The sequence below is a fragment of the Pipra filicauda genome, unplaced genomic scaffold (genome assembly GCF_003945595.2).
Source record: "Pipra filicauda isolate LSUMZ 115617 unplaced genomic scaffold, ASM394559v2 scaffold3_size10097308_pilon, whole genome shotgun sequence".
Lineage (NCBI taxonomy): Eukaryota > Metazoa > Chordata > Aves > Passeriformes > Pipridae > Pipra > Pipra filicauda.
Window position 1 is genome coordinate 9,367,799 of NW_024104532.1, and position 432,746 is coordinate 9,800,544.

At 52.4% G+C, this 432,746-nt stretch overlaps 3 protein-coding genes and 3 long non-coding RNA genes across 10 annotated transcripts in view; 4 read left to right on the forward strand and 2 right to left on the reverse strand.

The window, feature by feature from the left end:
* CXXC5 (CXXC finger protein 5) overlaps positions 1–25,379 on the forward strand; it is a 38,206-nt gene extending 12,827 nt beyond the window's left edge. The window contains exons 2-3 of the mRNA XM_039385273.1: positions 18,524–19,592; positions 24,308–25,379. Coding sequence (XP_039241207.1) covers positions 18,807–19,592; positions 24,308–24,352 — 831 coding nt within the window. The 5' untranslated portion in view covers positions 18,524–18,806 and the 3' untranslated portion in view covers positions 24,353–25,379. The remainder of the gene's footprint in view (positions 1–18,523; positions 19,593–24,307) is intronic.
* A 44,702-nt stretch (positions 25,380–70,081) lies between these two features.
* On the forward strand, positions 70,082–79,719 carry LOC120324013. The gene is made up of 2 exons (XR_005565002.1): positions 70,082–70,326; positions 76,766–79,719. It is a non-coding gene; the product is annotated as an uncharacterized LOC120324013 (long non-coding RNA).
* Positions 79,720–168,611: 88,892 nt separating this feature from the next.
* PSD2 (pleckstrin and Sec7 domain containing 2) lies at positions 168,612–255,501 on the forward strand. 2 transcript variants are annotated; one of them, XM_027726242.2, is made up of 16 exons: positions 168,612–168,704; positions 209,555–209,657; positions 211,614–212,192; positions 218,481–218,969; positions 220,672–220,866; positions 225,259–225,339; positions 225,850–225,962; positions 227,878–227,938; positions 235,398–235,488; positions 236,433–236,476; positions 239,888–240,078; positions 241,206–241,276; positions 249,666–249,823; positions 250,839–250,983; positions 252,078–252,221; positions 253,770–255,501. In XM_027726242.2, the coding sequence occupies exons 3-16, from the start codon at positions 211,678–211,680 to the stop codon at positions 253,974–253,976; spliced, it is 2,505 nt and encodes an 834-aa protein (XP_027582043.1). In that variant the 5' UTR covers positions 168,612–168,704; positions 209,555–209,657; positions 211,614–211,677; the 3' UTR covers positions 253,977–255,501. The 2 variants fall into 2 exon arrangements, with proteins under 2 accessions (XP_027582043.1, XP_027582058.1); XM_027726257.2 differs by lacking the exon at positions 168,612–168,704 and adding an exon at positions 188,372–188,557 and having other exon boundaries at positions 227,878–227,936; positions 235,399–235,488.
* LOC120323998 lies at positions 235,781–238,168 on the reverse strand. The gene is made up of 2 exons (XR_005564988.1): positions 238,072–238,168; positions 235,781–236,826 (listed from the first exon to the last, which is right to left on the reverse strand). It is a non-coding gene; the product is annotated as an uncharacterized LOC120323998 (long non-coding RNA).
* A 5,701-nt stretch (positions 255,502–261,202) lies between the features above and the next one.
* Positions 261,203–420,541, reverse strand: NRG2 (neuregulin 2). 4 transcript variants are annotated; one of them, XM_039385205.1, is made up of 11 exons: positions 420,079–420,541; positions 319,050–319,221; positions 306,874–306,992; positions 292,175–292,295; positions 282,602–282,678; positions 272,650–272,673; positions 268,476–268,578; positions 267,444–267,567; positions 266,070–266,197; positions 263,364–263,588; positions 261,203–261,986 (listed from the first exon to the last, which is right to left on the reverse strand). In XM_039385205.1, the coding sequence occupies exons 1-11, from the start codon at positions 420,500–420,502 to the stop codon at positions 261,329–261,331; spliced, it is 2,175 nt and encodes a 724-aa protein (XP_039241139.1). In that variant the 5' UTR covers positions 420,503–420,541; the 3' UTR covers positions 261,203–261,328. The 4 variants fall into 4 exon arrangements, with proteins under 4 accessions (XP_039241139.1, XP_027582092.1, XP_039241140.1 ...); XM_027726291.2 differs by lacking the exon at positions 282,602–282,678 and adding an exon at positions 282,290–282,348 and having other exon boundaries at positions 420,079–420,540; XM_039385206.1 differs by lacking the exon at positions 272,650–272,673.
* A 167-nt stretch (positions 420,542–420,708) lies between these two features.
* On the forward strand, positions 420,709–422,655 carry LOC120324016. The gene is made up of 2 exons (XR_005565007.1): positions 420,709–420,791; positions 422,055–422,655. It is a non-coding gene; the product is annotated as an uncharacterized LOC120324016 (long non-coding RNA).
* Positions 422,656–432,746: the final 10,091 nt, after the last annotated feature.

Below are 432,746 nucleotides of genomic sequence, written 5' to 3' on the forward strand. Positions count from 1 at the left end.
TGGAGCTGAGCACTGTCTCATGGGCTGAGTGCTGGTTCAGGGGCTGAGCACCAGCCTGGGAGCTGAGCACCATTTTGGGGGCTGAGCTGGTACCATCTCAGGGGTCAAGCACCAGTTCAGGGGGTTCAGAGCTGGCTTGGGGGGCGCTGAGCACTGTTTTAGGAAGACAAGCACCAGTTTGGGCACCGAGCACCAGTTTGGGTGGCTGAGCACCATTTCAGGTTGGGCAGCAGTTTGGGGGGCTAAGCACTGGTTCTGGGGCTGAGCCCCAGTTTGAGGGGTTGGATCCTTCCTCAGAGGGCTGAGGGGCAAGCACCCCACTGAGGGTGAGCTCCTGTCTCACATCCCGTGCTGGGGGCTAGTGGGGCCAGTGCGGGGGTCGTTCCTGCTCTGTCTTTGCTCCCTGTCCTCATCACAGGGTGGCCTCAGGATGGGGAGTAGCTGAAAAGCTGGCTCTGGGTCCCTTCACTCCACCAAGTGTGTGGGCCCATCCCAGCCCTTCCCTGCCTCAGTTTCTCTCCTGCAGTGAAGCTCTTCAGCTGCCCCTGGTGCCTCCTGCCCACAGCATTCCAGCTGCTCTTCCACTGCCGTGGGCATCCCTTCCTGGACATGCAGGGATGGGAAGGGTCACCTCACCCCCATGCCCAGTGGTTGGGTGCTGGTACCTTGGCATCCCTCTGGGTGTTCTCCAGGTGTTGTGGGTGTCCTGGCAAACCCTTGCCCCGCCAACTCCATGCCAGAGCCTGACCTGATCTCCTGGTGGTCCTGGCAACCAGGAATCGAATTTACCAGGACCTTCTCCTGGGGCAGAGGTGGCCCTCAAGCTGGTGCCCACATCGTGGTGCCAGTGTGGGAGGGTGGGTGTGTCTGGGTGCAGGGGCCACTTTTCCCTGCCAGTTGAGCTGCTGCCATCGGAGCAGGGAGAATCCCAGGCCCCTCTTCTCCCAGTGGGTGGGGTCAGACCCAGACCAGGAGGTTCTGCATCACCCCAGCAGGGTCATGCCAGTGCCATGTCCTCACAGGCTTCTTGGGATGGGTTGGCACTGGGAGCTGGGCAGGGTGTGATGATAGTGGAGTGTCCCCTCATAGGAGACAGACACCACTTGGGACACTGGCCTCTCTGAATCACATCCTGGAGAGGCAAAATCCCGCTCTTCCATCTGCTGTCTGGCTTTGCCATGGGGTGCTGCACTCCCAGCTGCCCCCCAAAGTTCTCCTGGGGGGTGACCACGGGGTGAGGGACCGGGGGTCTCCCTGTGTCCATCCCAGACTTGTCCAGGAACCCCATCCCAGAGCTGCAGTGAGTGCCCCATAGGGGGAAGCAGCTCCTGGGTCCCTTGGAAGCGGGTGCCCCCCACCCAGCCCTTCTGTCCCTGAGCACTCAGCACCATGTACTGGGTGGAAATAAGGAGAAACTCGGAAATTCAGGGTTGGAGAAGGGTCGGGAGCTGCCAGCAGTTTCAGGGTGCGAGTGAATGCTGGGGGAGGTGGGCAGGGACGCAGTGCCCCATGGCAGGATGGCTGGTATCCTGGGCGATCCCTCTGAGTAATCCCCTGGGAATCTGTGTGTGCCGGGGGTGGGGTGGGGGTGGGGGCAGGCACTCCAAAAGACACAAACCGTCTATGCTCTCGAGGCTGAGACCGCCCCAACTCATCTCATGGGTGAAAATAGCTGTGGGGCGTGGAGGATGCTTGGCCACATCCCTGCCCAGCTTTACTTCAGCCACATCCTGGCTGGGGGGAAGGGGGGAATGCCTTGCTCTGGAGGGACCCTCCGGTGGGCTTTGTGCCGGGGGGGCTGTGCCGTGTCGGAAATCACGTGGCTCAGGGACTTGGGGCTTTACGGGAAGCGAGGGTTGAGGCGAGGGGCAGCTCCCATCCCCCCGGGATGGCTCGGCCGGGGTTCAGCTCTGGATCAGGCCCCCAAACCAGCTGCCCCGTGGCCGTGGCTTCCCGGCAGGCGCAGGGCGAGGGGTGACGGGGGGATGAGGAGCCGCCGCCGCTCCCCGGAGCAGATGGTCCCTCGGCAGCAAAGCTGCCCCTTCCGCATCGATTACCCGGGCCGGCCGTTTAACGATCGCTTTCCGGGGTTAATTAAACTCTCCTCGCCGAGGGCGGCTGGGCGGCGGGGCCCTACCTGCCTGCAGCCCTGATGGACCCCCCCAAAACGGGGTGGGGGACGAGCCTGTGGCTGGAGCTGGGGTTTGCTTCCAAGCCAAACCTTAATATCCACCCTGGAGTGGAGCGGGTGTGCCAGGAGGATCGGCCCCCGCCGTGGCTGCTCTTCTCTCCGGGGCATCCGGAGCAAGGTCAGCTGCCCGGCCTGGTTGTATCCCACTTCCCAGGCAGCATGGGGTGCTGGAGCAGAGGCTGCCTGGCGTCTTCCCCTGAACGCTGTGTTTTTGGGAGTGGTCCCCGCTGCCTTGCTCTGCCCACCCATGTCTCTATTCACAATGATCTTGGAGGAAGGAATCGAGTGCTTGGTGCAGACGGTGGCTCCGGAGCAGCACGGTTTGCTGGGCAGGTCCCAGCCCTGGGATTGTCAGGAGTCGCTGCTTCTTGCATATCTAAATGTGCCCTTTCAGCCGGCGCTCTCGGTCGAAACTGCCATCTTTTGCCTCATTGTCAGCCTCGCCGAGGTTACGCATCGTTTGCTGACTCACAGCCTCCTGCTCTAATTACTCGTTCGACTCCCTCCCTGGAGCCACCCGGCCAGTCCCAGCACATCCCTTCCCGCTGCTGCACTGCCAGCCAGGGGGCTGGAGCCGGGGCATCCATGCAAACCTCCTCCCTGCACCCATCCCTACCCACGAGCATCGCTCTGAGGCTCCGGGTTCAGCTGAAAGCGGCTGTCCCGGTCGTCTGGTCCAGCTTCCCACTGCTCACACCCCTTGGGATGGTTTTAGGGTGCATCCGCGGGGCTGGAGCTGGGGCATCCATGCAAACCCCCCTCCCTGCATCCATCCCTGCCCGTGTCATTCTCTCCTGGTCGCCTGCTCCAGCTTCCCACTGCTCACACCCCCCCGGATGGTTTTGGGGTGCAGCCAGGGGGTGGTGGGTGCTGGCAGGGCGAACACAAGGTGTACCCGACCCACCATGCACATATGATGCCAGAGGGGCTTAGGGCTGGCTGTCCCACCGGGCATCCCCCCAGGCACGGCCCCGCTGAGGGATGCTCCGCTCCCACGCGCTCCCTCCGAGCTTCCCGGGAGCATCCCGGCCCCGCGGCCCCCCCGGGGAGAGCGGGAGCCCGGCCCCCCCTCGGCGGCAGCGCCGGCTGGGACGAGCCGCGCACTAAACCCGTTAGCTGAGCCTCTCTGATCCCCGTCCGATACGATCAGCCGCCGGGGAGCTCTGAGCCGGGCCCAGCGTGATTTCCAGCGTCGCGGAGATTCGAACAGACGCCGCAATTACTGACGGGATTGGGCTGATCCCGCTCCCGGTCCCGCTGCTCTGCACTGCCTGGTGTCCTGTGTGCCAGAAACAGGGAAAGCGCCAGCTCTGCCCTTTTTAATATTACTATTTTCGTTATTATTATCATTGAAATATCCCCCCATCCCGGGCTTGCCGTCACGGCGTGGTGCCGGTGGGAAGAGCCTGCTCTCCTCTCCAGCATCTCCCTCCTCAGATCATTGCACCTTCCCAAACTCATCCATCCCAGCAAGCCAGATGGATGCAGGGGCTCAAGTTGGCTTTAATTAATTTAATTTTTTATCTCGCCCCCTTTTTTTTTTTTTTCCTGGTCTGTAATACTGAGGCAGAAGCAACATCCCTGCAAATCCATCTTGCTAAGGGAGGTGAAACCAAGCTGGGTAATCCGGTGGTAAGGACAGCGCTCCGACGGGTAATGCAGTCGCACTCGCCTTGGAAGACGAGATATTTTATATATTTATATACCAAGGCAAAAAAAAAATAGCCATATATGTGTTTGCACAGGCTTCTGCCTGTCACAGAGTGGTCCAACCACGCATCTTATCTCATAAAGCCATATTTTGGCCCTTTTTTTCTCCCCCCCCCCAAGAAAGTGAATTTTAAGCACCGGGAGACAGTGATGGTTTCTTTGGAGCTGTTAGGATCTGCCATGTACAATAAATCTGTCTTAGTTTGTGGATTATTGGCCCAATAGACCGTAACAGCTCTGTCAGCCCCTCCTGGCGCGCTGTGTCCGGCGAGCTCAGCCTTTGGTGGGTTTTCCTGGTCTTTTTCTTATTTTTCAGCAGGAATTTGCTAAGGATTTTTCTGTGCCATGTGCGTGTACAGCAGCTGATAGGGAATTCACAGGAGCTCAGCGGCGTGCTTAGGTTTTGGGGGTTTTTTTGCCTTTTTTTTTTTTTTAATATATTTCCCCTCTGGAAAAACCCAAAGGCACAAAGTACAGATCCCCAAAATAGGATGAAAAGGAGGGCAGAGCCACTGTTGTCAGGGGCTGCTTCCCCAAAACTTGTGCTGGTTGAGAGCAGGGATTTACTGAGTGGGGTTTTACAGCTTTCCAGTAGGGTTTTCCCTGGATGGCCGTTGTTCCCAGTCCCCTGTGCTTGATCCAAGCCCGGAAAAACAGGATTTCCCGGGGATGGTGTGGGATGGTGTGCTGGCCCCTCCAGCCTCCCTGGGCCAAGTGGCACACTCTCCTGTCACCCTCAGCCTGATTTTGAGGCCGGCTGGGGGGACCTGCATCTGGTCTTGCCCCAGCGACAGCCCCACCACGTCCTGCTGCGTGGGCTCAGCGTGGCCCTGGGGGAGGATGTGGGGTGAGTTGTGGGGTGCAGATGTAGGGCAGGATGTGGGGTGCACAGTGATGATGGGGTGAGCAGCAGCAGAGGGTGGGCGCAGGGTGCCAGAGTGGGGCTGCAGGCACAGGGCACAGCTGTGGGGCACAGGCTGCAGGCACACGGCGTGGGGATGCCACACCGATGCCATGGCCTGTGGGGGGATTAGATCTGTGCAGGGCTGGGGGGGACACGCATCCACCTTTGTCCTGGAGGCGGGCAGGAGGCGGCGTGTGGGATTTGGGACGGGCTGAGGGCAGGCTGAGCGCTCGGCGCCGTCAGCGATGGCCCGTCCGGGAAGGGGCGGGCGGGGGCGGCCCCCGCGGTGCCAGGGACGGGCGGTGCCGCGGGGGGCTTCGGGCTGGGGATGCCTGTAAGTCCCCCCGGGCGCTGCTCTGGTCCCAGCAGCTCCGTAATAAGCCCATTAAGAGCTCAGGGAGCCTTACACCTCGGGGGGCTGCAGCAGGGACTTGCACTGCTTCGGCTTAAACCCCTTGAGCCCAAGCGGGAGTGCCCGCTGTGGGGACATGAGGACGCCCGCGGGTCTTCTCTGGAGGCACCCATCCTGAATCCCTTGTGGGTGCCAGCTGCTTCTCTCGGGATAGTGAGGGCTGCAGCCCTGGCACCGGGGTTTGGCTTTGTTGCATTGTTAAAATGCAGCATCGGGGTGAAAAAGTACATTTTTCCTCTGAAAAATCCTCAGGGGAGGATGTTCCCCCTCTGGGTGCTGCTGTTCAGAGTCACAGTGTGTAGGAGAAAGGTGCAGGGAGGGCAGGTGGGTCCATCCAGGGTGCACAAGGATGGGGAAGCCATGCTGGTCGAGGGAAACCTTGTCAAGAATTGCTGGGGAATTTTTCTACCCTTAACTTGGACGTGCCTTATGTCAAAAGTGCCAGAAACTGAAAGGAGGAATAAAACCCCCCATGGATAGGTCTTTGTGAAACCTGTGGGATGGAAACAGCTGTGTCAGAGCACTGAGGGAGATGTTGTGGACAGTCCCTAAAATTCCAGTGGCTTATCCCAGCCACAAGGATGGGCTTCCTTTTGACCAATCCACCACCTACAAGACCACATCCCCTGGTGTTCCATCTCGCTGGAGGATGGAATCTGTGAGGGATTCCTGCCCAGCTTGTTCCACAGCCCCTGCTCGTCCCCCAGCCTTGCTCAGGCTCATCCTCCACAGATCATGTCACTGAAGGCAAGGTGCAGGACCCCCTGGCACGGGGAAGAGAGAGGAAGATGGGTTGGAGGAAGCAGCAGGTGGAGAAGAATGTCCATCATGAAAGCTGAGAGCAGTCAGTGGGAATATCACCCCTTTGGATGGGTGCCCTGTGCTCTGGGAGCTTCCCTCCCATCCCAGGGGCTTGCCAGTGCCACAGGAGGAGAGATGGGGAGGTGGGTGTTGGGTTTCAGGAGGGGTGAAAACCCTGATGGGATCAACCCCTTCTGCATGGGTGAGGGAAGATGGTTCCCTTGCAGTGGCCACCAATCCAGCAGGAAGGTCCCTGGAAGGAGACTGGGGAATCTGAGCCCAGCCTGGGCTGGCTGGGGAAGGAATGGACCAACATGTGGCAGGCACCAACCACATCCAGCTTGTTCCTTGTCATTCCAGCTCACCACCTTGTTCCTCAGCTTTCGGCGAAGTGAGGAAAGGCATAAGTATTGGCAAGTAACTCCAGTTTTAGTGTAGTCCCTGAAAGCTTGGGGCCAGGAAGGACCAGTGAGCCCAGACAGATGGTGACACTCTGCAGTCAGTCCCCCTCAAACCACATCTCCAGTCTTATAAGCCCTTTCCAGCCCCCACCATGTGGTGTTTCCCTCATGCTCCAGCTTTCCCAGGATCAGTCTTGTGACTCTTCTCTATCTTCCTCTGTGTTGTGACAGCTTGTAGATGGGTTTTTCCATGGCTATTCTCCTCGAGGTCATAGAGTGAACCCCTGTGTTTCTTACTGTGAGTCCTGCAGCTCCCTCAGCTGAGGGTCTCCCCATCCTGACTCGTGCTGTGGCTGGTGGTGGTGACCCTTTCCTCCTTCCCAGGGCTCCAGCTCTGCTTTTTGACTGTCCTGGGGTTGGTTCTTTCAGATCTGCCAACTTCACCTGTGTCACTTGTGCTTTTTGGGTAAGGCACAGTGCTGGGAGTTAAATTGTTGTTGAATCATGCTTTGGGTTGGAAAGGACCTTAAAGCTCATCTTGTTCCACCCCCCTGCCATGGGCAGGGACATCTTCCACTGGACCAGGGCTTCCAAGCCCAATCCAACCTGGGCTTGAGCACTTCCAGGGATGGGGCAACCACAGCTTCTCTGGGCAACCCATGTCCCACCATCCTCATAGAGAGGAATTTTTTCCCCATCTAACCCTGCCCTGTGTCAGTTTAAACCCCTCGCCCCTTGTCCTGTCACAACAGGCTGTGGTGAGAAGTCTCTCTCCATTTTTCTTCCACACCCCCTTCATGCATGGAAAGGCCACACTGGGGTCTTGTGGCTGCATCAGACCCCCAGGGAAGGGACAATCCAAGTGTTCTCTAGCAGTACTGATGTCTTCTGCAGCCAAACTGGGATCTGACCAAAGAGAGAAGCTTGGCCTTGTTGGTACAACACCTCCTTGCTCTGCCACCCCATCAGTTTTCCTAAAGACTCTTCCCAGGAGAAGACTGCCCAGGGATGCTGGTTTTCCATCCTGCCATGTACAGGGAAGGAAGATGCCCTTCCTCTTGGGCCGATTCCTGAAGAGGCATTAAGAACCAAGAAAGATATCCAAGAGGACATCTCCAAAGGAGAGCTTGGCTTGGGTCAGTCCATCACCTGTGGCCTCAGGCCTCGGGCACATTTGCCCATCCAAGAGCACGGTGTGTGTTGGTGCAGGTCCCTTCCCAGCTGTGCTCCTGGTAGAAGGCAGGCCTTCTCCCTTATGACATTTGGTCACCACTGAAGCCGATGTCACAGTGTCCCCCCCACCCCATCAGCCAGGATGAGGCAGTGCCAAGGCTCCCTGATCCCCAAGATGTGGTGCAAACCCTCCCTGTGGGTCCGCTCTCCTGGAAGATGAGTTGCTGTTTGCTCCCTGGGATCCAATAGGTACCGAAGGGAGGAGCACCGTCTTCCTCTTGATCCCGGGATGATCCAGTTTGCCCATTGCTTTGGGTTCTGCATTAACATGGTTTCCTTGACTGCCTTGCCCTTGAGCTTGGCTCGGGAGATCCAGGTCTAGTGCTATGACTGTCCCTCATGGAAAAGCTCAAGGAGGGGAGAAAGACAGGAGTGCAGGAATCCTGGGGACCAGTGAAAATCGGTGTCTGAGATGTTCCCTAGGGTGAAGGAAAATGGTGGAACACCTGCCAAGAGTCACCAGTGCTGGAGGTGATGGCAGCAAGTGTCCCTGTCCTCTGGCACCTGCTGGCCTGGGCAGCACCCTTCCCTCTGCCCAGGGCTCCAGCTCCGTCCTCTTCCTTGGCATCTTCCAGTCCATTCTCCTGTGCTGCCTGGAGTTGTCCTGGGCTCTCTGATTCCATCCCCACTGCCTCCAGCAGGATTTGTCTTGGAGCCGGGGTCACCTGCGATGTCTCAGGGAACAGGAAGCTCTTGGGGTGCACAGCAGTGAGCTTGGGCAGTGCTTGTGTCTGAGCCAGAGAGCACCAGGGTTTGCTCTGTGTTATTCTGGATTTAAAAGGGAAAAAAAAAAAAGGGATTGCTCTTTCTCAGTTCCTGCATTTCCTGAGAGCAGCCTAGCTCCTAGCTTATCTTCAGACAGCCTCAGGGGTATTCCCTTGGAGTTTGGGAGTTTAATCAGGCATTGCTGGGGCATGTGAACTCTGCGGCGAGTCGCTGTTCCCAGGGAGGGGAGCGCCTCTCGCAGATATTTGGGTTGGCGTGCCTGGGCTGGGGGCTGGGCTGGCTGGGAACGCGCTGCTGCTTTTCCTGGGGATGCGACTGGGAATGGCCGGGGGCGGGGGGGCGGTGACGACCTGCATGGCCGAAGGAGGGGGGGGGGGGAATTGCAGGCAGGATGCTGGCAGCAGCTTCGGGCAGGGTGGGGTCCCTTGGACACTCCTGTGGTAGGGCTGGCTGGGCTTCACTATGCTGGTTTGCACCTTTCATCCCCCCCAGCCCTGCCTCTACCACCTGCCTCTTTTCTTCCCAAACCCACGGATTTTCCTGGTAGTATCCTAGGTGAGAGCTGCTGGTCCCCACCAACCATCCTGATCCTGAGCTGGCACCCTCCTCCTGTCCTCCCCGGCCCTAATCTGACCAGTGAACTGGGCAGGGAATCAGGATCCCGGTGGAAATGCCCGATGCCGGGCTCAGCCTCGCCGGTGGAATCGAGGGCTTTGTTGCTGGCTCTTTCGCAGGCAGGATTTCTTTTTTTGGGGGCTGGATATATTTCTGGCAAGTAAAATGACGGATGCTCTGTTTCGTTTCCAGTGGCAGCGTTTCAGATTCCTTGCTCCAGGGCAGGAGCCGAGTGAACTCCGATTCCAGAGCAGCTCTGGTACCTTGGCAGCTTAAAGGCCACGGGGTTTGCTTGAATGACAAGCGGTGCCGAGCACAGGGAAAGCTCGGGAGAGGCACTTCTGTGCTCGTACCCTCCATCTCTTGCAGGAGTGAGAACCCACAGAGGCAGGGGAGGCAGCTTTATGTTATCTTCCTGCTCCGCAGGCAAACTGGGGGGTGGTGGAAAGACAACATGGAGAAGGATGGCGAGCCCTGCCTTGTGGGGGTGCTCCCTGTGTCGCTGCCAGGGAGGTGGGGAGAGGCACAAAGTCTTGAGGCAAGGCTTGTGTCTTCTTCCCAGGAGCATCCTCTTGGATGCTCTTACCCCAGCTCTGCCTGTGCTTCCCCTCTACCCTGTTCGGAAGGATAGAATCATGGAATCGTGGAATAGTTTGGGTTGGAAGGGACCTTAAAGCTCACCTTGTTCCACCCCTCTGCCACGAGCAGGGACACCTTTCAGCAGACCAGGTTGCTCCAAGCCCTGTCCATCCTGGCCTTGGACACTTCCAGGGATGGGGCAGCCACAGCTTCTCTGGGCAACCTGTGCCAGGGCCTCAGCAGTGCCTCCAGAGCGATCCAGGTGCAGATCCCAGTGGCTGACTGAGCTGCATCCCACAGTGTTGGTGAGCCCAAACCACTGGGGAGGATGGGACCTGCTGGCAGGGCTGGCCTGCTACTGGGATTCTGCAGTGCTGGCAATGAAGCGAGAGGGATGGGGGTCCACAGCCTGGGTGGGTGGAGACAGGATGGGGATCTGCCTTCCTGAGGCTCCCCAGCTTTTTTTGCCTGTCTGGATGGACCTGAGACACCTGTGGGTCTGCAGGCAGGGCTTGATGTGGTGCTGGTCACAGACAGGATCTGCCTGTCCCTCACAGAGCTCCCCTGTGCTTGCTTTTGGTGCTGGAAAGAACCCTAATCACTGCCTGCCCCCCAAAGCCCACCCCCCAAAACCTCTCAAGCCTTTCTGGCCCACTTGGGCTCACTGGAAGTGATTCCCCTGGGCGCCAGGGGGAATGGGATTCCTGGGCTGGCCAGCCCCATCGCTGTGGTGAGTTTTGGCTGTGCTCAGCAAGGCTGTGGGGCTGGGAAGAGACCCACCCAGGCTCCCTGAGGGCTGCGGGGTGCCTGACTGCCCTCTCCCAGAGCTGAGCTGGTTCTTCCCCCTGCCAGGCCCTGGCCAAGCAGCCTTCCTCCTCCCCTTTCTCTTCTTCCTCCCGCTTCCCTCCTGCCAGCGAGGCCAAGCAAAACGTGGAGCTGACCAAAAATAACAACCGCCGGCAGATCCAGACAATGGATAAACCCCCGGTGAGGGCGAGGGCGACCCGAATCCTCCCAGAGGAAGACGGGATTATTCGCCGTCCTCTCAGACATCTGTCAGTAGCTGCCGTCTGCGGACCCCGGCGGCTTTCCGACGGGGCCATCGCCTTCCCGGTGGGAAAAGTGGTTCTTCCAAAGTGGTTGCCTTCCAGAGTGGGGATCATGGTGGCTTGGGATCTCACTACTAAGCACCACGAGGTCCTCACCACCCATTAATGGCCAAGCTCAAATGCACCGAGCTGGCCCCGGCGCTCTCAAGTGGTGACCCTGACATAGGCACTGCCATGGGTGCACTGGCCCTTCCCACTGCAGGCTTTCCTGGGATCTGAAGCAGCCCCTCGGTGTGTGCTCTGCCACCATGGAGCTGCCTGGTGGCATGTGGAGGGATGAGGTTTTGAGAGAGCTGGGAGCGCAAGGGGACAGCTCCAGGCTGGAGCTGTTCTTGGAGGTGGCACTGATGGATTTGGGCACTACCAGAGGTGACACTTGGAGGTGGCATGAATAGATTTGAGCACCGCTGGAGGTGGCGCTTGGGGATGGCACTCATGTATTTGGGCACGATTGGAGGTGGCACAAATAGATTTGGGCACCAGTGGAGCTGGCACTTGGAGGTGGCAGGAATAAATTGGAGCACCATTGGAGGTGGCACTTGGAGGTGGCACTAATGGCTTTGGGGCTTTTCACCATCCAGTATTGCCACGTGACTGTGCCTACAACTCTTTTCCTTATTTTTAATTACCTCCTCATTGCTCTGCACCTGCCAGTGGGTCTCTCCATGACCTGGTTGTCGGTCAGACCCCCGGTAAATGATGCTGTAATCGCCCCATCTGTTAAAGGAGCAATTCACACGTCTTAGCTTGGCCTGGGCAGGCTGTGTGTGGGTCTCCCCAGGGCAAAGGCATCCCTGGGCCCACCCCAGCTCCCTGGGGGTCCTGCTGGGATGCCCGTTGTTCCTGGCATCTGCCACCGGGCAGAGCCTGCCCCATCCACCTGTCCCCAAAGCCCTGGGGTCATCCCGCCTGGTCCCCTGAACCTCACAGCCCTGAATCACCGCGGTGGTGGGGAGAACACCGGGAACTCTTTGGATCAAAGAGCTGGAGTCCCTCCAGGAGGGTCTGGGGGGGGTGCTTTGCAGAGGACAGGGGGGGTTCTGCTGGGCTGGGACTGATGGCGCATCTCCGGGGCGATGCCAAGCCGGGGGGAGTGGGCGAGCGGCAGAGCCGTGCCACGGCGCGTGAATGTCAGATGCTGCTTGGCTGCGAGCTGGGCTCGTGCGAGAGCAGATCTGTTCAATCCCATTTGGAGAGGGGGGGAGAGGCGGGGAGGTGGTGGTGGGGGGGGGCCCTTCCCCAGGCTCAATCTGGTAGGTTTTAGTTACAGTCGTTTTAGGATTTGGGCAGCGAATTGGTGCAGCTTTGGCACAGGGGGGGATGGATGAGCACCGAGGCTGCCAAGGCTCCCTCATCCCCCGGAATTGGGGAAGGGGGGGGTCGCGCAGGTGGGCGCAGCCCCCGGGCTGAGCCGTCACCCGGCTCTCTGGGCAGCAGCTGGGCGAGCGGAGGAGGGGAGGAGGTGCCTGGCGTTGTCCGCAGGGCACCCGCAGCCCTGCAATGCTCGGGTGGACGCTTCAAATCGCGTTATCTCCATAACCGCCCGGCTCTGGCCGCTCCGAGTGGCAGCGGAGATAAGTGGATTTCCAGGGAGCGCCTGGTCGTCTGACATTTAAGACTCCTTAATCCGTAACCACCACCCTGCGGAGGCAGGACGCAGCCACGTTTCCCGGCCGGGGCAGCCCCAGGCACAGGTTGGTCCCCACAGTGGTGGCTCCAGCTGTGCCAGGGTGACAGGGTGAGGTTCAAGGATGTGCGTGGAGGCAGTGGTGTCCCTGGGGACATCCTCGTCCTCCCCTCAGTGGTAACCTCCTTGGAAGTCCAGGGCGCACTGGGGATAGGCTCTGGGGTGTTTGCCGTGCTGGTGGATTGAGAAGGTCACTGCAGCCATGGGGTTACATGGGAAAAGCCACAGTTTGCGGGGAAGAATGTGCCCTTGCTGGATCCCTGGAGTAGGGAACCTACCTGGGGAGGTGGCATCACCTCCTGCCTGCTCAGCAGGATGCAGCATGGCCTCACCACGCTGCCCTAAGGATGCACCTGGCAGGACACATCCTGGTCCTCGCTGTGTGTGCGTCCGGAGCTGCTCCTGCGGGGCATCACCGGGGCTGAGCGGCTGCCTGCGAGGAGGAGACGGGTGAAAGCCACTCTGTGCACCATGATGACTCGCCATCTGCTTCCAGGGCGAACTCCAGATGCTGGATTTAATCTTCCATAGCCTTTTTAATTCAGGAGTTGGCTTCTTAACGTCCCTCAGTGCCACCTCGGCAGCAGAGACGAGCAGAGCGGCTGCCACAACTGGCCCTCCGAAGGATGTTCTGGAGCACGGGAGATGAACTATCTCCGTGTGAGTTGCCCATCTGGCGACCTGTCATACCTCGACCCGTCATACCTCCGACTCCTTAAGCTGTCCAGGGTGAGCCTGAGCATTCACAGCACTGCCCAAACCTCCCCCAGGCCTGGGAGTCCTCTCTTGATGTCTGGAGAAAAGGTGGTGGGTGATGGTAACTTCCATGGCATATCCAGCAGTGGATTATCCAGCTGGACCAGTTTTCAGAAGGATGAACTCAAAGAGCAGAGCTCGGGGGCTACTGAGTTGACAGAAGTGATGGCTTGCAAACAACATCCTTGTCTTTGCCTCCGGGTGTTCCTGGTTATCAGGCACCGTGTTCTCCCTGGATGGGTGTCCCGCAGGGATATTCAGCCCTGGGAGATCACAGATTGATTTCTCACTTGGTTCTCCTGCTGCTGGTGCCCATGTGGTCGGTGAGCCTGCAGTCAGGGCCTGTTTCAGTTGACCTGTGTCATCTGGTGAAGGGAGCAGCAGGTTTGACTGTGCTGTGGAAATGGGGCACCTGGGAGCTGGGTCGGGTGTTGTGGTGCTGGGGTCGGAGCTGCTTTGAACCTTGTTCTGGTGGTGCTTGTTTTCCCGAGCCTTTGACCTGGGTTGCAGCTGGACCATCTGACTCGTGACGCTGCTACAGGGCCGTGGTCCTGCTCTACTCGCTGGGTGTCTCATCCCAGGGTGTGTTTCAGACACCATGATGCCTCCAGGGTGTCTTGTCTCCCCATGCATTGCTCCCACCATGGTCCCGTGCTCCTGGCCATCCCAAGGTCCTGTCAGGTGTTGACCATGGTGGCTGAGGAGCACAGGAACCACCTCCAGTGCTGCGAGGGGAAGGAACCTCCCGCTGCAGCCTCCCTAGACCTTCCCTCGGGATGCTTTGGAGAGGAACACATGCTGGTGGTGGGCACCCTACTTCAGTCTGTCCATGGCATGGCTGAGTCTGTCCATCCGTCTGTCCATCCCTCCATCACCAGGGAGCGATGGTGGTGGTGGAGAGAGGTGGGGGCCATGCTGGGCTGGCGGCTGCATGGCGAGGGGGAGGAAGTGGGGACAAAAACCCGGCGGAGGGGACAATTACAGCCTTTCTCCAGGCTGAAAAGACGCCGGGGTCCCTTCCGTCCTCGTCCTCCGTCTGCTGAGGGCGGACAAAGCCACCGCCCCCGGTGCCCACCCAGCGCCCAGGGATTAGAAAAAAGGCGAATTTTGATTTTCTCCCTTTGTTTCCAGAGCCCGGGAGCAGCTCGGCTTCAGCTTTTGCTGCTTTCTTCTCCCTTTACGCCGTGTCTGTGCACGGCTGACCAACCGGCGTTTTTTCCGGGAGGAGCGTGATTTATTCAAAATTAAAGGAAAGCAGAAGTTCTCTCTTGAAGATGAGACTTTTTAGGTCGGCAGGAGCTGATGGCTTTCCAGCCATGCAACGAAAACACTGGGGAGCCGGCTGGAATTTGCAGCTTGTCATTTTTTTAGGAGAAGCGAAGCTTCTCTCCTGCTCCCCACTGACAGTGAATGGTGCCTACAACTGGGGGGGACTCTCAGTCCATTGGCTGGCAGGGGTTCCTCCGGGTGCTGGACCACCAGAGATGATCCTTTTGCAACCTTTATTTGTTTTGGAGTTGTTAGGACTATTGCAGCACAGTCCCCTGTGTGCAGTGTGCAGGGGAGCCCCAGGGCAGAGGAAGGGGGATGCAGGCTGGTGTGGTGCTGAGCGCTGGGGGAAGATCCAGGGAGAGGAGAATCCCATTTTTTCCCCCCAGGACCATGGGAGAGCATGGCTGCCCTGCCCCATCTGAGCATCCCAGGCTGGTGAAAGGCAGGTCTTTGGGGTGACCCTTGGAGTCATGGAATGGTTTGGGTTTGAAGGGGCCTTAAAGACCATCTTGTTCCAACCCCCTGCCATGGGCAGGGACACCTTCCACTAGACCAGGTTGTTTCAAGCCCCATCCAGCCTGGCCTTTGACACTTCCAGGGATGGGGCAGCCACAGCTCTCTCTGGGCAACCCGTGCCATGGGTGCTGTCCCTCACCCCGGGACACCTGGCTTTCAGACCCTGTGGGCTCAGCCTGGATCTGGCAGGGTGGTTCATTGCAGGGGAGGAGCAGTGTTCTGCGAAGGGCTGGGAACCCCCTGGGTGTGGGTTGGGGCCTCCTGACCTTGGTGGTGTCCCCTTGAACCCTGGCGTCCCTCCAGGCTGCTAAGCTGCCCCGTGCAAAGACCCGGGCGAGGGAGCCCATCACGTGCCCCTTTAATGCCGCGGCCGGGACTAAGCACCTTCTGACAGGGACCCAGATGACGCTGCCCGGCGCCTTCCCCTGGGATGGGGGCCGGAAAAGGGGCAGGAACGGGAAGGGGGGGGGGCCTCGCTCTCTTTACTCGGGTCAATCATAAAGAAGGGATTAAGATCATTAATTCCTCCCCCCGCTGCAATTAACGACGGGGCCGGGCAGCGGCTGGCGAGGAGCAGAGATGTCTGCTGTGCTGGGTGGTCCCGCGGTGTCAGAGTCGGGGAGGACCCCCCTTTTGTGCAAACTAGGCGGGCACCCCCCAGCACGCGGGTCCTGGGGTCCCTGGAGGGGACAGTGCGGGGACAGCCCCATCCCAGCTGGCACAGCCGCGGTGTCCGGCGCCTGCCGCCGCGGTGGCCCCGGGGGCCGGAGGGCAACGCCGGGTGGTTGCAGATGGTGGGAGCTGGCGCAGGCAAAGCGGCGGCCGGGACAATGGCGGGATTGTGCAGTGGTGCCGCTGGCACAGCTCGGCACGGCTCGGTGCAGCACCCTGTGCCAACAGCGGGCACTGCCTCGCGCCTCTGGGGCTGAGCGAGGCCACGGCGCTGTGTGCCCGGTGTCTCCGGGGGTGCTGGGGGGGCTGCACCAGGTGGGCTGGGGTCCCTTTGTCCCACAGTGCCACCCACTGCAGCCGTGGGTGCTCAGGGGAGCCCTGTGCCAGGCTCTGCATCCATCGCCCCGGCTGGGGGGGCTGTGAGTGAGGGGCTCAGAGCTGCTGGCACCCGATCCGTGCGGCGTGGTGGGAAGGCTGGCAGGTCTGGCTGGCTGCAGAGGAAGATGGGAGCTGGTGGAGACGGTGACCATGCCGTGGTGTCCTCCCCACCTTTGGCACCTGGACCCCACCCCGTGGGGCTCTGGGGACGCCTCGGTGTGGCATCGAGCCCTACGTCGGCACAACTCGGCTCTTTGCCAGGGTGATGCAAAGCGTGCTCCTGGTTGTGGCTGGAGACCCCCCCGCAGCCCCCCGGCAGCCACAGGGCGAGCAGGCAGGGTGGCAGATCCGGGGCCGATCCTGCCGGGCGCTTGGCTCCCAGCTGGGCGCGGAGCCGGGCGGAAGAGGCGCAGGGCCGCAGGAAAGGCGGCCGCGGGCAGGCGTGAGATAACACCCCCGGGCGCTTTATCTCACATCCTCCCGTCCGGTGCTTTTCCTGCTGCGCTCCCCGCTCCGGCCCCAGCGCCCCTTGCTTTCGGCACTGAGGTGTGACCCGTCCTAAGGTCTCCAGAGGCGGGTCCCCCACCTCCCTGGCACAGGGGACGGGTGATTCAGCTGCACGGCAGGAGCCCGCCCACGCTCCAAGCCCCCTTCACCCATTTGGGGCGCACCCCATCTCGCACCCAGCATCCCCCTGCCTGGTGTGGGGCTGGGGAAGGGCAGCCCGTCCTGCCGCCGCAGCCCTCCCTCCCCACGTGGCCTGGCGAGCTCCCGGCTGGAGCCCAAGCCCTGCATCGATCCGCGCTGCATCTTAAATCCCGCAGCAGCTGAAGCAAGCGGTTTTCAGCGCCAGGGCGGGGGGGTTTCTCCATGGGCGAGCCGGCTCTGGCACCGGAGTGAGACACCAGGGCTGCTTCCGCAGCCGGTACCGCGGTGGTTGGCGCAGGGACCTTGCCCCCATCGGCGTTTTAACGAGCTGGGTCCGTGGGAAAAGGTCCTGGGCTGTCACGGGCTTCCTGGGGTTGTACTGGAGATGGGGACCCGAAGGGTGACGGATGGGCAGGAGTGGGGTGTGGGGGGCACAAGGATCCTCCCCGCTCTCCTGCATCACCCCCGCGCAGGAGCGAGGGTCGCAGCAGAGCCCTCCACACATGGCCGCATCCCCGCCTGGACTCCAGAGAGGAGGCTGCCGGGATAGCCAGGATGGAGGGACGGGGTAGCGGAGGGGCCTCCTCCCAGTGCCGCCCTCCCCCAGCTGCCGCCGGGGTGGGGACGCGGGTTCCTGCTCCACTAAGCCCTGCAGCTTTTCTCCTCTAAAGCCTGATTACTTGGCGGTGCCTGTGCGTGCGTGTGTGCTCGGGAGGGAGGAGGAGGAGGAATTTCACAACAACAAGTGTTTGCAGCCACACTGGGCCCAGCTGCCCGGGAGTTGCCCCGGGGACAGTGGCATAGCGTCCGTTCCGGGAAGGCTTTGCCTGTCACCGCAGAGCCCGGGGCGCCTCCGGAGTGGCCGGGCATGTGGGCTGGGCACACCGGGGCATGGCAGGAGGTCAGCACTGGGGCTTGGAGGTGGATGCTGTGGCTTTTCATGGGGCTTGGAGGTGGATGCTGTGGCTCCCTATGGGGTTGAAGGTGGATGCTGCAGTTCCCTGTTTGGTTTGGAGCTGCAGCATCTTGGTGGGGTTTGGAGGTGGACACTATGAATGCCCATGGGGTTTGGAGGTGGATATTGCAGCTCTTGGGGGAGTTGGGAGGTGGACACCATTGCTGCCCATGGGGTTTGGAGGTGGACAGTGGAGCTCTTGGTGGGGTTTGGAGCTGGACACCATGGCTGCCCATGGAATGTGGAGATGGACACCATGGCTGCCCAATGGAATTTGGAGGTGGATACTGCAGCTCTTAGTGGTGGGGTTTGGAGGAGGGTGCTGTGGATCCCTGTGGGGCTTGGAGGTGGACTCTGTCGCTTTCCATGTGGCTTCCTTCCCCAGCCCAGTGCTGGCCCAGGGACATGATCCAGGAGGAGAAGGAGGACGAGGAGCAGGAGGAGGGTGAGGGGTGCAGCCCAGCCTGAGCTGGGTGAGCAGCATCACTGGAGGCCATGGGAGCCAGGATGCTGCCTCCGTGGCACCCGGCTGTGGGGACACCGGCGGCTGCAGGGTGGGAACCAGGCACCCCTTTCATGAGCTCCAGCTCCCAGCTCGGGAGCATCCCGCCGGCGCCTGTGGTCCCATCTGTTGTGGGGCCGCATGCCGCTGGAGCGGAGCAGATGAGCCCCGTGACTTTCCTGGGGCTGCCGTCCCCGGGGGAGGAGAGCCAGGCACAGAGAATCTTTAAGCATCGCGGTGCCATTGCTACCAGGCCAGGACTTCCCCTGTGACCCCCCACTTCTGTCTGGATGGCGACCCTTTTAGAGAGCAGCGGAACGGATCTCCACCGAGGTCCGTTCCCTGGAGTTCCTTTGTTCGCGGCGCTGAGACTTTCATGGCAGGGGGAGGAAGAGCCGCTTTGAAAAGCCCGTTGGCTCTTGCCAGCGCTAACTCTCTTTTCTTTTCTCCTTCCAGAGCCGCGTGGTGTGTCCCAGAGCCACAGAGTATGTCTGTGCACTGAGAGTGCCCTGAGTCCTCCGCAGCCGGCGCGGGAGGAGACGCCCCGTTGATGCGTGTTCCCGTCTGAGCGTCCCTGGTGCCCGGCGGGCTGCTGCTACCAGAAGGGCTTTGGGGGTCTTTTACTGTGGCATTAGGGGTGGGGTTTGTGGGGGGTTTTTTTCGGGTTTTTTCGTCCTTTTTTTTTTTTTTTTTTTTTTTTGAATTTTGGGGTTGGTTTTGCTGTTGTGCTCCGAGCACCATGTCAAATTCGGGCTCCCACCAAGACACTGGGAACAAGCCAGAGACGGAAAAAAATAACCAGGATGACTCTCAACCCCCCGTCAACTCCGAGAGGAGGAACAAAAGTGGAATAATAAGTGAACCTTTGAACAAAAGTCTTAAGAAGTCCCGTCCACTCTCCCACTATTCCACCTTTGGTAGCAGCAGCTCGGTAAGCGAACATTCAGAGAAAGGCAACCCCTTAGCTAATGGCAATGATGCGATTGTGGATAAAAGTCATTCTACCTCAAAGCACAAAAACATCTCTAGTATGCTGAGCAAATTAGACCGGATGTCGGAGCTCTCCTCAGAAGGACAGACCGCCCTCCAACAGTTTGCTCAGTCGACAGAAATGCTCAAAAGAGTGGTACAGGAGCATCTTCCTCTAGCAGGCGAGCACGGGACTGGTATCTCTGACATGGAGGCAGTCTCAGCTGCAGAGACAATGAACGGCCCCTCTGATTTTCCTTACCTGGGGGCTTTTCCCATCAACCCAGGCCTTTTCATTATGACCCCTGCCGGCGTGTTTCTGGCAGAGAGCGCGCTCCATATGGCTGGCTTGGCAGAGTATCCCATGCAGAATGAGTTGGCATCTGCCATCAATTCGGGGAAAAAGAAACGGAAAAGATGCGGCATGTGCCCGCCCTGCCGAAGACGGATAAACTGCGAGCAGTGCAGCAGTTGTAGGAATCGCAAAACTGGCCACCAGATTTGCAAATTCCGAAAATGTGAAGAACTCAAAAAGAAGCCTTCTGCAGCACTGGAGGTAACCGGCCCCTCTCAGGCACCCTAACCCCTCCTCGGGCTGCGCTCCTGGGTTCGGATCTTGCCCTAGATAATAAAACACCTGGTACTTCTTACTTTTTTTTATTTTTCCCTTTTCCATTAACAGCTCTCGCAGTGAGACGTGTGCTCTGCCCAGTGCCCCCAGACCCCGTCCCCCCTTGCATACTGGGATTGACTGGTGTGGGGAGGAGGGCTGGGGTCTCTTCCTGGGGCACCTGGGCACGCTGAGCTCCACTCTCCCCTTTGCAGGAATGGGGGCTCTGCTGGGGTTTTGGTGGTGGTATCCCTTGTCCTGAGCAGATGGCAGCTCCCTGAGCTGGGGAGCAGCGTCTAACCTCAGGGGGTGGGGAGGCAGGGGGTGACTTTTTGGGGCAAAGCTCAGAGTAACTGGTGATGGTGAAACCTGTGGCTGGGGTGCAGCCAGAGCCCAGCCCCTCAGCTCACCCTGCTCTGAGCAGGAGCACAGTGGTCCCTGGTTTTGGGGGTAAACTGCTACAGTGTGCACTGGGCAGTGTCCCCTGTGGTGTGGCTGTGTCAGGTGTCCCATCCATGGGCCAGCAGCCATTTAGGGTGGTCAGGATGAGGCCATAAGGCACCAGCTGGATTTACCAGTGGTAGCAGTGCTGCAGTCCCCTCTGGCAGTGCACCTGCTTTGGCACCCAGCGGAGCTGGGAGCACCCCTGCTCCTGCTGGGGATGCCCAGGTGCCCTGGGGTGAGGTGCTGGGATGGTGCTTGGATTGTCACCACCCACCATGGCCCAGTGTGGATGTTGCCCTTGGATTTGGAGGAGCTGTTGGGTTGGGGTGTCACCTTGCCAAATCCACCGGGGACGTGTGACATTCATGTGGGGACCTCAGGGAAAGTCCAGTTATTGTGTGAGTCTGAAATTCAGCTTGGGGCCATGGGCAGCTGCTGGTGATGTGGTGTGGTGTGGGTGAGGGCTGGGTGCCCATGCAGGGATGTCCCATGGTGCTGCACACCCATGGGTGCTCTGGGCCTGTCTGTAGGGTGCCCAGCGTGTTGTGCTTAAGCCAGGTTTGGTTTTTCTGTGAGCTGATCCCACCATCAGCTGTGCTTTGTCCTTCTGGTGAGCGCATCCCCAGAGCTGGCAGAGGCTAAAAAGTCACCTGGACATCAGAGCTGGATCATGCATCCTGGCATGAGGGCATTGCCCATCCTCTGGTGGTCCCAACGCAACCAAAACCCGCCGCTCCCTTAGCCACGTTCTACGTTTTTCAATTAGCATCAGCTCTGAATGAATACTGAAGGGGAAAAGAAAATCCATTTGGGCGGTGGGGATGAGGAGAGGGGGACTGTGTCTTTCAAAAACCGCTGTATTGCTAAATTATATTCTTGTTCTAATTTGCTGAGTCAGTGATCTGGAAAAAGGGAGAAAGGGAAAAAAAAAAAAGTTCATTTCTTCCAAAGAGTCCTAAAGCGGGTCAATAGACTCGGAGCTCGCAGCAGCCGGAGGAGACGCTCCCTTCTCCCAGCGCTGCGCTGGGTCCAGGGGTGATAAATAGCACCAGGAGCCCGTGAAACAGTCACCCCTGTGATTGGCTTCTCCATCTCACGACTGGCTGAGAAACTGGGGCCACTGAGATAGGGCTCTTCATGTGATGGAGTTGGGCCTCGCCAGAGATGAGTCCCCATCCCTCCTGGGCACAACCTTTGATGTGTTGAGGCTGAAGAGAGATGTTGTGCTGGTGGGGGTGGAAGCCTGGATAGGTGTGGGTCACGCCAGGGCATCACCAACCCTTTTTCAGGACAGATCCTCCCCTCTCTCACAATATCCACTTGCACCGTGTGTTGACCTTGATAGAGTTGAGCAAGACTGTGGCTGGGTCAGGGACACTGTGACCCCAGCTTATGTCCCAGGGTCACCTGGGTCAATGGCTGGGTTGTTAAACCTAACCCTATGTCAACCAGCCTTGGTCATATGTTGTGTTGGGCCAGTGCAGGGCAACCACCAGCACCTGCCTTGTGGTGGAGACCAGTCTGGAGAAGGCCAGGATGGACTACTGGTCCTGGTGGGGTGCCATCACACCGTTGTACTTGATACTGGGACAGAAGGGGCCACTCAGTGGCCCTTTATATGGAGCTGAAACATTCACAGGCCTTTGTGAAACATCATCCCCCTCTGTCGGGAGTGGTGCCATTGCCTGGGAGAAGGACAGTGACTCTGTCCTGCCAACCCTGTGCATCCAGAGGAACGTCCTCGGAGAGCCCGGACAGGGGCCGCAGCTGTGATTAAACATTGATCTAAAATCAAGCAGTAAAAAAAAAAAATAGAATTAAACCTTTATGGCGGCATAAAAAAATGGGCTAAATCCCTCAGCCGCCGTTAAGCTTTATCTGCACATCTACAGGGCCTGAATAACCAGTTACTGCTGGTGTCCCACTCTGGTGGTGGCTGCCTGGGGCTCTGAGACCAGTGAGGCAGGTTGGGTGCTCAGAGCAGGCAGCAGCACATCCCTGCACTGACCAGGCTCCTCTGGCCTCTTCCAGCCCCAGCAACCCTGGCTAATGCCGTGGGGACTGCTGGCCAAGTCACCCTGAGCTTGTCTGCAGAGCTGTAGGTCACACAAAGGCCATGAATAGTTGGGATTTGACTCAACAGAACTGTTCTCCATCCAGAGAAACTCTGATGAAGTGCCTTGAGGCCCCAGATAGCGCTGGTGAGGGTCATTGCCACCCTCACGTCGGCCTCACAGAGAGACCCTCACCACAGAGGGCAAGGGGTGAGGGTTTTAAACTGAAAGAAGGTAGATTTAGGTTGGACTAACGGTAGATTTAGGTTTAGATTTAGGTAGAAATGTGCTGAGGGTGGTGAGGCCCTGGCACAGGTTGCCCAGAGAAGCTGTGGCTGCCCCATCCCTGGAAGTGTCCAAGGGCAGGTTGGACGGGGCTTGGAGCAACCTGGGCTAGTGGAAGGTGTCCCTGCCCATGGCATGGAGTGGAATGAGGTGATCTTCAAGGTCTCCTCTAACCTAAACCATTCTGTGAGTCTGTGATTGTGATGATGAGGGGGATCAATCCTGGGCATCCACATTAGAGCTGGTTGTCCGGCTTCCTTTAATAATGAAGGAGCAGAGGTGTTTATCAGACATCTCCTTTCAGACCCATAAGGAGCCCCCTCACCCCTTGTTCCTCTCCTGGGATGATGGATCTGGGCTGGTGGCCTTTGCTGGATAGTCCACCATGCTGTGCCACAGCCCTGTGCATTGCCAGGCAGAGGCACTTGGGCCTTCCCCAGATGCCTGATTTTGTGTCACAGGGACTTTTGGGGAAGGGGTAATTCCTGCAGCTTGTGGCTGCCCCAGCTCAGTTTGCCCAGAGGACCTGACAGGGGCCGGGAGCAGGAGCAGAAGTGATCTGTCAGCAGCCTGGTGGCACCACCAGCTCTTGCCCATTCCAGCCCTTTGTCCCCCTCCCGTTGCCCAAGCCCCATGTGTGGGTTGTGGTGCCCATGGAAGTGAACACGTTGGGGTCCCCCAGGGATGCTGCCCTGGTTACTCATTGAGGCTTGGTGGGTGTCTTGATCCAAGAGGAGGACCCAGTGAGATCAGTCTGACTCCTGTGTGGGGTTCGAGACCGGAATGTGGCATGGGTTTGACTCTTGGGATGCTACATGAGGTGTCCTAGGCCTGCACACGGCCTCAACGCCAGGAGCTGGGGCTGTGTCCTCCCCACCCCACGGCAGCCCAGTGTGCTGTCCCAAGCCCATCACCACGGCTGTGGCCTCTTCCCATTGGTGTCCCTTGCTTGTTTGGAGATGCAGGAGCTGAATGGAGGGCCCTCTGAGGGGACTGTGTGTCTGTCTAGCACGGCTTGGCCTCGCTTGGAGGCTGTTGGCACTGAGAGATGTTGTGGTCCTTGCATACTCCACCCATGTTCCCATGAACATTGTGCAGGTTTTCCACCCCATCCAGCTGGGAAACATCCCTGGTTCTCCTTCCAGAGGACCACAGTGCCGTTGGGGCATTGCCTGGAGGTGGCTTCAAAGAGGTCTCATCCGTTGTTGGGCACGTTGTTGGGTGTGCAGTTGAGCCTGGTGGGACTCATCCCTCTTCCCTGCGAGGTGCTGAGAGTTCCCCGCTGGTGCTCGGAGCTGCTGTGTTGGAATCAGGGTTGTTCATTGGGGCCGGGGATGATGTTCCCTGTGTCCCGAGCAGCCCCCTGCCTGGTGTCCCCAAGCCTGTCCAGCTCACTCCCTGCCTCAGTTTGCACCTAAATGCACTCCTAAACCCATCTGTTGGTTTGGGTCCCGTCCTGTGGGTGTCTGTCTGTCCATCCATAGCAGGGACAGTGGGGGCTGGCACCAAGGGGGCTGTTGTGCCAACTCCCCATGGCCTGACCATTGTGCTCACGGGAGGGGAAGTTGGGGGCTGTGCCACTGTCCCAGGGACACGGGAATGTGGGGACATTGGCCGAGCTGCTGTGCCTGTGCCCTGCCAGAGTGGGAGGCTGGCAGTCGGGGGACCCCAAGATTCCCTCCAGCTGGCATCCTGGGTTGGAAATCTTGGGATACACGGCTGCACTGGGAGGTGCTGAGCCTGGGGTGAATCTGTCCCGAGGCAGCTGGCCGGGGTGCTGGGCTGGGGTGAGGGGTGGGTGCCCAGCCCTGCTGGACCCGACCTAACGCCTTGTCCCTTCTTCTTCTGTCCCCCCTCCCTGTCTCTCTTCCTTTCCAGAAGGTGATGCTTCCTACAGGAGCCGCGTTCAGATGGTTCCAGTAGGAACGGGAATCCCAAAGCTCTGTCATCCAAGTGCAATGTCACTGCTTGCTTGTGTTGTCTCAGGCAAGGGATTTTTGGCTGAAATGAATGGATGCACCTGTGTCTCTTTAGAACCAAAAATATTTTCTCGCAAATCTCATTCCTGTTTTTATAATTTTTTTTTTCTTCTTTTTTTTTCTTTTTTTTTTTTTTGCGTTCGTTTTAACATCTTCGAGTCCTAGTCAGACATTTAACTGCTTTTCAAATAAAAAACAAAAAAAAAATAATTAAAAGAAAAAAACAATGGATCTGTAAAGTACCAAGACTTAATAGACAGAGTATGGACAATCAGTTTCTTTCTGTGTTTTGGTGTTGATGTTGTTTATGTGTGAAAGATGCAGTACTTGTGTAGGGAATGTAAATTTACAGTAACCTTTTAAAATCTAGTTACTAATAAGCACTACTGTAATTTAGCACAGTTGTTTAATTGCACCCTCATTTATACTTTTTATTTGATTCTTTCCCATCATACAATAGAGTGGATAGTTTCTAGAATGCCTCAACTTCATGTTTATAAATGAGAATATGTTTAAAGCGATGTAGTATCCCTTCTCCTCGCCATTCACCTCTGGAAAGTTTAACCCACAAGAGGGTTGGTATAAAAGGTTGAAGAAAACAATTGCTACACAACCGGCGGAATTCAAAAAAAAAAAAAAAGGAAAAAAAAAAGAGTAAAAAAAAGTCAAAAAAAAAAAGTCATTGTTAGTTTATTAATATAGAACCAGAAATGCTGCGTACAGAAAATCCTCCTAATTGCAACGGTTTACTCCTAGAAGTAATTTTTGTAAACTTACAGAAGTTCAAATCAAAATAAACCAGAATATTGCAGGACCTGTGCTGAAGCAGTTACGCAAAGTGATATTTCTCTTCTGTTCACCCCCCCGTCTCTCCAGCTCTCTCTCCATCATTAAATTGAAATGCTGTTTGTAATGTTTTAGCGATCCAGGCTGTTTTTGTGAATAAAATGAATGCATGTTTTGTGTCATGATTTCCAGCTTGGTTATTTCTCTCCCACCCCTCTGTCCAGCCGAGGTCCCTGTGCCCCCACCTGCCCACGCGCCGCGGTCCTGCCGGAGCGTGGTGGGACGGTGTGATGAGCCGAGCTGGAGTCGCCCCGGCTGCTAAATCCCCACAGTTAATCCCAGCAGTGGCTGGGCTAAGCCAGCCTGGCTCCTCCCGGGGATATTTCCCAGCTTGACCTGCCCAGAGTTTTACCCAGCAGCGCCAATGCCATTTGTTTTGGTGAAATAATGTTATTAGTGGGTCACAGAGAACCTCGGCGAGGCTCGTTTTGTTGGGACAAGTCTAAAACGAGCTGCCAAAGGTGAGTGGGCTCTGGGTGGCTTTCCAGACTTGGCCTTGTGCTGGCACTGGGTCAGCAGGAACTGTCTGGGACAACCAGACGGGCTCGACCACGGACAATCCATCATGCTCACTGTTGGTGCTTTGGGTGCTGTGCAGGTGGGCTGGGTGCCTCCGTCCAACCCCCAGGAGGTTCTCCAGGGTCATCCCAGCCTGGCAGGAGGTAGATCCGGCTGGACCCAGCTCTGCCTTGCCGGGAGGAGGTAGCAAGAGCCTTTGTCCCCAGCTCCAGCCAGCATTTGGACCGGCATCTGTTGGCCAGATGTGCACTCGGCAGAGGGGGGTGACAGCGGTGCATAAGCTCTGTCCCTGCCTGGCAGAGACCTGCCGGGATGGAGCAGAAAGTTCTTGGGGAAAACTGCCCCAAAAGCCCCCTCCAGGAGCATTCCACCCAGATGGTTTGAAGCCCAGACCCAGGCACCCCCATCACACCAGTGCCTGAGCCCAGGGGTGCCTGTGGGAACGACTGGAGCACGTGGTGACAGCGATGTTGCTGGGCCAGCGTGGGGAGGGACAAAGCTCCAGGCCTGCGGGGACAGACTGAGCCTGTCTGTGCCCCAGCAGTGGCATTCCCAGCTCGGCTCCGACCCGGGTGGCACTGGCAAGGGGCTGCTGTGAGCTGGTTCCCAGTTCGTGCTGCTCGGGCAACAGCCGAAATCACTTAGCAGGAATGTGGTGGGGGGTGTTATGGGAAAAAGGAGTCTGGCTGTTCCTTTTACGACTGTGGCTGAGGGTTGGGGCTGTGTGAAGGCACAGCCCTGGCACCCGGGAGGAGCCAGCCCCTACCCCATGCTGGGAGAGTGTCCTGGGGAGCAGCACGCAGAGCCCCCCCCAGCCCCAGTCCCCTGGAGAGCTGCATGGGGGGTGCTGCTTCATCCTACCCACAACTGGGGCTGGGGATTGCTGGGAATGTCACCCTGGCCTGGCTGTGTCACCTCCAACAGGGCTGTGCCTGGGGCTGTCATTGGCACGGGGAAGTGGATGCCAGGCACCATGGGTATTAGGAGGGGAGATGAGCACTGGCAGGGGAGGGCAGCCATAGCAGGCATGTGGTGCTGGCAGGGAGGACATGGACATTAGCAGGGGACAAAGAGAGCAGGGGCTTCCCCACGTGGGAAAACAGGTTTGGGAGAAAGGAAGGAGGTGGAGACAGGGTGGGATTCAAACCCTTCTGGGTTGGGAGACGAGGTGCTGGGTGCCCTCCACCCCACTTCCAGCTCACCCCTGTGCTGGGCTGCACCCCTTTGCCTCCCAGGTGTGTGTGTAGGTGGATGGCCCTGTGCTGGATGGCCTGGAGCCCTGCCTAACGAGCTCCTGTCCAGGCAGGACCTCAGGCATCCCCCGAGGGTGAACCCATCCTCTTCTCCATGCTCAACCACTGCCAGGCACAGCCCCTGTGCCCGGCTGTCCCCACCTGCTGTCTCCAGCGTGCTTGCTGGCAGGCAGGTGACACAGGGGGCCTGGGACGATGATAACGAGCTCGGCACGGCACTGAGGGACAACCCTGGGCGCTATCACAAGGGCTGGCCTCGAGTCGCTCTTAATTAACATCCTCATTAAACAGAGTTAGCGGAAGGGCAACCAAACCTGCCTGTGGCCCTCGGGCGTGCTGTCACGGAGGGCACAGCCGTGTCCCAATCCCCACTTGGCCTTGGTGGCGTGGGAAGGTGCCAGTGAGTGACACCAGGTGAGGACGGACTCTGGTGTGGGGCTGGTCCAGTGGTGGTTTCCACGTGGAGTGGCCTGGCTTGGCGAGGATGGATTTTGGGGTGAGCTGCAGCAGGAGCTGGAACGTCCATGCTGGTGCCAGAAACACGCCCCGTTCTGGCACGGGGGCACCCCAGCACTTTGTGGGGTGTCACCCACCCCGAGTCCCCCGCGCTGGGTCTCAGCCTGATGCCGTGGGCTGGCGGCCGCCTCGCCCCGCCGTCCCCCGGGCTGCAATTAGCAGCCTGACCCCGGGCTGACCCGCCCCCCCGGCGTGGGGATGGGGCAGGATGCAGGAAGCGCCGAACAAAATGTGCTTCAGCTGAGCCGGATGGCGGGCTCGCCGCGAGCGCCGCCGGCCAGGCGTGACCTCCCGGCTGCCTGATCCCACTGCCGGGGCTCGGGGGCTGCTGGGGCAGCCAGGGGCCGAGGGCTGGGCGAGGGAGGCTGTGAGCACCTTGCTGGTGGGATGGGAATGTCCATGAGCGTCGAATGCTGGTTGCTGAGAGGGGACCCAGTGCACACCTGTTCACCCCAAGAGCGGGTTGGGGTGGTGGGATCTGCTCAGGCTTCCTTGGTAGGGACACTGCACATCCCAGCGGGCTGTAGGGACAAGCCAGACCCACAGGAGGTGTCAGAATCATCCAGCATCTCCTGCACAGCTGGGCCATCAGTGAGTGCTCCCTGGGCTAAGCTGACATCAGCTTGGTTGCGGGTTGTGGCAGCCCCACAGCAGCCGAACAGGACCCACAGAGGTCTGCCGGGGGTCCCCAGGCATGGCCAGCCAAGGGAGATGCTCCCTACTGCACACCTGGCTTGGCTCAGGTTGTCTGAATGTCTCCAAGGCCTGGGGCTGCTGGGACAACTCAGTTGGGAATATTAATCTAAATAAACCTTCCAAGTTCTGCTCCCCACAGCTGGCCAGGTGACCTTCCCTGTGTCACACACATCATGGGAGCTTTCCGGGCCAGCTTCCAGCCTTGGTTAAAGTTCTTCTGAAAAGTTGCAGAGTTTTCAAATTCAGGCTAAGGATCTCTCATCTCTGCAGATTCTCCACAGGGAACGAGTGTTGGCTTCTTCCCCCCAAAAGTGCCCATGCCAAGGTGTGAGACAGGGGAGCAGTGTCCCACCAGGTCTCTGGGATGCTGTGCTTGTCATTGTCTCTGTACCAAAGCCTGAAAAGGGCTTTTCTCAGGGAAAAGGAACCATGTGAGATACTTTATCCATGAAGGTTTGACATCCACATCACCTCTGAGGCTTCTAGAATTCCTGACCTAACATCACACTGAGATCTCCCTGTGCCTGAGCCGGGGCAGAAGGATGTTTATCCAACAGCATCCTTTGAAAGGACCCTGTAGGTGGGAGCTGACACCCATTCCTGCATCCCACCAACCCAGGTGTCCCAGGCAAGGCAGAGCTGTGGCTCCAGCTGGCCAAGTGCCTTGGCTGGCTGCCCTGCTGTGGTGCTACAGGAGGCTGGGGATGTCACTGCAGCTGTCACGGGGTGGTTTCTGCACAGAAACTGCCCAAGGTCCTCCTGCCTGGGGGACCAGAGTGCACCAGAGCTGGAATCCTGCCTGTGCTGTGTCCGTGGAGAAGCTGTCTTGGTCTGGAGTCAACTCCCCCTCCTGCAGCCCGCAGAGAGAATGACTGCTTGGGATGTGCTGGCTGTGCTTGCACGAAGGAGGACACCCCTTCCACTCCCAGCTGCTTCAGCCCCAGCAGAGAACCCCTATGTCCAGCACCCCATGGCCGTGAGCAGCAAGGGCCATTTGGCCTGGTTGAGCCACAGTATCCCTCTTTTCAACCACAATCAATGCCTGATTGTTCCTGGTGATCACACAGGTGCTCCCCGGTCCGTGCTGCTCTCCCAGCCAGCGCCCGGCGCTGCACAGCCCACGCCAAGCCACGGCAGCTCCCGCCTAATCAGGGACTGGCTGCTGTGCCAAGGCTGGTTTCAGCACTGCGTCAAGATGTTTTAAGGCCAGAGCAGTCAGGATTTGTGAGAAATAGGTCGGCCTCTGACAGCAGAAGGAGACTACTCGGTGCAAGACGCGGCGTTACCGGGCGGGGAGGCAGCGGCTGGCACGGCGCGAGCCTTCAGCCCTCGGCTGACGGTGGGTGGACGGCAGCGGCTGAGCAGGGGCTTAGCAGAGCTGACAGGTACCACCAGGCTGAGCGGGGGGTTTGCAGCCTGCAGCCTGCCTCGCCCTCAGCCGGGCTTTGGAGCTGACAGCCCTGGAGAAGCATCAGTCAGGGGAGTGGTGTCTCCCCCCAACAAAGTGCTGCAAGCGGATGTGGGGCTCGTGGAGCACCCAGATGGTATTATGGGTAGTGAGATCACAGGACCAGGATGCCCTATCCTTGTCCCCTCAGCCAGTCCTGCAGTCCCCCCTGTAGCTCTGAGCCAGGGCTGGAGGATGAGATGCCCATGGGGCAGGAAGGATGCCCTGCCCTCTCCTGCCTTGCCTCTGAGAACCTTAGGCTGGATTATCCTGCAGCTGGGCTGGCTGAACACTCTACCTTAAGCCTGCCCCATCACACAGCCTCTCTCCCTGAGCCTAAGGGAGCCTGGGGCAGGCCTACCAGGGGTGAAGGAGCTGGGAGCTGTTTCTCTGTGTTGTAGGCAAACCCATGAGCCAACAAGTGCTTAGAGCAGGTTATACTAAACCCAGGAAGGCTGCAGGAACAGGGCAAGCATGGATGAGATCTCCCAAATCATTAAGTTCCTTGATGGTCCATCTGGTCCCACCTGCTTTCTGGCTTTGCCTGTTCTCTTTCTCTTGACTGAAGGGAAATCATGACCAGAGTGTTCCACAAGGCCACCTCCTACCATGAAGGTTCCTTGTGGACAAAAAGACACAGCAGGACAATCTTCCCCTCTCATCACTGCACATGCCACATTACAGCATCATTTTGCCCTGGCAGAGCCCTGGGTGATCCTGGGTTTCTGCATCTCCTCACCTGCCCTTGCCACTGAGGTGTCTTGGGGGGTTTGGGTGGGGGCAGGTGCCCACCTGCCTTCTGTCCTTGCAGGCTGGGACAGCAGCAGTGAGAGCCACCAAGCCCACCCCCAGGAGCCGAGGGCCGACGCCTCCATCAGCACATCCCACTTGACCTTTACAGTCATTAATTTCTGCATTTTACCTGACGTGCTGGCCCTGTGCTTTTTAAAGCTCCATCTGCTGTGGGCAGTGATACCTCCAGCAGTGGCACGGCCATGACCCTCCCCACCTCCAGCAGAATTAGTTTTCCAGCTCTGGGAGTGGACCAGGCAGGAGACTGATGCCTGTGAAGGCCTCACAGGTCCTGCACCTCCCTCTGGCAGAGCTGGACCGTGCTGGACAGTGAGCAGGAGTGCTCAGCACAGCTCAGCACCTCTCAGCTGTGCCCTGTCACCCTCTGGAAGCTCCCACTCATGTGGGGGCAACCCTCTGCCTTGCCATGACAGGCACACATCTCCCACTGCCAGGCAACCAGGGCACCAGCCCCGTGGGAGATGCTCCTCCAGCAAGACTCTGCCTCCCTGAGCAAGAGACACCCTTCTTGCCGCCACACAGGGGCTTTGCTCCAGGTTTTTCCCGGTGCTTTTAACTGGGGCAGGTGGGGTGAAACACAGATCTGGCCTGTGTGCTCCCCACTCCCTGCAGCGAGGGACGGGGCGCAGGCACTGGCCTTGCCCTGAGCTCCAGCTCCTGCCGCTGTGAGGGCCGGGAGGGCTCCCACCGGCAGCACGGTTCGCTGCCCTGCCGTGAGTCCTGACATTTCTCCACCGAGACAGCCGCAGGGGGAGGTAGGAATTGGCTTTGCTGCAAGTACGTGCGTGTGACGGGGGCTCCCGGCCCCCCCGGCTCCAGCCCGGGGAGCGCCTGAGCTGCCTGGTGCCCCTGTCACCTCTCCTGGAGCAGGGCTTGGCTGTGGTCCCTTCCAGAAGAAGCAGGAGCATGGCAGGGGATGATGCTGCAGGGACAGTGGTGCCTCTGGGGGCTTGGGGGACACCGAGCTGGGGGAAGGGGTCAGGGTAGGGCTAGACATGAGGGGATGGGGAGTGCAGGGGGACAGGGAGAACACTTGTCCTTAGGGTGGAAGAATGAGACAAAAGAGCAGGAGAAGAGGCGGGAGATGAGAGTGGGAAAGGACAGAGCAGGAATGGGAGTCCTTGAAGAAAACACAATCTGTTGGGTGGGGGGAGCAGCTGAGGTCTCTTGGTGACCCCACATCCTGCCAGTCCCACCATGAGATGGACCATTAGGCACCCACATTTAAGCCTCAAGTGGCAAAGATGGGCAGCAGGACAGAGTCTGGCCCTCCAGGGTGAGCAGTGCCGAGGGCTGTGGGATGCCCGGGGGCATCCCAGCGATGGGTGCTGACCTGCTCCCACCCTGGGGAGGCTCTGCACCCCGAGCCACCTCTCCAGCACAGCACAAAGCTGCCGCCTCCGTCCTCCCACCTCCATTTTCTTACGTCTCCAGACAAAGTGACCGTTTATCCGCTTGGATTTCAAGCTGTGTGCACAGCCCCGCGCTCACCCCTTCGGCTGGACACGGGGAGGAAGAGGAATGCGACCAGGCAGGTTTGTGCAAACACAGGCACTGCGTGGTCCCCCTCGGTCTTTAGTCTGGTAAGCAAAATCAGCATCTAATCCAGATCAAACAGGACTTTAGCTCCTGTCAAAGGACTGATCCCCTATTCTGCCCAGGCTGTGGTATTTAAAGGGACATGGCCAGGTTAAGTACAGCTGGAAACAAAGGGGTTTGTGAAAAATCATCACAATAAAAACAACAACAACAAAAGCTGGGAAAGATTAGTGGGAAGAGAGACTATAATGAAATATAACTGCCAAAGAAAACTGTGGTTAATGGAGACATCTCCCTGGAGCATTTGAAACCTCAGGTACTGGAGGAGGAAAGGAATAAGTGAAACCACTCAGAAACCAGCAGCAAAACAAACCAGGCTGTTCCCAGATCAGGGCAAGGTCTGCCTTTCCTCTTCTCTCTTCTCTCTCCTCTTTCCTTTCTCCTCTCTCTCCTCTCTCCTCCCTTCTCTCTCCTCTCCCAAATATCCCCATGAAGGAACCGGATGCAATAATGGACAATTTGTTTATTTGACTGCCATCCTGCAATGGGAGCACTCCCAGGCTGCTCTGGGTGCTGGGGAGTGGTGCTGGGGGGCACATCCCCCCGGAACACCAGGATGCCTCCTCAGACTGGCACAGCCCTGTGCCGCAGCCCCAGATAGGATTTAGCCACCCGACTTCTCCTGACCTTAATAACTGGTGCTGACTTAACTGGGAGTCTGGTGGCTAAATCCCGCGTGAGTCTGGAAGTGTAGGAGTCGGTGTCACAAGTAATTTATTCCACGCATCTCTCAGCCTCCTAAACTTGGGGAAGCCAGTTCTTAACACACACCCCAGTGCTGCCACAGCCCTGGTTGAGCAGATCTGCAGCAGCCTCTCTTTACAACCAGTTTTCTCCTCTTCCCCTTTCCCTCTCAATGGGTTGCCCAGGGTGGAGAGCAAAGCCCTGTTCAGGCCCCTCTCCCAGCCCAGGAATAGGCACCTTATGGACCTGGGCAAAGCCTCTGCTGCCCACAGCACCATGGAGCATCCTTCTAGCCATGGACAAGTCCCATGTCTGAAGCAGGACAAGATGCCCCCAAAACCATGACTGGAATAGGTACAACTCCTGTGAGAAAGGTCTGGCTCACATGTGGGTGTTTGCACACAGATGCTGCATCCCAGGGACCTCAGTCCTGCCTCGTGGATGCCAACAGTCCAGTGCAGCTCTTCTGCCTCATCCCAAATTGCTGCTCAGTTTGGAAAACCAGAGGAAACTCTCCAGCTGAGCTCTGTGGTGCTGGAGCTGAGTGAGTGCAGGGTGGTAATTTCTATGGAAAGGGGGCCAAGGGTGAAGAGGGCCAGGTGGTCCTGCTCCATAGGATACACAGAAGCCTTTCCTGGGGTTTCTAGCCCTTTTCAGAGCCAAAGTGCTGGAGGCAGGTGGGGACCTCCTGAGACACAGCCCCTTTAGGGGCAGGGGTGTCCAGCCCTGGCACCCTCTCACTGCCTGGAGATGCAGCCACCCTGTCCTCAGAGCCGTTGGATTTCTCACATCCACATCCCTGACTCTGCTCTCCAACGTGACCAAACCCAGTGGCCTGGATCTCTCCCAGGCATGACCACATGTGGGCTACTCCCTCTCCTTCAGCATCTGCTCAGACAGGCACTGCCAGCAACCTCTGCCGTGCCATGGGGATGCCAAGGGCTGCGGGCTGTGGCACAGGCAGGAAAGCTCTGTGGGCAAGCAAAAGAGTACAGGCAGCAACTGGCAGAAGCTTCCCAGTGGGCTGGTGGTGGAGAGCTGGGGCTGCAGGGAGGGTTTGTCAGCCAGGCTGGTCTCATCCCTGCTGCCTGCAGCGCGGGATGGACCTCTGTGGCTGGAGAGTTCAAACTGGGTTACAGCCACTGCCACAGTCTGAACATCACATTTGTATTCTAGTCACATTTTTGGGGCATCTCTTCCCTTCTTGGCTGTGGCAGAGCTCCAGGAGGGCAGGGAAAAGAGGGAAATGGACCTAAGTTGCCATGTCTCTGCTGCTCCAGCTGTCCCCAAGGAGTGTGCTGGGTGTCCTGAGTCATGTCTGGGCCGAGCAGAGCTGAGCTGACACCCAGCACAACCTGGGCTGGTGCATTTGCTGCCCGGGAGCCTTTTTGTTCCTCCCACAATCAGGTCACAGCCTGTCCCATCTTGGTGAGGCAGCTGCTGTGGGTGCAGGCAGGGGTGGATGTGCCTTTGCTGCCCAGCACAGATGGGTGTCAGCCCAGGAGGCTGCAGACCTGCCCTGGGGCTTGCCCTCTGCAGCCCTCCCGGAGGGCAGGCACAGGCCTGGCACATCTGGCAGAACCAGCAAGCCCTGCCTGCACCCAGGTGCTCCTGGGATGGGCACATGGGACAATTTGGGAATACAGCTTAGAAAACGTGGCTGTACTGGGACATGAGCACTCCTGAGTTTGTCAGCCTTGTCCTCTTCCTCCTTCAGGGTGCTATGGATGTGTTTGGTCTCGGTGAGCCATTGCTTGCTTCGCCAGGTAGCCCCTGCCTCCCTCTCCACCTGCCTCTGGAGCTCTGGTGGGAAGTGAATCCCTTCTGATGGTGGAAGGTCCTGGAGGAAGCTGTTCTGCCTGCAATCTCCATGTATGATGGGCCATCATCACCTCCATTTGCCCCCGGCGGGATCCAGGAGGATGCTCCGGTGGCGAGGTGTGAAGCAGGTGAGTTCACACCAGAGTTTGAACTGGCCTGCAGGTGCAGCTTTGAAACCTGGCAGAGGGAGATTAGGGCAAAAAAAGTAAGAAAGAACAGAAAATACAAACATCCCACCTCCATCTTGCAAAGCCCTTGAGCCACAGCAGCAGGACTGGGAGCATCTCACCCCTATGGACCCTGCCTGAGTCCCTTCCCTGGGCATCACCTGCTGGGCTGCCCTCTGCTCCTTGGGAGATCCCGGTTTTCCAGAAGTTGAGCGTATTCTGTGGCACTGCCAGTGTGCAAACTACTCTGCAAACAACCATTTCCAGAGGCTGGTAATTCCCCTGAGTGTGTGTGCAGCTCCTTGGGAAACGGAGCAGGGCCCAGCACAGCCACCTCATTTTTGATTCCAGGCAAGGCAATGGGAAAGCTTCGTGGTCCTACTTGGTGGGCAAAACTGTCTTCTCAGAAATGGGTTTTTGCTTAAATTAAGGAGAGAAAAATGTAGTCTGACTCAGCCACAAAGCATGGAAAATTTCAAGCAGGCAGCTGATCTGTGGCAAAAAGTACCCTTGAACTGGGAGAATGAGTGGGGTTGTATTGTTTGGGCTGTTAAATCAAAAACCCAGGGGAAAGAAATCATTTTGGGTCGACCCAAAATGAACTGTTCTAGATATTCTTTCTGAAACAAAAAAAAAAAAAGTGTTGCTTCAACAGCAGGAGGCCCTTGGTTTTACCCACTGTTGATATAAATGACTTTTCTAGATGGCAAGTGAAAAGTTGCAAAGTTCCTCTAATACCACAGAAGTAAAAAATAAACACTTTGCTTATCCCAAGATAACAGATGTTCCTTGTCCTTTCAGATAGAGCCCAAATTTGCAAATCAGAGAATCATGGAATCACAGAGTATCCTGAGTTGGAAGGGACCCACAAGGATCATCGAGTCCAACTCCTGGCCCTGCACAGGACACCCCAACAATCCCACCCTGTGCCTGAGAGTGTTGTCTAATCACATTTTGAGATCTGCCAGGCTTGGGACCACAACCACTTCCCTGGGGAGACTGTTCAGTGCCTGACTACCCTCTGAGGGAAGAACCTTTTCCTCACATCTAAACTAAACCTCCCTCGACACAGCTTCATGCTGTTCCCTTGGGTCCCACTGCTGGTCACCAGAGAGAAATAATTAGAGTCTCTCTGAAAATAGAGATTTTGGTGGATAAACTATTAGTGTGAACAATTCCAGCCTGGCTGGGAAGTTGTGGATGGATCCATGATGGGGTCTGCCCTTCCTACATCATCACCCAGAGGCTGCTGAGCGCTGAGCAACCTTTACTGTGTGTGCTGCTACCACCCTGCTGGGCTGTGCTGGGGGGATGGCTGGCAGTGCAGCCATGGTCCTCAGGCCAGGATATGGGCTCAACCTGCTTGTGCCAGGTAATTGTCCCTGCTGGCTTTGCCCGTGGATCCAGCTCTGGAGCTGAGAAGTGGAGGCAGGGTGGGTGGGATGTGCAGCACTGGCCGTGCCTCTGGTCGAGGTGGGGAAGGATGCAAGACCCTCACTGGGAAAATGTCAGGGTATTCAGTTCTTGATTTTCCTGCTTGTCCCAGCTGGAATGGGCCTCTCCACCATGACACAGGTCCCAGCAGAGACACCCCATGCCTTTGCATGCCCAGTGCTCCTGCTCCTTGCCAAGGCAACCTCAGAGAAAACAGAACACTGAGCATGTCACCCCTTCAGGAGGCCACAAACACCCCTTCTCCTTCTGAAGCAGGCTTTTTAGCCCAAAATCTGGGCCAGTTTTGAGAGGGTGTGGTTCTGGGCTCCCATGGAGCTCTCACCCAGGCAGAATCTGGCCCATGGTGGGGGGGGAAATCCTGCCCTCCATCTCCTTGTACTCCCTGCTCAGCTTCACAGGTAGCAGGTGAGGTTTGGCCAGGGAGACCCAATAACCCTTTTATATGTCTCCTCTTGCCCTTCCTTAGGCAGGACCGGAGCACCAGAGCCCCTCGTGGCTGGGACAGCCTCTCACCCCATCCCCTGCTCCGGGGAGCTCCCACAGCTGCCCTGCTTTGTGCTCTGCTCCCTCGGCTCCGGTTATGCAAGCGGCTTTGGAAGCCAGACAAAATTACAGCGGGAAGAAATCGTTGCACGGCTCTGGTGGGAAAAAGATATTATCCTGCGTTGCCAGCGAGACTGGCCGTCGGCAGGTAGGGCCCGGAGGAGCGCTGCGTGGCAGGATGATCGCTGATAAGACGCCGGGTCCTGCTCCGGTGGCCTCGGGAGAGGGAAGGCGCTGTGCTGCGAAGCTATGGAAACGGCCAGGCTGGGTGCGGGAGCGGTAATTGGGCCACTCGCATCACCGCAGGTACGCCCGGCTCTTTGTGTGCGCCACGCCGGAAAAGAGCGGGGCTGCGGGAAAACGGCCATGGAAAAGTTGCTCCGCTGGAAGCGGCAGCTGCCCCCCCCCCCGGCCGTGCCCCCCCTTCCCCGGCCCCCCGCTCTGCCTTTGAGTCACCTCGGCGGCGTGACGGCTGCATCCGCCCCGCGCGAAGGTCACGCTTAAAAGCATTGGACATGGCTGGGCGCGGAGGTGGGAGAGGCGCTGCACAAGTCGCATCGCGTTTGAAGGAGTTGCGGCCAGGGCAAAACCTCCCCAACGCGCCCTTCGAGGAAGGGGGCTCCCACCGCCTTTCATTATTTGCCAAGAAACGCAAGCCCAGAGGTCCGTGAAATTGTCAGGATGTGTGAAATCAGGCACCGCCGGGCCAGCTCTCCTGCACGACCATTTTAAATATTTAACACGTTGATTATACAACGTATTTGTAGGGAAGCGCTGGTGTGGGCCCGGACCCGGCGTTCGGGGGAGGGTGTGTGTGAGTCGGGGGGGTGGATTTGGGATTTGGCCACCCTGCCCTGGGCTCCTGGCAGCCGCCGCAGCGCCGGCGGGAGGGGGCGGCGGGGAGGCTGTGCGGGAGGCACTCAGGCGGCGAGTCGCTCCTGCTCGGGAGCCTCCGAGTGACAAACGCGCTCGGGAGCGGGAATTCATTCCTGTAAATATGTTTGCATTATTTATTTTAAGCATTTTTATAAATCATAATAGGAGAGACATCTGCTGTTAAAACTGCAAACTGCATTCATGCCTAGGGCAAGGCGGGAAGAGGCTTTTTCCCCGGGAAAGCTTGGCAAACTTTGGGGAGCACCGCGGATCTGGGGGGGGGGAGAACCGGGCGGAGGGAAATGTGCGGGGGCATTTTCCTGGTGGGAATTAAACATGCCGACTCCTTCTCGGGGGCTTTATTTAGGTCCTTCCTGCCGCCTCCACCCCCTCTGGCTTTTGACACCTCTTTATTTGAAGCTTTATCATGAGGATGGCATTTCCCTCTCGCTTTCCCGATGGCTGAGGCTAAAGCACCCCACTCCTCTGCGGAGATACACCAGCGCATGTGGATATCAGTGGGTCTCATCTCCCTCAGGCGCAGCTGAGAGATCCAGAGGGGGATCTGGTACCTCTCAGTGATGGCACAGCACAAAAAAACATCCCTCTCCCTGAGCCCAGTGGCATCTGCAGGTTCCCCCGAGCCGAGATCTTCTGGAGACGGCCGTGGCTGGTTCTGGGTGAGGGGAGGAAGCTCCGGGTGACTCTGACTCACCGCTGCACAAGATTAATTGCCGGGCGTTGCAGGAGGTTTATCACTGCCACCCGCGGCTGCCGGCTCGCCCTGCCCCGGGAACCGGGGCGAGGAGGGGCCGCTGGGACCCCTCTCCTCCCGGAGCGCCTTGGGTGCCGCGGTGGAGCCGGCGAGGGGGAGGCGATGCTGGGTTATCTCCCCTCCGCACGCCCCGGAGGCAGCCCCATCCATCAGCCCCAGGGTGCAGGGAGTCCTGGATCTGCTCCCTGGACGGGTCACGCCGTCCTCTGCCTCAGTTCCCTGCCCCTCGGGGCAGGCTGTGTTTGAGTTGGGCTGCCACGCTCAGCCCCTGTTTTTGAGCTGTTCTACCTTGCAGAGAGGCCCCACTGTGGGAAGCGAGTGGCAAATTCACTCTCCAGGGATTATCCAGACTCCCCTTCCATCCTGATGTCCTCGGCCATTCTGTCCCACAGCACTCTGACAAGCTCAGCAACTGTGATGAACAAAATCTTTTGCATAATCAATAATTAATGTCCGGGGTTTCCAAGCAGTTAATTAATCTCCTGGTGAATCGTGAAAAAAGTATTTAGGATAATTGTAGGTGTTTTCAAGCCAGGTGAGCAGAGGTTCAGAGTCAACCCAGGCTCTTGTGTCAACCCACATCCATCCCTGGAGAGCTTCTTGCTCCAAGTGATGCTGTTCATTGCCAGGGAGTGGACAATATTGATCATAAATATTTGCCTAATGAGATCATATCTGCTTTCCAGCATATGCAGTGAGTGACCTCAAAAGGCCTGGTGTCCTTTGGGTGAGCTCCCAACGAGCTTAATTGTCTCTCTGAGTCTTGCAGCTCTGGAGGTGACCTGTACTGGGGTGTGTGGTGGGGTCAGGTCAGTCCCAGCCATGCTGGGAATACTGGAGGCAGGGAACAGACCTTTGCTGGGGCACATCAGAGCATCCCACCCCAGCGCTCCCACCCAAAAGCTGGGAAATGCAGCACATAAACAACTCAGGCTCCAGCTTCAGGCCAAGATTTGAGAGGATTTCTCTGGTCACTGGTTTCGAATTCAGGGAATATCACAGGCTTCATCCACCCCAACCCCAACAAATTCTGACTTGGGAAACCTCCGCTGGGCTCACTACAATCTTCAGCAGCAGTTGGGCTTGGATACACCAGCCTCAGGCGAAGGCTTTGACCCAATTTCAAGCAACTTGGAGGGTTGAAAAGTCCTCGGAGCAGCTGTTTCTCTCTGTGCCTTTCGGGGACCCTGTGTGGCTCTGCCCTGCTGTATCCCTGTGAGGTCTGGTAGATCAATCCCAAGGCAGATCCACAGCCATGGCTCCTCCCTGGTGACCAGGACAGGGCTTTGCAGTCCCTGACCAGGTCCCTGACAAACGTGCCTGTGTGCTGGGCGTTGCTCAGGTCCGGGCTTGCTGCAGTCCATGTACGTGTGAGCAGGCTGTGAGTCCACCCTCCCCAGTGCTGGCTCCTCAGCTCGTCCCAGAATAGCCAAGTCACTGACTCGTGGCTCATTTTGAACGATTGCCAAGCAGCTGCAGCTGTCCTTGACTTTATCTCTGCTCCAGTGTGGCTTTGCCCAGCTCCACAAGTTCACACTAGGAGACTCCACTCCCCCTTCCCAGAATAGAAGACACCCAGGGCCCAGCGTCAGCAAGTTTGGCAGCTGTGGGAAGTGTCATCCTTTGAGCAATCAGTAATTAGTCTGGTTGAAAGGCCAGAGTCCTTGTGGCTAATGAGTAGCTTGAGATGAGACCTACAACCTCCTGACCCTCTCTAAGTCTTGCTGGTGGCTTCCAAAGGCTTCCTGGATTGCTCTCACCTTTATGCTGGCTCACAAATGGCCTTCAGTCGTGGAAGCTGGTTCTCTCCAGCAGATCCAAAGCTCATGGTCAGCTCTTGCTTGGTCAGATCTGGTTATCCCCTGTCCCTCCTCACACTGCCTGCTCTCCACACTTCTCTCAACCACGTTTCCATCACACCTTCTATGTCCCCAGTCACTCGTGGTCTCCAACCTGCCTGCCCACAGCTGCCACGTCTAGAACTGCTGCCTCTGTGACCAGGGCTGGCCTCAGCCAGTGCTGGTTGAAACACTGTAGGGACACTGTTGTAGGCAGAGGGAAGATGGTTGATGGTTGTTGATGATGGTGATGCCCAGATCTGCTCCTGATGGATGGAGCTAAATCCTGTATCTCCAGCCCCTCTTAATCCTGTCTTCAACTAGGAAAAAACCATAACTCACCTTTTGGAGAGCTCACCTTGACTATGTGAGCACTGGATTTTGGGTTTGTCTCATGCTGTGAGGGACTGTGAAATCAGCACAGAACAGATGATTCACCCAGGGGAAGAGGTTGATCAGGCAGCACTTGCCTTTCTGTGCAGGTGTTTTGTGCATTCAGCCACTGGTTCCTCAGGAGCAGAATGGAAAATGAAGGCATGCTGGGATTAAGGGATTTACCTGAGACCTCTCAAGACTCCTTTCCCCTTGTTTTACCTACTAAATATCTCTGCTTCCCTAGAGAAAGTTGAACTCTGGCAGACAGTGGCTTTTTTTCCTTCAGAGGTGTTCCAGGATGGGAATATTCACAGTCCTGTGTTATCCAGTGTCAGCAGAGGGATGGGAACACCTCAGACTGAGGTAAGTCAGCTGATTTATCATTCCTGATTCTTAGAGCAGTCCAGAGTATGATGGGATGGGATCCTCTCAGCTGCCTTGGCTTTTAGTGGGATTGGAATGAAGAGGGTCGCAAGAGTTTGAAGTAGTTATCTTTTTTTTTTTTTCTTTTAATCCTTTTTTTCTCCTTTTTTTCTTTTCTCTTCTTTCTGAAGGTAGTTCTTCACCTTTTCAGGGTGGCAAGAATAGCAACAGTGAGAGATTTATCCTTGAGGAGGGGAGGATGCAGGGGGATCCAACAGCAGCCATGCAGTACCTACGAGGAGGTTATTGAGAAGACAGCCAGACTCTTCAGAGCAGTGTATGGTGAGAGGAAGAGAGACAACAGGTATTAGGTAAGTAAAGAGAAGTTCAGACTGATGATAAAGACACACTTTTTTCCATGAAGGCAGCCAAGCATGAACAGCTTGCCCAGAGAAGCTGTGCCATCTCCATCCTCTGAGGTTTTCAAGCCCCTACTGGACAATGAGATCTTACAGTGGACCTTGCTTTGAGCAGAAGGTTGAACAAGAGGCCTGCTGGGGTCCCCTCTGACCTGAAGTGTTCTGCCACACTACGATGAGGTCAACATGGGTGGGCTCAGAGGAATGGCAACACTGCAGGACTGCTCCACCTTCTCACAAGATGAACTCCAACAAGCAGCTATTCGGGTTCCTGAAGGCTGGAAGTAGGTGGCTGGGCCAGGCTAAGGCCATGGATCACCAGAAGTGGCTTCACAGAATCATATAATAGAATCCTAGAATAATTTAGGTTGGAAGGGACCTATAGACCATCTTGTTCCACTACCCAGCCATGTGCAGGGACATCTTCCACTAGCCCAGGTTGCTCCAAGCCCCGTCCAACCTGGCCTTGGACACTTCCAGGGATGGAGGAGCCACAGCTTCTCTGGGCAACCTGTGCCAGGGCCTCACCACGCTCACTTCCTCTGTTGTGATTTTTGGAGTTACCTTTTAGTCAGGCTTTTTCACAGCAATGCCAGTGCAGTGAACATGCAGCAGCACTAGGAGGAGGTCAGGGAGAGAGAGGCTGGACCAACAGCTGCTGCAGGAGCTGGTACACCAGGACATGGCCTGAAAAGCAATGGGTCCTAAAAGGATTGTGTGTTCTTTGGAATTCCTTGCTGGATCACTGAAATCTGATCCAGGATAGCAGGGGTCAAATTAAATCACAGCCCTTATAGAAACATCGAGGCATGGACAGAAAGGACTCCTAACTCCTCTGGGAAGGAGAAGAGTCATAGGGACTCTTCCACCTTTGCACAGATATCACAGAATCATAGAATCACAGAATCACAGAATGGCCTGGGTTGGAAGGGACCTTAAAGATCATCTCATTCCAGCCCCCCGCTGTGGGAGGAACACCTTCCCCTGGTCCAGGTTGCTCTGAGCTCCTCCTCTTCTGCACTAAGACATGGGGTATGATAGAGCCCACACCCCATCCATGGCATCTCCTGGGCATGTGTCCCATCCCAGGATGCTCCCAGGTGTCAGAATGAAGCAGAAGGAGAACCACAAGGTCTGGCAGCTGCCCGGCTGTGCCTGAGCCAGAGGGACCCAGTGGGATGCAGAGAGATGCACTCAGTGCCATCCCTGCTGTGCTGCAGGCCAGTCTGGAGCACTGGGGCCTCGGGGGACCACAGGGAGGCTGCAGTGCTTGAGTCAGTGCCTCTGAGCTCAGACTCTCCTAAAAAACCTGGGGACCACAGTGGCTGGGAAGGCTGGGGGTGTGATGTGATGCTCAGCACAGCCGCGGTTCCTCCCTCCGTGTTTGCTGTGACCTCCTTGCAAGGCAGCTTTTGGCACTGAGTCTCACATCCTCTCCAGATCTGCTGGCTATGGCAAAACAAAATTGGCTCTGCACAAGCTCCCAGGCTGCACACACGCACTTCACTGCTGAGGAGATGGAGAGGGCTAAAATTCCTGGTTGCTCACAGGGCAGGTACCTGTCAGCAGGGCAAACCTCACCTGGGGGGTGCTCAGGGTTCCTTCAGCTCGCTCAGCACCCTGATTCCAGCTCAGCTTCCCCCTTCCAGCTCAGCTCCCCTCCGGGATGGGCTCTGCTTTGAGTGGGGAGTGCTGGTTCTTTAGCAACTCGACGTCCAGAAAAACCTGCAGTCACGCAACTATATATAGCCCGAGAGAGGCCGTGAGTGTGGTGACGCAGTCTGGAAGTGCTTCCTGGCTGTTCTCCAGCAGCTGGGAGCAAGGCACATGGCTTTGGCTTTTTTAGGGGCAGTGGTGTGCAGGGGAGGTGGGGGCTTGGCAGCATGGTGGGCTCAAGGGGGGAATTCATCTTCTTGTGGCCCCGAGTGCAGGCTGGTGGGGTGAGCCAGCAGATGTGGTGTTGGGGCTTGGAAGTGGTTTCAGTGGGACAGAGACTTGATCCAGGAATCACTCAGCTGAAACTTCCTGGTAGATGGGTCTTGGAGCCAAGTCCTGATATGGAGACTCCTGACACTTCACACTGTATGACTGGGGACCCCCTTTAGCCCCAAAACAGGGGTGAGGGCTCTCAGTGCTGGCACTCCTGGGAGGTCACAGGACTGGCTCTGGTCTCACCTGGTTTCTTCCAGTCTGAGGACTGTTCCCTGGGCTGCAAGAACTCATCAGAAGGGATGCACAGACCATCACCACCATTTGTGGCTCCATCAGGGCCAAACCAGGAGGAGCAGAGCACAGCAAGGAGCCAGGTAACCTCAGACCCCCTATACATTGCTCAGAGGGCAGGTAATAAACTGGTGGAGACCTTGGACTGGACACCACGCTCAGCCAGGGAGGCAAAGCTGGCTCAGACTAGTTGCTGGTTGCTGGGATGGAGTCACTGGGGACTGACACCTTGCTGGGTGCCACACTCATCCTGAAATGCAGGGGTGGTCAGGCTTGGCCACCTCTGCATCTCTGGCAGCTACTGGGAACACCCCCAGGCAAGAACATGGCACTGTGTGTGCCCTTCCTCTTTTCCCCATGAGAGCTCTCCAAAGAGGGAACCGGGCACAGGAAGGAGCATCTCCAAACTGGCCTCCAAACCAGTCCTTGTCACCTCCCTGCTCCAGAGACTGGACTCCACACTGGAGGGGATCTCTGTGCCAGCAGCTCCTGCATTGACTCCTTCCTCACTCAGCCAGATGCTGCTGCCCCCTGAGCCCAGGGAGCTCCCAGGGCTGGGCATGGCATGAGGGATGGGGTGGTCTGCTGGCTGGTGGGAGCTGCAGGGCTTTGTCTGTAGCCCTGCTCATGACCCAGAGCCATGCTTGGTGCCTGGCTGTCTAGTGGGAACCTCAGATGTCCTTTCAAAGCCAAATGGTAGGTTACTTTGACAGGATTCCACCTGCCCAAATTCTGTCTGCTCCTTCAAGCCTTTTGGGGTGTGCCTGGGGGTGGTCATCCTGGTCAGGCCCTCAGTGTGCACTCCAAAGAGGGAAATCTGGCCCTGACCCCTGCTGCAACCTGTCCTCAAGGAGGGAGTTCTGCAGAGAGATGGTTCCTGTGCCAAGGGAAAGGCAGGATGTTGTCAGAGCAGGCCCTGACATCCAGGCTGTGCTGGGAGCTGCAGTCATCACCCCTCCGTGTCTGGGTGTGCAACCTGGTCTGCAGGTTGCTTTTCCATGGACAGTCTTTGCCATGATAAAAACTTGATTGTTAACACTGTGTCCTAGTTAGAACATCTGGGACCAGTTCATCATTGTATGGGTGTAACCCAAAACTGTGTATTCCATAGCCTTCCATGCCATTTCCCAGAAACTGTTATCAATGAACCATTTACACCATCTGCCCATAGAGCCTGACTCCTCAGGCTATAAACTAGGTGTTAAGAGGCCTGTGAGATAGGAGGATGCTCTTGTCCTCACACCCTTTGTGGAACTCCCCACCCTGAGGGAAGTGCTGGGCATTCCTGCCTGAACTGGAGGATATATAATCTTGGAGTCTTGGAACTTTTTTAACCACTCATGGGATCCAGAGGAAGACTGCAATCACCACTCTTCAACCAGACTGCAACCACCACCCTCGACCAAATGCAATCACCACTCTTGACCAGACTGCACCAGCACTCTCACCAACAGGTTTTCCCCTCTCCCTTTACTTTGGACTCAGGGGGCCAAAAGAACACCACTCTGTTCATGGCCCAGGGTGCTGGGTCATACATTTGGGTTTTGTGGGTTAGAACCAATTGTTTGTCTGTATAATCGTGCTTGTATTATTTTATTAAATTGTTATTCTGACTTATAATCTCTCTTTTGAGTTGAGTTCATTTCCCCTGCTGGCTTACCTTTAAACCAGCACACACTGGGACCTACTGATGGGAAGCAGAATCAACTTCTGATCTGCTCCACTGTAACTCTGAATGATTCTTGTGTCCAAAGATCCTGAACAAGGCTAGAGAGGGAAGCAGGAAACCTAGCCCACTGTCCTGGGTGGCTCATGGTGTGGACAACCCTGGAAAGCAAGGGACAGGGCTGGGTTTAACATACCCTGCAGAGCTTGCCACATCCCACGCCCTGACTGCAGGAGCAGTCCCTGTCCTCCTCACTGATGTTGGGATGTTTATGGTCAACATTATGAGAAAAAGCATGGGAGAGGTGGGTGACCTGCCTTGGCTCTGGTGGCAGAACTACGCACCCTGTCCTGCACTCTGCCCCTCCCTGCTCTGTTCCAGCAACTCTGGATTCAGGTCTACCCTTCCCTTACCCATACTGAGGTACAGAGGCAGCCTCCTGTACATGGCAATATTAATCCGTAGGTTTTCCAGAGCTGAAGAGGCAGAGAGTGCCACAGCGTGAGCGCTCGGAAGCAGACGGCGCTGCTGCACGGCAATCCGTGCCCAAATGCTCCATATCATATCGTACAGCATATGTCTAGAGACAGGCCAACAAATTTAGACCTGGAAATGTGTATAACTGCCAGGCAGGACTTTGAGGCTGGAAGAGCTTCAAAGAAAATGGAATTCGTATGCTTTGACAGCAGCGTGGTGGTTCTTCAGGTGTTAAGTTTAGTGGGACAGACCCCCCCCTTGAAACATTACTTAGTCCTAGAAGTGCCTGAAGGTCAAACCTGGCTCAGTCACTTGCACCACTTCAGTATTTATTGATTTGGCTCAAAATCAGAGCTTGCTTGGCTTAGCACAATACACAGTATCATGGAATCATGGAATATTCTGAGCTGGAGGGGACCCATAAGGACTATAGAGTTCAGCTCCTGGCCCTGCACAGCACAGCCCCAAGAATCACACCGTGATTCTCATATATCTCCATCTCCTTTTTCATATGGCTCTTTTTGTCTCTTCCTACTCTCTCTGCAGCTTCGTTTTCCCAGTCATTGCCCAGAAACTGCCCTGCAACTGTGGAAAATGCTGTTGCCATCAGATCTTGCTGTGGTCAATGGCACGTGGCCTGGAGCATAAAGGGAATCTCCCATGGAGACTGGTTCCCTGGAGAGGCAGTGCTCTGCCCCTCCTGGTTCCCAGCACGGGTCCTCAGGCAGCAATGCCACCACCCTCTGCTGCCACACACCCTTGTCCCCATGGTGGTAACCCTTGAGTGCAGCCCAGCCCATGAGCAGCTTGGGGGTGTTGTTTGGTGGCCTGAATGGCTTGTACTGGCCTCAGAAGTGACCTGAATTGTACCCCAGGGGTACCCCAGGGGGTACTGGGCTGGCTGCTGTCCCTCCTGGTCATGCAGGCGCTGTCACAGGGCTCCTGCAGCTCCCAGGGCTGTGCCACCAGCAGAGCAGTGCCTGGGCGTGCCCCAGCCTGGGAGTCATGTCCGTCTGTGGGAAGGTCAGTTGAAGTGGGATCAGGGAACCTCATCCCAGCTTCCCTCTGCACCTCCCATCCCTTTGCTCTGTGGGATCTCCTCCCATGTCCCGCCCTAAGCCCCTCTGGCAGCACCACCTCCCTGGACTCCCATCCCTCACTTCCACCACAGCAGGGAGCCTCGGGGCTCGCTCTCCCTTGCCTTCCTTCTCTTCCAGGAGCCAGGTGAAACCCAGTAGTTTTTAGGATCTGTGTTGGCAGAGAAGAGCGAGCAGATGGTGCCCCAAAATCCCCACGCCCCTGAGAGTGAGCTAGTGATCATTTCTGAAGCTCTCGAGATCTATTTTTTTCCCAGACCCTGCTGAGCCTGGCGAGGACTGTAACTGCAGCTTGGACTGGCTGGAGAGGGCAATACCCGGATGGGCTCCTCGCCTTTCAGGCTGTAATTGGGCCCTGGCGATACAAAGCACAAAGCTCTTTCCTTCCTGTTTGCCGGGCTCCCTCCGTGAAACCTTCCCCTGCCTGTGCTGGAAAATATGTAAATACCAGGGCACGGGAGAATTGCTCCCTCGTGCCTGCACCACGTCTGAAATACCCATTAAAAATATATGTTCCAAAAAGAGCACCTCTGCACCGAGCACAGACTCTCCTGGCAGTGGGGGGCTGTTTGAAGGGAGCAGGAGGGAGCGGATCAAAGGCAGAAGGGACAGCGCGGCTGTCCCAGCTAAATTAGCAGCAGGGATGGGGGTTTTGGAGGCTCCACAGGATCAATAGGACTATCTGGAAATGCCTGGCAGTCACGCAGGAGGGTTGGAATTCAGCAGCGGGGTCTGCAGTGCTGTGCTGCGGCTCGGCTGGCTGTGCCAAGCCTGGGGAGGGATGCACGGAGCCAGGGAAGGGGGATGAGAGGAGGGAGGAAAGGGGCTGCCGGGGCACAGGCTCACACAGCAATAAGCAGGTCTAATGAAGAGCCTTGAGGACATCCACCTCCCCCAGCACCAGTGGGATGGGGCTCTGGCGGTGTCACCTCCCTGCCCGTGTCTGTGAGGTCCTGCCCCAGCTCGGGGTATGGTGTGACTGGTGAGGACAGCAGGGAGCTCACATGCATCCTCCTGGCCTCTGCCTCACAGCCATGGGGCTGGGGAGATAATTACACACAAATTCGTTGCAAAATCTCCCCTTCAGCAAGGCAGGGGCCAACAAATTGTCTCAAAGACCCCATGTGATGTAGAAGCACAACGTGGCTTTTCTGGGAAACCTGACAGGGCTCAGAGGATCTGAGATGAGGGCTGGTGATGCCTCTAGTCCTGGTCTCCTCCAGAAACACCCCTGGGGATGTGCCTGGGGCTGGGGGAGCCACTGGGCAGATCTCCTCCAGAAACACCCCTGGGGATGTGCCTGGGGCTGAGGGAGCCACTGGGCAGAGTCTCTGCTCTCCAGGCTGGGCACTGGGATCTCTCACAGCTCCAGCCGGTGAGAAAGGGCAACCCACAGAGACATTTTCTTCTTCTTCAAAGGAATTCAGTGTTTGGCTGGAGTGTTCAAAGGAGATTTAAAAAGAGAAGATAAAAAAGAAAGTTAAAAGCTGCCCAGTGAGGGGCGGAAATGGGAACGTAGGGAGAGATCAGGGGCAGCGCCGGCAGCAAAGCAATGTCAGGGCACCGAGAGAGGATGAGGAGAGCCTTCATCCCACAGCTGCACAGCCAGGGCACCGATCCCCATCCTCCAGCATCTGCATCTGTCATGGCCATCTGCAAGCTGAGGCTTGGCATGTCCAGAGCCCTGGAGAGCCCTGAGGCTGCGGGAGGAGTGGGGCTGGAGGCCGGCGCTGGCGGGTGACCCTGGTGGGAGAGGGGAGCCGTGCTCGGGGGACTGGGACCAGCAGCGTGGGAAGGGTGGGATGCAGCGGGGATGCAGAGCAAGACACCGGGAGGGAAAATGTTAATCAACCGCAGTGCCTCCCTGAAAGGAGCCAAATGTAAATGAGATAATTAAGCTATTATTTAAAGCCGGGAGACGGTGGGGACAGGCCCGGGGTGGCCGGACTGCATTTTAATCAGCTGCCTGGCTGGGGCTGGTGAGCTCCTGCTGGTGGTGCCCCTGCCTCTGCATCCCGGCCTCTGCATCCCTGCCTGGGCTGCCAGGCTCCTGGGCTACTGAGCAGCCCCTCTGTGAGCTGCTGCCACCCTGTGCCCCCTCTGCCCAGCCGCTGCCATCCCATGTCCCAGGGTATCCAGCCGGGCCAGGGGGCAAGGGGACCAGGTGTGGAGGTACCTACACCTGTGTTACCACATTTCTGTGGGGTTTTTTTTCAGGCTGCAGGAGTACCTCAGGTGCCTCAGTTTACCTGCTCTCACTATTTTGGACGCTAAAAAGTACTAAATGAGAGTAAGCAGCGGTGGTCCATGCAAGGAACACAAATGCTCCAGCAGTGTTGGCTGGACTGACCTCGAAAGGCTTTGGGAGCCTTTTTTTCACCCTCTAGCATGGAGTTACTGTGTGACCTGAAGAAATTTAAATAATTGCCCCGTGGCTCGGTTTCCCCACCTCTGGAAGCAGCGCTGAGGTTTGGAGGAGCTCTCGGCACAGTGGGAAGCTCCAAGGTCACTTGTGAGCTGCCACGAGCCAGCAAATGTGGCAGGACAGGATTTTCTTCCTGCATTTCTTTGTTTTGGTCAGGAATGGAAAAGAAACAATGACATCCAAATGTATCCATGACAAGGAGTGTGAAGTCACTTTGTTCCGTGTCACTGGGACCATCCTGGCTGATGGTGGAAGATTCGACTCCTTTCCAGAGACCTCTGAACAGCAGGGAGAAAAAGGGTGATTGTTGAATCCTTTTCTCATATATCAACTGGGATCTAGGTGAAACAGCATTAGTAGGGGCCAGATTCAAAGGAAACCCAAGGAGATGTCTCTTCCATGGAGGATCCTTGAGGAGAGCTCCTCACCACAGGGCGAGAGGCTGTTCCCATTTCACATGGGAGGTGTGAGAGCTGAAACACAGAAGGAAAAAGCCCATGGAGAGCTCTTAAGCAGAAAGGTAGCACCTCTCTAGCTCAGAAAACCCTGCTCCATGAATGTCTGGAGATCGGGGGAGCAAGGAAACGTTACACATGCCAACCACATTTGTAATCGCTTCCCCAGGCACTGGCCCTGATGGAAACAGCGGACCAGGTTAGAGCACTGTTTCCTGCCTCTCTACAACACAGCCCTTATCTTTCAAGAGGCTTTTTTACTGTGTGGTTAAATGGTAAATTAAAAGCCTGATCCAGAGTGGCTTTCAGGTGCCTTACTCTTATTTAGGTGCCTCATTCCTGCAGTTTCCATTCCTTTGCAGAGCTGGGCCCTTAAATCCTGAAGACACTTCAGAAAATGCTATCCACGATCCCACGTTAGCAAAAAGATTATCCCAGCAGCCTTCCTGCTAGTCTGTGGACCTCTGAGCATCCTGCCAGCGATGGCAGCTGACCCCTGGCCATGTGTGGGCTGTTCCTGTGCCGTGTCCCTCCAGGGGCTGCCAGTGCCGGCGGCGGGGAGGCTGTGGAGGGGGTTGGCATTTCCAAAGCACGGTGCCGGGGAGCACCACGCTGACCCACCCGAGCGTGAATCCAGCCTCCCACGGCTTTATTTGCCAAAAGCAGCATTTTTTTTCCCCTTCTCTCCACCCAGGCAGCCAGGCTGCAGCTGCCTCCCCTCTCCCGGGCCTGGGGTGGGACTTCAGGTGCAGTCGGACTATAAATACTTGGCACCAACACCACTGCGGTTGTGCTGCGGTTTTATTTGTAGGCTCAGCGTGTGCACGGGCAGGTGTGGCCTTTGCAGATTAGGGAATGGGTTTGCACCCTTGTCCTCCCCCTCTGCCTCCCCTCAGCTCTCAGGTGAGGTGAGTGCCATCAGCTACACCGGAGGGATTCGGTCATGGAGTGTGTCCAGGGCTCAGATCGATCACGGAGTGTCTCCAGGGCTCAGATCTCAGTGGTCCGGGGCAAGATCACACAGGTTGAGCTTGGCAGCTATGCTGGAAGTGCTTTATAGCTCCAAAATCGTTTGAGGAATGAAGAAAGCAAATTCCCTGTGATTTACACAGCCAGTCCCAGAGTGATGAGGAGAAGTCTGGAGTCACACACGGCACAGGGGTTGCAATGCCTTGGTCAGAACTGGTCACTGGATGACGTGAAAAGAGAATACAGGAGGCAAAACTTGTGGCTCTGGGGGGTTTATTTGCCACAGGAAACAATTTGCATTTCTGTTTTCTTCTGCCTGATATTCACAGGCAAGACAAAATTAGCCAAACAACCTTTCCCAGAGCTCTGAGATTTACTGCTCTGTGACTCAACTTCCCCAACTGTGATCTAGGGAGAACAATCCTTTCTTCCCAGTCAGCAGCGTGGGAAGCTTCATGCACCTCCTCCTTCAGGCAAAGCTCCGTCCAGAGCATCCAGATGGGAAGAAACTCTGCACCTGCACGTCTTTAACCCCAATTTCAGGACTGAGTGTTTTCCAAACTGCATATTATAGGACCATGCAGTTGCACGTGCTGGAGACAAGAGGACATGCTGACTGGGCAGCTGCTGTGGAGAGCACAAACACAACCTGGTGTCTTCATCCCTCGGGGCCAGCAAGGGCCCAAGCAGTGACTTCATGGAATTATGAAGGTTGGAAAAGCCCTCTAATATCATCGAGTCCAACTGTTAACCCAGCACTGCTAAGGCCACCGCTAACCCATGTTCCCAGGTGCCACACCTGTGCATTTTTCAAACACTTCCAAGAGCGGTGACTCCACCATTTCCCTGGGCAGCCTGTTCCAGTGCCTGACCACCCTTTCAGTGGAACCCAGGGTACAATCCATTCTATGCTGAAGGACATGCTGGAGAGCTCAGAGGAAGCCTTGCAGTGCCTTGGTCTCTCTGCTATGAAAGAGCCACCCAGGGCAGGCAACCCTCATTTCTAGAGGTCTCAGTGCAGGTATCTTGGGGTGGCAGAGGTGGGTCCTCTCCTTCTGGTGTCTGTATCGAGCAGAAGAGGGAGGTCACCTGCCATCAATCTTGACACCACCCTGAAGAGTTTTTCCACATCATTCCCATCAGGGTGGAAGCGTAGTTGTGAGGTGGCCAGGGCTGAGTGGGACCTGGTGACATTGCAAAGGTGGAGGGGTAGAGCTTGGTGCCACAGCCTGCAGTGCTGGCACAACTCAGCAGGCTCCCAGCAAAGTGGTCCCTGCTCTGTGGATACTTGGCAGGAGGCTGGGGGGCTGGGGGGTGATTTTACAGCCTGTGCACTGAATTCCAGGCAAAGCCATCTCGGAATCAGGCAAAATTAAATAAAAAACCGACTCAGTGCCCTGAGCACGCCTGAAGTTGTTTTCTCCAGGGTTCGTCCGAACGCCGAAGTTCCCATTCTCCCAGCAGGAAGAGGAGAGAAAAAAAAACCGGCACAAAAGCCGTCGGAGCAGTCGCTGGCTGGCGCGGGCGGGAAGGGGGCCAGGCTGGGCGCCGGGCGGTGGCAGTAATTTTCCACACGCACTGGATTAGGTGAGACTCTCGGTCAGGAGTGAATTCTGGGTTTTTTTCCCCTTCTTCCCTCCCTCCGGAGACCGGTGTTGGATGGGAGCCCGGGAGAGGCGAGATAAAGGTCTTCTCTATCAGACAGCTGTTGAAAGATCTCAAATAAAGAGGCAGGCACTGCTCAGAAACCGTTCGAGGCAGCGAACGTGAAGGGTAAACTGCAGAACAGGTAGTGTTTGTTGCCTCGAGAGGCCTTTGGAGATGCATCCCCTCCTGGCTGGGCAGCTCTCCTGACCTCCAGCTGCCTGGGGCTCTCTGAGGCTTGGCAAACTGCTGCCCTGGTAGGATGGCACAGCAGCTGCCTTGCAGCTACAGCTGGGAGAGCATCGTTTTGTATCCATCAGGAGGCAGGGACTGGGTAGGCACTCACTGGTGTGGGGTGATCAGACCCTCCTTCCATCCCTCCTACGGTCCCCAGACAGGGATGGGGTAACCACCCACAGGGGTGGGGGAACCTCAGACCTTCCCTCCATCCCTCCCACAGTCCCCAGGGCCGGTGGCTGCCCCGGTGGACGCGCAGCTGAGCTGAGCTCATCTCCCAGGCTCGCTGGCAGCCAGCCCTGCCCCTGCCCTTGCCATCCCCCGTGTGTCAGTGTGGACAGAGCCCGGAGCATCCCCAATGCCCCCTCCCCGGGCTGTCCGTGCCCCTCCCGCCGGGTGCGGGTCGGGTGCGGGGCACGCAGCGCGGTGCCGGCCGTGGCGTTGTTGCCACGCCGCGGTGTGTCACGACCCTAATCAGATCTCACGCTCCAGGGAGCAATTCTCCTCACCATGGGAAAGCGTGAGACGCCTGCGCCGGGCCTCGCACGTGGCTCCCCGCCCGCGGCGCGGTGCCCAGCGGGGCACGGGGGGCAGTGCCGGGGCTGCCGGGCGAGCACGGGGCTCTGCCACAGGCTGGGAGGCACTGGCTGGGCCACCCCCCCCGTGGCCACAGGGAGCTGGCTCCCAGGAGGATTTCTTGCTTCCTCCATGCCGTCCTGTCACTCACTGGTCCATCCCATCCCATCCCATCCCATCCCATCCCATCCCATCCCATCCCATCCCATCCCATCCCATCCCATCCCATCCCATCCCTTTTATATCTCATCCCATCCTATCACCTGTTTTATCCTGTCTCATTCCATCCCATCCTCCCTGTTTTATTCCTTTCCATGCCACGCCATCCCGTCTCATTCCATCCCTTCCCTTCTGTTTTATTCTGTCTCATTCCGTCCTATCCCATTTTATCCCATGCCATTCTATCCCTTGTTTTATTCTGTCTCATCTCATGCCATGCCATGCCATGTATTCCAACCCTTCTGTTTTAGCCCTTTCCTTGTCATGCCATGCCATGCCATGCCACCTCTTCTGTTTTATTCTGTACCATCCATTCTGCTCTGGTTTATCCCATCCCATCCCATCCCTTCTGCTCCGTTTTATCCCATCCCATCCCATTCCACCCCACCCCATCCTCTCTGTTTTACCCTGTTTGATCCTATCCAGTCCCAGTGGTCCTCTCCCATGCCATGCCATGCCATCCCATCCCATCATCTCCTGGCCATCTCATCCCACTCTTCCTGTCCTGTCCTGTTCTCTCCCCAGCGACATCACTGCCACTGGCTGCATCTCCCAGTGACCAGTCCTGTGCAATCCTCTTGTCCCTCAAAGTCATCTGATTCTTTTCCATCCCAGCCCCATTCCTGCTGGATGCATGGAGTTGTGTCAGGAGAGGTTTAGGTTGGATCTGAGGAAAAGGTTCTTCCCCCAGAGGGTGGTTGGGCACTGAACAGGCTCCCCAGGGCAGTAGGCACAGCCCCAAGGCTGGCAGAGCTCAGGGAGCGTTTGGACAACACTCTCAGGGACAGGGTGGGATTGTTGGGGTGTGCTGGGCAGGGCCAGGAGTTGGAACTGATGATCCTTGTGGGTCTCTTCCAGTTCAGGATATTCCATGATTCTATGAGCTCAGAGTGAGGCATTCCCAGAGCATTCATCTGGCACAGATCTCCCCACAAGACCCTTTCTCTACAGCTCCTGTCCAACACGTCTGTCTCTTTCTTCGGTCATTTTATGTGTCCCCACCATCAAGTCACAGACAAATGTCAAGCAGAGACTGAGGTACCCCAAATTCAGTTGCCAGGGCCTGACTGTGGACTGGTTGCAAGGGGGTCCCAGCCCTGGAGAAGGCAAGGACTGGGCCCTCACCAGGTGTTGGGGTATCTTTGGGGATTTGCAGTTACTGAAGGAAATTATACAGACCTGCCCTTGACTCAGCCATTTTAGAGCATCTCCTGAGCTCAGTGAAGCTGGAGTTAAACCTCAGTCGCTTTGATCATGACAAATAGGAGCTGGGAAGCCAAATTCAGTGCAAAGTCACTGGCTGGCTGTGGAGCTGCTGCAGTTCCTGGTTTTAGATGTGGATTTGGTGCACAGCTGGTGGCTGTGCCGCCCACACTGCTGAGGCCAGGATGGTGCTCTGTGAATCCAGAGGAGCCTTGGGATGCTGGTGGGACTGGTCCTGCCTGTGTCTGCTCTCGCCTTTGTGTAAGGAGCTGGCCTTGGGGGGATGCTGAGGGTTGGTGTCTGGGACTTCTGTTGTGTTGGCTGATGGCAGAGCTGGTGCTTTTGAGTCATTGATTGAGTCTTCCTGGGCAGGAAGGTACACCAGGGTGGGTGGTTGGGGGGTGACAGAGTTGCCGTCCCAGTTTGGTGGGTGGAGGTGGATGTTCAAGTCTCTGTGAGGATATTGGTGGCCCAGATCACCCAGATTACGGCTTCCTCAGTTATCCCTGCTGCTCCAGAACCTCAACCAGCTTTGTGGTGGGGTGTAAGGCAGGTGACACTGTATGGGGCTGGGAGCTCCACTGAAGAACAGCCATGTATGTGTTATTTAGCCCATGGGCTGAGGGAGAAGCACCTAAGTGCATGGACCTCTTCAGGCACCAGCAGCAGGTCCGTAGGTCTCCTGGAGAGGCAGGCAAGCTGGAATGTCTGACTGGGGGGTGCTGGAATTTCTGGGACTGGCACGTGCCCAAGGAGACACCCTCAGAGGGCCATCAGAGCCCCCCGAGGGGCTGCAGCGTGGGGCGAGCAGCCGGCACAGGCGGGGAGTGTGGCGAGCAGGCGGTGGGATGCGGGGAGGGGGAGGCAGCCATCCATCCATCCATCCATCCGCTCCCCGCTCCCTCTGTGCCTCGCTCTACTTGCCGCGGTCCCCAAGCTCCCTTCCCTTCCCCTCCGCTGCCTTTTATGCAGCTCGCCCAAGGCTCCAGGGCCTGGGGATCTTTCCAGGCTTCCCCAGCTGGGGTTTGGCAGCTCTAATTTTAGGCACTTCTCAGTTTTGCTTTCTCGCCGCTCAGTTGAGGAAAAGCGCTTGTGCGGGGAGGCGAGCCTGGCCCTTCCCCACCGCTGCTGGCTTTCTCTTTGTCTCTCTCCCCAGCTCGCTCCCGCCTGGTGCCTGCTGCTCCGAGATGCCGGTGGACATTAATAAGCCCCTTTCTAAAGCTGGAGCTCTTGCAGGGCTGCAGAGTGAGGATGCACATCGAGCCAGGGCCCCTCCAGACCTGCTGCTGCCCCACAGTGATGGTCTCCAGACCGTGGTGTGACACCCCGCTCCCCCATGAAAACACTGGGAAGGGCTCCAGTCCAGGCTGAGAGGCTGCAGACTCAGAGGAAAGCCCAACCAAGGACATCAGGATGGCCATGTTTTAACGACAGTCACCCAGCACCTTTCGATCCCAACAGATCTGTGGGAAGAAGCTGGGGAATGCCTTTGAGGAAAGCCCAAAACTAAGCATAGATCAAAAAAAGTGATCAGATCAATCCATGCACAGAAAACCCAGTAAGAGGTGATCCAGCCCTCAGATCCCCCCTGGCAGCTTGTTAGAGATGCAGCAGGATGTGACCCTGGACCTGGTCAGCCTGGAGCTGAGGCAGGACAGCTGGTGAGTTCTAATTCCAAATCTAAGCTAAGGACAGCCCTATGGGACAGGGGATTTTGCCCAAAGTCCTTGTTATGCAATTTGGACACAAAAGGGGAGTATCCACCTCCTCACACTCTCAGGGAAAGTATCTTCTGGGGAAGAGAAGGAGAAATTTTTCCCAAAGGAAGAGAAAAATCAGGTGAGGAGGACAGAGGAGGTGGCAGCAGCTGGGAGAGCAGGATGTGCTAGCTGGGATGGATCCTGCCTGCACATGAGAAGCACAGTTTTGTCCCGTGTATCTGATAAGCTTTCACCTTCCAATGCTGAACGACTGGGGCTGGAGCTGTCTAACTGGATTGTGAGCTGCCTACTCCTGAAAGGGCTCTGCATCCCATTATCCATAAACCTGTTCATGGCACACGGCTAATTCAGGCAATTTCCCACACGTTTATGCTGTCGATATAATAACCAGCCCGTCGGCCTCAGCCGGGCTGGAGCACCGTGTCACGAACAGCAATCTGCAAATCAGGCTCTCAACGCTGTCCCTGCAGCCGGGCTGGTGGGGACGAGGGCAGTGGGACTCACAGTGTGCTCTCTCTGCCTTTGGAGCCTCTCCGCTGCCCCTGGGGAGGTGGGCTGGCAGGATCCCTAAGGAAGCACTGCCCTGCAGGTGATAGGAAGCTTAACTGCCCCCTCCCACGTTGGCACCCTCCTTGTCACAGGTCTGCAGGACCCAAATCCAGCGTTATCAGAGGGCCACAGCGCCAGAGAGAGGGGCCCAGCTGGCTCCTCTCGCCCTCTCCGCTCCCCATCGCTCACGTGGAGCGGTGGGTGGACGCGGCTCTGGCTCTGCTTCGCTGCCAGATTATTTCTGGGCATCGCCACAGACGGACGCGGCGGGGAGCGAGGCCGTGCCGGGGGAGGGGGGACACGGCGGTGCCGGCAGCTGGGGGCCGGGACCATCCCCGCTGTGCCTTCCCGGCATCCTTTCCCCACCGGCGGCCGCGTGGCTGCCCGGAGGGGTGGGGGGGCTGCCCGCTGACACCGCCGGCCTCCCCCTCCTCCCCGCCGGCTGCGAGCGCGGTGCGTCATCCTCCGCTCGGATAATTCGGGGGCAACGATTCCGCGCCTGCCGCCGATCGCGCCGGGGCCCCCGCGCTCCCTTGGCCCGCATGCCCCCCTCCCACCTGGCCCGCTTCCCCCGTGCCTCCTGTATCCAAGGAGAGGGATCAGCGGCGGGGGGAAGCGGGGCTCTGACGCAGGGCTCGCCCCGCCGCTAATCGCCCCGCGCCCGGAGCGGCCCCAAGCCCCCCTCGCCTCCACCGTCACGGCCGCGCTGACCCCGCGCTCGCAGGGTCAGGGACCCGGGGCTGATTCGGGGCCGAGCGCGGCTGTCACGTTCCCTCGGCAGACACGGCGCAGCTGCCGCTCGCCGGGAGCCGCGGGGGCTGCTCCGGGGTGGCCGCGTTCCCCCGGGGGTGAAGCTGCTCCTCAGACACCCCCGCGGGCTCCTGGGGGTGATGGCAGCGAAGCAGAGCACGGGGGGGGGGATTTGCCCCAGGGGAAGGAGGACGAAGGGTTGTGCCTGCTCCGAGGTCTCCTCTCTGCGTGTCCCACGCCAAGGCTTGGGAAGCATCTGTCGGGATGAAGCTCGCGCCCGGCAGGATGGAGAGGGATCGCTGTGCTCAGCTGGACTGCCCGCACGGGAGGGGTGGGGTGGGCGCCCACTCAGCGCTGGCTCCGCGGCGGATCCGTGGGGTGGATGGGGTCACGTGCCCTTTTGGAGAAGATGCCTGTGTGGGAGTTTGCCTCGGGGAGAGCTGTTCAAGCAGAGCTTTTCGTCCTCGCAGCCCCCGCGCTCTGCTCTCCCGACACGGCTGGAGAGCTGTCGGTGCCGGCAGAGCCGGCGCCAGGGCAGCGACGGCGGGAGCACCGTCCCCAGGTGGGCACAGAGCAGCCAGGCTGTGTGTCCCCAGGCTGTGCGTGCGAGGCTGTGCTGGGCACTGGAGCACACACACACACACAGTGCTGCACTGAATCCCACCAGCTCACTTGAAGCTGTGGTTGATTTTCACAAGCCTTCCCAGACTCAGCTTCAATGGGATCTGGAATTGTCCTGCACGGGCAGACATGGGAAAGACACCTTGTGTGGACAGGTAGGTTTTGTGGGATTGCACATCCCCATCCTCACCTCCAGCTGAGGGCAGGATCTCAGGGGACAGGAGGGAAGGAGAAGGCTTGGAGACATTCATAACCCTGATGGGACCTCGAGAAACATCCCTAAAGCACCCACAGTCCCTGAGGATGCAGGTGGGGGGGACACACATCCCCCTCCTCCAACACACCAGGGATGCAGCACCTTCTCTGCGGTGTAAAACGGAGCAGGATGCGGAGGGAAGAGCGGCTTTGAACAGTCAATTTCCATCGCTGAAAGCTGACAAGTTTAAAACAGCTAATGTGCCCCGCAAGATGAGGCCTTGGGAGATTTACGGCTCTCCTCGGCTGACTGCTCCCATACGGTGTGTATGTCAGCCAGGGAGCCTTTTAAAGAACCAAGATAAAACTGCAGCGGGGCCGCATTGCCCACCAAATGGATGGCAGAGAGGGAGGGAAGGAAGGAGAGAGGTTGCTGTGTGTGTTTCTTTCCCATCAGGCAGATGCTGAGCTCATGTCCCCTCCTGCAGCCACCACCGTGGAGTTACTCCAGGTCAAGGACACAGCAGGTCTCTTGGAGCAAAGTTTTCCTAAGCTGGCACAGGAGGAGGTTTATAAAATTCATCAGGAGCCCACTGGGGTGGGTGTCAGCGGAGGTGGGGGTGGCACTAGCTGGCAGGGATCCATGTATGGTGGCCATGGAAATGGGCAAGACCCAGCCTGAGCCTTGAGCTGCGGGCTGGGGTCTGGTGCTGGTTTGGTTGGATGGCGGGAAGCAGCCTCCTGGGTGGGTTGAGTGAGAACATCAGGTCTCCACAGGATCCCAGCCAGGGTCAGCATCCCCTGGAGGGCTCACACAAAATTTAGGAGCTCCTGCTGCACTCCTCAGTGCTGCTGCTTGCCAGCTTTCTGCGCCATGTTGAAGCCAAGCTGGGATGTCGGGTGCTCCCCAGGGCAGTTGGATCCCTGTTTTGACCTCTGTGTCCCTCTGAGTCCTCTGCTGCAGCCAGAGCAGCATCGTGTGTGTGAGCAGGCACAGGACCAGCATTGAGTTCTGTGGGGTGTCAACTAGCCAGGACATGGCCAGGGGACCTTGGGCACACATGGGACCTGCCTGCCCAACCCCGGAATACTTGTGGTGTTCGTGGTGTGGGAGCTGTGCCTGCCCACACCCTCTGCGCCAGCTCTGCCTGGCAGAGACATCAGCAGCGGGTGTCAGGAGGCAATTCACCTTCCCCAAGGTCACCAGAGACATGGGCTGGAGGCACCATGTCCTGAGAGCACCTCTCTGCAGATCCATGGCACTGGCTGGGATGGAGGTGCTGGCAGGGGATGGCGAGGATCCCTGTTCCAGGACTGGGCAAGCTGCTGCTCTGGGGCATCCACATCTGATGGACTAACATGGTTCCTCTGCTCTCCACAGCCCAGCTCAGGCTCTCCTGTGTGGAGCAAAGCTGCAACCACCTCAGCAGGCTGCACCTGAGGATGGTGAAGCTGGAGACAGGCAAGGCTAGAGATCCTCAGTCCTAGGCAGGCCACTAAACCCAGACCAAGCCATCCAGGCAGGCCTTTTGTGCCTCATTTGTTCTTTGTCAGGAAGAAGGTTGGTCCCACTGAGGGGACCAGGAATGGGTGAGCTGGCAGACTTCTCTTTGCACCATGCCCCAGAGGAGCTGAGCTCCCTGCAGACACCTCTGAGCTATGGGTACCCAGGAGAGCTGCTGGGGATGGAGGATTGGGTAACAAGGCCTTCCCAGAGCCTGAGGGTGATTTTTCTGTGTTCCCAACCCCCCAAAAGCAGAGCTCACTTCCCTCTTTGGCTGGACGGCGGACAAAGGTCTGGCGTGACCTGCTCCTGTCAGGGCTGAAGAAAGCTCTCCAGGGTGGTTTTGGGCGCAGCAGCAGCAGCAGGGGATGCCAGTCATGGTGCTCAGGTGCTGGAGTGGCAGAGCAGCTGTGGCTCCCCTGGGGTGGGAGAAGCCAGCTGGGCCTGGGGGAAGTGCTGCCCTGCAATGCCCATGAGCCTCCTTGTCCCACGGGGGAGAAACAAGACAGGGCAGAAAACCCTGCTGGGGTTTTCAGCAGTAGGGCATCTGGACATGGTCACCATCATTTCTGCCTGTCCTGCTGCCTGGCTTTGCCGCCCCAGAGGCCAGGAGACCCCAGTTCCTTTGGACTGGGAGGGGCTTTCCACCCCAGCACCTAACTGGTGCTGCTCCTGGCAGCAGGGTTGGGATGCAAGTGCTGGTGGCAGCATTCTGCTCCCTCAGTGCCATGGTGCTGCCTGGGCTCAATGCACCAGGAGCTGGAGAAGCAGCCTGCACCCTGTGTGTGGCACATCTCTGGCTCCCACAGCTCCTGATGCAGAGGAGCGGGATGGGGTGAATCCATGGGGGAGGGCAAAGCCATCGGCGCCCCTCTGCTCCTCTGGGTGGGTGCATGTGGACCCTGAGCACCACCCAGGGCAGTTGCCAGCCCTGATGCTTGGGAGCAGACACATCATGACTGTCCTGAGCTGGTTGAGTGTGTTCCTCTGAAACCCCTGCCCTCCTGGGAGCAAAAACCACTCTGCCCACCCTGAGTAAGAAGTAGTTCTCTGGTCCTGGTAGGCTCCTGTGCTGGGGATGAGGATCACCATGGGACACCCCACAGAGGGGTTTGGGGACACACATCCTGCTGGCCCAGGGAGTGGTCCCATGGCTCCATTCAGGGTGCTGCCCAGGTTCCACACCAGTGCCCGCTCTCCTCTCAAGGTGCCTGGGCAGGGCCAGGCTCCGGGGGCGGTGGGAAGAAGCCTCCCCTTATCTCCTCTCTCTTTGTGCAAACACACGAGCCCTCTTGGAGCCGCTGTGCGATGCCGCCAGCCGGAAAGCCGCAAAGGCGGGGAGGTTGCCCAGCTTCTGTCTCCTTCCCAGCAGGTGTGGCTGGCCCTGCCAGGCAGATGGCTCAGCGCCTGGCAGCGACGAGCGCCGGCGCCAGGAGCAGCTGGCTCCATCCGTACCCGGGCCAAGAGCGGGGATGCTGAGCAGCGCGGGGAGCTCGCAGGAGGCAAATGAGGCAGTGACCTCCCCTGCCAGGCTCAGGCTGTGCCGGGCACCTCTGGGGCTCTGGCGTGCACGTGGGGTGTGCTGCCAGCTCCTGCGTCCCATGGGGATCCTGGGAAGGGGTGTTGGCAGGGACCAGCAATGCCCCAGAGGAGGTGGGCACCCCTTGGGGTCAGCCCCAAAGCCCAGCTCTGATGCAGGAATCTCCAGGGCACATTTGGTCCAGTAAGACCTGGATGCCAGTCAGGCAGCTTGGTCTCTCCTGCAGCCTGGAGCAGCTGGGTCTTGGAGATGAAGAACCCCAGGGTGGCCCCTGCCCTGAACCATCAGCCCCCATCCCAGTTTTGCTCCCTGCTGCCTGGGCTAATGGTCTGCTGGGCGATCAACAGACCAGTTGGAAGCCCTGTCAGAGCCCGGCCAGGCACTACCTTGTTATTTCTAACCAGCCAAGTGGGGGAAACAGCCCTTTTTCATCCATCGACAGTCACTGTGCTGTTGTGAAGCTCCTGACACAGCAGGACAGGCTGAACCAACCCTCAAAAATCAGAATGGAGACAAGAAGATCCCTTCCTTCCCCCAGGCTGTTACTGTAGTGGGGACAGGAGAAAGCCCATGGGTTTTTTTCATGGTGGCAGCAATGTGGGGACTGCAGAAGCTCCTGTGCTGTGCTGGCCAGCCATACTCATGAGGGATAAGCACAGCAGCCTCATGCTGCACAGCACAGTCTCATTTTCTGTGCAGTTATTAATTTATGTTTGCCTGGCTCCGAGTGGAGGCAGAGAGCAAAAGCAAATGAACCCCATCAGCACTGATGGCCTAGGAACTCAGTCCTCTTGAGCCTGGCCTTAAGGGCTGGAAGAGGCTGTTCCTGGGGACCTGGCTTCCCAAGGAGCAGAGGAGAGTTGGAGGGGGGCTGGTCCATGGGAGCAAAGCCTCTGGGCAGGCTGCTCCCATCATCCAGGCTCCTCCATCCTCATGCTGCAGCCGGCGCTGGAAGTGGAAGTTTTGAAGTCGTGCACGGAGCTGTTTGCTTGGTATTTCCTGCCCCCGAGAACAGGAAGCAGCAACGAAGCCCAGGAGGGAGCTGCTCTTGGGAGAATTCCAGCCTGACACATTTTGATCCCTGCCTACAGGAAAGGGGGAAAGCTTCATGCTCTTTCCCTCATCCCTGTGCCCAGTGCTGGGATCTGATGGGGCAGATGAAGGCCAACCTGAGTGTGAGGAGGTGGATTGAACAGAAACGTGGCAGTTTGAATGATTTTCCATTTCCCTCTCCCTTGTACCACTCTGACCTGGGCCTTGTTTGCTCAGGCTCTGGGACAAGCACGGAGACACTGGTTCACAAGCTGCAGTGTGAGAAACATCTGGAGTGATGGATGTGTGTCCACCCAACTGTCCCACTGCTGTCCTGCTCTCCAGGGACTGTCCTCTTGGCCCCATGAGCTGCAGGTCCATTCCTGCCAGGTCTGGAGCAGCATCTCATCACCATCCCAAAACCCCCTCCTGCTTTCGAGGCCTGGATCCATGTTGGGAATGACCAACCCTCAGCCCACCAGGGCTTGGGTACAAAGCCTGAGGTTGTCCCATGCCCTGTGTCACCTGGATCAGCAGTGTCCCTGCCACAGGAGCATGTTCCTCTCCTCAGTGCTGATGGTCGTGGCTGGGGAAGGGCAGGTTGGGCTGGTGCCTGGTGACAGGCGAAGCTCTGCCATGGCAGGAGTTACTCCCGTCAGGACTGCCAGCGTCTGCTGCTGGCAGATCGTGGCAGCAGTGTCCCAGGAACGTGAACAGCACATTATTAACACTCTTTTAAAGAGCTGCCAGTGTGTCCCGAGTCCCTGTTTATTTCTGCATATGGCCTGTCCCCCGTTGAATGCAGCATTCACAGGAGGCGTCATCTCAGCTTGAGGGGGTCTATTACTTACTCCAGTCAAACTCCTGCAGAAGGTGATTCCTCCTCTGGCCAAGGACAAAGTCCCACAGAAGCAGAGGGTTTATTCTCCTTTTAAATCATCTCTTGTTTTGTTTTCTTCCTGCTGAGGGATGCGTTTGTGCAGAGTGGATGTTGGATCAAGGGTGTCCAAGCTGGAACATGCTGGTCTCTGGATCTGCTCCCAAATTTCTAAATGCACGGATGCTGGGGCTGTTTCTGTGGCATCGCCCTGAGCACACCCTGCCATGGAGAAATCTGGAGATGTGCTGGCTGGAGGGAGCAGGGACATGCCTAGAGAGTCATGTCATGTCATGTCAGGACTAGGGTGGCTGGCACAGAGGGGACAGGTGAAGCTAGAGAAGCCTGGAAAATGGGAGACTGAGGGGAGACCTCACCCTGGTCTGCAGCTTCCTCACAAGGGGCAGCACAGGGGCAGCTCCAATCTCTGCTCTGTGTGACCAGTGACAGGATTTTAGGGAATGGTATGATGCTCTGTGAGGGGAGGTTTAGGTTGGATCTCAGGAAAAGGTCCTTCCCCCAGAGGGTGGTTGGCACTGAACAGGTTCCCCAGGGCAGTGGTCACAGCCCCAAGGCTGCCAGAGCTCAAGGAGCGTTTGGACAACACTCTCAGGGACAGGGTGGGATTGTTGAAGTTGTCCTGTGCGGGTTTAGGAGTTGGACTTGATGATCCTTGTGGATCCCTTCCAGTTCAGGATATTCCATGATTCTAAGCTGCCCTCCTCCTCTTAGCACAGGTCCCCTTCGGTGGTTGTGCCCACCTGCAAGGGCACTCCAGACCCTGACCTAAAGGATGGTGAGCTGGCTGTGTGAAAGGCAGGGATTCATTCTGTGGTCACCAGGTGGGACCCAGACCAAGAGCCCAGGGGCTCCTGGCCTTTCTCACATCACAATGTCAACACCAGCACGGAGCTGCCCTGCCTCAGCAAGAGCAGGTTGCAGGGGTGTTTGACCAGACCAGGTCCTGTGGGGGCATGGTCTGTTTTAGAGGTGCTGGTGTCCCCACCCCAGAGGTGCTCACTTCCAAAGAGCGGGCTGGACACGAGGTTGTCTGTCTGGGCAGACTGACCCAGCTGCTCTTCATGGTCGTTCAGCTCCCTGGTGTGCACTGTGTCTGGGCACAGACAGGTGGCATGTGACAGACCGGGGCTGGAATGTTGGGATAGGCAGCACCTGGGCCACCTCTTTGGAGGATGCCTGCTTGGATTTTCACAGGACTCTGAATCCTTCCACTTCTGCAGCTCCCCTGGGCTCTCTGCCCATGACTTTTCCTGCTCCACTGCCATTGCTACGGGAGCCTCTGGTATGACCAGCTGAGAACCACAGACTATCCAGCTTGGGATCCACCTGGAAAAATATGTCCTAGGCGAAGGACAGACCAACACCAAAGCAATAAAGAGCATCTTACAGCACCTGGCACAGCACCCACGCAAGAGGCAGTGGAGGCAGCAGTACACACTGACACGGATAAATCCACAGGAGAGGCGGTCAGGATTGACCCTGATTTTTCTTTGGAAGTGGCAGATCTGGGTCTGGATTCTGGGCATCTGCACAGGACAGGACCTCGGGCTGTGTAGGCAGTGGCAGGTGCTGGGGTCACCCTCAGGGGCTGCATGCAGAGGGTTTGCTGAGGGCAGTGCCAGCCCCTCCAGGAGGAGCAGGGGGTGAGGACCACTGGGACCAGCAGCTGGAGCTTCTCCAGCCATGCACACTCTTCCAAGAGCAGTCACCTGGGCAACTGTGAGTGTGGAGCCAGACGAGCCATCAGGGCAGGAGCCATTGTGCTCGTTCAGGGAATGATTCCCAGCCCTTTTCCTGGGTCAGGGGGCTCGCTGGGTCACCCCGTTTGCCAGCCCAGAGGTGGGCAGCATGTGGCTCCCTGATCATCCAAAATCCTGCTTCGATCCTCCAGGGTGGGATGATGGAGGAGGGAGACCACAACCCTCTAACAAGGAAAAGCTGCCAAATGCCATATGAACTGAGGCCAAAGGGGGTGGCCCAAATCAGCACCAGGCACAGGGATGAGCCCAATGCCCAAACCCTTACACCTCACACTACACAGAGAGCAGACGAGGTTTCCCTCTTACCTGTAGTAAGTGTGTGTGTGTGTGTGTGTGTGTGTGTGTGTGCCTGTGCACGCCCAGAGCAGCAAACACTGCCCACCTCGGTGCGTTCCTGCCTCTCCCTCTCTGTTTTGCTGTTGTTGCTGCCTGCCTGACACCTGCGTGCCCCGGACGAGCTGCTGCTTTGCTAATGAGCTGCAGCACCTCGCTCGGGGTCCTGCTCACCACCAGAGCACAGGGACTCTCCAGGCTCATGTGCTTAGCTCAGCCCCACGGTTTCAATCCCTGCCAAGAGAAATGGAAGAATCTGGTGCAGCCAGGCCTGGAAAAAACAGCAAGGACAGTCTCCGGTTAACCCTTCCCGCACTGCTCCCCTCTCCTGCCTTCCCACGCGCAGGGAATCCGCAGGCTTCACACCCGCCCCTCCTTCCCACAGCCCGGTCCAGCCGCGTTTCCCTACCTCTGGGGGAAAAGCAGCTTTTCTCGTGAGATTGCCCAGAATACTCAAGGAGTCAGTATTCCCACGGCACTTCAATGCGTGCCCCCTTTGATCGCGGGAGGGCAAAGGGCAGAGATCTGGGAAAAGAAAAGAAAATCATTAAAAAAAAAAAAAGAAGGGAGAGAGAAGACACGGAGAGGGAAAAAAAAAATTAAAGCAATTCAGGCAGGAGCTTCCCTCAACCTCTATAAAATACAGTTCACGTTCTCTGCGAGCCTGGGGCACAGATCACATTCGACGTGAGGTGCTTTACCCAGCCCCGGTGTAAATTCCGGAGCCTCGCATCTGCATGGCGTGATGGGAAAAAGCTTAAGAGGGGCCCGGGGAGCTGCAGAGGAGGCGGCTGAGCCTATCTGGCTACCGCAGGGGCTGTCGATGCACAGACATTCCAAGGCTATTTGTGAAGGTGAAATGGTCTGTAAAGATTCCAGGACACCATGTGGCAGGATGGTTAGCAGGGCTTCTCCTCCGGTGTTTGCACAGCGCTGCCGGGCTGGAGGGAGGCTGTGTGCGCAGAATGCCTCGCGGTGATTAGAGCATCTGCAAATTTCAGCTTAATACGCGGCATAATGAGACACGGAATATTATTAGCCTGCAGCCATCCCCCCGCCCCAGCGGCGATCGGCAGCTTGAGCCGGTTTCACCTTCTCGGCGCGGTGCCGCGGGAGCTGCGGGGAGGATGCTCGTCCCGCCAGCAGGGCAGGCAGCCCGCGGGCAGCGCCACGGCCACGCGGGACCGAGCTCCTGCAGCAGGCAGAGGGCCTTTGCACCTTGGCTTGTAGGAAATGAGGTCGTGCCGTCCTTCCCCCTGGCTCTGCACACCAGCCCCTGCCCCGCTGGCCTCTTCTGCAGCGCCCTGAGCCACAGCCAGCCCATGCTTGGGGTCAGGGCACCCCGCTGCAGAAGGTGTGTGCCGTAGGGTACAGCTTCCAGCAGCCTGGAGGTACTTCCAGCTCCTTGCCAGCCCCTCTGGAGCCCACAGCTGCATGGGTGAAGGCATCTCAGAAGCAAGATGCTGTGCAGAGAGGGTGTTGCACAGACTCTGAAGGACATGGTTGATACATCAGAGCATCCCCTGCCCTTGATTTCCATCCCTGGCCTGTTTTCCATCCTTCAGACAGAGCTCCCTGCAGCTGGGGATGTTCTGGAGCCCACACACAGCCTGTGCCCCAGGCCAGCCATCCCCTCTACATCCATCACTGTGGACCAGCTCTGACCAGGAGGTCCTGCATCGCATCCTGGTTCCCAGAGGGATGTTTGCACCCTTTGCATCCCAGAGCTGTGTTGCCCATGTTTCCCGTCCCCAGGCCCAGAGAGTCGATCTGGTGTGTGGCACCCACCAGGGCAGGAGGTGCTGGGAGGGCTCAGGCAATGCCCAGGCTGCACAGGGAGCTGTGGCACCACTGGGTACCAAGAGCACAGCTTTGTTTGGAACAGAGTGACACATGGGGTGACTCTTTGTGAAGAGGAGTGTGTGGGGATGCTGTACCTGCTGGCAGTGTTCAACCACATACACACAGTCCCACGTCAGCTCTGAGCTTCCCTCTCCATCCCACCATCCAACGTGGACCAGATCTCTGCCCTTCCACCCCACCACCCTGCAGGATCAGGTCTCTCCTCCTCCTTCCCACCACCCAACTGGACCCTGCAACTCCAGCTCACACAGGTCCTGCTGCACTGCCTAATGCCTCTTGTTCTTGGGCAACCAGGAATGTCCCAAAGCATTACCCCCCTGAGATGGAGAGAGCTGCTGGGTGGTGGCAGGAGATGGTCCAGTCTGGTGCAGTGGGGGCTGGCATGGGGGGGTTGGTGGGGTCCTGTGCTTGGCGTGAGGCTCTGGGAAATCCCTGGCATGGGTCTGGGTTCAGGAAGGAGCAGCCCAAGTGACTGCCCACGGTCTTGGGGCATCCTTAGCCCTGGCCTGGGGTGAAGGTGAGGAGAGTGGGGCTGTGGGAGGCGTGTGGGGAGCACAGGGAGGGCAGCCCATATGCCAGGCAAGTACATGCATGTGCATGTTCACATGTATGAGGGTGCACTGGATGTGTGTGAGTGTGAGGGACAAAGGCTGTGTGTCCATGTGTAAGTTGTGCACAGTACACGTGCATGCTTGGATACACTCTGTGTGTGCGTGTCCGCGTGTTCACAGGCTGTGTGTGTGACGGTGTCTGTGCCTGTGGCAGGGACAGGGGATGTACCTGTGCAGTTACAGGCAGGTATGACAGCACACATGGGGTGTGTGTGTGTGTGTGCAGGGTGTATGTGTGTGCTGAGGCTCTTAACACACACAGACAGGTGCCTCGGTAGCTGTCTGACCTCTGCTCCACGCACTTGCTGGCACCAGGGACAGGCGTGAGACACTGGAGGTCACATCCCTGGAGCTGCTGCCTCCTGCCTGGCAGGGACAGCACAGGGCAGCGCTGGCTGTGCCTCCCTGGGGCTTCCCCCACTCAGCCTCTCCCTGCACCCTGTGCTGCCCCACACATCTGCCACCAACTGGAACCCTCCCGTGTTTTGCCTGGGCTATTTTTCAGCAGGATCAGCTCCCCTGCCTGCTTCAAAGCTGGCATTTGCTGCCACAGGTATGACAGTGACATCTGCAGCCAGGGGCTACCCCCTCTCCGAGGTGCTTGGAGCCGCCTGAATCCCTGTCCCTCACACTCACCAGTTACCCTGACACAGATTAATTTTTAAAAAACAAAGTCCAGGGAAGGTATCGCCACAAAGCTGTTCTGAATGCTGTTAAGCTAACACTAAGTGCCACCATGGTTAATCTGTACCAAGGTCAAATTCAGAAATCACCAGGTTAGCTTCAGTTCCAGCCCAAATTAGATCATCAGTTAATTAAATCATCACTTTGATACAGAAAGAAAACTGGAGAGGGCCCAGTCCTCATAAATCCCGTGGAAGATTCTGAGGAAGTGGCTCTGTATTTTGTTTGGAAGAAGTTGACTGAAGAAATTCAGATCCATAGCGTGATAGCGAAAACAACTTATCACCCACTGCCTAAGCCATAACCCCCGAGCTGATCCAGGCACTGCCATCTCCATCGTGTCCCCAGGAGATGTTACAGCTCAGCATTAACCTCTGCCTCAATAACCAGAGGTTTGAGGCTTCCCATATACCAGAATTGGCTGATGACTATTTCAAGTTTGTCAGGACTTTGAAACCCAAAACCCACTTTAATTTTATGAGTAATTTTATGGGACAATCTCTAGGGCTGTGAAAGCTGGAAACTTCTCCTTCAGGTGCCTTGACCTTATGGCTACTCATCTACCCATGCGGGAGCCCCTCTCCACTTTCATCTCATCACCCTTGAATTCAGAGCTATAAAAAGGATGGGCTGTCTCCCAGCTAATAAAAATAGGAATAAAGGGAGAGGCAAAGCTAAAGATAAAGCTGCTGCGAGCCCTCCCATCCTGCAGTCTTTGGAACGTCCCGGAGTGGGGACTGGTGTCTGAATCAGCAACCAGATGGTGAAGTCCTTCAGGCACAGAGCTTCTCTCTCAGGATCCATGGACAGCCTGGCTGCTCACTCCAACATGGCATGGGATGCAGAGCTTGCAGGATAGGTGGTGCAGGGCTCCTGGGCTAGGGGGCAGCTTAGCAGTGTCTTGATCACCCTGGGCTATGTGTGGGATAAAGGAAGACCTGGCTTCTGGCACAAGCAGCTCCTGAACACTCAGACACTCTGCAAATGGAGGTTGGGCAGGTCTTGGCTCCAGACACAAGGGAGGGTTGATCTGTTCTTCATCTTGCTAGAACCAGTGTCTGCAGGTTAGGGTGACTAAATTCAGTGACAGAGTGACAGGAGAGGGTGATGCAAGGCAGCATCACAGAATGGGGGCTTGTGCCCCTCTGGCAGACACCAGAACCTGGCACAGGCCCCTCTGGGGTCTCACTTGCTCCCAGATAATCAGAACCATCATCATTTCACCACCTCCATGAGCAAACACACCCCAGGCTCTCAGCCTTGCATCCCTCAGTCTTTGCTCATCCTTTTCAGTCGACTCTGGCATTACATCTGCTGACAACTCACATCCACTGACGACTTCTCCTCCACCTGCCCGAGGAGGAACCTGAAAACGCAAACGCTTCCTTTTCCCCCCCAAATCTGCTCTCCACGGAGGGGCCCGGCAACGGCTCTGACAACAACCAGCAACGTGTCATTTGTTTTTATTACTCTAGGAGGGCAAGCTGCTGTGCGTGACCAAGGAAACGGAGAGCGGGCTGCCCTTGTGAACTTGCCGAGTGCCTGATGGAGATCGGGAGGAGAGGAGAGCTGGGGGAGCAGGAAAAACATTACTTCTCTCCTGCTTATTGGCCGAGGCAAGATTGATTGACTGCACTGGCGGTAGCGTAGCAGGCGCCAAGGTAGGCACAAAATTGTGGTGAGCACTAGAAAACCGCCAGCCGTGGGGATGAACTTAACGGGAGAAAAGACACACGGGGTGGGTGCTGGTTTTGTGTTGAGGTGGGGAGTGGTGCGACTCCCCGGGGCAGGGAAAGGAGAGATGAGTCCAACACAGAGCACAGCAGCGTGTGGTGGCACTGGTTGGTCACTTGACAGAGCAGGGCTGGCCTCACTCTGTCTCCCTTTTGGTGTCTCCAGCATTTGTAGCCACTGCTAGAGAGAAAAGAACACTCCTAGGATGCAATCATCTCCTCAAATCAGCCAAGAGGTGTGCCCAGAGGTTTACTTTGCAGGTGGTGGCTTCCTCCCTTGCCAGCTGAAGCCCTGCCCAGCAGATGAGATGCTCCCAAGGCCAAGGCCGGGCCTAGGAAAGGACCTGAAGAACAGGGGGGTGACTGGGAGGCACATTAGGGATGGTGATAGGAAATGGGAAGTGGGAAAACACCACAGTACTGGCTTGAAGCCTGGGCAAGTGGCTGGGGGTGGCCACTGTCATAAGGTGCCAAGCCCAGGCCAGCTGGAGGGATGGCAGAAGAAGGACCAAGGTAAAGTGCTGTGAAGAAAAGAGGAGCTGGAGGTGTTTATGGTAACATAAAGTCGGTTTGATACCACCAGTTCAGTTTTTTCTGGTGGTAATGGCTCCAGTGCTATTTCCCACTGACAGATACCCAAGCAGAATCATTTCCATAAAGGACATGGAAATTACTGTTTGGGTAATTTTTTGTTTAGAAAGCCTTGAAAATCCGCCCCACAATTCACCTAAATTTGCTGCTTTCAGCCTTCAATTTCCCCAAAACTGAGGGAAAAACAATTCAGCTTAAGGGAGAAGGTTGATGAAGCAGCATTTCCCTGCTGCTGACCTCCACCGTTTGGATTTCGCCACATCGAGACCAGTAAGGGAGTGGCGGAGGAAGAAGCTGAGATGTTAAGGAGGCCAAGGGCATGTGGGTGGTGGGAGGCTGGTCTGGGAGCTCCCTGCCGGGGCGAGGGGTGGGGTGAGCGGGGCCAGGGACCAGCCGGTCCCTCCTCCTGCCTGCACACTGCTGGCCCCGCAGCTTCCTCTGGCAACGCCTTGCACAGGCTATTTTTATGCTGTGTGAAAAAGCGAGTCTTTCTGCGAGCAGGGGGAAGGCGGCGTGGAGAGGGAAAGTGAATTAGTGAAGGTCACAGGCGTAATGTCGCTCTGCGCGCGGCTGGGGCAGAGCGCGGGGAGCTGGAGGGGGCGGCGGGGGGTCTGGGGGACGGGCTGGGCTGGGTGGAAAACGGTCGTGGAGCAGCTCCACGTTCCACCTCTGCCTTCCCGGGGAACATCCAGCCGCCGTGGCCCTGCCAGCACGGGGGAGCCGAGCTGGCAGCGCGCACCCGCTCCTGCCCCGCTCGCTCGCGGCTGCGCCGAGGGTTTGTGGAGCACCAGCCGCTCCACAGGCTGGGACTGGGGTTTACATACAGCGTGAAAGGCAGTGATTGTGCTCTGCCACCAAATCACGCGCAGCCAGACCGGAACAGGGAGTCGCTCCTGTCCGCAGCGGCAAAAGGTTCGCACCTGGAAGAGCCCAAATAGTTCCCAAAGTTGGGAAACAGCCTTTTTGCCCTGCTGGAATCGCCAAGGGGAGCAGTGCCCAACACCACGCCCCCGGGGACATGGCCAAAACCCACAGCCATTTCTGCGGCATCCCTCTCCCCACGCTTTCCCCGCTTCCTCTAAAGCAACGGTTTTCCCGAGAACAGCAGGGAAAGGTGAACGCAGAAGATGCCCTGCCTGTGGGAATTTGGGATCTGGACTGCTCCTGGGCTTTCCTCACTTGGCTGAGCCGAGTGAAAAGTTGGCCGTGGTGCTCCTCCCCTTCGCGCGGGGTTTGGAGCAGGGATGAGAGCCCAGGCAAGGGGAAGAGCATCCCGCTGATCCCGCTGATCCCGCTGCCACGCCGCGAGCGGCTCCGTCCCGCAGCGCATCGCGTCAGGGGACCGCGGGGAGCCGGCGCGCTCCCGGCAGCCTCCTGCTTCTGGGGGACGCTGGAGACACAGTTCCCATCACTTTCCCATCCCGGAGCAGATTTATGAGCCTCCCAAAAGCTCTCCTGCAGCCCTCCAGGAAGGCTGGGACTGGGGGCTGGCGGGGGGGGGGGGGGGGGCTGTTTGCGGGGAATTGTGAATCTACTTTCTTACACGGCTGCGTACCACTGTGCAACGGTAATCCCCTGAGCAGGGTGAAACGGAGGCCTAGCTACCATGACCTCCTCTGTAGGTTTCCATGGATACCATGTACTATAAATAAAAAAAGGAATTTCAAACCAGTTTTCAATCCTGCTTAGTGGGAATAGGAAACCTCTTTTGAATTTAGTTTCCTATCTCACCTTACGGGGGTTATTTTGCAGCCTGTTTGAAACAAATAATTACCCCTTCAGCCAGGAAATTACCACCAATCTTACCTATTTACTTCCAAACACTCGGCTAATTAGCACATTGGGGAGAGCTGCCTATTTGCACGCTGGAGATGGGAGGCTTAGTGTCTTTATTTTGGTGGTGCTGGGAGAAAGGACGTGGGGCCAAGGGTCAGCGAGGGGCGTCAGAGCCCTCCGAAAAAAAAAAAATAATAAAGAGAGCAGGAGAGCTGTAAAACTCGAAACGCCGAGATGCCGTGTGAATTAGCGTGCGAGAAGCCCCGGCAAAAAAGGGAATATTACATCTGCATCCTTTTGCAATGAATCAGAGTCATGCTGCAGATTTTGTCTGGCATACTGGGTCTCTGGAGGATAGAAAATAATTTGGTCGCAGCAGTGGGAGGTGTGTGTGCGTGGAGAAGGGAGTTGCTTTCCAACAGCCTGCTGTGGTGAGAACATGCCTGACACTTCATTCCTTTCCAGTTAATGCAGCGAGGCCGGGAGGAAACTTAACCCTCTAATTGCTAAAGTGTACCGGGGACTTGGGAAAGTCCTTGGAAAGCAAACGGGGCTCCCGGGGTTGGTGTCCCCTCGCCCGGCGCTGCTGGCAGACAGCTGAGGGATTTGCCCAAATGGCAGGCGGTGGGGGCAGGGGAAATGCTAATTCGAAACAGGCGCTGGCGAGCGGGGCCGGAGGACAGAGAGGTTGTGTTTGTCAGACCTCTGGGCTGGCAGCAGGCCGGCCAGGGCCAGTCCATCACAATGCTGGGTCTGAGCCAGCTGGACACGTGGTGGCTCGCGGAGGGGTCTCACGGTCTGGCATTCCCAAATGGTTCTGCCTTTCCCAAATGGTTCCACCGCCCGAGCTCAGCGCTGCTCGCCCACGATCCTGGATCACCAGCGCTGGAAATCCCAAGTGTTTTCCTTTTTTTTCCATCACCACACCAGTGTTACATCCCCCCCACCCCCCTGAACAACTGCTGTGGTGGTCGCCCAGCACAGCCTCCAAGGTGTGGTCCTTGCAGGGGTGATGCACACCTTCTGCTGGACAAGAGAGGGTAGGTAAAGATGTGTGAGCACAGGATGGGCAGTCCCATCTGCTGCAGCCTCCCATCCCTCTGTGGCTGCCTGGGGGTCTGCTCCCCACTGTCGTCCTTCAGTGGTCTTTGGGAGGCTGTTCCCAGCAGGCACAGCTCCATGTGGACCAGCTCCCAGGCATGCATAGTCCCTTTGCCACACTCATTCCAGTAAGGGTCTCCCAGAGAGCACAGGATTGGGACTAGGGACCATAAGCTCTCCACAGCTGGGGAGGAGGAGGAAGGAGAGGAGGAGGAGGAGAGAGGGATGCACAAAGCACCCGGGGCTCAGCCAGAGCTCCATGTGCAACATGGGTAAGCCCTGCTCAAAGCTTGTCCATAATGTTTAATAGCACAGGATGATCACGGGCATCTGACTTGGAGCCTGTTCGCTGCTGCCCTCCTAAAGCTCCTTATTAGCATTTCCAGGACATTGATGTTGTGCTCGGATATACGGGAAGTTACAGAGCAGCAATATATCAACGTTAGAGAAGGGCCCATTTAAGCTTAGTATCAGAGGCTGGGTTTTTCTGGAGTCAGGTGTCTCATTCCCATTGAAATTCAACAGGAGTTGGAGTCTGCTCCCAGGGCTTCTTTGAAAGTCCCAGACTTAATTAGTATTTATCTTAATTAGGGGGACGTTACCTGCTCTGGGAACCTCACGCTATCTGCTGCATTCATCCCCACAGCACCCTGGGAAAGGGCTCCCAGCCCTTTTGGCAGTGGGGGACTGAAGCACGTGGTGGCTGGTGCTGCCAGCCTGCCACTCAGCAGGGAGCAGAAAACGTCTTTTAGGGGGCTGAGAGGGTCACAGCATTGCCCCCCTCCTTTCCTGAGTTGTGTTCTCTTGGGAGACCAGGTTAGATCACGCAGGACACCAGAGGGAGGTTGCTTGACAGGCTGCAGCAGGAGGATGCTGAGCCCCTTCCTCGCTGCCTGCCTGGGCCCGTGGGTGTTTTCAGGGGGACTTGGGTGGACACAGAGGTGGCTCAGCCCCGGCTGTGCTCTGGAGCACCGCTGCTCGTTCACCATCTTCAGGCCAGGCCACAAATCGCAGGGTGGAGGAAAGGAGGGGGAGGAAAGAGGAGAAAATCAGCAGTTTTTTTTTTTTTTTTTTAAAAAAAACCCCAAAGTTACCGGCTTGGGAAGAGCTTAGAAACCCGATCTGGTCCAAGCCATAAACAGCCAAGAAGGACAAGCCATGGGGCTCTCTTGGCAAGCGGAATCTCACCCACACCCTCCTGCAGAGGCGGGGAGAGGCAGGCGAGTCCAAACAGCTCCTCCGTCCTCTCGCATGGACTTCCCAAGGGCAGAGAAACCGAAATCTGAGCCCCTGCTGCCTGCCCTCAGCCCCCCTGGTGCTGGGCAGGATGGGGTTCCCCACCGTGGTATCCTTGTCCCACCCCCCTGCCTGGCATGAGGGATGGGGTTAGGATTCCCAGCTGGGCTGGCAGCTCCAGGGAAAGGGTTTGGAACAGGAACAAGCCAGCTGTCCCCAGGCAGAGCCATCAAACGCAGGGACCTCCCCCGTGGTGCTCCGGTGGGTGGGATGTGAGGCCTTGGGGCCTGTGAGCAGTGGGGTGGGGACCTCTGGGATGTGGTGGGGACCTCCAGGGATGTCCTGGGGATGCTTGGGGGATGCAGATGTAGCACGACCCAGGGATTAGGGCAGCGGGTGCTGACATGAGGAAAGAGAGGATGAGCATCTCCCTTCTCCCAGTGGGAAACCTGCCTCCAGGGAGAGCTGCGAGTCCAGGCAGGCTGTGCTGGCAGATATCTCCAGAGGATCAGCCTGGCCCGTGGGGCTTTAGGCCAAGGGTTTTGTGGGGGGAGATGGTGAAAGGCAGCAGGAAGCTCAAGGCTGTCCCACAGAGCGCACTGGGGATGGCACAGTCGGTGCTGATGTCTGGACAGAGGCAGGAGAAAAGGGACTCCAGGTGGGCTGGAAGGGCAGGGGTGGGATGAGCCATCTGCAAACATCCACCAGCAGTGGGACAAGGAGCAGGGAGCAAGTCTGCTGGGAGCAGAGGCCCTGGGATGCTGGGAGCTGTCTGTTGTAAAGTAATGTGAGCCAGCCAAGTGGGTCAGCCCACAGCTGAGCTTAAGGGCATTTCTGAGCAGGACCAGACTGTGGTGGTGCTGAACATCTCAAGCAGCCCCACCAGACCTGCCTCCCCATCCTGTTGGGCAGAGAGAACCTTCCCCAGATTTGCAAGACCCAGTGGTCAGTGCTATCCTAAGGGGTACAGGGGTGTTGGCTTGCCCAGGAGATGCTGAATGAAATCCTCATCACCCTGCTGACAGCTGGCTGGGATCAGGGGCTGTGAGCCTTCATCACTCAGTGATTGTCAGGAGCCTGGAGAAGGGACAGGAGGGGAGGGAGCATCTCTTGCCACACTGGAGCTGTGTCCAGGTCTTCCTCCAGCTCTCCTCCATCAGCTCCTGAAGAGCAGGGATAGTTTTCCAGATTTGCTTGTGGACTGTAGGGCAGGAGTTTGAGAAAGGGTTGGGGTGGAAAGTGGTCTTGAAGGGAACAAATGTGGCTTCGTAATGAAGAGAAAGGAGGAATTAGTAACTGGAGGTGAATAGTCCCAACATGCAAAATATCACAGAAATTTGTTCATTGACCAATTGCTTCAAGACATTTAATGCTCTTATCTCCCCTCTCCACTCTGTTGTTTTCACTCGCCCTGGGAGAAGAATGGCAAAAGTTTCATAAGAGAAGGGAAACTCCCAGAAACCAAGGATTGGTGTTGAATGGTCTGATGGGAATTCCTGGAAACGTTCACATAGCAGAGCTGCAATTAGGACCTGTATCCTCGCAAATAGCATGGAAAGCTGCGAGGAAAAACATCCCTTCCAGGTCCCGGTGACACAGGAATACAACAGGTCGCACTGAATTTAATGCTACTGTTAAATAACAATTTTATTTTTTTTCCCAGACAGGAGAAATGTGGCGGCTGGAAAGATGGACAACTCCATCGTTTCATTCTGCATTTCATGCAGAGCTACCATTACCTTGCTGGATATTTCGTGGGAGGTTTGCTGGTCTGAGCCTGTAGGCTTCGGGATCGTCGACAGTGTGCTAATGTAAAGTTGCTTGAGCTTATGGAAGATTTTTGAAGGCCTGGATTCCATGTGTTGAGACTGGCACCATATCAGAGGAACAGCTGAGTATATGGAGCAGGGAAGCTACGTGTGAGTTATCCAGCAAGGAGAGAATCCGCCTGGGGCTGCGATCCTGGGTGCTGGAATGAGGAGGGGAGGCAGCGGTCCCAGCTGGTCCTCCCCCACCACGCAGACAGGCTGGGGTTTTGCTCCACAAGAGCAGGATTATCATGTTGATGGACAGTGTCCTGGGCAGCTTTGTCCTGTTTATTTGCAGGCTAGGCAGGGCCAGGGGTATGTGGAGGCCAGGGTGGGATGTGCTGCGGGGGGCAAGGAGGAATGTGGATCTTCCCTCTGCTGTGGGACAGTGGGTTGGCTGCCTTAGCAAGTGCCAGCCCTCAGAAGTGGCTCTGGGGCTACAGGGAGAGGATATTTAGAAAATCTAATTTTAGCTGAGTCAGCTCTTCCCTAGGGTGGCCAGGAGAGAGAAGCTCCTGCCCAGAGGAGCTGGCTGCCCTGCTCACAGGGAAGGAGACAAGCTTGATGCCTTCAGCCACCACCTGGAAACCCCCTGGGGGCAGTGCTAAAGGGATGAACATTTCCTCACCAACTCCCAAGCTGCTCTGACAAAGATCCCAGGAATACCTAGGTCTGCAGAGAGGTGCTGCCCCACCACCAGAGATTTCATTCACCCATGTAGGGCAGAGATAATTGTCCCCCCGCTATCCAGATTCACTGCCTGCCCCCCTGCAGGAGGCACTAAAGCAGAAATAGTCAGGGCAGAGCCCAGAATAGCTGAATGGATCCTGGTGCAGCGTCTGGAAGAGTTGGATCAATCCAAGCTCCCCTCCACGGTGGTGCTGACTCACCAGGACAGGCAAGGGGCTCAGCAACTCTGGAGCCATGTATGAGCCAGTGGCAGCTGGAGGGTGCCTGGGAAGGGAGGATTGGATCGACAGGCAGGTGAAAAAGCTTTTGTGACAACCAGCTTTGAGCTCTTGCAAACACGACAAGCCCACCTGAACTGGTTTTCCTGGGAGCTGCCATGCGGCACCATGACCAGCATGATGCTGCTGCTGCTGGGGACAAGCTGGTGCCTTTGTCTTTCCTGGCTGAGTGAACAAACTGATGGCTTTAGGTACAGCTACCAGCATCCTTCCTTCTGGAGCAGGTCAGCCCTGGCTGCCAAGCCAGGCTGCTCCTTCCCAAGAGCAGTCTGTGGAATGAATTCTTACACCGGCCTAACGTAATTGGGCTAAAAGATCTGCCACACTCCTCCAAGGTCTTTGGGGAGGCTCCTGGGCTGGGCCTTTTGCTGTCCTTAGAAGGGGCCATCAGGATGTGTGAGTGGAAGTGAGAAATGAGATTTCCTGGGAATAATCCTCCTACATGACACTCAGTGGCATCTGTGAAAAGTCTCGTGTGCGCCGAGGGGATACACGTGAGGGAGCGTGGAGAGACGTCTGGAGAGAGACCACGTCCTGTTAATTTGCTCCAAATTTGTGAGGGTTGGGTGGCCAGGCTGATTGGAGAGAGAGGCACTGCAGGCCTGGATCACACAGCCAAGCTCAGCACCGTATAGGGTAGATCAGAACCCGTGCTGCAAATAAGGTGAGGCAGAGCCCATCCTGAGCCTCTGTAAAGCCACTCTCTGCACCGAGGGCTCCTAAATTGGCTGTCACCTCCCAGGAATCGGGTTATTTTGTGACAACCCAATGAGGACCTCTGCTTGAAAGCCCAGCTGTGACCAAAAAGGTGAGTAAAAATGAGAGGCTTCACGGAAGAGACTGCAGAGAAGGATGTCAGAAGTTTCACAAAGGCGTTAGACAGGCGGGGGGTGTCACCATGACCTCGCACGGAGCGCTGTGGGCAGGGCTGCACATCCCACCTCACAAACGACAGTCACAGGCACGGATCTGGAGGAGGCTGGGAAAATAGCTCCAAGACTGGCAGACCCTGGGGCTTTTGTATGCAGAAGCTTGGGCCCACTTGGCTTACAAATTTCTGGGACTCTTAACTCCAGCTGATTGTTTCTGGCGATGACTGGAGCCAAAGTTTTGCTCCAGTGTTTGGGGAAGTCAACTGGACTTTGCCTGTTTGAATTCTCTGACCTGCAGTGACATGGGCTGGTTAAAACCTGACAAGGGATGCTCTGAAGTAGAAAACTCCTGTCTAGATCAGACCAGGAAGGTGTTTCCAGCTCCATGCTGTGGGTCAGCGTTGTGCTGTCTGTATTTCCTTAGGCATCTGTTAACAAGCCACTGCTAAATAGTGATAATCCTGCTGCTGCAAGCCCAGGTCTGAGTGTTTGCTACAGCAGGATAATGTCCCTGGTTAGAGATGTGTTTGGAGCCTGTGCAATGGCCCACTTAAATCCACGTGAGACTTGAGGGGTCTTGGCAAAGGAGCAGCCTAAATCAAATTAGGAAGACAAGGGGATGTTCCCATGGGCCACTGCCTGGGAGTGAGCCCACAGGACTTGAAACAATGAGGTTTCTTTTGCCACGGAACAGTAGAAATAGGTAATCCAGATTAGTTGCTAAGTGCCTCCAGGAGGTAGGATTAGTAGAAGGAAGAGTCTGCAGCTGGCAGAATCTCACCAGGAAAAAGGTACGGACATAACGGTGCCTTTGCAAGGGTCTGTCTGATCCTAGAGGGCAAATCATGGGAATGACCACAGAAACTCTCCACAGGCCATAGGAACGATGTTTATGTGTATAGGAGGTGTCTGTGAGCCTGCACCACTTTGGCTCTCTCTCCAAATGTCATGATCAAAGCACTGAATTTATTGATTTTGGTGGTGTTTTGGCACAAACCGTTTGCTGCATCAGTGGAGGCTTTAATTCACACAGACAACATGGGTAATAAAACGGTAATTCATAGGTCAGGATGGTTTTCACTTTAGAGAACTGGCCAGAAATGGAAATTTCTGTTTGAAGAAGTTTAACTTCCCGGTTATCCGGGTCCTACATCTGTCAGAAATTCTGATGAACTGTCAAAGAGAAAGCACCATCTCTGCTCTGCCCTTCACGGGAGTAGATTGGTTCTGCACAACAACAGTGCTCAGCAGCTCAGGGTACCTGTTTTGACTCCATCCTTGGTTTAACATATTTAACCATACCTTGTTCCTCTTCCCTCCCTGGGCATCTTCCCTGTCTACTCTCCTATCGAGCTCATCGAGGTTGGGTGATGCCAGACCTAAAAAGAATGAACCTGTGCCTCCCTTAATCCCTGATTCCAGGTGAACATGGCATCCTACTGTGGATAATACACCCCCTGGACACCGGGCACAGTGTTAGAGGGAAGATCTCTGCTATATTCTCTGAAAACATAAAGCTCTGGGACATTGATCTGCTTGTACTGAGATCATTGTTGTTTTTGAAGCAGCTCTACCAGAGGCAATGTTTGAGCCTCCAGGGCTTCCAAAAACTAGAGGAGGCAGCAAAAAAATCAGTGGGGGGTTGGTGGAGAAGGCTTCCTAGGTGTCATTCCAAGTGCCAGGTGGCTCTTGGCTGTTGATTGGTGTTGGAGGTGCCAGGTAGCCTGGGGAGGTGTGGGCACTTTGCCTCCATGGAAGGTGATGACAAACATGTGCTGTAGGGGGCTTGGGGGCCAGCAAGAGAGGCCACAAGGTGTGAGGATCAGTTTCCCCCTCCAGAAAGGAGGTGAAGAGTCTGACTCCTGATTCCTTTAGGCTGAATTACCAAAAGGAGGGGGTGTTCCTGCAGGTCAGGTCAGCAGCGTTTTGGTGGGAGCTGTGTGTGCACTGGGAAAACCCCTCTCCTGAGCACTGGGAAGGTGGGGGAACCTCAGAATCGGGTGTCTTTGAAGATGCAGGTGTTTGAACAACACACCTCCCCAGCGCTGCACAGAGATCACACCCCTGTCCTAATGTCCCTCCCTATTGGCATCGAGTGGTCAGGGATTGCAAAGTGCTAGTCCAGCCCTTTCCCAGCAGGATGAGCTGCTGCAGGATGCTCTCTGGTACATCCCTGTCCCTTTTCCCTGGCCACAGCAGGGCAGTGAAGCCCCCAGAGCCTGATGGAGAACGAGAACATGTGCAAACCTGCTCTGTGTCCTTCCCAGCTGGTGTGGTTTGGGCTGGGGACCCAACCCCAGTCGTCATCTCTGCCTGGGATAAAGGGAGTTTGTTTCTGCCTTAGCTCATTGCAGTATCTCCTGCTGGCAGACTTTCCAATTAGGGAGCCAAGTGGGAGTCAGGAGAGACCCCAGGGTGGATTTCACACTCGCTCTTTATTTATATGTAAACCTGGATGCAGGGCTGAGCTGCTGAGAGTGGGAGCAGGGGGAGAGGCCAGCACAGAGAACAGAGGTCTTTGCAGCTCTCATTTGCAGCATGTGGGGGGGACAGGGCTGAGAGAAAGGCACAGCCTGGCTTGTTTCTCCCACTTGATTCAGTTCACGGGCTCCTCCCAGTCCCTGCTTGTGCCTCCCAGAATGGCACTTGAGCATCTCTGAATGCCAGGGATGGCAAGTTCTGTCCTGGTGACAGATCTGAGCATCTCTGTGTGCCCCAGTGCCCACCTGGGCCACACACAGTGTGGAGGTGCATGGCCTGGCTCAGGTGGGTTATAGGGTCTGGCCCCACACTCTCCCATTCCTGTCCTTGGATTCCTGCTCCCTGCTGGTGTCCCAGAGCTGAGCCCTGAGTGTCTTTGCTGTACCCCAACAGTGATGGTGCTTCTGGCCCCACAGAGGGGTCAGCAGGAGGTATCCTAGCAAGGGAAACATGGGTAGAGGGAGGTGGCACAGCTGGAGGGCACACAGGGCACAGCTGGAGGGCACACACATCACAGTCATGGAGCAGGGAGTGCCAGATGCTGCAGGCAGAGCTGGGACACCTTCCCTCCTGACCTTCCCCATCCTCTGCTCCCTTCCATTTCCGTTGGGTGGGGCCTTTTCAAACTGCCCAAAAACACTGGCCTTCCTCTTTTAAAAAAAAAAAAAAATAATGAATGTAAACAGACGTCAAAACCTGGGGTTAGCAATTCTTCCATGCCCAAAAAGGATCAAAGCACTGCCCCTGTGGGCAGCCCATGTGTGAACACCTGCCAGGCAGGGCAGTGAGTCCCCCCAAAAAGGCAGCTCCACGCTGAGCTGTTCTGGTCACCGGGGCCTCTTTGCCAGGCTACACAAGGGCTGTTTTCCAGGTGCTGTTGCTGTGCTTTACGGTGTGATTATGGCTGCACAAACAGTTCCACTGGCTCAGCTGCTCCCTCCCCTCCTTCCCTTTGTCTGGGAAATGCGGTGTCTCTCTCTCTCCAGCTTTTTGCCGGCATTTGAGCTGGATGACAACCTCAGGAGATGCTCAAAGTGCAGCATTGGTGGGTTGGTCAACGTAATGACAAGTTTTTGGTCAGCTGGTTGGGTACTGAGTTAAGCCAGGTGCTTAGTTAAGCTTGGTTTAGCTGTTTTGCTTAGCAGAGCAGCTCTCAGGTGGGAACAAGGACATGTAGGCTCAGCACCTGGTTTCCAGCTCCTTGTTTTGCATCAGGGGAGTGCTTGATACCTGGCGGTGCTGTGCCTCACTGGAATAGGGGTAACAGGATTTCTTAGCTTGGCAGGTGTGCTGGAAAGATAAATCCAGCAATATTTGGAGGGTATCACAAGACTACAGCTTTACTCAGGCGACTCTGCAGGCCACAGCATTTCTTACCCACGCCACTGAACTGCAGCTACCTCTCAGGCAGAGCAGGAAGAGATACCTGCAGGGTGGCTGAGAGATCCAGGAAAAGATGAGCAGCACAGGGAATGTGAACAGGGATGGCTCATTCTCACTCCCAGTTGAGAAGCAGGGGCACGAGGCAAAGTCAGTGAGCTGAAGCAGATGGATGGAAGTAATTTTTCAGGGAACGTGCTGTGGTGCTGTGGAACTCCTTAATAAAGGGCATCAAAGCATTAGTGTCAATGCAAGATCATGGAAGAGAAATCCATGGAAAAGCATGTACTCTGCAGATGGCTTCTGGCTCAGGAAGACCAGAGAGGGGCTGGGAAAGTGCTGTGGGAAGTGCTGTGTGTTTGTCTTCTTCTTATGTCATAGGGAGGGATGTATAGGGGATATCCTTCCCCTCCAACTGCTGTTGGACACATGGCCTGGGCAGGATGGGTCTTTGGGCTGGCAGTACCACCGTTCTCAGGCAGGGCAAATTTCAGCCCCTGAGGTGCAACAGCACACAGAAAGAAGTGGAAGCCCATGTGGAACTGTCAGCCTGGGTCCTGCAGTGACACCCACACCAGGAAGGACTGATTGGGTTCTTAGAATGGGCAGGTCTGGAAGGCAAAGCTGTGTGTTGTTCAACATGCTTCCAGCCAGGTCTCTGCCTTCATTTTGTGGTGTTGCAAGTCAACAGATCATAGAACAGTTTGGGTTGGAAGGGATCTTGGAGACCATCTCCCTCCAACCCCCTGTCATGGGCAGGGACACCTTTCACTGTCCCAGGTTGCTCCAAGCCCCATCCAACCTGGCCTTGGACACTTCCAGGTAGGTGAGCCTGCCTCCTCCACAGCTGGGCAAGGACAATCAAGGGAGGACCAGGAACAAGCTTTTCAGATGGATCCCTGCCATGTTCAGGTGAACTGTGGCAGTTTTGGGGGTGGACAGCACCTGGGGATGATACTTGGAGTTATAAGGTGAGATAAATAAATCTCCATGGTCAGTACAGGATGTACATACATTTGGGTGCAGACCTGTCCCTTAAATCCTTCTCTGTACCTAAAATGGCCTCAAAACAATGAGGATCTACAAGCCTCTTGCTGATCTCCAGAACCAAATTAAACATCCCAGGGAGTCAGTGGGCATCCAGCAACCAAGTAGAGTCCGAAAGCACCTTTGGAGCCAAAACCCCAGGGCCTGAACAGAGGTGTTCCCATCTTCTGCAGCCTGAAGTAGCCCCCAGCTGAGCCTTCTGGCCCCTCCCGGGGACTGGGAGAGCCAGCAGGCAGCCCCTTCAGCGTCGCTGTATTATTTAACGACCCTGGAGCAATTAGCGTGGCACTGGAGAGCAGCCAGCACGGACTGCAGGTGTTAGTGCCTCCCCAGGGCACGGACACCGGGAACAGCTGGGCTCCACCTTCCTGGCTTGCAACTCTCAAGGGCAGTCCCAAAAATAGGCTGCTGCAATCACCTTGGCCAGAGACCCTGCTGACACAAATCACCCTGGCAGGGCGGCAGGAGGAAGAAAACATTGTGATTTGCACAGAGATGAGCACAGACACGGCAGAAGGGTGATGATCAAGACAATTCACCTCTCTACAGACCCAATCCATCTGGAGGGGGCAGTTCTGGACCAGCAGGATCACGAGTGCAACCCCTAAACCCACCAGTTTGTCTTATTCCTTCCTTGTAACACCAACTTTCCCCCTCCACTCCTGGCCCTACTGGATCCTGTTTAGCTGCCCTGTCTCACCACCGACCAAACCTGTTTTGCTGCACAGCCCCTGGCAGAAGCACTGAACTGCCAGCAGCAGGTGCTGAATGTTGCTTTCCCACTGTAATTAGCAGGCTGAGCTCCTCTCCTCGGCTCTCTGATCTCTGTTTTCATTGCTCTCTGCTGCTCACGGGAAATGTGATAGGCAGTATCCAGGGTCTCGTGTCAGCAGCAGGCATTGCTGAGCACCTTAGCAACAGGGACAGGATGGGATGGGAATGCTGCAGGCAGAAGTACGTGAGACACCTCTGGGTGGGCACCTCACTGAAAGGACACCTCCGTTCTGGCTGTTGCAGGAGTTTCCAAGAGCCTTAATGACTTTGTGGAGGAAAGGGGAGGGTGTTCAGGGTGCCCTTGGAGGAGCCAGTGGAGGTATCTGTGGTAGGCAGTTCCCAAGGACCAGCGCAGTGAGGCTGGCTCAGGTGAGCCTGCCTCCTCCACAGCCACTAAAACTGTCCCACAAGACTCTGCATCACTGTTTTTCTGCAGCAGGCACAGCCTGACTCATCTTTGGGAGGCATCCTCCAAAATGTCACTGTGAGCAAACCTGCTCGGTTTCTGTCGCTACCTGCCGGGGACTCGGCACAGGGAGGCAGGCTGTGGGGCAGCTTCCAGGCTACCTCCCAGCCCCACTGCTCTCCCAGGGTGTTCCTAAACACCCTCAGGGAGCTGCTTGCCTTCCCATGTGCCCTGCTGCTTCCCTGTGCGTGCCCTAAGGCTCTCCTGGGTCTTGAAGGGGAATCCTTTAGTTGTGGCCCAAACCCCCCTGATCTGATCATGCCTGGGGGCTGGTGGGGGTGGAGGGCACCTTTCTTGGTGCTTCAAGGGATTTTGAAGCTCAGGACCTTCACCCAAACACAGAGGCCGAAGATGAAACATAGCACTGAAAAAGGCTTTGTTCTCACAGAAGCTCGAAACTGTCCCCTTCACTGTCCACATTCACACAGGTCCCCACAGCTGCCCTTTGGGTCTGTGGCTCAGGTCTTTAGTGGCCCAGAAGCCACCAGCACAATGGGCAGATGCTGGGAAAGGCAGGCAGTGTCAGAGCATCCTCTGGAGCTCGGCAGGCTGTGCCCAAATACTCAGGTGATCAGGGACCTCTGTCCAGGCTGGCCTTCAGGTGAGGAATGAAGAGTGGCAGCCAGAAGGCATCTTTTCCCATCCTCCCTTAGAGATACCCCCACCAGGACACTCTTTCCCTGGTCCATCATCACATCTTCAATGCCCACTGCTGCTCAGTAAATACCTTCAAAACTCAGGATGCATCCATGGGTCAAAATGCTTTGGATTTTGTTCAGAAACAGGTCAGAAAAGATCTTTCCACAGCTAGAGACTGTGGTAAATATGATGAATGTTCAGTTCCTATGTGAGTCACCCACAAGGCAGGACAGAGGCACCCCCTGACCCCTCTCAGGACCATTTGGAAGAGATGTGCTATACACACTGTGCTTCCAAAGGGTGACAAGTCCAAGGAATCACTGGACAGAACATCTTGGGGCTCAAGGCAATAAGGATGACACTGGAGAGTCTCACTCTCTCCCTCTGAGAACAGGAAAGGAGAGACAGGCTGGGTCTAGAGGAGGACGGAGAGAATGCTGTGGGAGCACTGGGTGTGAATCCCTGAGTGGGAGGGGCAGGGCACCCTGGAGGCTCAGCAGCACCCCAGAGCAACCAATGGCCCAGCTGGCATTCAATGGTGGGTGGGCGGAGTGGTGGTGAGAGCATTTTGTGGTACAAGCTCTGCCTTCCTCAGCCTCCCCTTGAGACATCACTTCTACCCCCAAGCCAGACCCCTCACCACAATTTTTCCCCCCAAACCCAGATGGGGAGGGGTTGGCTGTGCACACGGGTGACACAGGAGGAGCCCATGGGAAGGCTGGGCAGTGTGTGGTGGCCTGGGGAGAGAACAGGGCTTGGCTGGAGAGCTGGGTGAGCCAGCCTGCTCCAAACAGCTCCCAACAGCAAAGACCTGAGCTGTGCTTGGAGCCCAGGCTGGAAGCCAGTCAGGTCCACCTGAGCCTGGGGCAGGTCCCAGGATGGGCTGGAGAGCTGAGTGGAGCGGCAGGAATGGGAATAAGAGCATCTTTCACGTGGCTGTGTTTTGTGTCTCAGTGCAAGGCTCTGCCTTTGTGTCCTGAGCACATCCGGGGAGAAAAATCCCTCAGTTCCCAAGGGATGCCTGAGGGATGCTGCACTCATTAGTCCAGCTGGGGACTGAGCAAGGCCAGGGAGCGAGTCCCTGCACGCCTGGGTCTTCACAACAACCCAGAAATGGTGTCTCGTGTGTGTGATGTTCCCTCACAAGCACTCAGCCCTCCTCTGCTGAGATTCACCGAGGGGGGACGGGCACCAGGAGGAGGAATTTGCAGGGTGTGAGGAAGTGACTTGAGCTGTGGCACAAAAACTCTCTGGGTGGGTGTCATGAGCACACGCTGGGGAGTATCCCGTGGGCCTGAGCTCAGAGCTACATATGCTGCTCCTCTGCCAGCACCAAACATGGCACCTGGCATCTGCTCATCTCAGACCCCATTGGTACATCGAGGCAGTAGGTGGAAAGTCCAAGCCCACAGCAGAGCCCATAAAGGTCGTGTTTTATTCTGGCTGATCTCTTTTGCTTGCCTCATCTCCTGGAGGAAAATGAAGTGATAAACAGCCAGCAGCACAGTTTTGGTAAAAACAAACCAGGGCAAACAAACAGGAGATAATTCTCTCTCTGGTTGGTGCGGGGAATTCTGCTGAGTGGAGAGAGATGCTCTGGGGACAGACGTCACTCCAAGTGCTGCACAGCCAACAGACAGTGGGCAGCTCCTCGCTGGGACAGCATGGCTGGGCTCAGGGTCTTGCTTCCTGGCCAGTGTCCTGGGGAGCCTAAAGGCTTTTTTCCTTCTGCAGGATTTGTATTCCTGCATTTTCCAGGCTTCCAGTGAGTGGTCCCCGCTCCCAGGATCTGCTGAGCCTGACTATGGTCTGTGCCCAGAGCCAGGGGCTCTCCCCAGGTGAAGAAAGCTCAGGGTCACAAGGAAGGAATCCACTTTGTCCAAGCCCTTGCACAGAGCAGAGCAAGGACAAGGAAGTAAGGAAGGGAAGCCTGGCAGAAGCAGCATTCCTGGGCCTTGGAGAGAAGGAAAGCAGGACAGGGAGAGCATAGAAATGGGTTCTGGGAGGTGAAGATGTGCAGAGAAATCACATGCACGTGATAGCATGCAAAGAGGAGGGGAAGGGACAGTGCTGGGCCAGGAGGTGGTGGAGGGGTCTGGGAGCCAGTTGTTCCTCCTGTTTTAATTCTTACCTTCCTCCCCAGAGTGCCAGGATCTCCGAGCCTTTTACAGGGCTTTAAGATCCCAGAACCTGGCAAACCGAGGCACTGAGAAGTTAAGCGAGGCCACCAGAGAAGATGAGAAGGGATTGTGTTACTCTTTTTTCCCCCTGAAACAAAGCAGAGCTGTCAGTTGACACTTCCCGCGCTGCCCCGGCTCCGGAGGGTTGCTGGGGCCGCTTCCAGCAGACAAGAGACGTCAGGGAAGAGACAAGAGACGTGGGGTGAGGCGTGGGATTCCTGCAGCGCAGGGTCCAGTGCAAAGCGGTGCCTGGAGTCGGTGTCCTCCCACTGGAGCAGGGAGAGGCAGTTCGGTTTCTGCTGCCTCCCGGGAAGCACAGGGCCGGGAAGCTGTGAGCCCTGGCAGCCTGGAGGCATCCTGGGAACCTGGTTTTTGAGGCTGCCTGCTAGGAAAAGGGTTAGGAAATCGGGCAGACTGCCATCTTAAGTCTACCCGGCTTTTGGCAAAAATCTGCCCAAACGATACAGCTCCCTGAAACGTTTCTGCTTTGACAAATGTGTGGTTTTTTTGTTGTGTGGTTTTTTGTTGGTTTTGGTTTTGTTTTTTTTTTTTTTTAAATGAAAACCCCAACTCCACTGCATTGAAAACTTGCCTGACTGGTCGGAGGATAGTTCAGCCAGCCCGTAGGAGAGCGGGGCAGCAGGCCCATGTCCCCGCACACAGTCTGCCTATTGTTCTCCGTGCAGAGCAGGAGAAGGGCTTGCATTAACCACAGGATGGGACCATTGCAGCCAGACCCCTCCACCCGGGCAGACTCCTACTCTGTGTATGCAGTGTCCACACCTCCAGCCTGCAGGATGGCTCCCCAAGCCCTGGAGCAGATCCAGACAGGCAGGCCAAGGCTAAGTCTGCCTGCACGACCCATCAGCTGGCACTGCAGCACCAGCAGGATTTTGCTGTCCCATACCCATCCTTGGGGAAATGACCCCCAAGGATGTCAGTTTACAAACTGACAGAGGGCAGGGTTAGATGGGATATTGGGAAGAAATTGTTCATTGTGAGGATAGTGAGGCCCTGGCACAGGTTGCCCAGAGAAGCTGTGGCTGCCCCTGAATCCCTGGAAGTGTCCAAGGCCAGGTTGGACGGGGCTTGGAGCAACCTGGGCTAGTGGAAGGTGTCCCTGCCCATGGCAGGGGGTTGGAATGAGATGAGCTTTACTGTCTATGTTTCTAAGTTCTATGATTCTGTGATTCCCACTTCCCTCCCTCTGGCTCAGCTCTGAGGACTGTCCCTGCGATCTGACACCGAGGGACGCTTGAAACCCCTTTCCTGGGGATCACATATGGTCTTTAACGGCTCTGGGCACCAAACCCAGCGTGGCAGGAAGGGGTGAGGGGAGCTGGCAAGCTGGCCATGTCTGGGTACAAATCCCACCGTACCAGCCCCGGGGTCCCCACTGCTGTCACCTTGGCTGCACCAGGCTCCTCCAGCCCCTCCGCTGTCCTCCGCTGCTTCTCATCTGCTTGTTATTCATGGCAGGGGGCAGGAGCTTCCCCCCCGCCCCCCATTCAGTGTGCGGACCCTCACCACAGCCCCAGAAGGTTGAATTTAATGCTGGGGGATTTGCAAGTCAAGAATTCCTGCGCCCACACAATGCGCAGCTGGGCTTTGAAAAGGCGTCAGGATTAAAATGCAACCGCAAACTTGACAAACCGGCGCAAGGGCCGCAGACAATGGGCTGCAGCTCCCTGTTATCATTCACGGCGTGTGAAGGACCAGCTCGGCGGGTTACAAGTCATGCGCTGGAGATGCTGCTGGCCTGGACACCAGCGGGGAGGGCTCCTTTGTGCGGCTCTCGCAGTGGGGAGCAACCCGAAAGACAGGCTGAGCCGAGAGACATCTCCGCTCGCAGCCGGGGGTAAGGAGGGCGGGATGACAGGGACCCTCCGCCACCGCCGGCGGGCTCTGAGCTCCTGCCTGGCCGGGATTCAGCCACCCCGGGGGGCTCCAGATTCGCCGGGCTCTGCCGGATGGAAATTAAGGAGCTTTTCTTTGATTCTGTCCTGTAACTGTAACTTGGTTTACGCAGGAGTAATAAAGCACGCGGAGGCTGGGGGGATTCGGGGAGAACGGGGATGCCAGGACGGGGCAGAGGGTTTCAGATGATGACGGATTAGATACAGGTCAACCGTGTAATAGTGAGGGACAATGCCACCTGGGGCTGGAATAATTAACACTCTGGAGATAAAGCCGGCAAAACAACGGCTGGATCTCCCCGTGGGCAGCATCGAGACACCTTCCCCAGCCCCGTGAGCCAACCCAGCCTGCTGCTGATCCTGGGGCATTTGGGACACGGCTCTGCTGCAGCCCCGGGGGGACACAGGGCGAGGGAAGGTCTGGCAAAAAGAGACTTGGATCTGGCCAGGGCGGTGGGAAGGGAAGGAGCCACCCAGGAGGTGATGTGACAAGCATGGGGTCCTTGTGTGACTGTCATGGCTCAGATCAATTATTTTAATGAGCCCATGGACAAAGGTCAGGGAGGAATGTGGTGTGTCAGTCAGGTCTCCATGCTGGGTATGCACTGGCTACTGCCATGGCATTCTGTTCAGAGGCAGCAGCCACCCAAACCTCCCTGCCTGGAGGACGTGGGACTGAGTCTTTACATGTCCAACATTCTGGTATAAAACTGGATCAGGTGATCCCCCCCTTCCCGGCTCCTTTCCCACCATCTTCCTCAATGCACTTTCTGCACAGCAGTGTGCAGCAGCTTCCTTCTCAGTACACTGGAACCTGGGAGCATCAGAGGCTGAGCTTAGCAGGAAAGAGGATTTTCCTCTCTCCTTAGGGGCTCCCAGGCAAGGACAGGTGTGGGGGGAACCCTTCCCCCTTCCAGTAGATGTAAGGGTGGGTGAGCAAACTCCACCCTGTGCATGAGGCTACACCCTCCATCCAGCACCCCTCAAGGAGAAGTGTCCATGTGGTGGGCCAGGTCTGGAGGGACTAAAAAAGCCCAGGAAGCCAGAGCAGTCCTCAACACCAAACAGCACCATGTGATTTTTGTTAGGCTGTGCAGGAGGGTTTGTTTCAGTTTGTTTTTGTTTTTTTCTATACACAAAAAGCTCGATCCTTCACTCAAAAAGGGGCCTTTCAAAAATGATGCAAAACCGACACTGTTTGTGTCAGGGAGTTTGTTGGGAAGCAAGAAGCTGTAAAAATATTATTGAATGGAGGATTGACATTTTTCCTATACTGAAGGGGAGTTTTGTAGCCATTTTGAGACTAAACTAGGTAGCTGTGCTGAAGAGCAGAATACATCTGGTTTTCAAGCTAGCACAGCTACTTCAGAGACACAGGGAGACTGAGGGTTTTACCTGACTTTGCCCAAATCTTACACATCAGGACATGGGGTTTAGCAAACTGGCAGAGAAATCAGAGCTGTGGTGCGAGATCTGTCTCAGCACATCTCTCTGTGTCACACAGATTGAGCTTTTTAACTACAAACCCTTGGAAAAGAAAACAAGAGGAAAAGCTCATAAGCAAATTCATCTTGTCCCTACTCTCTAGGCCAGCACCACCAACAGCTTTCCCCCAGTGATGACTCTGTGCCCAGGTCTGACTGCAATTAGAAAAATGGCATTAATGACCAAACACTTTTGCTGCCTGCAGTGGTGCCCTGCAGAAGGGTTTCTTGCTGAGCTTGCACTCTCCTCTCTGTCCCGTGAAAGTGCTGCTGTCCTCCGTGGTGGTCCACCCTGGAGGCCACGGGTGCTGATGTCCACTGGTGATGGGCACAGCAGAGCCAGGGTCAGTCCAGCATCCCTGCCCTGGCATGAGAAGGTGCTGAAGTAGAGGGGCAGTAGCTCATGGGGCTGGATGGGGAAACGATTCTGGAATGCCGGGGAGCAGCTGGGGCAGACTGGACCTGACTGGAGAGTCCCCACAGCCTGCAGCAGGCTCTCTCTGGGGCTGCACTGGTAAATTAAAATAACAACAGAGTAGCAAGAACTACAGCTAAAGAAGTCCCCTGGCCTTTGTAATGGTAGGCAGTATCTACTCCCCCGGCGATCAGGTCCTGAGGGGCCGCTTCCATGTGAGAACTGGTGCGTCTGCTCCATCCCCGCCTCACACGGCCGAGTGACACCCACGCAGTCCTTCCCGAGGGACAGATGCCACAGGGCCACCTTCCCCCTGCCTGCCCCCGGCGTGCCTGTGCACTGCAGGGCTGCCAGCTCGCCCTCCCTCGGGGTGGGAGGTGTGCCCTGCGGGGAATTCGGGTGGGTGCCCCACGGCGCTCACCCTGGAGCAGGAGCCATCCTGCCCGGCCCCCCAGGGAAGGTCAGTGGGGAGGGGGGTCAGCCTATATTCAGCCGAGCCCGCTGGGGAAGGCGTGTTCGGGGGCGTGTTTGGGATCCCCGCAGTGCCGGGCGGGCAGATGCGTGGTGGCAGCTATATTTGGAAGGTGCTGTTTGGTTTCCTCCCGCAGCACGGAGTCCGCAGCAGTGGCCGAGCAGCCGCGACGCTGCGTGTGCAGCTCCCAGCCCAGAGGACCAGCATCCCCCCCTCCCCGGCCCCACACCACACTCTGCTCCTCTCCTCCCCCCCCCCCCCCCCCCCCTTGCTTTTCTTTCCTGCGGGCTGTGAAAAGGTGCAGTCTGCCTGTGACCGTTTCTCCTCCCTCCCTTCCCCCTTCCTGCTGGTCAAAACCGCCATCCTGGAACAGCCCGGCGGATTAGTGAAGGGATACCTTTGAAACCGATGCCAGGAAAGCTCCGTGGATCAGTTAACAGGAGAGTATAAAAAGCCGTGCCTGTGTCCCCCCACGCTCCCCCCATCTCTCTTCCTCCATGTCACCGGCCCTGGCTGCTGGCTCGCCCCTGGCTGGGGGCCTGCGATCCCAAACGTGCTCTCCAGGCTGACTTGCCTCATTAATTAAAGAAGACAGATTTTTAGCTTCTCTTTCCCTCCCTTCCTCTCTTTCTCTCTCTCTCTCTCTCTTTTTTTTTTTTCCCTGGGCTCCTGCTGGGGAAAGTGGAGCCAGTCTTGTGGGGGCAGGAGGAGGATGAGGACGGGCGCCAGGGATTTAGAGGCGGCTGCTGTGCTCTGCTCCCGGGGTACTCTGCTCTGTGCCACCCTGGGGAACACGAGGAGAGGGGACTCAGCTCCCACACCCACAGTCCTGGGACTTGCAGCAGCGTTTGCAGCGCCTCCGGGGATATTCCCTTATGGCTGGCTGGCACGGGCATCCTTCTAGCCCTCAGCACCTCCTTGCTGACTCCTGCCCTGCAGGATTGGGGCAGGGAGCCTGTCCCCTTCCCTGGCACAGTGGGGACCATGGGTGCAGCAATGTGTGGGGCTGGCACACGGTGCAGAAAGCAGCCTACATGAGCAAATTCATCTTGTCCCTACCCCCTGGGCCAGCACCAGCAGCTTTTCCCCGGTGGTGACTGTGAGCCCAGGTCTGACTGCAATTAGAAAAATGACATTAATGACCAAACACTTTTGCAGCAGTGCCCTGCAAAAGGGTTTCTGGCTGAGAAAGCAAGCGTGCACGGTGTGGTGTGTGTGGTGTGTGGCACAGCCATGCAGGGTGTGTGGCACAGCCATGCACAATGAAGCCACACGTGGCGCAGTGTGTGCCCCTGCTCCAGGGACAGCTCACACCAGCAGAGCACTGTTGCAATTCACTCCACCTCTGCTTATGCTTGGGCAGCACAGCTCAGAGCCTGTCCCCTCCACGTGAGCCCAGGCTGGGAGGGAACCACCCTGGCACACGGTGCAGGAAGACAGGAGAGAACAGTGGGGACAACAGGAGCTCCGGGAGGGACCTGAGGGCTGTGCTGTGCTGGGAGTTGGCCCCTGACTCTTCCTTGCTGTGTTGTTCCTCCCTGAAGAGAAGGCCTGGCTGGTTCTTCTGGCTGAGTCATCCCCAGGTCTATCAGCCTGGCTGCAAAATTAAATTCAAAGCTCGTCTTTTTAACACGAAGATCACTTACATCCAGCTGCACGAGCCGCGGCCCCTTTAGGATTTAATAATAAAATGAATGCCCATGACCTGGCTGTTTGCTCACGCCTGGATCTTCCTTGATGGATGAACAGAAATTGCTCCCTGGCTCGGGTCATCCGCAGTAAAAATCGCCAGTCGATTGCCGGGCCCTCCCTCGGCTCCTCTGCGTTCAGGGCTCGCTGGCTTCGTTTGGGACCTGGCTTGAAACGGATAATCAATAATAATCAGGCTCGACGCTGTGACGGCACCTTTGATCCGAGGATCTCGGAGCACTTTGCAGCGGATAATGAACGGAGCCCCTCTGTGAGGAAGGCAGGAGTGTCTGCATTTTATGGGGGGAGCGGAGCCCAAGGATGGGCTGACCCTGCTGCTCTCCGGCTCTGTCCTGCTCCACATCCCCCACACAGATGCCTCAACTGTTTTAGCAAGAGAGATTCACTTGGAGAGGGGATGGTTGGTGCCAAATGTCTGTGGGGCTCATTCCCTGGTAGGTTGTGGGTCTGGTTCCTTCCTGAGACAGCCTGAATTGCCCAAAGTCGTGCTGGTTTGGGGCTCGGCGTGGCAGGGAACAGAGCAGCCCTGGGTGCAGCACATTCCCCCAGGGACAAGCAGTCTCAGGGCTCCTCCACCCCCAAACCATGGGGCTCCTGTGATGGGCTGCAGCACCTCTGTGTCAGTGTGCAGGGTCCAGAGCTGGGACTGAGGATGGGCAGCAGCTCTCAAGCTGAAACCATTCCCAGGCCTGGGAAAAGAGGCCAACAGCAAGCAGCAGAGCTGTGAGGTCCTGTCTCCAGCCATGCCAGGGAGAGCAGAGCCTGGGCTCTGTTTGCTTTCAGGGGAGACTTGGACTGTCTTAGCCCAGTAATGCCAGATGCTGCACACCAGTCCCCCCAGTCCCATGGCCTCTGTGGGCCACACGTTGCCCCCAGGATGGACCACCAGGATGGAGCACCTGCTCAACAGATTGTGCAGGGCTGGTTGGTGTGGACCTTGGCTGGGGTGAGCTCTGCCTGAGGGAGGGTTGTATCCCCCAAGGATGGGCATGGGACCCAGCTCTGGGGACGCCATCCCTCTGTCCCCAGCTTTCACCCCTAAGCCAGGGTGCTGTCCTGCTGCTGGAAGGGCTGCATCTTCCACATCTGGACAGAGGGGACAGAGGGCATCCAATGCTGGGGATGCCACTCCTGTGTCTCCAGCCTCCACCCCTCAGTCAGGGTGGTGTCCTGCTGTTGGAAGGGCAGTGTCCCCCATAGCTGGGCAGTGGGGACAGAGAGCATCCAGCTCTGGGGATGCCACCCCTGTGTCCCCAGCCTGCATCCCTTGGCCAAGATCGCATCCTGCCCTTAGAAAAGCTGTGTTCCCCTGTGGCCAGCCAGTGGAGGGAGGGGGCAGCTTTGGGGATGCCACCCCAGTGTCCCCAGCCTGCACCCCACCAGGACAGGCTGCTCCGCTGGTGTCGCAGCGCCACCCCTTGCCTCCCGGGGAAAGTGCCCGTTGGCTTCATCTGCACTCTCCAGCAATTACACGACTAATATATTAATTGTTTCTAATCTGCGCATCTCCAAGGTCACCTGTAAGACCGGACGAGGGAAGCAGACCTCCTGCCCAGGCGCCCCCTGTCACTCCCCAAGGGATGAGGCTGCAGCCCAGGGACTGTCCTATGGACCCCCGCCGCAAATCTTTCCCGGAGCGTGGCCGTGGGGAGCAGCCTCCCGCGGGGCTGGAGGCGGGATGCTGGGAGGGGGATGCCGGTGCTGGCCTCCGGCGGGAAGCGCTCCCCGTGCTGGCGACGGGCTGAAAACCGAGTCACCGCCCGTCCGTGGGTCCGTCCAGCCCGTGCTCCCGCCGCTCGTTGCCGCCTTTGCCTTTGTCTCCGGCGCTCAGCCGCGCTTCCAGTCTTCAAAGTGTTAAAACTTTTCAGTGTGTGCTGCAGATCCCTTGCCTGCAGCCTCCTGCCCTGAGTCAAATTAATCATGTACTGGGAAACACAGCAGGCATGTACTAGCCCTGGGCATGGTGTATCACGTACTTTCTGGAATCTGTCACATGGGGAGCTTTCTGTTTTAGGCTCAATTGATCCTTTCTCGGTTTGATACTGTGTTTAATTGTGAGATGGGGCTGTGTGTTTTTGCTTCAGCCGAACTTAAAGGGCCGCTCTTCCCAGCCTTGTTTTCAGATGTCCGCAAGAACAGACCGCCGCTGTCTCCTCACCCAAACAAAAAGCCTTTCTCTCCCCACACACAATATCCCCTCTGTATTGTCCACAACAAAGAGCAGGGCTAAATTAATTTTAGGTCCGGCTCTTTTAATGTAGGGCTGGGAAGGGGAGGTGCTTTTATTGCTGCAGCTGACGGCACAAACAGGAGAGGAGAGAGGTGGCCTGGGCCACCGGGCACTCCCTGGGTGGTGAGGATGGGGAGGGGGGATGTCCCTGGCCCCCAGGACTCCCCTTGAGCACCCTCAGCTGCAGAGCCTGGTGCAAGGTGAGGTGAACTGGAGAAGAGCCCAGCCATGCAGCCTCGCCCCAGGTGGGTCAGAGGCTTCCTGGGCTTTCCCTCCACACCCAAGGAGGGCTTTCCACCTACCCCGGGAAGAAGTGGTTTAAGGGGGCTGGCTGAGACATAAACTGCCCACATCCCAAAAGTGATGTCCCCTGGGGCCTGGCATCTCCCTCTGGCCGGCCAGATAGCCATCACAGGGTGATTCCTCATTCTGTCTCCACATAAAAGATTTAAAGGGACAAACAAAAACCAGAGCATCCCTCTGAAACTGGGTTAAAAGGGGAAAAAAGGCATTTTTTCCATGTGCTTTTCCTGCTGAAAAAGGCTGGAGCAATTACCGCAGGCCACTGTGCACAGCAGTGTGGAATGGAGCCACAGGGGCCTGGGAGAGGCTGTCCTCAGGGTCTCCTCCCTGCCCTGATGGGCACAGTCCCCTGGTGTGATGTGCCACCCGCCTGTGCCGGTGGTTTGCATGGCTGGGCTGCCTCAGGGACATGGTGGGAGGAGGGAAGGGGCCATGTGGCCACCAGGTCCCGATGGCGTCTCCAGGATGTGCAGCAAGAGGGGAAGGAGCCTTGGGAAATGGTCAAATCAGAGACAAGGAGAGCTGAGGAGAGCAGGGGCTGGGGAAGGGAGATGTCTGGTCAGGGAGGTGGGAAGGAAAGGGGATGCTGAGGGGAGCAGAGGAAGGGGACAAGAGACCCCAGTCAGGAGAGTCAGGCTTTGGGAAGGGCTTTGGCAGCACAAGGACGTTAGGAGGGGAGACAGGAGAGGGAGGGGATGTGGGTTGGTGTGAGCTGGTGTGGTTTTCCACAAATTTAGGCAGAGATGGAGGATTGAAAGGGGAGGGAGAGGTGATGCAGACAGCTCAACTATGGGTTCTCCCTGCCCACACCTCCTTCCCCTTCCCAAGTGGGGTGGGCAGGGTAGGCGGGAAGGGTCCCGGCTAACACCCCCCCTCCCTCCCCCCCCCCCGTGGCGAGACAGAGGCCGCGTCCCTGCTCTGTGCCCTGCAGCCCTCAGTTTCTTGGTAGATGGGTAGGAACTTGCTCCTGGTTTATAAATATTCAGCGCCAGCAAAGCCCATTAATGTTGCATTAGGGCTGTGAATCGGAAAGCCCCAAAGCCAGGCAGCTCCTGCTGCAGCTGCAGCACGATCCGGGTCCCGCCACCCTCGCGCAGCCGCCCTTCCCGCTCCAGCCCAGGCTCCCCGGCTGCCAGGACACCACATGGCTGCAGCAACGTGCTGTTGAAGAGCATCCCCTGAGCCTCCTCGCTCCAGCACACCTGGCACAGGTAGCATGAACCTGGTAGTGGTGGAAGAAAAAGGAGGGTGTGGCGTCAAGCTCTCGTTGTCCCCAGATGAAATGCGATGGTTGGAAGTCGAGGGCTGGGCGGTGGTTTTGAGTGGGATATGCTGGGATCCAGGCGTGACCCCCCCCGGGATGGCAGAACTCTGGATTTGGCCAGCTTTTTGAGAGAACAATGGGAAGCCCCTTGGCTGCAGAGTCAGGCTGACTGCGTGTCTTGGGCTGCTCCCTCCATCCGGCAGCGTGCACCGAACTGCATCTCCAGGAATAGGCAGGAACGCACGTATTAAAACAGAAGCTGGAGAAAGGAGTTACATCTGTGCAAAGCAGCGATCCAAGTGTTACTATCGGGACCAAATTTTCTCACTTCCAGGAGAGCAGCTCCGAATGTGACAGTCTGCAGACTTGGGCATCAGTTCAGCCAGCTTCCTCATCTCATCTCACCGTATCTTGCAGATCCCCCCAGCAGCCGTGTCCCCTCCACTCCAGCAGCATGTCGTTGAGCTGGAGGTGATGGAAGAAGCAGGAGCTGGGTGGGAAAGGGGGCACGCAGCGGGAAGAGAGGGGGTAATGCTTTGGGGGGCCAGTGGGGAGCAGGCAAGGTGGAGAGAGGGGCTGGAGAGGTCGGGAAGTGGTCAGGGAATCACTGAAATGGAGGGTATGATGGACCACTGGTCCACCAGAGGTTCAGCTCTCGGGAATGGAAGGCTCCTGCTGCTTGTGCCACTGCTGGTGTGTGCAGGGGTGGCATCTGAGACCTCCAGGATGAACTGGGGGAGGTGGCCATGCCTGAGAGCTGGTGGGTTATGCTGCTCTGGAGGCAGCTCAGTGTGCTGAGAGGAGCCAGCTGATAAAGTCACTACTCACTCCTGGCCCGGGTGGTGACACCCTCCTCCCTTTCTCCTTGCTGCTGCTGTGCCTCTTCCCCACAAACTGTCCCTGCTCCTCCCTCCAGAGCTTCCAGGAGTCACAGGGGAGCACACCCCTGCCTGGCATGCAGAAAGCCTGAGGTCAGGATATATATGCAAAGGATGTCAAGGTCTGGAAGAGAGGAGGGGAGGGCTGAGTCCCTCTGGGCTGGAACAAGGTTCAGTGGCTCTTAAGGATGCCTGCAGCCTCCCTCCCAGAGGGCTGGGAAGTGCAGGAAGCTGCCTTTGAGCTCCTGAAGGAGAAAAGGACTGAGACAAGAAACTGCTGAAATTAATTTCTGTAGCTCACCTGAAATAGCAAAAAAAACTGAATGAGAAAAGGGGAGGTGTATTTCACCAGAGATAAGAAATCCCTTTTACATCAACAAATGTTAGAGACAATGAGAAGAAGTCGCCTGTCCCACATAGTTTAGATAGGGATTCATGACAAGATAGGGAAAGGTCATTTAGAAAGGCAGCAAAGAATAGAGGGTTTGCTTGTTGAAGAATAAATGCTGGGAGGAGTATGCTTCCTCAGATTTAGGGATGTGGAAAAACTGAGAGTCCTAGAAATGAAGCATCTGTGGCTAGAGAGTGGGGTCCACTGGCTCTTGGTGCTGTACAAACAGCTAATTTTACATGGATGGAACTTAGGAATTAGGAAAAAGTTTAGAAATTGAAAAATAGCAAAAAAGTTTCATGGAAAAAAGGAAATTATGAAGCTCCTGTTACCCCAGCTGGGCTGGGGCTGCATGTTGTGCAGCTGGAGTCTGCCTTGGTGGCTGCTACCCCAGTCAGAAAAGAAGGGTTTTAAAGTATCCCAAGCTCCATCCCCACTGATAGTGAAAAATTATGTTTTGTGACTGGAAATAATGAGCTACGTGACTGGTGTGTTCTGTTACACATTGGGCTTTGGTGCCACTGGTGCCAAATTCAACACAGCTTTGACCAAATGGTGCCTCACCTGTTTCCTGCAACTCCTGGTGCATTGATCCAAACCCTTCCCAGTGTCCACATTCAGCATGGGTCAAGAGTTGTGAGAGTTTTCCACTGGGAATGTGGAACTCTCCTGTTTTTTCACAGCCTCTCATTGCTATCAAGCCTGAAGTGCTGCTGTGCAAGAACCCACAGGTGGGTTCAGAGGTGTAACAGCCTCTCGCTGCTCAGCAGCTCAGAGGAGCTCACATGGCACTGCTGTGCCACTGGTGATGTGGCAAATCCTTCACTGTGGGACCCAAGAGCAGCAGCAGCAGCCACCAGCTCTGGGTTGGGAGGCTCCTGCCTGACCTGTGCAGGAGGTGGCATCCAGGAATTTGGGGTCTGCATTTGTGAAGGGGAGGATCTTCTTCAAGAGGACATGGCCTCAAGGTGCACCAGAGGAGGTTCAGGTTGGACATCAGGTTGGACATCAGGAAGAATTTCTTCATTGAAAGGGTTGTCAGGCATTGGAAGAGGCTGCCCAGGGCAGTGGTGGAGTCACCATGCCTGGGAGGGTTCAAGTAATGACTGGACGTGGCACTCAGTGCTCTGGACTGGGTCACAAGGTGATGATCAGTCAAAGGTTAGACTCAGTTTTCTTGGAGGTCTTTTCCAACCTTTATAATTCTGTGATTCTGTGTGGCACCCGTTTCCTGGGATGGAGACCTTGTGTGAAGATCCCTGAGCATCCATCTCAAACCTTACATAACGGAGGGAGCAGTTTGGTGCTACATTTTAGGACTCCAGCACCGCCCTGGGCAGCTTGTTCCAATGTCTGACAACCTTTTCTGTGAAGAAATTCTTCCTGATGTGTCTTCCCAGCATTCCCATCACACCAACTTGAACCTCCACTGGTGCAGCTTGAGGCTGTTTTCCCTTATCCTGTCCCTTGTCACCTGGAAGCAGAGCCTGACCCCCACCTGGCTCCACCCTCCCATCAGGGAATTGTAGAGAGTGGGAATGTCCCCCCTGAGGCTCCTTTTGTCCAGGCTGAGTCCCCTCACTCCCTCAGCTGCTCCTTATCAGACTTGTGCTCCAGACCCTTCCTCACCCCTGTTCCCTTCTCTGGACACGCTCCAGCCCCTCATTGTCTTTCTTGAAGTGAGGGGACAAGACACAAGCAGCAGCACAACCCATGGGAGAGGAGGTTTCCAGAGGCTGAAGGAACCCACTCCCAAACCCCAAGAAACCCCCTTGTACTCCAGGGAATAAGCTGATCATCTGTGGGGGCAGGGAAGGAATTTGTCACCATCTGCCTCTTGTCTCTCTGCTGCGGGGAGTAATAAGCAAGTGAGGAGGGGAGGATTCAGTGGTGTTATTAGTTGGAGGACGGCATTATTCCCCCTGTCTGCACCGTATAAATGAGTGTGTATTTTTCATAATGGGGGAATACATGCAGGGAGAGAGAAAAAATGTTTTAAAAAAGAAAGAAAGAAAGGGGGGAGGGGGGAAATGAATCGATATAACAGAAGCATTAGGGCACTCAGGGGAGTGTTTTACTGGGGCCATTAATATACTTCTCAGGTGGTAAAAGCCACTTAGCCTTTAAAAATGATAATGAAATGTTAACTACCCAAAGCATTATTGCTGAGTCACGGAGAGCCAGGCAGCCCTTCAGCTCCCATCTGATCCAGGGGTGCTGGCAGGGCCATGGCCAGCCCCTGCCCGCGAGGGGAGCGATGATCCCGCATGTCTCTCCTCCTGCACATGGAAACCCAACACCTGGAAGCCCTGCAGTGCTGGTGTGGCTGCTCCAGCCTGGGTACCCCCTCCCAGCCGTGCCCACCTGCCCCAGCTGCTTGTCTACCCAGTGCTGGATCTGACATGCAGAGCCAGGAGCTCCCGCGGGAGAAGGTCCCGATTGTGCAGGGACTCAACCCTTGGGAGGGCAGAGGGGAGTCAGGTCAGGCAGGATCAGACCCATGACCACACAGGTTGCTTCCAAGCCAAAGGGAGAAAAGTGGGAACTGGGAAGGCGACCACTATTTATAAAGGTCAGTGTGCAAGGATGTTTTGAAGCAGAAAGCTGCAGGTGCCATGGTCTTGCCTGGCTGCAGGGGATTATAGAATATCCCACAAGGATCATCGAGTCCAGCTCCTGGTCCTGCACAGGACCATCCCCAAGAGTCACACCCTGTGCCTGAGAGTATCACCCAAACACTCCTTGAGCTCTGTCAGCCTTGGGGCCGTGACCTTTTTCTAATATCCAACCTAAACCTTCCCTGCCACAACTTCAGGCCATTCCCTGGGGTCCTGTCACTGGTCACACAGAGCAGAGCTCAATGCCTGCTCCTCCTATGCCCCTGCCCAGGAAGTTGTAACTGCAGTGAGGTCTCCCCTCAGTCTCCTCTTCTCCAGCTGAACACACCAAGTGCCCTCAGTGTCCTCACATGGCTTCAAATCAAGGCCCTCCCCATCTTCATTGCCCCTCTTTGGGTGCTCTCTAACCCTATGGTGGGGGGAGCTCAGCTTCCCTGTGGGGATCAGGGAGGACCCTGATTGTCCAGCTGCTGAGCAATGCAGGGATGTGATGTGCAAGGGCATGAGATTCCTTCTTGGCTCCCAGGAGATGGCAACGGTGGAGGCCTCGTGAGTTTCTAGTCTACAAACTATTGGTGATTGCAGGCACCTGGCTGGCAGCACCCTAAACCACTTGACCAGCATGACACCCCCATGCTGGTGAATGTGCTGAGCTTTGGGTACCCCAGATTACTGATCAGCTTTGAAAACCATGGGGGGTCAAATTCTGACTGTGTTCTTGCCAGCGGGGTTTTTTTCACCCTGCAGGGCCGCAGGGATTCTCATTTCTCATCTTTTATGTATCTCTGACTCTTATTTGATTGCGAAGGGCCCAAACAGCCCCTCGCAGTGCCACACGAGGAAATTCAACAGGCTGGCATGGTCCAGTGAGCTGCAGTGTGAGATGAAGGTCTTCTCCTAGGACGATTCAGTGCCCAAGCAGAAAATTAATTTCCTTCCATCCATCTGTATATGACCCAAAACCTTCCCTAGTCAGGGAGATTATGAAGTTTTTTCACGAACGTGGATTGAAAGTCAGAGGTAGCTGTGAAGGATGCTGGAGGAGGGCTGAGCCTCTGGGGGGACAGGGAGCAGCTTGGCTCCTGGAGGCACATCTTCGCTCTCATCCACTGCACCTGCTTCAGGCACTACTAGGAGACCCGTTTCTGGGGAATTTTTTTACTTGGGTGAGCTTTCACCTCTGTTAGGGAGGAACTGGAAGCACCTGAAGCAACCAAACACCTTTCTTTACCCTCTTTAGCCCCACACAGAAGACACTGCATGTGCAGCAGTGATGCATTTGGGAATGTCGGCTGTGGCACAGATCCTGGTAACTGCAGTGTACAGGGTGGAGTTACAAGAGCATGTCTGGGACTCTTGCACACCACTGAGCAGGTTGTGAGTGTCCCCAACTATCCTGGCTGGTACAAGGCTGCATTTCCCCAGTAGCTTGGCGGGGACAGTCCTGTTCACCAGCATCTCTCTGGGAATGCAGCCCTGAGGTCAGTCTGTCCAGAGCAAGCCTGATTGCAGGATGCACATTGTGCCAGACCTCATGGAGCTCAGGGAAGGGCAGTGCAGCAGCAGCTGATGCTGGGGATGGCATGGATGATGCAGCAGCAGCTGGATGGGGAGGAAGGAACATTTCTCACCTCCCTTCCCCGCCTCAACTCCACGTTTCATCCTCTTCCAGGGGAGACATCAGCAGGAGGCAGCTCTGATCTCTGCAGGTCCTGCTGGGACCCACACTGGCAAAGCCCAGGTGTGCATGACGGAGGTAGGATCACCCCCATCGAGCCTCCAGGGTGCAGGAGGCAGATGTGCAACCCTGGAGCTGGGGCTGTGCCCCTACCCCTAAACGAGAGAGGACCGGTTTTCCTCTGTGCTCTGCAGACAGCCTGCAGGTACAGCGGAGAGGGCATCTGAAGGGCATCTCCTCCCGGCGTGGCACTCTCGGAATTAAAGGACACAGAGGGCTTTTGCTCCTGCTGAGAGAAGCGCTTCTCAAACCGCGGGTCACGGCGCGCCCGGGGTCGTCTGGGGAGCCGCTAAATGGGTCACGGCACTCCGGAGGCTCCGGCAGCGCACGGCCACGGGGTCTGGCTGGACCGGCCCTCCTCCTGCCCGGCTCTGCGCTCCCGAGGGCAGCCTGCAGAGCAGCCGCTCGCCCAACTGGCACCGGCAGCCCCGCGATTAAGGACGACGCAGCCGCCTCGCGCTGAAGCGCTTTATCCCCAGCGCCCGCTGCGAACGGAATTGCCTGGGATCAGGCGGTGCGAGCCAATTTTTCTCGCAGCAGGGGCCGCAGGTAAAGCACCTCGGAGGAGGGGAGCTGCGCCGCCCTGAACTTTTCTGTTGCCCGCCTGAACTCGGGGAAGAGGGGAAGGGATATTGTGTGCACTCAAGCAGAAGCAGAGGAGATGCCAAGAGAGGAGAGAAGCAGATGGAAAAGACAGAGAAAGCTCGAGATGAGGAGAGAGCAGGAAGGAAGGAGCAGAGGAAGGATAAAGCAAGAGGGAGGTGAGAAAAGAGCTGGAGCTGGGATGCCACAAAGCAGTGGCCAAGGCAGCAAGAGAGCTGCATCTTCTCTTTCTTGTCCTACAAACCAGACACAGACGTGGCAGCAGCTAATCTTCCTGGCTCGTGAACAAAAGGATTCTTTTCATGCCAGTAATCCAAGAGCTGCCATGCCACGGCTCTCCCAGCTCATCTGCTGTGAATGCACTTCTGTGGCGTCCAACTGAACGGGTTAGCAAAATAAAGACAGATGGCAATGGATTAGCTCTAACACTTCTTCTGTATCACAATGCACTCACTGCAGTCTTCTCCACTGCCTCCTCTCAGGACAGTTTGCTTGTGCTGCAGCTGTGCAGCCACCCCCAGTTCCACACAAGTGGCCCAGCTCCAGAGGCACAACCCAGCCCTGTGCCAGCAGGACAGAGTCACCGTGGTGGTTTCCTTTGTTTTGCGGACGACACGTACCAGGGAGAGCCTGTGGTCAGGGTGAAGGGTGAGCACTCAGCCACCTCTCTGCTGAAATGGGACTTCTTTGTCATAAATCACCCTTGGTCACACACCTTCAGCACCAGAGGATTTGGGGCAGACTTTGAGGCACAGAGTTAATGAAGTAGATGCATTGATGGGCTGCATTTTTTTTCGTCCCTAAGAATGGGGCTGTGCCATGTGGTACATTAAAAGATAAGGCAAATATATCAAGAAACAAAGATGGGAGGTTGATGCCACCTCTTCACAAGTCAACAGGAAGACTTCTTGTCTTCTTTTTTCAGTCCACTTCGCCCAAGTCAGGTCAGCTACAGACACAAAGCTAATCCAGGGCCAGCTGATGTGACACGGACATGAATTCTGCTGGAAACAAAGTGTGCTGGAGACAGCCTGGCTTTGTTTAAACTGGGACATTTCCCTATTGTTTCCCAGTCAGAAATTACGTGGGAATTCTAGATCAAGATCTAGATCTTTACTACTTTGTTAGTAAATATCCTTTCCAGCTGCACAAGTTTTTTTTACTGAACTGTCTCCTCCTGCAAGGTGAACTTTACCCAAACATCCAAGTAGAGTCTGTCTGAGATAAGTTTTACTGGATTGGCAGCTCTGGTGCTACTGGTAACTTCAGGGATGTCCAGGTTCCTCAGGGTGGACAGGTTTCTATCCTGCTGAAGGAGTCTCCTGATCTCATTCAGACAGTTCATGGGACATCTTCACCCCTGAGCCTGTTATTTTGGAAATTATCCCTTCTGACTCCTCATCCAAGATCACCCTGTGACCAAGCAGTTCCACTTTGTCAAGAAGATGCATTTTCCCACGAAACAGGGTATCTCTTAGAAGTCCTGACAGGTACAATTCAACCAATTTTTCTGTCACTGGTGACCTAGTGCAGATATAAACAAAAATGACCAAGAAACTTCAGGCTCTTGCTCCCTGAAAAACACTGAGACTTAATCAATGCTCTTGACAAGAAGATATCCTGCCTCTGCATTGGCTTTGGAATTGTCCAGTTTATTTATAACCTATAAGGAAGATAAGGCTCCAAGCAACCTGATTTACTCTTTAAATTAGCCCTGCTTTGAGCAGGAGGATGGAGCAGATGACTGCTCAAGGTCCCTTTTCAACTCGGTGTCTGTAAGTGGAAGATCCTCCGGGATGCTCTAACCTTGCAGCTGTGTCCAACAGCTCTTGGAGCTGTACCTGCCTGATGGATGCTCTGAGTGTCCTGTCTTACCTGCCAGTCTGCTTAACCAGACTCTGTTCCTCTGCTTAGCCAGTGATATCATTAGGGATGTCCTTTGCTATTTTTTGTGGATATTTGATCAGTAGTATTCCTGATAATCTTACTTACATCTAAAAACATCAAGTTAATTCCAACGCAGGTTGGAATCATATTGGAGTCATGTGCTGTGTTTGGGCCCCTCAGTACAAGACACACATGGAGGTGCTGCAGTGTGTCCAGAGAAGGGCAGTGGAGCTGGGGAAGGGTCTGGAGCACAAGTCTGATGATGAGTGACTGAGGGGTTTGGGTCCTAGAGTGGCAAGGGAATGAGGTATGTGGGAATACTGCTCCAGGGAGCACCTCTGCCACCTGTCATGCCACTGCCACAGGAAAACCATGAGTGAGCAGCAAGCTGTGAGATCATGAATGGTATGAGGTGAATGTGAGGCACTTTGGGAAAGGCAGATGACCCCTGAGATGAGCTCTGACAAAATCCTTATGCCCCCTGGATGTGTCCCTCGTGTGTGTCCCTCCAAGATGAGAGGGAATGGGGCTGGTAGGAGCTTGGCCCTTGATGGAGTCACACATTCCTGAGAGGCTGAGTGGTTCTGCAGGTCTGGCTGCTTGAAGGGGTGCTGTCTGCAGTCCCCTCCACCTCTGCCCTCTGGGAAAGGCACTGGGAGAGCAGAGGCAAAGGTGTAGTCCAAGCAGAGCTGTCAGTGCTCGTGCTGGCTGGGAGCTCCTGTGCAGCACAGGGACCAGCCCACTCCATCATGCAGGGGTGGTGCAGGGCGAGATCTTCACACACTGGACATCTTACTGATTCTGATATTTTTTCCTCAAGCAGCCAGCAATCAGAATTAGACATCTTACAGCCCAGCCCAGGAGGGACAAACACTTCCATCACCATGAAAGCATTAGGGAGGCTTGCCCTGAGCAAGGCCAGGACACCCACTGGAGACACTGGGGAAGCAAAACATCAAACAGCCTTCCACAGGCTGAACCCCTTCAACACCAAACAAGGCTTGTTTCCCTTAGTAAAATGTAAGACTTGTTCCTGTTGGCACTCTGAGGTCTGCCAAAGCCAGGCTGAGCAGGCAGCCTGGTTTTTGACACTTCTTGTCTTCAGGGCACTTGAGCTTTTTGCAACCTCCTCTTTGTGTTTTGCTTGTCTTGTGCAAGGTGGAATTGGACAGGCAGCCAGGCAGCAGGGACTGAGCACACACTGGTGACAGCCTGCCAGGGCATCCCGGGCTCCTTCAGGATGCTGACAACAGACAAGCCCATTATCACCCCTCCCATGCCTAGAAAGGCTCTTGCCAGTGGTGATTGCAATCACAGCCCCCAGCACAGCTTTCTGTGCGAAGCACACACAGCTTTTAGGGATGCAGTTTGGCTACACGGGAACCAGCAACTGCTCCTTTTGCAACCTGCCCAGCTCAGAGGCTGTTTTCAGCTGCTCTGTCCCACCTCTCTGTTTCTCACAGCATTACCACTCCCCAGAATTATGCCCTCCTTACTTTGCTGCATTTCTGCTGCTGTTGCCAAGGGCTCCTGGTGATCCAAGCCTGGCACTTTGAACTGTTGTGTCCTCCTTGGGAGTGCCTTTGCTTGGCTCCTTTCCGCAGAGACACTGCAGCTCACTTTCCATGCATCCCAAAAAAAAGACAGTTGCTGCAGGTGGTGATTCAGCCCCTGCACTGCTGAGACCCCCCTGAAGACCAAAACCTGGTCCCTGCAAGAGAAACTGCAGCCTCCAGCCCACAGCTCTGCTCCCTGCAATGGCCACGGGCATTCAGTTTGTAATCAGCTCGGGAGGATGTGGAGAAGGGGATGAAAAGGGGTGTCTGAGATGGACAGAAATCTGGGAAGGTTCAGCCACAGCAAAACCATGAAGCTGCAGCCAGCACAGGATCATCTCCACCATAAACCTCTTCGGCCAGTTCTGAAATTTGCATCTGGATGCGTTTCATTCCCTATCAATGTTCATTAGCAGCTGCCCAGCACTAAGCTGCCTGCTTGGGAATAATTAGGCCCTTTCTCTGAAGGTCATGATGGTGGTAACATCACAACTTCCCCTTCTTTGAAAACACGCAGGCAGTTGGATGCTGGGAGCATCCAATAAAGTGTTCCTGTGAGAGGCACCAGGAACACACAGGCAGTGGGGCAGCACAGACAACCAGCCTGTTGCTGCTGTGGTTTCCTTTTACAGCAAATATCGAAGTTGCATGACTACTTTGCTGCTTGAGCTGGAGACAGCAAAGGTCTGGAAAAGAGAGGGGAGACAGAATACGGAATAAATCTGAGAGTTCTCATGGAGTTTTTATTCCTGTTGAAAGCCCAGGGCTCTTCATTCAGTCATTCACAGACAGAACAGTGGCTCCAGGACAGTGTTTTAGGTAGCTGGGTCATCATAACTCTTCCCTGCCCTCAAGCCTGTGGGCTGGAGCACAGCAAAGTAATTTTCAATGACTCATGAGCCAGTCTTAGCCAGCCAAGGCAGCCCCAGGGGCTGCATCAACTTTGAAGAGATTCTTCAGTCTCTTCAGCCTGTGCAAATGGGGGCATGGGAGCTGCTGCTTCTCACCACAGTGGCCTCCTGTTGGGTTTTGTAGTCAGGCTGGGGAGGCAGCCGTTCAGCCTCCCATGGAACAGGAATGCTCCACTTCCAGCTGTGGAATAACCACTTTCCACCTGTGGACACATAACTCCAGCGTGGCAGCAGCTCCCAGGACTTGTCTGAGCTTCCATGTGGCCGTGGCTGTGGCCACCAAAGGCAAGGCTGGGGGAACTGGGAAGGGTTGTGTCAGTTCCTTTGATGCCTGACCTGCTTGGCCACGCTGCAGAGCTCAGGAGGATTTCCATCACACAGCCTGTGGAGCCTTTGGTCCCAGGTGACAGCAGACACCTCTGTGGGACATGAACTTTGCCACCTCTGCCAGATGGCTCTGGCTGCTCTTGAGGATTCCTGTGCTGCAATGTCTCCTCGCTGACTTGTGGCCATTGCTCTTGGCTCCTCCAGCCCTGCCTGCTGTGGTTATTCCCTGTCTCCCAGAGGGCATCAGGTGTGCTGTGCAGGCTGAGAGTTTCTGGCTGACACGGGAAGGTCCATAGCAATGTGATTTTGGCCACATGCCTGACACTTCAGCAGGGCACCCTGCTTTGTTCTCCATGAATTTCAAGCAAATTATCTTCAGGACTTGCTACAAGGTGCATCTGTTCTCCTAACTCTAATCCTAAATCTAAGCCTAACCTGCCTTTAGAGGCAGAGTAGAACATGGCTGAGGTTGGAGAAGAGTAGTGTGGCATCAGGAAGTGTAGCAACATGAAGGGCAGCTCGTCATTAAGATAAATGGTCTCTGAGGTGTCTATCAAAGCCTTTGATGCCATTGAGAACTAGGCAGTGTAAGAAGGAGGATGACAAACCTGCCCCAAGGTTTGCCTATGGTTTTTGCTGCTATTCCAAATTGCAGCTGAATGCACTTGGTGGGATCTCGTCCGGGGTTCCCCAAAACAGTCTCTGCTATTACTGTGGTAAACAGTGTTGCTTTAAAATAATCCCAGTCCTCACAGGTTGCAGGGATCCTTGCATGGCTGTGTTCACTGGCAGCCATGGTACCACCTTTGAAAAGGCACCACTTCTGTCCATGCAGGTGGAGACCAGCAGTGCCTGATGAGCATCTTGGTCTCACATTGTGTTGGTAAGAACCTCATGAAGATGCTACTGAGCTGCTGTGGCTGTAGATTTTCAAGGAGAGCACAAATACCTGTTACCTTTGTTACAATGGTCTCTAGGTATGTGTCCATGTCAGATAGATCACAGTCTGAGCAGCCAGGGGTGTGGGGAAATGGTCATGAATGGCTCTAAAGCAACAGAGCCAGTCAAGTCCCAGGTCTGACCTGGCTTTCCAAGGTCTGAGAGCTCTCCCTCAGCAGACCACAGAGGTTTGGCACCTCTGCAGCACCCAGCCCCTTGGACTGTCTTGTTTTCTGTGAGCTGGCTCATCTCATGCCAGCAGAGCTGACAAATGGAGTGAAGCAGAGGCTCCTGTGTGTCTGAGAGCATGAGACAGGCGTGGGCTCTGCCCTTCAGGTCAGGGAGCTGTTTCCATGGCCAAGCCCATTTTATCCAGAAGAAATCCCAGCATAGACAAAGGCCAGCACTCAGCTCTGGGGGCTCCAGCACAGGAGGGGCATCCACCTGTTGGAAGGAGCCAAGAGGAGGCCACCAAGATGATCAGATGGAGCAGCTCTGCTGTGAGGAAAGACTGAGAGAATTGGGATTGTTCAGCTTGGAAAAGAGAAGACTTTGGGGTGAACTAATTGTGACCTTCCTGAAGGGGCCGACAGGAAAGATTGAGAGAGAATATTGACAAGGGGATGGAGTGACAGGACGGGGGGAATGGCTTCCCACTGCCAGAGGGCAGAGTCAGATTAGATATTAGGAGAAATTCTTCCCTGTGCAGGTGGGGAGGCCCTGGCACAGGTTGCCCAGAGAAGCTGTGGCTGCCCCATCCCTGGAAGTGTCCAAGACCAGGTTGGACAGGGCTTGGAGCAACCTGGTCTAGTGGAAGGTGTCCCTGCCCATGGCAGGGGGTGGAACTGGATGATCTTTAAGGTCCCTTCCAACCCAAACCATTTTATGGTTCTATGAATGTGGCTTTTGTGTAAATATAATACAGCAAGACATTGTTACACTGGAGTACCCTCCTTTTTAAAAATTTAAATAAAGGAATAAAGTGTAACCCGGAGCCATTTCAAACTCCCAGGCAGACAGATAGCTGTTTTACTTGATTGGATTCATGCATATTTAGACAGTTCCTTATTAAATAGACAAGAGGCACTCTATCTATTGAAAACTTGCATGAAGGTGAAGCATGTTTTGGTGTCTCTGCAGAAGGCTGCATGCTCTGTTGAGACAGGGACCGGCTGTATTTTGTGTTTTCTGCAGCACCTAGGAAGGCTGGAGTATAAAACCCAGCAGCTGCACTCCCTGGTGTGTGATGCCAGTGCACGCACAGCATCGTAAATCAGTGCAGCTGTGGGTCACTGTGGGATGACTCGATGATGAGAGACTTGCATAGAAAATGAGAGAAAATAATCAGGCACTGAGTGCTGGCTGCTCCTCTCAGCCCTGCTCTGACCACAGGTCACTGTCAGCAGCTGAGGTACTGACTGGGAGCTCTGATCCAACACCAGCCCTCTGGTGTTGTCCAGACATTCTGGACTGGTTTCTGCCTTGCTTTATTCAGGTGGTGTGGTGGGGATCAAGATTAACTGGTCATCTACGACCAGCAGGATGCCCTGGGCTGAGCAGCCTCTGTCCAACTGCTGCTCACTTCTGTGCACAGTCAGGTCTTCAGTTGTTGCATCCTGTGGAATATCATCATCTCCCATGTGTCTGTCAAGCACTTTTGAATTGATCATTGATTAAAACTCCATTTGTTGGCAGGGGTGCTGGCAGGTTTCAGGCTCTGCATCTAGCTGACCTAGCCCCCAAGAAAGGCACTGAGGTGCTGGAGCAAGTCCAGAGAAGGGAATGGAGCTGGGAAAGGGTCTGGAGCACCAGGAGCAGCTGAGGGAGCTGGAGGGGCTCAGCCTGGAGAAAAAGAGGCTCAGGGGGGACCTTCTCCCTCTCTACAACTCTCTGACAGGAGGGGAGAGCCAGGTGGGAGTCGGGCTCTTCTCTCAGGTAACAAGTGACAGGACAAGAGGAAGCGGCCTCAAGCTGCACCAGGGGAGGTTCAGGTTGGACATCAGGAAGAATTTCTTCATGGAAAAGTTTGTCAGGCATTGGAACAGGCTGCCCAGGGCAGTGGTGGAGTCACCATCCCTGGAGGTGTTCAAAAAAATGTGGCTGCGGCACTTGGTGTGGTGGTGGTGCTGGGTTCATGGTTGGCCTTGATGATCTGAGGTCTTCTCCAACCTTAATGCTTCTGTGATTCTGTGCTATAGCTTGACATTTCTTGTTCTTCATCACCAGAGATAGCTGTGAAGATCTTCCCTGTGTCCTCACAGGTCAGAGCCAACCTACTCCCCAGCCCTCCCACATGTCTCAGGCTTTTCCTCCTCAGTTCCTCAGCTCAAGCATTCAGGTTCCCAGCTCCAGGAATGCTGTGGGCTGCATGGAGCAGTGTGGATGAGTCGGGAAGTGTAGGGAATTGCTGAGGGTGCTGAGCTGGCAGAAATTTTCATCAATCCATAAATGACTTTTAAAGAAAAGCTTTTTCACACGGTTCCTCACATAAGAACCGATGGAATGGTATAGAACAGTCCATCTCAATCCTCTCAAATCCATGTGCCACTGAACCCCACTGAGAAAAAACCCAGAGCCTCTCATGCAACCTTCTCCCAGTCAGTTTTCTGTGTTCACTCATTTCTTTTATTTCCCCTTCTTCTGATGACTCTCTTTGTCCACCTAAGTGATGTTTGTGTGTCTGTGTCTTTGCTATAATTTCAACAAGCTTCTGATTTTCAGGACAGACTCTCAAAAGTCAAGGGAAGATGAGGCTCTGAGACCAGGGCTCTGTTCTATACACACTCAGCTTGACTTAAATGAGCCCAGAATTTGACTGCAAACTCATACAACTCATTTTGCTTGTTCTCAGTCCTTCCCATCCTGACCTCAGTGTCTCTTAGGTCCTTGCTATCTCAGGTCCTTCCTTCACATGAAAACACGCTGGAGCAACAAATTTCTTACTCCATTTTTAAACACCACTTGGCCATGACCAACTCATGGCAGCACTGAGTTAGAAAGGCTTTTTAAAATTCACTGAAGGGTGAAGGCAGTTCCCACCAAACTGATAGCAGGTGTTTGATTTTCATGGACACAGGATCAGTGTTTTAACAGGTTTTCCAGGCACCATGGTACAACAGTTCTCCTTTGAATGCAAGGATTGGGGAACTGACCCCTCCTCTGTGCTTTCCCCTCAGTTCCTGTGCTAGTAAAGCAGGAACTGAATATTTTGCCATTATTTGAAGATGGTTTAGTCCTCTTCATAACTTGGCAGAGTGGATTAGAGTTTCTTTTATATTAAATTAGAGGCTTTCACTAAAGCATCCTAAAAAGAGCTCATTTCATTAGCATGCTGTTGATTTATTATTTATAATGACTGTTTACCAAACAGCCTGTGAAGACGGCGAGGCCCCGGTCAGGTGACTGCATATTTCTGCAGGCAGCTCCAGCCCTCTGGATCAACCTGCCTGCCTGGCTCTGCAAAAAAAATTAGCTGCTTATTAGGAGTGATTTGCAAGGAGAGTTTAAACATACTAATCCATCTCTGGTTGGGGGAATGTTTTTGTAACTGATGTAGCTCACGAGGGGACTGATCTTAGCTGGGGGTTTTGGTAATGTTTGTTGTGGGTTGTCCATATTTGCTTCTTTTCAGGATCATGGAGTCACAGAATGGTTTGGGTTGGAAGGGACCTTAAAGATCATCCAGTTCCACCCCCTCTATGGACAGGGACACCTTCCACTAGCCCAGGTTGCTTCAAGCCCCATCCAACCTGGCCTTGAACACTTCCAGGGATGGGGCAGTCACAGCTTCTCTGGGCAACCTGTGCCTCCCCACCTTCACAAGGAAAAATTTCATCCTAATGACATTGGTGAGGCAAGAATTGGTGCAGTCTCCTATTGTCCCTTCCTGATCTTTTCCTCTGAGCACCAACCAGTTAGCTGACTGGCCCCAGCAGTTGTGTGTCAGCAACTCCTGACCCTACCCAGAGTCTTGTGACATTTTAGCATCTTCAGCCTGAACTGGAGGCCCTGAGTCCTTTGAGCTTGAAAGGAGCAGAATTGCCCCTTCACTCTCCTGTGTTAAAGGGGTCTCTGCAAGGACCACTTTTTCAATAATGTGCATATGTTGAACATGATGAGCAAAAGACTGATGTGTGCTGGACTTGATTCTCGTGGTTTGGGGAGCAGAAGGGGAGAGTTGAGTGCTGTGCAGGGTTGAGCATCCCTTCCTTCAGCATCAGTCACAGAACCAGCTCTTCCAGCAGTGGTACTGAGCCTGCAGGTATTGGAGGAATGGCTGAGGATCACTGACTGGTGCCAAGGCCAGCAAGAGGAGGAGATGGATTGCTCTGCTGCCGGAGCGGGGCTGTCGGAGCTCTGCTGCAGTGACACAGCCTGCGAGCTCCAGGCAGCACTGCCAACATGAAGTGTTTGGCTGATGTTTGCAGGTGCTTTTGTCTGAAGGAATCAAGCTGGGCTGGGCTCATTTTTTAAGGGCAACTTTCTCTTCTCTTTGTTCTTCTGCGCCTCCGGTAACTTCTGGTTCAGAGAGTCACTCAAAAAGTTGCACACAGGTAGCTTCCCTTGGCCTTCAGGAGGAAAACACCCTTCCCAACCCTGCACACTAAGGCAGAAATCTGATAGAGAGAAGCCAGAGATTTCTGCTGTCCAGGGGCTTCCAATGCCTGTTCTGGAGGCAGAGGGTCCCAGTCCCTCCAGGAGGACTGTGCAGTCTCTGCAGGGCTCAGAAAGCCACATAAGCTGCTATGTGGAGGTAAAGTAGGAAGATGTGGCTGCTGCTGAATCATGGAGAATCTCCCAAGCAGGAGTGAGAAAATACCTCCTAATGAGAGTGGTTTGTTGTGGGTTTTTTTGATTTTTTTTTTTTAGGTAACATAATTTTCCAATTAGTCAGTGAAGAATTACCAAAGGAGTTTGACCAACAATATTCTCCTCTCCATCACTGCTCCCCCAGAGGTAGCATTAGGGGAAGTCTTCAAATTACATCCAGGTCTGGAGTCCTCAGCACAAGAAGGATATGGACTAGTCCAGAGGAGGTCATGGAGATGCTCCAGGGGCTGGAGCACCTCTGCTATGGAGACAGGCTGAGAGAGCTGGAGGTGTTCAGCCTGGAGAGGAGAAGGCTCCAGGAAGATATTAAAACACCTTCCAGTGCTCTAAGGGTCAGAGGACACTCTACCTCTGTCAGCAGTACCTCTTTGTCCTGTGCACTCTTGGACAACTCATCAAGCACCTCCACACAGATGTGTCTTCTGGAGCTGTCAGTGGAGGGGGTTCCATCTCATTTGATCAATCTGCCTGTTGAAATCCCAGGTGGTGCCTGAAAAAGCAGCTAAATCCAGTCCTTTTCCTTGGGATGTGCTGTGTGAATTCAGCTTAGTGGGTGGATCTGCTCCACTCCATCTTGGACCTCCAGCCCCTGTCTCTGTGTTGGACTACACGACATGCTGCCTTCAAACACCTCCAGAAATGGTCCAAATTCCAGGAACAGCACATCCCTGCTTTGCTCTCTTTAGAAATGAAGGTCTTAGCGTGTTCAGTGGCATGTAGCTGAGACATAAACCACTTGGATGGGAACTCAAGGGCAGCGCTTTCCGCACAGGTACCGATGGCTGCGTGAGCTTGAGACAGAACAGGGACTCGGGGCTTTGCGTGTCACACAGATTCACCTTCCCAGGCCAACCACCCCTCTCCTACAACTGAGAGTCTTCACTTTATTTTCACATGGCCCTGGGGAAGGCACTGGGCTCTCCCATTGCTGCCTTTCAGATGTGCCGGGTCACACTTGGGTCAGTTCTCCCGGCAGCCACGGCACCATCACTGTGGTGCTGCCACCTCGCTGTGACATGGCATGTGGGACACACCTGCTGTGGCACTTCCCACAGTGGGAGGGACTCACCTCTGCCTAAGCATGGGAAGAGGCACTAACAGCTGGGGATGCACAGTCCAGGGGGTTTGCCTCCTCTGTTTGTGAGCGGATCCATCGCTCTTTGCCCTCATTTTTTCAAAGTTTGCCCTCCATCCTCCCATCCATCCCCTTGTGTTTTCTCATGTGCTTGCTGGGTCATGGGGGAGCTGTAGGGTAAAGGCAGCGCCACCTTTCAAACCCCCTATATCTGTGCCTAAGTAAATTCTCATGAGGTCACATCTGCTGTGCCACACACAGGACTGATTTGAAGATTTGCCTCCAACATCAACCTTGTTATTTCTGAGTTGCTCAGGACCATTAACTATAACATCAGTGCATGGATGAGGCAGCCAATGATGTTCTCTCTTTCAGGAGTGGGTACATTTTTTACAGTAGGGAAATCCCAAACTGCACAAACCCACAAAAAGTTCTTTTGTGTCTCTTTTTGTTGTTGTTGTTGCTGCTGTTGCTTCTCCAGACCTCAAGGATGAGTGGTGCATTAGAATGGCAGGAAATGACCATGTTGCATGGTAATAACTGGATTAAGAGATTCAGTAGCAAACTCTCACCTATGCTGTTTATAATGCAGATTAACTATTTAATCCATCTGCATCTCCAGCTTCAATTCTCCATTCCCCTTGTCTCACTGTCCTCTGACATCCTCCCCAGCCCCTCCAGTACCTTGCTGCTCGTAGCTGAATATCTCCTGTGCTCTCCTCCTGGGGATGTGACTTTGCCCACACCCCACTGGTGGTTCTGCTCAGTTACTCCATCCTAACTCTCCGAAGTGAGGGCTGGGAGCTGCCTGGTGCCTGACCAATGAGCCCTACAATTGCTTGGTCTCTAGGAACTGCTGTAATGACCGTGGTGGCGGGGATGATTAATCAGGAAATGGTAAAGAAAATGCTTATAATGAAGCACTTGAATTTCTGACTTTACTGGGGGGTACAAACTCACAAACAAGGTCATGGAAAAGAAATCCATTGAGGATGACTGAATACAAGGACTTTAACTCCGGGTCAGGAAGCCTCTAAATCACAAACTGTTGCAGACTGGAAGGATATCACGGGGAAATATTTTACTCTGTCCTGTCCTGTATGTTGTTCAGTGCTGAGGACGGTGCTGAGCCTTTGTACCACTGTGTCACACCCAGACATGACCTGATTTGCCAAATTTTGGTGATGGAGACAGGCAGTGAGGGGCCCTGCTCACGTCCCATGAGATGAGGGGTGGAGCATCTCCCTTGGTGTGCTTGTCACACACCTTCCCTCTCTGCTTGCACTGGCCATGCCCCGGGGGAGCTACACCCATGTCCTTGGAGCACATGGCAAAAACATCTCCAAACCTGGACTCCCCCTCACTGCTTGACCACAGTGCAAAGGTAGGGCCCAGCCCAGGGTATCATCTCTGCAGTCTTTGGTGAAGAGTCTTTTCCAGTATTTAGAACTCCTCTGCCAGCTTGGTGTGGGACTAAGCAGGACACCCTGAGTGCCAGGCTCAGCCTGCAAACATAAAGTGCAGTGAGGTTGGTCTGAAGTCTCAGGGGCAGGGAAGGTCCTGCTTCCTGCACAAACAGAGCACATTTCACACCCTTTTCCCATTGGAATTTCACCACCTACATTCTCAGCAATGAAGACTGTTCCTAGTGAGGTATTTTTTTGTTTCCTCTGTTATTTGGACTAGAATCCACAAAGATGATATAAGCGTGAATGTATGTTTGTTTAAAAAAACCCAAATACATCCCTGAGCCACAAAGACTGGCTTTTAAAGGGGCCTCTGCCACAAAGGGCTGAGGGTGGTTAATGCAGCCCATACCAGCCACTGGCTGAGGGGAATAAGCAGCGTTGCTGATAAGCTCATTTGATAAAGCTGTTGCTGGGCACTGCAGATGCAGGCTAAGTCCAGCCTTTAATATCCATCCCTGTCCTGCAGGCAGAGCTCTCAGGCAGTGCTGCCAGGATTATTGTAACCCTGTCCAGCTCTCGTGCAGCTTTCAGCGAGTCCTGACAGGTCCTCACGGTGTGGTCTGACCTGTCACAGCTGTCACTGACCTGGCCATAGATCATGGGCTGACACCTCAGCAAATGGCACACACTGATGCAAGTTGGCAGCAAGATTCCACGGGCAGCGTGGACCCTTCTTGCAGCTCCGTGGGCTTATGGTGTCCTGTGTTGTTGAAGCAATGACTAAATCCCATGTAATCAGTCCAGCTGGTCACTTGACCACAGAAGATGTTTCCTGTTGGAAGCTGCTGAAGCTGCCCCGTGAGATTCCACGTTGTGGCTGGGTTATAACAGCCTTCACGTCCATGAGCTTCTCCCATCATGAAAAACAGTGAGTGGGAGGGAGCTGCTCAAGGACAATCTGAATAGGGTGGGTGTGTGGCCTCACCTGCTAGAAAGGGCACAGGATTGCTCTGTGCCCCAGTCCTCACACTGTAAAGGACTGCATCCCTGGGGAATCATGCTGGGCTCGGGTGCTGCTGATTGCCAGGCTACACTAACCTAACTAAACAGCTGATGTCTTACCAGCTCTCATGGCATCCTGTCAATTGAGGAATTGGGAAGGGAGGATCTGGGCTCAGGGTGTTTTCAGGACATGCAAGACATGTGCCACTTGAAATGTGGCTCATCTCACTTCTGAGCATGAGGAGAGATGAGTTGAAGTCTGGGATTTGCACTGGGTTGGATCCCAGAGCCCATGATTTGAAACCCAGTGCTCATGGCTCCTTTTATTTGCTACACTGGAGGGAGAATGGTTTATTAGGATTATATACCTCAGTGGTCATCCCTGGGTTTATGGAGATGGCCTGAAACCAAGGAAAGGAGTTCCTAGTGACTTCTCCATTTAACTCCATGCTGGGAGCACAGTTTTCCAGTCTACTCTGAGGCAGGGTTGAAAGGTCCTGAAGAAAAAAATAATTTGCTTTAGGGTTCTGCATGACTTGTCTTCAGCAGGAATGTTTGAATGCCTGGTGTTGCACATGGGCACCAGACTGTGCCTGGAGGAGCACAGGGGCATTCCCCAGCCCCTCTATCATGGTCCATCCATGCACGATCAGCACTTTCCTCCACTGCTGACCTGGAGGTGGCAGAACCTCAGGGCTCCCGTTAACGTGGTGCTGCTCCAGAAGACATTAAACTGTTATCTCTGTGTCTCACTCCATCAGCGTTTTTTTTTCAGTCCGTATTAAAAATCCTACTATGGTTTTTTAGCACAAAAGGGGAAAGAAGAGAACCTTCTATGTTCAGGACATTTGGGACATCACTAGAATTTCATCCATCTGTGATTGGCCCTCAGACCGTCATACTCAATTTATTTCTCAGCCAAAGTTTTTCAGCCATCTGCTCAAGTGGAACAGCTTCCAGCATTTATTCCCAATAGTGCTCCTCTGAGGGAGCGCATGGATTTTCTCCAGTACGACAGCATCACTATTTTCCAAAAAAACCCTCAGCCCAACCCCGCAGTGACTGGCGGGGAGCCCTCCCTGCTCCGCACCCCGACCTTGAATTTTAAGCAATTGATCAAGAAAACAGGGAACAGTTTCTCTTCCACTTCGGACCACCGTGACTGATGTTTTTTAAAGGGCTCCTCTGCAGAGATGTTAATGAGGTCGCCTTGGATACTCAGCTAAAAACGATGTCGCTTCAGCTTCTTTTATGTCAGCGATCAACAACAACAACAACAACAAAACCACAACAACCCATCAGCGGATCTGCTTGAGGAGGGGTGGGGGACTCCTGGCAGGTGACTGGAGCAGATAGCCATTCACAGTCCACCTGCTGCCAGCAGTTTGGTGCTGAGCCTCTCTGATTGTCTAGTGGAGCATCAGCACAATGATATCCATAATTATGATCTCCTTAAATTGAAAAAAAAAAAAAAAAAAGATTAAACCCCCTGATTTTTCCAGCCATCCAATTGAAAGTGCCCCAGGAAATGACTTTAAATTGGGAGCCAGAAGAGGTTCAGGGACAGTCAGGGAAATAAAAGCAGTTTCCCTGTGTGAACAGAGGGGAGGCTGTGTGTCCTTAGGGAATTGTTTGCAGGGCTCAGAGACCCACTTGCATTACTGCTGCTTAATGAGTTACCATCCATCAGCTGAGCTGTGAGAATGGACTGTGCCCAGGTTTAAAAATCAGGTAAAACCACCTGAGGCAGGAAGACAAGGCTGGTGCATTCAATACTTTGATGATCCACCCAGCACGGTGCTCACCACGTCTCCAAACAAGTTGCTTGTCTTCTCTGAACCTTACTCACCCTCCTTGTGAGCAAGAGTGAATTCAGTGACACATCTCACAGGTTCCCTGGAGCTCTGAGGGCAAACATGGAAGCACTGATGGAAAGGTGTGAGCAAGGAAAAGGAGTAGCTTCGGAAAGCACCTTTACACGTGAGTAGAGATCACACCGATTCCTCAATTGGCAGTTAGATTAATCAATATAGAAGGGCTGTTATTATTACTTTGTTACACACTTACTATTCCACTTACTGAGATTATATAGATATGGGGGGACTATTTCTCTATCCCTCACCAGCAGTGCCCAAGCATGATGATTGAGAGCATCCTCAAACCCTGAAGTGGATTGGTCATTGTGGTGTGAGCATCCCTTTCCTTTGAGGACCTGTGGGTGAGCCTGGGATGGTGTCTGGGGTCTCAAAACCCAGACTTAGATCACAGAACATCTCAGGCTGGAAGGGACCTCAGGGGGTCTCTAGATCAAGCCCTGCTCTGCACCTCCAAGAGTCCTTCTATTTTTTCTACTCATTCCCTCAGGGAGCTGCAGAAAGCAGCTTGATCTTCCTCCTGCTCTCCTCCAGGATGAACAAACCCACCTGGTTTTGCCTCTCCTCGTACCTCAACCATACCAGTGGCCTCTGCTGGACCTGCTCCAATCTGTCGATGCTGTTTTTGTCCTAGGAAGCCCCAAACTGGACCCAGTGTTTCTGAAACAATCTCAGAAGGGCCAAACAAAGGGGAATTATCACTCCCCTTGAGATGCTGTCTATCCCTTGCCAACACAGTTGAAGGTGTAGGTTGCCTTTGCTGTAGTCACAGTATTGACTCCTGTTTAACTCCTTTCTTGACAGGAATCCCATCTCCCTTTCTGCAAAGCTGCTTCCCAGCCAGCTGTCCCCCAGCCTGCCCTGTTCCCTTGTGAGGTTATTCCATTGGGACTGTGCACTTGCTGTCATTGTCTGCCCGTTTCTCCAGTCCATTGAGTCCCTCTGAACAGCAGCTGCAGCCTCTTGGGTGTCGAGTGCTCCCCTCCCCACTGCTTCCTTCGGTGCCATCTGAAAACTTCCTGAGAGTGTGCTTTGCCAATTATCCAGGCCATCAGTGAAGCTGTACCAGTGCTGGCCTCAGTGCCAGTCCCCCCAGGGTCTCACCAGCAACAAGTTGCCAAGTGGGCTCTGTGCTGCTGATCATCACCCTGGGAATGCAGCAGTCCAACCTATTTTCCAGCTTCCTCCTTTCCTATTAATCGGATCCACATCTCCTCAGCATGGCTATAAGGAGAGTATGCATCAAAGGCTTTGCTACAGGCAAGGGAAACCACTTCCACTGGTCTCTTATCCACCCTGTATCCTCACAGCCAGTTTTCCTTCCATTCTGGGTAGTCAGGTTGGTCAGGTGTGACGTGGCCTTTGTAAATTCCTGCTGACTGTTCCCTTCTCATCCTTTGGGTGCTTGGCACTGATTGCTGGGAGGATTTGCTCCCTCACCTTCCCAGGGACAGAGGTGATGCTGGGCAGGCTGTGGTTCACCTGCTGGAGCTGGATGTGAGGTTTGCCCTCTCCCACTCACCAGGAACATCCCGATTGCTACAGCCTTCCAAAGAGATCAGAGAGGAGCCTTGTCAGGGCATTGTCCACCTCCCTCGGCATCCTTGAGTGCATCCCACCTGCTCCTATGGGCTTGTGTATGTGCAGATGGCTCAAGTGTGTCCTAAGTCAACCTTCCTCTAGCATGGATGATGCCTCACCAGTGAAGACTCTGCTGCTGCAACCAGGGATCTGAGAGGATTTAGGGCAAACTTCAGCAACAACAAATGAGTCAAAGAAGCCTTTGAGTACTTCAGCTCCTCTGAGTCTGTGGTCACTGGGTCCAGGTCTCCCTCAGCCTTCCTTCTGCTGCCAGTGTGCTTCTAGGAGCCTCCTCATTCCCCTTCACATCCATTACTGATTCATTTGCCCTTCACATCCCACTGCAGCTGAGCTTTGTCTGTGTATCCTGTACAACTTAGGCAACACCTCTCCTGTCTCCCCAGGTGGCCTGTGCCCACTTCCACTTTCTGGGTACTTCCTTCTTCCACCTGAGCTCAGTCAGACATTCCCTGTTAACTGCTGATAGATTCTGCCCCACTCACTTGACCTCCTCCAGACAGCAGCGACCCACTCTTGTGCTTGGAGGAGGTGGTCCATGGAGATGTACCAGCTGTCTTGGCCTCTCAGCCCTCCAGGGAAGTCTCACACAGGATTCTGCTGAGCAGATCCCCAAAGAAGCTGAAACTTGCTCTGCATCTGGAGCTGGGGTTCTGCTGTGTGCCTTGCATCCTTATTTCAGAGGTTTAAACTCCACCATCTCATGGCTGTTACAGCTGAGGCTGCCCTCAGCCTTCCTACTCCCAACTGGCTCTTCCTGGTTTCTGAGTCCTGGATCCCCATGTTACCTCATTTGTTACCCTGAGGAAATCGTCCTCAAGACACCCCACAAATCTCCTGCATTGCTTGCACCCAGCTCCACTGCAGTTCCAGGGCAGGGAGGTTGAAGTCCCCCATGTGGACCAGGGCTCAATCAGGCTTTGTTCATCTGGGTTCAAACCAGCCCACTCCTGACAGACATTCACCTACCTAGAGCAACAGCTTTTCCATTCCACTGCTACTATTTATGCAAAAGATTCTCAGAATCAAAGAATCATTTAGGTTGGAAAAGACCTCCAAGACCATCGAGTCCACCCTGTGCCCCATCCTCACCTTGTCACCCAGCCCAGAGCACTGAGTGCCACGTCCGGTCGTTTCTTGGACACTCCCAAGGATGGGGACTCCCTCACCTCCCTGGGCAGCCCCTTCCAATGCCTGAGAACCCTTTCAGTGAAGAAATTCTTCCTGGTGTCCAACCTGAACCTCCCCTGGTGCAGCTTGAGGCTACATTTCATCTACAGATCACATTGATCCTGCAGTAGGCATGGTCTGTGCATACAATCAGAGCTGCTCCTTCATCCAGAGACTCCAGATTTCCTTGTCCAAACAGACAGTGTGGTAGGAAGACAAAGAAACGTGAGAACACCAGGGATCATTAGTCTGAAGGAAGAGAAAGTTGGATGTCACGGTGGTTTAGTTAAACTGCACTTAAAACAGTTGTAAGGACAGTCCTACTCGAGAAGGAAAAAAAAAGCTGGGCTTGGTTTCTTCTCATTTATTGTGGACATGAGGTAAGGTAGGGTGAGTGGAGGCTGCTTGAATTCTGAACAGGAATGTCCACATAGGCAGTTTAATGAAGTTTAGCTAATCCAATTTGCAAAGGTTAATTCAGATTCATTTTCCTGATTGTCTCTGTGTAGATAAGGCCAAGGTCACTTCCCCAAGGTGACTGGCTGAGTCAGGCACAGGATCCACACTTTCACCATCACTTTCCCAGGCTGGTTTGTCCCTCTCCACATACCCCCTTCATATCCCCTGTACAGAAGAACACAGTTTCTTACCCTTGCCTCAATGGACAGTGATTCTTGCTGATCAACATCACCACAAACCCTTTTCCTGGGTGACGTGCCCGCTGTTATTGGGGCTGTAGCTCACACCGGTGCTTGGAGGTGAATTACAGCCCCCATAAAGGAATTGGTGATGCTTAAATCTTTCCTAGGAATTCAGAACAGCCCGTAGCATCTTCCTGGTAGAGGTGGGCACTCCCAAGCACTCCAGCTGGCTGACAATGCAGGTCTCCTAAATCATCCTGATGCTGCTTTTTCTGATTCTCCTGGGCACTCGTGTACTTAACTACAGTTATCCAGAGTCTCCCAGCACAAGCAGTAAAAACAGTTTAGGAAACGAACCTCCACTTTGCAACCCAGCCAGGTGCAGGCTGGGATGGGTCCTAGTACAGGGTGACATCTGTGCCACATCTCTTCCATCAGGGGTTCTCACCTCTGCTTCTCAGCATCTGCTGCTGGCCCCTGGCTGGCAACTGCAGTGCCCCAACTGTTCAAAAGGGATTGAGATCCAAAATGTAGATACTTTAGAGGATTTAAAAAAGATATATATCTATATAATCTAACCAGAGCTGAGGAGCTGCCTTAGCCTTAACTGAAAACTTTCCCAATGGAGTTACAACCCCAGAACAAGTAGCTTACATCTCCCAGTACATGATGAATGGATGCAGGAGCTATTCTGAACAGCAGGCAATAGTGAATGGTTACATTTCCTTGGCCAAGATGAGGAAGCTTTAAGTAACTAATTAAAGAAAAAATCAATAGACAGTCTTTTCCCACGATCTTTTGCCATGAGTCCTTGGCAATAATTTCAGTGCTCACTTCAAAGCATTGAGGTCTCCTTTTTGGGCTTCTTTCTACCATGGCAAAGGAGTTTACAAAGAGAAGTTGCTTGAGCTCAGTGGCTGGCTGTAAACTTGTTGTTCTGCTTCAGGGAGGACTTGCAGTCCCCAAGTATTTGTGTTCAGGGATCTCTGCATGGGTTGTCTTGTAACCATGATGTGTTTCCACATCTCTGGCCCATTGCCACCATTAGAAGTTAAATTAATTTCCTCAGGACTTCCTGGAGTGTTCTGCTGCCCAGCAGCAGTGCAGTGGTCATTTCTAATGTGTCTCCACATAGCTGTCCAGCTCCTCCTGCTCTTCCTCACCATTTCAGAGTCCTCTCTTAGATCTCAACTACCCTGAACTGTCCAGGGTTTGGTCCCTGCTGCAAGAACTTAAATGTGGGAAGTGAAGAATAAGACAAGGAGCAGTGGGAGCAGAGAGCTGGGAGTGTGCAGGAAGCAGGCTGTGTTTTCTGCCAGCAGTGGTGAGCAGTGCTCTCCATCTTCCATTGTCACCATAGCCTTTCCCTCCACAGAGTCCAAGGCAAAGCTGGAACATCATCCAGTGGAACACAACCTGTACTGCCCACATCTGCAAAGCAGTTGCAAGAAGCAGAGGTCTGTCAGAGTGCTGAAGGTGTGACGTTCTCTCTGTCCATGGGCATTTGCCCATACCTTGCTAATGTATCTTATTCACCAAAGAATTTCCCTCATTTCAGCAAAATTTTTGTTCCTGTTGGGAAATATTCCCTCTTCTTGGTCTGGTTCAGCTGCTCCAAGTTGAAGTCAAGTTCAAATCTGCCCTACAGTTACTAAGGCACCCAGATGCTGCATCTGCTCTTCCATCAGTGATCTGCTGCTACATTTTGCTGCTCCCTTCTTTTTCAGGTCTTAAGGAATTCACTGGGGGCAGCTGCACAGCAGACCAGGTGAGCTGTGGGATCCGTGTTTCACGTATCCCTGAGGGACACGTCTTTCTGAGTGGGAAAGGCCAGCTTCCACACTCAGCAGCCAGTATCCCTGCCTTGTCTTCCCAGCCTGGCAGCTTGGTGACAAGCCTGAAACAGAGTCTGAGCTCATACCCGAATATCTGCAGGAAAATCTTCACCACTGTTCCTCTCACTGGCCCAAGAAACATTAAAGGCAACCTCCAGCTCTTCCTTTCCCTCCCTCCCAGCAGTCTATTCCTTTTCGTGTGTAGGCAGAACAAAAACAACAAAAAAGAATTTATATGAAGGATCTTCCCTCTCCTCTTCTACTACCCTTCTTTCCAAAAGCTTCCTTTGAGGCAAAACAGGAAAATGGGAATGAATCAGATCCTCAAGGAGCTGAACTTACCTTCAGTGTGGAAAGGCAGCTTTGAGCCACGTCAGACCATTTCTGCTTGGTGAGGAGAGAACCAGTCCCATTGCCCTGAGTCACATATTTGCAGCACTACATTCTGGTCCAAATTTCTCATGTTATCCCACTACAAAGCAGGACTTCCTTTCTTATTGTAGCCCTAACAGGCTATTCCTCCAGCTCCCATGTGCTTGGGAAATCAGGATCCCAGAGTATCCCGCTGGTGCTGGTGCTGTAGATTGCCCTGTGATAACCTTTCCATCTTGCAGGAACTGGTATGTCTCTGGATGAATCTGTAGTCCAAGGCATGACACACACACTGATCACTGAGCATTAGATGATGCAGTAATTGCTCATCTGCATCTTTCTGCTCAGTGCTGAGTGTCAGCTAATGCATATATTCCTGTTCTCAGTCAAAGCAGTGTGAGCTACTCACTGTCCAGTGTGTGCCCAGGTACCTGCAGTGGTTGGCCTGCTGAGAGCTCACCCTGTGGCTTATCTGCCTGGTCCCTTCTCTGCGTGGCACCTCCATATTCCCCTGGCATTAGCCAGGCTGACTCTGCTGGGGGCATCCCCATCCCTGTCTCTCACCATTTTGCATTTGGTTTCTGTGGGTGCATTACTGGTCCAGTTCCTTGGCACAGCCCTTCCACTGCAGACACATTTATATATGGTCTGTGCACACTGGTACAAGGCAGTGGGGCTCTTCAGCAGTTGCAGAATGTCTGAAAAGCATGTGCAGAAGAGTTCATGTAGCAAATAAGTGTAATTTTTTTTACTTAATACAGGCCAAGGAACAGCTCTAAGGACAACCCTTCATTAGTGTCTGAACTGTTGGTCCTTTCTGCTTTGACCTGAAACATCAGATAATACTTAGGTTCCTCAAGAATTATTTTTTTATGGGAGGGAAAAATATTAATAACACTGGGTCTACTGGCTCAATTGATTTTATTATGAACTAATACAAGATCCTATTGCTCAAGTATAGACTCAAAAACCAGGATGCACTTTAAGACTAGGTGCTCACTTCTTCCCAAAACCTTCCCAAACCCATATGCTCAATCCTCTTCCCAAAGCCTCCATCCTTCAGCTCCTTCCCATGACCATAAAAGATTGCCTCGTTCTCAGGCTTTTTCTTGGTTACTTGAATTGGGAATTCCACCTGACACAACATAATAATCCTTGTGTTTACTGTTGAGCTCCCTGTAAAGGTTCTCCACAGTGCTGCCAGTCGGAAATGGTGGGCTCCCAGGTCTTCTCCTGTTGTTGCACAAAGGTGCTTCTTCCATTGGCCTGGGACAGGTCTGTGGGCATCTGTAGACTAAAGCCTACTTGATGGAAATGAATAATATGTTCTAGCACAAAAATATCTCCCTCTGGGAGATCCCAAGCAACAGGGAATATCCATTCCATGACCCCCACTGTGAGGGCAATGACATTCAAAGGACTGTGAGGAGTGAAGATCACTTCCCATTATCTAAAGGAACAGGAGATTTGTGGCTGGAAGGTTGGATGAGACATAAGGTCTGGGGTCTATTCTAGACCAAACTGGCCTTTTTGAGGGCTGGGATTTTCCAAGGACACTCAACACTGCTCCAGCTCTTCTGTGAATGAAACTGCCTCTGGTCATAACCAGGAGACAACTGTGTGTGCTTCTGATTACCATCTTTAAAATGGATCACCCTCCTGTGCTGCTCAGCCATGGTAGCAACCAGCACCTTTGAAAAGCCCAGGTGGGAACAAGACCTGCAGCGGGAGACCTCTTGGGGACTGAGTTTCAGTGCCTTGGACATGGTGGAGCCAAGGGCAGCTGCTTCCCAGCACGAGGCCCACGGTGCACAGTTCAGCAGTGTCAGAGGCAGGCAGTGGGAATTTCTCCCATCTGAAGGGGGCCCTCCAGCTCACAGGTTCTGGGGTCTCATGTGCCAGGATGTCTGCTTTCAGGGACTGGACAACCCCTCAAGGAAAATCAGGGCTCCCAAAGCTGAGGCATCAGTTATCTTGCCAGTGGGATTCACACTCCCAGGACATCTGAATCAGGTCCTGGTCCCTCGAATTATTCGGTGGCCTGTGGGAGGTGAGGCTGAGCTCAGTTCCACAGGAGAATTATTGATTTTTCCAGTTGCTCAGTGCTGTTGTCCCCTAGTGAATGGATCAGGTCTGTTTGCTGCAGAACATCTGTGTGTTCTGTTCAGTTCCCTCCTTGTCCTGCCCTGGAGCTGCGGGCGGTTCAGCGGGAGACCGAGTTCCCCCAGCACCAGCTGCAGCCCTCAGTCCATGCACGCACCGGTTCCTGCCAGCATGCACTGGGAGCACAAAGGAGAGGGAAGAAACTGGCTCCTTGGCTGGTGTTTGTGTAGTTTACAAAGCCTCTTTTGCAGAGTTTCCGATCCCAATTGGCCGGCGATGCCGGGCTGTCCCAGCACTGCTCTGCTGCAGAGCCCGGGCAGAGCAGAGTGACAGGGAGGGTGAGCCAGCTCTCTCTTTGAGAAGGGGCTGGCATGGAATGGGGACTCTGACAGCACCCACATCAAGGAGTTCCTGTGCTGGAAGCTGGTTTTCCAGCCGGGGACGCGCCTTTGCTGTCCCACACTGGAAAGTCCTGTGTGTCAACAGCGGTGGGAGGATGTGCCAACCCCTGTAGCTCTCATGGATGTAAAAGCTGAGAGAGCCTCTCCTTCGGGTCTTGCAGTGGCTCCCTGTGCTTGGGGCCACAGACTGTACCCCTACACCCCACAGCACCTTTGAGCCTGGCAGAAGTGACCACTGCAGATGCCAGCTCTCCAGAGGAGGAACACAGCTGGCACATGGGAAGCAATGGCCACGGCTGTGCACACACATGTACAGCTGCTGGTAACAAGTGTCTTTATTCCTTGACTCTGTTTTTGGTCACTGATGATGCAAAAGGTGGTTTCCTGTCATATTTTTGGGGTGCTTCTGTTGAACAGTGTTTTGCTTTGGGCTGCCACAGATCTTGGCTCATCTTCTTGGCTGGACCTTGTCTACAGGTGAGGCTGTGAGCTCCCTCAGATGGGAACACCCCCACTGAGGTGAAGAGCCTTCACACCACCCTCATCCAGGGCATTGTGCTTGTATAAACGATCAGGATCACGTAGATCCTGTTGGGCTTTGAATTTTGACCTTGTTTGCTGTGGGAAGGGGGCTGCTGGACTTTGTAGCATAATGATTTGCCTCTCACGGGAAAGGCAACCATCCCTGAGGGAAGAACAAAGGAAGATCCTTCAGATTTGAGGGGGAAAGGCCAGTGTTATTTATTTTACAGCTCTGAGGAGGTAAACAGGGGGGCAGAGTCCAGGACAATTAAAATACTGACTGAATAGGAACGACTGCTCCAAGATGGGCTTATTTTTAAAGCCTGCAGACAGGGAAACAAGCTGGCATCACAGGAGATTTTAGAAATACGGCTGAGGAGAGGCCTCCTGCATGGTGACTCCAACACAAACCAAGGCAGGGCTGCCCAGTTGGGTCTCATGTCTGCTCAGGATGGCTGGATTCCCTGCCAGAGGCTTGTGCTGTGCCCCCCAGCAAGCTGCTCAAGTAGAAATGCACAGAATGTTTCCCTCTTCTGAGGCTGACGGGATCTCTGCACCCCCTCATCACTGGGTAGCCAGGGGATACAGAGGGTCTGGAGGGAGGGGGACTAACGGGCACGGGTTGCACACTGCATGTCATCCTCTGTCCTCTTCTGGGTTAAACACCGCTGCTGATGTGCTCTGCAGCCGCTGAAATTACGGCGAGACCTTACCAGGGGGTTTTAGCATCAGGCTGTGTTTCCAGAGCAGGGCTGCCCCTGCCTATGAGGCAGGAGGTGTGAGAGTGAAGGGCTGTGAGGCGCGGAGCCCACGGCAGTGAGGTGGGGGCAGCACTACGGCAGACTTCGGGGCTGCACGTCCCTCCTCCTGACCCTGGGACGCAGGGCACGGAGCCTGCCAGACTGCTGTCTGCAGGGACAGGAGCAGGAGGGGGTATGGGCACCGTGATTCCTGCTGCTGGCAGCGCTCTCGGCCCTGGGAGAGATCTCAGCGCCGGAGCCCAAGGAGCCCCGTGCCCAGGGGGAGATGCGGATCCCGCCGGCTGTGCCCCGTGGGCGGGAGGGCTGCGCTGGCAATCCACCTCGGGGAAGGATGCTGCGCAGGGAGGAGAAGCTCCGGCACAGAGCTGACAGGGCGAAGCTGCTGGCAGGCGGCTGTCTCCAGGGTGGCTGCAGCACTGCAGCATCAATTAACCTTTGGGGAACTTCTGCCAGTGCCGCTCAGGCGTAGCCGCGGCTCCGCCGTGCCGAGCGCTGGGGCGCAATCCTGCCGCGCTGCCGCGTTCGGAAGGGCTGCAGCCAGACTACAAAAGCCCGACAAGGAGCCAGCCACCTGAGCCGAAGTGCCTCTGTCTCGCTCGCCAGCCCGCACTAAGTGCTTTTATCTCCTCTCCTTGTGTTTACGAGGGTGGCTTTCTCCTTCGCGCGGGGGCAGTGCCGCGGAATGCTAATGGAGAGCGAGTGGCGGCTGCCCTCCGCAGTCCTTGGCAGGCAATTTCCTCGGGGCCCGGCCCCCGACCCCGCTGCCTCTGCAGCGAGAGTGTGACCTACATCCTGCAGCCCTGCCCGTATCCCGTTCCTGCCCTGGCACCCACCCAGCTCCGTGGGGCAGCGCCAAAATAGCCATTCCCCCCCAGCCGGAGGGGCCCTGGGAGATCCCAGCCCTCGCTCGTGGCTGTGGCTGTGCGGCACAGATGTCTCTGCATCGCAGCCCTGCCGGTGCCAGCCGGGGGGCCGTGCCGGTGGGGCGGGGGCTCTTCGCGCGGTGTGTGTTGGCCCCCAGGCTGTGGTGAGCTCATGGTTCCTGCAGCTCCCTCCGGATCACGGTTCCTGCAGCGCCGTGCTTTGTGAGTTCTTCAGGCGCCTCTGGCCGTCTGGGAACGCCCGTCTGGACGGGGAGGTTGGTGGGCAAAATGAGAGGGGAAGAGAGGGAAAATAATCACAAGGTTTTCGAAAGAGCAGCAGTACCAGGGAGGTGTCCTACAGGGAGGAGTCTGGTCAGGCTTGTCCGTAAATCATGTGTGCTCCTGCACACAGCCTCTCCTTGGCCACTCAGGTCTGCTCTTCAGGGAGCAAGATACTCCTTGGCCAAAGCCCTCTGAGGCAGTCAGCATCAAATTCCTGGAAACATGGGCTAAAAAACCTGCCCTTCATCCCATCCTGATATGGGGATGCTGCTGTCAGTGCCTGGGGAGTGAGGGGACAGCCAGGGTTAGCCCAGACACCTCTGGCACATGCTACTGTCACTTTGGATGCTGTGGCAGGGATGTGCTCCTGCAGCAGCAGCTGGAATCTCCCTTTCACTCTAAAAGAGACTGACTCCTTTCCTTCAGGACCAGGGAGACCACAGGAAATCAGGCATTTGGGGTGGGGATGTACGATCCCCTGGATCCCATATCATCTTTCCCGAGGGCAGCCACCCCAGGAAGGATCAGTTCAGCCAGGGCAGAGTTGCCAGCACTCTCCCTTGGCTGCTCCCTGCCTCTGCCTCCATTGCCTGTTTTCCTGCCCCCAGCTTTCCCTCCATGCTCCAAGGAAGCTGTTTCCACGCTGCAGGGGAGCTGCAGGCAGCAGAGCCAAGAGGCAGCAGCAGCACCTAGCTGGCTTCACATGCCCATCCTGCAGACACCGTGGCAGCTCTTGCCTGCACCCAGGTCCTGCCCGGCGCCTGCCTGCGTGTGTTCTGTCACGGAAAGGGCCACATTGGCCACTCTTCCTATGATCTCACCCTGGCCAGCTCTGTGAGTCATCGGAAAACTGGTCCCTCTGGGGCTGAGCCAGAGCTGGCTGAACTGATGGAAAGACCACCAAGGCCTTTGGGACCAGCCTGAGCTCCACTGTTGCTGCAGCCCTTGCAGTCGGAGATGTGAGGGCAGGAGCAGGGCTGGGATCTGCTCCATGGGGAGCACCAGGGGTGCTGCCACAGCAGCTCTGCCTCTCCTCCATCCCTGAGCCACCAGCAGTGATGCTGCTGCCTCCTTGGTGAGGAGTTCAGCTACCACAGCTCTGGGGTGGAGACCCAGCCCTAGCCCCAATGTGTGCCGTCCTTGGCATCCCCTCTCTTGCCAGATGGTGATTTATAAACCCCTGGGGCAGGGAAGCTGAGGAGCAGCAGGGCAGCTGTGTGGCTCCGTGACACTGCCACAAGGTGGTTTCCAGTAAGGACAGCTCATTTCTTCCAGAGCATCTGAAAACACGAGCTGGAAATATCCTTGGTAAGTGGCAGCCATGGCAAGGCTTCCCTGAGGTGGGGCTGGGCTCTTGTTCTTGTGTAATTGCTCACACTATGCAGATGTTTTCCGTGTGCCTGGTAATAAGCAGCTGAGAAGACAGCTCATTTACTGGCAGTAGCAAGGAAAAGGCAAAGCCATCTCTCTGTATAGCTCCACTCTTGGAGATTCCCCCCCTGCCTCATGAGTTAGGTGGTACTGGTTATTCCAGAGGCTCCCACGTATCCCTGTACATCCTTGCTGCAGCCCTGCAGGGAATATCTGCTTCCCAAGGCTCCCGGTGCTTGTCTCACAGTGGGTGCCTGCCTGCAAGGAGGTATCTGCCAGACTGAGAGCTGCCCTGAAACCTCACTTTGCCCACCAGTAAAAACACTACAGGGGAGGTTCCCAGCCTCCACCCTGAAGGACATCACTGCTTTGATGAGGTACAGTGACATTTCTGATGCCACATCAGTAAAAGCTGCCCCCACAGGTATCTAGTCTGGGATAATGCAAATGAGGCAAATAGGATCCTGGGCCTTTAGTGCTCAGGGCCTTACCTGAAAGGTGGCACATGGTCTTTTGTCACCAGGGTGTGACACAGATTCAGCACTGTGTGCAAAGGCTATAAACTGCTGAAGCACATATTGCCTTGGACACATGATGTTTATGGACTAAGGCTGTGCTCTGCAAAGATCCTGTGTTAAAGGCACCAGGATCTAAGAAAGAGATAGGTTCATTTCCCAAAGCATTCCTGGCAGCCTGATCTGTTCTTCTTCTTATCCCTTCCACAGAAAAACACACTGAAGTCCACAGAAGGCATGTCACCCTTAGATGGAGTTTGACAGCTGTGGTTCCACCAGAGAGGCTAACAGATACCCCAGTCTTTTCCTACTGACTTTTAGGCCATGTCCCATGGCACTGTGGTCTCCTTCTCGACTCCCTCAGCCATCACTTTCATTTCTACGTCTACCTTAAGGAGATCAAATTTAAATTCCTAGCAAAAAGCTAACCTGAGGGGAAGAACCTCAGGTTCTGCACTCCAGAACTGCAATTTGACCTTAAGGGTCACAGTTATCATCTCTGGGGAGAACTAATGGGGTTTCCACCAGGTTTCGGGTCCAACTGAAGATGGGAGGTGAAGGGCAAGAACAAGAAGAGGCAGAAATAGTGTAGCCTCAAATACAACAAGAGAGCAGCTTGGTGTGTCTTCTTCTGCTCTCTTCCTGTAAGACATCTGTGTGGGGCTCTACTTGGCCACGTCAAGTGTTTGTCTCCAGCTCCTGTTTTCATTAAAATGCCAAGCAGTGGGTTCACTGACACCTAGTTGTGCTTGTTCCTCCATGTCTGTGTGCTAAGAAATGGATAAAACCTCCTTGTCCAAAACTAGCCTTGGCACCTACCATTACTGCTGGGAACAGCAAAGCTTTTCCTGCATAGTCAAGAGTGATGAAATCCACCAAAATCTCTCTCCATGCTGGTGCTTCAGAGGGTCCTGACAACACTGTGGGGGTCTGGTTGCTGATAACATGAAATCTGGCACAGCAATGGGCAGAGCCTGTATGCTGACTGATTTAAGCTCCTTTGAAATGATGCAGTATGCCATCATTATTATATCATACTGCTGTCACATATGTGGGGTTTAGTCTGAGCAGAAACTGAGTTCCCAGACAGCAGTATATCTTTTAAAACTAGGCTTAGCTAAATGCTTGTCATTGCAGGTTTATTAATGCTGAATACAAGCAATAGTTGCTTCAGCTTGTAATGAACTTGGTAAAATTTTCTGTATCTTTGGCTTTACCTATCAGCTCAGGCTGCTTTTTAATCTGTGTCCCATAACAGCACAGCAGCAAGTCCTTCAGTCACCTCTCTGGGATAACTATTTGTAGCATATCCCAGAAATTCATGGTGTCACACACACCATGGTTTTGGAAGTTTGCACATGGTTCTTATACTGGACACTGCATTTAGTGATATTTTGCCACAATGGACTGACTGGAAAGTTACCTTTAAAAACTGGAACAACTTCTTAAAGCTCTGGAAAGTGATGTTTTAAGAGCCTCTTCTTCTCCACAGACTGTTACAATTCTTCCATTTCTTCGTATCCTCCTGGTTCTGATAGTTTAAAACTTGTATTTCGGAGATGTTCACCAGCAGGCAGTAACAGGTAGGGCTGCTTGGTGAGCATTAACCCTACTGCATGAGCAGGGAGGTGTTCCTGTCCATGAAATACAGAGCTGATCCAGCCCACAGTGGCTGGAAAAATCCAAGAGGTGTATTTTCAGTCTTTGAAGGATTTCCATCTCATTAGGTTTACTGAGGCAGCTGTGGTGATGTCAAACACTCTGCATGCCCACCCTGCTTTGCAAAGAACAAAACCATGTTACAACCAATGAATGCACAGACCAGTGGCTTTTTCATGATCAGTGAACACCAGCTGGGCCTTTTCCACACCAAGTGTGATAACGGGTCTTAAGTTTTCTGGTTTCAAACCACTGAAGTGTCAGGAAGTGCCACACTGCCAGCCTGGGTGCAGATGCTGTCACAGGACACATCCTGGGCTGTCACCTCTGTACAGAAGTGTCCCTCTGTCTAGTTTGCCACATCACAAGGCACGATCCTTGAGATGATGTGAAGTGGTGATGCAACACATTTTGACCAGTTTTAGCTATGACTCTGCTTTGCTTGGCTCTTTAAAGTTCTCCCTTATAAACTTGCCAGCTATGGAAAGAGCTCTTTTTCCTCTTGTTTTGACAGTTGGAATGGGTGCCAGTTTGGGGGAAACACTATAAATATCCTTGAGTCTGTGATCCCTGGTGTTAGTGTTTGCTGGCAGTGCTTTCAGGAGTATCTGATTGATAAGCACTCACCACAATGCTGGGTCCTGACACATTTTTAAGTGTTTACAGATGTAGGAGATAACCTTGTTCTGTCACCTTTGAATGCCAGGTTGAGGGCTGGACATGGTTTATTGATAACCATGACTCCACCATATGAGTGAGTTACAACTCAGCCAAGTGCTCACTTCATTTCCAAGACTCTTTAAAAGATTCTCCTCACATCCTCATCTATTCATTATTTTTAGAAGAGGATGGAGGATGACAATTTTTTTGGTGGCAAAAGACCCCCTGTAAGTTACTTTCTAGATTCTTACAGATAATGAAAGAGAATAAAGCCATTTGGTTTTAGAGGAAAGGTTACTTGTGTCTTTTGCAAGTGATCTTTTGGGACATCTGATGTGAAATGGCTTCTTAGAAAATTGTCCCAGCTGACAGTTTACTTCATTTCATGAGCCTTTTAGTCACAAAATCACTGTTATGTTTCTGGGCAATACTTCCAATTATCATTAGATTTTCATCTGCTGTAGAGAGCGACCTAAAAATACACTGATGTTCCTCAATAATTTTAATGAAGGAATATTTCCACAGAGGATTTCCTGGAAAGCAATGATTTGATCACGTTTGCTGTGAGTGGGGTGCCTTTGAAACACCGTTTTTAAAGCTGTGGTCAACAGCAGATCCAGCAAGACACGCCAGAAAGTCAGCACACAGACTGTGTGTGGAGCCACCTAAGTACCCATCTCTGCTGTAAGCTCGTCACCTTCACCTCCCACTACAAAGGATGTAGATGTCTCCTGTAGGGAGCTCTGAAGGTGGAGGAGTAAGGGGGCTTGAAGGATCCCAGCTATTTATCAGTTTTCATGCTCTTCCTCACCTAATGTCTGTTTAGGCCTGTCCTACAGATATGTAGACCCCTGGTTTTCGTCTTCTAACAGACTAGCAATGCCCCTAATCCCATGTCCTGACTCCAAGGGGCATCCAAGAGCAGCAGAATAGATCAGAGCATCACTTTCCTGCCCCAGAAGGATCTCCAGTCCTGCAATGTGCCTTGTGTGCAGCCTGGACAGTGGCTGCCCCAGGCAGATGGGGGCTGTGCTGATGGATGAGGTGCTGGGAGCACGTCCTGTGGGGACTGCAGGCACACTCCAGGTGGTGCAGGGACCTGGTTTTGAGAGCCTGATTCAACAGCCAACCACTCCTGCATTCCCACAGTTCCCTGGTGCTGAGTTGTTGCATTTTCCCCTCATGGTGACTGGCTTCAGACAGAGCAGGATCTGCCCTTGGTGTCTGTATTTGAAAGCTGGTCAGAAGTGCTCAGTCACCAAGAGTCCCCTCCCCTCCCCACACTCCTCAGTGCACTCCAGAGCATTGTAATGCCTTAAGATGATGAATACTATGCAGACAACACACCCAGCTGTCCAAGCAGACAGTCAGCGGAGAAATGAAGATATGCCTGCCTAAGTAAAAGTTTGATTAATTGCATTAATTAGGCCCTAAGGTATGGTTCATAAAATAAGAGTACAACTGGTGTATCGGATTGGGGAATTGACTATGTGACAGGGAACAAACAGTGGCATGAACAGGAACTCTTCTCTGTCTGGAATGGCATGATAAATTATCAATTAAATAATGGAGAGTGACAAAGCTGCAGTCTGCAAGAGGCGACCTCCAGCCAGCCCGTGGACAGCCTGGGTGAGTGACTCAGCCAGGTCTGGCAGTCTCTCCAGTGTTTCCATGCAAACTTGTTTTCCCGTGGTCCAAACAGCACAGCACTGGGCTCGTGGTGCTGTCTACACCCACAGGGCATTGCACCCTCAAGAGGTGAGTGTGGCAACCCAGGGGCCACTGGGCTCCTACAGGGACTGTACCAGATCACCATGCATTCACTTGGCTGCTGCTCTCTTCCTGCCATGGCAGCAGGACCACCTTCTGCTGTGCAAAGTGGTGAAGAGGCACTAATTCATCCCAAAGGCACTGGTTTTGACTTTCCTGTGTGTCCCACCTTCTCTTCTCAGTGTGTCTCCATCCTTTGCTCACTGTGGTCCTGCCCCAGTGGCAGAGCCGTGGGGCAGCTGAAGCTCAGGGTCCAGCAGCATCTCCCTTCCCAGACCCTGGGACTTTGTGCCAGGCCTTTGCGAGGTCACAGCTGCAGCTCCTTCATCCTCCCTCTTGTCCTTGCTGCTCCAAACGATGGAGCACCTCACTGCTCTTGCAGCAAACCCACAGGGACTCGTCTGCTGCCAGACAGGGGCTGATCTCCACCTTTCCAGGCTGCTCTGTGTTCGTGGTGTGCTCCACCGCATCCATTTCCCATTTACCACCTGAGTGATTAAAGAGTTGCCAATACTCCAGCCTGGAGCTGCTCTCCCCGATCCGTCAGCGCCGCTCCCTCTCCCGTCTCTGATGTGTGTGTGCTGCAGACGCAGCTGTGCGGGAGGAGGCTCTCCAGATTCCTCGTTACCGGTTGTTATTAATGACTGTGCATTTCCATGAAGCCAATAGCAGGGACAGATGTATCCCCTGCTCCAGAAAGCTGATGAGAGATGCTGCCTCCCCAGCGGCACCGCTTCGGTTTCTTCTAGAAGAAGGTTCCTGCAGGATCATTTCCAGCAGCTCTCACTTTTCATGGCATTTTCTTACATTCTGCACTATTTTCTGTTCCAAGATTTGTTCCATTATTATTTTTAGTATTACATAAAGGCCTCAGCTGAGATCTGGGCTGGACCCTGACAGCACAACACCTGTACATAATGAGTGAGCAGGTCTGTCAACAGTGCAGTTGGCACTGGGAACCCCAAGGGAACTTCAGCACTGCCAGCGAGAGCTCAGGAACTGGTGTGGGCTGAGTGATTCCCCTCCCTTCCCTTGGGAATGGTCCCTGTAAGCAGAGGAAGGTGAGAGTGGCAACCTAGCAGGGGAATGATCACTCAGTTCCACCCTGACGAATGTCTGAGTCAAGAAGATGTGCCTGGTCATTAGTTGTGTTGTCTCCATTGTGGGTGTCCAGACGATGTAAGACATCCCCGGAACATTCCTCTTGCTGCATCCCCTCAGCAGGGTGGGATGTTGGGAAAGTGACAGCTCTCTGGTGCTTGGTGTCTTGTTCATTCTCAAACCATCATCAGGAACATCTCCTCTCACCTCCTGTCCATCAGATTTCTCAGCCATCCATCTCATACATTCAGGGAGGGCCCATTCAGGTAGACCAACACTGACCCCAGTTGTCAAACAGAAACCAGAGCTTACTGAAACCCAAACAGTCTGGTTTTCCCTCTTTCTTCTCTCCCTCCACCACAATCTGATCTTTTCTGCTCTGGATGGAGCCTGGACAGCAGCCTGGGACAGAGCAATCACATGCATTAGTGTTTACTAAGTGCATGCTTAAGAAGGAAAGATTATTCCCAAAATTAAAGAAAGAAGCAATTCCTGGTCTATTAGTGCTTATGGTTGCCACGCTGTAATGAGTGAGGATCAGAAAAGGAAGGGGGACAAGAACTATAGCTGTGGGATCTCCTTCACTTGGGATCCAGCCACATCCCTGTGGCTGATACAAACATATCTCTATCAGTTATCATAATGACTGAGCAGCACCGAGGACCTCACAGCATTTGTGCTTCCCTGTTCTTTCTTTAACACCTTTTCTGTGTGATTTTTGGGGGTTACAAGTTGTGGCTTATCCATTTCTTTCTCTCCAGCTTCCTCTGAGTCCTTTGTGTGCCACTCTCCCGAGCTAAGCAGGGCTGTTATTTCTGGACAACCGTCTCCTATCAGTGACAGTGACACTGCCAGTGCTGTGTCTCTGCCTGCCTCTGACATGATTTCAGCGAGTTGCTCTCTGTTCCCTGACAGATCAGCTTCTGGCAGGGATATTTGTGCAGTAGTGTCCCTATCCTTTTCAATATCAGGAAGTTTCTGGCATATGAACTTGGGGACGGGTGGCTGCTCCGTGAATTTCTCTCCTCACCTAAGTGGTTTGGTTGTAATAGCTACAGCCCAGGCTGTAGATGAGATACTGCTTTCACAAAGTGTGGATCCATTAGAAAATAACACACCAGTAGATGATCTTTCCATTTTGCTTTGAAAAAAAACCCCACTCATTCTGCAATTGTAAAGCCACAGTTTCTGTTAGAGAGGCTTTACACACCTTGGGAAGGTTGTTGTCCTTGTCTCATCAAACTTCTTGCAGAGCAGGGCACAACATCCCACCCCAGCTTTCATAGGTGATGCTCAGTGAACTTGCAGCTGAGCTGAAGCCTGACTTTCTGAAAGGTGCCCAGCCTAGAAGTTTTGGATGAGTCTATTTCCAACCGGAGACAATCTGGGAGAGCATCCCTCCATTCAGCAAATGAACTAAGCTTTTAGCTTGCTCTTGGAAACATGGAAATCTACTGGCAGCGGGCATGCTACAGCAAGCAAACCTATGGTTGATTCATCTGTCTCCCTGCTCTTGCTTTGGGTGCCCTTGGTGAGGCAACCGGATGGGAATTTGATTGGTGTCATCACAGAGAGCGGTTGATGTTTAAGGAGAAGCTGTGAGAGCCCAGCTGTGTTTGGCTGCAGCCAGTACTTGTTGCCTTTCTGTGCTCCCCTAGGCCCACGGTCCTGCTCTTTTTGGGGTCCTACAAGCCTTTCTGTCCCCATTCTCCAAGCACCCCATGCATTAGGATGTCCCACAGCACCCTGTGACTCCCGCTGCTGGTACCGCTGCCTGTGGCTGCCCTGAACTCGTGTCAGCTGAAGCCCTTTGGGGTAGCCCTCCTGATACCTACAGCGAGCCAAGAGCTGCAGGACAACCAGCAACTGCTGTGTGACTGCAATCCAAGCTCCTGCCAGCAGTGGTGGCTTCCATGGATCTGCCCAGGCTGGTGGGAGCACTGCGGTGGTTGCATCGTGCTGGGCGTTGTGCTGGTTGTCTTGCATGTGCTTTTCTTCACCTCCTCTGTTTGCACCTTTCAGACATGACTTGGTAACAGACAGGGAGCCTCCTTCACCCTCCTCGGACCTCACCTGGGACAACTAAAAGCTATTAGAAATGTCCAAAGAAGGGACATGAGGATGGGGAAGGGTCTGGAGGGGCCATACAAGGAGCAGCTGAGGTCACTTGGCTTGTTCAGCTGGAGGAGACTGAGGTCAGAGCTCACCAGGGTCTGCAGCTTCCTCATGAGGGGCAGCTCCAATCTCTGCTCTGTGTGACCAGTGACAGGACACAAGGGAATGGCTGGAGCTGTGCCAGGGGAGGGGTAGGTTGGATCTCAGGAAAAGGTTCTTCCCCCAGAGGGTGGTTGGGCACTGGCCAGGCTCCCCAGGGCAATGGGCACAGCACCAAGGCTGCCAGAGCTCAAGGATTGTTTGGACAACGCTCTGAGGGACAGGGTGGGATTGTTGGGGTGTCCTGGGCAGGGCCAGGAGTTGGACTGGATGATCCTTCCAGCTCAGGATATTCCATGATTCTGTGGTAACTGGGTATGGCTGCCACTTTAAACAAGCAATCTCCCACATCCACCCTTGGTCTGGCCTCCTGAAGGACCTCCCATTCCCCCAAAGAGCTGGTGACAGGCGTGGGCTTTGGAATCTGGCAGACAGGTCGTATCTCCCAGCCTTATCAATCCTTCAGTGCTGATATCAGCCCCAGAGGGACTTCCTGTGCCAGGGCACTTTTTGGGTGGCACACTACATGAAAAAAACCTAAGAACAAATGCAGCAATCCCCACCCATCCCCACTGCCCTTGCCTCACGCACGGCAGATGCTGAATTCCTTGCGAAATGCCATCCACTGTCCTGTTTATTCCAGATGAAAATCTCTTCTCCAGGGACTCTTTCCCCAGGCAAAATACTTCATTTGTGCAAGTACCTCAGAAGGAAAGACTCTGAGTCAGGTCTGAAACTACACCCTGCTCTCTCATCAAGGCTAAGGAGTCCAGCTAAAGCAGCTACAGCACCCCTGCTTTACTTTCCAGGAGAAAAAGCAATCCTTCCCATGGCAGGGAGACAGCTTTGCCAATGTTTCCTTCTCATACCTAGCACTGGCAGTAATTTCAGCTGTGGCAAGATTCATCAAAGTTAATCATCTGACCCTCATCTACATGAGATAATTTTTCAGCGAGCAGAATTTGCCAGTAGCCTCAGCTGGCACCACGCAGACCAACATGAACAAATCACATCCTGTTCCAGGTCTGGCTTTCCAAATCCCAAGCAGGGAAAGAGAGCAGCGGGCGTCAGATCCTGAGGAAGACCTAGATTCAATTCAGCTCTTGGTGTTGGGCCATACGGCTGCCTCAGGTAGCTCTTCAGCGAAAATCTGACAGTCCCCAAAACTTCCCGAACACTTCTGGCCCTGAGCGGGTTGGCATCTTGCACAACCTTCTGATCTGACAAGTTTGCCAACATCCTGAATGGTGAACATCTCATGGGGTAGGCGGTTCTTGGGAGGCTTCCATGCATCTTCTGTCGTCTCTGAAAAACCTGCCTGAAAAAAATCGGTCTCCTTCTGGCTTTGCGTTCAGCCCGGCACCAAACCTATGGAGGCAGGTTCAATTGGAAAGGTCCCATCTCTGCAGGGGTTCGAGCCAAACCTGCTGATTTGATGTGAACAGTATGTACGAATGCCACTGAATGACATGTTTCCATGATAAAGAGTGTGGTGATGAAATTCTTCTGCGTGCCAAGGATGGAAACAAAAAAGTCAGTGGGCAGCTGCAACACATCACAAGAGCTGGAAAACAAAACCCTTTCCGATTCCCAGAGCAGTTCTTAAGGTACTTGGAAACCTCAGATTCCTGCCCCCTGCAAGGGACCTGCCCTCCCCTGGTACATGTAAAGCACTGACACTGTATTAAAGCTGAACAAATACTCCACAGAGAATAGGGAGACAGTGTTTGAGTGACAAAGGCTGATAAATCATTCTCTGGACTTTTTCCTCCATGCTTGGCTTCTTCCCATTGATCCATAGGAAATCAATGGGACTTTGCATGCAAAAATCCATAACCCAAAAGTCCATGCATTGATGACTTTGAGCAAATCGTGTTCCAGGTAACACACCATTTGCTTTTGGTTTTTTGTCGGCATTGTTCTGTGTGGAGGAGGGTAATGAAGGCCAAGGGTGATTTTTGCCGTGGGGACAACAGAGCTGATCTGTGTCCTCGTGTCAAAACAGCCCCCAGGCCCATCCTGGAGAAATGCACACCACGCATGCCTTGCCTGATGCTGTTGCTCGACAGTTCTCAGGCTCCTGGAAACTGAGAGCAGGTAGATAAACACAGGGTATTGATGTAAATGATACCTTCACGGACAGCTGGGACGTGGTGGGTACCTGAGGTTCAAGAATCCAGCAGTACCTGAGGAGCTTGCCCTGCCTGCTCCACCCCAGAGCTCCCCATCTCTAGAAGAGGGATGACAACATCACTGTGGTCTCAGCACATGAGCCTGATTTTCCAGCCTGAGGGCCATGTATTTTAGGCCTGTTGTGGGGGGTTGACCCTGGCCAGCAGCTGAGCACCCAGACAGCAGCTCATTTGCTCCCTCCCCACAGCAGGATGGGGAAGAGAATCAGAAGGGCAAAAGTGAGAAAACTCGTGGGTCGAGGTAAGGCAGTTTTAGGAGTGAAACAAAGCTGAGTGCTAGCAAAGGGGAAATAAGGAACTCATTCACTCCTTCCCATCAGCAGGAAGATGTCCAGCTGCTTCCTGGAGTTTTCAGGGCTTCAGTGCATGTGATGGTTACTCGGAGAGACAAACACCATAACCATGAACAGCCCTGCTTCATCCTTCTCTCCCTGAGCTTTTATTGCTGCCATCATATGGTCTGGAATATCCCTTTGGTAAGCTGGGATCAGCTGTCCTGGCTCTGTCCCCTCCCAGTCTCATGCCTGGGGATAGAATGGGAAACAGAAATACTCAATACAGTGGAAACAGTGCTCAGAACTAACCAGAACACCGGTGTGTTATCAACACTGTTTTAGTCACCAGTCCAAAACACAGCACCATATGGGCAGCTGTGAGGAAAATTAACTTCATTCCAGCCAGACCCATTACACCCCAAAAGCTTTAGCCCACAAAGCCACTCTGTGCCTGGGGCATCACCTTCTGTCTGCCATGGACGAAAGACTCATAGGGCTCTAAAATGCCACATACACAAACAGGCCCATCAAGACCATCTTCCCCTAAAAATCCTCTGTTGATCCGAAGGGACAGACAGCCTGAGGCTGGAGGGAAGAGGGAGTGGCCAGAATGTAGGGGTGTAGGAGATCAGGAGACCTCCATTTCACTTTGGTGTCCCAAAGAACAGTGGAGTCACTTCCCTGTGCCTCGTTTTCCCAGTTGCCAGAGCAGAAGCCAGCAGCAGGGATTGGTGGTGTTGCAGGGACATCAGGGAGGGAGACGGGTGGTGTAAAATCAGTTGGTGTGGGTTCTGTTGTGCAGATATTGTGTCATCCTCCCCTCTGCCCTTGTTTATCTTCGAGCTGCCTCTTCCACAAGACGTACCCTCCACCTGGATACGGACTGATTTGGTCCAAGACTCGCGGAAGTTTCCCCGCAGATCTGTGCCACAAGATGTGATGTGAACCTGCACAACATATGGTTCAGATCTCCTTATTTCGTATAAAATGGGACTTATCTCTGTAATCCTGAACTAAACAGAAAGAGATACAAGCAGAGCCAGAAGGGAGCATCACTGCCACTCTCCTGCCAGTTTTCTGGGTCGGCACTGACTTACACACATCTCTGCACAAGCGTTCAGCAGTCAGCCAGTCTCACCCACCCAAACGCATTTCCAAGCATCCAGATGGGGACTGAGTCAGGTTTCAGCTGAACCACTTCCAGGTGGTGTAGCAGGTAGCCCTAGGCAGGCCTTGCCTTGTGCTACAGCTCCCGTGCTCAGTTGTACTGTCATGCAGGTCTGCACCAAGCAGGGTCCTGCTCAGCTTCAGGGTGCTGAACGAGCTCTGGAGTTGAGTCACTGGTGGCACTATGGACCTTGTGCTGGCAGGGGTGGGAGACAAGTCCCACTGTGCCCAGCCAGTAGCCTGGAATACAGCTTTGGAGCATGAACTTGCCCTGAAGGGCTTCTCAGTGTGGGTGACAGGCACGTGTCCAGGCAGGCAGGAGGGACTTTGCTGTCCTGTCCTCTGGCTACCTGTACCTCTTCTTAAGCCTCAGCCTTTCTGAGTTTGACCTGTGCTTTCATACTCCTCTTTATCCATTACTCAGCTGTAGTTATTCAGCTTGTTTTTAACTTCCTGACTTTCAGAGCAGTGAATAGCTCACGATTCAGCTGCTTTGGTTATTTGCTGTGTTTCCTTGCTTTCCTTTGTACCTGTATCCTTAAGACCATTTCTGTAAGGAAGTGTCAGCAGCCTCGTCTCTGTCTCCCTTAACCCCCTGGGACCTCACCTCCTGGTTCCCCAAGGCCATAGGAGATGCCTCCCAAGCCCATTGCCTTTCTCTTGCCACTCTCCTGCCACTCGGAGCTGTGAACTCTCACAGCTGCTCTCACCCAAGGTGCCTCCCACTTTCAGTTTGCAAGGATCCCACATCGAATGCATGCAGCCTGGAGCTAACAGATGTTTTTCCATCCCATCAGCTCAGTAAGAAATTGAGATTCCAATTTTTTTTCCATTGCTGGTACCGCCCATACCAAAGGTTCTCTGGGATAAAAGCTGACTTCACTGAACACCTGCTCAGCCCTTTTCTGCCCTACAGTCCTTCTGTAAAGGTCTAGCTATGCCATTTTCCTGCAGACGCTCTCTTAGGATGCAGAGTTGAAAACAAGTAACCTCTACAATCTTAGGTATCACTTATTTGTCTGATTGCAGGACTCCCTGATCTTTCTCCAGGTCTCTTGGAGATGTTTCCAACTGAAAATGACTGCTACCTGACCATGCTTCCCCGCAGTTTACCCAAGAGCTGGTCTTCCTCTCTGTACCTTGGCTCAGACAGCTGGAGAGAACAGTCACGCTCACAAAAAACCACTGTTATTTTCCCAGAGGGGAGCTCTGAGTTCTGTGGAGAGACCAATCCGTGGTGATTACCCCTTACTGGCCATGTTAGAAAAAGCAAAGCACAGTAGAGAGTCTTTCCAAGCCGCATGTCTGCACAAAGGAAGGACCAGGCTTTGTGCAGTTCCAGGGAAGAAAGACCTTTCTCTTCCTCTGCAACACTGTGAGACCTGTTTTGCTGTGGAGCAAAACCTGCCTTTGTGGCCCATGAGCATCAGTGACCCAGACAGGGCCAGTCCTTCCCAGAGTGTCCCAGCCCACCTTCTCAGTGGACGGGAAGCGAGGGTTTCTAGTCCTCACTTCCCACCCCTGCCACCATTCCTTCATTTTCCAGAGGGAAAGGACGGGTGTAAAAGGGAAAGTTGCCAGTCACTTTTCTGTGCCCATCAGAGCGTGGCTGCTCCATGGTCTGTGCCAGGTCCTGCACGTGTGTTAAGGGTGGGATGCCCTTTCTGATGATTCCCCAGAAAACACGTCCTGCTTGCTCCCTCCTCTGTAGCCAGCCCAGCTCTGCAGAGCTGTGAGTCACGCCAGGCAGCAAGATTTTATTCCTGTCATTACCTCATCAGTTCAGGCTGATGCACAAGGGAGCTGGTGGGTTGAGTAAGGAGGTGCCATCTTTGCGCCGTGTCTCTCCAGGCAGCAGCCGGGCTTTTCTCACAGTATTTTTTTTTACGGCGCCTCAGCAAATAAAACTCTGAGCACAGAGGGTCAGGACATGCTGCATATCAGCGAGGAGCATGTACAGTAGTTGCTGGATTCTCTTATCTCCTGCTATCCCCTGTGGAAGCCTGGACCTCGGAGCTGACATGTCTTGCTGCTGAGGTCTCCAGAAAGACACACAAAGTCAGCCTGGAGCAGGAGGAGTCCTTGAACTGTCAGTAGAGGAGATGGGACACCACAAAGGGACTGTTGGATGGAAGGCAGATTTGGAAAGCTGTGCATGACCACTGGCCTTTGATAAGACACAACCAGAGTTCCCAAGGAAGCTGGGAGAAGTAACTATCCCACATCTGCTCATCCAGATCTTCTCACCCTCCTGCAGACAGTGTCATGGTCAGAGAGGGATCCCACCTCTGTGTTTCCCAACAGCTGGGGAGCCTTGTTCTCCTGCCCCCACCATGTGAAACTCTCTTCTGACTTTAGAAAACCAAAAGTCTGTTGTCTAAGTGACTCATACAATCTCTCCCTTGACAAGGAAGGGAGACCTCTCACCTCAGAGACCAGCTTGTCCCAGCAGAAGACACTGGTGGCTGGACTGTAAAGAGAGCTCAGATGTCAAGTTGAGAGTTAGGTAAGGAGCTATGGGGTGTGAGAAGCTAATTGGGATAGCTCATGGCTTTGTGGTGCATGGGGAAGACTAACTCCCTTTGCCCCACGCTGTTTCTGTCACTGACCCAGTTGTTTGGCCATACTTCACTCAAGAGGGAAGGGGCAGAGAGTATCTGTTAAGCAAATCCAATATCTTAAGGCTTCTTGAAGGGTTTCTGCTCTTGACATCCAGAAACACTCCAATGTCCTTTGTTTCCATGCCAAGTTTGGTGTGAGTTGGAGACCAGCCCATTTTCTGGGCCCAGTGTGAGGGATTCTCACACATTTTCAAGTTGACTGAGATCCTGCCTAAATCAGTGTAAACCAATTGTGATCTGTGTCTATAATTTCTACATTTTCCATTTTGCACACACAAGGTCTCTACAGGAGCTGAAATCCAAGAGAGGGCCCAGGTAAGGAGACAATAAAGGAAACTGATGCACCCAAACTTTGTTACTGAACAAAAGGGAAACCAATGGCTTCTCCATCCACATCCATCACAGACACAAGGAAATGTTGATGGGAAGGGATGTCTGAAGATTTCTAGTCCAATCTGCTCAGAGCTGGACCATGGCCAGTGCTAATGGCTTGGCCTAACAGCTTCTTGAAAGCACCAATTCTCCAGTGACCTGTCAGGGCAAAGAAACACCCACATGGAGAAGACATTTTATAACCAGAAGGACTCAAGCACAACTTGTGGCCATGGTTCTTTGTTTTGCTTGTCACTGACTGATCGGCTTCTCACCTCCACAGGACTACACCACACAGGGATGGTGTTGGCAAAGGTGCCAGTCTGGGTGTGTCCCCATCACTGTGTCCACAGGAGAAAGGTTTTAGTGGGGTCTTTATAAAACTATCAGAAAAAAAATGTGCACTGACAGCCTCAGCACCCAGGAGTCATGCCCTGACTGCAGAAATCAGATATGCTCCAAACATTGAACAGGAGAGGGTCCAATATTGAACAGCAGAGGCTCCAACAGGCAGTGTTAAGCAGATTGTTCCTGGCAGGACCTGACAGTGTGGCAGTGCCACTTGAGTCCTGTCCAGTTTGTCTCTATCTGGAAAGGAATTGTCAAAACCAAGTGCAGCTGGCTAAGCAAGATCTCCAAGTTACCTGGAGCTGGAGGAAGTTTTGATGATGCTGGAACTGAAGTCAGGAGGTTTTGCAGTTGGCACTAACCCAAACATTACAAGAGGCATTGGGGGATACAGTTAATTGGTTTTTATTATTTAGGGACTAAAATACCCCACTTCCTGGGGTTGGAAATGGCAGAAGTCCTTTCTTCAGACCACAGAGGAGAGAAGAGAGAGAAGAGGAGAGGAACTGACTCTCTGGGGCCAGGCCTGCATGTACAGACTGAAGAAGTGGCTCCAGGCATGTCCCCTTTGCCTATTGCACCACACATCAACATTCCCCCTCCTGCTGGGCCTCCTGGCCCATGGCAAGAGCTGGCAAGAAGCTGCTTTGTGCTGGATAATTGAAGCCATGTGCTAGTAGTTATTATTTGGAGCTGGGGAGACTGAGAAAACGCACAAGCTTTCTTACCTATTGGCAGGAACAAAATCATCTCTGTCCAGAGGCGCTGGGTTGAACTGGGGGTATCTGAGTGATCATAAAATCATGGAATCACAGAATGGTTTGGGTTGGAAGGGACATTAAAGATCATCCTATTCCAACCCCCTCCCATGGGGGAGGGGATGGTCATCTTTAATGACACCTTCCTCTATCCCAGGTTGCTTCAAGCCCCATCCAACCTGGCCTTGGACACTTCCAGGGATGGAGCAGCCACAACTTCTCTGGGCAACCTGTGCCAGGGCCTCCCCACCCTCACAGGGAAGGATTTCTTCCTAATATCCCATCTAACCCTGCCCTCTGTCAGTTTGAAGACACCCCCCCTTGTCCTAACACTAATGTCCACGAGGTGTTTAGTAGCTTCTTCAAATTAGCTTCCCTGAGTTGAAAAATGGTTGGAATGATTGTCTGAGAACACACTCAAGGTCTCCCTGGAAGTTCACAAAACCCCTAATTTTTGTTTGCTAACACACTGTCTATTTTTATTGAAACCTTCTTAAAAACTGTTCAAAATTTGTCTTAGGTCAAAAGCATTCCACTTAAATACGGTTTCTGAAAAAAAGTGAATGCTCATAATTCTGCAGAAAATGGCAAATGTCAAATTGAATTCATGCCAACTCCACTTATTTATTAAAAAGCGACAATATTTCCATTTAAGTAAGTTCCTGTCAAATATTTTGACCAGCTCCCCTAAGCATGGCTTTAACTGTTATCCCTGTATCCCACTGGAGCCCATCAAATGAACAGAGGTGAGGACACTGAACAGAAACTGCCTGCAAGGGCAGACAAGGAATTCCCTACCCCCATGATAGAAACCCACCCATTGCCAAGGAAAGCTCATTGCTCAGACTTTGAACACTACAGCTTGTGCTTAATTTGGACACCACGGTTCTCCTGCTAGGAGGAAAAAGTGCCAGTCTTACTCCAGGCAAAAAAAAAAAATAAATTAGGGGCTCAGCAGAGCTGCCAGGCCCCGTCTCTCCCCAGGAGCAATGCCACGGTCTGCAGCAGTGATGGCTGCAGCAGCAGGGATGGGATCCGGCTGAGACCCAGCCGGCTCACACGGATGATGGAGAGTTGGAGATGGGTGGGGGGAGGCATTTCTTCACACACTGGGGAGCCAGTCTGGCTTTGTTTCACCTTAAAACAGACAGTTATTTCCCCAGAGCACAGCCCGGTGTGATTAACCCACAGGGTCTCAGCAGTGGTGGACGGGATGACAAGAGGTGACGGCTGCAGGTGGAATCTTCAGACCGGACGTCAGGAAAAGCCTTCCCTTGGGTGGGCGGTGAAGCCCTGGGTTGGGTCACAGAGGTGTGAGGTTTTCCAGACTTGGCCAAACAAAGCCACGTCTGACTGACAACAGTCCTGATCCAAACAGCAGGATGGACCCGAGACCTCCCAGGAGACCTTCTCTGTTCCTGTTTTTGTTTCATGTCCCAGTCTGCCTGACTGTGCCGTGTTCTCTGAGATCAGGTGTAGCATCCTCTGCTAAGGGCTGCTGTGGGCAGGCAGACCTTGGAAAAACACTGAGCCATTTCTGTGCAAGGATTTTTTTGGGGGGACTGGTGTGAGCAAATACAGGCAGGTTAAATGCTGGAGGCATTTCTTAGCCTACAGCCTCTGTCTTCATAAAGCTCTGGAGAAATACCTTTCTTCACAGGTGACCTGAGGCTGCCACAGCTGGATGGGCTGTAGATGAACCTTCTTGACCTCAGGCCAGCTCAGGGCCAAGGAGTGAAGGTGGATCCCTCTTGGACCTCATCCCCAACCCCTCTGGGACCTCAGCCCCCACCCAGGTTCCCAGACTGGCTGCTTTGATTGTGCTCTGCCTTCAAACAAGGACAAATGAGGCGGAATTCAGAGAAGAGCAACAGGAGTGATTACGGGGGTGGAGGTAATGGCTGAGGAGGAAAGATTTTGAAATTTAAAGATGGATAGCCAGGCTACAAACCTACATACAGAGACATTATCATCAGTCATTAAGCAACACAACACTTCAGAGCCAGGGCAGGCTCATGATTCAAGACAGTCCAGTCTCCAAAGTGCTGTAGCCCAGAGGAGCAGCACAAGGTTGGGCGGAAGGAACCCGCTCGTGCTTGTGAGCATGAGCATTTATTTTTATTTTTTCCCCTCAATACAACATCTCACAGTATAAAGTGAAATTCTGTTTGGCATTAGGCAGTACCACTGGAGCACCAGGGAAGGGGAACCTCAGGCTTAGCATCTGGACTCGATGATCTTGGAGATCTTTTCCAACCTTAGTGACTTCATGATTCAATGATTCCATGATTCTGTGATTTAGTGATTCTGTGATTCTGTGGTTCTATGATTCCATGGTCAGGGACACTATCTAGGAGCTGGAATTTTCTTGTTGTGGCACTGATCAGCCAGAGAAAGATCCAGAGCCCCGTTGTTCAGCAGTTAGACTGGACAAAGCACCAGGCAGTGTCCAACAGTGAGTAATCCACCGGTGGCTGGCAGATGGACAGAGCAATCAGAGAAAGGCTTTCCCGGCGTGGATTTGCAGGAGAGGGGCCAGATTTGCCTCTGGTTTAATGCTCAGCATCCCAGCCTCCCTGCAAAAGGTGACGTGCCGAGTCCTCCTCACACCTTCACGGGGTTTGGATCGCAATGTGTTCCCACAAAGTTTGCAAACCACAAACGTCACGTGGCGAGACGGGGAGGGAGAGAGTGAGCGGAGAAAGGGGAGCAATTAATATGCAGCTGGTGCACGGGCTGGAGTGAAAGAGCCGCCGATGACCACCCGGAGCTGACGCTTAGAAACGTACAATAAAAGCTGAACGGATGGCTGAATGCGAGACCCAGCAAACCAAAACAGATGCAATAAGCTGGGGCCAGTGGAACCAGCAGCCAACAATGACAGCAGAGCCCATGGGCTGGGGGGCACGTGGTTGGCACAGAGAAAGGAGGAGGCCAGAAAGAAGCGCAGATGAGCTCTGCCGAGGGAATCAAAAGCCTGCTGTTCCCAGAGCCAGAACAAACGGCGAGTGTGCTCCTGCCACACATGGCACCGACAGCGGGAGCGGCATGGTCCTCGTGTCCCTGCAGGAGCCAGCCGGAGGCAGGCTGCTTCCAGACTCATCCTCCCTCCTGCCTTCCTCCAGGGGGGGCTGCCCTCAGCACACACGGCTGCAGGGAGCTCAGGGATCTGCTCTTCCAAAGCCACCCTGCAGCCAAAACTCCCCTGCCTTCCACCATCCGAGCCCTTCCCATCACAGGGCAGGGACAGCATCCTTTCCTCACCCTGCATGGTTTGGTCATGGGGGAAAGGGATGCACCAGCTTGGGGCTCACACATTGGATTTGCTGTGGGAAGGGAAGGGAAGGGAAAAGGTCCACAGTGCTGAGGCCACCTGCCCCTTGCTCTGATGGGGCCTTGTGCTGTGGGTTAGTACAATGACCTGCACCATGAGCCTGGTGACAATACTGCTGAGAGGAGAGCTGATTTCATAGCCAAGGTCACAGATACACAGCCCAGGAGCTCTTGTGCCAGTGACATCCACAAGTCTGTGTAGGACATGTGAGCACATGGATAACAAGTGTTTGTGACTCACAGCAAACATCTGGGGCAGCAGATTTGTGTACCTGGTGAGGAACATTTGTATTGTGAACACCTCACCCCTAACTTCATGTGCCCCTTGGCTTCCTTACACCAAGCAAAGGACAGCAAGGCAGAGGTTGGGCATATCTGCACTTACACAACTTTCAGGAGCAGTAAACCTGCCTTGAACATCTCAGGCCACTTAAAGAAAGAAAAAAATCCACAAACCCACCTGAAAACTGTCTTTTGACTCCTGGCATCTCATCAGTTTGTTTGTGGCCTCCCTTGTGAAAGACCATAAAAGAAATTTTTTGTGAAGAGTAGGGTGGGGGTTCTTCTGAGATCCTTCTTTCTGCTCCCAATGCACAGCCCAATTTAGAGGAGTGTTGCTTCATCTCCTCAGCTCCTCACAGTTAACTTGTAGAGCAAGACAGCCTCTGCAGTGCTGTAACAACCCATTAGACAGCCAGTCAATCACATCAGTGATCACTGTAATGGTACATACACCAGCAGAGGCTTCCCCACCAGAGCTGGGCACAGCAGTGCACCAGCCGGTCCCCCCAGTGTTCTACCAAGGGATCAAAGGATATTAAAGAGGGAAAAATAACATTCTCAGCCTGTTCCCTTCTCCAGCTGCCTCTTCTTCCTGATGGTACAGACACGGTGTCTTGAGGATGCTGTGCCACGTCAGAGCGTGTCCCCTCCAGGTGGTGCTCGGCTCTCCGGGCAGCTGCTGTCTGAAAACTCTCCTCTCATCAGCTCACCAGCACCCCCTCCACAGGAAGCCAAAATCAGACCGCAGGACATGCTGAAAATGGGGGTGTCTGTCTCTGTCCTCACCACTGGCTTTCTTAATCCCAGTGGTGACCAGTGCTGCTGTGGAGATCCAACACAGGGAGTTGGCTATAAAGGATAAACTGGCCTTCAGCACTGTCCTGCTTCTCTTTCCTTTTCCATTTTGTTGTGTCCTGTCCTTAGGGTGTGATGGGTTCACAGGACAAGTCCAGAATTACCCCTTGGTTCCCAGAAGATACACTCTATGGCCAATCCCTCAAAATCTAGGTGAGCACAGCTTTAGAAAACTGCATCAGGAGATGTTTTTTATTTCTTCTCCAGCCTGAAGCCCTCTGAAGAGTGTCGCCCACAGGCTTAAGCTCTTCTCAGCAAGCCTCAAACTAACTAAAATACATCAAAGCAAGATTCTCATACACACCCCCAGACCTCCCAAATATCCAAAGCCTTGCATTAAAACCAGCCAAACCAGCAAATGTCTTGATGCCTCAAAACAGAAGGTTTTTCTGGAAGGGAAGCATCGGGTCTCCTCAAATTACTGGACCTTGTGCAGGGGCAATTGGTAAGACCCTCTGGACCACACCACTCAGAGTGATCTAATTGTTTCTTCTGGCCTTGAAAGTCATTTATCAAAAATACACCAGCTTTGTACTGTGCAAAGCCTCTGTTACAGATTTGGCAACACAATGTCCAGACCCACACTGGCCATTGACACCATCATGATGGATCTGCTGAAGAAAGGAGTGGTACATCTATAACAAGGAATATGGTACACATATAAATATGTGCAGACTTTAGTAAGCAATAAATCAGTTGAGAACCCCTTAGTGTTTAGAGAAAACTACGCTGTGTTCTAGTCAATCAATCTGTTGCTGAAAATATTATTAATGCCTGGCACATAGATTTATGATGAAGGCTGGATGGATGCAAAAGAAACGTTTGTTAGTGGGAATTTTTGATGACTGTGCTGAAATATCGTTCATTTGCGGAAAGAAATCTAAATATAATCATCACGGTTATTTATCAGGGAACAGAGTCATGTTCATCTGTTTCCACCTAAACATGCAGGACACCTGTGGGGGGGGGGGCTCTCCTGTCTCTCCTTTTGCCCTAAATCATGCAAGTTAAAAATGGGTACCTGTACACCCAGCACTGTGACAGGAGCTGTGCCATCATCACATCTTCCCAACACAATCAGGGATGTTGGGCCCTGGTCTGGGCTGTGTTCAGAACCCAGTGGCACAAAGTCACCGTGTAGAACATCACCTCAGTGAGACCTCCTGCGTGTCTCCATGGAGGGATGGACACATGAGGAGGGAAGAGAGCAGTCCCTTCTGCAGACTTTGCTGAGCACAGGGGTTATGGACCTCGAAAGAAATAAAATGGAGCAGTAGAGAAAGTCACTATGAAGAGCAGCTTGTAGAGGTACGAGCATTTCTGACACTGCTCATAGGTCTGTGGACGGGCTGTACTTGTGCTGCTGTTGTACTTGCAGTGGGGCAAGTCCCAGCCCCTCCACATTCCAGCCCTGCTGGTCCTGCTTCCACTTTGCCATCACCAGCTCCTGCCTTCCTCAGGAAGATGCCCAAGTGGCAGCTAGACCCTGGTGTGGTCATTCCTCCTCAGTTACCAGCTGGGAGGTGTCCATGGCTTGGAACAGTCAAGCTTTGACACTGAGGGATCTTTGCCAGAGATGTGCAGGACATTGTGAGATCCTGTGGGACACGGGGGTCAGCCTGCCCAGCACCTCCATGGACATGGCTAAACACAGGCATGGATGGAGCAATCACAGAGTGAGTTACTGCCTCCACAGCAGGAGGAGCTTGTGGAAGAGGGCATCCAAACCCTTCCTCCACCACACTGATCAGAGCAGCTCTGGGACCACTGCTCCAGCACCAGCCTCAGGCTGAGCTCTGCCCCTCCAGTCCCAGTCCCCAGCCTGGCTGGGCCAGCCCTGCTCAGCTCCCTCGCTTCCCTTTACTGCTGTTTTTGTTTTCTTTCCACAGCTCGTTTTCTCGGTCATCCATGTCTCTGTGCATCATATATCACACCCATGTGTCCGGAGGAAAGAAAGATCCCCTCCAACCCAGCAGCCCTGTAACGGATGGACCTTCCCGACTCGCAGCGAGCTGACAGCTTGTGAGAACAACAGCTTGAATTACTGAAAGAACTTTTCCCACTGAGTTAATCTGCAATGGATGTAGGTGACCTTCTAAAGGCATCTATTAATCAAAAAAACAGTGCCCATTCACCGTGCTAGGCTGAGCCCTTTGGGGGAGGGGGGGATACTAATTTCCCTCCGAGATAAATCATAATTTGACAATAATCATCTGCCCTAATCACTCCGATTCTTCCCTTTAATTATTTGTACACACAGCTCTTCCTGCCTGAGAAGCACAAAGGACGACATTAAACGTGGTGTTGGGAAATGCTGGAGGCTCCGGTTCAAGCCTTAAATCCCTGTGTGGAGCAGAGCACCCGATGGAGCTGAGCTGCTGGGTGCACCCTCTGTCCAGGGTGCAGGGAGCAGCCTTTCCCAGAGGGGAGCCACTGCTTCCAGCCATAGGGAGAGCAGTGGTGCCCAGCCCAGGGACCAGAGCACCAAGGAGAGGGATGATGGAGGGGAGACAGCTGAGAGCAGAGGGGGCTCTAGAGCTGTCCCAGCAACCTGGGGTGACATCCCAGTGCTGCACCCTCTGGAGGAGACTGACCCTCCCACAACAGCCACGAACTCTTCCCCCTTGGAGGGCTGGAATAACAGGGAGGCTGTGGAGAGCACAGGGTTAATGTCACATCAGTACCCCTTGGGTGCTGGGGAGCCAGCAGATCAGATCATGGGAGGAAGGAAGGAGGAAAGAAGAAAGGGAGGGAGGGATGGTTTGGGTGGCCTTGCTGATGTGTTGTCTTGGTCCAGGGCTGGTGAAGGCTCCCTGCCTGGGCTGTGACCCTCACCCAACATGGGCACACTGTGAGGGGTGGCTCTGGCAGGCACCAACACCCTCCTGCCCTGGGAAGCTCTCAGGTGGTGCCAGAGTGAGTGTGATACGTGGCAAGGGCTCCACTTCTTGTCACCCCTTGTCACGCTGCCGTCGAGCTGGGGGTGTGGAGCCAGATCTCATGAGTGCCTCCAGCAGCAGCTGGTCCTTTCCCTCAGCCACCTCAGAGCCCCAAGGCACACTCCAGGTGTGCCCTTGGGCACCCAGGAAAGCAGAGGGGACGTTGATGGGGGTCAGGTGAGCATCTTGTCAAAATCCGCACCCGTGAGGTCAGAGTGTAAATGGCAGTGGTGTGAGAATTTGCCCACGCCTGAAGTGAGGGCAGGGAGCTGGGTTTGCCCGTGGCAGCAAGGGTGCAGTGGTCCTCTGCGTGGGACTGACTGAAAACTGCTCAGCAAAACTCTTTCTCAGTAGATCTGTGGGATGAGGAAACATTGCACGCTGTCCCTGGGAAAATGGGACTCCTCCTTTTTCTCCTTGGGAAGAAATCCTCTAAAACTGGAAACAGCCAGGAAATGCTGCACAGCATCTCATGGGAAGTGAGATTTCTCACTGTACCCACCTCCTCTCCCACTGGCCTCTGCCCACAGCATGTCCCCCTGTTCAGGCAGCCAGGCTGGGACAGGCTGACTGGAAAGGCACAGCCTGTAGCCAGGGCAGGGTCCCAGAGCAGCTGCATCACTGCAGAGACACACCAGCCACATTTCATCCTCTGCTTAGTAGCGTTTGGGACCAGGACTTTTCAGGATTTAAACATGTGCCCTCCTGAGAAAGCAAGCAAAACAGGAGACAGCCTCTCCACAAGCTTTCCCAGTGCTGCTGGGCTGACTTCTGGTAATTCCCGTAGCCCAGGTCACTGTGCTGCCTCACAAGCTATACCACGGACCTACAGCACCATATGCTGGCCTAGCTTAGCATCTACACAGCAGTGCCGCCTGGCGCGCTCGCTCTGTGGTCCCCCGAGCAGAGCAGAGCAGAGGATCCATCTGGGCTGGGCCCGCGGGAGCTGCAGGCGGGGGTGACGCTGCCAGTCCCTGCGGTGGGACAGTCGGTGACCGCTGGGGACACCTCCGGGGAGGAGCACGGCAGCGCTGGACCAGCAGCCCTTGTGTGCACAGCCCCCAGGAGAGCAGCTGCCCGGGATGCCCGTCCCCTGGTGTGGGCAGAGTGGGGATGGAGCTCAGCTGTGGGTCTGGGCAGCCTTGTCCTCCCTGACCTGCTCCAGCCCCGTCCTCCCCTCTGGGCTTTATCCCCTCTGCAGTGCTGCTCCCTGTGGGAAAGCTCAGTGCTAGTGTCAGCAGCCCCAGGAGCTGGGGACCCCTCCCTTGGGACCCCACGGCTGCCCCAGGGCCCCTGTGCAGCCCCAGGCAGCTGCCCCAGTGTGAGCCCAGGCCAGGCCAGCTCGGGATCCTGCCCCCCCAGCAGCGCTCAGACCTGCCAGACTCGGCACAGCTCAGCTCCCGATCCTCCCTCAGATGGGAGGGACAGAGTGACCTTGAGCAACTCTGGAAGTAACCACATTAACATTGAGCTGGGGAGGAGCAGGCTGCTTCCCGAAAGTCTAATCCATGGGACTCCCTGCCATGAGAGACGGGCGGTGCCGGGAGCCAAGGATACAGAAATAAAGCCTTGATACAACTGCCGAGAACGAACTGCATCCCAGAGAAAAACAGGCACGTGCCTGGTACCTTTATCTCCCCTTTCTCATCCCTATGGGCTGTCTAGTGCTGACCAGGGAATACTGGAAGCCTGGATTGCAGTGCTTGGGGACATGGGTTAGCAGTGGCCTTGGCAGTGCTGGGCTAATTGTTGGACTTGATGATCTTGGAGGGCTTTCCCAACCAAAATGATTCCCTGATTCTATGCTTACCTTCCGGGCAGTGAGGCATCACTGAGCCCTTTGCAGTGCTGTGGTGCTTCCTGAGCCATGGGGGACAGCTCAAAACCACATGTTTCTCTGGAGCAACTCTGGAGTAACTTTTGGCCTGTTTCTGAGTGAGTTCTGCCACGGGCATGAGAGATGGCTGGTTCCTCATGGAAGGGGAGAGCTCTGAAGTGCAGCATGGCCCAAACCAGAAAGTGCTGGGAGAAATCTGTCCTCATAGAATCAGAGTTGGGTTGGAAAGGACCTTAAAGTTCATCTCATTCCAACCCCCTGTCAATGGACAGTGTTGCCACCCCCTAGACCAGGTTGCTCAGAACCCTATCACACCTGGCCTTGAACACTAAGTTGTACATCATCTTAGGTCCCTCCTGCCCCCAAAACCTGCAGGGGCAGGGCTGGATTTAGCAGTGACCCATCCAGACCTTGTATGTGCAGCATTATTTCACCACATGCTCCAGCTGCCCGTGCTTTGCAAGGAAACACATCCCACCATTCCAGCTGAGCCTCTCCTCCATGTGGGATGTGCCCACAAATGAGAATCTATTGAATGCCCAGCAAGCAGAGAGATGACCCCCCAGTCTCACAACACCTGCTGTGCCCCTGTTACCTGCGGATCAATTTGCCTACAGCATGTGGGGCCCTGATGGAGAGCCTGGGGAGAGATGGAGAGAGCCTTTGTGCCAGAAGTCCAAGGATGCAAGAAACCAAACAAAATGTAAAAGGTCAGCAAACACAATGCAGCAATTAGCACAGGCAGTGGGGAGGAGGGAGCGAGACAACGCAATTTATGGAGCTCAGGAGAGGGAATTCTCCGAGGGCACCGATCACGCACTATAAATACCTTCAAGGTAATGACAGAAATGGAGTGAATTATTCACCATCTCTGATGATGGGAGGGCAAGAGGCAGTGACCTGGATCTGAGGAAGGGAAGTCTGGGTGGGGGGAAGCCTGGGCAGCAGGAACAGCCCAGCGTGGGATGCGCTCCCTGGGGCAGCCCTGCTTTCTGTGCAGAATCCATCTCTAATATGTCCTTGGGCTGAGTCCACATCAAAACAGTGCTGGAAAGGCCAAGGCCAGGCTGTGTGGGAGCTCCCAGACTGCCTGTACCTCCTGGCTTAGAGGGTGTCAGTGAAGTTTCCTGCATGTGGTCACTGTGGCCCATACACAGAGTCTGCTGCTCTCCCACGGCTGTGGCTGAGCAGGCAAACACCTTCCCTTGCCTGGGAGACTGAACTGCATCCTCCTGGCCCCACAGAGGTGGGATAGACCTGCCAAATAGCTTGGCATTTGTGACAGCTACCAAGCTGGGCAAATCAGTAGGAGGGAGGTAGAGAAGCTGTGGCTTTGACCTGGAAAGAAGAACCAGGGTCTGGAAGTGCAGCTTCCAGGAAGATTGCAGCATCACAGAGTGGCTGAGCTTGGCAGGGAACTCTGGAGGTCACCTGGTCCAGCCCCCTGCTCAAGCAGGGCCACCCAGAGCCAGTTGCCCAGGTCCATGGCCAGATGGCTTTTAAATATCTCCAAGGGTGGAGACTCCACAACGGCCTGGGCAGCCTGTGCCAGTGCTTGGTCACCTTCACAGGGGAAAAAGTGTTTCCTGATGTTCTGAGGGACCCTCCTGTGTTTCCATTCGTGCCCCTCACCTCTTGTCCTGTCACCAGGCACCACTGAGAAGAGCCTGGCTCCAGCCTCTTTGCACCTTCCCTTTGGGTGTTTATACCCGTGGATGAGGGTGGTGAGGCCCTGGCACAGGTTGCCCACAGAAGCTGTGGCTGCCCCATCCCTGGAAGCATTCAAAGCCAGGTTGGACAGGGCTTGGAGCAACCTGGTCTCATGGAAGGTGTCCCTGTCCTTGGTAGGAGGGTTAGAACAAGATGAGCTTTAAGGTCCCTTCCAATCCAAACCATCCTGTGATTCTGTGAGGTCTCCCTTGAGCCTCAGAGATGGAGATTTCCTGTGCACGGACAAGAAACGTGCTACGTGCTGAGGGGGTTATTTACCTGTCTCTCCTGAAGAGTACTGACCACACTGAGATTACATTATGAGGAGCCTACAAAGGTGCTGTGCTTCTGCTGATGCTCTGGGTGTGGGCTGGAGTTCAGTCCTACTCCCTCTCCCTGTTGCTTCACAGCTGTGAGCAGCTTTCCCAGCATCTGCTCTTTGTTCTCTCTGCTTCTGGATTGCAGAGAAAACAGAGGAGAGGTAGGAATAGCTCTGCAGTCCCCTTTGTCACGGTGACCTGTGGAGGCAGAGGTACCTATTGTAAGTTCGAGCATCCTGGCATCCCAATCACTCATCCTGTGCCTCATCCTCCCTTGGTTGCCAGGAGAGAAAGGTGACAGAGAAACACTGTCCCTCCCCAGCACAAACCCAACCTTCCACTTCTCTTTGCCTTGCAAGACTCCAGATTTCCTGTGTGTAGGTGAACACTCACCCCTGGCTTGCACGGACCAAATTTACTCGCCCAGGGCAGACAAATAGGAAATAAGTGCCCTCATGGCACCTGGAGGTCTATCTATATCAAGCTTTTCTGTGTGTGAGCAGCATCCAACCCCTATGGACATGCAGGGGACTCAGATTCTCTCCCTGGCTGGACATTAAACCACAGCATGGCCCTGATAAGGGAAGATACCAGACTGAAAACAAGTGGAAAGCAAAATGTTGAGGTTGTTCTAATCAGTTATGGAGGAGACCTATGGCATCTGCTTGGAGACCCACTCAGATCTCTGGAGCCTTTTCTATTTCTCTGCAGATGGATCCTCTCGGGGGACTCTTTAAGTGCCTTATCATGGTCAGCAGGCCTGGAAAATAGCTAAGAGTGCCCCAGAACTGTTCTGGGGGTCAGGGTGGCCCTGGGGCAGCCATGGCCAGCCACCCACCAACCTCACTGCTGGCAGAGGCAGATGCTGGAAGACAAGAAACCAGGGAGACGAGTGGGTCAGCTTGGATGGTTCTTGCAACCTCTCCAGGAGACAGTTAAGAAACAGTGCTCTGATCTCATGCTCAACATGCAGAGTCACATCACCAGCCAGGACCCTGGATGTGCTGTCTGAGCCGTGTTGGTCTGGGCAGACAGACAGGGAGAGGTCTCTTGCATGGCTCGTCCATCACAGCCATGTGCAGGAGGTGGCATGGGCTGGAATGGCTTCTGGAGCAGAGAGTCTAAAGGACATTTGCTGGCTCTGAAACCCACAGAAACCACAGGAGATCCTGCCCCCTCTTAGCTGGACAGGTGGCCATAAGCAGGGTGGTCAGTCCAACTGCTGGGGGAGAACACAGAGAGGAAAATCCACACTGGAAGAGCATTATGGCTTTGGCAGCCCTGGGCCAGCTGCCTGGTTCATGTCTCCCATAGAGAAGGCCTGTTAAATTCAGAGTTTCTGGACACTGCAGTGGCACAGATCTGTTTGACAACAGCAGGAAAACAATGATCTCTCAGACCCTCTTTGGTTCTCTTTTGCGCTGGAAGAGACACAGTATCTGTCCCAGGCACTGATGCTGTAGGCAGACAACAAGGACATGGGGCTGCTCCAGCAGCATGGGCTTTACAAGCCAGAAAAAGAGGAAAAGCAAAGGAAACTGCCTCCTAAATATGAAATAAGTGGAGGCTGGCTCCAGACCCTCAAGACAAAGCTATAAATCTGCCCAGCCCTGCTGCGAAAGCATGAGACACCCTGGAACAACCACATGGCGTCACAGTGTCCTTGATCTCTGTTTTCTCTTCCACCCCTTCCTTTCATCCCCGCCACCCCCGGAGGCACGTTCAGTCTCCCGGTGACTCCGGCTCCTCGGGCTGCTCCCAGGCTGCTCTCCCGTCCCGCTGTGTTTTATGGCAGGCTGGGTCAGGTTGCATCGCTAATGGCAGGCGCAGGGGGAGGGCAGTCCCAGCTGAAGGACGAGGCTTCCAGCGGGATGTGCTGCACCTCTGCCTGGCCCTGCTGCCCTCTGCCCCGTTTGGGAGGCAGCGGGACGGAGCTGTGCAGGGAATGCAGACGGGCGGGTGTCCCCCCCGGGGCTGGTGCCGGGTCATGCGGGTGACAGAGCTGGCACGTCCCCTCACGTGGTGGGCACTGGGACTGAGGGGATGTGTGACCCGTGGCTGTGGTGGCCATGAGGCACTGCCCCAGGCTGGCTGCGGGTCACAGGACCCACCGGGACAGCTCCTGACCCTCCGCTGTTTGCCGGGCTGGAATTTTCCTGGTGAGCTGAGATGAAAGGAGGAATTCTCTGGCTGCCCCGATGCCTCTTCCCAACGCAGAGCTGACACCGAGACGTCCCCTGAGAGACACGGCATAGCCCAGCTCCCCAGCTGCTTTAAAGGCTCTGTTTTGGAGCAACAGACACCTCCCCTCCCACAAGAGCAAGCAAGGAGACAGTCTCAAAGACCACCCAAACCACATCCAGGCAAGGCCATTTCCCGCTTGTCCCCATTTGACCATGTCCTGGACATCATCTGGAAGCGAGGGAATAAAGCAGAGAGGGCATAAAGCCATCGCCTGGCTCTGCCCTGGTTTAGCTCCATGGAGCACAGGCGGAATCAGCATGGAAGCCACAACAAGTCTGTGCCACATTTGTCTCCTTTGTGTCCCTGGGCTTGCTGCACAAGGAGCAGGGGGAAGAGAAATGTGTTCAGTCTGTAACTAATGCCAGAGCCTAAGAAACGGATCAATTCAATCCCAAACAATTTGTAATGCAAAGGGAGCAGTTCTCCTCTTGGTTTACTCCTCCCCACGACCAAACACATGCTCAGCCCCTCTTTCCCACATCCCTGCCCTGGGAGAAAAGCAGCTCATGCCCCAGCACAGACAGAATCTCCACCCCTCTCCACTGCCCCCACCTCTCAGCCGATTTAAATCCCTGGCACTGGCACTCGGTGCCCGTCCACCCTCTGGCACCAGAGAGCCAGGAGCTGGAGACAGGGTGCCAGGGAGGGGGGCACCCCAGCACGCTGCCAGTGCTGCCTGCACACAGCTCAGCTCTCCGTGTCTCCAAAGGTTTCTCTCCCAAGTGTGCCTGACTAATTAGTAAACGGAGCCTAAACCTTTTGGTCTCCATCGATCTTATCTTTAAACCCTGCAGACAACAATTCCTCAATCGATACCTCATTTAATTGCTGCCACCAGGCTGACAGCTGGGCTGCTGGCTGTGCAAGCCTGGCTGTCACATGGCAGGCTGCCAGTGCCACCTTCTAATCCCAAACTGATTTATCCTCTTCCAGCTCCTCTGTCCCACCCCCACCCCCCAGTCCTGACCCTATTCCCACCCCTGTATCCCTGCCTACCTGCCTCCCCCACGAGCACATCCCACCCCCCTGATAACTCACCCCCAGCACGGCTGTGACCAAGCTCGTGTTGGTGAGCACCTGAGCACGAATAAACAGCCCCTACATGCTTCTGAGACCTGATTCAACCTGTCCCCATCCCAGCACTGCTGCAGGGGGACACCTGGATGTCACCTGCGATGTGTCACATCCAGCTGGGGCACAGGCAGACAGGCAGCTCCTGCCTGCACATCCCAGTACCAGACCTGGCCTCCAGGCATCCACAGCTGGGCCAGAGCATGTGCTGGGCATGATCCATTCCCTGGCTGCTGCTCCTGGCCAGCCCCAGGAGCTGGATTTTTATGGATGCTCCTGGCCCTCTGAAGAGAGCAGATACAGAAGCAGGCCATGGCTGCTATTTTGGGAGAAGCTGCCCTATGGAGTCAGGCACTGACTCCCAGCTCAGCACTCTGCTGAGGGCTGGGGGAGACATGGCAGGGGAATCAGGCTCCTGTGATGGGGCTCTGGCCAGGGGTGCTTGTGTTTGCTCTGGCTCAGTTTTTACTCTTGCTTTGATCATGATTTTTGCTCTAGTTTAATGATAATCATTGGTGCAACACACATTTCCTTCAGTGGCAGAAATGGGGAATAATTGCTGTAACCTGATCTTTGATCAGTTATGTGTTTGTCATCTGCAGCTCTTGATGGCCTCTCTTTGTGGGAATGCTGATTGCTCTCTCCTTGTATCCCCAGGAAACATTAATGTGTAATTTTGGAAAGAAATAGCACTTGTATATGAACACATCACCAGCCAGAATGAAGCCTCAAGACATGTCCCACAGTGCAAACCCTGAGTCTGGGAGCTGCCCAGCAAAGGGATGGGTGCCTTTTTCCAGTGGTACCTGTGTGCTGTGCCCAGCCAGGGACACAGAGCAGACCCTGCCTGGTTCCCACCAGCTGTCAACCAGCATTACCAACAAATCCACAGGGTAAAATGCAGTGGAGATGTGTCCCACTGCACTCTCTGGCCATCAGCTTCTACCCACATACTCCTCTGAAGGTCACTTGGTCCATCTCCAGCTTTACATGGAGGCAGCAGCTTGTCCAAGCGCTGCTGAACATATCTTGGAAGACTTCTCAACTTGGATGTGGTGGGACTGGTGAGCTTGGCTGGTCTGCCAGCAGTGCTGCTTTCTGTGATGTCTGTGGAGTCAGTGTCTGGAGCTGATGGCTGATTTCCCTGAATTCCAGGGGAGAGCAGGCCATAGATCTGCCTTACAAAGGGTGACTTGTCCTCTGGGTACCACCAGTGGCACTTTGAGTATCACCTGTCTTTGCAGTTTTGAGTTATTCCACTCCATGGTGACCCACAGTCAGTCTTCTCCAAGGAAGAGGAGGTTCAGAGACATAAAATAAATCACCAGCCTCACTTCTGGCCTTCACTGACATCCTCATTTTGTGCTAATTAAGAGGGATGAGGCCCTTGCCATGCCAGGTGTTGGAGATGAGTCTGGGGAACCCACATGTCTCACCAGTGTCCAGCAGGGATGTGGAAATCTTCTCCAGGGTACCATTTAAGGTCTTCACAGCTCAGAATTAAGGAACTAATGCACGAGGAAAGGGCAGGGGAACAGGCCAACAGCTTACTGGGGGCAAACACAAACTGGTGTAGAGCAGTTTGTAGAGCAGTGCTCCCCACAAACTGTGGGAGCACTGGGCTCGCTCAGGAGGCCCATGGCTGCTGCAAAGGGCTGGTGTCTCCTCCAGCTGATGACAGGCAGGATGTACCACATCCCCACATCTCCCCTTCCAGTTTGCTCTTCTCCTGTAACAGCTACACCAAGGCTGAATGTAACCCTGTCAAAAGCCAGTATCTGTTCTTAGTGCAGACTGCTGAGGCTGGAGGACAGAGCAGAGGCCAGGCTGCAGTTAAAGGTGACAGAATCCCAGATGTCTAGGCCAGAAAGCAATTCCAGAGCCTTTCAGTGTGGACAAAACCTTGCCTGTACATCCATATTGTCTTCCCACTGAGCTCAAACAGCGTGCAGCCATCCCCTGTGCAAGCAAGGCAGTGCCCTGTCCAGGTGCAATCCTAGGAGACAGGCTGTCCTGCTCCCAAATCCCAGGCCACAGCTCCCCAACAAGCCAGGGAGGGAGGGGAATGCTCAGTAGCTCCATGAATGAAGGCCATGGAAGCTTGTTGTCATGGCAGTGGGAGTGAGGGGCTCGTGAGTTACCAGCCACACAAGAAGTTTGTTATCAGCCACGAGAAGTTGTTTTCTCTGACAGCTTGGGGCTGTTCTGGGCAGGGCCAGGAGCTGGACTCAATGACCCTTGTACAAGGTCAGGAGTTGAACTCGATGATCCTTGTGGGTCCCTCCCAGCTCAGGTTGTTCCATGATTCTATGATTCCATGACCTCTGCTACTATTCAACAGCCTGTTTCAGTCAGGAGTGCTGTTTGCTGCTCCTGCCAGGGGCCCTGTCAGCCAGGCAGGAGCAAAGGGGATCCAGGTAGGCACTCCTAGTGGGAGAGGTGACTGGTGGCAGAGGAGACCCCCGTGGGCAGGGATGGGGTTGGCTCCCTGTGCCGCTGGTGGCCCGGGAATGCCGATCCCGCAGTCATCCTTCGCCGTGGTGCCAGAGGGTGCCTGACACATGGCACTGGGAGATCTGCAGTTGGCCTCGAGCGTGCCCCAGATGGTTTGATGCCAGGGTGTTTGCACACAGCTCTGCCATTTAATGGGGAGAGAAGGCAGAGCTGATCCCAGCTGAAGCCGTGCACCAAACGCTGACAGACTGTTTGTCGAGACACAAACATTGGCAAATGGCCCTGCTTGCCGTGTACTGAGAGTCACGGCAGAGAGGGAGGGAACCCAAGAGCAGGGATGTCTCTGGCAGGGACTGGGAGTCCTCAAAGTGCAGTTTAGTGCGTGTTTCTGGGAAGAAGGAAGTCGCTTTCCGGGGAGTTTTGAAGTGCCCTTCTCCAAATGGGTGGAACTGGGATGCCCAGCTTGCATAAATGAGGCTGGGGGTGATGGGCATAGCTGGATATGATCCAGTTTGGGGGATGGAGCATCCCACCTGTCCAGCCAGGATGGTACCCCTGTGGTCCCTCAGGTTTGGTGTGTTCAGGAGTACCTTTCCAGAGAAAGCCAGACCCACCAGCACATCAGATGTGCCAGAGACTCCTCTCCCAGCAGGTAATGGAGCACTCAGGGCAGCAGTGGGGCTATCTGTGATCCATGGCTTTTTGGTAGGGTTGTGCCTTACTCACCAGCATCTGCTGTTGTCTCTTCCCCTCTGGGATCCCACACTCCAGAAAGGAGTGGATGGGAGCCATGGAGAAGGTGACATGGAAAACATGAGTCAGAGCTGGACAGCCTGGAGCAGAAGCCAGGGACCAGCATTGTGCCCAGCAGAGGGGACAGGTCTGCTCTCCCCAGGAACAGGCTGGGACCTTCCCACACCATGTCATGAATTTACAGTGCTGCTGTGAAGGGAAGAATGGCCTCCAAACAGCACCTTCAGGCCTCTAGTGCATCCCAGGGTTTGGATCCTGGGAAAGCCAGGGCGCCTTGCCAGAGTTCCCAGCCCAGAAAAGCCAGCTCTCAGGAGGTCTGGGTGGCAAGAGGTACCTGAAGGCACTGACTGGAGAGCTTTACAGCTTCCCATCAAACTAGGGAAAACAAGTGCTGCTCTTATGCTGATCTAGGAGCTTCATTTTGCCAGCAGGAGCCTTTTGTCTCTCAGAAGATCCTCCTGGCTGGAAGAAACTTTGGAACTTAATTGTTAACCTGGATGGGCCTCAGTTCAAGGTGATGGACTTCTGCAGACCAGGAGCCCTGTGTTTCCAGGAGCTCTGCCCTGCAAAATGCTGAACACCTCCCAAGGCAACAGGGTGAGGGAGAGGGGGTCCCAGAGGAAGGAAAACATGGCCCATGTGGGTGGGGGGCACAGAAGGGTAATGAAGGGGGAGGAGTTACCACCTGGCAAGAATTACAAGCAGGGTAAGGCATTGTCATCTCTCTGGAAACCACCGTGGGGCAGCCTAATGTCAAAGGAGTCCACAGTTTTAAATTACCACTGATACCATATCAAAAATATCGAAATTTGGGGTGAAGGTTCAATGAACAAAGGGAAGGACTCTTACAGATTGATACTCTGCTTTGGAGTATCGTCCAAAATGTACCTGCATTAGAGTGAGAGTAGTAAATGTGTCCCTTTCACCAAGTTCCTGGGAAGAGGAAGGGTCCCTGCAGAGTGCAGGGCTTGGCTGAGTGGCAGACAGGGGTCCATCCACCACCACATTCCTGCCTCACTCCATGCTGGCCCCCAGCCAGCAGCACCACCCGGGACTGCTTGGGGGACCCACCTGGAGATGCAAAGGCCTGGGAAGGCCCACTTGGAGCAGCCATCCCCTAATATGCTTTGTGACAGCAGCCCAGGACTTTAAACTCGGTGCCTGTGACTGCACAGGAGGCTCAGCCAGGTAATGCCAAAGGATGTGGGGCAGTGTGGTCAGTCTGTCTTGTTCTGTGCTGCTTTCTGCTCTCTCCTGGGGCCTCCTTGGTGCTGCCAACTCACCATTTGTGATGTTTTTAAAATCTCAAATCACATGATAGAAATGGTGGTGGCAAAAAAAGGCAAAGAAAGTTTTGACTTGTGGGAGCTACTGTGAAAAAAGACTTGCACAGAGGTGGAAAAATGCCAGTTGTGGTACTGAGGGGCAGCTACTCAGCCTGTAAAACGTCAGAGTATGTGTCAGACAGGGATGCCCTGTTGTGCCAGTCCAGTCTCTGGGGTGGTTTTCCAGCACTGGGGAAAAGTCCTGGAAGCTAGCTCCTGCATCACCTGTGGCTGTTTTTCTCTCCATCCCCTGCACAGCCTTTCAGTCCCCTCCTGAATTCCTTGCCATATCAAAAGAGAGGAGACAAAAAGGGCCAAGTGACTATTTCTAAACCAATGCAAACGCCCCAGGCAGCAGCTCAGCCCTGCAGTGCCCAGGTCTGGACGGGCAGACGAGTGAGAACATTCATCCTTGCCCTCAGTGTCCCTCTGCCCTCCCCTCTGCCAGGTGCCCACTCAGCCTCCCCTCTGCAGCTCACACATGCCAGCTGCCTGCCCCCTCCATGGCCCCAGCAAAGGGAAGGGGCTGCTAACAGAAATATCTTGCTTCAGTGTGACCTCCCTGACCTGAAACCCTCCAGAGACCTCTCTCCAGATTATCCTCATCCTGCTGCTGCCAAGCTCTGCCTCTCGGCCTTGACCCTTCTCTCGGCGCTGCAGAGGCTGCCCTGTGAGGAGTGGGGGTGTGTCCCTCACGGTGCCTTGCTGCTGCCTTTTGTGTGATCTCCCACATGGCCCTCCCCTCATCCAGAGGTTCTCCTGCCGATGTGCCGGGCTCGGCGCTGGCACCGCGGCATCCCTTGGGATCCTGTCTCTTAGCAACGCCAAGGAAGATGCTGAGCACACGTCTGGTCCATCGGTCCACGGAGCCTCCGTGCACAGTGCAGAGGGCAGCTGCTGCCTGGAGGGAACACAGCTCCCCTGCACAACCCACCTCCCCTCTCCCCCGCCCCTGAGAAGCAGGTGAGGGGCTCAGGAGGTTGAGCACTGTGTGGTAAGATACACGCAGGTACCCCCAAAAATGTCAGGGCAGTGGAAAGAATCCAAAAAGGTTCATTCTGAAGACGAGAACGCTAAAAACTTGCAAAGGAGAAGCTGCATCAGGCTGCAAAGCAGCGCTGGGCCTGAGAAAGACACACCTCCTGTTTCTTCTTCGAGTTTTATTATCTCTGCTTCCCCATCTCTCCCCACTGGATGCAAAGACCTGTGGCATCTTCTCTGTCCTCCCATATCAGAGAGTGAGCTTCTGGAATGCAAGAGGGAAGAGAACAACACTGTTTGGAGAAAGTGGCAGGGAAGCCTCTCTTAAGTGAAATGCTGACTCCTCGGTAGCAAAATCTTCTGGAAAAAGAGTATTTACTACTGCAAGCACCAACGTGGGGCCTCTCAGCCTGGTACCCCTGCCCTGCTCTCCAGCCCATCCCACAGCTTTCTGAAGGCCTTTCCTGCACCAGCAACATGCAAAACTCCCACCACCCTTCTTCTCCTCTTCCAGCACTCCTCCACCACCAACAAGGCCCTCAGGAGGTGCTCAGACTGCCCCAAAGCAGCCAGGGGGGATGATGAGTATCTCCAGTACATCCTCCTGTCCTCTGTGCACAGTGCAGAGGGCAGCTGCTGCCTGGAGGGAACACAGCCCCCCTGCACACCCCACCTCCTCTCTCCCTTATCCCTGAGAAGCAGATGAGGGGCTCAGGAGGTCGAGCACCAACGTGGGGCCCCTCAGCCTGGTACTCTTGCCTTGCTCTCTGGCCCATCATAGATCTTTCTGAAGCCCCTTCCCACACCAGCAACATGCAAAACACCCACCACCCTTCTTCTCCTCTTCCACTGCTCCTCCACCGCCAGCAAAGCCCTCGGGAGGTGCTCAGGCTGCCCCAAAAGAGCCGGGGGGGTGTGTGATGAGCATCCCCAAAGTCCCGCTCATCCCCTGTGTCCCACTCATTCCCAATATATGTCCTGCTCATCCCCCCTGTCCGTCTTGCTCATTCCCGGTGTGTGTCCCTCTCATTCCCGCTGTTTGTCCCGCTCATTCCCGTTGTTTGTCCCACTCATTCCCGATGTTTGTCCCGCTCATTCCCGGTGTTTGTCCCGCTCATCCCGGTGTTTGTCCCGCTCATTCCCGGTGTTTGTCCCGCTCATCCCGGTGTTTGTCCCGCTCATCCCGGTGTGTGTCCCGCTCATTCCCGGTGTGTGTCCCGCTCATTCCCGGTGTTTGTCCCGCTCATCCCGGCCCGGGCGGTGCCGGCGCAGTTCGGGCCGCGGCCGCCAGGGGGCGGTAGAGGCGCGGGCCGGGCGCTTTGCTGCCCCCTGGCGGCCCCGCGGCCGGTGCCGGTTGTCCCGGGGATTGTCCCGGGGATTGTCCCGGGGAATGTCCCGGGGGATTCTCCCGCTTCCCCATGGCCGCACGCGTGTCCCGGGGACACGGCAGAGCGCACGACCAGGGCGAGGAGGTACGGGGTGAGTGCGCCTGTCCCTCCCACCCGGGAGGAGCGTCTCCGGGAGAGGGGCCCCCTCGGGGTGAGCGGTGCGGTCGGAGGGGTGGTTCAGATCGTGTCGGAGGGATGGGGGTACTCCCCGAGCTGTGTTATTCCAATATCGGAAGGACGGAGGTGCCCCCGGGCTGTGTTATTCCCTGTACCGGAAGAACAGGGGTGTCCCCAGGCTGTGTTATTCCCAGTATCGGAGGGCTGGGGTGTCCCCGGGCTGTGTTATTCCCTGTATCAGAGGGCTGGGGTGTCCCCGGGCTGTGTTATTCCCTGTATCAGGGGGCTGGGGTGTCCCCGGGCTGTGTTATTCCCTGTATTGGAGGGTCGGGGGTGTCCCCGGACTGTGTCACCCCCGTGCTGGAGAGAAGCGAGTGGTCCTGGGGCTCTGTTATCCAGAGGGAGGGGGTGCCCCCCCTCTTGTGTTACACCCGTGCCCGAGGGATGAGGGTGCTCCCCGGACTGTTACCCACGTGCTGGAGGGATTGGGGTGTCCAGGGGCTGTGTTACGCCCGTCGCAGAGGGATTGGGGTGCCCCGGGCTGCGTTGTTCTCGTACCAGAGGGGTGGGGGTGCCCCTGAGCTGTGTAACCCCCGTTCCGGAGGGATTGGGATGTTCCGGGGCTGTGGTACCTCCGTGACGAAGAGAAGGGGTTGCTCTCGGGCTTGTGTTATCCCCCGCCCCCCCAGGGGCTCTGTTAGACCCCTGCCGGAGGGATTGGGGTGCCCCGGGTTGTGTTGTCCTCGTACCAGAGGGATGGGGGTGCCCCCGGGCTGTGTTATCCCCCTCTCGGATGGACGGAGGTGTCCCCGGGCTCTGTTATCTCTGTGCCAGAGGGGTGGGGGTGTGCTGGGTCTGTGTTATCCCCGTGCCAGAGGGATGGGAGTGCCCCCGGGCTGTGTTATCCCTGTGCCGGAGGGATGGGGGTGTCCCAGGGCTGTGTCACACCCGTGCCGGAGAGAAGAGGGTGGTCCTGGGGCTGTGTTGTCCCATATGCTGGAGCAATGGGGTGCCCCCGGAGCTGCGTTCTCCCCGTGCTGGAGGGATGGGGCTGCTCCCGGGCTGTGCCATCCCCTGTATCAGCAGTAGGGTGCAGGACAGGCTGCTCAGGGCGCTGCATACCCACCTCTCTGCAGGCCCAGCAGTGCCCCAGGCTGGATCGCCATCCTCTTACAAGCAGTGTAGGGAGAAGTGACAGGCGCTGAGCTGGCTCTTCTTCCCGGAGAGCCTCCAGGATGGAGCACTGCGGGATTAAGTTTGTGCTGAAGTGGTCTCATGCTATCTCAAAGCTGCAATGCTTCCTGGGCTACTCAGGGAAGGACTTGGAGTAGGGGTTTTGGAGGATTTGTGGCCTGATAGAGAGTTTGCTGCAAGGATTTTTCTGCTCTCAGGTTCCTGGCCAGCTGCTCCCTTGTCCTTCTGTGTAAGGGAGCAGGTTCAACTGGGTGTCAGAAACATCCTTTCAAACAGTGGTGTGTAAGACACGAGCCAGAGGAGCGGCATCCCTGCCACGTCCATTCCTGGGTTTGCTGCAGTTCCCCGGAGCAGAGGGAAGGCTGAGAAGCAGAATTAAAAAAGGTGTGATGTGGACAAGCCCACTCAAGCTGACTGGCAGCTCATCTTGGTTTGATGGACGAAAATTTCACTGGGAGGGTTTCAGGCCTTTCTTGGCAAGCAGAATTAGCAGCCTCTTGGCAGGTTTGCAGGCATGGGATGCTGTGTCTGTGGGATGAGGAGCTCTTGCTGTGAGGATCTTCTCATGCTATGAAATGTCTTCAGCCTCCAGTTCACTGTCAGTCCCTCTGGGTAGTGCAGACCTTGCCTGTTGATCATAGTGGAGCTTCCACCCCTTCGTATAGATACTGAAGGGGAGGCAGAGGGCAGGCTTAGGGTATCAGAATGTTTGATAAATTAGGTTGCTTTTCTGAAATATTGTTTTTTTTAATTAAGGGGAAATGCTGATCACGTCTTCAGAACTGAGTTCTCGTTTGTGGATTTGAGATGATTCTTTAATCAAAATGCCTTTGCATAGGATGAATGGCAATCTTGGAGTTAAAAAATCATTGTCCCCGAGTGACAACTTTTGGTTCTTTCTGCCTGGCATCAGTGTGGCAGGAAAAGGGGAGACATGGTTACTGGGTTAAGTGTGAGGGAGGCAGTGGTTCTGGGTTGCTTCCTGGGCTGGCAGAGGTGGTGTGAGGCTGTGAACAGCCAGCTTGTGCACCTACAGTCAGCTCAGAGCCAGCTGCAGCCTGCACCCTGCTGCTGGCAAACTGAATTTCACTGCTGTGTGCTCAAAGGCATCATCCCAGTTCCAGGCTGGGGTGCAGACTCCCCTGGCCCAGAGCGAGGGGCTGAGCAGCTGAATTCAGTGCAGGGCAGGTAAAAGGACGTTGTGGGTGACAGGTTAAAAGGAACCTGACATGGGGACACTTGCAAAGTGATCTCTGTGGCTTTTCTCAGGGTGGGCTCAGCCATCAGGTTAGTCCAGAAACACTCACCTCAGTTTTGGGTCTGCTGAGGGGGCTGCCATGGGTCCCACCTCAATTCATGACTGTCCCAGACGGCTTTTGGCAAATCTGAGTTTAAGAAACAAACCACACCTGGCAGAGAGACCTTTTCTGGAGGGCCTTAAAGCTTTCAGCAAAGGGACCTGGACGGTTTCCTACTGCCTCTTTTGAGAGCAGGAACAAGGAACAGGGTTTTGAATGGTGTCCTGAGACCTGATGCTCTGGGTTTCCGTTCCAGCACAGGGTTCTAAGCCAAGAAAACTGCCTGTCCTGCCAAGGCCGGGTAGGAAACTGGGCCCTGGAGCAGCGTCAGCAGCGTGGCGTTAACTCCTCTCTGCAAGGAGCACTGAGGCTCCTTTGATGAGCTCACTATCTGCAGCAGTTACTTTCTTGTTTCCTTCCAAAAGTCCTGTCCTGCCTGGCTTAGCCACGGCCTGACACTGTGGAGCTTGTGAAGATGCTCATTCAGGCTCAGTGATGAACTTTAGTCACTTCTTGACCACGTCCTGTCTGAGCTGTGCTCTGCTGGTGAACAGCCAGCCTTGGCTGGGGGATGGCACTGGGGGATGGCACTGGGGGGCAAGGAGTCGAGCAGAGGTAGGTGGGCTTGAGCCAGGGGAGGGAATGGCTGCAGAGCAGGGACCTTGAAGCAGTTTACAAGCCTTAAACGTGTTCCGGAACAACAGCAGTGGGACACATGGGGAATCTTCTTATATTTTCTCTTTGGGTGATGGTTGCAGATCAAGTAGAAGGGATGAGCTGTTAGTTTGGGCACATATATCCCACAGGCTCCTGGGAGTGGGGTGTTTCTGGGGGTAGGACAGGTACACTGACTGCCAGCAGCAAGTCTAGCAGTCATCTCAGAGAGACTGAGAGCTGCTCTGCTTTGATCATCCCATCTGCTTGCCTGAGCACACCACACATCTGCACATGAGCTGTCTCCCATCAGGTGAGACATGTGCCTGGACAAGCTGCCTCCCCTGTATTTGCTCCTCCTGCTGCGGTGACCAGATGTCCTACTCTTTAGTGATGTTGTCCTACTTTCAAGTAGGTTATTCTATTTTTGCCTGGCCCTGTCCTTTTTGTGACTTTGCCTCCCTACGTGTCCTGTACCTGGCTTTCCCCTGGCAGAGGCAGAGGATCTGCAGGTCGTGGTCCTGAGCAGTACAAGCCATTTCCCTCTTCTGTGTTTCCCCAGGAACTCGCACAGGCATGGGCAGGGACCCAGTGCCTCCTTAAAGATGTTTAGATGCTGAAGGTCCTCAGAGGGAAGGGTCAGGCTTCCAGCTTGCTTTAAGGGTCTTGAATGGCCTTGCTCGAGCTGGCAGTCATGTGAAGGTGTTTGTTGTTGTCTATATGTCTTATCTTCAAGAGCCAGCGCTTCCAGGATCTGAAAGAGATGTCTAAGCAGAGAAGGAAAGGGCTGAGCTCCCTCTCAGGGCTGAGAGTCAGCTGGGAATGGAAATGGAGCCTTGTCCTGTAACTGCAAACTGGCAGCTTGAGGTCTGGGTACTGCAGGGACCTGACTGCCAGCTCACAAGCCTTCCTTGGAAAACACCTTGTCTTTGGCTGCCAGTCCCTGCTGACACTGATCTCCGACACTGGCTCTTGCTGGCTTCTCCTCCTCTTACCCTTTGACTTCAGTTTGAAAACTGCAGCTTCTTGTTCAAGCCAGCCACGACACGCTGAGGTCAGGGTGCCTGAAGGTCTCTGAGCTGCCCCAGGTGGACTCCCTGGCATGGCTGCCAGGCTGCAGCCGTGGAAAAGGGCAGTGCCCCGTTGGACAGGCTGGGAGGGAGCACGCAGGCTGGAAGCTGAAGGCTGACAAGCTTTGGACCAGCACTGCAGTTTATTTATGGCCTGCTTAGCAATCTCAGGCAGGCAGTGTGGGTTAAGGCATCTCCTGTCCTGGATTGACAGTACAGATCCAATTAGCCATGAAAGCCTCTAATTATTTGTCCTGAATTGCTCCGGTGGTAACCAAGGCTGTGCTATCTCCTCCTTTTGTCTGTGTCCCAGCTGGAAATGCCCCAGTGTCCCTGCATCTAGAGCAGCAAGTGTGATGTGCGAGCAGAGTCAGCACAATCTAATCAAAGGAGACAGGCCCAGGGAGTTAATGAGGGGACGGACCCGCTTCGTTAACTTTGGAGAGTTCTCTAAGCCCCGTCCTGAGAGACAAAGGACTGAGATTGCGTGTGGCAAAGATAAGGCTCACGAGATGAACTGCTGTGGTAGAGGGGCTGCAGACCATGGGGAGGGAAGGGGGTGGCTGTCAGAAAGATTTGAAAGCAGAAAGTCCCTTGCATGTCACAGGAGAGGAACACCTCCCCTATGAGAAAGGCTGAGAGAATTGGGATTGCTCAGTCTGGGGAAGGGAAGGCTCCAGGGTGACCTTACTGTGACCTTTCAGTACCTGAAGTGGCTACTGAAGAGCTGGAGAGGGACTTTGGGCACGGAGTGACAGGACAAGGGGGAATGGCTTCAAATGGAAAGAGAGTAGGCTTAGATTGGATATTGGGAAGAAATTCTTCCCTGTGAGCGTGGTGAGGCCCTGGCACAGGTTGCCCAGAGAAGCTGTGGCTGCCCCTGGATCCCTGGAAGTGTCCAAGTCCATGTTGGACAGGGCTTGGAGCAACATGGGACAGTGGAAGTTGTCCCTGCCCATGGCAGACTGGCAGACTGATGGAGGTGACCATCCCAGAGAAATGACCCTGGATCTCTGAGAGAGAAGCTGGGTCTCTAGTGGAACGTGTCCTTGCCCATGATGACTTTTAAGGTCCCTTCCAACCCAAACAATTCTGTGATTCTATGATTCTGATCCTACAGCTTGGCCAGCACGGGACACTGGAAGGACACTGGCTGCAGGGAGTCACAGGCACGAGGTGGGTTCACACGAGCAAGGTCCAGGCGTGTGTGCTAAGTTACAGCTGTGGATTCTCAACTGGAAAACTATTTTAAGGTGAAAAAAGGTTTGCAGGGCACTTATTGCCTCCTCCTGCTCATTCTGGGTTCTCATTCTGCAACGGAGGAGCCTCGGCTCTCTGCTAGAGAAAATGTGTCATTTACATTCTCAGTAACCTTAACTCTGACCTGAAATGACAGCAAATAGCTCTCAGACAAGACAGGGCAGGCAGCCTTGCCTTGAAAGCAAAATTTTACACAAATAACATTCAGCTCCTGTATGAGGGGCCAGCTGAGTGCTTCCACCATTGTTTCCAGGTCACAGAGTCCCCCCCAAAATGGGTTTTACATGGTTGTCTTGTGATGCTGCCTGAAGGCAAGCTGTGGCTTTGCTCACCACGTGCACATTTTGTCTTTGTGTGGATGTCTGAGCATCAGACCTGCCAGTGAAACGTCTCTGCCCCTGAGCATGAGAGGAAGGAGAATCAGCAAGGGTGCCCACCTGGGGGAGGCTGGGAGCTGTTCACAGGCATCCCTGGTGTGACACTGGAGCACCAAATATGTCTCTCTGACCTCCAACCGAGGGACATTCAGACAGGACCCATCTCTGCCAGGGCCAGTGCCAGTCCTCAGAATCAGCTGACAGATCCTCCGAGCCTCTTGGTGTCCTTCCCCTGCAGCCCAGAGCCTGCCAAGTTCAAGCCAGAGAGCTCCCTCCAAACAAATGGGGACGAGGGGGGTGGGCTGTTAACGTACAAAAACTGTTTCTTTCCTGCCTGCTTGGAAAGGGGAGCTATGGAATTTTAAGCAGCAAGGACAAAACTCCACTGAAGAGGCCTCTTCTGTGCTTGCTTGGTGAAATCACTGATCACAGTGGTGGGGGGGTCCAGGAAGATGCCAGGCTTGCCCTGATTAATGGCCCTGTTGTTGTCTGCTCTAGTTTGTTGGTCTTTGCTCTGGGAGACCGTTTGCCAGAGCGGCAACTATTTTCCCCAGAGCAGCTTCCATGGGAGCTGTCCCCGTGGCAGGGGCTGTCCCTCTGCATGGCCGGGCTGCACAGTGCCAGCTCTTGGGCCTGGCCTAAAGGGCTGGCCCAAAGTGTTCTGGGAACTTCCTTTGTGGCCACAAAACCCAAAGAGGTAGAGAGGGGACAGGTGAGAGGAGACAGAGGATCTTTTTTCCACCGGTCGCTTTCCTTTCTGGCTTTTAAGGGTGCCCAGCCTTGCAGCTCAGTACCCTGAGGAGGGGCACCCACTTCTCACACCTCGGTCTGTTCTCTCCAGCAGCACTGATTTAGCTGGGCTGGGAGCTCAGCAGCAGCCTGACTCATGCTTTTCATCCATCACTTTGACCATCCAGCAAAGCAGCTGTGCCCTGCACACCTCCTGTTTCCCACCCCGCGCTCAGAGCATCTTGCTCGGGCCCTCTTGCCTGTGTTTTTCTCCTTGAACCACTTAGTTTTAAAATAGAGCAATTATCTTCCTTCAGAAAGGAGCTTACTCTCTCCAATCTAGGGCAGTTTGACAGCACAGCAGCCTGCACAGCTCGCCCTGGGAGCACGGGTGTGTTCCCAGCGTGGGGGCTCCGAGGGCTGGAGCCCCTCTGCTCTGGACACTGCCTGAGATAGTTGGGGCTGTTCAGCCTGGAGAAGGGAAGGCTCCAGGGAGATCTAAAAGGACCTCCCAGTGCCTAAAGGGGCTCCAAAGAGCTGGAGAGGGACTTTGGACATGAGCATGGGGTGACAGGACAAAGGGGAATGGCTTCACGCTGACAGAGGGCAGGGTTAGATGGGATATGAGAAAGAAGTCTTTTACAAAGAGTGTGGTAAAACACAGGTTGCTCAGAGAGTTGGTAGATGCCCCATCACCCCAAATATTCAAGGCCAGGTTGAGCAAGGCTTGGAGAAACCTGGTCTAGTGGAAGGTGTCCCTGCCCGTGGCAGAGGGAGTGGAGTAGATGATCTTTAAGGTCCTTTCCAGCCCAAACCATTCTGTGATTCTAAGTGGGGGGTCCTGCCTGTGCCTTGGGATGGTGGTTGGGTCAGTAGTTTGGGGGCTGAGGAGGAGCATGACTGCAGCTGAACAGTTTGAATCCTTGGTCCCAGTCTTTTCTTAGTAACTGCTCATGAGTCAGAGGGATGCAGGTTTGGAGGCTTGGCTCTTTGGGAGCAAGGGCAACACGTTCTGCCAGAGTTCACAGCCCTCCCTCCATTGCCAAGCCCTGAGGGATCTCTGGATGGGGAAATTTGTCCCTGAGTCTATGTGATAAGAAAACACATCCCTTCAGACTGTTACCTACACACCTATCAACAAGTGACAGACCTGCAGGGCTGGCAGGAGCTTTCAGAGGTGGCCTAAGGCACATTCGTACCTGAAGAGGGGGGACCAGTTCTTATGTAGCTTGCTGCCAACAGAGGCTTCTCCAACCTGCTCCTAAAATCCCTGCCTGTGAGCCCCCTATCAACCCTAAATGGGGGCTTGGCTGTGATTCGGGGTCCAGAATTGCTTGTGGGGTTAAATGCTCAAAAATAAGAGCCTCTGCAGAAGCTTGTTGCAGGGATTAGTTCAGTGATGGGGCACATTCTGCCAGCCTCAGCTGCCACACTGGCCGTGGTGGGAAGGGTTTACATCCTCACATGTGTAGAGCACCTAATCTCCTCTGTCTTGGGATCCTTCTGCTGTCTCACAACTCTACACCCAGCTGTTGTTTAATTAAAAAATAAACAGTCAGGTAATCACAAGGAAAATGAAGCTGTTTTGTTCTTTATGTGTCCTTGGTGCTCTCCTGGCATCTTATCTGGGGACAACAGCTCTAAGCCTTGAATTTGCATTTTTGCCTTGCAGAGCCAATTGTTTTAATTGGGAGCAAAGCCAGGGAACAGTGTTTGTCCCATGCCACACAGACTGGCTGTGGTGTTAGAGAGGAACAGTGCCTTCTTTCCCCTTTGCCCTGCCCGATGGGCTCTGAGGTTCAGGTGATGTGGCTTTAGCTCGTGTTTGGTTTCACCTCTTGAGTGACTGCTGGGGGCACTTGGATTGTTCACCTGGAGAAGGGGAGACTGAGGTCAGAATTCACCAGGATCTGCAGCTTCCTCACGAGGGGCAGCTCCATCTCTGCTCTGTGTGATCAGTGACAGGACCTCAGGGAACGGCTGGAGCTGTGTCAGGGCAGGGTCAGGTTGGATCTCAGGGAAAGGTTCTTCCCCCAGTGGCTGTTTGGGCACTGACCAGGCTCCCCAGGGCAGTGGGCACAGCCCCAAGGCTGCCAGAGCTCCAGGAGTGTCTGGACAACGCTCTCAGGGACAGGGTGGGATTGTTGGGGTGTCCTGTGCAGGGCCAGGGGTTGGCATGGATGATCCTTGTGGGTCCCTTCCAACTCAGGGTACTCCATGATTTCATGATTCTCTGACACAGCTTTGTGCACCTGTGCTAAGCCAGACTGGACATCAACCATAGCCCATGTTGTGCTGTGAAATATGGTCAGGATGGTCAGGAGAACCAGAGAAAGGTCTGTGTAGGGCATCCAAGGTCACGTGGAGAGCCAACATAAGCTACTGATTATTTCTACTGAAGTAGAGAAGAGCCAGCTGACCAGCAGCTAAAGGGCAGAAATAAACTCTTTGTAAAGAGGGCATTTGACCACGGACACAAGACCAGATGACTTGTTCTTCAGCTGAGCTCTGTGTCCTTTCAGTGGAGCCAGAGCTCCAACCCACACCCTAGAAGTTTGGGACCTACAGAGGAATCCCAGGTGAGCCCTGAGGTACCACTCAGTATGTTCATCTGACCTTGGCAAGCCTGGAGATGCCAAAGCATGGGGGGAGACTGCAGCCATCTCCGTATTCCTGGAGTCAGCAGAGCTTCTCCATCTGGTGGCTTTGGATGGGACACAGAAGAAAAAATTAAAAGGCAAATTCTCAAAGGTTGGAGAAGTGGAATCTCCTTGATTAAGGCATTATAAAGCACTGTGATCATCAGGCCCACCCCAAGTGTTTGTCTTGAGCCAGCCTGGGACCTCTTTTGGGTGTGGACCAAAAGGCTACCCAGTGCACAAGGCCCAAGCATCCATGGACACCCTCTCAGTGGATCAACTGGGGCTGGATTTAAGGCATGGCCCAGGTGACAGACAAACCAAGATAGGACTTTGTTGCTTTGAACTTCCCCTACAGGAGCACCAGGCTTTCAATCCCAGATCACAGACCCCTCAGACACCCTCAGGGCTCAACCCACAAGCTTTGTACCCTGAATTACTCCATCATTACGGAGCAAATGCAGTGGTACAGACCCAGCCATGGCTCTGCTAATGCCTGGAGGCAGATTAGTGTCAGTCTTTTCCTTGGAGTCTGCCACCTATAGCACCTCTGACCAAGGCTCGTGGCTTAAGCTCCACTGCACTCCTGCAGCAACACTGTGCATTTTTCATACTGGAAACTGAGATTTGCAGAGGTGAAGTGAGTTGGTAAAAGAAGTCAGAGCCGTGTGGAAGGAGAGAAAAAAAAACCAGTAAAGCTGTAAAGCTGCCATTTTAATTTGCTGCACTGTACCCTGAGAACATCATCGTTGCTGAGCTACCACCCAGGTGCTCATCCAGTGGGAGCTGCTGGAGATTTGCAAGTATAAGTGCTTTAAACAAGGGACAACGTGGATTAAGCCTGACACCCCACTGGATCCTCCTTCTCTTGGTCCCTGATCTACCAACAAGCACCTCTGCCACTTTGCATATAATGTGACCTATTGTATAAATATTTAGTCACTCCGTTGGGAACATTAATTATAGATGGAGACGCAGCTTTTGAAAGCTGCCTGTAGGTCTGGGCACCCAATTTCCATTAATTTTAATGAGAACCAGACATCCAAATCCCATTTCGGTGGCTTTGAGCATCTCAGGCAAGAAGCTTCATCTGACATCCCCCCCCTGCCTCCATTCTCCCCACTCTGCAATTGAAGAGTGAGATTTGCAAATACCTTGCAAATCCTGCGGATGCCTGAGTTGCCCTTGTGCCATGCCATTGTCCTCTGCTGAGGATGGTTGGCTGGTAGCTTCAGAAGTATTTATAATAAGTTCATTTAATCCATCCTGTTAGTTTTTTCCCCCCTCTGCAACCCCCCAGCCCCCCAGCACTTTGAAACAGCGACGCCTGAATGAACCCCCCCAGCCTGTGTGGGTTTTTTTTTGACAGAGAGGCTTTGATGCTCGCAAATGACAGCTGTGCAGAGCAGGTCTGAAATGAATGATTGAATTATCTGACTGATTAAAAATGTGCTGTGGCTTGGAAGATCTGACAGCAAGTACTCGCTGAGGCGACTCACATGAAAGGGAGCTGCATGCACGTAGGGTGTGTGTTTGTGTGTGCTTTGGGAAAAACAGCCGGTGAGATGGGACAAAACACCCAGAGCAGCAGCTTCTTAAGCTCAGCATCCTTTCCAAAGCTCCAAATCTGCTGTGAGGTGCTCAGCAGAGCTAAAACTCAGCGTGGTTGTGGAGATAATGATTATTTAGACAGACGTCAGCAGTGGTTTAGGAAATGGAAATTGAGCTAAAAAGTAGTGCAGGGGCTGGGGAACTGCTTAACTGCATCTCAGTCCCGTACAGACCTGTGGCTGAGGAGTGATAAACTCTCCTGTTGGAAGCATGGTTCCATCCTCTGTGCTACAGACACGTGCCCATGGTGTGGGGCAGCCCCAGGGGTGTCAGCTCTGTGGGAACATGTCCGTGATCCAGAGTTTTGACAAGCCTGGGCCCCTGTGAGATTAACTATAAATGGCTGGGAGGATGGAGAAAGGAAGCTTGGTTGTGGCTGTGCCCTCAGTGCTGTCAGTGATGGCAACAGCAGATGTGTTAATGCATGAGGGACAGGAACAGCCTTTCCAGACCTATCTCAACTTCCTTCCCAGTCCCCATATAGCAAAGTGTCCCTCCCTGATGCCTCACAGAAATTCAGCTCAGCCAGAACACAAGCGAAATATCTGGTAGTGAAAGGAATGAAAACATTAAAATTAAAAAAAATGTTTCTTCGCAAATGAAACATATTTTGTCAGCTCAACAAGTTCACAGGTTCCTGTGGGAGTTCCATCCAGGGGAAAAAAAATCCCAGCATAAAGGTTACAACTGTAATTCTTCATCGTGAATGCTCTTCTGATAGCTTGCTGAAATTGATTTTTCCCTACATTGTTTAACTGCTCTTCATCTCCCTACTTGCAGAAGATCACTCTCTTCCCCTGACCCCTGGCTCAAAAGAGATGAAACACGGGGCTATAACTAATTGCTTTATCAGAAGTAGTTTTGGTTTAGTCTCCCCTGAGAGAGGAGGTTTAGCCCAGCCCCTGAGTAGTTTGTTCTTTGCCCTTTGCAGTGCCATCAGCTGAACTGATGTTGGGTGTCTGTAACAGCTTCAGCCTTGCTGGTCACACTCCCTGTCCCAGTTCCAGTGGCCATTGCAACAAGACTAAATGCTGAAGCTACAACAGTCCTGAGGGCACACGTAGCTAATGGGAATTCATTGGCATCTGTGTCATCTCTCCATCAACATCCTAAAATGTCCCTCTTATTGAATCCACTCCAGCAACCCAGGAACCCTCAGAGCAGGGGAGGTGCTGGGATCCTGCTCCTGTGGCTCATCCCTGCTAATTGTCCCACTGCAGCTCAGCCCCTTCCCAGGTGTGGGAACCCCAGGCCCCCTGTGCTTCTGGCCCCCATTTCTCCCAGCCAGGCCCTGACTGCTGAGCTTAAATGAAACATCAGATCATTTATCAAAAATATTTTTTTATTTTATAGACAATAGACAAGTGGCTGATGCCCCGTCCCTGGAAGTGTTCAAGGCCAGGTTGGACAGGGCTCTGAGCAATGTTATATTCATGAAATCAGAGAATCATAGAATAGTTTGGGTTGAAAGGGACCTTAATCTCGTTACAACCCCCTGCCATGGTCAGGGACACCTTCCACTAGCCCAGGTTGCTCCAAGCCCCGTCCAGCCTGGCCTTGGACACTTCCAGGGATGGGGCCACAGCTTCTCTGGGCAACCTGTGCCAGGGCCTCCCCACCCTCCCAGGGAAGAATTTCTTCCTAATATCCAATTTAAACCTACTCTCTTTCTGTTTGAAGTCATTCTCCCTTGTCCTGTCACTCCGTGTCCTTGACAAAGTCCCTCTCCCACTCTCATGGAGCCCTTTCAGGCACTGGAAGGCCACAATTAGTCAGCCCGAAGCCTTCTCTTCTCCAGGCTGAACAATCTCAATTCTCTCAGCCTTTCCTCATGGGAGAGCTGCTCCATCCCTCTGATCATCTCGGTGCCTCCTCTGGACTTGCTCCAACAGGTCCATGTCCTTCCTGTGCTGGGGATCCCAGGGCTGGATGCAGGACTTGTCCAAATACCCAGCCAGGGGCTGCTCTCCCATCCAGGTTGCAGCAGTTCAGACATTTCCCTGCAGACACCAGATCGATGGAGGGGGGTGGACAAACACCTTCCCTAAATAGCTCCATAACAAAGGGAAAGAAAATCCATGTTCCCAGAACAGCTTTTCAGCCTCAGGGATAGATGCTGAAGGACTCGTGTTGCTGCCAGTGCACAGCCCCATGGTCTCTAAAAATGACAGATGATAATTTTGTGTTACCAGAAGTGTTGCAGTGAATTTGGAGTAATTCTGTATCAGGCCTCAACTGGACAGATAAAAGTGAATTGATTACTGAACTCAGAATTAATAGTTGCTTAAACGCCCTAATTGCATTTGTTATGAGCAGAATGTGATCTTAAATTGATAATACATATGCAAGGCACTTCAAAGTGGTAAATTTTCCTAAGCTGAGAACAATTACAAGCAAGAAATGATTGGAGGAAAAACGGAGAGAAAATAATTTGTGTTCTAAATGAGGGTTGTTTAGGAAAACTTTGATAGATGCTGTCCCCTCCACAGCATGCACACAGATTTGCAGTCCTGGAAGATATTCTTAGCTAAGAATCTATCATTGTTGAGGAAGAGAAAAACAAAAATAATAACAGTAATAAAAACCCAAATAGAACAAGAAGGGATTTGGTGACAAAAGCAATGAATTAACTGTTACATAACGCAGAGACCTGGAAGGCTAATCTGGAAGAGCAGTCAATGAAAATTATGTTTGCCAGCATTAAGGACTATTAGACACCGTGCATGTGTGTGTGTTTACAGGCATATGTGTCAGGAGGAAAATAAATGCTGCATGTTGGGTTTAGATGAAGCTGGTGAAGAGTCTACTCTGATACTGCCAAAAAACCCAAGAAATGTCCAGCCAAAGATTCATACCTCTGGAAAAAAGCAGCCTGATGGGTCCATATCCTGGAAAGGTGATGGAAAGCTGCTTGTTCCAGCAGTAACCAGGCAGCACATGGAATGGCAACTGGGAAACTGAAATTTTTGTACATATCTAGGACTAGAAGAAAGCTACACTGAATGGCCTCATAAGGAATGGCTGAGAGATCCTTTTAGGATGTTTGTACTTCGTGTGTGTCAGTACCTGGGGCAGTGGGAGAAGGGTTGCCCAGAGAAGCTGTGGCTGCCCCACCCCTGGGAGTGCTCAAGGCCACGTGGGATGGAACTCTGAGCAACCTGATCTAGTTGAAGGTGCCCCTGCCCTTGGCAGGGGGTTGGAAATGGTTGAGCTTTTAAGGTCCTTTCCACCCCAAACCATTCTGTGACCCTATGTAGTTAGTCAAACAAAATAGGACAACATTTCTTTAGTTGGGATGATGGATGGCAGAGAGGGGGAGACTCCCAGCACTGGGATATAATAAAAGATGGAAGAGATGCTGCAGAACCCTGGTAGCCAGTAGAACAGCAGAGTCCCTGTGGGACCTCCCAGAGCTTGCTCACATCCGTTGCTGAGGATACAGTTTTCATACACTAAAAGTTACTGAAATTAGGACAAGTCAGACACTGCGAGTGGTCTGGTCTGCTTGGGGAGCTGGTTTTATGTCAGCAGTGGGCTCTCAGGAGGCCAAGTGCGAATTCAAACGCTCATGAACCCCCATGAGCAGAGGAAAGATGGTGTTTTGGAGGACAGTGACTCATTTGAAAGTTGTCGTGAAGGCAGCCAGTGAACAGAGTGCTCATCCAGCATCAATCTTACCTTCTGCCAAAATCTGAAATGCCAGGAATGATGCCTCCCATATTCCAGGCTGGGATTTCCCAGGCAGAAGTGCCTACGCTGGGCAGGGAATCAAATATCTCCATGGCACATAAAAATGCACCAGAGAGGTGACTAATCCCTGCACAGGAGACCCGTGCTGTGCAGTGTCCTCTTGGGACTTCCAGAGGGCTCTGGAGATCACAGTGGCTGTGCTGGACACTGGTCAGGCTGGTACTCAAGTCTGAGTCCTGGCCCAGCACCCAAAAGGTTTTTGAGGAGCTCAAAGAATGAACTATGGTATAGAAAACCAGATTCCTGTGGAGCCCTAAACAAGTTCCACTTGAATGTACATCCAGAAGGACATTATAACGGGAACTGGTCACAGCCTATGGGAAAAAGAATTCCTTAGGGAACATTCTTGAAGTAGCTGGGCTTTTGTATCTAAAAAGAGCCAATGGTTGCAGGGTGACACCAGACATGATGTTTAGATGCAAGTCCTGGGGTTGGAATTACTTCCCCCACGAGTTAATTGTTGGACAGTTTGTCTCAGGGTCAGGTCCTTGGTGTAGCTCAGCACCTCTCTATCTTCCCCTATACACCTGTAACTCAGACAACCTTGATGCAGAAATTCTGGGTGTGGACTTTCTGACCACCTCTTACGTGCAAGGACAACTTTTCCCCCTCCTCATCCTCCCGCAGGATCCGCTGGGAGTGTGGGTTGTGGCCTCTGGATCTGGCAGTTCCTGCCATAAGCAGTATCACCTGCAGGCTGGAGGCTTTCTCCTTTTTCCCACACAGAAGTGGCAGCTTCTTTACTGGAGGACACATTTCATCTGGGTTTCCCAAACCCCTCAGCCAAAGAGTTCTGAGCTGGCTGTTAGAGCAGAGGCTCCTGGCAGTTCTCCTTTCACATCTCCCTCCCACCAACTCCTCACCCATCATGGCACTGTGGTCCCTTGGTGGCTCTGTGACCCTATTCCAAGCAGGAGCCACCCTGGAACAAGCCACTGCAGAGCAGGAACTGATGTGAGTGGGGAAGAGGAGACAGCTGTGGGTCTCATGATCACTGCCTGAGGCTTCAGCCCCAAAGCAGCAAAGCCTTGTGCTCCAGGGGTTCTCTCTGGGTGCATTCACTCACATGCTCTGACACACAGTCACACACATACAGGTGGATGCTTTCCCTGGAGCCTCTTCTGAGAGACTCTCCTATTCCCTGTTCCCTTTCCATCTTCCCAGACTCACAAACCTGTTAACAGCCTCTGCCTCAGGGTCCTGAAGGAGCCCTATGCATGCACCCTTTTTCTCATGATTATTTTTAAAGCACCATTTCTGCCTGTCGTCCTCCCCCCCAGGGTGGGGGTAACAAATCTCAGCTCTCCCAGCCCCTGGAAGAGCCACGAGGAGCCACCTCTGATGCCCCCGATGTGAACCACCATTTCCATATCTCAGAGTGTGCTCAAACAGCTCCAGGCCAGACTTTTCAGGACAGATATCACCCAGAACAAAGAGCTGATTTTAAGTGTCAAGAGAAATGCAGACAAAGGCTCACAAGGACTGACCCTTTTTCTTCAGAGGGCTGTTATCCCCCTCCACATCCCCCTTCCCACTACTACAGCAAGGTCCACACAGGGCTTTCTCCTAAGCCTGGCTTCCATCAAAGTGACTTGTACTGAAAGTTGGTGAGTCCCAGCTGGGAAATCCAAGGGATTTCCTGAGAAAAACAGCTGTGTGAGGACATGGAAGCAAACTCATTCCTGGGCACATGAGAACACTTGTGATGGTTTCATAATACAAATTGAGAAGGCTGAGCAGCACCCAGGAGCATCCCTGTGTGCCACACTAAGTATCCTGAGCAGGGCATGGCTGGAAAACTACCTGTAACAGGGATTCAGCACTTCAAACTTCGGCATCCAGCTGCAGTTATGGCACTTTTAAAATGGTGAGGAGAAGTCAGTGAACCCTGTGGGGTTGTTGGGTAAGTGGTCCTGGCTTCTCCACTCAGAGTCGAGGGGGAGCAGAGCCAGTTCTGTGGTGCTGCCAGTCTTGGAGCAGCCTTGGAGCTCAGGTTCAGTGGATCCTGTGGGGCTACATGACCATGAACCATCTCAGGACCACAAGCTCCCATTTTTTTTCCACCTCTCCCAGCAGCCTGGCTGGAGCGTTCCCATGATCCGTATGGGGTGGGTGTTAATTTTTAGTGCCTGCTGTGTGGTCTGCAGTGTTTAGTTCTGGTGCCAGCAGCTCCCCGTTGCCTGCCAGGCTCCCTGGTGGGTTCTTTGAAGCGTTTGGGGCTTGAAGGGTGGCCCCCCTGATGCTAGCATGGATGGAAGGTGCCCTTACCTAAGGATGCTCCTACTTCTCCAGACAGCTCGTGTCACAGATGGCAAACAGCATCTGCACATTCACATGCACATGCAGACAGTTAAACAGCACATCCAGAATTGCTCTATTTTAGGAGTTTTCTTAATTTAAAAAATATTATGACATATTCAAGGCACGTAACAGAGATCTACCAGCAGAAATCTCAGTGCCAGCAGAAATCTCAGTACCCTGTTACTGTTGGGAGTGCCCAATCAATGGCAGAGACAAGCCCACTACCCTGCTGAAGGGATGAGAGGAGGTTTCTCCCTGAATCCAGCTGTTGATAGGCTCATTCCCAGAAGCAGAATGATTGATAACCCAGTTATTTGGAACCCACTAGTGGATGTATTCTTAGAAACTAGAACCTCATTTTCTCATGCTGCAAAATGTCATTTCCTAGGACTGGCTGCTCAGAAATTGGATTTTGTTCCTTGCCTTCACACCTGAGCAGCACAACAGACTGATGAATGTTAATTGTGCTTTTTTATTTTTAATTTTATTTTTTTTAAAGCACCCTCAGCTGATAGTTGTTTGATTACAAATACAGTAGAGTTGATCAGAGAGAGCAGCAGGACAGACTGTTGTGATGGCATAAGGTGAATCTCTCGGGGGAAGGGACCCCCAGGGAGGTTGCAGTCCCACACCTGCATTTGCCTGGCTCCTTGCTGCCCTTGACCGTGGCCACAGGATCCATTTCTCGTGTCTCTCCAGCACAGTACCTTCGTTCACACTTGCCTTTGTTGGATAAGTCCCGGGTATAGCTGCAGGGTGGCTCATTACATGGTTCATTACCGACACTATCCCTGGCAGAGAGCGCCGTGTGCTGTGCTGGGGGTATCCCTGCTGGAAGGACACACGGCCGTGCTCTGCTGAGCTGCTCCAGGACATTATTCCACCTCATGGCAGTGCCTCGGTGCTGGCATGTCTGGTTATCCATTGTAATGAGGTTTTTAATTTGGGGTGTTGGGGATTTGTCTGCTCGCTCAGCGACGTGTGCCCTCTGGAACAGGCTTTCCAAGAGACACGGAGATCTAGGGAGGGGTTTTCTCCACGGAATCAAGAAGCCATTGGCTGTGTTGGGACATGTGTCTGGGGCAGACACCAAGTCTTTCTTCCTCACCTAAATGTCCAGTCTGGGGTGTGCCCGTGGTGCTTTGGCAGGGCGGGCAGGGCTGAGGGTGGGCAGGCACCACCTGGGCTGGGGAAACCCCCACTTCCAACCCAGGCTGGGGGTGAACAGATCGAGAGCAGCCCTGGGGAGAAGGACTTGGGGGTGCTGGTGGGTGAGAGGCTGGACATGACCCAGCCATGGGCTGATCCCACAGTGTGGGCAGCAGGGGAGGGGGGAATTCTGCCCCTCTGCCCCTGTCCCCAGCACAGGACCCGCTGGAGTGAGGCCACAGGAGGCCACCAAGTTGATTAGAGGAATGGAGCAGCTCTCCCATGAGGAAAGGCTGAGAGAATTGGGATTGTTCAGCCTGGAAAAGAGAAGATTCCAGGGTGACCTTACTGTGGCCTTCCAGTGCCTGAAGGGGCTCCATGAGAGTGGGAGAGGGACTTTGACAAGGACATGGAGTGACAGGACAAGGGAGAATGACTTCAAACAGAAAGAGAGTAGATTTAAATTGGATATTAGGATGAAATTCTTCCCTGGGAGGGTGGGGAGGCCCTGGCACAGGTTGCTCAGAGAAGCTGTGGCTGCCCCATCCCTGGAAGTGTCCAAGACCAGGTTGGATGGGGCTTGGAGCAACCTGGTCTAGTGGAAGGTGTCCCTGCCCATGGCAGGGGGTTGGACTGGATGATCATTAAGGTCCCTTCCAACCCAGGCCACCCTGGGATTCTACAGTCACACATCCCTGTGTCAGGCAGGTGGGTGCCCCACCTCTCACCTGTACACCCACGAGTGGCCAAGAGGCACTGTTTGCCCTGCACCAGGGGCTGTAATTCTGGTAAGAGGGGCCCTACACCAGGAAAAGCGTAGTGTCCATGTGCCTCCCCACCCCACACTGCCTCCCTTGTTGAGCCAGGTGCCTGGATTAGCCTGTAGACAAAAGCACTGCCTTTGCATGCAAGAGATGTCAGGATGGAGAAGCATCAGGGGTGGTGAGCGGGCTCCTGGTCCAGCCCACCATGGTGGGGGAGGCTCTGGAGCCAGCTTGGCAGGCAGGCACATGGACAGCACTCCTGCTGGAGACCAGTGGGGCTCTTCAGCCATGGCTTGGGGTGCACTGGGATGGGATGGGGCTGCAGCAGGTGTGCTCTGGGAGTGCCCAGAGGCACAGAGCAACCCAAGCTGCAGTGCTGGGGTCTGCACCGAGGTGGGTCCTTGAAGCATTTCCAGTGCTGCACGTCTGCGTCTGGGAGTGCATCGGTTGTTAAAGGCAGTGTGAGCATTTGGCAGGATTTCAGCCCAAAACTTCAAGCCAGTCTCAGTTTGCAGGGTGACAATTTGCTGGCAGGAAGCAGACCAGTCCCTTAGCACTCTGCAGGTGTGTGTGGCGGGGGGACAAGCCCCAGCACTCCGGGGATATCCCTGGCAGCTCCTGCCTGGCGAGCAGAGCCTCCCAGCCAGCAGCAGGTCTGCTCCTGCCAGGGGCTCTGCCGGGGGCTTCGCCAGCAAGGGCTTTATTCCATCCTTTCCCTGGTCCATTCACCATGCCTCCTGCCTCCTCCCCCTCTCCCCGTCCCCTCCCACCCTGCCTGCTGGATCCCCAGCAGTCTCTTGACACCTTGGGGGAAGGCTGGGAGGTGTAACCATCGCCAGCGAGCGAGCGAGGGAGAGCAGGAGAGGAGGGAGAAGGAAGCCAATAACAGGGAGGTCTAGGAAGGTGGTGGAGGGGGAGGGACGGGGCCACTCCTCCATCGGTGGGACTGCAGATTATTTTGCATGGATTGTTGAAGAGAAAAGGGAGCTGCATTTGTGAAGGGACCAAAAATTAAACAGCTCATTGCTCGGGTAAGTGCCAGTGCGAGCTCCCCTGCTCTCATTGTCGTGCCGTACATCGATCCCCCCTCCTATTTTGCTTAGTTCTGTAGGGTTTGATTCTTATTAGGATTATTTGATGCATCAGCTGTATGCTTCAGTTGCTGGAGACTGAGCCTCCCCATACGTGTGTGTGTGTGTGTGTGTGTGTGTGTGTGTGAAGATGCCCATTCCCTGGATATACGTTGACACATTTTTCCAGCCCTCAGTGTGGTGTCTCGTTTGCAATGTTACCCTAAAGCGTGCTGTACACACACACACACACACACACAAATGGTGTTTGCTGTCCCTGCCTTAAAAATCCACTCATCCACGCAGTTATTGAAGCTGAAAATTTAAAGGGGGGTGGGGGAGGCTCTTGAATCACAGTCCTCATTGGTAGGGGGGCTACTTCTCTTTATCCTGAGCCTGACACGGTCAGTATTATGTTTTATAACAAAGCTACATTTAAAGATCAATTCGGCAGTGGTTATTGCATCCAAATTACATGGTTGTCATGGAGATGGTACAGAGAAGCTGAAGTGATATGACTGCATCTGGACTGGAGTGGGGCTTCACCGCCGAGTGAGATCCTGCCTTTGCCTCCTGTGTCTTTTTGTCTCTGCTGGGTTACAATTTCTTATAATCTTGAATGAAGCGGTACCGTATTAGGGGATTTAGAGGTCGAGCTGCTGGGAAGGGGGTGTGTTGCCCCTGCTCGGTGCTGTGTTATTATCGTAATTGTTCCATTAGCATCCGCGTCTCCCTGAATTTCTTCCACGAGTCTGGGGAGGAGGAAGGCGTGAGAAGGACAGATAGTTTTCCGAGCACAGCTAAGGCTGGGAGTACTTTCCAAAAAGGTACCTGCCATGCCCACACCTCCCTGCCGGCTCCCACACCTTGGGGGACAAAAGGGAAAGGATGCTCTGGTTTTAGCCATGTTTATCTTCCATTTTGCTGCCTCAACTTTGTGGATACAAGGAGCCACTCACCTGCTCGTCACTGTGTCAGGGGAATGGCATTTCTTTTTTTTTTTGTTGTTATTATATTTGTTTGCTTTGCAACTGGTAATATGGATGTGTTGGCAGTTGGGAAAGAAAATCCATAATTTATGAGAATGAAATTTTTCCTGCCTAAGGCTAGCTGGAATACAAAGAGTATATCTGTGGGAAGGGCATGTTATATGTTACAGATGTGTATTTCTCCAGCAACTGGGAGTAAATCTCACTATTGTGCTCATCTTCATTATTTTGCGTGTTAGGCTGGCTTTAGTCAATATTTAATCTAAGCTCATTGTGTGCTCACACAATAAACGTGCAATTTGGAGCCTAACTTTACATCTCTAAAATGCTTTGGGAATGCATGTGGCATTGTCTCCATAAATGCAATTTCACCCTTTTCTGTGAGACCAAGCCTATTGTGGGGATGTAAATATAGTAAAAGGCACTGGTGGAAGCAAGCCCATCAGAACGGCAGTGTTTCTCTAATTGTATCACTAAACATAAGACAGAATTAATTACTAGGATAAACAGAGCTTTGTAGCTGTTGGATCAGGATAATATTTGCATGGAGTTCCAGGCCTGCATTATAGTAGCTGGTATTATGGCTTAAATTCCCCCCATGCCAGTAGATAATGTCTTTTAGCCAGGAGTGAAGCATATTATCATTAGATATTTTTGCATTAAAAATATGTTAAATCCCCATGTCTTTGTCAAATTGCAAGTGCTCCAAAGTGTATGATTCATTTAGGATTTTCCTTAACGTGATTTTTTCCTGTACAAGTCCAGGCAAACAATGGATAAAGTCTGAAAGTGGGCGGCCGAGCCCAGAGGGGAAGTCAGAGAGATGGCTGATTCACAAAATGGATGGTCCTCGTTCTGTGTCCTTTTCCCCCCTAAAAGTTGGGCACAAGTGGAGTTGAAGTAGGTGGTTTTCCCTGGAGGCACCCTTGGATCTGTGAGCCTGGAAGCCGAGTAGTTCCGAATTAATACCGAGTTTCCTCCTGTCTCAGTGTGTTCTTCAGCCCACCCCAGGACGTGGCTGGATTATTCTCTGGGGAAACTGAGGCTTGGGGTGGCCGAGTGGCTTTGCCAAGGTGACAGCAGCAGTGTTGGGCAGGGGATGCAGGAGCTCTGCCAGGATGCCCCTGCCTGTGCCCCCCGGGGCTGTTCAGTGCCTGGATGGTGCTGTCCTGCTTGCAGGGGTGGTGGGGAGCTGAGGATGGGAAGCAGTAACACTGGTTCGTGGTGACTGGGTGGATGGGGTGAGGGTGTGCTTTGCTGAGGCCACTCACGAGAGCTTCACAGCACGTGGCAAGAGAGCCAGGCAGTTTTAGACCAGTTCCTGAGGTGCCCAAGATGAGGACATGCTTTTCTGACCCCAGGGTGACTGAAATGAAGCCCCTTTGGTGCCCTCATCACGTGGCCCATCATGTGGCTCTTCACACAGAGTTGGACACTTGGCAGGAGGTACCTGCCTCATTTCTCCTCATGGCTGCACCCAACTCTGAGTGTGAGGCCTTCACAGGTGTCTTGGCTTTCTGCTCTCCCCCTGGTGCTGCTCACCTCTCATCTCCCTGCTGCAATATCCTGTATTGCTCTTCTGGGCTTCAGCTTACAGTACCATCCCTTCTCTCCATCCCATCACTCAACACCTTTTCATCCCCTTCCTCCACGGGTTTTCCCATCAGTGAAGATCCCTCCATCCAGCGTTGCCACAAGCTTCTGTGCCATGGTTTGTGCCAGGGACACACAGCCCTGGGTAAATCAGGCTACCATGTCAAAGAGACTGAAGTGCAAAGTCTCCTTTGAAGTCTGGAGGTGTCCTGTCTGGTGTCCGTGGTTCTGCCCAAAGCTGGAGCTGTTACTTGTTGCCAGAAGGAGATGGAATCCCCTGATCAGCTCAGGCATCTGTGTGTGGCCCTGTTGACTTGCACAGGTTGGTGGTGTTGCCAGGAGGATGTTCCCTGGGCTGGGAGGGAGCTGTGGCTACTGCCAGGGAAGTGCTGGCCATGGGCAGAGCAATTCCTGCTGATGGAAAAGCTTGCTTGGAGGTTGTGTGTGAGCAGCCCCTGGAGCAGGTGATCTGCTGATTTAAGTGGCCACATCTCTCGCAGTTGCTGCTGCTCTGCTACCTCACAGCCTCTGCTGTGGACACACCTTTTTTTACCAGATTTGCTGGGGATGAAAACATCCTCCTTGCCCTTTCAGCAGGGATGTGCTGGGACAGGGTCCATGGCAGGCTCAGTGCACTGAGCCTCAGTGGTCAGATGGACCCATATTAATGGTGCAGAGGTGTTTTCTGCACAGGAGGCTCGTGGCACTTCTCTGTGGTGGTTATGGTGCAGGAATTGTAGATGAGAAGGGTGGGATCAGTTCTGCCTCCCTCCCTCATTTCCTGTGACCCTGGGGAGGTGACTGGCAGGGTGGGCTCATGGGGGAGAGGTACCTGTCCAAGTTGGGCAGTAACCACTTCACCCTTCATCCTTACTGCTGTCCCTTTGTCTTCCTGCAGGAGCTCCAGGAGATGAGTGGCTTAGATGTTCAGGGAGGCCCTTCCCTGCAGCCCATAACTTGGCCTTCCTGACCCTGGGCAGCTCCTAGCTCTGCTCAAGGCCCAGGTAGGGACACTAGTGATTCCTCCTTTAGAGACAACGCTGTTCCCATCACTGGATCAGTCCCAGTTCTCCCTCACTTGCACCAGGCAGGGCCTGAAAACATAAGAGCCACAGGAAGCCTGAGCAGAGGTGGTGCAGCTGAGCCTGAGCCCCTTCTTGTGTTCTCCATGCTTTTTCTGGGCTGCAGGCTTCAGCCTGGCGCTGGGCACAGGGGTTATCACCCACCTCTTCACTGCTTATATGTCCTCCACTCCTTCCTCTTCCTCCTCTCATTGGCTCACATACTCCCCTCAAGGTTTCTCAGCTCTGTGGTTTCTCAGTCAGTCTTGAAGGGCCTGACTGGTGGGTGTGGAGGAGACAGGGCTGGCAGGTTGTTTGAAGGACCACTGTGTCCCCATGTCCAGCACAGGAGTCATGCTCACACTGGGTCACAGAGGAGGAGGCCACACCTGAAGGGATCCTCCCAGAGCTGCTCTGAGGGGTCCCATGTGAACTGGTCAGGCTTCACCTCTGTGGTACCACCAGCCTTGCTTCATCTCCTCCTCCATCCTCTTGTTCCCTGAGGCAGCCTGGATGGCTCCCAGCAAAGGTGGTGTTGGTGGGATGCCCTGACATTGCCAGCTGCCCTGAGACATCTCATCAGGGGCAGGGAAGGGGCAAGGTTTCCTGTCAAGCAGGACGAGCACAGGATTCATCTGAGGAGTTTCTGCCTTCCTCTACATCATGGGACATGTTCTGGTTCAAGGATCATCTCCCAAAGCCCACTGTGGCAAAGCAGAGGTCCACTGGTTTTGTATCTCCTGCTGCCCAGCTCAGACACCTCCACATCACGGAGACCCCCAGTGTCTCCTGCAGCTTGGAGTGTGATGTGAGCGTGGCAGGGAGAGCACTGGGGACAGGATCCCTCTGTGATCTTCTGGATGAGGTGTTTTGTGGACTGGGGGGCTCACAGCTGGATTTGGTGTCTTGTGCAGTCACTGCCCATCCCGTGTCCCCCTGCAGGCCCTGCAGCTGAGCCCCTTGTCTCTCTGTGGCCTTTCTGTGGCTCTGTGATGGAGAACTGAATTCCCCCTCAACAGAAAAACCTGCAGCTCTGCACTAGGGGAGCAAATCCCAGTGATGTCCCCTTTTTGGGGGTTGGAAGCATGAGCTCTCCTGATCAGCATTGAGCAGGAAGACCTACCTCAGACCCAGGTGACTGCTACACTTACAGTTCACTGGCTGAACTGAAAAGCCCAGGGAAAATAATGTGAGCTCAGCTTCTCCTCCCCCATGTGCAGTTGTCTCTGTATTATTTTCTTGATATGAAAAAACAAATGTGACCCAAATATCTTCTTCTTTTAAATCCTTAAAAAATTGTAAGATTGCAGGGAAATGCTGTAATACCAAACTAAATTGAAGGGTGGCATTTTTTTTGTTTTCTGTATTTGTTTACCTGCTCCAAAGTCCGAGCATAAAGCTCAGTTCTTGCAACTTTTTAATTTATTTTTTTTTTTACACTTTGGTTATTTTTTTTTCAAATCCACCTCTTCAGTGGTTGCAGCACAAATGCATCACAACTCTGGGTAAGGTTTAGCTGACCTGTAATCACAATTTTCGGCCAATGAACAATTTTTCCAAAAAATTTCACATGGTTCTGGGCAAGATCCTCACAGAGGTGGAGAGGGAGTTCCCTGTGGTACCTTCCCACCTCCTTCCAGCACCTGATCCAGACCTGGATGGTCCACTTACAGGGATCTCTGCCCACTCTGTGCACGGCCACTTGGTGTTGACTGGTGCTGGACACAGGGTGGTCCTGGTCTAGTAGAAGGTGTCCCTGCCCATGGCAGGGGATTGGAACTAGATGATTTTTAACCTTCCAACCCAAACCATTCCAAGATTCTGTGGCACCTTCTCCAGTTCAGCCTCAGCCTCTCCCCATTGCATGTCCTGGCAGCTCAAGGAGCATTTGGACAACACTCTCAGGCACAGGGTGGGATTGTTGGGGTGTCCTGTGCAGGGCCAGGAGTTGGATTCAATGAACCTTGTGTGTCCCTTCCAGCTCAGGATATTCCATGAAAGATGGATTTTGCAGACTTGAGGCCTGCCCTCAGAGTGGCACAAGGCACCGCTCCCAAGGCCAAGCTTACCTTCCATGGGCTCTGCTCCTGGCATGTTCTGCACATTTCTCCTCAGATGGGCACTGGTACCCAGCCAGTGGGAGTGGGTGGAGGCGGACTGGGCCCCTGGTGTTTTGGGCACTTCTTAGGAACAAAAGCAACCAGGAGGTGGATGCAGCCTGCCCAAGCAGGACACAGGCATGGGGAGAACAGAAAGGATCTCTGTCCAGAAGGGGATACACCATGCAGGGGGATTCTGCTAAATTAAAAATATATATTTGTCTTTGCTGGTACAACAGAAGCTATGGGAACAGGCAAGAGGAAAGCGAGAAAGCTTTATTTAATTAGATTATGAGGCCCCAAAGGCTTCAGACTCATAAAAAAAATGAATTGATTTTTGTAATTGAGGATGGGGTTTCTGCCAAGTGCTGCTTTAATGAGTATTTAGGTTTTGCCTCCTAAGTTAGCAGCACCAGGCAAGGGCAGCTATTGAGCCACTCCTTACCAGAGTCCTGAGCTTGGAAACAGGAGCTGACTGTCTGCAGCTGGGAGTGTTAACCTGCCTTTCGAGGGAAGGACATCCTTTCAAGGCTGTTTGTCCAGGTCTCTTCGTGTTGTCTCAACATTAAAGCTCCCTCTCTTCCCCAGGTCCCAGGAGGCAGCTTTCTCCATTGGCTGGAAACTGAGGCAGCAGAAAATCATGGGGTTGTTTTCCCTCCCAGAAGTAGAGAGAATTAATTTGCTGCAGCAGCTGAGGCAGTTTCCTTTGGTGGCTCCTTCCTAGGGGCTGGTGGGACAAGTGCATGGCACTGCTGGCCCATGGTCTGATGGTGACTTTTGCCACCTTTGAACTGAGCTGGGGTGGGCTCTTGGGGTGGGTTGAGGGTCCCAAGCCTGAAGGCTCGACTCAGTCTGCAGTGTCCTTTCCTCTCCATCCCTGCCCCTGCCCAGGGGTGCGTTGGTGGGGCTGGGGGTGGAGGGGCTCTGGTCACCTGCACAGGAGCTGTTGCTATGGAGAGACTCCTTCTGCAGCCCCCCTGTGTCTTGGTGACCTTCTTCTCTGCTTATTCCCACTCTGAGAAATGAACCTTGCAAGGTGCTGAAAACCTTTGCTAATCATTTATTAGCCCTTTATTTACAAATGTGCTTTGTAATAAAGCCTGACCTTTTCCTTTGCATCTCTCCTCCTCTCTGTTGAGTGGTCCTGGCTGTTGGCTGCTCCTCACAGGCAGCTGCCAGCCCCCAGAGCAGCATCCATGGAGCTCATCCTGTACCACCTCTGCCTGGGATGGTGCCTGTGTGCTGCCCCTGCAGGTGATCCCCAGAGCCCACACTGTGCACAGCACCTGAGCACCCTGTGACCTGCCTCTGGCTCAGCACCTCGTAGTGGGAGCCACAGGACACCAGGATGGGCATTGTCCCTCACCCTGAACCATAAGACTGGAAAGAGCAAGAGATTTTTATCCCTGACTTTTGGACCTGCCTCCTTTAGCCAATACAGGCTTCCTCTAAAGTCTTTTTAGTTTTGCACAGAAGAATGGGGAGAGCTGGGTGTTCAGGGGTGGCTTCAGGAAGCCTGGATTTCCTGTGTGTCCACAGTGTGAGAGCTGGGATAATGTCAAGAGGAGCACTCCACAGTGCCTGGTGGGAGTGTTGGCCCAGCAGTGCCTGGGGACCAGGAGCAGAGTAACAACCCCAGGTGAAACTCAGGAGGTTTGGATGTGCAGGATCACAGCAAGACCACAGCGTGATAGCAACACCTGAAATGCAGATGTGTTACTATTAGTGCCATCAGAAGGCAGAAGGAGAAGGGCACAAAATTACAGCAGCTCCTGGCAGATGTAGGGGATGATCCTGTAGCAGAAGCCTGTGCTTTAGTGAGCTGGGTGTTTTCTGTAAGCACAATCAGAAGGGAAGGGGGGGTCCTCTGCTCTCCAGATAAGAGCAAACTGCAAGGAGTGCACCCTGGGGACACTGTCCCTTTAATTTTGCACGCTGTAAAAATCAGAGATGCCCAGTCCCAGACACACAATGTGCAGTTTGCACTCTTGTCTGGGGCCGTGTCCCCCGCAGCAGTCCCGGCTGCCACTCCTCGTGTGCCACTATGTCATTGGGTCACCGCTGAACCAGGCTGAGCAGCATTCAGCTCCTGAACCCGTATTTCATCTTTACAGCACACTTCATTCTGGCAGGCCCCTCTGGCCTCTCTGTGCATCACTGAAGCCTCAGTCCAGAATGTAATTCATCAGTTCCTGAAGTCATTGTCTGATGCCCGAATGTAATGATGTCTAAGGAGCAGGAGAAAAGCCCTGAGAACACCTAAAAAAAGAGGCAGAATGACCTACTGCAGCCTGGTGTACCCTTGTCACAAGATCTAGTGCAGGGCATCTTGCACACTGGGAGGTTGGGAGAGCCCCGTGGTCCCAGAGCAGGTGTAGTTAAACAGTGCACTGTCCTGATGCAATTACATCAGCCTGATGGTGCTTTTTGCTCTTCTTATAGTTCCCCTGAGGAGAAGCAGCATCCTTGTCTCTATAAAGCACCTTTACATCAGTTTAGGAGTGTGTCTGTTAGAGGCTGACTCCTTCATGAGGGAAATCCCACTCCTACTGCCTTGGTTATCCAGCACGTCCATTAAGGGCAGACCAAACCTCTGCGCAGGAGCTGTGAAATGGCTCCACCAGGGTTTCAGTTGCACTTTCTGGGCAACTTGCTCAGTTTTCAAACTGAGTCAGCTTCAGCATTTCATGGTGCTCAGAGCCATCCGTGCTTGGGGAAGGCAGTTCAGGTTCCAGAGCAGACCCCCCAAGGGTGGTCAGCAGTGCTGGGCAGGAGAACCGTGTGCTCCTCGTGGGTGTCTGCACCAGAAACATCAGCAGCTGGGGCTGCTGTCCCAGGCTGGGGAGTCCAGTCAGAGAGCAGCACAGCGTACTCTTCTGGTTGTAACACAGACTTCTAATGCAGATCAGATGCAGCCTTTCTGCTGACTGAACCCTGGGGGCTGAGCTCAGCTGGAGATGTCTACATTTGAGCGAGCTGAGTCCCACTCAAAGTGCTTTTCCGTGTATTCAAGCAAGTTCTGGTATATCCAAGTTCTGACTAGCATCTCCTGTTAAAGATAATGAGAACTTGCCACATCCTAACGGAGCAGTGAAATCCTGCTTTTCTTTTAGTGGTTCCATCCCGGTCTGTGAGTTCTGAGAATAAATATGCAATTATATTTTCAGCCATTTCATTGAGTCTCTGCACCCTGCAGACTGCAGGCTGGGAGACTGAGAGAGACAACACAGTACTACACAGGTGTGATGGACACACCTAAAACGTAGGTGTGCCCAAGGTCTTTTTTTTCTTGAGTGAAAGATACTGGAGAAAGGAGGGGGAGTGGTCGTGCTACCTGCAAAACATACACCCTTGGGAACAGAATGAGTGTGACTCCTCCAGCAGGGAAGAATGATGAACTGCAGGTGCCTCCTTGGTGTTCTAGAGCCAACAAGCAGTTTACAGAAGTTCAGTGACCATCTCTTTGTCTCTGGAAGAGGAAGATTGACTTGGCCCCCACTTCCTTTATAGGGAATGTTTTGACAGGAAAGGTGGAATTTTTGGGCTAAACCACAGAAAAAATGGCCTGCTGTAGAATTAGTGAGCTTATAGGTGGAGTATTCACTAGGAAAAGGGCTGACTGATGCTCACATCCCAGTCTGAGAGGACGTGATTTTCCTGCAGCATTGTCCCGTCTGCTCCCCTGTCGTTGCTTCCTTTCTGCAGTTTGCCTTTGCCTCCTGAATGTCTTAATTTGGTCTCGATGACGTCTTAAAGTCCCTTCATATTAGATCTCATTCTCCCAGACTGCTCCTTGCAGGTCCTCTGGGCACACAGCTTTATGCCCAAGTGGAGCCGCTGACTTCAGTGGAATTGCCATGTTTCGTGCCCTGACACCCTGCAATGTTAGGCAGGGAAGTTCCAGCCTTGTTGGCTGTCAGCAAATCTTAGCTGAGTCTGTGTTTTCAAGCCAAATAAGTGCATCTCGGTCTGATTTGGGTGAGGGAAGCTGTTCTTCCTTTCCTTCTCCGAGATGAAAATAGAACATCCCCGCTGGTGTGACAGTTACCCAGCTGTTTGCTCATGGATGGTTCTCCTGCCTTGGGTCCAAAGTGGACACTGGTTGAAGCCATGTTAGGGTTTGCTTGTTGAAACCAATTGGAGGGCTTAGTCCTACCTGGACAACCTCCTGGCTTTCTCCACTAGCCACTGGAGATTTGATGCCTTCTGGGCATGAACAGCTTCAGCAGTCACGATCCCTGCTACCCAGTCATGGGTGCCTTGTTCCAGTGCTCCTGGTCTGGAGCCCTGCTGGAAAGGCAAGGCTGACATGGTGGCACTCAGTAGCAGCCAAGAATCTTGAACCAGTTGTCTGTCTACACAGGGTTCTCAAGGACATGGGGACCATCGTAGGGCCTGGAGAGTGCAGGGCTGTGCTGGCAAGCAGAAAACATGTTTAATTGATAGAGCAGGGAGAGCCCTTTGGAGACCAAAGGTGGTGTTGGGTCCAAGGTGGTGTTGGATTGTGGGTTGGACTCAATGATCTCAGAGGTCTTTTCCAGCCTAGTTGATTCTGTGGCTCTGTGACCAGGGCTGAGTCCCTGCTGGGCAAAACAAGGACCATTCCTGTCTGCCAAGGGAGCCTAATCCCCTTCTTCATAGAGAAGAGGCTGAAGTTACTCTTTTTTCTCTGGAGATGGTGCAGGGTGGAAATGCAGACCTTTTGAGGTGTGTGTAGGTGTGTATAACGACATCCACAGTGCTTGCTGTTCTCTTTCTCAAAGGAGGATCCTCTCCACCATCCTCCAGCTTCCAGAGTGGCTGTAATAGTCCCATTCACTCTAATGCCATCAGGTTGCTCCAGGTGGTTCCCTATGGGTGAAGGAGTGCTGTGTGGAGAGAAGGGAGATTTCACACACTAATTGACAAGTGTGGAGTTATTTGGTGCTGCAGGTTGCTGCACAGCAGCTTTGGACACCACCAGCTGGCTCCAAAACAGCTGTCTCTGATGTCAGCACCCACAAAAGTCTGTTTGCTGTCTTCCCACTCTCCTGGCAGGTTGGGGAGATGCTCAGGAAGACCTTGCTCCCTTCAGTGCTCTCTGGGTCACACTGAGCACCCAAGGAGCCCAGAGCCAGTGCCCAGCCATCTCTGCACATTCTGGGCATCTGGTGCTGCTGGTCCCTGTGTCCCTTGGGCTGGAGTCCATCTGTCTGCAAACAGCCTGTCTACCAACTTCTGTGGACAGAGCAGCTCCATAAAAGTCTGGTGCCTTACTAGTCCTCATCTCTGAGGTTTATTGATAAGTTGGCACATAAGAGGTTCACCTCCTTTCCAAAACTCCATTTCATTCTGCAATGCTAGTCTCCATCACCCTGGATGTTTCTCCCAGTGAGCAAACAGGATGAACTCACCTGCTACCTCCTGAAATCTTGCTGAGGCGTTGCAAAGGTTTGGTGTAGACAGACAGCATGGCAGGAATTTCCTTTTCTGGGGTCTGAGTCAGCTGCCAGCCCTGTTTTATTATTTTGGGTACTGGGAGAATGTGGGGAGGGAGGATCAAAGCAAAGAGAGGCAAAAAGAAGGGAAGAAGGCTGTTTCCATTTATGGTTTATGAATAGCAGTTGCAGCTCTTGTGGATTTTTATGGAAGGTAACCCTGGCTGTGGGGAAAGCTGGGTTTCAATGAATTCATTTACAAGGTTGCATGGAACTGAGTGGAAAGGCCCCATGAACAGCCTGGTTTTGTAAAAAACCTACAGACAACCAGGAAAGAAGCCAAGTTTACAGCCACCTGAACTATAAAGCTCCCTCTCAAGAGAAGGTGAGCACCAGAGCAGGTAGGCACAGGTGAGGATGGAGCCAGCTCTGAGCTTAACCAAGAAAACCTGCTCTTCAGGGATAAGGTTTGCTTGGGAGAACCCTTTAAAAACTCCTGTCTTGAACAAGATGGACTGATCTTGAGCTGTTTGTTCTGCACTAAGGCAGGGTTTGAGCCACTGGGACCCACCTGTTACCCAGACAGGCATCCTGCTCTCAAGCTCTCTCCTCTGAGCTGTGGGACCTGCATGAAGATGGCGTGCCAGGACACAGAAAGCCTCTGCCCCTTTTCCCCCCCTTTCCTCCCATGCCAGGGAAGGGATGGTTGGCATCCTTTGGTATCCTTGTGACCTGCCTTAACAGCTGCAGGCTTTAGATCTGCACCACAGGCTCCTGCAGCCAACAACCACCTTGGACAGATCCACTTCGTGGGGAGCATCATCCTGGAGAGGCAGGAACAACAGCCCTATTGGGAGCTGCCCTTCTCCTCCTTCCCCCAGGATGCAGTAAAAACTTGCCCTCCTTTGCTGTGCCCTCTCTGGAGGCTCCTGGTTGTCTCTGAACCACAGGAGGATTCCTGTGAATCGCAGTGGGTTTCTGCAGGTGTGATCCTTGGGGAGCCCTGCAAGGTCTCCAAGGGGGTCATGGTTTCCTTCTGCAGGAGTGAGGATCTGAGGGTCAGACAGACCCCACTGATTGCTGTAGGATCTTTGCCTCCCCGTAGTCAAACCGGGAAGCCCCGAATGGTGTTTAAAGGAGCCTATTCCAGGGGGATTACAGACACAACACACTGCCTAGAACACAGGGGTGTTCAGGTCTGTGTTCATCAGCCTCCTGGACCTTGCACCTCAAGCTCACACTTCTCCTGGAACACATAAGCTCACTGTCCCTGTGCTTTGGCCATTTTTTGTGGAGGCTTAAGCAACTCCTACCACCTCACCAAGATGGAAAGTGAGGGTGCAGTCACAGAGTCACAGAATAGCAGGGTGGGTCAGGTTGGAAGGGACCACAGTGGGTCGTCTGGTCCAACCTCCTGCCCCAGCAGGGCCATCCCAGAGCACATGGCACAGGATTGTGTCCAGATGGTTCTGGAACATCCCCAGTGAGGAGACTCCACACCCTGTCTGGGCAATCTGTTCAGGGTTCAGTCACCCAAACAGGAAAGTTCTTCCTCCTGTCCAGCTGCAACTTCCCGGGCATCAGTTCCTGCCCGTTCCTCCTGTGCCATTGCTGGGCCCCCTGAGCAGAGCCTGCTCCATCCTCTGCCCCCTCCCTGCAGCCCCTGACACACCCTGGGGAGGGCCCCTCTCAGGCTCTGCTCTGGAGGCTGAACAGCCCCAGCTCCCTCAGCCTTTGCTGCTCCCAGAGCTGCTCCATCCCTTCGGCATCTCCGCAGCCTGGGCTGGCCCCTCTCCAGGAGCTCCCTGTCCCTGCTGTCTCTCAGGAGCTCGGAACTGGACACAGTCCAGGCTTTCACCCCCACAGGCTTGAGACTGTGACCCTGTTTTGCCTGTGAAGGGAACAGTCAGGTTTCATGATGCACACCCAGGGCTAGAGGAAGGCTCAGTGCACCAAGTGCTGCTGCGTAGCCAAGGTGTCAATATGAAGAAAGGAACATGCCAAAAATGCTAAATATGTTCTTTTATTTTCCCTGTTTGAGTAACTGCAGAAGAGTGCGAACAGCAAATCTGTTAAGGATTTTAAGACTCATTTTTATTGTTTTCTATAAGCAAAAAACTGCTGTTGTTTCCCCAAGATGAAGTTTAGCAGGAGTCGTTTAGATCTGAATGTGTCCTAATTGCTCTGGGGACTCTAATAAAAATTCAAAATAGGGAGCTATAGGATTTGGCTTCAAGAAAGAGGTATGTTCCATGCACAGTGATTTCTGATTACCCAAAGGCTCTTTTTTTAGCATGTGGCTGGTTTATTTTAGTCTGTGGGACATGTTTTATCCATGGCCCCTTTTCCACGTTGGAAGTGAAGGATGCAGTTTAAACTGTCAGGGAACCACTGGGACAGCATATTGTCCATGAGCAGGGGCCATCAGTCCCCCCAGGGCTCTGCAAAGCGTGACTCTGGCATCAGTGAGTGCTCGTATGTCCTTGTCGAGCCACGTTTTCTCCCAGCCCAGGTGAGTGCTGGCATCTGGGCATCACCCAGGCAGGAGAGCCAGCACCTTGGCTCTGGCACGGGCAGGATGGCCCTGGTGGCTCCCACAGCGCTGCACTGGCTCCTGTCAACCCCACGTCCCTCCCAGATGGCAAGGCTTGGGGATGGGGGTTGGAGTGGAGTACACAGACCTTCCCCCCACGGTGGCTTTCCAGCCTCTTCATGTCTGGAGCACATCTCTCACTCCCTCCAGCCTCAGATCCCAGGTGAGGAGCGCTGCTGCTCTGCCAGGCTTCCAGGAGCCAGAGAGCTACAGGCCTGAATGCTCTGCCTTGTCTCAGAAAGGCTGAGGCAAAGCAGGGAACTGAAAGATGGAGTGGCTTTCTCAAGTTACAAGCCAAGACTGTAACCAAAAGTGCCAGGATTCCTCTCAGAGTACCCCAGGCTGGTGGAGCCCGTCTGTATCTTCAGAGGGAAGGGCACCTCCATGGGCCCATGGACACTGGAAGGAGGAACAGCCCCACCTGAACCTCTGAGCAGTCTCACACATCAGCTCTCAGCTCTTAGACAGGGTGGGCAATGTAGCCAGAGCTGGTGTGTCTCTGGTGTGTCCAGCATCTTCTGGTGGGTCCAGCAGGTGCTGGGAGCACAGGGAAGGGTAGTGTCAAAAGTAACGTGGTCAGAGGAACAGTAAGGGGAGAACAGAGACTGTCCCTCAAGCTCTTCCCACTTTTGTCTTTATCCTGCCTTGGAGCAGCACCTCAGAGATAATCAGTGAGTGGCTGAAGGCCCAGCCCAGCCCTCAGAGCCTGCTCTGCAGCAGAAATGTTGCAGGTGAGTTGGAGTTTGGTGTCATGAGGGAGGGACTCCTGTACAGATGTACAGAACAGTTTGGTGGTGGGTAAATCTTTGCTGTGCCCACATCTGCAGTTCACTATGCAGCCCTGCTTTTCCTCTCTCCAGACTGTAAGAGTGGTAGTAGTAATAGAGTTAGAGAAAATCCAAAAAGGGTTGTCAAAATAGTCAAGGGGGTGGAGAAGCTGTTGCTGTCTTCTGAGAACAGGCTAAGAAGGCAGGGACTAGAATCTGGAGAGGAGAAGCTGAGAGATGATATGCTGGAGGTCTTCAAAATCATATAAAAACGAGCCCATGGGAGAAATAAATGAGGATTTTCACAACGAGAATGGTAAAAGTTTTTTATTTTCAGCCGTGTTGAAAGGGCAGAGGTCAAAGCAGAGACATAAGAAGGAGTAAAGGTACTTCAAAAAGAAGAACCATGGCTGTGATCTCTCCATCTCTCTACAGGGTTGCCTTCTCAAAGAAACCTCATGGTGTCCATGTGCACTCCCTCTGCCCAGGGTACTTACTGTGTGACATGTGTGTTTTATAAATTCATTGATGAGTCAGGTCATAAAAGCACATCCATTCCTGTTCTCCAGCCACGTTATGGATGAGATCTGCAGCCTGTACATCAAATAGCTGTTCCTGCTCAGAGGGGATGGGAACTCGGAGCACGTGGTCCATCCCAGCAGAGGATATCACTGGAGGTGGTTTAACCCAAGGAGTTCAAGGGCTCTCTTCAACAAGAATGAGCAAGAGAACTTTTAAGCTCTTAATAATTCCCAAGGCAAATGCCCAGAAAACCAGATCTGGCTCATTAACGTTTCCCTCTCTAAGCAGAGCAGGAGGCAGTTGTGGCAGGCTGGCTGAGGCAGATGGGGATGTGGCCCAGCTGTAGCTGCTGTGTTGGTGGTGGCTGCATGTCTCCATAGCGTGGATCATGGATCATGTCAAGGAAAAGGGCCAAGCACCAAACATCTGCCTGTTGTGTCTTTCTGCTGAAAGCTGCCACCAAAAATTGCTTCTCGTTCACGCAAAAAGAGGGTGGAAGGAGACTTTTAGAAATTATGATCTCGAGAAATCTTTGCAATGGCCTGGAACAAGGTCCTGGGGCCCAGAGAGCCCCACAGAGATCTGCATTTCGTGGTGGTCAGCAAATGACGTGTGAAGGGGTGTCTTCCACCCCAGGGATAAAATTGACTTAGAAAGAGCAAGATTAGAGGTTCCTGACCTGGTTGTCTGAGTTTGTGGGACTGGGGTTCCCTCAGAGGACGGAGATCCTGAGATGCTCCTGGTATGTGTGTGCTTTATTCACATTACACTGAGCAAATCCCATCCTGTGGGGTTTTCTCCGGCTGAAGAAGCTGTTCCCAGCCTCTGCCTGCAGCACCAAGAGGCAGAGCTGAGCCTGGGCTGGAGCAACCCCAGGCCAATGCCAGTGAAGGTCAAGTGAGTGTGGGGCTGTGTTAGCAAGGGCACAGCCAGCAGCTGGAGGCAAGAGCCATCCCCACTGTCCAGGGCTTGTGAGTCCACATTTAGACTCCATGTCGGTGTTGGACCTCCAATACAACACAGAAATACACAAACTGAAGCCTGGATTGGCTGTGCCTCCAGGTGTCTGTGTGGACTCACAAGACCAAGAGGCTTGGTGGCACCTGAGTGGCAGCACAGACTTCTTCTGTCTTCCCCTTCGTGGCAGCCTGCAACTCTGTGCACCAGGAGAAAATGTGCTGAGAACACTCACAAGAACTGTCTCATCCCTGTTAGCACCAGGAATGCTGCTGGAGGACTTGGGAAAGGACCACAACAGCCCTTCTCAGCACTGCCCCCGCCTTAGGTCCAGCAGAGCATGGTGATGTTCTGGGTGAGACCTTCTGCTACAATTTTATTGAAAGACCCAGAAGGGTCAGTCCTGCTCTGCCCTCCCAGCATCTCCCAGGGCTGCACACAAGCAGGTGGAAGGTACCAGAGTCCTCCTTCCTCTGGGATCTGCAGCCCAGCATATCCCAAAGCAGGGTAGCCTGCTTTGCCACCTCTTCCTTTCCTGACACCCCCCCACCCCCTTCCTGATGACTGATCTGACTCTGAGGTTTCTTGATGAGTAGAATTTCCTTGTTTTCTCCTTCACTCCCAGCACTGCACAAGGCACATCAGAATGTACCTTCCTCCTCTGTGTCACCCCTGTGCCTCCTCCTCACCCCCTGGACATCTTGTGGTACCAGGGTGAGGACAGACAGAACACCTCTGCTATGAGGAAAGTCTGAGAGAATTGAGATTGTTCAGCCTGGAGAGGAGAAGGCTCCAGGGAGACCTTAGAGCCCCTCCCAGTACCTAAAAGGGCTCCAAGAGAGCTGGAGAGAGACTTTTCACAAGGGTATGGAGTGACAGGACAAGGGGGAATGGCTTCCCACTGCCAGAGGGCAGAGTTAGATGGAATATTGGGAAGGAATTCTTCCCTGTGAGGGTGGGGAGGCCCTGGCACAGGTTGCCCAGAGAAGCTGTGGCTGCCCCATCCCTGGAAGTGTCCAAGGCTGGTTGGATGGGGCTTGGAGCAACCTGAGCTAGTGGAATGTGTCCCTGCCCATGGCAGGGGGGTGGAACTGGATGGTCTCTTCCAACCCAAACCATTCTATGGTTCTATCTTCACCAAGCCAGAGGGAATGGGATGCGGGGCAGCAAGGAAAAGCAAGGCTGCTGCAGGAAGCAGCCCAGCTCAGCATGAGCTTGAGGAAAAGCTCATGCTTGACTAAGCAGCAGGATTCTTCTCCGAGCCTTCCTGTGTTGCAGCAGCCAAGTGGTTACACAAAACTGAAGTGGGAACCTTTCCAGTTCCGAACGCAGGGAAGAAAATTAAAAATAAATCATTTCCCACCAGCCATTCAGCTTCAACAAAAGCTGGGAGACTTCCAGAGCAAGTCCCTGAAAGAGCTGCTGTGTGGTTTCCAACCCCTCACACAATCAGGGCAAACTTTGCTGCATCTCTGCCCGGCCTCTTTGGGATTGGTGCTTCCCTGCAGTGGATGCCCGCCCGGCTTCACTGGCCCCGCTGCAAATCCAGCCACCGTGGGATGGGGTATTTCTGCTCTCCATCGCTCCCAACCAGCCCTGCCCTGTCTCCCTGTGGTCCAGGAGCTGTGCAAGACCTGGGGCTGGAGCAGGGAGCCGGTGGCTGTCCTGCAGTGCTGTCCTGTGGCACTGAGCACATCCCAGTGGTGAGCTGGCGTTGCTGGGATTCTGATAAACGAAGCCAGTTGTAGTTGGCTTGCTTGGATCTGGCCTGCAAGAGAGGGCAGCATCAAAGTCCACAGGGATGGGGTCCTCAATCCCTTCAGCTTCTGTCCCATCTCTCCCACCAAGCCCCAGCTCTGGGAAGGAGATGAAAAGGCCATGGTTAGCAATGAGTCACGGATGCCTTGGCTTCCCTTAGCATCTCCTACAGCAATAACAGCCTCTTTCTAGGATAAATCCGTGTTCTTCTGCTTATGTGGGCCAGAGCTGGTCTGGTCCAAATCTCTACAGCCCAGCAGGGCCACAGTAGCCATCACTGTGACTAGTCCTGCCTGGAATATATGCCAGGTCATTCCCTTTTCTTTCCAGAGCCCTTTTTTATATGCTAACCCATGTAACATTTGCAGGAGGCTGGGAGCAGTGGACATGAAAGGGGTGCCCACCCTACTCACAGGACCTGGGGAAGCAGCAGTGACTTGAGAGGGTACCTGAGCCTACAGAAAGGACAAGACTTGTGAAAATCCACTGCTGGGAACCCACATATCACCTTCCAGCCCTTACCTGCATTGGAGAACACTTTGCAAAGCAGAAACAAGAAGAAATGAGTGGGGACTTGGGGAATACCAGCCTGCAGTCCAACACAGCCACGCTCTACTGCTTTGGGGCAGTGAAAGGAGCCCCAAAAAGGGAATCTCTGAATGCCAGCCCCCCCATCCCTTCCCCCAGTGCTGCAGTGTGTCCTCTCCCAACAGCCTGGTTGAAGCTGTGGCAGCTTTGGGCCAGAGGCTGAGCTGCATTCCAGTGCTTTCCAGAGCAGGCAGAACGATGTGGAGAGACTGGTTTTGGGCTTTGTCCAGAACTGGTGACCTTTCAGCTGTTTGCTGGAGGCAGATATGGACAGTTGCTGTTCCACCATCGTTTGTCTTCCAAGTTGTCCAAGCTGTGGCATCACAGCTTGTCTCCTCTTCCCTTTGTCCATATTCCTTCCCCATGCAGATGGGGAAGGCAGCAGGTCACAGGATGGACTGGAGGGTGGGAGAGATCCTCTGCAGCTGATGTGGGATGTGGCTGGGCTGCCTGGCTGGGTGTGCCAGGAGCTGGTTACATGACTTCAGTACAAGGCATCGCCATGAGGAGCTGGGAATGGAGCCACAGACTGTTACAACCCAACCTCCCAGTTCCTCTGGCGTTTCTGGGAAGCCTTAGCCACTCGTGAGTTGTGTGTGCTTCCAGTGGCTGTCACTGCAAGCATAAATAGCTGGTGCCTTGTTTGGTAGTTTGTCATGTGTGGATACACACCCAGCTTGCCTGCAGACTTCAGGTGCACAGGGCAGCCTCCCTGCAGCAGTGGAATGTGGATCCAACAGGAGACATGCAAACCTCAAAGGGGTCAGGAGGCTGTGAGAGGCCTGGATCTCTCCTCCTGGCTCTGCTCAGCTCCCAGCTTGGATACGCCGGAATCTGATGGTTTTCCTGGCTCAGCAATAGTCTGTCCCTGCATCCTGCCAGGGCTTCCCTGGTTCCAGCAGGAACCAAGGCCAAGGAAGAGCATGACTAAGGGTTTAACTATTGACTCTTCAGCCTCCCTTCCAAACCACAAACATCCCAGGAAGACTTCACAGAGAGTGAAACAGTGGCATAATGCAATAATAACAAAAATGTTATTTTTTTAAAATATTAAAAATATAAGCTGGGTAAAGTTAGGAGGGATGGCTGGGACATCACTTACTAAGGTTTGCCAATATTTCTTACTCAGGCCTGTCTCCTAACGGCTTTTAGTTTCCTGTTTTCTGGTTGCATACAGCTGTGCCAAGCTCAAGCTATTGGACTGGAATTCAGCTTGGGTGGTGTCTGGTTCCTACTGAAGCTTTTGGATGGATGGCAGGGAATTTCAGCCCAAACCTTCTGGCTAGTTTTAAAAAAATGGACTAAAAAAAGCCACATGTTAGGGAAAAGACCAGCAAAAAGCTTTGCTGGAAAGATTCCTCCAAAGATTTGAGCAGTGGATAGATGTTGCATGTCTGTATTATACCTTCACTGTGGTAAAGTTAAAATTTGGCCCATGTTAGGGTTTCAGCATTTCTTGAGGTTACAGTGTGGTTATGCTCAGGAGAGTGTTGGTAGTTTTGCAAGTAAATTCCTGGAAGATGCTGCATTGGCTTGGCCCTGCTGTCAGTAAATGGAAACACCAAGTGCCTGGGACTGATTTTCTGTCCTGGATTTGGTGGGAAAGAGATTTACAGGTTTTCCATCATCATTTGGGATGGCAGAAGAACAAACTAGAAGAGACTTGGCCCATATGGGTGAACCTGAGGGCTTGTTTTTACTTCCCTTGGAAGGGCTCAGCTCCTGCAGGTGGGATTCAGGAGGCTGAAGTGCTGGTGTCCCAGGAAGTCTAGGTTGGCCTTTCTCTTGTCAGGGTGGCAGAGAATGAGGCTGAAGACCTCTGAGGGCAAGCCCAAGAGAAGGTGTAAGCAGATCCCTCTACAAGGAGTTGACACAGGTATTTGCTGCCAAGCTCCTCCATGGGCTCTTTCCAGCCACTGGAAAGCAGGTGGCACTTCTGGAGCCTGATCCACCCATCACCTCTAGGAGCACACAGGCAGCAGTGCCCTGTCTCTCTGTCTCCATCAACTCTATGCAAGTCTGGCCCACAACCTCAGGCAGCTGTCTGTAGGTGCCACACCATCTGTGGTGACCTGACATGCTCCTCCAGCCTGGAGTCACCTCATGGAGAGGCATCACTGCCCATTCCTGCATTGTACAAAACACCCTGCAAGGGAAATGCTGCTACATCAATGCTTTCATAGCTTACAAAAAGCTTAAAAACCTCTAACCTGGCTCTTGGTTTGTTGGTGTGGCTGAGGAGGGTGGTTGGGGGGGATCAGTCCATGATACAGGTGTCTTGCTCTCTGGGTGAAATTGGACATTCAGTGGGATCATCATCAAGTTTCTCCTGAAACCTGCAACCACAGAGTCCCTTTGCTCTGCTTTAGCTGGTCAAAGTGGGTTCATAAGGAAAGATATCAGAAGTCCTACGTGAGGAATACTCTTGTAGTGCCATGTCTGGAAACCAGGGAGGTTTGTGCCGAGGGAAGAGCACCTCGCAGAGCTCTGCAGAGAACAGGCTGTGGGGTGGGTCTGGGAAACAGCCCAATATGGAGCAGCAGCAGGGTGGCAGGAGATCAGCAGGAATCTCCTCTCTGGCCTGGGTCTCACTCTCTGTGCTCCCTTGTTGCAGGCAGGGGCCGTGCCGGGATCGGGAGCCCCGGGCTGTGGTAGGTGGGGCGATGCTGCACACGCTGTGACGGCGGGGGATGCTCACGGATGCACCTGGAGGAGAGGTAAAACTGCCAGCGTTGCCTCCGGGAGGGCCCTGCCCCATCTCATGACCCTAGCGTGTGCAACCCTTGAGGAGGGCTCCACCCCAAACCCGTCCCTGCAGAGCTCTGAACTCCCCACTCCTCCCAGCTGTGGGAAGAGAACACAGAGAGAGGGTTAGATCTGAGGTCCAGGATTGCCTGGGCTGTGGGACCGGAGCAAAGTCAGCCAGAAATTGGGGTTCCCCTCACGATCTGTCCTGCTCAGCCAGCAGCCCAGCACATACCTGTGTGGATCTGCCCATACCCAGGCTGTAGAGGAGTTTTTGGGTCCAAATCCCACTTTCCCTTGCTCAAGAGGAACTGGCAGCAGGGAGGAGGCTGCTGACATCTCCACAGGGTGAGGGGTTGTAAGGGCAGAGGCAGCAGCAGCCCTGCACTCCTTGTTACCATGAACTGGTAGAGCGCTGACCTGGCCAAGCAATTAGTGATTTTCCTGCTAATGAGAGCTGAAACTTAGCAAGTCAGAGCACCCAGAGCCCCTTGCTGACCCCTGGACACCCTCATGGCTGCTCAGAGAAGAGGTATAATCTCTGGTTTACTGAGCAACATGTTCCAGTGCCTCACCAACCTCACAAGAATTTCTTCCTAAACTCTAATCTAAACTTGCTCTCTGTCAGTGTGAAGCCATTTGCCCCTGTCCTGTCACTACATACCCTTGTGAAAAGTCCCTCTCCAGCTCTCTTGGAGCCCCTTTAGGCACTGGAAGGGGTTCTAAGGTCTCCCTGGAGCTTTGTTTCCTCTAGGCTGGACAACCCCACGAAGCCAGATAATGTTTTAAAAATATCTGCGAAGGTACATCTTGTTTTAAACTAAAATCAGCTGTTACAGTGGCCCAGCCTGGGGGCCATACAGAATACTCCTGCTTCCAGAAGAGGTCAATTCTGGTGACACTTGGTTGCAACTGTGGGGATTATGATGGAGAAAAGCTTACATGGCACTGTGGGGCTACAGCCCACAGCTAAGGATGGTGCTCATAAGACTTGCAAGCTTTGCATCAACAGACGTGTTTGCCAATAAAGTGCCTTTTTTTAATCAAAAAGCTACTTATCTTGTTTGGTGCAATGAGACAAGCGTCCTTCCCTTGTCCTACAGAGAGAGCATCCCAGGGTACATTCGATCAGGACACTTTTGCCAGAGTTTTAGCTGGCAGCTTGTGACACCCTTCAGCAGCACTTGTGTGCTGGGAAAAGAGAAGTGGTGCTCTGGCAGGCAGGATGCTCTGCAGAACTGCAAAGTCAGCAGGGAGAATCACACAGGTTGGCACATCACAGCTGCTTTGAAGCGTTAGAAAACGAATAAATCACACCTATTGCCTGTTTCACCTATTTATGGTGGGCAGGGAATACTAGGGAATAGCACCCTGATAGCCAGGCTGGGAAAGGCAGCTGTGCCATGTTCCTGTCCCCAGCTCTGGGCACTAACAGCCTGTGTGGGACAGGTCTCCTGTGCTGAGGCTGGGGCTGTCTTCCACACCACAGACAACCCAAACTCCGGAGAAGCAAGCCGTGTAAACTGCCAAAGCCTCAAGCTGAACCCCTGCAGCTATTCCTCCTCCTCCTCCTCCAGCTTCATGGGTGCAGCTCTCCATGTGAAGGCAGGAGATGCTGGCCAGGAAGGGTTCCTGCCATTGAACCCCTCCTCAGGAGCACAGACCCTGGCAGGAGCCCACAGGGGTTATGAGAGCAGCAGGAGAAGGTGGGTGCCCAGGCCCCAATGTTTCAGGGCCACAAGAGCAGACTTTCCTCTCCGGATCTGTGCCGAGCAAGGAGCACTAGTCCTTAAGGTCCTTCCTTACTTTTACACTGAGGATTTGAGGAGGGGTGGGAGCTTCAAATCTCTACCGCGGTGCTATCAAAAGCCTGTGCCTTTCTGACAGCCCTTGCCGGTGTCCATGACACGCTTTCTTTCCCCTTGTAGGTAGTAGCGAGCCTGAGCTGAGCGCCGGGAGCGATCCCGCAAGCGCCGGGACAACAAGCGGAACATGAGCGAGAGCGGCCCCGTTCCATGGTCCGCCGAGCGCGAGGAGTGCGAGCCGCATTGCCCGGGCTCGCAGCCGTCCTGCAGCGACGGGGACGAGCCGCTCGGCCAGCCCCCGGAGCCTGCCAGCGGGAGAGCCAGCCCCCGGCACGATGATGCTCAGCCCTCCCGAGCGGAGGGGGAGCGCGGGGCCCCGCGGGACGAACATCTGGAAGCGGTGACAGAGCCAGGCGAGAGGCACAGCGAGCAGGGACAAGGGACAGGCGCTGCCAGCGAGAGCGCCCCCGAGGACGGGGCAGTGCTGGCCAACGGGGTGGACACAGCGCTGGTCACGGGGCCGGAGCAGCCGCCGCGGCAGCAGCGGGACGGGGACATTCCCAGCCGGAGCAGCCCGGATTTGGGGGAGAGGGGCTCCCCTAGCCCGGAGATACCCAGAGGGGCCCTCAGCAAGGAGCGGTGGCACAGCGTCCTGGGATCCTCGGAGGCTCTAAGCGCTGACGAGGCAGAGGAGCAGTTCGGGTGAGTGTGGAGCTGTCGTGGCGTTGGCTCAGCTCTCGTTTGTGTGTGTGTTGTTTTCAAGGCTCCTTGGTTCGAGTTACTCTGCTCCGTGTGTAACTCATCAGTTTAAGAAGCTGCAGCTGTTCTCATGGCTGACTGTGGCTTTTCACTCTTGTTTCTCTCTGGGCTTCTCACAGAGTTTTCCCCTGTTTCTGACTTTTCTCTCTGGACTTCTCACGCAGTTTGTCCCTGTTACAAATGCAGAAAAGCTGTAATTAGAGCCAGTGCCTGCCCACAGAATCACTAAGGTGAAGGAGAAGCTTTTGGGATCTCAGGAGTGCTGGGTGTTGGTTGTGCTCACTCTGAGCATGTCTCACAAGTTGGGAATTCAGCTGCAGCACTTAAGGCAGAGTTACCTGAGATTGCTTAGGGCAAGTATGACAGCCTGGGGATGGTGCAGAGCCAGGCTGGTCTGGGGGACTGGTGTGCCCTGGAAGTCTCTGGCAGCATGGCTAGTTCTGGCAGTCCCTGGGCTAGCGGGTGACAGCTGTGCATCCAAGAGAGGGCAAGATACTGAGCTTTGCTCTCTGCTGCTCCTGTGGCAGGTGTTACCAGTGCCTGAGTGTCACAGGGGCAGCAGTGTGAGACAAAAGATGTGAATGTCATCCTATTCTCAAGTGCCTGAGACAAACCAGCACATGTGCAATGGCCCTCGGTCCCTGAGTCCTCTGTGCTGTCAGCCTGGCTCACAGGAGGACTCTCCAGGCTGGGGCAGATTTTATGCCTCCACAAGTTTCTAGAACTCCCTGGGGCTCTGAAGGTTGGGGGCTGAGGGGTCACTGGGATGAGATGGGGTACTTCCCGTGCCATTCCTGTGGGAGTGGTATGGATGCTTCCCTTTGCCACCAGAAATCAGCCAGGGCTCTGGAGCTGTAGCCACTCAGGGTTGATGCCTGTTGTGAGTTTTATAGCCCTGCCTGTGTACCTATCCTGGGCTGGGGGAGATGCTGCAAGCAGGAGGGGCTGGAGAAGAGGAGCAGAGGTTGTCCCAGAGGTGCATGGCCTTCTGAAGAGAAGGTGTGGAAAGGACAGGGTGGCCAAGGTGGCCTGTGGATCAGCTCCTGGCTTTAGCCCAGTGCAGGCTCCAGGCTGTGCTGATCGTTTGGAGCGCTGTCTGGAGTGTGGGCAGGAGTGTCAGCAGAGCTGGGGAGCCACACAGGGTGTGGGCTGATGGCAGGAGTCCCTCCTTCTTTGCTTCTCCGGTGTTGAACAGGCTCCCCTATAAAAAGCTGGTGGTTTGTTTTACTCAAGGCCTTCCACAAGAAGCAGCAGCACAGTTCCAATGAGCACAGCTGAAGGTATTGAAGGGGAAGAGTGTCCAGTGCAGGCTGCTGCTGCGTGGAGAGTTCAGGGAGCCAGTCCCCAGGCAGGTCCCACGAGCCCTATAAGCTACGCAGGCAGATCTTGGATATCTGCAAGTCTCTCAGGTTTCAAGGGAATCATATTTGCTTGGTAGGTGGCTCTCTGGCAGAGGCTATGAGTTCAAGAGGAAGCTAGGAGTGGTCAGAGAATGCTGCTGCAATCACTGCAAGTGCAATTATTTTAAGGTACTTGGGCATGAATTGGGAGAAGTGGCAGGCTGAGGATGTGGAGATGATGCAACCTGACTGGGCTCTGCATGCACAGCCCGTGATCTTGTACTCTAAACATATTCACTTGGATAGCAAATAAGTCTTTTGGGAAGCTGAATGCACAAGGGACAAGTCACACGCTATATTCAAAGGCAGAAGGGCAGCTGGAAAACTTCAGGGACACATCTGAAATCTGGGAAAGCACTTATTGCCTGCGGATGGGGTTTAGCTCACTGTGTTCAGGCTCATTAGGACTTTGACCACCATTCTTTGGGCTAAATGGCAGAAATGTGTGGCTGGGCCAAACCCAGCAGGGAGCTGGTCTGTCCTGCCCATATGGACTGTCTGGCTCTCCTGGATCAACGTGGGTCAGCAGAAGCAAAGCTGACAGATGGACCGAGGCACTGGGAAGTCACTGTCATCCCACATCACCTCTGAGTTTCCCCAGGTTTTTTTTCTCCCTTTGGGGAGTTGCTGTGTCTGCAATGACCCATTCTGGGTACAGGAGAACCTGGCCTGACGTTTTACTGATGAGCAGTCAAGTACTTGTTCCTGATGACAAATCACTTGTCATCATCCACATATTGCTGCTGGATGCATTTTGTCCCTGAATTTTGAAGGACTTCAGAAGGAGGGGATGAGTCCTGCTCTTCCTGCTGAACCAATGGAGAATTAAAGGGGGAAAAGTCATTCAAGGTCGTCACTCCATGGTGGAGCTGGAGAAAGGAACCATGATTGCCCTGCTGAAGGCAGGAAATGGTTGGTAAAAAACTCCAGGAAATACAGCCAAAGCTTTAATGCTTGTACTTCATTTTGTCATCAACCGAATCCCCTTTTCCCCTTTCTGGTTTATCCCATGGCATCCATTGGCAGACTGATACACCATTTGTCAAAGCCCCATTTTCCTGTCATTGTGGCTGTGTTGCCTAAAGATCTTTCACCTTCCCAGAAGCCCCCAACATTGGCCCTGCTGATCTCAGGGAGGTCACAGCTCTGCAGTCAAACTGAGAGCCCACCAGTGAATGATACTCTCTGCTTTCAGCCCCATGAACTCATGCAAAAAAGTCAAACTTTTAATAGAGAAATCCCCACCTTTGACTTGTAGACACACTTAGTCCCTGCAGTTTTGGGACTGCAGCCTTTGCCCACACATTTCCACCCATGACAACCTATAGCTGTCGAAAAATTCAAATTCCATCGTATAAAGATTCAGAAAAACTTTGCAAAAAGCCTGCAGTGCATAGGCAAGAAAATCCTGATTTCCATCATGTCCTTCTCTGGCAGGACTTCCCCACTCCACCAACGCAGCAAACTTGTGACAGCAAGTTGAACATTGTTGGGGTGTCCTGTGCAGGGCCAGGAGTTGGACTCAGTGATCCTCGTGGGTCCCTTCCAACTCGGGATGTGCTGTGATTCTATGATTCTGTGATAGGCTGTACTTTATAACAAGTAATTAACCGGTGAGAAATGAAACGTAAACAACTCAGTGCATACAACTCAGGAGTGGTTCAGCTCAGCCATCCCTGGTTGCCCTGCTCTGTGTGCCTCACTGTAAGCAATAAACAGGAGTTTCCAGAGACAGGGAAGGCAGCACAGGCAATTTGACACCGTGTTCTTCCTGCAATACACTTACAAAAACTTGTGATTACAATGCACATAAATATACAACTCCTTATTTCAGCAGAGCAATTGCCTTCCCTGCTGTGTAATAAGTAGGCGACACCTCCCCGTGGGGAGGCAACGTTGGGTTCATTCACAGGAGCGAGGTCTTTCCCCGTCTCCTACCTTAGCCTGGCTTTCCTTGTATGGGATGCAGATGGTGCTCCTGGATTAGTGTAAACTGTGCAGTCTCTTTGTCCTCTGTCTTCTCTGGGACTGGGCAAGGAGAGATGTGACGTGCTCGATGCCCACTGAGAGGGACTTTTCACAAGGGCGTGTAATGACAGTACAAGGGGGAACGGTTTTAAGATGAAGGAGGACAAGGGATAGATTAGAGATAAAAAAGGAATTCTTCCCTGTGAGGGTGGGGAGGCCCTGGCACAGCTTGCCCAGAGAAGCTGTGGCTGCCCCTGGATCCCTGGAAGTGTCCAAGGCCAGGTTGGATGGGGCTTGGAGCAACCTGGGCTAGTGGAAGGTGTCCCTGCCCATGGCAGGGAACGAGATAAGCTTTACAGTGCCTTCTAATCCAAACCATTCTATGATTCTATGACCCATCCAAGACCAGTGCTCCTGTGCTGACCTCCACAGCCTTTGCTGGGACATTTGTGGTGACACAGACTTTCTCCCTTTGCTGCCTGCTGTGAGTTTGGGCTCAAGGGATAAGTAAAGGTCTGGCATATGCCAGGTCTGTGGTGTGAACAGTCAATGGAAATGATTCTGTTCAGTGTGGTGAGAGGATGGGACCTGTCTGGCTTGGGATTATGGCAGTGGGACCTGCTAAGTAATAACCAGGAGGTGCAGGGCTTGATGGCTGTTGGTGGGTGTGATAGCCAGGAGCACCCAGGAGAACACCCACAGGCCCAGCTGCTGTGCACAGCACCCTGGAAACGCCTGCTGTTCCCCCAACCTCACGGGGATGGGCCCTCCTGCACAGGTGCTCTCACACAAAGCCATTCCACTGGTGATTGCAGTGAAGCAATGCAGGCCAAGGGGTGGTGTTGTGGCTCTCTTGGAGCACCTGCAGAAGCCACAAATCCCCAGGGTTCTTCCTTGGTGTATGGAGGACACAGACCCTCTGGAGGGGAGGGACCATGGAGGTTCACTGGGGATGGAGGCTGTTGCAAGAAGTTTGGCAACTGGATAGTCTGCCAGGCAGGTCCAGAACTCCCATCCCTGGGTGTAATTTAGGCTGTAAAGTCCTTCCTGTCACAAGGAGATGAAGGTTTTAAGGTTCCTCCTGCTTTGTGGAAGGAGATCTTTCCAGTCCACATTGTCATGGCCAGGCACTGCAGTTCACCCTCCAGGGAAAGATGTGTTTGTGAAGACAAGCTGTCCTGGGGATTGAGGGCTCTTTGGGCTGGAGCTGCTGCTCTCTGTCTCATTTCTGCTGTTTTGAGGCATGGCCAGCTCTGATGAACTGGCTGACAGTTTTCTAAAGCCTTGAGCTCTTGGAATCAAGGGATTATGTGAGCCTCTGGATTCATGTAAGTTTTTACCCATGTGAATGCAGAGCTGGGCTTGAAAACAGCATCTCTGGTGGCTGAGACATCAGAGGGGACTTTAAAGGGTGCAAAACCTTGGGGTTTGGGGCCTGTCAGGTCTCATGACTGGTGTAAGCCACATGTGGTTGTCGCCCTCCTTGCACAGCCCTTCAGGTGGGTCTGTCCTGCTCCCTGCTGTGTTGGGATGCCCTTTTCCTGCTGCAGCTGACCAGCCTGCAGCATCTCAAAGAAGGGAAGGTGGCATGGCACAGCCATTTCATGGACCCTGACCTGCTTGGGTTCCTCAGCCTCTTGGCACACAGAGAAATAAGAAACCCGAGAGCAGAGTTGGCCTCTGCTTTTCAGTGGCTCTCACCCTGGCACGTCAGAAACAGGAAAATCTGCCTTTGCTCAAATTCTTTTCCATGAGCATTTTTCTTGCAGAGATGGGGAACAAGAAGCCTGGTAGCTTTGTGCCCTCTCCTCACTGCCACAACAAGGCTACGTGCACCTCTGGCTGTATGTGCTGCTGTGAGGAAAGTGAACTCCATGATAGGTGGAGGAAATGTTCCTGTAGCTTTTACCTGTGTCACCCACGAAATGTGGGACTGTGACAGAGCAAATGGAGCTCTGCCAGTGGCTGCTGGAAGTGGGGAGGCAGGTTTCACCTGAGACCCTGGGGTATCTCAGGCAGGTCCTGCTCTGTTCTGTGAGCTCTCCAGGTCTCTCAGTCAGAGACTATTGCTGGATTTGACTCAGATTAATTCTCCCAGTGTGGGTTTGTTTGAGATGTGTGCTGGAATGTGTGCCTCTGCACCCAAAGCTAAGCAGATTCAGGGTTGCTGACAGTCCTCCAGCAACCCTGGAAGCTGTGTTTTTAGGTTCTTGCATCTCACAGCCTGTAATGCTGTGCCTGAATCCCCCAGGCCATCTGTAAAACAGGATGGAGCCTCCCCTGCCTGGGTGTTTGTCACCTTTCACGTCCCTCTCAGTGGAGAGAACACTCTTTGGAGGCAGCCTTGCACTTCCAGGGTGCCTCATCTAAGGGAAGAGGCTGAAGTTACAGCATGTGGATTGCTCCCTAAAAGCTTCTGGTTTTCCTCCCCTGTAAAAGGGATCAAAGACATTTGCTGCTGACATCCAAACTTAGATGAAATATCCTCAGCCTTCAGGATTTTCATGCTTTTGAAGTAACCGTAATTGGAACGCTTAAAGGAAGATTAAATCCATTCTGGCATTGGATCCAGTAGCAGGTGTCATGTGCAAACGTCTCCAGTTCAGAGGTCTGGCTTTTTACTGGGACATGAGCAAATTAAGGGTTGATTGGGCCTCTGGGATTGCTCATCACAAAACTCTGCCTTTTTCAGCTATACAAACTTGTAATAAAATCAGGAGTCAAGCAGGTTAAACCACAGAAAGGTCCCAAGGGCCTGTAATCACAGTGTCCATTTCTGCCTCTTCTCCTTCCTCCCAGCTTCAAGTGGAACGGGGCAAGAATTGCCTTGACAGTATTTTTGTGTTTTCCCCTTTTGGTCCAGGTTTGCTTCTGGAGATGCCAAGCTGAGCTGCAGCGATGATGACAGGGAGCATTTTCAATTCAAAGACATCAGGGATGGCTTCAGCTCGACCTTTGAGAAGATTGTTGAGTCTGACCTTATGAAAGGGACATACTACAGCAGCCTGGACTCTCTGGATGTCCTCTCCCTCACAGACGAGACCGACAGCTGTGTCAGCTTTGAGGCCCCGCTCACCCCCCTGATCCAGCAAAGGGCCAAGGAGAGCCCCGAGCTCTTGGAGCAGAAACTGGCAGCCCAGCAGAGAGAAGCCCTTCACCACATGGCTGCTGACAAGCAAGAGCAGGGAGCAGCAAAGCCAGCAGAGGGGGATTTTGGGAGCCCTCTAAGGCACTCTATTACCAGCAGCAGGTCAGAGAATGTGCTGAGCCGGTTGTCCTTGAAGAGTATCCCAAACGGGTTCCACGTGGAGGGGTCGGAGGAAGATGCCACCAAGATCATTAACTCCATCAGGTAAGACAGGGAATTTCTTGGGCAGTGGCTCCTTGTCTTATGGGATCCCAGTCCAGGAGCAAGGCTCAGTGGACGTGTTAGAGATGGAGCTGCTCCTTTATCCCTTGTGCTTCCTCTCTGGTGTTGTGGCAGAGACCAAACACCACCAGGAAGAGCTTTGCTGCCTGTGGGTTAGGACTGCACTGGGGACCAAGGTCTCATCCAGTTAGTCCAGCAGGGCTGTGTCTGAGTCCTCCCTGTGCTCAAAGCCAGGACCCCAAAGCACAGGTGAGCTGCAGGATCCTGAGGAGTCCTGTGATCCCAGGAAAAACCAAAGCTCTGCATTTGGTGGTCATGTTGGCTCTGGAGGGCATCACCATCCCTCTGGCTGCTCACAAACCTCGTCTGTCCTTACAGCAGGTGAAGCTGAGGCTCCTCTGGGCAGACCCCTGACTCGTCTGCCTGACACCTTGGCAGGTTGGGGGCAGTCAGGTGCACTCCCAAAAGTGCTCTGAAGTGCAGGGAAACCTCAGGGTTTTATTTAGGACTAGATACCCCTGTAAAAGCCTCCCTAAAGGTTCTTCTGCAAGCAGTGAGAAGAACAGCAGAGACTTCATCCTCTGCCCCAGCTCAGACCCAATCCATCACCCCTGGGAGGCAACAGCTCATCTGTAGGGCACTCCCCTGCATGAGGGAGAGCAACCAGGTCATGGGAGAGCTGGAGCAAGGTTCTATGTCCAGCTCCCAGGCCTTCAGTGAGTCACACTGTTCAAAAATGAATCAATAGGTGCTATAACTGGCCTTGGACAGGAAAATAAAGGGCTGTATCCCCACCTACATGGTGCCAGCAGGGCTACCCAGAGTGTTGTCCATGGCAACAGTTGGCCACAAGGCCAGCAGGCAGCTGGAGAGGAGCAGCCCACCTGTAACAGCAGGTTTGGTACCAGTCCCATTGACACCATTTGTACAAGTGCAGTTTCTCATCCCCAGCAAATAAGCTGAACTGAAAAGCATATTATCTATCCCTAAAATTTCCTGAATGTCCACAGCTTGGAAAGAGCTTGGCATGCCTTTCCACATGAGTGGAGAGAGAGGAAGCTTCAAAAGGTGTTGGGCTGCTTACTTTGATACATCCTCATTACTCTCTCTGCAGCCTTTAATTTGAAATTGAATCGTGCCATTTCATTAGGCTTGTCCAATGTCCTGTGAAGAAAGGTAATGCATGTGTACCCCCAAAATGCCAGGCAGTGGAAGGATTGTAGGAAAATTTATTTCCAAAGTGGAGAACACTGGACTTAAAGAACATTAACCTCAACAGTGTTTCAAACACTGGGCCTGGGGAAAGACACACCCCCTGCTTTTCTCAGGGCTTTTATCATCCCTGGATCCCCCCCAGTGTGGGGGTCCTTAAACATGTCTGCAAGTACTTTTTCTCATGCCAGGGAGAGTTTCTCTAGAATGCAGGAGAAGCAAACATCTAAAACTGGCTCTGGGAAAAATGGCTCTTCCAGGCCATTAGGAAAGTCTTCCTAAGCAAAATAAGCCCTGATCTCCTCGTAATAAACCTCCCGGAAGGGTCTTCTACCCTTACAGCCCACCTCATAAACACGTGGGTTTTTTCATGCGTTTTGGTGAGGACGAGAAGAAATGGAAACGTGGCGTTTTTGGGTGGGTTCCACGGGGTCACACGGCTGCTCCTGGAGCGTCCCTTGTTCCCGTCCAGCGACGCCAGCCTGAAGGACACCCTGTCAGACTCCGACTCCGACATGGGCAGCACGGAGCAGCTGGACCAGGGCAGCACGGACACCTTGGCCAACGGCTGCAGGGCGGACAGCGAGGCTGCCAAGAGGTTGGCCAAGCGCCTCTACAACCTGGAGGGCTTCAAGCGCTGCGACGTGGCACGGCAGCTCGGCAAAAAGTGAGCGGGGCCGCCCTGGGAGAGGGTGGCAGAGGCGGCAGCCTGGAGCACAGTGGTGGGGAGGGTCTGGGGAGCACTGGAAGGGGCAAACCTGGTTGCTGGATGGGGCTGTTGGAGATCCTTCCAGTTGAAACTGGCCCAGTGCCCTTAAAATATGAATCCTACGAGCTGCCCGAGATGTTGGGCATTAGCTGCCACAAGCTGCTGCCCATCAGAACCGAGAGCTTCCTGTGTTTGGTAAGGGCCCAGCAAGACTACAGCAAATCCCCAGGATGAAGGTTTTAGGATCCAGACCTGGATTGTCACAGGGATCCCTGCCAGTCCCCAGGTTTTTCGTGTCTGCACCCCAAAACCTTCCTGCTGCAGAGCCTCCCAACCCAGTCTGTAAGATGGCAGGAGAGCAACACCAGAGGTCCAAGCACTTCAGCTGGTAGATTTGCCTGGGTAGAGCAGAAGGGTAATAAAAAGTGTTTATTCAAATACTCAAAAGTGGGAGAGTTGCAGAGATTTCTAAGAGACAGAGTAACAGTAATGAGTGTGGCAGTAACAGATTATTTTAGGATGCCAGTGGGTGTGAAGGCACCAATCCCCATCATCCTTTGCCTGGATCAGATATAACCCATGTTGCTGGGATTTTTTTTTTTTTTTTGTCCTTGAAATGTCTCCCTCCTGCCCAGATCAGCAGAACACACCTTGTACCTCAGTGAATACCCAACCTTTCAGTAGCAAGGATAGTCTGTGACTCCCAGCTTAGTCCTGGGACAGAAGGAGCCCAGGAATGGTCTCCCAGAGAGGCCCTTTGTATCACCTGGCAGCATCCCCATCCTTCTCTTTTGCTGTGGTTCTTGTAGCAGGTGCATTGCTGGCTGCTGCTGCCTCAGGTCTGACATCCTTCTCCTTTCTTTCAAATTTGCCATGACAGCTCATTGAGGGGGAGTAAGTTCCAAGCAATGGTCCTCTGAGTCTATTCCTCTGCTAGTTCCTGCTGTCCTCACTCACCCCTGCAACCCTCACACCTTGGGAGGGTGTTGAGTGACCCACATTTGGGAATTCACACAGCTTTTGAAATAAAAGTTTTGTTTTGGTCAGCTGGGTTTTGACATCTGAACCATTTCCTGGCATAAGACCTGAACAGAGCTGCAGGCTCCTGTTATGGAGCAGGAAAGGGAGAAGGATGAAGATAGGTGTGGGTTAAGTTGGTCTTTCTCACTTAAGACAATGTAAGACAAACCTGTGGTAGTGGGAGCAGGGTAAGTTTAAGTGATGCTTTGAGGTCAGCTCCGTGTAGGAGGGCTGAGCAAAAAGTGAAATCTCATTTTGAAGCTATTTAGCTTGTTTTACGCCCTTTTTTACTTTGTGGTCATTGGCAATTTTCTCAAAAACAACAAAACAAAAAAGAAAACAACAAAACAAAACGCCAGAAGTAAAATAAACCAAAGCCAAAACCGTTCATCATTGTCAAACAAGCAGAAAAGGCTTGATGAAGGCCTACAGAGCTCCTCTTACCTTTCACCTCAGTTGGATGGAGGTCTGTGTGGCAGGGCCACCAGCCAGAGGATGGCAGGAATGCCCGCATGGGAAATGCCTTGAAAGGCCACCATCCAAAGGATGGCAGGAATGTCCCCAGGGGAAATGCCTTCCTGTGGGAATGTCTCTGGTGTCTGAGCCGCATGATGTAAGTGTCACCCATTCCTGCAGGGAGGGCTGGGACTGGCACAGAGAGAGAGGAGGACAATTACTGAATGAGGAGGCCAGAGCAAACACCTGAGCCCACCTTAGTGTGGTCCATGGTCTTGCCCTGGCCAGTGTTGGCATCCCCTGGCCTGGGACATGTTAACTGGCTCTGGAGCTCAGGGAGAAGAGTCCCAACAATGTCACTGACCCCCTGGCTAGACATAGGAGTTTGTGGCTTCCTGGGGGCTGGCTGCCTTCAGGTGACCTGTGATACTGCAGCTTCTCCAGGCAGAGAGGGACCAAGGGGGGCACACAGGAAGGTGTGATGAGGACTGCTGGCACCACAGCAGCTGGCTCAGACCACTTGTCCTGGGATTCACAAATTCCCCATGGACTCCTGGCCTTCAGCAAGACCCACTGACTGAGCTGAGCCTGTGCTGCCTCGATGGGAGCGTGGGGTGAAGGGGAGCTCCCTCCCACCTTCATCCTGCCTGGTCTAGTTAGAAATGTAAATTAAGGTGTAGCTCCATGTGTAGGCCGTGGAAACATCTCAAAAGCAGTTCAACCCACCCAAAATCTGTGCTGGGTATAGACATGCCAAGTCTTGTTGCTTTAGGGAGCCTCGGGCAAGGCCATTCCTTCAAGCTCAGCTTGAGAGTAAGTGTGGGAGTCAGACACTGCTCTCCCCTGGTGGCTGCAGTGCTGCAGGACAAGGCAGCTGTTGGTCTGTGCCCAGGGCACAGGGTGCCCAAGCAGGTTCCCAGGACACCTGGTAAATGGATGTCCCAACAGAAGGACTCATAGAATCATGGGAAGAATCATAGAGAGGCTTGGGTTAGAAGGGACCTTAAGGCTCACCCAGTTCCAGCCTCCTGCCTGGGCAGGGACACCTTCCACCAGACCAGGTTGCTCCAAGCACCATGCAACCTGGCCTTGGACACTTCCAGGGATGGGGCAGCCACAGCTTCTCTGAGCAACCTGTGCCAGGGCCTCACCACCCTCATAGGAAAGAATTTCTTCCCAATATCTAATCTAAACCCACCCTCTGTCAGTGTGGAGCCATTCCCTCTTGTCCTGTCACTCCATCCCTTGTCCGAAGTCCCTCTCCAGCTCTCCTGGAGCCCCTCTAGACACTGGAAGGGGCTCTCAGATCTCCCTGGAGCCTTTTCTTCCCCAGACTGAACAACCCCAGCTCTCCCAGCCTGTCTCTGTGGCAGAGGGGCTCCAGCCCTCAGAGCATCTTTGTGGTCTCCTCTGGACTTGCTCCAACAGATCCACATCTTTCTTGTGCTGAGGCCCCCAGACCTGCACACCACAATACTCCAGATGTGGTCTCACGAGGGCAGAGTAGAAGGGGAAAGTGCTTTACTCCTGAGAGACTAAAACAGCCCGTGTGAGGGGGTGACTGAGGGCAGGGAGAGCACTGGCTGGTTCCCAGCACTGGCACAGCCAATGCTTGAGGTCTTCTGCAGGCTCAGAGCTGAGAGAATCCCAGGGGAGGTCTGGGGCTTGCTCAGTTCTGCTCATCCTTTGCCACAGAGGTGAAGGTGTGGTGACATCTCCTTTCACAAACACGTGGTCACCTTCTGCTGTGAAGTTCCAGGACAAGTGGAGAAGTGCCCCTGGGAAGCTGGCAGGAATCTGCACACCAGGGACTGTGACACTGCTTCAGACAAATGCTTTGGCCGTGGGTCCATGAGGTCTTTCCCACAGCTAGCAATCCCAAAATGATAGGATTGTTTTACGAGTGTGAGGCCTTGTGGCTTCATACAGCTTTGAAACAGTCTCCTGCACAACCCCCAGCACCAATATTTGTCTCCTGCCTCTCAAAACTCAGCCTGGGACTCTCCCCTGGAGCTGTCCTGCTGCTCTGCCCGACCCTGCTGTGTGTTGTGCATCCACACCAGAGGCTTTGCAGCATCCACCTCACAGCAGAGATGAGATAATGCCGTAGGAAAAGCAATGAATTCTGCTTTAACACATCTTGGCATGAATTTGGATGTGGAATCCTTAGCAAAACACTTTTCATTTCATGGGGAGAAGGAAAAGGAATTGTATATGGCAAAAGCTGAGCATATTGAGATCATGTCTGATTTCTTGCCCACTTTTATTTATTACTCTTGCACTTCCATGGAGCTGTGCAAATAGAGGAGCTCCACAGGCCCCATTCTGGCTCTAAAGACAACACATCTCCAAGCATCCTACAAAAACGTGGCAGGGCAGTGGTTTCTGGAGAAGCATTCAGGGATGAGCAGGGCCAGAAGCTTGGCTGAGCCCTCCTGCTCCAGTTTCCAGCAGCATCCATCTGCCATGGGAGCAAGGTGCTGTGATGAGAGGGTGGGATGGGGTGGAGAGCAGGAATATTGCAGTGGGAGGAGGAAACACATCCAGCAATGGGAGAGAAGAAGGTGTTGGATGAGCACAGGACATCCTTATGCCCTCCTCCTCCTCATGGATGCTTTGGGAGGAGGCTCTGCCTGACCAGCAGCACAAGAGGGGTGCAGCAGGGGAGGTGTCTCTCATTCTCAGGTGTCTGGGGCTGCCTGCAGGCATGTTACTGTCCTTTTTAAGCCCAGAGAAAGTCCCCCTGGGTCTGGAATCACGTCTGCAATGTCTTGCTGTGATTGGGCTGGCCAGGAGGCAGCAGTCTGCTGTTCCTCTTGTGGACAGTGTCTTCTTCCCTGATGAAAGGGCTGACTACTCCCTCTTTAATTACAGCAATGAATTTAGCAAGTTGGTAGCAGAGGAGTATCTCAGCTTCTTTGACTTCACTGGCCTGACCCTTGACAAAGCACTCAGGTGAGCTGGGCTCTGGGATGGATGGAGCAGGGCAGTGGGGATTCCTCCAGGCTTCCCAGCACCGTGGGGGCCTCCCATGTGATAGGAGCAGGGACAGGGGGGAGCTCCAGGCTGTCATTTAATCTTTGCTTTGGCACGTTTGGCACAAGGTGCTGCCGCCAAAAGTGCACTTCAAGGGGAGGGTCCCCAACCTGCTCCCCCATGGTGGAGAGCAGCTTTCCCAGGAATCCCGTCCTGTACAAAATCGGGGCAAGTGGGAGCGACTTCTTCCCTTGGGATGGGCAACCCGTCCTGGTGCCATGGAGCCAGGGGTGGGTCAGAGCTCAGCTGGCAGCGCTTCCCTGCACAGCTCAGCACTGGCTCCAGAGACCCCCTCGCATCCCACCTGCAGGGCCTGGGGTGCACAGGCTGGGGGGAGGATAAAGGACCCCTTCCCATCTCACTCCTTAGCGTGGACACTGCCCAGCAGACTGATCCACGAGGTCTCTAAGTATCCCTTTGTTCCTGCAGGACGTTCTTGAAGGCATTCCCGCTGATGGGAGAGACGCAGGAGCGGGAGCGGGTGCTGATCCACTTCTCCCGGCGGTACTGCCAGTGCAACCCAGAGGAGAGCACGTCTGAAGGTACAGACCCCTGTCCCTGGGATCCTGCCCTGACTGTTATCCCTGCCCTGGGAGGGACTGGGGATGCTGGGTGCAGACATTGAGTGGAAGGAGACCTTTCCATGCAGATTGAGGAAAGCTGCTGGCCTGCCCCACACAGGATTTGTGTTCCCCACATCTCCAGCTGTAACACAAAACAGCACAGCTGGGTAGAATTCTGGGCTCGCTGTAGCTGCAGATTTTCAGAGCTACTTTCAGCCTCTCCACGTTATTTTTTAAGTGGATACAGTTTCTTCTGACATTTTTAGGTTAACTGTTGGACTCGATGACCTTAAAGGTCTTTTCCAACCTTAATAATTCTACACTGTCACCATCCCTGGAAGTGTTCAGAAAGTGTGGCACTTGGAGATAAGGTTCAGTGATGAACACAGTGATGCTGAGTCAGCAGTTGGACTGGATGATCTTAGAGGTCTTTTGGTTCTATGATTCCGTGGGAAAGGTCATCCCTGGTACACGTGTGCACACACAGACACACACCCAGACACGAGCATGCCCATGTTTGCACTTAGATAAGTGCCTCTACACACCTGCTAACAGGCATCTGGAAATGCCCCCATGGGTGGAATCAGGCTGCTGCCCTGCTCTCAGCTGCCAGTTATTCCCCTTCCACCCCCTCTCCATGTTTCATTTCCCTGTGTTTGTGTGATGTTCTCCCCCACTGATCCAAAGATGAACTTCCCTGGGAAGGGTCCTGCACCTGGAGACATTAAACTGCAGGCTGAATTTCCAGCAGCAGTCCCCAGCTGAAATATCCCACATGCCAAGTTCTGACTCCTCTCCAACGCTTCTCTCTGGAAGTGATCCCTGGTTCTGTTGCATCCACCTCCCAACCCTACAGACCAGGGCCATGGGACCTAAACGCCACATCCAGTCATTGCCTGAACACCTCCAGGGATGGGGACTCCACCACTTCCCTGGGCAGTCCCTTCCAATGTTTAACCAACCTTTCAGTGAAGAAATTCTTCCTGATGTCCAACCTGGACCTCTCCTGGCACAGCTTGAGGTCATTTCCTCTTGTCTTGTTGCTCATTGCCTGGGAGAAGGGACCGACCCTGGTTTTTCTCCCAGAGAATTCTGTCTTGTTATTCCTTTCCTGTACTGATGAAGCCCAGACGTGGAAGAACTGCCTGGTTGTGTTTTGACTCTCAGCTGTGTGAGCTGAGAGAAAAAGTGAGTGCAACTGAGCCGAGGAACAGCGAGAGAATGGCAGGTTTTGGGACACCAGCTCCACCTTGGGGCCGTGTGGGACATGATTTACCTGACCAAAGTTATAGAGCAAAGCCTAATGTCAGTCCAGAACCTCCCACAGAGACTTAAAAAGCGCTTAAAAAGAGCTTGGCCTTGAGCATGGAGTGCTCAGGACGTGTCACTGTTCCATACAGCCCCAAGAGCTTAGAGACTGGCAGGGACTGATGGCCAAAGACCTCAGGACAAACCCCTGAGGTCACTATGATCAACTGGGGCAAACCAGCTCTGTTTGCTGGGGTCTCTGCCCCATCTGCAGTGACATCAGGACAAAATGGAAACCATGGAATCATAGAAAGGGTTTGAAGGGACCTTAAAGATCATCTGGTTCATGGAAATGGAGTAAGACTTAGTAGAAAGTCTGGTCTTTAGAAAGCTATTGGCAAAACTGCTTTAAAAACAGTTCCCTGGTGATTGTTTCAGGAAAAGGCAGAGTTTGAGGGAGAAGAGGATGACTTTGTAATTTTTTAAACTGTCTTACACAGTTGAATGAAACAGGTATTCTTTAAGGTCCCCAGCCATAGCAACTGGCCTTGGTTCTGCAATAGGTGGGCTGTCAAGACAGCAAACACCAAAACTGCCTGGGAAGGGGAGTAATCAGCCATAGCTGTGTGACTGTTGTGTGTTTCAGATGGGATTCACACCCTTACCTGTGCCCTGATGCTGCTAAACACAGACCTGCACGGCCATGTAAGTAGTCCTTGGAGATGTATCCATCCTTTGTCCCTTCCCAGTATAGGGGTCTCTTCCCTCAAGCTCAGTGTGTTGCTGGAAAATTGAGATAGGTTGGCAGAGAGTACTTGACCTGTTCCAGGGGGAATTTTGGGTGCCAGACCTGGACCTGGGGACGGTTCACACACAAATGTCACTCCCCACTCAAGCCAAAGGCCTGTCTCCTGCTGACAGCAATTATCCTTTAGAGGGACAGGCAGTGCAGCTTTCCCCCCAGGACCTGTTGCACACATCAGCCCTGTCCCAGGAGCTCTCACTGGGGTCTTCCCCACCATTCTCTGTTGATCTGGGAACAGCAGCACCAGTTGTGCTGCAACTTCTTGTGCTGCAGGCACCTGAAGCTCCCCTTGTCCCAGAAACTGCTGCAAGGGGGTCAGTTGTTTCACACAGGTCTAGATTTCATATTTCCTTCCCAAAACACGAAATAAATCTCAGCTGTTCCTTTTCCCCAAGATGTAACAGGAGAATTTCATACCAGAGGGGCCTCTGGAGACAAAGAGCAGTGTGAGCAGAGCTCAGTGCCCAAAAGAGTGGCTGGAGAAGAGCAGAAGCTGTGAGAAGATCTCTCACCACCTTTTAGAGGTTCTTTCTGATGGAGGAGGTTGAATTTGTTCTTAAAAGGTCAACCAGAATGTGTAGAGCAGAGGAGAGAAAAATAACTCCAGGAAGGAGATTAGACCTGTCCAAGGGGACAGCACTGGGACATTGTGCACCTCTGGAGACCCATTTCCCAGCCACACCTCTGGGAGTGGACCCTGTGCCCTGCTCAGTGTTGAGGTTGAAGGCACTGCTGACCCAGATCCCCTCCCTGCTCTCCAGCTTCATAGTGCAGGTGTAGAGCAGCTGTGAGGCTCCAAGGGCTGTGCTCCCTTTCCAGGGGTAGAGGGGCTCCTCAGCTCTCAGGCTGATTAGGTACCTTCTTTCGTTGCCCCTCTGAGAGCTGAGACCTGGAGCTGCAGACCCCCCAGAAGGTGGAGGGGACATGGAAGGGGACAGGGCTGGAGTTTGTTACAGCAGCCTGAGCGTGACCCAGGATTTTCAAGGTCGTCATCAGGCTCCTCTTCTGCCTCCAGCTGGTAACCCTTTGCTGTCCATCTGCACAGGCTTGCCCTGATTTTCTCTTCATTAGCCTGTAATGAGAGCACAGAAGGCCGTAACTCACCTCTCTTTGTTTCATGCTGGTTTATAATCACGTTTGAGGGGGGCCTTTTTCTGTGGGGCTGGGAAGAGGACACTACATGAGCGCTCTTCACCGATGAGGGCAAAGATGCAAAGGCCACCAACTTCACCAGGGCCATCCTGAGGGCCCACCTGGGAGACCCTTCCCATAATTGCAACACAGATATTGCCCTCATGGCAGTGACAGTGTCAGCACAGCAGCCAGTGAAGGGAGTGACTGGTTTTTCAGGGGGATCCTGTCCAGATGTGCACTGTGACATCCTTTCCAGATGTGGCCTGCACCAAGCTGCCTACAGCTGCCATGGCCTCATCCTCTGGGAACAGGGAGCTATGAGCAGTGTCACTCTGGCCTCTGGGTCCATTCCCACCCACATGGCTCCCAGTAACCCATCTCTGCACTCATCCTTCAGCCAAAACCGTTGGAGCCAAGGAAATATTTCCACCAAAGCATTTCCATTGTGGCAGAAGGCAAACTATATGACTTCAGTCCAAAATAATCTTATTTAGTCTAGGGTTTTTTTTAAGGAAAAAACAGATCCAAGATATGCCTCTGGGAAGACAAACATTATTGAAAAGGCCAAAAAACCTACCTAAAGCTCCAAAACCTTACCATTTCTATTTTTCATTGACAAGCTGGCTAAGAGGCCTGGTAAGAAGAAATGTTCTCGTGATACCTAGGCAAAATAAAAATAACTTCCTTTTGACCAGGTGTGGAAATGCCTGAGCTTTTCTTTGAAAAAATCTTCTCTTTATTTTTCTGCATGTATAACATTAATTTCTTCTTCTCCTTTTCCTCTTTTTTTTTTTTTTTTTTTTTTAAATTCCCTTCTGCTCCTGGAACTTCTCTTTCTGCTCTTTAACCCTTTACCAGGTGGTAAGTGCAGTCATTCTAGTGTTTTGCTTTGAAGCACTGGCATTTGACTTGTGGTTTTTTTTTTTCTTCTGTGTTAAAAACAGTAAGGGTTTTTGTTTGTGTGGATTCCTAAGTGACTGTGCAATGTTCTTCCCTTGGCAAGCCATTAGCAGCTGATATGCATCCCATGAAATGCTCCTGGTATAAAGGAACCTCCATAAACTGCTGTGTACCTGGGAATGTGTGACTTGATCTGCCAGCCCTTCTCTGCCATGATATTCCATATCACTTTTAATTTTATTTCCTTTTTTCAGTCTTGTCTGTGTGTGTTGCAGTGTTTTACTGTGCATTGCCAGAGTGGGAAGTTCCTCAGGGGAGGAAAGGGGGGTTGATGTGTCTCTGTAAAGGGGCAGTTCCCCACAGCAGTGCCCCTGGAATGGTCTAGTTCAGCATTCCAGCAGGGACCGTGACACACACACTGAGTCCAGGCCTGAAGGTAACAACACTGGCTTTAAAACAAGAGATTTGCACCTGCCCTTAGTACTGTTGATTTTCTACCACAGGTGCACTCAGACCCTGTTTCCAGATTGCCCAGAAAACTGTCTTTAAAATGAGACATTCCCCATTCATGGAAGCACCAGGAGTTGGTGTGAAAAGCCAGCAGTCACTGAACATTCCAAGCCCTGTAGTACAAGCCACGTCTTTGCAACTCTCTGCCTTGCTCTGCTGGTGGTGTTTTTGCTCCAGGAGATCTTATGGCAAAGTAGGAACTGCCCTGCCCCATCTCTGCCCCGTGGAGGCACAGCTTTGAGATGTCTCTTTCTCCACTGTCGGTGTTTTCTTTCCTGGCCGTAAAAGGACAATGACAAATGAACACTTGAGCATCATCAGCACTCGTGGGGGCATTTTGGTACTTTAGCAAAGCCCAGCTTCTGGAATCATATTGTGATTTGTTCAAAAAGCAGGCCAGCAGTTCTCATGGCCACCAAAGAAAGCTTGACATGGGATCCTGGGCAGCTCCTGACTCCATATGTCCATCATTAATCTTACAAACCCTGTGATCTCCTCCTTAAGCCAAGCTCACGGGTTGGTGTTGGGAGTTCTACTGTGTCAGTGGCACTAGGAGAGCTGAAGAACTCTGAGGCAGGAGCAGCCACTGGCATCACCTGCAGAGTGCCCCCAGTCTGCCCACAGCAGGTTTGTGGGGCCCAGGGCTGCTTGGTATGGGTTGGTTCCCTGCAGGGAGGTGATTTTGCTCCTGCAGCCTGGAACACCTCCACTACCTTGGTCCCGTCAGAACAGTGACCCCTCACTTCATGCTGGAGCAGAAATGGAGCTGTCTGGGTGTCTTCCCCTGAAGAAGAGTATTTGGGAGAGGTCAAAGGGCCTGAGTGGAAGCAGGACGTGCTAAGGGCATGATGTTCATGCTGGGGAGCTCTGGAGATGTGTTGCAGTCACCACTTTGAGCTGAGAGGTTTGATTCCTGGGGCCTCCAGCCCAGAAGCTCAAGTGGTTTAACACCTCACAGAGGGAATGCTGGGAGAGCACTCCAGCAGCCACCCTTCACACCCTCTAGGTCCTGGAAAACTGCTTCTCTTCCTGGGGCTTTCACATGGCACCTGCTCTTCTCACTGAGCACCCAGCTCCATACTCACCTGCACAGACTCCTGATGCTGGGACTTGGCAACAGCCAAGGAATGCCAGGCTACAGGCCAGAGTCTTCTGGAGGTGGATGGAGCCATCCTGGACACTTAGGAGATGGTCTGTGATCATCTTGGGGGAGCCAGCTCAGCAGCAGATGGCTGGGGCCAGGAGGAGGCAAGAACCCAAGTGTAAACACTGGGCTGAAATGATGGGATGGCAGAATTAGCCCTGTCTATCTACCACCAGATCAATCTCATCCTTGGGGCTGTCCCATGCAGGGCCAGGGATCAGAATTCAATGATCCTTGTGGGTCCCTTCCAACTCAGGATATTCTATGGCTGTCATGCACCTTGTCTCTGCATCCCTGTGTTCCCATGCAGTGTCTGCACCCATCCACCTCTGCCCATCCATTCCCAGACTGTCTCTACCCCTTCATCTAAGTGTCCAGCTCTTCTCAGCTATTTAATCCACTGTTTAATCCACTGCTGGCTCCCTGGCTCCCCATGCAGCACACCATGGTGCTCTCTCATACTCTGACTGGTTTCTCATGCTTTGCTGCATGGCCTGGAGCAAGCAAAGGTGGGACAAAGTTCTTTTCTGCCAGGGGGACATATCAGGAATAGTAGCTACGTGTGGCTGTGAAACAGCCTCTCTGGCTTGTTCTGTTGCTGGTAAGTGACTGATGTACCATTAAATAAAAGCAAAATGCCCCCATTTATGTCAGGCTGGACAGGAATGAAGCTCTGCCTACTCAGAGGTCCCAGTTCAGCAAGAGATGTAGAACATCTGAGGCCTGAGTTTTGAGGTGTGCAGACACATTCCCCTGAGGACTATGTCCCCTTGTGATGACCTTGCTGAATCTGAAGGTGCTGTGTAAGAACACAGCCCACTGCACCCTGGGAGTCGCCCTTTCCGGGGTTTTCCTGGGATCTCCCATACTTGCTAAATACTGTTGCAGTGTTTGAAAGCTCAGGCAGTCCCCGGTGCTGATGCTGTTGATAATGAGGCACTTGTGATCACAGAATCGTTTCTTTGCAAGTGTTGATCAACAGAAGCTGCAAAGTCTTTGTCCTGGGGTGATTTTTTTTGTTCTCTCTGCTCAGGTGGTGTTGATGGGGAGGCACTTGCAGGGCTTTGTGTTTGAGTGGCTGGCTCCAGCCCACTTCCCAAAGCAGCAAGTGTTGAGAAGCATTTAAATATTACTGACATGAGGTTTTATTGCATCAGGGCCACCCCAGCATCCCGTGCTGACAGCCACCCTCAGTCCTGCCCCTGGCCCTGCAGTGCTTCAGCCACCTTGCCCAACAAGGTGATTCCCAGTATTCCCATCTTTGATGGACCTTTCTCATCACCTGTTCTGGTTGTCAGGGAAAGGGCATATTTTCAATTAGCTGCATTTCCACAGTGTGGCTGCTGTCTCAGGTGAGCTCAGAGACGGTCTTGCACCACAGAAAGAGACAAATCACAGAATAAAAAGGAAGCCATCCCTTGGGATGAAAGTATGTCCCAGACACGTACATGAGAAACCCAAAAAAGGGCCTGTGAGGCTGGTAACTTGTGTTATCTCACTGTATCCACTCATTTCCAAAAATGTGTTGGCCTCTGCATTCAGTACTGTATCACTACAGCAAGATCTCTTTGGGCAGAAAGACCAGTGCTGTGCACTCTGCTTTCCTGCCTCAGGGCAGGGGTGGGAGTAGTCACCTCTCTGTGTAAATTTGGTGCCTCAAGGTCTCAGGCAACACATCTGCCTCACCCCCAAACTTCCCTCCTCATGGAGGTTCCTCGCTGCGTTTTTTAAGGTTCTCTTTCACCCTCCTTCCTCTCTCCATCCACAACGCTGGATTTCTCCTTTCTTTTTTGTGTCTGAGATTCACTGGCCAATGAGCACACAAATCTTTCTTCCCTCTGCTGAAATCCCAGCATGTCTGCAAGGTTTCCTGAGCTCTCCTGCAGCCCATGTGCCCTCTGAGCCCTAGCTGGCAGCAGCCTCTGGCTGATGGGGGCCGTGGGGCTCCCCGTGATGGCTGAGCTGTGTTGTGCCAACCACGTCCCCAGGCACTGCAGATTTGTAACAGTGCTTTATTCTTCTTTTTCTTGATCTCTCAAGGGTGCCAGCTCATCTGGAGCTGGCACCAGCAGGAGGCATAATTAAGAGAATCAGACAGAGCTGCTCAAAGGCAGCACTTGGCTCCCCGTGTAGCCCAAGAGTGTTTGCACACACAGATGACAGGTGGAGGGGGGCCATGGGGAGCTAATCCCAAGGCCTCACTCTTTCCTGATGTTTTCATTTGGGGAGAAGCCTCCAGGTCATCTGCAGTGCATGTTTGTGGGCAGGTTTCTGGTGTCAGTCTCTTTCAAGACAAACAGAGAAAAGCAAAATGCCCCTACCAGTGCAGCTGGACAGGAATGAAGCTCTTCCTACCCAAAGGTCCCAATTCAGCAAGAGGTGTAGAACATCTGAGCCCTGAGTTTTGAGGTGTGCAGACACATTCCCCTGAGCATTCTGTCCCTATGTGATGACCTTGCTGCATCCAGCAGGTGACCTGCTGTGTAAGAAGACACCCCACAGAGGACACATCTTGCCCTGTATCATCTGCTGCAGCTTCATCCCCTGCCAGTGACCCAGTGAGGCCCTTCCTCTCCCTCACTGAGCCCCTAAGCAGGACTCTGATTGCTGTTCTTGGCCATCTTCCCAGGTCCTCCTGGATGGCCATGCTGTCCATACCTGGATGTGAAGCACACCCGGTGTGAGGATGCTGTTGGGATCCTTAGGACCACTGGTGTGAACTCACGCTCTCCTCACTAACTCCGTTGTCCACTCCAGGCAGTGTCACCCGGGGTCTGTCCTTCACACACTGCAGGCTGTGACATGACATGGCACTGCAGACACCCACCTTTCCTTTGTGTCATCAGACTCCTGTTTCCAAAGCCTGCAATTCCCACTGACTCCTCCACACCTCAGCCCTTTGAGAGGTGGGGTTGCAGAGGGAGGCTTGGGAAAAGGGCTGCCTGCCTCAACCCCAGCAGGCTGAGGAAGGGGCTCACCTGGCTATGGTGAAGGGTAAAGGGTTTTTGGGAAGGCAGATGCCACAGGTGATGAAGCCATGATATCAGGGATGCCAGATGGCCTGGAAGCTTCAGCACCAAATATCCTTGGCATTAGCTGGTGGTGAGTGTGTTCCAGGTTGTGAGATTCTCCCAGCGTATGCGCGTTGCCCTCTCACACCACTGCACTCAAGTTCATTCAGTACCATCTGGACCATCTCTTTTTGTAACAGCAATTGAAAATAACATTTTCCATGAAGGACCAGCCTTCCCTTGCCCAGTGCTGGCTGTCTCAGGTGCTGGCACTGCATGCTCACACAATTTCACACACAGCAGCCTTGGAGCCCCATCCAAGCGTTGCCATTTCAACAGAGTGCTTGCTTTGAGTTTTGAGACACAGCCCTTGTGCCAGGACCAACCTGGATCACTTAGGAAGCTTGGATCAAGAGCTGGAGAGGCTATTTTCAGGTGTCTTATCCCCACCATTAAAAAAGAGGTCATCTGAAACATTTGGCTGCTGGCATGAGCAAATAAAGCAAAGAGCTCCAATGGCAAATCAGATTAGAAGCCCTTTCAGCTTCGAGCTCTTGGGACAAACCCAGGCTTTCAGCACCACATGTAAAATTGTTCTTTGAAAGGCACTGATTAAAGTCAAAACTCCCCACAAGATTAACGAGCTGCTTCTTTGCCTTACAGAACATTGGCAAAAAGATGTCGTGCCAGCAGTTCATCGCGAACCTGGACGGGCTGAATGATGGGAAGGACTTCGCGAAGGATTTGCTGAAGGTAACGTGATATAAATAGGCAGTGGGATACTGTCATTATTATTGCAGTGCCACCTAGTCCTGCTGGGGCACCCTGAGCCCTTCAATCAGCGTTTTTCAGTGCGCAGTTGTTTCAGAGAAGAATTATAACCCCCATGGATGTCTCTGCTAAGAGGTCTGTTCCCTGGTGGTGTTTTGTCCAGATTTGGGGCATATCTGCCCTCAGAGCATACCAGGGGCCCTTTTCCCCCCAGCAGCTCTGTGATGCACACAGAACAAGGTACCCCCCGCCCCCAAATATGACCATCCAGCACTGATACTTCACTTCCATGTAATTAGATGCAGTGTTCCAACACAGCTAGTGCAGTACCATGGGATATTGCTTAAACAACCCAAAGTGAGTATTTTCACCCTATCCCACCCCTCCATGTGGTCAGGGCCACCTCCACATTCTGCTTTCCTAGCCCATTCCTGCTTCTTTTCCAGTGCCCCAGGGAAACCACTGGAATTCTGCACAGGAGGAACTGGAAAAGCTGATCCCAAGGTCACTCATATCTCCCCTGCTACTCAGTTCAAGCCTCCCCTTTCCTTTCCCCTAGTGAAGACATCAAAGGTGTGGTGGCACATCCCTGAGTCTTCTAGCATCTTGTGTAGGCCAGGATTCATTCAGGACTAGGTGCAACACCCAGAATGAGTCAAAAATGTCATATACAGGCTCCTGAGCAAGGTTGGCTGCCAGACCCCCCTGCTGCTGACGTGCCCAGTCCAATACCCAGCGTGGCACACAGATAAAAAGGGCTCTGGCAGGACAGCAGTTGTCCTGGTCATTGGTGAATGCCTCTCCGGGACAGTTCAGCAGGGAATGGATCTCTCCAGGAACACAGGCAGAATGTGGAGGAGGAGATGATCTGACAGCCAGACATGACTTCCATGAGAGACACAGCTAATTCCATGTTCTTGTTTCAGACACTGTATAACTCCATCAAGAATGAGAAACTGGAGTGGGCCATGTAAGTATGTGCTAAGCATTTGAGAGCTAGTGTGTCCTTCCAAATGTCTGGCAGGTCTTAAGTCATGTTTTCAGTCCCAGAATATTTCCTGCCAAGCCCTTAAGCACTGAAGTGCCCTCTGTAGGCAAATGGAGTTTATTTATGGCTTAGACACAAAAGAAGTTTGGGATGTTGGTGACAGTCTGTGGATCCATGATCTAAAGGAAGGGAATGCCCTCTTTGTTTACTGTTACACGTGTAAAATGCTGGTCCCTCTCCAGGTGCTTCAGGAGTCTCTGCACAAGGAAAGATCCGTGGTTACCTTGGTCACTGAGACTTTCCACCTCTTCCACATAGGTTTGGTTTTTTTTCTGGAAATAGAATCAGAGAATCAGTCAGGAGGGAAGGGACCTTGTGATATCTCCAGCTCCCTCCTTAAAGTATGGTCAGCACTGAATTCAGACCAGGACACTCGGGCTTTGTTCAGTTTGATCCTGAAAACCTCCAAGGACAGAGAACCCCCGACCCCTCTGGATCAACAAACCAATACTTAATTATTCTGAGAGCGGCACTGTTTTCTTGTCTCTTTTGTTTTGCCTTATGCCCACTGACTCTTGTCCTTCTGCCATGCACCACGGTGGCCTTTTCCCTCACACAGGGAAGGCTGCCTGGAGGTCCCCCAAATCCACCTCTTCTCCAGGCTGAGCAAGACCAGTTCCCTCAGTCACCTCTTACACAGCCCTCGGGTTCCTTGGTGGCCTCAGCTGGACTCTCCACCCCGTTGATGCTCTTTGCTGTGCTGGGGGCCCAGCACTGTTTGCTGTATCACGATATGATGCAATGAGTGCAGAGCAGGGGATCACTTCTCTTCGCCTCCTCACTGTGCCGCTGTTACACAGCCCAGGGTACTCTTGGCCTCTGTTTCTGCCAGGACACACCGGCTGCCTCCTGCTCACCCTGCTGTTCACCCGGAGCCCCAGTGAAGCCCTGGGGTGCTCCTGGCCCTCTCAGCAGTGGCCCTGTACCTCTCTTGTTTATGTCATCCACAAGCTCAGTAAGATGCACTTTGTCTTCTCCTCCAGATCAAACAAGCCTGGAAACAGCTGGCATGGTGCCCCCCATCACAGGTTCACACAGCACCTTCCTCAGCCCTTGTTCCCCTGCTCTGCCACCCACTCCTGCCCAGAGCACAAGTCAGGACCCTCAGTGAGGCCCCCCAGCCCCAGTGTCTCCTCATTGCTGCTGATGGGAAGCCCTTAACAGACCTGGGATCCTAAGCTAACACTGTGGACATTCCCTTTCCCCTTTTCTCTTTCCCTTTTTCTCTTTCCCTCTCCCTCTTTTCTTTTTCCTCTCCCTTTCCCTTTCCCTTTCCCTTTCCCTTTCCCTTTCCCTCTTTCCCTTTCCCTTTCCCTTTCCCTTTCCTCCCATCCCCTCCATCTCCCTTTCTTTTCCTCTCCTTTCTTTTCCTGTCCTCATTAATCTCAGACCTCTCTTGTCACGGGACTGAACAGGACCTTCTGGGCCTTTAGCCCCATCACCTGCTCTCTTCCTCATATTATCCTCAGCAGAAAAGCATCTGGAGCTGGTTTGATCCTCCCTCCCTCCCCACCTACCTGGGTCAAGCTTTGCAGAGCAGGAGCCCCCATCGCCTGCCGTGCCCGATGGCAGCGGCTGGTGCCTCCTTCCACAGCCAGCCCTGGGAAGGCAGGAGCTTCTTAGCGGTCAGGTACCATCGGTTTCCCTTTAAAGCCCATCCTTCCCGTCACCTGCGCGTGGGCTCCGTCGCGAGAGGGAGCTCCGAGCTCCGCAGCCGCAGCCGGCGGGATGGTTTATGTAAGGGGAGTTCAGCAGGAGTGCATCCATCTGCCGCTGGATGCGGGCTCTGGTTACACAACGCCCGCCAGCACAGCTCCCTGCTCGGGCACATCCCAGGGATGTCACCCCCCGCCCGGGTCCCGCTGCAGCATCCAGCCCCCTCCTTCCATTCTCTGCCCACTCCATGGTATCCCTGCAGCCCCTCACTCACCCCACACCGGCCTGGGATCAAGAGACCCCCTCAGCTCCTCAAGTGCTGAGAGATGCTGCCCGATATGGGATATCTGGGGCAGAAACTCCCTGGCATGAGGTGCCTGGGTCAGAGAGTCCCTGGCACGAGAGTTCTCTCAGACACCCAGCACTGAGGCACAGCCTTGCACAGGCAGGACCCTCTCCTCCCTGCTTCCCTCTGCCTTCTGTCCTTGATCATCCCGGGAAGGAAATGCCCTTGACCACAAATCCCAGCAGACAGGCAGGTGTGTGACCATCAGCCCAGCAGCACGGAGGACTCTGAGGGGTCCCTCTGGTGCAGCCCAAAGAACTGAGCCCCACTAACCCCCACCCAGCTGTAGGGTCTGGGCTCTGCCAAAGCCCCAGGACTCCTGTGGGCACTGAGGGCTGAGAAATCATCCTTCTCTTCCACGAAGTGTCTGATGCTTTTGCCATCTGCTTGTGCAGGGGGGCAGTGTGGTGTTTTACTGCTCACATCCCAGCCAGTGGATTCACCTCTGGGTCACTCCTCAGCTGAGGTTTGGTCCCAGTCTGATCTGCAGCCTAATGTGACCACTCAGGGCATTTAGACATTGACATTTATCACACAGGGCAGAAACTCCCTGTTTGCTCTTCCTCCTTCATGTCCCAGGGACACTGGGAACTATCACTTCCCATACAAGTTCTAGTTTCTATGTGCCAGAGTAGGTTTTACTCCAGACAGGAAGAGACAGGCTTGGTGGAGTCAGTAACACTTTGCTAAGATGCTCAGCTCTTGCTGTTCAAGGTCCAGGACCAGAAGATCTGTTTAACAGAAGCAGTTTTTATGGAAATGACCAGCGTTTCTTGCTCTTTGCCAGCTCACCCTGAGGACACAAGCTGATGTATAACCTCTTCCAGGGTTTGTCTTTTTTTGGTCAAGTGGCCCACCTCCCTAATGTCTGCAGAGCTTTTGTTCCTCAGAGATGCAGAGGACATTCCTAAAGGTCCTTCAGTATTTAGGAGGCTGCAGGCGCTGCCTCTCAGCAGTTGAGAAATGATGGTAACACCTGGATTTCAGCAAAAGCTCTCCTTAAGCTCTGGTTTTAGGGCACAGAATCAGAGGATCTCCCTGTGAAATGCCTGTAGTCCTCAGCATGGGGTGCCTGCAGTTTCCTGGTGTTCAGACAAGCCCCCATCCTCTCACCCATGTTGAGTAACCTCACAGTGGGACCTCTGGGACAGTTACCTGCCACCCAGCTCAGACCACCACCACTGGCACTCTCTGTGTGCCTTGTCCCTGTATCTCCTTTCTTTTTCTTTCCCTGACCTGTAATATAAACCCTAAACCCAAGGCAGACAGGGCACTCTGTGACCCACCCCACGTGTTCTCCACTCAGTCTCTTCTCCGATTTTGTTTCCAAGCGATGAGGACGAGTTGAGGAAATCCCTCTCGGAGCTGGTAGATGACAAATTCGGAGCCAGTGCGAAAAAAGTGACGAGGATTGTTGACAGCAGCAACCCCTTCCTGGACATCCCCCAGGCACTGAACGCCGTCACCTACAAGCACGGGGTCCTCACCCGCAAAACCCACGCAGACATGGATGGGAAGAGAAGTATGTGTTAATGGGACAGGGAGAGGTGCCCCAGGCAGTCCCAGAGCTTTTCCCTACCCTTCTCCCTGGCATGTCCTCGCTGCATCCCAGGGAACACAAGAGACATCCCCTGAAGTGCCAGGATGCAGGGAAAGGAGGGTGTTTTGAGGTATTTGTAGACATTAATGTTTTCAGGAGGCCTCAATCTTCCTTTCTCACTGCCAAGGAATCTAACAGTGCCTGCCCCACACAGACAGACCTGGGCTTCCATCCTGTTCATGGACCCATTCCCAATCCCACTCTCTGAGCAATGGGGGCAGGATGTCCTCCCCAGCCCTGGCCTTGGGAACAGTCTGGTCTGCCAGGCTTTGCCCCTGTCCATATCCTGCCATGTGCTGGCTGGGGGACAGAACACCCCACAGCTCTGCTATCAGCATGTGGGATTATAGGAAAGGTAAAGGAAAAGATATTTGGGAACTGTTAATGAGCAGAGATTAATTAAACCTTGGATAATCCCTTTTGCTAATTGACATGATTGGCCCAGTCACTGCAGCCAATTTAAAGTCTTTAGAAGAGATTACCACCAAAGGCCTCCCTTGCTTCCAGCACTTTCTTAATATCCTGTACTTGGAGGATCAACTGTCTTGTGGTGATGTGGGTGGCTCCCCACACCTTCCATCCCTCTCCAGCTTCCAGAAAGCTCTCTGTCCCCAAGTCCATCAAGCTGGCTGGTGGCAGTGCTCCCTCCTCAGAGAGAAGCTCCTTACCCAGGGCGCAGCTGCCCAACTCACCAGAAGCAGGGGAGTCTCAGGGAATGTCTCTGCTCCACGAGCATTTAGTCCAAGGAACATGAACCTGGGCTTAGAGGAGCAGAGACTTCCTGCAGGTGTCCAGTGGTGCCCCTGGACCAGCTCATCCCTGGTGCTGACCTGCTTTGTTCCTGCTGGGAGGCTGCAGAGCCCAGCTACTGTCTCTCAAACACATGTCCCTGCAGACAAGCCACTCATGAGCAAAAGCTTGGAGGTGTATGAGGTCTGGGCACCACTGTGTGCCTGTGGTGGGTCGGGAGAAGAGTTGGGTTTGCCAGGAAGGTCAAGCAGCACCAGCAGGAGCAGACATGTACAATTAAACATTCTTCCTTTTTTTAGCTCCCAGAGGAAGAAGAGGTTGGAAGAAATTTTATGCTGTGCTTAAAGGGACCGTCCTTTATTTACAAAAGGTAACCATGGGGGATTATCCCCTTTGCTGTCTCGTGCTGTCTCCAAAGCAGTCCTGATGTCCTAAGCAGGAGACTCATAGGTGCAAGCAGAGGTGAATCCATGTCCTAACACATACATGGACATCAACAGGCCTCCTCCAGAGACTATAGCTGGAGGATGCTCTCATCTTTTGTAGTGGTGTTCATGCTAAGGAGACTATTCACAGCCTCAAAAGAGGACCCTGAAGGAAGAAATATGAAAGAGGAAACACTGAGGCAAGATTTCTGCAGAAGAATCCCAGCAAGTAGGAGCTGTTGGAGAGGATGAATGAAGAGATGATATGGAGCAGATGAAATAGGATAAGGGTGAGAAATGCAATAGGAAACTGAAGAGGTGGATCATCTGACCAGTCTTATACTGCCTGTTGTTTTATTTGCAGGCAGAGATCTGATTATGCACAGCTTTATTGTGTCTGATATAGGAAGCCAGTTGTTGTGATCTTTTTGGACTTCAGCAAAGCTTTGGATACTGGCTCTCACAGGATCTTTCTGGACAAACTGTCCAGCCCACAGCTGGATAAACACATCATGTGGTGGGTGAGCAACTGGCTCGTGGGTTGGGCACAAAGGGTGACAGTGACATCAGGCTGGTGACCTGTCACTGGTGGGGTTCCACAGGGCTCCATCGTAGGCCCCGTGCTCTTCAACATCTTCATAAATGACTTGGAGGGGGGACTGGAGGGGATACTGAGTAAGTTTGCCCACACTAAACTGGGAGGAGCTGCCGACTCCCTCAAGGGCAGAGAGGCCCTGCAGAGAGACCCTGATAAATTAGAGAGGTGGGCAATCACCAACCATATGAAGTTCAACAAGGGGAAGTGCTGGATTATGCCCCTGGGATGGGACAACCCCGGATGTATGGACAGACTGGGAATGAGAGGCAGGACAGCTGTGCCAGGAAAGGGCCCTGAGGGTCCTGGTCAATGGCCAGTTGGACATGAGTCAGCAGTGCCCTGGAAGCCAGGAGAGCCAACCCTGTCCTGGGGGCATCAGGGAGGGGATTGTCCTGCTCTGCTCTCTGTGGCCTCACCTCAGGTTCTGGGGGCAGTTTTGGGCAGCATAACATCAAAAAGATCTAAAGCTGTTAGAGAGCATCCAAAGGAGGGACATGAGGATGGGGAAGGGTCTGGAGGGAGCAGCTGAGGTCACTTGGCTTGTTCAGCTGGAGGAGACTGAGGTCAGACCTCACCGGGGTCTGTAGCTTCCTCACAAGGGGCAGCAGAGGGGCAGCTCTGATCTCTGCTCTCTGTGATGAGTGACAGGATCCAAGGGAACAGCCAGAGCTGTGTCAGGGCAGGTTTAGGTTGAATCTTGGAAAAAGGTTCTTCCCCCAGGGGGTAGTTGGGCACTGAACAGGCTCCCCAGGGCCCTGGTCATGGCCCCAAGGCTGACAGAGCTCAAGGAGTGTTTGGATGACACCCTGAGGCACATGGTGGGATTGTTGGGACTGGTCTATGCAGGACCAAGAGCTGGACTTGGATAATCCTTGTGGGTCCCTTCCAACTCAGGATATGCTGTGATTCCATGATTTTATGTTTAAAGTTTATATTCTTCTTCATGGCCTTCCTGATCTGGGCCTATCATGGGCTGCCAAGTGACACTTTCTGCCTCTCTTCACCTCTGCTCGTTGTGTAGCCACCTCTAGTCAACACAAGCACAAATCCCAGGTCCTCGTGGAAATCAGAGTCACCATGGACTATCTTCCCTGCACGCTGTAGGATGACACTTGGATGCTAGGAGGATTTGCTGGAAAGTTTTCCATGGGAAAATCCGAGGAGACTGGATAGGGGCTCACTTGAATGTGAATCCCAAGCCAGCCCAGGATGCCAAATGTCTGTTCATAATGCAACAGCGTAACCCACTGAACTAGGTCTGAACTACCTGAGCAGCACACGCCGAGCAGTAACCCACTGAACTCACCTTCCTGGAGCAGCACTCCCCGGGGGCAGATGCTCCTACGAATTGCAGCATTATCTCCACAGCAATGAGAGTAAACAAACAGTGGATTGTATAAGAAAGGCAGAAAGGTCCTCGGGGCAGCACGGAATTATGACTCAGAGCTCTCAGCACACCCCAATGATTCCCGTGTTTTGCCAGGTCCTATGGCAGATGTCAAAAAGCCAACAGAAATCTGGCAGCAGCGCATGGTAACTTGCAGTGTGGGTTGCTCTTAGCCCAGTGGGGTTTTCACAGCCCTGCCACTCTGTCCTGCAGCTGAGGGAGAGCCCAGCTCTAATCCAGCCCCTCAAGTCAGCAGCACTCTTCTCACATCTCAGTCCTTGTCTCGTTATGAGTCTCCACATGGAGTCCACCAAAGAGTCCTCGTGCTGACCACAGGTGAGGATTTGGCTTGTACAGAGCTGCCATCGACATTTAATTTGATGACAGTTTTTCCATGGAAAAAAAAAAAGACATTTCAATGATTGCAGGAAGCTTTTGGATGCGAATGGATTTTTCACCCAGGACTTCTCTCGGCATGAGTCAGTTGAGAGGGTAAATATTTCCTCTTGAGTGGAAGAAGAGGGGCAGGCACTGATCTCTTCTTTGTGGTGACCAGGGACAGGACTTGAGGGAACAGTCTGAAGTTGTGATAGGGGAGGTTTAGGTTGGAGCTCAGGAAAAGGTTCTTCCCCCAGAGGGTGGTTGGGCACTGACCAGGCTCCCCAGGGCAGTGGGCACAGCCCCAAGGCTCACAGAGCTCAAGGAGTGTTTGGACAATATTCTCAGGTACCTGCTGTGACTCTTTGGGATGGTCCTGTGCAGGGCCAGGAGTTGGACTTGATGATCCTTGCGTGTCCCTTCCCAGCATATTCTGTCATTATGTGACTGGGAATGAAATACACTTTCAGAATGGAATTTTATTTCCGCGCTGGACCAAAATCCAGTTTACTGAAGATTTTCTTGACGCTTGTACAGCAGCAGAAGGAGCCATGAGGCTGACATTGAGTGTCATCACTGCTCCTGGGGCAGAGGGGTTGGAGTTTCTTTGCTGTTTCAAGGCTTGCAGCAATATCCACCCATTAATATAGTTCATTATGTTAGTCTAAGGTGTTCAGGATTTAAAAGAGAGCAAGGATGAGACTGACATGGCAGTTAGAAGACTGTTCTTATCTCAGTGACCTTCAGGAGCAAGTGGTTAAGACTGAGGGCTTTCTTTATGGACAAGGACTGAAGAAGCAAAACACCCAAGATTTGTTTAGGTAATGAAAATGTCTGATAAATAACAGCCATGACTGATGTGTAATTAGCAGGAGGGACCAGAATTGCCAAGGGTGCCCCAAGGAAGCTGCATTTGGAACAACAACAAAAGTAAAGCTAAGGAATGTTTGGGCAAAGGATTTGGGCAAAGGGGTTTCTTGGTTGTGAGCTGCTGCCAGACTGTGTTATAGTCCTCTTCAGGGGATTCCTTGGGCTGGGCTTGGCTACAGACTGTGTCTACCAGGCTTGCAGAGACAGAAGGATGAGACCATGAAGACAAAGTCTTTTCCCTATCATTTCCAAACGTTCCCAGAGCTAGGAGAGTGGATAAACATCCACCTGCCCTGTGGAGTCCTGGTGCCATTTCCTGCCTGTGGGGTGGTTTGCAGAACAAAGGAGTTGCACAATACAGAAGGAAACAGTGTTCCAGCCTCCAGGATCTCAGCAGAAGATGCCTGCAGATAAACATAAGGTAGAACCTGGCTTGAGCACAAATCACTGGGAAAAGATTTTCTGATGTGAAGATAGAGGAGAAAGCACCTGCCTTCAGACCCACCTGATGTCACGGAGCACAGGTTCAGCCTGTTCCACTTTTTTGCTCAGACCAAATCAGGGATCTGGGCTTTAATAGTAAATTCCCAGAAGTTTCATAGGAAACTCTCCTCCATTTGGTTTTGAGGAGCAAGTTGAGTATAAATAAGAGTGAAAGATAGAGGGAAAGCAGGGGGGAAGGAGGGCCTGGGGAGGTAGATAAAAGGAGGAACAGCCAGACAGAGAGGTGGACATAAAACAGGCAGAAGGGCGGGTGGGTGAACAGGTAGAAGTGGGTCTGACAGAAACAATTCAGGCAGCAGCCATGAACCTGCTGGTGAGGAGATGTCACATGTCACTGACTTGCTGGTGTTAATTGCTGGATCAGCATGTTGGAGCACAGTCTGCTGAAGCAATTGCTTGATCCCCTAAAGGGCTGCAGAACAGTCTTGAGGAAGAAATGCAGGCTTGGGAGCAGGGCACACCTCTCCTGTGCACTAATCTGCTCTGGGCACTGACTCACTCCATGGCCTTTGGCAACTTACTTCACCTCTGTGAAATGGGGATAATAACCCTTAATCACCACACATGGAGGGGTATTGAGAAGAATGATGGAGAGCTGTAAAGCATGAGCTGCTTTTATGCAGGGGTACTGGAAAGGGTGCAGGTCTTCCCACAGGTTCTGCCCTTGCAGCCCCCAACCACAAAGGGGTTCCCAGCAAAGCCCTGAGCCACAGATGCTGTTGCAGGCAGGCCCTTGCCAAGAGAGTGCTCCTTGGAGAGCCAAGTCCTTGTCAAACTGGAAAGTGCACAAGGGTTAGTATTCCTTATTAAATGGTTTGTTTAGGCTGGTAGATGTGAGGTGAAGAAAAGGAAAAAGAGGAAAAGCCACTCAAAAGCCAGACCATGAGGAATCTCTGTCGTTCCATGTCCATATTCCCAGCACTGCCCAGGGGTGGTTCTGAGGGCAGAGGAGAGGGCAGCAGATACACCGGGCTCTCTCACCACGTCCAGGTGCCCTACAGGGACAAGATGTAGGGGCCTTTTCTTGACCAAACAAGCTTTGAGATTACTGCTGGATCTCCCACTGCCTGCTCACAGAGGTGGGCAGCAGGGGACAGTGCCCCAAAGCCTCCAGGAGCACCACCATGGCCAAAGCTAAGCCCAGGCAAGGGGGTGGTTGTGCGTGTTCAAGCAGAGCCTTGGGGCAGCAGGAAAGGCACATGAATGAGGAATCTGGCTACACCATCAGCATCAGGAGCTGAAAGTAAATTTAGAGGGATTCTGAAACAAAGTGTCCACAGCTGGGGGTCAATTCCTGCAGAGGATATCCCCAAAACAGACCCTGGAAAGTGCTGATCCCCACTATCCTACACCTGGAGAAGCAAGGGAAAAATCAACATGCCACCATTCAAGGGCTGGGGGCTAAGGGTAACTGGAATGATGTAGCACAGCATTCCTTTGCCCACCTCCCAGTGACAAGTACCCGTGGGAATGGTACAGGACACATATGACAAAAATTCTAGAGGCCCTTGATACCAAATCAACCTCTTTGCCAGGAAATGCATGGCAGGATAACAGCATGGAATCAGGTTAGTGATACGATATAGTGGACAGAACACTACCTGAAGTTCCTCCAAATATGATACCACTTCTAGTTCTAGTATAGATCAGTTCCTCCAAATATGATACCACTTATGTTCTAGTATAGATCAGTTCCTCCAAATATGATACCACTTATGTTTTAGTATAGATCAGTTTCTTTGAGAGTTAAACCAGAATCACTTCACTGGAAGTGTCTGTGTCCCTGTTATGTTGTGGTTTTGGACACATCTCTTCCTCAGCAGCAGTTTATGCACACACTTAAACTTACGTCAAAGCTCAGAAGGGCTGTGAGGCAAAATGCAGAGAAGCTGCTGGAGACTTTGGAGCAGAGCTGATGTGATTTGTTAAAGGGCAATGGGATTATTCTCCAGGGAGAGGCTACATGGAGTAGGTTACCCTGTGGTGTAAGTGCTGGGCACTGTGGTGTCTTCGGACGTGTGTGGCATCGGGCAAGCCTTGGGGATGTCCGTGGATGGAGCAGTTTAAGAGCACACAGACATCCCTCAGCATCATCAGTCATCCACACCATCGTGAGCACGGGCACTGGGATGAGCCTTCTGGAAGAGTCAGCCCGTGCAGTGACCTCCAGCACTCTGCACTCCTGCAAACAGGGAGGGAGAAGGTGGAGAGAACCCACTTCGTTCAACCTCACGCTGATTTACTGGGCCCAGCATTAGAAAAAGAAGATTTGGCTTTTCCTTACATAGACACTGAAGCCTGAGAGCCTGAAATCCATAGAGGCAATACCTGATGATTCCATTCAAGCTGAGGATCTGCCTTAGTCAGAGCAGTTTGCAGCTGTGGCAGGTTCTTCTTGTCGTGTGTCTTTAAGCCGAGTTATTTGTGCTGTATTTTCAGAAAGCTTGCCTTGAAATTAGAGATCGGCACAGTCAGATTTTTTCAGATCCAGAGAACTTCAGCCTTGGAAAAACATCCTGAATTGAGGGATCTCTACAATATAGGAGGCCTGAGCAGCAATGTCTTCCTCAAGCAAGTGGGGTAACACATTAGGTCCTCACAAGGCAAAGCATTTGTTTTTCTTTGCTGCAAGGCTAATAGCCCATTCCTCTGACTGCTGAAATCCCTACCCTGGAAAGGTCATCTACACTGCCCAGCTGAAGGCCCACCCAAACACAGGGTGCCTGCAGCACCCAGCCTTCCTCTGCTGGAAAGCCAGAGCTATTCTTTGGAGTTCACCAATCCCAGGAGTCCCTGCCTGACATTTCTGGTTGGCCTTATGGCATTTTTTTTGCACAATGCCAAGCTTCAAATGATGATGAACACAGTGTGGCAACCACTCTCCTGGATGGGGTGACTGCTTCAAAAGAGGAGCTTCAGTAGCTTATTTCCCATCAGTGAGCCACATCCATGGGCTGGGGAGTGCTGGTGCTCTGGAGAGCAACAAAGGGGAGACCTTTCTGACCCTACACCAGAGAACAGCCTCACTAATCAGAGTTACCATCCAGGAGCCTGCAGTATGGCTCTTCCTGAACAGCTGGATTTGTATCACCAGGACACAGGAAAAAAAAACATCTTTTTGCAAATCTGCAGAACAAACCGAGGTCTGGCTTGAAAGCTGAGGAAGGGCTGGGACAGATAGACCACCACCACCAGGCAGAGCTGCCCTGGTGCTGACAACCAAGGGCAGTCAAGGAAAGGAAATTATAGAGCACATTAGTCCTGTGACACTGTAACCTTCCAGGGCGAGGCAGGCCCTTCCAGGGGCACCCTGTCCTGCCATGGTCAGGGTGGTGGCACAGTGCTTTGCTTTAGCCAGGCCATGTTCTCTTACATCACCTGTCCATGTGTGTATCCACCCATCTGTCCATCCTTCCATCTCACCATACAGCTGGACCAGCTGTTGAGCTGGCAGGACTGCAGAGTGAGAGAAAGAATATTGCTTTAAGTGGCCATGAACTCAGTCAGTGGGAAAGCAAAAGGTAAACACAGGATTGACTGGACTCCACTTTTTCCTAAAAAGCGCTGTGCCAAGGTCATCTTTTCGGAATCCCATGTTTGGTATTTTCTACCTCGTTATAAAATACACACATGTATAGTTCTTGCCTAATTCCCTACTTGTGTGAAATTGTCCTTCAGTGGAGAAAGCAAAGCAGGAATCCAGGGAATGGGGCTGCAGTTTGCAAGTGCCAGTCTAATGAATTACAGGGGAGACTATGCCCAGGGGGCACTAAAGAGAGTTCAAGAGTGATTCAGGTGGGCCACGCTCAGTCTGGCAACTGCCCAGCAAACCCCACACCTCTGTGGAAGAGCACTGGTTGCAGGGATGCTGCTGTTCCAGAGCCCAGACCCTCCCCCCCACAAAACTGGAGTGATAGGACAAGGAGTGATGGGTTCAAACTGAAAGGGAGGAAATTTAGGTTAGATATATGAAAAAAATTCTTTATTGTGAGGGTGGTGAGGCCATGGCACAGGTTGCCTGGAGAAGCTGTCGCTGCCCCATCCCTGGAAGTGTCCAAGGCCAGGTCAGAGGGGGCTTGGAGCAACCTGGGATAGTGGAAGGTATCAGTGCCTGTGGCAGGGAGTTGGAATGAGATGGTCTTTAAGGACCCTTCCAACCCAAACCATTCTGTGATTCTATGATTCTATGATTCTATGAAGCTGCAGCACCAGGCCAGGTGCTCGGTGATACCCACTGTGGACTGGGAATTGCATCCCAGCTTGAGCTCTGAGCTGTGGGGGCAGCTCTGCAGAACCCTGGCCCTGCCTTGTGCCTTCCCATGAAGCCTCAGGCGTGTGCCGTGTTAGAGATAACTATTGCTAATTATGTTTGAAACTTTCATCTCCTTCTTCACATCTTCCCAGTGAACTTAATGATGGAAGCAGTTGCCAGATGTTAATTATTATCATTATCAGCTCCCAGCACTTACTGTACAAAGCAGTGCCTTTTCCTGGTCCCGGCACTCTGTGATTATAGCGCGGGGGGGAGAGGCAGGTTCATTAAAGCAGCCCGCGAGTGTTAGTGTTGTCATTATCCAATTAACGTTCCTCTTCACAGGATGAATATAAACCTGACAAAGACCTCTCTGAAGTGGATCTGAAGAACGCCATCCGTGTGCACCACGCCTTAGCCACAAAAGCCTCTGACTACAGCAAGAAGTCCAACGTGCTCAAGCTGAAGACAGCTGACTGGAGAGTCTTCCTCTTCCAGGCCCCGTGAGTACCAGCTCTGCCCTGGATGGGCAGCCCGACCTCCAGCCACTGCCAGAGTCCCCCTGACCTGCCCAGGTCAGCACACACATCAGGAGACAGGGCTGGGGGGAGCAAGGAGCTGAGGGACTGTTCAAAGGACTTGGTCATAGGCCACAGTTTCTTGGTAGATTTGTGTCAATCCTGAAAGTCTTTCTCATCTGTCACCAATCTGGGCTGAGAAGGATGGGCTGGGATGAAAAGGGCTCAGTAAAGGGCTCCTCTTGCTAACTTCAATTGCCAGTGGAAGGGAGAAAATCCATGTGGTGCATTGAACTGAGGAGGTGATGGTTCCCCTCATCATCCTTTGATGGGGAAACTGTCTAAAGCTCCTCAGAGAAGACGTCTCAGCCAGGCTGGATTTTCCTCCTTCCTTAGTCCATTGCAGAGGAAAGTTGTGCTGTTCATAAGTGTCAAGTGTGATTGAGTCATCTCTTCTGTCATGTGTTTTTCACATGTTCTGCTGAGAGAGGTGACACTGGAAGTTGGATTGGAGTGCTATCAAGCTAAAGATTGACACCTGAATTTCTGCGGCAAAAACCCCTGGAAGGGTTGGGGGAACAGTGCCTGAACAAATTTGACAAGAGGCCCTGGGTAATGTCCCACCAATGATACAACTGAGGGGTCCATCCTGCCCTGTGGGACAACTGTTGTGCAGCTCTTGTTCTCCAAAGAGCAGGACATCCTTGGCCCGGCCTCTCCCCAGCTCCTCAGGAATGCTGACAGAGCTGATGAGGAAGGCAGGACTGGTAGGACTTTGAGAGACAGACAGCAGCCCTGAAATCATCAGGCCACTGTAGAGGAGCCAGTTATCCAGGATTTCCCTCTGGTCACAACCCAGGGTGGCACAAAAAGTGGCTTCAAAGCAAAGCCACTGGTGCCCCTCCTGAGCACAGGTGGCTCCAGGACTGTTGTGAGCTGGCTGGTCCTGGGTCAGGAGCTTTTACAGACACCCTCTCTCTTCTTCCTTTCTCCCTAACAGGAGTAAGGAAGAAATGCTCTCCTGGATCCTGCGAATCAACCTCGTTGCTGCCATTTTCTCTGCTCCAGCCTTCCCAGCTGCAATCTGCTCCATGAAGAAGTTCTGCCGCCCGCTCCTGCCTTCGTCCATGACCAAGCTGTGCCAGGTAACATGAGAGAAGGAGTGATGGAGGAGTACCCAGGGCTCAGCAAGCCCTTCAGCAGGCAGCTCGTGCTGAGCTCATCAGCAGGTCCCCCTGTTCCTGCCTGATGGGCACACTCGGGTGCTCAGGACAGGAGCAGGGGAGTGGAGCAGGCGACTTGGACAGACGTGGAAAATCCTGGTGTCAGGCCAATGCTTCCTGTGCAATGGCTGTAAACAACCCCACCTACACCTGCCTGTTTGGCTGTTGGTTCTTTGCCCATCACATCCCAGTACCTTCCTGTTGCTGGAGTTGAAAGAGCTGAATAGCTCCGCAGTTGAGGCAGCAGAGCCCAACAGCTCTGCAGGTTTATTTTATTTTTATTTCACTTACCTGCAGCCCAGGTTTATTTCATATCATGGCACTCAGAGGTGACAGCCTCTTGTTTTGTGAGCTGCAAAGCCACAGGTGAAGGAGGAGTCTGAGTCTCACTCAGTAGGGAAGTTTCTGGAAGCAAGGGGTCCCAGTGCACAAGGCCACAGCTGCCTAAGGCTCAACTAACCAAAAGCAGCTGCCATCCAAAGAGGAGCTTTTGTTTCCCTGTCCAGGGAAATCTCAGCATGCCTTAGCACCTCCAAAAAGTAGGGACACACTGCCACTGCTCCCCAGCAAAGGGGAGGACAGCCTGAAATATCAGGGCAGAGATACAGCTCCTGTCTGCTGAGCCAGATGAGGCCAGATGTCACCTTTCTCAGAGCCCAGATGGGGAGGGTGCTTTTATCTTGGAAAGAGCAGGATGAGCAGCTCTTGGGGCAGTGCTGGTTCTGCCTGGCTGTTAAAGGATGTGGAGCATTTCATGTTTATGATGCTAAAGACGCCCCGATGCCAAAAAAAATCCGCTCTTGGCAGTTGAGATCCCTGAGGTTTGGACTCACTCAAATACCTGTGTTTCCACTGCTCCTTATCAGATGAATTTGCAAATTCACAGGACACCTTTGGCTCCAGCACAGGAGCTGAGCTTTTGTCCTTGCAGAGAGAGCTCCCACACCCACAGGCAGGCGGTGCACTTGGGTGCTGCACTCCCACGTTTTAATACCTGACAACTCTTCTCTCGGCAGGAGGAACAGCTGAGGTCTCATGAAAATAAAATGAAGCAGATTGCAGACGAATTAGCAGAGCATAAATTACATCCTGTAGAGAAGAGCCTCAAGTCAAAAGAGGCTGAGGAATACAGACTCAAAGAACATTACCTAATATTTGAGGTAAAGGAACTTTCATCTTTTCTGTGATAAATGATACCTTGGCTGATTGAGGAGAACTGAGAACTCCAGGGTGGATGCTGAGAGCCTGGGAGAGCATGAAAGGAGAGAGAAGGACAAGGGCTCCCAAGCTGGATGGGTGTCTTGGGACAGGACTGTTTTGCACTGAAGCTAAAAAAAGACATAACAGACATTCCCTCCCCTCTGTGGTTTCTAACCAGAGGAGGGGAAAACTGATGAGAGAAAGAAAATCCTCCTTTACTGTGCCAAATCTTGACATTTCCTCAGGTCCCAAGTAAGAAAGTGGTTCAGTTCTTAGTGTGCATCAGTCTTTTGCAGCAACATTAATAAAAAGTGAAGGGAATCCCTGGGAGAATTAATCTGGTTTTGCTGCAACAATTTCTGTAAATAAAGCCAAACCCAGCGTTACAGCTGATTACAGACTCTTTGAGGATGCATGTAACTAAGTTTTAGCTCTCTTTAAAGTCTAATAGGCATTTAATTGTGGAAGAAACGGGATATTTTGTTCCAGTGAGAGCTGAGCAGAAAATTCCTGCCACATAGGTGTCAGTGGGAAGGGACTGCTGGAGGCCTCTAGTCTTGCTTCCAGCAGGAGCTTGGAGTATTCCTAGTCTTAGCCCAAACTGAGTGTGTCATTTAGTGGCCGAGCCTCAGAAATCTCCGAGGACGGAAATATCCCACCTCCCTCATGCCAGGGCTGCACCACCCTTTTGTGTAACACCCAGGCTCTCCAAAGCCACAGCTTCTGGCTGCTGGTTCCCTTGCCTTTGTACCAACCTTTCAAGCGGTTGCTGCTGCCTCCCGTTTTCCAGACATCTTGTTTTGGATGCCTGCAGAGAAGTCTCCATGCGAGCATTTCCCTGGGCTGCCTTTTCAGTCTGCGAGGAGAAGTTGGCACTTCCAGAGCATAATTCATCTCCTCTGTCTTACTAGATGTGCTCTAGAAATGCTTGTTTCTCTGGACTGACAAAGAAGCCAGTACAGGCTGCCTCTGAGTTGTTAAGAGAAAGGATGGGTATTACACAAGTCCTTAAAAAGATCCCATCTAGCACTAGAAGAAGGGATCCAGGCAGAGGGGAGATGCCTCCCTTGATACCGTGCTCTGTGAGGAGCAGTGGGGACATAACTCAGCAGCAACAAGTCAATCACTGGATGGAAACAATGACAAGCAGAAGGATTTGAACCAATCAAAGGGAACTCCTAAATCAGGAAGGAGCAGATCAGTTGGTCTGATTTTGCCCCCAGTATTGTCCTTATACAATCAGAGTGGCAGCCAAGACTTGTAAAAGCAGCTGGAGAGTGTTACACACACACACACATGGACACACGGACACACAGACACACCCCTTTCAACACTGAGTTCATCAGTCTTTGCACAGACCAGGCACTGTGCTGTGGTTAAGCCTGGGGAGTGAGATTAGTGGGATCCTGATGGTACAGGATGGGTTTTCCTGCAGTAGCAGATGGCATTGCCACACACACCGTGGCTTGTCCCTGTTGCCAGGCTCTCTGTTCCCTCTTTCCCTGCAGAAGAGCCGCTATGAGACGTACATCAACCTGCTGTGCATGAAGATAAAAGTGGGGACAGATGACCTGGAGAGAATTGAGACCAGTTTCTTCAAGGTGGAAGCTGAGGACCTTGCTTTGCGGAAGACACATTCGAGCCCTTCCTTGAGCCAAGGGCACCTGTCCATCAGCTGTAAGGCAGAAAAGGACATTTTAGAGCAGAACACTTAACAAGGAATGTGTGCACGGGGGGATGAACCGGCGATGCTCTGCGCTCCTGGACTAGATCGATGAGCACAATTTTACTTAGGAAATTATCCGAGCAAAACCGTAGACATGTATGACATGGGGATTGCTCTAGTGAAAGAATCAAAGAAGCTTTAGTTGACACTCTCTGACAATGCTCTGGCATTTCAGCATCATCTCTTCTTCATTCCCAACAGCACCAGTGGCTTTTCTTTCCCTCCTGCTGCAGCCTGCACAACAAAGGGATGTGCTGGTTCGTCAAGGGCCAGGTTGCTCTTTTCTCCACCAGCCCTCTCTCTCCGCCTTCCCTCCCTGGAGTCCCCACCGGTTCATGGTCACAGTCCCCGGCAGTGCAGGAAACTCAGCCGAGATGACACGGTCTGTGGCACCACCAGCGCTCCCAGAGAAGGGCACAGAGGGGCAGGAGCACGTCCCTCCCACGAGGGGAGCACCCTCCAGCACGTCGTGACGTGAGACGGGTGTCGTGAGCTGATCACGGACCAAGTGAGAGGTGTCTCCAGCGTGGCACATGGGAACATCATCTGCCCCTGGCAGGAGAGGCCTGGAGTGCCCTCTGTCACCTTATCCTTTTTATATATATATATATACATATGAATATATATAAATAAATATATATATATAAGGAAACTCTAACGTGGGTTTTAACCTCAGTGTGCAAGTGAAGGCAAAGCTGCCTGGGGAAGTCACTAGGGATGTGGAGGGTCTGACCAGCCCACCAGGACGTTTCAAAAATTGCAGTAGCCTATGTATCTTTTTTTTTTCTTTTTCTCCTTTTTTTACTCGGACGGAAATCCCACCTGGCTTTGCTGTGATACATCGCTCTCCTGTTCCTGCTTATTCAGACAAACTGGCCAAGTGGCTGCTTGTTTGGCAACCACGGCATCCACCACTTTGGGTTCAAGGCACAATTGGAGCTGTGCACCAGCTCCAGGGAACCTTTGTGTGCAGGAGCAATCCCACCTGCCCATCCCTGCTGGATCCCTCCATCCTGCAATGCACATGCTGTACTCTTTTAAGTGGGGAATTGTATTCCTGTTCCTTTCTGCTGTCTGTGGTCCAATGATTTGCTGTTGTGCTGAAGTGATTCCTCTGCATTTCAATGCCACGACTGTCCTCCCACACTTTATTTATTTCACAGTTTGGTTTGGTCCTTTATCTCAGATTGCTTTTCTTTCCCCTCGGTGCATTCACAGTAATCAAGTTCCAGTTTTGAAGGATCTTGTAGCTGCTAATTACAGTCATTTATTGTTTATCTTTTGCAGCATTTTTTTAAACAAAATAAGATTTATTTGGACCTTCAATGTTTGAGAGCCTAAGGACTACTGTTTTCCATGATGGTTCATGACACTAAAAACCTCTTCCCAACTTTGTCACCTCTTCTTTTATCTCTGTTTCTTTGTACAGTTTGATAGTTTATTTGAAATGATGCACTAAGAATCATGTAAAAAAAAAGGAATAACAATAAAGCTGAATCTGTTGGTAAAGAGAATTGGTCTGAAGTAGAGTTCCACCATGTGCTGGCTTGATCCCAGATTTCCCAGCACCAGAAGGCCAGGCTGATACAAGTCTCCACCAGCACCTGCTGCACAAAAGCCAGGATTCTGTGGACAGGCAGCACCAGAAAATGGCAATTCCTTTCCACAAGTGGGGTACAACCCCCCCCATCCCCCTGGGGACTGAAAGCACTGGCCTGCTGTGCTTTGGATGGATGACTCACCCCTGGAGCAGGTGTGGAAAGATAGGCTGCTTTGGGAACACATTCAGGAACCCTTCTCTCTGACTGGTGCATCCCAGGTGTGTCTGTCCACGTGCAGCCTAGAGATTTATGGGAGTAGAAAGGTACCAACACCTACCTTGGGGGTTGGACAGGTTCTGGGGGGAGAGGAGGAGTCCAGGGCTACACTGAGTGGCTGTTTCTCCAAGACATCATTGCTTTCATGCCAGGTACTGTACAGACATCCCTTGCTCTGCAACCTCCAAGATGCTCCTACTCACATGAAGTGTCTGGTGTCCAGACTCCACAGTGGAAGTTTGGAGGAAACCTGGACCTAACTCCTTCTCTCCAAAATCCCAGCTATATTTTGTACTTCAGCCTGCCCTTTCTGAGCATCCCTTCCATCAGGCAGTGATGTCTCCAGTGTGTTTGAGCTGCCACCAGGAGCAGCTCAGCCCCCTGGTTGAAGGTGCCAGTCTGCCATCCTCAGCTTGCAGAGAAAAGCAGGATCTTGCAAAGTCTCCTCTGGGCACCAGGAAAAGGCCTCAAAACCTTGTGACTCACCACCCCATGGATGTGGGAAGGGGTGGCAGCTGATGTCAGACAGAGGCAAGACAACTCTGAGGGTAAAACTTGCACTGAGGGTAAAAACTTGCACTTCACTCTGAGGGTAAAACTACCAGCAGTTTGCCAAGTGCACAAGTCCTGATCCAGGTTCACACACACATGCAGGTGTGGTGAGAACATCTCATCTGCACAAGGGCACTGAGAACAGCCAGAATTCCTGGTTTGACCAATCCACATCCTCAACTTGTGACCTGGAAGAAAATAGTTCTTTCCCCCCTCCTTCCCCCTCTGGAGGTCAAGGACTCAGCCACCCACCTCTAGGAGAGAAGAGCAGCATCTCAGAGGAGTTAGGCAGCCACATCCTCTTCTCTTCCTGCAGGTACCCAGATGTGCTTTCTGGCACATCCCCAGCCTGTGCCAGTCCCTCTAGCAGGCACCACGACTGCTCTGGGTCTTACACAACCTCACCTGACAGTGGTGGTTCGACCTGACCACTTCTCCTGGACACACCACCAAATTCATTTCAGAGGGACTTCTTTGTGGGGGAGGCTTTTTGATCCCAAAGCCAGGATCTGGTGCTCCTCTCCTGCTTTTGTCACCCGATCTGTGTCAGCAGAGCAGTTCCTTCCCCTCTGGGAAGGGCAGCAAAGGCATCATACACGCAGAGCAGAGCTGGCAGGAGGCTTCGGTGGCTCCCCCCACCTGTGAAAATTGCTGTAAAATATTTATGGCCAAACCCTGGGAATACACGTGGCTGGAAATGAGGAGTCTAAAAATAAACCAGCCAGGGGAAAAAGGAGAGAGATACGCAGGCTTCCTTCGGAGGCAATCGGAGAGAAAATTGAAGTAGCGTAGCTGCCTCTAAATATAGCACACAATTATGGGAATCGAGGGGCACGTTTAACAAGAAATCACCACGAAAAAAAATCCTGAGGCTGCCATGGCTCTGAGCTAGTGATGCCTTAGCAGATGCAGAGCATCACAGATCCCCGCAGATCCCCCTGTGCAGGGCAAACCCACAGCTCCTTTCTGAGGGACCGAGAGAGCAGAGAGCAGCAGGGATGCTTGGTGGGGATGAGTTGCATTGAGCACACCCTGGGGTTTGGCCACATGGTTGCTCCGCACCCCAGGGTTGCTCTGCACCCCAGCAGGAGACTCAAGAGCTGCACTTTCTTGTAATGCAGATGCTGCTGTGCCAGCCTTGGGGGGAACTTCTCCATGAATGGAACTCACAAGCTCACAGATTCTGAGGAGAGCCAGGGCTGCTTTGGGAACCCGATGGCTCCCTACCTCTCTTTTCTATTTCTCTGTTTTCCCCAGGGATAAGCCTTGGTGATCTCCCACATGAGTGTCTTCCAAGGGGTCAGGTGCTCTCTGTCTGTTCCTGTCTACCTCACTATGCTCCAGGAGCCACTGGAGGAGAGAAGATGGGAGATCAAAGGCAATGGGAAGTTGGAGCATGTCCCAAGAGTAACGGGAGAGTGGAGAGCTGCACCGTACCACTGCCTTCATCCAGCAAGGCTTCGGGCTGCACAGAAGTGGGGCATGGTGTGTCCAGGGGTTACATAGCAAATATCTCCCAAATCAGGACTTGACCTTCATCCTTTATCCTTTATGCTTTATCCTCACCTTTTATCCTCAGTCCTTTATCCCCAGTCCTAGACATCTAAGACCTCCTTGGGTGACATGAGCCCCGTAGCAGGAGGGCAGGATCCTTCAGCCTTTAACCTTCTGGGAAATCAGTGTTGAGATGCCTTATTGAGGGTGAAGTGCTGAGCCCTCTGGTCTATCTGGAGTCAACACATGTGATGGGTGTTAGGGGTGGCCTGTGACCCAGCAGGGTTAGCTCCAAGCTAATGGGCATCCTGGGGGGGGTTGGAGCAGAAGAAGCCCAGGCTGTGGGTGTGATTATCTGGGCCTTCAGCGTGGGCAGCATCGTGAGGGCTGGGGGCTTCTCTCATGGCTCTGTGCATTCATAGAGTCATAGAATGGTTTGGGTTGGAAGGGACCTTAAAGATCATGTTGTTCCAACCAGATCATCTACTTCTAACCAAGATCATTAAGTTCCAACCTATACATTTCCATAGGGTTGTCTCAGACCAGTGTGTAGCAGATCCCTCTCCTCCTAGGGGGAATTCATCTGGGACTTTTGGGCACCTCATCTCACTGAGCAGGAACAAGGGAGTGAGATCTGAGCTGGGCTGAGCCATGAGTTCCCCCTCAGGGCCTGTGATGCCTGTGGATACACTGTGTTGTCAGTGAGTCCCCTACAGGGAGGCTATCCAGAGACATGGATTTGCCATGGGAGAGCTGAAGAAGGGACCTGTTTTGTGGGTGGGCAGGTGCTGCACGACAGCACAGCACTGGCAGGGTTGGACCCAACACATCTCCACTCTGCTGAAAAAAGTCACTGAAATGGGTGCTAGCATGCAGCACATGCCACAGATCTTGTCCTCTCTTGGAACAGCTAAAAGCTGCCACATTTGGAGTGAAGGAGGATCTCCTGGTCTGCAGTTGGAGAAGGAATGAGATCCACCCAAGGGATGTGAGGGTGGCATTCACTCACCTCCTAATCCCTGCAGTGACAGTCAAATATCCATGCCAGGTAGAAAAACACCTACCTATGGGTCTCTATGGGCATAAAGATCTTTACTAAACCAGAGCATCACTCATATGAGGAAAGGATGAGGGAGCTGGGGCTGTTGAGCCTGGAGAAGGCTCAGGGGGACATTGTCCATATGTATAAATACCTGATGGGAGGCAGAGAAGAAGAGGAAGCTGGACTCTTCTCAGCAGCGTCCAGTGACAGGACAGGAGGCAATGGGCAGAAAATAAAAAATAGTAAATACAGTCTAAATGCAAGAAGACACTTTTTTGCTTTGAGTGGAGCCAAGCACTGACAGAGGCTACCCAGAGAAGCTGTGGTGTTGCCATCCCTGGAGACATTCAAACCCTGACTGGACACAGGCCTGGGCAACTGGCTCTGGGTGAGCTGTTGTAGCAGGGAATTTGGAAGAAATCTTTTCCAACCTTGACCAGTCTGTGATTCTGTGGATGGTACCTGTTACAGCTCCCCACTTGCCCCCCAAAGGGCCTGATATTAATGCAGCCCACAGCTTGTTATTTCTTATTTTATTTATAATATAAAAAATGTTCAAGTGTTAAACAGTCGAGAGTTCTGACATTCAGACAATCCAGAGCAAACTTTGACAATCATCTTATGACAAATTAGCAGAGTTTTCTATCTGACCCCATCATGGGTGAGGAATAGAGGGTTTAGTTACTTTATTGCTAAAAGTTAAATGAAATAATACACTGTCAATTGTTGTATTATCTTCTCAGTCACAGCTTCACCATGCATCCAATCTACAGTATCTGAAATGCAAAGGACATGCAGAAGTAAAAATATAAAAAGAAAAAAGTCAGGCTACAATGTAAACAGGTTTGCTGCAGAGAACTGAGGAGAGAGGGGCACTTCCACGGGGGGTGCTCTGCCGCCTGGACACGCAGGACTGTCTCTTTGCGCCACAGAGCCGATGGCCAGAGCTGCTCCGAGTTTGGAAACGCGACGTCCGTCGCCGATGGCGGGACGTGACGGTAACAACTTTCTTTACGATACATGGCACGGTGGTAGGGGAGGATCCCTCGCTGGGCTGCCCCACACAGGGCCCTTCCCAGCCAAGGCAGGGGCGACAAGCGGGGCCAAAAGTGCTCGGGGTCCTGCTGAACCCTGAGGCAGCACAGCCGGCGACCGCCCAGCACCGCGGCCGGGGGGAGACGCGGCCGTGCCGCACCTTGGGACCACCCTCTGGGTGTCCTCCTGGCAAGGATGTCATGCACAATGTCACACAGGACACCACAGCCCCCACAGCCCTACGGCACCGCGGCACACGGTGCCCTGGCCAACGCCACGCCGCGGCTGCACCGCTCAGCCAAGGGGGTGCCGTGGCCAGCACGGCACCGGCACGGCAACGCAGCCACGGGCACTGGGGCTGGACAGAGCCCACCCCGCTGGGAACACCACACACTGCCTGCCCAGGATGGATTCAGCGACCCGGATTCAGCGGTACCTGACAGGGTGTGATCCCCCCACGGGTGTGATCACACGGGTGTCTGCCTTGCCTGACCACAAACCTGTGCCAACCCAACTCCAGACCCACAGGTGAGATGGCCAAAGGTTGGGAGATACATTGTGAGGGCAGCTGCTGCTGCGCGATTTCATTTTGTCTTCCTACCTGTGTGGCAAAAGAAACGTTATTTCTTGCATTTCAGCACGGTGCTTTTTGGGTTTCTTTTTCTCCTGATTTAAGCGAAAATACAAGTATTTTACAGGGCAAGACAGATCCCCGTTAGACATGATAATGGAAATGCTCCCACTCATGTCCTTAATGTGTGTTTAAACAATACTTTAAAGAATAAGATCATTAATAGCAGGGTACAGGGGGGCAAAGTGGCGAGGCTGTTTTCTTCTGACAGAAGAGTGCCCTTGTGACGGGTTGTCTCCCAAACAAAAATCTATGATCTTAAAAATGCTACTGAAACAGAATCCTCAGCATGAATCCCAGCACTAGCATACAGCAAAAGGCACCACGATAGTTTTGTTTTCTATTTTTAAGTAGTCAAAAATTGGCCCACTTTTCTTTTTTACTTTATTGTTTGTTTTCTTTTCTTCTTCTTTTTTTTTTTTAAATCTTTTTTTTTTTTTTTCTCGGAAGCTGTAAATCAAGACATTACATATAAATAGAGATTCCCTATAAAAAAGTCATTGTCGTTAGCTATTATAAGACAACTTTGCTAAAATGAAAATAAAACATTTTATTTGTTATATTTTTTCCCCCTCTTTTATATAAAATAAAAATATTTATTTTTTTGTTTTGTTTTTGTGTTTGTTTTGTTTTTTTCCTGTTTGTTTGTTTGTTTTTTGTTCCATGGTTTGTTTTTTTTTTTGTTTGTTTGTTTTTGTTTTATCTCGCCTCCCTCCTCCGGCCTCCTCCACGCGGTTGTGTCTGCGGGTGCGACGAAGTCTGGGAGGTGCCTAGAGAGGGTCGGGGTCCGGTTTGGGCGCCACGTGTGCCAGGCTGCTGCGCCCGCTCTCCCCGTGGGCGCTGTGTCTGCTGCAGGAATAGTGAGTCCGGCTGTCGCCCGGCCGGTGCAGCGGCGGCGACTCTGTGTGCGCCGCCTCATTGTTCTGAGTGCTTAGGAACGGGGTGCTCTCGGCCACCAGCTCCTCGTCAGACTCGCTGTAAGAGGCGCTGCTCAAGGAGAAGGAGTCCCGGACGGCTCTGGCTCTGTGAGGGATGTGCCCGTTCAGTTTGGATTTTTTCCACCGCCTGTTGCTGCTGGCTGTTTTCTTTGGCTGCTCTAGCGCTGTGACGTACTCCTGCGTCGTCTCGTACTCGTCGTCCTCCGTGATGCGGAAGGGGCTGGAAGGAAGGCTCCCCATGCTGTCGTTTAGGTAGGTCTTCCTTTGGTAGTAGCTGTCGTACCTCTGCGTGTCCTGGAAGGGGAGCTGGTAGCGCCGCAGGAGGGGCTGCTGTTCCTCCACGCGGAAGCTGATGGGAGCCGCCGGCGGCAGGGACACGGCGTGCGCCGAGTTGGGGGAGGTGATCTCGAAGGTGGGCACCTGCGTGGTCATCGAGTAGTGGAAGTCAACGGGCGACAGGCGTGCTGGGGTGGTCAGGGCCGACACGTACCTGAAAAAAGAACACCTCTGTTTGGACACACCGAAAAAAAACCCAAAACCATCAGCTGCGCCCGCGCTTTGCCGAACACCCGGCCCGGGGACCTGTGAGGCCTCCAGTGCACCCGCTCCTGGAGCTCCACAACTCCTGGGGAACCAGGTGGAGGGAGCTTGCACTGCTGGGCCAAGGGAGGGTGACCTGTTGCTTTTAGTGGGGCACTAGGACACTGTGCACTGTGCATCCCCAGGCTGCCCCTCCAGAGGGACTCGGCATGCAACTCCCGCCCGGCATCGTTGAGGCAAGGCTTCACTGCCTCTCATCTGCCTGCCTTCTGTTCCCTCTGGAGCTGCCAGGCTTCTCTCCAAGCAAGATCCCCAAATTCCCTCCTCCTGCTCAGGCCACAGATGGGGAAAGCCTGGGCATTGCTTACTCTGACTTAGCAAAAATCTTATGTCTCAAAAATGCATCTACCACTGTCCTCTAGTGACAGCATCAGTGTGGCCATCCGTGTCTAGTCCAGCTCCTCTCCAAACAGCCCTTCCTTTGGCATCACCTCTTTCTAAGGAGCAGATCTCATTTCCTCTCAATAGTCCCAGTGTTATCTCTGCCCAATTCCATCTGCCCAGGCTCTCTGGCTAGTTCAGCATCTTTTTACCCACGTGTTTTGTGAAGTATGAGATCTCTGTACGAGCTGGGTCAACCTGAATGGACCAGGGACAGGAATGAGAGAGCAGGAGGCACTGCCTTTCTCCTCTGCCCACAGACAAGTCCCACTGCCTTGAAGAGTAACTGCCCATGTGGCCACCCAGCATCACCAATGGCTACCTGCAAAGGGTTGGATCAAGGGTGGAGATGTGCTTCTGCACCATGAGGAACCAGACCAGGGGAAGGACAACTGTTACTGCTGTTGAAGGTATCTCAGCTCTGCAGTTGTGCTCCTTGGAAGGCTGGATCATACCAAGCCCTATCCAACTGCTGTGCCCACATACAACAGCCTGCTCACCAGGGCATCCAGGACTGTGCTGAGGAAACACACCTTTTCCCCATGTACCTAAGGGCCAGACCCTGCTTGAGCTGCCAGCCCACCAAGCTGCCTGGGGTGCACTCTCGAGCCAGTTTTTCTTCACCAGTTGCTGACTGCAGCCGGGTATTTTACACCCCTGTCATCCCTATGCTCCAAATCTACGTTGCCACCAGGTGAGCAGGATGCAGTACTGGCTGCTGCCCCTACCAGAGTGTCCTCCTCTGGCAGGACAGAGCTGGAGTTTCTCCAGTGCCACCACGGGACTGCTGCTCTAGGGCTGGGAAGGGCAAACATGTTTGTGTTGTGCACAGAGGGCACAGCTCTACCCCGCTGTGCCACTGTGGCACCGAGCAGTGGGGTCTGACCTCTCGCTGTGGGGTGAGTCCCGCAGGGAATCCACCGAGTCCCGGTACTGCGTCGTGGGCCTCCGCGAGTCCTCGATGCAGAAGGTGGCCCCGCGGCGAGCCCGCGCCTCCACGCACGCGGGGCTGTTGCATTTGCTGGTTCCCACCGAGGACAGCATTATCCCAGACTGGGAATCTGAAGTCAGGCTCTCCGTTCGCTCCAAGCTCCAGGTGTGGCTTTCGTGTCTGTGGACCAAACCCCGAGTGGACAGTGAGCAAGGAATCCCCTTCGAGCTCTTCTCCAAAGAGCACTGCTCACACTCAGCTCTGCACCTCTGCACTGGCATCCCCTTTCTCTCTCTCACTAGGATATGTCTGGCCAGGGATGTGCCCAGCTTCCCAACCCTACCTTTGATTTGCCTTTCTTTGCTACTTCTTGGAGATATCACTAGAGGACAAAGAAAGCAAAACAGTGCATAGAAGATATTTATCCCACCACTGAATAAATGGCCGTGACGGGACAGCCTCTGGAGGGAGGCCAGTGCAATCCTGATTTGTGCTTGCAAACCATTCTGGGTGTGGAGCAACACATTGGCCATGCCAAGGCAAGTCAGCCAAGTTTCTTCAAATGTGCCACCAGCATTGCCAAGTGACAGCCCCTTTGGAATTGCTACCAGAGAGGAGCCAGGAGAAGCCACTCAAAATTAGCAGAGAGAAGTGTACCAAAGAGAGATCTGGATGTTCAGTTTCCACTGGTTTATAAAAGATTTTGGCAGCAAAACACTTTCAAGGTGCTAGACAAAAGCTATGATATGCTGGCTAGACCTTGCTGAGCACTCAGAGCCTCACCTGTCCTAGTCTGGGGGGAAACAGGACATCCCACAGGGACTCACCGGGGTCACACAGGGCCACCTGCACACTGGGGTCCCACCCACACCACGGCCACCACACTGGCACCCTCCGTGGCAGAAATACAACACCTCTGAACTTCCAAACTGCACCAGATGGAGCTGTGCCGGTGGAGGATTTTGGGTGGGGGTTTGCAGAGGAGAGCAGGCCTCATTAAGACTTCCCAAGAACTTGTTAATTATTGATGGCTCCAGGCACATGCTCATTTATAACTTCAAACAGTGTCCTCATTAGAGGCACTGATGGAGTAAAATGGAGCCTGATTATGCCAGTAGTTTGCCTCTGGCATGACTTCAAGAAGCACCTGCTTGCTGCACTTGACTCAGGAAAATTAGGTGGCAGGTAGCCAGGGCCAGAGGCTACGCAAGGTAGGTTCCTCCCCACAGCTGCCATGTGCTAATGCTGCCCTCCAGGCACACCTTTGCTCTTCAGGAGCTGCCCAGGGATGGCCCAAGACTTTGGAGCGAGCATGGAAGGCCAGCAAAGTGCAGCTCTGCCAGCACAGGAGCCTCTGCGCACCTGGCTCAAGCTTGCACACACCTATCCAGGGCTGGGCTGCAGAGTACAAATTCAAAAAACCTGGAAAACACGCCGTCTAGCTCACGAGGGGTGGGATTTCCCTGGAAAAATCCGTCATTTCCAGCCCATCAAGTCATTCTTGGCTTCCTCTCTGCTTGCTGGAGGTCTAGCCAAAGCAATCTGGAAGGGATTCACCTGAAAACCCAAGTTCAGTATCGGAAGTTGATCTTGTGTACTTGTTCAACCCTGACGAATGTCTGAACCCTGAGGAAACCTACTGTGAGCCACCTATGAGCTTTAGCTGAAAGAATTCTAGGATTCCTGGATGAATGGAGACAAACCCATCAGGCTAATGAAGTACATGAGCCAGTCACGTATCAAGGGCAAGGGATCTCCATGGAAAACACCATCACTTACTGGAAGAAGCACAAGAGCTGAGTAAGAGGAAGAAGTGGAGCATCCAAACTCAAAACAGCATAGAATTCTCCTTAGGGCATTTGAAAGACTTTTCTTAACATCATAAAAATAGGGGAATCTATTTGCAATTTAAATGCTCTTGAAAACCATGAGAAGTTCAGCTTCCAAGCCATGAAGCTCTCCTTCCGACAGTTATTTTGAAATTAAAACAAAAAATACATCTCATCCTGTGTCACAAGAAATATTGGCACTCTCCTGCTAGACCCAGTTTTCCTGAAAGCCTCAGAAAGACTTCCAGTGAGAGAGGTGTCACCACCTCAGAGGCTGAGATTCTAACACAACTCTCTGGACTGTGATAAATCGTGCAGGAGTAGGGGTTTTTTTTGGTGAAAACCTGTGAGTTCCAAGGCAGACCCTGACTCTGAGGAACTGACCAAAATATTTTGTGATATTTTGTATGCTTTGTCTTCCACGCAGCAAATACATTCTAAGTATGAAACAGCCTGTGTGTGCTTCATGAATTATCTCAGGTGGCCAGTGTGCTGCAAATACAACTTGCAAAGCCTTTCCTACATGAATCCTCCCATTTGGGTCTGTGCAAAAAGCATGGAAGCACAGCCTGGTTTCCTCCTGTTTCCCAGCAATGTCAGGGCTGCAGGTTCCTGCTGGCACCTCCCTGCAGGTCAAGGATCCCACTTTTCCACACCTCTCACTATCTAGCTGTGCCTGCAAAGACCTGCAGTGTAGACCTGGCCCACATGCCAGCGCAGAGCCAAACATCAGATGAAAACAGAAAGCGAGGTGAAAGGAAAACCTTTTGAATCTCACAGCATCCTAAGGCAAACAGCAGGAGAAAGTTCAGGGGAAAATGGTACACATCACCTCTGGCTGGACGTTGGAGTGGCCGTGGAGCAGTGATGAGATGGGGAGCAGGAGTGACTGCCCGAAAAGGTTGTCTCTGTTTCCCTTCGGATCACGTGCTCGGTGGCAGAAACATTCTTAGAAATATACTGTAAAACATGAAGAACCACACAGATCAGCCATCAGTTTGTGAATGCTGCCACAGAGAAATTCAGCTGGTATTTCTGGTGAAATCAGGTGAGGACTGGGTGAACCCAGAAGCTCCACAACCTACAGGAAAAGACAAGGAGGGTGAAGGCTCTTCTCTGCCCCTTCACTTTGAACACTGGAAAGGGGCCATGGCATGGGGACTGCAGAAGGGTATGGAGAGACAAGGGTCTCCCCAGGGGACAATGGTACCATGTGTAGCTACTGAGCAGAGACACGTGTCTGCCCACAGGAGGTTACACCAGCAAAAAGAGAAGGATGTGAAATCTGTCAGAGATTTGAGTCCTACAGAAACACCCAGTGTGATCCAAATATTTGTGCTGAGATATTCCTCCGTCTATCAACCAGCACTGCTTCTCACAGTGACACTAAGCTCCCTGCAGGAGGCAGTAATTTGGGGCTAGGGAACTATGGTTCTTAGAATTCCCTTTCCCTCTTCCTTCGTGGCTAGGATTCACCCTAGCCAGATTTTACCATCCAAAGGGTGACCCAGCAGAGCTCACAGCTGATTCAATGGACTCATTTTCCTCAGTACTTCTTGTTTGGTTCTGCCTCTCCCTTCCCTTTTTCTGACCCCTTCCAAGGCCTTGGTCCAGCAAGGCGCTTAAACCCATTGAGTTTATGGGGTTTGACTGAAGTCACAAGAGTGGCTGAACTGCCCTTCTGGATCCAGTCCTAAAGACTTAAATCATTCTCTTTGGCCTGACACTGGCACCCCATCAGGTCATCCCACCTTGCCCAGGACACAACTCCTGGCAAGGGCACGTGGGCTGATGGAGTGACCATGATGACCACGACCTGCTTCAGCACAACGTGGTCACCACGTCAGCTCTGGTCACTGCCCCGCTGATCCCATTTGTCATCCCACAAAGTGGGACTTGACAGGATAGCTTAATAAACAGGAAACTTTGGGAACGTCTCTCTTAGTGGAAATCAGGGTCACACTTGATTCATCAAAACAAGCCTGTCCCGAGTGCCCGAATCTCATCCTGTACTTCAAAGTAAAATCACATTTCCCTTCAGATGTTGGTTTCGGAAATGTTTTTATGCGGAATCTCATCTCTTTGCTCAAGTTTGTTAGTGTTTGGCTCCTCATGGGCTTGCACACAGATGTGTAAGCACACACACACCCACGCCAAACCCCTGGTGGAAAACAGCCTGCAGGGAGATGGAGACAGAGGGTCTTACATCGGCCATCTGGATTTCCTCGGGATCCAAACGTGGATGGCTCGGCCCGTTCGCAAGGCTCCGGTTCTGATGGGCAGGGCACATGTTCTGCCGCAAGTGATTATGCATTTGTTTCCTTTGCTTCCTTTAAAACAGAAGAGGAAAAAAAAAAATCTATTAGGAAGACTTCTCTCGTGGGGCTCTCTGCCCCCACAGACAGTAGAGGAGGCAAGTCTTGGGCACATGGATGTTCCCATGGTGTTTGTGGGAAGTTGCAAACAAGAAGGAACAAGGCATTCAACACTTGACACGTTCTGCTGCTTTTCCAAACAAAAGGTGAACTTCTGTTATCATGGGCAATTCGAGAAGCTGGACCCAGGGTCCCTTTTTCAAGACAAGGTCCATCCCAATGCAGCAGAGGCAGGGACACTGTGGTGCTGGGGAGAAGGAGAAAGGTGAGGAGAAGAAAAGGGGGAACAAGTCCTGGCTTGGCCTTGGTGGAAAGGCACTTGACCTATCCTGCATGAGGGACAAAGTGGCAAAGCCTACCCATGCCCCTGGTAGGACACCATGTCCCAGGGGCACCCTGAACTGAGATGAGGTGCAGGCTAAGTAGGGAGAAAGGTGTTGTCCAGGCAGGAAAGGCTGACCATAAAAGAAGTTACCAAGCCTCTTGTTAAATCAAGATCGCTCCAAAAGTCCCTGGAATGTACACGGCTGAGCCCACAACTCCTGCACAGCAGACCAGTGTGCTTCTGCTGTCAAAAGGTGAGCTGCTGGCTTGGGGCCAGCTTTTCCCAGTGGCACAGCATCACCTGGCTGGGCAAAATGGTGCTGTTTCAGAGGATAAGCAGATGGTCCCAGGAAAGCATTCTGCTCAGGCACAGCCTGGAAATGGCTTCACTGATTACCTGCATGAGACCTTCCTGAGAACACCACAGCAGAACATCTCCTTAAAATAGCATTTGGGTGAAAAGCAGGAGAGTGTGAAGCATGAACACTGCCACTCACTAACCTCTGGCCAGTTCTTGTCTGCCAGCCACCCATACTCACTTGGTTTTACAGTAAGCTACCACACAGACGATGCCCACCACAAGCAAGGCAACACAGATTCCCGTGATGGTTAAAACTCTCTTCTGGTAGAGCTCTTCTGCTTCTGCAAATGGAGAGAAAGGATCCAGTTACAAATGGGGTCCAACACCAGGGGTGCCTCTGGCTGCACAGGAACCAGCACTGCGTGTGGGTGAGACAGAGGACAGGGCTCGGGCACACCTCCTACCAATCCACTGCCCGTCTAAGAGCTGCCCCAAACCTGAGCCCAGCTGGCCCAACCTTACTCACCCCTCACAAGACCTTCACTCCTTTTCTCTCCCTGCACCTTGGCCCTCTCTCACTCGGTAGCTCACCCCTTCTGCACTCACACTTCTCACTTGCCCTTCTTCTCCCACAGTGACTAATCTCAAGAAGCCCCACGACTCTCCTCTCCCTTCCAGCAGTTCCCCCCTTTGTGGTGCCTTAGTCACCTACCAAGCACCCCCGAGCACCCCCCACTCACCACGAGCACACGTGCCCTGTGATGCCCTGATCACAGGCTCTGCTCTGACGGGCTCAGAATGCCTTTGCCTTGCAGCTGCTGCATGCCCTGGAGCTCGGTGGTGTCCTAGAACCACTGAGCAACAGGCCCCAAAGCATGTAGGTGCTGAAAGGGACATCCTAGAACGGTCAAAAAGCAGCATGAGGATGGAAAAGTGACAGTGCATTCGACAAAGAAAAGGGAGTGGACTAATTAAAATACAGTAACCAGTGATGGAATTTTAATGGAACCCTAGGAAGCGATTCATTCCATTGCACCAGGTAGCTCAGAGGCACACACAGAATACAAGCAGCTTGCTGCTGCTTCTCTCAAATGTCACCCTGTGTCATGGGCCACCTTTCAAACCAGAAAAGTCACTTGCATCAAAAGCCAGACCATGCTGGAAGTGAGGTAATTCATCCCCGTCAATCAAAGCTCCCGGGAAATGCCTGGGTATCACTTGGAGCGTAACTGAGCTACACCTAGGCAGTAATCCCATGGAAAGGACCCCTCTTCCTCTGTGGCTACACCAGAGCAGATGCTCTTCTCGGTGGCATCCAGCAATTTGGCTCTCCAGCTGGATGACTGGAGAAGGATTCAGTGCACAGCTGCCACGGGTGTTTCGGTTCAGCATCTATGAACGATGTCCTCATACCCCCACATTATGGGTCAATGTTCGAGTTATCGGGGTTTGTGCCTTCTTTAATATTCATTGAAATATTTATTTCATACAGATTAGTCAGTAAGAGTCATGCCATGGTTGCTGTGCTTCACCACACCACTCAAAATACCTTGCATGGATTTTATGAAACCCCCAGTGCTACCAAACACTCAAATACAAAACCAGAAGAGAAACAGGTCTAGGTCTGGGACCAGATTTTTAGCAAAAAAATTGAGGGGGAAGCAATGAAACCTCCCAGGTGACTGAATATTTAGAACAATTTCAACCTACCATGTTAGGAAGGAAAAAGCATTTTTGGAAGAAAAAAAAAAAAGCATTAGGAAAAATGTTCACTTCTTTATAAGTCTCAAAATGGGAGTGGAGAAAGGTTTGGTGAACAAGGGCTGAGAATGACAGCCCTGGCACGAAGATGCAAAACAGAGCTTGCTTGTGGTTATTTTCCCTGTAATGAACCAGATGGAACTGGAATGGGGAAAGGACCCACTCTGGGGTGAAACATCTCCTTCAGCGATGTGCTTCCCTTGTATAGGTGCCCTATTCCAGGCATCAGCAACCATGGCAGACAAGTTTTCTTGCTCTTGCACACTTCTGGGACTGGGATTCTACCAGTACAGCTCTTTCCTTCTGACAGGAATTTCAGAGATTTTGTATGAATTAGGAAAACCAGGTAGGGTCACATCCTGGTTACAGATGGCACTGGGCAAGAATTTTGCTACTACCCAGCAAAAACTGCTTTAACAAAAAAAAGAGGCTGGACAGGAGGTCTGTTTTGACCACAGACTCATCCATCAAGCCAATTCTTCCAAAGATTCTTCACCAGCAATATATTTTGCTACAATGACTTTTTTTCCTAAGCACAAATCATTACCTTTGAATCATGGAGGAGAAATAAAGAGCAAAGTCATCAAAGCTATGGTTTCTTGTGGTTTTGTTGGGGTTTTTTGGGGTTTTTTTTTGCCTATTACATGACAAAATTCTTCACCCAAGGCTCAAATCCCAGTCTCTGTTCTGGTGATCATGTCAATATGGGACCCTGACTCTGACATGTCTGACTGTGCTGAACCTTCACCTGAACTCACAGGGAATGTTTCAGTTCATCAGAAATGCAGATTTAGCCTCTCTGTCTCGAGCTGACAGCTCTGCTGCGTGAAGCAGTGAAGTGTGAGGCTGTGCATCACCGCTGCAAACTAAAAATTGAATGGCCTGCTGATAGTAATTCAGCTTGGCTCCCAACATCTCATTAAAGCTGACGCTCTATAACAGCACCTCCATGTTGCCCAAAACCGCCTCGACAGCGACAGACAGAAAATAAGAGAGTGCACGCTACAGTTCTGTATTTGAGCAGGTAAGATCCTGGAGCAGGACTTGTCCATTTGTGTCTCTATGCTCTACAAACACCACGTCTTCATCAGCAGCATCGTCACTCTACAGCAGCAAACACTATGAACAAACCATGTGGTGCCACACAATGCCGACAGAATCACAGTCCAGCCATGGGGTCACAGCAAGGCATGACAGTGACAGACGAATGACAGAGAAGAGACGACTGCAGACTGGGAACAGGATGTGTGCGGTTCTGTGATGACATCGAGAATGGGTGAGGAAAAGGACAAGAGGTCAACAAAAAAGGGATGTCAAAAATCCTCGATTTCAAAGTTGGTTTAAGTGTATTAGCGTTAGCAGCACCGCTTTCTCTGAGACACCTGACCGTAAAGTTCACGCGTTTTCTGCAGTGGGGGGGGGGACTGTCACCAGTCCTGGGGGATCAGGCATGCAAAAACTAGAGGAGATAAGCATCTCCAGCTTCAGCTAGTGCATGTCCCTCCACCTCAGGGGCCTGAGAGGGCAATTTAGGATCCAGAAGTGAAAGACTGGTGTCCCCATATCTCCAGCAAATGGAATCTTCGTATGAAGATCTGCTCTGGCTGACACTGTTGGATCAATGATTTTAAGTGATAAATCACAGAATCATCACAGAATCATAGAATGGTTTGGGTTGGAAGGGACCTTAAAGCTCATCTCATTCCAACCCCCTGGGGCACCTTCCACCAGACCAGGTTACCCAATCTCTCTACTCTCATCTGACCAGCCCTCCCTGCTCTTGGCTTGTACACTCCAGGGAAACCTCACCTCAAGGATTTGATTTCCCAACTGCTTACTCAAAAGGTAACTTGATTTATTTCTAAAAAAAGACTTGAGGAGAATGGAAGGAAAATAATGTGGTTATGAACAGCTGAGCAGGACTGGGTAAATGCCCAAAGGGGATATTTTTACATCATTTAAGTTTCTGCAGTGTTTTTCCAAGCTTGCCACCTTGGTGCTCAGCATTACACCCTCCACTTTCATGGGGAACTAATGACTTCCCTGGGATCTAATTTTCTAGACTAACTCATCTCATGCCATCTTTTTTGGAACAGTTTCCTCACCAGTTAAGAACCAAAAATGAGCCACTAAAATTTGGGAGGAGGAATGGCAAAGCTCATCCTGACCCTTCATAGGATCCAGTGGAGGTTATTGCTTGTGGAATGGCAATTTCTATAGGAGCCTTGATCTTCCTAAAATTTGCCTTCCTGTTCCAGGAATGCCTGCTCCTGCTGGCAACTTTTTGGATGGGCACAAACTCCTGCTTTTCAGTTAAATACACAAAAAGGTGTTGAATGGAGATGTATGGCAATTGTAACATCCCAGTCACGCCACACACACCAGGCTGCTGCTTGGAACAAAGAAAAAAGTGCTGCTAAAATAAATACACATGCTTTTTTAGAGGTTTACATTTAGAATTTGTGATTTGCTTTGTTTTTGGTTTTGTTTTGCTTTTTTTTGTTGGTTTTTTTTTCCCAATCCAAACATCTATGTTGGTGCCAGGGAAGTGAACAGAACAGCTGATTTTTTAATCATCCCATTAAAGCCATAAATATAATGTGGGAAGCTCTTAATGGCTTCTGATTAATAAATGAATGGTTGTTCCATACCCTTTAATTCAAATCCAAGATGCTCTGCCAATGCAGAAAGAAGACAAGGAAGAGAAAGAGAAAAAGAAAAACAGGTCTGTCAGAGAACTCTAAAATACAAACACACACACCGTGCAGTTACAGCAGGTTAGCTTTTGGTAGGCTCAGCAGCAGTCACACAGACACTGTATGCTTCAGAGCATTTCAAATCCCCACCATGTTATGCAAAGAAAGACCCAAACAAATTGCAGTGGAAGTTCATTATGAATTCTTTCAGTTAATTATGAATTCTTTTGAGATGAGCCATGTTTGTTAGTACCTGATATGGAATTCACAGTTTAGGCAGGGGGAAGGAAAAAAAAAAAAAAAGGAAAGGTACACTTGTTCTGAAACAACTCCTGACAGGTCAAAACACATAGAGACTGCAGGAACCTGGGAAAAACCCATTCCTTCCCTCTCTACAGGCCAGATCTGCCCTGCCCGGGTTCCCACGCCCCTCTGTGCCCGGGGGCTGAGCACCAAAGGGACACAGATGTGTGGGGGTGTGCCCCGGGCCCCGAGGCTTTGCCAGCCCCATTCTGCTGCCCAGTCTGGTCTGGGGTGCACAGTGTCACCGGGCACAGGGCCTGCCCGTCTCCTGGTGGTGTGTCAGTGGTGCCAGCACCGCTCTGGGCAGCTCGGGGCTGCCTCGAATCGCCGGCGCTGCCAGGGACGAGCTGCCCGGGCAAGGCAAGGAGTCCCTCGCAGGTCTGAAAGTGCAAATTGCACTGCAGGTTTCCCTGAAGCCTCTGGTCTTCCCAATTTCACTTCTGCTGTGGTTCTGCGTTGTTTTAGAAACACAAGCATGCTGCAAAAAAGCCCAGACTGCAGCGTCTGCTTTCAGATTAACATTCGTAACAAGTGCGAGATTGCAGTTCTTCTTGCAGGGGCAGTGCCAAGCACAGGAGTTTACCCAAAAAAAATCAACCACACAGTTATCCAAAAACAGCTATCCTGGATTTCAGTCATTTTCCTGCTACAGACCTCTCCTACAGACAGTTTTTCTTACACAAACATTAAAGTTCTCCATACTTACCGCTGTACACAAAAGTGAGCTCTGCTGCTCCCAAGCACCATACACACAAGATTATTTGCAGCTTGGAGATGTCCAGATTTAGTTACTATGTTTTCCATAGGAACTGCTTTGTGCTGCACAGAAATATTGGCTTTCTTTTGCAATGCTGTTCAAAATTTAGGCGGGGAGGGGGGAATTAGCACTAATCATTACGGACATGTAAACGCGTGTTCTAAAGCAGGTTCTTCTCTTCAAATCAATGCTGATGTTTGGGGTTTTTTTTGGCGGGGGGGGCTGGGAGTTGGGTGGTTTTTTAAAATTTTGTATAATTTAAAGGCCACAAAACCTGGCTGCTCTCTGTTTCACATCTCACATGTGAAAAAAACTCTTAAAAACTCTAAAAACAACCCTCCAGAGTGCATTTCACAGGCATTTTGTACAAGTTGCAGTGACATGGACATAATGTGGTGGGCAGCAGAGAACTGGACAGAATATTCATTCTAAACCTCTTGGTTATCACATCCAGCCCTGACCTATTCCTGAGTAATTCTATCATTGCACACACTGTTTCCCCTGACACTGACAAATGCACGTAGAGATACATCAAATTTCAGCCATAAATCTAAGCTGATGGTCCATCTGATAGCTGCATACTGCCTATCTTGCCACATTTCCTCCCTGTCCCAGGATTTGCTGCAACATCTGCAGATACAAATGGATGCAATTCAAAACATTTTCATGAATTTTTTGCCTGAGGAGCTTGAGCCTTCCCATTGTCCCTCTCCTACGACAACTGTCTTTCTTTTGGCTCCTCAAGCTCAGACACAGCTGAGATCCCTGGGTCTCAGCTACAGGCTCCCTGAGCAGGAGAGAAACCCTGCAACCACACAGCAGCTGGAGTGTACCTGCCTCCCTGTGCCTGCAAACCCACCAGCAGCTCTGCAGGTGGAGGAAGCCTTTCCCCAGCCTGTGCTCCTGTATCTGATTCCATGGCTACTCAACCCTTCTCCAGCATCACTTGAGGATACAGACATTGCTTCTCTATCACCCATAACTGAACACATCAAACAGGGAGTCACTCTCCCCTTCCCATCCCTCAGTGTTCTTCCCAGCATGGGCAGGTATTGCCTTCCCTGCTGGGATGGTGAAGGAGGAGACACCTCAAGAGCAGGCTGGGATTTGGAGGGTTTGTGTTCTCTAAAGAAGAGACTGTTCAAAATAATTCAGCACTTTGCAATCCAGGCAGAGGCTAATGAGGTGGCCCCAGCTCTGCATTCAGCAGAGGGGCATCATCTTCAAAAATGTGGTTTACCACACAGTGTGTGCTGATTTCATATCAACAGCATTCCAACTGGTACCAAACATGTTTGAGAAATCAAAGTTTCTCCTGGAAACAACAACTTGTTTTGGATTGGAGCAAAAAATTTTCTTGACTGTGCACCATGGTTGAAAGAAGTCTCTTTTACTGTTCTAAGATGTTTATCAGGAAGAGCAATATATCTTTAAAATCTTAGGGTAGTATTTTCTGCTAGGTGGAGAAGATACTCAATATGATCATATAGTCATGAAATCACCTGGGTTGGAAGGGGCCTTAAAAATCATCTCATTCCAACCCCCTGCCCCGGGCAGGGACACCTTCCACTATCCCAGGTTGCTCCAAGCCCTGCCCGACCTGGCCTTGGACACTTCCAGGGATGGGGCAGCCACAGCTTCTCTGGGCAACCTGTCTCACTCACAACCAGGGTCTCACCACCCTCACAGGGAAGAATTTCTTCCCAATATCCCATCTAATCCTGCCCTTTGTCAGTTTGAAGCCCCCTTGCCCTGTCACTCCAGGCCCTTGTAAATTGTCTCTCTCCATCTTTCTTGCAGGCTCCTTTCAGGTCCTGGAAGGCCACCCCAAAGCTTCTCTTCTCCAGACTGAACAATCCCAATTCTCTCAGCCTTTCCTCATAGCAGAGCTGGTCCGTCCCTCTGATCAACTTGGTGGTCTCTGACAGACCTATTCAGGGGTGCCCAGAAACCTTTGGGCAACAGTCCCCTCTGCAGCCCTTAACCCCACAGCAGGAAGCAGGAGGTCCAGGCAGGTCCTCCAGCCCCTCCAGACAGGGATTCCCCCCACGCAGTGGGGAGGTGTTATTGCACCCCAGGCTCGTGGCAGAGGGAGCCTTTGGGATGGCTAAAATGAAATGGATGAATCCCAGCAGCAGAGACAAACTGACAATGCTGTTCCTCACCATCAGACAAAAGACAAAGTCCTACATTCACCTCACCTGCAGTGCCTTTGTGACTAAGATTTTGTCTATGACGTATTTTACTTACTTTAAAAGATGGACAGACGAAAAACATTTAATCTAAAATATTCTTGTAGGAGTAACGCTGCAAGCGAGATGATTCTCATTGATCTGTAGATTTGTAGGATGATTAGGAAGGATAAAATCCTCAGCAAACAGCTCTGAAAAGTGGGCCCGTGCTCACTTGGACTTCAGGTTGTCCAAGAATGTTGCTAAGATGTTTAGTTACTATGCATTATCCCCCCCAAACACGCTCTCTGGAACACAGAGCATGCTCCAAGGCATGAAACAAAGTGGAGAATTGACTTCTGAGGGCCAGCAGGAAAATAAATTGATAATAATTTTATTGATAATCAGTTGTACTGACAAGAGTAGCATTTGCAGGTCCCTGATCCAGGTTTCTCCCAGTGAGTACAGGGAGCAATGCAGGACAGTGGGACAAGATGGAGAAGAGGACCCTGTGCCTGTGTTAAGGACTGGGCAATACATGGAATCTTCAAGCAAAGAAAGTCTGTAAACTTTCCCTAAACTCCGCAGACATTTAGCTTGTCCAGTACTGTAACAATAAAAATCATTTGGTTGGCCTCAAAAATCCAGATACACAACAACAGGGTATTCAAAATCTTCTGTGGATGAGCACGCAATTAACTTTAGGACATCCCAAAGGGCAACCTGTACTACTTCCAGGGGAGAGGAATCACCCTGCTATGAAAAACCACAAACACTCTGTAATTACCCAGCCACACCAAGCATAGCCATCACCCTGTAATTCAGTGGTCAGCAGTTATAATGCCAATGAAAGGAAGCTGCAGAATGTCTGTGGAATTTAAAATGCTGCTAAATATTGGTTTGGGGGTCAGATGAGTAAGAGGTAGAGAAGGAAGTAGAAAGGTAGATAAAATATTTTTTTGCTTATTGCAATCGCATCAGGTAGAAAACTACTACTGAAAAAAAAGGAAGTGAACAGAGAAGCTAAAATTAAGATCAAGACCTTCCCAGAAGAGCTTGAAGTGGTTCATTTATTCCTCTGCTCATGAGGACACTTTACCTCAGTGTCAGGAGCAAGGTTTCCAAACCCCACCCACCAGAAGGGTCACTTCTCCATGTCAGGGTGATGACCTGACCAACACTCCTCTGGCTGCAGCCAGTGACTTCTGAGTGCAAGGGACCATCCTTCAGAGAGACAAGAAGCCTCTCACCCAATAAACCTACACTGCTCCACTTCCATGCTAGTTTAGCCAGAAGCAATGGAGCCAGTTGTGGGAACAGGTTGGAAAGAAAGCTGCTCTGCCAATGGATATCTGGAAATCCTGCTCTTTGCTTCCAAGCAGACCAGTAGGAAAACTCCAACTATGAATTGAAAATCAATTTATAAAGAAACCACGATTAAATATGGGGTAAAAATGAAGAATATGCTAGATGACATTGTATATGACTGTCAGCTCTATTCTAGGTTGGCTACATACTGCAACTTTAATTGGGTCACAAAGTAGAAAATGAAAATGTTTCACTAACCAAGATGATGAATGCTATGACATTTGTTCTCCAGATTGGTGCTGATTATTTGGGGACATGAATAAACAGCAAAGTTAAGATGAAGTTTGGGTTTCCACGGACAAGAGGCAAGCATAAATAGAAAACTTTACCCCAAATTTCTAACTTGTTCCATAAATCACAAATGGAAAGAATCCAAATGTGCAGACTTAGGAAATGTATAAATGTTCCTGCTGAGCACGTTTAACTTTCAGTATCTCAGCCCCACCAGGAGTGAAATAGCTGCCAATGTGTTTCATGAAATCTTTAAAACCAGCCAGCCCAAAGCCTGGCAATTTATTAGTAAAATTCCAGGAGGATTTTACAGAGACCTGAAAAACTGCTTGTAGAAGAGAGAATATAGAGCTAGATCTCGATCTGATGTAAAACAGGCAGCTATGAAATACAAGGTGCCAGCACAAGCTTTATAAAATAGTTTCTTAGAAAGAAGGATGAATTTGGACAGGCTTGTGTCTTCTGGGAAGAGCTGCCAGCCATGGCTGTGCCTATGAAGGAGACAACTGTCCACTGGGTGAGTCTCCAGCACCCACTAGAAGCTCACAGAAGAAATTTCTGATTCTTTTGGATATTGCTAAACTTTTCACCCAGGTGTGCCAGCAGAGAGGAAAATCTGGCTGCAGAGGCTTAATGGTCCGTGGGTACCTGTGCTATGGATTCATTCTGGCTGTGGATCAAGAATTTGATGTGTTCTGTTCTCACTAATGCATGGACAGCCAGACAGAGACACCTGTGACCCTGCAGGTACCTGTACCACAGTACCAGGAGCCACCTAACAGCTACACCCATGAGTTTGTCTGTGGAGACATAGAAATTTGAAGACCTTGATGTGAAAAACATATTAGCAAGAGGATTTAATGACTCATCACCATGGAAATAATTCTCTCTCTTCTCATCTACCAGGTCATTCCTCTCTTTTGTGTAGAAATTGCAGACAATCCTCTCAGTTCAATGCCATTAATTCTCCTTCAGTCTACATTACAATTGCTACTACAATTAAATGTTGATTTAATGTCCCTCAGTTATATTGTGTAGCCTCTGTAAGGCTCTCTTCTCACAGGTTAGTTAAAAGCTAAACAACATGATCTCCTAACCCTGATCCATCAGCCAATTCCTTATGTGTGGGTGGAGGAGCGTGCACAGAGACCCGCTGAGATCAGTGACATTTCATACTGACAAAAGGCATCTAGACAGGCTAAAGTCAGCACATCCTAAGTCAGGACATCTTTTTCTTCTCAGATATGTACCTTCCAACTATTTTAATCGGAGTGAGTGAGCAGTTGTTTGCTCTGACATCTCCCCTTCCTTCTGCTGGTAGGTTTTCTGTTTCGATGACTCTGGGAAAGCCATTTGTCCCCACTGCCCTACAGCTGACCTATGATAAACAGGAAGCAGCTTCAGGTTTCCCTGGATGTGGGGTTGCTATGCCTCAGTGTCTCAGGGCCCTCATCTGCTTTGGGTTATTGTCCATCACTGGTGGCAGCTCAACCCTCGCCACTGCAGCACAGAGAAGCCACAGTGCCTCAGACCTCCTTGCAGTGTGAGCCTTGCTCAGAAACAGACCATCAGGGTGGCTCAGACTAACTCAGGCTCAGCCTAAAGGCAGGCTCAGAGAGCTGACACAGCCAGGTACCACAGCTCTGCTCAGAAGTGGCACCTGGCTGGGTCAGAGCTGTGGTGTCTGTTTGCACTTTGCATCCATTTTCCCAGGTAAGTGGCTGTTTTAGAATGCTTCACTTTTTTTCTGCCATATCTCAGCACATTCCCAAGCTAAAATGTGAAGTCGTAAGCTGAACAGGAACCACCTGCTGACTTGAATCACTTGCTTGAATCCTGCTGTTGCAAATTCCTACCAAAAGCAAACTCTATTCATCCAAACCAGGGCTGAGTCGGGACTGGCTGGGGGGTCTCCGAGCCCAATAATACAACTCCTAATGAGTTCCTCTGTACCAATCTGTCAGAAAACAGCAACAGTGTGAGCGTGACATGGAAAAAAATCTCCAAGTTTAACATTTCCTCTTCATTTTCAAGCAGTGGGGTACATACCCAGAAGGGCTGGCAGTGGGTACCTGCTCATAGGGTTGTAACAGTGACATAGAGAAACATCACATGCAAGAAAACCTATCTAAATACACCCAATTTTCATCTGAATGACTGCAGTGGTCTAGCAGGTGTTTTGGGCAATCAAATCAAAACAAACCTCCAGAGCTACCTGTCAAACAGACAAAGACAGCCTGAAGTCATGAAGAACATGGGGAGTTTTACATGAGCAAAATCTGAATAAGGGTTTAAATTGGAGAGATAGGAAGCTGCTCCCAAAAGGAAAGTACACAACATCTGGCATGATGCTGGGATGCTGCACCATCTCCATCTGTGGCCCAAATTCAGCAAAGTATCTGCCACACCTTTTCAGAACAGTATCTGCAATTTAGCTCACTGCAAACTCTCCCTCAGCCCTGGGATATACCTACTAAAAGTAATTTAAATATTTATTATTTATATTAACGAATCAGAAGGTTTCAATCTAGGCCTGGAAACCTAAAATACCCCAAATACATTTAAAACACCAGCAATGTAGGTGTCCTTATTTACTATTTAAGTATCTGTCAAACGCTGGCAGCGTTATCAAATCATGAATCAGGACAGAGCTATTTTATTTCCAGTGGAAATGCCTGAACCCCATTTAATCTGTTTTGGCTTTTGACCTGTCAGAACCCATGTGGGACGAAGCACTGAGCAAATTACAGAACAACAGCAACTTCTACTGTGCCCAGATTATTGATTAAAGTAGAAGGTAAGCATTTGCAGGGTCCACACTCGAGTGAAATGCCTTTCCTATTCAGAAAATCAGCAAGATTTTCTGCAGTGCTGCCTCCACTTATATTACCCAACTGTGACCTGAAAGTGAAAACAGCTATAAACACATATGAATCATCTTCTTAGGTGAATTTTGTCCAAGTTCAGACAGGTAGCCTGGATTGTTGAGCTGTTTTTACCTTACTATGCTGTGGTTAAAGCAGGGTTGAGGTAGGAAATGTACACGTGTCAGTTTTAAAGCTGGCATTGTTCCTTTAACACGTGAATAAAATTAAAACAAATCTCAGCCCCATAAAAAGCTGGATTCTGCAGGCTGAGAAAAAAAACCAAACCACACAGTTTACTCCTGCAATGAATGCTCTGAAAAGGGCATTTTCCTGACATAAAACTCATTTCCCCCCCCGTTTTGGTTTTGCAGCGTGGTAGCAGTAATGTTTAAGCCTGTTGGACACCACCTTATGAAACATGACACAAATCAGTTCACCAGGTGAGCATCCCACTGGTGTTTGCAGCCAGGGGCCCTGACACCAAAGACTTCCAAGTGGGAAGAAACCCTTCTGCACCACGTGAAAGATCAAACCAGAACATTTTGTTTTGTCGTTTTAGAGAGAGCTTGCTTGGATGTTGGAGCCTGGGAGGATAAATCAATGGAGGTTTCAGCTTCGGAGGCCAATTTGGAACAAAAGGAAACGTAAAAACATCGAGCTGTCCCAAGGGCCTCATGAAGTCCATTTGCATTTGTCTGTATGCTCCACGGAAGGGAGTTTAATTTGAGCACTTGCCAGCTATTAGCACGTGCTAATGAGACTCCTGCTACTGCCAGTTCAGGATGGGAACTGCAGGATTCCTCACAGAGCGGTGGGAGAGGGGTACTGGCAATCAAGGAGTTATCCTGAAGAGGCATTTCTCCTCTGGTTCCCACTAATTAAAGCCTCTTTCGTGGCTCTTTTTGAAAAGCCTCTTTTTAAACCCACCACTTGTGGTGGTCCAAGTGGCCAGCATGGAGACAGGATGGGTTACAGGGAGGGTCACAGGATGGGGGCACAGCCAGGATCACCGTGGCTGATTTCCTGCACCATAACTGTGCCTCCTTTCAGGTCAGTCCTTACCCAGACCAGGATCCCACTGATGCTGGGACACTGTCTGAATAAGGACCCGGAAAAATTATCCACCTTGACCAAAATGAGCTGATGATGTCTATGAGATCTGTAGGAACGGGAAACTAGAAACTGGGGAGCATTAAGTGCAAAGGCTCTTTACAGCTGTTGAATATGTTAAGGTATTGGTCACTGCAGTGAGACACAACCCAGCTTGCAAGGCTGACCAACCCCCTGGGAGAGACAGGAACATCTCCATGTCCAGGAGGGATGGAGAACTCCTTGACATGCCCAGCTGGCAGGTTTAGCCTGTATCCTGCGTGACACTGAGGCGTGGGAAGCCCTGAGGCAGTGGCAGCCACCAGTGTAACCTCTGGGTCACAGACTGTGAAGTGATTTCATTACAGTCACACCCTCGCTGTGATTTCCTCCGTTGGTACAAGGAGACTCACTTGCCATCCCCAAAGAGTGACAGGAAAATACACATCTCCTGCCCTGCCCAGCACAGTGTCTCGGGACAGCAGTGCTGGCAGGCACAGCTCCACACACAGCTTGTCTCACACAGCACGCCCACCACATAACCCTGGGCCTCGTTTGCCTTTTGCCTGAGAAGAGCAAGCAGCGTTCAGTTCAATCAGAAATGAAAGCAGAGCCCATTCCAACAAACAGGGAGACAACAAGAGCCCCCAGTCCTCCTCTTGGCCACGGTCACAGCTCCTCTTGGGGCCAAGCAGAGCTGGGAGCGCACAAGGCAGGGAGAGGGCTCTTGGAGAACAGAAGAACCTGCTTTAAGGACATGACACAGAGCTACAACAACGAGGGAGAGAGAGAAGTAGAAAGAGACATACTGGAGAAGCTGACCATTGCGAAATGCTGACACCGGTCTCCTGTGAATTCGATCGGACACCTACCGGAAGAGAGAAAACCAGAAAGAGAGAAACAAGATAGCAAAATGACACCCAAACAGGCTGAACTGAGGCCCCTTCAGGTCCCTTGCATGGCTTCTATCCGTCTGCTCTCAGCCTTCACCCTTACCTGCAGCCCTAAGCCCTAGCCCAAAGCTGACACCAACAGCCATCCCTGACTAGACCATTCTACATCCACCGCTGTGCCCGGGAGGTTTTAAGGAGTGTGGTGCATTTTTTTGTCTTCAAACATACTTTGCTTAGGATCTGGCATGTACAATCGCAAAGGCAGTTTCTCCAAACATCTCTGTCCGAAGAATCCATTTGGACATCTGGAGGGGAAAAGGGGAGAAATCACAGAACATGTCTGGCACAGTTCTTGAGGTCAGAAATAAAAAAAAGTGCATTGTGATGAATGGAAAAAAAATAAAGGCTTTACAGGTGTATTTAGTCTCTGCTTTGCTTTAACCAGGCACCTGCAAACATCAGTATTCCAGCTCTGGCTTTGACCTGGGCCTTCAAGCAGGCACCAAACCCTTCTGCCCTGTCCTGCTCTGCCTGCCTCCTTCCTTCTCACCTGCTAGAAGCACCAGCTGGCAGGAAGATTGAGATGGGCTGGATGCTGCTTTCAGAGACTCCAAGGAGCTGCTCTCTAGACAAGACTGACAAGAGGCACCACAGAGCAGTGAGTGGCTGCTCAGGCGACAGCGAGCGTTGGGTACGGAAAGTGTGTCCCTGTTATCACCCCAGAAATATCCAGGGGTGTTCCAGGGAAAAAGGGTTACGTGGCAGGTAGAGAGAAAGCATGTGCAGAGTCTCTGTGTTAACAGAGAGAAAGGGACAGAGAAGAAAGCTGAGCCAAAGAGGTGTCACAAGCTGTCCAGCTGCGAGGCTCCCTCAGGGTGTCCCAGCCAGTGTCACTTGATGGGTCAGGATGTGCCAACTCATGGCCACCAGTTCCACATTGGAATGATGCTGCAGTGGCAGGGAAGGTGCCCTGCAGATGAAGGACACCAGGCACAGGCAGCAGCCCATGAGTATCCCCCCAGCTGAGCCATGTTTTGGGAGCCCAGGGACATGGGCAGGGTCCAGGAAGGTGCAGCAGCACCAGCACCCTCTGTGTCGTGTCCCACCACAGCTGCAGGTGAAGCTGGGATGCAGTGGGAGCCCAGCCTTGAGTGGTCAAATAATTCTCCCCCAGGCACTTGTCTCTCTCCCTCACTTCACATCTTTTCTTCTGGATTCCTTGGAGAGTCCCGCAAAGTATCCCCAGCTTTCTTCAAGTCCCAGCTCTCACCTGCTTGTCCCACAACTCACTCCCTTCTCAACCAGCCTCTCCCTCCTCTGAGCTTAGGAGGGTTTTCTCTTCATAGCATCCTAACATCTGTTTTCCAGCTTCCCAGGGTAAGTGGAGCTGCACACTCTGCACCTTGTACATGTCAGACCTTCCTGGGTCTCAGCTGTCACCCACAAGGTCTCGCTGTCCCTCAGTGCTGTCCCTCAGTGCTCTGCAACTGCTCAACAAGGAAGGGACTGAAAGACACCTCAGCAAAGAGCACATGGAGCAGAGGCCAAGTCTGATGTCAGTGGCTCAGCCCCTGGGCTGTGAAGCACAGTAAGAGGCCAGAGCAGCCTTGACACAGTGTCAGGCAACCTGTCCATGTGGTGGGATGGAGCAGGGCAGATCCAGGCCCAAGCCCAGGTTCAGGGCTGTGTGCAGAACACCTTGATTTTTAACAGTTGTACCTCACAATGGACATACACTGATCTGGGTCAGGAGATGAGAGGGAGCACTGGGGGGTCTCGGCCGTACAGACCAGGGGTACACCAGCCCACCAGTCAGGCCTGCAGGGATACACACTCCCAAATGGGAGAGGTGAGACCCAGCTGTGGTCTGGAATGGGCCTGAGGAGGCACCAGATGGCTGAGCATGAGGCAGGGCAAGGTGTAAAGACGCACCTCTGAATCCTGCATGATCCAAGGAGAAGATATAGCCAGTTAAAGGCTGCATAATCTCTCCATCTATTGTCCTTCTGGACTTCAACACCTCCACAACTTCAAACCTGTCCTTTCCTAAAGAACCATTTCCCAGTTCTTCAAGGCAGGGTTTTCCAGGTCCACGGAACATTCCACCTGCTATCCCTCTCACAGAAGCAACCTTTGGAAAGCCCCGAATGGTCGACCCGGTTTTGACACTTGATTTCTTGCTGGATTTCACTGCAGTTTTGGAGGGTCTGCACTGTGCAAAAAAACCCCGGTGCACCTTCACTGCCCATGGCTAAATCTGGTTTTTGTGTTAGACAGCATTTGTTTTTTGGGACATGTCCATGTGGGAGTGTGCTGGGTGACCTCGAGGGCATGGCTCTGCATTGGGCAGCACTGAGCTCCCCAGCCAGACACTTCAGTACACAAGTCACTTCCAAAACTGGAAATTTGACTACCTAGTCAGGCAAATATCTTCAAAAAATTCCCTCTCTTTTCTCATTCTTGGACATTCATCTTGGAGCACAGGAAAGAGAGACACAACCAGCAATGTCATTTCAGCTGCCAAGGAAAGCCCAGCCCAAGGGGTGACCATCAGACATGAGGCCTCTTGACTTTCCCAGTGATGAAGCAGAGGAAGCTGGTGCTGGGAAGTGAAGAAGATGCCCCACTGGCAATCAAAGAGCACAAACCTGAGGCAGCTTGGGTGGCACATACTCACAAGGACATCCCTAGGGAAGCAGGACTTTGGAGAAACCTTCAAGAGACTGCACTGGGGTTTGATGAAGGCATCCAAAATAGAAGGTGTCTTCCCAATCCTTTTTGAAGTTTACTCATCACCACTGGCAGAGTCAGGAACTTATTCACAGTCTTTGAAGGAACCCAGTTTAGCTTGCAACGTGCTTCCCGTTTTCCTGGGATCTGAGATTTCATGTGTGTTGTGAGCACACTGAAGGTCCTCAGGGCTGCTGCTGAATGAAGCAAACCTCCCACCCACCCCAAAAAGGGGTGCTTTGTCTGAAACAAGCTAAAACTGTCTCAGGTGCTAAAAACTTGCTCGTCTGCAAGAGGTGAGCCAAGGCTGGGAATCCAGCGCGACCAAGGCTGTGTGTCCTTAAGGAAAGACTGAAAATAACAGTGAAAACGGGCGGAAGGAAATAAAAACCCAGAGAAAGAAATTGGTGACACATGAAAAAGCAAAACAGAAAGGTGTCAAAGAAGCTTTGATGCCATGACAGCTACCATATAGCCCATCTTCAGATCTCTGCAGGCAGCAGAGCGTGGGTGGGGAGAAGAGCTTTCTAGACAGAAGGCAGTAGATAACTGTCTTCTCTGTGTCTAGGACAGCTCAGGCTTTTCATCTTTAGTTACTAGTGAATCAGCACTGGGAACAGTGACAGGAAAAAAAGCCCTCATGGACAGGAGCACCTTCTGTCACCTTCCAAACTAGTGTGCAAAGTGTTGAGGCGCAAGTGCCGCTCTGGTGGACCTGGGTTCTGGCTCCTCATAAGGAAGGCTGCAGGCAGAAACAGTGACCAGGAGACCTCTGAGACCATGCAGTGTTTTTGGTTACTTTCTTTTTAGCTGCCTCGTACTTCTAGGCTGGTGAAGATGATTTGTTATTTATCACTGTAGCTCCAGATGTGACTTCTAGGAAAGAAATTTCCAGCATGCACGGTACACGAGTCTCCCAGTCCAGACAGGAAGAGCAATGAATTCTGCATGCAGAATCTGTTGCCAGTGGTAAGGGCTTCTGGGCAGCTCTCCTTCAGTGAGGGATACACTAAAGTCCAGGCTCACCAAAGTTGAGAGCCATGAGATGGTCTTTGATCATGGCATCCTTCTTCCTGCACATTTGATCCCAGGCCAAGAGATTTTGTCTGGATCTCCCAGAAAAACAGAGTCCCTCCTTCTTTGGAAAGCTCTTGCAGGGACTACACACCTGGTGGACCATTCCTGCAAATATAACCTTTGGAGTTTCTTGTCCCCTCACTGCTGTCAGAGAGGCCAAATGGGTCTCTCCTCAAAGGCCAAGGGAAAAGGACAAGGATGTGTCTGCAGGAACAGTCCTGGGGAAAGAAAAGGCTGCACCAACTTCTTGCAGACAGCACCTTGTCCCTTCTCCAGCCAGAGTCAAGAACCCTAAAACTGCCCTGGCTTAACTCCATCCCTCTGCTCCTGATTGCCACATCTCAGACTTACTTGCAAATGCCATTTGTAAAACTGGTCAGGGATTTTTCTGTCCAGATTCTGTTTTCTGTTGTTGCTGGAAAATGTCTGATTCTTTCAACTTTGACCTTGAGACCTCCAAAACATCCACAAAGTTTTGCTCTTGGGTTCAGGGTGAATTGCAGTGAAATATTTCCATGGTAACAAAAATGCAGTAAGATGATTAGCCAGATAAAGCATCTCAAAAAGTACAAACCAAAATGGTTTGAAGGACCCATTTCTATGTTGTTTGCAGAGCACTTATTTCAGAAAATTGAGAAACTTTGACATTTTGCCCTTTATCAGGGCAGAGCAATAATGATTGTTAATTATTATTTGCTACTATTAGTTGATAACATCATTATCATAAGGTTCCTGATGGAAGTAAAACTTTTACTGCCCAGCTGTTGATCTAAATATTGCAAGGGTCGGCACATTTCCTTTGCTTCCCTAGATCCTAATAATAATATGCCAAATTTGGCAGGTCTCATAAAGCAATCCATGTTACAGAAGAATGTGAATGAGCAGGTGCTTCAAAATAATGGGATAAGGAGAAGCTGTAGCAGAAGGACACAATGCACTGATGTAAGCAAATGGAAAAAAAAAATGTTTCAAGCATGTTGCTTTTTTGTGCAAAGGGCTGAAAAAGAAGACAGTTCTGTCATTGTCCCCTGACCAGTCCCAGATGATCAGGCTCTGGAGAGCCCCAAAAGGCTGGACTCCACAAAACCACTGATGGGAAGAAAAGAAAGCAACCAGAATAAATGCAGAGGCCTTATCCAGAGCAGCTAATCAAGGCATGTTTGCTGTGCAGTGGAGTCCAAACCTCAGGGACATCCACTGCCGGGCTCGGTGAGGGCAACAGCGCCGTGGGCTCTGCGCCGTTGTCTTCACCGAGCCCTGGAGTTGCAGGATCAGCTTCCACACTCTGATGGGGCTCGAGGGTCTGATACAGCTACATGTGCATTAAACAGGACACAGTGAACAGGATGCACAGACGGGCCACTTGAACCTGAGAAGGCACCTGATGTCGTCACCCAAGATAAACAGCACGAAAAACGCAAGGAACGAGTCCTGGCTGGTTCAGGGGATTTGGAACAGGATGTGGAGATTTTCACCCCTAGCTCAACACTGAGGGCTCTGCATTTCCAAGGGCGTTGCAACACCTCCCCACAGAAGTGCTCGTATATCCATGGCAAAGTGACATCCCTGTGGTTGTGCAATGAGCACCAAATGCCACAGGGAGGGGTGGCACAGCTCTGGGCACTGCAGGAGAACTGAGCAAGCCATGGCTATAGGAGATCTGCCTGATGTTCACCCCTTTGGATGGAGCTCTGGGAAAAACATGCCAAAGCTGCCAGCATAGCTAACCCTCCTGAATGACCTTTCCCTTTCCTGAGAAAATCTGCAGGCAGCAATATACATGGAGGAGGTGAACGTGTGATTTTGAAAACTGGTGGCTGGGATACATCAACTAGTTCAGAAATGAACTGATCTTTTCTCTTTTGCTTTGTTTTGGGTTTTGTTCTCTCTCTGACTTACACTTTTCGCCTGAGGTGCTCTGACCTCACTCCCTCACGTAATGCAGTGCTGTCACCTCAAACCCAGAAAGCCTGTTTATCTGTCAGCATTTGTAAATCCTTCAGCTTGACTCCTGGTCCAAAATGATAAGGGGGTGTTGCTCTGTAGCATTGTTTAAGTCTGCTGATCCCATGCAAGATCCTGGCTCAGGGTTCCAGTCACCTCTGATCACACACAAGAGTCACGAAGAGCATTTAAGTGGAATGATGAGACTTGGCTTTCTTTGTTTGGCTGGGAAGACCCCAACTGTACCTAATGTGTGCCAAGACCTAACTGGGAAGAAGAGCATTTCTGTTGTGATACACACACTAGCACAGCCCTGTGGCCATGGAACCAGCAATAAAAGATTAGAACAGCCTCAAGCTACTCCGGGTTGTACCAAGAACCCAGTGGGCTCCAGGAAGGAGGCAGACCCAAGACCAGCAGCTGTCAGTCATCCCAAACCTGTGTTCATCTGGACACAACAAACCAGTCACCACTGCCCTGTGTCTCAGACCAGCTCAAAGCACTGAGACTTGCTTGTGTGCATCCCTTCTGCAGGCACTGGAATTTGCTCTACTCAGACTCTCCTCTTCCCTACAGTTCTGGTGAGAAACCAGTCCAACTCATAAGGCCTCTCCGAGCAAAATGGTCTGGAAAAGGGTCAAGAAATTCTTCCTGTCGAGAGCCTGGAGCTTGTTAATTTACAGGGGCTGAGGAGTCAGTTCTGTATGTGTGTGGTTCAGTCATTTCCCAGGTTTATGCCGAAAATTTGTACAATATCTGAGGCAGATCCCACTTCTCCTATCCAACTTCCAAGTGGTCTGTTTGCAGAGTCAGGATAACAGCACAGATTGTTTTATGTTCAGGTTTCCTTTGACACCACCATGTGCAGAACTTACTTCAAATCAAGGACAAAATTATGCAAGAACACAATCCAAAAAAGACACAATTTCTGGAGCAGCTCCAAATCCTTTCTGGGTTCTTCCTTGGTGAAAAAAAGGAAGACCATTGTCAAGGTCTAGCTGAAGTGCATTGAAAAGGGAGGGAGGAGGTGGGATTACAAGCAAATACTTTTTTCCTGAGAATTTAAAAGACCAGGAGGAACACGTTTCTGGGAAGCCTGTTATAAAATAATAATAAAAGGCCAGCTGCCAATTTAGTCGATATCTGCAACAAATCAAGCATGAACCACTTCAGGAGAAGAAATTATGTGAGAACTCAGCTGTTCTTTTTGCTCCAGACTGCCAGAGGGGACATCTACAGGAAGCATATTCTGTGCTTCTGGACAGCTGCAAACAATGGAATCCACTCCAGGAAAGATGGTGGCAGGTAACAAAAAGGGACACTGAACTTCTGATGGTTGGCATTGGAAAGGCTGGTGCTGGGGAGCTAGAATCCCCTTAGCACCTGGTGAAGGAGGGCTGCAAGCTGGCACAGGGGGTCCAGAAGATCCCCCAAGTCCCTGCTGACTCTAATCAGAAGAGCAAAGTGGAAACAGCACGTGGACACACAGGTTGTTCCTGGCTGAAGCTGCTCATTTTATCTCTAAGGCCTTTGAAGAGGTTGTGAGCAGAGGGACCTACCAATCTCCTCCATGCTCTTGTCTCAGAGGCACAGGGAGGCTGGAGGACCAAGGTCAGTGTTACAGAGATCAGAAATGCAGGTCAAACCTGCATCTTTGCCTCCTCTCCTTTCTCCTCCGAGGCTGCATCATGGCATCTTTCACAAACCACAGCAGCAGGTCTTCTATCTTGGTGCAACGAGGAAGCCGTGGAACATTGTCAGCACTTTGCCAGGTTTGCAGGCAGACAGAGGTGAAGTCTGTTTATCCATCAGCAGCCCCTCCCGAGAATCATCCATGTCATTGGGAGAGCCATTTTATGGGAAACACTATGTTCAGTTCAAAGGCTTCTGCATTCCCCAATAACTGTCGCCCTCTGGAATCCAGAAACTCTAAAGTTACACCACTTCAAAAGCCAGGATTTCTTATCTTCAGTCTGTGATTCAATGATAAAAACACCCAAGGAGAATGAACATTCTCAAGCAGTAAGATGAGGAATGACTGTGCCATGTAGAAGGCACTTGGGTCCCCTGGGTTCCTGTGAACACGGAGTCATCTTTTCTGGCAGATGAGCAGTGACAGTGCAGATCTTCACATTTGGGTAACTCTTTCCTGCCCTTTCATACACATCTGTTCAGTGGCCATCTGCTTTTAGCAAGTGGTATCTTGGAACTCATCAGAAAAGGAAATCATTTTGCCAAAGCAAGGAATCCAGGCTTTCAAATGATATGAAATAATTAGGTCTGTTTTGTGTGGCACATAAAATCTTAATGGAATCCGTCACTGAGCTTTCCCTCTGTTCATCAGCTGTCAGAGCAACCTGGTTGGAAGGCAGGCTGTTGCTTATGAGGCTGGAGTTGCCTGCTGAAGACACTTGATGACTCCCACATCTATCCTTTGTTAGGAAAAACTGATTTTTACATATGGCAGGAGTTCGGGTAACTTATTGCAGTTAGAAATTGATCCTGTCTGAAAAGTCTTGATCTGGATTCAAGTTCTTCCCAAAAGAAATAGCCTTGAAATTCATGCTTTTGGCATGACTACATTGCTTACAGATAGAGCTATGGATTCACACACTCCTCCAGGCTTCAAGCCCTTCCCAGAATGGAATGACTGGAATTGCTGGGGCTTCCTGGGGCTACAGCTACACGAGAATAGTGGCTGTGACTTTATTTCATCATATGGGGCTTTCCCCATGTTTCCTGTGGGGAACATGGGCAAGGTGAGCCTACAGTGGCACAAGAAGTTAATGGCAGAGACAACTCCCCTGAAGATCAGGGCTGTTGTGTCCAAGGGCTGCTCTCCCCTCACACACACAGGAGATGTGGAAGACCACAGCTTCTGGTTTCTGCCCTACCCAGCTCTTTAAATGCCTAAAGGGGCAAGTCTGGGAGAACTGGAAGATGCTGTTCATCCCCTGTCCTTCCACTACAGCTGGCCCTGCACTGGAGGAGAAGGAGGAGGGAGAAGTTGCGCTCATTGTGATCCAGCCCACGAGCCTTCCAGGATGATGGTTCTGTTCAGCTGTGTCCTTCAAGGCCTGAGGAGCTGAGGTGTGTGGTGAGCATCACATCACTCAGTGGCAGTGGTGCTGGGCTGACATCCACAGATTGTCACACACCTTTGGCTGTGTGTCTCCATGCAGAGGTCTCTGGGCCACACAGGGAGAAAACTGTCAGCTCTGGGATTCTCCAAGCTGGGCACAGGGATGCCTGGGTCACCAGGAGAGCTCAGAAGCTGGCTCCATCTGCTCAGTGAATGCACATCCAGGGCACCACCTCATGCTCACTCTGCAGGAGCCCAGGGGCAGGTACAGGTGTGCTCTGGGTACCTACATGCCCAGCACTGGCAACCAGACTGCACTAGTTATTCAGTCACTATTAGGCTTGGGGGGGTTGAGGGGTGAGATGCTTTTGGGCTTTCTGGCTGTGAACCAGAGGGGAAAAAGTCTCACATCCCATTCCACATCCCTCAGACTATGCAGCCCCACTTCAACCTCCTCAAGAAATTTCATAAGGATAACATAATGTGTGTCTTTGTTTTTTTATTGCAGGTTTAAAGGGGAGAAATAAACAACTTGCAGTGGCCACAAAGCAGCACAGAGGGGTGAAGAGCTGTGTGCTAAACCTGGGCCCAGGAGATACAGATAGGAGAGGTAAAGGATAGGTCCCAGCAAGGGACCACCTCCAGTCACAGAGGAGAGGGGACCCAAGTTTCCCTGAAGCTGCAGAGGAGAAAGGGAAAAGAGGGGAAAAGAAACAGCCAGGACAAACATATCCTTAGAGGAAGAAAATCCAGGAAAAGTCAACAGTGAGACACACACAAAAAGAGGAAAATACAAATCCTCACCCCCCCCACCCCTGCCCCTCTTGTGTCCCCTTCTGAACCTGCACAGCTCAAACTGCAATTGCCAGGAGGATTTCAGAGCTCCTGCTCTTCTGGCAGTCGCACAAAGGTCTCCTCTCCCCCAGCCAAGTAGTTTCCATATTGACACAAGAACTCCACTCACTTACTTGCACGACAGCTGATTAATCCCCTCGATGTAGTAGCACACCCCACCATTGACACAATAGGACTTGGCTGTTTCGTTGCATTTTCTGGCGTGCCCGGACCAGGAGGAGAGAGTTGTGGTTACTGCAGGGGAAAACAAAAACACACACAAAAAAGGATATATTGTTATTTCCTTTGTTGGGCAATTCTGCTTCCTCAGATGGTTTTCAGCTAGTTTGTTTGCCAAAGTAAAAACCCCAGAGCGACAAACCTCGGCCTGTGCCTTCAGACCCACCTTCACCTCTCCGGGTCCTGGGGCTGCAACCTGACCTTTCCTTTTCCAGAAAAACTGGCCAAGTGAGTGAGGAGTTGAAGGCACATCTTCCTCTGAGCGGCCAGCATGTCAGGGCAAGGTCATCTTATTGGCAAGCTGCAGGGAAGAGTGCCCCTTTCCCACCTCTGCTTGCCCTCCCCTTGTGCTCAGAACCCTGGGACATCAGGCAGGCAGCAGGTCAAGAGAAAGATGTACTGGAGAGTCACAGACTCGTGGTGACCTGCTGCTGAGTCCTGAGCACATCATGATACTGGACTGAGGTGCAGAGATACTGAAGAGGACATTGCACTGCTTCATATCATTGGGAGGGAGTAAGTTTTCAGAGCCAGAAGCAAGTGCCATCCTTGTCCCAGGAGCAGGTCTAACACAAGCAAGATCAGCTCCATTTCTCCCTCCCATTTTCTGAGTGTTTCCCTGTCCTGCCTCAACGACAGAAGTCCAACAGGAGAAGTCCTGCTGGGAACAACCCAGCAGAAGTTCAGCAGGAGAAGTCAGTCAGCCCCAGTTCACGCTGAGAGAGAGGCAGCCAGTGTGACTCAAGTTTCCTGGGACACAGGTGCTTTTTCCAAATCTAAAATTTCTTTCTGGAGAGAAGCTTTCCGGACATGTGAGCTACAAAAAAAAAAAACCAAAACCCTGAAGGTAGTCTGCAGAATTTCTCTGTAATTCCTGTCTCTGAATGACTCAGACAAACTTACAGCCCAAAACAGATTCTCCACAGGTAAGACAGAGGTTTCTAAGAAGGCAAAAACCTTTTGTTAGAGCAACTGATACATGTCACAAAAGCTGAGCAGCTTTGGGAAATGCAGACCCATCTTCACATAACTCAGAGAAGGGCTGGGCACTCAAAAGCATTGGTTTTTTACGACTGAATACTTAACATCATTAAAGATAGTCCCCTTTCCTGGACTACCCACCTTGCCCAGACCCTAACACAGTTACACCTCCAGCAGTGTGGCTACTACCTACTTTCCAGCACCTTTTATGTTGCAATCAAGGTTTCTGAGGAGATACTCTCTTCCATCCTGTTTTCCAAAGCAAAAATGAACCTTATGGAGAGGTCAGTGACTTCAGACCCGTTCCTGAGACAGAACTCCTCATTGACACAGGATTTGAGGAAGAAGGCTTGAACCAGAGCCCCAGGCAGGAGCTACTCAGAACTACAGGAGGAGCAGCAGGGCAAGACACAGCCTTCCCTGGAGGGAGCTGGGGCTGCTCCCCACTCCTCAGGCAGCCCCTGTGCTCATCCCTCCTTTGCAGATGCTCAGAGGCTGTATCCCACACCACCAGAGCCAAGGGGTGCATTCCCATGCTCTGGCTCCAGCCCACCACCTGCTGGGCACATCCAGGCTCTCCCAGGTAAAGGAGGGCTCCCAGCACCCCGTGAAGCCTCTCACATGTGGGTCATGCTTGGCACCTGAGCAACCAGACAAGCTGGTTCTGGCTCTCCTGCTTTTAGGACTCTCTGCCCACCTGGGGTCAGTGCTTCTCCAAACGGGGAGTTTCTCCCTGGGCTGGAGCAGCCCACGCTGTTACCTGTGCTCAGCTCAAGGCAGAGCCAAGCTCACTGCATTGTCCCACTCCATTGTCTTCCATTCCCACAGGGAAGCCAACGCCTCCCACTGTCTGGCAGCAGCGGGGCTGTGCACGGAGCAGAGCTGTTTCCACGCCTGGCCTTGAATAACCATCGCCTCTGGCTCTGTATTTTCACAGTCACCCAGGGCACAGCGAGCTGTCCCAAAGTGCTCTGCACAGCAGACATGGCAAATGCTTCAGCAAAGACCCAAAGTGCTCAGAGCCCTGGGACAGCAGAGAGCTGCTCCCTCCGAGGGCACGTCCTGCCAGCCAGCTGGGAGCCAAATGTGGGCAGAGTGTGCACACACTGCAGTGTCTGCAGAGGGTGACATGACCAAGCCTCCAGTGAAGGGCTTGCAAAAAACCCTCAAATATGAAAACTCCCAAACTTCTGTAGGAAATTCAGCTCTCCCTTCCAGTTAAGATTAATGGTAACTAGAAGCCAAAGCCATTATGAGTCTGTAAAATTTATTTGGGGAATGCAGATTCATTATACAGACGAGGGTGTATAATTCATACCTTTATGAGATAGTAGCACATTTCTACTGGGGAAAGCAGAGCTGTGGGTCTCTGATAAACTGCAAGTGTGCCATCAGATGAGGGAGCACTGAAACTCCATGAACCAAAGCACTGGTGCAAATTGAAAGGCACATGGATGAAGAACAAGCACAGCCTGCAGGGAGCCATCACCCCTGCAACCATCAAATATACCACTTGGTAGAAAGCAAAACCATCCGTCTGGCAAAGTCTTGCATCATAAATCCTACAGGAAAGGATTCTGGAGCAAGGCTTCCCACAGCAAGGGAGGAGCAGAGAGGGAGAATAAAAACAGAGCCCAGAAGCCTCCTCATAGAAAACACATTAGGTAACAAGGTACCCAGTCCCCCAAGAGAGATGCATGGGAAGATGTTGTGTGATGTTGTCATACCAGCTAGAGATTGCATGGGATCTTCATGCCATAGAAACAGTTTTGTCCCTTCTAAATTTTGTTCCTTTTAAACAAATTAAAAGGAGCCTGGCACGAATGAGGCTCCCTTTCCTCTTCCAGGAGGAGAGCTCTCAGTAGAGCTGTGCCTGTCTGGAAAATACATGGTTGATCACCTCTCCTAGAAGCATCTTGCTAATGTCATTATCCTTTAATCTCTGTTTTCTGCAAAAAAACCCTGTTCTGCCTTTTATCCCAAAGAAGCACAAAGTGTTTTGAACTGAATCACAGACTCATATTACTGTGGTGCATTTGTCAGCAGCAGAGATGTAGCAAAGGCCACAAAGAGAGGCAGCAAGCCCAGTTCCCTGCTGAGAAGCATCATGAAATGAGTCCATTTTAGACTGTGAATTGAGCAGTACTGGTCAAACCAAAGCCCTGCCTAGTCCCTGACAGTGGCCAGGGGATGATGTTTGAGGAAGAAGATCAACATCAGCATGCAATAATAATTTTCTTCGAGCCATCTAAGATGAGCAGCTCAGAGACAACCTAAATCATCCACAGTGTCATTACATTCAGTGGCCTTTGCTGGATTTCTCTAGTTGCCGTTTGAACAAACCTAATCTTGTAGCACCCACAATGTTTGTGACAAGAGCTCCAGTGTTATGGACAGTGTGCAAAGGCACAGCTCCTCTTAATCCTTTTAACCTGCCCTTTTCTGGCTCTTGTACCAGAAAAATATAGTCATCATCCCCCCTTGTTTCCCCTGTGTTACCCGTGGCCTTACAGTTGCCTTGCAGGCACAGGCAGCATCTCCTTTCCTAGCTGGAAAGCAATGATTTCTTTAGTAGCTTCTTAGACAGAGGTTGATCCAGCTGAAGATCTTTTTTGGCTCATCTCTGATTCAGTTTTTCCCCTTGGAAGTGGTGAGACCATACTGCATACACGATATTTATGGGATATTTATTCCACTCATAGGAATTCCTGACGTTCATGTTGAGGTTTGATGTACTGAATACAGGTCTCTATGTGTTATAACCCTTGAATCTCACTGTTGTGTGGTAGCACAGAGTCTGGAGCCTTCCAAGGTGCCTGATTGCTCTGGGATGTTGCTGCAGCTGGGACTGCACGTTCATGAGGGCAACTATTTTGGGAGCAAGGATGGAGAGACCTGCCAATTCAGAGAGAAACTCTGGTGGGGGGACAGAGGCAAGCAAAATGTCTCACTTAGAAACTATTAACTGAAAACTATTAACTTGAAATGTGGCCCTCTGTGACACCACGTGGCTGCAGATCATAGACCAGCACCCCGAAGCATGAGACCAAGGGAGATTTCAGTGGGTTTCCATCACACTAGCGGGATAATTCCCAGATTCACAGGTTACTTCATGTTTATCTGTATTCCCCCATCAGTCTGGGGCCCTGGAAATACCTTGACAACCTGATCCTGAGTCACCTGCAGTTTGATGACTGATGTTGGTCAAGTGAACCTCACACAGTTTATTTGCAGCCATGCAGGTACATTCACCTCTGTGCCAAACACGGGGCAGGAGTGCCTGGTGATCCAGAAACTACTTTACAAACCTATTCCACCTTAGCTCACATAGTACCAGGCAGATTTTACCCCCTTTTGCATGGTGTGGCAGAATAAGTGCTTCATTCAGGCTCCAACACAACTCCGTCTATCCCAAATGACTTGAAAGTTGTAAAAGTGCTGGGATAAATGGAGATCTGAATAAGCAAGGGAACAGGTTAGGGTGGTAGCTGCAAACTGGGTGGAATGGGACTCATGAAGGAGGTGGGACATGATGAGGGGGTTGTGCAGTAACATGAATCACGCACCAATGGCTTCCCTTGGTTCTTAAACAAATTAAAAGTAGGAAACAAGAAGCTGTGCATGAGGAAAGCTATGGAAAGGAAGTGGTGACATTTCTTTTTGACCAGTGGGAATAAGCAAGGTGCCCCTGAGACACACAAACTGGCCAGAAAGCTTCTGCAGGGTGAAAGAAGGGCTGGAGCAGCTCAACCACCAGCAGGTCAGATCTCCAGCTGGAATCAGTCTTGGGACGGGGAACAAAGCAGAAGGGAGTGTGGAGGTGAGGACAGGGGAAAGAGGGGAGTAAGGAGGTGAGGACAGGGGAAAGAGGGCAGCCTCTAGATGGATATGTTTGCAAACAATCTGCAACCACGTTTTATTGTTGCTGCCCCAGCCAGTGAGGACAGTGCAGCACAAACACATGAGAGATTCAGAGCTCTGGAGTCATTCAGAGTGTCTGGTTTCCACCACACGCCCCAGTTATTCGGGACTGACATCAATGGCAGGGCAGCAGAGAGGAGAGCCAGGGGCAGGGACTGTGCCAGGTGGACTTCCCTTCACACAACCCATCTACGCAGAAAGGCCATTAATGATTGTGCAGGGATTCTTACACAATTCCTGGCACCCACGTCATTTAACCTTTACAGGCAGCTCACCAGCCTGTTCTCAGAAGTCTGGTGAAATACTCCCCCTGCAAAGAGTTAATTAATGCAGCTTGGACTATAAATTATAGTTAATTTTTCACGAACTACAGCTACTGTCGAGCAGAGCAGGGAGACAGCGATAATTTCGCTGCTCCTTTTCTTCTTTATAAATAACTTTGGCTGGTGGATTCATAGAGTACAGACACTTTATTCTCTCAATATTTAGACATTCAGTTAGACAGATGAACTCAGCTGGTTGGGGAGTGTATACAGATTGCCTGCTCTGTATATGCCTCATGTACTTACTGATAAAACACAGAATTGCTGAGGTTTCCCTCAACAGAGTTCACCCAACTGCTTGTCAGAAGGACATGGATGAGAAGGTGTCTGGCCAAGTTATTCCTTAGTTGTAGCACTGTAATCCTGGTGTGAGCCACACTAAACCCATGATTTACACTGATTAGTACATGCAGGGGCTGTTGATCCTGACCATTCTCTCTGTGGTAAATTTCTGTAAGTCTGAAATGACACCTCCTCTCTTAATAAACCTGAGCAGAGCCTGGAGGTTACCTGCTGCTTTCTGTACCAAAAATCAGAAGGGTTTGTGCAGACTGGGGACTCTGGAGTTCATAAAAATTCTGCTCCTGTGCGTTTATTCATTTGGAAATGACCAAATATTTACCCCCACGTTTTACTGAAATAGCTCTTGCTGGAATCATGTTTCCAGTTTCTGAGGGGATCATTAAGACCAATAGCTGCAGGTCAGGAGTTCATCCCAAAATACAAACGGCTTCAGGACACTCATCTTGGAGCATCAGATGCTGCTGATCAAAACAACACTGGTAGCATTTCCCACCTTTCCCATCTGCACTGTTCAGGAGTTTCACCGAGGAGCAAGTTGAAAGGTTTCTGAGTGCCCAGGGACTGCCTGTTCCCACAGGCCAGGTAGCTATTGCAGGGACAAAGTCCTGTGTTATTATAAAGCTTCTAGTTGCTCCTCCAGAATGATCTCATCAGCTTTATGAAGGAGCCCTTCCTATGCTTTTCTCTGCCACAGGGGTCCCAGAATGCATTTTCTTTTCCCAAATGCCCATCATCAATTGTAATAGCAGCAACATGATACTTCAATGAGGGGATTTGTTCAGCAACCTAAAAATCCTTCTGCAGAGCCAATGCCAGCATGAATCCTTCGCAGTCGGGGCAGCTGAAGCCCAAGAAGTGAAGCAACATGCCAGGATCACACGATGGAGCCAGACAGAGCCTGGTACACAGCCTGCTGCTCTGAACGTGGGCTCACAGCCTCAGTGCTTCCAGGGACATCAGATCCCATCCCAGCCTTCACCCTGCCCTTCTTTGCCTTCAGAGTCACAGCTTGTTTTTACGCCACATCTTGAGCAGTAGCTGTGTGGCTACTTAAAAAATACACAGTGAGCAAAATAAGCAACAACCAGGATCTGGCAGGAGCCACCTCACAGCTCTCTGCAGACTGACAGCAAGGTCTCCACCACACTCACCTCAAGGTCCCACATCTGTGTGTGTGCAGGTTCTGCTCAATTACAACCACACCTCTGGTCCTGGGGTTTAAATTATCTGAGCAAAGACCACGCCAAGACTTATTTTTAGTCTAATATTGAAAACTGGTCTGTCCACATGGCTGGACTTCTGCCTGTTCTGCTCATGCTCTGGGCTGGCTGGACACCCTTCAACTCCAAACCAAGAGCACCATTTGCATCATGTTTGCAGCACTGCTGGCTCTGGAGAGCACAGTGCCTTCAGACTGGAGGGGCCAGAGACTGACCAGCCAACTAACATGGTCACTCAGTAAAGGCCATGACAGACTGGACTTGAGACAAGGTTTTGGGGAGTTGGCTGACCCATATGTGGCACTTGTTACTGTGGTGTGTGTGCTGAAGCTTTGATTGGACTAGATGTGACTCACACAGCACATCACAGCAGAGACATCACTGAGCCTTCATGCAAGTCCAGCAGCCCTGTCTCGCCTGGGAGAGACAAAGTGAGGCAAACATTTCCAACACCCAGCCATCTAAGCATTGGGGAAGGTATTAAACTGGAGAGGGATAACCTGAGTGAATCTAAATGAATCAGTCTACAGACTTAGTCCAATGACATTGCCAAGATGACAGCTACGAAATCTGTGGACCCAAACTGGTGTGTGGAGAGTTAGACTTCACTGGAGAAAGAACTGTTTCACCTACCCCTCCCACAGGGATCTTTACAGGGAGTTCAGGGAGGGCTTGTGATCCTCAGCAGCTGAAATAAAGGCCCCAAAACTCAGTCCAGAGAGCCCAACTCTCATTCAGATAAATCACAATATCCCCCAATCCTCATGTTCCCAGAAAAACTCAGCACTGCCTCTTCTGCTCTTTCTCCCTCTTCCACCTCCTCCTGTGATCCCAGACCTCTCTTTGCTGCTGAGCACCCACAGCCAAGGGTAGAGTGAGGCCACTCACCAGGTCAGCTGGACAGTGAACCTAGGGCATGAGCAGAGTCCAGGTGAGCAGCTGCAATGATCCACATGTTAGTTTAGAGCATCTGCCAACCACTGGCAGATCCTCTGGTACCCTGGCAGTATCCAAACCATGCTTCCTCCACCCAGCCTATCTTCTCTTCCTACCCTCAAGACTTCACCTCTTTGTTGAATTCAAGGGAATAAACTAGAGAACTCAACAGCAGAAAACAAGCAGAGGGGATTACCTGCTCTTTTCAGAGATTTCAAAAATTATCTTAAATTTTTAAAATGAAACTCTGATATCATTTTACTATCCTTGTCCTGCATAAACCTTACATCTCAGAATGCTCTACAGGTTGCTCTGAACCTTCTTCCACTTTTGCCTCCATCAGAATGCTTCTAAATGTGGGCACTGATTTCTATTCTCTTTACCAAACTTGTCCATCACCACAGACTCCTGAACCTCGTTTAGCTGCTTCAAGCTGCACAGTGACAGGATCACATTACCCTTTTGAGTCCCCTGGATGTTGAAATGAGCATAAAGGACCTTTCTCTCTGCATCAGGGCACATGATCAAGTTACCACATCCCTGCAAGTTCTTGCGTGTGAGCTGAGACACCGTGACCACCCAACTGCACAACCTTAGCCCGTGACACACACAAGACAACGTGTCCTCCTTAACACTTTTCCACCATGGATGGGGCTGCTGCAACTACCTTTGTTTACTGGGCTCCATGGGGAGACTTCTTGGTAAGAGTAGCAGGCACCACTCCTTGAACCTCAGTGCTCAAGTAGCTCTAGGGCTGCTCTAGTCTGACAATGCTCCACCAAAAATACTCAGGGGAAGGTGTCAGATTGTGTCACCGTGTCACTGTGTCACCATGATGTGCAGCATCATGGAAAGACTTTCCCAGGCAGCAGGTTTCCTTTCTGAATCTGGCCCTCAGAGGGCAGCCTGGCCATGTGGATCAAAGCTGGACACTACACCCCTATGACCAGGCCAGGACTCATCACACTCCATGGCCCACCTTCTTACAGCTTCTAGTGGCTCTGCTTCATCTGAAGGGATCCACACACCACTGAAGGAAGCTGAGTGATGCCTCATGCCATGCTCATACCAGGTAGTGGTGGCTTCAGGAAACCCAGCTCTCTGTCTGGCAGGTCCCAGTACTCACCCCGGGTATAGGGTCACATCCACATGGGCTGGACAAGGAAGCAAGGCAGAGTGGATCCCAGACAGCTCTCAAATGCAGCGCTGTCAGATCCCAGGTCTCCCAAGTGTGCTGTCTATGGTCCCAAATCCAGACTGGTATCAGGGTTGTCACTACACCAGAACCTCCATGAGATCCTCGGGTTTCTCCAAACTGTCAGGAGACCTGTGAGGCCCACACCAAACAGTGTCCCTGCCAAAAGGAACCAGAGCTCCTGCTCCAGTGCGTAGGCAAGGGGAGCAGCAGCTGGGGAAGAGATCCCCTGCAGTTCATCGTGACAATGCAGATGTTTCCAAGGACCAGTGGTACCAATCTGCCTCCTTGCACTCTGCAGCCTCCTGTCATGGGAAGGTGCAGAGATGCAGAACAGCTGGACAAAAAGTACACTTCCAGGGAAAAAAGTTACCCAAGAATGGAGACAGAGCACCTTGGAGACCTGGGCTGCTCTTTGAGAGCTGTCTGCCTTGTGCCAAGGATGCAGCAGAGTCCAGAGGTCTGTGGCCACTGGAGAACAGGAGGAGGAAGTCTGGCCTCACTCAGAATGTGGCAGGATTTTCTAGTAGCTACACTTTGAGGTGGTAAGAAAGGCGTTGACAGTGCTCCAAGGGGAAAATACATAATATCCCACTGCTTTCCCCATTATCTCCCCACAGGCTGTACACACGTGCAGTTCTATGACAGATCATCAGTCACCATAAAAATCAGAGGGATTCTGAGCTTTTTAGATAACAATTGAGAGAGATCACAAAAAAGGAACGTGAAGGAAAAAGTCAATTACAACCTTAACTCTGGAGACTTTGCCATCTCTTCCCATCATTAGAAAAAGCCAAACAGCCAGGGATGATGGACCCCCAGAGGAAAGAAGTTTTCCAAAAGGAGAAATTTCCGTGTTTCCTTTCTGAGATTTGGCTTTTAAGAAAATAGCATTTATCTTATACGATGCAAAGAAGTAGCATGGATCTCTCCTGGTGAAAACAAAGGAAAAATCCTGGGGAAGGATCACGGCATTAATGATGCTGTGTCTCAGCTTGGTGTCTCCAGTGCAGTGCAAGGCTGAGCACTACACAAGAGCACATTTTAAGTGCAGTTTTCTAATCAGAAAAGCTTTTAAAGGATACCTGGCCAGTGCCTGCTGTGGCTGCAATCAGATTTCCTTTAAAATCATAAAAGGCTGAGCTGTTCCAAGTAGGGAACATCCCCATAAAATCTGTAAAGCAGAATTGCCAACGGTGAGGCACAGCCAGCTCTGGGCATCAGGAGCTGGGATGGAAACACAGCACAGATCTCAGAATACCCTCCTGGTCCTGATTTCCCAGGGGCTTTAGATGGGATCCTGGTGGAATCCCCACTGGGGAGAGACCCTCTGACACAGACATAACAGCCTCCACCAGAAAGACCTGAGCCAACATCCAGGCACTGGGACCCCAGATCCACACCTTGTCCGTGCTCTGATTTTTATTGCTGTGGGCCCATTTCCTACTGCATTTGGGACAACTGAATAGGAGGGAATGGTGGAAAGCATTTCAGTCACATTGAATCAAATTAAAAGTTTGGGGCGATCTCTTCTTGCTTTCTGGAGACTCAAGAAAAAATGGGAGAGAAGGGCACAGATGGATTTTCTGTGATTTTCTTATGACTTATGTTTAGAAGACTCACATCTCTTTTCTTGTGCTTCCTAGAGCCTACTTTAGTTTTATCACCTATCCTCAAAAAAAAAAACCCCAAACTCAAACCCCAAAACAAAGCAATAAATAAATAGTAATAAAAAAAACCCTGCTAAATCAAAGGCTGCAACAAGCACATCTTGCAAGTATCAATAATTCCATGCACTGAAAGAGCTGGAAATGCTTAAATTTCAGTTGCAATTTGAAGTAGCACGTTCTTCAAGCTACCATTGCAATAGTTATCAACCTCTCCCTCTCTGAGATAGACACCAGCAACATAAATCAGATTTTTTGAAAGATCTAGGGAAAGATCAGTGGCTTCGGGAAAAATCAGAGAGAAGGAGTGATTAAAGAAGGTTCCAGGAGGCAATAAAGCATTTATGCAAAATGTCTCATAATAACAAACAAATTAGGGGAAAGCAGCTGTATGGGGGGGAGCGGGGGGAGAGGTACTTACACTCTTCTTCCATAACAACTATTTTAGTTTCTGAGGCTGGTAAGACTTGTGGTGCTTTCGTTGTTCCTGGGGAAATTAAGGTAAGAAAGTAGTGAACAAAATGTCTCTTTTGAGCAGGGCAGAGTGGGCTTAGCTACTGTGGGGAGGAGGAGAGGGGCAGGTGCTGCTGGGGGGCACAGGCTGGGGGGCTGCCAAGGTGTTAGTGCTGGTTTAGGGCACGCCCAGGTAGGGATCGAGGTGACAGAGGCAGGACAAGGAGTGTCCCTGAGGGGGAGATGGCACAGGACATGTTGTCCCCTCACCCTGAAGGGTCTTGTGTCATTGAGGGTCTCTGTCACAATAAAGAGGCAGAAATGGCTCAGGGTTCACCTGGCAGGGGACAAGTGAAAGTGTGGGAGGTTTTCTCAGCCCTGATGGCCGTGAGAGTGCAAAGATGGGATCACAGGACAGGGTAGTGGGAAAAGTGAGGAGTTTAAGAAAAGGTGGGATCCTCTGAAGAGCCTCCATCCCACAGGTAAGTGCAACTCTGCAGCACAAACTAATACTGGAACAAGAGGATGAGGAACATGAAGCAGATGAAGGCCATGGGCAGGAGCCTGGGCTGAGGGTGCAGAACCCTGTCAGAGACAGGGGTGAGACCACCATGAACAGCTAAAAAGCACAGAGGATTTTTTGGTACAAGTTTGATTTTTCCTGCAGTGTTTGAGCAAAGGGGAGTGGGATGAGGGCAGTTACGGAGGTGCCTAAAAATTTTCTGTGGAAGAAAAGAGTCTGAAACAGTCACATCTCACCTGTGCCATCATGGTCATGTGATATAAACATTAGACTGTTCAATAAAAAGAACTGGGAAAGGGGACATTTTCCTAAGAAAGTGTCTAATCAACCTCAAAGTCATAAAAATCTGCAAATAGCACCAAAGCACAGTATATTTTGTTTGAGTCCAGAAACATTTCCTCAGAAATTAACACTGTCCCAAAGCTTCTCAATGCAAAAGCATTTATTTCTGATCTGGGTGTTCTGTGGAAATACTGGAATTGCAGAGGAGAGGTGAGGTGAGGGCTCGGCTGATGGACAGTTCCTAAGTGCCAAGGAGTCACTGCACTGCAGCCACTGTCTCTCTAAAGATGTGGTGGGCTTGGTGATCTGCAACAGATCTGCATGGCTGAAAAGCTGCTTTCTTGAAACTGGTATCAACTGTAAAGTGATACTGGAACAGAGCAAAGAGCACTTTGCAATGGCAACCCTGCCTGGTCAGGCTGAGAGACTTCCAGCGGCAGAGGCTGAACCTCAGACCTCCCTTCCATGGCCTGAGGGTTCCCTGTCTGAGCTCCTTCTCTGCCAGCCAGGACACCAGCAGGATCAGAAGATCCCATCTCTGGCCTCTGCATCCCTGGAAGGCAACAGCACGTGGGGTTGAGGACACCTCATGATACTCATCTCAAGCCTCGACAGCTCAGGTCACCTCTTGCAATGCCACCTCTCTACAGGGGCACCCAGAGATGTCCTCAAACCTTGCGTGTCTGTATCACAAGATGTGGTGTTAGCTCAGGACTTTTTCCCAGTCCTGGATTCACCCTCCTGTATCACAGCAACATCACAGGACCTCCCAAACCACTGCTGTCAGGTCAGAGACTGTGCTTCCAGCAGCTGGTCCCGGAGCACCAGTCCCAGCCAGCCTGCCCGGGACAGGCTGATGCACCAGGGACAGAACAGCTGTAAAGGAGCAGGATATAAAGCAGCAGGACACATGGAGACAGTAATAGCTGGAGTGACCTTCTGGGGAGAAGGGGAAGGCTTGAGGGGAGGCCAGCTCTGATTAATTGCTATGAACTGCTAGAACTTCACAGTTCTAGCACAGAGAACGCTGTGCTGAGGCTCAGCCACAACAGGATCAGTGCTAAGGAGCCTGGGGAAGAAGGGACAGGAGAAAACACATGTGTGGATTCAGGTGCCCTGATGAGTTTCTACTGAAAGGTGTCACAGAAGAAGGGAGCTTGCAGAAGCAATGAAAGCTGTGGAGATCCCAAGAAAGCCCAGCACTAAGGGAAGAGGAAAACTCCAGCACAGCACATGCTGGGCACAGATGAAGGCTGCTCAAACTCTGGATAGCTCCAGAGGAAAGAGGAAAAAAGAGTGCAGAGTGGGGTGGCAGGGCTGCAAAAGACTCCAGTGTCATCTTGGCTACCTTTGCAGGGGGCTACAAGTGGCCCTGCTGTGCTGGCAGGGGGTTGCAGACAGCAGCAAGGTGTTCATGCAGCTGAGCAGACAGTCAAGGGCAGATTGGCAAGGCAGATGAGAAAATGGATCAATCCAGACAAGAAACCCACTGGATCTGCAGCTGAGCAACAAGCCAAGGGCAGATTGGCACAGCAGCTGAGACAATGGATTAATCCAGGCACGGAATCCACTGGATCTGCAGCAACTTGCAGCCTGCAGCTCCCACTAGGAAAAGGTAGAGGCTAGAACTTTGTGTGTCTTTTGCTGTTTTTCAGGTCTCAACACATTTCTGGGCAACTCAGGAGTGTCCCCATCCCTGCTGTGAGTGGTCCTTGCCACACAGCGTGTCTTCCTGTTGAGGGAATCCTCAGGGAAGCCTGAGAGTTGCTGCCTGTTAATGTGGTGATGGGACAGCCCAGGCATGAGGAGAGCACTGCCCCAGCTGCTTTCTTGGGACACATTCCCTATCACGATCAGAAATAAACCCAGCAAAACAGCAGGCCTGACTTCACAGACATGGGACATTCAGGCAGGGAGGGCTGAGCATGGATGGCCTTCCTCCAGACCCTGCAAGCACTGGGATGGTACAGGCAGAATAACCGAGGGGAGGCTTCCTGGTACTGCAGCTTCACAGAACAAAAGGTTCAGGATGGCAAACACCGCTGAGGCAGAGGTTAATGGAGAAAATACCACCAGAAAGCAGCAGGAGAAAGCTACCTTCCCTCACACTGGGCTGATGCTACTGAGAGCACAAAAAACTGAGTCCCAGCAAAGGCTGCAGAGCCCAGAGCCCAGAGCTAAGGCTGCCACAGTGGCCAGTTGTGAATGGCAGGAGGAAGAGCTTAGGAAAGAGAGTCATCCCCTCCCTAGCTGTGCCCTCACAGCTTCTGGCAGCCACTGTAGGGACTTTCTGAGCCGGAGGGAGCATCCAAACCATAGTGTTAAGCAATATAATTATTATGACCAAGATAATAATAAAACCACCTAACCTCAGACTCCATCCGCTGAGCTCTAAGAGATGGAGCACACATTCTAGGATGAAAACCAGAAGCAACTTCACTCATCACAAAGCTATGGTCTAATTACTTGTCTTCTGGTGAGTTTTGCTTCTCAGAAATTCTTTAAAAAATGAAAACATCAAGCCCACCAGCTTTCTTTCCTCCTTACCCCTTTTAAAAAAAAAATACATAGACTGTAAGTTTATTTAAAATGTAAATTAACCACATTGCCAGTGACAGATAACAAAGATAAACATTTATGCTAAGCTGCATTTTTCTTATCTCCCAAAAGATTGTTTTACTCAATATCCTGAAAGCATGAAACAAAATACAAGACAGACCATGTGCAGAACCTCCCGCTCTCTGTGGAATGGCAGACAGCTCGAGACATTTGCTGGCTTCTTCACTTACCACTTTTCACATTCAGGCTGCCTTTTGCGGTGTCTTTCCCTAAAATGTTCTTGGCTTCGCAGCTGTACTCCCCAGCATCCTCCAGCTTCACCTTGTTGAACTGCAGTCTGGAAATCTTTCTGTTGAAAAGTACAGCAGACATTTCTTACTCGGTTGCTGACCATCCTCATGAACTGACAACCATTCCTGGCCCTGGGATGCTGCCTGGAGGGTCACCCCTGCCTGACCTCACAAACCTGGACAGGATTTGGACGAAGCCCCTTCCCAGGATTTCCTGAGTGAACATCTCCCTCTGAACCCAGCGCTCTCGGTGTGTTGCATGGTTTGGTCTGACACCTGCCCTCACTCACACAGAAAGGCTTGTGAGGGGTTGAGCCCAAGAGTCCCAACAGCCCAGCCCAGCTTTCCACACTGGAGAGAAGCCACTTTCCTGATGGGCAGCAGGATCTGTCTGCTAGATGGAGATGTGGAGAGGACATGCATGTTCTGCACCTTCCTGAGCAGGGATGCCGAGCACTCCGGTGCTTCACCAACCTCATCCAGCAGTGCCATGCACTCAACACAAACACCCACGAGGTCCAGGGGGGCTCATCCCTCTCCAGCCTGCGAATCCAACCCCCAGGATTCACCCTGGACAGAGCTGGTAGCTTCATCTAGGCCCACAAATAGGGCAAGTGCTTTGTCTGCCCCAAATACACCCGCTCCAGTGGACTACAGATATGTGGGGCTGAGCTGCACACACTCATCTTACCAGCCAGAAGTGCCTCGAAAGAGCAGGAGAGGGTGTGTGTGACGATTTTAGGTGTCACCTAAGAGCCTGTGCTGCTGCTGCTCCGTGGCAGAGGGAGCGGCTCTGCGGCAGAGCTCTGCGGCGCTGCGGGAAGGCCTTTCCCACTGGCTATGACTCATTCCTGGGATGTCTCTGACTAACAGGCAAAACCTTTTGTTGCCTAGTTTAGCAGAGATCTATAGGAGCCTTCAACACACACTGAATGCCACTTATGAGACCGCAGTGGGATTCCCACGAGTCCCTCTGTTTTACTACATTTCCTTCCATTTTAGCCATCTTATCAAAACCCACCCTACCTGCTCTTCTCATGACAACATCTCTTTCTGCCTTTTACCCCAATCTTTTACCTCAGGTCTGTGTCACACAGTCACTGCATTTAGAGACTCAGAAGCACTGCCAGCTTTAGAAAGAGGTCCCAGTGGCCTATGTTGCTGAAGGCAAATAAAATTCCATTTTATGTGGAAAATAATCATTAGCCTTGGACATACTTGCAATGCTACACGTGTCACATGAGAAGGACTTTCCTTTGGGCTGTGCAAATCATCATCGTCCATAGGAAGCCCTTCACAGAAGCTCACTGGCATCTTTTTAACACCCCGACAAGCTGTTCTCCTGGGAGGCACGGCCCAAGGACACAGCAGGAACATCTCACTAGTTATAATAGTAAATTAAAAGCACTTGGAGACAACTTGGTAGAGCTCCCAGGGCTCAGGCGCTGCCCTGTTTTACAGGATGCGGTCAAGTGCCCAACTGCACGAGCTGGGGCCACATGTGGAGCAGTTTCTAAATGAATGTTGACAGTATGCAAAGACCTCTCCAATCCCTCTGACTGCAGGTCTCCCCGATCCACTCGTGCCGTTACTTGGGCCACCACATTCCAACATGGGTGCCCAAAGAAGCCAGGTGGTTCAGGGTGCTGGAAAGCTCCCTGGACTCCCAGCACCATTCCCTTCTCTGAATGTTCTCTCAGAGCAACCTGTGACAGCCCTGGGCACTGTGGCCCTCCCTGCTGTGCTGCCTGAGGAGTCAGCAGCACCCAAGGGACAGCAAAGCACTTCAGGGTGTCCAGTGCCTGTTGCTGCAGTTGGTTCCTGCACCTTCCTGGGACGTACAATGGCTGTGGGCTCTGTTGAGCTGCTCAGGGCCACGCTCCCAACTCCCTCCGCAGAAGCAGGTGTGGAAATGCTCATCAAAGGGGTGAGATGGCTCCTGGTGCTACAACATGCAACCCCAAGACTGTCCCCAGCCCAGCCATTACTTTCTTCCATCTGTCTCAACCCTCTTTTGCCAGAACACATCATTTGTTTTACACCCCCCCCCAGGAGAGGCTGCAGCTATTGCTGCTACACATGGAAGAGATGCAGGCAGCACGTGCTGAAAGCAGCTTGGAAGAGCAAGGCTCTAACTCAGAGTCCATAGAAAATACCCCCCTGGCACACCAGCACACTGAGACTCTGCCAGAGCTGAAAGCATCAATGGCCACACTGCCTTCAGCTGCTGGAGGACAGATGTTCTACTCATAACTGGTTGCATCACAATCTCAATCCACAGCACATTTCACCAGGTGTAGCAACTGGAAAAGTCCACTACGGCATTAGAATAACACCTAGGAATGTGATCTCTTACAGATAAGGGGTTTTAGTCCCAAAGATATGAATTAAGGTGTTATTGGTGATACAAAAGGGTGATGAAAGGGGCCACACTTGACAGATTCATCACCAAGAATAGGATGAGAGACATCTGGTCTTTTACCTGGAGAAGAATGTGAGCAGAATAAAGGGTGATGTTGGCATTTAGAGCATAGCAGCTCTAAACTGCAGCTTGTTTTAAGGTACAAGACTCGTACTGTCAAAAGAGCTTATTTTTACTTGTCAACACAGTTTGTTGAAATTCTCCTGGATTGTAAGATCCCCTTGAAAAATCAAGAGCTTTTTCTTGCTGTTCATACCTCAGGCCAGTGGCGTGGTCACTCTTGGTCTTCACACTGTGCTGTATAAATGTCAGGTAACAGACTTGGGGGAAAAGAGATGAAGGGTAGAGATATGGATCAGCTTTAATGTGGAGCCTAGCCACTGTAAAGAGAATTTTCCTCTTCTGGGAAGCACTGAAACAGCCAGAGAGACACCTTGCTTCACAGCATTAGCCAAGGGCCTTTTAATTAACATGGATAAGGCCTGAAGAAGAACTGAGCTGAAGGATGTCAAACAGACTAGTCCTTGCTTGATCTGTGTGTGCCAAAGGTGACCAGTCTGTCTCTGTTCTATTTTACCATCTCCAAGTGCTACTGAAGCATCTCAAAACTCCTTTGGAAATCAGTTTCTCAAGGTCATGTTCTTCCTCCTGCTGCCCCCAAGGGCAGGTACTTTGTCCTCATGCGGGTTGAGGGATGATTTTACAGAAACACCAAGTAGCAGTGTCCGAGGAATTCTGCTGTGCCCTGGAGTTTTGGATGAAGCCTCGTGGGCAGCGTGTCTCCCGGGGACAGCAGTCCCTGGGAGAGCCCTACATGTGCATTCACAAGGGTGCCTGGCTGCCAGAGGATGCCATTCTTCTGGAGGAAGTCACTGCCCCGGGCTGTTTGCTCAGTGAAAGGGCCAGGGTCACTGACAGATCCCATCATTTCACTGCAGTGCAACTCTGTTGACATCTCTTTACTCCGGGGGAAAATCTGCCTCATTGTCTTTCCTGACCCTCAGCACATATGACTTAGCCACTCACTAATTATCTCCTGTAGTGCCAGTGGAGGGATAAGCCATGGGGAATATGCTGTCTGCAAGCACTGAGGGATAGGATTCACAAGGAGACCTTCAGCCTGGCCAAAAGAAGATCCCCCAAAATACCTTTCTGACCAAGAGAAAAGAGTCCCCCAGAGGGCAGTTTGGAGGGATGAGTAAATCACCCTCTGTGGTGCCAATCTCCAGACTACAATGGGAAACAGGGAGATCAGCCCTTGGCCAGGACCTACACAGAGATCCTGGCAAATTCTGGCTGAGAAGGGTGGCTTCACTGGCTGTAATTTAGACATCTCAGAGTTAGACATCTAAATGTGAGCTTGGACCCTGAGGCCTCCAGTGAAGTCAGAGGAGAAGAAACAGGCCTTGCATCTCAGCCAAGGAGGAACTTCTCATGACAGCAGTCGTGTTCCCACCAGCACTTTGGTCAAGCTTGAATCATTTTTCTCCTCTTACCTACTGCCAAGTGGAAATGGGGCCGTTTTCCCAGGTCATCTGCTTGCAAAGCCATTCATGTCAGAGCGTGGGAGCAGGAGAGCAGCTGCCATGAGCTGCCTCCGAGACACCTACACTGAGGACTCCGTGTTCCCTGTGAGAGTTCAGCCGCTTCTGCATCGCTCTGGACAAGAATAACTCTAGCATTACTACTGCTGTAGTGTTTTATTAGTCTTCTAAAAATAGGGTAGCTACCACATGAGTAATGAAGAAGTCAAGGAATCAGCTGATGAAGAGAATTTGGATGCTACACCACATGGAGCCCCAAAATTGTCAATGAAGAGCACTGCACATAGTAAACACACCTGAAACCCTAGGAAAAGGAAATTCCCAAACATGACCCTTGCAAAGGACACACTGGCTGCACTGCCATGGTTACCCATTAACTCCATTCCCCTCTGTTTGCTCGGAGAGCCAGTGGCAGGAGGCACACTGGAATTGCCTAGAGCAGGAAGGCCAGCAATGGCTGTAACATGCACTGATTACATCCTGCCAGAGATTTAATTGGTGCCTACGTGCTGTCCTGGCACTCTGCACCGCGCTGCTTTTGCCCTGGGAGAGCAGATTAATGATTGGCAAGAAGATTCAGAATATCCAGGTTCTGTCCAGCAGCCATCAAACACTGGGCAGCTCCACCAGCTGGAGCAGGGGCTCTCAGGGAACACATTTATTTTCCCCAGCACTCAGTGGGATAAAATAAGGCAGAAGGGATCACTGCAATGCACGGACAGCACAGGGATGGCCATGGCAAAGCCCCTCTGTCCAGCAGGGCAGGAACAGCCAGGAGCATCCTCTCCCTTGAATAACCATCCATGTGGAAGCCACCCCGACCTCTTCCTTGCCTTTCAGCTGTTCTCAGCAGAGCACAGCAGAACTGGGCAAGATGGCTGTGCTTGCAGTGCTTGAGAAAAACTCATGTCCTACACTGGCTGCTGTGTGCTCCAGAGCGTGATCTGGCCAGCTCAGTGTTAGCCACAGAAAGATGGGAAAGGGGACAAAAATGCCCTCAAGCAAAGCAATCAAATAAAAGGGGTAAGGGCGGGAAGGTTTGGACTTTTCAGCTCGGCCATCATCCCTTCTGCAGTGGGCAAAGGCCTCCTTCCTCCTCCCCTCACACCATCGTCTGCCCCGCTCCGTGTTTGACCTGCTGGGACAGTGGGGAACAGTGCATGTCCTTGTGGTGCCCAGGACGGGACCAACCATCCCCTGACCCCCTCTGCCTGCTCTCTCCTACCCCTGTCCCCCGACATTAAAGTGCTGTTCTAACCTGAAAAGCAGATTTGCCCCTTCTCTGCTCAGCAGTGCTGTGGTCTCTCTGTGCCCAGGCTTGGGACAGGCTGATTTTAAGAGGAAGACTCGACCAGTCCTCACTCTGCAGAGCTGACACTGACACTGGTCTCAGAGCTGGAGTCACTTCTGGGTTGGGCAGTGTCAACACAAGGGGAAAAGATCGATAAGTACACTCCAAAGAGCAGGGTCACTTGTGCAACCCCCCTCCAGCCTCAAATGCAGCCTCGGGTATTTCGGCAGCGGGAAGAGGTGTAGGGCAGCAGAGGCAGTGACACACAACCACACCAGTCCCTGGAGTGGACTTGGTGGCTGTTCTGTGGAAAGACAAACCTCTGTGTGCTGCTGCTCTCTGTGTCAGGCCAGGTTGTGGCACATGCCAGGGAATGACATCAATAAAATGCATAAAAGTGGAGGTTTGGGTTCAGGTTGAGGCAGAGACATGATGTCAGTGCAGGGTCACATGTATTACTTTCTCCTGGAATTCAAGGTAATTGATCCATCCCACAAATGTTTCCTCCAAGCCCAATGCCAGGATTTCAATTCCTTAGAGAAAATGTAGACCCTGGAGCAGTACTCTGAGGCCACCTCAGAGCAGGTTCTTTCCCTGCTTCCTGTGATCTCACACAGGAAGGCTCTAACAGCTTCCCAAGAGCCAGGGACTTCCCAGCATCAAATGTGGAACAAATACCTCGCTATCCCAAAAAGTGTATGACCTCAATACAGAGACAAGACCCCCACAGGGTGCCCAGGTCTCACTGTCTCAGGAACCAACCCACGAGCTGGTTCTGTGGTGGGGAGGGAAGAGAGGGTCAGCGCTGCTGAGGAGAAGGCACAGAGGTCCTGCTTTGGAATCATATCACAGACAGAGGCTGATGTGCTGGGCAGATCAGAGGCAGCACCAAAACTTCAGGGATTGCCAGAAGAGGGGGAGAAAGGCCTGAGAGGACCTTTAAAGCAAAGCATATTAATTATAAAGAATCAAGGGAGAAGGAGAGGGAGGTGCCCTACTAAAAGCAGCTGCCTAGGGGATAGCCCTGGGCAGAGCCCAGGAATGGAGACAAGCAGGTTGCAAATAGATCAGGAGAGAGTATTTTGTGAAATAAAGATCATGGGAAAGGGGTGGCACCTTCACATGGTCAGGAAACTACCCCTCCAAAACCTCTGTGAACCATCACTGTGGTGGTACACGGGGTGTGCAAGAGATTTAGTTACACTTTTGGGTCTCCTTTCTGAGTTTGGAGCCTATTGGATACATGTCATTCTTTTCTCCCCAAGTCATTTTTCTGCAGCTGGTACATGTGACAGATCCTCACCAGTGTCTGATCCATGAAGTGCAAGGGGAACCTGGATAATTCATGGCTGCAGGTACATGATGTGCTGCCCCAGATGAACTGCCAGCAGCCTCAGCCCTCATCCCTAAGGCAAAGCATTTTAACTTAAAGGAGTGAATGGGATTTCAGCTCCTGTCTCAATGAGGCCCTCAGCCTAATCTGTGACATTTTGCAACCACAGTGGGCGAAGGTCTATAGGGAGAGGTTGTGGTTTTTTTTTTTAAAGCAACCAACATCACTGTGAAAACCACACAAAATTTCAGGCAAATAGAGCTCCTTCCACCTCTATGTTTGCACACACCATCAGCTGAAGCAGCCCAGCCTCTGACCATAACTTGTTAGCAACTGTAACTCAGTCAAGTTTGATTAAATGTCCATTCCCTGACTCTCTCAGCAGCCCCAATTTGCTGGGTTTGTGGATTGTTCAAGCTCAAGGCCCAACTGCTTCTCCTTTCAGTTCTCAAATTCCCTGGTTCGGTCCCAGGTGCATTGGCCAAGATGATGTCCATCATCTCCTCTAAAACAACAAACAGACAAACAAAGGAGATTCTCTCCTTCACACCCCCCTCCAATAAAGTGCCTTCAGCAGCTAAAACCAAATCCCAAATATCGGAGACTCATAATGACATCGTGAGAGTTAGCAAGGCAGCAGCTCCCCTGGTGATCGTAACAACACCGGTGCTTGAGAAGAGTCTTTGCTTCAAGGCATCTGGAATTGCTCTTGCAAGATCCATTGTCAAATGAGCTTTTTCCTTTGTTTAAAAATGTCAGCCCGAAGACCCCTGCCAGAGTGGTGGTATAGCCTGCTTGGGTTCACTCTGGCTCCCACAAGGCTTCAACAGTCCTCTTTGCCCCTCCTTGTCTCCAGGCTTAATTAGGAAATCATTTATCTTTATTGGCACTCTCTTTCCCCTGCTGCTTTGGCATTATTATTTTTTTTTGCCTTCATTCCAGTGCAGTGAGCTGTACAGGGAAGACCACAGCCCCATTCATTGTGGGTGGGGAATAATCTACAACTGGGAGCCCTGCAAGGAAGACCCCAGCAATGAATCTGCTCCAACTGGTATCGCCTGAGGGACTACTGTACAGAATCAGGAGAGGAGGGTATCCCTTGGCTCCACTTACAGGCTAACAATAGGGATTCCTGGTGATACTGAAAGTAGGACACTACTCCCAAGGGATGTCATATGGTCAGCCTGTCCCAAACTGAACTGCCAACCCTCTCCAACCTAATGATACGCCTGCTTCATCTCCCTTGGTAAAAGAGCACACAAAGAGAAGGGGCTGTAAGGACAGCCACAGCTCGGGGACTATCAGGCTACTGGACTCCAGCTGAGGATCTACATGTCCCAGGCTGAGCCCTCAGCATGACTTCAAGTGGGGAAGGTTCTCCACACCTCCACAAACAGAAACTCCCTTGGCTTTCTTCACAGCTGGCATTTGACTGTTTGCCAGGATAGTCAGGGAGTCAAAACCCAACTAAACCTCACAGGAGCCAGAGGCATCAGTCAGATCACAGCCACACTCAGCTGAAAATGGCATCACTTTGGCAGCTCAGAGAGAGAGCCACTCGCTAGGCTGTGCTTCCACTGCCACAGGCAATTCTTTCTGGGTAATTGCTCTAGGTTCCCCATCAACCGTGTTTTATTCAAATTGAGATGGAGATAAAATTCCGGCCAATAATTTCTTCCACCTTAAAGAGAAGTTTCTCCTTCGTGCAAGCCAGGCTTGCCCCAGCCTGTCACGCTAATTACAGATGGAACATGTAGTTCAGAAAGGAGGAATCAGAATTGTTCCCCTCCCTCCAGCAAATATCCATTGAAAAAAAAACCTGACTCCTTTGCCTGATGGCACCAGAGGCTTTGCTGGTAAGTTTAAAAACAGGAGGGAAGATGATTGATGGAAAAGGTGAAGAGCTGACATGCAGTCAAATGCTCCTCTCCTCCTTACAACACATACATCCCTTATTTTTAAAGAGATCTCCTATTCTAGGGATCAGATGAAAACCTGATCATAAAATAAAAGGGCTTCAATTACGCCTTCCAGAGACCTCCAGGCTCTTTAAACACACAGGGGGAGGAAAGCCAGGAATGAGTCACAGAGGGCAACCATGCTCTTCATATCTCCCATCCCATGCCTCTGCATGCTGAGGGTCACAGAGTTGCAGACAGATTCCAATGCAGAGCTGTGCCCAGCTCTGCCAGGGACTCACAGGGCCAAGGGAAACACCATGGACAACACCTCCACATCCTGGAGGGCTCCTTTTCCCTGGCTCCGGCAGAAAACTCCATCAGGTCTTTGGATCACACTTTTAAAGAAATGTTCCTGTGCATCTGGCCAGGTCCTGCATAGTCTGAGAAGCTTTTTACCTTGTGTCCCTTCTCTGTGAAGGTCCCTCCCCAGTGCCCCATTTCTGACCCTCTGAGACCCCCACTCTACTCTGAACTGAAAGGAAGCACAGAGGATTATCTGGAGACCAGTGTTAGCCATTAAGTGGAGACAGATGTATAAACCCCATCATTCTTGAATTAATCATCAGAGGGTAAGATTTCCTTTCAGAGCTTTACAGTTTAGGATGCTTATCCTTCCCTGGAGTCCTCTCCTAACATGCTGAAAGTAAAGATTTACACCCATATCCCGTGTCCCTCTATTAAACTTGGCCCCACCAGCTACATAATGAAGACATCAAAGCCACAAAGGTTCCTGGACCCTCAGCCTGCACTGAGCAATTTTTAATGTTTATTCCATGCAGACAAGACTGGAATAATGCAGGTCCAATGCCAGTGGACACTCTGCCTGGAGGGATTTTCAGTACTGAGACCCAGCAAACCCAGTGGAGGGGAGAAAGGTGGGAATGCCAGCCCACAGGTGGGCACAGACCTGCTTTGGAGAAGTGTTCCTGCCCTGCTGACTGCTTGACAAGGGTCAAATGCTTAACAGGGGGTTGTCATCTCAGAGCTGTCCCACAGAATCACAGAATCATTAAAGGTGGAAAAGACCCCTGAGATCATCTAGTCCAACCATTAACCCAGCACTGCCAAGGCCACCACTAACCCATGTCCCCAAGTGCCACATCTACACATCTTCTGAATATTTCCAGGGATGGTGATTCCAAAACTTCCCTGGGCAGCCTGTTCCAATTCCTGGTCACCATTTCAGTGAAGAAATTTTCCTTAATATCCAGCCTAGCCTTCCCCTCCCTTGGCACAACTTGAGGCCATTTCCTCTTGTCCCTGCCCAACAGCTGCTTGAGCCCAGTTTCCATAGCCTGGTCCCAGCACAAGACAGGTGAACTCTCCACTCAGTAGCACATTTTAATGGCAGCAGGGAGTAGAAAGTTGGAATGGGAAGTGATTCTAGGGATGCTTTGGGCTCACACCTTTGCTGCTGATGGAGTCTCAGGCACTGCAGGAGGCTTTCCTTAAAATGTTTATCCTTGGCTTGTTTTGCCAGCAGGAAGCCCTTCCAGCACACACACACATCTTTGGCCTGTCACGGGAAGGCTGAGAGCCAAAGTGTTGCCATAGAAACTGGTAAATGCAAAATTATGACTTGACAGCAGTGTCCTGAGGAAAGAGGATCAACCTTCTTCCATATGTTTCTGTCCCTGGCCCAGGGAGTGCGTGTCCCCCCTGCACCACTGTGGGTGGGATGCCCTCCTGTCCCTGCTTTGTGCCAGACACGGGGTGCCAGGAGGCAAGGAAGGACTGTGATATGTGGGAACACAGCAGGGAGATGCTGTGGGAGGATCCCACCCCAGGGAGTTTTGCTGGGTGTTTGGTGAGGGGCTGGTTGCTCTCTAGCTCTGAGGGACATAGCTCCCCAACACCCCTGCCTGCCTGCAGGGGTGCAGTGTCCATGGGATGGACGGGCTTCCCACGCCGGGATACAGAGGGTGGTGCAGACATTTCTCCAGGGCATCCCAGCTCCAGAGCCCATCAGTAAACAAGCAAGGCCATGAGGCTGACAAGGGCCACAAAAACACTGAGGGCAGCAGAGGAGAGAGGCAGGCACAGCTCTACTGCCTGCAAGCCCAGACATCCCTTCCTGAGCAGACAGCATCCAGTCATCCTGGATCTGCTGGTGCTTCCAGCACTGATCACCTCTGCCTCATCCCAAAACAAATCCTGGAGTTATTTTGAAGGAGCTCAACCATCTTGGGTGTGACTCTGAAATCAAACCCAACAGGACTGAAATTAAATTAGAATAACTGACAACATCCCAGTCGAGCACTGACTGATTTTTCTAACTGATTTTTTAGTGGCTTTTAATTTTAAAAATTGCTACTCTATCAAGTCAGTAATAAGTTACTCTTTGCACACTCAGGTATAACATATGTTAGCAAAGAATTAGTTTCAGGTTTTCCAAGGGGTCAGCCAGTTGCAAGCTGACTGCTGCTGCCTAGGTCAGGATATATGAATGTAACCGTAGTGATGATCATGGGATGAATTTAAGATACATCATGTGTAAATATTTGCCCTTGAAAAATATCAACATGGATCCATTTATATCAATTCCCAGTGAGAACCCCTCAGCTTGAATGAGGTGGTCCTGAGAGTGACCCTAGCAGTCACCCAAGATCTTTGTTGCACGGGGAGTTTGGAGCAGCCTTGATGGAGCTTTCCCTGGATGCAGCAGTCCAGGGATTTGCATGCAATGAGGTCTCCACTGGTGACTGTGGTCAGACACTATCATGATATACTCTTGCATCTCAGCCCTGGTTAGTCCAGAGAAGAGAAGACTGAGAGGGGATCTCATCAGTCCGTACAAGTATCTCCAGAGGGTGTCAAGAGGATGGTGCTGGACTCTTTTTAGTGGTGCCCAGCAACTGGACAAGGAGGAATGGCCATTAGTTAAAACACAAGAAGTTCCATCTCAACATGAGGAAGAACTTCTTCACGCTGAGGGTGGCAGAGCATTGGAACAGCTGCCCAGGGAGGTCACGGAGTCTCCCTCTCTGGATACATTCCAAACCTACCCGGACACATTCCTGTGTAACCTGCTCCAGGTGACCCTGCCTTGGCAGGGGTTTTGGACTGGATGATCTCCAGAGGACCCTTCCATCCCTGACAATTCTGTGATTCTGTGATCCTTGCAGTTGCCTTAGATGTTCCTGCGTCCACCTAAATTCAGAAGAGAACAAACCAATTCCTCCCACAGGCCTGTGGGTGGGTGGTGAGGCAACAGCTGAGTTTGGATAACTTCTGCATCCAACCCCACCCCCCCCCCCAGGTAAGCTGAGCTGCCTCCAACCAGCCTACAGCTGGCAGGGAAAGCCTTGTCTCCCCAGGTCGCTGGGCACCTGCCTCAGATGACACTCTTGCCCTGCTCCTCTCTCCACTACTCTCTGGGGACACTGGGAACCTTGCTCGCTCTCCCAGGCATGGTAAATGTGCTGAGCACAGGCCTGTGGCTCTGAGGAAGCCCCTCAGTGCTGCTCAGCAGTGACCTGGGGAGAGCAGCAGCACCTCCAGCCAGACAGTCCCTGGACCCAGACACTCAGTGAGCAGAGGCAGAGCAGCCCCATGTCATACTTACTTCCCATTCCCATACTTGATCCGGATGTCTTTGCTCTTCTTCAGCTCTTTGCCATCTTTAAACCATTTGTAGGATGGCTGAGGGTTGCCGGCAGCCGCCTCACATTTCAGGGAAATCTTCTCACCCACGTGAACGTTCGGGCTTTTCAGTTTCTTCAGTTTGGGGGCAACAGCTGCAAGAAGAGAAACGAGACACTGTAAGACCTGCCTCTTCCAGAGGCTGCACACACACAGCGGGAGCCCACCGAGCCCCCTGCCCTGGGAAAAGCACCTTCTGCCCCCACTGCTGCATGATGAGGGAGAGGGGCTGCCCAGGGGGAACCAGCACGGTCAGGGAAGGAGCAGGGAGGCAGAAATGTCCATGTGGGGAACAGAGGGAGCCCCTGGCTCTGGGGGCTCCACATGACCAGCCCTGATGGCTCCATAGCTGCCCCTACCCACACAGGCAGGACCCCCGGGTCTCCTGCCAGCACAAGGGTCTGCTGGGCGCTCCAGGCTCTCCCACCAAGCTCTTCAGAGACTGTTTTCCCCTGTTCCCTGCCATTGCTGCTGCTGATTGCCAACACCTACGTGACCCCTGCGGCTTCCATGGGCATGCTGCCAATCCCACAGCCTCACCAGCCCCAGCCAGAATGTTTTGTTGCAGAAGGAGCAGAGGCAGGTCACAGGGAGAAGTCCCCTGTTCCCCAGCAATGTGTCAGGGATGCTCCGTGCCTGCTGAGAAGACCTATGGTCATTGAGCAGGGCAGGGCCAGCAGCACTGAGAGGGGCTGCAATAAAAACCTGCATGTATAAAGGATGAGAAGGGGAAGGACAACCATTCTTCAGGCTGCAAGCAGAAAAGTGAAAGAATATAGGCGTATAAAATTGTCTTAGGCCAGCAGTGTCAGGTTGGCCAGCAGCCTTTCCAGCCTGGAGCCTGGCTCTGTATGTGGGTGTTTCAGAGAGGTGATTTTTGCCATGCACCTGGAACATCAGACAGAGAGGGAGACACTTCTTATCAATCTCTGCCAGGCTTTATATCAAACCTGACAAGAAAGGATTAGCAGGCTTGCAATTTTTCTTTCAACTGACGGCTCTGCACTCTTCTAGCTCCCTTTTTCATTCTCAGCATTAACCTTAAAAAAAACCCAGCAGCTTGCTGGTTTTGCCTTAAGAGTATGGGTACCGATGGTTTCCTTGTCTAAGATGAGTTACAAATGGAGCATTTCCTCTGTCTAACATGCACAAACCACCTTCTAATTGCCTCGTGCATTCTGATCTTGTGATATGGCAGAGCACTCAAAGGTGGAGGAACTGGATGGGTTTATTAGAGCAAGCACTATTTTACAGATCTCTGTATGTCTTGTTCTTCAAGCCAAGCTAAGTTTTCATAGATTGGTGTTATTTAAAGACTGTTTTCACCAAAAGGGATCTTATAAAAGATAAAAAGCACAGTGATCATCAGGCTCCTGTGGTAGGAAGTTCTGAAGACTCTCATGCTCCTCCCAGGAAGGAGAAGCCAAATTGTCCTTAATCAGAAAGGTACAAACACAGATAGAAATGGAACAATTTGGGGTAACAGGAATTAGCTGAGCAAAGCTCACAGTGACTGAAAGGCAAACCCAGAGCCCTGGGTGGGTAACGCAGCAGGTCCAGTCCCAAGCACATCAGACCTTCCACTGCAGCCCCAGTGGTGCCACAGCAAAGGAGCAAACTGAAGATCCAGGAGTGCAAAGGATGTTTAGCACACCAAGGAAAAAAACAGTAAATAAATGGAACAATAACCCCCACCAAATATTCTTCCCAACTGCTATTTTTGCATGCCCAAGCCCCTCTACAGGCTCCCCAGAAACCTGTCCCACAGGCAGCAGGATGGGGACGGGGGGGGTGGACTTGGTCGGATGAAGGACAGTGACTTTAAGCTGCAGGAGGGTAGACTTAGATTAGATTTTAAGAATAAATTCTTCCCTGTGAGGGTGGGGAGGTCCTGACACAGGCTGCTCAGAGAAGTTGTGCTTGCCCCATCCCTGGAAGGCCAGGTTGGACGGGGCTTGGAGCAACCTGGGCTGGTGGAAGGTGTCCCTGCCCATGGCAGGGGGTGGAACGAGATAAGCTTTAAGGTTTTTTAAGGTTGATCCAACCCAAACCATTCCATGATTCTGATGGGACAGGGACAGTACAAAAAGCACCTGGTCAGCTGCAGGCAATCACTGCAGGCTGCACACTGATATCTGGCACTGCTTCCCAGGTCACCGTGCCTTGGCACAGGGAGGCTTCTGACCAAAAGCCATCTCAATCTTTCCCCAAGTCTCAGGAATTCAGTGAAAACCCAAGGTGTCATGGGTTTTGTGAAGCCCATATCCTTGATCCTTGCCTGGAAATGGGATGCCCAGAAGAGTGGGAAGGCAGGGAATGGAGAGGAGAGCTTGTCTCTTCTCAGAACACTGTGCATGGAGAGCCAGGAAGGTAAACAGGACCTTGCTTTTATAGGGGTTATTTTGGGGCAGAGAGAAATAGACTCTATCAAATATTTATTCTGTCTGATTGTGTGTGTCAGTTTGCTCCTATTGCACCCCGAGGTCACCCTGTCCCATGCCAACAGTATCCATATGCCTTAAATACTGGGAAGGTTCTGACCTTGGCAGGGGTGTATCTGCTTCGTATTATTTCCAGCCTTGTGGTCTGCAGAATTATGAAGCACCTTTCTCCTGAGAGAAAGGTGTGCAACCCTGCCCCTCTCCCCCAAAATGCTAGCAAGAACAGGGTAAATCCCAGAAACCTGGAGACTGTGTAAGGAGACCACCAAGGACAGGCAAGAAATCTTCCAAGATCTCCATTCCCCAGTTCCTCCCCACTAACATGAAGCACATCTCACCCAAATCTCTGCACCTCTTGCACCTTTTGCTCTTGGCCACTGGTTATAAATTCCAGGATATTCCTAAACAAGCAGGTCCAAAGAGACACATGCCAAGGGTGGCAGAGGTGGATCTGACACTCACACGTTGCATCCCATCCCTGCAGCAGAGAGTCCTGCCCAGATAAAGGGAGGAGAACATCTTTCCTCCCCAGTCTGCATGGATTTGGTGTCTCACTACAGGGGCAGTGCATTCAGCTCCAAGCCACATGTCATGGACTGTAATTCCCCAGTTGAATCAGGCAGGGCAGTGAAAGGGGAATCCAGCCCAGAAATATTCTGGACTGTGCCTGGGAAAAGCACTGTGCACAGAGAAGCAGAGCTGTGCTCCCTGACACACAGCACATCTGTGCCCTCACTGCTGCTCTGCAGTGTGGCTTGTGCTTGGACAGCAGCGTGGGAAGAGCAGGCAGAGCCCCAAGCCTGGGACACAGCACCCAGAGCCATGCTCTGGTCAAAAGGGAAGCCTGGCCTTGGTCTCCGGGAAGGGCTTCTCTGGGCTGGAAAGCCTCACTTCATAATTCCTGCATCTTTCAGAAAAACACAGAAACCCTCATTTAGAGCCATTAACTGCTGATGACTCTGCTTAATTCCAGCCAAAGACTTTCCTCTGGTTTTTACTTGCATTGTTTAAACTGCAGCCCTTACTCATAGTATGAACTTCTCTAACTTTGGCTTCCAGCCAAGAGATCTCTCTGCCTTTCTCTGGTAAATTTGAACCCCATCTAGCAACCAGAAACCCCTTTCCTTTTTAGGTACTTGTAAACTATGACTGAATCACCTTTCAACCTTATCCAGCAGTAAACTAAAGTAGCATGAGAGGCCAAAGCAGCACATGGAGTGCTAACACTGGAGTATGTCAAAGTTTTACATTTTGGTTCATTTTCAGCTTTTGCCTCATTTCTCATCTCTGCCCTGTTCAAATGACAGAGTTGCAGCTCAGAAAGCCATGAGTGTCATTCAAACAGATGTAAGTGCTCCCTTTATTTAGTGTTCTGAACATTTTGGGTCATTTTAATCTCCTCCTTGCTTGGTACTTTTTCAAACACTCCAGGAAAACAAAGTCCCCAGCTTCATCCATATGAAAATAACACACTATCCCAGGCAAACAGTCTCAGGTGTATACCAGGCAGGGTCCAGGTCCAATTTCCCCATGTTTCCATCAATTCCCAGCTCCCCAGCCTCTTCCTCACAGGTTACTGCTGCTCAGATGGGATCAGAAATGAAGCACTGACCCAGGGTCACCCAAGTCACCTCATCCCCCTGGCACAGGCTGAGCTGAAGCTGCTGTTCCAGCTTTCCATCCTCTGGATCTCACAGAACTGCCCTGCCAGCTCATGGTCTCCTCCAAGCTGGGCTCCCCCCGCCTCCAGGTTCACCAAAACGGGAGGAGGGTTTTGGCTGTGCTTGTCAGACTGAAGATACAGCTTAGGATCTATCTCTGGTCACCTTGCAGTCCTGTCAACCCCTCCTCTATCCAAATTTGATCCTCCTCTCCACGGGGTGAAGAGCCACCAGCCTCACAATGCCTGAGGTGTTGGACAAAGGGACCAGCTGCATTCCAGGCAATTTTTCTAATAGACAACCCCGCTGAGGGTGGGTTGTGCTGCAGAAAGGAGGGTTGCATCTTGGTAGAGCTGAGACCAGCAATAAACGCAGATTTTCTACAGGTTTTTGCTCACTCCAAGGTCAGATGAAACCCCAGCAACTGTTAGATCCCAGCCTACACTAGCTGTGTAGAATTAACCCTAAAACATGCCAGGGCCAGGATCAACAAATGCACATGATTTCCTAACCCGTTTTAGGAGCCATGTTTGGTCAAGACACCTTTTCAAGAGAGGTTTATCCTCTGATAACAACTGCTGCCAAGTCACCACCTTCTCACAGGGAAAAGAGGGTTACAAAAGCTTAAACCAGGAGCTCTAAATTACGCAACACCGGTTGTTTGAACCTCCGCCATAAAAGGACTCCCATGTACACATTGCTTTAATTAATTCACTTCTGATTACATTTGATATAACACTGAAGTACCTTGATGACAACACCACCTCTTTCACTTCTGGTACCTGCAATATGCCTGCAAGCACCTCGGAGCCTCAGCTCAAAACATCATTAATCACGGGAGGGCAGAGTGCCCAAACAGAGTCCAACAATGGAGTGGTGACAAAACCACATCCCATCCACAGAGCATCCCACATAAACAACCCATCAGCAGCAAAAAGTAGGAGAAGTCATCCTGGGAAAGGTGCTCTGTGAACTCTGTAACAGCCAGACACAGGCACTGCTTCCCAAGCCATCGGGAATCCTCTGGAGAAGACAATCTCCAGGCACATCTGGGATCTCCTCACAACTGATGTCATGAGGAGATGTGACTTATCCTCCTGGCCTCCTCCAAAGGGTGCAGTGTGAACCACTGGAGGCTCCCCCACACTGCCTGGCAGATGGAGGGTGGCAAAGTGTTTAGGTAGGGGGACTTGGAGAACTGGGGGGACAGGATCTTTCTGTGTCTCTCTGAGCAGCTGAGAGAAAAGGCAACTTAGCTTGAATTCCCTTGGACATGGAAAAGGGAGGCTGAAAGAATGCTTTCTCACAGGAATGAGGGAGATGCAAGGAGAGTTAAGACCTACAAACTCACAGGTGATGCCTTGACACCCCTGTATCAGTGGTGGCTCTCTGCACACTCCCCCCAGCCAGCTGCAATCCTTGGGTCAGGACACTCCTCCTCTGCCAGAAGGGGAGTGAAGGTGCACAGGGGCTCTCCTGGAAATGAGGGTTTGTGTTCCTCAGGCTGCCCAAGCTGTTGGTCCCAGGACAGCCCTTCCACATCAGTGCTGGGCCATCCAGCCCCTGGGCTCCTGCATTGGGCTGGAGAAGCTGCAGCTCCTGAAGAGAAATCCTGGCACCCAAAGGATGCTACAGGCACAGTCCTTGAGGCTTCCAGGATCCTTGTCACTAAAGGACAAGATCTGGAGGCACAACACCTGCCCCAGCCACGTCTCAAAGGCTGCTATTCCCTAAGATCCTCCTGGAGAATCCCCACAGCTTCGCTGTTTGAAGTCTCACTACTTGCACAGGCCTTCCCTTTTACACAGGGCATCTCAGATGGGAGACTTTCAATGTTCTCTCACATGGAAAACTCCAGAATTCAACTTTGCATAGGAAATATTTTGCAGCCTTGACTTGCTCCAAATTCAAACAGAAACATTTGCAAAAGCAGTGACTCCTAACCAAAAGGAATTTTTCCCATTTCCATTGTCTCTACTACAAGGTGAGGATACATGATCCTGGCACAAGGCATCACCATGAAGCTGGGACACCAGACATATCTCTGGGGTCAGCATGCTCTCCATTGGGCTGATACATCTCACTTCTTGGCTGATGCAGTCCCACTGCTTCTGGTGTGCTTGTTGTCCACTGTTTTAATCAGAGGTGATGCTCCTTTGGCGGGGGTCTTATTTGACCTTTATTTGACAAAGAGACAAACCTGAACCTCAGCAGCAGCAGCAGCAGCTCCTGACCCCCTGGACTCTTTGACCAGTACTGGCTGCAAATGCCAACCCTTCAAAGAAGGGACCTTTCTGAAGAAAGCTCCCTTGTGCCACAAAGAATGGAAACATGGGATCCACTTGAAAAAAAGCCTCACTTAATACATCCAGTGTTTGTCCTCCTTGTTTCTAGGTTTTCATAGAGAGGGCAAAAGGCAGTCCCTGCTGTGCCCCAAAGCATCTGCAGCTGGAACTCAAGAGCTCAACTCCTTGGTGGCGGGGTCAGAAGAACTCCTTGGAGTCTGTGACCCTCCAATACCCCTGGAAGTAACAGGGATGGATTTAAGTGAAGCTGTGGAACAACCCTGGCATTATTGCACGGATGGACACAACGTCCCCAGCCCACACACAGCCCAGAGCCTGCGGGAGAGAACCTTGGTGTCACAGTGACACATCGCCCCATACCAGCTTCTGCCACAGCCCCCCAGTGCGTAACTACAGCCTCCAAACCCAGAATATTAAATATAATGTAATATCTGTAATGTGCTTTATGCTTCAGGCAACTTATGTTTCAGTTTATGCCAAAAGGACAGTCAGACATTCTCACAGCAGCATTTGCAGCAGCTCCCTCAGATCTCAGGGTGCTGGGCAGGGGCACATGGCAGGTAAACAAATTTAAATTTCCAAGGGGCAGCATTTTGCTGTAGACACTATTAGGCCTTTTAATTAACAGACATGTTTCTCTGTGATCAGTGATCACAGAATCATGAAATCATAGAATGGCTTGGGTTGGAAGGGACATTAAAGTTCATCTTATTCCAACCCCCTGCCATGGGCAGGGACACCTTCCACTAGCCCAAGTTGCTCCAAGCCCTGTCCAACCTGGCTTTGGACACGTCCAGGGATGGAGCAGCCACAGCTTCTCTGGACAACCTGTGCCAGGGCCCCAGTACCCTCAGATGGCAGGAACTCCACCACGGGAGCCAGCACTAGATGATGTGGCTCACGTTTGGTGTTCGTATGTCACCTCCACTGTGCAGTAACTGCAAAGAACAGGCTTCAGCAAGGGTTGATAACCCAAAGCTCTCCAAGGACATGGGAGATGCACTCCGTGCCTGGCAGGCACCTTGTGCTGTGCCCTTCCCACAGAGGGACACCAGCAGGAATCACAGGCTCGTCGTTGTGCTCCTGGGAGAGGTGCCACTGTGACAGCCACAGACACGAGTATGACAATGTGGGAACCACTCCTCCAGGTCCCAGAGGGTCTTCTGAGAACATTCATGCAGCTGACTCACAGGGCAGACAGTGATGTGGAAAGGACACAGATGACTGGAAGCGTGAAGATGCTGAAAAGGCTGAGATCTGCAGACTTGGGGTTGGAGTGGAGCGTGGAAACCTTGCTGGAGCCAGAACAACTGTATTATTCCTTCCAACCTTCCTAACATACAAGTTTCTTTTTCCTTAACCAGGTTGCTGTAGCCTTCTGTCTCAGGGAGGAGGAATGACTACAACACCAATCCACAGCACTATATGTGTATTTAAAACTGTGAGTTACAACAATCAGTACTTCCATGATCATTCCCATCATCAAAGAAAGTTGACTGGAAAGTTATAAGAGCTGCTGGTTTAGGTTTGCTCTCTACAGGATCCCTCCAGCAGCATAAACCATGGGGTTTTAAAGGGCATTTCCAACCATAATGATTCTGATTCTATGAAAAGGTGCCAGAAAGTTCACCCTCCTCTTACAAATTCTGGCTCCACATATATAAAAGCAACTGATATATTCCTCCTCCTCTGCCTTTCTCTTTCCCACAGTTAAAAATTTAGTTATTCTTTCCAGTGAAAGTTTTGAAATTGGTGTATGATTTGGTGCAGAGCTCGAGGTTGAAATCTCAGCTCCACTGAAATCAATGAGCATCTGGCCACTGGGCAAGGGGATGTCTTCCCAATGCCCAGGCTTCTCACCCTAATTGTTAAGACAGCTAGGAAATGCTTTTATCACAGACTAGGCAGCAATGCTGGAGGTGCCCATACACACTGACACTCAAGCACTCACCTGAATGGCACAACAGCCACAAATAATTCACACACAAACATCCAACATCAAAATCCAGGGGCCAAAGTGCTTGGATTTGCCAAACCTAGTACTCTATGAACACTAGATGGTTTGCAAACAATGTAATTGGAGTAGAATTGCTATTGTGTTTGTTTGTTTTGAATATTTTTGGCCAGGAAGTTGTCCTGGAGGTATAGTTGAGCATAAGTGGTCTGGTGGAAAAATGTCATTCATTCTGTTCCTATTAAGACCAAAAACAATAGCCACACAAAGACAGCAGCGACAATTTCTGCTCTTCATGCCTCTAACAATGTGTTTTCAACCCTAAAGGCAACATCTTGTTTGTACCCAATTGATTCTGGGATCATATTTTATATAATCAAATATGTCTTTGAACAAAGATACGTTTTAAAAACTGCTCAATTTCCAGATGACCTTGGAAACAGCAATTCATAAAATATAGCTTTATCTCTATCTTCACAATCAGCTAGAAAAATTGCCCACCCATACATGGTGTGGAGTGCCAGCCCAGAGCCAGCCAACAAACGAATTACCCAGAGCATCCAAAACTTTAAAATACATTAATCCTTTGTTTCAGTCACTGAGCACTAAGCACAAATTACTTGCCCTTGTACCCTGGTAAAGACCTGGGTGGCATCCATCATCTTTCAATCACTAAAGGAAAGTGATTGAAAACCTCACCCCGGGAGACAAAACAATCTAAGTTAGCAAAAAACCCCCCTTGTTCCATTAAATGTTTATTGTGAAATCTGTACATGAAACCATATATAGACCCCTTACGTCACGGCAGTGCTGAGGGCTGTGTTTCAAGTTACAGGGAAGGATTTGCAGATGTAAATGGCCATTAGTGGAATATCATTGGTTCTAGAGAGTGATGAAGAAAACCTACTTGGTGTTTTACAGCTTTATGGATCACAGGAGGGTTGCTTTAAAACACAAGGGGGAGGAAAGCTCAGTTAAAGGGGAGCTGAAATTCTTTTATCAGAGGCAGCCTGCCCTGCCTGGGCTGTCCCAAGGACAGGAGGACAGACCATCACGGAGCATTGCAGGAAGAAATCCTTCCCTGTGAGGGTGCTGAGGCCCTGGCACAGGTTGCCCAGAGAAGCTGTGGCTGCCCCTGGATCCCTGGAAGTGTCCAAGGCCAGGTTGGACAGGGCTTGGAGCAACCTGGGCTGGTGGAAGGTGTCCCTGCCTGTGGCAGGGGGATGGAATGAGATGATATTAAAGGTTCCTTCCAACCCAAACCATTCTATGGCTTTATGATGATCCTGTGACTCAGGTAAACCTGCAAAAACAGGATCCACTGCAGCGTGTGGGTACAGCTAAACCCCAAACACTCTAAGTCCCTCAGTTGAATCAGCACATGGGATTCCACAAATGGGTAAAGGAGGCAAAGTCTCTGAGTGAGGTGCCACATTTACCTCACAAACCTTTCTCTCCCTGCCCAGCCCTGGGTCATGCCCGTCACAGTCAGGTGGAACACAAAGGGCCAGTGATGCACTCCCAGTTTCAGCACAGCACTTCTGGACATCTCTTTCCTCCTCTCTCAATATGCTGTATTTAAATAGGATGAGGACCCCAGAGGGGATGAATTGCTGAGCTGTGAGGTCTGACGTCAGGAAGAGCATAACCACAGAGCCCTGTCTGCAGCTCCTCACTGAGGAGGGACTGGTCATCCCAGCCCTCACCAGCACAATCCCAGCGCAGAATCCTCCTCCTTCCCTGACCCAGCAGACTTAACAGTGAGAGGCAGCTTTAACAAGTGTTTTTAAACATCCTTGACATCAGCAAGTAGGGGAAAATGAGAAAAACTTGGGATCGGTTACAAAGATGTTAATTCAGGGTAGCCAGAGGTCAAGGGAAGGTCAGATGTGCCAGCCCAGATGGCAAAATTGTTTTAATATTTCAATTTCCCACAAAGTCCTGGGCCAGAGGACATCCCAGTGTTTCACACACAGCCAGGTGAAACACCACACGAAGCAGGGATTCACAGCAGAAAGCACTTTAGAGTCTGGACAAATAAATTTGATTAGCAGCCTCTAACAGTGAGGTGGGGGAATGTTTAATTTTTTAACCTATAAAAATAATATTCTCTAGCATTCCGTGAGAAAAGCCGACCACTTGCAGTCTTAATTAAAATATTTTTTTTTCCATGTCTCTGCTTACTTTGAAAGTTCACCATTGTCTCTGGTGAGAGACAAATCCACCAGAGGGTATTTCCAAAACAGAAAGCCGTGTTTTTATCGGGATCTCCCCACAAGAGACCCCAGGGCTTGCATTAGAGACTTGTTTGTTCTCTGTAATGTTATATTAGAAAGATTAAAAGTTCTGCTGTTAGTTGAAGAAAGGCTTTAAAGCACTGGTACCAGAAGTGACCGCAGGTCTGTTTTTCATCCAAACACAGGAAAGAAACTAAAGATCATCCCTGGGACAGCTTTTCCATGGCAGCCAGATACACAGAGGCCCAAACCCCACCAAGTGTGGATGGAATTACCACCCTGCACTATGACACTGTCCCAGTGCCCCGGTGTGTGCTGGAGCAGTGGGAGCATCCTCTGCCCCCTTCCCACCTCTCCGCGGGCCCTTTGCAGAGGAGAACACGCCACACGGAGACCCCCTGGCCCGAGCCCTGCGGAGAAGGGCCACCCTCCTCCTCCGTGGGCTGCAGGGAAGCAGCTCGAGCTGTAAATTCCGTTTGGGACTCTGGGCACTGCCCAGTGGAGACACTAACACAGCGTGTCTCCTGCCTTGTCCAGAGCGCGGCTTCCCAGCATTGTTCTCACTAGCTCCGGACCCCCACTGGAGCACAGCGATGGGTGGCTTCCACTGAAATGTCCCCCAACCAAGCTGATTTACAGCTGCCAGGAGTCTCAAGGATGTCAGCTCTTCCTGATTAATTTTTTTATCCTTATTTTCCCTCGTTTTATATTTGAATATTGCTTTATTGCAGTCTCCTTCAGAACTATTCTCTGGAAAGCCATCCTGGCTAATTTTTGGCTTGTAAATTGCTCATGAGCAGTTTGTGGCTTGTTGTTTGAAAAAAAAGAAAGAAATCAAGCAACTCTGGCTCATTTGGGTTGGATAAAGAGATTTTGTGGCCTGCATCAATTCTAGCCCCTGACAGCAGCGACAGAGCTCTTATTATCACAAACATACAGTTGCAATTCTAAAATTTGCTTCCTGTGACTCTTCGTTAAAATTTAATCAACAGCCTCTGCTTCCACAAACAGAAAGATCACTTTATAGAATATTCATTCAAGTGAGAAGGAAGGTAAGGCAAATTTGACTTTGTGATGTGAGTCAACCCTTGCTGCCTCTCCAGATACTCCACGGAAGAATTTAGGGAAGAGCAGAACAGGAAGGTGTGACACAAGCAATTTTCTAGAAGCTATTGCAGAACACGAGCAACCAAAAACAAAGACCAGCGATGCAGCAGCAAAATGTGGGTGAAGAAGAAGGCAACATAGTGGTGGCCCAAGCAGGAAGACTATTCCCAGTTCAAACTGGACAGGGGTTTTACTGGACCTTTTTCACGTTTAGCTGTAGGTCACGAAGCGGGAAATTTCACCAAACTGGGCAGCAGATCCTGCACAGCACAAACAACTTAAGGTGAAAAGCAGAGTTCTGAACAAAAGATGGTTGTTGAGCAAAAGGCTATTAATAGTGCTGGGTTTTATCCCAGAAATGTTGCGCAAAGTAGGACAATTCACATCCCTTCTCTGCGCTTCCATTTCCTCTCTCAAAGATCCCACTTAATATATTTGGGGCAGGGACTGGCTCTTGTTATGACTCTGTGCTGTGAATAGCACAAGGGGAACAATGCTGCAGCCAGGACCTCTGGATGCCACCACAAATGCCAATTTTAAGCAGCACTGACAACAAGCGGAAGGAGCTTGTGATCCAAGGAAGACCTGAGAAAAGGCAGGGCACAATGTGGGCTTCATCTTGTGATTATAAGCATGGAAGGCTCTCATCTCCACATGGGAGTGACGAGGAAAAGCAAGGAAGCAGTGGAGCTGGACAAGTAAGAAGGGTTTCTGCCCAGACACTCCAGCTGGAGCAAAATTCCTCCAGAGTTGCTCCTTCACTTCTGCACTGCCCTCCCCTCACCATCTCCCCAGACCATCCTTGAACAGCTCCATGCAGGGAAACACAGCCACCCAGAACCCAAAAAGGGATGCACAGGGGACTGAGGCACACTATGAAAACCTGATGGCAAGAGTGAGGTCTCCTCTGCTGGGAAACATTTTTGTAGGAAACCCTCAGTGTAAATGCCCCACGTATGTGACATCCTTTCTGACAAATGTGTAGAAAGTGCAGTGGTGCTGAGGAACTGCCCTTGAAAGGCCTGGCTGGATCTCTGTGTCTACAGAACCAACTTGGAAAGGCCCAAAGACAGTGTTCAGGGCACAACAAATCACAGGATTACAAGAATAAGCTTGGAAAAACCCTTCAGAAGTTGAGCAGACCACATCCCTGCCCTGAGGGGGGATCTGCAACATCCATCCAACCCACCAACATCAGGACACACAACCAACCTCATACTACACATTACACAGAGAGCCCCAGGGCCTGGGTGACTTCGAGGATATACCTGATCCCAAACTCACAGCCTCACCAACAGGTGACAGCTGATTCCTCCTGGGAAAAGGCCCAGGGTCACTGCCAGAAAGGCTGGCAGTACAGGGCATAGTTAGCTGAGATGGGGAACCCAGTCACACCCTCAGCTATGGAGAGCTGTGAGGCTCCTCTGGTCCCCAGATGCAAAAGTGATGTCCCATCATTCCAAAGATTCTCCTTTTGCCTTCTAGTGCTTTATGCAGCCCCTCTTTTCTGTTTTCTTCTCCTTACCCATGCCAGCCACGCCACCAGCCACAGGCAACCAAAATTGCTCATCTTTGTCCTTCCTGTCTCAAGTCACCTTGGCTGCAAGGTGGATGATTTTTTTTCTTTCCTTTGCAAAATCAATGATCTTGAAAACCTTGAACGTCGCTCTTAAGTCCCAGCCTCCCCCTCCTTTCATTTCTGGAGGTGCTGACTGCCTCCCACATCTCACTGAAGAGCTCCCAGCAGTGAAACCAAGGGGGCCTGAGTCACCCCCTCAGGCAGACACCTGAATATTGGTGCTGCTCTGCTGGTTTTCTGTCAGTTTGGGATGGAGAATCAGGATTTCCACTATCACACACACAGCTCAGAGACACTTCAGTGCTGCTTCGAGGCTCTGTGGCTGTGTGGTCACACTTTCCCCCTGGCTTCAGGATGTAAAGCTGAGCTTCCACTGGTATCCACACCATGAAAGGTGGCTGCTCATCACCTTCCTGCCCTGCCTGTCCCTGCAAAGAAGAAAGCCTTTCTCCTCATCTAAGTGATGCTGCTTGTAGTCATAGGAGCCCTATACATGTACAGAGGAAAGATCCATCCCAGATTTTGTAATTACAGGAACCCCACACACATACAAAGGAAGGATTCACCCCAGATTTTGTAGTTACAGGAGCCTTGTATAGGTACAGAGGAAGGTCAACAACCAGATTTTGTGGTTACAGGATCCCTGTACACGTAGAGAGGAAGGATTCATCCCAGATTTTGTAGTTACAGGACTCCCACACATGTACAGATGAAGGATCCATCCCAAATCTGCTTTTCTAATGGTTACCTGGCTCTCACCCTAAGCCAGGGGACCATCAAGATGGAATATCACAGTCAAGCACAGACTATCCTATTGTGCTTCTCATCTCATTTTTCAGCCTGCAACCCTCCCTTTGCAATTTGGTGGCAAATAAATATCTGGACAAAATATCAGCTGAGTGGACACTTCAGACAGGATCACAGGGCGGCCCTGGCCCAAGAAGGATATTCTGAAAAAACTTTCCCAGGTAACTGACAATGAACAGATCCCACTTCCCAAGTGCCCTCAGGGACTCCCTGGGATTGCTGTAGGAGCCCAAGGAGATGCAGCAGAGGTTACTCTGTGGGGCTCACCATGGAGGGCAGCAACTGCCACGACTTTATCTCCCAAGGCTGGGCTCTCCTTCACTCCCCTGACAATTCAACACACTGCTGTTTATCCTAATCCATTGTTCATGCTCCTCCCCACCCAGTTCTCAGCCCATGTGATGCTCTCCTGTCCCTACCAACTGGAATTAATTTGGGGTCCTAGGGCTCTATCAAGAGATTTCACTAAAATCTAAATGCTGTCATATGATATCTGGGGATTTTATCAGACACCCAGAGTGAACAGACAAGGCATAACATTTTTCTGGGGCAGCTGGCTTGTAATTCCTGATTCCCTCAGTGAATCACTAACTTTGAGAGGGAGATCCTGGTCAGCAAGGACTATTTATCAACATAAACTTTATTCTCCCAGAATTCCCCTCTATTGGCTTGTTATGTAAAGCTGATGCTGCTAAAACATTCAGCTGAACTTAGGTCAAGAGAAGATGGCTTTTGAAAGCCTTCCAATGGTTCATTTGCAATAAATGGCTGAGGAATAAATCATTTCAGCCCTGATGAGTCCTCAAGCAGCCAGCTCTGTTAGCAGGGCAACTCCAGCAGCGACGAACAGGGGAAGGCTTTGGTGACACATGGGGACTCGTGACAGGCACAGAAAGTAGCCAGGGAAGACCACCAGGCTGTGAAGAGGCTGCCACGTCGGGTCTGACCATGCTTCTTGCTAGACAGGGCCCTCCAGTTCATGGGAGCAAGTATCACTTACTCCTTTTGAATACTTCCCAGTGGGGAAGTCTTCTGCATTCTCTCATGGACAGAGCTGGTTTCCTGCCCTGGTGCCCAGAGGCACAGAAACCCCCGCGTGCATTTTTGCCGAGTTTACCCAGCTGACAGCATGCCCATGCCTCATGTAAATGTCTGCCTTTCTGCCAGCCCTGCTATGCTCTTGCTTTCAGTGACTGCGGTGACAACAACTTCCAGGGGCTGCTGGTGGACCAAATGAAACCAGCTGGGAGCAGCCTGGGATGTTTGGGCTTCCACCTTTGGAAGCAGAGACAGAGAATGCTTCATTTACATGACTTTCTGCAGTGTCACAGTGTCCTTTGTCCTTTCAGAGACCTCAGGTTTCAATGCTGTGGGGTGCAAGCTGTTTCAGGGTCCCTTTTCCCCTCCCAAATGCAAAGGGCTTCCATCCACCACCAGGATTTGGGATGGGGACCACGCCCATGCCTCTGATCACAGCTCAAGAGGCACAATCCACCCATGGACCACCTTCAGTTGGTGTTGGTCCCCACAGGACCATTTCCCAGCATCTCAGGTTTGGCTGAGACAGTGCTGGAGGGGCAGATTGGAGGAGAAGGCTTCAGGAAACTTCATGCTCTGGCATGGGAGGGACACGGATGACAGCTGGGCTGGCCAGTCCTATAGTTCAGTGAGGACCATAGCAAAACACCACAGCTTGAGACACCTCCCACAGCCCCCACCACAGCACTCCAATGGCTCCTATGGACCACAGAAGGCCTGCTGACTCAGGGCAACTCATTGAGTTGAGTCCCAGGCTGCTCTGACAGGTTTGGACTCGAGCAGCTAATCCAGGCCCAATCCTGAGGAAGGGGGACTGTCAGCTCAGGTTGGTCTGTGCAGCCTCTCTGTTCAGTGTGGCTTATCCAGAGGGTACCAAGAACCCCTAAGGCAGGCTCTGTTCTGAAGTGGTCCTCTTTTTCTGGGTACACAGGGAGCCCTGAGGGAACCAGCCTCCACCTCCCAACCCCTCACCTCCCACACCATGCTAAGCCAAGGCTGGCTCAGAGCTGCCACAACAGCCCTCGGCTGCTCGGCTCAAGTGCAATTGTTCCACCAAGTCCAGACAGTTAAAAACACCAGCGTTTTTCTGCAAAATCAGAGGGTTTAAGACAGAGCTCTGGTGCAGAACAGTTCTTTCCCTTTAAATTCACACCCTAGGCCAAGCATGTTTTGCAAGAGCCTCCCTGTGCAGACAAGCCCCGAGGCTCCGGCGCAGAAAAACGCTGCTGCTGGGGGAAGCACCCAAACCACTCTGAGGGCAGAGCCCCAGTGCTGCAGCTGCATGTGGCAGGAGAGAGGGGGCAGGGTCAGAGACATGGGGCTCTCCATCCCCAGAGAAGACAGCAAATATGTACAACAGTCACTCAGTGTCTCTTCTGACCCGCAAAAAAGACCAGGAAGACAAGAAGCGGAACGGAGGACAGACAGATGACACACGCGCAGCTCCGCTCACTTGGCTATCGTGAGTCTTCTCCTTCTCCAGAATGGTGATCTCGAATCAAACAGAAGGAGATTTCCACCCAGAGGTGTGTTTGAGGCTTGCTATTATCTTTGATATTGTGAATGTTTGGGGCCCAGAAAGAACACACTCCCTGGCTCTGTCCTGCAGTGACAAAGGACAAGAGAAGTCGGAGAGTCACAGAAAATAAAGCAAGTACAACACCTGGGGCTTTACGGGAAATACCAGATTATCACAGTTCTGGCAATTAAACCAAAACTTCTGGCAGTGTGTCAGATTATGAACTTCTTCTTTCTTCCCTTCTAAGCCCCCCAAATGAACAAGACACCTACCTAACCCCCTAAGAAAACCAGAGCTGTGACTCACACCATCTCCCTCAAACAGCAACTCAAAACATTACCAACACAAGATGTTACAACACATGAAATGAGCAGTGGCCCTGCCAACACAAGGCTGCTTCTTAAAATTGCATGGCCTGCCCACATTTTCTAAATATAGGAGAGACAAGGAAACCTCTCCAGAAGTGCTAATAATCCAAACAACCAACCAAAGACATGCTACGTGGACAGAGGTGGTTTTGAAAGCTGTAATCAACACGTTTCCACTGCACAGCATTTTTATGCCACTCCTGCTTTCTCTTCTGCCCATTAGCAGCAGGTAAAATGGATAAGCTTGACCACAAAAAGGACCAATTCCCTGAACTGCAGCTCAGGAAAGCCCTAAGCAACAAGAGCAGCATTGCATCTGCTTGTCTGCAGACTTGGGAGGGCACTCTTACACCTGGGACAGTGCCAGGAGAAGAGTTAGAAGTATTATTGAAAACAATTAAAGCCTGGGAGGCCTGTGGAAGCCAAGGTCATTTGCCATGGGGAGGGTCTGCAGCACCTACATCGTCATCAGCAGGGCAGATCAGCACCCCTGAACCCTCCTTGACAAATGAGCTGAGAGCCCAGAATTGCACCCTGCCTTTACTGCTGCTTTACCAACACTGCTATCCAAGAGCAAAGCTGGCTCAGGATGTGTCTGAGTACCAGTGCTCTTCCCTGGGCACAGGGCAGACATCAGGCCAGAGAGCAAGGACCACTTGCCCGTAACAACCTTTTTCACTTGACAGATTTTCTCTGGTTATCAACAAATCCCTTCACCCTCATGCCTGAAAGTGCACAATCATGAATCAGGAAAGCTGAGTCAGATCCTCAGCCTCGTTGGTCAGGAAGGGGCAGTGCAGGATGGGTGTCACCACAGCATGGGATGGTGTCCTTCACCTCCAGCCCTGTGTTCTTTTAACCAGGATCTGCAACCATTCCTCCAGATTGTTACCGTTTTCTCCCCCAGCTACCAACATATTTACCAAGATATTTGATAGGACAAGGGGGAATGTCTTTAAATGGAAAGAGAGTGGGTTTAGAGTCAATATTAGGAAGAAATTCTTCCCTGTGAGGGTGGGGAGGCCCTGGCACAGGTTGCCCAGAGAAGCTGTGGCTGCCCCATCCCTGGAAGTGTTCAAGGCCAGGTTGGATTGGGCTTGCAGCAACCTGGGCTAGTGGAAGGTGTCCCTGCCCTTGGCAGGGGGTTGGAACAAGAGCCTTACTGTCCCTTCCAACCCAAACCATCCTGCAATTCTATGATTCAAGATGTCCCTCCTGAAATCCATACATGTTTCTTCTTCTCATATCCAGGAGTTTACCAGATCTCTCCCTTGATCCAAATGTGTCCACTTCAGACAGCAGAGAGGTTTCCTTATTCCTAAATGGTCTCACTAGCCCTGCTGGACTGAAGGGAAGTGTCCAGGGCTCATCAGGGTGGGCAGTGGGAAGGACACCCAGAAATAGGCAATTCATGCTGCCTCCATCATCCTAAAATGATCTTTTTAGGGGAAAAGGTTCAGATTCTGGACAAAGACTACTCAATCCTGGAAGGACTGGGAGAGGTAACCCAGGACTGAGTGGGAAATATTCTTCCAAGTAGAGAAGCAGCATGGACATTATTATACACGCAATACTTTTGGTACTGAGTCATTATTTCATGTGAGATCCAGGGTAATTTCTGGTTTGGGCTGACTCTCTTTTGCTCGATCATATAACTGGCATCTCTGCAATGTCAGGATCTCTTCTGAGATGCAAGTTTTAGCTGTGTTTGTTGCCCCACAGCGAGCGAGAGAGTTTATTTTAGAATTCATTAAACGTGCCTCTCACGCAGCCTCTCAGCACAAGCACAGAAAGCTAATCTCATTTATTGACAAACGTGAAGCAAAATACACTTCCATGCCAAGGAGAGGTTCATTGCATTCCTTGTCCTTGCCCTTCAGGCAAAAGCCTGAACGAGCAGATGAAACACGTGTGATCTCCGCAAGGGAAACGAACTGCGCCCCGGGCAGCAGCGACCAGGGAGACTCCTGGCCTTGGAAAGACATCCTGCCCTGCTCCAGCACCTCCACCATGGACCTGGGACCCGTTAGCAAGGCTTTCTGGATCTGAACCACTTTAACATCTCGGTCCTTTTCAGGCGACCAAGATTCGTGGCATGAGATCTGCAGCTCGTTCTGCTCGTGGCAGGAGCCACAGAGCCCAGCGCTGGGATCTGCTGGGATGCAGAGCTGGTGCTGCCGTGCCCATCGGTGATGGCACCACAGAGCAGGCACAGGAGCAGGACAGGCTGGCTCTGCAAACCCGCTGGTTGAGGAAACCCCACCTTGCACTGCCAGCTCTACCCAAAAGTGAGCAATTAACCCACAGCAGCAGCCATTGGGATGTCTCCAGGCCTTTTCCCCCACCAGTATTCCTTTTGCTTCCAAGCTCTGCAATGGAAGTCAGGTAGGTGGGTTGGTTTTTTTTGCTTTGTAGTGCAGCTGAGGTTTCCCTCCTGCAGAGAGCAGCAAGTTAGCACGGGCACAGCTGAAGCTGGTTACCTTGTGTGCAGAAGGACTCTGCTTGCAGCTGGAAGATCCTCCCTCCCTCTGCCTGGCCCAAACTCCACATTCCTCTCTGCCAGCCCTGCCCCACTCACCTGAGCTGGAAATGGGCACAGGAGACAGGCACCTGAACACACATGCAGTGCAGGCAGGGGGCTCATGGGCAGGTTCAGGGGAGCACCTTTGCCTCAGTTCCCTGGCCCATTGTCTCCCAAGAGCAACAACAGCCAGTTCCCTGCTGGGGCCTGAGCTCATTTGATCTGCCTTCTCACATCATGAATTTGGCCAACACCAGGTACTCTGAGTAGACTCCACAAAGCCATGATTGCACTACTCCTGGAGTGAGACCAGTTTGCCCCCAGAGCAAAGAGAGTTCTCTCTGGGAGTACTTGGGTCAAGCTGAGGGGGGGAAACAGCTGGAACACAAAGAGCTCTTTTGGTTTGCTTTCACCCAGAGATGTATGCACTGAGCATGGAAGTTTTGTCGATGGTCTGATGTACAAGAACCATACAAGGAGCATTAGGGTCAGAAAAAGCTCTGCCAGAGTAGTGTTATAGCCAAAATTACATCTCCACACTCCCAGAGGGCTGGAGCGCATCAGGGACCAGGGAATTCTTGAGAAGGGCCATGGACTTCAAAGTGGAATAAAAAAAGTCATGTGAGCACAAACATATGTACACATGTACACACACACAGTTTTGGAGCGGAATAAAGTCTCAGCCTTCAAATCAAAAAGCTGTTGAAAGCCAGAGGGTTGGATGCTCACCTGGTACATATCACATCAACAAAGCCGGAGGAGATGGGTCAGAGGAACATCTGCTGAGAACCTGGCTGATGGATTTCAACCTGATTTTCACCCTCAAATTAAGCAAGTGTGCAAATTCTGACACCAAAAAGAAGTTTCTCTGAAGGGCTTCCAAACATCGGCCAATGATGTACGAAATCTGTTTCAAATTTTTGGGGTGTTCTATTCTTTAAAAAAAAAACAACAAACAAAACAAAACACTAAAGCACCTGACTTTAGTGTAGTTTTAAGGTAAAATAAAGTTTCACTGCTTCTCCAAAGAATACTTTTTCTGTCCATCTCACACATTTGTAGCTGTCTTTCTGAGCTACCAGCCCCCAAATGTCAGACTTGGAGAGTAAATGTGTTTCCCTTTTCCTCCCTACCCTCACCACAGATAAAAACTTAGCAAGGAAAACTGGGCTTTGACTTCCATGTGTAGTCAAAAATTTAAGGATGAGACAAGCTGTAGAAGAGTTCCAGGACCACCAGACTCCTCAGAAGTTTGATCACACCATTACTGCATGGAGACAGCCTCGTGGGACTTATTGATCTCTTCTGCAAAGCACCTCTCCCTCATATTGAGAAGCTCTTGCCTTCCAGACATGCCTGAACTAAAATCCTTTAAAAGGACTGATGACTGAGTCTGCCAAGCCTAAATACCAGAGTTATTAATTACCTAAAATGTTTAAATTTTACCATTATCTCTTGTATTTATTGTTACGATTTAAAACATCTCAAAAATGCAACAACGCTGAGCTGCCCTTGTCAGAGAGGAGACCACCCCAGGTCACATTGGTTCAAACATCATTTGCTGCCTGGGGCACAGCACCAGAGCCAGGACTGTGACTCGATCGGGAGGCCACGCACGTCTCGCCCTGCTCTGGAAGTTGAGGGAACCGACAGTTTTGCTCCAATCAGCCCCTCGTGGGTCCAGTGAGAGCTTCCCTCTTGGGCAGAGTCCCATTCCCCAGTCATGTGAGTTCTGTTATCCTACCCCAGACAGGAGGTCAGTGCAGCAGGTGATGCATGTCCGAGCTCCAGCCCAGCTGGAGAGGCCTTCGCCCTCCCCAAGCACCTCCTCTGCCAGCTCATCCCTGCAGCTCAGCGGTGCCGCCGGATCAGCTGCGGGTGACCAGCTGTGACCAGCCCCCAGGACAGCACGAGCTGACAGGAACCAGGGCAAGGAGCCTGACACAGCACTGAGGGAGCTCTGGGAGAGCCAGGAGTGATGGGGGGCTCCCACCCAGCTTTCCACTGCCTCCAGCCTCATCCTCAGTGACACAGGTGCACCTTTCCCAAAGGAAAACTCCAGGTTACCTTGCGGCCTCTGCCCTGAACACTGTCCCCAGCAGAGACATCCAACCTTTACTGGGACCTCACAGTCCTGTGACTTCTCAGGCAAAGGAAACAGCCTGGATTTAGGGCCCTGCTCATGAGCTTCATTTCAGCTGCTCTTGAGCTTAATTTCTTCAAGTTCTTCTCAAGAGACACTGGAGTTTCATGGAGCTTTTCTCCCAGAAGAAAACAAACACACTCCAGCAGGAGCCATGTGTTATCCAAAGCTCCACCCATTGCATACTGCAAGAGCATGGCCCTGGAGTAACAGAGCTCCCAGGCACTGGAAAAAGCGTGGGATCATAAAACCCCCATGCTGAACATCCCCTCTTATGCACCTGGAAGCATTCATTGGAGTCCAAGGGAAAATGAGAATGGGTCAGAGGAACAGGAGACTCATCTCCCCACCTCTCTCTGCCTCAGAAGAAGTGGGATGTAGGTCCATACACTCACCCTGCCCTGGTTTCATCCCACCTTCTCCAGCCAGTTTTCAGCTGCAGTCCCATTAGAGCTCAGCACTGAGCCAAGACTGGGGATCAGGGCAGCACTCAGGGCAGGAGGCTGGCAGGCCAGATGCAGGAGGAAGGATGACAGAGCCAGGCTGCTCATGGCAGCACAGCTTTCCTTTAGCTGCATTGCAGCTGGAGCCCATCACATTAACAAGGCAGGAGAATGAGCCGAGCGCGTGACCTCCAAGGTCGGCAGCCAGGCTGTGCTCAGCCCCTCTCCAGATGTTCCTCCTCTTGCCAGGGACTGCCTTTCCCAGGTTACTTACACTCACCTCCAAAAAGTGATTGAAAACGGGATGCCCAGGGCGCTGACTCACCAGCTTTTGGATTCACAGTGGGATTACTTACTAATGTAGAGTTCTGCTCCATCCTGCCTCTCTGCCAGGCGTTTCTAGCCCTGTAGTCTGCCTGAATGGAGAGATGGGATACTCCTCGACCCCTCTGGGTCTCTGTCCCATAACTGTCCTCCCTGTATTAACAACTGACACTGTGAGCCCTGGACAGTGGAGGAACAGAGCTGCATGCCCTGTTCAATCCCTCCTTCAGCAGAGCTCCGTGAAGGACCAGAAAGCAGCTGGGACATACAAACTCTTCCTTTAACCCAGCATGAATCACTGGAGCTTGTGAGTCAGACCCCCTCTGTTCTCAAAGCTAAGCAAGTTCCTGCACGTTCTCCAGTGCGTGGTAACTGGCCACATGCGTGTGCTGAGCCACATGGAACACCAGTCCATGGATTTAGCCAGTGGAAATGGTCTAGTGAAAACATGGATGTGGACAGATCCTGGAGCACAGCTGACATCTGGTACCTTGTGTGCCCGGGTGTTTATAGAAAACAGAAGTGCTACTGTAGGATATCCGCTGTGGGTTATCCTTTTTGTAAACAGACCTTTTGGCCAATATTTCTATGAGTTCCTTAGAACTGTGAGTAGAAGACTAAGAACAAATCATGTTCACCCTGCAACGTGAACACAGCTCCCACCGAGGTGCCTTGGCCAGCAGTGAAGGAGCTGTTTTGGTCGCACTGCTGTTGAGTATCTCCAACAGAACGAGCTTCTACCACACAGCCTGCAGCATCTGGAGGGGACTTCCACGTCCCTCCCCAGACTCTGTGTGAATGTGGCAGCACTCTAAAGCATCCCAGGCTGGTAGACCCGGCCAATGTGCCCCTGCTTTTGCTGCAATTCCACCTCTGGCTCCCGCCCAGGGACACCTTCCTCCTTCAACTGCAATACCCCTCTGCACAACCTTTTACCAAGTCCTGACTCATCTGGGAACTGAGGTCAAGTGGGTTCCTACTGAAAAAACATGAGATACTCTCTGCAGAGACTCTTCACCTGCTCTCCGAGTAGTTTTCCAGCATCAGCAATTGCCATGGGCAGTCCAAGAGAAAGCACAGTCCCTGTGCTGCCAGCTTGTTAGCACGAACAACAGAAACCTTAAGCACACGCAATGTTTTCCTCAATGCCAAATAAAAATAAGAGAGAATGCCTGGAATTGCTGGAGAATTTAACCAACCAAATGCTTTACATTTCTCCAGTCTTTTCTCCCCAAGCGACCTCATGGAAGTAGAGATGAAACACAGACCCTTTTTAACTTGCTCCTCACCTACCCCACTATGAAGGCTTCCTCCCACCCTTTTGCCTCTCCTCTGCCTGTCACGCAGTGATGCTGGTGCACTGACCTCCTAATCCCCTGCCACAGCTCTGCTCAGCCCTGCTCTGAACTTTGGGGTTGCCTCTGGTCCATTTGTCCCGCTTCCCCAAAGTCCACCCCAAATCTTTCAGAATGTGCCAGGGCAGCTCCTCTCACACTCCTGACTCAGTGTCATGACTTTGATTGCCCCATGCCATCCACTGTCTGACAAAGCACATCTTCTCCTGCAGTGAGGAAGTTCTCTCCCAGACCTGAACTTTTCCAGCATTGTGGGAGCATTTTACATTAATTTGTGGGTCTGTTCCTACATCCCGCAGCTCACGTAGTCCCTACAGGGTGTGCCTTCCACGTGTGCTGGGTGGGACACGGGCTGCCTATTTTTCAGTGCATGTCACAAACGTCTAAACGAGGGATCCTGATGGTTCGTCTTCATAGGTGGACACCATCTCCCTCTGGAGGCCTTCCCAGGCTTTTCCACTGGCTAGAGCTGTAGCCAAGGCACTCACTTTAGGACAGCTGCATCACTAGAGGCATAAAATCGTGAGTTTGGGGTAAAGATAGCCCTTGTCCTCAGAACAAAGCTAGCACTTCGCATGAGATCAGCAATCCTCTTTTACACATTCACAGAAGCCAAAACAATTGTGTTAAAAGCCGCACTGGAAGAAGAATCCTCTCCTCCCCTGAGCTGGAGAGACCTCAGGGGAAATCTAGCACGCCCTGTGGCACATGGATGCTCTTTCCTGAAACTACTGTTTCAGCTCTCTCTTCCTCCCAGAGGTTTTTCTGCTGCTCTGATTCACTGGCAGTGAAGGGCTTTACCCCCAGAGCAGCTGGCAGGGCTGGGAGATCACCTCTGGAGTCTTTTTCAGTGCCAGAGCTGTCCGGGGGCTCTCTGCAGAGCACACCCCAAAAAGGTGTCTGAGGGTAATTTCCCAAGCAGACACCTATGAGTACAAGGGTAGATCAAGACTGCCAGACTGTCACAGATACCCAAGTTTGGCACTCAAGCAGCCAGAGACTGCTCAGGGACGCAGTATGAAGGAGGAAGACTTTGCACGCTGTTATCATTCCCTCAGTCTCCCCTGCACGGAGAATCAAACAAGTGTTCCTGTCCAGATCTCCTCAGAACCTGAGCAAGACTTCTGTAGGCCCTTCTTCTGCCTCCTGGTTTCAGAAAGGTCAGCACCCCCCGTTTGCTCGGAAATTATACAGCCTGGGAAAACAGAGAACACAAATTCCCCAGGCAATGCCCTGCCAGTTGCCTGATGTGTGCCAGGGCTGGGTTTTTGCATCAGCCTGAGTATGCTGGAGAGGCAGTCTGAGGTCCAGCCACAAGCTGAAGAAACAGTCCACAGGATAATCTACTTCCCAGAGTGAGGGTCTGTGTACCAGTACTGCGACATCAGTTCAGAAGTGATTGGAGGAGGAACTCCTCACTTCCAAAGGTTCTGTTAGGAAACCATTGCTGTGGTGCCCCTTAGACCACATGGCAAGGGTGACTCATGGCTGGAGAACGTGCTCACAGGTTCCACCAAGCCCAACCAACCCAATCCAAAGGGGGATTTGATTCAGGGGCAAAGTGTCTTCCTCTAACGGACCCACAGAGCAAACAGTGGGCAACCTCTGCAGCAATACATGGCAAACAAGCAACCTGGATCTGAGAAATCCAGTTACCAGGGAATGCAATAAAAGGATGGTGTTCGTCCTGTCCAAGCCAAACACAGAACTTTTCATTTCTTCGGCTGAGGTACAGACAGGATGATGGAATCACAGAATCACTTAGGTCAAAAAAGACTTCTAAGATCATCGAGTCCAACCTTTAACCAATCAACACCTTGTCAACTAGACCAGCACCAAGTGCCACATCCAGTCATTTCTTGAACACCCCCAGGGATGGTGACTCCACCAGCTGATCAATGCAATCATCCTCAATGATCAATACAAGCATCCCCAATTCTGCTCTGGATCAATTAGTAGAGAGAAAGGGGGTGTGCACTCTGGCCAAGGTGTCCAGTTGTAGGATCTATATGTGATAAAACATCCTGACAATGCCTCTCAACAGAGGACCAGGTTGTCAGCATGAGTAGCTACAAGTAAAGGGTCTTTCAACATTCCCTGAAGGGCAGTGAGCTACTGCAGGGCTTTGATGTGGCACTAGAAAACAGAGTATGGTCTGACACCTCAGCTCACTCCTGGTCCTTTTCTCAAGGCAGGTGAATGCTCCCTCAGCAGTGCCAGCCTGCCCCACATCCCTGCTGTGCCTCCCAGTCCCACCAACCCCTCCATCCTGTTCTCAGCACAGAAGATGCAGGCACTGGTCTGCCCCCTCCTTGCACTTCAGAGGCAGGGGCAAGGTGACCCTGATGATGGCTTGAGGGAGCCCACAAGCCCTGCACCCTCCTGAGCCCCTTGGGCAGAGCCGGTCATCTTCAAGCAGTTGTGGCCTCTGCTTGGTGGTTTCAAGCTCCCAGTCCTGAAGGTATCCCAAAAGCCTCCTCCCAGACCCCAAAGCAGCAGCTCTGTTCTGATGTCATAAGCAGGAGAGCACGTGTGAGGTCAGCCTGCCGTGCCATCAGCACCCACTGCCACCCCGGCAGCTCGGGGCAGAGCTGGTGGAGGAGCCCCTGGCCTGGGCACAGCAGGGTGGTGGTCCCCATGTTCAGAATAAGGAGATGACAAAGGAAAGGGCAAATCCTGCCACCAGTGATGCCGGGATGGGGGAAAGCCAAGACAAACCCGTTCGGGTCAAGAGCAGTCACTCGCGTCACGGCAGCAGCACCAAGAGCAGAACTGCGTCCAGCAAGAGCTAAACTGACAGACTCAGAGCAGGACCTGGTCCAGCTTGTAGCCTCTTTTAACACTGATAAAACACACGGTCTGACAGAGTGGCCGCTCTCTCTGAATGCATTTCCAGATAAACCACAGATAAGACACAGCCCGGGATAATCCCTCCCTGATACCATGACAGAGAAAGGAATTACACTGGGCTGCGTTACCACCAAATCTTCTCTGTCTGAGTACCCGTGTACTCAGGAATCAAATTGTATCAGTTAAAACATTTAATCCTGGCAATATCATCAATATTGCCTTGCTCAGTCAGCAAGGATCAGTCAGATCCCCTCTAAAGAACAGCCTGATTTCACAAATGAGAATATCAGCAAAGAGTCCACATGTCTTTCACTACAAGTCAATGCAGTTACCTCAAAAAGTGAGGCTACTACTTAAATCTGATCTCTGAGAGTTGGTCTGTCTCAAGGAACAGTCCCTGCAACCCCCCAAAATAATGGCTTTTGATATTTACCTCAGGATGAAGCAAGCACCCAACCAACCAAGCAGCAAATCACAACACATCAGAACCCCCAGAGATTTAGCACAAACCCCTTCAATTCCACATCACCGTGACAGGAGCCGAGTACTGCTGTTTATTGCCCTGAATACTTGGGGCTTTGGGTATTTAAAAAAAAAAAAAAAAAAAGAAAAAAAAAGGGAAAAGAAAGAGAGAAGATGAAGAAGAAAGCAGACCTATAACAAAAGCAGACCTATAACAGCACGAAATATGAATGAGATGCAGAGATTTGCACACTCGCCTGGCAAACAGTCCCTGGCATTTGGACCCACATGCAACCCACAAGTACTTTCCTGCTGACTTCTCTCTTCTTCCTTCAAGTAAAATTTGTTAAAAATGGGAAGTACCTTTTCCTGGGTCAGGTTCTCTTTCCCCTTTTTTCCCTTCTTTGTTCTTTTTGCTCTTTCCTTTCCCTTTTTTCTTGTTCTCGGACATTCTGCACGAGTGTTTACAGTCTCAGGAAAAGACAGTCCACACCAGATCTATATGCCCCACGACTGCTACTCCAAATGTTACTTGCCAGCTGCAACTTCCGACTGTTCTTATATTGTTTCTGACACAGACAACACCCACCACTGGGTGGAGAAGCAAAACTTTAACTGTTTGCTCACTGCTCCCAGTTGGCTGAAGAGATGCCCTGGGTTGTGGTGGGAGGGTAAGGAGAGAAGTGCTACAGGACAGGAGTAGCTCACTCGGGAGTGTCTTGGACACATGAAGTCCAGAGGTGGTTTTCCACTTGCTGATTCTATCTCTGGCTGAAAGTAAGTTCTGAACAGCTTCTGGAGCATCACAGAAATACGTGTTTTGAGGAGCTGCTGAGGCTCAGACAGGGATATGTGAGAGGCAGTGGAGTCTAAAGAAAAGGGCAGGAGTTTGCCTTCCATTCTAGATTTGCTTTGACCCTACAGAAGGGTTAAGTTGGCCTCCCTCTTTGTATTGTTGTTCCCACCACAAATCAGAGTGACTTCACCTGCCCTTACACCCAGCTCTTTGCTGTCCCAGGAGGTCTTTCCAAAAGCTAGGAATAGCTGGAGAGCCCTTACCTGTGCTTCTCATCTCTGTCCTCCATCTCTAGGAGCTCTAGGTGGTTGGTTAAGCCCACATCTCATCTGCCTGGGGGTTAACCAGGCCCTTTCCACAGGTCCAGCATGTGATGAGTGGCTCAGCCCGGTCCCCTTCTGTGGGGCAGCCCATGATGACAGCGCCTCAAAAATCCATCAGGATCCCCAGCTGGAAAGCCCCAGAGTGCTGTTAAATTATTCCCAGATGCAGCCAAGGGCTTCAAAGGCCCGAAGGGGCCATGAGCCATAGGGCGCTGGGCAGCACATTCGATCCAGTTATCCATGAATCAAATCCAGTTCCACGTCCGTGAGCAGAGTGTGTCCTCCAGAGACACGGTCCCGCCTGGTGCGCGGACATCCAGAGACGAACGAGGTATCAGCCCCCTTGGGATCCTCTCCCAGTGGTTAATCACCCTCATTGTTAGCAATGTCTGCCTGCTCTGAAGTGAAATATCTGGCTTCACTGTCCAGCCATTGTTTCTTACTCTTGTTTTCTCCTCTAGATTAAAAAGCCCTTCAGCAACTGGTATTTTCTCCCATGGAAGTACTTACACTCTGTAATCAAGTTATCCCTCAATCTTCTTTTTTTTGATAAGCTAAACAGATCAAGATTTTTTTCCATTGCTTGCTGTATGACATTTTCTCCAGCTCAGGGATCATATCTGTGGCTATCCCATTTTGCAATATCCTACTTAAGCTAAGAACACAAAAACCAGGCGCTATTCCATTGTCTCTTGTGGACAGAGGCAACTACAGAGGAAAAATCCCTCCTGCCACCCATTCCCAGCCTTTTAACCCCCAAGTGCCACATCAGGCTCTGGACTTCACAAGAAAAATCTGCCCCTCTGTGCTTCTACTGCGGGTCCTACCAAGTCCCTGCTCCGCCAGACAAAGTCACCAGGAGGAATTTCTTGCTCCTTCACAGCCCCACTCTCTGTGGTGAAGCTTCATTTTGTTTCCAAGAAGCCAGTGTGCCAAAACACACTGATTACCCTCTCTGGCTTCTTTATTCCCATTGATGCTTGAAACCACATCAGTGTCTGTGTCATCTTGCTGATTTTATGAGCATATTCACCTCCAGATTGCTGGTAACGACAATCTCACCAGAAACACCTCAAGGAGCAGTGACTTCCTGACAGCAATGGCTTTTTGATATGTGTTAGTTGATCAATTCTTCGCCTCTGTGTGAGGAACATAAGGGACCTTATACAACACTTCCCTTCCAGTTAAAGCAGAGGACATCACTACAGTGAAAAGTTGGGTACAGCCTGATGAGAAGCTGGGAGGTGTACAGCAGAAAGCACCTGAGCAAATTTGCTTTGAACTACCAGAAAAAAGCTCCCAAGTTTGCTGATGGAGTTTGAATCTAATATACATTGTTTTAATGTGGAATCATAGAATGATTTGTGTTGGAACAAACCTTAAAGCTTATTTCATTCCAGGGCAGGGACACCTTCCACTAGACCTGTTTGATTCAAACCCCGTCCAACCTGGCCTTTGACACTTCCAGGGATGGGGCAGCCACAGCTCCTCTGGACAACCTGTGCCAGGGCCTCCCCACCCTCACAGGGAGGAATTTCTTCCTAACATCTAATCTAAACCTACCCTCCTTCAGCTTAAGGCCATTATCCCTTGTCCTCTCACTATTTGTCCCTGTGAAAGCTCTCTTGCAAGCACCCTTAGATATTGGAAGGCTGCTATAAAGTCTCCCCCAAAGAATTCTCTTCTCTAGACTCCTCCAAGATTTCTTGATCACAGAACAGTAGTAGTCCATCATACTATTTCTTTTCCAAAAGTAAGGTAATAATGGTTGCTGACCAGTAGTGTCTTTTAGGTCATTATGAAGGATGATTCCCAGTGTCTGTTTTGCTGTTTGGCTCATCACAGTATTTCTCTTAGCTAATATGTTTGTAAAGTCCCTTAATTTTGTACTTGAACCCTACTTAATAGGCAATTTCCCTCCAGATGTCTTTAGCTGGTGATCTACACACCATAACTCCAGATGCCCATGGATTGCTACCTCTGTTTCTCTTTTCTAAATTCATTGATCTTCTTATTTCTTCCAGTTGCTGCTTTCAGTGCTACCAAGCCAGAACGTCTATGGGCTAAACCTTGTCTGCTTTCTTGACTCTGAAATCTCAATTTTCTTGGCCTCTGCTCAAAGAGCTCCCAGCTCTCACTCATTTTAATGTCAACATCACCCAGTTTTCTTCATCCTTGGGAAATCAGTTCCTTTGAATCCTCAGGAGCATCTTACACCTGTGTGATCAGTGCTCTCATCTGCCAGCTTGTAAGAATGGAAACCCTTCACGGGCACTGTCCCCGTGCCAACCATCAGGCACTGACACAACCATCAAATCAATAAGCCAGCACCTCCCAGGCACAATGAGGCCCTAACCCTGTTCTCTTGCTTTAGTGGGTTAACTTGGTGTTAGACCCACAGAGTTTGGAAAGACTTTGATGTTTTATTCCTAGGGATAGGTGCCTTGCCAGCACGTGTCTCCTGAATGGAGGTGTCTCATAAAAAACACATTTCCCTCCCTCCTTTCTTTTTTTTTTTTGCAATTTTATTTTCATCTTTAAATATCTTTTCCCACAAGTTCCTTCACATGAAGACTGTATTTTTAAGCTCCTCCCCCATCATTTCTGAAGATAAACTATAATTCTTCCTCCACTCCAGCAAATCAGTTCCTGTTAAAGACACGATGTCTGTGTGTTCTTGGGATTATCTTTCAAAAGTGCTTCTGTTTAGCAGAGGTTACCTTGTTAAAGGTAACAAATTCAGCTAAGATGATAACTTACCTTCCCCCCCCTTTTCCAAATTAATGAATAATCAAAGATTCCCTACTACTGGATAGTGATCAGAGGGTGAAGCCATACGCAGCTCAGCATCAGAAAATGAAAATTGCAAAGTCTAAGAGGCAGAAGGGGCAGTGAGGGGCTTGGCCCTGCTGTCCTGAACAGCCTGGGAAACGTGATGGGAAGAAACAGCCCCAGCAACACCCAATACAGCTATTTTTGTACCTTGGCACAGTCACAGTCTCACCTGTGACAGGTGAGAATATTACATGCAGATTAATTTTACCTTGGCAGGTGTATGTCTGGTACCTCTTGACACCTTATCCAACAGGCTGGCCCCTGTCCCAGGCTAGGGATCCACCCCTCTGCATCCAGCTTTGCCACCACAGATGTATGGAATATATTCTGTCTTGAACAATCCCGACATGCACACACAGGAGCTAAATTCAGCACGCCACTCCAGTCCTCATGTGGCTACACTGACACAGGAAAACCTGCCAATGCCAAGGGCATTCCAGTTTGGCATCCCAGGTGCCTCATCTGGTGGTCAGCGCGTATTTTAACGGCTGAGCTCTCACGAGTCACTTAATATTTCATTCTAAAACAGCTTTTAATGCTTATTGCTTTAAACAGTCTCGTGGAGAGTCATAACCTAAACCACTATCACCGTGCGGGTTTTTCAGTCTTTGCAATTCCTGTACAGTTTTAAGCAAAAAAAAAAAAAAAAAAAAAAAAAAGGGAGGTATGCAATTATATAAGAGACTGAGCCATACCTTTAGCACAGCTAATTCTTGCATGAAATCCAGCATACTGAGCAGCAGAGAGAGTTCACCAGGCAGAGCATCCTTACCCTTGCTAGAATTTGCCTAAATGCAAACCCAACCAGTTGGGCTCCATAATAATCCCCCCGGAGATCAGAACGGAGGTGAGGTGGAAGACAACCTCCCTACCTCTTCCCCCACATAGTATCCACTGCAGTCAGAGGCTGTAAAGTTAGTTCTTCCAACAAAAATCCCAGATGGGTTCGGTGAAGAACAGAGTCCGTGGCTTAGAGAGACGCTGCACTGCACTCTGGCTTCTCTTGTGGGAGGATATAAGGCACTGCTCCCACTCGGAACAGCAGTTGTGCTCTCCAGGGAAAAGCAGCGAGGTTTGCATCTGGAAAAAAATTAATGCAACACCTCCCGGCCTGATGGAGATTAATAAAAAAGGCTCAGAGCCATCCCTGCGCCTCGATATGAGCTGAAACCCAGACGGAAAGCCCGTCCCAGCTCCTCCAGCCTCCAAATTTCAGGAACAAAGTCAGGCGCGCACGCTCCGCACACGGCTGGGGCTGTATTTACAGCAGCAATCTTGGGAGCACAATGACCCAGTTTAAACCGTGGCGTTCTCAAAAGCTTTCACTGTTGGCTTAACTCTGCCCTCACTGGCATCACCAGGAGGTGGCCATCAGCTTCTGGGGAACCTCTGTGTCACGGTACATGGACCGCCCTGGAGCTGCCAGCTGCTGCTTAACGGTGGAGTCCACCCAAAATTGGTGGCAGCCAGAAATATTTGCACAATTATTTCAGGAGAGGCGGAATAAAAGAAGGCACAGTAGGACTGTACCTGTCAGCGCCCCTTTGGCCTGTCAGTGAAATCTGCTGGACATCATTTCCCCGTGACCCTGTTCCTACAGAACACAGCAGGCTTGGCAGAAAGGCTACGGCGTCGTGAAAGCAGCAGCGCTGAGGCTGCTGACCCTGCTTGAGCTGGAGACACCCAGAATCCCACAACAGGTTTTCTGAGGCAAAATCACTGAAAAGCAGCACAGTCCTCCTGCCATTGCTGCTCAGACTGATCCTCCAGGACCAGGGTAAGAATCAGACCATGAGCATTATCTTCTCCCAAGCGTCTCATGCCAGCAGATAAGATGCTGGTACTTACTGGACCACCAGCTCAACAAGAGCTGTGCTGTAGGTTTGTCTACTGGCACTGACAGACTAGAAAGGTGATTTTGAGCTAAAAATATACCATCCTTCTTTTTGCACCTCTTGCTGCCTCGTCTTTTGTTGTCATGAAGGAAAAGAAAGTACAGCTATTTATCTGTTCAATAAGGACAACTAAGCTCCATTTGAGCATCACCTGATGTCCCTCTGTTGCACAAATGGCATTTAGCCATTCTCAGGTTCCCATCTGCGTGTTCCTAAATCCAGCCTTTACCCCCCCTGAACATGCAAATGCAGCTCTAAAATGGGACAGGTCTTGTGGGTGATTGATAAAGACTGACACAGCCAGCCCAGGTGGGATATTTCACATTGCATTTTCTTTTCCTTTTCATCCTTAAAGAATCAAATCCTCATCCTGGCAGGATTTATCACATAGCAGTTATACCTTATAACCATACATGTTTTTGCTCACAAAGGTGAGCATGTATTATTAAATCTTATTGAAGTCCAGCTGAATTTAATTCAGAAAGCAGGCAAGACGAAAGGGAAGCACCTCCTGAAGGTGTCCTCAACAGACTGCTGACACATTCAGCAAGCCCATCTCTTGGACACTGATGACAGTGGAGTCACTGCCAGTTTAAACAATTCCCACCCCCTTTTGTAGCTGCTCCATGTGGATGTGAAGCAGGGCTAGACCAGGTTCCACTGCTGGAGAAGGTAGGCACTATGGGGGGTCTCTGTGGGGTGCTGTGGGGTGTCTCTGGTGCCTCACACATGTCCTTTGGTGTCTGGGTGCCCTCCCACAGCAGGTAGGTCGGTCACTTCTCATGGCCATGGGTGCTCCTGGCCCACCACAGCCGTGACAGACAGTCCATGCTGAGCTTGGACACAGGCTCCATCCCTGCTTTGGAAGTGACAACACCAAGGGCTTGTGTGTGACCAGACTCAGCCAGTGGCCTTTAAATAAATCACAGATTTGCCCTTTCAGTCTTGCAAACTGAGCCTTGCAGGCTGCTCAGAGCAGCCCTGCTGTGAACTGGCACAAACTCACTCACCACTCCAGGACAGCTCCATTCAAGTTACCTTGTCCAGGCTCATGAGCCAGCCCTGACACCTTAAAAGCAGAATTCAGCTCCTTGCTGAGCCCCCAGCCCTCAGCACCTCAGAAGTCCTCCTGGATGCTTTTCATCCCAGCTAGATACATCAGCCCTTTCCTTCAAAACTTCCTCTTTATTTCCATTTCCTCCTACAGTCCCTGCAAAAACCAGGAATTTCCACATGAATTCAATGAACAGGACGTCCTCCACTCACACCTCCACCCTAAGCCTTTCAACTAGGTCTGTTCAGAAAAGGCCAGGAAATTTTGTGCAAAATTCCATGAATTCCTATGATCTCTTTTTCTCTAGAGGCAACTCTGCTAAAGTGCTGAAGGCCCCAGCAGGTTATAGCCTCCCACAATGAAATGGGAAAGTTGCTTTTAGGAATGTTTATATTTGAGTGATAGCATGAAGCCTCTCCACCTCGGCCCTTTGCCGGCTCGCAGGGTCAGTCTGGAGCTGGAGGAGTGGGAGCAGAGGTAGAGCCCGTGTGAGGGGCACTCTGACACCTCAGCTGCTTATCTGAGTGGATCAAGGAGTGATCCTCTGCTAAATGTTGTGCCAGACCCATGCCCAGCCTAGAAAGGTCTGTAGGGGGTACTGCTTCCCTGCCACCACTCCGACTTGTGCATCCCCTGATCCATCATTACCCCTCCCTGTGCCATACATCCATCAGTTCCTCAGACCTACAGACACAAGGCTGCTGCCCAGACCCGGTGGAAATCTGCAGTGATAAAATTCATCCAAAGCCACAGTCACACGGCCAAGGACTCAAAACGCACATTTGACGTGTTGGTTCCCCCAGTCAAAAGAGAACTTGGACAGGATAAAGGCTGGGCAGGAGAAACTGAGACCACCCGGAGCAAAATTAATCAGAAGCTGCTCTTGTAGTTTCCAGAGATCTGATCCTGGCCAAGAGGCTGCATGTAGGACATCCCAGATGTGTAAGAGCTCACGAGGGCTCATGAAACAAGGGAATTGCTGGGCCCATCTCACCAGGGGTCCAGCTCACCTCTGGTTCTGAGCAAGCACCAGAGAGTTCTACCAACCAGTGACATACCCACCACATCTTGCTGCTTGGAAAACCTCTGTGAGGACGTTGACTGAAACACCTGAGCTTTGCCTTACAGAACTGTTTAAAAAAGCAAAGGGTTGTCCCCCAGGAACCTCTCCCAGGACCTTAAAAGGCCAAGAAAGGCAGATACAGCATCGCTCACTGCAACGTTGTGGGTGGAGAGCACGCTCAGATGGACCAGTACATTACTCAGGGCACATGCTGTTCTGTGTTGTATTTGCCTGGTGAAAATGTGCCTGAAGCAACAGAGTAATTGGAAGTTCTGCATTTGATTCCACGGAGGAGATGCTGTGGGTTAACCCCGGTGGGCAGCAAAGCACCACACAGCTGCTGGCTCACTCCTTCCCACCCCCAGCGGGATGAGGGAAGAGGAAAGGAAGAATAAAAGCAAGAAAAACTGGGGAACAGGATAAAAATGAAGATAATAATAGTTTTTTTATAAGTGAAGAATGAGTAGAAGATGAGAGAAGAAAACAAAACAAAAAAGTGATGCAAAGGCAATCACTCATCCCCTTCCATGAGTAGATGATGCCCAGCCAGATCCCAAACAGATGATTAACCCATTTATTGCCAAGCATGACATTGAGTGGTGTGGAATATTCCTGTGTTCAGAGAGTATCTTTGTGCTCAGGTCATGTACCTGGCTGTGTTCCCTCCCAGCCTATTGCATGGCCTTCAGTCTACTCACTGAAGGGGCAGAGTGAGGAACAGGCAGCTCTGATGCCCTGCAAACAATGCTGAGCAAGAGTTGGAACATTACTGTGTTATCAGTACTGTTTTGGTCAAAAAGCTGTAACACAGCAACACATGAGCTGCTGTGAGGACAATTAACACTATCCTTGCCAGGCCCAGCCCAGGAGAGCATCCAAGACCTTGTTCAGGGAGGATATTGGTGTTCACACCCCTCCCCACGCCTGTGCAGTGCTGTGGACAGTGTTCCCCCTGGGCAGGGTCTGCTGGCACCTACTGACACCTTCGTGCTTCAGGTGGCCAGGGGACAGCAACAGAGCAGGGTCACAGCTTTCAGCCCTGCTCCTCGTGCTCCAGGGAGAGCTGTGGGCAGAGGAAGCATCTGCTGTTGCCTCTGCCCATGAGAGAAGGGAAAAGGGGAGCTCAGACAGCCGTGAGAACAGTGACAAGCTCTCCCTGGGCAGGGAAGCCAAGTGATGTCAGCACAGAAAACAAGCTGCTGAGGGGATTCCTCCAGGATCTGTGGGGAAGCAGTCGGAGAGGAGAGTCCCTGGTGATTCCCAGAAATAACTCCTCATGAAAAGGCCTGAATTGACAGCACTGGCTACTCAGCCAGGTATGATCAGCCCACATGGACCCCAGGCAGCCCTCTGTCCCACCGAGGTGTGGGGGAGCTCATCTGTGCCTTGCTACAGGCTGCCTCAGGATCAGGGCAATGCAGAGAGCACTTTCTTTGCATAACTTCTCTAATCCAGAGACAGAGGAGCCTGGGGGAACGATTTTGCCTTTGCAGCAGGGAAGAAGCAGCAGCAAATCCACGTTATTATTTTTGTCCTCCCCAACATGCTGCCTCTTGTACAGGTGAGACAGCACAAAGCACCAGAGGAGCCGTCTCCAGACTTTGATTCACTCCCTCTTCTCACAGCCACTCCACATATTTGGCTCCTCCAGGCCAAAGCAAGGCCTCCCACCCTTTATTATCCTCTTTTTGGGGCTCTGCCAATTCACCTCTGCCTTGTTCACTATTGCAGAGCTGAGGCCACAGCTGGCCCAGGGAGATGCCACCGACTGCTGCCTCTCCCCCTCGGGTGCCTGGAGCAGGGAACTCAGCAGTGCTGAGCTCTTGTGATCTGCTCAGGCAGCCAGGGCTCTCTCCAAATTGCTGCTTCCCAAACAGCGCCTTCTCATTACATAATTCTGCCTATAATTGTTCTTGCCCAAAGGTATGAGCTGTGTTTCTCGCAGACTATTACCAAGATTATCCTTTTCTGCTCACTGTCAAAACCCTCCCTCTCAACCTTTATCCCCCCTCTCTCTTCTCTCATTTGCCTGATGCCGCAACGAGGGGGTTTTCCACGCCTGTCCCCCGTGTTACCAGCAGGACAACACACACAGTGCAGGGAGTGACCATTCTCCTGGGCAGCATCTCGCCTTTCTCCCCTGCCAGACAGTGCCCAGCACGGCTGCTCCTCCCTCCATCCAGCCTTTCCACATATTGCAAGCTATTCCAGCTAATTGGTGCTCCAGTCTCCAGCACGGTCTACGCCGCACCACAGCACACTGCGAAGGGTTATCCGCTGTCTTCCCCAGTCCACTAATTGTGTAATTATGCAGAAATGGCCTGTCTGGTACAATCTATTTCTCATACTCCCCTGTGGTGCTTGTTGCTTACAATGCTCATTATTCCTCTAAGTATTTGCAGACCTTCACCCTCCATCATATTTCCACAAATTGCAGTTCTATTAACAAGGGAACAATTCCTGAAGTCCTTGCAAACACTGTATTCATTTTCTCAACTGCTCCCTCCTTTCTGGCCAGGAGCAGATCGAGCGCTGACTCCAGGCTGGCTCAGGTCAGGGAAGGTGCCTTTGCTCTGGAGCTTCTCCCTGCTGTGTGCTCATCCCCAGGCTCAGGGGGCTGGGCCGTGTGGGACCCCCACGTGCAGAGCACAGGGCATTGTGCCATCCTTCCACTGGGTGTCTGCAAGGTCACACACCTCACCCTCCACGCTGGGGTCACGCTCTGTGCTGCTCAGCCCATCCCACAAGGAGACAGGCAGGCTCTGTGCTCACGCTGGATCTCTGCCTGGTGCCAGGCTCATCTGTCTGTGCAATCATACACCAGCTAAACCCCGTGCTTCAGACTCAGCTTCCTGCCACAGGCATGCCCTGGGTCTGGGCATGGAGCAGCCCCCTTCAGAGAAAAGGAACCTGTGCCATGGATGCCACCACCACCCCCTGCCTGGTCTGCCTAGTGGCATTCCAGGGCAAGATCAGCAGCAGACCTCCCCAGCTTGGACTTTCTGAGCCAGAGGAATGCCAGCGGCCACGAATCTGACTGGACATCCCTGATATGCTTCAAGGTGGCACAGCAGTTGTGAGCCACTGCTGAGTGGGGACAGGGCATGTGGGGCAGGCTGGGGAAGTTCTGGACCCAAGTCCACAGTCCCAAGGTCACTGGGACTGTGGTTCCTCAAGGGCTGTGCTGGAGGTGGGACATGGCTGTGGGAGGCCAAGCCAGGCTGGTGTGAGTCAGCAACAGGGCCAGAGGGAGCTTTGGCCAAGGATCAACACGTCAGGAGACCTCCAGGCCCTGAGAAGCAGCATTTCAGGGAATTTCCCTCTTTGCAGACAAGAGTAATCAGAGCGACACCAGGGCAGACACCACATGACTTCTTAAGAATTCAGAGCCTTGCCTTGTGTCAGTACCCCCACGGGCAGGAGTGGCAGCCCCAAACCCAGCAGTTATTTTGTGGATGAGACAAGACAGAGCACTGTTGAGCAGTGGCACTTCGTGCCAGCATATCCCTCAAATCCCTCATCCCTCAAACGAAACCATGAGTGAGATCACCAAAGGACCAGGAGTGAGGGCAGTGGGACGCCTCACTCACACGGCAGCACCTGGGTCCCTCTGGGCAGGGACACCAGCAAAAGGACCTTCCCAACAGCAAATGCTGCCTGAAGGACCTACTTTTCTCTCAATGCAGCAAAAGCAAATCCTCAGGGTCAACTGGAAGTTGAGAGAGCATTTAGGATGGGCCAGAGGACGCTTAAGCCTAGTGGTAATGGTTGGGTTGGTCTTCAGCTTTGGTCCATTGGTTCAGCTTCATTTCCTGGTCTATCCCTGCCCCTGACTATCCTCTCTGCCCTTTCTCAGCATTGCATTCTCAGTTTCTCTTCACCTTGCTGGTGCTTCTCCCTCTTGTTTCCCTTCCCAGCCCCAGGCAGCTGCCTTGGCCCTGTGACACCCACGTCGTGGTGAGCACTGAGGCTGAGGGCACACAGCAGCTCAGGTGACTGACTCACCTGCCGGGAGCACATCCCCACAGTGCACCTTGTCTCCCAGAAGGACTCACCCTGCAACAGTTGGCTCAGCAATGCCTAAATTATCTCTGGGCACTTGAGGTCCCACCGCAGCTCCTTGACAAGCCACATCCAGCAGAAGCCAAGTGACACCCAGACACGTTGAGATGAAATTACACTCAAAGCCCTGCAGTTGCTCTGCTCTGCCCCTTCCTTTCATGTTCCTCACCCATCATGTCTCAGCTGACTCCACCACAACCTCCCTGCCTTGGGGGTCTCTGGGCAGGGGCTCAGAAGAAACCAAAGAGACCTTTCTACAAGAACAAATTGGAGTTTACTGCAAAGCTGGATGTCCTGGGCAGCCTGACTAATGGTGATATCCAGAGTAAACTCATGTCAGGCTTAATTTTCATTTTGAATTTCCAGTGCAGCTTTTGGTTGGTTTGACTTGGGCCACAGACAGTGCAATAAGAAAAGAACTGTTACAACTGTTGATCATGGTAATAGACCGAGTGTGTTATTAAGCTTCACATGGGTTTATCTCTGGCATAGTATTCCACAAGAGAATTTAAATGTCCCCATAAAATTTAATTCTAACCATCTTTCTCTAGATATTTCTGAAAGGGGTTCTCCCACGAGAGGCCTGGTGCTCTCTGCTTTCATTAAGTCTAGACATTTCATAAAGCAGTCTCTCCTTTTAGTATTCTGGTTTCCTCATTGAAAGCCAAGAGTTGATAAGACTAAACAAAAAGAGGAGAGGAGAATACACTGGAAAAAAAGCCCACTTTGACACCATTTGGTCAGCTCAGTTGTAGATCTCAACAGAGAGTTAATGGAGGAGAGTGAATATGCTGCTCAGTCAGACAGGACTCCTCTATCCTCCTTTAATGACAGACCAGCTGCTTTTGTAACCACCCCCTGCAGATATTAAAGCTGAGAAAAATCCTTCTCATACCAAACCACAAAAAGAAGAGTTTTTTTCTGGAATGCCATGTCAATTAACAGGATGAACTCCTCAGAACTCATCTGAAGGCTGAGTATCTTGGGGTTCTCAGGCCAGGAGACCATTCACAGATACACCTGGATGAATTACAAAGTACAAATAAATCCACTGAAGAACCAGATATTCCTTCCTGTTTGTAAATGTTTCTTAGCTGATCTTACCAGCTAAAGATTACAAATATGTTTATAAACATCTGCTGCACAGTTTACAGGAGGAAATGTCAGGCTCTGACGCAGGTCACGCGTTATGGTCCCCACACTGTCCACCCAGCGGTCACAGATGCAGTGGTCACACAAACACATGGCTGTGGGCTTTGATCTGACCAGCACAGGTAAGAGCCCCAGCGAAGAGAGAGCTCAGGGCAAGCCAGAAACCTGGCCACACTTAACGTGCCTGCTTTGGCACTCCCAGCAGGAGACTGGCACTGACTCCCTGCAGCGATCATTTTTATATAGGTATAAACTTGCATTATATAATGCAGCACCTTGGCACCCCTCCTGCTCCAGATGCCCATGTGCTGGGCAAGGCAAGGTCGCAAGTCCCAGCAGTTCCCTCAAACCACCAAGCACAGCCCCGTTAATGATGACCTACAACTCTGGCAACACAGCCCAAGGAGTTGCGGGAGGCACCCCAGCACTTGGCCAACCTTGCTCAGCCCCTGCTGACAACCTCTTAGCCCGAGCCCTTGATGGCACTGCAGAAAAATAAGGTGGTTGACGAGTCTGTCTGATCTCCAGTTTCATGGTGGAAACCCTTTGCAATGCAACTCCTTGAGCACAACTAAAACTGAAGGAAGCAGGAGGGAACCCCAGGGAAAAGGCCAGGGTCTCAGGTGAAAGCCTGTGATGCATTACAGGCACGATCCAAGTGCTCAAGCAGTGGAAAAGTGCTGCATGAGGACTAGTGAGACCTTAGACTGGCACACTAGGGATTCAGAAGGTACAGGGCAGTGTTTGCACCTTTCTGTGGTGTTAAATAGCCACTATCCTGGTGAAAGAGTCTCTTCTTTATCTCAGTCTTCCGTTAACTCGGGTAAGTGTACACAGAAATTAGCATTTTCCTCTATAAAGCACACAATCAGAAATGGCAGAATATCTAGCAAAATAACAGATTTTGATCCTATATATCCCTCCACTTGTGGGGAGAAAATTCTTTTCCTTTCCCTTCCCACAATTCCCAATCAGAGTCTTTGCTTCAGGACTCTGTAACTCTTTGGTCTAACACAATGAATTGGGTTTGATGCCATAACAAAACTGTAATGACCTTCTTTGGCAATCATTTGACCAATTTGATCCACGAGCAATGGACATGCCAGTCCTATCTGCCCCTGTTTAGACCATGGACAAAATATTTTGCCTCTCTTCTCAGCTGAGGCATCAAACTTGGAGTGACTCCATCACTCAGTCCTGTCCTTGGGGTTCCCTAGAGGTGCACTGGGAATTTTAAATGCAAATTCAGTGCAGATGACAAAGTTGGTAATGTAAATAACCCAAGGCTCCGTCCTGCCCTGAGACCTCACACATCACATAGAGAAACACAGATTCCCATGTGTTCCCTCAGTGTCCCAATCCATGAGCGAGATTCCCATGGTTCAGAGGCACAGGGTGACAGAAGACAGCTCAGAGCAGTCTCTGTCCCTCTTGGATCTTGAAGTCACATGGAACAGGGTAGAAAGATGGAGACAGATGGACCATCCTCTGCTTCCCTGCACCCCCAGCCCTTTGGCACCGACACCCAGCACACCCAAATTCACAAACACCTGAGCTGGAAACCAAAGGGAAGTCAAAGGATGATGGGTGTCCTCAGGTTGCATGAGCTCAGAGTCACCCCAGGTGGCCAAGATGATGCAAACGCCATGTTGGCCACTCCAAAGGACAAGTCAACCCACTTCACACTCATGTCACCCTCCTGACTTGTCTCTGTTTCTGCAGGAAGAGCTTAGGACAACCTTCTTAGATTATGTGGTGAAATGAAATGCCCAACCACAGTATTGGTGACCGAAGGAGGGTTAGCGGCAGAGTTCTCTGCTCATGACGTTTTGGAGGCAGTGCCTGCCCAGTTTTTACCAAAGCAGTCCATTTCACAGTCCAGGGGAAGAGAAAGGAGGTGACACCAAGAGAAAAATCACAAAGGTGGCATCGTCCCACACAAAGTTCAACAGGTGAAGGGCCAGGAGGGCCAGGAGGGCCAGGAGAACTCCTTGGAAGGCAGGAGGAGCACAAGCCACTTATCACTTATGATTCCTGTCTCAAACAGAATGACTGGAAGGGACAGAGGAGCACCAGGGACTTTGGGCTGGGGAAAACTTGGATGCCAGATGAAGGACAGTGGGGAAGGGATTAAAATCACACACATTAGCCTAGATGGAGGATTTATGCACGGCACAGATGTTTCTGATTGTGCCCACAGCCCAGTTTCAGTATTTTAAAAAGTGGCAGCCAGCTCTGGGTGCCCACATCCAGGCACCTGGTCCCCTTCCACCACTGTTGGACCACTCAGATCCAACCTGAGACCATTTGGGGTAATTGTGAAGAATGAAGGGGATAGGGTTTAAAAGCCTCTCTGCCCCTTGCCCTTCTCCAACTCCCAGGAGGAAAAGCCCTTTGAAAAAAGGGGCATGGGTACCTTTTTTCATTCCTTAATTGCATGCCCTGTGCTGCTCAGGGAACTGGCAGACCCTCACCCATCTAGAAACACCAGCTGCTTGCCAGCCCTCAGGGTGCTGCATGTTAGTCCTTTTTTATGGAGTAAGGCTGGACAGTGCAACCTACAGGGGGATTTTTTCCCCCCCTCGCTGGCATTCTTGGCTGCCTGGACAGGGACAGTAACAGAGTGAGCTCATGCTGAGAAGCCACGTTTCTCAATGGCTCACCTCTGTTGAAGACCTGGTAATGACTTCCGCGCATGCCCCGGCTCCAAAGGTCAGGCATAAATCAATGACCAAGTCCCTGGGCACATTATTCCTCTGGCTGCTTGCTGGGGAATTGCCCATGTTTGATTCTTGTTCCAGATAGCCCAGAGAGCCAGACTTCATGGCTGAGCTGCTCGGGAGTCTACAGTCCTACTGGGAAAACAGTCCTAGAGCTCCACAAATGAAAACCACTTCTCCCGGGCTCCCATTCTGCTCCCTGCACTTTCTACCCCGTATGTCAAGCTGTCAGAGTTCACACTTGCCAGCAGCTGCCTGACCCTGCTTGGGTGGTGGCAGGAGAAAAGTAGAAGAAACATGGAGACAAGCACTAAAACGAACAGAGATGTTGTCGGCAGAGATGGGGAAAGAACACAAGACTGGCAGCCTTCAGGCTAGAGAGCTGTGCACTGCACCAAGGTCCCAGCTGTGCTCCTTGGACCTCCCCAGAAGGACCAGTAAATTGGTGCCCCGGAGGAGCTCTGGCAGACACCGTGAACCACGAAGCCCACCAGCATGGGGCGGCTCAGCTTCACCTGGGCAACCGGTGCCGTTTGGATGGACCCCGGCTGTGGTACCAGCTGTGCCAGTCTGATGTCCCCTGCCCCAGGACATCTCCACGGGGAGCACAGACCTCCGGCGCTCCTCGCGCCCGCTCTGCGTGCGGAGATACCGACCGGCCGGCCCGGCACGTCCGGGTGCTGTGCGTGTGTGTTCCACCCCGGCCCAAGTGGTAAAGCATGAGAAGGAACCCTGGCACTGGCCCAGAGACATCTGAGCTTAGCAGCAGCATTTGACGACAGATGTGTGTCTTGCAACATCGCCACTGAAGTGTCTTTTCCTTTCAAAGTAGGAATCATTTTCCTTCACGTAATAGTCCAGGCAAATATAATCCTATTAACAGGGCTATTAAACTAAACAATACTTGGCACGCCATGACCTAAAGAAACAATCCACCAACACCGGCAGCTTGTAAACAGCCCCGTCCCCAAGGCAAAATGGGCATTTCCTATGCCCCAGTGCCCTCCCAGCCCAGCACCCTCCCACCCCACTGCTGCATCAAGCTCTGCAGGACACCCAGTCCTCAAACGTGTGGGAGGGCAATGAAGTAAAAAGCTCGTGCTGTCATAAAACCTTCTTCATAAAACTCTCATTCCTGAGACAAGTGGGCCTCTTTCCACCCTGTTCTCCCAGCCTCTAAATCAAATTTACTCCCTAACTCAATTAGCATTTGCTCAAGTTTACACCAAGACAAGGCTTGGATCTTTGCTGGCATCTCTGCAATGGCTCTGATCTCGTGGGTTTGGACCTCTTTTACTCTTACATATACCAGAATTCCCAATGCACACATGCCTGACTTGAAAGCCTGGGCTCACATCTCTTTTCAGTAGGGCTGTCAACTAAAGCTCTTCCTTCTAATCTGGTCTCTTGAGTGAAGTAGTCCTAATTCTTGCCCCACTCCCCTGTGGATGCAGCTGGCCTTTCTCTGCCCTTGTTTGCAGCTGTGACAGGGGATGACTGCACTGCCTTGGGAAGCGAGGAATGCTGGCATGCACAGGTACTCCATGTGCAGCCTTGGGCATTGGCTTCATCCCTGTAACCCTGAAAATAGCTATCATTTCCATGCTGCTGCATCAGCAGAAGCACAAGGAGAAGAGTTTGGGCTGGAGAGTCACTCGTGGCAGCATAAAGACTTTTAGCAGCATGAAATGACATGTTTGCCCAGATGTCACATCCACCCTGTGGGGCACTAAACTGTGATCAGCAAGGGGGGAACCCACAGAGACCAAACACCAGTGCTGGCGACTGAGTACTGTCTTCTGATTGCTCCTCAGGGCTACCCATACAACAGGAATCAACAGATCTATGTGCTGTGTAACCCACTTGTCTCTGGCCTCCTGGAACTGCTGGGCTCCACAGATGGTTCCACGGAGAACAGACTCACTCCCCTATCCAAGCACCGCTGGTTCCCTTCCCCTGCAGTAAGCTCAGAACAAAACCAGAGCAATCACCTTCCTCTGCCTCTCTGCCCACACTTCATCTTTGCCTCTGTACCCACAGACGTGCCCAGAGCGCTGCTGCACGGGGTGTGAGAAGGTGTCATCTCGTCTGCCCTTTCCACACAGTTCATCCTTCAACCCCTTGCTAAGCAGCTGTTCTTTCCACGGGCTGAGATCCTCTGCAGATGATGCGTTGGCAGAGATCACTCAGCAGACGGGTGAGGGATGTTTTGTCACCATCCCGAGCGCTCCTGCCGTGATGAGGAGCGGAGGTGTTTGTCCAAATGGCATCCTTGGCTACACCATGTGTTGGAGCTGGGCTTCCCAAAGAAATGCTCTGGGAAGAGATCTGCTCCAGCCCCACCAACTCATGGAAGTTGGATTCCCCTTAATGCAGAGGAAAGACAACCCCATAACCCACTGGTCATTTTCCAGTTCCTTTGCTGTTGTGTATAATCTTAGAAACCTTTGCAGAATCAGTAATGCCAAGAAACCCAGATCCATTCCCAATGAACTGTGTGGATCTCCACAGAGTCCCAGCCAGAAAACCTGGACTAGAGAAAATGCCATATGAACCAGTATTGTGAAAATTGCTCATTGTCTCTTGACTCTTGCACAGCCCAGCTACTTCTTATTTTCTCCCAGCCAATTTGGCTTTCCTTGTCGCTTCACTACATGGGGAAGGTTTTGATCATTGCAGGTGAATATCTCCCTCACCTGCTTTAATGGGGGAAATGTATTGGAAATTCCCCCCTCACACAAAACAAAGGGAAGCAATGACAAATGGATCTCAAATCATGAATTGATCAGCTGCTTTCTCAAGGCTTTCATCCAGGCAGAGGCTGAGATAAGGCTAAGATGAGCAGCCCAGCACTAAAACACTTGAAGGGATCTGATAGGATGAAGATCTGCAAATCTGCCCCTATCAGAAAGTACAATCAAATTACAGGAATTCACTCAGGTAAACAAACAATCCCAAAACGTGTCCAGATATGCACAGGGTGATTCAATCCAACGACAAATAGACCAGACACAGCTCCAGCCACTTAAACTGACCACAGCACTTTTCACTGCCCACCACCCCCCCAAATTCCCGGAATAACAGACATTCTGTGTTGTTCAAACAAACAATATTTATTTTATTCTTACGTAAAATTGTACAGGTTCTGCAGATATAAACACAGGTAAACATTGTCTCCTTTCCCCAGTGCTGCAATGCACAGCAGTGTCACAGACAGAGGAGGGACCTGGTGCCTGCATTCACCTCCCAGACCTTCCCAAACAACTTTGCAGAGGTCAAGCATCTTGGTCTCCATCAGACCAAGCACCTAAAGCCAATTTCACTTTAACTTATATCAACACAACCCAGTTTCCAGAGGTGTTGAGCTGCAGTAGCTGTAACCAGCGCTTCCAGCCTTCAGCAGCCAGGCCACTCCAACTCATGTAGATAAATATTTTAAAATATTGACAACAAACATTCTGTGTTTAGTCACCGGGAAGGAGAACAAGACAGTTTTCCAAGCTGAAAGGCTGAGTTAGAATCTTGCTGACAGTGAATAGAGGACAGAAAAAAGCACAGAGCATTATGAAAGCAAGAGCAGCAAGTGCATATGCTGGCTTCAAGAGGCTGATTTATTTGTCTTTTAGCAAAAGCATTCAGAAACTTACATCTTTGTCTCTTCACAGATGGTGCTAAGCCAGATTGTCCTGCTGGAACCACTACTGACAGCATCACTGAGTCATCTCCATTAATCCCCATGAGGAGGCAGGGGTAATTCTGGGAGGCTGGTGCAAAGCAAAGCCCAGTGGGACTCATTTTGTACTTTATAAACACTTTTGGAAAGCTGAGTTCCTGCTTTGAGCCTACAAAGGCAAAGATCAGCTCTGGCCAAGGTTGAGAACAAACCCTACCCAGGTTTCTGCCAGGAAAATTCATGCAACTTGGTTTCACCTTTCGAGCAGCACTTTGGGAATTGCTGAGATTCACTGGGGATGGGGATCTTAAGCTCCATCTCTCCACAAACTCATCAGCCCCAGGAGCAGGGAAAAACCATGAGAAAAAGTGATACTTGCCAGTCACACCACAACCCTTTGCTGCAACACCAGCTGCAGGATGCAAAAAGAACAAGACTGAAAAACTAGTCATCCAGGGAAGGTTGTGAAATAAGGACCAATAAAGAGCGTGTCTAACTGCTCCCCAGTGCAGGCCAACCCTGAACAGGAGCAGCGTCTTCCAAAGCATCTTCCTAGAGGTTATGCACTTGTGCACCTGTTCTCTGAGCATGAATTTACTCGGACAAAGGGTGGGAAACACGCTTGAATTTATTAGTTAAGCCTCAACTAAAAAGGGAGAGCCTTTCTGCCACCCTTTCACCACCCTCCACAAAGCCCAGGGTTGCAGAGCCCCTGGAGCACTTGGCACTGACAGGCAAAAGGCAGAAGGAATGTTTGAATGGCTCGGTTTTTTGAGTGGCACTGGGAATTTGACAGTCAATTCCTTTGTCCTGAAGGGTTTTCAGCTCTCTGAAAACCCTGGGAAAACCCCGAAACAACGATGCTCCTAAGTTTTAAGGATTTTGCCTCTTCTGGAGCACCTTGATATCAAGGTCATTTCATTACCCCAAAAAAGTGAGGCCATCTAATAAATCTCAGATCCTACAAGCCATTGCAAAGCTCCCCCTCATCAAACTCTCTTTTATGACAGTGGCTAAACCAATTGCCAGGGGTAATTTTAATAATTTATTCTGGAAGAGGCACAGGGGGTCAGATTTTCAGGGCTGCATCCACTGAGAGCATGACAGTCAAAAACCTCTTTTATTTGCCCTAGGTCTCTGTTGCCATAGTGGTTGATCACCTGTGTATGTAGCAGAGTATCTCTTCTGGACTTCCATTTTACTGCAGCACAAGACAACGCAGAAAACTGCATTTAAGAAAGATTCCTGTCAGCTGATCACTGGGATTGGAGATACACCTGCTGGAAAGAGCTTGGAGAAATAGCAGTAGTTTCTGGGGAGAGCTGTACTGTTTCCAGGGGACTGGTTTATTCTGAGAACATCTCAGCTCCAAGGACAACTCTGATTTCAGGTGGGGCTGTGTAGGTCCAAGGTGCTTACACCACAAACAGACAAGGCAGGTAAAAGAAGGACTTTTACGTTGGATATTATGAAGAAATTCCTGACTGTGAGGGTGGTGAGGCCCTGGCACAGGTTGCCAAGATAAGCTGTGGCTGCCCCATCCCTGGAAGTGTCCAAGGCCAGGTTGGATGGGGCTTGGAGCAACCTGGGCTAGTGGAAGGTGTCCCTGCCCATGGCAGGGGTTAGAAGAAGATGAGCTCTAGTTCCCTTCCAATCCAGACCATCCTGGGATTCCATGTGCTGGAGGGGAGGAATGGAAGCAGGTCATGCTGGCCTGACAGTGCAAGTGCTCCCTAGACCTGCTGGGAGTCAAGCATCCCAGACTCAGAGCACACAGTGAAGGCAGAGGGTGTCCAAGGGCAGGAGGAGTTAGAAAGTCTGGCTGAGAGGGACTGTGTTTAGCACATGAGGGAAACACAACCCATTTTCAGTCCCCATCAGCTACAGATCCAACACAGAACATTGTGTAAATCAAATCAAGCTTGACTTACAGTGCTGCCAGCAGCTTCTCCCTGTAGGGCAGCCTACAAACACCAAGCAGAAGCCAACCACCACAGAGCTGGAATCACCAAAGAACAGGAGAGTCACCCTGAGAGCAGCCAGCCAGCCAAACTCCAGTTAACGAGCAACAGCAGCACTGGATGGATGCTCACACCAGCAGCCCCAGGATGTTTTCAGCCTCAGCTCTACACTGCCAAAAGCACATTACCCAGGCAGCTGGGGCATGACCAAGGCCTTTTTCAACAAGGAAAAGTTCATGGTTCTCCAGCTAAGTACAAGTTGAGTTGGCAGTGCTGGCTCGAGTGGTCCTATAGGCTGATTTCTCTAGAGGGTGCCAGTTTGAAGCTCTCTTATCCATGTCATGAGTTGGATGTGTGGCTGTCACATGCCTGGGGATTCCTTTAAATGTCTTCTCTGGGCATGAGTCATTTGTGGCCTTATTTCCCCAGGCACACAGAGGGGAGGGAATGTGTGAGTGACACAGAGCAAGGAGCAGCTGGAGACAGTTTGGTGACCAGACCTCTCCCAGAACCCTCACCTGGAGCTCTCAGTTGTTCCAATGACTGAGAGGGAAAGCCCAGCCCAGCCCACCAAAGCAGGGCACAGCTGAAGTAGCAGTGGAAATGCTGGATACAACAGCAAGAGGCCCAAGACCAGGTCCTAACAGGCTCCTTGATGTCTCCTCCATCCAGATGACATTCACTCTGTGCAAAGTGCAGTGCCAGGCCCAGATTCACTCAAACTCACCTTATTTTCCTTTCCACTATTTGCAGGGCCAAATGCCCTGAAAAGCCAGGGCCCTTATCACATGCTTTGCAGAGCCAGGGCTGAGCCACCCCTAAGCTCTCTGTGCCTGCTGATCCTCTAGGCTTGATAGAAAATCACACTGAAAAACAGAGAAATAGGTTTCTTTTTGGGCTTTATAAAACCTGTTCTGCACCAGGTGAGGTGAGAGACAGAGAACTGAAGCAGGGTGTTGTCTTGAGTTCAATGAGAAAAGCCCAACAGCAAACCCCTTAATTAAACAGTTGCTTTAATAAGACAGAATTAAAGATAAATATTGATAGTGAGTAAATCTAACATCCCTTCAGATGCTGGGAGCCCTCAATTCCTGCAGCATTGGACAGAGTGCAGGTGAATGTTCCTACAAGATCCTGCCCCTGGAGAGAGTCTCTTTTTCGGTCATCTGAGCTGCTGTTTTCTTACAAGAAAACTGTTCACCATGTGTGCTGTCAAACAGAAGGGATGTTCATGTGAGAACTTCTCTCTGCTCAGCAAGGGCCTCGCTGGTGGTGTGATCACAGGTTCCCAGTGGGAGCTGCCCACGGGCTCCTCCGTTACCACAGACTGGCTGGGTCTGTCCTGCAGCCACGGGGTCTGTGCAGAGCCCAGCCCTGCCCAAGGCCACGCTGGGCACCCCACAGAGCCCAGCACAGGCCCACAGTGCTCAGGGTCACTCTGACGTGGATCACTGGCTCCCCCACGCACAGTGGCTCCCGATCAGGATCACTGCGCTCACCCCCTGTGCCACATACGGCTTTCCTGTCCAAAGGAATGATAAGTTACAGATTATGTTAATAACACACAGGCTTCCCAAGCCCTAAGGACGAGGCGCAGCAGAGCATACATGGCATGTTCAAGATCACTGGCTCCTCCAAGACAATATCTTCTGCAAGGCTCCCAACACAAACTCCAGACATAACCAGCGGTGCCACAGCCGGGTTCAGGGCAGTCCTGACTGGTGCTGCTGAGCTCATTTTATGAGGATCATGCTGCGATTTACATGTTCTTATGGAATTTCATTTGTCTTTGGTTGAATTTTCCATCTGCCTAAACATGCCCAGCGGGATGTGAGGATGCCCACACAATTCTTGTAACGTTACACCTGAGTGACAATGCCCACAGCTCTGCACAGCCACCTCCCATCCTGCTCCTGCTTGGCTGGCAGTGGCCAACAGGCCGTTGCCTCTGTACCCAGGTTGATGCTGGAAGGGGTGCCCAGTAGGACAGGCAGCTCCCAGTGCCAAACCCTCCTTTCCAGTGGCTGTCACTCCTCCAGCTCCTCCTGGCACAGCCCTGCAGAGCTCAGCTGGATCCTTCAGCACATCTAGGTTAGATTTTAGGAAGAAATTCCTGACTGTGAGAGTGGTGAGGCCCTGACACAGGTTGCCCAGAGAAGCTGTGGCTGTCCCACCCCTGGAAGTGCTCAAGGCCAGGTGGGACAGGTCTTGGAGCAACCTGGGACAGTGGAAGGTGTCTTTAAGATCCCTTCCAACCCAAACCAGTCTGTGATTTTATGACTCCATGATTCTATGGTTTTATCTCTTTTCCACCAAAGCAGACACCCCTTCTAAGGCTCTTTGCTTTCCTCAGCATCTGAGTTTCAGTGAGAAAAGGGATGTATGGAGTTAGTTGCACAGGTTTTGATCTCATTTGTCCAGGCCTAACAATGACAAGTGCAGCTTCACAAGTGCAGGATGCCCAAAAGAGCTTCTGGGCAGCCTCTCCATGCTGGGAGATGTTTGCCTGGTCAGAAGTCTTAACAAAGCCTTTTCCTCCTGAAGGAAACTGATGTTGGTCTCAGACCTAAACTCATTTGAGTTTTAACAACCTTGGCTCCTAAGAACATGCAAACTGAGAGCTTTTTCCAGTGAGAAGAATAAAAAAGTAGTATGGGTTGCATGCTTGGACAGCTCCCAAACGGGTGACAGCATTAAAGTCCCGCTATGTTTTAACTACAGTGCTCGATAAGGAAGAAAAAACAATTTTTAACTGATCATTCAAATTTACCTGAGTCATCCTCTCCTTTGCATAAAAGTCACTTCTAATCCTGACATCCGGGGCAGAGCTCTCTGATTCACCCACACCCCCTTTGCACTCACCAACACTCCGAGCACTGAGATCCCTTTGCTCCAGTCCTGCTAAAGGAGCCAAGCTACACTTTGCTCCCATTTCACCTCCTTACAAGAATTCCCCCAGAAGGGAAGCTGAGTTGCTGCATGCACCAAAAGGCAGGATCACCTTGGGTAACCTCAGCTGGGATCAGCCACCAAGACACAGGTGAACAGACACTTGACAGATCCCCAGATCCCCAGACACTTGACTGGGGATCATCAAGGCACACAAGATGTAGATTTCTCACCATAGCACCCAAGTATCCAGCTGTGGAACATGACTGATGCTCAATGTGATGAAGCCTTCCCACTCATCTCATCATCATCTCATCTCATCTCCTGCTCCTCAACAACAAAGCAAACCATGCAAAGGGCACATGTACACACCCACACACATCACACACACCCCAGGGACTGGGTCTCACATCAGCCTCTCTTGAAGCAACGGGACTTCCCAGAACATCTGCTTCCTATTGGAGCAGATCCCTTTGCTTTCATTCACAGAAGGTTAATAGCCCTCTGGGCACACCTTACCTGGAAAATGTGCCATTGGGAAAGCATGGAGAACTTTCTGCTGCCTTTTAAGGCAACCAAAACAACCGGAAGCAAGAGGGAGTCAGCAGGGGTGAGCAGAGGAGCATCCAAGAACCACCATTTGAACCAAATTTTCAAGCAGAGTCTGTGATGTTACCCTCATGTTCCACCCAAACAGAATATAAACGTTTCTGAGTGCAATGAACGCAAAGGCACCACAGGCCCAAAACCACACCATCCCAGAGACTTGTAGAGGATGGGCCTTGGAAGACAGGCACATTACAACTATTTTGGAGTTCATGTGGTTGTTCTTGGTGCCACCATCAGAAAAAGCAGCAAGTTCAAAACCAGCACAGAGCACTGTGACCACTCCAGATTCACAATGGAGGCAGAGGCTCGCTACAAAAACCCCTCCTCCTCTAAGCAGGGTAGCAAAGCAAGCAGGTCTTTCCCAGACCAGAGGGTGACAGACTTCACAACCATCACAGAATCACAGAATGGGGAAGGCTGGAGTGGACCACAGTGGGTCACCTGGTCCAACCTCCCTGCTCAGGCAGGATCTCTGTAGCAATGGCTACCACCTCGGTTCAAAGCCTTTCTGCTGACTTGGGTGGATGCCCTTGTTGCATCCAGGAAGAAGTCTTGGATACCTGCTGCTGGGATCCCCTCTGCTGGTGAAGGGGAATCCTCCCCCCGGCCACTGAGCCCTGGGTTGCGGTTGTTTGGGTTGTTTGGGTTGTTTGGGTCACAAACTCCATGCCAGACTGAGTCATTCTAAGTAGCAACTATTGATGTCAAATCGATCTCTGGGCACCAGTTCAGCCATGAAAGACAAGCATCTGGTCACTGTGAGTCACAGGGGGCACCACAAGTAGCCCCATTAGTAGAATTGTTTGCAAGTGCAAGTTGAAGGCACTTTGTGATTTGCACTGACAGACATCTGCTTGGGTACAGAACTAGAAAATGAGCCAGGTACAGGGGTCAAGTGCCATCAGAGACCATCTTCCCTCTCTGGTTACAACCATTCAAAACAGCTATGCTTTTATGGAGGTGATGATGTCAAATCAGCCAGGTGAGAGAAGCTTCAGGGTTCTTTGTTGATACTCAGATCTCATACAGGTGAAATCTTCACTGCACGCAGCCAGGTCACCACACTAATCTAGTGCCATTTACTGCAAAGCCTTTCCAGAGGTGCACAGTGGGCACAGGGCTGATGTGCTGCCACAGTCCTGCCCAGAACTGCCATGCAAGGCTCACCCTGTCATGCAGCAGCACCAGCCCAGTCGCCCTCCCCGGCCCCTGGTGCCAGCCCGACCCCATCCCTGCCCTGAGTCCCCTGCCCTGCAGCCCCTGCCAGGCTCCCTCTGCGCGCATCGAGCACAGCTGTGTGTGTTTAGTTCACCCAGAGTGGCACCGGGGGTGGGACCGTGACCTTTCTCATGAAACCGTGTGGGAAACGAAATTCCCTCTTTCAAAACTCCGTCGTGTCCAAACTAGCTGCTCTGCTCTGCAAGTAATTTTTACAAAAAAAAAAAGGAGGAGGGAGCTGTCAGCTGAGACCTGTCAGTGACCGAGAGCGCAAATCACATCGCCTCCCCAAGCCGCGGAGACAAAAGCACTCGGCACAGCGAGTGCCAGCCCCGCTGCCGCGGTGCCAGGATGCCCGGGCCGCCTCCTCCAGCGCGCTCCGCGGAGCAGCCCCGCCGGGAGGAGCTGGCAGCCGGCGTGGCAGCGGCAGGGGGAGGGCTGGGAAATCAAAGAAGGGCCATTTCCACGCGGAGAGCAGCATTCCCGTGCCTTGAAGCAAGCAGGAGCTTGTGCCTGGAAGCACGTGTCCCGTCCAGCCTGCCTTGCCGGCGGAGCGCGGTGCGTGTGCCCTGCGCTCCCACGCAAGTCACCGCTGCAGCACAGCTCTGGGTGAACATCAGCTCCTGCCCCTGGGTGGTGAAGCCTCCTAAAAGCCACACCTGGGGGAGATCTGGCTCTTTCCCCCCTCCAGCCAAAGCAAGGAGGCTGAAAACCTCTTCACCTTCGTTTGCCGGGACCCCCCTCCAAGCACAGAATTTGTAACCTTGCAATAGCAAAGCTGATAACTGCAAGCAGCACTCTTAGGAGACAGTGGAAGACAGAAAACCTTTGGCACAGGAGATTTGAAAACAAAGGAGCAGAGACTATTACCTGCATAGGAGAGGTCTGTCTGAGGAGGGGATTTCCCAAAGCATCACGGTCAGCCTCTTGTTTCAAAAGCATGTATGTGTTGAGCAGGGTGAGTTTTCTCTGCAGTCAGATAAATACATGCTGAGAAATATCACCACCCCCAGCTTCACCTGAACTCTGGGCTGCTGCTCATGGCATGCTGACACTTTCATATCTTGGAGAGATCTGTCACTTCAAAGTCACACTGACATACAAGGAGTGAAAGGCAGGAGCAGCCTCACGTTTGAACTCTGTCGCTAAAAAAAGCAAGATACATTTTCTGCTCTCCAAGCATGTTCCAGGTGTGCAGGGACATTAGACACAACCATCCATCCTTAGCACTGTGACACATTCATTGGTCATTCACACGCTGAGACCTCTCTTTCCTCTGCCAGGTTCCCACTGGATTTTGTCCCTCTGCTTTTACTCCAGTTACCTGCACACAGAGCACAGAAACATGATCCCTTCCTAACCCTCAAATGGCTTAGGATTGGATTTTCCCAATCATCCAGTGAAAGTATCTCAATGCAATTGTGTGCAAAGGATGAACAGCTGTACCTACCCATCAAGATGCTCTTGTAGAGGTTTAGGAATCTTGTACTAGACTTTTAGAGGTTGATGGTAAAAAATTCTGCTCTATCAAGGGGAGAACACATCCTTTAGCTTAGACCTTTCCTTGTTTTACAGCTCTGCTCATCAGCATTAAATACTTGTTTATAGTTTTTCACTTTTTTTAGTGGGGTCTTTTGAGAGATAAAAATCCACCCTCAGCATCTCTGTTGAGGTCCCAGAGCCTCAAGCTGTGGATCTGCTCTGAGGAGAGCCATGGTTACACAGTTAGACTTCTTGGAATGCTGGCACTATGCAGGTATGAATAGAAGTCATAGGTCAGGTTCCTGGTCACTGGGACAGAGCACAAAAACCTTCTAGTTTCAACTGGGAATCTCCAGCAAGAGATTTGGGAAACAGAGTTTTCAGTGGTGGTATAAAAGGGAGATCTGATGAGAACAGCACAGTCATTGGTGCTTGCAAGAACTAAGAAAACAGAGTATCCAAGGCCTGGATACTTAAATGTGGACAATCTAAAATTTAAATTCAGAAAAAAAAAAAAAAGAAAAAAAAAGGAATTATCAAATGGGAAATGAGTGATAAATCTCCTCAAAACTTTGGCTCTCGCCCACAGCACAACTCACAGTGGCAATTTTCTTCCCCTCATCCTAGAAGGCTCTTTCCCAGGCTTTTTTTACACCCAGAACTTTGATTTCTCTTCACACTGTGCAGTCAAGCTCTAAGCTTGCCCCCTTCAGTTCACTCCATTTACTGTGCAGAAACCAGAGAAAAGTGCAGTCACATCCCTTTCTCCACTGCCTGAGCTTCCCTTAGTGCCAGCCAATTTACTCCAGAACCTATTCTGGCACCTTCCCTGTCTTTTCCCACTTGTGCCTTCCTCTCCAAAGGGCCCCCAGAGGTCACTCACAGGGGTGTCTAACAAGCCAGTCCAACTCAGAGGACCAGCCTGTGGTCCCACCACCCTCTGCAGCTCTTCATGTGCTCCCCACATGGTCCCTGTGCTGTGGGGTTGGGAGTTGGCATGTCACCAGCCCACATGGGCTAGGACCACTCCAGTCCTCCCACCTGCTCAAAAGCCTGGGCAAGTGCCTTCCTGCTACCTTTTACCTCCTAAACTGGTGTTGGAAGCCTAAGAGTGTCATTTTCTTCCCTCTGTACCTCCCATGGATGAGAGCTCCCAACACGGATCAGACACCCCTTTCGAGCAGAAAGCCATTACAGGAGAGCCAGGGGTGAACATACTCCTCCCCTTTCTGGGAGTTTGAACAGGCTCATTATTATGGTAATTAACACCAGAAGAGGACTAAGGAAAAACAATCAGAGGAGGTTTTCCAGCTTACCCAGTGGTAGGGTATTTACTGGAGGGTCTGAAGGCAAAGGGTGTGTGTCAAACCAGGGGTCTGCTGTTAGTGATGGACTTTCCCTGGAGGTGACACACCCACATCCATTCTCATCCCCAGCTGAGCCCGCACCCTGTGTCCAGTCCGTGGAATTCACTAATGCAGAAGGAGCTTATAGAGATGTCCCTCACCTGCAGAACCCACAGGACACTGGTGTCAGTGGCTGGAGCAAGGTTGGTCCAGATTAAACCCAAGCGACTCTACTACAGACCCCTGGAATCGTGGAATCACAGAATATGCTGAGCTGGAAGGCACCCACAAGGATCATGGAGTCCAACCCCTGGCCCTGCACAGGACACCCCAACAATCCCACCCTGTCCCTGAGAGTGTTGTCCAAACGAGCTCCTGGAGCTCTGGCAGCCTTGGGGCCGTGACCAAACCCTGGGGAGCCTGTTCAGCGCCAACCACCCTCTGTGGGAAGAACCTTTTCCTGAGATCCAACCTAAACCTGCCCTGATAGGGTTTCAACGTCACCCCCGCAGTGGGAAAGGGTTGATGTGACTCCAGTTACCAACAGGGTGAGCAAGGATCCACCGACACTTTCTGGGGCCAAACTCCACCCAAAGCACGTCCTCAAAGGGAAGCGGCCGGGAAATTAAACCCCTGCTCAGGTTTGTTGCCTCAGACATCTGGATGCGAAGCTCCCACACCATAGGTTGTGGAAGCTGCAAGACTCTGAGTGTGGAAACAAAACCAACACGTGCAGCCCCACATGGGCCAGGATCCATGAGGCACTGCCCACGGTAGCCAGGTTGGCACGCTCACACCACACAGACCAACAGCAGAGCAGTGCCTTCATCAGGGCACTTTTGTAGGTCTTTTCCAATCCCTCCCAACCCTTCCTTCAGTTCCATTCAAGCCTGGTACAACTGCCCCATACTGGTGAACAGCAGCTTTGGTGGTTGCACCCACAATCCAGCAAGGAAGATCCTTCCACTTCTACAAACCAGAAAAAAAAAAACATTTAATCCCTTTCACCTAAGGAACCAGTCTAATTACACTGCTTGGGCTCTGCATGAGTCTGCATTTCTTCTCCCAGAAACCTCTGACTCTTCTGTCTGATTTCAACTCCTTTTCAGCAGATGGGCAGTGATTTTGGCAGTCAGAAAGTCAGCAATGTGAGAAGCTGTGGAGGTGGAGAGCCAGGCCCAAAGGCTCCCCTGTGCCCAGGGAGCCTCCAACCCCGCTACTCGCTGGAGAATGTGGCTGCCTGGAGGATGTGCCAGGATGTTCCAGAAGAGAAAGGAATGCTGCCTTCACAGAGCTCCAAAGGATGCAAACTCCCTGCAGAAATGCCCACAGGCCTTGCAGGTGATGATTTTCCTCCAAAAAGCAGCTGCCTAATTCCCATGAAAAGGGTTAGAGAGAGAAGAACAAGCTCAAGTCAGGAGAGAGCAGATGGGGGAAGAGCAAGAGAGAGCACACAGAAGCCTGGGAGCATCCCAGAGAGGACCAAGAGAAAGCAGAGGGATGGAAGCTGCTGCAGCTGTTACCTGTGACACTGCAGCCCAGGAAAGCTCATAACAGCAACTGTCTACCTGAAGGGAAAACTTTCTTGAAACCAATTGCAATGCTTGTTCCAGATCAGATCTTCCTGAAGCAAGCCAGGGTCCACTGGCCCCAATGCTCACTGACAGTCTCTTCCAGGGTAAATTTCTAGGTGACTTTCTTCCCACACCCACCACCTACACAACACACCAAAGTCAACAGAGCCACTAAAGGAGGAACTCGTTGTGCCCAGCCCTGTGGAACAATTTTTCAGTCTCCCAGCTGTTGGTCTAACCATTGCAGCCCCATGCAGCCATCTGGGAGATCGTAGAGTCATGGAACTGTTTGGGTTGGAAGGGACCTCAAAGACCATCAAGTTCCAAATCCCTCTACAGACAGAGACACCATTCCACTATCCCACATTGCTCCAAGCCCATCCAACCTGGCCTTGGACACTTCCAGGGATGGGGCAGCCACAGCTTCTCTGGGCAACCTGTGCCAGGGCCTCCCCACCCTCACAGGGAGGAATTCCTTCCCAATATCCCACCCAACCCTCCCCTCTGACAGCGGGAAGCCATTCCCCCTTGTCCTGTCACTCCGTGCCCTTGTGAAAAATCTCCCTCCCATGAGACAGACCTGGGGCCAGGAACAAAGAATGCCATTGATATGTGGGATTGGGCTCACAGTTGGGATGACAGGGTGGTGAGTGCAACCCTGTCAGTCCAGAACTGCAAAAAAATGAGAATGCCCACCCCCAGCACTCCTCAGGGCAGCTCACAGCTGTGTCTTGCCTCAGTACTGGCCCCTGCAGAGTCCACACACACTTCATGACTCCCCACAGCCAAGCTGGTGGCCCGGGGAATGGGTATCCAGACCTGCCTCTGACAGAGCAGAAACCTACAGAATCACAGCACCTCTCCACAAACCACATCTGCCTCCTGAGAGCCTTCATGGGACCTGCTGGACAGGTAACAGCATCTCCTCAATCCTACAGGACCTGCAGTCCCCAGAGCAGACATTCTTCTCCCCCCTGGTGTCTTCTGCTTCTTTCTGGTTCTAGTGTCTATGGGAACATCTCTTCTGTCACCTGCATCTTCTACCCAGCTCAGGGAGCACTTTTCAGAGCCAGGCACCAGTGCCATGCCCATCCTAGACAGGTTTGTGCAGAAGGGGGCTGTTTGGTGTGATCTCCCCTGGTGAAATTTCTACCTGGGACAGTGGGGCTGTTCAAATCCACTTGATTTCTCCCACCAGGAAACTTCTGATTGTAAAGGATTTTACGCTAATTGCCTACGAGCCACCTATAAAAAAAAAATGCAAAATGTTCTATATAACACAATTCGGTGTTTTCTACTTTTATAGTGTATTTGATGACACCCCCCTGGGGAAAACAATCCTGCACGAACAAGTAACAGCTCAAGAGGAAAGCATAAGTAGGGCAATCTGGGTATGGATGATAATTACCAGCACACAAAAATATATCATAAGATACACTTCAATAACTTCACATGAGATGGCAGTTCTGGTTTAGCAATTCCTTTACCATGATATCACTTTTGTGCTCATAGGCCAGCTGAAAGCAGCTAAAAATCTCAGGGCCACGTGGACTGAGGAGTTAACAGGGATGAGTTTGTGTCCTTTCTCCGATTGAATTTGGCCCTGGAAAGCTGGGACTGCTTTTCCCTGTGCTGCTTCTTCCTGGCCAACCAAGCCTCAGTTCTCTGTGCTGTAGTGGATTCCAGATCAACAGATATTCCCTCTCCAAAGCTGACTCTTGATTTGCCTTGAAATAAGAGACTGGCCAAGGTCTGGTTGTACAGAAAGCAACATCTTCTTTTAATCTGAGCAAAAGACTCCTGAGCTGAGCCAATGCAGAAATCATTTATCCAGCCCTCAGGAGTAGAGATTCCCCCCACTGTAACACCCTGTGAGCTTCTGGAAATCACCATACCCTTTGGAGTGGCCTGAAGAGACACATTTGGCGGTTCTGCTCATCCCTGTCCTCCTTCACACTGTGTGCTCATGTGGTACCCAACGAGCAGACACATCTCACAGCATCTGAGGCAAGAGACAGGCCCCTGAGACATCTCCCAGCTCAGCACGGCATGCACGTGGTTTTCTTTCCATCTATGTCTCTGAGAATGAACTGAGACTCATCCTCTGCACGGGTCTCTGAGGCTGCCTGGGAAATTTGATAGGAAGAGGCAACACTGTGGATTGCCAGCAACAGCCCCGGGAGATGCCACCACGGGCTCAGGAAGTCCTGGGCAGCAGACAGAGCTAAACAGACAATACAAAAAGATGATGGCTGGGCATGTCAACGTTGCAGGAGGCCTAACAAGGAGGCAGGAGCCCAATCTCTCCTGGAGACAGCACACAAAGCAAGCAGATATGTATTCTGCTCCAAGCTGCTACATCTGGGACACAGAGAGAAGCCAGGAATAAATAACAGGCCTGGAAACGGGGACTGAGAACAATCAAAGTATTTCCCACCGGTTGCAGGGGCATGTGTCTTGCAGAAGGGTGAGCTGGTAGGCTTGAAACGTGGACATCAGCCTACGTACATGAGCACCAATACACTGTCCCTCAAATCAAAACACATATGAACATATTCCTCAGGCCCTTGGCTATGTGTCTTGTATATAATTTAATGGCTGAGCTATGCTTTAGCTTGAGATAAATCTAAGTTTCCTTGCTGGAGGACTACAGAGTGCTTAAAGCTGGTCCTGCCATTTTCCATTCAAGACAACCACATCCTTCTTTGTTCCACACTGTCAAGGTTCTTCCCTAGAGAGAGACACAGGACCCAAAACCCTTCCTCACATCCTCACACACACAGTGTAGATCCCAGACCGTCTCGTGGTGGAGAAGCTCATGGAAAGGGACTAAAGCAAATAGAGCACAGGGACAACCAGATGGATACATCTCACACAGTTCTATCAGGCAGGGAGGGGATGTCTGGTAAACAACCAAGAAAACAGATCTCTAATGCTTCAAACAACTCAAGTTTGCCTTCTGGGATAAAGAGCGATGGTGAAGTGTCAGCCTTGGGAGAAAAGGCTGAAGCCCTCACCCGCCTCACCAGCCCCAAGCAGCCCTTTATGGGGCTCAAACCAGTCTGGACCTCTGAGAAGTTCTGTCCAAACCTTCTGCTGCCCACAGCCAATTTGAAAAGTGTTTTCTGCCAGAGTCCCTCCTAACACTGTTATCTCCCTTCCTTGCATAACACATACACAGTAGAAATAGCAGTGGCTTAATCTGTGCTTTCCACTCCTATTGTTCTCTAACGACCTGCTGCAATTATTCCAACTGAACTCTTCTGGCAGAGCACAGAACCATTTCTGAACTGGCTCTATCTGTTCCCAGTGGGCTGTTGACCCTACCTGGGAGCATTTTCTCCCAGGTGGGCTGTCCTAGGAGCCAGTGATCCTCTCAACAGACCACATTCAGCAGCTCTGGCCTGAGATGGAAACAACCACTCAGAAGCAGAGCTCTCCCAGGCATTCCTAGAGCTTCACACCCTGACATGGAGAGAAACAAGAATACCATCTTCCTTGACAGCATGAAGAAGGCAAAACTATGAAAATACTTTCCAGGTGCCCTACCACAGACAAGCACAGTCACGTTCAGACAGGAAGCTGCCTTAGCGACCTGTTAGCTTTGGTGGGGTTCTGCAACTTGTTTTGGGTTTTAATAAGTCACCTCACCTCTCTCCAAACTGGTTTGTTTTGGCTTCCTTGTACCAGTAAACCAGGGGAAAAAAAAAAAAAACCAAAAACAAAAACCAACAACAAAACCTTATAAAAAATATGATCTTTTCTCCCCTGGTTTACCTTTTTAGAGCTGCTGAAACGAGGTGGACCAACAGCAACCACCACCCTGGTCTCAGTCCCTGGTTTGGATATGGGAAGTGAAGCTGGGAGCACACAGGTAAATGAACTGTCTGAGCAGAGTGCTGCTCATCTTCTGACAGCCAAGAGCTCAGAAGGAGGTTGGTCCTTTATTTTCTACCCTTGCAAAACTGCCATGGCTGTCCACAAGCTCGAGGTGATTCAGGGACCAGGAGAGGCCATTCCAGAGAGGATTACAACAAGTGCACATTGAATTTCAGATTCCTCCCCATTGCAGCATCTTTGTTGCACCTCCTGCACCCATAACCCGGGACTTTCCAACGATGGAGATTCCCCACCTCCCTGGGGACCCTGCTGATGCACATCCACCCTCCTGGGGAAGGAGCCTCCAGGCTGGAAGGACACAGATCCTCATGTCTCTGCCACCAGCACTGAGGCAGTGTGGGGATGAACAACCACCATGCTCCCTTCTGGGCTGCCATGCACCCCAAAAGCAGAGCCCACCCTGCTCCCCAGAGCAGCCCCTCAGTCTCTGCTGCCACGTGAGCCCACAGGCTCTGGCATCCTGCCACAGTCCTGCACTGATGGGGGGAAATAAGCACACTGCCGTTTTTACAGAGATGGAGAGGGGATTAAAGCCCTTTGTGAGCAGCCAGTAACCCAAACCAGAGGTGCAGGGCAGAGATTGTGTGTCACGGCACCCAGAGTACAGGCTGGGATATTAAAAGCAGATTAGGATAATTTCACGTGCCAGACACCAGGAGAGACCTTGCAGTCCAAACATGCTTGAACTTGCTGATAAACCTGTTGCCTTCAGTGGATAACCACCAAAGCAGGAGAAAAAGCTGGAGCCACAAAGCAAACGCCAGGCCTGATAACAGGCATTTAATATTTATTAGTGCAGGGTTATGAGCCCCTTTCTCTATACTTCTACCTTCACTAACAGCATCGGCCCTTCTGCAATCCCACCAGGAGAGGGGCCTTTCCCTGGTCAAATGGTTTGTGTCAGGCTGACACCAGACGCCTCCGTGTCTCACTGGAAGGAGGAGTTTTATGGCCAACTGCCAGAATTGGTTTATAACCTGTGGCTGGTACCAGCAATCCCTGGGTCTGACTGAAGGGAAGGTGCCCCGATCTCAGGTCTATGGTTATGGGTGTCAGGAGAACTGTATTATCACTCACAGTGCTTTAGGGTAGCTCACGTTATCGTATTAACCCCCCTAGCTCAAGCTGCAAAGAGCATCAGCCCTGAAGTGCACAGTGAGGAGCTGTGGACATGTTGGGAAGTGCCTGTTCTATCCCTATTCCAACCTGGCTGTGACAGAGCCCTGTGGTCTCTTTTCACCCCAGAGTCTCCTTTGCAGCTCCATCCTTCTCTCTAGCCCTGGGCAGTGGTTTCTGTGGACTTCTCTGGCCTGTGGTGGAACACAAGCCACATCTCCTACCTAACAGCCTTGAGAGCCAAACTAATGCTCACTGCTTACACCTACACTAAAATACCAGCCCTGTTTCACACATTTATTGTCACCATTAAGTGATCTCAGACCCAGGAACTCAGTGAAGCACACAGCCAAAGTGGAACTGAAAGTAACTGGGTCCCTTAGAGGAAGAGCAAGCAATAAAAGGGCAGGAATTCTCTTTATGCTGGAGTTAGGTCAAGGTCAGATTCACCAACCCATTGCATATGGACCTGAAGGATGGCATTCCTAGTGCTCTCCTGGGGATGCTTAGCACCTTCACAGAGAACAGGATGTCACAAGAGATGAAGCAAGTGATGGACTGAAAACTGCGAGAAGAGTTCAGAACCTTTCAATCAAGGAAAATGGCAGAGGGAGAAATGGTCTAATGGAATAAGAGACAATCTATTGGATTGAGTCATCCCAGCAAGCTTAATTGGGCACACTTTAAATTTGCTTGGCATACCAGAAAGGAGAATGTATGGAGTGATCACAAAATAAGAGGAAACTCAGAGCAAGCAGACAAGGTCTGTGGATGACTTCAAGGGAAGGAAAGACTTCTGGCAAAAGCAAGGTAGTGATGGGAAGGTGGACATCCTTGGGACAGACAGCTCCATCTCCTGTGGGTCTTTTGCTCTTGGACTGCAAACCCAGCTGCTGGCACACAAGAACTGCACATAGCAGGGTCCTGGTAGCACAGGGGTCCCCACCAGTATTTCAGTCTCCACTGTATCCAAGATGCAAATTACTGGATGCCCAATAATCCCCACTGTCTAGGATGCTGGCCTGCCCAGCAGGTTTTCAGAGAAAACAATACAGACAGGAAAGAGAGAAGGATTTTGATGATCTCCACTCACTCCACATACTATAAAGCAGCCTTTCTGATCCACTGACACCAGCAGAGTATCTCATGTCTTTGCTAATCCCACACAGCTGAACACCACCTCATTCCAGCCTGATATCCATTACACTGAATGAAAAACAAGAGCACCGATGAAAGAAAAAAAAAACCTTCTAGTTGGCTTTGTATGGGTTTCTTGGCTAAAGGGTTTCACCACAGCCCTCCCACGCCAGCCAGGGGCCACAGTTACTTGTGCTACTGATCCAGACAACTCCATGTCAAGTGTCCAGCAATTCCCCAGCTCCTTAGAGGGACCTTGAGCAGCCTTCAGTGCCACAAGCCAGATGTCAACATCCTCTTGGGCAGGAAGAAGATACATATGAAGAGCCTAATTACCCTTCAGGTTGTCTGGTCAGCACAGTGGTAGGACCATGGTTTGATTGCTTCTGCAATATGGAGCAACAGTTGCAAGGTCATCTTTGCTCTGTGATGTGTGTCAGCTGCAGAGCAACCACCAAATACCACAGGGTAAACCAGGAAGGGGAGAACTTTCAGGCATTCCACATTCAAGTGATAAAAGAAAACAAACAAACAAACAAACAAAAAACCCCACAATAATTTAAAAAAAAAAGAAGGAGTTGAAGAGGTTTCTTTCTGAAAAACAGCCTGGGAACTTTGCAGGGGTGACTGTAGCAGAAGCACAACAGGTCCAGACAACAGGAAAAGGCTGATAGAGGAGCCCCAGTTGCCATAGGAGGAGCACAAGGAACTTCACATCAGTTTGCCAAATGCCCTGGAGATGCCAACTTAAAATAAACAGGAAGGTTTTATAAGTGATCAGAATTATTATTTACTAGAGGGAACAGATTGTCTGGGAGAACTCAAACTGAACCCAGAAAAGTATCAGCCTGTTCCAGAAGGACAGGGGATGCTGTTTGTGAGGACACAGGCACGGGCTGCAGGGACAACAGGAAACTCACTCCTACAGGGAGTCCCAGGAGTGCAGAGAAGCAGCTCTGGGGACAAAGGGACAAATGGAACACACTGAGGAGGATCTGGTGGGACAGGAACAATGCAGGTGAATCACAGGCTCTCAGAGTCACTCAGTGTGGGGGACATGGAAGGCAACACGGATGAGGGTGATTGAGACAAAAGGATTGCAGAGTCTTCAGAATGGTATCAAGAAAGCTAAAGTGCTGATTTTACAAAAAGTAAACCACCATAAACTCTGAGCTTTGGCATGAATGTCTTGGAAGGCTGAAAAACAGAAACAAAGAACAGTGACAGATCTGCTAGTTTGTCAAAGAAAAGGGCTTTGAGCAAGCTCTGTGGCTGCCAGGGCAAAGCAGGAGAAAAAGGAAGGGACCAATAAAGATGAATCATGAGATCCTTGTGGAGTGCAGAAGGAGGAATCAACACCAGGTTAGATTACAACAGGCAATGGCTCAAAGCAATCTCACAAGAACAAAAGGACAAAGCTGAAACCGTGAGACACTTAACTCTGGAGGAACAGTGAGGGTGGAAAACTGTTCTGAGTCCATCAGCTGAGAGAGGGAGACATGGCACATCCACCTCTCCAAGCTGGAAAGCTCAGATCAGCTGCCTTGGATACACCATGAAGGTGACAAAGACCACTGGGGGAACACAGCAGCAGCTGGTGCAGCACAGCCATTGTCCTCTACAGGAAAACAAGATTTAACCTCCAGATACGGCAAGAGCAGAGTAAGGAGTGCTCTGCTGTGTGAAGGGTTTCCAGTGAGATGTGCCTGACCAACCTATCTCCAGGCACTGATGAAGGTTTCTGGGCTTTGGGCTCCGTAGAAAACTAGGTAGCCTTAGAAGGTTGCAGAGAGGGCAAATGAAGTGGAAGAGAAGAGAATCTATGCAATTACAGACCTGTTAGATTAGCTTTCATTACCAAAAGCACTAGAGGCAAGCAGGGAACAAACACAGCCTCCTCAAATAACCCAGCTTCCCTGGACAGGCAAAAGACTTTGTAGATGAAGACAACCAGCATTTATCACTTCCTAAGCTAAGGGAAGCTTCAGGGGCCGTATGATGGGAAAACATCTAGAAAAGACATGTTCAAAGAGTAGCCATAAATGGATTGCTGTCTGATGGAAGATGCAAGTGAGGGTTCACAGAGTGGGGTTTGGGTCAATCCTAATTAGGCTTTTTCCTTACATCCAGATAGCAGAAAAGGAAGCAGGTTGTTTCACCACACAGATGATACCAGCAGAGAAGAAACTGCCAGTGTATCCCAGGGCAGGCACTGGGTTCATTCAGACAAATCTGAAGGATTTGGGAGAAGAAATAAGGAACAACTAAGTCAGTGTGAATATAGAATGCCAGCCCTCAGCAGGGCAGTCAGCCCCACACACAGAGAAGGGGCAGAGAAGGATCTAGAAGGTATTGAGGGTCACAGCCTTCACAAGACTCTGTGCCCACAGATGGACATGGAAGGGAAGGGGTGTGAGTCCCATGGGTTTTGAATATCCCCAGAGATAGAGACTCCACATCCTCTCTGGGGAAGCTGTGCCGGTGTTTGATCACTCTCACAGTAGAAAAGGGTTTCTTTCTGTTCAGATGGAACCTCCTCTGTGTCCATTGTCTTTGGTCCTGTCACTGGACACTGCTGAGAAGAGTCCAACTCCCTCTTCTTCATTTTTTCCCATTTGTAGACACAGACAAGGTGCCCCTGAGCCTTCTCCTCCAGGCTGAACAGTCCCAGCTTCTCAGCCTTTCCTTACATGAGAGATGCTCCAGTCTCTTAAGCACTTACAAGTCCAGTTTTCTTAAGTGGTCCCTAGCTGGGGATAGGCCTCCTTTGCTCCAGACTTTTCCCCTGGTCTCAGGGGTTTGGGATTGCTGAAGTCTGTCTTACCAGTAGAGATTAAAGCACAAAAGGCACCAAGTACCTCAGCTTTTTCCATGTCTGTTGTCACCAGGTCCCTGGCACCGTTCAGCAGCAGGTCCACGTGACCCCCAGTCTCCCCTTTGCTGTTTACATACGTGCAGAACTATTTCTGTCACCCTCCACACTCCTCACCAGATTCAGCTCTTGCTGTCTATCCCTCAAGATCAGACAGCAGCTCTGTAGTCCCCTAGATCCCCTGGCTCTGCTTGCACCCCTTGCATGCCTCCTTTAAATGTCTGAGCTCAGCTACGAGCTCTCTGCTCAACCACACAGGCCTTTGCTTGATTAATCTCAGTTTGCTTCTTCTTCAGGTCCTCACCTAAGTCACCTGGAGAGTAGCTATGTAGAATCACAGCATATCCTGAGCTGAAAGGGACTCACAAGGATCATCAAGTCCAACTCCTGGCCCTGCACAGCACAACTGCAACAATTCCACCATGTGCCTGAGCATGTGGCTACTCCAAGCCATGTAGTCTAAAACCAACTTCCAGCCACCAGCTGGATTTTCCTGATGTCATACGGATATTCAGCTCCCCACCACTCTTCTTATATCAGGCAATGGTGGTATTTGGCTGTGTGAGCTCTGTAAGTGGAGCAGCTGGAAAAACCACAAAGGCAGTCGCAGTAGCCGAGTCTCCCCTCTCATCCTACTCACCCATTTAAAGCCTTGCTGCACAACATGACATGTTTCAACACCTGCAGTGATAAATGGTAGCACAAACCAGGAAAAACCACTCGGTCATGTTTATCCTCAAGTGTTCCTTGGTCTCATTGCAACCCACAATAGGATTCGTTAACAAGTGTTAGAACATGGTTACAAATTGCAGCAAACACAAACGCTCCGTCAGTGTTATTGCAGACTTCATTAACGATGATCCTTCGCATTTCAGCAACAGCCACTCAAGGATCTGAAAGCATTTATATGCCTCTGTGAGCCAAGTGTCACGCTCCATGTGTGAGCCAGATGTTAGCAACATCATTTTACAAATGAGGGAACGAAGTCCACAGGACTGACTCCAGACCCCTCTCCTCCCACTGAGTAATCCACTGCCCACCAACTAGTCATAGGGGAATTGTCCAATTCAAGGCAAGGCAGGATACCATTATGGGCTCTTTGTTTCCTTGCATTGTCTCTTAATCCCTTGCTCCTCATCTTGTATTTAGATCCTAGGCCTGGGGGGTACCTCTGAGTGGCACCACAGCACAGCACAGACACAGCTCAGCCCTGCTCAGAACGGCCGTGCAGTGGCAGCGCTATCAGGATCTGGGGAATAGAGCTTGGGAAGGAGACCTCCAGCAGCTCCTTGCGTCAAACCAGACCCCTCACAGACACAGCAAACCCATTTTACTTGCAAGAGCAGCAAAGCCAACCAAATCCCACACCCCTGCCACCCCAGCCCTCTCCCCTGCAGAGCCTGCACTTACTTGCCAGGGCCCTGCCCACCTTCAAAACTTGGCACTTCCAAGAGCCAAAAGGAGAGTCCAGAAGTGATTCCCGCTTAGCAAACCGACCTTCTGGAGGTGCTTTGCTCTTGCCTCTCCCCTCAGACCTTGCTGGCTGAGCAGGACAAGAGATCCTCTCGCAGCAGAAAAACACATGTTTACCAAGCCAAAGACACTGCAGCATCTCTCCTACATCCCTCCTGCCAAACCACTCCACCAGCTGGGTCTCTGCATCCTGTCATTTTTTCAAGATTTAGGAAAAATCCCATGCTGCTCCCTCTAGTGACAACCTGACCACGTTCAAGCAATCTGGCCATGACTCACAGCATCCCTGCAAGAGCCGTTTTTAGGTACAAAAGGCAATATTTTTACACAGGACCCACTGTCTGGCATTTTGGTCTTCCTCTCATGCCTTTGGCATATCTGAACCTACCTGAGTTGCTCTCTCAGAGGCTGCTGCTCTGCACGCACAGGTCCCACCAAGCTCAAGAGGCTGCTAATAGGATCTGCAGAGCTTCCCCAGTCTCCACTGAAAATCTAGTCTGAGCTGAGAGTGACCTCAAGGTAAAAGCACCACGGTCACCTGAGCAGGGTCATCATGTGTGCACTCTGCAGCTGGCACTCGTTGATCAAATAAAAGCACATTGGAGAACTGAAAACAGCTACGCAACAGAAAATTGAGCTCAAACCAGCATTCCAGCTCCCACATTCATTCCAGGGACAGAAGATTGTTACACTCAGGTCTAGTCACCATAAGCTAGAAACAAAAATGGATAGTACAGCGTCATGGGGAAAAAAGCAAACTTGAGCTGGGCAAAGAAAACAACAAAAGGAAGGTTGAAGCTGACATAACCATCACCTTTCCACTCATCCTAGGCCATCAGGTAGCACAGGTGAATACCCAGGGCTCCAGCTGAACTGAGAGACTGCAACCACCTTGCACCTACAGACCTTGGTGGATAACAGCTCTGCACAGGCTGTTTTCCAATCATGCCTGTTTTCCAATCAAGAAGAAATATAAACAGATATATGAGGAGAAGGGGGGTCATTTACTTGTTGATATTCCCCACTGTGCTGGTTTTGGCTGGGGTAGAGGTAATTTTCTTCACAGTAGCTGGTATGGGGCTGTGCTTTGGATTTGTGCTGGAAGCAGAGTTGATCACACAGGGCTGGTTTAGTTTCTGCTGAGCAGCACTGGCACAGTGTCGAGGCATTTTCTGTTTCTCATCCCACCCCACCGACGAGCAGGTTGGGGGTGCACAGGAAGATGGGAGGGGACAGCTGATCCCAAATGACACGAGGGACATCCCAGACCATGCAGCCTCACGCTCAGCGTGGGAACAGGGGGAAGAAGAAGGAAGAGGGTGATGTTCACTGTTAGAACATTTGTTTTCTCAAGCCACTGTTAGTCGTGATGGAGCCCTGCTCTCCTGGGCATGGCTGAACACCTGCCAGCAGTGGGAAGCAGGGAATGAATTCCCTATTTTGCTTTGCTTGCATGCATAGCTTGTGCTTTGCCTATTGCACTTTCTTTAGCTCAGCCCTCAAGTTATCACACTTTTACCTTCAGTTCTCTCTCCCATCCCACTGTGGGGGGGTCATCCAGCATCTGGCAGTGCTGAGCTGCCCACCAGGGTGAGACCACAGCACTCAGTTCCCTGTCTGTCCCATTGCAAACAAATAACCTGCCAAGGCACCAAGCTCCCCTGGCCCAGGAGCTCAGCCACGTGTGGAGCAGTAAAGCCTGGCAGCCCTTTCCAGGGCTGTCTGGAGCACACACATGTACCACTGAACTGCCTGCACATCTTGCCAGCCCCTTTCACCAGCAGGAGGACCCATCCTTGCAAACACCAACCTGGAGCATGAAACTAACATTTCCCTGCGTGGAAAACACACTCGCCCTCAGTTCCCTGGAAAAAAAGAGGATCCCTGAAGGCTGGGGAAGCTCCAGCCACTGCAGGATGTGGAGGCAGAGCTGAGCCAGCAAAGCTGTCAGGGCAGGTCCCAAAGACAGGACACGGTGGGTGGGAGAGACACAGGCAGGCACTGGCACTGAGACAGGCATGGAGAGACATCTGTCACCTGATGCTGCTCCTGGGAACGGCAGCAGAGGATGGGAGGGATGCTGGGTGTGCTTATTTAATGCCATTTCATTCTCCAGCACTACAGATATTTAAAATAAATTAATTAAAATAATCACAGTGCCCACTGCAGACAGGAAGCCTTCAGCAGAGCAAGCTGTGGCCGGGTGTCCCTGGTCCTCATCCTGGGAGCAGAGGATCTGCTGGCTGGGTAGGAGGAGGCCAAACTGGGGAAATGGGCTCCTGCAGGACACCCTGGCACAGAATGGAGGGGACACTGCATGCACTGTAGTGACGTTGCCAGTGTCACTGGCTGCTGTAGGGACAGGGCCAGCGTGTGACATGCTGACTCCCAGCTAGAGAGGGCCAGTGTGTCAGGGACCAGCTCCCAGCTGATGCCCCGACTGCCAGAGGGATGATGTGATGAACTGACCACCAGCAGGACCCTGGTGATACACCAGCTCCCAGTAAGACACAAGGCTGATTCCCAGCAGGATCCGTGAAGTGCCAACACTCTCAGTGGGACACAGGCAGCACAACAACTCCTGGCAGGGCAGAACTGGTGGGCAAGGTGCCAGCTGCCAGCAGAACATGTGCAAAACACACTGACCCCAGCAAGGCAGAGCCAGGGTGGGACACACAGACCGAGCAGAGGGTGTGTGGTGTCCCATCAGGACACGGGTAATGCACCAGATCCCAGCAGGACCAGACCTGCCAGAGACACTTCAGCTCCCAGCTGGACTCTGGGGATGCAGTGACTCCCAGTGCAGTACATATGACATCCCAGATCCCAGCAGGACACTGGGGATGCAGTGACTCCCAGCAGCAGATGAGCAGTGCAGTGGCTCCCATAGTGGCATACACGACACACCAGCTATCAGTGATGCCCTGGCTCTTGGCAGGACACATGCCATGCTCTGACTCCCACCGGGTCCATCAGGGCACCAGTTTCTGGGGAGAAACATGCACTGCAAAGACTCCTGGAGTGGCCAGGTCAGTGTGTGAGGCATAGGACACGTGTGAAGCACTCGTTCCTAGGGTGACTGGCACTGTGCCACACCACCTCCCAGATGACACTCAGCCCCCAGAGGGAACAGGATGGAGTGCAATGCACAGGTGCCCCTGTGTCCTGCTCCTGTCCAGGAGAGCCACGGGCACTGCCCTGGCAGTGGAGGGGTGCAGGGGAAGCCAGGCTGTTCTGGGGGACAGGGACACCATAGCAGGGCTCCCAGTGCCATCTAGTGGGGGACAGCAAGTGCTCGAGGGCCACTTGTCCCCAGACCTGGGTGCTGCTGGGTCACTGAGCTCCCCAGCCTGGCCAGGCTCTCCCAGCACCCCCCTGCCTCCACAGCCCCCATCCCACACTGTCCCTGCAGCAGCCTGGCATGTCCTGCCAGCTCCCCTCCCACGCTCACTCATCCCCAGAGATTGTGTAAAGCACCACCAAGGCAGGGACAGAGGAATTTACTCCAGGTACAGCTCCTTAATCACATCAAGTCCAGTCCTGTCGAGTCACTGGGTGTTCATCCCACGCAGGGTGAGCACAGAGAGACCTGGTCAGAGACTGACAGCTCTGCCATGAGCTGCAGCCTCCACAAAGCATTAGAACCACTCTTGGAAAAAAGCCAAGAAAGACCCCCAAAAGTATTACATCTCCTGGGGCAAACACTGGTCCTTCATGCATTTTTTACCTGCCAATTCTCCCTCCTCTGTGCACATTAACTGACACACAAAGTCATGCACATACCAGAACACGTCACAGCCACGTCAGCCAAAGCAAACACCGGCACAGCAAACAGCTCATGTGGCTGTACAAGGTTTATTTTATAGGCTTTCTCCCCCAAAAACAGACCAGAGGGTCTGGGAGGTGGACGTAGCAGATGGGGCCATAAAGGTGCAGTGCAGAGCTGTGTCGAAGTCTACACAGGGGAAGGCTAAAAACAAGTAACAAATGATGCTACTTGATTTAACATGATGGGGAGGGGGGTAGATTTGCAATCCTGGTGCACGTGAATCCAATCTTTTCCTTCCATCTCTCCACCCAGCGGGCGACTGTCAATCTCTTAAGCCATATCTCCACTCATCTACAGCCGTTTAATCACTTAGATTTTCTTCCATTCCATCTGCATCCTCAGGCTCTTCCTTCCTCACACATCCTCAGCCTGAAAACAATCCCTAGGATATTAAAGAGAAAACCATGACACCTTGTGGAACAGATGGAGCCTTCTCCAGATCAAAGCAGCCTCATGAGCACTGGTGTGTCACCCAGCAGGTCTCCCAGTGTAGGACAGCCCAGATGGTGAAAGCAGACCAAGTAAGGCCCCCAAAAACTATCACTTTCCAGTAGATGCCCCAGGTTCACCCACTGATCAAATACAGCCCCTCTTTGCTCAAAGGATCAGCCACCAGATTTTTGTTGGCCTTAATCATGATTAAGCTGAGCATCACTCCAGGGAGTTTTTCCAGGGAACTCAAATCCCTGCAAAAATTAAATCAGATTCTGGATGCTCTATTATCCACGCTGAAATCAAGGCAAAGGCCCATCATGGTGACAGTCTCAACTAGGCTGGATCCCAAACACTTCTGCGGTGACACTGAGACAAGTCTAGAAATGGGGAGAGAGGAAATAAATTCAAAAAGTGATGGGCATTGAGTTTAGAGCACCAAGAGGGGAGGGGCTGCCAAAATCTCCTGTCATTAAGGCTATAAGTCCAAGCTCACAGGTTGGGCACATCTCTCTAAACATGAACCAAATGCAAAGCTGAGACTTCAGATGAGCAACTCAGGAGTGTCCAGAAAGGCAAATGACATCCCCAAGGGTCACACCCTCATGAGCCCCTGCTCCCTGGGGCAGCTCCTTCTCACCTACAGCAAAACCCCACAGGGTCCCCAGGAAACATCAGCTGGTCCCCAGATCCTTGAAGTGCTGTCTGTCCTTCTCCCAAGAACTCATCTCCTCCCTCACATCCCAGCTGCCAGCCTGCTGCCTATTTTAACAGCAGCAGAATTTGGGATGGGGATTGTCAAGTGAGCTGTGGTTATCCAACAGGCTTCCTCAGGACTAGTGTCCTCCAAGAGCTGCCCTCTCCTCCCAGAGCAGCACAGTCTGAAAGAAAGGAGAGGGATGGTGGTAAACATCAGTCTCAAAGCTGAACTCCTTCAGCTGCTCAGCACCGGGTCATTATTTTAAGAGCACTTACATGAGAGAAAGAATCTCTTGGGAACTGCTAAGGAGAGACTTGGCTAAGTCCCCTCCAGGTCACCGAGCACACACAGGGCAGCAGGAGCAGCTCCAGGCTCTTGGCTCTGTCAAAATTTGGTGGCAAAACTGAAAAATGTGGTAGAAGACATTTTCCTTTTGCAGGTTTTGCCAACGTGTCAGGAGATGCTGGTGGTGATGAGCTGTGGAGAGATTTGGGCAGGCTGTGAGGGCAGCTGGGCTCAGTACGTGTGGGGAAGAGAGGAGGTGGGAGACTGGGAAGATATGAACATTACAGGGCTAAGAAAGGTGTGTTTGGGGTGAGATTATAAACTCCTAAAAGAGTCCAGGGATAGTGACACCCATCAGATTCTGAACAGTCCAAATGATCACAGCAATCAAGCCCTGCTGGTGCACAGCCTGTTTCCAGGACAGAGAGAATGATGAGAAGCACGTGAGGCCAGAGTGGCTTTACAGCACCTCCAGGCCACACAGACCAGCTGGCCCCCAGTGCTGCACACAGGCAGGCCCTGCTTCCCTCAGTAAAAGCCCAAAGGGTTGGTCCCACCATGCCTGAATGTGACAGGTGGCACCTGGATGGGAAAGCATCCCTCAGCATGACACATCTAAATCCCAAGAAAGGTATTAACATCTGCCATCTGGCTCTAGAGAGGCTGTAAATGTCTTGGGGAAGGAAACAGGTAACCCAAACATGACTTGAGAGGAGAAGGAGTTTCCCCCCGCCAGACAGTGGCTCTAGATCCTAGACCCTACATCAAAATAGGTTTGGGGTCTCAAACCAGACCCCTCCATGGAGACTGAGGTCTCCTCAGACCCACCTGCCCAAGCAGTCCAGGGCAATGGTCACCAGAGGAATAGCTAAGAAGGGCTCAAACAACCACCTCTGGAGGGTCCTGAGGCATTGCTGGGCTCCCTCTGGGTATGCCTGCACTACCCAACAGCTTTGCTCCCTCTCTTGCTCCCAGGTCTGCCCCTGACTGTTCCTCCACGCTGTGGGTACAGCTCTTTGCACATGGGCTGTGTTTTGGAGGGGATCAGCTCGGCCTCTCCGAGGTGACAGGTCACTGCACATGGTGGATCATGCTTGGGCTGACAGACCTCTTTGAGATCATAGACATGGGGGACTGCTGAAACCCCAGAAATTCCTGAGGGTGTCTCAGAGCCAGTGAGCTCTACGAGAGGCCCAGAAGAGCCCTGGGCCAAAGATCACACAGTGTGGGTCACCCCCAAGCACATGGACTCAAGCCAGCCTTCATCATGTGGCGTGGGAGCCAGGGGCTGCTCGTGGAACAAACTCCCTGGGCAGTGGATGCTGGAGCTCTGCTCCCAGCCCTGGAGGAAGCTCAGGCACCTGCAGCTGGCCCACGGTACGAGTTGCACCAGGTCAGAGCAGCAGCCTGCCAAGGCCAGTGCTCTTCCCCAGCAGTGACAGGCAGCTGGGTAATGAACCAGGTGAGTGTAGGGTGGTCCCACCACTGACAGGGCAGTCCCACCTGCCTGCCAACTACTGCTCCTCAGCCCCCTTCCTGATGTCCACGTATCACAAACTTGTCACATCCCCAGGGGATCACAGCAGACGACTCTTAATTTGCCTTCTACAAAGTGACCACCAGGCAAGGAGGATGAATGCTGGCCTTTTCACTGTCTCAACACCTCTGTAATTCAGCACAAACCCACCAGCTCAGAGAACATGCAGTTGGCAGTATTTTATTCTTGCCTGCTGAATACTGAAGACCTGCTGCCAAGGTAGGCCCTGGCTCACTGCTTTCTGGATATGAAGTCAAAGAAATCATGAAGAAAACTGCAGCTCAGCTTGAACTGTATTTTTTTCTGAGCATCAATCACTCCCTATAATTAATTAGATCCCTAAAATACACAAGAAACTAAGAAAAACAACAGCCACAAGCTAAGATGACTGCACTCCATCAAAAAAGCTTTTATCTCCATGCAATGAATAAATAACTCTGACGTAACTACACACAGCAATTTTTCATCAGATGTCTCAGTATCAAACCCTTTCCAGACCTGCACTGACACAGCTCTCAGCAAATGTGCCGATGGAAAACCACCGGCCACGTTCACAAATAGGTCTAAAATCTAGCACAGGAACGCAGGAGGAACTGCTCCAAAGACCCACCACATCACCTCCTCTTCCTCCAGCAGCATCACCCCGCAGGCCCCAGCACCTCCCTGTGCATCCACGGGTGTTTCAGCCCGTAGCTCACCATGGAAAGCCACACGCTGCTTTTTCAAGGACAGACAAGAGGTCAAAAGCTGAGTGGATATTCCCCAAATCCCTCAGACATCCTGAGGTTGAAAACAAAACCCCAGAGTGTTCAAATGCAGCTTCCCCAGGTGAGTGGCCAACAGGGTCGGTCTGTACCCAAAGCAGCGCCGGCGGCCGATGGACGCTATTCATCTCCAGATTCCTACTCAACTGAAGTCAGGATCCGGTGGTTTCATGTGCCTCCAACTGCAGGGCCCTGTGAACAATTAACAGGCTATTCCTGCACTCACAATCGGCCCTTTTCAGGGGAGGCTCTTTCATATCAGGCCCATATTGCCATCGCTTAATCAGGCCGAGATTTAAGGGAGCCCGCTGTGAGATGACACAGATTGCTCCCTCCCTGGGGAGCTGGAGAACACCACGGTCAGTGTGTGACCGGCAACCCCGCAAAAACACTCCCTCTTATACACAACCACTGAGTCCTCCTCTGCCCCTGCCAGTAACTGGCCTCCACAGACCTGGGCTGGGACCAGGGGGGTCCGTGTGCTCAGCCATCCCACAGATTGCCCCCTCACTTTATCCCTCAGAGGTCCCACCTGGCCGCAGCACAGTAGTGGGAAAGCAGGCAGCAACAGAGGGAGTGTGTAGCTGTTCACACATCCCTCCTGTCTCCCATGACAGCCCCGTAGAGGGAGCCTTGTCTGGGTGTGGATGAAACCATCTGCTCCGTGTCTGGCAACTGCAGGCAGGCAAAGGGCAGGGATGGCTGCCACGTCCAGGCAATTCCTGAGCAGCCAGAGCAGGGGGATGCTGGCCGGGAGGCACTGCCAGCAGGGAGGGGAAAGGAGGGTGGATGGAGCCAGTTCACCAGGACAGGGCTGGAACAGGGCACCAGGATCAAACCAGTAAGAGACCTTTCGATCCAGCTCCTTCAAGACCTCTGTGAAAGGCTCAGCAAATGCCTTACAGGAGGCACTGGTGAGGGACTGTGCCTCCAAAGTGGGAAAGTCTGGTAGGGCCCTGGATTTACATCCTGTGAGGATGCTGGAGCTAAGCAGTGTTGTCTTCCCATTGACCTTTCAGGGGTTCTGCAAACTTATTCCAGCTTGGGTGTTAGAGCTGCTGTTGACATGCAGAAATTAGGCTTGCAGGCCCCCAACCACACACATCCCCAAACCTTCTTCCATTATAGTAGGGGAGAAAGGGTATCCCAGGCAACAGCCTCATTAGCACCATCACCACCCCACACCTCAAGACACTTCCAGCCTCCCTGGCAGCTTCCTCACCTTTGGGTCCTGATCCCAGAGCTCAGTTTGCATCTGGAAAGTGCTTCCTTCACCCAGATCAGAACTTGCTGGTACTCCATGCCCAAGTCTCCCCTGACTTATCAGATCAAATCCTCAGGTCGCACAAGTGGCTTTGCACAAACATACAACTGTGCCTGCCATCGCCAATCTCCTCACGTGAATGTCTCCTCAGTTACAGCCGATGCTGCTCCTTGCACCAAGCACCTGTGGGGAGAGGCTGGAGCCCTCCAGGTGCCCTTCCACACCTATTTGGCAGATTATTTCCCCACTGAACATGAGTTAAGGAGCAGCCTCTTGCCTGCTAGGAGATAGAATCATGGGGTCATTAAGGTTGGAAATCCCAGCACCATTGTGTTCACCACTAATCCATGTTTCCAAGCGCCACATCCACACACCTTTTGAACACTTCCAGGCGTGGTGTTCTTGAATTCCATCCAAACTCTCCCAAGCACCTGCTTCCAGGGAGGTATGGGGCAGTCCCTTGTGACAGACACTGCCTTTCCAGGTCTCTTCAGCCCCTTGTCTCTGCAAGTCCCTGTCCCAGTTCGTCACTTCCCTCAGCTGCCCACTCTGAATCCTCCACGATCTCTTGCAATTCCCCTGCACTGGTGCTCATGTAAGAGGATACAGCTGGCTTTGAACAGGGTTCCTCATCTTGTAGCAGCTTAAAGCCTAAGGAGCCTCCGTGTATCCGGGTGAAAGTGGGGATCAGGAGTGCTGCAGCACTGCTCTGCCACAGCAGGGCCCTTCCAAGCCTCCAGACAATGTATTTGAGCCTCCAGACAATGTATTTGAGCACTGTCTTTCATTGAGGCACTCATCAGCATCCCTGCATAGGATACCTCTGGAGACCAAGGGAAGCAAAGGCCCCTTTGTACAGCATAGGAACGGGAAATCAGCTGGGCATTGCAGCAAGCTCTGCCCATCGTTGTCTTTCCCTCCCCTGGAAAAAAATCCCATGGGAAATCCTTTCGCACAAATGGCAGAAATTGTTGTTTTAGGAGGGAAAGTGTCAGCAGGGTTCCCTGAAGGCATTGCTTATGATAATTAATATATATATACACTTATGGGGTCTGCACAGGATGACCACAGAGCAGCTGTGGGTCTCATGTCCAGCCATTTCCTGTGGCAAACCAAAAACCAGCATTGGATTCTTGGTGGAGAGTTGGGCTAAAAGTGTTGGAATGAACAGTTCTAGGCACAAACACCCATCCAAATCACAGAAGGGCTCCTTCCATTTCCCACATATCCATAAAACTCAAACAGCCCTTTAATAATCAAGTGTTAGGGATGTAAATTTTTACCCCAACTGAAATACATCCTGGTGGTTTCAGCTTGCAGAATAAGAGCAGGACATAGAAGAAGAAAACAAGCCTGGGAGACTTGTTCCCAGGGTGCTCCTGCACCCAAGACCAGACAGGGAAGATGAGGGACTACCACGTGGTGGGATAAGAACAAGGACAAGTCATTTGATTTCTACATGTCCCCTGGTTTTACCACATCAGCTGAGCTATTCAAACCAAATGCAAAGGAACATGTCATTATTGCCAGGTACGGTTTTAATCCAAGAGTCCCTTCCCAGAGCAAGTGGCAGTTGTGTGACAGATGAACATCCCTTCTCAGGCAGACTGTTTCTCCACAACACTGTGGCTCCACCCCAAGCAAGTTAGAACTGATACAGACCACTTTAGAAGACCACCACGGCCCACCATTAGTTATAGGTGCTGCCTACTTAACCTTAATTAAGATGCAGTGACACTAATCACTTAATTCGTCCTCAATTAGAATCTGAAAAATTTTTAAGCACAGAAAAGTAAACCATTTGGCCCAGCTTGAGATCCTGGCCTTCATCCTCTCTACCTTGGTTTCCTCTACACGTTTTTCCCAGGTCCATGGGGAAAAGCCACGTCAGGCTCAGACCAGCAGCACACAGGAGCTGCCAGACCCCGTCATTTCCTCCCAGCCGAGCTGGCACCACATCAGAGCTGTCACCAGGTCTCTCCTGTCCCACTTTACTGTGACTGGATGTCACTACACGGGAGTGAGGGCCTTGGAGACTCTGGGACTAACACGCTCTGTTTTCTAGGACAGTGTGTTCCAGCTGTGAGCTCCTCAGAGCACGTTGAACACAATGGAGAACCAGCTCCTCCTTGGGGGCACCTCACAGCACCTCCAAACTCTGCTCTAGGTTCCTGCTCTGTCTTGGCCACAGCAAACTACTCCTTCTATGGAGCCTGTTGGCAGAGTTTGGTCCCTCCCAGGGATGCTTTTCCTCCTCCAGACCCTCTGGAAGGGAAGGACTCTGAAGCTCTCATCATGGAGAAGCCATCCCATGAAAACTCTTCCATGCACCTTCACCTACCACAGCTTCAGGCTCTCCTGCAGTCCTGTGCTATGAGGGCAGAGAGAAGACCCAGTCTGAGGTTTCCACAGCCTTCCCACAGAATGATTCTGTGGAAGCCCAGAAAATAGTGCTGGGAGAGGCTGTTGCTCCTTCCCAACACCCACCCTCTCCCATGCCAGTCCTGCTGCTGCCATTTACTGTGATCTCTTGAAAGCCAGACACCAAGACACAGCAAAACCAGCAAACTGAGCTGCATGGGAATAAGCCTCTGCACTCTCCTAGTGTTGCAGACTCCTTGACATTGTTTTATCTGGGACAAAATAACTCCTGGTCACAGTTCAAGAGCTGACAGGAGTAAGAACCCTTCTCTGCAGGTAACCCTGTTGCAGTGGTTCTGTTCCACAGCATGGGCATAGGCTGTGTGTTCTCTGTGCCAGAGAACAATCCCACAGCAATGCAGCTGAGGGATTCTGAGATAAGCCACACCAAGAGATGCCCAGCACCCAGTGGCACAGGAGAGCCAAGTTTTCCCCATCATTCTGCAGTACTGAGAACTCCAATGGGGCCAGTTTGCAAGACAAACAAGAACTGCCCATCTGAGCAGCCCAGTTCCAGCTCCAGCTTGTTTTATCTCCAGCAAATAAAGCACTAAAAAAATTAGGCAGATCCAATAAAACACAGGTCAGTCCATCCCTCACCCTGTTCTCCAACAGCAGGAAAGCAGCAGCCGGCTGGAGCTGGCAGCTAAATGGGTATCTGAGTGCATGTCACAGCCTAAAATCCTTTCTCAGTGCAATGAGGCCTCAGCATCTGACAGGGCCACTGACAAATTGCTCTGTCACCTTGGAGCTCTGTCAGAGACTGGTCTGTGCTGGAAGTGAGTCTTCAGAGGAGGCTGCACAGGGAAGCAAAGGCCCCTCTGCACTGGGCTCAGCTAAAGATGCCCAGGAGAGCACTGACTCCAGCCCTTCCTCCAAGGAAGCCTTTGCTTCATGACCTTGAGGGGAGCCACACCGAGACTCAGACTACCTGGCTGACTCTTCTGTGGAATCAGGGGAAATAATTATCATAAATGAAATAATCATAGGGTTCCCATGTCTTGTCCCACCACATCTCCACCAGCTTTCCTGCACCCCTCTCTCTCTGCTGCTTCCTCACACATGCTGCCCTTATCCTCTTCCCTCCTCTCCTGACGTCTCCTCCCAAAGACCCTTCCTGAAGAGCAGCAGGAAGCAAAGCAGAGACATTCTCAGTGCTCAGAGCAGAGCACAGGACCACCTCCAGGCTCTAGGCACCTCGCCAGAGTTTTCTCTGCAGACCTCCCTGGGAACTGCATGTTTTCCCCCTGATGGCAGGTTTCTGCCCTTCCCCTCTTTATCCCTTCCTGTGCACCAGAAAAACCAGGCAGTGCAGCCCTGCCCAGGAGCTGGGACAGGGAACACCCATCCCCAGTGGTCCTGGGACTCCTGGCCCTGCATCACATAATGGGTGCGAGCCCTGAGGACAGTCCAGCCGCATCCCAAATCCCTGCCTGCCAATACCAAGCCCTGTGATTTCTGAGGGAGCCGGTCCTGCCAGACACCATGGGGAGCTCAGACACATCTCACTGACAGGCTGGGAGTTCGCTGCCCTGGGAGGTGACAGTGGTCTGTGCAGCAGGCTGAGGGCAGCTGGAGATGCTGTCAGCCTCCCGCCCACCCGCCAGCTCCCTGGATCCTTCGGAGGAGCCTGCCTGTGTTTTTCCAGACGCTGCCACGTCCTGGCATTCTCAGAGCTGTGAAGCGAAGCTGCTCCAACAACTCACCCCCAGCTGCTGGTGCAGAGACACAGCTGGCGATGACAGCCAGGACCTGCCGGCCCAGCAGGATGTTTTCCATATCCATTAGCAACCAGAGTGGTCGGGATCAGCACCACCTCGGCCTGTCAACCTTGGCCTCCTGTCCAGGCAAGTCAAGAGGAACAGATGATGCCTGTGAGCCCCTGGAGGTTCCCAGAATGGTGGATTGCAGCCTGTCCATCCCACATCCTGCCTCATCCCACTCAGCCAGCCGGGAAGGACAATACTGAACAGCAGAGCCCTGGAACAACAGACTCTGAGAGATGCTGGTACCCAAAGCAACCATTCCACAGTCTAACAGCTGGAACTAAGCTTGAACCAACTCCTCTTGAGTGAGACCTGCAAACAGAGATGGTTTTTGGGTTCTCCTTGTTGCTAACCCAAAACAGTGCAGAACTGAGAGCTGGACAACCTCAAGCTGTGAGGTGAATTTCAAGCACACAGAAAAGATACTTAATAAATGCTGGGACATTTTCACTCATTTCCTGGTGGGATGAGCCTTGTTTGTTCATGTTCTCAGGCTTCTCCCAGTCACCATAAAACTTCTACTGGGAAAGCAAGATTCACATGCAGTCCCATAACTCTGAGAGCTGGGGTTTTAAGGCAAACCCTTGAGGAAACTCCTCGGGGACCTGCTCAGCCCCTCTGCACAGCCCAGTGCCCTGACCCGGGCCAGGCCAGCCACGCTTACTGTGTTTTCTTCCACCAACATAAATCCCTTCTAATTCCCTCTAAACCGTTCCTTGTCTCCATCAAAGCGCAGCTCCCTCCCTGCTTTTCCTGGCAGGGATTAGTGCAGCCCCACGGAGCAGGGACAGTGACAGAGCACAGGCGGAGCAGGACTGGCTGGCCTTGCCTATGCACAGACCTCTCTCTGCATCCCTGTGCCCCTGCCCTGGTTTCAGGGCTAATCCAAACCCATTAAAGCTGGGAGCAGGGCCACCACAGAGGCTGCTGTGGCATCAGCCTCCTCTGCTCTCTCCCAGCAATATCAGTTCTTTTCCCATCTCTTTGCTTGCCTTCTACCCCATCCCCTGCTTTGGGAGCCAGGATTGCTTCTCTTGGCATCTTCTTGACCCACATGCCAAGCACCCAAATTCTCCCAGTCCTCCACTGCATCTTCCCCAGGACACTGAAAGCAACTCAACAGTCTCGGGGCTTCCACACACCTGCACACGGATCCAGGGGCTCCTGCTTTCCAAAGGGGGAAAGTAAGCAAACAGTAAGAGAGGCTGCTCCACCACGGAAACCTGATATTGTTTATCCATGAGGCAATGAGGGACAGCTCCAGCCTCCTCTGCTCTAACCATTTCCTTACACAGTAAACCCCAAATCCTTCATCCACCTCCAAATCACTCCCTCCTGCAGATTGCAGCTGTATCCTCCTCCCTCGCTGTCTCTGGCAGGACCATGGGAGCACACCTTCTGCACAGGGGAACAGCAGCAGAGAACAGCCTGAAATGCAGAGTGGCGCTTGCAGTCATCCCTTGGAGACCTGAGACTGCAGGAGTTGGAGATTCACAGACACAGCCCAGGTTTCAGTGACAGCAGTCACTGAACCTCACCTGGGAACAGGTAAGATGCCAGACTAGTTCCCTTTCTCACTCACTAGCACGGGAAGGTTTGGAACCTCAAGGGCTCTGGAAGCAGAGCACAGGCTGAGCCTGAGCTGTGTGGGGAGTCTCAGGTTTGGAGCCTGGAGCACCCACCTGCACCAGCCAGCTGACCAGGGACAGTTCACAGAACAGTTTGGGTTGGAAGGGACCTTAAAGACCATCAAGTTCCACACCCCTGCCTTGGGCAGGGACAGCTTCCACTATCCCAGGTTGCTCCAAGTCCCATCCAGCCAGACCTCGAACACTTCCAGGGATGAGGTAGCCACAGCTTCTCAGGGCAACCTGTGCCAGGGCCTCAGCATCCTCACAGGGAACAATTTCTCCCTAATATTCAACCTAACTCTGTCCTCTTTTAGTTTGAAGCCTTTCCCCCTTGTCCTATCACCCTATGCCCTTTTGTCCAAAGTCCCTCTCCAGCATTTCAAGGAAGCCATCCTACATTTCAGGAGTGCTTCAGCAGCAGCAGTGTATTGATCATGAGCAGGAGACCACAGTGTGTTAAAGAGTTAGTGATGCACCTATAACCTAAGTACACCCATGCCTGGGCTGTGCTGGGCTGTGCTGGACATATCAAGCACATTCCAGGCTGGGCTGTGCCATACACACATCCTTTGGCCATGGGAAAAACTCAGCAGCTCCCTGCAGCCCACGGCAGCTCCCACTCAAGCCCAGCAGTTGAGCCACCTGCATGGCCTTGCCCTTTTCTAACAGTGCAGCAAGAAGTCCTTGTGAAAACATCCTTGAGAGTTGTTTTCTTGGAAGAAAATTATGTAATGACTGACCAAATGGAAGAGCTTCCCTCCATGGTTGGGATCTGCTCTGAGACACGGGAGAAATCTGTCCAGGGTCTGTGTGATGCTGCACAAACGCTGGTGCCCAGCATCTGGAGGGACGTGAGATTTACTCACTAGATACACTCCTTGTTCTGCCTTGTTCAAAGTGCTGGTTTATTGGGAGAGTTGTTGTTGGACCTTTCCAGGTGAGAACAGCCTGGGGCAGAACAGATGGGCGGGGAGGACACTCAGCTTCCCAAGGGCTCAGGGTGCACAGGGCAGTGGATGTACTTGGATTAAAAGGGGCCAGAAGGGTAGCAGGGAAGGGACAGGTTGGGGAGCAAGAAACCAAAGGACACAAACCCACAGCTCTGCTCAGGCAGCCAGGACTCCCACCACGTGCCAAGAGCTCCTTCCTGTGCATTGCTGTCCCTTGCCATGGTTTGTTCTCTCGGGACACAGGCACCAGTCCCAGCCAGGATGTCCCGGCCGTGCCTGGACCACTCTGCCCTCATTGGTCAGACCTCTGCTTAGCAACGGCCAATCCCAAGAGGCTCTTTGCTGGCTACTGGGTAGGAAGATGCTGGGATTCCTCTTCCCCACCCCCCAGCCTCCAGCCCTGAGCATTTCTGGCTCCAAAGGAAGCCTCTGGCACAAGCACAGGGACACACACACACACTTACTTCCCTGAGGCTCCTGCTCCAGGAGAGAAGCATCCCAGGGCCGCCCCCACATCATCTCATGCTGTAGTTTCCTCTGCAGCGTGATGCGTCCCCAAGGCAGGTCCCAGATGGGAACACAGATGTGGGGGAAGAGAGGAGAGGAATCGCTGCATCCACCTACAGCTCCTGCGCAAAGCCTCCAGGTTGTTACACCTTGCCCAGGGGCTGTAGCTGGGACTTTACCCCCTCATGTTGTGAATCAGGGGTTGTCACTGGTCCCACTAGCCAGGGCTTTCCCAGCTGCAGCACATACAGCCCCAATGGGCTCCAGGATGAGCCCCACCTTCCCTGCACCGAGAACATGGGCAAACAATGCGACTGCAAACCCTTCTCCACAAAAACAGGACAATTGAGCCTTTCCTTGCCACTCTTTCAGTGCAGAGGAAAGAAGCAGGGTAGGGTGGAAATCCACAGCAAGGAATGTGGGGAAAGGAATTTCCTCAGACTTTCCTCAGTTCATAAGACCAGTGCTAGAACATTGGTCCTGGCTGCAACTGAGACCTGAACCTCGCCAGAAAGATTGATTTGAGGCCTGAGTGACCTCAAAGTCCTGCTGCTGGCTGAGAAGGGGTTCATATGTTGAGTGTGCAGGGGCTGACCCTGTGCACAAGGTGAGGCAGGAGAGACTGGGATGAACTGCTGTTCTTCTAAACCCTGGATAACCTCCAATCCCTTTTCAACTCTGAGGACCCTGTCAGGAGGTGGTGAGCAGGGCCTGAGCAGTCCCTTAGCCGTGTGGTTTGTGGCCTGGTCACCAGGACACCTCTCCTTTTGCATGGCACACACCCTGCACCCCAGCTCCAAGGGAAGGGTCAGAGTGGGGCATGCTGGCAGACCACCAACACAGCACCTCCCTTGGAAAGGTCCCTGGAAAGCTGCTTTTCCACAAGTACAGGGCATTCCTCAAAAAGCATCCAACATATTCTGGACTTTACCTCACAGCAGCCCGATAAAAGCGGGGAGGAGCTCAGGAAACAGTTGGAGATGGGAATGAGCACATCCCTCTCAGCCTGTCAGTCTGCCACACAGGCACAAAATAGCTCCAGCATGGTCATGGGAAGGACATGTGTCAGGGTTTGTCCCACTGCTGGACTCCACAGCCATGGGTTAGACCTCTGCATAGGTGTGTGGGTAGCACTAAGGTGAGGAAGGCCCCAGGTATTGGGGCTTACTGGGGCAGGGACATGAGTTACCTTCAACCTCAACCCTCAAAGCCATCATGGACATGGTGAACTTCCATCCTGCCAGACTCCCGGAGCCCATGGCACACTGCCACAAAACCCTCAGACAGCCTGCTGGGATCTGCTCACCCAGCCAGACCCTCCTTCAGGTGACAGCACCAAGCCATGGAGCAAAGCCTGAGGTCAAATCTCCGAGGTTTTCACAGCCAGGTTCTCACAGGGATGTGTGCCACTGGAAGGACACAGACACTGGAAGGATGCAGTCCTCAACACACCCAGGTCTGGCATGAAGTCTCCCTGGATGTGGGGAAGCATCCTCGGGGGACTGGCAGTGGATCAGCAAGAACAAAGCTGAGCAGAGGACCTCAGGCCAGCCTTGCTTGTCAGCAGACAGCCACAGACAAGGGTGTCCTGCAGTGGTCAGACCTAAACTGATGCTTTGACTCCCTTTTCTCCACGTGCCAGGTGGGACAGGGGAATCTCGCCGGGGCACTTGCTGTGAGGAGTTCAGCTCCAGCAGTTAAAGTTAGAGCTCGCCTTGGCCACCTGCCTAATCCTTCTGTAATTCAGCTGGACAACTCGTGGTAACTCCTCAGGACCTCGTGCCCGTGCGTGTTGCTGCTCTCCCATCTCAGCTCTGCTGACAGGCGTCCCGAGCTCCCCGAAGCGTCTGTCGTCTTATTAGCAGAGCCTCCACTTGGGATTTATTTTCCATCCAGAATTTAAGCTGAATTTATGTATTAACTAAAGACCATTAATGCCAAAAATAAGTGGAATGCCACTTGCTCAGCAACACGGGCCTTACGAGAGGCCACGTGGCACAGCCAACCCACCCAATCGCAACCTCAGGGAGGCTTTTTATAGACACCCACGTCTGATGGAGTGCGAGCGATGCTTGGCTTGCTGCAGGCTCTGCTCTGCAAGCATCTGATTGCAGGGGGAGGGGAGGGAAACATCCCCACATCCACGGGCAGGAGGCACGGTTCCCTCGGCTCTGCCGGCTGGTTAAGCAGCCAGGTGGAACTAGGAGTGGTTTGGGACTACCTCAGCTTCCCTGCCATATAAACACCCGTGCTCTGCAGGCGGCTTCTGACACACAGAACATGCTGCTGAGTGTCTCAGTGCAGCATCTCAGCATCGAGGGTGGGTAACTTCCCTCCGGGAAAGGCTGCTCAAGGGAGAAAAAAGGTCACCCAACGTGCACCCAGCTCTGGCTGATGGTGGGTTCTGTTTCCCAGGTTGCCTCCAGGGTATCTTTGCCTTTGAGCACTGAGCCCTCTCATCTACCAGGACAGTGACGCTGATGTGGCTCTGAAGGCTTCTCCAAGGACTCTGACCAACCTCCCCCAGGAGGGATGAGAAGCCACAGCAGCAGCCACGGCACTGCCACTGCCAGCAGGCCCAGGAAGTCCACATTGCACCAGCCAAGGCACAGAAGAATCAGTGGCAGGTGATGGGTAGCCCTCATATATTGAGACACCACAGCCACCTGCTTGGCATGGCTTCTTTCCTCCCACTGCTCTCTGTCCAAATCCTCTCCAAACCACCCTGCTCCTTTTGCCAAGCCAGACTCAGCTGGTGAGTGTGGGATGGCCGTGGCCAGGGTGGATTTGCTGGTCTGGCAGCTCTCCAAAGCACACCCAGTATGCTGGGCTGCAAAGGGGCTGCTCTGGTCAGGACAAAGCGTGGGGCACAGATAGCCCACAGCCCAGCACTTGGGCCAGAGGAGCATCTGGGAAAGCAGCTCACAGGCTGGCAGTAGAGGTCAGCAGGGCTGGGGCAGGCACAGCCCATCTGCACAAACCTCCTTGGTCTGAGTAGCAGCCTTAGGCTGGACCAGAAGGCCCAGGCAGGGCTCTCCTGCTTGCACTGGGCACAGTGCACTGGTAGAAGCATCACTGTGCTCACAGTCCCACCATAAGTAGAATCACAGAATCATTAAGGTTGGAAAAGAGCTCTAAGATCATCAGGTTCAACCCTTAACCCAGCACTGCTCTGTTCACCACTAAACCATGTCCCTAAATGCCACTTCTACACATTTTTTGAACACTTCAAGGGATGATGACTCCTCCACTGCCCTGGACAGGCTGTTTCAATGCTTGATCACCCTTTCTGTGAAGAGATTTTCCCTAATATCCAATTTAAACTTCCCCTGGAACAGCTTGAGGCCACCTGTTCCCTTGGAGAAGAAACCAACCCCCATCTGGCTGCACCTTCCCGTCAGGGAGCTCTAGAAAGTGAGAAGGTTCCCTCGAGCCTCCTTTTCTCCAGGCTGAGCCCCCCAGCTCCCTCAACTACTTTCAGAAAAGAAAGAGCTTTCCAGGAACTCGCAGGAAATTTCCTCAAAAAAATAAGGTCTAAATGGAAAAAAAAAAGGGTCATGGAAACACCTTCACATTTTCAAACAGGGTGCAGACTCAGAGAATGCTGAAGAAAAAGACAGCAAAGCCACCCTTCAAAATATGTTAAGGTTTTCCTCGCTCAGCTGCAATTATCATTCTGAAAGCTGAGGATGTGCGATGGAGAAGAGCGTGTGTGGGAGGGAGAGAAGGGGGAAAGAGAAAGACAACAGCAGCATGGAAGGAAATTCAACACTGCCAAGTGAAAGCCACTGTGACAGGCAGAATTTACTTCTTTGCAGAAGGGTTTCCCATGTCATCCGTTACAAAGACAGGGAGGAAAAAAAAATCCACATTATTTTGAAGAACATCAGCCATGAAAGTAAGAGTTCCAGGAGAGGGGTTTCCCCCAGGTGCTGCAGCCAGGAGATGACCCCCCCTGTCTGCCATTCCCCCACCCTCCAAGAGTAGATAGATGAGTTTAGCCCAGCATAAAACTGCTCCAGACAAAATCCTGTCGCCAGCCTCGCTTGCTGGAAGATGTGTGACTGCTACAACAAACATCTCCAAACCTCCAAGCCTCACTGCTGGGCAGGTTTCTGCCCCAAGGACACGGATGTGTTTTCCACAGGCTCCACACTGATCCGATAACTCTCCTGGGAACATCGTGTGCCTGGTACAGCAGTTCCTAACAGGAGATGCACGGCGTGTGGTCCTCCCACGCAGGCACTGCCCACCACCACGACCACTCTTCCCTCCTCCCACCTGGCTGCAGGTGTGCCATGCCTGGGGATCTGTGTCACTGCCCGAGATTTCACCTCTGGTGACAGCAGGGAGCAGAGCTGGCAGGGCCACTGCCCAGTGGGGCATCACTGACCCTGCTCCTCACACCCTCAGCCCAAAGGAGGCACAGCAGCAGCTCCACTGCCAGCTCTGACCACACTGCTGGGATCTCTGGAAAGGCCCCTGGACTGACCCACTTAATTTAAATACTGGGGATGAGACAACTTGAGCTCTGCAGCCTCTTTGGGTCAGAATTGGAGCCTTGGCAGAGCTCAGCTGTGCTCCAGGTCGGGTCTAACCTGACACCCCACAAATACAGGAGGTGAAGCATCAAGGACTTTATTGCCTACCCAGAGAAGGAAAGGGCTAGTGCTGCTCTCCTGGCTCTGGGACACAGCCTGAGGGGTGGGAAATTCCCTGAAGGTGCAGTGATGGGAAAGGGCACTCAGTTACAAAAGAGATGATGGGAAAGGACATTCAGCAATGCAACCCCCACAGCAGGTCCACACCACGCTTTCAGTAAATCCTCTGCAACATAAGGAAACATCCCAGACGGAGATCAGCCCTATCCATAAGGCCTCAGCATCCCTCTTCCCAGACACAAGCCCTGCAGGCACCTGTGCTAGGGCAGGGACTAAGTGACCTCTCTCTGAGGGGCTGACCCACACCAGACCACACACAGCACAGTCTCCCCGGCATCCAGAGCAGAGGGCACCAAGAGCCCCCTCCATCCTCAAGTCTGACACCATGACTTGAGGAGCCACCTCCAGCCCCAGGAGCTCCTGCTGGCACCAGCAACCTTGCATCCCATGCAGCCAGACAACATCCAAAATGGACAACAGGCAGCTGTGGTCCTGCAGCTGCCCAGAGCTGTTGGTATCAGGGTGATGTGCAGGAAAACCACAACCATTGCCCCAGCAGGAAGGTTTAGAAAGGTCACAGCTTCCTAATGCGCTTTCCAATGTGCCCATTTGTCCTCCTGAAGCCGGAACCCTCTCCACATATTTATGATTTGGGAGTTACCAGCTCCTCTCCTGGATGCTTTAACCTCTAAATATGAGGTTTGCTTGTCCCATTGGCTGTCAGCCAGTGCCACAGTTCACCACAGGAAGGTATTTTTACTCCTTGCTCAGAGAAACATCCAGAGCCTCCTTCCTGCAAGGGCCATGGTTTAATTCCCAGTTACCTGCCTGGTCACAGTGATGGCACGTGCATCCTCGGCAAGTTCAGCCGTTTTCCCGACAGGTGTATCACACTGCAGGCAGGATTCCCTCCGCTTCCCTGCACCTGCACTGACCTGGTGTGACAGCTCTGGGCTCCCTGCTTTTGCCCTGATGACGCGGAGCAGAAGGTGATCCAGCCTGCAGTGCTTGGGAAGGAAGGAGAGGCCTGGAGCCGTCTGCAACCTGAGGCAGGAGGGCTCCTGGATTCGCTGGCTCAGCACAGGCAGATGGTGCAGTTGTCTGTCCTCTCACTGGGAAGAGCCTGCAGAAGTAAACATGCCCACAACCCCCTGCCTGGATGGGCTTGGATCACCTCCCAGTGACACTTGCTGGCAGGTGGCATCCCAGAGGACTTGGGGAACGGGTCCTGATTGCAGCTTTAAGGACCATTTCAAGCCACGGGACACAACCCTGATCTCTCAGCTCAGTGCAGCAGCTACAGAAGTTTGCAAGCATCAGCAGAGCAGCCGCTCCTCCTGCCTCACCCGAGCATCCTTCATCACAGCGAGCACCACAGAGCTGCTCAGCCCTCTAACAGCTTGGGAAATCCTCTCTCCACACCATCATGCAGCATCAAGTGCCCTCGGGGATCCGTGCTTGCCGCCAGTACTCCCAGCTAGTGCTGAGCACCAGGAAAACAGCCTGGATGCCAGAAGCCTGCATGTCACCAGCAATGGACTGACAGAAATCATCTCCTCACACGTCACAGCTCCCCCACGCAGATGGAGAGTGCTGCTGCGGATCAGAGGCAGGTTTGGGGAACACAAGTTCCCGCCCTTGTGGATCTGACACTGCTGGGAGCTGAGCTCGGCGGAGAAACACTCAGAGCGAGATGGCCACCGAGGAGAGACAACACTCTGCTGGCTGATACCAGGCAGGTCCCTTGCAGATCCTTCCCAGAAACAAGCCAGGTGCCCTCCACCCCCCAACACCCACTCAGATCCCCCCCAGCTGCACAGAGCCCTGCAGGATCTACCTCCTTTATAGCCACCCCCAGGGAGGGCCAGCTGGCAGGGGGACAGCCCTGCACCCGGGGCAGGGACTGTTCTGAGGCCCACCAGTGACAGGCACTGGAGGGAGGGCAGGGTTTCATTTCCATTTCTGGAGATTTCTGGTGCTGATACACTGATGGGAACCCAGCACACAACCAGTTTCCTGAGCAGAGCATGCAAAGCAGCAAAAGCAGCATCCTTCCTGCTTGCCAGGCAGGGAATCACAGTGTGGGGATGCTAAGAAGCTTTCCTGTGATCAGTGGCACAGATGGGACCTGAACCAAGTATCCAAGCACAGCCCCTGTGCCTGCAGCAGTTCCCTCCAGAGCACAAAGCCATACAAACACCCCTGTCTGCAGAGTGTGCCCAGCGCAGAATGTCCACACACTGGAAAGGGGCTGGATATTCCCCAAAGCTTCTCTGGAGCGTGGTCTGGGTGATGGAGATCAGGCTCCACAGAGGAATTACTGATCACTAAATGGAGAGGGGTGTCACTGCCCCCCTCCTGGGGCTAAAGCCCAGCACTGCCTCAGCCCATGCTGTGCCTCTCCCACTGCATCCCATCCCTTCTGGCACTGAGGTATTTGGGGACCTGCAGAATCAGCACTTGTGCTGTGCACACAGACATGGCCTCGGAGAGCACCCCTGATCCTTCCTCCCTGTGTCCCAGCAGCACCCTGTAGTGAATGTGTGAGGAAGAAGCTACTTTGGGTGACCCCATGTCTGCTGCCTCCCACCACCCCAGTTCTTGTAGGTATAGAATAATTCCTAATTCCCATCCAAACCATCTTGCATCTCTTGCTATGTCCTACTCGGTGCCCAAAACTCTCAGGGCCTTTCCCAGGATCTCAGCTGCATCTGAGCCTCACAGATCCACCAGAATACCTTGCCCCTTCTAGGTTTTCCCTTCCTTGCCTGTGACCCCATTTGGGCATCGTCTGGTCTGGGGGTTCTGCAGCCTTTGCCAGAGCTCGCTGTTGCTGTTGTGCCTGAACATCCAAGAAGGAACAACAGCCACCCTACAGACCAACAGCCACCCAGCCTCTTGTATTCCCAATGCCAGGAGGTCCAGCTTGAATCACCAGCCGAGGCAGAAAGTGCCAGAGAAGAGCGATCCCGGTGTATCCCAGACCTCCAGCCCGGCTGCAGCCCCATTTCCTGACACCAAGGCATCTTTCTGGGAGTGTTCAAGGTTGTGGCAGCACTGGGTGGTGGAACATGCATTTGATGTCTGCCCCATCAACAGGGCTGAGTGTGTGGATGCTGGAATGGGCACTGCCTTCTCCTGCACAGAGAGTGACAAGCCAAGTCAGGAGCTGCAGGAAGGACCTGGTAGGGAAACTCCTTCAGCTCCTTCCTGCTGCCTCAGCTCTGCGGATTTGGGGAGGTATCTGTGGGACTCAGGCTCTCCAGCCCTGTAAGAAAGGGTCTCCAGGTCTCCTCAAAGCTGGCAGGTGGCAACCCACCATGCCAGGTCCCCCCAGGACAGGAAGATCTGCTTTATTCCAGCCTGGGCAGGCAGCAGTGTCTCATGGACACATGAGAAGAGGCTCTGATGTTCCCTAGATCCCACCAGCCTCAGAAGGCAGCTTCCCACGGAATGCCAGGCTAAGCCAACCTGGCAGCCAGGTGGGGAAGACAGGGATATAGGGAGAAGGTGGCTGAGACCCTACATGGCAGTGGATCATCCCAAGGATGCTGGTGACTTCAGCTGGACTCCCAGCAGTCCCTGTCAGCCTCACTGGGAGAGCCATGGGAGACCCAGCCACTCACGTCTCCAGCTCCTCTCCTCTGCACCAAGACACACAGAAGGCAGTTGAAGAAGAACAGAGGGGTGGAGGGGGAAGGAGGGAACACCCAGAACAGCGGAACAAGACAAGGACCAGAGGCACCCACTCCCATCACTGCTGTTACTACCATCCCATGGACCCATGTGGAAGATCCAATCCCCAAGCAAAGCACCCTGGCAGCTCGTGCTCCCTGTCATGCTCCCAAGGCTAATGAATGTGTTGATAATCGTCCTCCACACACCTACACGCCTCTGCAGGATGGGAAAGGCCACATCACACTGGCAGAGGCTATGCCTGATGCTGACCCCCCCCCTTGGCTTGTCCCAGGGCAGCCCACCCCGAGCAGCAGAAGCGGCTGCAGGGATCCGAGGTCCGGCAGGGACAGACTCTGGCCAGGGCAGCAGCCAGGGCTGGTGCATTGCTGCCAACTTTGAGGCAGCCCAGAAAGCAGACCTAATTCCAGTCCCCTCCCTCCTGCCAAGCCATCTGCCTGCCCTGAGACCACCGAGAGGATCCTGAACAGCGTTTCATCATTACCAACCCATTATGGAAAGTGGACGAGCAGTGATTGATTATAATGAATGCAAATACCTGCCTTCCGACCCCAAATTGGCAGGACCTGACGAGCTCTCCCACTAAGTAGTACAGCGTGTCCTTCCACAGGCTCTGCAAAGCGTTCCCATCCTCCTCAGCTTTTCCAAAAGCCATCAGGCACAGCACTGCCCATCTAGACCTGCCCTAGAAAACCATCGCATCCAAAATCTGCTCTCCATTAGCCCTGAGGCCCTGCTCCCACCCACAGATCCCACAGGCTCATTTCCAGCACCCGAACCCTTTGGGAAGGCTTTCCCAGAGTCCTCACCTTCATTAAAAGGGCAAAGGACAGTCCCCTCACTCCAGGACAGGGAGAGAGTGGGGGTCAGCAGGGTGGGAGCTGGGTGTTCTGTCACAAGAGTGGTATGTCCCTACAAAACAGGCACATATGTCCCACGCCAGAGAGATGCTGTGTCCAGAGACAGCAGCAGCCAGCTCTGCTGCAGGAGGCCACCAATGATGAGGTTTTCCTGCAAAACCAGGTCACAAGCTCCAGCCTTCAAGGATGAACTCAGTTGCCCTCCACTAGCCAGCAAACAGTAAGTGGCAGGAATACAGGAAAGGATGGCACTGTCCTGCTGCAGGCAATGGGTAAGGGGCAGGGGTGGGGACCAGAGAGAACCACTGTGGCCACAAACTCCATCCAAGGGAACTCAAAGGACTGCCCAAGCCAGGGAGAGATGTTGTGAGCAGAAGTGCCTGGTCCCTGAGCTACAACACCAGACAACAGAATGGACCCACCAAGTCCCTGGTCTCAGACCCTCTGAGCAGGCTCTCCTGCCTGCCTGCAAGGTGGTCACCCATGTCAGGGTCATTCCTGATGGGTGTCTGTCCAACCTACTGCCAAAACTCTCTGCTGGCAGCTCTCACCCAGCTCCAGATCAGGTCACCAGGGACAAGGGGATGGCAGATAGCTCTAGTTTGCACTTCCCACAGCCTTTTCAGGACCATTGTCATCTTCTGATCTCTTTTCTACACACATCATCCCATCAGCCCACCCTGCTCCACCCTCAAGTGCCACACCAGCTGGGTCCATGCTCAGCCCATGCCTCCACCATGAGTCCCAGCCCAGTTCCAACCCTTGATTCATACCAGGGAGCACTTCTAGAAGGTCACCCTTGGCCATGGTTTGGACTGCAGAGGTGCCTTAAGGGAGCAATTGCTTGAGGGAACACCCCAAGACAGGAAAAGCAAGAAGACCAGAGAGGACTCTCTGACACAGGCAATCATCCAGCACTGCCAAGCACAGCTACAAACCCTCGAAGAGCAGTGCCCTGGGTCTCCAAGACAGCACCTCCAATCCTCCTCCAACCCACTCCACCTCTTCTTTTCTCATTTACTTTTTCTTCCCTAATTCTAAATCTCCCCTCCCCAAACAGCTTCAGTGCTGTTTGCTGTGACTTCTCCAGCACAGAGGTGATCCTCCCCCTGCCTGACCACATCTGAGCTTTCTCCGCCTGGAGTTATACGTATTAATTTCATTCAAGCTGCAAATCACCTGCTCCCCTCTAGCACCCCATCTTCTGGGCAACCTCATATTTTCCATCCTCCAGACCAGTCAGCATCTTATCCAGGATGGAGCTGGACCATGGGGATTCAATGACAGCAGTTTTACTGGCCCTTCAGCCCAGGCTTTGCAGCACAGCCCAGCCTTGAGCTGCAGCAGCCAAGCCCTGGGAGCACGGTCATTCAGCAGAGAAAGAGCAGCACAGTGATTCATCTTCCCTTTGATCTTTAGCCTACCCTTGCAGGCTCAGTACTCTGCCCCCAAAATTTTGGGCGGTTGGCAGACATCTCCACCTCCCCCCCAGACCAGAGAAGGTAAGTGCTGAGAGGTGCTGGCACCGTTCAGGAGTTCTCCTGCTCCACACCCCATTCAGTAGGCGAGCAGACGCCTGGCTGCCAAAGTTGCCAAGGAGATGAGCTTCCTCCAGAGCCTCCCCTCGCCGCACGCGTCCGCCGAGCCCCCGCCGAGGACAGGCGTCCTCCGCCATCTGCACCGGACAGAGCGGCTCACAGCGCAGAGAACAGCCCACCGGGGAGCGGGGCAGAGCCTTCTCCCTCAAACAGCACCGCTTGGGCACGACAGAGAGGAGCAGCAGTCGGGGAGGGGGTGTGCTCACACCCTGGAAGCCTCCAGTGAGCGGAGAGGGAAGGTTGTACTGGCATCTCTGCTACCCCCCAGCCCGGCTCCCACCGGGCCGGCACCACGAGCACCGAGCGCGCTGTGAGCGGAGCACGGAGCAGGCAAGGGGAGCACTGACAGGAGCTGCCAGACAGCCCCGGCACCTCCCGGCTCAGTGGAGGCACTTCGTCACCTCCCAGCACTTTCTTTGCTCCACTGCAGCGAGAATTCCTCAGACGATCAGAGTCGCCCAGGGGCTCTCAGCCTCACAAACCTCCTGCCCACCACGGATCGGTCTCCTGGAGCTCCTCCCGGCCAAGTGCACTGCTCAGCTCCACCCTTCCCACTGTGTCCATGTGGACACCTGCACAGCTCACCTGGGGAGGCCCAAAGCCCATGCCAGGGCAACACAGCTCTCCTCTACGCTCAGTGTTGTCACGCAGTGACTCAGGAGAGGAATGGACATGGGGCAACTTCAGCACCAGCACCCAGTGCCCTAAACCCAGCAAAGGAGCATCCACTCCTCGTAGGAGCCATGTCACATGTGCCCAGGAGCTGGCTACCACTCCAGTCTGCTGGGAGAGGCACCCTCAGCCCAGCAGCACAATACCAGAACTGATCTCTTGCCGCACTTTGCAGCCGATTTTGGGGTGTGCCAAGTTCCTGGAGGCTCAAGGCCCTGGTGACCAAGGTGTGTTTTGCCTTACGCAGCCCAAATGAAGCAGGGAGCTCAGATGCAGCAGAGCATGGCTCCTTCTTGCCCGGTGATGGAGTTTATTGCTTCTGTGCTTCCAGGCATGCACCAGTTTCTGATCCAGATCCAAACCCAAGCCAAGATGTCGCCCATGATTTAGAAAGGGCGTTCTGCCTCAGGGCCCGTATCTAAGGGCTGTCAGCTGGCAGAGTACAAAGGGCCACCAAGCAGCAGCTGGGGCCAGGGCCTGGGCATGGAGCAACCCTAGATAGAGAATTCAGCACTGCTGGGATTACTCAGGAGTTGTTTAAGTCTCCTCTTACTCACAGAGATCCTCAGGGAGATGCTTTATTTAGTCAAACATTTCTGAAAGGGGGACTGAGAAAACAGCCAGGCTTTGCTCTGCACACAACGCATGCATGGGAGGGGACAACCTCTGTTGTGTCAGGTACCACTAAAGTCACTTGGAGCTGCAGCACCAGCCGAGCAAAGTTCCAGTTGCCAGATCCCGGGTGACTCATCTGGGAGATGAGGAGCTGACCTGGCCACAAGGACCCAGCCATCCCAGGTCCACTCCAGACCAAATCCTGCATGAGAGGATTTGAGAGAGCTCCCAGAAATGTGCTGTCCTTGCGAGGGGTCAAAGCTCTCTGCAGCACAGTGACCGCTCCCCATCTGCAGAAACCCAAGGCAAGAAGGAAACAAGTTTTCACTCTTCTGCGAACCCAAGGAGTGTGATTTTCTGAAGGTGGTGAGAAATAGTTTCAGACAGCTCTAATTAGCAAGGTGATGCGTGAGAAAATCCAGCTTTGCTGCTCCCTGCACCACAGCTGTCCTGGGATGGAGGCAGAGCACCGTCACCAGCGGCCGGAGCCCACCCACACCCCTCCCCTGTGCCTGCCTGGCTTGGAGTGAGCCCGATGATCTGCAGGACAGTAGAGAGGGATATTTTTGCATGAGCTGCTGGCCCAAAGTTGCCAGTGCTATTTCAGGCAGCAACACCTACACTGTAATCCAGAGGGCTGTATTTTCCAGCGGGCACTTCAAAATCCGGGCTCCCTCCTCCCTTTGCAGGCCAGCTCTAACCAACCTGGCTCCAGGATCAGCAGATAAACAGCTCCCAGCATCATGTGGCCACTGAGGCCAATGCCACAGCCCCAGCACTTTCCTGATTCCCATTGGGACCAATGCACCTTTGGACTGGAGAAAAAAAAAATAAATAACTCATCTCACCAGAAGTACCTGCTGCAACAACAGGTCCTCTGCCTGCAAATCCTCCCAGGGATCTGCCACCACCAGATTACCTGCCCAGGCTAAGCTAGCTAATCCTACAGGCGAGTCACAGACCTCATCCTGGAGCTCAGCAGCATTTTCGGTGAGGTGCTTCAGGAGACATACAAGCTCTAATTAAAGCTACTTTGCAACTCTCTGCATATGGAGGCAGGAAGATGTTTGTTCCTCTGTGAAAGCAGAAATCAAGAGCCCAGACAGGTTAAATCCTCACTCTCCCATGTACAAAATATCTGCACATATACCTTTTGCACAGAAAGCATGGACTCATCCAGATTAGGAAGCAGGTGCTGACACAAGCTACCCTTAAAGACCAGGAAGGTCAGGACCTCAATCCCCTCTCTGGATTCAGGAGTGGTCCCAGCAGGGATAATGCCTCCAGCTCCCACACCAGTGAGAGCCAGCATCGTGTCTTGCACCTATTTCCTCCTCCTTGATCTGTGCATGTAGGCACAAAGCAGATATGAGACCACCCAAAATTAAGGAGCTAAAAGATATGAAGAAAAGAGACAGGAGGAGAAGCAATAACAGGAATCGTTATATAACAGTATGAAAAAAACAATAATACTCCCAGTGCAGAAGAGGTTTTAAGATGGGCAAGTGGGTGGTGAGACCCACAGGATGCCAGGCCCAGGGACCAGCTGCTCCCTGTGTGCCAGGGAGATGCAAACCCAGAGCTGCAGAGGCTGCACACCTCTGGGGTTTGCAGGTGGGGAAGTTCCAGGCTCCAGAGCCTGCCCAGCACTGGGATGGCCAAAGCAAGGATCCCCCTCCCTGGATCTCTGCTCAAGGGGCACACACAAAACAGCCCAGGCCAGACCCCCACGCACACCAGCTGAACAGACCAGCACTCCTGTTCTGCCTCCCACACCCCATGCCACCCTCCCCTCACCTCCAGCCCTCCTGGCTCTACCCAGCGAGGGTCTGGGTCCCTTGCAGAGCCTCAGCACCCACTTTCTGTCCTCCAAGTGAGTTGTGCAAACAGCAGAGACTCTTCCTTGGAGAGAGACACGGATTCTCCAGTGACAGGTCTAATCCTACATCGCATCCCGGACCTCGGCAAGCAGCAAGAGCAGGAGACACACAGCATCTTAGCCAGTGAGAAGGGGATGAATCACTGGAAAACAGACCCAGGCACAGAGCCAGAGCAGGGAGAAGATGGTCCTGCGAGGCCTCCATCTTTGGGAGCGGGAGGATTGGAGTGATCAGAGCCACAGGGTCCCCCCCTCCCGCTCAGAAGTGACCCCAGCATCTGTCCCCCAGCTCTGTAACATCCCTCACTCAGCTGCAGCCCAGCTGTCTCTCGGAGCACATGCTGTGCCTGGACATCCACCCCCTGCCAGCTGTGGAGCTGTCACAGCCCCCATCTGCAGCAAGAAGGGGAAATACCGCTGCACCCCTCCAGATCTGCCCTCCCAGCACAAACCACAGAGCAGGAAGGCAGACCACGGCCTTGTTTCCCAGTTCACACACCTTTCCAGCAGCTCAGGTGCTACAAATCAGAAGATCCCGTCAGGAAAGTCACCTTCAGAAGTAACCTCCCAGCTGAACCCTGAGCATGAAGTGCTCAGGGAACCACCAGTTCAGCAAGATGAGGCTCCTGTTTCATCTTCATCACAGACCCAAACCACAGCTATGACAGTTCCCAACCACCAGCTTTTATTTTTCCTTTGGAATCTGCCATAAAGCTCTGCTGAGACAACGCTCCCACCAACCTGCAGCATCCCTCAGCCAGGGAGCCGAGTCAGCCCATCAGAGCCACACAGAAACAAAAGCATCAGCTCCAAGAAGGTGTCACGGCAGAATGACAACTCTTAACTTGTTGTTACATCAGCCCACACATTAACGCTTTGGGCCTGAGCCAGGATGCCACGGAGAAGCCTCCGTTCCCCTTAAAGTCGAACCCTCCTGCTCAGAGATGCGCAAGTTTGGAATCCTTTTTGATTTAAAAAGGAAAAAAAAAAGAGCCACATACCTTTTGATGTGTTTTCCCCTGACAATGAGATCACGGTCCCGAGAAATTCCCCCATTTACCTTCCTCTTAACTCTGCCACAGCTCTTTCACTAAATCCTCTCTTTCCACGATGGCCCACATACAGTTGCACATGAAATTAGTGCCTCCCAAATTAGTTTTCTCGCATGCAGTCCTAGCCCATTTTCCTCAACAACATATTATGGTTCCACCTTTCTCCCAGGAAACGCAAGCTTCTAAATTTATCTTTTGGATAACTAAAAAAAGAGACAGGTCTGGCTTTGACAATCCAGGGTCATCAGCCCTGAATGGCAGAGCACTTGCCCCAGAAACATCCAGTTAATGACACAACAACAACCACCACAAAGCAGTACACATATGGTCATTACAGAGCTAAGTATAACTTGACAAAGTACGTGCTTTTAATGAGGCAAAAGGCCAATTAGCCTGATGAGGATGTGTCCTGCTGCCATTGAGTGGGGAGCCTGGATTCCCCGGAGATACACCTTGTATGTCCTCGTAACACATCAAATACGAGGGATTCAATCCATTGCTGAGGGCACGGCGCGGCACTCGGAGCTCTCCGGGTTAACGCCGGCCTTCCCCGGATTTTGTGACACAGTATCCAGCATTCAGGCTGGATGGAGGGCCAGGCGTGCATTTTTGTCAGCTCAGATCCGAACCCTGAGAAAATGCAGGCATTGTGCTCGCCCGGTCCCCGCCGCCCAGCCCATCGCAGGTGTTCACCTGCCAGAGGACAGCAAGGAAAATTCAGGCACAAAAGCAGGGACGCTCCGGCGGGCGCTTCCCGTTGAAGTCATTTCATAACCGCGTTTCCAGAGGTGCTGGAGGAACAGCACAAGCCACCGCGCGAGAGCCGCGACCGGAGACACCGAAATGCGCGAAACGAACAAAAGAAAACCCAGCCTCCCCTCGCGAGGCCGTTATTTGGGAAGAGGCAAAACTTCCCGGCTCTTAGGGCACACCTGGAGCGCTGCCCCTGCCCCAGCCCCGCATCCCGGGCCCGGCCCCCTCCGCATCAGGGGCGGGAGTCGCGACCGGAGTCAGTGGAGCCCCACAGGCCGGCGGCTCTCCCGGCCGGGGCTGCCACGGCCGAGACCCCCGAGGAGGAGAGGAGAGCGGCACCGGGGCGCTGGGACCGCGCCGAGACACCGGAGGCTCCCGCGCGGCACCGCCGGGCGGCCGCGGGCTGCGGGCGCTCCCCGCACCGGGCTCGGGGCTGCGCTGCTGGCGCGGGGCAGGGCCGGGGCTGCGGGACCTTGAGCCGAGCGAGCGGGGAGATCCTGGGCAGGGGGATGGGGGGCAGCGCGGCTGCGGCGGCCGGGCCCAGCGGAGCGCATCGCATCGCATCACATCGCATCTCATCGCATCTCCCCCCGGTGCAGGCGAGGCTCCCGGGGCCCACCGGGAGAGAGGTGGGGGGGCGGGGGATCGATCGCCGGCCCAGCTCCCTCCTCCAGCTCCGGGCGGGTACGGACCTGTCGCCCCGCGGCCGCCCGGGACGCGGGGCCAGCGCTCCCCGGCGCCGCTCCGCCACCGCCCCCCGCCGCCGCTCCGCCATCGCCCCCCGCCGCCCCCCGCCGCCGCGGCGCGGCCCGTACCGCAGTCAGTGCAGAGGATCCGCGCCACGTCCCGCTTGAGGTTCTTGCTCCTGGTGTCGAGCGGCGCGAAGGCGGTGCGGTAGACGAGCGGCTCCTCGGTGGGCTCGAGGAAGAAGATGTAGCTGTGGTTGCGCTTCACTTTGAAGCAGGGCGCCTTGGAGCCCACGCTGATGAGCTGCTCCTTCTGCAACCCCCCGCTGTTGAGGGGCCACAGGTCGAGCACCTTGACCAGGACCCCCCCGGCGGGCCCGGCGCCGCGGCTGTCATTGCCGCCGGCGGGGGGGCCCACGGACTGCACCTTGCCCTCCAGCACCACCGCCGCCGTGTACGCCTGGTCCTGCACCGACTTGAGGTTGGGCGAGTAGCAGGCGAGGGAGACGCCGAAGAGCAGCATGGAGAAGCCGGGCGCCGGGTCGCGCCTCATGCCGCCGGCTGCCGCTCGCTGCCCGCCGGCCCTGCGGCGGCGGCCGGGCTGCGGGGCCGGGCTGCGGGGCTGCGGCGCGGCGGGCGCGGCGGGGCGGAGCGGAGCGGCGCGACGCGGGGCGGCACGGGGCGGCACGGCACGGCACGGCACCGGCACGGAGCTGCACGGCAGGGCACGCCACCGGCGCGGCACGGCACGGCACTGGCACGGCGCGGCGCGGGGAGGAGGCGGGATGCTCCCCCAGCAGCCCCTGCCCCAGGGATGCTGACCCCCCGCGCCCCCCGGAAAGGTGATTCCCTGCCCGGGGACTCCCCGTCCCCGGGGATGCCCGCTGCGGAGGGGGATCCCCGCATCCCTGGGGGTCCCCGGGGACGGAGGCAGACCGCGTTGCCTCCCTCTAGCTATGGAGACAGCCCCTCGAGGGGCCCCCAGGCGTTCGCAGAACACCCACCCCCCCTTCCCCTGCAGAGGCCACTAAAGATGCGTTCATTTGGGGGCGGCTGCAGGTGACACGGGGGTTCCGCGATGCGCAGAGACCAGGAGCCGGGGATTCCTCTTTGCCCGATGGTTTTATGGAGCTGGGAGATTTGTGCTTGAGATTCCCTGCACACCTGAAGGAAAGGCATTAACATAGAGACAAACGGTGCACAGCACTGGCCGGGGAGACAAAGCCGCCTTTCATGCCCTGCTCCTGCTGCCTCTTGTTAATAAACAAGTGCTTTACCCTGCAGTGGTTTCCAGGAGGAGTCGCTTTAAGCTCCAAAAGGTGCTTGTTTGGGTTTATTTTCAAAGCTGATCCTGAAGCATCTGCACTCCCGAAGCCTCTCTGCCCAGACAGTGCGGAAGGGATCCGAGATGCTCAGTTAGCGGCAGAGGATTTCATGGTTGTTGTTGCACTAGATTCTGCATTGAAGGGGAGCGGCCATAGTCCCATCCCACGGAGGTGACCTGGTGGCAGGAGGGCTGGGCTCAGCCTGCTCCGAGGCGATGGCTTTGGGCACAGACTGCAATGGAGACACAGCCCTGGCCCAAGGGCCCTTCCAGCCTCAGGGGAACCCCTCAGCACACCCCAAGAGGTGACATGAGCTGGGTCTTTGAGTCCATCAGCGAGAGCAGAGGAGCACAGATGTCAGGATCAGGATTTACTCTCCATTTAACAAAGCACAGCCAGAATCATCAAGAAAACCGGGAAGGGAGCCGAGCCTCTGTGCCCAGCCCGGCACAGGCGCGGGGCACTGCCTTTCCTCGTGTTTCCCTGGCTCAGGGCGGGAGCCAGCGTTGTCCCACCGCTGGCACACGAGGGCACAGCCCCAGCACACACCCCCAGGGCTCTGCAGCCGTGGGCGGCCGTGGCTCCGCGTTGCCAGCCGGGACCACGGCTCTTGCCCCTCTCCGGGAATGCCGGCAGCTCTCCGAGCAGCGCTGCCGCTTCAGGGCCGTGGTGCAGCAGGATCCCCGCAGTGGGATCACAGCGGGGCTCGGGGAGCGTTTACTCCTTCGTGTGCACATTTTCTCTTGCTAACTGTGATTCTCCGTGGCTTTGTGTTTTCAGATGTTTCCGAAAGCTTTCTCTTTTCCCCTGATTGGTGACCGTGCAAAACTGCAGAGGAATGCAGGTGGAGGCAGAAGGGACCAGAAGTGCTTCCCACGGCAGAGGAGGGAAGAACAGTATTTTGGATTCAGGAAGCTGCTTAGAGGAGCAGGGAAACCACCCGACTTCTCTCTGGTTTTTACACAAATCTCTGAGAAATTCCCCTTTCCACAACATTTTGCTCAGACAGCAAAAGAGGTTCAGCCTGAGAAGGAAGGAGATATCTGATAGCATAACTTGATCTGGAGCTCGCTGCTCTGCCCTGCCCCTCACCAGAAAGGACAGTTTCATGCCCAGGCAGTTGAGCTGCTAATCCTTATCTTCTTTTGCAGGTTGAAATCCCAGTGGGATACAGTGGTTCCACCACTGAGAGAAACTCAGTGCAAGATACCCGTGAGGCCTCTGGGGCAACTTTGAAAAGTGATGTTTTCCTCTGTCTCTGGGGCATTTTGGAGTCCAGAACACTTATATTCAAAACAGGGCACTGGTGACATCTCCTTTTAGCAGTATTTTTCCTACTGTTCAGCCTAACTCTTGTGAAGTAAACTGCTCTTCATCACCAGAGATACTTGCATTTCTCTTATCATTTGGGAAATGGTTTAGGACTAAATCCCTTCCCCCCTTCCATGCTGCTTTTCCCATATAAATGTAAAATCATTCTTTTCTGTAGGTTCTTGGGCATTTTGACATATGAAATGAATAAGGCAAAGCCCTGGGTACAGTCACCAGACCAACCTGGACACTAGCTTTGAGAGAATGGAGCCTAAATAACATACTTTAAAAATATCTCACTTCAGTTGCCTTGCAAAGACTCGACCCTTGTTCACAGACTAACAAGATAACTCAGGAGGTCTGTGATCTGCTTTCATTTATCCAATCTCCCCTACCTCTCAGCTGTGAAAACCCATATTTGCCATCTCGAAAAGGGCATCTGAACTCAGCCCAGATTCCACCCTGCCTGGAGGACCCCAAGCATTCAGCAGTACCATCAGAGGTTTTCATCCCTCAGGCAAATGCTGTGGGGGCTGGTTTTTCATTTACCCCCTTTAATTTCCCTCCTGATATTTCCCAGGGATGCCTACAAAACAAAGCACCTCTCAGGTCTCTGTTTCCCTCTGCCAAGGGAGCTCCTGGCACAGAGCCCTTCCTGGTGATTGATGCCACACGGGGCAGTGTCCCAGTGCCCCTCCCCACCTCAGGGAACACTGCAGCTCTTCTGCAAGGAGAGATGTTGACCCCCAACAGCACAGGCAGGCGAGCTGCACTTCTTCAGCATCCTCCACATGTTGCAGACCCTCAGCCTCCTCCATACTGGTCGAAGATGTGCCCCTGCAGACCCGATGTGGGGTTTTTGGTATAACAGGGAACACAGCACAGAACCACAGAATATCCTGAGCTGGAAGGGACCCACAAGGATCACTGAGTCCAACTCCTGGCCCTCCTGGCAGGACATCCCAACAATCCCACCCTGTGCCTGAGAGTGTTGTCCCAAAGCTCTGACAGGTTTGGGGCCATGCCCACTGCCCTGTTCTAGTGTCTGACCACCCTCTGGGGGAAGAACCTTTACCTAATATTTAACCTACCCCCCTCTGACAGAGCTTCATTCCATCCCCTGGTGTTATCCAGCATGGGCCTGTGCTGGGGCTATCCTCAGAACCATGTGTGCATTCCAAGTGTGTCCCTCCACCTCCTCCAGCCCTCCCCAGCACCAGATCTATCCTGGTTCTCTGCAGGGACCCTCAAGCCCTGCTGGTGTGAAGATGGCAGACTCAGCAGACACCCCCCTCATACCCCAGCCAAGGCAACACAGTTTTCCTTCCCCATGGGACATTTCTTCCCTGTGACAGTCAGGTGTTTTACAAAAGCCCAAACACCAGCAGACCCACTGCAGACATTTTTTCCCCCACCTCAATGTCTTTTCTGCAAGGATTCAGCTTGTTCATCTTGGGGCTGTCCAGCAACAGGGGCTGTGTAGCCCATGGAGAACATCAGTACCTGCAGGGCAGTATCCAGCCCTTCTCCAGGACACACCAGACTCCTGGCACCAGGGGGGACACCCCCACAGCCTCAGGTGAAATGAGAAAGGCAGGTGATAAATAATGAACACAGAAATTATATGGAAATATCAAAGCCCAGCACTCAATTTGAGACTCCAGCCTGGACATTGATTAACCACAGAATCATGGAACGGTTTGGGTTGGAAGATACCTGAAATATCATCTAATTCCAAGCCCCCCTGCCATGGGCAGGGACACCTTGCACTCCACCAGGCTGTTGAGAGGGTCATGGTCAAATAAGCCATATCTTGGCAGTCCTTTCAGGCAGATAAGGACTGGGATGGAGTGACCTCCAAAATCATCTATTCCACTGGCCTATCTGAGGCTCCAATGAGCAGCATGGCTGCACCAAAGGAAACCAAGACCCATCTCAGAAGTCCTCCACCAGCAATGCTGTCGTGGCATGACTGCCAGCTTCCTCCTGTCCCACTGTGTTCCCATATCTCCTGCCTGTCAATGGCACTTGCCAGACCTCTGCCAGCAGGGGAAGGCAGAACTGAGGGATGTAGCTGTAGGTTGCCTTTCCAGAAAGAAACCATCATGGCACAGAGACCTGATCCAGCTACCCCTCCTTGCCTGAGCTGGGAGAGCACTGGCCCACTGTCATTATGGGAGATGCTCAGCAACCCAAAGAAAAGTTGGGCACATTTGCTGTTGGGAGACAAACCAGTACTTTACAAGATGGATGAAACTCATCCCAAAAATTCTTTTATCTCTTGGCACATGGTGACCAAAGGGAATTAAAATCAAGAGCAGGTGGTTTCATTGGCCTGGCAGAGAAGCTATTAGGGTTCCCTCCAGTCCCTTTGTGACATATTCGCCCAGGCTCCAGGAAGGAAAAAAAGCCACTCATCCTTCAAGGAAATGTGTGCCTCTTTTATTTGCTGCCCTCCCCGAGAAACTCATTCACTCCTTGTCCACCCACACGAGCAGGAATGATGAATGAAAACAAACCACAAACAATTCAGCCTTCCCTTTTCCCTCCCATCCTTCCAGTCAGACGTTTCAGTCCATGCCTTAGCACCCAAATTTTGCCGGTTGCTCATTCCGGTCGTGTGCCTGTGGATCCCTGGCTCGCCGTGCCGCTCACACGCTCCGTTCCTTGGATACGAGCAGCTGCATCCAACACATTCGTCAGCAGCTCCAGCTTTGGGAAGGCTTCACACCACTCGGGGTGGAGGAGACAGGGGGAGCCTGGTTCTGCAGGGCACCACTGCCCACCCTGCCTGGGGCCGGAGGATTCCTCTGGTGAGACTGGCAGAGGTGGACACCAGCAGAGAGCTGGTGATCAGCAGGGCAGCACTTCTTGTCCCCCAGAAGGACTGTCTTGGCCAGGCACTGTGATGTGTCACCAGGAAGGTGACAAATGGGTGCAAAATGGCACCAGCAGGGGCAATGCGTCTTCAGCTCCCAAGCGCTCCAGCCCAGGGAGAGACCCCTCCATCCCAGAGACTCTCCCCAGGACTGGGTTTCTCTGCCAGCCACTCTGATGTTTCCCTCTCTCTTCCCTTCTCTCCACACAACCTCCTTACACCCCCCTGTGTATTAAAGAACTATTGCAGGTATGTCTGTGCACCTCCGAATTCCCTCCGTAGATAAAGTCCCCCCCCATTTTTGCCTGGTTTGTGTATTTTGATGTAAAAATACGCTGAGTGGGTGTGTAACTTATTACATGTGTAGGAAACACAGGGAAGGAGGACTTGAGGTTGCACCACAACAGAGAGGGAGAAGGCTCCTTGTCTGGCTTTGCCCTTGATTCCCTATTTAAATATGATCTGCCACTGTTTAGATAAGGGACCTTCTCCAAATGACTTCTGAGATCCAGGAGACCACTTCTGCAGCAACAAGCTACTGCTTGCAGGCAGCCCATGGCTGGGAAATGCCCTTGATATTACAGAAGTGGTAACTTGTTTAATGGACTCAAATAAATAGGAAAGCCCAGGAGCTCATGTGGCAGCATCTGAGCCATGTACTGAGAGGTGCAGAGACCTTAGGGCAAGGCTAAATATAGGTCTCACAAACCAGAACAATAGAACTTTTACTGAGAAGATAATCAAGCCCTGGAGGAAACTACACAATATAAAGCTTAGATTTAAAATAAATGTGAAATGAGTTGGTGGATTCGGGATCAGTTCCTTGTGGAAAAGTTTTCACGTCAGAAAAATCACTTGATGAAATGCACTTTTTAATTAGCAGTTTCAGCAAGGAGCCAGAGGGACTGAAGGGGTGCTGGAGCCTCATCCCTCACATTGTCACCTTACCCTTTGCAAGGAGTGCTGGGATCAGGAGAGGGGTGGGCTATCCCAGGCTGGAGAGGAGCCCTGTTTGTTCCCCTCGTGACTCCCCATCAGCATGGACTTTGTCAGGAACATCCCAAAGACAACACCCAGGGCAGCAAGTGCTGAATCCTGGCAGGAAATCCACAGCCTGGGCATGGGCACAGAACAGGTGCCAGTTCCCTGCACACCAGTCCCTCTTTCTCTGCCTGCTGGAAGCCAGGCTGGAGCCACCTGGGACTGTCCAAACCAGTTTTCAGGTAGCAAGGTCCTCAATGCAGCATCCCTGCTCAGTGGCCAGGAAAGAAGGTTGGATCCTACCCACCAGGGCACACTGTGGCACTGCCATGTCCTCACCCAGCTCTCCTTCAGCCAGCTAAAGGGATGCAAACTAAAAGAATAAAGACCAAGTTGTTTTTCCTTCTCTTCCCTCTCTCTTTCCTCGCTTCATATCACAATCCTGTGCTTTGGAAATAAATTGTATCTTTATGTCTCCTTTTCTCAATGAGTTAATGGAAATGATTTTTGCTCCAAGGTGGAGCATGAAAGTCTCACTCAGTGCTGAGCATGAGAGCAAGATGCAGGGCCCAGGAGGCACAGAAGCTCCTGTGGGGAGTGATGGGTTGAGTCGGGCTTCTGAGCCCCTCCAAGCATCTGAGCCTCAAGTTTCAATTTTCAGCTCCATTTTCAGCTCCCTCTCCTCCTTGCAAAGTCTGTGCAACAGCAGTGGGAGGTTACAAATAGAGCAAGGCAGCTCATCTGCTGCATCTCGCTCGTGTGATCCGTGGGCACGCACGTGCGTGTGCCGGATCCTCCCTCCACAGGCACTCCGAGACTATCCCAGCGTATCCATGGAGTGGTGGCCACGCGTCTTTCCCGGTCTGCAGCTCCCTCCTCAGCCCTTTGCTGTGCACGTCCTGGCTGGAGCTGAGGGCACAGGCGGCACCACGTGCATCTGCACTGAGATTAACCCTGCAGAGCCGGGGACAACGATTGGTATTTCCTCATCCAGAACTCATCGCCCGGGAAGGCTGCCAGGCCAGCTCTGCCAAGGCAGAGGCTTCAGTGGGAGGCTCTGCTTGCTACAGGAGTGGTGGGGCACAGACAGCACCCCCACTTACCTGCCCCAGGGGATGCTGTCCCTGCCTCTCTGTCCCCTCCTGAAGTGCTGGGGTCACACATACATGCTCGTTTGGTTTAGGGAACGAGAGGAGGGATGATGGGAGGTGGTCTCATTTAGTCAGTTTGAGGTCAGTTTAGGTCTGAGTTAATGGTGGCCAAAAATTACCTGGAGGGCAAGTACAAAGGCAGCAGAGCCAAAGTCTCCTTGGTGGGGCATAACACAGGGCAGCAGCCCTGTAGTGCAGCTTGGGATGCTGAGGGTGGGCATCCAGATGATCTTACCTTTCCTGGGAGGTGGTGTATCCCTAGGAGAGCACACAGCATGGGAGAAGGGGCTCTTCATTGTTGGGCTTCAGTGAGGCTAAGCCCAGTGAGGCTGTGGTCGTCCTGACCTAGTGCTGATAACAGTCATGGTGCCACTACTGGCCAGGACCATTTCAGGGCTCCCATCCCACTACCCTTTCTAGGATCCTGAGACTCTGGGATATATGAGCTCTAACCAGTTTGGCATGGCTGTTTCTGATCCCCCAATTAGGGGGAAAATGCTGGCTTCCTGTGACTCAACATGGAGCACTTAACCCCTTTCCCCTTCCAGGAGTCACCACTTCTTCATGCAAGGAAGCAGTGGGGACGAGAGTGAGGGTCCCAGAGCCACTTCAGAGAAGGGATCCTGCACACCTCTCCTGCTTCCCCAGGCTGGGGATGGCCAGAGAGCCAGCAGGAGCTGTGGCTCTGACCTGGGGAAGAGCAGTCTCTCCCAAGTGCCCTGCCAAGCCTGTTCCTTGGGGACACTCCCTGGGCAGAGTGAGAGGAGGTGGCGTGGGGGGGTCTCTCCAGTTTCAGTGGGAAATACCTGACAGCAAAAGGCTTGATGAAATAGCTGTTTTAGTAAAGCAGAGTAAAAGGAGAAATATCAAATGCAGTAAGTCTTATGCCCCTTCAGAAGCAGGACACCCTGTGTTCCTACAGCATCAGATGGACCCAGGATGGATTTTCCCCCAGTGCCACACATATTCCTCTACCTGGAAAGAAGTTCTTCCCTTTTGGTCCCTCAAGCTCTTACATATCCTTCCTTTTATTCTATCTTATTAAAGCAGCTGTTTTATTATGCCATTTGCTGTCAGGCCTTTCCTACTGAGATGCAGAACTAACCCCCTCTCTCACACCACCCCTCCCAGGTGTGGAACAGGAATTGCCTCGTACATGCTGGAGCCCCTTCCCAGCCCCCAGCACTGCTTTCAGCAGAACAGGGGTCTGTAGCTGCTGTTCTGGCTGCAAGACTGTCCCCAAACTCCCAGTTTGCTAATGGTCCTGTTTTGTAAATAGTTTTCTTTCCCTAACACAGCCTGGGTGCTCCACACACCACAGTCTCTTTCCTGCTCCATCCAGACCTTGAGGGATCCGAGCACTGTGTCTCCCCACATGGTATTTGCTGAGCAGCTGTAAAACAATTAATTGAATTTAATTATTGAGAGGATGTTCGTGTTTCCTGCACGTTTACAAACCATGCTATCTCAGTCACACCAGGGCTGGTCTATAATTCTCTGTTTAATGAGTTCCCAAAATATCCCTGTAAGCAATATCCTCAAACTAGCCTCTGTCTAGGCACACTGTGAGAGGCTTAAAGCACCCTGATGGATCCATGGAGCAGCCTGGCCACAGGGCACTGTTCATATGGGCAAATGTGACCTGAGGAAGCCTCTGGCAAAGCAAACAGGGAGAGAGGCAGCAGCTCTGTCATGTGCCCTGCAAGGGGGAGCTCACTGGTGCTCAGAGGCTGGTCCACACTCCAAGCTAGGACTCTCTGCCTGCTCTGACAAGGGAGGAAGCTGGTGGTTCCCCTCTCTGGAAAGGGAACACCAGGAAAAGGAGAGAGAGTAACTCTCTCCGGTGTTTTGAGGCAACAAGCCTTGGGAGACAGGAGGAGATCCTACTCCCCAGGGCAAAGGGAGATGGGCTCCCTCCTGCCAACATCACCTCCAAGCTTCTCAGCTCCTCTCTGCACCCAAGTGCCCAGCACTGCACTGGTCCAGAGGCACCCAGCAGCCACCCACGGCTGTGCTCCTCAGCCAGAGCTGCCACACAGCCCCCTGGCTCCCCTCTGACAGTGCCCAAATTGCCACACCAGGTATCCAGGTGTCTCCAGTCACTGCCTCCTGCAGCTCCAGGAAAACAAACTGCTCTTTCCCCTTTTCCTTGCAGCCAATTTGCTGCTCAGACAGCTCTGCCCTTCAACCTGCCCCCGGGAAAACCACTTGGGTTCCCAGCGTGGGGTGGGACCTGAGGAAGGCAGAAGGTTCCCCCTGGCCCTCATAGGTCCCTGGTCCTCACCCCAAGGCGTGCAGACCCTTACCAAGGGGCAGAGGAAATGACACGAGAGGCTCATCTCTGGCTGGGCTCTACAAGAGCTTCCAGGGCATGTTTTTGTCCATTTATTTTAGAACTGGGAGGGAGGGGAGTTGGAAGTGTTTAAATTAAGCTCCAGTGCCTCTGCTCTCCTCCAGGTAAGTATTTCTCTATTCCTGGGTCTATGTAGCATCCTTTTAAAGTACTGCTTTGGGCATCAGCTGTGCCTGCAGGGCTGCATTCACTCACACACACAGATGCCCCCAGGATCCAAAAGGCAGGTCCTGAGCTTCTGCAGTGAGCTTACACTGCTAGAACAAGCCTTGAATACATCCATTAGCCTTGTGGTTACATAGGGATAAAGGATTCAAAACCTTTACCAGTAACATCACTGGGTGGGTGCAGGGTGCAGGGGGACCATCAGCTGGATGCAGCAAGAGGTTCCACCACAGGGACATCAGCTCCTCACAACCCAGTAATGGATCTGAGCTCTTGTCTGTTCTGCACGGCCTGATCTGCACGGCTGGAGCTGAATCTTTGTTGTGTGAGCTTCGGGGCAGTTTTCCTTTCAGAGTCAAATCCCACAGAGGATGGGGATGGGGAGCCAGGACTGTGTATGGTGGTTGTGGCTGGGATAGAGTTAATTTTCTTCACAGTAGCTGGGATGGGGCTGTGCTTTGGGTTTGTGCTGAAAATATGGGTGATAATATAGAGATGTTTTTGTTACTGCTGAGCAGGGCTCACACAGAGCCAAGGCCTTTTCTGCTTCTCTGCTTCAGTGAGCAGGTTGGGGGTGCACAAGGAGCTGGAAGGGGACACAGCCAGGACAACTGACCCCAAAAAACCCAAGGGATATCCCAGACCATGCAGTGTCGTGCTCAGCATATAAAGTGGGGAACATTTGGGGTGATGATATTTGTCTTCCCAAGTCACTGTTACACATGATGGAGCCCTGCTGTGCCCGGCTGGATGGCTGAACATCTGCCTGCTCATGGCAAGTGGGGAATGGATTCCTTGTTTTACTTTACTTGTGTGTGCGCAGCTTTTGCTTTCCCTATTAAACTGCCTTTTTCTCAGCCCCTGCTTTTTCTCGCTTTTACCCTTCCAGTTCTCTCCCCCATCCCATCAGAGGGGGGTGAATGAGCAGCTGGTGGTGCTGAGCTGCCCTCTGGGTTAAACCACAGCACTGTGCCACGCTGGCCCCAGCCAGCCCACCCAGCTGAGGACTCACCACGTCCTCTCGGAGTTAGCATCCTGAGAGAGAAACTTCTCTTTTGGGGGGAAAAAACAAAAGCAAAGGCATCCTTTTCTTGGGTGCCAAACTGTGGTTTGTTCCAAATCTCATTTCCAAACTGCAGTTTGTTCTGTATCTCCCTTCTCATCCTCGCACGTGTCGGGGGGGGTTTTGGCCCAAGGTGGGAGCAGTCAGCCCATTTCACCCCAGCTCTGTGAGCAACCTTGCTCCCTGTGGATGGGGTTGGGTTCATTGAGGGACTCGAGAAGGCCAGGACAGACAGTTACTGCCCAGCTCTGCCTCCTGCAGTACCCTGATAAATCCCAGCTGCCCAAAGGGAGTATTTTGGCTGGTACTTGGAGAAGGAAGACATCAGGTGAGGAATGTTGAGAAGGTATGTCTCTAGCAGCAGATCTGGACAATGCCACCAACACTGGGACCCCAGATAAGGGTCTTTATTGGCAGCTTTCTTCTACAGCTTGCTGTGTGTACGAGCACACCTTTGAAAAGCAAGGAGGGATGGAAGTTGGGAGGTTGCCCTGCCTCAGCTTTGGACCCCCAGGGGCTCTAATCTCTACTTCTCCACTAGCTGGAGTGTGGCATTGCACTGGGAACATGCTGGATAGGAGCTGGGAGATGCAGGTTCTCAGGAGGGAGATGGGAAGCAGCGTGTGGAGACAGCAGGAAGACACTCCTGACCAGGAAACATCCCACCACTTGGGACAAAGTGGAAGGGCTGGGAAGTGCTAGAAAGACTCACTGCAGTGATGGTGCCTGAAACAATTGATGGAGAGCCATGGAGAGCCAACAGGACAAATGTCACTATCTCAGCATTCCTGGTGGATGAGCCTGGAGAGCTTGGCCACAGGTATCCCATGGGGCACAAAGGTGCTTTGGGCTGACACCTGGGTACCATCCTGAGTTCACAGGGAGAAAGGATGGGTGAGAGGATGGGTTTGCATGGCTCTCAGTAGGTTGTCTGAATGCTGCAGAAAGCTATTTGGACACAGGGACGTATGAAGGACATTTCCAAAGATTGCAAAAGGTCTACTCCGTGAGTTGAGACTTGCCAACATCCTCACACGATTTTTAAGGAAAGGGAGTTTAAAGTATTCTGGGAAAGAATCACAGTACTCAAGAAGCTGCATCAAGGAGGGACTGGAGTCTTAACCTCAAAAACAGAAGTTACAAATGGCCAGGAAGCTCCCCTGGCTGGAGGAGGTATGGAGGTTTGTCTGTCCCAAGGCACACTCACACCTGGGAGTCTCTAGTGCCAAGACTCCTCTCCACACGGTGTGGAGAGCACTGCCTTCTCCTCTGGGAGCCTGCACTGGCTGGACTGCTCTTGGACATGTCAGTGACCCCCCTTGGTGTGATCCAACAGCTTTTGCAAATTAGTGGCAGGATAAATCAGGTATTCTGGCACAGGAATGGGATGCACCTCTATCAGACAGGGCTGGGAATCCCAGAAAGCTGCAGACAATGCCTGCCAGTGCTTTATAAAGCACACTTCCCAAAAACATGCTTTGGGGGGATGGATTCACAGCCCACAAACCCCAGCATGTCCATAAGCCCAGAAAGAAGAGCAAGACCAGAGAGGATGTGAGCTGCCTTGCTG

Excerpts from the sequence above, each read along its gene's own strand:
- NRG2 (XM_039385205.1), bottom strand. The coding sequence starts at position 420,502 with ATGAGGCGCGACCCGGCGCCCGGCTTCTCCATGCTGCTCTTCGGCGTC. Across the intron at positions 282,679-292,174 it reads ATTAATCAGCTGTCGTGCAA|ATGTCCAAATGGATTCTTCG; the intron begins GTAAGTGAGTGG and ends TTTCCCCTCCAG. Across the intron at positions 266,198-267,443 it reads AGGAAATCCAGATGGCCGAT|TATATTTCTAAGAATGTTTC; the intron begins GTAAGACCCTCT and ends CATGTTTTACAG.
- PSD2 (XM_027726242.2), top strand. The coding sequence starts at position 211,678 with ATGAGCGAGAGCGGCCCCGTTCCATGGTCCGCCGAGCGCGAGGAGTGC. Across the intron at positions 225,963-227,877 it reads AGAGGAGAGCACGTCTGAAG|ATGGGATTCACACCCTTACC; the intron begins GTACAGACCCCT and ends TGTGTGTTTCAG. Across the intron at positions 249,824-250,838 it reads GTCTTCCTCTTCCAGGCCCC|GAGTAAGGAAGAAATGCTCT; the intron begins GTGAGTACCAGC and ends TCTCCCTAACAG.